This window comes from Molossus molossus, unplaced genomic scaffold (assembly GCF_014108415.1).
Source record: "Molossus molossus isolate mMolMol1 unplaced genomic scaffold, mMolMol1.p scaffold_m16_p_11, whole genome shotgun sequence".
Taxonomy (NCBI): domain Eukaryota; kingdom Metazoa; phylum Chordata; class Mammalia; order Chiroptera; family Molossidae; genus Molossus; species Molossus molossus.
This window is the reverse complement of record NW_023425346.1, coordinates 41158745-41589984: the sequence shown is the minus strand read 5'-3', so window position 1 is coordinate 41589984 and position 431240 is coordinate 41158745. Positions and strand designations below refer to the sequence as shown.

Genomic DNA, 431240 nt, shown 5'->3' with positions numbered 1-431240 from the left:
TTTTAAAATGTGATTTTTCTTCCATGTTTGATTCCATCTTTCAAACAAGTTCTTAGAGGACCCTGGCAATGAAACGCTAAATCTCTATTTCCTTTATCAGAACATCTGTAAACAGGCCCTGGTATCTATTCAGTCAACAGATTAACTGGAGCATTCAAGTTTGCATTTTATTATTAACAAATAACACATGCATGCTTGTTTATATTCAGAATGTTTCAATTGCTTTCTTCAACATTTTGGTTCTAGTTATCCAGATATCTAGAAAGAATAACATTACTTTTAAATACATTTTCCTAGGAATTTGCAATCTTTGTAGTAAGTAGTGAGTGCATGGTCTCTATTTTTGATCAGTGTTTAAATGATAACCAGTGGAAAGATTTTCTTATTCTAAGTCCTCTAATTCACATTTACAGGATATGAGAAGCTAATATAATACTAAATATGTAGTGCTAAGGAATACAAAATTACTATAAAGCTCAAGTCACTGTCTGTCACTTAGCACTTAATATAAAAGTACTATAAAAAGTGTATGTATACCAATGGAATGTTTTTTACCATTTAATTTTTTAATAGAAAATTTGGTGGATTAAAGCAGATGACAATTTTCATGCTGAGTTCTATTAAAAGTATAAATGTTTCAAATTCAAAGCATCCCTAAGGACCCAAATAGAAATTGGCATCCTTAAATTTTTACTTTAAATAAGATAATGAATGCAAAATTAGGTAAATGTTGAACAAATGTTTTAGAAACATTTGTATTTTTGTATGAAATGGAATTTGAAAATTTAATGAAATTCTTGGCTATAATCTTTGAAGTCTGGACTGAGCACCAGTTTAAAAGGAAACATTTCAAACTATAAAGTAAATCAATCAATCAGTTACACTTTATTTCAAGCCAAAGTTTTACAACAATCTAAGTGTGGGCAAACTGTCAATTCACACTTGAGAAATTACATGGTATTTATTTAGGTTCTGAAAAAGAAGTTTGTTGCCATGGCATTAAGACTTTTAATCCAAAACCACCTGAAGGTGTTTTTAAGTGAATTCTAAGGGTGCTGACAGAAAATATACTGTTCTCTGGAACTATGACCACAGAGCAGATCTATTCATGGTGAACAGGTAAAGAAAGCTCTTCTGTAAGCCACCAAGTAAACACTCAGATTAGCAAGAACAGTTAAACAAACAGGATTCAAATAAGTTTTTATTTACAAAGAAGTGACAACACTAAAAAACATACTGTAAACCAGTGTTTTAAACTTTTAATGTGGGGTTTAAAAATATTCCATCAACTCCAGATTGCAATAATTTTTTTAACCAAATAGAATTTAACGGGCAATTCTGGTATAATTTATAGCTGTAATATTCCTATAGGAATATCTACATACTATGGCCTATCAAATATAATCTGCATTTTTCAAACCAATACAAAAATTTATCCATCATTAATATATTTAAATTGATATACTTTTTAAAAAATTACATATTGTCAGTAAGTGAATTTAGAATTTAAATTTGGACACCTAATATAATGCTCTTCCTAACTTACTCCCCATTCTTTTTTCTTCCTAACTTACTCCCCCTTTCTTTTTTTTAAAACACCAGAAGCAAATGATTATGAAAATGAGACTGTAACTTAAGGCATTTTAAAAGAAAAAGTAATTAGGTGCCATTTGGCATTTTATTTTGAAACCATAGTTTTGTCTCACTTTTTTCACTAGCAAAAGACTAAAACACGAACCATTTTCATAAATATGGCTACAATAATAATCAGAACCAAAAAAAAGTTGTAGGCATTGCTCAGATATTTAAAACAATGTAACACTTTCCCACTCACCTAAAAGAAAAATACTTTTGATTACCAATATATAAACATCAGTCACTGGCCATGTTAGAAGGTCCAGCAAGTAGAATTTCAATTCAGCAACACTTGAGAATGAATATAGATGTGTATATATATATATACACACACACACACACACGTATGCACATATATATATACACACACACATTCATTCATTTTATATATAATGTATTCAATAGGCATTTCCCCACAAAATTAATTCATACTTAATTGCCAGTTTTAATAAACACTTGTTAACAGATCATCCATTTATCTTATATGAAGTTAGGCGATATCAAATGTTCTGTTATGGTCTCCATCTTCTTCAGAATCATCCTCTGAAGCTGTTGAAAGAAAACAGGATGATCAAGAATGATTTTAAGGGGGATGAGAATGGAAGTGTAAATATGAAGCCAGAACAGCAATGACTTGTAAAATAAAATCCCAATTTAGTACACTGTTTGGTCAAAATGACAAGTTATGACAGGGTTAAGGTGGTTCAACTGTGGATAATGCCATTCTACAATGTCCCCAACCCTCAAATCTGTTTATGCTTTTATAAAAACAAAAGTGTTTAAAAATGTGGTTCAAGCACATCTTAAAAGTTTCTGAGATCAATCTGTGTTCACAGGAGCCAATTACAATGAAGAATAAGTGAACTTAAAGCAAGTGCTCTCACACACCTGAGTATAATCTGGCTTATTACACTACATGTTTTGATGCATCCGGTGAGAATGGAAGAAAATGTACATAGAATAGGTTATGGGTGTTCTTGCAAATTACATTGAAGCTGTGTCTATACAATGCCAAGAAAAAGCTCTCTTTAGTTACTCAAAATTAGCTTTATATAGACAAAGCCTAAATTAAAATAATTGGATTCAGTAAAAACCCTTTGTTGAGATTATTCCTATGACTCCACATTGTCAGATACTTATCACTTTTGCAACAATTCTGCATTAAAGTCATTTGTGGCTCAAGAGTTTAATATTAAACACCCTGAAATGTCTTTAGGAAGATCAGTATTCTGTAAACTGCTCTGCATATCAAAGAAAATGGAGGTTCACTAAAATAAACAATGAACTAGCATTTCCCTTATTATCAGGGGCAGAAAGGTTAAATGTATATTCTTCGTGTTAAAACCAATTTAAGAGCACCCAGCAAACAAATCAACAAAAACTATGCTACATTACAGATGAAACTTTACTTTCCATATTTCAATCTACTTGTTTATCTTGCAGAAAACTTAAATTAATTTTTGATAAATGATATCAAGCATAAGGCTCATGAACGAGCAAATCCAAGAGTTAAGTTTTATGCTATATCATGAAGCAGTATCAAACTAAAAATAAAATAGCTTTGCAAATAACTTCTCATGTTTTCTATTTGGTTTATACCACAGAATAAAATTCAGTCAGAACCAATATTCAAAATATGTTAATAAGTTGGTATTTAGTAGTTAACTTGTAGCACCTACAACATCTTTCATTCTCAGCTGAGTTTGGGTATATTTCACCTCCAACTTTTTCCTCTCACATGTTGGGAGTAGACACTGCTATGTTTAGGAAACTAAATTATAAAAGAAAATGTGTTTAAAAAAAAAACAATCTGGGGAAAATGCATACCGAAACAAATTACTATAATCATATCTGACAAAGTATAATTTACAAAAAAAGGGATCTGAACTAAGATAGTATAAAGGAAAAAAAATATTTACACCAAGTGAATTCTCATTTTATATACCATTTGACTCTCTTATATACAATTTAAAACTTAAAAATAGTACAGAATTAATGACAAAAATCCATGTCTTAACAGTAATCAAGGAAGTAAAAGGTTCTTATGAGGACTAAGTCCTTTTCAAACCTTCAAAAGATGCTGAAAATGTCATACACACTACAGAGAACACTTTCAAGAATTTTGAAGATGATATAGAAGGTAATCAATTGGAGAATACATATTTTAAAACACTTCAAAGAGTGTATTTGAATTTGATAATGGGGAGCCAATTGCTTTGGGTGAAAAAGTACTAAACAGGGTAATCTCAGAGTCCAGAAACTGTTTCAGAGCCATCAATATCTGTGTCCACCTGGTATGAAGCACCATAGAGGTTGCAGGACTTTGAGAAGAGGGTAAGTTGTACAGATACCTGTAAAGATTTGGGCATTACATGCCTTCATATAGGAGCCCAGGCAGAAATCCTAATGCTGGAATGTGATATTAAAACACTGGAGCTGGCAGCCTATTAAAGGTCCACGAGGACCTGAACAAGGAGCTAAAAAGAAACAACCAACCCACCACTATGACTTCTGTTACGGACTCAGAATTAGGGCTCTTTTACCCCTATTTTCCTAAAATTATACATAAACCCAGGAACACCTTTTATGATCTAACAAAGCAGAACAAGTAAAATTTCATGCACATACACAAAACAGATTAAAAAGTGTGACTTGATTAGTAGTCAAACATCTCTTCGTTTTGAGTGTGAAAATTAAGGTGATCCAAAACAAAATTTTATTTAAAATAAAAGTAATATACTGGTGGTTAAAATGAGATCCTTCTGTACCTTAACATTAATACTATTTTTTAAAAATATGTTTTTAAAAAACTAATGTCAGTTGCCCAGCCGATCTTTCCCAAATCAATGGTATTATTAAGCCTATAAATGAAGCTCTAATTTGAGAGAGTATATACTTAGGTTTTGCTCTGTGTGTTTAATTTGCAAAAGTAAATTCAACAAGTCTGGGGAGGGGAAATTCCACCTACTTTCGAGATCTTCCATATGTGCCTGAAGAGTTCTTGCAAGGTTAATAAACTAGAAACAATGCAGAAAAAAATACAGTAGTTGAAATGTTGCAAATGGATCTAGAGAGAGAATCAGTATAGGAATTTCATTTCTATTTTAAAAGTCAAACACCATTTTAATCCTTTACATAGGGGTCTTTCCCCCCCACATCAAAAATTACAAAGCTTAAGGACATTGTTTTTATTTTTTTAAATAAATCATTATTAGTCATGTAGAAATCATGTATTAATCATGTAGAAATTGGAAGCAAATGCAGTATTTTTATCAAATAACATTTCTTTTGCATAAATGTAACAACAGTTATGAAGAAAAATAATTAAAAGCTTTAGACTTAAATAATTTCAATTTTAGTGGTCAATTAAAAAAAAACCAAAACAAGAATCAATATTTTCCTGACTATATTTGCTAGCTCTAGAAGTATTACATTTAATTATTTACTTTTTAAAAAAATCATAAAAATGACTTGCACTTTAATATTAATTTGACTACAGCCTTTGCAAAGGCATGAACTCAATAGACCTTACTACATGCTTTACATGGTTTATTCATACTTCAGAGAGAAGTCATTTTATGGCATTAACTAAATTTAGATTCTATGATTTATAAAGTACTTAGAGAAATTCTTTGCTCAAATTCTAAATGGTCTTAAATAGTTCATTCTCTTTTCCGTAATGATAATAATCTGGCAATTGGCTCACAGGTATAATAATGTCCACATGATGGTTACAGAAAAATGTTTTACCAATTTAGAAGTATAATACACATTGAGAATTTTGATAATTTTAAAAATACCATAAACTGTTAAAGTTTTATAACTAAAATGAACATTTATATAAAAAAGTTTAAAGGACATGTTTATCAACACACTTAAAGATATAGAGTATTCAGACTATTATAGTAATGAGATGTAGGCAACCCTAGCCTCTGCTACACAAAATGGGGAAGGCAGCAGGCAAACAAATTTCCTCTGGTACATGAGGTAAAATGTATCATTTATTAGTACCTAATAAAAAAACAGCTAGCTTAAGTCTTAAATTAAGGTAACAAAGCAAACACCAAATAGTCCTTATCTTAAGTAGTTTGTATTATAGATGCACTTAAAAATTAGTACATTGGTAAGCTCTTACATGACAGTAATAAATAAATTGAAGTTAATTTCCCATACTCTCTTGGTTTTTGAAGTTCAATTTCAGGTTTCTAAATTATAATACTAAGTACCCCCACCTCTCAATTTAAAAAAGCTTTTTCCCCTTGGTGTTTCCAATTCTGTTTTTCACTGAAATAATATTCCAATTACCTTTAAGAGCTAGAAAATTACATCTTTCTCCAAACTAGCTTTGTAAAGAAAATTAGGCTGCTTGATACAGAAAACAGCAATTTCTATTAAGTCTACAATATCTTTATTTTTAACAAATATTTTATTACAAGAGCTTCTCAAAAGAAATAGAATGTGAGCATATAAGACAATCTGTTTTTGAAAGCAGATATTGGTGCATCACATCTTCCCTTTTCCCCCACTCCAATATTACTTACTCGGACTCTTGTGCTTGGTTCACTTGTATTTCCCATCATATCAGAAAAGCTTTGTTCGCACAAGTGCAGTAACACTACTAGGTAGAGACCAGAGCTGATAAATTCATACTCAGCCTTCAATGAGAAACAAACAAGAAAAAGAAGAGAAGAATATGGAGAACAAAAAATTAGTAAACTCAAGATTGATAGTCAAGAGCACACTGATAAACTAGAGGAAATACATGAGAAATACATTCATGTCTAGTTCCTAGTACTGGTGCCATCTTTTAAAACAGAAAATAAAGGGCCACCCTTCATAACTTCATAAATTTTTACTAATGCCAAATGAGTCCAAATAAGTGTGAGAATATAATCTTTAGTTTCATATAATCTTTCTTTATGTAACTTTATATAAAAGTGGGTCTTTTAAATCATTTGATGGTAGAATGAATGTTCTGGTTCTCTATAAAACTCATAATTTCATAGCACAAATGGCTATAAATATTTCCTTAAAAATTACCATTTCATGTATAGCTAACTAAATATACTATGTAACTAATACCCATTCTGATAGGTCAAATGTTCCTCATGTAATACAATTAATTTAAAGGCAATGGTAATCACAAAACTAAGGAGCCCTGGCCAGTTTAGGGCTTAATACCTGGTGGCAGTCAGGGTCATGCGGTAGGCAACCAAACGATGTGTCTATGTGTCTCTCTCACATCATTCCCCCTCAACACACACACACTCTATCTAAAAAAATCAATGGAAAAGTATCTTCTGGTGAGGATTAACAAGAAAATAAAATTTTAAAAATGAACTAAGGAAAAAAGGAAATAGAGTTAACTGTTCCTCAAATAGTTTGATTCCAATTTTTTCTACTGTTTTGAAGCTAAGACTACAAATCATAGTGTTTTAAATATCTAAACTGTCCTGTAGTTTTTATAAACTATTTGCAAGCTGTACCATTTTGGGGTATCTTAGAAAGTGTGCATTCTTAGTACCAACTTCAGCAAGTTATCAGGTTCTTGAGTATTCAAGAATTTAATATTTATTAAAAGTTTCTTTATATGCTTGCTTCACTTAATTATCCATTTAATGAAATACTAAACTGTATTAAACTAATCACTTAAAATGGGGGTAGTTGTCAGGCCACTAGAATCCATGATTCACAAAGAAGTTAAAGCCAGGAAGTGTAATCAAACTGTCATTTTTTTTTTTTTTACAACTACTCCACCTAATATTTCCTAACACTTATAAATTATTTAAGATGTGAATCATGAAATTCCTTCAGTAAAAACATTCCTGGTTGAATTGAAAAGCCAAACAACACCTTTAAAAGACATGATGAAGCACCTAGAAAAGGAAAAATGGCAAAAGAGAACCATTCTTTGAATCCTATTCTCATTTTGAGAATAAAAAGAATTTATTAGCATTATTCCATCTTTCTATACTATTCCCTCCATTCTTTAAAGTACCAATGCTCAGTTGTCTAGAGACTCTGGGGATTTTAGAAAATTCCTTGCTTAAAATGGTGTTCTTTTTGGACAACTGACTTAAGAGAATAACAAGCTAATTACTATTAAAGTAGCATTTGTACTACATCAAATGCCTAAAGTTTCTTTCACTAGATCAGTGATTTTTAACCTGGATCTAAGCAATTAGCTTCAAGGGATCTGGGAATCCCTTAACTTATATACACATTTTGTGTCTATGCATATTTTGTAAGAAGCGTTCATGGTTTTAATCAGATTTCAAGGGGTATCCATTTATTCCCACATTTACAAGTAAAGAGTGTCAACAAAAGACCATAGACTGCATTACTCCATTTATATGACATGTTCGGAACAGGTAACTTCACTGAGACAGAACACAGACTGGTGGTTTCCAGGGGATAATGGAGTTTTCTATGTTATGTGAACTCCATGTCAACATTTTTTTAACTTAAAGCTCTTCAAGAAACAAAAATTAGTGATCAAAATTATTGGGGAATAAGAGTTTCAATATATACCAATAAATCTGAGAAAAAAATATTTTAAAAATTTATTTGAAAATATTTTAAAAATTAATTTATTATGATCAGAGAAATCCTGGCATTATTCGTTATATGAACAACAGGTAGACTATAATGCTATAAATACTAAAACGGGAGGGGGGCAATGTAAACGTGAAATACAAGATTTCATAAAATAACCTGTTTGACATAAAGGTGGAGGCAGAAATGAGGAGGGTGGAGGGAACAAGGATAGTAAGAACATGTAGTCAGATATGTACATAAAAATTATTGCTAACATAAAAAATACAGAAATAGGAAACAAATCCAGGGGTTGGTGTTTTAATCATGTTCTAGCACTCATCAGCACTGTAACTCAGACATCTCTAGGGACATATGGTTGGCATGCCTACTTTGGGACCACTTTCCTAAGCCTTTATATTTTCAGGTTTATTTAAGAAGCACATGATGTATTTTATCTAAATAAATTTAAAACCTGCCCTGGCCAGTTTCGCTCAGCGGTTAGAGCATCAGCCCGCGGACCAGAGTCCCAGGCCCTGGTTGGGGTTGTGTGGATGGCGACCAGTCAATGTGTCTCTCTCACATCAATGTTTCTCTCTCTCTCTTCCCCCCTCTCCCCTTCCCGCTCTATCTGAAGATAAATGCAAAAAATGTCCTCAGGTGAGGATAAGAAAAAAAAAATAAAATTAAAAACCTGTGACTTGGTTATTTGCCTTTCAGTTACAAAAAATTATGAGAAAAATAAAAATTATAAAGTCATAATACCTAATGTAGTAACAGAATTATGTTATGAACATTACTATTTTATATTTTTATTAATGCTGGTTTTCTGACCATGTCTTAATCTTTTCTTCAAGAGTTGTCCTTGAAGCATGGAACAGACACTTACCAAATTAGGCAAAATATACTAACTTGTTCATTTGCATGAGCTCTATGCAGTTCATGAATATCAAAATCCTCCAGGTTCAGCTGCAATTTTTCTTTACAGAGTTCACAGGTGGTTACAGCCTCTAATGAAGAACCTGGTAAAAATAATTAAATTACAAGTGAAGCTTAATTTTGCGATGTCTCCACAAAACATTTTTTCCTTTTAAGTTTTAAGCTTAGAACAGAGAAAATCTAAAGGAAGGGAGGGAAGAAGGTAGACTGGATTACTACCATAAACCAGTAATGTTTCTTAAAATAACAATCAGCAACACCTAGTGTGCACATCAAGTCCTATTCTATGGAATGTAAGCCTCCACCCATTGTTTAGATATCTGTTGTTTTCTTCTCTCAAATACTCATACATTACTGATCCTGGGAAGCTGATAAGGGAATGTCATCTGTACTTCCTACTTCCTGCTTAAGTACACTGGCAAGATGGCATTAAAACAATGTTTAATAACATAGTATCTCAACTAGTTGCATATATCCAGGCCAGTATCTTTGATGTGACAATATATACCTAAGACCTTCTGTAGTTTAAGAAATGTGCTGTCCTTAGGCTACGAAAGAAAAAAGGAGAAATCCACCTTTGTCCAGATCAAAACAGCTCCTTTCTACATAAAAGGTATAAAGTCCTGATAAATGCCACTACATAGATGAATCTTGAAAACATTATGCTAAAATAAGGTAGATACAAAAAGGACAAATACCTCATTATTCCACTTATATGAATATAGAGAATGTGAAAGACATTAAGAAGGTTTTCGCTTGTGAGACATTTCTTAAAACTAGTCTTTGATTCAGAAACAGGAAAGCTAAGGTGACGACTAAATACGAATCTTGGAGATCATTCCACACAAATTACTTTCTATCTTAGAGCTTCATTTTTCTTTACATGGAATAAGTTACTTACAAAAGTTGTTCAAAAAGCCATACTCAGCTAGGAGGAACCTACTTATCCCTACATTCTTTCACCAATATTTCCCATGTCATTCCAGTAGGCCCTGACTACATTGGCCTAAACTTCATTTATTCATTTTTGTATATCCTGTATAGTTAAACAGTCTATATATGGCAACTGCTTAATACATGTTAAGTCACTCTCTACCAGAATGAATATTCTACCAGATGGGGTTATTTATGATTAGTATGAGAAAGGATCATGAAAATTTATCAGAAAGGTTTAGTTCTTGAGATCCTCAGATTCATCTGATCATTTCTTAAAAGTACTTATCTTAGAAAGTACTTATTATAACATTATGAAACCCACTTGAGTAATTACTATGTGCCCAGTACTGTGAGGAACTATTTGTAAACATCATCTCATTTGACCTTCACAATAGGCCTATGAAGTATTACTCAATTTAAGTCATGATGAAATTGAAGCCCTGCCCCCGACCTACTTAACACCATTCAGGAGTGGATCCAAGGAATCCATATTTAAAAAATCTTCAATGAGTAATTTTGATTAGTAGCAAGGGTTGAAAACCAGTAGTAAAAAGCTTCCTCAAGATCCTACTGTTAAGTGTTGGAGCCATTATTCCAATCTAGGCTTATCTAACTCCAAAAAGCCAATGTTCTTAAACAATACACTGTATTGTCTGTTTTCCTAAATACACTACACTAACAATCCAATTGCAAATATATTAGAAGTTGAGTCAAGATGTTTTTCATTTTGGTAATAGCTAACATTTCTGTGCCCTTACTAACTGCCAAAAGCCATGCTGAGCACTCATTTAATCTTAGTAACACTCCAGGACAGTGACAAATAAAGACTACAAGGCTATCATAACACCATACAGCCAAGAAGAGGCTATAGGTGAAATGGCCCATCCCACAGCTTTGGCATCAGGTTAGCTTAAAAGAAAAAATAATGCCCCTACCTCTAGGACACCTTTGCTACTTGGCTGCAGAAAAAAAGTTTTCTAGTAGTCTCATAATCTCCAGCTTGAACAGGTTACCAGAATCCTCCAACAGATTATTAAAATTAAAACCATCATACCTCAAAACCTATTTGCTATGTCTCTAAGGTATCATTATCAAACCTTCAATCTTACATAAGTATGTATATTTATTAATCTGATCTAATTTCCCATCTTTCTCCCTCTTCTAGTCAATTCACTATGTCCTCTGATACTTATGGTCTAAATATAACTTTCTAATAACTAATCTCTTTTAAATAATCTATTTAACTCCATTCCTGAACCATAATGCCCCAGACCCAAGCTGATACTCTTCTGCAGCTGCATCCCCCCAACCTATTGCTCTTTTGAAACTCTTCATTCATCAATGACTAACATCTGGCTCTCTCTCTTATTTACCAACTTATTCCTGGTTATTTCAACATCCACATAGATCATTCACTTCTGATGCTGACTTCAACAACCTTGCTTCTTATATCACCTTTCCCCATCTTAACCACCTACTCTATGGTCATACCCTTGACCCTGTCACCACAGTTTATTGCACTACCCCTAAATCTATATTTTAAGCATCCTCTCTTCCTGTGTACCTACAATTTCTTATCATTTTAACTCACCTACTCTGGCAATTCTCTTTCATGTCAATGAGTCTCAAGGACTCTGACCCAATCACTTCCTCACTACCCACTTGCTGATGTATTTATATCCTCCTGATTTTAATTACCATGAATATAATTATGTCCTTACAAATACCCTTAACCCCCTTCATATTTGTCTGGTAAAGATCCCAACCCCACCGTGGCTGGTGTGGCTCAGTTGGTTGGGCATCATCCCATGCACCAAAAGAACACTGGTTCAATTCCCAGGTTGTGGACTCAATCTCCAGTAGAGGATGTACAGGAGGCAAAACTGATCAATGTTTCTCACATCGATATTTCCCTCTCCCTCTCCTCTCTCTCAAATCCATAAAAATGTATTAAAAAAAAAATACCTCAACCCCACTGAACTCAACTTCGAACATATAAAAACTGCTTCTAAAAAAGTGTAATATATTTCACTTGTGAATCATATTCATGGCCACTGATTTTTATGAAACTGGTACTTCCTGAAAACGTCTCAGAATGGTATTTTCCCCACACATCAAAATCTCTTAAACCATCCCCTAACCAGCTAATGACCTTACCTCCTTTAACTAAGAAAACAGAAATAATTATATAGGAATCCAAGTACTATATGTTTCCACCAAAGCAACCGATCGACATCCCTATCTACACTAGTCTTCTTGAGATTAAGTACCTTTTTTCCTATTAAAGGCTAACTACTGGATCCCATGTTTCCCTTTCTCCACAGCACAGTCTGATCATGCTTATGATGCCACCACTCCAGAGACAAGCTACGAAGATGTATGCTACCAAATCCAACTGTCATTTCATTGTTCTTATCTCTTTGTAGTATATCATCTGACAGGGTGGATTACACCGTCCTTAAAACTCTTTTTTGTGGCTTGCACAGCACTCCATTTTCTTACTTTTCTTCTTACTAGACTGAGGCTGCTCCTCAAATCTCCTCTGCTCCCACTAAGTGTGTGGGTGTACCAAGGCTCTGTCCTGGGCTCATTTCTTTGATTATCTGTTCTTATTCTAAGTGACCTTATTTAAATCCCAATACTAAAAATAGTATTATGATTCCCCAAGCTATAATTTCCATTGTTTAGCTAAATGCCCAGTTGACATTTCCATCTGGTTAATAAGCAGTTCATATACATTCCTAAAACAGAACTCGATTTCCTGTCCCAAATTTATTCCATTCCCTATGTTCTTTATTTCATTAAATGACCCTAGTTGCTTAGTTGTTTATGGCAAAAATATGGGCTTCCCTAGTTGTTCTTACTGCTTTACTTCACCAAACCCAATCCACTGGCAAGTCTTATAGACTCTACCTCCAAAACATACCAAAAATCCATCCATTTCTACCACCACCATCACCTCTTATAAGACAGATTTCTGGTTGGTTAAAACTGATTACTGGTTGGCTTCCTGCTTCTACTCGTGTCCTCCTAATATCCACTGTCCACAAAGCACCCAAAATAGAAATAAGATCATTTCACACCCCTGTGCCCTTCAGAGGCTTCCCCTCATACTTAGATAAAAATCTAACTTCAGACATTGGCTTTTAAAGTCTTGAACGAGCTAGCCTCTGCTAATTTCTTATTTCAACAGTATCACTCCTCTCCTTGCCCAGTAATTTTACTCCAGAAACACATGCAAGATTCATTCAGTTCTAAGTCATTGCCACCTTAAAGTCTTTGCACTAGTTGTTCCCTCTGCTGGAATGCTTTCCCCTGTTCTGGATTAGCTAACTCCTTTGTTCAGTATAAATGTCCTCACTTCAAAGGCATTCCTTCTAACACACCCAGTATTACCACCACAAGGGCAAGTACCTTCTCTGTCTTGTTTATCATTCTATACCTCACATGTAGAACTGTGCCTGGTTTCATAACAGACATGCAATAAACAAATGAATCTCTACAGTAACCTCATTATTACTGCACATTAGACAACAGCATTAGAAACAATAAATCTTTTTCAAGAACACATAGCTGATAAATAGTAAATATATTTCTTCTTTCTTTTAATCCTCACCTGAGGATATTTTCCCATTGATATTTTAGATAAGAGTGGGGGTGGGGAGAAAGAGAAACATCGGTTGATCGCCTCCCGACCCAGCCAGGGATCAAACCTGCAACTCAAGTACATACCCTTGATCAGATCGAACCCACAACCGTTTGGTCCATGGGCCAATGCTCTAACTGCTGAGACAAACCAGCCAAGGTGTACATATGTTTCTTTAATCTAAAGGGATCTTACATGACATAAGGGTTACCCAACAGCAGCAAATTATCATTGTATTACACCTGTGAAGAAGTAAATTGTTTATTGGGTACATGAAATACAAGAAACACTATTATAAATTAAAGTTATGATACAAGACCAATGCTCTTTAATGTTTTTGTTTCAAAAATTATCAAGACACTTTTGATTAAGAACATAAATTTTAGCCCTGGCCAGTCTGGCTCAATGGTTACAGCAATGGCCCATGGACCAAAGGGTTGCGGGTTCAACACCCAGGCCCTGGCTGGGATTGTACTGGAGGCAGCCAGTCGGTGTCTTTCTCACATTAATGCCCCCCCCCCTCTGAAAACCAGTAGAAAAATACCCTCAGGTGAGAATTATAAAAAAAAATAATAATAATATATATATATATATATATGTATATACATATATAAATCCGACAATCGATAAATTGAAATGACTTAATTAAAATACATATTACATGTGTGCATCTCTTGGGAAAAATTATAAAAATATACAATAAGGTAAAATCTTACCAGAGTTAATTTTCGCCTGTAACCACTTTTTCATACACTCTTGGTGGACATACTGCAAACTTCCTGTACACTTGCATGGCTCTATTAGCAAGTTGGATGACGATGCAGCTGCCATCTGACAAATTCTACATAAGTCACCATCTTCTTCTTCAGAGTCCTCTAAAAGGAGGCTGGAAAAGAAGGCACATTTCCTAAACAAAGGTATCAAAACTTATACTGCTTGGTCACATTTCCAGTCATACATAATTCCAAACAATGTCTTTTTTGCTGTTTCTACACACTCTCTCTCTGGTTAGAGGGGGGAAAAAAGACAACAGCAACCACAGTGAAAAACATTACAATGAGAATAAATATATTTTAAAAGTAAATGAAATAAGCTATCCTATTACTTACCTTCAAATGATTTAATTCTGTCTTTGGTACTACAGTTCCACATTTTTCACAATTACTTTACAAGTATCCCTAAGAGAGTTTAATCTCTGCAGTATCGCAGACTACTTCAAGCACACTCCCACCCCGTCTCCCAAAAACCATTATATATATTTTAATGTTTTTTTTATTGATCTTTTAGAAAGGAAGGGAGAGATAGGAGATAGAAACATTAGGGTGAAAGAGACATTTACCGGCTGCCTCCTGCATGTCCCCTACTGGGGATCGAGCATGAAACTCGGGCATGTGCCCAGACCGGGAATTGAACCAGGACCTCTCAGTCCACAGGATGATGCTTAGCCCACTGAGCCACACCAGCTGACCTCCAAAAACCGTTTAAAACAACTTGAATGAACTGCCCAGCCAGTGTGGCTCACCGGCTAAGCAATGACCAATGCACCAAGAGGTCACCAGTTCTATTGCCAGTCAGGCAGGGCACATGCCCAGGTTGTGGGCCCAATGCCCAGTGGGGGGCATCCAGGAGGCAGCCAATCAATGTTATCTCTCATTGATGTTTCTCTCTCTCTCTCCCTCTCAAATCAATAAAGAAAAATAAACAACTTGAATGACTTAAATACAGGCTAATAACTCCTCATTTACAATTTGTCAGAACAACATTATGTTCAAAATGATAAGATTTTTGTATTAAATCACAGTAAAAACCAAAAGAATAGATTTCCTCATTCTCCATGTTCCCCATCTCCAACAATGTTATTACGTCACCTTGGCTTATACAAGGTTAGGCTTTAAGTGTGGAGCAGTTTCCATTAACCTATGTATTCTACCCAACAGGCCAACATGTAGAATAATTTAAATGTGAACTAATAGGTATATAAGAAGAAATTACATTTTTTGTTAAATCCCTACTGGCTTAGTCCACTGCTGCCATAAAAGAGGTATTCAGTAAATAAATTACATTGAACGTGTAATTGTTACTGAAATAAAATCTGGATCATATGGGTTCCCCAAAAATTTAGCAATAAATGTGTACAAAGAGGAATAGGTACACAGCTGTTAGGTTAACTTTCATGTCCTGGCTTAACAAGAGGTATGACCTCAAACAAAAATCTTTACATTTTACCTTTAGATTGAACTTTCTATAGTTCATAATTTCAATTATTCTTTTTTTTTCTTTGGTATGTGCCCCTAGTGGGAACCGAACCTGGGACTCTCTGGTCTGCAGGCCAATGTTTCAACCGCTGAGCCGAACTGGCCAGGGCTATAATTTCAATTATTCTCAACTTGGGAGATATACATATATATATAATATATATATATATATAATTTCCAAAACATATATATATAATTTCCAAAACATATATATGTATGCTTCAAAAACATACATGTATGTTTGTTTTATACACACACACACACACACACACACATATACACACACACACACACACGTGCATGTTTCCTAAACACATATTTATGATCAAGTTTCATTTACAAATTAGGCATAGTAAGAAATTAGTAACTAATAAAACAGAACAATTAGAATATACTGTAATACAACTAATGTGAATGTGGTCTGTCTCTCAAAGTATCTTATTGTACTGTCTGTACAGGGTAGAAATGATGGACAAAGGAACAAATCACATCATGAGCAGGATAGAGCCAGGAGGCATGGGATTTCATCATGATACTCAGAAAATCCCAATATAAAATTAATGAATTGTTTCCTGGAATTTTCCATTTAATATTTTCTGAACATAGTTGACTACAGATAACTAAAACCACGAGAAGCAAAACCGCAGGTAAGGGAGAACTGCTATCATTTAAATGTAGTGTCTTGCCCTGGATGGTTTGTCTCAGCAGTTAGAGCGATGGCCCATGGACCAAAGATTTGTGGGTTCAATTCCCAGTCAAGGGTACGTTCCTCAGTTGCAGGTTTGATCCCTGGCCCTGGTCGGGATCATGTAGGAGATACCAAATCAATGTCTGTCTCTCACATTGATGTTCTCTCTTTCTCCCCCCTTCTCCCCCCTCTCTTCCTCTCTATCTTAAATTAAAAAAAAAAAATAATGAAAAAAAAAAAATCCTTGGGTGAAGATTAAAAAAATAATGGAAAATCTTAAAATCCTCATAAGCAAAAAATATCATAAAGGAAAAACACACACACGAACTCCATGGCAAAATAATCAACAAATGTCTCTTTTAAACTATCTGACCAGACAAGAGTGGTGCTGTCTTAATTTGTTTCTCTCTAGAAATCACTCAATTTAACGCTTTGCCTGCTGCTTACACCACTGCACTCAAATTAACCTAACTTGAGCACAGGAAATACTTACAACTATCAGTTATAATTGCTATAATAGTTATAACTACATTCTTCAGTAAACAGCTTGCAATCAGAGGGAGAGACTACAATAATGTTAAAACTAATACTATCAGGACAGAGAGGAAATCTTTCTCCAAGAAATGAAAAACCAGAAATTTTAAAAGCAGAAAGAGAACCGTCACATAGTATAATTTCTCCCACATAAGGAAAAATGGGAATATAGTAGTAGCCCAATGCCGAACATCTCAGAAAGCTTGTAAAGCTCCCTTTATCCCCAGAATTAGATTTGAATGTATTTCGCCTTAAAAGTACAAAGGAATCTCAAATGATAGTAATAGTTATGTTCCCCGCAAATTCCATTACATTAGGCCTTTATGAACAAGAAAAAAAACAAAACATTCTACAACCTTAGCTTTATATAGTCTTTTCTTCCTATATTTTACATGTACTACCCTAACCCATTTTATCATTAAAATTCATTTACTAGATGGAAAAACTAAATAAGTATACTAAGATGACAAAATTAATACTCAATTTGGTTCTAAAATCGCTGATCTTTCATCTTTTTACTCTTAACAGAGATTTTAAAGCAAATTTCAACTGCACTAAAGATTTCATTTGTATAAAGGTTTAAAAGTCTAAACTTTAAACTTATTTACCGAACAGTTACAATATAAAAAATACTTGGGACTTCAAAAACCAAATTAATAGTATGTACCTTCAAAAGATTTGAGGTGAGAATTATAGAGTATATAAATCATCTTAGTAATTATCTTAATAATTCATGACCACTTGGACCTCCTTACAGATTCAATTTAGCAATAATCTATCAAGGAATAATGTAAAAGATTAAGATTTTTGTCTTTGTGTGCATCTGTTTCCAAAGCTGTTTAAAGCTAATCTTTAGATTATTTCTTGATGCAGTAGACACCCTAGTGCCTACCTCCATTATTAATTCTCATCCATTTTACCTGAGTTAAGAGGTAACACCAATGCTAACATCCTACTGTAAATTTCAAGGGAAAAAAAACTTAAGGTATCAATGTTTAAGAAGCCATTTTAGAAGTAGTTTTTCCTCTAATCTGCTCTTGCTTTGTGGGCTTAAGACAGGTGTTCAAATTTACCTCTCTTTTATTTTCTGCAGTCTTTCTGGGTCTCTTGAAGGTGCGCTTTTAGTTTTATCACTTTTTCCATCAGATGAACTCCAACCTGAAGGAATAATATCTACAGTGATCATGACATTGTCGGTCAAATTACTTCCAAGGGCAGGGGGGACTCCAAATCGAAATAAGGAACCAGGAAGGATCCCTGTTATTCCTGTGTTTCTTCCACTGTGAGCTGAATCAGATGTGGAGCCTCCTGCAGCAGCACTGCTCGATGCTGCAGGTGCTTGTGATCTGTTGGCAGCAGCCCCAAGGGGATCACTCTGTGCTTCAAGGTGAACCACTTCATTTGATTCCCTTCTAAAAATATGGTGAGATCTAGACGGTATATCAGAAGTGGATATCCTTGAAGATTCATCTCGTCCCTCTCGCCTCCTTCTAGAGAACAAAGGTGTGCATCTATTTCTAAATGAGGAAGATAATGATGGTCCTGAATTTCTACCTTCAGATTCTTGGTTAAAATTTTCTGAATCTGGCTCAGAGCTATGATTTTGGCTAAGAGATGACAAACCCCATCTTCGCCTAAGAAATCGAAATCCCTGAGAAGCTTCAGATGCCCTATTATCAGGAACGTCAGAAGTTGATGCTGCATTACGAGACCGTGAAGCTGTTGAGATTCTTGGAGAAATGTAAGAATTTTCTGAACTCAATGATCTTGTATTTAAGGATTCCTGACTAGACCTTCGTGAAAAAAAAGTAGATGACATACTAGAAGCTATACGTGATAGCAATCTCCTGGTCGTACGTCGACCTTCATTGTCAGAAGATTCTTGAAATGATCTTTGAGATGAACCAACCCTATCTGAATTGCTTATGGTTGAGGTTTCACCTCTATTTGAAATATAAGAAAATCCAGGCTGTGTACTGCTTTGGGGAGACTCCAATTCTCTTGGAGAAAAATTTGATCTTAAAGAATTTCTGCTAGAGTCCCTAGAACACGGTATGGTCTGGCGTTCAGAAGGCATTTGGTGGTTTGTGGATGATGTAGTCAATTGTAAAGTGCTCACTGAGTTCTCTTTTGGTCTTGCGCCCTGTGAATATGAAGAAGGAACTCTGTCTTGAACATCTATTTTTGAAAGAAAGGAAAAATAACCAATTACATGAAATATTTGACTATTATTAAAATTTGCATTTATTAATGACTAATTACTGCCCCAAAGAAATGCTGGTTTCAAACCGAATACTACTACATTATAGCTACACAGCTTAACTGTTATTATAGAAAAAAACATTGATGTGCTTCACTTTCTATACCTTTGGTGAAATCCAGCAATTCTGTATAAAGTCAACATTACAAACTAAAAAGAAATGAAAGCTTATGAGAGGTAAACATCAATCTACTAACTTGATGAAGGTAAAAACAGTTGAATCTGCTGATTAGAAATTGATATGGTAGAATATCTAATATCTCAGTGTAATTAACTCATAACAAATCAGAGCAAAATAATCCTAGGGAGACAGTGTTTAGGAGATATTTCTTACTCTGCAGTAAGTATAAAGGTTATTTCATATAAATATCATTGCCCTTGTAATTTTATGGCAAACTGCTAATAGCTAGAAAATTGTCCAATTTTTCCCTCCTTCAGGGTAACAGCAGTGGTTCTTATCTCTGGTTACTCATCTAACATACCTTTGCTTTTTAATACTGGCTGGGAGCTATGAATCAGAATAGAGTACTGATATCTAAAATTTTTAAAGTACACCACTGGAGGCTCTAAACTTCAAAGGGATGACAAATACTATAACATTCCTTTATAAAGAATATTTATCCATATACCTAGTTTAAGAGCTAGATTACTACTGTGCTAATACAGCCTCATGAAAGGATAAACTGTTAGAAGCTATATCTATTCTATTTTGTGCTCCCCCCGCCCCTTATTGATTTTAGAGAGAGAAGAAGGAAAAGGGAGAAAGATAGAAACATCGATGAGAGAGAATATCCATTGGCCGCCTCCTGTATCTCCCCACTGGGGGCCTGGCCCACAACCTGGACACGTGCCCTGACCAGGAATCGAACGGGCAACCTCTTGGTGCATGGGTTGACGCTCAACCACTGAGCCACACCGGTTGGGCTCTATCTTGTGCTTTTATACTTCCAAACCTAGAAGCTATTGACACTGTCTACTAAATGTCATCCATTCAAAGCCAAGCAAATAAAAAGATGTTTTGTCTTAAATAAAGCAAAGGCCTGCCCCATACACTTATTTAAAAGAAACTAAATCTTTAAAATCAAACGTATCTTCCCGCTACATTTGTCTACTTCGATTAGCACTTTTTGTCTTCAGTTACTTAGTTCTATTGTTTTATGGTATTTATATTCAAAAAGCTTAACTTATATGCATTGATAAACAGTGTGGGTACTTCCAACTAAATGAAAAGGCACATTAGTGTTAAATTAAGGTAATTCTAAATTGTCTTAAAAAGGTGATTTCAAGCTTTAGTTCAGAATTTAACTATAATCAGTTACTTATTATAGGACATAAGGCAAATTATACTGGAATATACAATTATTTAGTATACTTCATGACATATACATAAGATTCACTTCATTTATTCTTTTGTACTGTGATTTTAGTGACATAAAAAGAAAAATATAATTAGATAAGTTATATATAACAATACAGTTTATACATACATGATGAAGTTGTGAAATCACCACTTCTGTGACTATAATCCATAAGATTACTAAAGGAGGAATCTGCTCTCCTCTCTAAATCTCTCCTCTCTCTCATTAAGTCACTTCCAAATGATCCAAGTACCACTGATGAAGATCTTGGAACTTGACTATGCCTCCAAGAAGAATCTTAAAATAATCAAAGAAGTTTTAATTCAGATAAATCTTTTAAGGTTTCTGATGACAAAATATCTTCAGTATTACACAGGGAGGTTGTGATTTATTACAGAAATCCCCAGTTATACAGTTGTAATCAGAAGCAAAATTTAGCAAAACATAATTATTCACTAAATAAATTCATCACTTATAAAAACATTTCCTACTAAAACACTCTTCTCTAACACTAGACTCTATCCCCATCCATAATGCTAATGTGTCATTCATTCTCTAGCTGACCATACAATGTAAACATGATGTAAAAATGATTACAGAAAAAAATGCAAAACTTGCTGAAGATGCAGAATATCATGAGAAGTCAGTGAAAGTGATGTTGGAAAACAGCCAAAATCAAAATCAAACCCACCTTATAACAGAAGGTTATATAATACTATTTATCAGAAATATCACTGCCACCACATTTGGTTCGTTCCTAGTCTAAGAATTAATGCATCAATGCAATTATTATGTAAATTTTGTTAGATACAATTTAATTTAAAAATAAATTGAAAATTAAGTCTCAAAGCTCCCCCCCTCCCTTATTATTTACTTCAAAATGTTGATTCTTCCTTTTGGTCCCAATAGCCTTAATAATTCCTCTTCATTAAGGGAAACGACCCGGGGTATTTAATGCTTTGCCTTCATAGAGCAGAAGAGAACAAAAATCTCTGCACAGTGGTATCTGTCTACACAGTTAAGGTCTGCTCTTACCCACCACATTACTTTTAATATCCTTCAGAAGGGCAGTGTCTTTCCCATGGCAGTCCTGCCTATTAAAATACAAAGGAATGGCTTACACTAAATGCAATTGGAATACATATGCATATCTCCAATTGTGTCATCACAAGTTCTGTCTCATCTTAAAACTATTTCAGGCATTGGACAATTTTATTTGAAGGAAGTGTAAATAAGGAAAGAGCCTCCTGCCCTCTCAATAAAAGATCTTTTCAATTTGTGCAACATATATGTCTGTGAGTACAAGATACCAAGCATAAAGATGTATGGATAAGCCATCTAAATCCCAGAATGGTTAAGTGACTTATTCAATGCACACATCTAATTAGAAGGCTAGAACCATGGCTTTCTAATTCCTAGTATAGAACTCTCTAGTAAAATACCACCAATTATTTTTTAAATAAAGAATTTGATATATTTTCTAAAAATAAATATATACCACAATGTTTCTCATTTATAAAAGATATGCTTTGAAAATATTTTAAGCCTACTTCAAAAAACTGGCTTTCCCAGTAACAATTACAAAATTTACCTCCTATAATAACCAGCAGAATACATGTCACTTTTACCAATCTGATCACCAAACATTTTCAGCTATTCTAATGAATTAAAATCCATTAATATTCTGTATGTATAAAACATCTGTAACAAATTTAGAGGAAGAAAAAATCAAAATGGAGACTTTATTTCAGTTCTAGCACTAACTAAAGGTAAGATGTTGGCAACTCCACTCCATTTCTGACCCTATCGTCTTACATGTGCTCTATTTGCTTAATATACCACATCTTGGGAAAAGAGCTTTAGTCCAAAATACATATGGTGTAACTCTTACATAAATTTAATTCATACCTGATACTGTATTTAAACCATGTCCAACATTTCTCCCAGCTGAGGTAGATGTACAGTTTGTACAGGAAAGTTTAGGTCTTTTTGAATCATGATCTCGTTGCTGGTTTTGTGATCTTGAGCGTGCTCCCTGAGTTATCTCAGATTCACTATACCATGTAGATTGAAAAGGAGATGCAGATGCTGATGCAGATGTAGACTGTTAAAAAAAAATTTTTTTAAAGAACAAAATGCTTGCATTCAATATTAAATTTAATTTACAATATTCTAATACATTTCCGAAGACCAAATGTCTCTACCATGTTGGTTTTCCAAACCTTTGTCCCTTCTACCCACTGTCTCTTTATATAAAAATTGTACTTTGTTGGGTAATAAATCTGATTTAGATTAAGTCTTATTTGTAACTGTATAAACATCTAGTTAGGAAATTCATAAAAGCAAAAATGTTATTAATTTTGTTTTCCTGGTTTAATATTGCAACCTTCTGAGGCACGTGTTTCCTGTTCTTAGAAGGGGAAAAAAATGCCAAGGTACTAATACATAAAGTGATTGTGAACACTCTACTACAAAAATAAGATTGTCAAGTAATAAAAAATTTATTCTTAATCTAATGCTCATGTTAGGAATACAGTCATACAATATTATAAACAGTATGTTTTTTGAAAAAAATATCTTCATATTTGGAATCTCTTCATTAGTGAAACAAGAAATAGCTAAAATAAGTACATATTTTAAAACTCTTAGCTCAAGGTTCTCTCTATTAACATATAAATATATACATGCACAAAATAAAACCACCCAGAACACAAAAGTCATTCAAAATATACAAACTATTTTATATCTTCCTAATGCATTAATTGGTTAGGCAGTATACCCAATATAATGCCTAAAAATAGAAAAGATTAGTTTGTCTCTTTAGAAATATAGGTTGCCCGGCCGATGTGACTGTGTATTCAGAATCATCCCATTGACAGAGGTCTCGGTTCGATTCCAGGTCAGGGCACATGCCCAGGTTTCGCTCTCACATCTATGTTTCTCTCCTCCCCCCCTTCCTCTCTTTCTAAAAAAAAATCAATAAAAACATACTTAAAAAAATAAAAATTAAATTAAATTTTAAAATGTATAGATTCATCCATGTCAACTTTATGAGATACCCAGGTAAAAAACCTTGAATTTATACAAGAAGAAAGGACTTGTAGTCCATTTATACCTCAACGCCCCTTCCCTTTCCCTCAAGTTTGCTACCTGGATCATGAGAGACTACCAGAAAGTTACTCTGTTGCTGCTTTACAAAACTGTTTTCATTAAGCTATACACTTTGTATCATGTCCTTTGCTTTCACTGAGGTCTATCAAGAAACAATTTCACTAAACCAGGTATATACTTATAGTATGATTACTACGTGTAGACAGTCCACTTTATCATTCACTGTCCTCTTTTAGACCAGAATGTCAAGTGTTGCTTCCTTTGAGAAATTGGTTATTTCTTTTCCTTATGAACAAAACACCTTATAAAGCTGGTCATGTTTCCCTGTGATCTTCCTGGCACCAAAAACAAGAGTACAAGTTAAGTTTTAAAACACTGCTGGGCTTGCCTGACCAGTGTGGCTCAGTGGATTGAGTGTCGCTCCAAGAACTGAGAAATCCTGTTGGATTCCCAGTCAGGGCCCATGCCTGGGTTGCAGGCTCAATTCCCAGTAGGGGGAGTGCAAGAGGAAGCGGATTGAAGTATCTCTCTCACACTGATGTTTCTATCTCTGAGATCTTTCCCTACCTCTATCTCTAAAAACAAAAAAAAACAAAACAAAAAAACAAATAAAATAAAAAACCCCAATAAAAATGTATTTAAAGAAACAAAAAACAATGCTAGGCTTATGAATGCTTTATGAATGTTACAAACTTGACCCAGACTCAGTATTTGATGTGTGTTTTTCCTGATTCCATTTTAAAGCCATTTTCATTTACTTGTCTAATTGTGTATACATGTATATACACATTTATTTATTTCCATGGGAGGTAGCCTTGTAGTAGATAAGTGGAAAAAAAAAAGTTAAATATCATTAGTTCACCTAATTCTTTAGAAAACAAAATATGCAATGGAATTAAGTTCTGTAATAGTTATTTACAAACTAGAAAAGATGCCAATAACTGAAAAAAGCACCTATAACCTCATAAAAAGCCTACTACTTTATTATTTTATATTAAAAGTAATCACTCTCAACAAAGCAAAAAAAGAAAAATGCAATGGAATTAGCTTAAGTCACAGAAAAGTATCATAAACATATTCATAGTATACTCTTAAGTTTTTTACTTTCAACAGTCTAATAGGAATTGAATTTTCTATTAAAAGTATCTAAAATTCTACCTACTGTTACCAAAGAGATGAGATGATCACAGTTTTCAACCATTCAATTTGTAACAAAAATTCAAAGTTGGAGCAACAGAAATATCAGCAAGATTAACAATAGAGGCAACCCAGCTTACAAATGACTGAGAACCAAAAGATATTTAGAATGTCAATTGTTTGGAACTTGGAACCTCCATTTCCCTGAAGAAGAAACAATGCTATCCAGAAGTTTAACAGATTCTTAAGCTCGAGTACATTATATACTAATGATTTTCTGAGGAAAATCACATCTTTCCAAATTTCAGATGCTTATTTTCCAAATGACACAAGTATGAGTCCTATTTAAAGAAAATTAAAAGTGGAAAATGTTTATAAAATGTCAAGCACTGTATAAATATATGGTGTTTCCATATTATTTAATCCACAAACATAACAAATTATAATAAAAATGTAGGAGCTAACATTTATGTAGTGCTTATCATGTGGCAGGCACTATTCTCATTCAATGTATTTATTCATTTAACGCTAACAACCCAATTGACTAAATAATATGGAAAATAAGAAAGATATAACTTGCCCAGGTTCAAATAGCTACTGAAGGAACAATACTCCAATCCAGGCCATATAGTCTGGTTTTAGTCTGGTGTTCCTCACTAAAAAGCTGTATGGAAAATCACACAAACATAGAAGACAAATTTCTATAAATATAGGAGAAAAAAACAATTCTGTGTTCCTTAATAAGTCACGGCATTTCTACAGAATACAAAAAATATGATTCTGTACCCCTGGCAAGCATACTCTTGTCTAGCAACAAAATAAAAATTTAAAAACACACACACTGCCCCGGTCTGGCTCAGCGGTTACAGCGTGGGCCTGCAGTCCAGAGAGACCCGAGTTCCGTTCCCACTAAGGGCACGTACCTCGGTTACAGTTTGTCCCTGGCCCTGGCTGGGTTGTGCAGGAGGCAGCCACTCAATGTGTTCCTTTCACGTCAATGTTTCTCTCTCTCTCTCTCTCTCTCTCTCCCCCCCTCCCTTCCTCCCTCCCTCCCTCCCGCTCTATCTGAACAAAAAAATGGAAAAATGTTCTCGGGTGAGGATAAAAAAACAAAAACAAAAATACACACACACACAATCAATTAACACTGAAAATGAGCCCAAGTAAACAGTTCATATAAAGATTATGAGTGTGTAGGTAGATGTGGACATTTTAGAGAAATTATTTTTAATTCAGTCTTTCTATGAATATTTTATAAAATGCTTATTACTGTGCAGAAATATTTTTATATGGCTGCCACATACAGCATCACATGATATATAGACATATAAGTACTTAAGACAGAAATTTTCACTAAAGGATTGTCATAAGATTCAGTTACCTAAACATCAGACTTTAGCAAATCACATGTGATTTAATAAGCTGTTCAGCCAATAATGCAATAAACTTAAATTCAAAAGATAAATTGCACTAAACCTACAAATCATGCCTTCTGAGAGTTATAGCTTCATACTCAACTGCTGTGTTTTATATAACCCTAATGAACATTTTCAAAAACCAAAGTGTTGTCAGTCCTAAGGAAAATTAGCTACTAAGAGTAGCATGTGTAACTTTATATAGATGATGAATCAATGCAGTCACTACTAAACTAACCATTAAAAAAAAGCCCCAAATTCATCTGAAATCAAAGTATTTAAATGCTGTGTCATCAAAAACAAACAAAAAGCCCTGGCCAGTTTGGCTCAGCGGTTAGAGTGTCGGCCTGCGGTCCGGAGAGACCCGGGTTCGGTTCCCGCTAAGGGCACGTACTTCGGTTGCAGTTTGTCCCCGGCCCTGGTTGGTCGTGCGGGTGGCAGCCACTCGATGTGTCCCTTCACGTCGATGTTTCTCTCTCTCTCTCTCTCCCTCCCACTCTATCTGTACAAAAAATGGAAAAATGTCGTCGGGTGAGGATAAAAAAACAAAAAACAAAAACACAAAAAAAAACCCCAATTAACAATAATCATTATTCCACCACTGCCTTGTATACTCGCAGAGAAAAGTCAGATAAATGAATGTAACATTAGAGAGAAAAGATTCAATTTTTGGTCCTTTGATAAAGTCATCCACTTTGAATAACTTAAATTTATACTTATCATTTTATATAAGATCACAATCCCTCATTCATAATTCTAAAGCCCAAGAAGTTTGAAAAACATTAAGTTTTTGCTACTTGTTATGAACAAGCATTCATTTTGCTGCAAACATAATGTTTTGATGCCACAAATTCAGCTGAGGGTATTCTAAACATACTCTACTCAGTATCTAAAATCCAGAAGACACACATGGCCCCATGGATTCTGAAAAAACTGTACATATATTCCAAATTAAGATGTTACCTGATATTCAGAATCCAGTCTAAAGGAAGGGTCTCTTGAGTGACAGGTATCATTTAAACTACTTCCTCTGCTTCCAGACATCATCCTAGCACTTAAAGAGCTTGGAGGTTGAACAGAAATTCTTCTTGGAATCCTTGAAGGTTTAGACTCCATTCTTAAGATTTCCTGTGAAATTCAAATTGTGATTAATTGCCTTTGGGAAAACATGCAGCTCAAATCAAGAATTAACTATATGTGGCATGATAAATTATAAGACTATCATCACCCCTCTTTTACAAGGCAGAGGTCTAAAGTCTATCAAAGTTCCCTACTGTCCATAAAATGAAGCATACACAATAAAAGTAAAAAAGAGAAATCAAGGCTTGTTGTTTCCAAAGCCTGGGCGCTTTCCCTTATTCAATTGTGTCTCCATATAAAATCCTACACAAATTTGCCCTTGATTATCTTGCTATTCTTATCTATTATTGGTGTTCAATACTCCATATCCCATAACATAAATGCTCTCACAGGCCTTTGTATGTGCCAGGAAAGTCTACACAATCCACATTCAATTCCTGGTTATGGTTTTAAAACAAGCACTTTTATTTTTCTGCCTCCACTTTATACATACTTTCATTAAGACATTATACTACCTTATGCTTTGGTAATTTGTTTTCCTATCTCCCCTTCTCAAAGTGAAAATAATATATAGATTTTATTCTTTTTTTTTTTACGTATCTTTATTGTTGAATGTGTTACAGAGGTCCCCCACTGACCCACTCCTTCCCAATCGACCCCCCTCCTGCCTTCCCCACACTATTTTCAGTATCCATTGGTTATGCACATATGCATAGAAGTTCTTTGGTTTATCTCATCCCACCTTCCCTCCCCCCTTCCCTTTGAGGTTCATCAGTTTACCAACCAATTTGTACTTCTTAATTCCTTCATCTTTTTCACTCATCTCAAACAGAAGTCCTAGGTTTTGTTTACTAAACATTCCTCTTAACCTATGCCGAGACACCACAGCCACACCTGATTTTTGACTATATATTAACGAATATGTACTCTTTTATGTCTAGTTTTATTTGCTCACCATTGTATTCATGAGATTTGTGTTGTTTCATGCATTTGTTAAGATCACTCCAACTGGTATATATAATATTTCATTGTATTAACACACAATTTATTTGCCCATTCTACTGTGGAGGAACACTGGATTATTTCCAGTTTTAAGCTATTACAATAGTGCTATTATCAAGGTTACTTTTATAAATTAAAAAGAAAAATTGCCCTGGCCAGTTTGGCTCTGCGGTTAAGAGCGTTGGTCCAAGGACCAGAGTCCCAGGTTCGGTTCCCGCTAAGGGCACATACTTAGGTTGCAGTTTGTCCCCAGCCCCGGCTGGGGTTGTGTGGGTAGCAGCCAGCTAATGTCTCTCTCTCCCATCAGTGTTTTTCTCTCTCCCCACCCCCGTCCCGCTCTATCTGAAGATAAATGTAAAAAATGTCCTCGAGTGAGGATAAAAAAAAGAGAGAGAGAAAAAATGTCTAGGTTTCCTAGGTAAAAATTTACAATGAGGCCTCTGGATAACTGAGAGATGCCACCAGTCTTCAGAGTAGAAAGAAAATGAGGAAAAAGAAAGTAGGAAATGACAAGAAAGCACAATACTCTCAACTTCTACCAATTACCAACTTTCAAGATCAAAAATTATTCCCTTATTGTCTGGAAGTGGAAAGAGATGCACTTCACTTACTTGATGTGCATCTTAAATAGGGTATATTTGCTTTATTAAAAAATTTAAGTAAAAAATATCTAATTCATTTTCAGCATGTGGCCTCATTATCACATCTTTCTACTTGAAAAGTACTACAAAAGAACGTCCTGTTCAATATTAGTCTTAAAAACATGGTATCAAGAATGACAGAAAGGATAAAGAGGGCAAAAAAATGAGCAAAACATATGGTCTCTATTGCAATAGGAGACACACAACAAATATAAAAAAGATATAACACAAGCTCAATATCAATTAAAATTATTCAGCTAAGAACATCTAGCAATGAGAAACCAGAGTTAAGTGATACTATGAGATATGACTAAATCAAAAAAGCTTATAAAAAAAAAGGTCAGCTCTGAATTTCTAATTAAACATGACAGGTTATCCTTATACATCTATTTTGGCCCCTCTTTCCCAAACCTCTATAAATGGCAGTAAATTAATCCAAAGCTTTGACCATGAAAAGAACAGGAAGGGGTCCATTGAAGGCAAAAGATTTCAATGTACATTTGGAGAATCCAAAGTAGGAGAGGTAGAATTCAGCAGAGGATGAAACGGTATATACCCTAAGTATTTAGAAAAAGGTGGAACTAGAAAGGTCAAGACCTAGAGGTACAAAGTACCATAAAAAAGGTTGAAAATGAGTTGCCGAATTAAAATTTGTAGTCAAAGCAGTAAAACCCCAAATTCTTCCCCTAGCTCCATTCTTCCAAAAACAGGATATTTATTCTCTGGAAATAAGGATCTCACAAGCAATTGATTAGTTTTCCTTAAATATGTGGGAGTTAATATAAGGAATAAAAATATATATACACTCAATGTTGACACAAGGATTCTTTTCTGATTTTCTTTCTATAATGCTGTCGGAAGACTAAGAGATTTTACTCTTGGATCATCAAACAAAACACCAGAGATAAGGTTTCTGCACATCAACCTTTGGAATATGCTCCCAATTACAAAGCTAGCTGCCATTTGATCATCCTACCCCACAACAAAGTCACCAAGAGTTTCTAATCTGCTTTTTTAGTGCTTCTCTCTAATAGACAAACATCAAAGATAACTAGGCATCCAAGGAAAGCCTCCAACAGATAAAAGTCAACAACAACAAAAATTTAAAGAAAATCCAAGGAAAGAAGCTAATTACTATCCTCAAAAGAATAATATATTCATTCATAAAACAATAACAGGATGCTTGAGAAAGCAGTCAGAGTATAATGAGCTTGTGGATATTGAAAATATGATACACTTTTTAAAAAATGTGATATACTGAAATAATCAACATAAGACTTAGAGGAGTAAATTGAGTAAACCTCTCTTAAGTAGAAAATGTAAACTGAAAATTGGAGATTGTCAAGGGGAGTTATCATTTGACTATAATATGGTTATAGAAAGAGAGAAAGAAATGAAAAAATCATCAAAGAAATAAAAAGAACCTTTCTAGAATTAAAGAATATAAATCTTCACACTGAAAGGGTTCAAGAGTACTCAGCAGATCATAAAAAAGAGACCAACACTAAAGCACAATGTATCATCTTGAAATTTCAGAACACCAGATATAAAAGTTTACAAGAGTGAAAAAGTCACATACAAATGAAAAGTAATTAGAATGGCTTAATTGCACCCTTAAAATCTCTTAAGACAATGAAGCAATACAGTCGGCCCTCGTTTATCGCGGTTAATCAGTTCCAGACTCTATCGTGATAAATCAATTTCCACGAACTAGGATTCTTTATTTATATACATTCGTCCCTCACCACTTCCCGCTTCGACTTTCGTGTCTTCACTCTATCTCTGTTTTTTCCAACACTATACACTATATTTGAAGAAACCGCGATAGAGCGAAGCTGCCACCGACGAAGCTCGAAGTGGAGAGGGATGACTGTATCTGTAATACTGAGAAAAATGTTTAGCCTTAAGTTCCGACAACTAAATGTGAGATGAAGAATAGGGTACATTTTCAGATTTACAAGATCTTAACATAAAATCAATGACAAAACAAAAACCACAGGAAGCTAAATGAAGAGCATGTCCTAGGAAAATGAGAGTGGAAGGAACTCAAGAACCACACACAATACCCAGGAAACAGTTACAAAGGTATGAGGAAAGCATAAGGAACAATGAAAACATTGAGATTGGAGCAGGATCACAGATAATGGAAGCCAAGTTCTAAGAAAAGGGGGGGGGGGGGGGAAGCACCAAATAAATAGAAACTATTCTGGCAAAAATAATACAACTGAAAAAATGCTGAAAAATGGCAATTTAATAAATTAATTTTCTAACTTGGGAAACCAGAGCTATTGTTCCAGAAAAAAGGTACTGTGTTTGGGTGAACACCTAATATTTAGAGTTTTAAACAGTCTATTGATTTTGTTACATACATGCTGTGAGATGAAGGTGGGGAGGAAAAATAAAGACAATAGTGAATGAGAAAAACACATACAATATTGAAAATCATAAACAATATAAATACATCATTTAGAAATAGGAAAGTAAAACCTAGAAGAGTTAAAAAATTGAAGGCTGCTGCCTTTGGAAAGTGGGACTGGGAATGAGGTAAGGGGTAGAAGGGGTAGGGCAAAGAACTACTGTTTTCCTTTTAAGTAGGATGACCATATTTCCTGTTTTGCCTAGACCAGTCCCAGTTTATAGCTAGAAAAGTCCTAATTTGTGCTCATTATCTCAGGACAATTATTAATAGTGCTTGCGCTGTCTCTTATACAGTGGCCTGGTTTGGATGATAAAGCATACAATCACTTCAGCTTTTTATAAGCTATATATGTCCACACAATTTACTTTTTTTTTTTTTTTTTTTTTACTAAAAAGAGGTATAATATGAACCAAACTTTTAAAGTATACATTAGTAGAAAAAGTATTAATGGTTAAACACTGACATGCAAAAGTCCATAAATGATTTAACAAGTGGCAGACTTGTTATTTTATCAAAAAGGCTATGAAAATACTAAACACAGGACGACATTTGTGACCTGAGGATTTATTTTTATTTTTAAAATGTTTCTTTATTGATTTTAGAGAGAGAGGAAGGGAGAGAGAGAGACAGAAACATTGATGAGAGAGAACACTGATTGGCCACCTCCTGCCTGCCCCCCACTGGGGATTGAGCCCACAACCTGGGCATGTGCCCTGAACAGGAATCAAACCTGCAACCTCTTGGTGCATAGGTCGATGCTCAACCACAGAGCCACACCAGCCGCGTGTGACACCTGAGGATTTTAAACAGGGAGACTAAATGCTTTTTAAGAGATACAGGCCTATAGATGGTTCTTCAATAACAATAATGCTTCTGAATCATACTTCCTGCAGTTTAATTAGACTATATTTACATCCAATTCTTACTTGCATACTTGCAGAATGAGACTAACCCAGTAGGAAATATGCTTAAAGCAAACCTCTTGAGAGAAGACAAAGAGGCAAAGTCCTCTGGGAGATATAATTTATACTGTATGAAACTATTTTTGGCAACTCTTCTACATAAACTGATGGAATTTTGATAATGTAGGTGTTACCAGAGAACTTATATAATATGGTTGCATAAGTTGTAGGTCAAAAGCACAAAAAATAGCAAAAAAATTAAAATGCAGAGTCCTTGGAAAACTTCCACTAGACCACCTGCAAGGTACTATGAGGCATCTTTTTTAAGTTCTTCATTAATTTAACAGATAGGTGTTTTGTTTTTTGGTGCTTAGTATGTGTTAGACATTAAAATTAATACCAAACAAGGGGATATGGTGAGGGGACAACATACTGGGAGAGTATCAAGAAGTTGTAGTCTAGTAGAGAACAGACTACACAAATAAGCACATAACAGTTATAAGTGCCAAAGCAGAAAAGGTGTAAGCAAAAATAACACAATAGCAGGGAAAAGGTATTAATACTTTTAACCAAGACTTAAAAGAGAACTATACACCAAAAAAGTTCATATATACAATCTTTCCTAAATGGTCGATATATAATGGTATCTTAGTTTCCTTCTGTCACTATATTGTGTTTGTTTTCTACATTTCTTTATATTTGATTTCACAACAATTAAGCTTTCTGTTTGGTGATAACACAAAAATCTACCATACCAGGACTGTGAACCAACCCATGTAGACAATACATGATATTTGCCTGTCTGCCATGTCTTGCCACTCAATTTTCACACAGCAGTTACCACTATGAAATTTCCATAACACAAGTTGTACTCTTTGAGACTCACTGAAGTCCTAGGCATCATGGGTCCAACTGGAATTATGTGTTCAAGTTCCTTATCAACAAATCTATTAACAAATCTGACTAAGCTGAGGCACCGACAACAGCAAGAGGCCACATTTTCTATTCACCACAACTTGCTTCCAATGCAGAAAGATTAGCCACAAAGCCTCAACAATCTTATGATCAATATTTGAGATTGTTACTTTATTGAACTTTACAACTTTGGAAAACAGTCTTTTGGGTAAAGCTGTTATTTAACTACTAGTTTAATTCATCATACTTGGACTTAAGTGTTAAGTATGCCCTCACCTTGAGTAATTTTACTGAGACATAAGCAACAGCAGAGGAAAACAATTTATGTATTCTGTCCATTTGGCTTGTCAGCTACTAAAAAAAAGTTGACTACTTGTTCTACAGATAATTTCATTTTTCTGGGCTTCCTGAAGAGCTCTTTAAAGTAAGTTCATGCTTTTGGTGGTCTGTTGATCATCAGACCAAAGAAAAGGTTTTCCTACACAAAAACAGCACAATTCAAATCTATTCTGTGGATAAAATTTTACTTTAAATTTTCTCTTAGTCTAGTTAAAAAAGCCTAAAGGAATTCTATGTCATTACCTGACATGCAAAATTTTGTAACCAATTCTCTGCCTGTTATCTGCAAGTTACCAAAATCTCATAATAATGTTAAGTTGAAAAACTATCTCACAGCTTATACTAGACTACAGACAGTTTAAATGGATTTTTACAATGTTTTTCAACAAGGCTTTACTTGGATATCAGGGCTATTCTGAGTAAACCAAAAAAGTTTGTCTGTAATAAAACCATGCTAGGTTTTGTTTAAAAGGAACTCATCACCTTCCCCATTTAATTTCCAACTACCACCTGAAAAAAATCCCGAGTTCAGCTCAATTTTTTTTTTTATCCTCACCGGAGGACTTTTTTTTTCTTCCATTTTTTGTTCAGATAGAGCGGGAGGGAGAGCGCGGGAGAGAGAGAAAACATGGATGTGAAAGGGACACATCGAATGGTTGCCACCCACATGACCCAACCAGGGCCGGGGACAAACTGTATCTGAGGTACGTGCCCTCAGCAGGAGCCAAACCCTGGTCTCTCTGGACCGCAGGCCGACGCTCTAAAACCGCTGAGCCAAACCTGCCAGGGCCAGCTCAATTTTTGGGCTACTTACTGAGTAGTCAGCCCTCGTTGATCGTGGTTAATTAATGCCACACTCTACCGTGATAAATGAATTTCTGCGAGGTAGGATTCTTTATATACAGTCGTCCCTCGCCACTCTGCGCTTCAACTCTCGCAGCTTCACTCTATCACGTTTTTTTTCAAATGCAGTACAGTATTTGAAAAAACTGTGACAGAGTGAGGCTGCGAAAGTCGAAGCGGGAAGTGGCGAGGGACAACTGTACCTTCAATATACCAGACAGGGTGCTAAACTCTAGGAATGTAGTAATAAAGGCTATCTTCTGAACTCGTATTTCAAAGAGAAGGAGAGTAAATGTAGTTAAGTAAATAAATACACAAATAACAACAATAGAATATAAGAGCAGAGATGTATATATACAAAATGCTATGAAAGAGAATCTTCAGGCCTTGGCCCATTTGGCTCAGTGGTTAAAGCATCAGCCCCGCGGACCAGAGTCCTGGGTTTGGTTCCTGCTAAGGGCCTGTGCCTCGGTTGCAGTTTGTTCCTGGCCCCAGCTAGGGTCGGGTGGCTGGCAACCAGTCAATGTGTCTCCCTCACATTGATGTTTCCCTCTCTCTCTTTCTCCCTTCCTCCCTCCCGCTCTATCTGAAGATAAATGCAAAAAAAAAAATGTCCTCAGGTGAGGATAAAAAAGAGAGAATCTTCAGTTGTTGATAATGTCAGATTACTAAAACTAATCCTTCCACCCAAACAATGAAAAACGTTAGATAAAATATAGAGAACATCCTCTAAAGCAATGAAGGGTTGACAAGATAATAAAGAACTACTAGGTCAATAATGAAGGGAAAATTGGAATCCAAAAGTTATGGAAGTGCAAAAGGCCCTTCTGCCCTTAGGGTATTTATAAATTCCAGAAAATTTAAATTTCGTTTTGTCAATCTCATGGAAGGAAATCAAAACCCAGGTAATGTACAAGATCAGTACTCTAATAAACCACCCACCTCATCACAGTCAGCTGAACTACAAAAGTACCCAAACAGGTTAAGAATTAAAGCAAAGGTAAAAGTAAACCTGTTCTTGTGCAGATTTCCATCTAAGGCTGTTATTTCCTGGATGGTAAATGGAAGTTCAAACCTTGAATTTAGTTTAAGGTGGTCTCAACCTAGTAAAAGCAACCAAGAACCAGACAGAAACAAATACAAATCTTCCTAGAAGAATGTGCCTTCATTCTAGGCTTCAGCTTATTTTTGAAGTATAATAAACAGGGGATAACTAAGAATATAATGAAATAAGGGACCAAAACAAGGTACTTGAGACACAACATACAAGAAAAAAAAGTATCGAGTATTTCAGGGAGATTACATGAAACTATATATTTATAATGTTGAAATAGAGAGAAAACTTTAAAAATATGTGCAGGGAAGAGGACACTGCAAAAAGCATATGTGAAGCCCTGGCCAGGTGACTTAGTTAGTTGGAAAGTCAGTCATCCCATACACCAAAAGGTTGTGAGTTTGATTCTCAGTTGGGGCACATACAAGAGGCAACGAATCGATGTTCCTCTCTTCCCCCTTCCTCCCTCTCTAAAACATATTCTTGGGTGGGTGGTGGGGGTCAGAGGGAGCACACATGAAAAAGGAACTAAATTTTTACAACTAAAAAAATACACTAAACATAATTAAATACATATGGTATCACGAGGATAAGACATCCAAAATGAAGGACATTATGTAAGATACCTGGCCTGGATTCTCCAGAAAGTCAATGTCACAAAGAAAAAAGTATTAAAGTACTGTACTCTTTTAGATTGAGACTAAATAAACAAAATCCAATGCAATGCATGAACCTTGGCTGGATCTTCATCCATAAAACAACAGAAAGTCTAAATGTAGACTGAATTTTAATTGTCGTGATGTTTGCAAACTTGATATTAAATAATTCAAAACATTACATATTTGAGAAACTAAGTACTATATGTATGATTACATATAACTTATATAGATACAAAGCAAATATGGCAAATTTTGAACTACTCAATGTAGGTGAGGTTACATGAATATTAATTTTACTATTCTCCCTACTTCTCTCTACTTGAATATTTTCAAGCAAAATAAATCAAAATGGGGAGGGGGGGGTGTTCCATCTCTGCTTAATATATAGATAGCCACAAGAGAACAGCATTCCTACTTTACCATAACAAGAGTAAGCCAGATAATCTATTAGGCAATTATTTCATAGGTCTTCACTGGGTGCTCATAAAAAAGAACGAGGACAAACAGATCTTTATGTAGTATGACCACATTGGGCCTGCCTATGTTTAAGAGGAGAATCTGAAGAAGCTCATCCATGCTCCAGACCCTGCATGAGAACAAGGTGAGATCAGCTGTTGCTAGAAAGATAGGGCTGCAAGGACTATTACTAATACAAGGCAGCTATCTTTTAACCTTGAAGGACTATGAAACCTACCTGCCCAAGATTCTCCACCAATACAAGGCAGAGATCAGATACAAGGGACAGGGAAAGGGGTCTGTCTGCACTCTAGACTCTAGGAAGCAGGGAGAAGGGCAGAAATCTTGAGACAGCTCCACCTCTGAGAATAAGGTACATAGAGTACCCTATCCCTAACCCTAAGAACACCCCCATTCACCATAAGCTTTGCTCCAAATAAATAGCAACACCAGTTACTAGTGAGGAACTTAAAACAGCCTGACCCCTCTGTGATGCACATGTGCAGGGCCTGTAGGAAGTTGAGGATAGTGAAATAATACTGAAAGAAATATTCCCACACTCTGGACCTCACATTAAGCACCACATAGTGGTGGTTCAGAACTGGAGCACTTTGAAGGTAAATAAAGCAAAAATAAAGCTCAGCCCAGCAGGTGTGGCTCAGTGGATTGGACTTAGTCACATGGACTGAGAGGTCTAAGTTTGATTCCCACCGCCAGGGCACATTCCTAAGTTTCGGACTCCATCTCCAGTAGGGGGCGTGCAGGAGGCAGCCAATCAATGTTTCTCTCTCTGCCCTCCTCCCTACCTATCTAAAAAATCAATTTAAAAAAAAGTACCCTGGGTGAGTATTAACAACAAAAAATTACCACACACAAGAATGCCGAGATAAGAATCAACAAAACCAGAATAGATAGCCCCAATGTTAGCAAAGTGGGAAACTGATATATTTTAACATTAAACCAGGCAAAACTGGAAAACTAGGTAACTGGGAAACAGACTAGAAACCAATTATCCAGCATGAAGCATGGAAAAACAGATGACAGGGTGAATACAGAAGGGAAAGTAAGAAAGTCTTTTGTACATTTTTTTTTTAAATCCTCACCCAAGGACATTTTTCCATTTTTTGTTCAGATAGAGGAGGAGGTAGAGAGAGGAAGAGAGAGAGAAAGAGAGAGAGAGAAACATTGACATGAAAGAGACACATTGAGTGGCTGCCACCTGCACCACCAACCAGGGCTGGGGACAAACTGCAACCGAGGTATGCACCCTTACTGGAAACCGAACCCGGGCCTCTCTGGACTGCAGGCCGACACTCTAACCACTGAGCGAAATCGGCCATCGCGTCTTTTGTACATTTAATTGGAGTTATAGAAGGAAGAATGGGGGCAGAGAAAAAAATTGAGATACTGGCTGAAAGTCTCCCAAAACTTGATGAAGGGTTAGCCAAGAAACCCAATAAATACGAACTAGAAAAATGAGCAATTATACTAATCACTAGATTAGATATGCATACCTGACTGTTGAAAATCATTATACTTAAGAAAAATCTGAAAATGTTACGGGAGTATTGAATGAAAAGCCAAAAGCTCCAGATAAAAAAGACTTCAAAGGAAGTAATATCTGAGTTGACCTTTGGAGAATGAAAACAGGAAAAAAGGAGGCATAAAGATACTAAAGCATGTTGAAAAATGTGTGAGAGAAGAAAATGAAAGCATGAACAGGGAGAGAAACATAAAGGACTCTGAAGGAATACATAACGTAGATTATACCCAGACTGTAAAGGAAATTTTGTATGCTCTGCTCAGGAGTTTGTGCTTTATGTTCCTGACAATTAGTTTGCAAAAATGAAACTTCACCTAGTTTTGCAGAGCCTCAACAATATATTCATATACAGCTTCCTGCATTTCTTGCAATACTGAAACTCAATAATTAGTCATACTACCTTTGAGGAACCATGGGGAAAAACTATTCATTTGGCTCCAGGCTTAGGAGCTACTAAAGATTTTGAAACAGCATCAGGTAAAAACAACAACAAAAAAACAAAGTAAATCAGTATTAAGGACAAGTTATTAGGAAGACACACAGTGGCTCCAAAACAAATTAGTGAGGCCTCAAAGCAAAAAAAAAAGTGGTGGGGAGGGAGAAATTACTCAGAGTAATGAAGAACAATATATATATATATATGTGTGTGTGTGTGTGTATACTTAAAAACTGCACACATATTTGGAATAGTTATAAAGCAAGTGAAATGCATTTCATTTTCAAAATGTAATAGAATCTACAGACACTGTTTAATTGTTTTGTCAAATGTGTTTTCAAACTGATGTCCGTTCTGGTCCAGACACTGCCAATAACTCAAAAGCAATGGAATTGCAAACATCAAGAAACATTTCGTTGGGTATTTGAGTACATTTCTGTTCAATAGCTACTCTTAATTCAGTGACTGTTTCCAGTTTTGTAGCATAGACTTTATCTTTTAAGTATCACCATACAAAAAAGTCTAGAGGTGTGAAGTCTGGTGAACGAGGGTATTCCATGAAACCCCTTCGTCCAATCCACCTGTGCCCATCAAGTCTTTCATTACATCACGATGGCAGTGGTGGTGGTGGGGGGGGGGGGGAGTGCCCCATCTTGCCTAAAATAAAACTCATCTTCAAAGACCTAATGCTTGCCCTGACAGCCTTTTGCAGCAAGGTCAACTAAATGAGACCAATCACAGTAGCGTCAAAAATGAATGGTCCAGTTAATCCTGTTGATGATAAGCCACCACACTGTAACTCCTGGTAAATTAACATGATGTTTCACCATAACATGTGGATTCTCAGGTCCCCAGTAGGTGCAATTGTGGCAGTTACTTGAACCATTTAATTTAATCGTAGCCCCTTTACTCCACACAATCTTTGTTAGAAAGTGTGCTTCTACACATCTTGCCAAGCACCACTGGCAATACTCCATTCTTCAGTCTGAATCATCTTCACTGATAACATGGACTCATTTTGGAATGTAACTTTTCCAAAGGCAGTGCTTCAAAATACAGTGAACAAAGTATTTTGAAATTCTTATATGACTCACTTCACAAAGATTTGAGTGCCCTTTCTTGCCTTGTAGGGCTTGCTGATGTCAGTGGTCTTTCAGAACACTTCTTGCGGACATTCTGAATAGTTCTGTCTGCTTCAAACTTATTCTCTAATTCAAGTGGTGGTAAATGGATCTGTCTGAAACTCCCTCCTAAACTGTCCTTGTACTTCAGTTGCATTTCCAAACTCCCAGTAGCATTTCAGGACGCATTTGCTTCATTCAAAGCTTAGTCTGGTTGCCATTAATTCCAATGGACTAAATGTGAAAAGAAACATCAACTGAGCTATCAGCTGTTAACATGTATATACATTTTGGGGGGACACCCTGTACACACACAACAGCTGATAGGTCAACTGACATTTCTTTCTTTTCAGATTTAACCCATTGGAATTTATAATTATTCAAAGTGTGTATACATTTTTTGGGGGACACCCTATATATGTCTGCATGGAGTTGGGAGTGGAGGACAAAGAAACACACCAAGATTAGTTGGTTTTAAAGAAAGTAGTTTGAAGTACCCAGAAGAAATCTAGAAGCATGTTAGAAATAGTTTTGAAAACATAAGACAGCAGTCTGGGGTGAGAATGTATTTTCAAACACTTCCACTGATCTATTTACTTTTCACATACATATATACCACCTCCTTGCCTTCTGCTTATACAGTACCTTCCATTTAATCAGCCTTAGTGTCCCTCTCCATCCACTGATTATGTCTAATTAGTAGAATTTGGAGCACTATGAAAAAGTAAACTGAAAAATTTCAGGCAGTATATATAGGAAAACACTTGAAGCAAAGGAGGTCTACCTACTACCCTAATTAGGACTAAAGCTTTCTCTTGAGTACAGGTTGCGTATCAAGTAGGGCTTGGTTTTTTGGTTTACTACACTTGGGAAGCTGTTAATTCTGAAGATCAGAGAAATAGCCGTGTAATGCTCAAAAGTCTTTCATTGGTTCTGCTGAAAAAGGTATCTCTCAAATAGCATATTTCCACACCTATCATTCTATAGATTGCTGTGTTCCAATACTACAGTAACAGTTTTATTCAGGATCTGTCAAGAGTCACCTAGTAGTCATTAACCAAATAACCAGACTAACATAAGGGTCCCAGCCCTATCCATATAAACAAACATTATGGCCCATACCTAAGATTTTTTCCTTTATTTTAAATGTATGTATTAATAAAGATAATATTTTCAAAACAGGAAACTGAGGCTAGGCAAGATAAACTAAGTACTGACCAAATTTCAGCATATCAGCCAATTTCTAAATATTTGTTAAATATGATAGTTATGAGTACAAGCTTTGACATCTGTCCTTTACTTGGTGTGACTTTAGGTTTTAATCTCTATATGCTTAATTTCTTCACTCTCAAAAGGGGAATGAAGAATAATAGTACCAACTCCCCAGGTATATTATGAATTTTGCTGGCACATAGTATGTATTAAGCAAACACTAACTATTATTAAGCAATACCACCAGTGTAAAAGATTTTCATATGAACAGCTTAGTAGACAGCCTGTTGGCTTTTGCATTATTTGAATTTTGTTTTTAACACATAACAATAAAGACTTTTATTTATTTTTATTTTATCCTCACCAGAGGACATTTTTCCACTTTTTGTTCAGATGGGGGAGGAGGGGGGGGAGGAACAGGGCGGGGGAGAAACATTGCTGTGAAAGGGACACATCGAATGGCTGCCTCCCGCATGACCCCAACTAGGGCCTGGGACAAATTGCAACCAAAGTACCTGCCCTTGACCAGAAACGCACCCACGACTCATTGGTCTGTGGGCTGACACTCTAACCACTGAGCCAAACCAGCCAAGGCAAAAGATGTGTTTTTTTACAACTTATATTACAGTAAAATCTATGAAGGACTCCTAAGAATAATTGCCTTTCTAAATTGCTGTACTGCTGGTTTACACTCCTTAATATCTACATACCACAAAAGAAGTAGTCAATATTAAACAGTAAAATACTATTCTAGTAAATACTAAGCAGAAGGTTAAAATCAATGCAGTTCAAATTACCTGATTATGTCTTAAATACTTTTATTTTGAGAAATTTCAAACATACACAAAAGTAGAAACAATAATGAACCTCCAAGTACCAATCAACAGTCTTCAACTATTAACCTAACTATTGTTTATTTTACCGTCCTCGATTTTAAAGCAAATCCCAAACATGACATCATTAAGGATGCCTGTTCTTAAAATGTTGCAAGCAACCTGTGGTAAATTACAAATCTCTTCCATCTGAGTGTACACCCCCACCCCCTTTGTATTGCGATGCTGCTGATCTGCCCAGGAAGAGATGAAATCTTAATTCCTCACTCCTTGAATGGGGGGCTAGTCTTGTGAGATTTACTTTCACTAAAAGAATGTGCAGTGTTAAGTGACATTATATGTATGATCTGCCAAGCTGTAAGAAGTCTTATAGCTAACACTTTCCCTGTCTTGGATTGCTGTCCTGAGACAGCCATATTATAAAAGACCACTTGGAGCAAAGCCTAAATATTAAGCAACACCAAATGCCAGTCATGCAAGTGATGCCATCTTGGACCTTCCAGCCTGAGAAATCCTCTGATGATGAACATGAGTGAACACAGACAAAGCCAGTATAATTGCCCAACAGGCACACAGAACTGTAAAAAAAAAAAAAAATAGCAAACAGCTTTAATCCACTAGATTTTGATGTGGTTTGCCATGGAACAACAAAGCTTGTTTCTAAGGAAAATCTGATTCTATTGCAGGGTGTAATTTAGAATTTGTCTTTGATATCCAAGTCAGCTGCAGTTGCTGAATTACCAAAAGCACATTACTATACAATAAATAGGCCAGAGTTATACCAAAAATACCAATGTACTGTAATAGCCAATAGCCTTCCAGAACTACAAACATAGTTACAATTCCATTATTTACCTCTACTTGATATATTCTTTTGTTTAAAAAACTCTGCCTCTGAGGAAAAAAGTTTTTTTCTCAATAAGAAATTCTAGTCCTTTATTGATCCTAGTGAATATGGAGACATGGAAGCTAAGGGAGGTCACATGAGGAAAGCAAAGAACTTTTTGAGTCTTCAAACGATTTTTCGTGAACACATATTTAGGACACAAAGATATACCCATCTTAAAAAAAAAAATAGAAAAACGTTTAATATCTCCATGAGAAAATATGACTATGATGTTAAGTCTACACTACAGTACTTTATGAGATAATCTGTTCTCCTTTAATGTGGATTTAAAATAATAAGTCTCGCCCTGGCCGGTTTGGCTCAGCGGTTGGAGCGTCGGCCTGTGGTCCAGAGAGACCCGGGTTCGGTTCCCGCTAAGGGCATGTACCTCGGTTGCAGTTTGTCCCCGGCCCTGGTTGGTCGTGTGGGTGGCGGCCACTCGATGTGTCACTTCACATCGATGTTTCTCTCTCTCTCCCTCCCACTCTATCTGAACAAAAAATGGAAAAATGTCCTCGGGTGAGGAAATAAATAAATAAATAAATAAATAAATAAATAAATAAATAAATAAATAAATAAGTCAGTCTCGCCCTGGCCGGTTTGGCTCAGCGGTTAGAGTGTCGGCCTCCGGTACAGAGAGACCCGGGTTCAGTTCCCGCTAAGGGCACGTACTTCGGTTGCAGTTTGTCCCCGGCCCTGGTTGGTAGTGCTGGTGGCAGCCACTCGATGTGTCCCTTCACGTCGATGTTTCTCTCTCTCTCTCTTCCTCTCTCTCCCTCCCACTCTATCTGTACAAAAAATGGAAAAATATCCTCGGATGAGGATAAAAAAATAATAATAATAATAATAAGTCTCAAGTTTCAATCTTCATTCAGTAAGTGGAAATCATTTTAAGGTGTGTTTTTTCCCCCCATAAAGTGAGAAATACATTATATTGAAGTGCAATGATCATAATGGAAAGACAAGAACTAGCTTTTAAGATTTAAAATTTGCCCTTTTAAAGCTGCTGACAAAAGTGGATGTAGACCTGTAGGTGATTTTAAAACCAGGTGTTCAACTTATGTAGTCTAACCGGTACAGTCAGAGAGAGCAAGAAAAACCAGCTTTGACCACAAGTTCAGACCACGGTAGAAAAGTTAAAAATTAAGGTCAATAAAAATTCAATTCCAGACAACTAACTCTCAAATTGTAATTTTACACCCCCCACTTTTGAGTTCATCTTATGATTAGCAACTGTATTAAAGACAGATTTTTTTGTCAAATGATGATTTGTGAGAATATAATTATTTCATTGTAATAGAATTCTGCATTAGTGAATTCAAGTAGGTCTTAGTAGGAACTCAAAATCTTACTCATTTTAAATCTGTAATCATCTTAATGTTGTTGTTGATTGTTATTTAGATTCATTAGTTCTTGTTTAATTTGTTGGTTAAAGATGAGGTTTGATGCAAGCTTGTGCATTTCCCACTGTTTATAATTGGCAATGGCACTTAATTCTCTGTAATAGCAGAAGTATCAGCAAAGATAATTTAAAAAATGACTCTTTGGTTTGGGGATATAATAGCTATTCACAACAGCAATAGAACTCTAACTTTGTAAAACAATACAGACCAATCTTGCTCTAACTTTCCATTCAATTTGTTTCAGCTATGGGGAACAAATTGTCCATTCCTAAAACCATGAGACCATGACTTTGCAGTTTCCTTATCAAACTCTTAAGTCATTATCCATCACATCTCAGTTAAAGCAATACTTCCTGTGAAAATTTCCCCAAGATTAAACACCCTTCCTCTGTGCTCCCACCCAGGGTACTACGATGTACTTACACTAAGGTAACAGCAACAGTTGTTTATATATTAGCCTGATGACTAAATTGTGAATAGTGAAGGGCAGACACTGTGTTAAGCTCATTCTTGAAATGTGAAGCCTTAATCTAGAAGCCACGATACAACAAATAACAAATTATCAAAAAATGTTTTACATTACTTGATAACCTTGCACCATTACAATTATTCTCCTAAAATATATTAGAAAAATGTGGGTAACTATTGAACACATACCAGATGAAAAGTTTTGTGAAGTGGATACAGGGCTGATGAAATTACAAGAATTAGGTCCCCCAGTCTGACTGTTACACACTGCCTTATCTAATTTAAATCTCACCTCAAGTCTAGGAATTAACTGGTATGTTTCTAAAGAAATATGAGAAGTTAAATAATTTACGACAAAAAAATCAAGACTCAAATCCAGATCTTCCGACTCTAAAGCCTCATACACCACTGCTGTTTCACAAAATGCTGTAGAGCCATAAATAAAATACTGACCCCATCTCATTAAAAAAAAACAAAAAAAACCCTACAGTATGTCTGCCTTAACAACCGTATATCCTTTTTAATTTTAAGTAAAAAATTCATCGTTATCCATACCTCTTAGTTCCACATAGAAACGGATGGATGGGAGTAAGAAGAAGGGAGATTTAAAATAATTAAAAAAGAAAAATACCTAAAAAGTCCTACAAAATCGAAAAAAAAAAAAATCTTACTGAATTCGATTTCACTGGGCACGTTTACTTTTAAAAGTGCTAAACGACACTAGTCGTGACGAATTTATTGCCAGGACATATTTTCCGTATATATGACCTACACTTGTACGTAGAAAAAAAATATTGATTGTATTTTTTGGTGTGTGCTTTACACGTTCTCAAGTCTTCATTACGCAGTTTCATCAAAACGAGGGAGTGTTCTACTGGTGGCTTTCATTTTTCTACTTCTTACGCCATCAGGTCCGTTTTTCATACATATTATCACCTCTTTCTATTTCAAACCCAATTTACCGCAAAACAAAAACAACTCCCCAAGTATCACGATATTTAAGAACCTTCTCCGCATCTACGGGGCTGGGAAAGCCCTTTCCACTCGAGACTGAGTTGGCAGAGCCCCAATCCTCCCCGCCTTCAACTTCGCGTAAATACCTCACTCGTGACCCGCCCGGCCCGCAGGGCTCGGGAAGCCCCCCCCTTACCCAGTGGGAAAGGCCGCCCTCGAAGGCCAAAGTGGGCTCCAGCCCTCGCCCTCAGCCACCACGCGTCTAAAAGGCGTACAATCTGCTCCCCTCCGCCGGTCAGAAACTCCACCGCCGGACAGGCCACCGGCAGAGGAGGCCTGCGACCGGCATCCCTTCGTACCCGCGGTCTCGAACCGAGCTCGTCCACCCCAACCCGCTTAGGAGGAAGCGGCCTCCGTGTCCCCAGGCCTGCACTTCGTTCCCTCCCCTCCCCCACCCGCGGCCTTGGCTAGAACCACCTCCCCCGAGGAAGCCCGAGCTCCACAGTTTAGTACCTCAGCCCCGGAGCTGGCACTGAACAGGGCGCGTCCCGCTCACCGCGACCACACCGCCGCCTTCCTCCTCCGAGCTCGAGGACTCTGAGGCAGAGCAGTCGGCAGCGAAGCACAATGGCGCCCGCCCCTCTCCTAGATCCGGCGCAGAACCAGCTGCCACCGTTAAATGCCCCTCCCTTCTCCTCCTCCTCCCAGTTCTCGGGCTCCGCCGGCTTCTCGCGAGAGTGGCGGCGCTGCGGGAATCTGAGAGCTGTCGGCGGACTCGACGTACCCTACCGCGGGGTGGTGCTCTGACTGCGGCAACCGTTGAAGGGCTGCTTCGGGAGGAGGCAGCGAGGCGCCACCGGTAAGCGGCTGCGGCTGGTCGTCCGGTGGGCTGGGCCCGCGAATGTGCGGGCTTCAGAAGCTGGGCGCTGGAGGCCCGGCCCTGGTTGGCCGCCCTCGTCCTAGGTGAGGGGCTCTGATCCAGCCCTGCCGCTCCCTGCACCCGAGTCCTGGCTACAGGCTCTCACCCCCTCCCGCAAACCTGCAGGGCCCTACGGCTCGAAATACCGTCTACCCTTTTTTTTTTCTCCTGCGCTAAATAAGTGGCGCCGGCAATGTTTAGCTGTGACTTGTATCAGGCACTGCCTTTTGCGACCGCCCCTCCTCCCAGCTCCCCGCCCCCCCTATTTAATGTCTGCGAGCCCTCCCCTTTCAGAGTGGGAGCCCATTCGGATCGTACGTTTTTTTCGGTAATTCAGTTTTGGTGGTGGTGTACTTTTGCAGTCATGTCTTTTTAAGTAGTGATACTAATATTTGGTAGTGCAGCAACAGATTTTGCAGTAAAAATTTCATCCCTTTAGAAAGAGGAAGGAAAACTGTGAGTCAACTATGGTCTGGTGAAAAATTTGTTTAATGATCTGATGAAATTAGGCGAAACTTACAAAGAACTAAGTGATAAACTAAGATGTAAATGAGTAATTGTACATGAAAGTGAGTAGGTTAGAGGGAAAGCCACAATTTATGTGGACTTCTTAATATCATGTGGATTTAGGTGATGTGAATTTTGAGTAATGTTTCAAACAAAAGTTCTTTCAGCATATTGAAACTTGCAAATATACTGACAACACTTGACTTAAAAAAATTTTTTTTTCTTGGTTTTAGAGGGAGAAGAAGGGAATGGGAGAGAGGTAGAAACATCATGAGAGAGAACATCAATTGGCCGCCTCCTGCATGCCCCCTACTGGGAATTTAGCCCACAACCTGGGCATGTGCCCTGACTGGGAATGGAACCTGTGACCTTTTGGTGCATGGGTCAAGGCTCAACCACTGAGCCATACTGGTGGGCACAACACTTGACTTTTAAAGTGACCTAGTTTATTAAGTTGTTTTAAGCAATTCACTGAATTCAAGTAATTTCAATAAATGAAGTATGAAGTTTATAGGTATTTCTGTCATTTTATCTGAAGGGAATGCACTATTACTGTCATCTTCATTTTTCACTGTCTTGGAGACTAGGAGACTGTCCATGCTTCACTATTGTAAATATTAACAATTTAAAGTTGTATTATTATTATGTAAAGTTGGCACATAAATGACAGTCTAACTTTCTGGGATGTGAGTTGAAGATTAAGTAACTGGTATTGGATAAAGTGAACACAGATTACATTTGAGGAAATCAATTTGCCCTTTTTAGAAAACGAATCCCACCTCTCCCCCGGCCTGTTTGAGTATACCTGTAGCATTGTGGTTATGAATATACATACCCTGGAGCACCAGACTACATGGGTTCAAATCCCAGCTCTGCCTCTTATTTTACTACCTTTGTTATCCTGAGCAATTCCTTAACCTTGCTATACCTAGGTTTTCTGTAAAATGGGATTCATAACAATATCTATATCCTTAGGTAAATAAGATAATGCATCAGTTCCTGAAACAGTAAAACATTCCATAATTGTTAGTTCCTACATTCCATATCCAAACTACCACTAATACTGTCTTTCTGGGGCTTAATATTACATAGGTCCCTTAAACTTCTTCTCAAGTATATTCTACGCTAAGAGGAATGACTGCACCATTTTCATGAGCTATGGCAGTCAGACCTGGTGGCAGCAACTTCTCTACAGAACTCCCAAACCTGGCCAGGATGATTCAGATTTTGGCAGATTGTGGTTTCATCCCCACCCAGCACTGATGTTATCAGCATAGGTGAGTGTGGCATCAATTTTCTAACAGACTCTAGTTTTCTATTGATACTAGTAAATAGATAAAGACCACTGATAAATATATTTTTATTTTTTAAGAATGGTTACTTAGTATTGTTTTTTACTGCACTTTCTCTGATTTGAATTTCCAGGAAATTATCATTTTCAACAAATAATATATTTTCCTATGTTTAAGACAATATAATAGGAATTGTGGATACAAACAGGTATGAGAGTGACTATATTTTCTGAACTTTTATAAAAATCAGAACAAAATGATTTGTCAGGCAAAATGTTTGAAATCAGAACTGTTCTGACCAATTTAGATTCCATGGTTACCTTTTTTACATAGAGTTCCCCCTTTTGACTTTCCTTTGATGAACTTTTTCTCCTTATGACACACCTTTCAGTACCTAAATCTTTTTTTACCACTTGCCCACACTTACTCATATTAGTTTACATTTTTTAACTTGGCTTCTTCTCTAAATTAGGGTCTTACTACTGGTAGTCATTCTTTTTCTTTCTACTTTATAAATTTGTTATTTGGTCATGGTCATAACAGCCCTTTACTTAAAAAAAATTTGTTTAATATATTTTTCCCATTTATCTTCAGATACAGAGGGAGGGGAAGAGAGACAGAGAAAAAAACATCGATGTGAGAGAGATACATCGACTGGTTGCCTCCCGAACAACCCGCACTAGGGCTAGGACCGAACCACAGCCAAGGCACATGCCCTTGACCGGAATTGAACCTGCATGACTCTTTGGTCCGCGGGCCAGTGCTCTAACCGCTGAGCCAAACAAGCCAGGGCTACAACCCTTTACTTTTATATTTAACTCTTTATTTCTTCAACCACCTGATAGCTTAGAGTTCTCTTTCATAAATTAAATTTCAAAGTCCCTGTTTCCCCACTTTTTATCATCCTTCATCCTAACTTCCTAAGAAGCCTCTCTATGGCAAGGGCAATCTTAGACATTCTTTATTTTGAGTAAACATGATCATGAAAAGGTGTGGTTATATTTGCTTTTTGTAAATCAAGTATTTTTTGAATATTGGTTATTTCTTAAACTTTAAAAAAATATATTTTATTATTTATTTACTTATTTTGGTTAATTCTCACTCGAGGATATTTTTCCATTGATTTCTAGAGAGAGTGGAAGGGAGGAAGGAAGGGATAGAGAAACACTGATGTGAGAGAAACACATCAGTTGGTTGCCGCCCACATGACCCTAACTAGGGCCGGGGATGGAACCTGCAAATCAGGTACATGCCCCCAATCAGAATTGAACCTGTGACCCTTCGGTCTGCTGGCTGATGATCTAATAGCTGAGACAAACTGGCCAGGGCTATTTCTTAAACTTTTGAGGAACAAGAAGTAATACCTGGGATGGGATGGGAGTGTTTATAGAGAGAGTGCTTGTAAGAATGCCAGTTTCTTCTCATATGGAAATCTCATTCATCCCTGGAGAAGGGAACCATATGGCATCAAGTTGAGGTTCTATTCTTTAGTTATAGGTAACTTTAAATATGTAGTATTTATTATTAATTAACAGTAATCTATAAATTGAGGACTCTTTTTTCTAAGGACTACATTACTTAAAGGTCCTTTGCTTTAAAACTTTAATGTGAAGAATTCCTTTGATGTAAAGAATCAATAAACCCGATTTAGTAATTTTGTGAATTTCAATTTCCCCCTTACCAAGTTTAATTGAAAGGTGTCACATTTAATAAATGAATATTTTTATGTCTTTTTTTTTTTTTTCCTTTATTGATTTGAGAGAGAGAGGAAAGGAGAGGGCAAGAGAGATGAAAACATCGATGAGAGAAAACATTGATTGGGCCGCCTCCTGCATACCCCCCACTGGGGATCTGGCCCACAACCTGGGCATGTGCCCTGACTGGCATTCGAACCGGCCACCTCTTGGTACATGGGTCGATGCTCAACCACTGAACCACACCGTGGCCGAGCTGTTTTTTTCTTTTTTTATTTGAGAGAGAGAGAAACATCAGTCTCTTGCCTCCCATATGTGCCCCGACCTGGGATCAAACTCACAGCCTAGGTATGTGCCCTGACCAGGGATCAAACCCTCAACCCTTTTGGTATACAGTATGATGTTCAACCAACTGAGCCGCCTGGCCAGGGCTCTCTGAGAAACTTATTACAGTTAAGCTTATGGTCTATGTCTCATTGATTCTAGGAAGATCATTCCTGCTTATATGGCTGCTCTAGAATATCTGGCCTGGTCAGGAACAATTCCCAATTTATGGAACATTTGGAATCCATCTAAAAATGTGAAGCACCTTTTACACTACCTGAAACACAGATAGTATTAAATTAAAGCAACTATATTTTATTATTGTTAATACTAGGGGTTGGAAAACTGGCACATAGGCCAAATCTGACACACCCCTTGTTATTGTAAGTAGTTGTACTGGAACATAGCCAGTCATGTTAGTTTATATATCATCTGTATATTGATTAGGGATCCACAGAACCAATAGTATACATTGTCTATCTATCTAATCTATCTTATCTAGCTTTCTAGAAAATTGGCTTACACAATTATAGGGACTGTCATGTTTGAAATGTATAGGTCAGGCCAGAAGGCTCGAAACTCAGAAAGGAGTTGATGTTGCAGTCATGAGGCAGAACCTTTTAGCTGGTGTATTTTTTTTAAATATGTTTTTATTGATATTTTTATTGAAAGAGAGGAAGGGAGAGAGAGATAGAAACATCTATGTGAGAGAGATACATCAATTGGCTGTCTCCTGCACACCCCCTACTGGGGATCAAACCCTCAACCCAGGCATATACCCTGACCAGGAACCAAACCGGGACCTCTCAATCCATGGGAGGACGCTCAGTCCCCTGAGCCACATCAGCTGGGCTTTTGATTTTTTCTCTCAAGGCTGATTTGATGAGGCCCATTATATTGTCCAGGTTAATCTCCTTTACTTAAAGTCAACACATTGTAGATGTTAACCACCTTTACAAAATATCTTCACTGCAGTGCCTAAATTAATGTTATATTAAATAATTTGATATTCTAGCCTCACCAAGTTAACACAGAATAAGCCATTGAAGTCTCTATGAGTGCTTTCACCCTGCAACAGCCAAGCTGAGTAGTGATGACAGACAATATGACCCAAAAAGCCTAAAATATTTATTACTTGGTTCTTTACATAAAGTTTGCTGACCACTGGAGTAAACTGTAAAACCAGATTGAACTGACTGGTACTGTATTCCTTTAATACAGTTGAGCAAAACTCACACAAACGACTTCAGAATCAATAATACAGGATTATGCTCAGCCTCCATGGCCGCTTCAGTGCAACGCAAAGAGCATCCAAATACTGATATAAATTCTTTGGGTATTTCCTTTGGCAAATTTGATTGCAGTCCCATTTTTATCTTAAATATTTCCATGTCCACATATATGTACAATTTTATAACAGGATATATGTTGATTACATCATATTTACTAGCTATTTTAGTATAATTCTTTTCTTTCTCTCTTTTTTTTTCACCCCCCCCCCTTTTCTTGCAATTTGTTGTTGTTGTTAATCTTCACCTGAGAATATTTTTTTCATTAATTTTTAGAGAGAGTGGAAAAGAGGGAAGGGGAAAGAGAAAGAGAGAGAGAGGGAAAAAAAATTGATTGGCTGCCTCCCTACATGCCTTCACTGGGGCCAGGGGTCCACCTGCAATCTAGGTATGTGCGCTTGAATGGGAATGGAACCCTGTGATCCTTCAGTGCATGGCTGATGCTTTAACCACTGAGCCACACAGGCCAGGACTTCGTTTCCTTTTTTTTTTTAAATTTTTTTTTAATCCTCACCAGAGGATATTTTTCCATTTTTTGTACAGATAGAGTGGGAGGGAGAGAGAGGAAGGGAGAGAGAGAGAGAAACATCGACGTGAAGGGACACATCGAGTGGCTGCCACCCGCACGACCAACCAGGGCCGGGGACAAACTGCAACCGAAGTACGTGCCCTTAGCGGGAACCGAACCCGGGTCTCTCCGGACCGCAGGCCGACGCTCTAACCGCTGAGCCAAACTGGCCAGGGCTCGTTTCCTTTTTAATTTGGCTCTCTCATCTCTATTTACTACTTCACAACATTGTTGCAAAATTAGTGAGCATCCTTCTGAATTTTTTTCTGCATGGTGATACATTCTTAAAAAAATAGTTACACACACACAGAAATACTAATATAGATTTTTTAAAATACTTATTTTAGCCCGGCCGGTGTAGCTCAGTGGTTGAACGTCAACCCATGCACCAAGAGGTCTTCGATTCCTGGTCAGGGCACATGCCCAGGTTGTGGGCCCAATCCCCAGTGGGGGGCATGCAGGAAGTGGCCAGTTGATGTTCTCTCTCATCGATATTTCTAGCTCTCCTTCTCTCTTTCTCTCTCTCTAAAAATCAATAAAGAAATTTTTTTAAATATTTATTTTATAAAACAGCATCAAATTTCAACATGTATATTCATATGTTTTTCAGTTAAAACTACCTCTTCTTTAAATACCTATTTATATTGGTTGATTATTCTTTCTTTTCAATTTGTGATAGAAATTACCATTTCTGTCATCAGTTTTTCAACTCTTCATTAGTCTGTTGACTTAACATGTAATATCTTTTGCCATAGATAGTAAAGTGCATCTATGATTTCTTTTATAACTTTTGGGTTTCTAGCTTAGCTGACAAAAAATCTTATCTGTACATGAGTTGTATCATGTAGTAGCCTAGATTTCTTTTTACATTTTTTATTTATTGATTTGAGAGAAAAAGAGAGAGAGAGAGACATAGGTTTGTTGTTCCACTTATTTATGTATTCATTGGTTGATTCCTGTATGTGTCCTGACTGAGGATTGAACCTGAAACCTTGGCATATCCAGATGACACTCGAATCAACTGAGCGAACTACCTGGCCAGGGCTAGATTATTTTCAATTAAACTCAAGTTAATTTCTATATATGGAATACAATAATAGGATACAATCTGTTTTCTTTTCAATGGATAGCCAGTTGTGACAGTAACATTTCTTAAATAATTTGCTGTGATAAGAAAAGCTATCTTTGTCATACATTGAATTTTCAAATTTATACTGGATTTATTTCTGGATGTTTTTTATCTTGAAAACTAAACTATTCAGAACTATAAACTATGCAGAAAACTAAATACTATTTAGCTTCATTTTGAATCTTATTTGTGTGTATTATTAATACTATTCTGCTTTTCTGTCACCTACCTATTCAATGATAAGAATGGTAACTATTTCCTCCAGGATCACCAATACACTTTACTGGCTTTACATTATACACTGCATATTACACTACCAGCCTGCCTGGGACTTAGCTTAATTTGTTTTTTCTTCCACTATTCTTGTTTGCCTTTCTCAAAAGTTTGCTACAGCCATTCAGTATACTTCAGCTATTTAAAAACACTTTATCAATACTTTGTATATCATAATAATTTAAACAAAACTATACACATACACACATGCATACTACTTAGTATGCAGGTTTGATTCCCATTCATGGGCATGTATCTGGGTTGCAGGTGCAGCCCCTGGCCCCGGTCAGGGTCATGAGGGAGGCAACCAATCATTGTGTGTCTCTCATATCGATGTTTCTATCTCTCTTCCTCCCTCCCTCCCTTCCTTCTACTCTATTTAAGAAACAATGGAAAAATACCCTCAGATAAGGAAAAAACAAATTAGAAAAAAAAGAAAGAATGACAGAAAACTTCCCTAAGCCAATGAAGGAAAAAGCCACACAAGTTCAGGAACCACAGCGGGTACCAATCAAGATAAACCCAAAGAGACCCATTCCAAGACACAGTATAATTAAAATGGCAAATGTTGAAGACAAAGAGAATCTTAAGGGCAGCAAGAGAGAGAGAGTCAGTGACCTACAAGAGAGGTCCCTTAAGACTGTCAGCTGATTTCTCAACAGCAACACTACAGGCAAGAAGGGAATTGCATAAAGTATTTAAAGTAATTAAAAGCAAGAATCTGAAACCAATACTGCTCTATTCAGCAAGGCTATTATTTAACATTGAAAGTGAAATAAAAGCTTCCCTGACAAAAAAAAAAGGCTAAAGGAGTTTATCGCCACCAAGTCAGCAATGTAAGAAATATTAAATGGACTGCTGCTAGAAGAAGAAGAAATAGAGGTACGTAGCCATAAAGACTCAGTGGTTAGAGTGTTCAGTCATGGACCAAACAGTCACAGGTTCAATTCCCAGTCAAGGGCATGTACTTCAGTTGCAGGTTCAATCCTCAGCCCCAGTTGGGGTTGTGCAGGAGGCAACCAATCAATGTGTTTCTCATGTTGATGTCTCATTCTCTCTCTCTTCTTCTCCCTCTCCCCCTCTCTCCCATTCTCTCTAAAAAACAATGGAAAACTATCTCAGGTGAGGATTAACAACAACAAAAAAAACAGGAACAAGACAGGGATGTCTGCTTTCACCACTCTTATTCAACATATTACTGGAAGTCCTAACCATAGCAATCAGACAAGAAGGAAAAATAAGAGGCATCAAAATTGGAAAGAAGGAAGTAAAACTGTCATTTTCAGATGACGTGATATTGTATAAACAAAACCCTACAGAATCCACCAAAAAAAAAATACTAGAGTTAATAAATGAATTCGGCAAAATAGCAGGATACAAAATTAACATCCAGAAATCTATGACATTTTAGACACCAATAATAATCTCTCTAAAAGAAAAATTTTTTTAAATCCCTTCTACTATTGCAACAACAACAAAAAATAAGATACTAGGAATAAACTTAACCAAGGAGGTAAAAGACCTCTACTTGGAAAACTACAGGACACTAAAAAAAGAAATAGAAGAAGATACAAACAAGTGGAAACACTCTGTTTATGGATTGAAAGATTTAACATCATTAAAATTTCCATACTATCCAATTCAACCTATAGATTCAGTGGAATTTCTATTAAAATGCCAAAGGCATATATCACAGGTCTAGAACGAATACTCCAAAAATTTATACAGAATAAAAAAAGACTCAAAATAGCCACAGCAAACTTGAGAAAGAAAACAAAGTTGGAGGGATCACAATACCAGATATCAAATTATACTACAAAGCCATTGTAATCAAAACAGCCTGGTACTGGCACAAGAACAGGCATATAGATCAATGGAACAGGACAGAGAACCCAGAAATCGACCCATGGCAGTATGCACAATTAACATTTGACAAAGGAGGCAAGAGCATACAATGGAGAAAAGACAGTCTTTTCAATAAATGGTGTTGGGAAAATTGGACAGGTGCATGCAAAAAGATAAAACTAGACCACCAACTTACACCATACACAAGAATAAATTCAAAATGGATAAAATACTTAATTGTAACTTGTGAAACCATAAAAATCTTTGAAGAAGACATAGGCAGCAAAATCTTAGATATCTCATGTAGAAGAATTTTCACTTATACATCTCTTAGGGCAAGAGAAACAAAGGAAAAAATAAACAAACGGGATTAGATGAAACTGAAAAGATGCACAGCAAAAGAACCTATCCTCAGAATGCAAAGGGAACCCACTGTATGGGAGGATATATTTGCCAATGATAAATCGGGTAAGGGGTTCATTTCCAAAATATATAAAGAACTCATACAGCTTAACAAAAGGAATACAATCCAATTTAAAAATAGACAAAGGGGCAGTGCCCTTGGTGTCCCCTGGATCTATCTCTTGCCTCAACAGTGTTTGGACAGAACAGACCCAGGGACGCCCCCTCTTCCAGCCTCTAACCACCTTCCAACCTTTTTTCCAAGCACCACCTTCAGAATTGCCTCAGCCTCCAAGACCAGTCAACACCATTTTCTGACCTTAAGTCCTTATTGCGGAACAACCATGAGCTCCCAGATTTGTTAGAACCATTCCACCGAGGTGAAGGCTGCGGTCAACCACCTGGCCAACCTGCATGTGTGGGCTTCCTACACCTACCTCTCTCTGGGCTTCTATTTCGACCATGACCAAGTGGCTCTGGAGGGCGTGGGCCACTTCTGAGAGTTGGCGAAGAAGTGCAAGGGTGCTGAGCATCTCTTAAAGCTGTAAAACCAGCGGGGTGGCTGCATTCTTTTCCAGGACATGGTGAAGCCTTCCCATGATGAATGGGACAAAATTCAGGATGCCACGGAAGCTGCCATGGCCTTGGGGAAGAACCTGAACCAAGCCCTTTTGGTTTTGCATGTCCTGGGTTCTACCCATGCAGACCCTCATCTCTGCGACTTCCTGAAGAACCACTTCCTGAAGAAGGAGGTGAAACTCATCAAGAAGATGGGCAACCACCTGACTAACCTTCACAGGCTGGCTGGCTCCTAGGCTGGGCTGGGTGAGTATCTCTTCGAAAGGCTTGCTCTCAAGCATAACTAAGGAGCCTTTGGAGCCCAGAGGCCTTTGAGGGGCCCCTCTGCATTCCCCTGGTGTCTAGCTTTTGCCTGAGCCTCTCCCTGAAACCATTAGCCATTCTTTTAAACACCCTGGAGCCCTCTCCCGTGCATTGGACCAAATGGAAACAATAAAGCTTTTTGGAGCAACAACAACAAAATAAATAAATAAATAAAAATGGGCAAAGGACCTAAATAGACACTTTTCCAAAGAGGACTTACAGATGGCCAAGAGACATGAAAAAGTGCTCAGTCACTAATCATCAGAAAGATGCAAATTAAAATGACAATGAGGAATCACCTCACACCTGCCAGATTGGCTACCATCAGTAAATCAACAAACAAGTGCTGGCAATGATGTGGAGAATAGGGAACGCTTGTACATTGCTGGTGGGAATGCAGACTGGTGCAGCCACTGTGGAAAACAGTATGGAATTTCCTCAAGAAAAGTAAATATCAAACTGCCATTTGACCCGGTGATCCCACTTTTAGGAATATATCCTAAGAATCCCAAAAAACGAATCAGAAAGAATATATGTGCACCACTATGTTCACAGTAGCACTAGTTGCAATAGCTGAGATCTGGAAACAGCCCAAGTGCCCATCAGTAGATCAGTGGATAAAAAACCTTTACACTATGGAATACTATGCAGTTGTAAAAAAGAAGGATCTCAAGCTTTGCTCAGTGGCAGTATTGTAGCCAATGAGGTTTATCCGAGGCATGATTATTGCTAAAAAAAAAAAAAAAAAAAGGATCTCTTACCCGTTGAGACAGCATGGAGGGACCTGGAGAATATTATGCTAAGCAAAATAAGCCAGTCAGAGAAAGACAAGTATCACATAATCTCATTCATACGTGGAATCTAATGTAAAAAACAAACTGTCAAACAAAATAGGACCAGAGGCATGGAAGCACTGCACAGGTGGATCTCAGAGGGAAGGCAACTGTGGATAGAGAATAACCAAAGAATTTATATATGCATATATGCATAACCCGTGGACATACACAATAGTATGTTGAAGGCCTGGAGTGAGGTGGGAACCAGGTGAAGGGGAAATGGGGGAATAATGGAGGACATCTGTAATATCCTCAGTGATAAAGATAAATTTAGAAAAGAAAAGGCAGTGATTCAAGGTAGTATTAAAAGTCAACTCACCATTAGATAGAAATATGATAGGAAGGACTAAACATTTTATTACATGAAGTAGTGGTAGCTCATATTAAAATATTTTTGTATTAAGCCCGGTTGGTGTGGCTCAGTGATTGAGCGTTGACCCATGCACCAAGAGGTCGCCAGTTTGATTCCCGGTCGGGACACATGCCCAGGTTGTGGGCCCTATCCCCAGTGGGAGGCATGCAGGAAGTGGCCAATCACTATTCTGTCTCATCGATGTTTCTCTCTTTCTCTCTCCCTCTCCCTTCTACTCTTCTAATATCAATAAAGAAAAATAATTTTTATATTAAGAAAATATAGACAATACAATACATTGTATTTGATAGAAAGGGCTGAACATTCTTATATATGATACAGCAATATCTATCAGTAAAATAGTTTTTTTATTGAGGATAGTGTATTATAGATATTCTTAGCTTCATAAGGTACCACAATGAGTGATCTGGCATTGGTTGTTAGCATAGTAATAAGTACTAGTCAAAATTATAATTATTGGTGATTTGCATTGAGCCTTTTCATTCTAAACTTTAAAGTATTTTTATTTATTTATTTTTTCTATATTGATTTAAGAGAAAGAGGAAGTGAAAAGGAGAGAGAGAGAGAAACATCAATGAGAGAGAACATCTACTGGCCGCCTCCTGCATGCCCCCCACTGGGGATCTGGCCCACAGCCTGGGCATGTTCCCTGACTGGGAATCGAACCAGCGACCTCTTAGTACATGAGTTGTTGCTCAACCACTGAGCCACACCAGCCAGGCTTTATTTGCATTTTTTAAATAGAGTGGAAACACTGTCATATTTCCTCTTATGAAAAACATAGAGGTCTATGATTAAATTCATAAAACTTTACATAACAAAACTAATAAATAAGCAGTCCAGCTCAACAAGCGTACATAAAAGGACATAGCATGGGCATAATTTATGACATTACTCAGAACTCTTTCAAGCAATGATACCTCCACCCTCAAATTCCACTTTAGTGAATCAGTACAATGTGGACAGCTTGTCCTGTTTAACAGGATATTCTGTTTTTGAAAATGTAGCATTTCTTAGAGAAGGTTTTAAAAATACCTTTTTGATCTGTGATATATAAGAAGGTTACTGCTACACCAAATGATTCTATATCATAGAAAATCATTTTAGAAATTAAATTATTTTTTCTAGAATAGAATAATGAATTAGGAAAGTGGACAAATGAGAATATAGCTATGCTTTAATTCTTAGTGACACTAAGATTATTAACAGAATGTAAAAAAGAATATGAAATAAAGACAGTTACAATGTAACATACAATTTGTACAGTCTAATTTTATTTATATAAAAAAGATAGATATATATGTATAGATATATATACACACATGTTTATACACACACAGAATATTTCTGGATCATTGTCAGTCTGCAGGTTGATGCCAATTGGTATGTTATGAAATCAGTTCAATAAGTCAAAATGGGCATTTTTTCCCAAGTTAAATAGAACAGAAAATGTCAGTGTTTGGCACATAATAGTGTAGTTACTATTACTGAAGCATTTATTTAAGATATTTATGTGTGTGAGCGAGTGATTTCTGGGTTGTAAAATACATTTCTTATTTTGCATGTAAGTCAAGTTTGAAAAATACTGTTATACATTTATAGACCAAAAACATGTAAGAATGGACTTTGGGGAATAGGAGAGGCATTTTTGCAGGAGTGGGGTTTTGTGAGAAAAGATCTGGAAACTAACTTCTTTATACTTTTTCAAAAACGGTACAGAGAAACAAGCTAAAATCATGTAAAGTGGTGATCTAACTTTGCAGCTTCCAAAGTACAACTCTGTCAGGTCTTCTCTACCATCATGTCCCTATCTCATCATTTTTCTGTGGAAGCTTCTGTAACCTAATGTTAGCTCCCTTTTCTTGCCTCACTGCATAAACCTTATTCCTCAGAGCTGGCTAAATGTGTTATTGGGGGTAATATATACATATATTAAATAATATATATATACATATATATGTATATATATGTAATATATATTTTTTTGTTTATTGATTTTAAAAAGAGAGAAAGTAAGAGGGAGAGAGAGAGATAGAAACATTGATGAGAGAGAATATCGATTGGCCGCCTCCTGCATGCCCCACACTGAGGATCGGACCCACAACCTGGGCATGTGTCCTGACGGGGAATCGAACTGGTGACCTCTTGGTGCACATGTCGACACTTAACCATTGAGCTACACCGGCCGGACTCATATTAATTTTCTAACATCCTCATGCCCCCATAAGATCCGAATTCTGAAAATTTAAAAACATTTTTTTCTTTATTGATTTTAGAGAGACAGGAAGGGAGAGGGAGAGAGAGAGAGAAACATTGATGAGAGAGAACATTGATTGGCTGCCTCCTGCATGCCCCCCACTGGGGATCAAGCCCACAACCTGGATGTGTGTGCTAACCAGGAATCAAACCGGCAACCTCCTGGTGCATAGGTCGATGCTCAAGCCATGAGTCACACTGGCTGGACTGAAATATTTTTTATCCCAATATTTCATATATAAAGTTGTAAAATTTGCTATTATTGTTTGTCCTCTGCTGTTCTTGGTGAAATGCTGTTCTCAGCCTCAATTTTCATTTTTTAAGTAATCTGTTCATTCTTTCTGATAGATTTAAGATTTTCTCTTTATTATTAATCATTAATATACTACATTTTCATCATGACACGTCTGGGTGTTACTCTGTTTTTTCTTTGGTATTTTTTTAAACTTATCTTTAGTGTTCAATGTATTACAGATGTCCCTTCTTTTTCCCCCCATTGAGCCCCTCCTCCACAATCCCGCCCCCCTCCTGCCTTCCTCACACTATTGTTTGTGTCCATTGGTTATGCATATATGCATAAAAGTTCTTTGGTTTATTCTTCCTGCCCTCCCTCCCCCATTCCCCTTGAGGTTCATCAGTCTAACAACCAATTTGTACTTCTTAATTTCTTCATCTTTTTACCCATACCTCCAGTCCCTTCCCATTTGGCAAGCAACAAAAAGTTCTCTGTATCTATGAGTCTGTTTCTGTTTTGCTTGCTCATTTTGTTTGTAGATTCAATTGTTGATAGATATGTATTTATTGCCATTTTATTGTTCATATTTTTTATCTTCTTTTTCTTCAAGAAGACCCTTCAACATTTCATATAATAATAGTTTGGTGGTGATGAATACCTTTAGCTTTTTCTTGTCTGGGACCATCTTTATATGTCCGTCGATTCTAAATGATAGCTTTGCAGGACAGAGTAATCTTGGTTGTAGGTTGTTGCTTTTCATCACTTTGAATATCTCTTGCCACTCCTTTCTGGCCTGCAAAGTTTCTTTTGAGAAATTGCTGACAGTCTTATGGGAGCTCTTTTGTAGGTAACAAACTGCTTTTCTCTTGCTGCTTTTAAGATTATCTCTTTATCTTTATTTTTTTATTTCCTTCCTTCCTTCCTTCCTTCCTTCCTTCCCTTCCTTCCTTCCTTCCTTCCTTCCTCACCCGAGGACATTTTTGCATTTATCTTCAGATAGAGCAGGAGGGAGAGAGGGGGGAAGAGAGAGAGAGAGAAACATCTATATGAGAGAGACACATCGATGGTTGCCACCAACACGACACCAACACTGGCTTGGAACAAACTTCAACCGAGGTACGTGCCCTTAGCGGGAACCGAACCTGGGACTCCCTAGTCCGAAGGCTGACACTCTAACTGCTCAGCCAAACTGGCCAGGGTGATTTCTTTATTTTTTTAAAATATTTTTTTATTTTTTAATTTTAGAGAGAGAGGAAGGGAGAGGGAGAGAGAGAGATAGAACCATTGATGAGAGAAGAACATTGATTGGCTTCCTCCTGCATGCCCCCAACTGGGAATTTGGCCCACAACCTGGGCATGTGCCCTGACCTGTTAGTGCATGGGTTGTCGCTCAACCATTGAACCACACTAGCCTGGCTATCTCTTTGTCTTTAACCTTTGGCATTTTGATGATGATGTATCTTGGTGTGGATCTCCTTGGGTTCATCTTGTTTGGGACTCTCTGTGCTTCCTGGACTTGTATGTCTGTTTCCTTCACCAAGTTGGGGAAGTTTTCTGTCATTATTTTTTTCAAATATGTTTTCAATTCTTATTCTCTCTCTTCTCCTTCTGGCACCCCTATGATGCTAATGTTGGCATGCCTGAAGTTGTCCCAGAGGCACCTTACACTATCCTTATTTTTTTTGGATTCTTTTTTTCTTTTTTTTTTGCTATTCTGATTGGGTGTTTTTTTGTTTCCTTATATTCCAAATCAATGGTTTGCTTCTTGGCTTTACCTACTCTACTATTGATTCGCTGTAAATTATTCTTTATTTCAGTTAGTGCATCCTTCATTTCTGACTGGTCCTTTTTTATGTTGTTGATGTTCTCACTAAGTTCCTTGGAGGTCTCCTTAAGTTCCTTGAAGGTCTCACTAAGTTCCTTGAGCGTCCTTATAACCAGTGTTTTGAACTCTGCATCTGATTGATTGTTTATCTCCATTTTGTTTATTTCTATTCCTGGAGTTTTGTTCTTTTCATTCATTTGAGACATATTTCCTTGTCTCCTCATTTTGGCTGCTTCACTGTGATTGTTTCTATGTATTAGGTATAGTTGCTATGTCTCCTAGGCTTTGTAGGGTGGCCTATTATTATATGTGTCCTGTAGGGTCCAGTGGCACAGCCTACCTGATCACCCCAGGTGGGCCATCAAGTTGCACCCCTGGTGTGAACTGTACACCCTTCCGTTTTCATTGAGTTTTGATTGCTATTGGCATATCAATGGGAAAGATTTACTCAGGCTGATGAGCTGCAAGGACTGGCTGTGCCCACTGACCACTGGCCTCTAATTCCCTTAGAGGATCAGTGGGGTAAGGTCCAACACACAGAGCAAGACTTACTTCAAGAGGGTTCTGGTACCCACTGAGTCCACTCATGTAGCATATCAGTTGTGGAGGTGGTTGAGTGGTGGTGCTTCAATGTGGTTTGAAGCTGACCAGTGAGTGTGCGGCCTCTGGGGCAAGGTCAGCCACTGCTGGTGTTCTGTCTGGGGCCACCCGTCATAAGCTACTAAGTGATCTGCAGTCAGCTGCTTCTTGTGCTGGGCTTGGGGGTGCCCAGGAAAAGCCAACTTGTGAACCAAGGCTGGCTGCTTCTAGTGCCAGGCCTGGGGCCACTTAATGAGAGATATGGAGCCTGCTGAGCCCAAATGTTTGGGAGATTTTAGGAAAATCTAATACAGGCTAATCCTTTGGTCAAGTGATTGGAAAACAGCTTGGGCAGGCACAAAGGTTGGATGGGGCAGGGCCTCAGGGAATCACCAGGGCGGGACAAACAGTGTAAGCCAGGGTGCTGGAGTCCCAAATCTGGCTACTGTCTGCTGCCCCATTAGGGGCTCATGAAAGGTACATGGTCCTCCCACAGCAAGTCGGTCCAAGAGAAAGTTGCCTCTCAAGCTCTCACCCCAATGCCAAATAACTTAGTACTTCACTGGATGTCTCTGGTGCTTTTCAAGCTGCCTCGTCCATGCTGGAGACTGGAGAGTGCAAGTCCAAGTAAGTCCATGCATGACCCCTTTAAGAGGAGCTGCCTCAGACTCCCTCAGCCTCAGCCTCCCTCAGCCTTAGTTCCTGCAGGTTTTACAGCCAGAAGTTATGGGGATTCTCTTCCTGGCACTGGAACCCTGAGTTGGGAGCCTGGTGTGGGACAGGGACCCCATGCTCCTTCAGGGAGGATCTTCACAGCCAAGATGTCCTCCTGATTTTTATCCACCACACATGGGTGTGGGACCAGTCTGTCCATGCCGCCACTCCTCCTAACAGTCTGGATGTGGCTTCTTCTTTGATTTGGTAGTTGTAGGACTTCCATTTAGCCTGATATCAGGCGGTTCTGAATGATGGCTGTTCTGTAGATTAGTTGATGTGGTTGTGGGAGGAGGCGATACCGCATTTACCTACACCGCCATGTTGACTGGAAGTCCTGGGTGTGACTCTGTTTATTCTACATATGAATTATCAACCTGTGAATTTAAACATCTCCTTAATTCTGGAACTTTTTCAGCTATTATTCAATTTTTCTCCTCTATTTTCTTAAGTAATTTTTTTATTGATTGATTTCAGAGGGAGAGGGAGAGAGATAGAAATATAGATGAGAGAGAATATCAGTTGGCTGCCTCCTGCATGCCCCCACTGGGGATTTGACCTACAACCCAGCCATGTGCCCTGACTGGGAATCGAACTGGCAACCTCCTGGTGCATGGTTCGACACTCAACCACTGAGCCTCACCAGTTAGACAATTTTTCTTCTCTATTATTTGCTAAGTAATTTCTAGAATTATTAGATATATGTTGGAGCCTATAAAACTATCTGGACTTGTAAATGTGTCTTTCTTTCTTTCGCTCTTTCTTTCTTTCTCTTTCTCTTCTCTTTCTCTTTCCTTTCTTTCCTATTTATTTACTTATTGTTAATCCTTACCTGAGGATATTTTTCCATTGTTTTTTAGATAGAGTGGAACAGAGGGAGGGGAGAGAGAGGGGGAGATAGAAACATGAATGGAAGAGAGAGACATCAATTGGTTGCTTCCCACATGACCCTGACTAGGGCCAGGATCAAACCTGCAACCCAGGCATGTGCCCCTTACCAGGAATTGAACCCTCAACACTTCAGTCCACGGACTGATGCTATAACTGCTGAACCAAACTGTCTAGGGCTGTTTTTCTGTTTTTATTTCTATGTCTTTCTCCACTGATAATTTATCCTATCATTTGGTAAATAGTGTTATTTAACCCAAAAGTATTTCTTTCACTTTTTCTTTATTTTTAACTTTAGGGAAAAGAAGTGTGCGAGAGAGAGAGAGAGGGTAGGAATGAGGGAGGCAGAGAGAGAGAAACATTGATGTGAGAGAGAAACATGGAGGCAGTTGCCACTGGTATGTGCCCTGAAATAGAACTCGCAACCGGTGTATGTACCCTGATCCAGAATTGAACCGCTACCTTTTGGTGTATAGGAAGATGCTCCAAACAACTGAGCCACATTGGCCAGGGCTCTTCCACTTTTTCTTTGTTTATGCAGTGGGTAACTATGTGTTTTAGAAAGAATGTAAGGAATACAGGCACATTAGAACACAATTTGGCAGTTTCTTAGAAAGTTAAACATGCACCTCCATGCAACCTAGCTCTCCTATTCCTAGTTGTTTACACAAGAGAAATGAAATGACAACTATGTTCACACAAAAAGCTATACATCACCAAAAAATTCCTGGTCCAATTCCTGGCCAGGGTACATCTGAGGGTTGTGGGCTCAATCCCTGGTAGGGGCATGCAGGAGGCAGTCAGTCGTTGTTCTGCTCTCACATCAATGTTGCTCTTTCTCCCTCTCCCTTCCTCTCTCTCTAAAAATCAGTTTTAAAAATCTTTAAAAAACAGCCCTGGCTGGTATTGCTCAGTGGTTAGAGTGTCAGCCTGCGGTCCAGAGAGACCTGGGCTCAGTTTCCGATAAGGGCATGTACCTCGGTTGCAGTTTGTCCCCGGCCCTGGTTGGGTCATGTGGATGGTACCACTTGATGTGTCCCTTTCACGTCAGTGTTTCTCTTTCTCTCTCTCTCTCTCTCTCTCTCTCTCTCTCTCTCTCTCTCTCTTCCTCCCATTCTATATGAACAAAAAAATGAAAAAACTTTCTCAGGTAAGGATAAAAAAAAAAAGATCTTTAAAAAAGAAAAAGAAAAACAACTGTACATCAATGTTTATAGCATGGTAATAGAAAGGTAGGCTGAATAATGCCCCCCATCCCAAAAGAGCCACATCTTAATTTCTTTTTTTTTTTTTTTAACCCTCACCCGAGGACATTTTTCCATTTTTTATTCAGATAGAGTGGGAGGGAGAGAGAGAGAGAAACATCGATGTGAGAGAGACACATTGAGTGTCTGCCTCCCGCGTGACCCAGTTAAGGCCGGGAACAAACTGCAACCATGATATGTGCCCTTGCCCTGGCCGGTTTGGCTCAGCGGTTGGAGCGTCAGCCTGCGGTACAGAGAGACCCGGGTTCGGTTCCCACTAAGGGCACGTACCTCGGTTGCAGTTTGTCCCCGGCCCTGGTTGGTCGTGCGGGTGGCAGCCACTCGATGTGTCCCTTCACATCGATGTTTCTCGCTCTCTCTCTCTCCCTCCCGCTCTATCTGAACAAAAAATGAAAAAAAAAAAAATGTCCTCGGGTGAGGATAAAAAAAAAAAAGATATGTGCCCTTTATGGGAACTGAACCCTGTCTCTCTGGACCGCAGGCCAATGCTCTAACTGCTGACTCAAACCAGCCAGGGCACACATCCTAATCTCTAAAACCTAAATATGTTACCTTCAATGACTAAAGGGACTTGAGGTTGAGATTAAGTTAAAGATTTTGAGATGGGACAATTTTCCTGGATTATGTGGTTGAACCCTAAATGTAATCACAGAGTTTTGTGAAGAGGGAGACAAGACGGTTAAGAGAGGAGAGGGTGGCAATGGGTCAACAAAGCAGGGATGGAAGTAGTGCAGTCAGGAACTGGAGAATACTGGCAATCTTTAGAAACTAGAAGAATCAAGAAACAGATTCCTCATTGAAACCCCAAGAAGGGAACAGACCTATAGCCCAGCCGGTGTAGCTCAGTGGTTGAGCGTTGACCCATGCATCAAGAGGTCGCCAGTTTGATTCCCAGTCAGGGAACATGTCCAGGTTGTTGGCCCATACCCAGTGGGGAGCATGCAGGTAGCGGCCATTTGAGGTTTTCTCTCATTGATGTTTCTCTCTCTCTCTTCCACTCCCTTCCTCTCAAAAAAAAAAAAAAAATGGGGGGGGGGGGAACAGACCTGCTAATATCTCGATTTTAGCCCTGTACAACTCATTTCAAGCTTCTGACATGCAGAATTATACATTTGTGTTTTTAAGGCACCAAGTTTCCCTGTGTAGGCTATTATGAATAATCATACAATGAACATAGGGGTGCAGATATCTTTTTGAGATCCTGTTTTAATTTCCTTTGGATATATACCCAGAAATGGGATTTTGGGGTCATATGGTAGTTCTATTTTTAATTTTTGAGGAACCTCCATAGTGGTTTCCGTAGTTTACAGTCCCACCAACAGTGAACAGTGGTTCCCTTTTCTCCACACACTAAATTAATCTAGCTAAGGGTTTGCCAGTTTTACCTATCATTTTTTTTAACCATCCCTTTGCTTCATTGATCTTTTCTATTATTTTTCTGGTCTCTATTTCATTTCTTTCTGCTCTAATCTTTATTATGTCCTCCCTTCTGCTAACTTTGGGCTTAGTTGGTTTTGCTTTTTCTAGTTCCTTGAGGTGAAGGGGTTTTTGTTGTTGTTGAGAAATTTCTTAGTTTCTTAATGTAGATGTTTATCTCAATGGACTTCCCACTTTAAACTGCTTTTGCAGCATCCCATAGGTTTTTATATATATATATATATATATACGTTTCCCATGTATCCTTTCTTAAAAATTGTTTTATTGATTGATTTGAGTGAGAGATCAATGTGAGATAGAAATATTGATTAGTTGCCTCCCATACATGCCCCAACCAGGAATTGAACCCACAACCTGGGTTTGTGCCCTGACTGGGAATCAAACCCATCACCTTTCGAGTAGATGCACCAAACAACTGAGACACACTGACCAGGGCCAATGTTTTGTTGTTGTTAATCCTCACATGAGGATATTTTTCCATTGATTTTTTTTTTTTTTTTTTTTTTTTTTAGAGTGGAAGGGAGGGAGTCAGGGAGAGAGAGAGAAACATCAGTGTGAGAGAGACACATTGATTGGTTGTCTCCTGCATGACTCCAACCAGGGCCAAGGATCAAACCTGCAACCCAGGTACGTGCCCTTGACTGGAAATTGAACCTGTGACCCATTGGTCCATTGACTGGCAATCTAACTAATGAGTCAAACTGTCCAGGGTCAATGTTTTATTTTTTATTTTCTGCCTTGATGATCTATTATTGAAAATGGGCTCTCGCAGTTCCCTGCTATTATGGTACTATTTATTTCTCCCTACAGAACTGTTAGTATTTGCTTAATATGTAGGTGCTGTGATGTTGAGTGCATATATATTCATGATTGTTATATATTCTTGATAAATTGACTCCCTCATCATTATATAAAGACCATCTTTGTCTCTTCAGTTCGAATTTTTGAGTTAAAATCTATTTTGTCTAAATATAACTACCCCTACTCTCCTTTGGTTTCTACTTGCATGGAATATCTTTTACCATCCCTTATCTTTTAGTCTATTTGTGTCCTTTAAGCTGAGTCTCTTAAAGGCAGCATATAGTTGGATCTTGTTTTTTTTAATCTATCCAGCCACTCTATACCTTTTGATTGGAGAATTCAGTTTTTACATGTAGAGTAATTTTTTTTTCTTTATTGATTTTAGAGAGAGAGGAAGGGAGAGGGAGAGAGAGATAGAAACATCAATGAGAGAGAACATTGATTGGCCTGCATGCCCCCCACTGGGGATTTGACCCACAACCTGGGCATATGTTCTGGCTGGGAATCAAACCAGTGACCTCTTGGTGCATGGGTCAGTGCTTAACCACTGAGCCACACCGGTTGGGCTAATTATTGATAGGCAAGGACTTATTAATGTCATCTTACTGTTTTCTGACTGCTATAGTTCCATTATTCTTTTTTGTTTTTTTTTATCCTCACCCGAGGGCATTTTTCCATTTTTTGTTCAGGTAGAGTGGGAGGGAGAGAGGAACAGAGAGAGAGAGAGAAACATCAACGTGAAAGGGACACATCGAGTGGCTGCCACCCGCACGACCGACCAGGGCCGGGGACAAACTGCAACCGAGGTACGTGCCCTTAGCGGGAACCGAACCCGGGTCTCTCTGGACCACAGGCTGACGCTCTAACCACTGAGCCAGACCGGCCAGGGCCATTATTCTTTTTTTTTCCTTGTTGTCTATCTTATTAGATTTATGATTTTCTGTTGTGTTATGCTTTGATTCCCTTCTCTTTATCTTTTTGTATTTCAATTTTAGGTTTATACAATGTGGTTACAGTGAAGCTTACATAAAATATATTATGTATACAACAGTTTATTTTTCTCTGATAACAATTTAACTTGTTTTTGATATCACCATTTATATCTCTTTGTATTGTATATCCTTTGTATTGTATATCTCTTTGTATTGTATATCCTTTAATAAATTGTCAGAGCTATAGCTGTTTTTAATACTTTAACCTTTATATTAGAGTTATGTAGTTAGCATATCACCACATTGCAGTGTTAGGGCATTCTGAAACTGGCTATAAGTTTATTACCTTTACTAAGGTGTTGTATATGTTCCTATGTTTTCATGTTGTTAAGTAGTGTCTCCCCCCTCCCCCCACCTCTAGTTGAAGAACTACTTTCAGCGTTTCTTTGTTAGGCAGGTTTAGTGGTGATGAATTCCCTAGGCTCTTGTTTAGTAGGGAGTCATTATTTCACCTTCAATTCTGAAGGACAAGCTTACTGGGTAAAGTTTCATGGTTGGCAGTTTCTTTCTTTTAGCACTTTGAATGTATCATCCCATTCTCTTCTGGACTACAAGGGCTGTGCTGGAAAATCTATTGATGATAGCTTTATATGGGTTCTCTTATATGAGTGCATTTTTTTCTCATTGTTTTTAAAATTCTCTCTTTGTCTTTGGTTTTAGACAGTTTTATTATTATGTGTCTTGGAGAAGATTGTTTTGTATTGAAATTTTGTACTGAAATTTAGCATCATGAACCTGAATGTCCAAATATCTGCCCAGATTTTGGGGGTTTGTATCCATTATTTATTTAAATAAGCTTTCTGCCCTTTTCCTCTGCCTTCCCCTTTTCGGACTCCAGTGATGCTTAAGTTATTTTACTTGATGATGTCCCATAATTACCATAGGCTTTCTTCATTCCTTTTATTCTTTTTTCTTTTTGCTCCTATGATTGGAATATTTCTTCTGATCTGTCTTTTAGATGTAAATATTTCAGAGCAGTCATTGTATTCTTCAGCTCCCAGATTTTTGTTTGGTACTTTTTATGTTTTCTACTTTGATATTGAACTTCTCATTTTGTTCTTCTTTTGTTTTCCTGGTTGGGTGAAATTGTTTATCTGTGTTCTCCTGTAGCTCTCTGAGCATCTGTAGAACAATTATTTTGAATTCCTTCTTGGGTATTTTCTGGATCTCCATTTCTTTGGTGTCAGTTATTGGAGGTTTACTATATTCCTTTGGTGAAGACAATTTCCCCTGATTCTTTATTATCCCTGTAGTCATGCATAGGTATCTGCATATATTTGGAGAAACAATATCTTCCAGAAGTTACAGACTGACTTTGGTACAGGAAGCCTTTCACCTGTGGGTGGGGCACGCTGGATCATGTTGAAACCTTGGTTCTAGTGGTGCAGTGTACAGAGTGTGGGGCATGTGGCAGTACAAAATCCAGAAAGGACACGATATCTCTTTGGCTTAGACCACTGGGGTCCATAGCATTGACTGTGTTGTTCTGGCGAGTACTATAGGAGGTTTGCAGTAGCATCAAGGTCTGTTGGTATTCTCAGTGGCTTTTCCAGGGCTGGCAGCTAGAGACCAGGGCAAGTAGTAGTGGAGGCTGGAGTCTGTGATATACACACTTGGCTATGGTGGTCAGCTTCAGGTGCTTTTGTAGTGGCAGGACCAGTTGTAAACATACATGTAGTGATCGGGCCAGGGCAGGTAGCAAGGACTGGGGCCAATTCTAGTCTTAAAGTGTACTCTCCTGTGGCTGCCCACTCTTACACTGGGTGTGCACATTGCAGTGGAGACTGGTGATGGGGGTTGGGTTGAGGACATGCAGGTACACAACTGGAGTGGTTAGGTACAGGTGAGCACCTTGGTGCTAGCTTGTGACAGGAGGCAGGCTCTGAACTGGGCCCACATGCAGCTGCAGAGCCCTGACTATCTGTGTGCTCATCTTATAGATGCGTGTACCCCCCAGGCAGGGGATTATAGTGAAGGCTGATGACGGGTGTCAGGCCAGTGGCATGCAGGTGCAGAGCTGGAGGGGCTAGCCCTGAACACAGCAGTGTGGGTCAGCCAGGTGAGTCTACGCTGGTGTCTTGCACTGGTGCAACTGCAGAAGCCTAAGTTGACTGTGGCTGTGGCTACCCGGCTCTGGCAGTGACAGGGAAAGACTCAGGAAGCTAGTGTCTTACATTTGTGCACATGCAGTGGGCTATTGCTAGTTAATTTCTGGTGGGCAGAATCTGGTGAAATCTGCTGGAGAGATCCTTGGAGGCTATGCTGGTTGTTGGCTTTGTCAACGGCAAAATCTGCTGAGTTTGTCTGCAGAGTAGGTGGAACCTACATCAATCTTACTGCATGTCTATTAGTAATAGCCTTTGCTTTTCCTCCTTACACCCAGCTGTCTCTATACATCTCAGGTTTGCTGGTCTGGGCAGGGTGAACCTAAAGCAGTACCTTCATGCAGTGCCCTAAAGTGCTGCAGAAGCTGGTTGCTCACTCTGCTCTTCCTTTCCTGATGAGAGGAACTCTTTCTATCTGGAAAGTTCCTCCCTGGTGCTGAAAAATGCCGGCTTGGGGGATGGGACGATGCAGGCAAACTGAAGTTGTTTTCATCCTCTTCATGTATGACTATTCTGTTTGTATTGCTAAAACTTCCTAAGTGGACTTCAGAGGTCTCCCAAAGTTGATTTGGTGCATGGATAGTTGTCCAAATCTTTGATCTTTCTGGAGTGGTGGGGAAGCTGGGTTCTCTTATGCCACTATTTCCCCCACACCCTCTCCTAAAATTTTTTAATGTGTTGAAATATAGGAAATGAGTCCAAGAATGTATGTACAATATTAGAATCTAACACTGATTTCTAACAAATAGGATGTATGAAGACATAAAACACAAACTTATTATCAAATCAGTACCAGACACTAAACTGGAAGAATTAGTTTAAAATACAAAGGGTGACAAATATGATTTTAACAATTTCTTTTTTCTTTTTCCTTTTTTTTATCCTCTCCTGAGGACATTTTTGGATATTTTGTTCAGATAGAGTGGGAGGGAGGGAGGGAGGGAGGGAGGGAGGGACGGAGAGAGAGAGAGAGAGAGAGAGAGAGAGAGAAACATTGATGTGAAAGGGACACATCGAGTAGTTGCCACCTGCACAACCCAACCAGGGCCGGGGACAAACTGCAACTGAGGTACATGCCCTTAGCAGGAACCGAACCCGGGTCTCTCGGGACCACAGGCCGACACTCTAACAGCTGAGCCAAACCTGCCAGGGTGATTTTAACAATTCCTTAAATGACTGTAACCTTCTTCTCCTCATTCCACGTCTTCCTCTTCTTCCTCCTCTTCCCTTTCCTAAGATTAGGCTCCTTTTGTTCATATACTTTGAGTATTTTTCTGGTACTAATGACTGTCCAGAACTACCCTATCAGTCTTTCTCTTCCTCTGTCTTGTGAAAAGTCACACATTTTTAAGGTAATAGGCCTAGGATTAAGAATGTTATAGATCACAAGCAACAAGTGTTGGTAAGATGTGAAGAAAAGGGAACCATCGTTTATTGTTGGTGGAATTGTAAATTGGTGTACCCACTATGGAAAACAGTATGAGGTTCCTCAAAAATTTAAAATAGAACTACCATAAAACCCAGCAATTCTACTTCTGGGTATTTATCTGAAGAAAACAAAAACATGGCTTTGAAAATATACATGCACTCTTATTGAAGCATTATTTACATTAACCACGATATAGAAGTAGCCTAGGTGTCCATCTGATCAATGAATGGAAAAAGAGGTGGCACGTGCACGCACGCACGCACACACATACACACACACACACACACACAAACACAGAAATATTAGCCATAAAAAAGAATGAAATCTTGTCATTTGCGACAACATGGATGGGCCTAGAGGGTATTATTCTAAGTGAAACAAGTCAGAGAAAGATGAATATCATATAATTTTACTTATATATGTGGAATCTAGGAAAAGAAATGAATCAACAAAATAAAACAGAAACAGACTCATAAACACAAAAAACAAACTGATGGTTGTCAGAGAGGAGTGGGTGGGAGGGTGATGAAAAAGGTGAAGGGGAATACAGATTTCCAGTTCTAAAATAGTAATTCATATGGATACAATATACAGCACAGGGATATAGTCTATAATATAATACTTTTGCATGATGACAAATGATTACTAGACTTACTGTGGGGATCACATGGTAAGGTACATAAACATTGAATCACTATGTTGTACACCTGACACTAATATAATATTGTATGTCAACTATACTTACTTAAAAAAATAATGCTACACATTTTTTCCCTAAAGCTAAAATAACTATATAGAGATTGTAGTTTTTTGAGAATAATTAACCCTAAAAAAAGACGGAAAATTTGCTGTTACTGGAGTCCCAATTCTGTTTATGTGGTAGTGGCAACCTAGAGCTGTGCATTGAGCATTCTGAGGCCCCATCAAGGCTGTATAGCAAAGTGTGCTTAATTGATTATTGATATGTATGCCATGAGCAGAGGAAGAGAGAATAGTGGCCCCACTATTTGCCATTCCCTGCCAAAATTTTAAAGTATTTATGGTAAGCGCCTATGTTTAAATGAAGTTTGATTATTCAGTCTTTCTATTTCACTTTCCCCATATATCAGTAGAAATGATTGTCTTCTTAATGCAAATTCCCAAATAGTGATGAAGTAATTTAGGCATTGCAAGTATTTAAACTTTTACCCTTATGAAAATTACATTTTTGTGTCATATTCTGTATAAATATCTGACTAATGAAAGGCTTCTAATAGTAATTTATCTACATTTAAAAATTAGAAGAGAGTCCCTGACCAGGTAGCTCAGTTGGTTAAAGCTTTGTCAAGGTTGTGGGTTTGATCCCCAGTCAGGGCACATACAAGAATCAACCAATTAATGCATAGATGAATGGAACAACAAATTGATGTTTTTTTTTCTCTCTCTCTCCCTTCCTTCCTCTCTCTCTGTCTTTCCTCCTTCCTTTCTCTCTCCCTCCCCCTTCCTCTCTTTCTAAAATTAATTTTTAAAAATATGATCTTACTGATTTTTTTAGAGAGAGAAGAAAGGAGTGACAGATAGAAACATTGATAAGAGAAAAACGTCCAACAGCTGCCTCCTGCACACCCCCTACTGGGGATTGAGCCTGCAACCTGGGCATGTGCCCTGATCGGGAATTGAACCAGAACCTCTTAGTCCACCAGACGACGCTCAATCCATTGAGCCACAATGGCCCAGCTAAATTTAATTTTTAAAAATAAATTTTAGCCCTGGCCGGTTTGGCTCAGCGGTTAGAGCGTCGGCCTGCGGTCCGGAGAGACCCGGGTTCGGTTTCCGCTAAGGGCACATACTTCGGTTGCAGTTTGTCCCCGGCCCTGGTTGGTCATGCGAGTGGCAGCCACTCGATGTGTCCCTTCACGTCGATGTTTCTCTCTCTCTCTCCCTTTCTCTCTCTCCCTCCCACTCTATCTGTACAAAAAATGGAAAAATATCCTCAGGTGAGGATAAAAAATAAAAAAATAAATAAATAAATAAAAATAAATTTTATTTTTTTCTTTCAATTTTTATTAATTTACTTTTGTTACAGATGTTTCTCCTTTTTTCTCCCTACACATTCAAAATAAATGTTAAGCCCTGGCCAGTTTGGCTTAGCGGTTGAAGCATCAACCTGCGGACCAGAGGGTCCCAGGTTCGGTTCCCGCTAAGGGCACGTACCTTGGTTGCAGTTTGTCCCTGGCCCCGGTTGGGGTCCTGCGGGAGGCAACCACTTGATGTGTCTCTCTCTCACATCGATGTTTCTCTTTTCTCCCCTCTCTCCCTCCTGCTCTATCTGAAGCTAAATGCAAAAATGTCCTCATGTGAGGATATAAATAAATTAATTAATTAATTAATTAAATAAAATAAAATGAGATAAATTAAAAACTGGCCCAGCCTGTGTGGCTCAGTGGTTGAATGTCGACCCATGCACCCAGAAGTCGCTGACTCGATTTTTGGTCAGGGCACATGCCCAGGTTGTGGGCCTGATCCCCAGTGGGGGGCATTTAAGAGGCAGCCAATCAATGTTCTTTCTCATCGATGTTTCTGTCTTTCTTTACCTTTCCTTTCCTCTCTCTCTAAATACCAATAAAGAAAAAATAAATAGCTCGGCTGGTATGGCTCAGTGGTTGAGCATCAACCCATGCACCAAGAGGTCACCATTTTGATTCCCTGTCAGGGCACATGCCGAGGTTGTGGGTCCAATCTCTAGTGGTGGGCATGCAGGAGGCGGCCAGTCAATGTTTTCTCATTGATATTTCTCTCTCTCTCTCTACCTCTCTTTTCTTCTTTCTCTAAAAATCAGTAAAGAAACATAATTTAAATAAATGAATAAATACAAGTGCCCAATCAAAATGCTTATAGACTCACTATTCACAATCACCCCAAACTGGAAACAACCAAAAAGTTCTTCAGTGATTGAATATATAAACAGGCTGTGGTATTCCCTTTACACTGTACACTATCCCATATAATATATGATATAGAATACTATTCAACAATAAAAAGGAATGAACTATTGAGTATAAAACAACTTGAATGAATCTCAAAGGCAACATGCTGAAACGAAGAAGTGGTTCTCAAGAGGTAACATTTTGTAATTCCCTTTGTAAACTACATTTGAAAAGACAAACCTAGCAGTAGAGCATTTCCCCGCAGACCAAAGAGTTGCTATTTGATTCCGGTCAAGGGCATGTACCTCAGGTGTGGTTCAGTCCCCAGCCCTGGTTGGGGTCATACAGGAGGCAACCAGTCAGTGTGTCTCTCTCACATTGACGTTTCTCTGTCTCTTCTCAGGTGAGGATTTAAAAAAAAGGAAAAGAAAAAAAAAAGACAAACCTATATTGATAGAAAACAGATCACTGGTTGTCGTGGTCTAGGGATCGTGGGAATAATTGACTACAGTGGTATACAGAACAGAGGATTTGGGGGTGAGGTGGTGATGGAAGTGTTCTGTATCCTGATTGTGGTGGTAGTAAGAGAAATCTGTACATGTGTTAAAATTTATGTAACTACTCTTAAGAAAGTCAGTTTAATATTCTAATTGTAAACAAATTTTATAAAAAATGTGGAATAGGATTTTGAGTTAGCTTCAGATTGTGTGCTATGATATGAAGTGAAAGGAAAATTCTGAGGATTAAAATAAAAGATCTAGCCCAGCTGGGGTGGCTCAGTGGTTGAGCATCAACCCACACACCAAGCGGTCACAGGTTCGATTCCCAGTCAGGGCACATGCCCAGGTTGTGGGCCAAATCCCCAGTGGGGGGCATGCAGGAGGTGGCCATTTGATGTTCTCTCTCATCGATGTTTCCATCTCTCTCTCCATCTCCCTGCCTCTCTCTATAAAATCAATAAAGAAAACAAAAAAGATCTAAAAAAATTCTATATGTATATACATACACACACAGAAAAAAAAATCTACCTTAGTGCATAACAATTTGGCACTTGGGTTAGTGTTTTGTATTTTATTAAGTTGGTTTGTCTTTTGTAATGGAAAGGGTATAAAATGTCTGCATTATTGATACCTTTCTAGCACTCTCTGCTTGAGTGAACTAATATAAGTAGTTTAATTGCTCAGATCATCAGGTTTTTTTTCTGTAGAATGAGAGGTTTAAATCCTATTCTTTTCAAACTGAAATACTCCTAATAAGAAGTTTACTCCAGAAATATATTTGGCTTAATACTTTAAGTAAAATAGACGCTGTAGGAAAATGTTCCATGTTTTTTTGTTTTGTTTTTCTGTTGGCTTCACATAGTTCTTGATATATAACATTACATTCTCTAGTTAGAATAGCATGAGACTACATAATCTAATAATGATGCTAGATAGTCTAATATCTCTCTTAGCTATAAAGTTTTAGTTTGTTTTAATTTTGTCGGATAACCTTTTTGAGTTTTTATATTTTAAGCATTGGTTTTTTAATACTATGCAGAACAGAAATTTTAGACCACTAGGTGGGGATGTAAACAATACAGTATTTGTTGTTTCTTTTGTACTTGGAAGAAACTTGATACTGCCTTCAGTGTAATTCCTTGAAAGGAGGGGAGAAAATGAAGAACAAATCCACAAAAGTACTTGTTTTTAGCATTCTAAATATTATGGTAATCTAGATGTAAAAAATCAAGCTTCTGAGTTAAGATTGAGGCCATCTGTGCTCTACTAGCATATTTTGACACCACAATTTCTTTGAATAACTCTATTTAGTCACAATATGTGATGTTTTATGGGTTTATTTTGTCCTGATACATGTTTAAAGATAGATGTGAAATCGAAAATTTAACAACAAAAAGAGGTACAATTTAACAGTTAAGATACATTGTAATTTCTTGGGGGTTTCCTCATCCTCTTTTTGATACTATGAAAAAGAGTGAATGATCATTTGCCTCTTTTTATTTTTATTTTTTATTATTATTATTGTTTATCCTCACCCGAGGACATTTTTCCATCTTTTGTTCAGATAGAGTGGGAGGGAGAGAGAGGAAGTGAGAGAGAGAGAAACATCAACCTGAAAAGTACACATTGAGTGGCTGCCACCTGCAGGACTCAACCAGAGCTGGGGACAAACTGCATCCGAGATACATGCCCATAGCGGAAACCGAACCCGGATCTCTCTGGACCGTAGGCCAGTGCTCCAGCCGCTGAGCCACACTGGCCAGGGCTCATTTGCCTCTTTTTAAATATACATCTTATGTTAATTTCATGGTTTACTAGTAATTTTTAGACTTCTATGTGTAATTAGCAAAATCATAGCTACACAAAATATTAAGAATATCTTTAAGAAATTGTTTTATTTCAAAATACCATTGTGCTGTGTTGCAGTCTTTGAAAGAGAACTTAAAATTAGGGAAGGAGAAGTTTTATTTGTCTTATCTCCAAAAGGAGGGGAACTGTATATATTCAGGAGTTAAAACTGTCATATTTCTTGAGAGAATTTTTTTTATCTCATATTTTATGTTTTATTACTTTTCAGGCAAATGCCCTTGGTTATTGATAATTATATGAGCTTTGGTATCTACACATCATATCACTATTGAAGTTTTCTTTGCAGCACAGTACAGGACTTCTAGCCAATGAAAACTGATACCCACTTTCTTTCAGGAATGTGTCTTTGTTTTTTGTTTGTTTGTTTGTTTGTTTGTTTGTTTTAATCTATTAAATCACTATTTTTAAAATTTTTTTATTAATTTATTTTTGTTACAGATATTTCTCCTTTTCCCCCCCTAGACACCCTCCTCTCCATCCCACCTCCTCCACCCCCACACTCCCAAAATTGTTGTCTATGTCCATTGGTAATGCTTACATGCATATAAGTTCTTTGGTTTATCTCATCCTCCCCTCTCCTCTCTCCTCTGAAGTTTGTCAGTCTGAACCATACTCCTTTCTATGTCTCTGGGTCTATTTCGTTCATCAGCCCACCTTGTTCAAAATAAGGGAGATCATATGGTGTTTGTCTTTCTCTGATTGGCTTATTTCGATTAGCATAATACTCTCAAGGTCCCTCCATGTCTCAAAGGATAAGAGATCTTTCTTTCTTACAGCTGCATAGTATTTCATTGTATATTTGTACCACAGTTTTTTTATCCACTCATCTATTGATGAACACTTGGCTGTTTCCAGATCTTAGTAATTGTAAACAGTGCTGCTATGAACATACGGGTACATATATTCTTCCTGATTGGTGTTTCAGGCTTCTTAGGATATATTCCTAGAGGGATCACTGGGTCAAATGGCACTTCAATTTTTAATTTTTTGAGGAAACACCATACTGTTTTCCATAGTGGCTGTACCAGTCTGCATTCCACTAGCAGTGTACTAGAGTCCCCTTTTCTCCACACCCTCGCCAACACTTGTTTGATGATTTGTTGATGGCGGCCATCCTGGCAGGTGTGAGGTGATACCTCATAGTTGTTTTAATTTGCATCTCTCTGATGATTAGTGATGTTGAGTATTTCTTCCATGTATCTCTTGGCTATTTGTATGTCATGTTTGGAGAGGTGTCTATTTAGGTCCACTGGCCATTTTTTTCTTTTTATCCTCACCCGAGGACATTTTTGCATTTATCTTCAGATAGAGGGCACGAGAGAGAGAGGAAGAGAGAGAGAGAGAGAGAGAGAGAGAGAGAGAAACGTGTATGTGAGAGAGACACATCGACTGGTTGCCACCCACACGATCCCAACCAGGACCAGGGACAAACTGCAACTGAGGTATGTGCCCTTAGCAGGAACCAAACCTGGGCCTCTCTGGTCTGCAGGCCGATGCTCTAACCACTGAACCAAACTGGCCAGGGTCCTCTGCTCATTTTCTAATTGGGTTCTTTGTCTTCCTTTTGTTGAGATGTATGAGCACTCCATATTTTTGGAAGTTAACCCCTTACCTGACGTATCGTTGGCAATTATGCTCTCCCATAGAGTGGGTTCCCTTTTCATTTTGATGGTTGTTTCTTTTCCTGTGCAGTAGCTGTTTCGTTTGATGTGGTCCCATGTGTTCATTTTTCCCTTTGTTTCGGTTGCCTTAGGTGATGTATCATTGCAAATCCTGCTGTGTATGATGTCTGAAATTTTGTTGCCTATATTTTCTTCTAGGATTTTTGTAGATTCACGAGTCACATTTGAGACTTTTACGTGTCTTCGGTTTTTAGTTGTGCTTCATCTTCAATATTTTGAGTCAGCTAAAATTGAAAGGCTTTTCTACATTTATTATAGTTTAAATGATTTATCTAGCATAATTGGAATGAGTTATAAATTATTACATATCTGAAATTCTTAGGTAAAATCTAGACCAGAAATGGAGATCTGAGGCTATCATGTATTTTGTATTTACATCTTAGTTAACTAAATATAACAATTTTCAATTGAGTAACCCTTGTAAATGAATTACCACTTTTGTAAGACTGTGCTTAGAATATATGTAGCATAAAATTTACCATTCTGACCATTTTATAAAATTGTGGTAATATCCATAGCATAAATTTTATAGCTTTCACCATTTTTGAGTTTCAGTGGTATTAATTACATTCACACTGTAGTGCAGTCATTTGCTGTTTACAAAACTTTTTTTTATCACCACAAACAGAAACTCTGTAACCAGTAAGCAGTAACTTCCCATTCCCCTAGCCACTGGTAACCTCTAATCTACTTTATGTCTCTGGATTGCCTTGAGTGAATTGGTTTTGGTGGTTATATATTTTTAGTTTTTCCACTTGGATGAAAAATATTTAAAGTCTACTACTGTCATTTAGAAGAAATAAAATATAACACTGTACAGGACTGTGTACATACATACAGACATACAAATAACTAGGAAGCATCACAAAGAAAGAAGTCACTAGTATCTGTAAGTTTACTAAACATATTATTCATTCTAGGGTCTCCTAAGTATTTGCAGGAAGAAGAAAGCCTACAATTATTTTGTATAATGATGTGCTTTACCTTAGAACAAAAATCAAGGAATATACATAATTAGGTTCCCCATTTTATTTATACTCTGATGACAAATGTAATAAAATTGTATAAGAATAAATAGAAGTATATGAATTAGAAGGAAAAAATTTTAGATTTTAAAACTTGTTTTACTTTAAAGGTTTGAGTTTTTTTAATGGTTTCAGGCCATACACAAGACACATTAGTTTAAAAATATCAACAGCCCTGGCCGGTTTTGCTCAGTGGTTAGAGCGTCGGCCTGTGGTCCAGAGAGACCCGGGTTCGGTTCCCGCTAAGGGCACATACTTTGGTTGCAGTTTGTCCCTGGCCCGGGTTGGGTCGTGCAGGTGGCAGCCACTCGATGTGTCCCTTTCACATCGATGTTTCCCTCTTTCTCTCTTTCTCTCCCTCCCGCTCTGTCTGAATTAAAAAAAAAAAAAAAAATCAGCAGATGCAGGAAATATACAGTATAAAGCCATTTTTACTGGTCTTAAAAAACTGCCTCTCAGATAATACAATTAAAAAAATTTTTTTTTCCTTTGTTGATTTTAGAGAGGAGGCAAGAGGGAGGGAGAGATAGAAACATCAATGACAGAGAACATCAATTGGCCACCTCCTGCATGCCTGCCACTGGGGATCGGGCCCACAACCTGGACATGTGTCCTGACCGGGAATCGAACCAGTGACCTCTTAGTGCATGGGTTGATGCTCAACCACTGAGCCACACCAGCCGGACAGATAATACAATTTTTAAGAAAGGGCTTGCACTGTAAGTCAAACATAGCCACTGGGTTTTTCTGAACAAGAATAGAGAGCCCAGCCGCTGTGGCTTAGTTGTTGAGCATCGACCCATGCACCAAGAGGTTGCCACTTTGATTCCCGGTCAGGACACATGCCCTGGTTGTGGGCCAAATCCCCAGTGGGGCGCATGCAGGAGGAAGCCAATCGATGTTCTCTCTTGTCAATGTTTGTATCTCTCTCCCTCTCCTTTCTTCTCTCTGTCTCTCTACAATCAATAAAGGAAAGAAAGTAAAATTTTTTTAATTAAAAATAAATGAATAAATAGAGAATTTTAAAGATTCGTGTCAAACCCTGGCTGGTTTGGCTCAGCAGTAGAGCGTCAGCCTTCGGACCAATGAGTCACGGGTTCAATTCCGGTCAAGGGCACGTACCTTGGTTGCGGTTCATCTTGGTTTTGGTCGGGTCATGTGGGAGGCAACCAGTTGATGTGTCTCTCTCACATCGATGTTTCCCTCTCTATCCCTCCCTCCCACTCTAATGATAAATAGAAAAATATCCTCAGGTGAGGATTTAAAAAAAAAAAGACTGTCAAGTATTAACTGTTCACACCTAGAATTTTCTGAAGAGGAAATTTAGACATGATTCATAATTTAATAAAAGGTTTCAGATTTTGGTGTTACTAAATGGAAAGATACCTAGTAAATAGATCAACAAGTGAACAGAATCCTTGTAAAACTTTCTGTACTAAAATAAATAATTGACACTGCTCTGACTTACTTGAAACCTCAGCTGGCCACATTTTGGCACCATGTCTAGGTTGAACTGGTTCCTCCAGTGCCTGCTGAGATCCCTACAGCTATTCAGAGCTTGAAAAAAAAGTCAGTAGTGCTCAAACTGGTAGCTTCAGACAACCTAGTTAATGAAGGTCTACTGATAGTTTTGGTGGCCACTGAGATGGGGATGTGTTTATGTCGGTGAGATCATAGGCAAGCATGGCATCATTGGCTATAATGTTTGAAGACCAATGTCTAACAGCTTTTTAATTTTGTTTTATTATTTGAATGTTCTTGGACCATGTATGATCAGACTAGTATTTGAATAAAGTAAGATAATATGTCAAATAAAATTAATAGTTTAATTTATTTTAAAAATTGATTTAAGAGAGAGAGGGAGAGAAACATTGATTTTGTTGTTCCACTTTTTTATGCATTTATTGTTTGATTCTTGCATATGCCCTGACCTGGCATTGAACCTACAACCTTGGTATATTGGGACGGTGCTCTAACCGACTGAGCTACCTGGTCATGGCTGATTCATATCCTAACTGCATATTTTGAACAACACTAGTATATAAAAGATAATTGAAGCCTTCACTTATAAAAACTTAGATTTTGGCCCTGACCAGTTTAGTTCAGTGGTTAGAGTGTCCACTTGTGGACCAAAGAGTCACCCGTTCAATTCCAACCAAGGGTATGTACGTCGGGTGCAATTCGTCCCTGGCCCCAATCGGGATTGTGTGGGAGGCAACCAATCGATGTGTCCCTCTCACATTGTTGTATCTATCTCTCTTTCTCTCTTTCTCCCTCCCTCCACTCTATCTGAAGATAAATGAAAAATATCCTGGGGTGAGGATTAAAAAGAAAAAAGAAAAAGAAAAAGAAAAAGAAAGGAGCACCAAGAAAAACTTAGATTTTGTTATATTTCCTAATGAGCTGATATGCTTATAAATATAAAAAGTGCATAATAGTTAAATCAGTTTAGGAAATCTGGAGAATCATTCTTCTGTACATCATTTTAGATAATATTGTACCTTAATTATCCCATGAAATCTAATTTTAATCTAATTTTACTGTCTTTTTTTTTTAAGAGAGAGAGGAAGGGTGAGGGAGAGAGAAACATCAATAAGAGAGAACATCATTGGCCACCTCCTTCATGCCCCCCACTGGGGATTCAGCCCGAAACCCGGGCATGTGCTTTGACTGGAAATCGAACTGGCCATCTCTTGGTGCATGGGTTAACGCTCAACCATTGAGGCACACTGGCTGGGCAGAATTTACTGTCTCTTGAGATGAACTTTCTTAAGTTTCATAATTCCATAACTGGAAAGGTTTTTTCTTAATAATGTTTCATTTATGTTGCTATCACATTATTTATCTTGAATTTACTTTCTCATATCCTATCTTGTGTGGCAATAATTTAATAATGCATACAAACTTTTTCTATCTCTGTTGAGGAATCAACAGGATTTTAGAATTGTTTGGCTCATTCAGAATTCATTAAATTACATTCTATTGTGCCTTCTTGTACTAAAGAGACTGAAAAGCTAAAAATTGCATTTGCTGAATCTCTTGCTGTTAGGTTTCTCTTGCACATTAGGTTTCTCCAATAAGATGTATTCCTGCAAAATTTGAAAGACAGAAGTGAAGGCTACATTTCTGCTCCTCTTGGCTGTTGCTGCTAGCCATCAGGTTCAAGATGTTCAGTGATTCTGTTCTGGGAGTCATTTGTAAAGAATCTTTTTAGAACCTGTTCCTCCAGCCTTTCCTGCAATTTTGTATTCATTTAATTTATTGTGTTCCATATCTTTGTTAGTAGGGAAACAATAGAAGCATTGCCAATAAGTCTGGGAAAAGATAAAGATGCCTAATGTTGCTATGCAAGTTTTATACAACACAAAGAATTTATAGGCATAAATATTGGAAAGGAAAAGAGGTAAACTATTTCTGTTTGCAGATGGTGTAATTCTATATCCAGAAATCCCCAAAAGGTAAACTAAATGGAAAACTAGTAAAAACAATGAGAGTATTTAAATATCAGGCTATAATCTAAACATAAAAATATTAACATCACATAAACACAGAAATAAATAGAGATATAATGGAAGAGAAGACTACATTTTCAATGGCAAAAGAAAAATAATGCAGCAAAAAAGATCTGGAGATAAACTCAATACAAAGTGCCTAATACCACATGAGATAAAATATAAAACCCCCAGAAAGATGTCAAAGAAGACATGAACCAACAGAAAGATAAATTATTTTTTTGGATATAAACCTTATCATCACAAGGTCAATTATTCTTAAATTAATTTATAAATTGAAATTTAAACCTCAATACAAATACCTCTGGATTGTCCTGGCTGGTTTGGCTCAGCATTTAGAGCATCAGCGTGAAGACCAAAGGTTCACAGGTTTGATTCCAGTCAAGAGCACGTACCTGGATTGCAGGTTCAGTCCCAGGCCCAGTCTGGGTTGTGAGGAAGGCACCCAATCAGTGTGTCTCTCTCACATTATGTCTCTCTCTCTCTCCCTTTCACATTCTCTAAAAATCAGTGGAAAAATATCCTCAGGTGAGGATTAACAACAATAACAAAACAAACAAACAAACAAACAAATACATCTGGATTTTTTGTTTGTTTATAGCAAGAAAAAAGTAGATTAGAAAGTTTATTAGGAACGACGAAAAAAGCAAGAATAACCATGAATATTATGAAAAAGAAGAGCAATGAGGAGAGGCTAGCTATTAAAATATATAATACACCTACTATAATCGAAATAGTGGTTCCAGCCCACTGAAATATTTTAAAAATCCATAATTAGACCCACACATATTTGTAAAAACAGCATTTAAAAACAATGGGGAAAGTAGGACTTTTAAACAAATATTATTGGGATAAACTAGACAGACATATAGGGAAAGCTATAAATGAAATGTTTCTCATACCATGCACCAGAATAAATTTCAAATTGAACTATGAAAATGGAAATGTACAAAATGGAACCATGTGGGTACTAGAAAAAACATGGATGAGTTCCTGTATTATTTAAGACTGGAGAAATCTTTTTTAACCATGTTAATAAAATAAGTTGAAAATATTGACCATAGAAAAACAAAAAATTGACTTTTTATTTTTCAAATAATAAGTATTTGATTAAAAAAAGTAAATAGTTCAACTTGTGGAAGAATTTTCTATACCTTTTACCTCAGTTCATAACTGTTAGCGTTTTCCACGTTTACTTTATCTCTTTCTGTGCACACATACATTATGACTGTTATCATTATTGTTATTGTTTGACTGAACTATGTAAGAATACTAGCAGGCATCATGACCCTTTACATTTATTTCAATGTTTATCTTGTAAAAATATGAATATTCTCTTACATTACTACAATATAATTATGAAAGTCAGGAAATTCATTTTTTAAAAAATATTTTTCATCATTTTATTTATTTATTTATTTTTATCCTCACCCGAGAACATTTTTTTGTTTTTTGTTCAGACAGAGTGGGAGGGAGAGAGAGAAACATCGACGTGAAAGGGACACATCGAGTGGTTGCCACCCGCACGACCCAACCAGGGCCGGGGACAAACTTCAACCGAGGTACATGCCCTTAGCAGGAACTGAACCCGCATCTCTCAGGACCGCAGGCTGACGCTCTAACCACAGAGCCAAACCGGCCAGGGCAGGAAATTTATTATTGACATAATACTTCTATATAGTAATATATAGTTCTCTTTAAATATTTGTCACTTTTGTCCCAGTTTTTTTTATGAGGGTTGTTTTAATCATGTATAGTCACACATTCCATTAATTGTTATATTTTGTTAGTCTTATAAAATGTGGACTTCTTCCTTAGCTTTGCTTTGTTTTTTATGAAAGTGGCATTTTTGAAGTGTACAATTCAGTTGTTTATAGAATTTCTTTAAAATTGGGTTTGCCTTGTTTTCTCATTAAATTCAGGTTATGCATTTTTTTCATATCTTTATGGAAATATAGTCCAAATTTCATTAAATCAACCCACTTAATATATACAGTTTCGTGATTTTTAGTGTATTTAGAATGGTACAACCATCACTGCTATCTAATTTCAGAACACTTTTCCAACCCCAAAGTGAAATTATTAGTCATCCCAATTCCTGCTCTTTTCCTCACCTCCACCATCCCAGTGCTAGGCAGTCACTAATTGATTTCTTTGTTCATGGATTTGCCTGTTCTAGACATTGCATGTAAATGGGATCATAAGTATATGGATTTTTTAAAAATAGGGTTTTTTTTTTATTTTAGAGAGAGAGAAAAACATCAATGTGAGAGTGAAACATTGATTGGCTGCCTCCTGCATACCCCCTACTGGGAATTGAACCTGCAAACCGGGCATGTGCCCTGACCAGGAATCGAACTGGCAACTTTTCAGTGCACAGATGACACCCAACCAACTGACCAGGGCAGAATATGTTTTTGGTTTTGTTTTTGTTTTTTATTGGTTTCTTTCACTTAATGTTTTCAAGGGTCATCCTTGTTGAAACATGTATTGGTATGTCATTATTTTTTATTGCCAAATAATTTTCCATTGTATGGATAATACCACATTTCATTTATCAGTTTATCAGTTGATAATGCACAGGTTGTCTCCATGTCCTGGCTATTGTGATTAGTGTTTCTGTCAACATTCATGCACAAGATTTTGTGTGAGTATTTGTTTTTAATTCTTCTGGGTATATACCCAGGAGTGGAATTTCTGGGTTACATGGTAATTTTATGTTTAGCATTTTGATGAACTGCCAAACTGGTTTTCAAAGCAGCTGTATGATTTTACCTTCCCACCAGCAATGTGTGAGGCTTCCCATTTTTGTACATCTTCACCAAAATTTGTTATTGTTTACAATTTTTATTTTAGCTATCCTAGTGGGTATGAAGTGGCATATTACTGGTTTTGATTTGGATTCCCTAATAACTTAAGATATTGAGCATCTTTTCATATGCTTATTGGTCATTTGTATATATTCTTTGGAGAAATGTCTTTTTAGATCATCTGCCTATTTTTTTTTTATAATCCTCACCCGAGAATATTTTTCCATTTTTTAGAGTGGAAGGGAGGGATGGAGAGAGAGAGAAAGAGAAACATCAATGTGAGAGAAACACATCAACTGGTTGCCACCTGCATGCACCCTGACCAGGGCTGGGGATCAAACCTGCAACCCAGGCATGTGTCCTTGACCGGAAATTGAACCCAAGACCCTTTGGTCTGAGGATCAACACTCTAACCACTGAGCTACACTGGCCACACCTATGAAAAGATGCTCAATATCATAACTGATTAGGGAAATCTACACTGGCTCCTTTGCCTATTTTTAATTTTTTTTTTAATCCTCACCTAAAGATATTTTTCCATTTATCTTCAGATAGAGTGGGAGGGAGTGAGAGAGGGAGCAAGAGAGAGAGAGAGAACCATTGATTTGAGAGAGACACATCAATTGGTTGCCTCCAGCACCACCCTGGTTGGGATCCGGGAATCGAATTACAACTGAAGTATGTGCCCTTGTCCAGAATCATACCCACGACTCTGGTCTGCAGGTTGACACTCCAACCACTGAGCCAAACCTACCAGGACTTTAATTTTTTTTTTTGAAGAGTAAATTCTTTATATATTCTGGATAAAAGTTCCTGGTTATATATATGATTTACAAATATTTTATTCCATTTTGTAAGTTGTCTTTTCACTTTCTTGTTTGTTTCTTTTGAAGCACAAATTTTTTTCATTTTAATGAGGTTCAGTTTATCTTTTCTTTAATTGCTTGCGCTTTTTGGTGTTGTATCTAAGAAACAATTGCCTAATCTAAGATCATCAGAATTTACTCCTGTTTTCTTTTAGGAGTCTTCTAGTTTCAGCTATTTTATTTAGGTCTATAATACATTTTAAGTTAATTTTTGTGTGTGGTGTGAGGTAGAAGTCCAACTAATTCTTTTTCATGTGAATATCCAGTTTTCTCAGTACCATTTCTTCTGTTCCCATTGAATTCTCTTGGTACTCTTATCAAAAATCAATTTACCATAGTTGTTAGTGTTTATTTTTGGTCTCTCAATTCCTTTCCATTGACATGGATGCCTTTCCTTAGGCCAGAGCCACACTGTCTTGATTACTGTTGCGTTGTAGAAAGTTTTGAATTTGGGAAGTGTTAATCCTCCAACCCTAGTTCTTTTTTTAATGGATGCTTTTGGTTTTCTCAGGTTTCTTGTGGGTTCCATATGGAACCCTAGGGGGAAAAAAAAACACACCTTGTACTGAATCTGTCAATTTGAGGAATATTGCCATGTTATTAATGTTAAGTATTTGAAGCCATGAACATGGAATATCTTTCCATTTATTTAGAGCTTCTTTAATTTCTTTCAACAGTGATTTGTTGTTTCAAGTATACAAGTCTTACACTTCTTTTGTTAAATTTGTTTCTTAGAGTCTCTGTTTTTGCTTTGTTTTGTCAATCTTCACCCAAAGATATTTTTATGGAGTGGAAGGAAAGGAGGGAGGGAGAGAGAGAAAAAGAAACATTAATGTGAGAGAGACACATTGATTGGCTGCCTCCTGCATGACCCTGACCGGGGCCAGGGATCCAACCTGCAACCCAGGTACTTGCCCATGACAGGGTATTGAAACCTACAACACTTTGATGTGCAGACCGACACTCTAACCATTGAGCAAAAATGGCCAGGGCTCTTGGTATCTCATTTTTTTTATCACTTTTTTTTTCCATTACAAGATATTTTATGCTTGTCTTGTACATTTTCTTTCCCAGCCTTAAAATGAACCATTTCTCCAAGGAGCCCTGGGTGCTCAATGTGATCTAAAACACTCATTTTAGAAAGAAAACTAAAGCCATTTGAGTTTAAATATCATGTTTGTTGGCTTTCTGCAAATATTATTGTCCACTGAAACGAGCCAGAGTTCTTTGGAGAAAACTGCTTTCATGTTTACAGTCAGGAAAAATAATAGTGCTCTGGAATGTATTGTTGTGAGAAAGCAAGAATGCTGTATGCCTGGAAGTACTGACAAAGATGCCAGTCTCAAAGACCTTTTATTGACTAATTTTTGATAATTCAAACATGAAAAAGAAGACCATGATTATAATAACTGGAACCAGTTGAATCTGTAAAAAGTCCTAAGTTCATGATAATGCTCAAAAGGAACAAATTGTGCTCAATAAAGACATACCTATATATGTACAGGAATCTCTGATCCCCAGCTACAAAAAATACAAAAGTGTATTCCTCATGGTTCCTGGCTAAATATAACTCACCAAGGATCAAGGAATGAACTGTGGAGAAATGGATTGGTGATTGTGATTTTTAGACTGTGTTTTAATGTAAGACCTTCTCAAAAACAAATGTGGTTGCAAGTGTATTGAGGGAATCTATAGGGAAATCTGGTACCTGGTTTTAGACAAAGCTTGAAATTTGACTTATAACTCACCTGCCTCCCAATAAACTCCCAGAAATATGCCAGGTGTATGTTGTATACTTGTACCAGGTTAGCTGGCAAAACCTCCCCAGAATCAAACAATAAGAGGAGTCAAAAATCTATAACACTCCCCTTCTTCCAGAAGAATAAAGTAGGTGCTGCTTATCCATGGAAAACCTTCACTCTGGTTAGTATCACTGGCAACTGTGTATTTCCACAAGGATTCTAGGGACCCAGATGCAGTTCAGGGTTCAGTGTTATCTAATTTCTATCTTTTGTATTTTAAGGAAAACCATACAATTGTATTTGTATGTGCTTATCTTTCCAATTGACTTACAAGAAAGGAAAAGTAGACCATATTGACAGTTGTTGAAGATTGTTTATGTAAAATGTGGTCCCTTGAAACTAGTAATTAAAAGGTTACAATTTGTGTGTTTAGTAGGATAGTATAAATTAGTTAAATTATAATCCTTAGGTATATTCACAGTTGTTATACCATTTCATCTTTATTTTTGAAGTATATACCAAAAATACTTGATTTTTTTAATTGTTTATGAGCAGTCTTGTATTTTTAAGCAAAATCACTCTTTTCTTGCCACTAGAGAACTATTCTTATATACAAAAGTATAGAATGTTTACTTATATGGAAAATGAAATAGTAATGTTGACTGTACCATGAAAACAATATATATATATAAAAGGAATAAAGAAGAGGAAAAGGGTTCCTGGGATGAACATGAGTTGAAGAATTTACAATTTACTCTGAAGTCTGGCAGCATGGCTGTATCCTTGGCCAGCTATGGAGAGAACCATTGTAAGAGTTTAACAGTATTGTATATATTAGGATTAGTTGTTATAAAATAACTTACTCATGTAATTATAAACTATATATCCATGAGAAGTATCCATTAACAGGAAAATACATGCTGAAAGGCAATTAGCATAAGCATTTCTGATCTTTAATCTTGGTGACATAAGTACATCATATTATTTACCAAGAATATGTGAGCACTTTGTTACAGTTTGACCAATATCTTGAGTATCCTGAGAAAAAGAGTTAATGTTCACTGATGCAGTAGGCCTCCGAAAACTTCAGAAAGACTGGACAATTCTCTTTTGTCTAATTGGTAAAATCACCCCTTAAATTATAACTATCTTATCTGATCTGTATTCTACTTTTAAAATTTTAAACTACTTTTGAACTTATTTAAAAATATTATAGCCCTGGCCAGTTTGGCTCAGTGGTTGAGCATCGGCCTGCGGACCAGAGAGTACCTGATTCGGTTCCCGCTAGGGGCACGTACCACAAAAATAAATAAAAAATAAAATATATATATATATATATAATTATTAACTTTAGAAAGAATTTATCATAGAACCTTCTAGAAGGAGGCTAGTTTTTACTATCCTGTGTAGTTAGTTGTTATTTTCTTTCTTTCTTTTTTATTTTTTTTATTCCTCACCAGAGAATAGTCTTCCATCCATCATCGGATAGAGTGGGAGGGAGGGAGAGAGAGAGGGACAGAGAGAAACATCTTGATGTGATAGAACCATATCCACTGGTTACCTCCCACACGAGGGCCAGGCATGAACTGCAACCAAGGTACATGCCCTTGACCGGAATCGAACCTGCAACTCATTGGTCCGCAGGCCCACCATGCTCGATTCGCTGCGCCAAACCGACCAGGGCAGTATTTTCTCTCTTAATGCATATGTCTCCTTCATGCATACTTTAACTTGAATGGTCCCCTGGGAGAATTAATGTGTTGGCAAGGAGCTCTAGTGTCTCAAATTGAATTATAAAACATAAACTTGTAGTTTATGTAAATAAGTAGTACTGAGAATTCCAACATTGACGGCTTATGAGTGAAGAAAGTATATAGATAGTAAGGGAGGGCCAGAATTAGAGGACTGAAATACAAGATATAACAGAAAGTCAAGGGAGGAGGCATGTTGAAATGCAGTTTAGAACCATGAGGGCTATTCTAGGAAAACCATCCCTAGACACACTATAATATGAAACCCTAAGAGAAAGAAAAAATCATGGAGGCAGACAGGAGAAAAGTGATACTTTACATACAAAATAACAATGATTCTAATGCCAACAGATTTTTCATCAGAAATCATAGCAGCAGACTTTAAACCTAAAACAATAAATCAGTCAGCTCCAAAGTTTATGTCCTGTGAAAATACTCCTTAGAAATGATGGCAAAATTAAGACAATTTTATAAATGGAAAACTAAAAGAAATTTGTCTCCAGAAGAACTGTACAATAAGAAATGGTGATGGTAACCCTGGCCCGTTTGGCTTAGCGGTTAGATGGTCGTCCCGCCAACCAATGAGTCGTGAGTTCAATTCCAGCCAAGGACATGTACCTTGGTTGCAGTTCATCCCTAGCCCTGGTTGGGGTTGTGCAGGAGGCAACCTGTCAATGTGTCCCTCTCACGTTGATGTTTCTCTATCTCTTTCTCTCTTTCCCTCACACTCTGTCTGAGGATGGGTAGAAAAATATCCTCTGGTGAGGATTTTTTTTAAAATGGTGATGGTAGTTCTTTAAAGGGAAAAGAAATAATATTTATAGAAAACTTGGATCTTTTTTTTTTTTTTTTTTTATCCTCACCCGAGGACATTTTTCCATTTTTTGTACAGACAGAGTGGGAGGGAGAGAGAGGAAGAGAGAGAGGGAAACATCGATGTGAGAGGGACACATCGAGTGGCTGCCACCCACACAACCGACCAGGGCCGGGGACAAACTGCAACCAAGGTACATGCCCTTAGCGGGAACCGAACCCGGGTCTCTCCGTACCGCAGGTGGACGCTCTAACCACTGAGCCAAACTGGCCAGGGCGAAAACTTGGATCTTGAGGAGCAAATGAAGACCATAAGAAATGGTATGTATTTGGATTAAAATTTAAAAGTATTTTTATCCTCTAATATTTTTTAAAAGGATATACGGGTGTTTAAAGTAAAATTATAACATTATCCTTTGGGGCTTTTAATGTATGCAGATATAATACACAAATGTATAAGAAAATAAATATATAAAACTACTAGGAACCCTGGCCAGTTTGGCTTAGTGGTTAAAGCATCAGCCAGCCAGCCATAGGGTCGCAGGTTTGATTCCGATCAAGGGCAGGTGCCTGGGTTGCAGGTTTCCCCAGCCCTGACCAGGACTGTGCAGGAGGTAGCCAATCAGTGTGTTTCTCTAAACACCGATGTTTCTCTCTCTCTCTATCTCTCTCTATCTCTCTCTTTCTACCTCCCTTCCACTCTCTTTAAAAAATAATAATAATAATAAAACGGGAATACTATGCACCTCTAAGAAAGAAAGATCTCTTATCCTTTGAGACAATGTGGAGGGACCTGGAAAGTATTATCCTAAACGAAACAAGCCGAGCAGAGAAAGACAACTATCACATGATCTCACTTATTTGTGGAATATAATGAACATAACAGTCTGAAGAACAGGGTAGACCCAGAGATGTGGAAGTGGGTACAGACTGACAATTCTTAGAAGAGGAGGTGGCGGGGGTGGGGGAAGAGATAAACCACAGAACTTATATGCATGTACATATAACCAATAGATATGGACAACAAGTTGGGAATGGGGGGAAAAGGAGAAACATCTGTAACAAAAATAAATTAATAAATAAAATAAAAATTAATGGAAGAAAAAATTTATTTAAAAACTAGGAAATATATAAAACTATAACAAGTATGATGTGTATGTGTGGATGATTAAAGGGACATATGTGTTTGCAAGGTGTTTATATTTTACATGAAAAGGTATTCTGGTTGAATTCCAAAAGATTAGAGATGTATATTATGTTCCTTACAGAAATCACTAAAAATAAAAAATAAAAAAAATAGAGGTATAGCTTAAAAGCAAATAGAAATATTAAAGTGGTATACTAAAAATTATTTAAATTTTATACATATATATTTTTATTTTATTATTATCATTATTATTTTGTTGTTGTTAATCCTCACCCAAGGATATTTTTCCATTGACTTTTTTAGAAAGAGTGTAAGGGAGGGAGGGAGGGAGAGAAACATTGATGTGAGAGGAAAACATCAATTAGCTGCCTCTTGCACTCCCACTACTAGGACTGGGGATTGAACTTGCAACCTGGGCATGTGCCCTTACCCGGAGTCAAACCAGTGACTTCTTGGTGCATGGGATGATGCCCAGTCCACTGAGACACACCAGCCGGGCTTAAATTATATTTTAAAAAGACATAAAAGAAGGAACAGCAACTCACTGTGGTGTTGCTCAGTGGTTAGAGTGTCAGCACACACACCAAAGGGTGGCAGGTTCAATACCAGGTCAAAGGTACATACCTGGATTACAGGTTCAGTCTCTGGCCTCAATCAGGGTGTGTGCAGGAGGCAACCAATTGATGTGTCTCTTTCACATCGATATTTCTCTCTCTCTCTCCCCCCACTCCCTTTTACTCTCTCTAAAAAAAATAAAATAAATGGAAAATATATATCCTCAGGTGAGGATTAACAAACAAACAAAAAAGAAGGAATAGCAGCAACACAACAGCAGAGAGAACAAGCAAAAATAATAAATGGTTGAATGAAATCCAGTGATAATAATTATACTAAAATTTAAAGGTCTAAACACTGCAATTAAAAGGCAGAGATTGTCTGAGTGGATTAAAAGAAAAAAGAAAAAGGAAGACCAAACTATATACTGCTTACAAGAAATAATCTTTAGATATGAAAACACATAGATACTTTGAAAGTAAATGAATAGACAGAACTATACCAAACAGTAAGTATGAAAACCAAGAAATAGCTGTATTAATATCAGATAAAATAACATTCAAAAGAGAGAATGTTATCAGAGATAAAGAAGAATATGTCATAATGATGAAAGGACATTTCAGGAATACATAATTGGAAATGTTTATGTAATTAATAGCAACTTTAAAATACAAATTTTGAGCCCAACTTATGTGGCTCAGTGGTTGAGTGTCAACCCACGCACCAAGAAGTTGCAGGTTTGCTTCCCGGTCTGGGCGCATACCCAGGTTGTGGGCCAACTCCTCAGTGGCTGGCATGCAGGAGGCAGCCAAATGATGTTCTCTCTCATCGATGTTTCTCTCTCTCTCTCCCTCTACCTTCCTCTGTAAAATCAGTAAAAACAAAAAATAAAAAAAACTTAAAAAAATAAAATACAAAATTTGAAAGAATTCAAGGGAGAAATAGATGTTTCCATAATGATAGGAATTTAACAATCCCTTATCAGGAATTAATAGAATACCTAGAAAAAAAATCAGTAAAGATAAAGATTTGAACACCACTATGAATTACCTTGATGTAATGAATATTTGTAGAATACTACACCCCCCAAAACTGCCAAACACATATTTTTATGTGTACATGGCATGTTCCCAAATATAGATCATATGGTGATAAATTTTAAAAATCTACAAATTTAAAAGAAATAAAATTATACAGAATATATTCCTTTAACCCCTCCCCCAAATTAAAATAAACTCCATAACAATAAGATAGGAAAATACCAAATATTTTTAAATTTAGCAACATTCTAAACAAATTATAAGGCAAAAAAGAAATCACTAGGGAGAGTTTCTCTTTCCCCTCCTTTCTCCCTTCCCCTTTCTCCTCCTCTTCCATACTTCTGTCTTCCTCTCCTCCTCTCTTCCTCTTCTTCCTCCTCCTCACCTCCTTTCCCTCCACCTCTCTCTCCCAACCCTTCGTGTCCCCTTCCTTTCTACTAGCATCTCTTCTCTTCCTCTCTCTACCTCTCCCTTCATATACAACTTCTCTCTTTTCCCTTTAAAAAAGAAAGAAAGAAAGAAATCACTAGGGAAATTAGAAAATATTTTAAAGTAGGTAATAGTGAAAATACAACATATCAATCTTTGGAGCAAGCAGATGAAGCAGTGCTCACAGGGCAACACAGATTTAATTCCTTAAATTGGAAACTAAGAAAGTCAGTGACATAAGATTCCAAACTAAGAAGATAGAAAAAGAAGAGAAAAGTAAATCCAAAGTAAATAGAGGTAGGAAAGAATAAGGAAACAGAAATTAAAGCACAGAAACACAGACAAAAAAGAGAGGGGGAGAAAAAAAATTGACAAAACCAAAAGCAGAATTTTTTTTTTTTTTTTATCCTCACCCGAGGACACTTTTCCATTTATTGTTCAGATAGGATGGAAGAGAGAGAGAGAGAGAGAAACATCCATGTGAAAGGGACACATCAAGTGGTTGCCTCCCGCACCACCCAACCAGGGCCCAGGACAAACTGCAACCGAGGTACATGCCCTTAGCAGGAACCAAACCTGGGTCTCTCTGGACCACAGGACAACACTCTAACTGCTGAGCCAAACCAGCCAGGCCCAGAAGCAGATTTTTTTAAAAACATTTTTTTTTCTTTATTGATTTTAGAGAGAAAGGAAGGGATAGGGAGAGAGAGAGAAACATCTATGAGAGAGAACATCAGTTGTCCGCCTCCTTCATGCTCTCCACTGGGTATCTGGCCCACAACCTGTACATGTGCCCTGAACAGGAATCGAACCAGCAACCCTTTGGTGCATGGGTTCATGCTCAACCTCTGAGCAGGATTGGCTGGGCCAAAAGCTGATTTTTTTTTTTAAAGAAACAAAATTGGCCCAGCCGATGTGTCTCAATGGATTGAGCATCTTCCCATGCACCAAGAGGTTGCCAGTTCAATTCCCAGTCAGGGCACATGCCTGGGTTGTGGGCTCGATACCCAGTGGGGGGCATGCAGGAAGCAGCCAATCACTATTCTCTCTCATCACTGTTTCTGTCTGTCTCTCACTCTCACTTTCTCTCTCTCTAAAATCAATAAAGAAAAAAATTTTTGTTTAAGTTAGCAACAGAAGAAAAAGTAAATAAATTTGAATACATCAATATTAAAAACGTCTGTACTTCAAAAGACGTTATCAAGAAAGTGAAAAGACAACCTACAAAATGGGATAAAATATATTCAAATTAAATATATGGTAAGGGACTGGTATCTTAAATATATAAAGACCTGTTACAACTCAGTAATAGGACAAAAGGATATAGGCAAAGGATCTGAATAGAAATTTATCTAAAAATGGTATACAAATGGCTAGCGAGTGTGCAAAAAGATGCTTAATATCATTTAGTCATCAAGGAAATGCAAACCAAAACCAGAATGAGACATCAAAGTTACAACTAAACTACAGAACAACCATTAGTCAAAACCGCCTGAAATCGAGCTGAATGGAAGTCCTACAACTACAGAATTAAAGTAGCAGCCACAACAACACTGGTAGGAGGGGTGGAGGCAGAAGGGCTGGTCCCACACCCATGTGTGGCGGATAAAAATCAGGAGGATACCTCGGATGGGAAGGTCCTCCCTGAGGGGTCCCCGTCCCACACCAGGTGCCCCGCTCAGGGATCCAGTGCCAGGAAGAGAAGACTCCATAACTTCTGACTGGAAAAACCAGTGGGAACTAAGGCTCAGGGAGGCTGAGGTGGCTGGAGCCCCAGGCAGCTCCTCTTAAAGGGCCCACGCACGGACTTATCAGACTCTCTCCCTCTAAGCTTGGAGGGGAGGCAGCTCGAGGGGCGCCAGAGACATACAGGGAAGAACTGAGCTATTTGTCATTGGAGTGAGGGCTGAAGAGGGGGCTTTCTCTGGGACAAATGTGCTATCAGAGGCCTTTGTTCCTTTGTTGAGCCCTTCCCTGGAGCAGCAGATAGCCACCATATCTGGGACTCCAGCAACCTGGCTCACACTGCTTGCCCCACCCTGGTGATTCCCTGAGGCCCCGCCCCACCCAACTTTCAGGCCCACCCAAGCTGTTGCCACTTGCTTAACCATAGGATTGGCCTGTCTTGGATCCGGCTTCAGGTTTTCCTAAATTCTTTCAAACAAGCAGCATCTGGTCTCAAATAGCCCCATCCCTCTCGTTAAGTAATACATAGAAACAAACACAGGGAGGCAGCCAAAATGAGGAGACGAAGAAACAGGTCCCAAATGAAAGAACAGAACAAAACCCCAGGAAAAGAACTAAGCAAAATGGAGATAAGCAACCTAACAGATGCTGAGTTCAAAATACTGCTTATAAGGATGCTCAATGAGTATTAGTGAGAACCTCAGTGAACTTAGGGAGGGCCTCAAGAGCATAAAAAAGGACCAGTCAGAAATGAAGGATGCACAGTCAGAAATGAAGGAGGCACTAGCTGAAATAAAGGATAATTTACACAGATTCAATAGTAGAGTACGTAAAGCCAAGAAGCAAACCATCGATTTGGAATATAAGGAAGCAAAAAACACCCAATCAGAACAGTAAAAAGAGAAAAGAATCCAAGAAAATGAGGATAGTGTAAGGAGCCTCTGAGACAACTTCAAGCGTGCCAACATTCGCATCTTGGGGGTGCCAGAAAGAGAAGAGCGAGAACAAGAAATCGCAAACCTGTTTGAAACAATAATGACAGAAAACTTTCCTAACTTGGTGAAGGAAACAGACATAAAGTCCAGGAAGCATAGAGAGTCCCAAACAAGATGAACCTCAAGAAGCCCACACCAAGGCACATCATCGTCAAAATGCAAAAGGTTCAAGACAAAGAAAATCTTAAAAGCAGCAAGAGAAAGGCAGTTAGTTACCTATAAGGGAGCCCATAAGACTGTCAGCTGATTTCTCAAAAGAAACTGCAGGCCAGAAGGGTCAGAATGATGAAAAGCAAGAACCTACCACCAAGATCACTCTATCCTGCAAAGCTGTCATTCAGAATCGATGGCCATGTAAAGAGTTTCCCAGACAAGAAAAAGTTAAAGGAGTTCATCCCCACCAAACTGTTATTATATGAAATGTTGAAGGGTCTTTTTGAAGAAAAAGATTAAATATGTGAATAAACAAAATGACAATGAATACATATCTACCGACAATTGAATCTACAAACAAAATGAACAAGCAGAACAGAAACATTCTCATAGATACAGAGAACATTTTGTTGGTTGCCAGATGGGAGATGGGTTGGGGGAATGGGTGAAAAAGGTGAAGGGATTAAGAAGTACAAATTCATTGCTAGACTGACAAACCTCAAAGGGAAGGGGGTTGGGGGAGGGAAGAAATAAACCAAAGAACTTATATGTATATATGTATAACCAATGGACACAGACAACAGTGTGGGGAAAGGCAGGAGGGGGGCTGGAGTGGGGAGGAGGGGGTCAATGGGGAAAAATGAGGAACATCTGTAATACATTCAACAATAAAGATTAAAAAAAAACAAACACACAATAAAATACCACTTTACACACACTAGGTTGACCATTTAAAAAAATGTAAGGAAGAAGCATTGGTAAGAATGTGGAAAAATAGGAACCTCTTCATATGTAAGTTTCTAGTGACAACAGAAAATGGTTCCTCAACTGTGTAAACACTTTGGTAGTTCCTGAAAAAGTTAAACATAGAATTATCATATGATCCAGCAATTCTACTTCTCAAATATACCCTAAAGAACTGAAAACAGATACTTTTTTTTTTTTTTACATGAATGTTTATAGCAGTACCGTTCACAATAGCCAAAATGTGAAATCAACCAAAATGTCCATCAACAGGCAAATGGATAAACAAATTGGGGTATATTCACCTTATAGAATATTATTCAGCTTATAAAAAGGATGAAGTAGGGATACAGCTATAATGCAGATGATCCTCGATAACATTGTGCTAAGTGAAAGAAGCCAAACACTAAAAAATTATATATTGTATATTTCCATTTACTTGGAATATCTAGAATGTGAAATCCAGAGACTGGAAACAGATTGGTAGTTACCAGTCAAAATGGAAAGGAGGGAATAGGGAATAACTGCTTAGTATCGGGTTTTATTTTGGGGTGATGAAAACACTTTCCAATTAGATAATGTGGTTTTGCACAACATTCTAAATGTACGAAATGTCACTGAATTATTCCCTTTAAAATATTTAACTTTATATTATGTGAACTCCTACAGTAATACACACACACACACACACACACACACACACCAATTAGAATGGATAAAATTAAAAGCCTGGCCATTCCAAGTTTGACATGGTTTTGGAGGAATTCAAACACTCATTTACTGACGGTGTGAATGTAAAATTGTAAAGACACTTTGGAAAACAGTTTGACAGGTTTTAAGATGTTAAACATATACCTATCACATGATTCAGCCAATCCACTCTTAGAAATTTTCCTATCAAGGAAAGAGCATATGTCTACATAAACTCTTCTACTACAGTGTTTGTAGCTTTACAGTGTGGGGCAAAAGTAGGTTTACAGTTGTGAGTATGCAATTTCATAGTTTTATTTTTGTATTATTATTTATTAATGGTATTATTTTTACACAAACAACTGTAAAACTACTTTTACCCCACCCTATATTTGTAATAGCACCAAATTGGAAAAATCTGAAATGTCCAACAGGTTAGTGGATAAAGAAATAGTGATATATTCATAAAATGGAATACTCCTCAGCAATACAGAAGGAAGGAAACCAGGCGAAAGAAAAAAAAAAAGAATGCATGGCACATAGCATATGATTTCATTTATATAAAATTCTAAAAAATAGCCCAGCTGGTGTGGCTCAGTGGTTGAGCATCGACCCATGCACCAAGAGGTCACCCATTCGATTCCCTGTCAGGGCACATGCCCAGGTTGTGAGTCAAATCCCCAGTTGGGGGGGGGGGGGAGCATGCAGGAGGCAGCCAATGGATGTTCTCTCTCATAGATGTTTCTATCTCTGTCTCTCCTTTTCTCTCTCTCTCAAATCAATAAAGAAAAAAAAAAGTTTAGCCCTGGCCGGTTTGGCTCAGCGGTTAGAGGGTTGGCCTGCGGTCTACAGAGACCCGGGTTCGGTTCCCGCTAAGGGCATGTACTTTGGCTGCAGTTTGTCCCCGGCCCTGGTCAGGTCGTGCGGGTGGCCTCCACTCGATGTGTCCCTTTTACGTCGATGTTTCTCTCTCTCTGTCTCTTCCTCTCTCTCCCTCCCACTCTATCTGAACAAAATATCGAAAAATGTCCTCAGGTGAGGATAAAAAAACAAAAAACAAAAAAAATTTATTCTAAAAAATACAAGCAAATCAATAATGACAGTAAATAATATAGTTATTTAGAGTTAGGGATAGGGGCAAAGTGAGAGAAAGAATTACCAAGAAGACGAGGAAACTTTGTGGGATGATGGATATATTCACCAAGTTGATTGTGTTGATGGTTTCACAGGTGTATCCATGTGACAAGACTCTCATATGGTACACTTTAGATATGAAGTATATTGTATGTCAATTATACCTCATTAATGCTGTTTAAAAATAAATATTGGTGAGGATATGGAACAGTTGGAAGCCTTTATATTGCTGGTAGGGATGAAAAATGGTACAACTTCGGAAAACATTTGGCAGTTTCTCAAAAGGATAAGCATACATTAATCAATTCTGCAACAAAATATATGCTCATGAGAAATGAAAACATGCCCTGACCAGTGTGGCTCAGTGGGTTGGAGCATCATCCCATACCCCAAAAGATTGTAGGTTTGATTCCCTGTCAGGGCACATACCCAAGTTTCAGGTTCAGTCCTAGTCAGAGTGCATGTGAGCGGTAACTAATCGATGTTTCCCTCTCACACCGATGTTTCTTTCTTTCCCTGCCTTTCTCTCATTAAGATCAATGAAAAACATATAAAAAGTTTTTAAAAAAGAAATGAAAACATACGCACAGAAGGAATTTCAGAAAATATTCACAGCACCGTTATAATAGCCTAAATGTGGAAACAAACCAAATTCTATCATATAACGAATGGATAAACAAATGTGTTATATCCACATGATGGCGTATTATTCAGCCACAAAAATAGAATGAAGTATTGATACATGCTTCAACATGTTTGACCCTTGAAAACATTATGCTAAGTAAAATAGATCCAAACACAGAATAACAAATATTGTGTCATTGTACTTCTATGTGGTACCTACAATAGGCAAATTTATAAAGACAGAAAGTAAACAGAAGTAATGGTGGGGGTTCCAAGTTACTTTTTAATGTGTACAGCGTTTCTATTTGGGACAATGAAAAAAATTCTGGAAATAAAAAGTGCTTTTGGTTGCATAATATTGTGAATGTGTTTAATGCCACTGAATTGTATACTTCAAAATGGTTAAAATGTAAATTGTACACTTTAAATATCTTACAATTTTATGTCTCATTTATACATCAATAAAGCTGATTTTTTTTTTTAAGTGGAGAAAGTAGTCAGAAATCTATTTCAGGGCACTGGAAATCAACCACTAGCAGACAACACTCTGAGCAACTTTTCATCTTGAAAAACTAATTCAATTTCAGATAATAATGGGAAGGAGTGGCATTCTAATCTGGAAATGTGTCTATACCACATTCCCCCATTTGGTGGACAAGAGTGGTAGTTTTACCAGCTTTTGGGTGGGAATGGAAACCACCACATTTGATGTCAGAATAGTACTCAAATGTGTGTAGTAAAAACCCATGGCTTCGCCCGCTAAAACTGCCAAATGAGGTTGGAAATGATGGGGAGAGTCTCCATTTTGCTAGCTAGAAGTTCCAGTGCCAGTTGGGGAAAGAGACGTATCGGCCAGAGATTTGATGGGTGATCCTGGAAATCAGTTAGGTATATAGGGGCTAAGGTAAGCTCCCCACATATCTTTGGCTAAACTATTCATATGGAAGGCATTGTCAGGAGCACCTCATGGAAAATGAAAAGGCAAAGGAAACTAAAATGTGGCTCAATCTGCATCCCACACACAGATTAATTGGTAAATGGAAGAAATCTTACCAGATCAAGGTACATGAGCACAAACTCTGGTCAAACCATTGAGTGACCACTAAGTTATACTGAAACAGGCAAATTCAGGAAGCCATATTACAAAATAATAATAAAAAGAATAATAAAGGTCTTGGCCCATTAGCTCAGTTGGTTAGAGCATCATCCTGATATGCCATGATTGTGGGTTTGATCCCCAGTTAGGGCACATACAAAAATCAACCAATGAATACATAAATAAGTGGAATAACAAATCTCTCTCTCTTTCTCTTTCTCTCTGTCTCTGTCTCTCTCATCAATTTAAAAAAGATAAAAGCCCTGGCTGGTCTGGCTCAGCAGTTGGACCGTCAGCCTGCAGACCAGAGAGTCCCTGGTTCAGTTCTGGTTAGGGGCATGTACCAAAAAAAATAAGATAAAAAAATAAATTAAAAAAATAATAATAAACTGAGCAGCAACATTCAAGGAAGAAATTATAACAATTACCTACCACCTCTTCCAGAAAATAGAAACAGAGGTTATACTTTCTTACTCATTCTGTGAGGCCAACATTAACCTATTACCATTACCAAAATAACAGGTTACAAAATGGAAAAATGCAGATTAATGTCATTCAGGAATATAGATGTAAACATTTTACACAAAATATAAGCAAATTGAATTCAACAATGTATAAAAAGAATTGTATACCACGATCAAGTGGGATTTATTCCAGGTATGTAAAGTTGTATAAATATTTGAAAATCAACTAATATAATCCATTACATCAACAACCTAAGGAAGAAAAATCATATGATCCTATTAATAGATGCAGAAAAGAAATTTAAATTTAAAACAATCCAACATTTATTCATGATAAAAACTCATCAAACTGAGAATAGAAGGGAACTTCCTCAACTTGACAAAGAGCGTCTACAAAACATCTATAGCTCATATCATATTTAATGGTGAGAAACTATGTACTTTCCTATTAAGATCAGGAACAAGGCAAATATGTTCACTCCCACCACTGCCATTCATCATCATATTAGAGATTGATTTTAACTAATACAAGAAGACAAGAGAAAGAAACAAAATTTATACAGATTGGGAAGGAAGAAAGAAAACATTTTTTGTTCTCAGATTCAAAGTATCAACAAAAAAACTCATGGAACTAATAACCAATTATAACAAGGTTACAGGATACAAATTAATATAGAAAACCAATTGTCTTCTTCTACAAGCTCTGAGTACTTGGAATTTGATATTAAAAACACAATTCCACCCTGGCTGGTTTGGCTCAGCTGTTAGAGCGTCGGCCTGCAGTCCAGAGAGACCTGGGTTCGGTTCCCACTGAGAGCACGTACCTCGGTTGCAGTTTGTCCCCGTCCCTGGTTGGGTTGTGTGGGTGGCAGCCACTCGATGTGTCCCTTTCACATCAATGTTTCTCTCTCTCTCTCTCTCTCTCTCTCTCTCTCTCTCTCACTCTCTCTCCCCTCCCACTCTATCTGAACAAAAAATGGAAAAATGTCCTCGGGTGAGGATAAAAACAAACAAACAAACAAAAAAACACATTATCTAGCCCTATCTGGTGTGGTTCAGTGGGTTGGAGGGTTGTCCCATGAACTCAAAGGTTGCCAGTTTGATTCTAGGTCAGGGCACATGCCTACGTTGCGAGTTCAATCCCCAGTCAGGGCACATACAGAGGCAATGGATCAGTGTTTCTTTTTCACATTGATATTTCACTTTTCCCCACTCCCTTACTCTCTCTCTGAAATCAATAAAAAACATGTGTTCGGGTGAGGATTAAAAAACACACAATACCTTTACATTACCACCAAAGAACATGAAGTACTTAGATACAAATATACCAAAATATAAGATCTATATGAGGAAAACTATAATACTCATAAAAGAGATCTAAGTAAATTGAGAGATAATACATGTACATAAATATGAAGACTCAATATTGCCAAGATATTGTCAGTTCTTCTTAACTTGATCTAAAACACACTCCCGATCACAATGCTGGCCAGTTATTTTGTACATTTTGACAAATTGATTCTGGAATTTGTATGGGAAGGCAAGAGACACACAATAGCCAACACACTATTGAAGGAGAAGAAAAAGGGCATAGGATTGACATACCTCAGTGTCGAGATTTACTCTAAAGCTGTAGTAATCAAGACAGTGTGGTATCGATGAAAGAACAGACAAATTGAGCCCTGGCCATTTGGTTAAGAGGTTAGAGCATCGACCTGTGGACCGAAGGGTCACAGGTTTTAGTCTCAGTCAAGGGCACATACCTGGATTGTGGGTTCGATCCCAGGCCCCAAAAGGGGTCGTGCTGGAGGCAACCAATCAATGTGCCTCTCTCATGTCCATGTTTTTCTATCTCCCTCCCTCCAAACTCTATGTAAAAGTCAATGGAAAAATATCCTCTGGCGAAGATTAAGAACAACAAAAAAAGAATAGACAAATTGATAAATGGAACAGAACAGAAAACCCAGAAATAGTCCCACACAAATGTAGTTAACTGATCTTGGAATAAGGAGCAAAAGCAACTCAGTGGGAAAATGATAGTCTTTTCTACATATGGTGCTGGGAGAACTGGATATCTACATTCACAAAACTGAATCTATACAGACTGTACAACATTCACAAAAATGAATTAAAAATGGATCATAACTTACATGTTGAATTCAAAACTGTAAAACTCCAAGAAGATAACACAGGAGAAAATCTAAGTGACCTTATGTTTGCAGTGAATTTTTAGATGTAATAACAAAAGCATGATGCATGGAAGAAAAATTAGACATTATTAAAATAAAATTTTTCTCTGAAAATGACATTGTTAAAAGAAGAAAAGACAAGCCACAGACTAGAAGATATTTATAAAAGACATCCGATAAAGTATTGGTATTCAAAGTATACAAAGAACTCTTTAATATTCAACAATAAGAAAATAAACAACTTAGTTAATACATGGGCTAAACACATGAATCGACACCTTGCCAAAAAAGATATATAGATGGCAAATGAGCATATGAAAAGATGGTCAACATCATATGTCATTGGAGAATTGCAAATTAAAACAATGAGGTACCACTCACTACACACCTGTTAGAATGGCTAAAATCCAAAACACACCACCAAATACTGACAAGTATGTGGAGCAAGTGGAACTCTCATTTATTGCTGTTGGGAATACAAATTAGTTGAAGGCTTATGTCCACACAAAAACGTGCACTCAAATGTTTATAACAGCTTTATTCATAATTACCAAAACTTGGAAGCTAGTTATATATATATATATATATATATATATATATATATATATATATATATATCAATGAAACAGAATGAAGGTCTGATACATGCTACAATATGAACCTTAGAAACATTATTCTATGTGAAAGAAGCCAATCACAGTATGTATTACATAATGTATGGTTCCATTTATATATAATGCCCAGAATAAGCAAAATTACAGAGAGAAAGTCAATTCATGGTTTCTAGGAACGGGGAGAAGAGGGAAATTGGTATTGATGACTGATGGGTGTCTTTTAGGGTGATTAAAAATTGCAGTTAGATAGCAGTGATGATTGCACAAATATGTAAATACACGAAAAATCACTGAGTTGCACACTTTACAGGGTGAATTTTATGGTAAGTGAATTATATTTTAATTTAAAACATCTAAAAAATGACATGTTCCTAGCAACCTTGTAGCTGATCCTACTGGTGTAATTGTGAAAACGGAAATATGTGAAAACCTCTAATGCCAAAATTAAGATTGTTAGTAGAGTGATTACAAGACAGTACAAGGTGTATTTGCTAATTCTAAAGGGAGAGTGGGAATGTGAAAACAATTCACATGCTTCTCTCCATAAATTAAGAACAGTTTTAGTCACTAGTACCCTGGCCAGGTGGCTCAGTTGGTTGGAGCGTGGTCCTACACACCAAAAAAGGTTTTGCGTTCAATCCCCAGTAGGGGGCGCATACAGGAGGCAACCAATCTCTCTCCCTCTCTCTATTCCTCCTTCCCCTCCTCTGTCTCTAAAATCAATAAACATACCCTTGGGTGAGGCTTAAAGAAGAAACAGTTCTAGTCACTGGAAAAAATGTAGAACTTTTTCTCTCTGATATTAGTTCTCCTGATTGAAATGAGGCTTGTTTTAATCAGAAGGCTGACAACTACTTATAATTCCACTACAGTTGTCCCTCGTTTATCGTGGTTAATCCGTTCCAGACTCTAGCAGCTGCACCTGATGTTGAAGGATTCCTGGGGTGCTCGAATACATAGGCCTACAGTACATATGTACAGTAATTTTAATTTTAATTGTAATACAGGGGTGTGTAATTGACTCAGACAACGGAGTGCGCGCTGTAACGTTTTCACTGTCTCCATCAACTCTTTAATGAATATATTTGAAAAAACCGAAGTAGAGTGAAGCCGCGAAAGTTGAAGCGTGAAGTGGCGAGGGATGATTGTACTGTTTTTTGAGACAGCCATACTATTGCACCATCCCTTTTCCATTTGTTTCTATATTCACAATGTCAGTAACTGGTAGAATAAGGACACTGCATTCTTTGATATATGGTTCAACACAGAGGTGAGGGAAGGAACTACATTGATAGCATTATGTACTGGGGATTATGATTCTTGATATGAATGTTTTAAAAATTAAATTAAAAATAAATTAGCAGGTACATTTGTTTCTGAGCGAGATGGAGTGACTATACAAGTTTTACCCTCCTATTTGAAATAAAGAGGAAAAAAAGAATATATGAAACATGTTTTTCAAGACGTTGGACATTAGGTAACAAAGGACATTGTGACTTCCAGTCAAGATGGTGGCATAGGTAAATGCCATATCGCCTCCTTCCACAATCACATCAAAATTCTAACTAAACTATTCCAAAAAGCACAACTATTATTCAGAACCACCAGACATTGAGCTGAATGGAAGTCCTATAACTACGAAATTTAAAAAGCAGCCAAACTGAGACTGGTAGGAGGGGAGGAGGCACACACAGGCTGGTCACACACCCACGTGTGGCAGATAAAAATCAGGAGGATATATCCGATGGGAAGATCCTCCCTGAGGAGCAAGGGGTACCCATCCCATACCAGGAACCTAGCTCAGAATTCCAGTGCCAGGAATAGAAGTCCCCATAACTTCTGGCTGGGAAAACCAGTGGGAACTGAAGTTGAGGGAGGCTATGCCTCTGGGAGCCACAGGCATCTCCTCTTAAAGGGCCCGAGCACAGACTTACTAGGACTTACTCCCTCTAAGCTCAGAGGCGAGGCAGCTTGAGAGGCACCAGAGGCATACAGGGAAGAGCTGAGCTGTTTGGCTTCGGGAAGAGGGCTGGAGAGGGGGCTTTCTCCTGGACAGATGTGCTGGTGGAGGCTGATGTTCCTTTGGTGAGCCCTTCCCTGGGGTGGCAGATGGCTGCCATATCTGAGACTCCAGCAACCTGGCTCACACTGTTTGCCCTGCCGTGGTGATTCTCTGAGGCCCTGCCCTACCCACTTTTGCGCACACCCAAGCCATTTTCAGAGGCTTTACCATAGGATGGGCCTGTCTTGGATCCTGCTTCAGAGTTTCCTAAAATCTCTCAAACAAGTAGCATCTGATCTCAGCAAGCCCCATACCTGGGACTTCTCATTAAGTGGCCCTGGGCATGGCACTAGAAGCAGCCAGACTTGGTCCACAACTTGGCTTTTCCTGGGCACCTCCAAGCCCAGCACAAGAAGCAGCCATCTGAAGATCACTCTGGAGCTTATGCTGGGTGGCCCCAGAGAGATCACAGGCAGTGGCTGACCTAGCCCCAGAGCGAGCACACCCACTGATCCGCTTCCGACCACATCGAAGCACTACTACCCAACCACCTCCACAAGTGACACACTCAGTGAGTGAACTCAGTTGGTACCGGAGCCCTGATGAAGTAAGTCTTGCTCTGTGTGGTGGGCCCCTACACAGCAGATCCTCCAAGGTAGTCAGAGGCCAGTGGTCAGTGGGCACAGCCAGTCCTTGCAGCTGACCAGCCTGAGTAGATCCCCCCACTGATGTGCCAACAGCAATCAAGACTCAAATACAACAGAAGGGTGCACAGTCCACACTGGGGGTGCACCTCAACGGCCCAGCTGGGGTGATCAGGGAGGCTGTGCCACTGGATCCTACAGGACACCTACAACAATAGGCCACCCTATGAAGCCTAGGAGACATAGCAACTCTACCTAATACATAGAAACAATCACAGGGAAGCAGCCAAAATGAACAGACAAAGAAACATGTCCCAAATGAAAGAAAAGAACAAAACTACAGGAAAAGAAATAAACAAAATGGAGATAAGCAATCAATCAGACACAGAGTTCCAAACACTGGTTATAAGGTTGCTCAAGGAAATTGGTGAGACATTCAAGGAACTTAGTGAGACCTTCAAGGAACTTAAGGAGACCTCCAAGGAACTTAGTGAGAACATCAACAACATAAAAAAGGACCAGTCAGGCCCTGGCTGGTTTGGCTCAGCAGTTGGAGCGTCAGCCTGCGGTACAGAGAGACCCGGGTTCGGTTCCTGCTAAGGGCATGTACCTCGGTTGCAGTTTGTCCCCGGCCCTGGTTGGTCGTGCGGGGGGCAGCCACTCGATGTGTCCCTTTCATATCGACGTTTCTCTCTCTCTCTTCCTCTCTCTCCCTCCCGCTCTATCTGAACAAAAAATGGAAAAATGTCCTCGGGTGAGGATTAAAAAAAAAAGGACCAGTCAGAAATGAAGGATGCACTAACTGAAATAGAGAATAATTTACAGTGAATCAATAGTAGAGTAGGTAAAGCCAAGAAGCAAACCATTGATTTGGAATATAAGGAAGCAAAATACACCCAATCAGAACAGCAAAAAGAAAAAAGAATTTAAAAAGATGAGGGTAGTGTAAGGAGCCTCTGGGACAACTTCACGCCTGCCAACATTTGCATCATAGGGGTGCCGGAAGGAGATGAGAGAGAACAAGAATTGAAAACATTCAAAACAATAATGACAGAAAACTTCCCTAACTTGGTGAAGGAAACAGACATACAAGTCCAGGAAGCACAGTGAGCCCCAAACAAGATGAACCCCAAGAGGCCCACACCAAGACATATCATCATCAGAATGCAAAAGGTTCAAGACAAAGAGAGAGCCCTGGCCGGTTTGGCTCAGCGGTTAGAGCGTCGGCCTGCGGTCTGGAGAGACCCGGGTTCAGTTCCCGCTAAGGGCACGTACCTGGGTTGCAGTTTGTCCTTGGCCCTGGTTGGGTCGTGTGGGTGGCAGCCACGTGACATGTCCTTTTCACGTTGATGTTTTTCTCTCCTTCCCTCCCTCCCACGCTATCTGAACAAAATATCGATAAATGTCCTCAGGTGAGGATAAAGAAAAAAAAATGCCAAAGGTTAAAGACAAAGAGAGAATCTTTTTCTTTTTTTTAAAATTAATATATTTTTGTTACAGATGTTTCTCCTTTTCCCCCCACTGATTCCCTCCTCCCCCGCCCTCCCCACCCTGTCCCCACCTTTGTTGTCCATGTCCACTGCAAAGAGAGAATCTTAAAAGCAGCAAGAGAAAAGCAGTTCTACAAAGGAGCTCCCATAAGACTGTCAGCTGATTTCTCAAAAGAAACTTTGCAGGCTAGAAAGGAGTGACAAGAGATATTCAAGGTGATGAAAAGCAACAATCTACAACCAAGATTACTCTATCCTGCAAAACTATCATTTAGAATGGATGGACATATCAAGAGTTTCCCAGACAAGAAAAAGCTAAAGGAGTTCATCACCACCAAACCAGTATTCTATGAAATGTTTAAGGGTCTTCTTGAAGGAGAAAAACAAAAATAAGAAAATAAAATGACAGTTAATACATATCTATCAACAATTAAATCTACAAACAAAATGAGCAAGCAGAACAGAACAGGCTTATAGATACAGAACATTTTGTTGCTTACCAGATGGGTGGGAGCTGGGGGGATGGGTGAAAAAGATTAAGGAATTAAGAAATACAAATTGGTGTTAGGCTGAGGAACCTCAAGGGGAAGGGGGGAGGGAGGGCAGGATGAGATAAACCAAAGAATTTCTATGCATATATACATAACCAATGGACACCAACAGTAGTGTGGGAAAGGCAGGAGGAGGACAATGGGGAAAACAATGGGCGGAACATCTGTAATACATTCAACAATAAAGATGAGTTTAAAAAAAGGGGGGGGCAGTGTTCTCTGGGAAGACAGGAATCAAACAAGATGAACCCTACCATTGCCTCAGCTTGCTACATTGAGAGACTTTCCAGGCTCTGTCACAGGACAGGACAATGGATGTAGAGCTTAGAGACTCCTTGAGTTGAGAAAATATTATGAAAGTCTGTGATGATAAGTAAAAGTGACAAGAATTCACAAGGTAAATTACTGAAGTGAAGAGAGCTACTACAAGAAATTTGCAGTGGATCCCTCTAAAGATCTTATTGATTAGTATATTCATAAGAAGAAACTTCCTGAGGCTTGGGGGAGGGGGGCAGCATCGCAAAGGGTTAGAAGAGTAGAGTGTACAGAGTTCTGCCCTGGCCAGTTGCTTAGTGGTTAGAGCACCAACCCATGGACCAAGAAGTCCTGGGTTCGATTCCAACTAAGGGCATGTACCTACCTTGGTTGAGGTTGTGCAGGTGTGCCTCTCTCACATCGATGTTTCTCTCTCTCTCTTTCTCTCTTTCTCTTCCTCCCACTCTGTCTGAAGATAAATGTAAAAATATCCTCGGGTGAAGATTAAAAAAAAAAAGTGTACAGAGTTCTCACATTGATAAGAATAGTCCCTGTTCCCATCTTCCAGACCAGAAAAACCTCAGAATTCATAGGACATTGAGTACAGTTCTAAATCTTTTCTTAGGAATGTGGAATACTTAGCCTTAAACTTAAATGCTAATGTGTTGAACAGATCTTAAAAGAAGACCTGAAAGTATCAGACTGTTTCCAAGAAACTAAATTGCATGCTGGGGGGCGGGGTGGAGGGGGGAAGGGACTTAGAATATTTATGGTAAAACAAAAATGTCCAGCACCTAACAAAGTAAAATTTAGAAATTACTACACCCAATAGAACATTACTAGGCATGCCACAAAGCAAGAAAATATGACCAATAATGAGGAAATAAATCAGTTATCTGCAACTCTTTCATGATTAATATAGATGGTAGAAGTAGATAAGGATATAAAAAGTTATTATAAGAGTATTCCATTTATAAAACAAAGTTAGAGGAAAGATTGAACATGAAAATGATAAATCTTTTTTAGAAAAATGGAAGATATAGAAAAGACCCAAAATGAGCCTCTAGTGCTGATAATTTTAATATCTCATAAGAAAAGCACAGTAGCCCTGGCTGGTTTGACTCAGCGGTTAGAGCATTAGCTCATGGACTGAAGGGTCTTGGGTTTGATTCCCAGTCAAGGACATGTACCTGGTTGCAGGTTAGAACACTGATCCCGGTTGGGATTGTTTGGGAGGCAACCAATTGATGTGTCTCTCTCACAGTGATGTTTCTCTCTCTCTCTTTCCCTCGTTCCCTCCCTTCCACTCTATCTAAAAAATCAATGGGAAAATATCCTTGAGTGAGAATTAACCAAAAAAAAAAATTAAGAGAGAGAGAGAAAAGCACACTAGATGGAATTAATAGCAGATCATATGTTGCAGAAGAAATGATTAATGAACATGAGGACACATTTAGAAAGTTTCAGTGAATCACAAAGAGGAAAATGAATTTTTAACAAATGAATAGCAAAACATTGAGCTGTAGGACAACTTAAGGCAGGTAGCCTAATATATTTGTAGCTGGACTTCTCTAAAGAAAGATGGCAGGAAAAAATATTTGAAGAAACAATGGCTGAAATTTTCCTGAAGTTAATGAAAGTTATAAACCCCAAAATTCAAGAAACTCAATGAAGCTTAAAACCAAGTGACATGAAGAAAACTACAAGTCCAGCTGATGTGGCTCACTGGTTCAGCATCAACCCAGGCACAAAGAGGTCACCGATTCGATTCCCAATCAGGACACATGCCCTGGTTGTGGGCCAGATCCCCAGTGGGGAGCATGCTGGAGATGGCCAATTGATGATGTTTTCATCCATGCTTCTATCTCTCCCTCTCACTTCCTCTCTCTAAAATAAATAAAAAGGGGGGGGGGGACTACATCAAGATAGGTCATCATGAAATTGTTCAAAACTAGTGATAGAGAGGAAGTCTTGAAAGTAGTTTAAGAAAAAGGGATAGAGCCCTGGCCAGGTAGCTCCACTGGTTAGAGTGTCGTCCCAATATGCCAAGGTTGCCCCTGTCAGGATACATACAAGAGTCAGCCAATGGGTGCATTAATAAGTGAAAAAACTAATCTCTCTTTCTCTCTCAAAAATAAATGAAATTTTTAAAAAGAATAGGTATTATAATAAAAGAGAGATGGATGCCCTACTGAGCAAAACATATAAGAATTCTAACAGATTTATCATAGGAAACAATATAAGTAAGAAGACCACAGACTGACATTTTTAAAATCCTTAGAGAAAAACTATCAACCTAGAATTCTGTACCCAGCAAAAATCTTTACATATGAAATTGAGTCTTTTGTAGGTGTACAAAAGCTGAAAGACAAGTTTTTTAAAAAAAATAAAGGTGCAAAGTTAATTTAATGGGAAAAGGATATTTTTAATAGAAAAGAAAAATTGAAAATCCATATACCAAAATAAATTTTTATCCACACTTTGCATTATATGTAAAAACTCACTCAAAATGGATCATAGACTTAAATGTAAATCCTCAACTATAAAATGTATAGAGGGAAACATAAGAAAAGGAGAAAATTTTAATGATTTTCCACAACAATTTCTAAAATCTGGATCTATTAAACTAAAAATTGACAAATCAGCTTTCATCAATTTGAAACATAAACTCTACTCTTCCAAATGTACTCTTAAGGTAATGAAAAGACCAACCACAGTCTAGGATAAAGTAATTGCAAATCATATTTGATAAATGGATTTGTTTCTAGAATCTTTAAATAACTCAAAACTCAGTAATAAGAAAACTTAACACCCAATTTTTAAAAATTGACAATTTGAACAAATACTTCACCAAAGAAGATATAAGGATGGTGAACAACATATGAAAAAATACACACCATCATTAGTCATAGGGAAATGCAAACTAACAGACACCACTATACATTTCTTACAATGACTAATATTGAAAAAATATACACCAAGATTGGGCTAGAGTATAGAAGATCTGGAGCATTTATTCACCGTTGGTGAGAATATCAAGTAGCATAGTCATTTTGGCAAATAGTTTAGCAGTTTTTAAAAAAACTTTATTTTGTAATATTTAGCCATTCCCTTCCCTGGTATACACTCAAAAGAAGTTTGAAAATAAAAAGTGGTAACATACCTACATATAAAATTTTGTAGGTAAGCATTTTAAACAGCATTATTTGTAATAGCCAAAAAAGTGACTATTACAATCCAATTATCAATCAACTCATTAATAGATAAATAAAATCTGGAATACAACTGAGCAATAAAGAGAATGAATAATTGATACATGAAACAAAACTGATGGATCTCAAAATAACTACACTGAATTGAAGAAGCCAGACAAAAAAGATTACATACTGCATGGTTCCATTTATGTAAAATTCTAGAAAATGCAAAGTAATTGATTGTGATTGAAAGCAAATCAGTGGTTGCCTGGGATCACAGAGCTGAGTAACATGGAAGAGTGGGAGGGAGGTATTACAAAGCATGAGGAAACTTGGAGAATGATGGATATGTTTATTATGACAGATGCACATCATGGTAAGTGATCAGTTATACTGCTTTTCTCCAAACCTGCTGATGATTTTTCACTGTGCAGCTGATACTCAGTTCATGTTCAGAGAGCAAAGCATGTAGTTGTGTTGTCTCTTTGCCTTCCAGTGATCAATCCCCATGATATTTTCCCAAAATGAATCATCAAAAGAAGAGGTAATTGGCTGACTGCTATGGTTAGTTTTATGTCATCTTGACAGAACCAGATATTTGGTGAAACATTATTCTCAGTATTTTTATGAAGGTTTTTAGGATGAGATTAACATTTGAATCAAAAGACTAAGTAAAACAGATCGCCTCCCTAATATGTGTGGCCCTTATCCAATTGAAGGCCCAAATAGAACAACAAAACTAACCCAGGAATCTACTCCTGTTTGACTGATGAGCTAGGACAAGTCTTTTCCTGCCTTCATCATTTCTAGTATCTTGATCCCAGTAGCTTTTGGACGGAAAACTTACACCATGGACTGGTCTGGTTCTTAGGCCTTTGGATTCAGTCTGGAAGTACACTATCAGTGCTCCTGGGTCTCTAGCTTGCCCCCTGCAGATCATGAGACTTCTTAGCCTCCATACATAATTGCATGGGTTAATTTCTTATAATAAATGGTTTTATTTTTTTTAAGATTTTAAAATTTATTTTTTGAGACAGAGGAAGGGAGAGGGAGAGAGAAACATTGATATGAGAGCAAAGTATTGATTCATTGCCTCCCATGTGCACCCCGACCGGGGATCAAACCTGCAACCTGGACGTGTGCCCTGAGCAGGAATAGAAATAGGAACCTTTTGAGGCATGGACAACACCCAACCAACTGAGTCACACTGGCAGGGTATAAATGGCTTCCTATACATATCCTGCTAGTTCTATGTCTCTGGAGATCTCTGGAGAAGTGGGATGCCTGCTTATCAAGTACCTACAAATGTGGAAGTAGCTTTAGAACTGAGTAATTTGTAGAGGCCAAAAGAGTTTTGAAGTGCATGCTAGAAATATGGATTTTAAAGGCCATGCTGGTGAAAGCTCAGAAAGAAAAAAGTTGAGATGAAGAGAAAGCTTCCATCTTAAAGAATACATAAATACTCATGAACAGGATGTTGTTAGAAAAATGGCCATTAAAAACCATTCAGATAAGCCCTCTGATAGAAATGAGGAACAGATTATTGGAAATTGAAGGAAAGGCCATCCTTGTTATACAATTGCATGAACTTGGCTGAATTGTGTTCTAGGTATTGTGGAAGATAGAACTTGTGAGTAATGAAATTGGGTATTTAACAGATTTCTAAGCAAAGTACTAAAGGTGTAGCTTGAGTCCTTATTGCTTGTAAAATGTGATAGGAGAGTGATGATTTGAAGATAGAATTGTTAAACAAAAAGGAGCCAAAATTAGAAGATTTGAAAAAGTTTTAGCCTATCCGTATTGTAAAAAATGAAAACCTTGTTCTGAAAGGAACAGTAAGGTTGTGGCTGAACAAACAATTGATAAAGAGATCATGGGTTTAACTCATGGGTTTAATCAGTCATTTTAACAGAAGCCAGGAATTAGAGTTGTGATTTTATCAGCAGGAACTCTGTCAATTTGAATTAGAAGGGCCAGAGAAAGCAGGATGGAATAAACGATGTCTGTGGGATTTCTTGGTTTCTGCAGGACAGGACCATAGATCTATTAAGCTGCAAACAAATGCTATTCTTGATTGATGTTAGAGAGAGAGGAGAAGGAAGAGAAAGGGAGAGAGAAACATTGATGTGTTGCCCCACTAATTTATGCATTCACTGGTTGATTCTTATATCTCGTATGTGCCCTGACTGGAGATTGAACCTGCAACATTGGCATATTGGGACGACACTCTAATCAACTGAACATGATAGATCGCTGGCCAGGGGACATACAAGAATCAACAATCAACCAGGGATTGCATGAATGGGTGGGGCAACACATGTCTCTCTCTCTAAAAAGCAATCAATAAAAAACATTTTTTAAAAAATTTGTGCTTAACTGATTTGTCTTTCATGTATGAAAGGAACATAAAAATATTTTCAGATTTTTAAGGCCTCAGAAAATATATATTTCCCAAACCTCTACAGAAAAAAAACTTTAATAAGACATATTCATTAATTAAAAGATGATTTTTTTTTTTACTCTCTTCAACCACTTCAATAAAAGAGCTGTGATGTCTATGTGATAAATCCAGTTGTCAATTTGTAATGTAGCTTATCAATGGCAGCTGAAACAATTCATCATCACTATATCCTTCTTGAGCATGTTTTATTTTTTAGAACATTACTCTTTTTTTTCATTCATTTCACTGGTCACTGCTTAATTTCTTTTCCTGATTTGTTTTTCTCATATCTCTAAGTTCTTTTTAAATTGAGAGAGAGAGAGAGAGAGAAATCAGTCTGTTGTTCTACTCATTCATGCATTCCTTGGTTGAATTTTGTATGTGCTCTGACTGGGGATCAAACCCACAACCTTGGTGTATTGGGATAATGCTCTCAACTGAACTACCCAGCCACGGCCATATCTCTAACTTCTAAGTCACTCTTTGGTGATGTCAACCATTTATACTTATTTTATTTTGAAAATAAAGAGTAGTTGGCATACAATATTATATTAGTTTTAGGTGTACAAAAACATAGGGATTTTACATTTTATATCTTACAATGTGAGCAACAATTTCATATTTAAACACTAGAAAGACCTTTTTTTTTAGAGAGAGAGAGAGAAACATCCATTTGTTGTTCCACTTATCTATGCATTCATTCATTGATTCTTTGTCACCAGGAATTGAACCTGCAGCCTTGGCGTATCAGGTCAATGCTCTAACCAACTGAGCTACAGGACCAGGGCCTAGGAAGACTTTATTATTTTATTTTTTATTTTTTTATTTTTTTATCCTCACCCGAGGACATTTTTCCATTTTTTACTCAGATAGAGCGGGAAGGAGAGAGAGGAAGAGAGAGAAACATCGATGTGAAAGGGACACATCGTGTGGCCGCCACCCACACGACCCAACCAGGGCCAGGGACAAACTGCAGCCAAGGTACATGCCCTTAGCGGGAACCGAACCCGGGTCTCTGTGGACCACAGGCTGACGCTCTAACCGCTGAGCCAAACCGGCCAGGGCTATTTTATTTTTTTTTAACGTATCTTTATTATTGACTATATTACAGCTGTTCCCCCTTTTTCCGCTATTGACCCCCTCCTCCCTGCTTCCGCCTCCCTCCAGTCTTTCCCCACACTGTTGTCTGTGTCCATTGGTTATGCATATAAGTTCTTTGGTTTATTTCCTCCCACCCCACCCCTTTCCTTTGAGGTCTGTCAGTCAATCAATTTGTACTTCTTAATCCCTTCACCTTTTTCACCCATTCCCCCAAACTCCCTCCCATCTGGTAACCAACAAAATGTTCTCTGTATCTATGAGAATGTTTCTGTTCTGCCTGTTCATTTTGTTTGTAGATTCAATTGTTGATAGATATGTATTTATTGCCATTTTGTTTGTTCATATTTTTTCTCTTTTTCTTCAAGAAGACCCTTCAACATTTCAGGTTTGGTGGTTATGAACTCCTTTAGCTTTCTCTTGTCTAGAAAACTCTTGATATGTCCATCCATTCTAAATGATGCCTTTGCAGGATAGAGTAATCTTGGTTGTAGGTTCTTGCTTTTCATCACTCTGAATATTTCTTGCCACTCCCTTCTGGCCTGCAGTTTCTTTTCAGAAATCAGCTGACAGTCTTATGGGAACTCCCTTGTAGGTAACTAACTGCTTTTCTCTTGCTGCTTTTAAGATTCTCTCTTTGTTTTTTGTTTGTTTGTTGGTTGGTTGGTTTATCCTCACCCAACGACATTTTTCCATATTTTGTTCAGATAGAGTGGGACGGAGAGAGAGAAAGAGAGAGAGAGAGAGAGAAATATCGATGTGAAAGGGACACATCGAGTGGTTGCCACCCACACGATCCAACCAGGGCAGGGGACAAACTGTAACCCAGGTACGTGTCCTTAGCGGGAACCGAACCCGGGTCTCTCCAGACCGCAGGCCGACGCTCTAACCGCTGAGCCAAACCGGCCAGGGCTCTCTCTTTGTCTTGAACCTTTTGCATTTTGATGATGATATGTCTTGGTGTGGGCCTCTTGGGGTTCATCTTGTTTGGGGCTCACTGTGCTTCCTGGACTTGTATGTCTGTTTCCTTCACCAAGTTAGGGAAGTTTTCTGTCATTATTGTTTTGAATACGTTTTCAATTCTTGTTCTCTCTCATCTCCTTCCGGCACCCCTATGATGCAAATGTTGGCAGGCGTGAAGTTGTCCCAGAGGCTCCTTACACTATCCTCATTTTTTTAAATTCTTTTTTCTTTTTGCTGTTCTGATTGGGTGTATTTTGCTTCCTTATATTCCAAATCAATGGTTTGCTTCTTGGCTTTACCTACTCTACTACTGATTCACTGTAAATTATTCTCTATTTCAGTTAGTGCATCCTTCGTTTCTGACTGGTCCTTTTTTATGTTGTTGATGTTCTCACTAAATTCCTTGGAGGTCTCCTTAAGTTCCTTGAAGGTCTCACTAAGTTCCTTGAATGTCTCACCAAGTTCCTTGAGCAACCTTATAACCAGTGTTTGGAACTCTGTGTCTGATTGATTGCTTATCTCCATTTTGTTTATTTCTTTTCCTGTAGTTTTGTTCTTTTCTTTCATTTGGGACATGTTTCTTTGTCTGTTCATTTTGGCTGCTTCCCTGTGATTGTTTCTATGTATTAGGTAGAGTTGCTATGTCTCCTAGGCTTCATAGGGTGGTCTATTGTTGTAGGTGTCCTGTAGGATCCAGTGGCACAGCCTCCCTGATCACCCCAGCTGGGCCGTTGAGGTGCACCCCCAGTGTGGACTGTACACCCTTCTATTTTATTTGAGTCTTGATTGCTGTTGGCACATCAGTGGGGGGATCTACTCAGGCTGGTCAGCTGCAAGGACTGGCTGTGCCCACTGACCACTGGCCTCTGACTACCTTGGAGGATCAGTTGTGCAAGGGCCCACCACACAGAGCAAGACTTACTTCATCAGGGCTCCGGTACCAACTGAGTTCACTCACTGAGTGTGTCACTTGTGGAGGTGGTTGGGTGGTGGTGTTTTGATGTGGTCTGAAGCTGTCCACTGGGTGTGCTTGCTCTGGGGGCAAGGTCAGCCACTGCCTGTGATTTCTCTGGGGCCACCCAGCATAAGTTCCAGAGTGATCTTCAGATGGCTGCTTCTTGTGCTGGGCTTGGAGGTGCCCAGGAAAAGCCAAGTTGTGGATCAAGGCTGGCTGCTTCTAGTGCTTGGCCTGGGGCCACTTAATGAGAGGTATGGGGCTTGCTGAAACCAGATGCTGCTTGTTTAAGAGATTTTAGGAAACTCTGAAGGCCAATCCTATGGTAAAGCCTCTGAAAACAGCTTGGGTGGGCCTGAAAGTTGGGTGGGGTGGGGCCTCAGGAAGTCACCAGGGTGGGGCAAACAGTGTGAGCCAGGTTGCTGGAGTCCCAGATAATGGCGGCTCTCTTCCACCCCAGGTAAGGGCTCACCAAAGCAACCAAAGCAGCATCAGCCTCTGCCAGCAAGTCTGTCCAGGAGTAAACCTCTTCTCCAGCTCTCATCTTAAAGCCAAACAGCTCAGCTCTTCCCTGTATGTCTCTGGTTCCTCTCAAGCTGCCTCGCCTCTGAGCTTAGAGGGAGCAAGTCCTAGTAAGTCCGTGCGCGGGCCCTTTAAGAGGAGCTGTGTGGGGTTCCCACAGCTGCAGCCTCCCTCAGCCTCAGTTCCCACTGGTTTTTCTAGCCAGAAGTGATAGGGACTTCTCCTTTTGGCACTGGAACCCTGAGCTAGGTGCCTAGTGTGGGACGGGGACCCCTCACTCCTTAGGGAGGACCTTCCCAGCCAAGGTGTCCCTCTTGATTTTAATCCACCACATGTGAGTATGGGACCAGCCCATCTGCAGCTCCACCCCTCCTACCAGTCTTGGTGGGACTGTTCTTTAAATTTCATAGTTGTAGGACTTCCATTTAGCTAAATGTCAGGTGGTTGTGAATGATGGTTGTGTTATAGTTTTGTTTTGTTTTTTTTAATCCTCACTTGAGGAATTTTTTTTCTTTCCATTTTTTGTTCAGATAGAGGGGAGGGAGAGAGAGGAAGAGAGAGAGAGAAACATCGACGTGAAAGGGACACATCGAGTGGCTGCCACCCGCACAACCCAACCAGGGCCAGGGACAAACTGCAACCGAGGTACGCGCCCTTAGCGGGAACCGAACCAGGGTCTCTCTGGACTGCAGGCTGGCTCTCTAACCGCTGAGCAACCCGGCCAGGGCATTTTGTTGTAATTTTGATGTGGTTGTGGGAGGAGGCGATACGGCGTTTACCTATGCTGCCATCATTTGAGTGTGTATTTTTAAATTTTTTAAAATTAATTTATTTTTGTTACAGATGTTTCTTGTTTTTTCCCCATTGACACCCTCCTCTCCTTCCCACCCCCAGCTTTGTTGTCTATGTCCATTGGTTATGCTTATATGCATACGTTCTTTGGTTTATCTCCTCCCTCCGCCTCTCCTTTTCTAAAAGTTTGTCAGTATGAACCCTACTTCTTTGTCTCTAGGTCTATTTTTTTAAATTATTTTTATTAATTTATTTTTGTTACAGATGTTTCTCCTTTTCCCTTCATCCACACCCTCCTCTCAATCCCCTTTCCCCGCCCCATCCCCAGTTTTGTTGTCTATGTCCATTGGTTATGCATACATGCATATAAGTTCTGTGGTTTATCTCTTCCCTCCCACCCCCCCACCCCCTGAGGTTTGTCAGTCTGTACCCTACTTCTATGTCTCCGGGTTTATTTTGTTCAACAGTTTGTTGTGTTCATTATATTCCACAAATAAGTGAGATCATGTGACACTTATCTTTCTCTAACTGGCTTGTTTCACTTAGGATAATTCTCTCCAGGTCAGCTTTTTTATCCACTCACCTACTAGTGGACACTTGGGCTGTTTCCAGATCTTAGCAATTGTAAATAATGCTGCTACGAACATAGGGGTACATATATTCTTTCTGATTTGTTTTTCAGGCTTCTTAGAATATATTCCTAGAAATGGGAACATTTGGTCAAATGGCAGTTCGATTTTTAATTTTTTGAGGTAACTCCATATTGTTTTCTATAGTGGCTGTACCAGTCTGCATTCCCACCAGCAATGTACTAGAGTCCCCTTTTCTCCACACCTTCGCCAACACTTGTTGTTTGATGATTTGTTGATGGCGGCCATTCTGGCAGGTGTGAGGTGATACCTCATACTTGTTTTAATTTGCGTCTCTCTGATGATTAGTGACATTGAGCATTTTTTCATATGTCTCTTGGCTATTTGTATGTCCTGTTTGGAGAGGTTTCTTTTTAGGTCCTCTGCCCATTTTTTAATTGGGTTCTTTGTCTTCCTTTTGTTGAGTTGTATGAGTACTCTGTATAATTTGGAAATTAACCCCTTACCTGATGTATTGTTGGCAATTATGCTCTCCCATAGAGTGAGTTCCCTTTCCATTTTGATGGTTGTACAGAAAGCTGTACAGAAGCTTTTTAGTTTGATGTAGTCCGATGTATTAATATTTTCCTTTGTTTCTCTTACCTTAGGCATTGTATCAGTGAAAATTCTGCTGCATGTGATGTCTGAAATTTTGTTGCTTACATTTTCTTCTAGGACTTTTATGGATTCACAAATCACATTTAAGTCTTTTATCTATTTTGAGTTCATTCTTGTGTATGGTATACGTTGGTGGTCCAATTTTTCCAACATCATTTATTAAAGAGGCTGTCTTTACTCCATTGTATGCTCTTGCCACCTTTGTCAAATATTGTTTGCTCAAATATCTTATCAGTGAGGCCCTTTTTCACTGTTTCTAGAACTTATTGTACATCTTTTCTACAGTTGTTCTCTTAATACTTGTCACAATCATATGTAACAGGAGTCTGCAAACTATGACCAGTGGGCTAAATCTTACCACCTGCTTTTGTGTATAAACGTTTCTTAGAACACAGCCATGCCCTTTTTTTTTTTTTTTTTACATATTACCTATTGCTGTTTTCTTTTTTTTTTAAATCCTCACCCAAGGATATTTTTCCATTTATCATCAGATAGAGAGGGAGGGAGGAAGAAAGGAAGGTAGGAAGGGGGGGGGGGGAGAGAATGAAAAACATCCATATGAGAGGAACTCATTGACCAGTTGCCTCCCACATGACCCGACCAGGGCTGAGGACAAACTGCAACTGAGGTATGTGCCCTTGATTGGAATCGAACCTGCAACTCATTGGTCCACAGACCGACACTCTAACCACTGAGCAAAACTGGCCAGGGCCCTATTGCTGGATTTTCACTACAATAATAGAGTTGAGTAAATGCACCAGACTTGTGGCCCACAAAGCCTAAAATATTTACTATTTGGCTCTTTATAGATAAAGTTTGCTAATCCTGATATATACTATGTATTTCCTTATGTGTTTATTACCTGTCATTCCTCACAAGAAAGTAAGCCCTGCCCTGGCTGGTTTGGCTCAGTGGTTAGAGTGTTGGCCCGTGGACTGGAGAGTTCCAGGTTCGGTTCCCACTAGGGGCACGTACCTGGGTTGCAGTTTGTCCCCGGCCCCAGTTGGGGTTGTGTGGGTGGCATCCACTCAATGTGTCTCCCTCACGTGGATGTTTCTTTCTCTCTCTTCCTCCCATTGTCCCCCCCTCCCCCTATCTGAAGATAAATCAAAAAATGTCCTTGGGTGAGGATTAAAAAAAAAAAGAAAGTAAGCCATATTAACGAAGGTCATTTTTTCACTGCTCTATCCCTAGCACCTGGACTAGTACCTAATATAATAGGTGTTCAATAACTATTTCTGGAACAATTAAACAACTAAATGAAAGAAAAGACATGGTATGGTGTAATAATTAAAGGATATATTAAAGGATTTTAGGCTTAAGAGACACAAATTTCTTTAGATTATAAGCTTTGTTATTATGTCATTATCATCTAAAAATAATTAATATGCTTTAAATTAAGCTTGTTTTCAATTAAGAAAAAAGAATTCCATATAAAGATTGTATAAGGAAGCTACAGAATTTCCCTCCTTGATACCTAATGACATGAACTACAACATTTTTTTTTAAATGGTAAAAATTGCACAACCAGAAGAAAGAAACAAAACGTTCATCAGCAGTAATCAGAAATAAGAAACAGGATAGAATCTGTCAAATGTTTCAAATGATAGCCAAAGGAATAAACAGAAGATTTGATGAAGCATAGTATGTATGGTACCCAGCACCACATCTACTCCCCAAAAGTTGATCTTAATCTCAAGGTTAATGATGAATTTGAGATTCATCATTAATACACCTAAAATACTACAGGAATAGATGTCTAGGGTCTCCTTACAATGTTATTTTTCTTGGTTTGATGAAAAGGTGAAAAGTGAAGGATTAGGGATGATTTCCTGCAGAAAGTGGAGGCGTCAGAACTCCTGAACTAAGAGGATGATCTAACTTCCAAGGACTAACTCCCTATGGAAATAAGATGTGTTTCCTTTCATGAGTAGTTAGGGTGAACCTCTCAGAAAATCTCAACTGAACCCAATTCCTCTAGTACAAAAGCTGCAAATAAAAGCTGTCACAAAAGCTCCACCTGAATTGTCTCCCTCCTTCATATAGTTTAGCCATATTAGGTAGCTCACAGTTTATAAATTTGTTTTTTGCCATTTTTAAAGATCTGTCTTATATGACCTTGATTACATGTGATTTTTGTCATTTGTTTTTGCTTCTCAGAGGGTAATTTCTCTGTCTTTTGGATTGCCGCTCAGTGAAGAATGGGAGAGAGAGAGAGAGGTTATATAGATAGATAAGAGGGGGGGGGGGCTTATAAAAAAGTAATTTGAATTTATGTGGGCTAAGGATATTTTAAAGTCATTTACTCTCTTATGTAAAACCTAATGACTTTTTTTGGTAAACTATTTTTCTTAGGTGGAAAAGACACTAAAACCATTTAATTGTGTTGCACTCCTTAGAGCAAAAGCAGATGCAAAACCACACAGTTGCCAAGTTTATTAAAACAGCAGCAAAATAATAAATAATTACATCTGGCGAGAAGTCAAAATTAACTGCTGGCAAAATTCCTTTAATGTGATACTTTGGACTCTATAATAATATCAATGATATACAACAGGAAAGTACAGTTACTCTAACCTGTACATGCTAATAGATACTTGGCTTTTCAGTTGGATAAAACCTATGTGAAGAGTACTAATAAACGTTTTACCTATGTATAGTTCATTTATGAGGAACACTTGTCAACTTCTTGTTGTTATTTTTTTTTTAATCACTAAAAATCCATGCTAAAGGGGAAGAAATTTTTTTAAAATTTGGTTTGTAATTATAATGTGAACTAAAAATTTTCTGGAAAAGGTGTGTTGGAATCAGTATTGACTGAGTACAAGGAACAACATCATTATACTAGTTAAACAATTGATACTTGAGTACATTTTCTCAAACTGCATTATGCCCACAGCATAATTGACTGTAAACAATATGGACTTTGACTTGATTGTTTTGTTTTTAATATTTTTTAATTGATTTTTACAAAGAGAGGAAGGGTGAGTGAGAGAGAAAGGGAAATTGATGTGAGAGTGAGACATCGGTTGGCTTCCTCCTACACGCCCCCTACCAGGGATCGAGCCCTCAATCCAGGCATGTGCTCTGACCGGGAATCGAAGTGAAAACATTTCAGTGCACAGGACGATGTCCAACTAACTGAGCCACACTGGCCAGGGCTTGACTCAGTTTTTAAAGAAAGTAGTGAAAATTGTGCTTCTGATTTAATTTTAGACCTTGAGTGTATATTTTTGAGAATGCTGTAAAAATAAATGAGCAGTGATTTTAAAACTCTTGTTTTCCATCTTGAAAGATGATTGCTATTAAGAGGGAAGGTAGTCATATGAATTTTTGAAATCAGATATGACATAAAAAATATTTCTTCATGACCCTGAAAAAGACCATTTCTGTGATTTCCAATGGTTTTTTCAAATGGCGTGTCAGTACCTTGAAAAGCTTGAAACTATCCTTCCAGGCTAAATTATTTACAAAGTTTAATGCTGACAATAATATATCAGGACAAACTATAATGCAAATGAGGCCTAATCGACTATGACATGGACTTTTTCACAAATTAGTATATGCATTCTCCTTCCCCCATCTCCACCCAGAAAAAATAATCAGTCTTTCAAGTGACCACTCATTTTACTTTGAATGCCTCTGTTGGGGTATTTATCACATTGTACCAGATATTTTGGGTTGTTCACATCTCTAAATTGGATTGTGCACTCTTCAAGAGCTAGTGATTGTGGTCCTCTTCAACAGCAGAGTTGTGCTGGTGTGTGTGTGTGTGTGTTTACATTTGTTTATTTATTTCTCTACACACTTTACAAATAATAATAAAATATACAAACTTTATTGTAAAATTCCTATAGCCAATTGATTCTCACAGAATGCTTTAGCTGATTTTTACCAAACTCTTGTATCTGTAGCTTGTCTGTAGCCAACCTATAGTTGCAATTGTTGAAAAATGTAGTTCTGAGATAAATGGTCATTTATAATTTTGTTTAAGTAAATGAATAAGATGAAAATGAAATGACTTCAGTCTTTCATTACTGATGTGGGTGACTTGCTAATTTGTTAATAGCTTTCAAAAATTGGAAGATTTTTGCCCTGGCCAGTTCAGCTCAGCTGTTAGAGCTTTGGCTTGAAGTCCTGAGAGACCTGGGTTCGGTTCCCAGTAAGGGCACATACCTCGGTTGCATTTTGTCCCCAGCCCCAGTTGGGGTCACGTGGGTGGCAGCCTGTCGATGTGTCTCTCTCACATCAATGTTTCTCTCTCTCTCTTCCTCTCTCTTTCCCTCTCATTCTATCTGAAGATAAATGCAAAAAGGACCTTGGGTGAGGATTAAAAAAGTCTAGACTATCAACAAAACATTAAGTTATGCCTTAATGTGTAGTATTTATCAATTTCCACTGTGTAAACATTCCCACCACGGTCTTTCAAGCTACCAATATGACATCACTGGTCACAGTGTTGGGAAGAAATGGGCAATAGCACACTGCTGTATAGTTTTGTTTCAATATACTGTAATGGACATTAATAACTTCAAGACATAATAAATGACAGTAAAGCATAATAAAATGTATGATGAGTTTTGCATGTTTGTTTATTTTTGATATAATTTATTTAAATTTGAAAATATTTATTTATGGTAATGACTGTGTTTAACAGCCAGCTTGTAAAATTCCTGAAATTTTAACTTTTGACTTTTAGGAATTGGCATGATCTGGATTCAGCACAGTGTGGTGCCCATGGAGTGGTGCTGTGTATAATCTACACAGCCTTATAAGACTGACTTTGTGAGTTACCTCAATCAATTTAATTATTTTAATTATTATTGCCTCTGGTTTTTATGGAGGATTGCTATTGGAAAGACCATAAAAACGATGCCTATATATTTGCTAAAAATTACTTTAAAAACTCTGATATGTTATTCTAATGTTTTAAGTTCATCTTAATGAGTTGGTAAGTTTATTAGTTACTAGATAAGGAGAATGGTATCATATTTCTTCTTTGTTTTGTCTGCTTTGAAAATCACAGGAAAATTGTATGCTTGATCACAATAACTGTTAGTACAAACCAGTAACATTTTTAAACTTATTTTTTTTAAATGTAATCTTATGTTGAAATCTTAAGATATATATGTGTATATATATGCATATATGTACATATATACTACATATAATATATACAAACATACAAATACAATTTCAAATTAGGTACCCTAAGGTACATTTGAAAGGAAATGTTGAATAAATTCTTAATTTGTTTCCTTTATTTAGCAATTTTCAAAATAAGATCGTTTCCTAGTATCTTTCAGAAGTGAACAATAAATTCTTTAAGTCTCATTATGAACTTATATATTAATATATATATTTATTATGTTTCAATCCATTGTAGTTATTCATCTTTGACCATTGAGAGCCACTTCAAGTTAGCCTCTTCAAATTGGCTCTCAAGACTTTTAACATGACCCCAATAATCTTTGATAGTTTTCATTCTTAATGGTATCATAGGGTATTCTAGGCTTATTTTGGACATCTTCTACACCAAAACTGGACTCAGCCTTTGCTTCAAGGAATTCTTTTCGGGGGTAAATGGTGTTTAGAGACCATAATCTGGGTACTTAGGTGTCCCCTTCTTACAACTGCAATGGTTCTTTTTTTCTTTTTAAGGCATTTACGGTGGGCTAAATTAAGAAAAATGTATTTTTAAATATAAAATGTGTTCATTCTGTTATACCCAATTCAAATTTAGGATCACAGTGTTTTTATGCAACTTAATGATTAAAAACATTTTTTTTTTCTTTATTTATTTTTAGAGAAAGAGGAAAGGAGAGGTAGAGAGAGATAGAAATATCGATGAGAGAGAACATTGGCCACTGCCTGCATGCTCCCCACTGGGAATCAGGCCTACAGTCTGGGCAAGTGTCCTGACTGGAAATCGAACCAGCGACCTCCTGGTGCATGGGTTGACACTCAACCACTGAGCCACACTGTCCGGCACAACTCAATTTTTTTTTTAAATATTTTTTCTTTATTGATTTTAGAGAGAGAGGAAGGGAGAGGAAGAGAGAGATAGAAACATCATTGAGAGAGAACATTGATTGGCTGCCTCCTGCATGCCCCCCACTGGGGATTTGGCCCACAACCTGGGCATATGCCCTTACTGAGGATCGAACAGACAACCTCTTGGTGCATGGGTTGATGCCCAACCACTGAGCCACACCGGCAGGGCTCAACTCAGTGATTTTATATGTTTCTTTTTTGTGCCATACCAAAGATTAATTTAAAAAACACCAACTTAGTTACTTTTTTCTCAGACTGCTTGCAACAAAATTACACCACCAATTAATACATACATATATATATATATATATATATATATATTGGTTTGTGATAATTTAAATTCCTGTTTTGTTATTGTTGCTTTAAATTTCTTTTTCTTAGTGTATATACTATGAGAGATTACTGTTGAAATTACTGTTTTCTGTGTTCTTTTCAAAATTGTGTTAAATGTCACTCAGAATATTCTTCTGTGTATGGTTATGCCACCAACCCCGTATACAATTAAGTTCATTTATGTTATTTAGCTTTCATTTTGATGGCATTGTTTTTTTTATTAAATTTTTTTATAATTATGTAAATGATTTTATATGGTTCAAAAATCACATCTACAAAACAAGTTTAATGAGAAATCTTCCTACTATTCTATCTTTACTACCCCTTCCCTTCCTCCTTATAGGAAATAATTATTTTTAAGGGTTTTTTTTTTTAAGATTTTTTTTTTTATCTTCACCTGAGGACATTTTTCCATTTTTTTGTTCAGATAGAGCGGGAGAGAGAGAGAGAGAGGAAGAGAGAGCTAGAGAGAGAAACATCGACATGAAAGGGACACATCGAGTGGCTGCCACCCACAGGACCAACCAGGGCCAGGGACAAACCGTAACCAAGGTACGTGCCCTTAGTAGGAACCAAACCCGGGTCTCTCTGGACCGCAGGCCAACGCTCTAACCACTGAGCAAATAAATATACATATATATTTTTTGATTTTTAGAGAGAGAGGAAGGGAGAGGGAGAGAGAGACATTGATGTGAGAATGACACATCTATTGGCCACTTCCTGTATGCCCCCCACCGGGGACAGAGCCCATAATCCAGGCTTATGACCTGACCAGGAAACAACCAGCAACCCTTCGGTGCACGGGGTGACAATCAACTGAGCCACACTGGCCAACACTTTTTTAAAGGTTTTGATTTTTCCTTTGATTTAAAGAATTAGGCAAGTATGTAGATGAATTATAGCATACTATTGATGTTTTTCTCCACTTTGTTATTTTTATTCAACAATATATACTGGACTTGACTGTGAAATACTTTATACTACTTACTTACATTCTTTATTCCTTGTTAAAAATTGCATAGTACTCCACTGTGTATGTGTACCATAACTAATTCAACCATTTTTCTATAAAGGATACTTGGGTTACTTCCAGACTTTTGCTATAACAAATAATGCTTCAATGAGTAACTTCTTATATACCTATTTTATATATTTTTTAGTGTTGGTCAGATTCTTGGAAGTGGGATTAGCTAGTTGAAAAATAAATGCACATGTAACTTTGCTAGATACTATCAAATTCTCTCTTGTTGGGGTTTTTCATTTTTCACTCCAATAAGCAATATTTGAGAATGTCACTTTTTTCCACAAGCGCCTCAATCACAGGCTGTGTTCTGAAACTTTTGGATTTTTGCCAATTTGTTGGGTGAGAAATAGTATCTCAGCGAATCTTAATTTGCATTTTTCTTACGAGCAAGATTGAGAATGCTTGTATTTAAAAGGCATTTGCATTTCTTTTTCTGTAAAATATCTGTTCATCTCTCTTGCCATTTTTCTATCAGGGTATTGGTCTTTTATTCATTATTAGATACTCTTTATATATAGGCTTATTAAATTTTCTCATATAAGTTACAAATATTTTTTCAGTTTCTCATTTGACTTTATACTTTGCTTGTGGTATGTTTCATATTATTTATTTATTTTCCCATACAATACATTTTTATTTTACATATTGAGATTCAACAATATTTATTTATTTTTTATCCTCAACTGAGTACATTTTTGCATTTATCTTCAGATAGAGTGGGAGGGAGAAAGAGAGAGAGAAACATCGATGTGAGAGAGACACATTGAGTGGTTGCCACACACACGACCCCAACCGGGGCCGGGGACAAACTGCAACTGAGGTATGCACCCTTAGCGGGAACCGAACCCGGGTCTCTCTGGACCGCAGGCCGACGCTCTAACCGCTGAGCCAAAACAGCCAGGGTGAGATTTATCAGTATTTTACTTTATTGCATCTAGTTTTGACCATTGCTAGAAAAATTTTTCTACTCTCTAATTATTGAGGAATTGATCCATAATTTCTCCTAGTACTTATGTGATTCAAATTTTTATATTTAAATATCTGGTCTTTTTTATTTTTTAATATGTCTTTATTGATTTTAGAGAGTGAGGAAGGGAGAGGAAGAGAGAGAGAGGGAGAGAAACATTGATGTGAGAGAGAAACATCTATCGGGCTATCTCCTGCATACCACTGGGATATTGAGCCCAAAACATGGGTGTATGCCCTGACTGAAAATCAAACCAGCCACCTTTTGGTGCATGGCACGACACTCAACCAACTGAGCCACACCAGGCAGGGCTAAATATTTGGTCTTTTTGAATTTTATACTTGGGACAAATTCAAATTCATCTTTTTCCTTATGACTACGTAGTTATTCCACTTACTGAAAAATCCATCTCTTCCTCATTTCTTTTCTTTCTTTCTTTTTTTTTTTTTTGGTACATGCCCCTAGCGGGAACCGAGCTCGGGACTCTGTGGTCTGCAAGCCAGTGCTCCAACCATTGAGCCAAATTGGCCAGGGCTCATTTCTTTGAAATATAGCTTTTAGCTATGTTAATTTCCATATGCACTTGGGTCAATTTCTCAATATTCAATTGTGGTCTATTGGTCTTTTTTCACATACCAATACCAACTGTTAAATTATAAAGGCTTTATATCATATTTTAATATCTGACATTACACATATCCACCACTCCCAGTGCTCCTTTTTCAGTTTTCTGACCTATTCTTATTTTTTTGTTTTAATATATTTCATTGATTTTTTAGAGAGAGAGATAGAAACAGTGATGTGAGAAAGAAACATCCATTGGCTGCCTCCTTCACAACCGCTCTGGGGATTGAGCCTGAAACCAGGCATGTGTCTTGACTGGGAATTGAACCAGGACCTCTCAGTCCATGGAACGATGCTCAATCCACTGTGAGCCACACAGGCCGGGCAATGGCCTATTCTTGTTTTTAAATTCCTTAGCTTGTGCCTAGAATAGTGTTCTTAATCAGGAGTGTTATTCAAAAGCACTGTCAGAGTTTAAAAAAAGATGAACTAAGTCCCACCCCAGACCTAGTGAATCTCTGGATATTGTGCCTGGGTATGTACATTTTGAAAAAGCTCTTTCAGTTGGTTTTTATAATCCCATTAATATGACCTATAAAGCATAAATTCAAGTTCTAATTCCAGACTGCCTTATGATTTGTTTTTCTTTATGTATCTTGGACATTACTTAATGATTCTAGTATTTACCCAATTCCCTAAGCCAGAAATCTCTGTCATCTTCCTTCTGTTCTTCCTCTCCCTTTACTGTTTTCAGTTGGTCACCAAATCCACATTTTACCTAAAAAATATCTGGCTTTAAATCTCCTAATGCCACTGTCTTTTACCATCTTTCTCATGGAATGTTAAAAAGCAGCCTTTTCACACTTCAGTCTATCATCTGCACTGGCTTCACAGTTATTGTTCCCTAAAAACAAGGTCGATCATGTCACTCCTTTGTTGACCTTAGTTGGCTCTCAGGATAAATTCAACCATTTTACCATCAATGTTACATTAAGCCTTTTACTCTCAGGTCCCAGCCTCTGGCCTCCTTTTCCTTTTTCATCCCTATTATTCCATACCTCGCATTGAATATTATTATTACACTGAATTTCTCACATGTGGATGGATAACAGACCTAGTAGCACTTTGTATTTAAGTTTTCTTTCACTTAGAATCCACCCCTCCTCCTTCTGCCTGGTAAACTCTCAGTATTTGAGATGCAGTTCAAATAGCATCTCTTTGATAAAGTTTATGTTTTTTAGACTATGTCAGAACTAGTTGCCCCATCCTTTTTATTCTAGCAAACCATTATTATTTGTATCTTTATAATGTGATTTATGTGAGTCTCTAATCTCCCAGGAATTTCACACTTTCAACATCAACCAGAATGTGGGCTTTTCATGTTTTTCCAGCCTCTAGCTGAGTGCATAGGATATAGCAAGCACTCAAATGTTTGTTCAGTGAAACAAATAAAGCTTCATTAGTCTATTGATGAAACAGAAATAAAACATGATAATGGCCAGCTTGTTATACTATTTAGAATGCTCATTCTTTGGGCTTTTTGTAGTCAGCCTTGCTAGACTTTGTTCTCTGTACCTGGTAATTCCCTATTCTTTGAAGATCCATGTGTAATACCTATAGTAGTAAATGAGATATCTATCCTTACCTCTGTATATACCTATTTATGAAGTTCTGTTTGGGCCTTAAATAGATGATGGTTTAAAGAAGAAAGTGCAACAATTGAGTCTATGGTGGTGATGTAATTAGTCTTTGGAATAGGAATATATCACATATAGAAATACCAGTAATACTGGAAAAGATCTGTTTGATCATTTAATTCTTTTATAATTCTGTACGTGATGAAGTACTAATTTAGATGATGATCTTAGCAGAAGACAAGTGCTATGGGAGCCAAGTTGTTTTATAACAATAGTAATTATTTTTTTTTCCCCTTCAACTCTATGACTAAATTGTAATCTCTGAAATGATCAAATGTGATAACTTGAAAAAAGGAGAGGAATCATATTAAAAATAATTAAGCACAACTTCTTAGTAAGAGGGTATCAAATATTGGAGTAATCTAGTTTTAAATTTCTAGAGTACTATTATTTTTTAAAGTCAGTTTTAAAAGTATAGATTAAATTACAAAATTACTTGAATTACCAAATAGCACTAAATTATTTTAGATGTGTTTTAGTGTAAAATTCAAAGCTTTTATTTTATTGAAATATAGGAATTCATTTTATGAATTTTAGATATCAGTCTGTGTGACTTTTTTATTCACCAATTATTTTGTTAACTGATTTACATTTAACTGCATTTCATATTTGAGAATTTTGCAAAAATATGTTCCAAATTATATAAATAGCACTTGATGATGATAAAAGTATATTTGAAAATATTTTAAAGACACTAAAATCAAGTTCCTTATCACCACTTTTATCTTTAATGCCAGCATTTTGAGGACACTCTTATTTTAAGTTACTTTATCATTTAACCAAGGAAAAGACAACTTTGGTTTGTGTGTGGCTGCAACTTGGGGGGGGGGGGGGAGATACACACACACACACACACACACACACACACACACACACTTTTTTAAAAATTTTGAGTCCAGCTGGTGTGGCTCAATGGTTGAGCATCGACCCATGCACCAAGAGGTCGCTGGTTTGATTCCCAGTCAGGACACATGCCCAAGTTGTGGGCCCGATCCCCAGTGGGAGACATGCAGGAGGCGGCCAGTCGATGTTCTCTCTTATCGATGTTTCTCTCTCTCTCTCCCTCTCCCTTCCTCTCTCCAAAATCAATAAGGAAAAAAATAAATAAAAAGTTTTGAACTGTGGTCTAAGATTACCTAGAAGAATGGTAGGAATTTTTTAATATAAGTTTTTATGTAAGTTAATCACTTTGATTACATTTGTACCATTTTTTTGTTAAGCATATATATAAACTTGAAATTAATAAGTGAATTTTATTGTCAAATATTTTTCCTACAGGTTTCTTCTTTAAAAGCCAAGCAATGTAAATTACATATCCTCATGAAACCGATTGTTTGGAAACCCAATGTGCCATCTTTAAATCCAATGTTATTTCAAAATATTATTGGAACCAAAGATTGAACCATGCTTTGCAGTATATTTTTTAAAAATTTAAGGCCTGGCCAGTGTGGCTCAGTGGTTGAGCATCGACCCATGCCCCAAGAGGTGCATGGGCCAAATCCCTGGTGGTGGGCATGTGGGAGGCGGCCAGTTGATGTTCTCTCTCATCGACGTTTCTATCTCTTCCTCTCCCTTCCTCTCTCTCTAAAATCAATAAAGAAAAAAATTTTAAGTAAAAGATATATACTTAGGGGAAGGAGGCAAAGAGGGGATAAATGGTGGTGGAAAGAGACTAGACTTTGGGTGGTGAGTGCACGATGCAATATGCAGATGATGTGCTACAGAGTTGTACACTTGAAACCCATATGGTTTTGTTAACTAGTATCACCCCAATAGATTCAATTAAAGAAAAAGATATATCCTTAGTTATTTAAGTTACTCAAGTGTGCCATTTAACCTTATTTCAACAAAGATGTTTTAAAGGAATTCTTCATGAAAATTGAAACTTGAATATAGCCCTTTTTTATCCTTTCAAAGTCGAATATTTTTAAGTTATGCTAGTGATTATGCAAACTGTCAGAAATGGATTGTTGAAATATTATATTTTATTTATATATAGAAATATCTGTGAATGGCCTTACTTCCAACAGTTTTAAAATACTGTTTATTTGAGTAATGACCTCTGTTATATAAAAATGCATGAACTTTTTTGCATGTTTGGATGGAACATCTAAATGCTAGCATTTACACTTATATTTTAATCTTTATTTTTCTTCTGAAACATTATTAGTAAATTTTGAAATTACAGAACTGTTGACCCAGTCATACATGTACAGAGCTTGGCCTCTGAGTTAATTAAATATGAGTTAATAATATATTAAAGGAAATTATTGTCCTTATTACAGTTATTAGGTAGTTACTCAAATTATAGCTTCAAAGGAATGCAGAGCATGGAAAACTCAGGATTAAATTATGCATTTGAACCTGAGGCCAGCTTTTACTGTACAGACAGTTTTCTGCTAAGAGAGAAATTGTATGTCATTGAAATTAAATGCTTTTCTGGGATGGAAGGTTCCAGTTTTTAATGAAATTACTGAGTGTGGTGTAGTGAAATGATTAAAATCTGTATTCCGGGAATGTGGCAGGGACAAAAAATCAATAAGTGCTAGCACAGCTTTGCTGCTCAATGTGAATCCTGAGAATGAAATAAACTACTACAAAAATAATAATTAAAAACATATCAGCACATTAATTTATTTAGCATCAGTCTCCTGAGACATCATCTTCACTAATTTTTAGCATATATTTTACTATGTAATGAGCAGCCTTCTTTTCAGATATCCCTATTAGACAGGCAGTATTTCCGCCCTTCCCCCAGTGCTTCAGCATTGCAATCATTGTACTTGCACTTATTATGTTACAAATGACCGAGGTAAGGCTGACATTCTCAGTGCATGCAAAAAGACCTAGTCTGCCAAGCTTTCTCTTTTTTTTCCCCCTAATGAAGCAGCTTTGTGAAATCTCCCCATGTGTTAATACTAATGAAGATCCTCCAGTACAATTAAACTCACAGCCAGTGGCTGAAGAGGAAACATAAAACAATAGCGTCTTTTAAGATACATTTATCCACATATATATGTACAAATATACATGGTCAAATTATTCTTCTAAATCTTGCCTTTCCCTTGCTCTTCATCCTGAAAATTAAATTATATTAACTTTGAGACTTTAATGTGTTGTGAGGGGGCGGGGAGGGCACTACCTCAATGAAAAATCTAAAAATTATGTATCTTCTTGGGTAATAAAATGTTACCAAGGTAAAGACTTCTTTTTAAAATCACTTTTTAGGAAGCTATGGGTGTGTACGGGAAGACGGCATGTGATGTTCTTTACCTTTAGTTTAACTTTAGTGTTTAGTTTAATGTTTTGAATTGGGAAATATAGTAGGGTTAAAAACAAAGTTGGAAGAGATTCTAGGGGTAGACAAATAGGATACCTCATGTGTAGTTTAAATATGGAGCAATGGTCTACCAGTCTTACTTAACTTGATATTTTTACAAGTGTTCAATTTCTACAATTAGCTATCTCCCCGCTCCCCTTTTAACCTCACAGAAGGGGGGGGGGGGATACTAGTTAGATTACACTTTAGTTTTAATTTATAAATTAAAAAGTTTATTATTTAAAAGTGTTTTATTTAAATTTTAACTTGGTGCATATAAACATTACGCCAGTTTAACTTGTCCGTGTTAGGGCAGTAGCGATTAATCCCAGGACCATTTTGCGTCCTTTTTATTTTGATTTACAAACATCCACGAATTCTTGGCATATTAATTTAGTTGGCTTGTGGGCTTCAACCAAATTCTGAGTTTACGGGCAAAAAAAGTTTAGATGGAAATAGTTAATCTATACTCCCTATTCTCCAGTTCACGTTTTTGAAAATTTTCGTTTTCGATCTTATTTTCTGTTCTCTCTACTTTTAAAAGCAAAGCAAAACAAAACATTTAAGTTTCCTAACTTTTTCCTGGGACCAGGAACAAGACAAACTTAAAGCTACAGTATTCTTGGGAGGAAGAAACAACCCCCTCCCTCTTTTGGCTCCTTTAGGAGCTGATAGGTCATTTATTATTGGAAGTGAAATGGTATAAACAATTCTCTCTCTTTTTCCCCTTGTTAACAGCAACTTTCATTGTTAGAGAGAGGAGAGAGAGAGAAGCCTTGTTGGTTGACGTCACTTGGTTCATGAAGCCTTCGCCTAGAAGTGAAGCTGCTGAACAAACCTTGAGAAGAATCATCTCCTGCTTCAATCTGCTGCTGGATAGGAACTAATCAGAGAGAGAGAGGCGGAAGACGGAGAAGGAGGGAGTCAAGGGCTTTCCCGATCACAAATCTCACCTCCACTCCCAACTCTGTACTTTTCTTGCAAAAATAATAATTGGACTAAGGAGGTGTTGGGCTTTTCAAAAACAAAAATCGTAACCTTCAACCATCTGGGGAAGACAAAAATCCCATCCACTGCAACTCTCAGTTCGAAAGTAAAGGTGAGTTAAAAATCCTCGGGTCTGAGGGGTGCGGGTAAAAATGAAAATCCATATGTTATAAGGCTGGTTGAAAGAGAAAAGGAGAAACTACGCTCCAGCGAGCTGGGAAGACTCCGGAGTTGCTATCTCGAGGCGCTCGCCCTGCCCGCCCTGCTCGCCCCGCCGCGGCTGTTTACTCTCGCCGGTCGGTCGGTGTGTCTCTTTGTTGTGCTGGCTGCAAGGCTGGGGTGGTGCTCGGGGTCCCGAGTGGAGTTTGGGGAAGCAGGACGCGGAGATGCGCGGTCCTGGGTGGGAGGTGGGGGGTGCGGTCTCAGGAGAACGTAAACTTTATTCCTAGCTGCCGGTACGGGACTTCGGTCCAGCAGGGCCGCGGGGCCGCGCCTCCCGGCGCGGGCAGACGCTGCCGCCGCGAGTCCGCCTCCTTTGTGCCGGCCGCCCTGCTCGGCCGCCCGGCTTGGCTCCCTTTCTTCTTCCCTCAGCTTCCAGCGCGCAGGTCGTCGCCAACAGTTTTGCTTCATTAAAAAAAAATCTCTGGCACTGTTGAGATCGCTGTTCCAACCCGGGAATATCCGCTGCTGGCCCCCCTTCTCACCAGGGTAGTTGCAAGATCCCCCCCAGCCCCCCGTCCTCCAACTGCTGCCCTTTTTTGCCTCCGCCCCCTCTTCCTCCAGGACTGATTAGCTGCGCCTGCCACCCCCAATTCGGGCCTCTTTTGCTCTTTCCCTGTGTAGCTGGGAGCTCCCGAGTTTATAGAAAATGAGCTGGGGTGGGGGTGGGAGGCAGGTGGGACTGGGAAAAATACCTGGGAAGGTCTGTATGTGGTACACAGGGTTAGAGGAGCACTGCTGTCCCTACACGTAATGTCTGTCTCGGAGCAGTTCTTCCCCGGGAACAGTCGCCAGCTCTCAACTCTTCTTCCCTCTTTTGATCCTCTTGTCTCTCCCCCTCCCCCCTTTCCTTTTCGCGGCTCCCCTCCCCTTAAAGTAGTTCCACGAACCCTAGAATTGGGACTTAGGGAAGGAAGGAAATGTTTGGAGAGTCCGAGCTGGCCCTGCTGTTTGGGCATTTTCTGTTCTTTTCTCGCTGTGTGTATTTATCTTTTGTGTGTTGCTTCCTTATAAAGGGAGAAGCAGCTGCAGTCCTTGGCTGAGTTGTTGAAATTTATCCCTTTGTGTATATTACAATATCCTCCATTTTTTTCCCTCTGCCCTCTAAACAACAAGCGTTTCGCCATCTTGGGCAATTTTTATTCCCAAGTCTCTCTCTTTTTTTATTTTTGAGGACGGGAAAGGAGCCTTAGAAAGGCAAAAAGTGTGTCTGGATAAGACTCAAAGTTTAGGGAATGTTCAGGGGGCTCAGTGACGTCATGTAAACTTTATCTAGTAATTGTCCCAAGAGTACATTTTTCGCTTAATTTTTTCCTTGTTTTGAAGGACCATGTAACTTACTGGTTAACGATAAGTTGTTCTGTTTATTTTTGTGTTCTGTTCTCAAAATGAACCCTCAATGTGTACACATTTTATGCTTTGGTAACAGGTGGAAAATGTAAAAAAATGGTATGAACTTTTATAGTGTCATTTAGTATTCACCTAGCTTTTGTCTACGTGCTTTTATTCTTTGAGGGTTTCAGATGTTATTTTTAATCAGCGTATTCCCTTTTTTATTTACTTCACTCTCTGCTGTGGATTTTTCTTTAATTAGCTTGGGTCATATTTAGGTATACCTATTTTATATTACCTAGATCCCTTTTTGTAATTAAATATTCTATTTTATACATATGTGTTTGCATTTTGAAAATATGTAACTACTGAAAATACTTGGAGATAGTGGATACTTTTAAAATTTAGTAGCAGATACTAGTCAAACGACTGGCCAAAATGTGGTTAGTATTTAAAAGGCAGAATTGATTTTAAAATATATTTTATAACCTCAAGCTATAAGCTCTGTCAGCCATTATGAAAAGATAAACAATAAAAACTAGTGTTTATATTTGCTTGTCTAAAATTAGTTTTTCACCTCACAAAAGTTCAGTTGGTCACATGATCAAACTTAATGATACACTGACTGGTATATAAATAAGAGGCACTGTAAATTGAATGGGAAAGTGGAATTCTGTCTCCTGTAGTCATTTGCAGTCAGCATATTTACTTATCTTCTAACAAGGACATGAAACTGTCTGTATTTAATTTGCATTCTCTTTGTCTTCTGGGTTAGAGAAAAACATTCACTACAATTAACTCAAAAAAATAATAGAAACAATTCTGAATACATTGAAAAGGTTTGTCTAAGGCATAAAAACTTATATGTGGTATGTTTTTTATCTCTGTGGCAGTCTTCTTTGGTGTTATCTGCTATGCTTTTTATCTAGGAATTGGCTTTATGTAAAATGCTATATAGAAAGCTTTACTGAATTGAATGTCTGCCATTTATGTGAATTGTAGGTAGGTAAGAAATGTTTAAATAGTTAAAAGCACATAGAACAGATGGTTCTAAATTATACATGCAACAAAGGACTAGAAGATTTGGCAGATTACAAATGGTAAGCAACAGAAGATAAGCAGTTCAAGAAAATGGTAGTTAAATATATTTGATGTCTCACACCTATTGTAAACACTGTACACATTGTTACTGTGCTGCATAATCAATAATTTGGACAACATTGAGGCACTTAAAAGTTTCAGATAGAAAAACATAAGATTTTACAAACGTTTGAAATGAATGGTTGAATGGAAAATTATTTTAAGCCTATGATAAATAAATTGGTTTTTTTTTTTTTTTTTTTTTTTTTTTAGGAAATCAAATTGTGTGCTTTATACATAGGAAGTTATTTATAAGAACTTAATACTGTTGAATTCATATAATGGTATATGGAGAGAAGTTGAAACATATTTTAAAACCAAGAGAATAGTATCTTGACTGTTCTCATATGTTAAACTAGTGTTGAAGTAGAACACATTTACTCTTTCAAACACTACTGAAAAATATTTTTAGACTATTCAGTCTTGGAAATGCGAATTTATTAGATTTTCTGTTGACATGATTTATTAAGTACTTAATAAATCAAGGATATATTTTAGTATTAATTTTTGAGTTTTGTGCATAACATGATAATGATTTTACTTAGTGAATATAGTTTACTTGCAATTTTAAAAATGTAAAGTTTTTTAATGTAGTTTTTGCCTTTCTGTAAGAATCTGGATAATTATACTTAGCATTTTCAAAAGATATGGAATAACGTAAAGTATTATAAGCCATTTATTTAAAGTTCATATAAGACTCTAGTGGAAACCCTGGAATTTTAGTTCTGTTGCCTTTTCTCCTATTTCTTTGTTTGCATGTTTATTAGAACTGCACTGTAAAGGAGCAGATGTTTTGCCAAACATCCTGATGTGTTGCTTTTTCTTATGGGAGTGCATAACTGTTCCTTCTGATGCATCAACTTGACAGCTGGTTGATTTCATGGAGCTGCTAAGAAGCCATTAGTGGTGTCATTGAATTGAAACAGAACAGTCACTCCCAGCTTGAACTGCAATTGTTAATGTCTTTGTTGCTACTTTTGTGTTACTATACAAGATGTAGGATATCACAGTTGCATGAAGGTTCATGTTTTCTGTCTTATCTCCTCGAATTAGTGAAAGTATGTGTTAGAACTTGTTTACTTTTGAGTTTAAAGATTCTCAAAGAAAGAGATTTTAAGTTGTGGTTTCTGAGTTTTTTTGTTGTTTTTTTTACCTAATTCTAGCTAGAACTACCAAAAGAAGATATGGCTTATCACAAAACTAGGTAACATGATGATTTTTGACTCCTAGATAAAATTATATCATCAAGGTTAAATGACATGTAAGATACTTAGGGTCCTGAGGTATTAGTTAAATTATACCTACTTAGGTATTTTAAGAGGTTATTGTTGTTATTATTATTATAAAGTTAAATAGTTCATACCATGAGGTTTTTAAAATATTGTGTATATTTAATAAATATTTAGTCATTTGGGTAAATATTTGTTTAAACTTTTGTTGCAGAAGATAATCAGTAAATAATTATTGAGGAAATGGGCAGCTTTGTGTTTAATTTTCTTTATAAGGTGATGAAAATATTAGAGAATCATCATTTACTTATTTAAAAAGTTGAAATAATATATTTATTGCATTAATAACTTCTGTTGATAGTTTCAACTCCTAAACTATGGTACCAATTTGGTGTCTGATCATTCCATTGGTGCATAAGTATGTTCAACTTTTTCTGATTATTTGCTGCCTTTTTCTTGTTGATGGGAGAAGAGATATGAAGGAGGAAAAAGGAAGAACAATGATAATCCCAACAGAAAAAAAAAATTACTAAAATTTCTGTAAGAAAACTTTAGGATATAATGTCGCTTACCACACTGGTAAAAGATTTTTCTAGTCCCAATATTTATTGATTTTTAATTTGTCAATCTTTAAATATATTATACATTTAAAGTTTTTCACAGAGCTTGAAATTTTCATTTCAAATAAAATAATTTGCCTTTAAAATATTTAAAATGTGAAGTTGATGAATATAATATATATTGCTGAGTTAAATCCTAAAAGGACTTACTATACAATATAAATAAATTTTAAACACTTGTAATACACTGTTGAGTGATTCCAGGATTCTGATTTCCTGAAATTATAAGTTTATAGATTATACATTATTAAGACTAAAGCTAAGATTTATATTGAGGCAATATACTTTTCCCACCCTTTTATATAATAGCTATACATTTTCTTAAAAAGAAAATCATTACTTAGCCTATGATAACATTTTTAAGAAATACATTTACTCATAACATATTTGTGTCAAGGCAGATAGTCATATAAACTAAATTGTGGTAAATTAAATTATATATTAAATGAAAACTTTAAAAAAAGAAATATCAATGGTTAGCTTACTTTTAGAGATAATATAGTCTTAATTGTAGTGCAAATAAATATCCCATAATTTAAGTAGGAATATTTTTCTCATTGGATTTCTTAAAGGAGAGCAGTTCTAATCTCAAGAGTCATAGTAAGTTTAAACTTTAATTCATAATTATTTAATTTATATTAACTTTGACATTTTGGGCAATAAATATATATTAATTAATTTACAGTTACATATGGAGTTATAAAATATTGACAACATCTTTGCCGAAGGAAGGAAAAAGAATGAATTTACATGACTTTTAAATAAATTTTGAATGCTATGTGATTTGTGGCAAAGCAATACAGTTTGAGATATAAAACATTTAATAGTCTTGATATTTCTAAGTTTAAACCTTGAGTTTTTAAAATGAATAGACTTTTATAAGAATATGAGATAAAAAATGCAGTTATCTTACATTTAAAAATTTACAAGATAGGGTGTTTTCTAAAATAAAATTAACACTTTTAAAATATTTTTATAATATATGAAATTTGGCTTGTACTTCGGTTTTTGAATGCCTTTCATTCAAAATAAAAACTGTGTTAGCAATGATGCTAATAATGAAGGTAATATATAGATAAGTGTCTTTACTACTTTTGTATGCTTACATGTATGCATGTGTATATAAGGAAAAAACAACATTTGGTTTGAAGATAGTTATGGCATTGGTACTTAAGCTATGTGTAGACATAATTGTGTCTTTTTCCTCTGTTTTCTCCTCTTAACACTTTTCCACAAGCATGCACTCATTAATCAAAGACGGTGCACTCCTGCTGAGGGCAGAGAGGTTCATCAAATTGGCAGTCAGTTTGGTGTAAAGAACGGTGTACTGAAGCTCTTAACTCACTGGGACATAAATAAATCTAAGGTCTTTGTATGCAAACCCTGGAGGTTAATACTGTATAATTCAATGTCCTGTCTTTGTTTTTATGATTGATGTTTTTAAATGTTTCAAGCTTGATGCAAGTCTTCTAGTAGGTTAGGTCTGACAATCTGATTGGCTGAAGTAAGAAAGCATTAGGTTGTCAGGACTTTGAGTATGCGGCAGAGATTTTGATTTTTTTTTTTTTCCATATGAGATCATTGTCATATTGCCTGAGCTGTTATAGGAATGTACCAATGATTGACATCCCCTGCTGTGATAATGGACCCAGTGCATGAAATACCAATAGTTTGGTCCTATTTGTTCCGAAGCTTACTGCTATTTGTATCCTTAACAGAGCTAACATGTAGAACAAGCAAAACTACTGGGATTTCTCTGTAAAAATAGTGCTGGGATTTGGCTTTAACATGAATTGGTTGCATATTCATAATTTAAGAACAGCTGGTTACAGCAAGCGCATAGTCATTTGCAAGCTATTATAAACCATTCCACTCACACATGGAGCCTGTGCTTGGTGGATTTTTTTTTATATTGATCTACCTGCATTTAAAATCTGGTCACTGCCGCCACAGAAGCTCTTCATTTTAGCTGTGTTTGCAACATAGAACAGCTTCAATTTTAAATATTTAATTTAAACTAAATACTGAATAAAATGAAGAAGCTTTGAAGGAACCAAGTGTAAAAGGTCAATAATGTATTATCCATCATGTATCTTATCTTGGCCAAAACCAAACAAACGTAGATTATATAACCATTGTAATTTTTGGAAAATATGTTTTATGATTTTGTCCATAGATAAAAAACTGAATTATCTTTGATTTGAAAATATTATTAATTATATTTTACTAGTTATGTATAGTTTTAGGAAACAACAGAAGCAATAGATTGTGATTGATTAGCCTGTAAAACAATTTCATCTAATATGCAGAACAGTGACTGCTTCTAGTTTATGAGTGCTGTAAGGCAAAATAGGAAGGAATGTCAACAATACATTATAATTGGATTAGAACAGTGCTGAGCCCAAACTAGAAAGATAACATCTTTTAGAAAGAATCTAATGAGAAGTCTCTTCTGCTTTTTGGGTCATTTCTGGAATATTAAGCACAGCTGTGCTTTTAGAGTATTTAAATGATAATGTGTCAACTATGATAGTTTCCTGCGTGCTGTGCTGCATAGTAGAGACTAAAAGGAGAGGGGGAAAAAACAAAAACAAAACCTTCTATATCCCAAGCTTTCAGTGAGAAGAGTGGGAGGAGAAAAAGTTAAAAGTGATTTCAGATATCCTTGTAGGAATCAGAGGGAGTTCCGGCTCTGCCCTGATTTGTGTATGTTAAAATAAGTGGATACCTGAGTGATTTACAATGATGGTGATTATGCTGAGCTTTCCGTATAACATAGTGTGAGGTTCACATGTGCATGCATGTATTTGTCCCCACACTAGATGATGAAGTAGCTTTCAGCACTTCAAGGTTGAGTACAGTCCTAAGAGTACATTTTACTTTCTTGGCTTCACAAATGGCTGGATATGTTGGTAATATAACAGAATATATGGCCAAATTTAATCTAGCTGATAGTAGGCTGTACTTTTTTTCCTAAATAATAAATTCAGAGGTTATTAAAGGACGATGTGTTACATTTTAGTTTTGAGTTGCGTAGGATAATAACTTTATATATACAGTTAACTTGCCATTATTTGAGGTTACATTAGTCATTTTGTGAATCATTCTATGCCCTTTTTTCTCTCCCTTTGACTATTGTCCCTTCAGTTATTTCCCTACTCTTTAGCATCTCATTACAGAATAAGTTATGGAAATAAAAGGAAGTAAAATTCAAATAAATCTACTTTCCCTTCCTTTCCTACTTCTTGATAAATCAATTTTAAATATTTAAATATGAAGACACCTTAGATTTTCACTGAAATGAAGGTTCGGGATTTTGTTTCAGATCATATGTTTAGACACAATTTAAAAAATACTAATACCCCCCCCCAAATATCAATAACCCAAGAAAACAGTAGACAATTTAGCCATTACTTGACAAATGAATTGACTCATTAACAACAATCACAGGAGAATCACAGGTATTCCATACACTCATTGTTCTAGTACTAATAAAGGGGAAAAGGGGGAGCAGTTACCTTCATCCATCAAGTTAATACTGAATGCTGTCTTCAGGCATACTCTCGGAGAACAATAGATAAAAGTTTGTGAAACAGAGCAGATATGACTACTGGTTGAAATTGTTAGAAGAGGCCCTTTTGCTTAAGCAGCATTGAATTAGACCAAGAAGAATGAGTCAACTGGATGGATATTCAGAAATCAGGAAGAAGGGATCCAACAAAGGACACCATGAGTGCCCTATAGGACAAGTAAATTAAAGTTAGGTCTAATGGGGATCGGGAGTGGTTGTGGTTCTACAGCCTTTTTGAGGTCGCCCCATTCCACACTTTTAGAAGGAAAATAAAATGTTACGGGATCCTTCTTTTTTTTTCCCCATAGCTTTTGAAATTGACTGGGTTTTTCTGGAGAAGGTGAGTTAATCAGTTTTAGATTATCCATTTCAATGATAGGCTTATTGTTTGTGAAGACCAGGTTAAAACAGACAAAACTGCTGTTTCTGGTCAGTTACTCAAAATATTGTGTTTCATGTGGGATTAACCAGAACCACTCCCTTCTTTGTTCTTTTCCTGTGCTTTTATAAATGTTTTTTCTTGAAACCTAATGCATGGTCATACCTGCTAACAACATTGAGCAGGGAGAATATCACCTTTCTTTCCCCTTTCTCCATTTCTAAGGGGATTTGATGACTGACTCAAAAAAAAACTCTTACTTTTTTTTAGTTCCTTTGGATGAATGAAGACGGACAATAATAGTAATATCCTTAAGGACAAGAAATAGCATAATTCACAGCTCCTACTTTTAAATACAATAGTCCTGAATTTCACTAATAACTAAGTCCAGAAATTCCACTAAAAATAGAGAATATATAAAGAACAGATTTAAAAAAAATTCAAACACAAATGGAGAAGTTCTTAATTTTCCATGGTTAGACTTTTCCTAACTTTATTACTGTTGCACTAACATAACGAAATGGGTTTTATTTACCTTATTTGCAACGTTTACTTGCAAGAGATGTTCAGAAGAAAACCTTAAAACTTTCACCTTAATCATTTTTACATGATCAGTTTTTGTTTTCATATATAATGATGAATTTTGAGGAAATGAAAGGTGGAAGAGTAGAAATAAAAGGCTGTCTTGTGTCAGACTTTAGAGAGAAGCCATACTTACATCTTTTCTAGTTTTTATGATGACATGTTTGTTGAAACATACTTTTGCACATCCTTGTAAAAAAAGATTATTGTTAACATAAACCATTGTGGTGACATAAGCAGAAAAGTTCATCTTGAGGGTCTGAAAAAAATCAAGGAGCAGCCTGTAAGTTGCAGGATGATGTGTTTCTCCTTTTATGGGTTGTTAGTGTAAAACTGAAAGAAATAGGGTCTGTGAGGCAACAGTAACTGACAGGTTGTGGGTCAAATTTCTATTGTAAAGGAGAGGCTACTGCAGAGCTAATGAAAGTGTTGTTAGGAGGTGGGTAGAAACAACAACAAAATAAAGAGTTTTAAGGAAGGCTCTTAAATGAGGTTAAATTGTTATATAATTAAGCATGAAGATTTTCTCCATTGCCCTGGAAAGTGTGGCTCAGTTGGTGGGTGAGTGTCCTGTGCACTGGAAGGTCGTTGGTTCAATTCCTGGGCAGGGCACATTCTTAGGTTGAGGGTTCCATTCCAGGTCAGGTCATGTACCAGAGTCAGCTGATCCTTGTACATCCATGTCTCACTCTCTTTCTCCCTGCCTCCATCCCTCCTTCCATCTTTAAAATCAATAATAAGAAAAAAAGAAAAAACAAAAGATTTTTCTCCTTTGTGGTTTAAGTATCATAGCATTGAATTCCTGTGCATTGTCATTAATATTTTTTGCAAGATTGTTGAGAAAATAACTCTTACCTCTAATCATACCTTGGGGATATGAAGTCGGAAGTTAAAGGGTTAGGGAAGGGCTGTGTAAACAGTAAACAGTTGGTCCAGGAAGAGAACATGTAGTAACTTTGGCAGATTAGGTAAAAGCTCTCCTTCCCCTTCCCTCTCCAGAAAGTCTGTTCATAGGTGTATTTGCCAAAACTAATAAAAGAAAAGAATTTGTTTAAAGAATGTGTAAATGCTTTTGTGCTATGTGTGAAATGGGAGAGTAGGAGCAAGTCATGCTTAGGAGGGGAAAAAAAGCTAAATAGAATGTGACCGGAATTTCCCAGTTTTTGTTTGTTTTTTAATGAAGTGTACTATAACATATAGTATCTTGAATTTGAACTTTTTAATCTTAATGTGAGATACCTTTTGAACTAGGTCATTTTTTTTGCAACTCATTGCAAACATTTTATTCTTAGTAGGTGGCATTTGATATGTTGCAGCTGAAGTCCAGAGGTACCAACTAAATTAATTACATGTATTGGGCATGTTTGTTTCTGTATTTGTAATCACAGCACTTTACAAGTGAGCTAAAAATAACCCTTTAGTTACCTATGGAAACTAAACTCATGTTTAGTATTATTGTGATGTGCTAATAGTCTTATAAGGCAGTGGTGATTAGTTAAATACATTGATTATTAAATTGAGAATAAGAATCAGGTCAGCATCTATCCTAATAACTGGAAACAGCTCAGGGTGCCCAGAATAAAATACATGGCCCTGTTCGGCTGGTGTGGCTCAGTAGTTGAGCATCAGCCCATGCACCAAGAGGTCACTGGTTCGATCCCTGTTCAGCACACATGCCTAGGTTGTGGCCCGATCCCCAGTGGGGGGCATGCAGGATGTGGTCAATCGATGTTTTTAATCTCTCCCTCTTACTTCCTCTCTCTCTAAAATAAATTAAGGAAAAAATTTTTTTTAAATACACAGCCCTGTAATATGCTTAAGGAGTTCATAATTTACTTAGAAAGGGTGTACATTGAATGAAGTCTCATCTTTTGTGAGTTTAACTTATGGAAATTCAATTATATATGTTAGGAAAATAACAGGATGGAGAAGGAAAAACAAGTTTTGTTGTTAGTCCTCACCCGAGGATCTTTTTCCATTGATTTTGAGAGAGAGAGAGAGAGAGAGAGAGAGAGAGAGAGAGAGAGAGAGAGATGTGAGAGAGACACTTTGACTGGTTGTCTCCCAAATGAGGCCAACAAGGTCAGGGATTGAATCTGCAACTCAGGTATGTGCTCTTTAAAAAAAAAAACTTTTTTTTTTTTTCTTTATTGATTTTAGAGAGAGAGGAAGGGAGAGGGAGAGAGAGATAAAAACATTGATGAAAGAGAACATCGATTGGCTGTCTCCTGCATGCTCTCCACTGGGGATTTGGCCCACAACCTGGTCATGTGCCCTGACTGGAAATCAAACTGGTGACCTCTTGGTATATGGGTCGACACTCAACCAGTGAGCTACACCGGCTGGGCCAGGTATGTGCTCTTGACTGGTGATTGAACCTGAGACCCTTCTGTCTGCAGGCTGACGCTCTAACCACTGAGAAAAACTGGCCAGGGCAGAAAAACAATTTTAATAGCTATCATTTTACTTACAGAACTTCTGGTTTAGGTGGGATACATGAGTCAGGTGCTTTCTGATCCTTCATAGCTCTCACAGTGTTAGCATCTTACACTAAGTGTAGCTCTTAGGTCTTAATATAAATATTTTTTGGTATATCATAGCTCCTAATTGTAGGTCAGATGTGGGCACCTGGAGCTCAATAAATGAAAACTGCTTTAATGCTGGTGGTCACACTAGCTGTATTGTGCTTACTGAGAAAAAGTATATTCGTATTCAGTGTAGGTCCATGTCAAAGGTAATATTTACCTACAGACTAGATATTACCCACACTCTCCCATCTCCCAATAATATGCGTTTCTACTGTATATGAAGGTAGCATGGTTCAGGATAGTTATGTGCTTAAGTATTGCTATTGATACCCCCAAATGTGCAGGGGAAAAAATGTTTGGAATTAAAGGGGTTCAAGGAGTTGGTGAAACAGTTGAGCTTCAAAGGAGGTTGTAGATACTATATCTTAGAACTGCAACCTGGACAAAGAAGCGGATGGAAGGAAACCTACCAAAAATTTGTTTGAAAATAATAAGAGATAAAGTTAGAAAGGGGAATTTGGGTTAGCTAATAGATTTTTAAGCAGAGGTGTGACATGATTAAAGAGTTGTTTTAGAAAAGATAAGAGTTGGAAGAAATCTGTTAAATGGAAGGAAAGACCAGTGTTCATTGCAGATATTGGTGTCAGGTGGTAATGACTAGACTAGTAGCAATGTGAATCAGCAGAAGGATAAATATGAGGTACATAATTTAAAGGAATGAGGTTGAACTAGTTTGGGGAGGTAGGAGATTATATTACTTTATGTTCAAATGTAATTCACATTACTATAACAATAATTTGATGTAGTTGAACACTTTCTCCTTTTTAGATGATGCAAGTGAGAACTAGAGAGATTGGCTATAGTTTACCACTTTCCAGTCTTTAGGTACTCTTTCTAATACATCATACAATCTCATGATGAGTTTAGCTTAAGACAAACTTATCTGTTTTTTTGAAACCCTTCTTTCTACTTGCCTCCTGGTATATCAAATTATACGTAGATGAATAATCATATCCAGTTAGCCTAATATTTTGTATTTGTGTTTGTGTTTATTGTTCTGTATGTGTTTATACCACTGCCAAACATCAGTTTCTGAAAACCATGTGAGACATATTACAGACATTCCATATTTGAATATACAATTTCATTACTCCATGATTTTGCACCCAGTGTACCCTATATGCAATTCTTATTTTCTCTTTTTGCTTGGTAACAATCTACTTATTTTCTAATAACCATCTGAAGAGTTACTTTTGTGAAATCTTCCCAACCCTCTACCTTACCACAGGGTTATCTGATTCTTCTCTGTGTCCCAATAGAGCACTAACAGTGGAGCTCATGGTTGTGCATATAGATAGATAGATTGACTCCTTCCTTCCTACTTTTACAAATAATGCTTTTATTTGTTGTTGTTTGACACTATTTCATGGGATAAATTCCCAGAAATGCAATTACTGGGTCAAGGGATTGGGATATTTTAAGGTTCTTAATATATGTATTATAAACTTGGCTTTTGAAAGAATTGTATGAGTTATATCTTACTAGCAATGGATGTATAATTGTACCTATTATCATACTTTCATTACATTGGTTATATTCATCATTTTTAGTTCTTGCCAATTCCATTGCAAAACATTGTACTTTTTTTTGTTGTTGTTTTTATTGATTTTTTTTTTTTAGAGAGAAAGGAAGGGAGAGAGAGATAGAAACAACAATTGGCTGCTTCCTGCACACCCCCTACTGGGGATCAAGCCTGCAATCTGAGCATGTGCCCTGATGGGGAATTGAACTCGGACCTCTCAGTCCATGGGGCGATGATCAGTCCACTGAGCCACACTGGCCAGGCAAAATTGTACCTTATTTAATCAGCATTTCTGTGACCAATTAGAATATTTTTTTCAGTATGTTGACCTGTTGTATTTCTCTTTGGTTATTTGTCTTTGACATTTGCCTGTTACTGCACTGAAATGTTAGTATATGTGATATTTATAAATTATTCTAAGTGTTGATATTATGCTTTTATTACATTTATTATAATTATTTTGCATTTAATACTGTTTTTATTTACAGAAATATGAAAATAAACATGTCAGTTATTTAAATTTTATAAAACATTTTTCTTTTTGACATGTGTTTTTTTCCCCTATTCCTTCTGTTGTTCTTTAATGCCCATGTTAAGGGTCAACTTCCATTTGTATACTCTAAAATCTCTATTATAAGGAATGTTGTGCTAGATAACTGATGGTCAACTTTTAAAAGTATTGTCAATCTTTTGTTGTTTTGTTTCTACTCCTTGTAACATGAAATACTTAGATGTTGATGGTTTTTTATATTTGAGGTAAACAACATGGTGAATAGGGCAACAGGAAATAGAAATTAAATATGTTTTTTCCTAGAACTTTTTCTCTCAGTCTCTTGAGATCTGTGTTATGGGGACACCTGTAATCTTGTTTGAGGGTCGGCATTTGATTTTAGCAGTTCCCTTGCTTCAGTGAGAGCTTGGCATACCAGCAGATGAGGCAGGGGTGGGGGCGGGGAATAGGGAAATGGCCACCCTGTAATACTGTGAACTATGAGTTTTGTATGGTGAGTCAGTGCTTGCTTATGTCTGCTTAGTCAAATTTGATCATCACCTGCAAAGCTGGCTCCTTTTCAACCCTAATGATAGGTTGAGGGAAATTAAAACATGAGGCCAAAGGTAGTCCTTGATGTTTTTTTGCTATGTGAACATGGGTCCCAAGCCACACTCTGTGATCCCCACTTCTCTTATAAGCCTTCCATGTCCCTCAACTTTAATTCTGTAAGTTATGGGTTGGGACATTATAAAATATTCTCATTTATGTCCTGAAAGCTGCACCTTTTAGTACCTTGAGGTATGTTTGTAGAATTGGTCTTGTTATAATATTGTTATTTTCCCTGGCTTCTTTCTGTTGTTGTTGTTAATCCTCACTCGAGGATATTTTTACCATTGATTTTATTTTTTTAGAGAGAGGTAGAAGGGAGGAACGGAGGGAGGGGAGAAAGGGAGTGAAACACTGATGTGAGAGACACATTGATTGACTGCCTCCCGCACATGTCCTGAAACCAGGGCTGGAGATTGAACCTGCAACCTGGGTACATGCCCTTGATTGGAAATCAAACCCTCAACCTTTTCATGTGTGGGCCAGTGCTCTAGTACTCTAACCACTGAACCACACTGGCTAGGGCTTCCCTGGCTTCTTTGATGATGGCATTTTACTCACTAGTTTTGGTTCTTTTTGGTGGGTTTTTAGGAGTGATAATGTGGATGGCTGTTATCTTACTTAGATTTTAAGGCTTTTTTTACAATTCCAAAAAAAGTTCTTCAGAAGAGGTTGTACCATTTTATACTTCTGCCACTGGACTTTGAGAATTTTTTAAAAATTATATTCTTAAAAAAAAATTTTTTTTTTCTTTATTGATTTTAGAGAGAGAAAGGAAAAGTGGGGAAAGATGAAAACATCGATGAGGGAGAACATCAGTTGGCTACTTCCTGCATGACCCCCACTGGGGATTTGGCCCACAACCTGGGCATGTGCTCTGATCAGGAATCAAACCAAGCAATCTCTTGGTGCATGGTTCAATGTTCAACCACTGACCCACACCGGCCTGGCAAAATTGTATTGTTAATGGGAGTAATATCATTTTAGTTTATATATTTTAAATTTTATTTTAAAGAGGACGGGAGAGAGGGAAACATCAATTTGTTGTTCCACTTATTTATGCATTTATTATTGTTTCTTGAATGTGACCTGATCAAGGATGGAACCTACAAACTTGTCTTATCGGGACAATGCTCTAAGCAACTGAAACTACCTGGTCACAGCCTTAATTTGTATATTTTAAAATTGTGACAGATAATCACATGTTCCTAAGTTTATTGATGAATTATATTTGTGTTTGAGAAGAAATGATTTTAGTAAGATTTTTGGAGGATTGTGATCATAATAATATTAAAGATTTTTCTTGATCCCCATAAAAGGCTGGTCTCATTATGAGGTATGGCTGATTATTTTCATAGGTGTAAGAGTGTTAACCTCACAGGGCACCTTGAGTTTGTTTTTGCATATCTGTCACCTATCTACAATTGTATAATTGCTGAACCTACAAAATTAACTGTGCCTGTAACTTTTTATAAGGAATTTCAGCTAGGACATCTATTTATTTATTTATTTTATTGATTGACTTTTTTTTTTTTTTTTTTTTTTAGCGAGAGAGGAAGGAAAAGGAAGAGAGAGAGAGAAACATTGATAAGAGAGAACATCGACTGGCTGCCTCCTGCATGCCTCCTACTGGGGATCGGGCCCGCAACCTGGGCATGTGCCCTGACCCAGAATCGAACCGGCGACTTTTTGGTGCATGGGTCAACCACTGAGCCACACTGGGTAGGCTCAGCTAGGACATTTAAAAGCCACTGTTGTCCTGGCTGGTTTGGCTCAGTGGTTAGAGAGTCGGCCTGCAGACCAGAGAGTCCAGGGTTTGGTTCCTGCTAAGGGCATGTACCTTGGTTGTAGCTTGTCCCTGGCCCAGGTTGGGGCCTGGGTTTGGGTTGTATGGGTGGCAACCAGTTGATGTGTCTCTCTCACATCAGTGTTTCTCTCTCTCTCTTCCCCCCTCTTTCCCTCTTGTTCTATCTAAAGATTTAAAAAAATGCAAAAATGTCCTCTGGTGAGGATTTAAAAAAAAGCCACTGTTATATGTTTTTCTCAGGCTGAGAAAGCAAGCCCAGGACACTGTCAGATTTTACTTACAATACTATTCTTAAATATCCCTCAAATTTCTTAAGGTTTCTGGCCTGCCAGGAAGTGAACATCCTTATCACCTGTAAGGCCGAGTCCCTGTAAGTCAGGGACTAGGCCAGTTTTCCTGGTAGGGCTTTGTAGGTATTGGGTCTGTAAGTAAGGTCAACCTTAGTTTCTTACAAGTACCTTGTTATACCTGTTTAAATGAGCATTGTTCTTAAATGTGACACTCCAGGTAAAACTTTTGTTGCTCAGTAGGTTTGTACAATTATATCCTGATGAAAAGGAAGATGAATTATTATTGAATCTATGCACATATTTCTATTGCTATGAAATGGAGATTCTCTAAAGATTTTCTGAATTCTGAGAGTTAGTGAAAGATAGTATTTTAAATGTTTTATTTTGACTTACAGAAGCAGAGTTTACTAAATTGTTGTGGTTATAGATAGCTAAGAAGAAAGAAAATAAAACATTAAAACAATATCAACAATATTCCAATCAAATAAACTTTCTATAGTCAGTTCATTCATTACTATGTAATTTTTGTTGTTTATCTGGAGATTGGGTTATCTGTCTGCTGTTATAAAGGTGTTTGCTAGTAGATGAGAAAGGGTCCTAGAAATCTTGACTAAAGGTGGTCTGAGAGTAGTTTGAGAGATATCACCCTAGAGCCTGTACTGATATTTGAATCTTTGGACTTAATAGTTTGAAGTACCTGGTACATTCCTTTCCCCAGACTCTGAAACTCTCCTTTGTTGAAGACACAATCTCTGGCCTGTAGCTTGTGGCAGAGCTTTCAAAACACCATAGTGAAATAAAAGGTCTCTGTGGAAAACAGAGACTCAGTGGCTGTGATGAATTTGTTATTGGGATTCATAACACCAGGGTGGAGGAGTATAAAATTATCCATTGGAGTATAGTATCTAACTATTTCATGAGAATTTTAAACATTATTTACCCTGAAGGTAAAAATATAATGGGCAGTGAGAACATTGATGCATCTCTAGGGACTTAATCACAAAACAGAATTTTTGAAATATTTATTAATAACAATTTACCTGTACAAACTTAACCTAGGAAAGATACGTGTGTTTCTTGATTTGACAACTTTTCTGACATGTTCTTGCAATAGTAACATATCAAAGTTAAATCTTTCTAGCAGCTGTAATCTAGAAGTAACAAATCTTTTTGGTTTTCTTGAGGCACAATGGAAAATTGCAGAGAGTTTTAGTGTAAAGTATTGTAAAAAGTTTTATATTTTATATATTTCAGATATGATTTGGAGAATGCAAAATTGAGAGTTGTTAGATTTATAGCTTAATTAAAGTAGAATCATGGGAAGAAGATAAATGGTGATGGAAGGAGACTAGACTTGGGGTCGTGAACATACTATCAATATATAGTTGATGTATTAAAAAAATTATGCACCTGAAACATATTATTTTATTAACCAATGTCACACCAATAAATTCAATAAAAACTTAAAAATTCAAATAAAAATATAAAGTAGAACCATGTGTACCTGAGAAATAATAATTGGTTACCTAATTAGTCAAAGTAACAATAAAAAGAAACATAGAAGCCCTGGCCGGTTTGGCTAAGCAGTTTGAGCAGGCCTGTGGACTAGAGAGTCCCGGGTTTGGTTATCTCTAGGGGGACATACCAAAAATAAATAAAAAACATAGAAGATAATAGTTTTGTTGTGTTAAAGAATAAAAATTCAGCCTGGGGGGTGTGACTCAGTGGTTGAGCATCCACCCATGCATGGAGAGGTTGCTGGTTTCGATTCCTGGTCAATGCACATGCCCAGGTTGTGGGCCCAATAGCCAGTGGGGGGTGGGGGGGGGGCATGCAGGAGTCAGCCAATCGATGTTCTCTCTCATTGATGTTTCTATCTCTCTCTTCTTCTTCCTTTCTCTCTCTCTCTCTAAAAGGCAATAAAGAAAAAAATAAAAATAAAGAATAAAAATTCTTTAGTCAATTTAGATCTAATTGGCTTTATTGAATAATTTATGAATCTGGCAAGAGATGTACTCTGAGACACTATACAGATTGAAGGCTTATAGGCAGAAACTGGACAGGATAAGAAAGTTATCAGCAGTGGTAGTGGCTGGAGGAGGTGCTGGTTCTCTAGGTCTCGCACTCTTGCTCGCCTTCCCAGGCTCCCTTCGGTAGCCCCCCACCTCCCAGTTGCCTGCCTGCCTGAGTGTGTGCTAAGGAGGGGGAGGGCGTGGAGTGGGGGCAGGCACTTGGTCCAGGAGGAGCCGGGGAGAAAGTTATCAGCAAAAGAAAAAGGATTGTTTCTGGGAAAGTTATCCTCCCTTAGGGCAAGGTGGGGGCCTTATTCTGCAGATAGCCTCAACTTCCTTTGGGGACTATAAGGAGGGCCCATGTGACAGATTACCTGATTGGTACAGACCAGAAAATTCCAGACTGATTAAAATTACATTCCTGGGGAATTCTTGGGCAGTTAGGTCAGTTATGAAATCTAGGTTCAGTATTATGGGTGTTAGAATCACAGGTATTAGCACAAGTGACTCCAATTTGGGCCTATGGTTTTCTCATGAACAGCTGGTTCATAAATGAGAGAAACCTATATTCCTTTTTTTTTTTTTTTAAGATAATTAAGGATATAATAAAGTCAGCATAAAGCACAGAAAATTATTCTGGAAGGACACAGCATTTCTACTGTTTAGGCACATTACATAGAAGGTATAGAATACCCTTTTATATTGAAGTAGAAGGTATTAATCAGTACCCCAGTGAAGCAAGCCCATCAACACTGAATGAAAATGCTAAAATTCATAATATTTCTGCCTAGTGTGTGTGACTCAGGGGTTGAGCATTGACTTATGTACCAGGAGGTCCCCAGTTTGATTCCTGGTCAGGACGCATGCCCGGGTTTCAGCCCAATCCCCATTAGGGAGCATGCTGGAAGTAGCCAGTAGATGTTTCCTTATCATCATGTTTCTCTCTCCCCGTCTCCCTTCCTCTCTCTGAAATCAATAAAAACATATTTATAAAAAATAAAATGTTTCATAGGTTCTTTTTAGAAGTGGCCATTATAAATCAAGGCATATAAAATTTACTTTCCAGTTAGGTCCTTCATGATCAGTCTTTCATATTCCTGAGCAAATGGACACTTTACTTGAGGTCATTAGTTCTCTCTAAGGGGAATCTATGAGGTCAAAAGTATTTTCATGAACATAGTAAGATGTTATTGTGTTAATATGCAGTGCATTCATCATTGCTGTCTTCAAATGTGTTAGTAAATGTTTAAAACAATATCTAAGTTTTAATTTCCAATGTAGTAAATATCAATAGCTAAAATCCACATAAAATAAGGGCTCTTGGAGTTATCAATAAGTTCTAAGAGTGGAAAGGGGTCAAGGGACCAAAGAGCCCTAGAATTCCACCTTTAGGACAAAACCCTTTAAGAAAAAATGAAAATAAAAAAATAATAAATGTATATACTCAGTTGTACTTCTATGTCACTGTTGCTCCTTGTGTAGTCTCAACTACTCATATTGATTGTAACTTTTAGCCAAACTAATTCCTGTTTCAGAAAGAAATGTTTGGGGTGGACGATCGAGAACTGTCTGCCATACTGGCATTTTGGCAGACTAGCAGAGTTCATGAGCACACATAACACAACATTTTACAGCCATACATATCCCTTTTGTACATTAAAGTGGCAAAAATTAATACTTTCATTAACGTGACCCAGAACTATAGCTTGTTAATATTAGAATTAGAAGCAAAGGGATATATGCTTAAGACTATGCTTAGTAATCAATGTTTCAGTATTTTATTTTACTTAAAAATTATCTACATAAGTAATCCTCATTATTTAATTAACTCACTTTAATATCAGCCCAAGGTATAAGTTACCTAAAGAACTTGAAAATTGGGGAGTGAGGGCAGGAAGGAGGGTGTCAAAGGGGAGGAAAATGAGGGACATCTATAACAAAATAAATAATTTTAATAATAAAAGAACTTGAAAATTATCTTCAAACTGCTACAAAACATGGTTACTGTTGAAATAAAAACTTGCCAGAGTAATTATTCAATTTAGTTGAACTTAGGAATTTGTATTTTCAAAATTGTAAGCATTGTATGGGATTAATGTTAGTTTCTTTGGTTAAAGCCATAACTTTTAAAAAACCAAATGCAGTAAATTAGTCTAATTTACCAAAGATTATGCAAACGAGTTCTTAAAAGGCTCTGACTTTGTTTTTGTAAATTTTTTGTTTTCTAATGAACATTTAAAAAATTACATATTGCAAGTTTAATTTATTTTCTGGGAATTTTAGTTTAAAGACAAGTGAAAGGCCTGGACATGGATGGTGATGATGGTTGCATAACACTGTGAATATACTTAATACCACTGAAATGTACATTTTAAAATGGTCACAAGGGTAAATGTTATGTCATATATATTTTACCACCTAAAAAATAAAAAGTGAAAGGCACAGGTAACTTGGTAAGATGTCATAGATAAGGCATCAGTAATCTTTTTTTTCTTTTAAAGAGTCTTTATTGATTTTTAGACAGACAGGAAGGGTGAGGGAGAGAGAGACAGAGAAACATCGATGTGAATTTCAAATATCAGCTGCCTCCTGCATGCCCCCTATGGGGGATGAAATCCACAACCTGGCATGTGCCCTGAGAGGAATCTAACCAGGGATATTTTGGTATATAGGATGATGCCCAACCAACAGCACCACACCAACCAGGGCAGTAATCTGTTTTTGCCTTTGCTAAATTCTTACACAATTTTTCCTCTTACAAACTTTCTTGTAAAGAAGGGGTAGATTTGCACTGCTGGGAATATACCCTAGGAAGCCTGAAACACCAATCAGGAAGAATATATGTACCCCCATGTTCATAGCAGCACTATTTACAATAGCTAAGATCTGGAAACAGCCCAAGTGTCCACCAGTAGACGAATGGATCAAAAAGCTATGGTACATATACACAATGGAATACTATGCAGCAGTAAGAAAGAAAGATCTCTTATCCTTTGAGACGACATGGAGGGACCTGGAAAGTATTATCCTAAGTGAAAGAAGCCAAGCAGAGAAGGACAAATACCACATGATCTCACTTATATACGGAATATAATGAACATAACAGTCTGAGGAATACAGTAGACCCAGACACATGGAAGTGGGGCACAGACTGACATCCCTCAGAAGAGGGGATGGGGGGTGGGGGGGTGGGAAGAGATAAACCACAGAACTTATATGCATGTATGCATGACCAATGGACATGGACAACTAAGCCGGGGACAGGGTGGAGGGGGGGTGGGGTGGGGGGTGCCAATGGGGTAAAAAGGTAAAATATCTGTAACAAAAAAAAATAAATAAATAAAAATTTCAAAACAAAACAAAAAAAAAAGAAACAACAACAACAAAAAAAAAAAAAAAAAAGAAGGGGTAGATTTGGATGCATAGAATTAAACAGAGGTGCATTGCAGCTTGTATATAGATACAGATAAAATGCAAAAATTTGGCCAAATTTTTTTTACTTGAGCAAAATTGTGGTATATGGGATTGAAATGTAGATTTTAGACATATTCTTTGTTTTGTGATGTTTACCAGTTAGCTCATCATATGTTTTATAAATGAACGTTTATGTTCATTATTTTAGTTATCACATGGAGGTGGAAGCTGAAATTTTCTGTTTCCCTTAGCAGTAGAGTAAGCCCTTCGGTATAAGTTTTGTTTAAACTTCATTACATTTTAATGTTTTACTTTGCCATTAAGTATTTGTTCTAGGCAAGGAACTCTAAGAGTTGTGGGAGGAAATGAAAAGGTGACTAAGATACTTCTTATAAGATGTTCTAATTCTGTTTAGCAAAATATACTAAAGTTTAGCAGTTTAAAACAACAGATAGTTGTTATTTCAGTTTCTGGAGATCTGAGGTTGACATAGGTGGTTTTAACTTACCTCTCATGAGATGTCTGTCAAACTTCCATTTGAAACAGCAATCACAGCAAGACTCAATTAGGACTGGAGGATCTACTGCCAACCTCACATGGCTATTGGCAGGACTTAGTTTCTTGTTGGATGTTGGCAGGAGGTCTCAGATCTTTGTTACATTGTCATTTATATAATGCTGCTTCTGACATGGTAGCTTGCTTCCCCTGGAGTGAGTGATGAGAGAGAGACAGAGACAGTGACATCATAGACTTTTTGGAGTGACAATGTTGTGAGAGAGGAAGAAGAAAATTTTGAACATAAAGCAACATGGAAAAGAATAAATAACTTAAAGGATCTAATAAAGTCATGATTTTGTATGCTCATAAATTTAAGATGACTCCAGAAATACTTTAAAAATTTACTAAAGAAATTTCCATTCCAGATGTGTTACATGTACTACATGATATATATATATCCATACATATGAAAGGTTCGTATCAATATTAACAAAAGGTTTATATTTACCTTTAACTGTAGCTGGTTTGCTTGACTTAAAAGGTCATCAGTGGTTTCAAAGAAAAAGTCTAAATTAAGTCCTAATTAATATCACAAAATATGTTATCATAGTTAAAGCCTTAATTCTAGTACTGTGAATTTTGCATCAACCACTTTGTTATTTTAGGTTTTTGTTTTGTTTTGTGTTTTGGCCACCCTTAGTGGCAGTGGAATGAAATTTTTAGGAAAGTTGTAAGTAAAATGTAAATACCTCTCCATGAAAATACAAGGAAAAAATACAGTACTAGCCTGCTTCTCTCTTTGAGTATCTTTAAGATTGTATGAATTGTGATTCCCTTCTTTTTACACTTTAGATTATTTTCCTAAAATTAATTTACTGTATATGCCATTAATACTTAACTCTCACCATTTAATTGTTACCTTAAAGTATTTATTTCTGTTTCCTGATTCTACCTTATTTTACCATAAAGACAGAAGTGGGCCAAGGAACTGGCAAGAGAGCCAACAGCTAAAATTAAGGAGCATTCTGACTTCACCTGTAGATAGTTTTGTGTCCCATTACAACTCCTGTTTTAATAGAAACAAATTCACTTAAGGCCTGTTGTCTAGGGAAGGTAACCCTGCCTAGAAAGCTATTGGGAAAGAGGTGTTCTAATAGGTTGGAAAAGAGTTTTACATTCTTGTGAATGGTTAGACTAATATGCATTTCATATTGTTATATATCTTTACACATTTATAGTGTGCTTTTCATTCATAGGAATTAAAATAATACATATTTTCTGAGAAATGATATTTGATATTATCTGATGTAAGCCTAAAGTGATCAAAATATTTTCACACTAAGTGAACCCTGAAGAAATATAGATCTTAAACTCTGAGAAGAAAACATTAAACATATTATTAAATGTAACCAGACTGTTACTTATTTATCATATTAAGAACTAAATGTTTGAAATAATTAAATTTAAACATGTAAAATATTATTTTTATAAAATGCTTCTTTGCATTTTTTATTTTCCTCTTGAAATGTAGATAAATCTGAACAACAAAGAATTGCAATTTGAGACATGTGGTCTAATGGTGAACCCTACGCAAGTCCAGAGAACAAAAGAGAGGAAGCTCTTTTATGGACTAGGAAGGGGCTGCTGTAAAAGAAGAGTCCAGTGGAGGAAACTGAAAGTTCAAAGTATAGTGACTTCTTATTAGCTAGTTAAGGCAATCTCCTATTGGCTCAGCTGTTACTGGGCAAGGAGGAATCTTCCTCTAGCTGAGGTAGTAATGTAGTATCACTTCCTGTTGGAGGTGCTAGGTACTTCTTTTCTTGTTGGTGTCAGTAGTGTGTATTGAGTGACCACGCACATTAGAGTTCTCTCTTCTAGCCTCCCACTTCCAATTTAAGGGGGGTTTCTGTTTATTTATTTTTACTTTATGAATTGATGACCTAATAAGAGATTGCTAGAAGTTTGCTTCCTTCATTTTTTTTTTTTTCCTTTAAAATTTTAAATTTTTATGTTATATCTATTCCCAAAGAGGTTTTCCTTTGAGTGGGTGATTAACAAAATTGCTTCTTTTGACTAGTGTCTTCTTTTAGTATTGTCTTTAGATCTGGTTCACTCTAAGGTCTGGGAAATTCTTTTTACACTACATGATATTTAGATTCCAGTCTTCTATAATAATGGTCTTTGAACTATTTTGATTCTGTTTCCCTATCAGTAAAAATATTTTGGAGCATAAATCACCGACATATGTATATTTGTCTATGAATTATATAAATTTACTTATTCTAATATTATGTAAGATATACAGCATACCAATAAATATAAATGAAAATAACATGAGAAAGATTATATAAATATCTTAAAATATTTTGCAAGTGATGAAGGCTTTATATTACTAGCCAATTTCTTTTTTTTTTTTTTATCCTCACCCAAGGACATTTTTCCATTTTTTGTTCAGATAGAATGGGAGGGAAAGAGAGGAAGAGAGAGAGAGAAACATAAATGTGAAAGGGGCACATCAAGTGGCTGCCTCCCGCACGACCCACCCAGGGCCAGGGACAAACCGCCACCAAGGTACGTGTCCTTAGCAGGAACGGAACCCAGGTCTCTCTGGACCACAGGTGGATGCTCTAACCGCTGAGCCAAACCAGCCAGGGCTATTAGGCAGTTTCTTAAAGTGCATTGAATACTCAAGGTGATGATTGTTAAAAATAGTAGATAATCTATATTCCAAATAATTTATTAATTATATAATTATTATTTATTTTTATTTTTATTTTTTAATCCTCATCCGAGGACATTTTTCCATTTTTTGTACAGACAGAGTGAGAGGAAGAGAGAGAGAGGGAAACATCGATGTGAAAGGGACACATCGAGTGGCTGCCACCCTCACGACCAACCAGGGCCAGGGACAAACTGCAACCGAGGTACATGCCCTTAGCGGAAACCGAACCCGGGCCTCTCCGGACCGCAGGCGGATGCTCTAACTGCTGAGCCAAACCGGCCAGGGCTAATTATATAATTATTTATGGCTGAGATCATACTTGTTTTCTCCTCATAATGTGGCTGATAAGTAGTAGCAGAAGCATCAGCTTTGGCTTTTTCGTGTTTTTTTTTTGTTTTTATTCTATTTCTAGTATTATATTTTTAGTGTGTTTGGGCTGCTATAATAGAATACCATAGACTAGGTAGTTTGTAAAAAGCAGAAATTTATTTCTTAGGGTTCTGGAGGCTGGGAAGTTCATGATCAAGGCACTGGCAGATTCTGAATCTGGTGAGAGCTTGCTTCCTTGTTCATAGACCATAGCCATCTTTTCTGTTTCCTTACCTGGTGGCGGGAGCCAGGGAGCCATCTGGAGCCTCTTTTATAAGGGCATTTCCCAAAAGCCCTCCCTCCTAATACTATCACATTGGGGGTTAGGATTTCACCATAAATTTGGGGATGACACAAATGTTCAGATTACAACAAATTTAATTCATGATTTTTTTTGAAGGATTCTTTTAAAGCCACGTTTATTGTGAAAGATGGTTTAAAATAATTAATATAATTTGTAAATCCAGTTTACCTTACACCTGTACAATATGATTCTGGACAGTATGCTGACTAAATGAGGAAGTATACCACTGTTAGCTGTTCTGCATTGTGGAATTAACTCTACAGGATAGCTTGGGTACCATGTCTGATGCATAACTGCCTAACATCTAGTTCCTTGGGTGGTGCCAGTTTTAATCCACATATTAAATATTTTTGTTAGTAGTTATAAAAATGTCCTTATTTTTTCCCCCAATAAAAATGGAACTCTTTATTATTTCTTTCTACAGTTAAATGGATTGTTTAGTCTCTTTTGCTTATGTATATCTCCCTAAGGTAGAGTGTCTAAATATGTTTAATCTGTACATCATATTTGAAGAAATGCTTTCATATTAAATTTTTAATTTTATATATATTTTAATTTTTAGGTCTAGATATGCACAGCAACTGTTCTCTATGGAGCAGATTATTTATTTGTAAACAAAGTTGAACCGAGTCACAAAAGTATGTTTGTGTGGGTTCCTTGTGGAGGGAGCCAGGGAGCCGTCTGGAGCCTCTTTTATAAGGGCATTTCCCAAAAGCCCTCCCTCCTAATACTATCACATTGGGGGACGTTTTTATCTCAGGATAATTATTCACTTAAGGGGCATTTTTAAATACGTAGGATGCTTTGATTTGTCGTCATGTCTGAAGGAAGCTACTGAAATGAGAGGCCCAACAATGCTAACCATCTGCAAGGTTTGGAGCAGCCTCACCCTAGTGAAGAATTGCCCCATTGTGAAACATTGGGCTAAAGTCATTTACTGTTTGTTAGGATGACTCACAGTTAATGCCTAGATATATCTAATCTTTTTATGCTATAGATTAAAATTAAATCTCATTTAAATATATTTGTAAAATAACAAGGTGTGGCTATAAAATATATTTTCCTTTCAGTGGCATTTTTTTTTCTTTTTTTTTTTTTGCTCATGCTATCCTGAATATGATTCATTGCAGCATTGAGCAACTACTATTGGTAATTCATTTGGCTAAGTGCTGACACAGTAGAGATGAAAACACAGTTACATGTCTCCCTGTTCACAGGCTAGTAGGGAAAAACAGTCATGTAAATAATTACAATAGTGTATGATAAATAAATACATCAGAAGAATTAGATATAATGTAAATGGGTAGGTCTGTGAAGGGTAAGCTTTTTGGGAGAAAGTCATCATATTGTCAAACTCTTTGAGGACAAGGATAGCATCTTTTTATCCAAAAGTTGTATAATACATAGACCTTAAACTTGGTAATAATATAGTCATGGTCAATAAATATTTGTGGTTAAACAAACTGATATCTTAGCAAGTTTTTAAAGAATGAATTGGAGTATGTCCAGGTGGGTGAAGCAAGGAGAGGCAGGCTTAAAGTACTCAGGTATTGCAAGAAGTGCTAGAAAATGTTGGAAGATGAAACTTAGACAAGCAATGAAGAGACTTGGCAGGTGACAGGACATCATTAAAGTTATGGATTCTTTTTATTGCATTTTTAGAAAGTGGGAGAGACATGATTAAATTTAGGTTTTATAACAGGTATTTCTATTAGCACTGTGAAAGATGTAGTTGAGGGAGAAGAGATGTTATTTATTAGCAGTGAACTTTACATATGTAAGACCTTGTAGTATCAAAATGTTAACTAAAAAGCTAAATGCTAGCTTCTGTGCCATAATTTATATTATTTAGTTTTAGAGTTTATGTTATATTTAAGTATTGTGTGTGTGTGTTTATTCAAACACAACCAACTAGTGTCCTACAGCAAGACGGGCATGAAAGATCAATATACGGCCATGTCAGAGACTCGGCTCGAAGACCAAAGAGATAGCTCTGCGTGTGTTCATGGGATGACAGTGGGGGTGGTGGGGGGGGGACAGGAAAGAGAGCACGCAGATCTCCCAAGGCCGCCCTCAAAGACAACCCATGGCCTTCCTGGAAACCGCTCTCTGGAGCCTCAGGTCCAAGTCCATTTCAAAATGACCGCCATTTGCGTGCCTAGGAGGCTTTGAGGTCCTCAGCTGGAGAGGGCGGCGGGGACTGGGGGGGTCGGTGGTGCCAGTACCCACCGAATCCGAGAACATCTCCATGGCTTCCTCACACATCTTGGTAAACGTCTCTTCTCTGGGAGGAAGGCACAATGAAGGCTGGTGGCCATTGTGAACCTGCGTCTAGCCACCTCGGATGCCAGGTCCTTGTAGAGGAGGTTCAGGCTGTTGCCCACAGGGCTTTTCTGAGCCATGGCCTCGCACTCAGAGGACTCGAGGAATTTAGATCCAGTCCACTTCTGACGCCAGAAGAGCTCAGTCTAGAACCCCTTCCACACCTCAGCTCATGGTCTTATAGAGAAATGCCCTTACACAAACCACATGTCCGCTACCCCCCTCCTCCGAGAAGGGACAGGCTGACCCCCTAAGTATATTTTATTAAGTATATTTTATATTGAATAATTTTAATTTTTTGATTCATTTTTAGTTATTATTTTTATCAAGTTTTGATGATCAGAATGACCATCATTTTGCTCTGGCCGGTTTGGCTCAGCGGTTAGAGCATTGGCCTGTGGTCCAGAGAGACCTGGGTTCTGTTCCTGCAAAGGGCACGTGCCTCGGTTGTGGTTTGTTCCCGGCCCTGGTTTGTCGTGCTGGTGGCAGCCACTCGATGTGTCCCTTTCACATTGATGTTTCTCTCTCTCTCTCTCTTCCTCTCGCTCCCTCCCACTCTATCTGAACAACAACAAAAAAATGGAGAAATGTCCTCAGGTGAGGATACAAACAAAAATGACCATCATTTTGCCTGGCTGGTGTGGCTCAGTGGTTGAGCATCAACCCATGCACCAAGAGGTCACTGGTTCGATTCCCAGTCAGGGCACATGCCCAGCTTATGGGTCAAATTCCCAGTTGGGGGGCGTGCAGGAAGCAGCCATTCGATATTTTCTCTCATTGATGTTTCTCTCTCTATAAAAATGACCATCATTTTGACCTTCATTTATACCTGTGTTGTTTGGATACAGAAAAGGTAGAATAGTAAATCTTGTTTAATTTTTTTAGTAAGAAATTAATGAGCCTAAAGTGGATCAATTTGTTCAACTGAAGATTAGTTAACACTTTTAATGTAGGTACATAAAAAGCATAGTAGTGCCCTGGCTTGTTATGGCTAGGTGATTAGAATGATGGACCGCAGACCGAAGGGTCTCAGGTTCAATTCCTGGTCAAATCACCTAGTTTTGGTCAAGGGCAAGTACCTGGGTTGCAGGTTCGATTCCCGGCCCTGGTAGGAGTCGTGTGGGAGGCAACCAGTCGATGTGTCTCTCTCACATTGATGTTTCTCTCTCTCTCTCTCCTCCTCCTTTCTTTCTCCCTCCCTTCCTTCCACTCTATCTAAAAATCAATGGAAAAATATCCTCGGGTGAGGATTAACAAAAACAAAAACAAAATAAAAAAGCTTAGTAGTAATTTGCAAACAAAATTCTGACTTTAATGTAGAACTAGGTGATTTGATTACTTCTACTCAGGAAATTTGTATATATTACTTTTACTCAGGACATTTGTATATCTAGCCTTGTGCCTTCCACACCCCCCCCCCCCCCAAAAAAAACCAAACTATCTGAGTCTCAAAATTAAAGATTTCTTTCAAGGGTTAAGTAATAACTTGTAGTCTTGAGATCCTCTCAAATCATTTATCTCTGTGCCACATGTAAACTTCTAATCATGATATAATCACCACAAACTCTAGATCTTCAGTACAGTAACAAATTGCAGTCCGTTTTCAGATTTATTGTGATATTTTAATCTTAAGGCTAGAATTGTGAAATAATTATATTAATGTCAAAACAATAATCTGTATCTTTACCATACAAAATGACTTATAAATATGTTTAAATTCTAAGTATTAAATATGCCTTACTCATATTTAAAGTTTCTGAGTAAGCAATGTCAAGTGACTTTTGATAAAAATATGGAATAAGTAAGCATGTGAAGAAAAAAATCATTTATGGCACTAAATGTTGGAAAGATTATTTTTAAGTAAGCATTCAGGCAGCAAACAAATCACAGCTGAAAAACCCTGTGATAAGAGAGAACTGGTAAACTTGAAAGCAGTCTGGCTGGTGCCATTTAGCATAGGGACAAAGTCTTAGTCATTTAATGAGGGCATCACTATATTATAGCTGTAAAACTAACACATTGCAGATATCTACTTAGATGATTCTCAGTATCAGAAAAAAGACTCATATTTAAAGAGAATGGGAAAATATGGTAACCGTTTTATTTAGGATATTTCTAATATGGATACTTGAATTAAAAAAAAAGTCTTGTAACCATTATTTGCAGAATTTACAGGAACAAACACTTCTTAGCCAATGCAATTGGAGCTTATAGCTATTAATTTAATGAAAAGGTCAAAATGGGAAATCATAACAAAATACTTATACATATATATAAACATTTAATAACTTAAAACTTTTACATTCATTTGTGATTATTTTTTAAAAATCTGTTTATGGGAATGCCAACCAGTCCTTTTCCTTGAGAATGGATTCCCTAATTAGAAGTCACTGTGTTTTTCTTTTCCTTTTTAAAATTTTTATGTATTATACACAATGGAGTACTATGCAGCTGTAAGAAAGAAAGGTATCTTGTCCTTTGAGACAACATGGAGGAACCTGGAAAGTATTATCTTAAGTGAAACAAGCCAAGCAGAAAAAGACAAATACCACATGATCTCACTCATTTGTGGAATATAATGAACATAACAGTCAGAGGAATAGGGTAGACCCAGAGAGGTAGAAGTAGGGTACAAACTGACAACCCTCAAAAGAGGGCGTGGTGGGGGAGGGAAGAGATAAACCACAGAACTTATATGCATGTACGCATTACCAATGGACACGGACAACAAAGCCGGGGACGAGGTGGGGGGATGGGGTGGAGAGTGTCACTGGGGAAAAAAAAGAAGAAACATCTGTAACAAAAATAAAATAATAAATAAAAATTAAAAAAATAAAATTTTTATGTATTGGTTTTAGAGAAGGGGGGAGGGAGAGAGAAACATCGATTTGTTGTTCCTCTTATTTATGCATTCATTGGTTGATTCTTGTATGTGCTCTGGGGATCGAACCTGTAATCTTGGTGTATCAGGACAATGTTCTAACCAACTAAGCTACCTGGTTGGGGCTCACTGTGTCTTTCTGGAATGCATACCTCCAAAATAGTTTTATATCTGATTCTTTAAAGTAGAGTAAAAACTTAGACATTCATAAAGTTTTCTGGGTGCAGAGTCTCTGTATGTTTTTATGATGTTGTCTGCCAATATTTTAAACTTGTCTTACCTACATCTGATATAACAGTAACTTAAAAAAACATGCACACTTTTATCAAGTTTATCAGTAACATTTAATTTTCAGGGAAATTACCTTTTTACACCTATTTCATTGTTTAATGTTGTAATTAATTATATAAATACAGGATCAAATATTACTGGCCTTAATAGGTTTAAGAACAAATAAAACTTTTTAGGCATGCAAATCAAATAGTGGGAACAAAAATAAGAGGCCTGATGGGAAGAGAAAGAAATAATTGTCATTAAGATTTTGCCTTTGCAAAACTTCTTTGTTCCATATGTCTAGTATACTCACCCACATCTTCTTTGAGAGGTATCTCAAAGAGATCTGCCCTGAGGTAGTTCAGAGAGGTCAGCCCTAATACACTCACCTTGCCACTCCCCGAAGCCTGTATTATTAGATGGATAATAATCCCTTCTGTTTTCCTGTAGTCCCTTCATATTAGTCAAATATCTCCCTCCTATTTTTCCCTTTCCTGGATTGTTACCATCAAAATACTAGTGGGGAAAAATCCTCTCTTGACCTTTTCATGCCTCTTATTATTGCTCTAATTCTGTGCTTTTCATTTGGCAGATTGTATTTGCTACCTATAATGCTCTCCTACCATTCTTTCCTAGTCTGGCTTCATATCAGCTCTGCTGAACCTATTCTTACCAGTGTCCCTGGTGACCTCTGAATTTAATCAGTTCTCAGTTCTCATCTTTTTTGACAAAATTTACGACACAGTTTATTACTCTATTCTTCTTGAAACATTCTTTTTTTTTTTTTTCAGAATTTCATATTTTGTTTTACCTCCTGGTTTTCTACCACCCTCCCCCTTTTTTGGTTTCTCTTCCTCTCTCCACAATGCCCCAGGCTTCAGTCCTTACACAACTGATGTTCTTTCTCTATAATCACTCTCTTGGTGAAATAATTCAACTCCATGAATTTAGATAGCATCTAAATGGTAATGACCCCCAAATTTGCTTATTCCTTATTAAGGGGATTTTAAAAAACGGAGATATAGTTCACATACAGCAATATATTAGTTTGAGGTATACAACATAACGATTTGATATTTGTATATATTGTGAAAAGACCACTACAATAAATGTGGTTAACATTTCTCACCATACATAATTACTCTTTTTTTCTTATGATGAGGATTTTTAAGATTTTACTCCCTTAACAACTTTCAACAACAATATACAGTACAATATTATTAACTATAGCCACTGTGCTGTATATTACATTCATTCCATAACGATAGATACTTTTGAAATCATTCCTTTGTTGACAGATATTTAGTTTTTCTCTAATTATGAGAAACAATGGGTTATACAAAGTTAAACATTTTCTTTTCTGCAATACAGTGCATTATGATTCTCCAAAGAGGGTAGGTAAGAGGTGTACAGAATTTCCTGAACTTATTTTAGCAACGGAACTTTTTTTTTTTCCAGAGCATGTAATTCTTTCAAAAAACGTGTCATATCTCTGATTTTTTTTTTTTTAATCCTCACCCGAGGACATTTTTGCATTTATCTTCAGATAGAGTGGGAGGGAGAGAGGGGGTAAGAGAGAGAAACATCAGTGTGAGAGAGAGACATCGAGTGGCTGCTACCCACACAACCCCAACCAGGGCCGGGGACAACCTGCAACCGAGGTATGTGCCCTTAGCAGGAACTGAACCCAGGACTCTCTGGTCCATGGGCCGATTCTCTAACCGCTGAGCCAAAATGGCCAAGGCTCTGATTCCTTTTTTTGTTTGTTTGGTTACTCTTCACCTGAGGATATTTTTCCATTGATTTTATTTTATTTATTTAGATAGACTATAAGGGAGGGAGAGAAAGAGAGAGAGACATCAATGTGAGAGAGACAAATCAACTGGCTGCCTCCCAAATGACCCCAACCCAGGCTGAGGAAACCTGCAACCCAGGTACGTGCCCCTGACCAGGAATCGAACCCAAGACTCTTCGGTCCTTGGGCCTACACCAACTGCAAAGCCAAACCAGCCAGGGCTGATTCTTTATTAAATGTATTTGGAGCTCTCATCAATATTCTTATTTACCTTATGAGGGAATTGAGACTGACTAAATGGAAAATTGGAACCATATTCTCAGTTTCTTGATTCTTGTTTCATGTTACTCTTGTTGCTTTCAATTACTCTTTATTTAGTATTTTTTTCCTGATTTCAAATAGGAAAATTAAGCACTAGAATTTTTTATGAGGGAAAATATGGTTTTCATGTGTTGATACTAGGAAATGTTAACATTTGTATATCTTGAGGTTTTTTCTTATATCAGCATATGACAAGTTAAAACAATTTAGGTTTCACTCAGCTTTCCTTAAATCACTGAAGTCCTCTGGTATAAGTGAACTAGTTCCTTTTTCATGTTAAATACTACTTTCATTTACCTTAAGAGTCACTTGAGAAAGGGACTCCTAGACACAGACAACTGGTGGTTGCTAGAGGGGAGGGTGGCAGGGTTGAGGAACTGGGTGAAAGGTGAAGGGACTAAGAAGCACAAATTGGTAGTTACAAAATAGTCGTATAGTCAGTACTATTTCGATAACTGTATGGTGCCAGTTGGGGTACTGGAAATATCAAGGAGTACATTATGTAAAGCACATGATACTCTAACACTAAGTTGTATACCTAAAACCAAATCAAGATAAAATTAAAAGAAAAAAAATTTCTTTGGAAAAGCAATATTAAGAATGTGCCTAGTAAATTTATTAGCTACTTCTTTTGTCTTTCTGTTCCTCATTCAGGTTCCTATTTTTATTTCTTGTAGTGTGTAGGAGGACTCTAGTCAATCTAGATTAATTCTAGATAAATTTTAAAACAGATACTGTTGAATCTTGTCACCATAATTGGTCTCACTTTTGCTTTTCACTGACCTATCAGGTTCATCTGTTCTCAGGATACATTCAGAAGTGTTTTCCCTCCCTCACACAATGTTTGCTTGGATTAGTAGTTTTATACAGTGAAAATAATCACTGGAGGAGGAATTTGTATTCCTCTTTAGTTCTATAATTGTTTTTAGAATTTATTTAAATGAAAGTAGGTTTTTTAAAAAATATTTTTTTATTGATTCTTTTAGAGACAGAGGAAGGGAGAGAGCGATAGAAACATTGATGTGAGAGAGAAACATTGATCGACTGCCTCCTGGCACATCCCCACCTGGGATTGAGCCTGCAACCCTGGCACATGCCCTGACCAGGAGTCAAACCTTGTCCTCTCAGTCCATGGGATGGCGCTCAATCCACTGAGCCAGACCGGTGGGGTGAAAGTAGGTTTTTTTATTATAAAGATAATGTAGCATATAGAAAGTTTAAGTAATACAGAAAGAGTTATATGAGAAAGTTAAATCACTCAAATCCTACTATCTGGAGGTAACCAATTAAACATTGTAGTACCACTTCTCTTTCTTCTCTGTAAATACACATTCATAAATACATGGTCATACTGTTTTGTAATCTGCATTTTTTTTTTAATCCTCAACCGAGTACATTTTTCCATTTTTTGTTCAGATAGAGTGAGAGGAAGAGAGAGAGAGAGAAACATCCATGTGAAAGGGACACATCAAGTGGTTGTCACATGCACGACCCAACCAGGTACGTACCCTGAGCGGAAACCAAACCCGGATCTCTCTGGACCGCAGGCCGACACTCTAACCGCTGAGCCAAACAGGCCAGGGCATAATCTGCATTTTCATTCAAAGTATGTATAGAGCACTTTTCTCATGATTGCAGAGAATAGCAATCACTTCTTAATGACTGCAAGTCATTTCATAGGTATACCATAATTTCATTAGCACTCACTAATAAACATTTAGATGATTTTAATTTTGGAAATTATAAATAATTTCATCTTGAACATTTTTGTAGATTTCACTTTACATCTACAGGATAATTCCTAAATGAAATTGCTGGATCAAAATTTTGTTGTTTGTTTCCAAACTACTTTCCAGATAATGGTAGCAGTTTACACTCTGTTTCAAATTGTATGAGAGTGCACTCGCTGTCACAACTTACTCAATTCTGGGTACTTTGCTGTTGTTTTAACCTTTGATAATCTGATTGGTGCATATCGATGACTCAAGATTGTTAAAATTTGTATGTCTTTGGTTATTAGTGAGATTTAATATATTTTCACATAATTGTCACTTCTTTTTCCTGTAAATCCTGTTAACATTTTTCATATGTTGCTATTATATGTGATTAGGACTTTGCATATATGTATTTCATTCTCACAAGAATCCTGTGAGAAAAGTACTATATTTATTCCATTTTACAGTTGAGGAAACTGAGATGTGATTAAGTAACTTGCTCAAGAGTAGACATCTAGTGTATGGTAAAGTCAGGATTCAAATTCAGACTTTCCGTACTGACTCTCAGTGAAGCCAGCCAGATTTAGTTGAACTTCTAAATACATTTTGTGAATCTAATTTATGACTTGGTAATATTTTGAAGATTTTTATATAGGAATTTAGTAAGTTTCTAGATCATAAAGGAAAAATATTTTACTAATGTTTATGAGTATTGGTTCCACAATTATATGCTACTGTTTGTAGAATTCAGCTTAGTCCCCTGCTAAGTTCACATACTCTTAAAGCAATTCCTATGATGTATTTTGGAACTTTTTAAAATCAAGTTATATTAAAATTTTGATCATTTGACATTTTGATATCCTTAAGTACACAGTAGTATCAATATGAGGGTTTCATAATCATGTTAAAATTATACTTTTTGTGGATTTGGTTCTACTACCCCAATTTCTAATCTGTCAGTATGGAATTTTAGAAGGGAAGGATCTAGAATCTGCATTCTTCATTCTAAGTATTAGTAATTTTAGACATAGAGGTTCATTAATTAATGGCAAATGCTGTGGTTTAATCCTAAATGACAATTTTACTGGGACATTTGGGTATTTGTTTGTTTAGTGGTAAAGATTTGTTAAGTGTTTCTCAACTTATTGAATTTCTCAATCTATTGATCTTTATATCCTTAATGTATAATTCTGTGCTTCGAATATGGAAAGTACTTGGCAAATGCCCGCTGAATTGAATTTACTTGTGTTTTCCATTTTTATTTTATTCTCTCTTGAACATTTAAAATATATTTCTGCCACATTTTCTTTAGGTTATATGGTGATCAGTCTTTTTATTTCACAGTGAATAAATAGTTGTATAGTGAACAAGAAACATAGGTATTCTTCCTGAGTCCAGTGCCTTTCTGAAATTTGATGCTGAATTTATAAATACAGGTGCTAAGTTAAATAGTATTACATCAAATCATAGAGTTTTATAATCTGAACTTAGATGCTATTTAATTTAAAGCTCTTATATAACAGTATAGTTTAAAAATGATAAATGGTAGAAATGTATCAATTTGTTAAGATTAATTTGGCAATAAGGATAATAACTTTATAGCTGAATGAAACTTCTCAGAGTTCTATTGATTTAGGTGGCCTTCAGGAAGGAAGGCATTTTATAATTTCTGTTTAGAACTTTTCATAAAGATCAATGCTGCTAGTTCAGGTACTTTATACAATGGTAGTCTAGAGTAAAATAAAGTCAGATGACTTCCCGAATTTACTTTACCTCAAGTTTCAAAAAAAGATGGGTGACAAAGTCTCTAAACCACATTCCAGTGATCAGTCACTCATGGCTAGCTTTTTAACTTCATTGCCTAGTCATGCATACCATTAATTGAATTCTTAAGAATAAACAAAATTGTAAAATACTCACAGGCCATCATGAAAGTTGATTTTCCATGTATAGATTATCCTGAAATAAAAAGTAATAGCCCTAGGAAAACCCAGTCATCCCTTGCTTAGTCCTTTTGCATTCACTCTCTGAACTTTTTCTTTAATTTTGTTTTAGGAGAAGTTTAGATTTAGTACAGTGATTTTGAATCTTTGTAACTAAAGTCAAAGTTGTACGCAGTGGCCGATGTGGCTCAGTTGAGCATTGTCTGGAACACCAAAAGGTCGCCAGTTCAATTCTCTGTCAGGGCACATGCCCAGGTTTCGGGTTCTGTCACTAGTTGGGATTTGTAGGGGAGGCAACCAATCAGTGTTTCTCACTCACATCGATGTTTCTCTTTCTCTCTCTCTCCCCCTCTCCCTTCCTCTCTCTAATATCAATAAAAACGTATTTTTTCAAAAAAACTACAGTCCGGCCGGTGTGGCTCAGTGGATGAGCATCAACCCATGCACCAGGAGGTCGCCATTTCTATTCCCAGTCAGGACACATGCCCAGGTTATGGACCCATCTCCAATGGGGGGCATGCAGGAGGTGTTCAGTCGATGTTCTCTCTCATCAGTGTTTCTATGTCTTCCTCTCCCTTTCTCTCTCTCTCAAATCTATAAAGGAAAAAAATTAAAAAATTAAAAAACAAAACAAAAAAACACCCCACAAAGTTGAAGGTAGTTAACTAGTACTTAGGCTCTATGGACGATACTGTGCTTAAGAATCTTGCGAAACAGATTATTAATAGCTCTGAACTTCATAGCAAGGACCACATAACAATGTGGTCCCTAATACTTTGCACATCTATTTATAGGTATTCATGATTACTTATAAATATTGATAGGAAAGGAGTAGTTAATTTTTCCTGGGGTAGGTGATGGGAAAGATGTGTAAACTTAGACTATGTGGTCCTTGATGATAGCCCTATTCAATCATGAAGTCTGTTGAAGGTTATAGTAACAGTTTGATAAATTTGGAGGAGGTTCATAATGGAGATGAAGGAAAACTTGAAAATGATTGTTATTATTGTGTTCTACTTCATTCTTTTATTCTCATCACTCCAGTGAAACTTTTTCTCAGGGAAGCAACTACCAATTGCTTGTTGCTAAATTTTTGTATGGGAATTTTTAAATTCTCATGTATGACTTCTCTGGAGAAATTGACATATTGACATCTCCTTACCTCAGTACTTTTGTTTATAAGTATAAATGCCCCTCCACCCCCCGCCCGCCAGTATTTAAGATATGGTGTGCTCTTTGTTAAAAAAAATTTAGGTGATATAGAAATTTTTTCATCCAGAGATAACCACTGAATATTTTGGTATAAATTATTGTACTTTTTCTGTACAATACACACATAGATAATCTACTATGCATTTTATTTTGTGAACCTGTTTTTCACTCAACTATATGTCATGAATATCCCTCTGTATCATAACATATCAAACTGTGTCATTTTTAATGGCAGCAAAATATTGTTTTGTGGATATTCTCTAATTTGTTAAACCAACCTCTTATTTCAGGAATTGTTATAAGAAGTGTGTGTGTTGCCCTGGCCGGTTTGGTTCAGCGGTTAGAGCATCGGCCTGCGGTCCGGAGAGACCCGGGTTCGGTTCCCGCTAAGGGCACATAGCTCGGTTGCAGTTTGTCCCCGGCCCTGGCTGGGTCGTGTGGGTGGCAACCACTCAATGTGTCCCTTTCACGTTTCTCTCTCTCTCTCTCTCCCTCCCACTCTATCTGAACACAATATGGAAAAATGTCCTCAGGTGAGGATAAAAAAAGATGTGTGTGTGTGTGTGTGTGTGTGTGTGCGCCCACATGTGTGCTTGCATGCCTGTCTGATTATTTCCTTAGGATGAAGTTGAATTATTGAATCAAATACTAGATACATTAAACTTTATCTTTTTTGGCAAATTTTTCTGTGGAAAAGTTATAACAATTTATATTTTCATTAATTGTGTGGGAGTTCCCACTTTTTCATACTTTTAACCCTTACAAATCTAATTAATAAAAATGATCTTATTTATATTTATAATATTAGAATATTAGAGATAAATTACATCAGTTTTCTTTGGTATTTATGTTTTCCTTGGAATTGCCTGCTCACTTATTTTGTCCACTTTTCTTTGGGGTGCATGTCTTTTTAAATTTATTCAGAAGAATGAAATTTTTACCACAGAGTTACCACATACCACATGGAAATGAATTTTTATGGTTTGTTGTTTACATTTTAACTTTGCAAAATTACCTTTGTATACATATAACTGTATACAAATTCCATGTGAAAGATTTTTATTAGTGTTAAGATCTATCTTTTTCTGTATGATTTTCAGCTTTGATGTTAGAATATAGGCTAAGCTGCTTTGACAGAGAGACTAAAACTGCAGTGGCTTAAATAAGATAAAGCTTTATTTCTCTTACACATAATATTACAGAGGGGAGTGGTACAGGGATGGCTTTGTCATTCTGCCTTGTGAATTCTGTCTGTGAGTCCAACGTGGTTGTATTAGTTACTACTTTCTACCAGCATCAGGAAGGGAGACAGAAGTAGAAAGTAGTCCATGGCTGGTTTGGCTCAGCGGTTAGAGCGTCGGCCTGCGGTCCAGAAAGACCTGGGTTCGGTTCCAGCTAAGGGCGCGTACCTCGGTTGCAGTTTGTCCCCAGCCCTGGTTGGTCGTGTGGGTGGCAGCACTCAATGTGTTCCTTTCATGTCGATGTTTCTCTCTCTTCCTCTCTCTGTCTCCCACTCTATCTGAACAAAAAATGGAAAAATGTCCTTGGGTGAGGATTAAAAATAATAATAATAATGTCAGTTCCTATGTTCCTTCATCTAATTTTAAGTCCATCTTAAATGCACTGTGATGCATGAGGAATGTAAAAACTGAAAAAGGGTGTTTCCCATGGAGCCAAAAGAACCATGTGGCTGTCTTGGGTTTTCCATAGACCCGAGTGCTCATTTAATTTACAACCACTGTTCACCCATAAGCTATACCTTAGTTTTTCATCACTTATTTTACAATGCCTCCCATGTAATCTAACATTTAAAAAAGAACAAGCCTGATTACTTTAAAATTTTCTTTTGTAAGGAGAAGAAACAGGTCTTTTTGAGGTGTTCCAGGGGCCCTTGTGGAACACCGTAAAATTATTCCTAGTAGTTTTTTATGCATATTGAGATTTTTATCCCTGAAAACCTCAATTTCTAATGAAAACTAGGGAGTCAAATTTATGAATATTTTATAACCTCTAGAAACATTTCATAGATATCAAATTCTCTTAACTTGGACTCATTTATTTATTTTAATTTGAAAAGTTTTTTTAATTTTACAACATAATTTTTATAAATATTTTCAATAAAATATAAGATAAATTTGTAATCACTTTCTTGGTGGGAAAAATTTATGTGGTTTTGCTTTATTCATTTACAATTTAATCACCAAATAGTGTTTTTTAATTATCTTAAATTTTTTAAAAATTTAATTTCTTGTCTATCACCATTTATTCCCCCATACCCTCTTCCACCTCCACCCCCAACACCACCCTGTTGTCCATGTCAATGAGTTATTTCTCTTTTTTTTCTTTTTTGTTCAATCCCTCCCCTCCTCCAGCCCCCCAACCCCCCACCTCTATGACAGCTGTCAGCCTGCTTTCTATAAGTCTGTCTCCCTTTTGCTTAGTAGTTCAGTTTGTTCATTAGATTCCACATATGAGTGAAATTCTATGGTACTTGTCTTTCTCTGACTGGCTTATTTCACTTAGTGTAGTGTTCTCTAGGTCAATTCATGCTGTCACAAAGGGTAAAATTTCCTTTTTTTTTTTTTTTTTTTACGACTGAGTAGTATTCCATTGTGTAAATAATACATAGCTTTTATCTACTCCTTTACTGACGGGGTAAATGAGCAGGCTGTTTTCAAATCTTGGTTATTGTAAGTAACACTGCAGTGAATATAGGGGTGAATTTTGAATCGATGTTTTGGGTTTCTTCTGATAAATTACTAGAAGTTGAATCACTGTGTCATAAGGCAGTTCCATTTTTAATTTATTGAGGTAACTCCGTACTGCTTTCCACAGTGATTGCACCAACCTGCATTCCCAACAACAGTGAGTGCACAAACAAGGGTTTCCTTTTCTCCACATCCTCACCAACACTTGTTTGTTGATTTATTGATGATAGCCATTCTGACAGGGGTGAGGTGATATTTCATTGTGGTTTTAATTTAATTTCTCTAATGATTAGTAATGTTGAACATCTTTTCATATGCCTGTTGGCCATCTGTATGCCCTCTGGTGAAGTGTTTATTCAGGTCCTTTGTCCATTTTTTTTTTTTAATTTCTTTATTATTTTTATTGATGTTTAAAGAGAGAAAAAGGGAGAGGGCAGAGTTGGGGGGCAGAGAGAGAGGGAGAAAGAGAGAGAGAAACATTAATGTGAGAGAAAACGTGGATTGGCTGCCTCTTATATGAGCCCTGACCAGGGATCGAACCTTTTGGCCAATGGGACAGTGCTCTCACCAACTGAGCCACCTGGCCAGGGCTGCCCATTTTTTAATTGGATTGTTTGTTTTTTGGTGTTGAGTTTTATAAATTCCTTATAAATTTTGGACATTAAACTCTTATCAGATGTATCGATGAATATATTCTCCCATTCAGTAAGTTGTCTTTTCATTTTGTTGATGGTTTCCTTTGCTGTGCAAAACCCTTTTTGCCTGATATAGTTCCATTTGTTTTTGTTTTTGTTTTTCTTTGTTTATCATCCCTGAGGAAATATATCAGAAATAATATTGCTGCAAGAAATATGACAGCTTTTACTGCTTATGTTTTCTTCTATGATTTTTATGGTCTCTAGTCTAACATTTAAGTCTAATCCATTTGAGTTTATTTATTTATTTTTAATCCTCAGCTGAGGATATTTTTCCATTTTTGTTCAGATGGAGTAGGAGAGAGGCAGAGAGAGAGAAACATCTATGTGAAAGATGTCTGCTCTACTTAAACCAACAAACTTAAAATATATTTTATTTACTAAGGATTAATCTTAGGTCATGTGAACTTAAAAAGCATTTGAGTTAGTTTCTATATATCTGAGATTTTTAGAATAACCAATCTATACAAGTGCTTATCTTCAAATCAATTCATTTTAACTTTCTAAGTTAGTTTTAACAATAACATCCAAAGGTAGAAAGTTATCTCACATTTACAACATACATATATAGACACCCACAGACAGACACAAAGACATTTTAGCCATAAGAAAAACTCACTAGTTTGTAAAAGAACAGTGTGATCCAAATTCTGTTTGGCATTTTGGTTAAGAAGACACAATTTATATCTGTTATTGATTTAATTGTCAATCCCCACACTGGCTGAATCAACAGAAAACCTATCGTTTTGACCCATGAAATGTTAGCGAGAATTGAATTCAATCATGCAAAAAACATTTCAGCATTTATAAAATTATAAACAAACATTGATAGAGGTAATTTTCCACAAGTACCAAATCTTAATCAAGATTACTGACCAAGACACAGAATGTTCTGATGTAACTGGCTCCATTATATTTATCCAAGTTTCCTGATAGGCACAGATCTGACATTGTTCACAATATAGGTGTGTTAAGCTGACAGTATTTTGAAATTACATGTGCTTTTTGTATTTTATTTATTAAAATTTTTTTTTTCTTTATTGATTTTAGAGAGAGAGAGAAACATCAGTGAGAGAGAGCATTGATTGGCTGCCTCCTCCATGCCCCTCACTGGGGATTCAGCCCATAACCTGGGCATGTGTCCTGACTGGGAATAAAACTGGTGACCTCTTGGTGCATGGGTCAATGGTGCATGGGTCAATGGTTAACCACTGAGCCACACTGGCTGGGCTGTATTTTTATTTAAATTACGTTTAAAGAGCTGTATGCTAATAATTTCTTATATTCTTTAGTGAATGAATTAGAATTCCATAGGTAGCTTCTACCTAATTAAGTACTATTTTAAACTATTTATATTTAACTTCAAACTGCAGAAATGTTGTAAAAGTAAGAAGAGTGTAGAATATGCAATATAACTTATATCTTTTTTTTCCAGTTATCTTCAGAAAAATTTAAAGCTTTACAAAACTCTAATCTGTGCATATTTCAGTTTTTATTAGTTGACTGAATATTGTACTTTGTGCTTTTTGTTTCATTCAGCACTGATCTAGGATCAAGTTTTGTAATTAATCGTCAGTTCTCTATGGTTCCCTTTAATCTGTAACTTCTATAGATTTTATCATTTTTAACATCAGTGTTTTTGAAGAAAATATCCCTCATAGTTTATTTTTAACTGAATGCTTCCAATTTGGGTTTTTCGGATGTTTCCTTCTGGTTAGATTCAGGTTGCGCATTCCAGGCAAGAATACTACAGAATACTTGTACTGTCAGTAACTACCTTTATGTTCCATTCATTGCAGTTAACTCATTGAACTTTCTTTCTGCTTTGCACTTTTACTCATTAGTTGCACTGAACAAAATTAGGATGTTATTTAAGTGTTCTTTTTTTTTATCCTCACCCGGGGACATTTTTCCATTTTTTGTTCAGGTAGAGTGGGAGGGAGAGAGAGGAACAGAGAGAGAGAGAAACATCGATGTAAAAGGGACACATCGAGTGGCTGCCACCCACACGACCAACCAGAGCCGGGGACAAACTACAACCGAGGTACGTGCCCTTAGTGGGAACCGAACCCAGGTCTCTCTGGACCTCAAGCCGACGCTCTAACTTTGCTGAGCCAAACCGGCCAGGGCTAAGTGTTCTTAAAAGAACATATGGTGTTACTGGGATGGATGGTGGTGATAGTTGCACAACAATATGAATGTATTTATTACCATTGAACTGTATCCTTAAAAATGGCTAAGATGGTAAATTTTATGTTATGTTTATTATTTTATTTGTTAATGTTCAGAGAGAGGAAGGGAGAGAGAAACATTGATTTTATTATCCCACTTTAAAACAATTAAAAATATATACTTTTATTGATTTTAGAGAGGATGTAAGAGGGAGAGATAGACAGAAACATCAATGAGAGAGAGAAACATTGATTGGCTCCCTCCTGCATGACCCCTTGGTGCATGGGACAGTGCTCAACCAACTGAGTCACACAACCAGGGCTGTTGTTACACTTACTGATGCATTCATTGGTTGCTTCTTTTATGTTATCTGTCCAGCAATCGAAACCGCAACCTTGGTGTATTGAGAAGATGCTCTAACTAACCGAGCTACTGGGCCAGGGCTATTATTTTTATTTTAAGCAAGGCTAAAACAAAGAAAAATAACACATGGTAGACCTAGGTTTTATATTTCTTACGAAACCAAGCAGGGACTGGCTGCCTGGAATATAGTCCTATACATATAATATATCCTTAAAAAATACTTAATAGTCATTTGATAATTATTAGCATCATTATTTTAATTCGTAAATAATATAGTAGAGGACAAAGTTTTATTGTATATATGACTTCCTTTTACTCTAATGGTATACTGTCAACTTTTGTGTATTTCCCACCTACCACCTTAAACCTTGCAATTTGGACTTTTGGTCCTCAGCATTATTTAAATATTTTGATGTTTCCTCATGTTTCAGGACAAAAATTAGAGAAGTAAAAGGTATTTGTTTAGCCCTCGCCGGTTTGGCTCAGCGGTTAGAGCATCGGCCTGCGGTCCCGAGAGACCCGGGTTTGGTTCCCGCTAAGGGCACGTACCTCGGTTGCAGTTTGTCCCTGGCCCTGGTTGGTCGTGCGGGTGGCAGCCACTCGATGTGTACCTTCACATCGATGTTTCTCTCTCTCTCTCTGTTCCTCTCTCTCCCTCCCGCTCCATCTGAACAAAAAATGGAAAAATGTCCTCGGGTGAGGAAAAAAAAAAAAGGTATTTGTTTACTAAATTGCTGTACTTTAAAAAGAAACTTTTCTGCTCTTAATTTCCTGTTTTATCAAAATGTATATGAAATGTAATAACCTCAAATTGTTGATAACTTACCTTTCAGCTTGACTTACAAAGATATGTAGAATTTTCTTTTCTATTATGATTGTGGTATTGACACACTAGAATTCATTACATAGTCTATAAATATAAGAAATTTAACCTAGATTATTATTATCATATTTATAAAAGGTGATTTGCTTCTGTTCCCACTACTCTACTAAAATAGTTCCTTTGTGTATCATGAGTTATATCTCTTCGTGTGTGTGTGTGTATAAATATATGTGTGTGTATATATACATATACATACACATATATAAATTCTTTTTAGAGAGAGAGGAAGAGAGAGGGAGAGAGAGAGAAACCTCAATGTGAGAGAGAAACATCAATAAGGTTGCCTCCTGCATTCACCACAACCAGGGATCGAATCTGCAACCTGGGAGTGTGCCCTGACTGAGAATCGAACCAGTGACCTTTTGGTGCATGGGTCAATGCTCAACCATTCAGCCACACTGGCCAGGCTGAACCAGTGACTTTTTAGTGCATGGGATGAGGCTCACCAACTGAGCTACACTGGCCAGTGCTATGATATATAGTTTCGTTTGGCATGTATGTATCATTTTCCAACCTGCTTTTTTTTTTTTTTTTTGCTAATCTTTGTTTTTCAGGTTTTTCTGTTTATGTAATATAAGTCTTTAAGTCTAATTACTGAATAGTATTTCATTTTATGAGTGCAGTACAATTTATCTGTTCTAATAATGGATATATAGGGTGTTTATAATTTTTCACTGTGTCACAAGGAACATTCTTGTACTTGTTTTCTTATGCATAGCTGTGTGACTTATCTAAGGGTTTGTATCTACAACCGAATTGATTAGCATTGAAATGATTAGCATTGAACCGTACTTTCTCTGATGGTTGTTACAGGTCATAGGTCTGTGTTGTGACTTGGGACAGCTCTCACCTCATGGCTGTCAGCAGACCACACCTGTTCAACCTTCAGGGTGTCCCTTCAGTGCTCTCAAGTGAACCCCCAAGTTCCCTCCATCCATACCCCGGAGAATCTGAGGTTCTGGGGACCACTGGTTTTTCTGAACCATACTGTCATGCAATGGGTAGATGCAAATTTCCATGTTTTTGGATCCTGAATGAATTTGATATTATCAGACTTAAAATTTTTACCAATCTGTTTATTAAATGATAGTTGTTATTTTTATGTCTTAATTGTCCATTTGAAATTTTAGTCATCTAAATTTCTTTTGTAAATTGTCTGTTCATATTTTTGGTTCATTTTTCAAAATTAGGTTGCGTATTTTTTTATTCTACATATATTCTACACAGTTGTATGTATTGGGACGTCTTCTCTGAGTTCCTCTTCTTTTCACTTTGAAGTGTATTTATTGAATCGACGTTTAAAAACTGTCAATTTCTTTGGTTCTTTACTTTGTGATTATGATTTAATCACAAATGATTTAATCTTTTCCTACTGTTTTATTGTTACAGTGAGTAACCCAAAACTTATCGGCTTATAAGAACAACAGTAATTTTATTACATCCTATGGTCTCAGGAATTGAAACAGTATAGCAGGGTTGCCTTTTCTGTGCTCTGCATGCCATAGATGAAGCGACTGGAAGTCTGGGGTTGGCTGGAAAGGTCTGGGCTGGGATGTTATGGAGATATCTTTGCTCAGTCTTGAAGTTGGTGCTGGTTGTTGACTGGGACTTCAGCTTGGCTGCCAGCCTGAAATCCTACACACTTATTCAATATTAAGTACAAGTGGTAACAACAAACATTTAGTTTTTTTCTGGACCCTGTCAGGAATGTTTTTTTAGTTGTTATTTGTGACTGTTAATATGTTGTCATGTTAAAGAACTTTTCTACTGTTCCACTAAGTTGGATAAGAGTTTTTAATCCAACTTAGAATTAAATTTATTGAATATTTTATTTTGCCTTTTTTAGAAGATATTATATAATTCATTGATAATTGTAACTGATATTAATAGCTTTTCAGAAACAGACCCGTTCTTGCATTCTCTGTGTATTACCTGCTCAATCGTGACTTGTAATAGTATTTTACTATTCTGCTGGATTTGATTTACCAGTTTATTTAGGATTTTGCAACTGAAATTGCTTTGATTTTGCTTTCGAAATTAAACTAGCTTCATAAAATGTCTTTTTGTCTTTGTCTTCTTTTTCAAAACAAATAAATAATAAACAATCCAAAATAAGGCATGAAAAAAAGACAAAGGGACAAAAAACAGGACTAATAGAAAACAACTAGCAAGTGGGTAGATTTAAACTAGTCGTATCAATAATTATATAAAATGTAAATGATCTAAATATGCCTTTTAAGAGGAAAAAATTGCCAAATTGGATAAATATCTAAGACGCTACTATATGCTGTTGAAGAGTAACTCATTTTATTTTATGTTACAGATTTTTCTCCTTTTCCCACCACTGACACCCTCCTCCCAATCCCCCGCCCCAGCATATTGTCTATGTCCATGTTTACACATACATGCATACAAGTTCTGCGGTTTATCTCTTCCCTTACCTCCCATCCCCCTTTTCTGAGGTTTGTCAGTCTGTACCCTACTCTATGTGTCTGGGTCTATTTTGTTCATCAGCTTGATTTGTTCATTATATTCCACAAATAAATGAGATCATGTGATATTTGTCTTCCTCTGAGTGGCTTGTTTTGCTTAGGATAATGAAGAGTAACTCATTTTAAATATAAAGACATAGCCCTGGTTGGTGTAGCTCAGTTGGTTAGAGCATCATCCAATACGCCAAAAGGTTGTGGGTTTGATTCCTGGTCAGGGCACATACCCGGGTTCCAGGTTCCATACCCCATTGGAGGCAACCGATCAATGTTTCTCTCTCACATTGGTATTTCTCTCTCTCTCACTCTCTCTCTCTCTAAAAAAAATCAATAAAAATATATCCTAGGGTAGGGATTAAAATAAATAAATATAAAGACTTAGGTAAGTTAAAAATAAAATGGTATATGCCCAGCTGGTATGGCTCGGTGGTTGAGCATCAACCCATGCACCAAGAGGTCGCCGGTTCGATTCCCGGTCAGGGCACATGCCCAGGTTGTGGGCCTGATCCCCAGTGAGGGGCATGCAGGAGGCGGCCAATTGATGTTCTCTCTCACTGATGTTTCTGTCTTTCTCTCCCTCTCCCTTCCTCTCTCTCTAAAAATCAATAAAGAAAAAAAAAATTAAAAAGAAAATTAAAATGGTATAAATAATATACTTTACAAATATTAATCAAAAGAAAATTGGATTGATTATATTAATTTCAAACAAGTAAATATCAAAGCAAGGAATTTTATCTAGGATGAAAGAAATTAATGATAAGGGGTTGCTTTCATCAGTAATTATCAAGACATAAAAATCTTTAAATTGCATGCACCTAAAAAGTAACAAAATAAAGTAAACTACTGTATCTCTTTAAAATTGAAATCATGTTAAGTGGGAAACTTTCTGGAAAAAATATAAAGTAGCAAATTGTTGCAGGATTTTTAAAAGTTTGCGTGAGTATCAATATTAAAATTATTATTTCCTCAAATAAAAGATAAATCAATCTTTAAGAAACATTATCATATTTTATTATTTTATTATTATTATTATTTTATCCTCACCTGAGGACATTTTCTCATCTTTTGTTCAGATAGAGGGAGAGAGAGAGAGGGAGAGGAAGAGAAACATTGACGTGAAAGGGACACATCGAATGGCCACCACCCATACAACCCAAACAGGGCCGGGGACAAACCGCAACTGAGGTGGGCACCCCTAGTGGGAACCGAACCCGGGTCTCTCTAGACCGCAGGCCGACGCTCCAACTGCTGAGCCAAATCAGCCAGGGCCATTATCATATTTTATATAAAATTTCTCACTCAGAAGCTATTACTTCATTGTGTTTTGGTTTCTGTTACTGCTGAGGAATTGTCTGACATTATTATTAATAATGTCATTATTAAGGAATAATATGAGGTAATCTGACTTTTTCTCTTTGACATCTTTTATGACTTCCTTTTCCCCCAAATGTTCTGTAATTTTATCTTGATGTGTCTAGATGTGGATATATTTATTATTTTCCTTGGGACAAAAAATATACTTTTCAATCTGAGAAAGTGATTTCTTCTTCATTTCTAACAAACACTGGTTAACTCTTCAACTATTGCTTCTTTATCACATCCTCCAATTCTTTCTGTGGCCATCCTGTTAGTTATATGTTGTAGCCTCTCAATATCTACTATGTATGTAGTTCTTAACTGTTTTTTAAAAAAACAGATTTATTGAGATATAAGTCACATACCATAAAATTTACCCTTTAAAATAAGTATATAAGTCAGTGGTTTTTAATTTATTCACAGAGTTGTGTTAATGATCATTACTATATAATTTTAGAATCTTATCATCACTCCATGAAAAAAATCTCATATAAACTGGAAGTCATTCCCTATTTCCTACACCCCCAGGCCCCGGTACCTAGTAATTTACTTTCTTTATAAGTTTTCCTATTCTGGACATTTCATATAAAAGGAATCTTTGAAGATGTGGTCTTTGTGACTGACTTTATTCACATAACAATATTTTCTAGGTTCATTTATGTGGTAGCATGTATCAGTACTTCCAGTTACCAAATAACTTTTATTATAGGGATATACCACAGTCTGCTTATCCATTTATCAGTGATGGACATTGGAATACTTATGAATATTGAATAATTATGAATAATGCTGCTATGAACAGTCATGTATAAAATCTATACACATGTCAATTTTTGTGTGGACATATGTTTTCAGTTCTCATGGATATATACCCAGGAATGGAACTGCTGGGTGAGAATGGCAACTCTATGTTTAACGTATTGAGAAACTGCCAAATATTTACCAAAGTGGCTGCAACCTTTTATAACCCCACAAGCAATCTTTGAAGGTTCTTCACATTTTCACCAATACCTGTTATTTTCTGTCTTTTTCATTTTAGTCATTAAAGTGTGTGTGGAGTAATAGCTCATTGTGGTTTTGATTAGCAGTGATGTTTAGCATATTTTCATGTGCTTATTGGTCATTTGTGTATCTTCTTTGGATAAATGTTTATTAAAATCCTTTGTTCATTTAAAAATTGTTTTTAATTACTGAGTTTAAACATTTTGGATACAGTTGCCATATTATATATCTGATTTCCAAATATTTTCTCCTATTTTGGTGCTGGTCTTCTCACTTTCTTGATAGTGCCCTTTGATGCACAAAAGTTTTACATTTAGATAAAGTTCAGCTTATCTATTTTTTTTTTTTTTTTTACTTCTTGTGCTTTGACTTTGACTTATTTTACTTGTGATGTTATATATAAGAAATCATTTCATAATTCAAGATCATGTATATTTTCTTCTAAAAATTTTATAATTTTAGCTTTTATGGTTGGGTCATTGATTCATTTTGAGTTCATTTTTATGTATGTTAAGAGGTAGCAGTTCACCTTTATTCTTTTGAGTGTTTTTTGTTGAAAAGAAAGACATTCTTTTCTTTTTGTATATATTTTTTTAAATTTATTTTTGTTACAAATGTCCCCATACACACAAACACAGACACCCTCCTCCCTATCCCGCCCCCTGCCAGGCATTGTCATCTGTGTCCATTGGTTACACATACATGCATATAAGTTCTTTTTGGTTTGGCTGTCAACTGACCATAAAAGTAAAGGTTTATTTTTTTATTCTCAATTCCTTTTCATTTATTTGAATATCTAGCATTAAACCAACACTCCATTGCTTTGATTGCTGTAGCTTTGTGGGTAGTTTTGAAAGCAGGAATTGTTAGCTCTCCAAGCTGGTTCTTCTTTTTCTAGATTTTTTGGGCAATTTAGGGTTCTTTATTACCAGATTTCTTGCAGCAAGTCCTTTCATGTCCACCTCTCTATGGTCTTGTTATCCTTTCATGATTTTTTTTTTTATCTGAAATTACTTTCTTGAAGATCACTCAAAATATTCTTGGGCCAAATTCAGCATTACCCTTTCCCATTCTGTGTACTCGTTTCTTTTTCAGTTTTCTAATAAATTTTTTCCCTTCTTGCAATCTCTAGTCTTTTATCTGACACTTTTTTCTCACAACATTTCTTCTCTTCCAGCTAGTTAGTGAGTACCCATGATGTCTTAAGTACTCTATTAATCTCTGGAAAAGAGAATTCTAATTAAATATAATCCTTATTCTCAAATTGTTTATGGTAAATAATATTAAAAGGTCTGAGCCGGCGGGAGATCACATCCACAACACAAGGCCAGTATAGGGCAAAATGGCTTTATTGCATGCACCTGAGTGCAGGCGGGCCGAGCCGAGAAGGGTTCAACCCTGAATTAGGGTTGGGGTGTGGGTTATATACCCTAATTTTAGCTTCCAGCCGTTTCTGCTGACTTACTCTGCATGGCCCATTGTCCACCTTGCAATTGTTCTGGTCTGGTGTCTCTGTCAGGCACCTGCTGGGTTATCCATTGTCTTTTGGATAATCCAGATAACCCTTATCCTTCCTCAACAAAAGGCTGAGCTAAGGTCATGCAAGCATCACAATTTCCATAGTTTTCGCCTTTTACAAACTTTTACCTTTACCCATTAAAACATTACTAACTCTTTTATTCCTTAGAATGATGATAAAAAAGGAAAAAGGGGTGAAGTTTCTCTTTGTCTACTTCCTGCAGGTGTGGGGTTGTCCTGGACTCCTAAAAAGAATTTGTTAGATAACTTCTTGGGGAATGGGGTGATAGGGTCCTTTTACCGGTGCTAGAACAAATTGTCCAACTGTCTGGTTGACTGAAATTTGTAGTCGATTTTGTACAAACCCTAGTAATCAGGGTCCGAAAAGCAGTAACGAGAAGGCTAATAGTAGGGGCCCTATGAAGGGGAGTAGCCAGGTTAGTTCAGGAAAGGCTGTTTCTATACTTGTCCAGATAGATTGAGCTAGGTGATCCTGAGTGAATTCCTTTAGGCATTATCTAGAATTTGTTTTGTCCTTCCTTAACCTGGCCAGTTGAGTTAACATAGAAGCAAAAAGATGTATTTGCCATCATGCATAGACCTCCTTCTTTGACCAGTAAATAGTCTAGTGCAGTGTGATTATCTATTACCATGCAGGCAAGAGAGTCGAGGGATTTTGAAAGAAGCTTTAAATTTTCACCTGTATCTCTACCTATATTTGCCATGGTGGCGGCTACATTTTTTGCTGTTATGGCATCATAAGTAATTCCTCCCACGAGGCCCGAAGTGGTCATTGTATCTATGACTCCTGCTGTGAGGAGTCTGACTCCCCTTTTGCCCTATGGTGGCTTCTGGACTCAGGGCTTAATGAGGTTGAATTAGGGATGAAGGACTGGATTAAGGGGTGACATATCCTACTGTTCATTAGCCACCCTGTTTTTCTGGGTTTAGGCATTGAATAGCAATTCCTTTCCTGGGGGCCAAAATGTTTAGTGCACCTAAAAACATTATTTCCGCTGGTAGGCAAAGCAGTCCAATCATTTTTGGGCCGAGAGAAGTGTTTGATAGACCCATAGTAAGGCTTGAGTGATTAAACCATGATAGAGGGAGGAGAGGGCTAGTGCCACCACAGAACTACACCCTGGACAGTGACTAATTTCCCTGGTATGATTTTTTTGGTATTGCATCAAGTCCCTCTGAGCTTGCACATATAAACTGCCATTGCAGGGGTTAGACACATCATGAATAGTTAGATTACAGGTACCCCTCATAAGGTTATAGTGAGAGATATCATTCGTTCATGGTGCCTGCTTTCACAGTCTGTATTCGTACTGAGAATCTAGATCAAGCGAGCTTTTGCCTTTCTGCTCCGCAGGAGATTTCTCTCCTCCCTGAGCTTGCCTTAGGACACCTGCATTATCGATCGACAAGTATACCGCCCCAGTCAAACTCCCCACCTAAGCACTGTCCCCAGAGCTGGCTGTGCTGGCTGGCTGGTCTGGTGCTTGACACCAGAAGTGAGAGCCCCTCGGGGCTCTTCTCCCTTCCCCCGCCTCACTAGGTCAGTGAAGAAAAGATGATAAGAGTAGTAGTATTTCACTAGGCAGGTGGACCCTGCCCTGCCCCCTGGAGGGGACGGAGGGGCCCCAGGGGGTTTATGTTAGGAGAGGAAGCAGATTCTTGGTGGAGACAAAGTAAAGAATGAGAGTGGTTGGTGGGGAGGGTAGGACTAAAGGTTAAAGTAGCATGGAGTTTAGAAAGAATGCCCTGCCCTGACAAGGGAGTGGAGCAGGCTGGTAATGCAAGAAAAGAGTGGAGAAAGATATAAGGGCCTAAAGAACAAGTGAGTATCTGAGTTGCGATATTTGGCCATCAGTTCCCGCAACTGAAACCCCAGAGTGTCGAAGAGGTACCCTGAACTCGGGAAGGGCAGAGTAGGTTGCCCCGGTATCAATTAAAAATGAAATTGACCTACCTGCTACCCTCAGAGTTACCCGAGGTTCAGAGTTCGAGATGACGGTCAGGGCGTCGTTCCTGGGCACCTTCAGGCTTCAGCACAAGGCCAGTCAGACCAAGGCCTGGATTGCCTGTTCCGCCAGCCGGAGGAAGGGATGAGGACAGACTCTGCACAGTCTGTCCGCAGTCTGACTTCCGGTGGGGTCCTCCACATTGAGGACATGGCTTAGGCGGTGGTCAGGGGTTGGGGCATTGCCTCCGCTCTGCTGATTCTGGTGGGTGCCCTTCTGTCCCGTGACAGGGGGTTGCTGACCCCTTTGATTAGTGGGGGCCTCTGGCAGAGGCAAGCATTTGGAATTCTGCTATTCTTTGCTGTTTAGCCTCTTCATCGCGATTATTCAATACTCTAAAGGCTAGATTTAGAAGTTCCCATTGAGGGGTTTGGGGGCCATCTTCAAGTTTTTGTAACTTTCTCCTAATGTCTGGGGCCAACTGAGAGATAAATCTCAGGTTTAAAATGACAGTCCCTTCTGGGAGAGTGGGATCAAAGTTAGTATATCTTCCCATAGCCTGTGTAAGGCAGGATAGAAAGGTTGCAGGGATTTCATTCCTTTCCTGGATTATTTCAGAGCAAAGGATTCTAGTCTTTTATTTATTTGGGACAAATCTGAAAGAGAGAAGGGGACATGAACTCTGACAGTCCCTTCAGCTCTCGCTGCTTCCCTCGGGGCATTCTAAAATGGGGGCCAAGGGGACAGATAGGGACCAGAGATGGTTCCTGATTGTGTGTGTGTGTGTGTATGAGAGAGAGAGAGAGAGAGAGAGAGAGAGAGAGAGTCATCTGTGGGGGGTGAGGAGTTGCAGCTGGAGTAGGAGATTCGGGGTAGGGTGGGAGTCCCACAGGAGGGGCTGGAGGAGGAGGCCCTGCTGGAGGGGCAGAGGGAGGAGATGGTGGAGCGAGATCACTGGGTCAAAGGAGGAAACAGGAGAAGTTTTCAGAGGGAGGTTTGGGAGGACTAGAGTGGAGCAGAAAGATTTGGGAGGGGGAGCAAGAGTCGCATAAAGAGGGGTGTGATGTGAGTGCAAAGGGGCCTGGATATAAGGAGACTCAGACCATTTTCCTTGCCTTTGACAGAAATTGTCTAGGTTGGTAGAATGTCAAAAGTGCCATTCACAGGCTATTGTGACCCGTTGTACTGATGCCACACAGTGTTGCAGTAAAAAAGAGTCGCTTGGGACATAAGTCCTAAGTGAGCCCTAGGTCTGTGGATTTTTTTAGGAGACATCCTAGGGGTGTTGTCCCATGTTGCGGTGTGAGATGTTGTGGCCTAGGGGTCTGACGGATACACTAGTGGAAGAAGAAGACATCCCCAATTCTCCCCTAGAAGAGAGACATGCAACTCACCTACATCAGGCGTCCCTAGATATATGATGAGTTGAGGGAACCTGGTTCCCGAGGAACGTGTCCCGACCAGCACTGGATTTTGAGAGGGATGATCCCACAGATGTTACTGAGAGACCTGGCTTTCAGGTCCCGGATGGGGGATAACAAGACAGCCCGGAGAATCAGACCGGTAGGCAAAAAATACCACTCACCAGTTAGTTAGCATCTGGTGTTGATGCTGGATTGGCAGGAAAGGTTGGAGGTCCAGTATCCGGCTGAGAATGTGATTGATCCCAGTCTGAGAGGAGGCCCAGAGGACGCCTGGGGACCCGCGGTTGCCCTCTACGTGGGATCCTTACAGGCGTCCTGGGTTTCAGCACCAAATAAAAGGTCTGAGCTAGTGAGAGATCACATCTACAACACAAGGCCAATATAGAGCAAAACGGCTTTATTGCATGCGTCTGGGTACAGGCGGGCTGAGCCCAGAAGGGTTCAGCCCCGAATTAGCATTGGGGTGTCACTTATATACCCTAATTTTAGCTTCCAGCAGTTCCTGTTGACTTACTCTGCATGGCCCATTATTCTTGCAGTTGGTCTGGTCTGGTATCTCTGTCGGGCACCTGCTGGGTTATCCATTGTCTTTTGGATAATCCAGATAACCCTTATCCTTACTCAACAAAAGGCTGAGTTAAGGTCATGCAAGCACCACAATTTCCATAGTTTTCGCCTTTTACAAACTTTTACCTTTACCCATTAAAACATTACTAACACTTTCAAATAAGAGACATGTAAGTCTGTACTACATTCCTTCTTATATACAGGAGAGTCAGATTTTTGTTTTTTATTTTGATTTTAGAGATCATTTATTTAAAAGATTGTAAATTTGATTTTTAGAGCAAGAGAAGGGGAAAGGGAGAGAGAGAGAAAGGGAAAAACATGGATGTGAAAGTGTAACATCGATCAGCTGCCTCCTGCACACCACCTACTGGGGCTGGAGCCCATAACCCAGGCATGTGCCCTGACCAGGAATCAAACTGTCAACCTTTCAGTGCACAGGATGACACCCAACAAACTGAGCCACACTGGCCAGGGCTGATTTTGATTTTGATAATACACTCATTTTAAGTTTTGGTAAATTTGAAACTAATACTAAATTTGAAAGAGTGCTTACATTAAAATAATTACAAAAAATAGTCCAGCTGGTGTGGCTCAGCAATTGAGCATCGACCCATGCACCCAGAGGACACTGGTTTGATTCCTGGTCAGGACACATGCCCAGGTTGTGAGCCGATCCCCAGTGGGGGTGATGCAGGAGGCAGTCAATCGATGTTCTCTCTCATCGATGTTTCTATCTCTCCCTCTCCCTTCCTCTCTCTCTAAAATTTAATAAAGAAAAAAATTTTTTTTTAAATAAATAAATAAAGGGAAGCATTGTCTGTATAGAAAATGGAATATAGCCCTGGCCAGTTTGGCTCAGCGGTTAGAGCGTTGGCCTGCGGTACAGAGAGACCCGGGTTCGGTTCCCGCTAAGGGCACGTACTTCGGTTGCAGTTTGTCCCCGGCCCTGGTTGGTCGTGCGGGTGGCAGCCACTCGATGTGTCCCTTCACGTCGATGTTTCTCTCTCTCTCTCTCCCTCTCTCCCTCTCGTTCTATCTGAACAAAAAATGGAAAAATGTCCTCGGGTGAGGATAAAAAAAAAAAGAAAAAGAAAATGGAATATAAAAGAATAGCAAAAAAGAAAAAACAAATATTAAAAAGTGATAAAAGAACGACTATACATGGTAATAAAATTGTTTACTTTTTTTTTGATATTTTGTTCAGATAGAGTGGGGGAGCGAGAGAGAGAGAGAGAGAGAGAGAGAAAGAAAGAAACATCGACGTGAAAGGGACTCATTGAGCGGTCGTCACCCTCACAACCCAACCAGGGCCGGGGACAAACTGCAACCGAGGTACATGCCCTTAGCGGGAACCGAACCCGGGTCTCTCTGGACCACAGGCCAACGCTCTAAGCACTGAGCCAAACCGGCCAGGGCTAAAATTGTTAACTTTTTAGAAGTTCATTTTTCACTCATTAATTTTTCCAAAATAAATATATTGAGTATTTTTTCTTTCAAAACAATTTTTCAATTTTGCAACACCAACTGTGTCTCCAACAATTTAATTCTATTCTGACACTAATTATTCAAAGTTAGGCAGATCCCTCAGGATAAGGGCTTTGTCCCACAAGACTGTACCCACTTTCGATGCCATATGCAAATGGAGTCCCCAGGCTACCTGCATTTCTTTTCTGCCAGGCCAGCTAATCAGGCGTTCCCATGACTCCCCCACTCAAAACTCAGTAGAACTCAGGAAAATGTTATGCTTTACTATTATAACTTATTATAAAGGGTGCAGATGAACAGCCTGATGAAGAGGTACATAGGATAAGGTTCAGAAGTGTCCTGAGTGTAGGAGCCTTTGTCTCCAGAGTCAGTGTGCACTACCCTGGCGGCATGTGGATCTATCTGTTCACGAACTCAGAGGCTCCCTGACCCTATTGTTGAGAAGTTTGGGGGTTTTTTTTATCCTCACATGAGGACATTTTTCCATTTTTTGTTCAGATAGAGTGGAAGGGAGAAAGAGGAAGAGAGACAGAAACATCGATGTGAAAGGGACACATCTAGTGGCTGCCTCCTGCACGACCCAACCAGGGCCGGGGAAAAACTGCAAGTGCGGTACATGCCCTAAGCAGGAACCGAACCCAGGTCTCTCCGGACCACAGGTCGACGCTCTAACCGCTGAGCCAAACCGGCCAGGGCTGTTGAGAAGTTTTTATGGAGGTTTTATTATGTAGGCATGACTGATTAAATCATTGTCCATTAGGGATTGAACTCAATCTCAATCCCTTCTTCTCTCTCCAAAGCTAAGGGAGTGGGGTAGAACTGAACTTTCTAAGCCTCTAATTGAGTAGTTGGCTTTTCTGGTTGACCAGCTCCTATTCTGAAGCTGTCTGCCGACCCCTTCCCCTTGAGTTAATTCACCACCATACAAATTCTAGAGTTTTGGGAACTCTGTGCTGGAAACCAGGGACAAAGACCAAATATTTATTTTTTTATTATGCCACAAGCATCTATTATATCTTAGACAAAACCATTGCTTTTACAGAATTTGGAGTCTAGTGAAGAGACAATTAATAAAAAATGTTCTAACAATATAAGTTATTTAGAAATAGAGATAATCACAGCATTTTTTAAAAGATTACCTCACTTAGCCAGGCTGCAAGGAGTGCTGAGAGTTGGAATGGGGGTTGGAGGGCAGATGACAGATTAGAAAGTTACTTTTTGCCTAGCAAATGGAAAGGAGATAGAAAAAGGATAAGACATGCCCTGGGGCTATAAATGACAGGAAAAGGTGGGGTCATTCTCACTTCTGGGTGACAGGGGACATTTTCATACTGAGTATAGAAGTCCCTGACCTAAGGTGGTTTGACTTAATGATTTTCAAAATTTTTACAATATTGTGAGAGATATATGCATTCAGTTCAAACTGTACTTCAAATTTTAAAGTTTGATTTTTTTTTTTTCTCCTAGCCTAACAACATGGGAAAGAATACTCTTAATGCTGGGCTGTTGCAGCTTCCAGTCAGGGATCACAGGGATATAAACACAGTTTATCCTAGCTGATGTGGCTCAGTGGTTGAGCATGGACCTGTGCACCAAGAGGTCACCGGTTCGATTCTCGGTCAGGGCACATGCCCAGATTGTGAGCCAAATCCCCAGTGGGTGGCATGCAGTAAGTGCCGAACACTTGATGTTGTCTCTCAGCAAGGTTTCTATCTCTCCCTTCCTCTCTCTCTAAAAATTAATAAAGAAAAAAAAGATACAGACCTTAGTCTAATAGATGTACGTTAAAAACTTACTGTGTGTCCGAAACTACACAGGCTTATTATTTTACTGTGAAGCATTTTCTGTACCTTAATGCATTGACCTAGCTTCTTTGGATTAAAGTAGGCTACAACAGGAAAACAACAACAACAACAACAACAACAACAAAAAATCTTGACTGTATTTATTGCATTAGACAATTTTGCCCAACTGTAGGCTAAAGTAAGTGTTCTGAACACAGTTAAGATATGCTAGGCTAAGCTATGGTATTTGCTAAGTTAACTGTATTGAATACATTTTCAATTTAGATTATCTTCAAATTACAGTGGTTTATAGGGACATACTCCCATCATAAGTTTATTGTACTTTTTTTATCTCTTGCCCTTTTCTACACAGTGAAATTTCATTAAAATACTAGAATGAAATTGTCTTTCTATAGTTAAATTGGTTTCTAACTAAGCAAGAACATTTTAAGTTTGGAATTTTAAACCCAAGATTAGAATCTTTATTTTCCACATACTGATATTTCACCTAAGGGGAAGGTGAGGCACAGATAAGATATACAACTTAGTTTAACAGATGTGTATTGAAAACCTGCTGTATATCAGAACCTATACAAGGCTTCTTATTTTACTGTGAAAAAATTTCTGTATCTTAATGCATTGACTTAGTTTCTTTGGATTAAGGTAAACTACAACAGCAAAAAAAACTCTCTCAGAATTACTGAAAATGATGAAATTCTTATTTATAGATTTTCTAATATTATGACAAAAGCAATTTAAAAAGTAAAATAATTTTTAAATTTTGAGTCAAAAAAATTTTATCATGAAAAATTTAAATATATATACATATATATACACACACACACACACACACACACACACACCTTTTTTTTTCCTTTATTGATTTTAGGGAGAGAGGAAGGAAGAGGGAAAGAGAGATAGAAACATCCATGAGCCCTGGCCGGTTTGGCTCAGCGGTTAGAGCGTTGGCCTGCGGTCCAGAGAGACCCGGGTTCGGTTCCCGCTAAGGGCACGTACCTCGGTTGCAGTTTGTCCCCGGCCCTGGTTGGGTTGTGCAGGTGGCAGCCACCTGATGTGTACCTTTCACATTGATGTTTCTCTCTTTCTCTCTCTTCCTCTCTCCCGCTCCCTTCCACTCTATCTGAACAAAAAATGAAAAATGTCCTCGGGTGAGAATAAAAAAAAAAAAAACATCGATGAGAGAGAACATCAATTGGCCACCTCCTGCATGTCCCCCACTGGGGATCTGTCCCACAACCTGGGCATGTGTCCTGACCGGAAATCGAACCGGCAACCTCTTGGTGCAAGGGTCGATGCTCAACCACTGAGCCACACCGGCTGGACTATACTTTTGTTTTTTAAAATCTTAAATCTACCAACTTTGAAATATAGCAGACATATTCACATATTTTTATGCTATTTCTGCTTAATATTAGAAAACTTACTGAAGTGAGTAATTTCAGAAGTACAGCATTAAATCAGAACATATGTGTGTGTGTGTGTGTATGTATATTTTAATTTTGTTCCTTTATTGATTTTAGAGAGAGGGGAAGGGAGAGGGAGAGAGAGATAGAAACATTGATGAGCGAGAACATCAACTGGCCGCCTCCTGCATGCCCCACACTGGGGATTTGGCCCACAACCTGGGCATGTGTCTTGACTGGGAATCGAACTGGTGACCTTTTGGTGCATGGGTTGACGCTCAACCACTGAGCCACACCGGCCAGATTAAATCAGTAGATTTTTATTGAATCTTCTTTGCTTATTTTATTTAGTATGTGATAGGAAAAGGAAGAACACAGTGTGCATGTTTTGCAATATGTTGGTTATTATTTGGATTGCTCCAAAAACAATCACTGTTTCATTCTGAATTACTCACTTCACAATATTTTTAGAAACTGAAGACAGCTGTTTTCTTTGAAATATTCCAGTTTTTATGCTTGTTTAATTCACTAGCAATTTGAGAACAAGAATCTATTTTTCATTTAAATCATTTTTGTTTTGAGAATAAGGCTGGGTGGCATTAATATGTAATGGTTATGTATCATTGATAATACTACATATATATATATAGAAATTATAAGTTAAGACATAATTTGTGAAGGAACAGATGGCATATGTTGTTATTGGCTAATGCTGCCTGCACATCACTAGGTAGAACAGAGATCATGCCAGGTAATATTAGGGGATAGGTCATGGAAACCCTCATATATGAAAAAAATAGTACAGTTGTCCCTTGCCTCTTCACGCTTTGACTTTCAAGGCTTCACTCTATCGCGGTTTTTTCAAATATATTCATTAAAAAGTTGATCCAGACAGTGAAAATGATACAGTGCTCTTGGTTGTCTGAGTCAGTTATACACCCCTGTATTACAATTACAATTAAAATTACTGCCCTAGCCGGTTTGGCTCAGCAGTTAGAGCATTGGCCCGCGGTCCAGAGTGATCTGGGTTCGATTCCTGTTAAGGGCACGTACCTCAGTTGCAGTTTGTCTCCGGCCCCAGTTGGGGTTGTGTGGGTGGCAGCCAGTCAGTGTGTGTCTCTCACATTGATGTTTCTCTCTCTCTCTTCCTCCCTCTCTCCCTCTCGCTCTATCTGAAGATGACTGCAAAAGTGTCCTCGGGTGAGGATAAAATAAAATTACTGTACGTATGGACTGTAGGCCTATATATTTGAGCACCCCAGGAATCCTTCAATGCCAGGTGCAACCATTAGAGTGGAATGGATTAACCGCGATAAAGGAGGGACGACTGTAAATGGTATAATACAATTCACTTATTATAACTAACAAATTACAATTATATCTAATAAAGCTTACCTTACCAAGTGATTAAGCTTAGCAACTTTTCATGATCTTATTTTCTCCTCCCAGCAAATTCAGTATTATCTTTGTTTCAAATTCCTTGCTCTTAAGAATCACAATCAGAAAACTGAGAAGTGTTCTTTTCACATAATTTTTGCTGCTGATTGAATCTGATTAACTAGCTTGATGATCAGCATCTTCTATTTCTAGCACTTTAAAGAAAAATTTTGCCTGTTCAGACCAGAGTAATCCAGGCACTGGCCTATCATTGGCCACTATGGATAGAATCAAACTAGCATTGCCTTTAACACTCTGAAAAAGAGAGCTTTAAAAAAATTTTTTTTATTCTCACCCAAGGACACTTTTGCATTTATCTTCAGATAGAGCAGGAGGGAGAGTGGGAGGAAGAGAGACACATAGACTGGTTGCCACCCACATGACCCCAGCCAGGCCGGAGACAAACTGCAACCAAGGTACATGCCCTTAGTGGGAACTGAGCACAGGACTCTCTGGTTTGTGGGCTGACGCTCTAACCCCTGAGCCAAACCAGGGCTGAAAAAGAGAGCTTTTAATTTTTTTTAAGCAGTTCAGTCTGTATGAAGAACTCAGTGAGCATGCAAATATATAATTTTACCTTATTATGCTTTAATCCATTTATTTTATTAGTTTGTTTTACAGTGCTGCAAACTTTTTAATCCCTACTTCTTTTTCTGATTACTTGAAGATTGCCAGTTTTTGCTGAATGTTAAAACAGTATGCCGCTTTATAGATATCAAGTGTTCTTTTACTGGGCAATACATCACATGGTGAGAAGGAAGAGAATTTATAGGCAGTGCAAGGATTTAGTATTGTAGTATTATACAATGGAATGGAGATGTGTTTTCTGCCTCAAAGTAGTTTTTTTTTGGTTAATCCTCACGCAAGGATATTTTTCCTTTTTTTTTAGATAGAGTAGGAGAGAGGGAGGTGTAGAGAGAGAGAGAGACAGACAGACAATGATATAAGCAAGACACATCCTTTAGTTGCCTCCCACCATGGCCCCAAGGATCAAACCTGCAACCCAGGTATGTACTCTTAACCAGGAACCAAACCTGCGACCCCTCGGTCTGTGGGCAGATGCTCTAACTGCTAAGCCAAACCAGCCAGGGCAACCTCAACGTAGTTTTGATCTGCCCTGGCCAGTTTGGCTCAGCAGTTAGAGTGCTGGCCTGCGGTCCAGAGAGACCTGGGTTTGGTTCCCGCTAAGGGCACATACCTCAGTTGCAGTTTGTCCCCAGCCCTGGTTGGTCGTGCAGGTGGCAGCCACTCGATGTGTCCCTTTCATGTTGATATTTCTCTCTCTCTCTCTGTTCCTCTCTCTTCCTCCCACTCTACCTGAACAAAAAATGGAAAAATGTCCTTGGGTGAGAAAAAAAAAAAATGTGGTTTTGATCTGCCACCTTCATTTGTACAAATTATAATCTAATAAATTTTGTCACTCTTAATCTGAAAACTGGTAACAGATGACAATCATTAAAAATTCACTGTGAACAAAATAATAAATAACCCAATTAAAGAACAGACAAAGATTTGAATATTTCTCCAAAGAAGATATACAAATGGCAATAAGCACATGAAAATCTGCTGAACATCATAGCCATAAGGAAATGCAAATCAAAACCACAATGAGATAGCTACTAGACTGACTATAAAAAACAATAATGGAAAATAACAAGTCTTAGAGAGAATGTGAAAAATTGGAAATTTTGTGGGAATATTGTATGAAGTCATTTTGGAAAATTTTGGATGTTAAACTTTTGGGTCATAAGCTATCATATGACTCAAAACTTCCATTTCTATTGTGTATCTGAAAGAACTGAAAATTTATACCACACATAAACTTGTACATGAATGTTCATAGTGTTATTCATAATAGCTAAAAAGTGTAAACAGGTGAAATGTCTAATAACTGAAGAATGGATAAATGTGCATGCAATTGAATATTATTATTTATTTATTTATTTTTTATCCTCACTCGAGGACATTTTTCCATTTTTCAGATAGAGCGGGAGGGAGAGAGAGGAAGAGAGAGAGAGAGAGAAACATCGACGTGAAGGGACACATCGAGTGGCTGCCACCCGCACGACCAACCAGGGCCGGGGACAAACTGCAACCGAGGTACGTGCCCTTAGCGGGAACCGAACCGGGTCTCTCTGTACCGCAGGCCGATGCTCCAACCGCTGAGCCAAACCAGCCAGGGCTGCAATTGAATATTATTAAACCATAAAAAAGAATGAAGTACTGTTACATGTTACAATATGGATCAATTTTGAAAACATTATGCTAAGTCAAAGAAGGCACACACAAAAGGTCACATATTATATGATTCTATTTGTACAAAATGCCCAGAATAGGCCAGTTCATAGAGACAGAAATAGATTAGTGGTTGCCAGGTGCTGGAAGGGAGAGTGGGGAGGAGAATGGGTGATGACTGCTTAACTGGCGTGGCGATTCTTGTTGGAGTGATGAAAATGTTCTGGAATTGGAGAGTGGTATGATCGTTGCACAGCATTGTGAATGTACTAAAACCACTGAATTGTATACTTTCAAATGGTGAATTTTATCTCAATTTAAAAAATTTATAGTGATTTTTAACATTATAACATTTTGGGGAGGAATATCTGAAACACATAGAATACTGCTTTGGATATTTCATATCTGATCCTTGAATTAAAGTTATGTGTGATATACTCTAACCATATGGTTTTAGCAAATGAAATCCGCTTAGTTAGCATGCCATTGACCAGCCTCTGAGAGATGTTAAAGAAATAGTCCTTCAAAACTCATTATTTTGCTTATTGATGGAATACTTTTGACAATTCAATAGGATGACTTTCCTTAGGTCTCAGTAACAAATAGAGCAGTGCTTTCCTTTAAGAAAGTGATTCATGTGAATAATATAAACAAACAAAAGCTGCAAACAACAGTCATTTCTTCTTTGCTCTGGTTATCAGGAAACCCGGATATATATATTTGGTCCCCCAGTAACAAAGGGTACAGGGTCTTGTGCTATGCATTTTTGAAACTAACCTTATTCTTGGCCTGATATTATTTTCCTCACTCTCACTTTTTATTGTTTTTGTATATTATGTACCTTAGTATATTAGCTTACATGTTATTTTAGAACAGGACAGGGTATAAAGATATACAGGGGATAAAGGATCTTATTATTAAAAAGCTTAAAATGCATATGTGCTTGAGTAACTTGTATAAATTAATTTACATTAATATGTAGTCTGTTGTCTTTATGACTTTCAAATTCTTTTTTAACTATCTAATTTTTAACTCTTTAAGGGAGGCAAGGGAACATGGTAGAAGTAATAAGCAGAGAGAAGGGAACTCTGGAAATGACGAAGATTTATGTACATGATTAGTATGTGAATTACTTTGTGTTTGGAGTAGAGTGATGAGTTATAGAAGAGTGGGGTTCTGGAAGTCCAAAAGTGAAAATGTGTCACTACAGAGGAGGGACATGGGAAAGTTCAGTGGAGATGTGATTTATTTATTTATTTATTTATTTATTTATTTATTTATTTATATTTTTGTTAATCCTTACCTGAAGATATTTTTCTATTTTTAGATAGAGTTGAAGGGAAGTAGGAAAAGAGAGAGACAGACAGAGAGAGAAAGAGAGAGAGAGAGATTGATGTGAGAGAGACACTTCGATTGGTTGCCTTCTACATGCCCCTTACCAGGGTTGGAGATCGAACCTGCAACCCAGGTACATGCCCTTGACCAGGAATCGAACCCACAACCCTTCAGTCTGAGGGTTGACACTCTAACCGCAGGACCAAACTGGCCAGGGCTGGAGATGTTTTTTTTTTTAATTGCTGGTTTTGCTCTTTTTCTAATGTTGATCCTATTTAAGTCCCATTGTGCATAATGAAGTAAAAGCTGTTTATGGTATTATTTTTACACTGTGCAGCTGCATATGTGTGTAGCTTAGAAGGACATTGCCATCACATCATAAAATATGTCAGCACTGCTTTGCATAATTTTAACATGGCAGCCTCTATTATAACATAATATTGTTTCTAAATGATTTTTAATTTAATTATCTACATGTGGCATTTTCCCCTATGATTTTCAATATAGTATTCATATAATCCTTAAATTACTTACATGTCTTATATTTATTATCTTCGCATTTCTAGCAGCAAGGTCAGATTTATGCATTTATTAGATGCTTAGTAATAATTGATTTTGCTTCTGTAATTTTCTCCATAAGTCTTTTCCTTCTCTAGATCATCTCATCAGCATATAAACATGCTGTACAATTCCCCCATTTTAATACGAAGACCTTGCAAGACCCCTCATTCCCCTCCAGCTCTACAGTACCATTTCTCTACAATCCTTATAGCAAAACTCCTTCTAAGAGTTGTTCATATATATGGCTTCTATGTCCTCATTGCTCTTTTTGTGGTTTACTTATCCTATTCATGCTTTCCTCTTTACCACTCCCCTAACAACATTCTTATCTTGGGCACCAGTGAAATTTATCTTGATAAATTCAATGGTCATTTCTCAGCCCTAAGGTTAAGTGTTTTCCCAGTAGTAATTGTCATAGTTGATCATATCATCTTTCCTGAAACTCTTCACTTGGGTACTTGTCTTTGCCAAAAACAAATTCTTGATTTCTTAATCCAGTCACTGCCACCGCTTTCTAACTTGTTTCTGCTTCAGTGCCTCCATCTCATTTTAGCAGCATCATTCACCTAATTGATGGATCCAAAATCTTGGAGTCATCATTGACTAATGATGCTTTTTTCTCTTATTTAGTCCATCAGCAACCAAATATCCAACCACTTTTTATCACCAGCATGGTTACAATGATAGTCATCTCTTGTTTCCACCTGAATTACTATAGTTGTTTTCTAAACTGGTTTCTGTACTTTGTTTAAACCTTCCTCATTCCCAAGATTATTCTGTAGACAGTGACTAGAGTGTCTTTTTTAATCAGAACACATCACTTCCTTAGCGAAAGTATCACATATACTTAGGACTTTCAACACAGTTGGAATAACACCCAAATTGCGTATTATTAATTTCCAGGTGCTCCATGATCTGTGCCTGTCTAACTCTTCTACCACTGTTTTCTAACTTATTGTGCAACTTATTGTCATTTTTTCCCCTTAAATCCTCACCCGAGGATATTTTCCCAGCTATCTTCAGATAGAGTATGAGGGGGAGAGAGAGAGAGAAAGAAAGAGAAACATGGATGTGAGAGAGACACTTTGATTGGTTGCCTCCCGCACAACCCTGCCCAGGGCTGGGGACCAAACTGAAACTGAGGTATGTGCCCTTGACCGGAATCAAACCTGTGACTCTTTGGTCCACAGGCGGTCGCTTTAACTGCTGAGCCAAACTGGCCAGGGCATTCTTGTCATTTTTTGAAAACACTAAGCCTTTCCACCTCGGGGCATTGACATTTGCTTTTATTCTGTGTCTGACATGTTCCTTCTTACTTCATTCTTGGTCTTGGGACAGTTATCTTCTCTGAGAGGCCTTCGTTGCTATCATTTCATCTTCTTACCCTTCTTTGTAGTACTTAACACTATGAGAAGGGATAAAATTTTTGTACATTTTTATTGTTTTGTTAGGCCTCCACTATTTCTACATAATTTCTGTGAATTAGAACTGTCTTTTTTACAGCTGTATATCCAGATCTAGCATGGTGCCTGCCACATAGAAGACACTTCATAGTTTCTGAATGAACAAATTAATTGTTTAATTTGGTTAATGTTTTATGAGTGAATTAGTGGATGAAAAAAATTTAATGTTGGTTTATAATTTATACTTGGATTTTCACACTAGTTTAAATTTTTTATTGTAGTGAAATATACATAACATTAAATTTAATTATTTTAACCATTTTAAAGTATACAGTTCAGTAGCATTAAGTACATTCACATTGTACTTTTTCATTTTCCAAAATTAAAACTCTGTACCCATAAAACAATAACTCCCCATTCTCTCCTCCCTCAGTCCTTGGCAAACACAATTCTACTTTCTGTTTTATGAATTTGACTACTTAAGGTGCCTCATATCACAATATAAGAGTCATATTGTATTTGTCCTCTGTGACTGATTATCTTAGTTTGTTCAGGCTGCTATAACAAAAGATCACAGGCTAGGTGGCTTATAAACAACAGAACTTTATTTCTCGCAGTTCTGGAGGCTGGAAGTCTGAGATGAAGGAACTGACAGATTTGATGTGTGGTTAGAGCCCACTTTCTGGTTCATAGATGGTGGAAGGGGCAAGCAGTTTGCTATAGCTTCACATGGTGGAAGGGGCGAGCAGTTCTCTGGGATCTCTTTTATAGAGGCATTAATCACATTCAAGAGGGCTCTGCCTCATGACCTACTCAACCCCAAAGGCCCTCCCTCCAAATATCATCACATTGGGGATTAGACTTTAACATATGAATTATGGAGCAAAGGACACAAACATTCAGTCTATAGCACATATTTATTTCATTTAGCATAGTGCCTTTACGATTTATCCATATTGCTTTAAGTGTTTTTAAGTGGCATTTTTTTCATCAGGTATATAGCAATTAATTGTATCTATGTCTTGCACTTCTCTTTCATCTGTGCATCACAAAAAATTTTATAAGCATAGGTAATTAAACTTCACACCATCCCTGTGAAATAGATAATTATGGTATGGCAAACTGAAGTACTAAGATATTGCCTAAGGAACGTAATGAATATATGCTGAAATTCTGAATGAGGACCAGCGTTATGTAGTCCCTTGTTGAAAGTATTAGACTAGATTTCTTCTTTATGATGAAATTATTGAGAATTCTAAGAAAAACAAAAGAGCAGTAATAATATTTAATATCCCTAAATATCTCTAGTAAAGTTCTTTTAATAGAAAAGAATAAAATATATATAATTTTAAACCCAGTATTTGTTAAATTAGTGATGGCAACTTTAGTTATTGGATCTACCTAAATATTTTTTTCACTGTGTATTGTTAGACTGTTTAATTGCCTCACCATTCTTCATAGCCATAGTCTGAATTGAATCTTTGAAGGTTTGGATTGGAATAGTTTCATTTCATTCTTTTAGTTATGGTACACGAAACCTTTATAAAAGCATGAGCTTATGTTTGTCTTGATTGCTGGCTTGTTCAAGTGAGGTGGTTTTTTATTTATTTTTTAACTTATCTTTACTGTTGAATGTATTACAGATACCCCCCCCTTTTTTCCCCATTGACCCCCTCCTTTCCGATCCCACCCGCCCCCTGCCTTCCCCACACTGTTGTCTGTGTCCATTGGTTATGCATACATGCATAGAAGTTCTTTGGTTTATCTCTTCCCGCCCTCCCTCTGCCCTTCCCTTTGAGGTTCATCAGTCTAACAACCAATTTGTATTTCTTAATTCCTTCATCTTTTTCACCCATCCTCCCAGCCCCCTCCCATCTGGTAAGCAACAAAAAGTTCTCTGCATCTATGAGTCTGTTTCTGTTCTGCTTGCTCATTTTGTTTGTAGATTCAATTGTTGATAGATATGTATTAATTGTCATTTTATTGTTTATATTTTTGTTCTTCTCCTTCAAGAAGACCCTTCAACATTTCTTATAATACTGGTTTGGTGGTGATGAACTCCTTTAGCTTTTTCTTGTCTGGGAAACTCTTTATATTTCCATCAATTCTAAATAACAGCTTTGCAGGATAGAGTGATCTTGGTTGTAGGTCCTTCCTTGCTTTTCATCACTTTAAATATTTCTTGCCACCTTCTTCTGGCCTGCAAAGCTTCTTTTGAGAAATAGGCTGACAGTCTAATGGGAACTCCTTTGTAGGTAACAAAGTGCTTTTCTCTTGCTGCTTTTAAGATTCTCTCTTTGACCTTAACCTTTGTCATTTTGATGATGATGTTGGTGTGGGCCTCTCTGGGTTTATCTCATTTGGGACTCTCTGTGCTTCCTGGACTTGTATGTCTGTTTTATTCACCAAATTAGGGAAGTTTTCTGTCATTGTTTTTTCAAATAGGTTTGCAATTTCTTGCTCTCTCTCTTCTCCTTCTGGCACATCCATGATACAAATGTTGGCACGCTTGAAGTTGTCCCAGAAGCTCCTTACATTATCCTCATTTTTTTTTGGATTCTTTTTTCTTTTTGCTGTTCTGATTGGGTATTTTTTGCTTCTTTATATTCCAAATCTATGGTTTGCTTCTTGACTTTACTTACTCTACTATTGATTCCCTGTAAATTATTCTTTTTTTTTTTTTTTAATCCTCACCCGAGGACATTTTTCCACTTTTTGCTCAGATGGAGTGGGAGAGAGAGAGAGAAACATCATTGTGAAAGGGACACATCAAGTGGTTGCCACCCGCATGACCCAACCAGGACCGGGGACAAACTGCAACTGAGGTACGTGCCCTTAGCGGGAACTGAACCTGAGTCTCTTTGGACTGCAGGACTCCAAACCGGCCAGGGCTGTAATTTATTCTTTATTTCAGTTAGTACATCCTTCATTTCTGACTGGTCCTTTTTCATGTTCTTGATGTTCTCACTAAGTTCCTTCGAGGTCTCCTTAAGTTCCCTGAATGTCTCACCAAGTTCATCGAGCATCCTTATGATCAGTGTTTTCAACTCTGCATCTGATTGATTGCTTATCTCCATTTTGTTTAGTTCTTTTCCTGTCGTTTTGTTCTTTTTTTCAATTTTCTTTGTCTCCTCATTTTAGTTGCTTCTCTGTGTTTGGTTCTATGTATTAGGTAGAGTTGTTATGTCTCCTAGGCTTCATAGGGTGGCCTATTGTTGTAGGTGTCCTGTAGGATCTAGTAGCACAGCCTCCCTGATCACCCCGGCTGAGCCCTCGAGGTGCACCCCTAGTGTGGACTGTACACCCTTTTGTTATCATTGAGTCTTGATTGCTGTTGGCACGTCAGTGGGAGGGATTTACTCAGGCTGATGAGCTGTAAGGACTGGCTGTGCCCACTGACCACTGGCCTCTAACCACCTTGGAGAATCAGCTGTGTAGGGGCCCACCACACAGACCAGAACTTACTTCATTAGGACTCTGGTACCCACTGAGTCCACTCATTGAGTGTGTCACTTGTGGAGGTTGTTGGGTGGTGGTGCTTAGATGTGGTCTGAAGCTGTCCACTGGGTGTGCTGGCTCTGGGGCAAGGTCAGCCACTGCCTGTGTTCTATCCAGGGCCACCAGGCATAAGCTACAAAGGGATCTGCCGTTGGCTGCTGCTTGTGCTGGGCCTGAAGGTGCCCAGGAAAAGCCAAGTAATGAACCAAGGCTGGGTGTTTCTAGTGCCAGGCCTAGGGCCACTTAACAAGAGGTGTGGTGCTCAGTGACACCAGATGCTGCTTGTTTGAGAGATTTGGGGAAAATCTGAAGCAGAATCCAAGACAGGCCAATCCTATGGTAAAGCCCTGGGTGAAAGTTAGATGGTGCAGGACCTGAGGGAATCACCAGGGTGGGGCAAACAGTGTGAGCCAGGCTGCTGGAGGTTCAGATGTGGCACCAGTCTGCTGCCCCAGGGAAGGGCTCAACAAAGGAACAAAGGCCTCTGCCAGCAAGACTGTCAGAGAGAAAACTCCCTTTCTAGCCTTCTTCCTGAGGCCACACAACTCAGTTCTTCCCTGTAAGTCTCTGGTGCCTTTCAAGCTGCTTCCCCCAAGCTGGAGCCTGGAGGGTACAAGTCTGTGCATGGGCCCTTTAAGAGGAAGTGCCTGGGGATCCAGTGTCCTCACCTCCCTCAGCCTCTCCTGGTGTTTCCAGCCAGAAGTTGTGGGGACTTCTCTTCCTGGCACTGGAACCCTGAGCTGGGTTCCTGGGGTGGAACGGGAACCCCTCACTTCTCAGGGAGGGCCTTCCCAGCCGAGGTATCCCCCTTATTTTTATCCACCACACATGGGTGTGGGACCACCTCGCGCCTCTGCCCCTCCTGTGCCTCTCCTACCAGTTTCCATGCGGCTTCTTCTTTAATTTAGTAATTGTAGGACTTCCATTCAGTGGATGTCAGGCAGTTCTGCAGAATGATTGTTCTGTAGTTTAGTTGTAATTTTGATGTGGTTGTGGTTGGAGGTGATACTGCGTTTATCAATGCCACCATCTTGACCAGAAGTCCCATGAGGTGGTTTTTTTAAAAGGCAGTCTCATGGGTGTCAAACTATCAATTGATGTGGCATTTGTTGACAGGACTAAGATGGACTTTCATTTTGATAAAAACTAAGATTTCCTCATAATTTATATTCAGATATATTTCAGGTTAGTTAATATTTCTGCCCTGGCTGGTTTGGCTCAGCAGTTAGAGCCTCGGCCTGCAGTCCCGAGAGACCCGGGTTCGGTTCCCACTAAGGGCACGTACCTCGGTTGCAGTTTGTCCCCGGCCCTGGTTGGGTCCTGTGGGTGGCAGCTACTCGATGTGTCCCTTTCATGTCGATGTTTCTCTCTCTCTCTCTCTCTCTCTCTCTCTCTCTCTCCCCCTCTCTCTCTCTCTCTCTCTCTCTCTCCCCTTCCCTCCCTCCCTTCCTCCCACTCATAGAGCAAAAAATGGAAAAATGTCCTTGGGTGAGGATGTAAAAAATATATATATATATTTTCTAAAAGCTTTACTTCTCTATGTTGCTGCAATTTGAATTGAATTCCCTACAGAACTTATAGTTGGAGAAATTATATGCAGCTACAACAGCATATAACTTTTCTCAAATGGAGGTCTTTATTATATTACTTCACCCAAAGATTAGTTCATTGTTGGATATTGTGTATATATTAACCCCAAGATTGTTTCAACACGTGTTGATTGTGCTACCACTTTCTTCCTCTACTGGATGCCCATTTATGGCTCTATGAACTTACTGAGTAAAGATTTTGAGAAGTGCTATTTTGTGTTGAAAGAATAGGCTTATAAAATTTGGAAAAACACACAGCTTATAGATACTTAAATTTTTAAAACAATTCATCAACTCTAATAGCCATTTTTCTTTGTTTGCATTTTTTTTTTTTTTTAATCCTCAGCCAAGGATATTTTTCCATTTATTTTCAGACAGTGGGCGGGAGGTTGAGAGGGAGGGAGGGAGGGAGAAAGAGAGAGAAAGAAAGAGAGAGAGAGATCGATTCTAGAGACACACATCGACTAGTTGCCTCCCACGCGACCCTGACCATGGCTGGGGACCGAACCCCAACTGAGGTATGTGCCTTTAACCAGAATTGAACCCATGACTCTTTGGTCCTTGGGCTGACGTTCTAACCACTGAGCCAAACTGGCCAGGGCTTGCATGGTTTTTATTGTCAACAGAATATGAAGTTAACCATCTGAACTCTAGCTAAACGTCATGTTGTAAGGCTTCTGTTATTTGTCTAAAATTTTTGTGAGTTTACCTATGGGAGTTATCTCTTCTAGAGAAGTTTCAGTCACACAGAACAATAAGGACAAGTGGTGCAAATGAAGAATATGATAAATTTTGAGGGAATGATGGTTTTTTGCAGTAAGGATAGTGAAATTTTATAAGAAATGTGAAGTCATTGACAATACAAGTGTTTTTTAAGTGCCATCTGTTAATATTTTGTTTTACCTGAAATAGTACTACTAACAATGAATTGTTTGGTTGAAGAGAGTAGTATGGAGAGGTGGCAAAAAGTTAGGATCCTGGTAAATCATCTCTTTAAATTTTTTTTTTTTTTTTTAATCGTCACCTGAGGACATTTTTGCATTTATCTTCAGTTAGAGCAGGAGGGAGAGAGGGAGGAGGAGAAAGAGAGAAACATCGATGTGAGAGAGACACATTGACTGGTTGCCACTCACATGACCCCAACCAGGGCTGGGGACAAACTGCAACTGATGTACGTGCCCTTAGTTGGAACCGAACCCAGGACTCTCTGGTCTGCGGGCCGACGCTGTAACTGCTGAGCCAAACCAGCCAGGGCAATCATCTTCTTAAGGTTTTAATTAATTAATTAATTTATTTATTTGAAAGAGAGAGAGATAGAAACATCGATGAGAGAGAACATTGCTTGGCCACCTCCTGCATGCCCCCCACTGGGGATTTGGCCCACAACCTGGGCATGTGTCCTGACTGGGAATCGAACCGGCGACCTCTTGGTGCATGGGTTGATGCTCAACCACTGAGCCACGCAGGCTGGACTCTTTAAGGTTTTAAAAGTCTTTGTTTTCGCCCTGGCCAGTTTGGCTCAGCGGTTAGAGCGTCGGCCTGCGGTCCGGAGAGACCCGGGTTCGGTTCCTGCTAAGGGCACGTACCTCGGTTGCAGTTTGTCCCCGGCCCTGGTTGGTCGTGCGGGTGGCAGCCACTCGATGTGTCCCTTCACATCGATGTTTCTCTCTCTCTCTCCCTTCCTCTCTCTCCCTCCCACTCTATCTGTACAAAAAATGGAAAAATATCCTCGGGTGAGGACAAAAAAAAAAAAAAAGTCTTTGTTTTCTTTTCCTCCCCTCTTTCTTCCTCCCTCCCTCCCTCCTCTCTCTGTCTCTTTATTTCTTTTTGCTTTTGGTTTTGTTTAGTACTTAAGGCAAGCACTCTTATGGGAAAGCTCACTTTGTTTTAGTTTGTGATATGACAAATTAGTGGTTTTAAAATGAGAACCGGTCATTTGCTTTATTTCTAGATTTCTTTTGGGAAGCTGTTGAATCATTACTTTTTTACTGATTTACTAAGTATTTGAATATCTCTGGTGTAGATAATGGACTTATGCTTATGTTTTATTTATTTATTTATTTTTATTTTTTGTTGTTAATACTCACCCAGGGATATTTTTCCATTGCTTTTTTTGGTTTGTTTTTAGAGTGGAAGGGGGGAGAGAGAGAGAAAGAAACATTAATTTGAGAGAGACCCATCAATTTGTTGCCTCCTGCACGACACCAACTGGGGTGCGGGATTGAACCGAAATGCAGATATGTGCCCTTGACTGGGAACCGAACTCATAACCCTTAGGTTCACAGGCCAAGGCTCCAACTAAACTGGCCAGGATGAGAATAATGTATTTTATCTATGTAGCCTTCTGATCTGATTTGATACAGTGGGGGCATGGGTAATTCAGAGAGAGTAAATTTCCAGGCTTATCTTCCCTGACCCCTGATGTGTATAGAGGAGTCAGGGGAGATAAGACTGGAAACTTAAAAATTTAAAGCTAACATATTCTCTTCCATACAAATCTTTCCTCTTTTGCCTTCAATCAGTACATTTTCTCTTTCTCTATTTCTTGAACTTAAACAAAACACTATACACACTTCTCTTGCTCCCCATGAGCCTTATTTATAGATATCCTCCATTTTTTGGGGGATAAGTATTTCCCCCTCTATGTTCCTTTCCTTGGTGAACACATCCAGACTTTTAGCTTGAATTGTACTTTTTTAAATGACTGGTTTTAAATCTGGAACTGTTCTAAAGTGCGATTCCTACCTGCTGTTGGGAAACATCTTCATTTGAGTAGCCTGTGGTAACCTCTGAGGTAATCTTTCATTATCTCCTGTCCTTGTTCCTATACTTAGTTTAGCATCAAGTCCTCTTGTTTCTACATTTTAGATGTATCTTGGGTTTCCCATTGCCTCTGCATTTCCTCATCTTCAGTATCCAGACCCTCATTATCTCACACCTGTAATGTACCCGCTTTTACACCACCCCTGCCTTGCCTTTTTTAAAAGTTTCCTAAACTTTTCCTGCAGTGACTTTTTAAAATGTGTAAGTTGTTATGGCATATTTTCCTTAATAAAGCTGTACAAAATTTTACTTATACATCCCTCTGGGCATAGTGCTAGATGCAGCAGGAAATTGCTAAGTTATTATTCACTTATTCATGTAGCAGCTATTTATTGAGTAGTTATTGGGTTTTAGGTACTGTAATAGTGTTCCAGTTATCTTTTCTCATGGAGCTTGCAGCCAACAATGTTCTCTGGTGGTATAGGAAGGCTTCTCATGGTAGGTATTGTGGATTTTACCCTAAGTAATGGGTAAGCCATTGAACAGTTTTGGATTAGAGAGTGATGTAAACGGATATATTTGTCAGAGTTAAGAATAGAAGAAAGGAAACTATAATGGTAATAAAGGAGAGCAATATCTTGAATTAGTGAGGTAACAAGTAGTAATAAATGTTTTTGAGTTCTGGACAGAGTGAAGAAAATTCATTGGCAGGATGGATTGCATGAAAGGTGTTATATGAAATAGGAACCAAGGAGCCCGGCTGGTGTGGCTCAGTGGTGGTGCGTCGACCCATACACTGAGAGGTCACCATTTTGATTCCTGGTCAGGGAGCATGCCCAGCTTGTGGGCCCAATCTCCTGTTGAGGGGCATGTAGGGGTGGCCAATTGATGTTCTTTCTCATCAATGTCTCTCTCTCCCTCTCCCTTCCTCTGTCTCTAAAATCAATAAAGAAAAATTATTTAAAAAGAAACCAAGGAAAACTCAGTTCTTTGTGTTTTCACAAGTCATGTATCCATCCTTTCTATCATCTATTTTCCCCTGAGTATATAATAAGAAATAGCTCTTTTCTGTTTATTTGAAGGAATTGTTAGGAGGATCTAATGAAATAATACATGACAGCTCATTTTGAATCGTAAAACATTGTAATATTGTGTTACTTTTTAATTTTTTATTCCTTCTTTATTGATTTTAGAGAGAGAGGAAGGGAGAAGGAGAGAGAGAAACATTGATGAGAGAGAACATTGATTGGCCTCCTCCTGCATGCCCCCTACTGGGGATTTGGCTCACAACCTGGGCATATGCCCTGACTAGGAATTGAACTGGTGACCTCTTGATGCATGGGTCAGCGCTGAACCACTGGACCACACCGTCTGGGCTTGTATTACTTTTGAACACTAAACAGTTTAAAGCTTACCTTAAGTCATACCAGTTAATTTAGAAATTTCTAAAAGCTTAGATTTTATAGGAATAAGAACTCTAAAGCATATATAGCTTGGGAAATACTTTAACTTATAACTTCACTTGGGTTTATAGAGTATAGTTTCTTCCCCATTATATTTTCAATTTTTAAAAGTTTTGTCACTATTCATAAAGATTACTAGGAGTCAGTTTTTTCTATTAATTGATAATAAGTAGATTAGAATCCAGCCATAAACTGAGCTGCTAATCTAATAATAGGGGAAAAGGTATAAACAATACCTGTCTTTTGTTTGTAGTATATTTAAGACACTGTAATTATCTTCTTGTAAATATTTGAAAACAAATAAAAAAAAACCAAATGTCTCATCATTCATTTACTAACATAGTATGCTAACCCTGGGTGTTGCTCATTATAAACAAAATGTATCTAGCATACAACAGTAAATAAAGTTCAAGTATTTTATGTTTATTTGTGTTGTGCTAATTGTACCTTTCTTGACAACTTTATATTTGTTTAAATATTACTCATGACATAAAGAAAGACAAATTCTAAACAAACTTTTTAATTTATGAAATTACTGACTCAAGTATGATTCAGCTGAATTCTGTTTCTGCTTTCTTATTGCAGATTTCTCAACAGTGATGTTACAAGATTGACTTCATTGATCACAGTAAGACCAAAATGATAATTAAGCTTTTAAGGATGTTTTGTTTTCTCTGAAAATGAAAATTGAGTTAGAAAATATTTATAATGTTAAATTATGGTTATTTTTTTTGATAGCCAGTTGAATGTATATAGTTTCAATGAATCACAACTCACATTTATAGGTGTTAAATACTTTCTTTTGTTTTAATCCTCACCCTAGGATATTTTTCCATTTATCTTCAGACAGAGTAGGAAGGGGAGAGAAGAGATAGAGAGAGAGAAACATGGACGTGAGAGAGACACATCGATGGGTTGCCTGCCTCATGACCTAGACCAGGGCTGGGACCAACCAAAACCAAGGTACATGCTCTTGACCAGAATTGAACCTGCGGCCCTTTGGTTCCCGGACCGATGCTCTAACTGCAGAGCTAAACTGGCCAGGGCATTAGTTATTAAATACTTTTAATATATAATTTTATTTGAGAGAGAGGAATTAAGAGATAGAAACATTGATATGAGAGAGAAACATTGATCAGTGGCCTCCTGCACACCCGCTACTGGGGATCGAGCCTGAAACTGGGCATGTGCCCTATCTGGGAATTGAACCGGGACCTCTTAGTTCACGAGACTCAGTCCACTGAACCATATTGGCTGGGCTTATATACTTTTAAAATACTGCTTTCAATGATTTAAAAACATTTAAAATGAAAATTACTTTTAATTTATAACTGAAATTATATTAATATATTTTAGTGTGAATCATAATCTGAACATCATCTTTTTTAAGTTTTTGTTTTTACTAAAAAATGACAAAACATTTTTGATTCCACATTAGGAAACAAATTACAAAAACGAGGTTATTTAATATTGTAAACTTATTAAGGCAAGACTGAAACCAGCCTTGAAAAGATTATCTGGTTTCTTATTTAAAATTTTTATTGATACTTCAGTGATTTATAAAAAGTCTTCCAAATATGGAGTGTTGTTGAAAAAGATTAGTTCTCTTAAGTTACTGATACTTTTCCTTTTTAATTTTAAAGTGTTAATTTCTACTATGTATAAGGAAATATATTAAAGAAACACTTTATCTAAGGTCTTGGTCCACCTTATTATAAAATTCTAACTAGTAAATTCTCAATTATAGTAATGAGACTTTATAGCATTTTTGAAAAATCTTTTTAAATAACAGACATAAATTTTGAGTAAATTATTTACTAAGTAAATCTGCTTTAATCCTGATTTAGTTGTTTATTAAGTATAGAAAGCAGTACTTGTCACAAATGTAAATTATGTATGGATGATTTTTGTATTTATGTTTTAAAATGTTTTGAAAACCTGTTCATTTGTTAAATCTAACATTTTTTTACAAGTCAAAGAGATATTTTATTGTATTTTTAAAGGCTTTTTCATCGTCATTGAGTCTATAAATGTTGATGGTATGTTCATTTTCCTAAGGGAGTATTTTAGCTATGTCGGATTTGTAGTTCTTTGCTTGTTTGCTTTTTCTTAATCAGTAGTTATTGTCCTGATAGTTTACAACTAAATATTAATATATTTATATAGCAGCATTTTGTTTAGCATCTAGTGCTTTTACAATCAAGGAAGTTTAAAATTAGTAGTAGATGGAAAAGGTGTGTGTTTGTGTTTTAATTTATAAATGCTGACTCTCGTAGTCCATTTTTAGGGTAATATTTACAGAGTATTTAATTGCAGCTGTTCTAAATTCAAGACTTTCAGAAAGAGAGGTGGTGTTCAGTGTTATCAGATGTTAAATAACTTAAAGACTAAGAAGTATTCACTTGAGAGGTTCATAAGTGACTGAGAGTAGAAACTCTTACTTTGTAATAATGTCAGGGTCATGAGGCTTTCTCTAACCTCCTGAGTGAAGAAGAGAAGGGTAGATTTCCACACTGATTTAAGTTGAGGGTGCTATTGAGAGGGTAGTTCAAGTGTTGACCATGGGGCTGGCATAAAGTGAGGTCAGGAAAAGGCTGCTATATTTAGAGAAAATGGAAAGATTAAGGAACTAATCAGAGGTAGAGAAGCTGATGAAATGAGATGATCAAGTAAGAGCGAACAGGGTAGGATGTTGTGGTTAGAGAGAGGGTATTATAGATTGTTTCAGTGATGACACTGTAGTGAGTGATTATATTTTATATAATGTGCACCTTATATATTTTTTTCTCAGAAATTCTTGGAACTCAATATAATTTCTGTGTTGTTGTTTTTTTGGTATGTGACCCTAGCGGGAACCAAACCCAGGACGCTCTGGTCCGCAGGCCAACGCTCCCTAACTGGCCAGGGCCATAATTTCTGTTTTTTTACCTCTATGTTACAATCCACAGAAATGTCAAAATATTCTAACTAATCTTTCTTCTTCCTGGCCATCATTAATTCCATTGAAATCTATATATGATCCTCAGTTTAATCTTATTAAAACTGGTGAACATTTTTTTATTTCTCTCCTTGAAGATGTTTAATGACTTCTCATTCTCTACAAGATCAAATACAGACTATCTAACTTGGTATTCAAAATCCTTAATCAGTTTAGGTCTAACATATTCCCCAGCTAAATATCCTATTATCAAGATAAAGGACTCTAAACTGTACCCAATGTAGACTACATACTCCACCTTGAATGTACATTCTGGCTCCATACTTGCATTCATGTCATTCCCTTTTTTAGAAAATTCTTTTTTCTTTTTTTTTTTTTATCCTCACCTGAGGACACTTTTTCGTTTTTTGCTCAGATAGAGTGGGAGGGAGAGAGAGGAGGAGAGAGAGAAACATCGACGTGAAAGAGACACATCGAGTGGCTGCCACCTGCACGACCAACCAGGGCCGGGGACAAACTGCAACCGAGGTACATGCCCTTAGCGGGAACCGAACCCGGGTCTCTCTGGACCGCAGGCCGACACTCTAACCGCTGAGCCAAACCAGCCAGGGCTCTTTTTTCTTTTTAGGCTAGTATTTCTTATGATGAAATCAGACCTCCTTTCTAATGCCCTGTCCATATGTAATCATCCCTCTGAGGCCTTCCCTAATCAACCTAATTGAAAGTGATTCTCACTCTCTAGTAGTTTGGTAATGCTTAATTTTTATTATTCCTATTTAATTGATGACAATGACATGTATGTTCTTGTATTTTGCATATTTTAATATGTATTTGCCAATTTTACTTAGTAAATAAGGATCAAGCAGATGTTTTCTAGTAATCATAAATACCCCAGAAAGAGCTAAATTAATTATCATCTTTAGTTTTCTTACATTAAAATTGAAATAAGGGTATTAATACATGAAGATTCAAAATTGAACCATTGGGTAACAGAGTGGATAGGAAAAGCATAGGTTTTAGAACCAGAGAGAGCTTAAGTATGGATGCCATATACTCTTTGTGCCTCAGTATCTTCACCTATAAAATGACATATTACATTTTTTAAAAAGAATTGACTGTAAGCTCCAGCAAGGAGGCTAATTAGATCTATTGACTTAATGTGCTTTTATTTGGGGTAAGGGGTCCAAGACCTCACTAGAGTGCCAGAATGAACTTGAGAAGAGCTTAGGTTGTGCTATATTTCCCTTATAGGACAGGTGAGAAAACCAAGGTCTAGGGAGTTTGAAAGGAAATAATATGTATAATGGTAAAAAACATGAACTAGGGTCAGAAAAACCTTTAAAGTTAGTGCTCTGATATTTATATAGCTATTGTGATCTTGAGTAAATTACATAGGCTGTTTTCTCCGCTCTAAAGAAGAGATAATACAGTTATCTGAGGAGTGTTGTGAATATTTGATGAAATAATGCTTATAAAGCACAGCACAGAGGGTGATATATACTAAGTTCTCTGACCCTTCATCATCATCATCATCATCATCATCATCATCATCATCATCATCATAGTTTGAGATCTTAGCCTAACCCTGGTTTTGCTTAGCCTAACCCTGGTTTTGCTTTATCCCATTATAATTTTTACTATTCTGTTTTGTTTATCACCTCTTACTTGATTAAAAATCTCTGAACACCTCTGTCAATCCATCTTCAATCTATGATGGCATTTTAATTATTTTTCAAAGACTTTTTATCCTTTGATTTAGAACAAAAAAGTCTAAGTGAAAATAAATTCAACCACATATTATCTACTCAGCAACAAAAATATTAGAAGCATAATCTGTTATGGTCTTAAGAAGCTGTACTTGACAGAGTGCCCTGGCAAAGGAATCTAAATTTATCTTAAAAAACACAGGTTCTGGGTGAATATTTCTTTAAAGCAATGGGTAATTCAGTCATGAAATAAATGGGAAAAAAAAAATACCTGTATCTCTAAACAGCTTATAGGAAGTATATAAAAAAAGTCATAGATTTTTCTTTTCAAGTCTTCTCAAATCCTATCTTTTCTGAGAGTATTCATGCAGTTTCACTTACATACAAGTTTTTAAAATTTTTTTCCCCCTTTATTGATTCTAGAGAGAGAGGAGGTGAGAGGGAGAGAGAGATAGAAACATCATTGAGAAAGAACATGGATTGGCCGCCTCCTGCATGCCCCACACCGGGGATCGTGTCCACAATCTGGGCATGTGTCCCGACTGGGAATCAAACTGGCAAGGTGCATGGGTCGACTTTCAGCCACTGACATACAGTTTTGTTTATATGTACTTTTATTAACACAATGGCTATATTTTATTTTTAAATATCCCTATTTAATATTTTATTATACATTTAATAATCTGTTACAAAGCAGCTTTTAAAATAATTAGATGGCTTTTTCTATTTTTATTAAAATTCCTTTTGTCCTCTTGGTAATTTTATTATGTATATTACTTAAATTTTATAGAGATTAATCTCTACCAATAGAAACATTTAACTTAATAATTGAAATTTAGAAGGTGTTAGTATTTAATTTTCCAAAGTGCACACTAGTGGACATATTAGTGTTATATAGTAAACTTAAAATGTCAGGTAACTATGACAGAAAAGATGTAACCATGTGTGCCAATGACTGATCATTGTCCCCTAATGCCAATTTTCCTCCTCTACTAATTTTTCTCCCAGCATATCACTACCTGGAATAAAAATATCACTTCCCAGATTCCCTTGCATCCAATTTTGGCACACAGAAGTACTGTGTGCAACTTGCAGACAGTATCCTTAATGGAAGCAGGTACACTTTCTCTTTTCTCTCCTTTTCTCCTTGCTGGCTGGAATATGGATGTCATAACTGGACAATGAGTAGAAATCACAAGAATGGGCAAGGCAATGAGATAAAAAGTCTCTAATAACTTCAGGATATCACTCTGCCCACACTGGCCTGTCTACATCTGGACATTTTTTTTTATGATTTTTATTTATTGATTTTAGACACAATGCGGGCGGGGGGGGGGGGATTTGTTGTTCCACTTATTTATGCATTCATTGTTTGCTTTTGTATGTGCCCTGACTGGGAGCAAACCCACAACCTTGGCCTATCAGGATAGTGCTCCAGGCAGGGCAACACCTGAAATTCTTTAAGTGACAAAGATAAACTTCTGTCTTGTAAGCCACTGTGTTTTGCACTTTCTGTCACTCGTGGCCAAAACTAATCCTAATACACCAAGATAATTTGACAAAGAAAGTTTATGCCATTGTTAAAATGTCTTTGATTTTATTACATGTCATTTATTTTTCTTGAGTTTGCTGTCACCTTTGATGGTTTGATTTTAGAAGACTGGAAAAGGGAATGATTTATTTTTGTCTGGGAGAGGAGACTAGGGAAAACTTTATAGAGAAGGAGACATCTGGGCTATATTTTTGAAGTATGAATTAGAAGATAATTCAGAAAGAGGAAACAGTCATATACATCAGAAAGGACATTTGTTCAGGGATATTTAAATATTTTAGTCCAATATTGTTAAAATGTAAAATTTGAGAAAGTAAGTGAGCCAGAAGTTCACATGTTATAGGAATTTATAAGCCAAGAAGTTTGGTAAGTTCTAGATACTTATTGAAGGGTTCTTTGAAATTAAACATTTTATTATTATTTTTGGTGGTGTTTTTTTTTTAATCATTGCTGGAAAGTATTGTCCATTTATCTTCAGACAGAGTTGGAAAGAAGGGGTGGGGGTGGGGGGGGGAGAGAGAAACATCGATGTGAGAGAGACACATCAACTGGCCACCTCCTGCATGACCCCAACCAGGGCCGAGGACCGAACCCCAGCCAAGGCTTGTACCCTTGACCAGAATCAAACCCCCTACTCTTTGATCCAAGGACCGATGCTCTAAACACTGAGCCACACTGGCCAGGGCTATTTATGGTTTTTTAATTAAATATTTACAAATATATTTATACAACCCGGCCAGTGTGGCTCAGTGGTTGAGCATCGACCCATGCACTATGAGGTCGCTGGTTCAATTCCCGGTCAGGGCACATGCCCAGGTTATGGGCCTGATCCCCAGTGGGGTCATGCAGGAAGCAGCCAGTTGATGTTCTGTCTCATCAATGTTTCCATCTCTCTCTCCCTCTCCCTTCCTCTGTCTCTAATATATCAATAAAGAAAAATATATATATATATACATATATATATTTATACATAGTGTTGAGGAAGGAAGAACAAAACTAATATTTATTCATTGCTTTTTAAGATGTTTAGCGTTTTCTCTTTGAGCCTTTAACAATTGTAGAAGTCATATTATTATATTTTACAGATGACTAAACTGAGACTTAGAAAGGTCAAGTGTTTCCCAATGTGTTCCTATTGCTAATTAAGTCATTATTTGGAAAGTACAAAAATCAACCATTTTCAGAACAAGTCTGGTATGTATTATCTGACCTTTATTTTTCTACTTTTCTAATACCAAAAGTAAAGTTATACTCAAATTTAAAACATCAGAAAACATAGTAACAGTGATCAAGCCAGAAGTACAGCATACCTTGGAGGTATTGTGGGTCTATTTCCAAACCATTTCAATATCATGAGTCATGCGAATTTTTTGGTTTCCCAATGCATATAAAAGTTATGTTTAGCCCTGGCCGGTTTGGCTCAGCGATTGGAGCGTTGGCCTGTGGTCCAGAGAGACGTGGGTTTGGTTCCTGCTAAGGGCATGTTCCTCGGTTGCAGTTTGTCCCTGGTTGGGTCGTGCGGGCGGCAGCCACTCAGTGTGTCCCTTTCACATCGATGTTTCTCTCTCTCTCTCTCCTTCCCACTCTATCTGAACAAAAAATGGAGGAATGTCCTCGGGTGAGAATTAAAAAAAAAAAGTTATGTTTACATTATACTGTAGTCTGTTAAGTGCACAGTAGTATTATGTCTAAAAATGTACATGCCAGTGTACATACCTTAATTAAAAATTCTTGATTGCTAAAGAGAGGCTAACCATTATCTGAGCCTTCAGAAAGTCATAATTATTTTTCTAGTGGAGAGTTTTGGCCTAGTGACATCAAAGATCACTGGTCACAGATCACCAATCAAATATAATAATAGTAGAAAAGTTTGAAATATTGCAAGAATTACCAAAATGTGACACAGAAACATGAAGTGAGCAAATGCTCTTGGAAAACTGGTTCTGATCAACTCGCTCAACATAGGGTTGCCACAAACCTCCAGTATGTAGATACTAAATAGCTGCAAAACTCAATAAAATGACGTAAATGTCTATATAGGAATTTTCAAGTATTACATCTAAAATATTAATGAAAAAATATTTTAATATAGTAAATTTATAAACTATTTCTTAAACATTTTATTTTCTAGAGTCTGAATTGTGAACATTATCTTCCAAATTTGTATGTGGCAGCCATTTAATTACTTCATACAGATCAATTTTCCATTGTTATTCATATTTGGATAAAAGAAATCTTCATTTGTTCCTACTGCATCTCCCCCAAAAGTTGTGCTATGCTAACATTAATGGAGCTAAAAGCATTCATGGTGTTCTCGGTATGAGTGACTGCTGATATAAATGGCAGAGACCCAACTACACCACACTCGTTTGGTTTAAAGATTAATTCTTATCTGAAAATTCTAAATGAGTAACTATTTAATAAATCTGCCTAAAAGAGAAATAAAAAAGATAGTAACCTTAACATAGTCTAGAAATAATTATAAAAACATGAGAGAATATAAAAGAAAAATAAGTTTTCTACTTTGTTTTGGTGTTTTTTTTGTTTTTTATTTTTTATTTTAGAGAGAGAGAGGAAGGGGGAAAGAGAGGGAGAGAGAGACAGAAACATTGATTTGTTGTTTCACTTATTTATGCATTCATTGGTTGATTCTTTGTTTTTTTTTTTTTTTGGTATGTGCCCCTAGCAGGAACTGAACCCCAGACTCTCTGGTCCACAGTCCGACACTCTAACCACTGAGCAAAACCGGCCAGGGCCGAAATTTAATTTTGTTAGACATGATTCTCTTCCTCTCACACCAGTGCACACTTCTGTGAGATGTACATTATAGAGATGTTAGTCAAGTAGCAGATAAAATACAACTATTTTCTGCAGAAACTGTTTTAGAGATGAGAAGAGAAGGGTATTATAGACTGAATTATGGATTATGATCTTTGACTCATTCTTTTTCTGTAAATACACCAAGAAAAACTGGCAGAAAAAAGGATTTTGATAAAAATGGAAAAATTCTTATTGTATAGCATCAAATGGATACCTAAGTTAGCATGTCATAGGTCTTACACACTCTAACTAATACAGATATTCCTGATGCTGTTCTTATTTGAATGCCTTTTTAATACATTAAAAAGCCTTACATCAATAGGTACATTTCCATCATAATATAAGACAGTACATGTAAACTTTTCCACATGCAAAGTATGCCATTTATTTTGTGAATAGCACATCTGATGCTTGCAATTTTATTCTCTGATTTTCTTTCTTCTCAGAAAAAAATCCTCTTAAACTTTAGTTCATAAAATTCATGTTTTTTCTTTATTGCCCTTACCACTGAATATTCCTACATGTCTTCTTAAATTCTGGTTGTTTTATATATTCAGTGTCAATCTTATGGAAAGGAAATTTTAGCAAATGTATACAATTGGCATTAAACTCAATTGTCACAGCTCGCCTCAAATGCTTCCCCCATTGCCCCCATAAAACCTCTGGATTCCCTTTGCAGTTGGAGCTAATCTCCCCATCACTTCTGCCTTTGTAGTGTCTGTAATTTTTATTATAGCATTGTTCCTCAATACTGGAGTCTTTGGAGCTGAGTATGTAGATACATTTTCCGTGGGGACAGGGAGGGAGTTTGCCATAAGAATTTACAAATTTTTATGTTAATATAAAAGATATTAATGTAAGCAAATTCATGTATCATCTGGGATGCTTACCTTATAACCAATTACTATCAATTACTTTCAGGGCTATGATTGTGTTTAATTATGTCAGTCTAATGAGTAAGGAACAACACCAGATTTGATTCTAACAAATGCTTCATTTGTACCAAGTGAAGGCCAAATGACATGCGAGTGAGCTAAATTAAAGCTTTGTAGTAGTTTGAGTCAGAGGAAATGGTGGGAATATTAAAGTGTTCAAGGAACACTGGACTGTAAGATAGGCATGCCAAACTCAATGTTATTGGAAAATAATGGGAAGTAGCAGTCAGTACCATATGCATGTTGAATATGATGATTTCATTTTAGTAAAAACATTGTGATAATTTGAAATATTAGTTTTGTAGCCTTTATGTGCATACTTTGTAAATTTGTTTTTAGTACTATGTGTGAATTGGATCTGAAGCCAGGAGAAGAGTTTATTCTTATCTATAGTTTTACTTTTCTTTTTCTTTTGGTACGTGTTCCTAGCGGGAACCAAACCTGGGACTCTCCGGTCCTCAGGCTGACACTCCAACTGCTAAGCCAAACTGGCCAGGGCCATAGTTTTACTCTCCTATGTATTTCAATAACATAAAATTTTAATTTAAATTAATGTGTTCATAGACATTTTTTTTCTTCTTTTTAAGGACCTCTACATAACTTATGTTTTAGAAATATTTTTTTTAGTAGATTCATTAGGACTTTATTTATTTATATATTTTTCCATCTGTGGGTCTCTTATATTTCTTTTCCTTTTGCTATTTTTCTTTCTTTTTTTATTGAATTTATTGGAATGGCTTTGGTTAATAAAATTATATAGGTTTCAGGTGTATAATTTTATCATACATCATCTGTATATTGTATTATGTTCACCGTCCCAAGTGAAGTCTCCTTTCATCACTGTTTATCGCCCTTATACCTTCATACACCTGCCCCCACCCCTCAGAAATACTCTTATAGAGCTCTTGTCTGCCTTATAATATGCGTGTTTCACTGTCTCATCTATTAGTTTGTAAAATACTATCTAGTAAAGGCATAGATTATGTTTCATTCATTCTTAGAGTCCATTGAATGTCTTGTACTCAATAGTGACATAGCAGATATTTATGCAGTAAATTTGCCTATGTTGGTGTGCCTCTTAGTGTGTTGATAATCTGTCAGATTGAACTAGAATGGATAAATATATAGAAAACATGGAGGGACTATACATGTTAACAATTTGAAATTCATACAAGTTAAATCCTTTTTAAAAATTTAAATATCACTTAGAATTTTTTTTTAATCCTCACCCGAGGATATTTTTCTATTTATCTTCAGACAGAGTGGGAGGGAGAGAAAGGAAGAGAGAGAGAAACATCGACTTGAGAGGGACACATCAACTGGTTGACCCCGCACAACCCCAACCAGGGCCGGGGATGAACCGCAACCGAGGTACATCCCGTTGGCTGGAATCAAACCTGGGACTCATTGGTCCGCAGGGCAATGCTCTACCACTGAGCCAAACCGACCAGGGCTTACTTAGCACTTTGATTCAAGTGTTGAATGAATTACTTTAATTTGATAATCAAAGAATATATAAGGTGACAACAGTAGAATGGAAGATTTTATGGCAGGTTAGAACTGAATGTGGAGATGTAACCAGAGTGCTTTAGGGAAGAAGACAGTGTACCATTGTAAAAAATGTAGTTTTATGTAGTTATTGTAGCTTGAGAGCACTGGTTTCCCAGGTAGAGGAAACACAAGAGAAGAAGAGAAGGGAAAATGGACATGGAAAGGTACTGAAGACACAATCCACTATCTTTGGGATTTACCTGAAGGCACAGTGCCTAGGTAGTGTTCTCTTTAGCTTAGATGGAAGTAAAACTGCCATAAATTTAACTTTCTAGAATAATATAGCAAGTACATCTTCTAATTCTATTGTGGTGTATTTTTGTATGATGTTGCCATAGCATAGAGTCAGGAGTCATGCTAACTTCTACAGTGTCTTTCTATTTTCTACTTAAATTGAATTACCTTTTCCCAAATATGAAAGCCATTCAAAGTTAGCCATGTCTTATCTAACTTTATTTTCCTCTACTTTCCAACATATAGATCATTTTTAGTCATACCAGTCCTACAGTCAAAAGATAGTGATGCTTTTGTCTGCATATCATTTTACATATATCATTTCCTTTTCTTAAAGTATTTACCTCTCTTTATTCATTACCAATGTGTTCTTCAGGTAGTCTTTTATGACAACCGTGACCTTCACGGAGTTCTCTTTCCTCTCAATATTTGATCTTTATTTTCTGCCATAGACCTCTTTTTAAATTTTAGAACTTCTATTTCCATCACCGTACGTGACATTGGTACCTGACTATGCCACAGGCACTAACTTCAACATGTCTAAACTTGAACTCATGCTGTTCCAATGTCCTGGAAACCTTACTCTCTTTACATGTTCCCTGTATTGGTTAGTGATATCAACATCTACTCAGCTATCCAAGCTAAAAATATTAGTTATCTCCACTGCTTCTTCAAAAACTCTCATCTATTCTGACATCAAATCCTATTGATTTTCTACATGCAGTGTAATAAGAGGTAATGTTTTCAGAGGGAAGGGGGAAGCGGGGGCAGGAAGAGATTAACCAAAGAACTTATATGCATATATGCATAGCCCATGGACACAGACAGTGGTGTGGGGAAGGCCTGGAGTGGGGTGGGAACCCAGTTGGAGGGGGACAATGGGGGGAAAATAGGGACATCTGTAATACTTTCAACAATAAAGATTAAAAAGAAAAGCTAATGTTTATGGAGTGCTTGCTGTATGCCAGGTACTAATTTAAGCATTTGGTCTGTGTTAACTCATTTAATCTTCCTAACAACTTTATTCATTATTCCTGTTTTATGTAAGAAAGACATCTATTTGCTAACAAAAGTGCATCCATATTAAAAAGGGGGGGGGGGGGTGGCCCTGGCCGGTTTGGCTCAGCGGTTAGAGCATCGGCCTGCCGTCCGGAGAGACCGGGTTCAGTTCCTGCTAAGGGCACGTACTTCGGTTGCAGTTTGTCCCCGGCCCTGGTTGGTCGTGCGGGTGGCAGCCACTCGATGTGTCCCTTCACGTCGATGTTTCTCTCACTCTCTCTCTCTTCCTCTCTCTCCCTCCCACTCTATCTGTACAAAAAATGGAAAAATATCCTCGGGTGAGGATAAAAAAATAAATTTAAAAAAAAGGGGGGGGGAGGACTTGGATATGAAACATAGTAAGGACAAGGAGACATATTAAATGATACCAGGAGGGTAAAATCAGGAAATTCCAGACTGGGAAACACTAAAAGACAAAATGCCTATTTTCTTCAACTAAAAATATTAATGACAAAATAGATTGATGTGGGGATGTGGTGGGAGTAATTACAGCTTAAAAAGACTATAGAGATATATGAGCTAATTATAATGTATGGGTCATATTTGAGTCTAGCTTAAAAAAGCAATTTAAAAATATTATACGACAGCCCTGGCTGGTTTGGCTCAGTAGTTAGAGTGTTGGCCCAAGGACCAGCGAGTCTTGGGTTCAGTTCTGGTCAAGGGTGTGTACCTTGGTTGTGGTTCATCCCTGGCCCTAGTCAGAGTCATATGTGAGGCAACCAGTTGATGCGTCCCTCTCACGTCAATGTTTCTTTCTCTCTCTCCCTCCCTCCCACTCTATCTGAAGATAAATAGAAAAATATCCTCAGGTGAGGATTAAAAAAACAATTATACAACAAAAAAGTTTGTACAATGACTGGATATTTAATCTTAAAGAATTTTTATTTGAATGATCTCAAGTATAATAGTAGTGTCGGGCTGTTTGTTCATGTACAAAGCATAAATTTATGCCATAGAAGGATAAGCATCTTTGTCAGAGGCTGAGTGCTGAGAAGAAAGTACATTCTCCAATCACTTTTTTTTACTCTGCACCTCTGATTAAAGAGGATTTGCTAAAGGTGGTAACAAAAATGTAGCCCAAATACCATTATTAGTCATAAAATATAATTTTGTGATTTTCCTAATCCATAATTCTCCTACAAAATATTCACTGTTTTGTCATATTTTCTCAGTATGTTTCATAGAAATATGAGAAGTTCAAGGGAATAAAAGCTAATATTTCTAGAACCTCTGTAAAGATGATGATATTCAACACTCAAGCGCTTAACTATGTACTAGGCACAGTTTATGAGTTTATTATTTTAACTTATTTCATCATCCTAATTTCAAGAGGGAGGTATCATTATTAACCTCATTTTACAGTTGGGAAAACTGAGTTATAGAGAGGTGAAGCAGTTTGCCCAGCTTCACATGGTTATTAATCAAACCTAGGCTTTTTGTCGTGGAGCCTGTCTCTCTACTATGCTACACTGCTTCTCTTTATGCCATGGTGCTGGGTGCTATAAATATTTATTTCCTTATTTCACTTATCTGGAAATGTCTTAAGTCACGTCCTCATTTAAAAAGTATAGAATCCTTGGTAGACAGTTATTTTTATTTTAGCACTTTAAATATGTAATCCCTTTTGGCCTGGCTTCTATGCTTTCTAATGAGAAATTGGCTGTTAATTTTATTGAGGATTTTTTTTTTTTTTTTTACATGACAAGTTGCTTCTTTTGTTGCTTTTAAGATTCTATCTTTGTCTTTTAACAGTTTGACTATTACATGTCTCAATGTGATTCTCTTTGAGTTTATCCTACTTGAGTACATTGAGCTTGTTAGATATGTAGGTTTATGATTTCCCCAAAATTTGGGAAGTATTCAGTTATTATTTCTTGAAGGATTATTTTTGTTCCTTCTTTCTTCCCTTTTTAAGATACCCATAAAGCATAAGTTAGTATTTCTGATGGTATCCCACAGATTCCATAGGTTCTGTTCACTTTATTCTTTTTTTTAAATTAATCTATTAATTTTAAAAAATGTATATTTTGCCTGGCCAGTGTGGCTCAGTGGTTGAGCATCGACCCTTGCACCAAGAGGTCGCCAGTTTGATTCCCAGTCAGGGCACATGCTCAGGTTGTGGGCCTGATCCCCAGTGGGGGGCATGCAGGAGGCGGCCAATTGATGTTCTCTCTTATCGATGTTTCTGTCTTTCCCTCTCCCTTCCTCTCTCTCTAAAATTAGTAAAGAAAAAAAATTGTTTTAAATGTATATTTTTAAATTACAGTTTCCATTCAGTATTATTTTGTCTTAGTTTCTGGTGTACAGCACAGTGGTTGGACAATCATATACATTACAAAGTGCTCCCCCCCGATTTTTCCAGTTACCCCCCAGGTAACACACATGGTTATCACCACCTATGGTTATTACTGAGTATATTTCCTGAGTTGTTCTTTACATCCCTGTGACTATTTTGTAACAACCAATCTGTACTTTTAAAAAGATCCTCACCTAAGGATATTTTTCCATTGATTTTTAGATAGCATGGGAGGAAGAGGGGTGTAGGGGGAGATAGAGAGAGAAACATAGATGTGAGAGAGACCCAGGCCAGGGATCGAACCTACAACCGAGGCATGTGCCCTTGACACTGCCCTTGACCAGGAATCAAACCTGGGACTCTTTGGTCCATGGGCCTATGCTCTAACTGCTGAGCCAAACCAGCCAGGGCCATTTCCTTCTTGATACTCTTCAGACTGGCTAATCTCAATTGACTTGCCTTCAGGTTTGCTGGTTTCTTTTAATACCTGCTCAGATTTGCTGTTGAACCCCTCTAGTGACTTTTTCCACTTCACTTATTGTACTTTTTAGGTCAAATTTCTATTTAGTTCCTTTTTATAATTTCTGTCTCTTTATCAATATTTTATTTTGTTTATATATTGCTTTCTCGATTTTCTTTTGTTCTTTGTTCATGGTTTCTTTTAGCTCTTTGAGCATATTTAAGATAGGAAATTTGTTACTAGTAGACCTGGCCTACAGGAAATGCTAAAGGGAGTTCTTAGGCTGAAATGAAAGGACACTAATTAGTAACTAAAAGCCATATGAAGAAATAAAGAACTCCAATAAAGGTAACTACATAGGTAAATAGGTAAGGAACATAATACTTCAAAGGAAAGAACAGAAGGCCAATCAATGTAGCTAGAGTACAGAGAGCAAGATTATGTTTTGAGATCAACAATCAGAAGATATAAGACACAATAGTGTGATAAAGATTATTTTCTTTTACTTTAAGCCCAATGAGAAATGTTTGCAGTGCCAATTGTAGTTTAAATGGTCAATGACACAATTTTAATTGAGGTTTACTGAGGTTAAGTAACTCACTTGTCATGTAATGATTATAAGGTAGATGATGATCATAATCCAGGAATGTCTTGATCCAACATCTTGACTACCCCATTTCTTATAAAGTAAGAAATGTTTAAGAAGTTATAAGCTTGGCTCTGTCCAGGTAGCTTACTTTGTTAGAGCTTTGTCCCATACACCAATTGAACACTGGGTTCAATTCCCAATCAGGGCACATACCTAGGTTGCAATTTCATCCTTGGTTGGGGCACATATGGGAGGCAACTGATTGATGTTTTTTTCTTTGTCTCTCCCCCCTCCCCCAATTACTCTCCCTCTCCCTCTCCCCCCCCCCCCCCTCTCAAATCAACAGACATGTCCTTGGGTGAGGATTAAAAAAAAAAATTATACGCTTGTAATTTTTGTGACCTGAAATTGTTCATTACTTTATTATTCTAGTAGATTATAACTAAATGCCTACTACTGTATTGTTTGAAGGGATGTGATTTTACCCTTTCCAAACCCAGTGTTGGCTATGTTCATTTTGTTAGCTCTACTTGTGACTTATTGCTTCTCAGTAAACATGTAAATTTATAGTGTTGAACAGTGACCATTAGGACAAATATATTTGATATTATTTCTTCCACCTCTCAATTCCTGTCCACTAAGGGAGAATTAACAATGAAAGTTAATTATGTGCCAGACTGTTTCTATGTATCACACTATCTTAGAATTACTGATAGTAAGTAACAGCTCCAAGTTGACATAATTAGTAACTTTGATTCAAATATATATTTCTCTAACTAAAGACAAAGATGTTTCTACTATAAAGTACTCAGAGAATATGAGACTAATTTATGTCCAAATGACCTTAGTATGTATGTTTAGGAATAGAGTACATAATGCTCAATAAATATTTGCTAGCTAATTGAATGACAGAAGCAGGATTATGGGAGAATTCTAGGATCAGCCAGTGTGTACCCTTGTGGACCCTGAAGTGATTTCCAGAACTCATTCTTCAAATAATTTATATACTGCCAGCTTCTCTCTTATTTAATTATCTTTATTTTTTTGTATACCTCTTTATAATATTGATACTCAGCAAGGGAAAAGACATGATATATACTGTCAAATGGGAAGCTGTTTGTTCTGAAAGATTCTGCCTGACAAAATATTTCCTAGATAGGAATTGTGAGCCTTCATTTAATCAGTGAATATATTATGTGCTTCACATTCAATCATTCACTCATTCATTCATCCATTCAGCAAACACATATGGAGTACTTACTTATATGCTTCTGCTGTTTAGCTATTGGGGACACTATGGTCAATGAAAAACAAAGTTCCTTTATTAAGTTTACTTTCTAGTAGGAGAACAGAAGTATAGAAATCAATAAAATATTTTCAAATATTGATGAGTTCCAAGGGAGGGGCAAATGTGGTAGTGCCCATGGGAGGGTTGGCAGGGTAGAATTGACAGTGCTTTACATATAAAGTCAGAGAAGGCCTCCATGAGGAGGCAACACTGTGTTGAGAAATGAATTACCAGAGGAGCCACCCATGGATCTGAAGAAGTAGTGCCAGTGAGTCCATACATTGTAAGTGGGGAGAATAGATGTAGGCAGATGTCATTGAAAGTGGTTAGAACTTCTTTCTAATGTGAAGAGAAGTCACTGGACGTTTTTTGGTTGTTGATTGATTTCATATTCCTCCATCCCAAGTTTAATTTGAAAATGTTTCATATTCAACTTTTCTCGTATTGGAGGATGTTAAGGAGGAAACCATGTCTAGAAATTGGTGGTATTAAAATATTTTTTATACATTCTTTATGCTTTGTATGAATTTATATTTGGATGAATTCTATGATCTTATTCTTAAATTATATGCCATTGCTATCATAGTCAAGAAGGGTCTATCGTCTCAAAGAGGAATAGGTATGCATTATTCCTTGATTTAAGAAACATTACAACTCTGGCCAGGTAGCTCAATTGGTTAGAGTGTTGTCCGGATACACCAAGGTTGTGGGTTTGATCCCTAATCAGGGCAAGATCAACCAATGAATGCATAAATAAGTGGAACAACAAATCGACTTTCTGTCTGTCTCTCTTTAAAATCAATAAAAAAATATTTTTAAAAAGTAACATTACACAATGCCTTTTGAATTACTGCATGTATGCATAACCAATGGACATAGACAACAATGCTGGGGGGGGGGTAGGCGGGATGGGAAAGAGAGGGTCTAGGGGGGAAAAGGAGAAACATCTGTAACAAAAATAAATTAATAAAAATTGAAGGAAAAAAAGAATAATTACTTAGTAAATTTATAAAGATGGAGAATATACTGTTCTTTAGGAGCTTCATGTCTAGTGATGACACAGATGCACAGTACAGTCATTACAGATGGTGTGGATGCCACAATGGAGGCATTTTTACCATGTCTTTTGAATCTAGGGGTATGTTTCTTAGGAATGGGAAGGCCTTATCAAAAATACTCATTCTTTGGTGTTTTTCTGTCCTGTTTTTGAAGCATAGTAGAGACTAGGTGTCACTATTTGAATAGGGATGGTTATGCTGAAGAAAAAAAAAAAATTTAGAAAGAGTTTATGATTTCCAGCTTGATAGCAAAATATATGTGGTATTTAACTTAGTATAAATGAGAAAGTTGAATATCTCTTCCAGGTGGAGTGTGAAAAAGTATATGGTGCTCTTAGTTACTGCTGCCCTTTTCTTCTGTTTTCTCTCATCCTCTTTCGTAAGTGTGTATGTGGTGGGAAGAAGATAAAATTTTTAAAGTTCTGAAGGGAGGCTTTAAAGCAAATTGGAGGTTTCTTTGAGGGGGCGTGTGTCATTATAAAAAGGGAATTGAGCCCTGGCCAGTTTGGCTCAGCAGTTAGAGTGTCGGCCCACAGACTAGAGAGTCCCAGGTTCGGTTCCTGCTAAGTTGCGGTTCATCTCTGGCCCTTTTTGGGGTCGTGTGGGTGGCAACCAATCGATGTATCTCTCTCACATCTATGTTTCTCTCTCTCTCTTTCTCTCTCTGTCCCTCCCACTCTACCTGAAGATAAATGCAAAAATGTCCTCAGGTGAGGATTGAAAAAACAAAAAAAAAAGGGAATTGATATATTTCTTAGCTTGTGATAGCATCTTCTGATGGTTCTCAACTGGGAGCTTAGATTTTTCCACTACTCAAAATTCCAGGTATTTATATAATGCTTCCTACCATAACATTAAGCACGTGCTCTCACTTATAATACATGCCAGCGTGACATGCGATTAATGCCAGTACAACTTCAATTGGCAACATGACCATAGTGAAAACTATGTGCTTTGCAAATCTGTTGGTCACAAATCAGTGGAAAGCCTTTAGAAAATTAATTTGTCTGAAACGTAGGCTGATGCCTAAAGAGAAAGTGCAAATTTACAAACAAACACAGAGTACCCTAATGCTAGGATATGACATGAACAGAACTGAAACCACCATAATGTCACTTAGGACGTAAGTATGCGGCACTGAAGGAGAAGGGGTTATTTCCTCCTGAGCAGTTAATGTAATATTGAGTAATAATTTTAAAAAATTGTGGTATTGTATAGAGTTTGGATAAAAAGGAAAATAGCAGTAGTAGAAGCAGAATTTCAAGAAAGGCTAGCAAGCCTTTATAGAATAAAAATTGACCTTAAAGTTAATTGTACAAGAGTATTTACCCTTGAATCCAGCATCTTTCTATAGAAGATAACTTTTAACATAGAAAAAAAAATTGCATGAGACTAAGGAAGAGGACAGTAGGTTTCTGGTTAAGGCAGTAGCTTAAACATACATACTTAACATCACCCAACTGCTAAAGCACCACTAATTTGATAGAAAACACATTAAAACAAAAAAAAAAGCATAAGCAAAGAAATGAGCTGGATGCTGGAGAACAGACAAGTAGTAACTGATTTAGCATATTAACAGAACCGAATAACCAGCTGACAATAAGGAAAGCCAAAAAGAAACAAACTTTGAAAGAAACTTTGAAACCTTCAAGGACTCAGAAATAAATGATCAGTTCCAGGAATCTCTGGAACTGGCAGCAGCAGAAGGGGAGAGTTATAGGTTCAGGTAAAGCTCTAAATACATAGACTGTAGGGAAATATGAAATGTTTATTGGACATTCATTAAACATAAAAAGTCTATATAACTGTTATATTCTTCAGGTCTCCTTTTCTTAACACTATTGGGTGCCACTTTCACCCAATTCAAAACTGGAGTTTTATCCTCTGGAGTGTATAAAACTTAAGAGTGTCTGGACTTAGGTAAATGAAACACCTTTTCTGGCAGGACTGAGGGAAAGCTTATCATGTACTGAATACTGTGGTCCCCTAGTAACCTTTGCTCTCTTGGCTTGTACAGAAATGACCTAAAGGTAAAACAAACAAACAAACAAAATCATCAGGGTTCTCCACCGAAATGGCTTCTAGCCAGATCACCCTACAGTGAAATATATAGTTGACAAGTTCCACACAGGTTCACAAAATTTTAATTAGGTTTTGAAAATTCCACTCTATAATATGAATAGATGAGCAAGGGTCATCAGACATTTGAAGAAATCCTGTGTTAGAAATGACAGAGACCAAAATAGATAAGTGGGAAAAAGCAAATTAGAGGAAACAGAAACTACAGGAGGAAGAAAAGGAAAATGATTATTATAATTAATATCTTCAGAGAAGTAAGAGAAGATGATATATCCATGTTACAAGAAGAGTTAGCTATAAAAAATAATGAATGGGCAAAAAAGATAAAGCTCTTATAAATTAAAATATCAAATGAAAAGCTTTCTTAGGAGTAGAAGATAACATTGAGGACATCTCATGGAGAATAGGTACATAAAAGGAAGTAGAAAATAGGAAATGATTACAGGACTGAGCCAGAGGTACAATATCTGAATAATAGGAGAGGTATATTATATAGAGTGGGGGAAGGGGAAGGGAAGAGGGTAGTGTGTAGGGAGAGGGAGAGGGAAGGTGGTGAGTTAGGGAGGGAAGAATAAATTGAGATCTTTAGTAATTAATTTAAAAAAATATTCCTCATACAAAAACATAAATAAGTGTGCATTTTAAAATTTTCTTACCTCAAATTTTCTCTTTTCCCATTGGAAAAGAACTTGATCAAGTCATATTTGCTCTTTTTTTAAAAATCTTTTCTTTTTATTGATGTGAAATTCATGACATAAAATTAACCATTTAAAAGTGAACAGTTTAGCCCTGGCCGGTTTGGCTCAGTGGTTGGAGCGTCCGCCTGCTGTCCGGAGAGACCAGGGTTCGGTTCCCGCTAAGGGCATGCAACTCGGTTGCGGTTTGTCCCCGGCCCTGGTTGGTTGTGCGGGTGGCGACCACTCGATGTGTCCCTTTCACATCGATGTTTCCCTCTCTCTCTCTTCCTCTCTCTCCCTCCCACTCTGTCTGTACAAAAAATGGAAAAATGTCCTCGGATGAGGATAAAATAAATAAATAAATAAATAAATAAATAAATAAATAAATAAATAAATAAATAAATAAATAAATGTGAACAGTTTAGCCCAGCTGGTATGGCTGAGTGGATTCAGCATCATTCCATGGACTGAGAGGTCCCTGTTTAATTCCTGGTCAATGCACATGCCCAGGTTACAGGCTCGATCCCCAGTGAGGGGCATGCAGGAGGCAGCTGATCAATGTATCTCTCTCAGTTTGATGTTTCTATCTCTCTTCCTCCCTTCCTCTAAATAAATAAATAAATAAATAAATAAATAAATAAATAAATAAATAAATGCGAGCAAGTTTAGCACATTCACAGTGTTGCAGAACCACTCTCTATCTAGTTACAAAACTTTTTCACCACCCCAAATGGAAACCTCAAATGCACTGAGCAGTTGCTCTCCATTTCTCCCTAATCCCTCATTTGAAACCAGCAATCTGCATTCTAAGACTGACCTATTTTGAAGATTTAATAAGATGGAATAATACACGCATGACCTTTTGTGACTGGCTTTGTTCACTTGTGGAGTTTTATCTACCTTGTAGCATATGTCAGTATTTCTTATTTATATCTGAATAATATTGTTCTATGTATATGCCACAATTTGTTTATCCACTCATCTATTGATGGAGATTTTGTTTGTTTATACTTTTTTGGCCATTGTGAATTGTGCTGCTGTGAAAATGCATGTACATGTACCTGTTTTCAGATGTTTGGGGTATATTTCTAGGAGTGGAATTGCTGGGGGTAGGTGTTAATTTTATGCTTAACGGTTAAAGACAGTTTGTTCACAACAGCTGTTTATAACAGCTGAACCAGTCTGCATTCCCATCAGCAATGTATGAGGTTTCTAATTTCTTCATATCTTTGCCAGTATTTATTTTTTTTCTTTTTTTTTTTTTTAGTATTATAGCTGTACTAGTGGGTGTGAAGTGGTACTTCATTGTGGGTGGTTATGGCCATTTGTATGTCTTCTTTGGAGCAATGTTTAAATTATTTGCCCATTTTTTATGTGGGTTGTCTTTGTATTGTTGAATTTTAAGAGATTTTTAAATATATTCTGAGATCAGATAAGATCGGACGCATTCATTTAATATATTCTGGATACTAGACCTTACCAGATATATGATTTGCAAATATTTTTCCCATCCTGTGGATTACTTTTTAAATAAAATTCTTTAATGCTTCCCAAGTTTTAATTCTCTGAAATCCCATGTATCTATTTTTTCCTTTGTTGCTTGTGCTTTTGGTCTTATATCTAAGAATCAATTGCCAAATCTAAGTTTATGAAGATATACCACTATGTTTCTTCCAAGAGTTTTATGATTTTATTTATGTTTAGGTGATTGATCCTTTTTAAATTAATTTTTATGTATGGTGTGAGGTAGAGTCCAACTTCACTTTTTTGTATATATTAAATTTTCCCAGCATAATTTTTGAAGAGACTCATTCTCTCATTGAATAGACGTCTTGGCACCCTTGTCAAAAATCAGTTGGCATAGATGTATGGGTTTAACTTCTGTACACTAAGTTCAGTGACACTGGTCTGTTTGCCCTTACACCTGTGCCACATTGATTTGATTGCTGTGTTTTGAAATTGGGAGGTGTTTACGTCCCCTAATTGTGTTTTTTTTTTTTGTTCAGTATTATTATAAATGCAGTTGTTAATTTCTTTTTTATAATGTTCATTGCTGGTGTATAGAAACAGCTGGCTTTGTGTGTGTGTTGATCTTGTACTGTCAACCTAACAAATAGCTGGTTTAGTTTTACAATTTTTGTTTTAATTTAGAAAGGGGATAATTGCATCCAGTTTTTTCATATAAAAATAATTATCATTATAGTTTCTCTTCTTTACGTTGGTTTTCAAAATAATAAAGAGTTCTTGATGTACTGTATAAGAACTTTGGTCAGATGAATGTAACTGCAGGATTTGGTGAAGATCTTCTTGGGGTGAATTTGCTTATTTATCATTTTATGTTTCATTTGCTTTCATTTTCCTATCAGTATATTCTTTAACAAATTAAAAACTGTGAAAAAGAAACAAAACCATCATGGTAACTATGAGTCCATTCCATTTTGTGATAAAGGTATTGAGTATCATGAGCACTATCATCTGATTGTCACTCACTACCACACATGATATACATTTAAGGTTCTTAGCAGATTTTTGTGCTTACTGAGAAATGTTATTTTATTTATTATTAAAAATAGACATTTAGCCCTGGCCAGTTTGGCTCAGAAGTTAGAGTGTCGCCCCACAGTCCAGAGAAACCCGGGTTCGGTTCCCGCTAAGAGCTTGTACCTCAGTTGTGGTTTGTCCCCTCCCCGATTGGGGTCATGTGGGTGGCAGCCACTCGATGTGTTTCTCTCATGTTGATGTTTCTCTCTCTTTCTTCCTCCCTCTCTCCCTCCCTCTCTTCCTCCCGCTCTATCTGAAGATAAATGCCCCCCAAAAATGTCCTCGGGTGAGGATAAAAAACAAACAAACATTTAAACATGTTATTATCTCATTTAAAAGTATAAACACTTTGGTACTGGCCGGTTTGGCTCAGCGTTAGAGCATCAGCCTGTGGTCCAGAGAGGCCTGGGTTCCGTTCCCGCTAAGGGCATGTACCTTGGTTGCAGTTTGTCCCCGGGCCTGGTTGGGTGGTGTGGGAGGTAGCCACTCGATGTGTCCCTTTCACGTCGATGTTTCTCTCTCTCTCTCTCTCTTCCTCACTCTCCCTTCCACTCTGTCTGAACAGAAAAAAAAAAAGGGAAAAGTGTTCTCGGGTGAGGATAAGATAAATAAATTTTAAAAAGTATAAACACTTTGAAGCAGTTTATGAAACTCCTTGAGAAATTTCAACATATCCTACTCAGTTGTAAGCTCTTTGTAGAGAGAATTTTCTTATTCACATATTTCTTTTCACAGTATTGGAACTTAAGCCCTGAATCTTGTTCTAGTAAGTATTTGTTGGATTTAGTAGGTTTTTAATGTGTATGTGTATTTGCTTGCTCATGTTCAGCAAATCTCTCTATATAATTTTACCCATACTGTGAATCAGTTACTTTCTATTAATTGTTGTTTCTAAAGCACCATTTAAAGAGAGATTAATATGAGGACTTAGGGACCAAAACAATGATCAAATCACTATAGCAGCAATAACTCATTTATACCTTTGCCACACACATATGGTCAGCATTGGCTAAAGAATCCACTGGACAACTAGAGTAACTCCAGATCATTTCTTAATGTGGATATCATTTAGCAAGATGGAAAAAATTTTTATTTTATTTTAATTAAATGGTAATAATGAAAAGAGAATAGCCTGCATATTCCTATAGCTTCTCAGAGTCCTGTGGACAATAACTAAGGAGACAAACCAAGTAGGAAACATCTATAAAAAAAGAAAAGAGAATATTCATATCTGTGAAGAGAGCTGGGTTCATTTTTATCTGAATTTGTATTTGCATTTCATAGGTAATACTAATTAATTCTAATCTGTTTTCTTTGTCTTAGTTTTTAAAGTATGTTTTTTTTAGAGAGAGAGGAAGGGAGAGAGAGAAACATCTATGTACGAGAGGAATAATCAATCGGCTGCCTCCTGCAAGTCCCCTATTGAGGATCGAGCCCACAACCAGGGCATGTGTCCCAACCAAGAATCAAACCTGGACCTCTCTGTCCATGGAATGACGCCTAGTCCACTGAGCTACACCATCAGGGCTTCTTTGTCGTATTTGAAGTAATGTAAAGTGATCATTTTTACATGCTGAGTATTGGACTTATAAGGCAAAATAGAGAACGTTTATTATTAGTCACCTTACTCTTCAAATAAAATAAAGGTGTTTTATAATAAATCATCTTGGAGCCCTGGATGGTGTGGCTCAGTTGGTTGGGTCTCATCCTGTGTACCAAAAGGCTGCCCGTTGGATTCCCCGTTGGCACACGTGGGCTTGATCCCCGATATGGGGTGTGCAGGAGGCAGCTAATCGATGTTTTTCTTTCACATCGATGTTTCTTTCTCTCCCTTTCCCTTCCTCTCTGTCTGTCTAAAAATATGTAAAAAATATTTTTTAAAAATGTCATCTTGGAGATCAAAGTCCATGAGTGCACAGAAGAAAAAATTTTTCAATAAAAGTTCACCACACTGTAACATGTGTAGCACTTGACAATGTAATTATATCTTTGAGTATAATGTTAATATTAAGTGCTTAAGAAATTAAGAGTAATAAGCCCTGATATGCTGTTTTAATTATTTATTATAAGCATATTTAATGGAAGAAATAAGGCAAGTTACTAAAAGTTAATTTTCTTTTTTTGAAAGTCTATTAAATTTAATTTCCTGAAAAAATTAAAGTTATTACTTAATTTTAAAATTATTTTTGGAATAGATTATGGTTCAAATTTTAATTTACTGTTTAGAAAAATATGTTTCATTTTCTTTCTTTTTTTTATCCTCACCCAAGGACATTTTTTGATATTTTGTTCAGACAGAGGGGGAGAGAGAGAAACATCGACGTGAAAGGGACACAATGAGTGGTTGCCACCCACACAACCCAACCAGGGCCGGGGACAAACTGCAACCGAGGTACATGCTCTTAGCGAGAGCCAAACCCAGGTCTCTTCGGTCTGCAGGCCGACGCTCTAACCGCTGAGCCAAACTGGAGAGGGTTCATTTTATTTCTTTAACACATCCCTATAGAAACACTCTTTATAAATCCTCCATATATTTTGAATAATGACATTGGAATAAAAATGTGGTCTTTTAAAAAAAATTATGAGTAATCATGTGCAAAAATAACTATGAGATATAAATAAAATTTTAATTTGATTATAGCCTTTCTTAGTTAAAGGAAACACTGTACAAATATTTTATCCTTTAATCAAAGTTCATATTCATTATCTTTTTTAGATTATACTTCTGTATTCATCTCTCCTTTTAAATGATGTTAAGTAATGATGTCCTTGGTATGTGGGTTTGTCTATATCAAAAGGCAACTTAAGTTTCACATACACTAATCTTTTTTTAAAATATGTTTTTATTGACTTTTTAGACAGAGAGAGAGAGGTATAAAAGAAACATCGATGTGAGAGAGAAACATCGATCAGCTGCCTCCTGCATGCCCCCTACTATAGATTGAACCAGAAACCTGGGCATGTGCCCTGACAGGGAGTGGGATTGAAACCTCTCAGTCCTTTGGAGGATGCTTAGTCCACTGAGTTACACCAGCCAGGACACTTACATTAATCTTATTTCACCAATAAAATGATATGCTTCAACATGGCAGTTGTATTCTCTTTTGGTTTTCCCCTGGTTTTTAGTAAAAGGTATATAATGAATTAGTTAATGATTACTGCCAGATTAGAAATTCAGGATTAATTCTGAAATTGCTGCTTCTGCCTTTAGCTTTGTGATAGTTGTGTTTTGGGTTGTACCTGTAAGGTGAAAATAATAACTTCTTATTTTCCAATGAAGTATTTTGTATTTCAACTTCTTAAATTTATTATTTTTTTAAATTTTATTTTTGTTATAGATGTTTCTCCTTTTTTTCCCCATTGACACCCTCCTCTCCCTCCCCCCCACCCCATTCCCAGCTTTGTTGTCCGTGTCTCAATTTTTCACATATACAAAAAATGTTAAATCTTCAATTAGGAATAAGACTATTTCAAAATATTACCTGCCTCTACAACTTCAAGTTTGCTCAGAAATTAAGATGCTGTGTTATATATGAAACCGAGAAGAAACCCAAAATCATATTAAGTCTAGTACTCATTTTTAGTTATTTATTTATTGATTAATGTGTTGTTGTTTTTTTAGAGATAGTGAGAGAGAAGCATCAGTTTGTTGTTCCACTTATTTATGCATTCATTGGTTGCTTCTTGTATGTGCCCTGACCAGAGACTAAGCCTACCTGCAACCTTGACATATTGGGACAACGCTCTAACCAACTAGGCTACCCAGCCAGGACAAGTCTGGTGCTCATTTTAGAAAACCAAACCTTAGAGTGACTGATATTACACAGCCAGTTTATGGCAGAGACTCCAATATTAGTGTCTAGTTCCTAATCCAGTATTCTGTTTCTGAACATTAGGTGACTTGATTTCTTTTTAATGTAGTCTGTTTTTTTCATGTTATTTTAAAAAGAGGGTCACATTTCAGGCCTATTTCTGTTATTAGTATCACCATTTTCTACATAAATATGTGAACCATGGTATGATTTTGGAGTACTCATCTTCCTCTGGTTCCAGATTATCAAAATTTAAAAGTGCCTGTGATCTAACTTCAATCTCTCACATGCTTTGTTTCCTTTCTTTCCCACCAGCACCCTATTTTTACATCACTATAATAGTTACTTAGTTTCTCTGCCTTTAGTTTCTCTCTCCTCTTCTTGCTCCTTGCGGATAACATTGCCACATTAACATATCTAAAATTGTGATTTCATTTTCCACACCTTTGTTTACACTATTTCCTTTTGGGGAGAGATTCTTTTTCTACTTCTGAATATACATTCAAATGCTGTACATCCTTCAAGAACCAATTCAAATCTCAATTTCTTCTCAGTACTGGCCATATATACCTAAATGAAATTCCTCTTGAAAATCTCGGGTCAGTTAGTGTCTGTAACCGCTTCACATCCAGACTTGTGATATATCCTATTATCATAGCGTGCTAGAGCAGGAAGAGACTTTAGATATCACTTTACAGTTGAATAAGTGGTTTTACTAGAGCTAAATGACTAACCATAAGTACTTGCACAGTTCAGAACAGAGATGTAATTAGTCTTAAGTCTCCTAACCTGTAACCCAGAATTCCTTGTGTAACATACTTCCTCTCACTGAAAAGTCTTGTCTTTTTAGATCTTTTTCATGAGTACATTTACTTCTTTCTACATAAGTCCAAGAATCTCATTTTAAACTTTTTTGTACTTCCCTTAATGTTTTGCATAAGCCTTAATTCATTATTTTGTAGAAGACTACTTTCAAATTAAAGTAGTATTTTACATAAGGTATTCTTTCTTTCTTTCTTTTTTTAAATCCTCACCCGGGGACATTTTATCATTTTTTGTTCAGATAGAGCAGGAGGGAGAGAGAGGAAGAGAGAGAGAGAGAGAGAGAGAAGCATCGACGTGAAAGGTACACATCGAGTGGCTGCCACCTGCACAACCCAACCAGGGCCGGGGACAAACTGCAACCAAGGTACATGCCCTTAGCGGGAACAGAACCCGGGTCTCTCTGGACTGCAGGCTAATGCTCTAACCGTTGAGCCAAACCGACCAGGGCATAAGGTATTATTTCTATTTTTATAAATATTAATGATCAAGAATTATACTGTTTTTTATTTAAAAGGGATTGAAAAAGTTTTTAACTGTTCTTTTCAAGCTATTTCTAAAGTTTTACTAAATAAAATAATAGGAAATAAAATAATTGAAAATTATCTGGGTTTCTTATTGCTAGGTAAATGGGCTTCACTTGTTTGCAGTGTTAAGAGCACTGATTCAAATATAAAACGAGACCTTTTATCAATGTTTCTTTGTTGCTTTAATGTCTTCAATTTTTAAGGAAATAAAATGTTTTATATACAATAATTTTATAGCAGATTGTGTTAAATGGAAGTATGATATAGTTCTGTTGTCTTAGTTACTAAGCCATTATTGAAAACTACCTAGTACAGTCTTTTCAGGTTTTAAAGTTTTACAAATATATCTGATGTAAAGCAACAAGAATTATAGCAAATATATACATTTTAAATTCCTTTACAACTCAGCATGAGTAAAAGTGGTGCATTAGAGGGCAGATTAAGTACCTCTCAGGTGAATAAAGCACGGGATTCATGCGTGGTGTCGGGGTATATGTATCATCTGCTTCAGATGTATTGCAGAGGTGATGTCAAGGTGAAAGCAGGCTTACAGAATGTTGGAAATCATTGATATTCTGACTTGGAGGCTGTAAATGGCTCAGTGGCAGATGGAGTCTTTGTCAAGGAAGAAAAATGGCAGCTTTGGAGCATCATAGATGTTTTGCTAGCAGCTCAGCACACAGGCTGTGACCTTCTAGTATTCAGGCCTCTTTCTGATGCTCTAATAAATTGAGCTTTTATTTGCCTAAAGTAGATAAACAGTACTTATCATCAGTACAAATTGAGGTGTTTCATTAAAGATAAACATAAATATGTTTTATTATCTGTTTTTTAAACAAATAAGCTTTTAAGGGAACATGCATTTCTTCGTATCAGAAATGATTCTCAATTAGTTTGTGATAGTAAAAACAATAGTTTAATTAAAAATTTTTTTCTTAGAATCACATATTATTAGAGCTAGGAAGTGTGTTAAAAATTCTAGATAAACCCATTCATTTTACAGATGAATAGACCAAGTCTCACAGACAGTGATTTAACCAAGGTCACTAAAACAGTTCATGAAAAACATTAGGTACCTCTAAGACTATTACTTGTTATACATACAAAATGTCTATAGTTATGAAGGTAAAAGAAACTACTCTCTTTGAATAAAACTTAGAATACCACAGAATACACCTGCTTATCCATGACAGCTGCATAATGATAGTACATAATTTTAGACTTTTATTTACTATTCAACTGCACGTATTTTTATTGAAAAATTTTTAAGTTTTTCATTTTAGTCTGTCATCACTGCACTGCTGGATAAAAACATTTTTGTTGTTGAGTGGAGCATTTATACCTGAGTTGCAAAGATTTATATGCATGAGCTGCGTTCTGACTTCTTAATAAGTATATTTAAACAATATATTTTGTTTAAATCAGGACCAGTTCAAATATTTATCTTGTGTTGACTTATTTGAGTATTTTAAAAAGCTCTTTCTTTTAGTAACACTGCATTTTATATTAAAAATATTTAAAGGTTTTGTAGGTTTTATATTGAGATGTTTGTTGCATATATCAGTGAGAACTTTTTCCAGTTTTTAGAGGAATATATGTCTCTGGGAGTATGTTCACTTGGACAGCTGACTTGCATTGAAGAGCAGTAAATGATGGCTAAAATTAAAAGTGGAGCAGTACACACCTAAACCCTACTAAAGCATTTGACAATTGCTCAGGTTATAGAAAGGAAGCACTATATATCATGGAAGAAAACAACCCTTTCCTCTAGAGTCAAGGTTGCTGCATTCAGTGCCTCAGTTATATCGCTTTTTGCATGCCAGTGTCTAAAGTGCAATTAAAGAGATATTTAACAACAATTATGCAAAGTGATGCCTGTGCATTTTCTTAAGATACAATTATAAAACAATTTTACATTTGTTTTGGATTAGGAGAAAAATTGAAAAGGTTAGAAATTGAAAGTTTCCAAAATCATGAAGTAAGTTTCTAATATTTTTTTAAGGATAAAAACCTAGTCAGACTTTTTAGATAGAATGTGGGCATGAAAAATATTAACTACCATATCATAAAGGAGAATACTATATCTGTCTATGGCTATGTTGATATGTGTTATTTCACTTATTATCTACTTTAATATGAAGAAAATACACTCAGATAAAAGGTTAAATGATGATTATGAAATTGTTCAACAACTAATTATTGTGGGCCCAGTACATGCAAGTGCTGAGGATAAGGCCATTCACAAAACAGACTCTGGACTCATAGGGCCTACAGTCTGTGAGTGAAAGAGATAATAGTTAATAAATTAATATGCAGTATGTTGGATGGCAAACAACACTATGAAGAATGACAAATCAATGCAGGATCACGGGTGCCAGGGTTGTGGAGTTAGTATTTGTTATATTGTGGTCAGCAAAGCCCTCTTTAATGACATGACAGTTTAACAAAGACCTTAAGGTAGTGAGCAAGGGAGTCATGCGTATATCTGGGTGAGGGCTATTCCAAAGAAAACATTAAATGCTAAGACCCTGAGGGAGATTGTGCTTGGTCTAGTCCAAGAACACTAAGGACACCTGCGTGCCTGGAGTGGCTTGAGTGATGGAGAGGAATAAATGAAGCCACAGAGATTTCACATCAATCTACATTTAGCATTTAAGTCTTCTTATTGTTAAGAGTAGATTGAAAAAATTATGTTCTAAGCTTAACCAAAGCCCATACCGTTGCTAACCCAGCAGTCTCCAGAGTAGTTTTGGTAGAGCATGGGTTGTAGAAAAAAGGTTCCATGGCAAATACGTTTGGAAAACACAGGGTTAATGTTAAACAAAGTTTAACAGGTTTTGTTTTGTTTAACAACTGTTTCTGTGCATTTTTTAATGTGCTAAAGTGTTTTGTGAATCTCCAACTTAATTTGATTCTTCTTCAGAGAGCATCTTACGGAACGAGTGGTTTTCATGCTTTGGTATATGCTATGTTGTACAGTCCTACAGGTTAACTGTCAGTTAATAAAAGGATTTCCTAACATTGCTGTTTCATAACTTCTCTGCTCTCCTTAAGCCAACACCTCTCCCTGTCTGGTTTTTCACTACAGACTACATATTTTCCTAAATATTTCTCAAATCTATTATTTGTTCTTTATTCACAATGCCCAAATCTTCATGTACGTTTGAAACGTGACTCATCTGGGCTGTAACCCCATAGCCTCTTCACTGAAGCTCTATCTCTAGTCCTGTTGTGTCTAAATTCATCATCCTCTTAGTGACAATTTAATTGACACAATAAGCCTAACTAGGTTATTCACCTACTTAAAATCCTTTACTAGCCTTCCATCAGTACAAAATAAAATTTAATCTCATTTGCAGGGCAAATGAAATCTTCCACAATATGTCTCCTGCGTACATTTAAAATGTTGCCCAAATTGCCCATACTTAATGCTTTCCAGTGTTAAAGCCATTTATATTTCCATAAAGCAGATAGTAGGTGTATAGTCCTTTTTTGCCTTTGCTTAATACGATTACCCCTCCCTGACACAGCCATCTCCCAGTGAGTAGCCTAATTTCTCCATTCCTAAAGGTTTAGAACAGGTGTAATGTTTTTCAAAAACACTCAAGTTCTTCGTAGCTAGTCAGGTACACTGATGTATAATTCTGTTAAAACATTTTAAACAATAAAATAAAAATATGTATTTGTGTTTTCTCTGCACCCTACATCCTATAGCTTCTACCTATTTTAGGCACTTCATACTTTAAGTGGATATCCAGTAAATGATTAAATTAACTCTACTGAGTAGTTGAAGATCTTATGATAAATAGATCTATCAATTTCCCCTTTCCAGTTCAAAATCTGTTTGGATTATATATTTAAATGTAAAACTTTAAATTGTAAAACTTTTAGAAGAAAACATAAGGGAAAATCTTTGGGACCTCCCTTGTGAAGAGTTCTTATACATGACAAATATAGCACAATCCATAAAAGAAAAAAGCAGTAAATTGGACTTTATAAAAATTAAAACCTGTGTTTTTCCAGAGACCCTGTTAAGATAATGAAAAGGCAAGTTATATACTAAGAGACAATATTTGAAAACCACATATCTGACAAAGACTCATATCTAAAATATATGAAACCTCTCAAACTCAACAATAAAAATACCAACCATCCAATTAGAAAATGGGCAAAAGACATGAAGAGACATTTCACCAAAGAGGATATATGGGTGTCAAATGAGCATAAGAAAAGATGTTCAACATCACTAGCCATCACCAAAATGAGCTATCAGAACAGCTAAAATGAAAAATAGTAACAATATCAAATGCTGGCAAGGATGTGGAGAAATTGAACTCTTACACATTGCTAGTGGGAATGCAAAAAGTTACAGCCTCTTTAGGAAAGAGTTTGGCAGTTTCTTAAACAACCCAACGTACACTTACTACATGACCCAACAATCACACTCCTGGGCATTTATCCCAACAAAGTGACTGTATGTATTTGTGCATAGCAGTTGTATTTATTATAATCAAAATTGAACAATCAAAATGCCTTACAACAGGTGAATGGCCAAACACAGTATAATGTGTCTATACCAGGCAATGCAACTCAGTAATAAAAAGATATCAACTACTGATCAACATAACAATTGGCTAGATCTCAAGAGCATTAGGCTAAGTGAAAAAAACTAATCTCAAAATGTCACTCCATGATGCCATTTATATAAAGACAAAATTATGGAGATTGAGAACAAATTAGTTATTTTTAGGCATTAGGGGTGGTGGAGGAGAGGAGTTTAGTGTGACTAAAGGAGTAGCAGAGACAGATCTTTGTGGTTACATTACACAGGTGATAAAATGACTTAGAACCATACGTACACTTGGTAGTTTGTTTCCTGGCTTTTATTTTGCAACTCTAGTTATGTAAGGTATAAACATTGGTGGAACTGAGTGATGTATACATGGGTCTTCACTGTACTATTTTTCAACTTACTGTAAACATATAGTTATTTCAAACTAAAAAGTTGAAAAAATTTTTTCCTTCTATCTTCACGATATGGAAACAATCTGTATCCATTGATGGATGAATGGGTAAAGAAAAGGTGGTGTATGTATGTTATTTATATTCACACACAGTAGAATATTATTCGGTCATAAAAAAGGAAATCCTGCCATTTGCAACAACATGGATAGACCTTGAGGACATTACTAACTGAATTAAGTCAGACAGAGAAAGACAAATACCATAATATATCACTCATACATGGAATCTTGAACCAAAACCAAAATAAAAATAAAAACTGAACTCATAAATCAAAGAACAGATTGGTGGTTTTCAGAAGCTGGGGTGGGGTGGTAGGGTTTGGGCAAAATAGGGGAAGGTGGTCAAAAGGTACAAACTTCCAGTTATAAAACAAATAAGTCCTGGTAAAAATAAACAAAAAACTGTTTTACCTCCTCACTAAACCTTACATGCCTTTTGATTTTTATTCTCTTCTGTATCCTCTGGAAACTTGTTTCATTGATCATATATAAAATATATACATCTCCTTTCTTGGTTTATTTAGGATTGTCCTATCTTAAACAATATGATAACTTGAAGTAAATGAACAAATAAAATCTTTACTTCCCTCAAGTGGCTTTGTTTGTATATTAAAAATATATATTCATGTTAAAATGTGTAGCTCTTTTTAACTGCTGTATATAGTTATATATATTTCATTACATAAACATACCACAATTTTAAAATTTATTTATTTCCCCATATTTCACTATACAAATAGTGCTGCAGTTTTCATATCTGTACATGGAACCTTATGTATGTGTCTGATAACTTTTCTGGATTACATATCTAAAAATGGAATTGCTGTAATATAGACTACACAGAGCTTTGAGTTTACTATGCATTGCTTACTTTCTTTCCATGGTGGTTATGTCAGTTTACAGCAGGGAGATTTCTTGCTGTACATTTTTGCCAACCTTTGGGATTGTCTTTATTTTTGCCTTACCACTCTCTCTTTGTAGAACCTGCTAGGAATTTCAACAGATTTCATATGTACAATCATTTTTTAAAATTTCTTGCTGATCAAGAAATAAAATATTTTTTTTAATTTATTATCTTTAATCTTTGTATTTATCTCCATATTTCTGACTCTATCACCTTAGTTCAGAACCCTTGCTTCTTGCTTAAACTACTACAACAGACCGAATATTGCAGTGTCCTTATTGGAAGTCTCTTTGTGCTCCAATCCATTTTATTTAAAACTGCTAGATCAATATTTCTAAAGCAAGTAACAGTTTACAGTTTGCCACGTTAAATGGAAACACTTAATATGCTATTCAAGGTTGTCTCCAATAAGGTCTTGAACCTTATTTCAGCTATATTTCCTATGGTTTTCTGCATATGCCCTATATACTAGACAGACTAAATTATATTCATTTATTTATTTATTAATTCAAACAGTAGATATTTAATGATCTTATTATGCTATACAGGTATATTAACACCTGTTTTTATAGGTTTTATAGTTTTATAGCTAGTGCTATAAAACAAACAACTCCTGATTCCTGGGGAGCTTGCAAGCTACCTCAAGCTATTTTCTGAATGCGCCCAGTGCTTTTCCTTCTCTTGTCCTCAGCATGTTTTCCCTCCACTTGGGAAGCCTTGTTTCCTTGTTCCTCCACTTAGCCATCTTTGCCTTTCAAAATCCAAGACCCACCTAAGATGTCGCTTTTCTGAGAAGCCTTTTCTGACTCCTCAGTTAATTTTGCTCCAATAGTACAGTATTTACAAGAACGCAAGGGTTAGGGGCACTGACACTGTGCAGTTGAAAATTCACACATAAATTTTGACTCCCCTAAAACTTAACTACTAATAGCCTGCTGTTAACTGGAAGCCTTACTGATAACCTAAATAGTCGATGAACACATATATTGTATGTTATATGTATTATATAGTGTATTCTTAAAGTAAGCTAGAGAAAAGGAAATGTTAATAAGAAAATCACAAGGAAAATACATTTACAGTAGTGTTTATTGAAAAAAATCTGTTTATAAATGTACCCACTCAGTTCAAAATGTTGTTCAGGGGTCAACTGTATATTGCTTTTATGGCACTTATTATGTTCCATGTATTTGCCTTGTCCTTCCAAGGTGATAAGTAGAGTACTTTGTCAATTCATCTTGTGTATGGTAGGCATACTAGTAACTAAAATAATTTAATTAAAGGTAACATTAATAAAATCCAACTTCACCACTTAGACCTATTTGGGAGAAGATCAGTTTGAATTAGAAAAAGATGCTTAATTATGTAATTTTATTTAGTGTTCTTTAAAACACTATAGGGTAGCGCTGGCCAGTTTGGCTCAGCGGTTAGAGCATCGGCCTGCGGTCCAGAGAGTCCCGGGTTCGGATCCCGCTAAGGGCACGTACCTCGGTTGCAGTTTGTCCCCAGCCCTGGTTTGGTCGTGCAGGAGGCAGCCACTCGTTGTTTCTCTCTCTATTTCGTCCTCCCTCTCGCTCCCACTCTATCTGAGCAAAAAATGGAAAAATGTTGTCAGGTGATGATAAAAAAAAAAAAAAAAGATGTAAAACACTATAGGGTAAATTAAACTAAATTAAACAATGGGTTTCTCTGTAGTGGTCTTTAGGACTTGCTCTGATGAATAGTAAACATTGTTTGTGATTAGTGTAACAGTTGTTTGGTTTGTTTTTAGACTTTTAAGTTGTTCCTTTAAGTTAGTTTTTCAAACTGTGCTCTGAGAAATCATATGAATTGGTTCTGCTGAGATGCCTTGGCTACTGTTGGATGCCTCCCTTCCCCCAAAGAACATCCCTTCACTTATTTTTTTTTTATTATACCGGGCTTTTCACATGATTTTATTTGAGAAAGGACTCTTCTGCTAATATGATTTCAAAGAATTGTTAAGAGTATAAATACTTCAACTTATTCCATTTATATAAATATTTGCCAAGATCTTACAAAAAGATATTTTTCCTGCCCTTCTATTCCTTGTATTACCACAAATTTAAAATCAGTAGTTCTTATGAATATGATAATTCAAATAATTAAGCAAATGGTAGGTAATTGGCTTTGAATAGAACAAATAAATTGTTTACACTCTGAAAATTCTTTATTTTAATATGGATTTTTAAGGAGCTAGCATATCAGAAGTTACTGGAATTGGTATAGGAATTGTTAGGTAGGCTGAGGAATTTTCTAGATCATGGCTTCTTAAAATTTTATGTTCTTAAGATTCTGACTCAATATGTCTGGGTTGGGGCTTGAGATTCTTTATATCTGACAAGCAATTTCAATGTTGCTGGTCTGTGGAACACACTTTGAGTAGCAAGGAGCTAGATGACTTTCCAAAGCCTATCACCAGGTTTTAGTGTTACATTTTTTGCCCTAGAAAAATTGGTTTTTGGTATTGCCATAGACATTTGTTTAGACTGTCTCTGTACAGTCTGATATATATTTTGCCATTTTAATAGAAATTTCTGGGTTTTTTTTTTAAGGAAATACTTTGTGTGTGGATTAATAATTGGTTTGTGATTATCCTTCAAGATTTAAAAAAATAGTTAGCTGTAGGAACTATTAGACTGTCAGTATAGCAACTTTCAGAGAGATTAAGCTTAATAAGAAATATCTATTGGGTTTACTTTTCCAACAAAAGGGTACTACTGATTGCCCTGGCCAGTTTGGTTCAGGGGTTAGAGTGTCGGCTTGCGGTCCAGAGAGACCCGGGTTCGGTTTCTGCTAAGGGCATGTACCTCGGTTGCAGTTTGTCCCCGGCCCTGGTTGGATATCATTTGAAGTTAGACATTAAGGTATTATAAAAAAAAAAATTAGGAACAATTTTGTTTAGCTAATGCTGTTTTATTTGGTGTAAGTACTGCTTTTTTTTAAAAGTACGATTATTATTATCATGATTTAGCAGCAATTATACACCATGGCAGGTTAGGCTGTTAATTTTATCTGTGGCACTCGTGAATTGAAAGCCTATTTTGTGTAAACAAACAAACAATAGGACAGAAAGTCATTTAGTTAAATAGTGTATACTCAAAATTTTAAATAATTTCTGAGGACATTAATATTTTTCTTTAAGATATATAATATAAAATATGTTCATAGTCTTTTGGGCTTTTCTATAAAATTGTAATAACTAAATCATAAATTTAAATCATAAATCTTTGAGAAAATTCTCAGAATTCCTTATTTTTGATAAATGGAAACTGGAAATTAACTTTGTTGACCAGGACAGCAGAGTATTTTTAGGGGGAAAATTATAATTTTTATCTAAAAATATTAGAATAATTTTCATGTTGATATATATATCAGCCCTACATTATTTCACTTGTCAGTAGTAAAAATTGCTGGGGCAATTAATTACATTATAATTGAAACATTATTTTCTTATTACACATTAAGTAAGCATTGCTATAAAAGTTTTCATATAAAATTAATATCAGATGTTGATAAAAGTTTTTTTCAGGCCTGATCCAAAAATTTTGTATAGAAATAAACCTCCTTTGTTTCTTCTGGTAGCATCCATTGATTTCTACCCCCCCATCCCCCCCACAGGTGCATTAATAGTGCTTATAGAAGCAGAACAGTTGGAATTTCCATTAAAAATAAATGTGATGAATAAAAAGCAGTACACTATAATATTATGGTCTTGATTTTGTTTTACCAAAGTTACAAAATTTAAGAGACAATAATACTGACAAGGTCAAGAAAAAATGAAAGAAAGAACAAACGATGCAAAAAGAAAATGACACTGAGGTCTTGGTTTAATACATATGTATTCCAGGCTGATGGTTGATTTCATTAGCAAATCTCATTGTTATGCAATGTCTGTTCTTCTGCAGCAAAATGAATATTGTATTCTCACAGGCTCTATGTGTATCTATTATGTTGAAATAAATGAAAAAATATATATTTGTAGCTTTCTTTGGTTTACTCTTTTCAGTTTGTCTTTTAGGAAAAGAAAGAAAATTGGATTATATTTGTTTCTTTGGTTGTTAAATGTGTCCAAAACCTTTTCAATTTATATTACAGATGTTTCCTACTTTTGTTCTGTGAAGTAAGCAGTGATAAGGTGGTTAACAATGTAACCGTTTAAATTATCCTATAACTTTTAAAATAAACAAAATATAGTCTTGAATTAATTTAAACTGTTATTAATATGAGCTTCTTAACCATATACTTTCTAACATATTTTTAAATGTTAGGAATGGTTTTTCTTATTGCAAGAAAAATGTTATGCAAATGTATTATGCAAAATGTAAATACCGCTACCTTTTACAATAGCAAAAATTGTATGTTAAGATTATCATATATTGCCCGGCCGAAGTGGCTCAGTTGGTTGGAACATCGTCCTGTGCACCGAAAGATTGCCAGTTTGATTCCTGGTCATGGCACATATGTTGGTTGTGGGTTCGATCTCAGGCCGAACACTTACAGAAGGCATCTGATCCATGTTTCTCTTTGACATCAATGTTTTGCGCTCTCTCTCTCTCAAATGAATAAAAAATATATATTTTAAAAAAGATTACATAGATTTGAATGTTCATAAAATAGGAAATTCAGAAATAATAAGTTTCAGCAGCTACACTTTGGAAGAGTTTATTTCATAAGAGAATAGCCTGCCTGCTTCTTTGGGTTATGTATATGAGTTCAAAAATGGATCAAACTGTTGTCATTTAATTTTAGTCATTTTGAGGTCTGACAATAATTTGGTAGTGTTCTTAAAAGTTTCCTCACAACTGCCCTGGCCGGTTTGGCTCAGCGGTTAGAACGTCGGACCGTGGTCCAGAGAGACCGGGGTTCGGTTCCCACTAAGGGCACGTACCTCAGTTGCAGTTTGTCCCCAGCCATGGTTGGGTCGCGGCAACCACTCGATGTGTCCCTTTTACGTTGATGTTTTTCTCTCTCTCTCTCTCTCTTCCTCTCTTTCCCTCCCACTCTATCTGAACAAAAAAATGGAAAAATGTCCTCGGGTAAGGATAAAAAAAGTTTCCTCACAACTAAGCTTGTCAAAAGTTCTTTTGACAAGCTTGAAAATAGAAAAGCTCAAGGTTTTATGTACTAAGGGTTGATTACATACCATTTAGAAATGACCTATATGGTAAAAATTGACCTTCTGGCTTATTTGATGCAAATCCTAGCAAATATCTTGGTATGATGGAAAAACATAAGCTGTTATAAATATGTACATCAGTTTATTAATACATCATATCAAGTTAATTTGTATTTAGAGTGTTTGCATTTTATTCTTTACAGTGCATTATAGAAAACAAGGAACTTTAAAATCTAGTAGGGTGATCCCTAAAATAATTAGATTGTACTATAGAGCAAAATCATGTAGAGAATAAACTATAATGGGCCCAGATAGCTCTGAAAGTGGAGGAACATCCAGAAAGTCATGAGATCTACACTGATAATGAGGCAGGGAAGCAATGAGAAACAACATAAACATAATTTGGGAGATAGGACAACAAAAACTTGTCATCTTTGGGAGACCTGTTTAGTAGGAGTTATATCGTACATTTTCTATAAAGGAAATAAAGGGCTATGTTTTGCATCCCAGGTGAATATAGATGTTTGAATTATTTAATTTGACCAAGAGATCCAGCTGGAAGTAACTCCTTAGCCATAGTTTTCTGAAAATTTGCTATTTCATGTCTCATCATAGCCCATACAGGCGGTTATTAGTGACTGGCATTAATGTTCTGTATTGAATACGTGACACAGATGAAGTCTTTGTAATGAGACCTGTTCCGAGATTCTGTACTCTTGGCAGTCATCTGCTTGGATGTTCTTTTTGTTATTGATTTTATTGTCACTTTGTTTTGTTTTCTATTTAAGTATAGTAGGAATTTTATTTTGGAAACAGTAAATATAAACTTGGTTGAAGTAATATAATTTAATGTTTTGATATGGTTATATTGTTGTAAAAGGGTTGTTAAGAGCTCTTTGCATTAAAATCAAAGCATGTATGTTTATAAAAGGACATAGATCCATGACCTTATTATATGTAGAATTTTTAAGATTAATGCAATTTTGTAGATTTTTTAAAAATTAAGTATTTTTAAAGTAGTGAATTAGTTTATTCTTTTCACAGAGTGTTGTTTTATAACCTTAGTTAATTTAAATCAGCCCTCAGTCAACTATACTAGAAATTTTAAAGAGAGAGAAAAAACAGCAATTTGGGGAATAAAACTAACAAGGAAACTTCATTTTCACACTAGTAATATACATAGTTTTAAAAAATGCTCACAGGTAAATACTCTTTTCTTTTTGAAATATTAATTTAAAATGGTGACGGGACTAGCTTTAAGTTACGTAATCTTTTTGATTCATATAATTGAAAATTTTGTTTTCACAGACTGCCACATAGTTACATAGTACTCTTATTTTGCAGGAGCTTGTCCTAATAAGAATAGACTTATGCTTTGACTAAAAATTTAATTTGCTCTTTAATTAACTCAGAGACTTCTTTTATCTGCTTTCCTGCAGCAATTTAAATTTAAAGACTTTTTCTTATATTTAACAAGTTTTTGGTTTTTAAGCAGTTAATCTTAGGGTTTTGTTTTTTTTCCAAACCTTGTTAGCATTGCCTTGATTTTACAATTTAGTTGCCAGAAGTAATGTTTAAAACCTGTTTATTAAATTTTTTTCATGCATTCCTTATTCTAAACTGGGTGCCTATGCATGTCAAGAATAAACCCGCCTTAAAAAAAGGAAGACAGAACTCTTTATTGTCTGTTTTGACGTTAATGAAATTAAGAAAAGAATGAGTTCTTAAGACGTCTACCTTACCTGGTTTAGTTTTGTCACGTGAGCATTCACGGTTACTGGTGATCTAAATGCTCCACCTGCCTTTCAGTTTGTTTACCAGGAAATCAAGATGTGTAAACTGCAGGAAGTACTATTTGACCCTCTCCGACAGTATCTCATTACAATAATTGCTAATCTCTGAATAAGACAGCCATGTTTTGTGAGTAACAGAGAGAGAGGTTGTGTTAGGTAGATTTTAGGTGTTTCAACAAATGCAGCGTTGTAAATGCTTACTTGGATTATGTTTTCATGTTAGCTTTTGATAAAAGACATACGGTGACCTTTGGGGTCAGCAAAGCTAGGACACAATAGTAGGTATTCTTCCATGCCTTTTAACTGAAAAATTTCACGGCTTGTTGTCTTGGAGTGCTGTCACTGCTCTGAATCGAAAGGATAATGGCTACTTCCTGATTAAACCCACTCTCCACAGTAAGCTGTTAATGTTATACTGTATGTCTTTTTCTCCTGTAAATGCAATAATAGTATTTGGTGTTTCCTTTTTAGCATTGTTTTTTCACAGATATATCTGTTTTAAATATATCCTGAAGTTGAAGTTTACAATTAGAGTAGAAACTACTGTTTTAAGTTTGGGGAATTTCTTTTCTTTTCTTTTTTTTTTTTAGATGAAAAAGTATTTCTGTTTGGAATCAAATCCAGCCATCTCATATACTTACTGTACATTTTGGTTAAAGAAATTAGCTTTTGAAAAAGACAATGAAATGATAAATTATATTAAGCTTTCACTATCTTGGCACTCTAAGCAAAATCTTAAAAATAACTTAAGTAGTAAATCAGATTTATCTATTCAGGGAATATCGGGTAAAGTAATTGTATTTTTTATTTAATACATTTCGTAAATGGATTTACAAATACTGTCATAATTGTTGATAACTGTTTTGATTATTAAATTATTGCTCTTAAATTAGTTCAGAGATCCTTGTGATGTAAAAGCAATATTAAGTACTCAGAATATAAGAAGGAAATAATGAGCTTCTTAGTTTTAATCCTAAAGCTGGCTGTCACTCCATCTGTGGTCTTGGGACAATCATTTAAACTGCTTATCTAAGTTTTCTTGTCTGCTGTCCATATGCGTGCTAAGTAAAATACGTTTGTTTATTTCTTTTTGATAGTATAAAATATAAAAAAATGAGTCTTCAGAAGTATTTTGTAAAATGGAGAACTGACTTCATAGACTAGGGAAACATATAGGAGTCACAGTAGACAGGAAAATAACAGAAAAATTATTTCTATTATAAAACAGTAGAAAATAAAGTTTAAAATAAATATCATATAACTGGCCTTTTACTTTGAACAGAATCGTTAGTTATACTCAATTCTTAATATATCATTACCAAAGGATTATACCTATTGTTGGATATATGACTAAAGTGAGAAGTAGAAAGCTAAATACATAAATGATTTAACTTATTCTCAGAAGCCTTATTCATGAAAATGAGTTATTCAGAGTAGAGGGAAGAATGTGTATATATCTATTATAGGCCTATAATTATAGTCCTTCTAAATAGTAACATTTTAATTTTTAAACTCTAGTATTAGGTGTCCTGATTACTTAAAGGAAATATGGTATTATTGAACAGTGAGGGCAGTTACTAAAGATGGTTATGGAACCAAACACCCAGAAATCTATATATATGTGTGTGTGTGTGTGTGTGTGTGTGTGTGTGTGTGTGTTTATTGATTTTCTAGAGAGAGAGGAAGGGAGAGAGATAGAAACATCTATGTGAGAGAGACATTGATCAGCTGCCTTCCTGCACACCCCCTATTGGGGATGAAGCTCGAAACACTGGCATATGCCCTGGCTGGGAATCAAACTGGGACTTCTCAGTCCTTGGGACAATGCTCAGTCTACTGAGCCACACCAACCTGGCGACATCTAGAAATATTTTTAAATATTCTGGTATAATGTAAATAGAATCTTATTTTTGTTGAGAGTTAAGGTACTTTTTTTTGCAAATGCTTAATATCAAAGTTATTATAAACAACTCAGTAATTTTTAATAAAAATAATTGCCACATTTCTAAAGATTAGTGAATATTCTAACTTTACTGAAGTAGGACTTATAGTAGTTCCTCTGTTTAATTTGTAATAACAAATAATACTTGTCATTTATTTAATGTTTAATATGTGTAAATCACTCAGCTTATTCACTTGTAGGAGAGACAAACTTTTACCTTTACCCTCTTAGAGTTCCTTTTGGCTGGGCCTGAGAATTAAATTAGCATAAGACAGATCAACATGAGAAAAGCATACAAATTTATTTAATACAAGTTTTGTGTGCCTTGGGAGTTTGTATAAGTAATGAAGACCCAAAGAAATGACCAAGCCTACATATTTTATATTAGGTTGAAAAAGAGAGGCAATTGTGAAAAAGTGATTAAACTGTGTATGGAAGCTAAAGGAAGATAGAAATTATTTTAGTCTATTTGTGTATAACTCTCTTGATTTCAACTTTTTGTCTTGGTGATATGAATGTTACTTTCCTTCTGATATAGGGAGTACAAATTTCCTGTAGGGATTTCATTTCCTGCTATTACAAAAAAGAAGGAAGGTCAGAGTATTGTTCTTGTATTTGCTGTTTTTGAATGCCTTTAACTGAAAATAGTCAATATGGCCCTGGCCATTTTGGCTCAGCGGTTAGAGCATCGGCCTGCGGTCTAGAGAGACCCGGGTTCGGTTCCCGCTGAAGGCACGTACCTCGGTTGCAGTTTGTCCCCGGCCCTGGTTGGTTGTGCGGGTGGCAGCCACTCGATGTGTACCTTTCCCATTGATGTTTCTCCCGTTCTCTCTTCCTCTCTCTCCCTTCTATCTGAGCAAAAAAAAAGGAAAAATGTCCTCGAGTGAGGATAAAAAAATGAAAAATAAAAAAAGAAAATAGTCAGTATGCTAGAGCACTATGTTTTGGAGCAGCATGTTCGCAACTATCATCTTTTTATTAATGATAATCACATGAGGTGCAGGTAACATTATTACCTCCATTTTTACTGAAAAGGAAATAGTTGTCGAGAAGTTAAATAATTTCATCAATGTCCTTTAGTCATTCAGTGCCAGAGTCAGACCAATTCTAACAGAATCTAGAATCCAGAACTCAGTCTTCACTGTCATGCTTTAAGCATTGTATTTATAATTCAGAGATAATAAAGGTGCTTACACCTCTGACTTCGATGGTTTTATTTATTTTTTCATCAATTTATCAGATAACGTGGAGTGCTTACTAAGTGTCAGGCACTGTAAGGAAGTACTGGTTGGTGGAAAGAAAGGAAGATCTCTTGTGTTAGGAAACTTATAGTGGAAGAGGCAGAAAATTAATAAGCTATTCCCATGCAGTATGTTAACTGATATAATAGGGGTAAGCACAGGATGCTAAAAGAGACACAAAGAAGTATGTAATGTATTTTATTTACATATTTAATTTGCATATCTTGAGTGCTGTTCTAGGTACATGGGATATATCAGTAAAGAAATTTTCAAAGGTCTTTGCCCTTATGGATCATAGTGGGGGAGAAGATAAACAAGAAGCATAATAAATAAGTAAAGTATATAGCATGTTAGAAGTTGACAGGTGTTATGGAGGAAAGAAAAAGTAGAATAGGATAAGAAGGCTGTGGTGGTGATGGGTTGCAGAGCCTGGGGAAGGACGTATAGAAAAGGTGATATTTGAGTAAAGAACAAAGACCTTAACTGTGTGTATTTCTTTGGGAAGAGCCTTTCAGGCAGAGGGCTTGAAGCAGGAAGCATACCTGGTGTGTTCAGAGTAACGAACAGAGGCCAGTGTGATTGGAGCAGAGTTTGGGAGAAGGAAGAGTAGGAGGAGGTATTGGCAGAGGTAATGGGTGGGAGGGACTTAGGAGAGCCATTGCAGGGATTTCAGGAAATTTGGCTTATATTTTTAAAAAATCATTCTAGTAGCTATGGTGAGAATACAGTTGAACTTTGAACAATGTAGGGGCTAGAGGCACCAACCCCCTGTGTAACCAAAACTCTGTGTATAACTTTGACCGCCCCAATACTTAACTACTAATAACCTGTTTACCAGAAGCCTTACTGATATCATAAAAAGTTGATTAACACATATTTTTATATTATATGCTATATACAGTATTTACAATAAAGTAAGCTAGGGAAAACAGTATATTAAAAAATTGTAAGGAACAAAAAATACCTTTACAGTATTGTATGTATTTATTGAAGAAAAAAAAAATCAGAATATAAGTGGACTGTGCAGTTCAAACCAGTGTTGTTCAAGGGTCAGCTGCAGATTGTAACAAGGCTTTGACCACTGGTCAGGAGGCTCTTAGAGTAAGGTAAGTAATTGAAGGTGAGGCTTGGATAAAGGTGGTAGCATTCAAATTATGGATATTACAAGATACAATCAAAAACTTGTTCTGCAGGAACAAGACAGGGATGCCCACTTTTGCCACTCTTATTCAATGTAGTATTGGAAATCTTAGCTACAGCAATTAGACATGAAGAAAAAGTAAAAGGGATCCAAATTGGAAAGGAGGAAGTGAAACTGTCATTATTTGCAGATGACATGATATTGTACATAGAAAACCCTAAAGACTCCATCAAAAATCTACTACAGTTAATAAGCAAATTTGGCAAAGTAGCAGGATACAAAATTAATGTCAAGAAATTGACTGCATTCTTTTTTTTTTTTTTTAATCTTTATTGTTGAATGTAGAATGTATTACAGATGTTCCTCATTCTTCCCCCATTGACCCCCTCCGCCCCACTCCCGCCCCCCTCCTGCTGTTTCCCACACTATTGCCTGTGTCCACTGGTTATGAATATAAGTTCTTTGGTTTATTTCTTCCCACCCCCCAACCCTGTTTCCCTTTGAGGTTTGTCAGTCTAGCAATGAATTTGTACGTCTTGATCCCTTCACCTTTTTCACCCATTCCCCCAACCCCCTCCCATCTGGCAACCAACAAAATGTTCTCTGTATCTATGAGAATGTTTCTGTTCTGCCTGTTCATTTTGTTTGTAGATTCCATTGTCGATAGATATGTATTCGTTGCCATTTTGTTTGTTCATATATTTTATCTTTTTCTTCAAAAAGACCCTTCATCATTTCATATAATAATGGTTTGGTGGTGATGAACTCCTTTAACTTTTTCTTGTCTGGGAAAGTCTTTATATGGCCACCGATTCTAAATGACAGCTTTGCAGGATAGAGTAATCTTGGTTGTAGGTTCTTGGTTTTCATCACTCTGAATATTTCTTGCCACTCCCTTCTGGCCTGCAAAGTTTCTTTTGAGAAATCAGCTGACAGACTAATGGGAACTCCCTTGTAGGTAACTAGCTGCCTTTCTCTTGCTGCTTTTAAGATTCTCTCTTTGTCTTGAACCTTTTGCATTTTGATGACTCCAAGGTTTTTGGCTAAGCAATTAGAAGGATGATGTTTCAGTCAGCTGTGGGATAGGGAAGGTCTTTGGGTAAAGTAGGTATGGGATAAGAATTGGGGATCAGGAGTTTGGTTTAGGATGAGGTAGATTTTTAGGTGTCTCAGATATGCAAGTAGAGGTTTTAAGAAGGCTTTCCAGAGAAGATACCATCTGTATTGAGGCTGAAGAATGAATTGGATTTATCAAGTCAAAGGGGTGGTTTATGATGAGATTTGGGAGCATTCTTTATACTCTTCAAGGAATCTTGGCATTTTTTACTTTATGTATTTATGATCTACAGAGTAACATCTGAAAAGTAATAAAATTGTTTATCTCAAAGAACAAATTATTGTGTGTGGTTAAGTTTTCAGTATTTCAGAGTATTTCTATTCTTGAGTTGTTCTGGGTGATTTTACATACATAGATTCTCAACATAGTGCTGTAAGGTAAATATCCCATTTTATATTTGGAAAAACTGAGTCCGAGATCAAAATTGCTTAAGGTCATTGATATATTAGGTGATGGGTTTAGATTCAAATCTAGGTCTTCAGATTCTGTTGCCCATGCTCCTTATTTTAATTTTTAAAATTATTTTTGTTGCTGTTAATCCTCACCTGAGGGTATTTTTTCCATTGACTTTTTGAGACTGGAAAGGAGGGAGGAAGGAGGAGAGAGAGAGAGAGGGAGAGGAAGGGAGAGAGAGAGAGAGAAACAGAGAGAGACATATAAATTGATTGCCTCCTGCTTGACCCAGACCAGGGCTGGGGATTGAACCTGCAACCCACCTATATGTCCTTGACTGGAGATCGAACCTGAGACCTTTGGTGCATGGGCCAATGCTGTAACCACGGAGCCACACCGGCCAGGGTGGTACTCCTTATGTTAACAATTTATGATATTTTTAACCTTGTAAAATTTCCAACTTTTGTTTAAGGTTTTAAGAGGTTATCTTTTTTAACATTAGTTTGTATTGTAACATACTGATATCCTTGGGGCATAAGGTTTATAGAAATTTGATCATGGAGTCAAGCTTTCTGTTAGTTTTTTGAATTCTTATATTGCTTTCAGTATAGTTACCTATTTTAGACACTCCCTCTACTCCTAGCCCCCATCACTTACAGTGCTTAATACATACTTAGAAAATTACACCTGCTGACATCATCTTTATTTCTCTTTCTAATGTGCTATGACCTTGGGAATTATAACCCAAGTTTTTTGGAATTGTGTAAATTATAAAACCTCAGAGATAAAGTGCATAAGGACTTTCTAAGCAATGAAGAATGAATTTTAACTTATCTACATATTTGGTCTGACGGAAACCATTTTTGTTTGCTTCCTTTATTGGCTATTTTCTGGGATAGTGAATTTGAGAAATAGTTGTGTTTCTGGCTGGAAAAGCAGTATTCTCTGAGATGCCATTGGGTATTTTTATTGAAAAAGTGACGTAGGTCATTATACTTCCGTAAGGAATAGAAGTGTAGTTGTTTTTTTCAAACAGATTTACTTTTGAGGTAATGATGCCATATTTTAAAAACTTAAAACTTTTGCCTTTAGGTTACAATATGAGTTATTTCTTAAATTTCATCTGCATTAATACTGTTTAATCTTATGATATATATTTTAAAACCTCTCAAGAGTAAATCATTCAAACATTCTGCAGGAAAGAAATATTTTAGTAAAAACATATTCCACAATTTAGAAAGTACTAATTAAAAAAAACAACGAACCTGATATGGATTAAAATAGTCCAGTAACGTAAAAAGTTATTTTAAGCATATACTAATGACATAGGTAAGAAATTTACCTAGCCTTTGTATTTCTCTTCCATAAATATATGACTTTATTTTAAATGTGCTATTTTGTTTATTTCTCAAAATTTTATGCTATTTTTTCAAAGAAACTAATATATGTATGTATATATATATTATCTTTCCTATTCCTTTCTCAAAGCAGCAGTTCTCAATCTGTGGGTTCCAACACCTTTGGGGGTCAATTGACCCTTTCACATGGGTCGCCTAAGACATAACAGTAGCAAAATTACAGTCATGAAGTAGCAACAAAAATAATTGTATGGTGGGGTCACTATAACACGAGAAACTGTATTAAAGGGTTGTGGCATTAGGAAGGTTGAGAACCACTGCAAAGTCTTCCATTTTTATTATTATACCCCAAGTAGATATATAGCATTTAAGATCACTGTAAATCATTCAGTAAGCTTTTAAAAATTATTTACAGTTTACTTTCAGTATTATTCTGTGTTGGTTTCAGGTGTATAGCATAGTGGTTAGACAATCATATACTTTATAAAGTGTTCCCCCTGATATTTCCAGTTCCCACTGGCACCATACATAGTTAATGCAATATTACTGACTGTATTTCCTTTGCTGTACATACCTTTACATACTGTTGTCATCCTCGGACTCCCCGGGACTCCTCTGAAACTTTCAATTTGTACCTCCTCATCCCTTCACCTCTTCACTCAGTTCTCCAAACCCCCTAAATGAACTTTTTAGGTAAACAAAAATTCTGGTTGTTCCTCAAACACCCAGTTTTTTTTTTTTTTTTAATCCTCACTCGAGGACATTTTTCCATTTTTTGTTCAGATAGAGTGGGAGGGGGAGAGAGAGAGGGAAACATCGATGCTAAAGGGACACATCGAGTGGCCGCCACCCGCAGGATCCAACCAGGGCCGGGGACAAACCGCAACCGAGGTACGTGCCCTTAGCGAGAACCGAACCCGGTCTCTCTGGACCGCAGGCTGACGCTCTAACCGCTGAGCCAAACCAGCCAGGGCTCAAACTCCCATTTTTATTGTAACTAAATTGTCTGTGTAATTTTATATTTTAGCTAATTTTGTTCAGGATATCCTGAACATTTCTTCTTAAGCATAAAAAATATCCATACAGTAGCCACCCTTATCCTCAGTTTCACTTTTCATGGTTTCGGTTACCATGGTCTTAAACTATTAAATGGAAAATTCTAGAAACACAGTTTTAAATTGTGTGCCATTTTGAATTGTGTTAAAATCTCTTGCCATCCTTCTCAGGATGTGAATCATCCCTTTGTCTAGTGTGTCTATGTTGTATATGTTACTCACCTGTTAATCACTTTGTAACTATCTCAGTTATCAGGTTGACTGTCGCAGTCTCATAGTGCTATGTTCGTCTCATAGTGCTCAAAGAACCTTTATGTTACTTACTAATGGCCCAAAGCACAAGAATAGTGATGCTGGCAATTTGGATATGCCAGAGAGAAGCCATAAAGTGCTTCCTTTAAGTGAATAGGTGAAAGTTTTTGACTTAATGAGGAAAGAAATCATATTCAGAGGTTGCTAAGATCTATAGTAAGAACAATCTTCTACATGTGAACTTGTGTGGAAGAAAGATGAAATCTGTGCTATTTTCCTGTGTGAGAAACCATGTTTACATAACTTTTTTTTTTTCCGGTTAATCTTCACACGAAGATATTTTCTCATTGACTTTAGATATAGTGGAAGGGAGGGAGGGAGTGAACGAGAAAGAGAGAGAAAGAAACAATGATGTGAGAGAGACACATCTGTTGGTTGCCTCCCACCTGACCCAGACCAGAGCCAGGGATCGAAACTGCAACCCAGGTATGTGCCCTTGACACCACATAACTTTTATTATAGTACATTGTATATTTCCTATTTTATTATTTGTTACTGTTAACCTCTCACTGTGCCTAATTTATAAACTTTATTATAGGTTTATATGCGTAAGAAAAAACAGTATATGTAGGGTTTGGTACTATCCATACTTTCCCAGGGATCTTGGAGTGTATCTGCCATGGATAAGAGGGGACAATGGTATGTTAAGTGTTAGTGTATTTCTCTCCTGTTTATATCTATTTATTTATTTATTTTTTAAATTTATTTGTTATTTTTATTGTTAAATGTATTACAGATGTTCCTCATTTTCCCCCTCATTGACCCCCTCCTCCCCACTCCTGCTCCCCTCCCGCCTTTTCCCACACTGTTGTCTGTGTCCATTGGTTATGAATATAAGTTCTTTGGTTTATTTCTTCCCACCCCCCAACCCCTTTGCCTTTGAGGTTTCTCAGTCTAGCAATGAATTTGTGCTTCTTAATCTCTTCACCTTTTTCACCCATTCCCCCAATCCCCCTCCCATCTGGCAACCAACAAAATGTTCTCTGTATCTATGAGAATGTTTCTGTTCTGCCTGTTCATTTTGTTTGTAGATTCAATTAACGATAGATATGTATTCATTGCCATTTTGTTTGTTCATATATTTTATCTTTTTCTTCAAAAAGACTTCATCATTTCATATAATAACTGTTTGGTAATGATGAACTCCTTTAACTTTTTCTTGTCGGAGAAACTCTTTATATGGCCATCGATTCTAAATAACCACTTTGCAGGATAGAGTAACCTTGGTTGTAGGTTCTTGCTTTTCATCACTGTGAATATTTCTTGCCACTCCCTTCTGGCCTGCAAAGTTTCCTTTAAGAAATCAGCTGACAGTCTTATGGGAACTCCCTTGTAGGTAACTAACTGCTTTTAAGATTCTCTCTTTGTCTTGAGCCTTTTGCATTTTGATGATGATGTGTCTTGGTGTGGGCCTCTTGGGGTTCATCTTGTTTGGGACTCTCTCTGCTTCTTGGACTTGTATGTCTGTTCCCTTCACCAAGTTAGGGAAGTTTTCTGCTATTATTGTTTCAAATAGGTTTTGGATTTCTTGTTCTCTCTCTCGTCCTTCTGGCACCCCCAAGATGCGAATATTGGCACGCTTGAAGTTGTCCCAGAGGCTCCTTACACTATCCTCATATTTTTGGATTTTTTTTTTTTACTGTTTTGATTGGGTGTTTTTTGCTTCTTTATATTCCAACTCGATGGTTTGCTTCTTGGCTTTACCTACTCTACTACTAAATCTGTATAAATTATTCTTTATTTCAGTTAGTGCCTCCTTCATTTCTGACTGGTCTTTTTGTATGCTCTTGAGGCCCTCACTAAGTTCACTGAGGTTCTCACTAAGTTCATTGAGCATCCTTATAAGCAGTATTTTGAACTCAGCATCTGTTAGTTTGCTTATCTCCATTTTGCTTAGTTCTTTTCTTGGGGTTTTGTTCTTTTCTTTCATTTGGGACCTGTTTCTTTGTCTCCTCATTTTGGCTGCCTCCCTGTGTTTGTTTCTGTGTATTACTTAATGAGCGGTATGGGGCTAGCTGAGACCAGATGCTACTTGTTTGAAAGAATTTAGGAAAACCTGAAGCAGGATCCAAGACAGGCCAATCCTATGGTTGAGCAACTGGCAACAGCTTGGGTGGGCCTGAAAGATGGGTGGGGCGGGGCCTCAGGGAATCACCAGGGCGGGGCTACCAGTGTGAGCCAGGTTGCTGGAGTCCCAGATATGGCGGCTGTCTGCCGCCCCAGGGAAGGGCTCACCAAAGGAACAAAGGCCTCTGACAGCACGTTTGTCCCGGAGAAAGCCCTCTCTCCAGCCCTCGCCCCAATGCCAAACAGCTCAGTTCTTCCCTTTATGTCTCTGGTGTCCCTCGAGCTGCCTCCCCTCCAAGCCTAGAGGGAGAGAGTCTGATAAATCTGTGCATAGGCCCTTTAAGAGGAGCTGCCTGGGGCTCCAGCTGCCTCAGCCTCCCTGATCCTTAGTTCCTGCTCGTTTTTCCAGCCAGAAGTGATGGGGATTTCTCTTCCTGGTACTGGGACCCTGAGTGGGGCACCTGGTGTGGGACAGGGACCCCTCAGTCCTCAGGGAGGACCTTCCCAGCCAAGGTATCCTCCTGATTTTTATCTGCCACACGTGAGTATGGGACCAGCCCATCCACCTCTGCCCCTCCCACCAGTCTGGATGTGGCTGCTTCTTTAATTCCGTAGTTGTAGGACTTCCATTCAGCTTGATTTCAGGCGGCTTTGAATGATGGTTGTTCTGTAGTTTAGTTGTAACTTTGATGTGGTTGTCGGAGGATGCGATACCGCTTTTACCTATGCTGCCATGTTGACTGGAAGTTTCTCTCCTGTTTTGTTTTATTATTTTATTTTTACAGTGTCTTGTCTTTGATTCCTTGGGGTGGGAGGAAGAAAAATGGCCAATCAAAATGTTCTGTGAGAAGTATTTCATTATTGGGTATTTTTAAAAATTATACTGAACTAAATTTGTTACATTCTGTTTAATTGGAATGCCTGAGGAATTAGTATTCTTAGTATTTTTCCCCAGAATAATTTTCTTTAACATTTGTATAAAAACTTCTACTTAATGTATTTGTGCAAGTGTAAAAGTGAATTATATTTTAATGATTTGAAGATAGTAGAGGGCTAGGTCCTGATTTAGCAGTTTGAGTACTGCTAATGTTGTTTGGTAAACAACATACAGATATTAAATATAGGTCTTCATTTGCTAATTTGAGCTTATTTTTTAAACAAAGAATAATCAAATATTAATTATGTAACAGTAATTTAAAAACATGAGAGATGTCAAAAGTTGGATAAAATTAATTGCTAAGTGAGAGAGAAAACAAGTCAAATACCGTGAATTGACAATAAGAGAAGGGTCACTAGAATTATCAGGGAAAGCCCCTTTAAGGAAAATGGACCTGAGCTTCACACATTGAAGAAAGACTTCAAACATTAATTAATTTTTATAACATCTTTATGAATATGTAATTAAGATACCATACAATCCACCCATTTAAAGTGTACAATCCAATGGTTTTGGGTATATTACATTAAGTTTTTTAAGTTATGGTAAAATATATAATGTAAAAGTTGCTATTGTAACTGTTTTTAAGTGTGCAATTCATTGGTATTAATTACATTTACAATATTGTGTAGCCATCATCACTGTCTCTTTTCAAAATTTGTCATCACCTCAGACAAAAACTCTGTAACTGACTAACTTATCATTTCTTCTGCCTCCCATCCTCTGGTAAACTTGAATCTACATATTTTTTGTCCCCATGAATTTACCTAATCTAGATATTTTGTATAAGTGAAATCTTATAATAGTTGTCCTTTTGTGTCAGATTTATTTAATCTAGTACAGTGTTTGTTTTCAAGGTTCATCCATGTTATAGCATCTATTAGAACTTCACTACTCATTAGAGCTCAGAAACCTATATAGATTTTATATATTACATTTGTTATTTATTTATTTATTGATGTACATTTAGATGTACAAATATCTGTTCAAGTGCCTGCTTGTAGTTTTTCTGAGTATGGGTGTACCCTGGATTGAATTACTAGGTAGTGTGGTAATCTTATATTTAACTTTTTGAAGAACTGTCAAACTTTTCAATAGTGACTACATCAAGCATTGGTTTTTATTCTATTATAGTATAGAGTGTGTAAAATAATAATTTAAATGAATACTGGCTTCAGCATATACCATATATTTTTCTTAAAATGAAAAAAAATGAAACAGAAAACCACTGTGTTATACATGAGAACATGAGTATGTATAAAGAACCACTTCTTAAAGTGAATTTTATAAAATAATTAAGCCTTCTGGTTGTATATGGTCATCTAATTTCTATTTCTCAGTCTCTAGGAATTTGTTGTAAAATGATAAGTGTGGATGTTTCCACAAAATTAGTGTAACTTAGTATATTTCTGCCCAATTTTAAGATATTTATTTTTTAGTTTCCCCTCTGCATTATAAAGGAATATCACTTTCAGTTATATATAAGTGGAAGATATTCTCAATATATTCTTTTTGTCATTTTATATTACTTTATTTTACTTCATATATGTTAACATTTTATATTTTATAAGTTTGAGAGAAGACTAGAGGCATTTTACTTTGACATTCTTTTTTAAAAAAAATATTCTTTATTGATTTTAGAGAGAGAGGAAAGGAGAAAGAGAGAAACTTCGATGAGAGATAACATTGATTGGCTGCCTCCTGTATGCCCCCCAAAGGGGATTGGCCCCATAGCCTGGGCATGTACCCTGACTGGGAATCAAACCGGAGACCTCTTGGTGCGTGGGGCATTGCTCACCCGGTGAGCCACACTGGCCTAGCTACTTTGACATTCTTAAGATGTCTCTTAAAAGTGTAAATTCTGGAATTTAATGTGAGTTCAGGGAACAGTTTTTTATTTATATTTTCATAGATCAGTGAAGGACCACTAAGCCAAAAGGCAGCCTTATTTCATTGGCACAGTAAGGTCATATTGTCCCAGGAAGTGGGTAGCAGTTCTGGAATAGGAAAATGTTTTCACCTAATTACAGATTTCTGTAGGAGGGATATATAATATCAGGCGCCCATAAAACATAATGAATAACACTTATAGATTCAGTATGGAAATAGTAGATATAGGTCATCCTATGAAGAATATTGTTCAGAACATCAGAAGAGTAATTCCTGGAAATAAAAAGGAAGAATAATCAGAAGCTTCATTTAAATTTCTCATCAAAGGGTATATATGAGAGTATTTGAAATAGCCAGCAATTTTGAGAAATTGACATAGAATAGTTCCAGAATCATTTTGTTTTCTTTTTTCAAATCTCTAAGGCAGGTTGCCTTAATATTGATTTGAGCCTAATGATTCTTTCCACACCTAAATTGGATCTGAGAACAAGATATGGAATTCCTAAGACATCAACAAAGGTTAGACTTGGGAAAAAACTTTTGGGAAATAGTTTTTGACTTGGATAAAAGCAAAAAAAACCAACAATAATCACTTGAACACAGAATTATGGCGGACTTAAATAATTTGAATAATCTACTGAAAAATAAAATAAAATATTTTAAGTGTTTTTATGTGGCATTACTGAGCTGATAAGAGCAAAATTTAAAGGAATCAAAAACTGAGTGAAATAGAGATTTGAAGAGAGGGATTAGAAGACAGTATTAAAATGTTTAGTGCTCAAAGTCATCTACAGATTCAATGCAATCCCAATCAGTGTCACAATGGCATTTTTTTTTTTTTACAGAGATAGAAAAAAACAATTCTAAAATGTATATGGAACCACAAAAGATCACAAATAGTAAAAACAATTTTTAGAAAGAAGAACAAAGCCTGAGGCATTACACTTTCTGATTTCAGAATATATTTTCAAGCTTCTGTAATCAAAACAGTATAGTACTGACATAACGACCAATTTATAGAGCAATGAAACAAAATGGAAAACCCAGAAGTAAATCCATGCATTTATGGTCAACTGATCTTCAGAAAGGGTGCCAAGAATACACAATAAGAAAAGACTATTCTGTTCAACAAGCAGTATTGAGAAAACTGTGAATCCACATACAAAACAATGAAATTGGGCCCTTATTGTACACCATACACAAAAAATCAACTCAAAATGAATTAAAGAATTTGTATTAAGATCTGAAGCTGTAAAACTCCTGGAATAAAATCTGTGGGAAAAGCTTCATGACCTTGGTCTTAACAGTGACATCATGGATATGACACCAAAAGAATAGGCAACAGCCCTGGCCAGTTTGGCTCAGCGGTTAGAGTGTCGGCCTGCGGTCCAGAGAGACCCGGGTTCGGTTCCCGCTAAGGGCACGTACGTCGGTTGCAGTTTGTCCCCGGCCCTGGTCGGTCGTGCGGGTGGCAGCCACTCGATGTGTCCCTTTCACATCGATGTTTCTCTCTCTCTCTCTCTCTCTCTGTTCCTCTCTCTCCCTCCCACGCTACCTAAACAAAAAATGTCCTCGGGTGAGGATAAAAAAAAAAAGAATAGGCAACAAAAAACAGAAATACATGAGTGAGGCTACATCAAAACTAAAAAGCTTCTGCACAGCAAAAGAAATAATCAGCAGAATGAAAAGGCAGCCTATGGAATGGGAGAAAATATTTGTGATATTTAATACAGGGTTAATCTCCTAAATACGTATATAATGAACTTCTACAATTCAATAGTAAAAAAATTAGTAACCTGATTTAAAAAGTAAGATAAGGATTTTAACAAACAGTATCCCAAAAGACTTACAAATGGCTAATAGGTCTTTGAAAAAATGTTCCATGTTACTAAATCAAATCCACAATGAGATATCATCTCATACCTTTCAGGATGGCTCTTATCAAAAAACAAAAGACATGTCTTGGCTAAGAAGTGGAGAAATTGGAACCCTTGCACACTGTGGGAATGTAAAATGGTGAAGCCACTATCGAAAATAGTATAGAGGTTACTCAAGAAATCAAAAATAGAATTACCATATGATCTAGCAATTGTATTTCTGGGTCTTTATCCAAAAGAATTCAAATCAGGACCTTGAAGACATATTATCTCTCCTATGTTCATTACAGCACTAGTATTCACAATAGCCATGATGTGTGGAAACAAATGTCCATCAACAGATGAATGACAAAGAAATGTGGTCAGCCCTGGCTGGTTTGGCTCAGCGGATGGAGCGTTGGCCTGCGGTACAGAGAGACCCAGGTTCGGTTCCCGCTAAGGGCACCTACCTCGGTTGCAGTTTGTCCCTGGCCCTGGTTGGTCGTGTGGGTGGCAGCCACTTGATGTGTCCCTTCACATCGATGTTTCTCTCTCTCTCTCTTCCTCTCTCTCCCTCCCGCTCTATCTGAACAAAAAATGGAAAAGTGTCCTCGGGTGAGGATAAAAAAAAAAAAAAAGAAATGTGGTTATATGAATGCAATGGGATACTATTCATCATTAAAAAAAGAAGGAAATTCTGCAATATGTGACAACATGGGTGAAATTTGATGACATCATACTAAGACTCAGTGGTTCTCAACCTTCCTAATGCCTCAACCCTTTAATAGTTTCTTGTGTGGTGACCCCCAACCATAAAATTATTTTCGTTGCTACTTCATAACTGTATTTTTTCTACTGTTATGTCTTAGGCAACCCCTGTGAAAGGGTTGTTCAATCCCCAAAGGGGTCGCGACCCACAGGTTGAGAACCAGTTAGTAGCTAAGCTAAATAGGCCAGTCACAAAAAGACAAATATTGAATGATTCCACTTATATAAGGTATCTAAAATAGTCAAACTTATATATAATTAAAGTGTGGAATGGTGATTGCCAGGGAAGGGAGTAGGCAGAAATGGGGAGTTACTAATCAGTGGGCATAAAATTTTAATTCAGCAAGATGAACAAGGTCTAGAGAGCTGCTGTACAACATTGTACCTACAGGCAACAATAATGCATGGTACGCTGAAAAATTAGATTTCTCGTTGTGTTCTTATGACAGTAAAACTAAATTGTTTATTTATTTTTTAAAATCCTCACCCGAGGACATTTTTGCATTTTTTTAAAATCTTCAAATAGAGTGGGAGGGAGAGAGGTGGGAAGAGAGAGAGAGAGAGAAACATCTATGTGACGATTGGTTGCCACCCACATGGCCCTGGGGCCGGGGACAAACTGCAACCGAGATATGTGCCCTTAGCGGGAACCGAACCCAGGTCTCTCTGGTCCATGGGCCAACGCTCTAACCACTGAGCAAAACTGACCAGGGCAAAACTAAATTGTTAAGAAGAAGAAAATTTAAAGAGGGTAAAAAATACCAAAGTTAGCGTTTATTTTAGGGTACCTGCTGAACCCTGATGATTGGAGTATTTATTTATTAGGCTGTTTAATAGTTTATAGTTAAAATCATATATATCTTCCTATTATTTCTATTTCAGAATATCTGTACTTATAGTTAGAAACAATATAAACCCTTTCAAACCTCACTTTTTCAAATATTTAATTTTCTTCTTTTCATAAGTATTTGTATCTTTAGTGTAATTCTTATCTCCTCTGTCCCTTCTCAGTTTTCTTCTTTTAATTATTCTTTTATCATTCAATTTAGAAGATTAGTTGTCACATGGTAGGAAGCATCAAATGAATCCTGGATCTGATTTTTTCCTAGTATATTAGTGCACTGATTAAAAACATCTAATTTTTCAAAATTAAATTAATCCCTGATACATAACCAGACACACATTCAAATAGACTTAATGCCTTTAAACTTTCTGGAGTTAATATACAGGGGTGGGCAAAAGTAGGTTTACAGCTGTGAGTACACGAAAGTTTTTTTTTCTTGTTATTATTTATTAATTCTTGTATTATTTATTTGTGTTTGTCTTATTATTGTTGTTATTATTTTGTATCCTTACTTATGATTTGTCTTTTTGGTAATGATGGCTGGTAATTTAACCTACTTTTCCCCACCCCTGTATGTGAAATTCAAATTTAAATTTTTAGAGATACCACTGCTCTTTTCTAGGAAGAATATCTTTCCAAGTCTTAGTTTTCATGTAACACTTGGAATTAATTAGTATTATTTTTAGATATAATTTTGTCATTTGGTTAATTTCTTTATAGTCGGCCCTCGTTTATTGCGGTTCATTAGTTCCAGACTTTACTGCGATAAATGAATTTCTGCAGAGTAGGATTCTTTATTTATGTACTGTCATCCCTCGCCACGCTTCGACTTTTTCAAATAGAAAAAACCGCGATGGAGTGAAGCCGTGAAAGTCGAAGCACGAAGTGGCGAGGGACGACTGTATTGCCATTTCTTAATAGGATGTATTCTAGAGTCTGGTGCTCCTACACTATTTACATATTAAAAAAACAAAAACAAAAAAGAAAAAACAAACAAACAGAAAACTGTCCATATGAACTTAAAGGTTAATGTTTCAATTTGAAGAATCCTCCCCTTCACTGGTTGATGTAATGTTGCCATTTACTTTGAAAGCTTTTCCAGGTCCACTGAGAAGATAGGGAGAGTTAGTGTAGTGTCTCTGACCTTCTCCAGGTCTCCCACATCCAGGATGGTACCACAGATCTTGTTGCCAGTAACCCTGTTAGACTGGGTGGAATGGTGTTCAAAGTATGTTGGTGGCCTAGGCCTTCTATTCAGCAAGGACTGGCCTTTTTCAGTCTAATACCTAATGTGGATGAACTTGACAGCCAGGGATATCTTTGTTTGCCTGTTGCTCTTCCCAGGTCACCTTTTTATCTTTCTTTCTTCCAAGATTGTCCAGAATTCCTTTCCACCTTTCTCTCTTGTAGTGATTTAAAGCCTGGATTTCATTATCCAGTCAGCTAGTGATCTGTTGAGTAATAAACTTTTTCTAGAGATCTTATAAGATTTCTCCAGATTTTAGAGTTCTCTTTAAAATGTGAGGCTACATTTTAGAAGGAAACATCAGTCTCCCCCCACACCCCGCCCCGGAACTTTGAGATCTTTGCTGCCGCCAGCTTTCCTTTGATGGCCATCTAGCATCTTATTATTGCAAACTTTATTTGCGGGCCCCATGAATCTATAAGTTTTATTACCTAATGTAGATATCTTATCAGAGGTACCACTACTTCTCTGTCGCCTTTTCCTGCAAAGTATTATGCCTGATGATGAAAAGGAGGCTTGTACATGAGTGATGGATTATATCAGTCCTATTTAAGAGCGCCAATTTTTGGACTCTTACTTCCTTGGATATTTTACCTTGTTAGATTCTTTCACTTACCTTATTTTTCCCCTTTTCTTTTTCTTATTCTCCTCACACCCTAGGACACAACTTACTGAGGGTGGAAATGGATTCCGTACTCTCAATTATTCATCTCTAAACCCAAAAAGAAATTTTTTAGGATGTCACAAATTGTGAAGAGTAGAGTGCACATTGGTTAATGATTCCCTTGCTGCCTCTGTATTTTAATAGATATACAGCTTCTGAAAGGCAAGCCCTCTTTCTAAGCCGTAGCCTGAGTGTTAATAGTATCGTTCCTCATTGTTTGGGGTGTTTTCTGAACCAGGCCCATCTGGCTCTTTGTGGAATTACTGCCCAAGTACCAGTAGATATTCTTCCATTCAATAAGCAGCTAATAGAAGTCTGCATTATCCCTCTCTGCAGCTTTTCTAAAATCTTCATTGCCTAGGAAGGATAGGTCTGTTCTAATCTGTTTCTTTCATCAATCATTCTATAGACATGATATTGAAACTGAACTTTGTGGATATTTAATTATCCTGGTGTAATATGGCATATTACAACTCACATCTTCTGAATAGCTGGACAGTAGGTTTGATTGCTAGGTCCAGTTTTCCTCCAATCATCCTGGATCCCTCTGTGTGTGGCTGAGATGGAGCTTCAAGAAGTGAGAGACCATGGTAAGGGTTTCAGGAGTGGCTGAAGAGCCTTACCTAATTACATGTAGTCTCGTGTCCTTATAGAAATGTTTTTGGAGGAGTGGCGGTCCTGTTTTCTCTACTTCTTTTCCGTATACTCAATGCATATGCAAACCTTGGTTTCAGTGCTCTATTTATGGCTGACTTAACAGCCAGCCCTTATAAGAGTTCTTTGGGAACAGGCAGACAACTCTTGGAAAGGAGGGGTCCTTGGTTCTAATCTCTATGTCCTTGTTATGACAGAGGGTGGTTGGGAGTTCTTACACCTACTCTTGTTACCAGCCACCCTGAATGCTTACCTAGACACAGGGTGGACAGTTTAAAATATATAGTTAGCTTACACATGTGTACTTATTCAGAACCTTCATTAATAGTAAAGACAATTGTTTTTCAAGTACTTGGTTGTCAGTTCTAGTTTATAGAAGCTCCATTTATACAAATCTGTTACTTGTATGCATTATTTTCCCACTTGGCTTTGGACCTTAAGATGTTGATTAATTCTATTTTCCTTCCTTCTTTTTATGGGGTCTTCTTATCCAGACTATCTCTATTGTACTCTTTTTGTATTTATCTTAATCTCTCTCACCACCTCATTTCAGCAGGTCTTTTCTTTCTTCCTTTTTTCTTTCATTTTTTTCCTTTTTCATTTAGTCTTACTACATTCTTTTTTTTTTCTAATTTTTTTTTTTCTCTATTGATTTTAGAGAGATAGAAAGGGAGAGAGAGATAGATACATCGATGAGAGAGAATATAGATTGGCCACCTCCTGCATACCTCCCACTGGAGTTTGGGCCCATAATCTGGGCATGTGCCCTGACCGGTAATCGAACCGGCGTCCTCTTGGTACATGGGTCGATGCTCAACTACTGAGCCACATTGGCCAGGTGATCTTACAACATTCTTAATATTATATAGCAGGACAGCAATGCATTGAACATTAGTTGATTTTCATTTTTACTTGACCCTCAAAACTGATATAATATAGCAATGTTAAATTGAAGCTTTTTAAAGTACCATGGCACTGGTTTTCAATCCTGGTTGCCCATCAAAATCTCCTGGAGAGCTTTCTAGAACTATTAATGCATAGCGTCCACTCCCAGTGATTCTGATATGATTGGTTTGTCCTGGGACCTTAGAATGGGTATATATACAGGAGTGGGGAAAAGTAGGTTAATATTAATAATGAAATAATATAGTAAGTAATAATACAAGAATAAACTCTGTTTTGCACACTCACAACTGTAAACCTACTTTTGTGCACCCTGTATTTGTAAGCTCCCCCAGGTGTTTCTAATATACAGCCAGGATTGAGAATCATAGCATTAAAGGAGCTCCACTGTAAAACTCTTTCATGTAATAAAGAATTTATTTCACAGTAACTGTTTGAAAACTTAGTAAGTGTAGGCACTATGCTGGAATTCCTTTCTACTGTGAAATAAGTCATATACTTTTTTGTTTCACTAAATTCTAAATTAAGATTTTAATTGGACAAATTTTCTCTAAGTGGATGAGTCTCTCCATTCGTAATGGGCTTATTACTTTTATTTGAGGATATCGTTTAAGTCGTATTCACAATGTTACTCTTGTCTGTCAAGATGTAAAATAAATTGATTGTGTTTGTAAATCAGATTGCATTTACCAAGATTTTGAAACATAATTGCTCTCTGCACCTTTGTTAAAAATATAACCCATGTATATAAATTGAACAGCAGAACCAAATAAATTCATGTGAAATGTTGTTAGAGGAATGTTCTGGAATTGTGCTTTGATATGTTTGTGTATTTATATAAAATCATCTTGCTGTATGAGCTAAGTGGCATCTCATTTAGATACATGTCTTGAGAGAAGTGTTCACTGTGAGACTCGTAAACCAAGTGTGACTCAACTGACCCTTGGGTATTGCTATGTTTTAAGTACAATAAAATTAACTAACACTAATGAACTGTGTAACTCTTACAAATGACTGTAACTCTTTACGTGTTATGAATTTTAGAAGTTTGATATAAATATGGAAAAGAATTAATGGAACAAATAGATGACTAAATGACAAGTTCAATTTTTAGATTTCAACAGGTTATTGAAATTTGAAGAGGTCTTAGGACCAACAGAAGAATCTGTACTGTGTGCTTTATAATTCAGGCTTATTGTGTGGTAAGAGTAAATGTAGTGATCAAAAGTGATGCTTTTGCTTTAATTATCATTTTTATAGTGTATTTAGAAAAAGTTGAAGCAAAGTCGAGACATTTTTTTTGGTTTACTTGACTAGTTTGTGGAAACTGTTTGAAGAGATTTTCTGATTTACTTTCTTAGGTTGATAATTTTTTAGAATTAGAGAGTTCCTCAACCTTTTAATCCTCTTGGATGGCTATTCCTTCATTCAACAAGTACTCAGTGAGCACGTTCTCTGTGCCAGGACTGTTTTAGGTTTCTGAAAATACTGTAGTGAACAAAATAGATATATTAATCAACAGTCTTATGGGAGAGTCAGTCAATAAATAAGAAAAATAAATTAAATATATAGTAATTTAGATGGAAAGGAGAAATGGTGTTGGTAATGTGGTGGTGATTTTTAAGTAGTATGTGTGGTAAGGACTCATGGAGAAGGCAATGTGATATGACATTTGAACATTCTGAACTAAAACTTTCAGGAGGAGGTTTTTTTTTTTTTTTTTTTTTTTTTTTTAATATTACTGATATATTTTAAAAAGGAGAATCCAAGCATGTGGGAAAACTATAAATTAAAGATGTTGACTTGCCTAGTGTCAGATACTGTTAATTAGCACCATACCTGGAAATGGAATCTAGGCTTTCTATTCCCAGTGCTCTTTTCTTCCTTTTTATTTGGCTCTTTTATTTGGGGAAATTAAGATGAGATGTGGTTGGTTATTGTTACATCTTTCTGCTTTATTTAGAATATATATAATCACGTAATAGGCATTCTGTTTTTTAGATGGGTATAAGGATGAAGTAACTTTTTTCTGTTATTATGGTGGTAGATTTGGGTTAACTGACAAAAGACTTGGGATCCAGGATGAAGACTACTTCTAACTTTAACAAGGATATAGGGGTGGGAGAGGGTTGTCTAAAAAAGTGGCCAGAAACACTGGAGTTAGTAAAGTTATTAACTCGAAATAGTTATTATGGCAAGACAAGGTTTTACATGAAAAAATAAATGGAACAACCAAGTCAGAAAAATGAGGAAGACTAAAAAGTTGATAGATTTCGAACCAGATACGTAGAATCAAGTAGAAACAGGAGAGTGAGCTCAAAATTTGGATTGTGGTTGACAAGTACATGTCTTTCTTACAGATCCTTAATACTTGTTTTTGAGTTTGGAGTGATAGATTAAAGGAAATGTATAGGTCTTATTGGCCACCATTTTTCTATTTCGGAAATTAAAAATGAATAAGCAGTTTGTTTAATTATTAACAAGTGCATTTATGAAAACTTAATAAGCTGTTCCTACTTATTTTTTATTTCTTATTAACAATTTGTAAGGAATAAAGAAAAATTTTTCTAAATCTTTTTTGTTTGTTTTTAAATTAATTTATTTTTGTTACAGATGTTTCTCCTTTTCCCCCCACTCATTCCCCTCTTCCCCTCCCTCCCTGCCCTGTCCCCAGCTTAGTTGTCCATGTCCATTGTTCATGCATACATGCATATAACTTCTGTGGTTTATGCCCACCCCTCACCCCCTTCTGGGGATTGTCAGTCAGTACTCCACTTCCACATCTCTAGGACTACCCCATTCCTCGGACTGTTATGTTCATTATATTACACAAATAAGTGACATCATGTGATACTTGTCTTTCTCTGTTTGGCTTGTTTCACTTAGGATAATACTTTCCAGGTCCCATCCTGGCTGGTTTGGCTCAGCGGTTAGAGCGTCAGCCTGCAGTCCACAGAGACCTGGGTTCGGTTCCCCTGGGTGCATGTACCTTCGCTGCAGTTTGTCCCAGCCCTGGTTGGGTCGTGCAGGTGGCAGCCACTCGATGTGTCCCTTTCATGTCGATGTTTCTCTCTCTCTCTCTCTTCCTCTCTCTCCCTCCCGCTCTATTTGAATAAAGAGTGGAAAAATGTCCTCAGGTGAGGATTAAAAAAAAAAAAATACTTTTCAGGTCTCTCCATGTCATCTCAAAGGATAGAGACAATTCTTTCTTACAGGTGCATAGTACTCCATTGTGTATATGTACCACATATTTTTTTATCCACTCATCTACTGATAGACATTTGGGCTGTTTCCAGATCTTAGTTATTGTAAATAGTGCTGCTATGAACATGGGGGTATATATATTCTTTCTGATTGGTGTTCCAGGCTTCTTGGGGTATATTCCTAGAAGTGGGATCACTGGGTCAAATGGCACTTCAATTTTTAATTTTTTGAGGTAACACCATATTGTTTTCCATAGTGGCTGCACCAGTCTGCATTCCCACCAGCAGTGTACTAGAGTCCCCTTTTCTCCACACCCTCGCCAACACTTGTTGTTTGATGATTTGTTGATGGCAGCCATTCTGGTAGTTCTGAGATGATACCTCATAGTTGTTTTAATTTGCATCTCTCTGATGACTAGTGATGTTGAGCATTTCTTCATATGTCTCTTAGCCATTTGTGTATCCTGTTTGGAGAGGTGTCTATTTAGTTCCTCTGCCCATTTTTTAATTGGGTCCTTTGTCTTCCTTTTGTTGAGTTGTATGAGCACTCTATATATTTTGGAAATTATCCACTTATATGATGTATCGTTGGGAATTATGCTCTCCCATAGAGTTGGTTGCCTTTCCATTTTGGTGGTTATTTCTTTTGCTATGCAGAAGCTTTTGAGTTTGATGCAGTTCGATGTGTTCATTTTCTCCTTTGTTTCTGTTGCCTTAGGTGATGTATCAGTGAAAATTCTGCTGGGTATGATGTCTGAAATTTTGTTGCCTACATTTTCTTCTAGGATTTTTGTGGATTCATGCGTCACATTTAAGTCTTTTGTGTTTGCTTGTTTTTTAAACTTACTGACAATGATAGAATTAACTAAGAATTCTTCATCTGTGAAATTGAAATAATAATACCAGACCTAGCTACTTAAAGATTTGTTCTTGGGGAAAAATGAGAATGTATGTGTAAACTTTTTGTTTGTTTTTTGTGTGTGCAAATTATCAACTTTCATATCCATTTTTATGATTATAATGCATTTTTATTCAAAGTCTTTTATTAAGATCTTATATTCTAGGTTATAACCTCTAAAGATAATAAGCAATAGTCCCTGCTTCTTAAGGATTTCACAGTGTAATGGAATGTCAGATTTGAAAACAGAAATTTGCAGTTTAGTATAATAAGTGCTTTAATTAAGGAGTTTACAAGAGCAATAAGAAAGGAGTACCTAAGATTCACAGTGAGTCAGAATGGTTCCCCAGAGTAGGTAACGCATGAGATGAGACCTAGAATATGTGTAGGAATTTGGCAGGGTATAAGAGAAGGACATTTGAGAGAGATTGAACTAAATACATGGCATGAATGCAGGGGAGGCCATAGTATATTTGCAGAATGGCAAGAAGTTTGGCCACTTAATGTATAAAAAAAAGAGTGAGGCCAGAGACGAAGTCAGAGGCCTTATTAAGAAGAGCTTTCTAGGCCAAAAAAGAGGACCTGGGATTTTGCCATATTGTGTGATGTAGAGATTCTGAAAGCTTTAAGTAGGGGAGTGGCAGGATCAGACTTTTATATTAAAAGGATTACTGCTTTAGAAATAGGATTACTGTGGCTCTGTGGAGGAGGATTGGAGAAAAACAGACCCAGAGAGACCCCTTAGAAGGCTATTGCAGTATTTCCAGTAAGAACTAATGTAGGATTATACTAAGATGATGGTATGAACAGAGAAAAGATATTCAGAAAGCAGAACTAGTAGAAGAGAAGGAATAGTTGGTGTGGTTTAGAATCTCGGGCTTATTTATCTCTGTTAAATCCCTCTATTATAATTGGAATGAAGTTGTGGAACCAGTCTGGTAAGTACTTAGGAATTTATATTGTGGGATAAACCTGTTAGTCCCCAAACTGAATTAATATAGCTTTAGCAAGTTCAATGTATGTGTGTAAGTATATATCTGAGAGAATTTGATGAGTGGAAAGACGATACTAGGGACATTCTACATTTAGTCTTGGATATAGAGGCTAGAATTGAGAAGACTGACTTTAAAATTTCAATAGAGAATGGATTAAAGCAAGGAGCATTTTATCAACACGAGATCCAAATATTCTTTTTTTTTTTCCTACATATAATAGCTTTATTAAACACATATTCACATACCATACAATTAACCCATTTAAAGTATAGTTCAGTTTTTAGTGTGTTCACAGAGTTGTGCAACCATTATCACAATCAATTAAATATTTTCCTAGTCCCCCTCAAATCCCCAGTACCCACTAGTAGTCACTCCCCATTTTTCTCCCATCTTCCCACAGCCAAAGGCAACCACTATCTACTTTCTATCTCTATAGATTTGCCTTTTCTGGACATTTAATGTAAATGGAATCGTGCAATATGTAGTCATTTGTGACAGACTTCTTTCATTTAGCATAATGTTTTCAAAGTTCTTCAATATTGGAGCATAGCTCAATACTTCATTCCTTTCTATTGCCAAATAATATTTCATTGTATGGATATACCACATTTGTTCATCTATTTATCCGCTGAGAGTCATTTGGATCATATTCACATTTATGTACAATTTTTTTGAGGGCATATGTTTTCATTTCTCCATACTTAGGAAAAGATTTGCTGGGTCATGTAATACTATGTCTAGCCTTTTGAGGAACCCAAACTTTGGAATATTTGAAGTGGAATAATTAGATGAGCATTTAAAGTGCAGACAGTTTTATAGTTCCAATAAGTGAATATGGCTCTATCATTAGACTACATGTATTATTTTAGTAATCAGTAAGCTACTTGTAGAGAATATTAAAAATTTTTTTTATCACCTCAATGCTCATTTTTAGAATGATTTTATTATTGAGTTGGTACTTTGTTTTACTTTGCAAAAATACTTTTAAAAAAACCAAACTGGTTCATAGTTATATATCACTGTATTTAACTGCTAATTGTTTTCATGTATTTAGCCCAGGTCATGTTAAGACACATTTGGGATGTATACTTAGTGATTTGTATGAAGGTAGGCAGTTCAGTAGTCTCAGCAGTGTTATGGAGGTCCTCGAGTCTTTCAAGTGAAAACTAGGAGTATTCTATTAATGTTTGGGCCTGTCAGCACAGTAAGACATGGACAAATTATATGCAAGTCAGAAAACAATAAATTAGAAGGAGAGTGGAGCCCTGGCCGGTTTGGCTCAGCAGTTAGAGTGTCGGCCTGCAGTCCAGAGAGACCCAGGTTCGGTTCCCACTAAGGGTACGTACCTTGGTTGCAGTTTGTCCCCAGCCCTGGCTCAGTCGTGCAGGTGGCAACCACTCAATGTGTCCCTTTCACGTTGATGTTTCTCTTTCTCTCTCCCTCCCACTCTATCTGAACAACAACAACAACAAAATAGAAAAATGTCCTTGGGTGAGGATCAAAAATAAATAAATAAATAATAAAAATAGAAGGAAAGTGGAAGAGGCATGTTTGAAAGGATGTTAGTAAATAATTTACCTACATGTTATAGTGAAGAGAATGGTAGAGGGCATTATCGTAACTATTTGGGAATTTTTGGAGATTGTCAGTGTCATAAAGGAGAAAATTTGGTCTCTAAATTACTAAAAAAAGGAAGTTATAATCTAAACAAAATTAATTTTTTTGAGTAATGGAAGTTATAAAATTATAACATATCAGGAAAAAGACAGTTTTACTATTTTGGTTATCTAAAAACTAAATTGAAATTGTCTCTGTTATCTAAAACAAAACTTTAAATTATACTATTATCTACAGTTAAACTAATGATAACACTGAGAGGCAGGTTGATGCGGGGGTGGGGTGGGGGGGTAGCCTTTTGAACTTCTCAAACATCTATTGAGGTTTACTTGTGAAAGAAATCTGCTTGGAAGTGAAAATGCTCTTGACATTTTTAACTGACCTTTGCTCACATTAACGTATGAAAAAAACTGTGTTGACTTTCAATGAGCTGTTTTCCCACTCTTATATATTTAGTTTGAAGAAATTCAAGATATTTTCTTCTGAGTTCTGGCCAACTTTTTAAAGACAAAACACTTAGCAGGAAGTGTGCTAGGCCCGGTTTTCACAATGGCTCTTTGAAGTAGGTGTAATTATTCCCATTATACTGATTCAGAAACAAAGACACAGCAGACATACTAGCTATGTATTGAATAATACAGTGAACTCAGAAAACAAATATGAAGCAGTAAAAAGTTAATGTCATTAGCAGCTTTCTGGGTAGAAGCTTAAGTACTCTATAGTTCAAAGATGGGAAGGTGTGGCCTAATATTAGTCAGGAACAGATTTATGGATAAAGTGACTCTTAGGCCTATATTTGGATTGTTGAAAGGGAAAAACAAAATATGGCTCAGTGGTGTAAATAACATGAACAAAGACAAAAAGAGAAAAGACGAGATTAAACATGACATTTGTTAGGAAATTTACTGCTATTCTCTTTCAGTTGCAGGTAGCAGTAACCCACTAAAACTCAAGTAAAAGGATAGATATTTGAAAGGCCAGGGAGAAATCTTGGGGAATATAAGAAAGTCAAAAAGGCAGGTCTAAGGAAAAGGACCTGAAATTAGCCATATTCTCATCTTCTCTCTCTCAGGACCACTTAGCTTCTCTGTACATTTTCTCTTCCAACATTTTTTCCAACCCACTTCTTTTACTTTGCATAATCTTAGGACCACAGCCTTTATGATCTCCCACTCAGCAACAAGTTTCCCTGTTTCTGTCAGTAAAAATGTGCATGTCAGAGAGATTTTGATGAGATTGTAGCATCTTTTAGAAGCAGCAAACACATGCCCTAGAGTTTGGCCAGCCATTGTCTCCTTGGGTCCTGTATGGTTCAGACAGCTTCGACCACAGCAGTAAGATCATGTGGCCCACTGTCGAGGGTCAAGGGTTCCCTCAGTAGGAAGAAGTCCCATCTGGCAAATTAGATGGTCTATGAGGAAGCACAGTGGACACAGACCTTCCTATCTCCTGGACAGGGCTGAAGGGTGGAATTTTACTCTTTAAAACTCATCATTTAAAAACTACTTCAAAGAAAGGAATCTTTTCTTTCTGCTAGTCAAGTCTCTCAGCGATGCTTATCTCTCCAAATTCTTAGTCTCCTTCCCTCCCTCCCTGCTCCCTCGCTTACCTCCCTCCCTCCCTCCCCCTCTTATTCCCTAGCTCTTCCCCACTGCTTCTTCTCTCATCTGATCCTGAAGACAAGGAGAGTGGAAAAAAGTCTTCTGTTTGCTTAGAATGAAGAGAAAACAACAATAACAAGACACACTCTAGTGTCCAACACAGATGTGCAACTTAGACATCAGATATGATATGTGAGGAGGTGGATCTAAAAAAATATTTCTCCTGTGTTTTAAAAGTATATTCTGAATTTAGTAAAGCGGGCACATACATTTCTATTTACTAAAAAAATAAAATTTTGTAGTAATTTAAATTTGGGTTATATTATGATGAGAATTGTACAAAATGAAAAGAGTTGAGGAAATTTTAGAATGAAAAGTATTAGATGAACTTTTATAAGGCAAAGACTGTGACTTATTTATCTTTATGTTCTAACAACTAAGCCATTCTATAATTTTGTGGTAGATGATGAATAGCAGTTGATACTTAATTAGTAATAGACCAGCTCTTTCAATACAGGAGGCAGAGAGAGAATAAATACTTCATGTATAATAATTTTTTCTTGAAATTATCAGGATTCTCAAATTTCTCATTGTCTAACTTCAGTATTAATTTTTTTTTAAAGTTCTTCTTTGATTAAAATTTCTAGGTTTTGGCCACTTACCTCTGTTTCTCCTATGTTACTGCAATAGGAGATACTACCATGTGGTGTTTATTTTAATATCTATTTTGATAGATATTAAAATTTGTACATGTCAATCATTCATAAATGTAATTATTAGAGAATAACTAAAATATTTACTTTCTTGATTATTATAAAACAGTTATTTGTACTTAGAATTGAATTCCAAGTTGGCGATTTATTTTCAGAAGCATTTTACTTTTTGATATTAAATGTTTTTATATTTTCCTGAGTATGAGAAAAACATATAGCTTTTAATATAGATATTCCTAATTATTAACCAACTAAAGAATAATTGAAATATCCTTCCATTATGTACCTATTTTCCTACTTCTCTGTTTGCTCATCTGCATATATGACCCCCCAAAAGGCCACCCCATTTCCTGAATCTATACCCTTCTCCAGTACCTTATACCACTGTGTCCCTTAACTCAACTTCTTGCTAAGCTTTGATCATGTTTCCATCATTGCTCCAACCTACTACACTACAAACCCTCGAGGTAGACTACAAACCCTTGAGGTAGACTACTTAACCTAATTGACTTATGCATTATACCCAGACACCTAGCACGCTTCATGATTTAATAAATGGTTTCTGAAAGGTTGAACATGTGATGTTTCCATAAATGGTTAAGCTTTATATAATTGGTGTCACTTATAACATGTGAGTGAAAGAATTTTGATCTATCCTTATTTAGCAGAGTATGCAGAGTAGAAAGACTCTGGCATTGAGGTGGCATAACAAGTGACCAGCTATTATAATGCCCTGTACTTCCTTACCATAGACTGGAAAGTTAACAGCCGAAGTCTGAGTCCCAGAGGGTTCCTGCCACTCTCACTATAATGAACTATAGACAAAAAGATTGGATTTTTCTGTTGTACCAGTGTGTACACATACACACACACACACACACACACACATCTATAGTAATATATATATTAGTAATCATTCCAGTATAGCAGCTAGTATGATTAGCTAATATAAAATCCTTCTGTGCTTCCTTTTAAAAAGCATCCATTGCTGGAAAGCCAAATGGATCAGCGTTTTTCAAGCTTCTTTGACGACCCAGAATATTTAAAGTTTTTACAACTGTGGATTTCATAACCCTCTAATGCAGTGGTTCTCAACCTTCCTAATGCCGTGACCTTTTAATACAGTTCCTCATCTTGTGGCGACCCCCAACCATAAAATTATTTTCGTTTCTACTTTATAACTGTAATTTTGCTACTGTTATGTCTTAGGCGACCCCTGTGAAAGGGTCGTTTGACCCCTAAAGGGGTCGTGACCCACAGGTTGAGAACCACTGCTCTAATGGGTTATGACCCACTGTTTAAAAAATATTGTTGCATCCGGGATTAAAGAATTCAGTAAATAGAAATGCCAATTGTAGGGTTGGTAGCCAGCCTTTTCTGTGTATTATTTATCTTTACTTCTTTCACTGGATTAGTGGGTTCTTCTGGAATTTTGATGTAAGTTCTAGTATAAAAGGGCAGTGGGATATCAAGGCTTTAGCTTCTATTGTAGACCCTACCTGTTCAGAGAGTTGTCATCAGCATTAGTGGAGGGGCTAGGGGTAACCTAGCCCTGTACCTCTTTCTGTTCTGTGAAGCCACCTTTATTTCCCTGTTACATTCTGTTTCCCTAACAATGCACTGAGAATGTGGACATAAAAGAGAGGTTGAATATAATTTTCTTATTGCAGTGGTACTAAGTCAGCTTGAATCATTTTATTATAATAATTATGTAGAGTTACTACTTAACAAAGTTTTGGTTAACTGCATTTCAGGTAATGCAGTTTTTGATATTTTGGATCAGAGTTTTTTTCAGCCTTAGCACTACTAACATTTTGGCCATATAATTCTGGGAAGGGGATCCTGTGCATTTTAAGATGTTTAGCAGCTGCCCTGCTGGTGTGACTCAGTGGTTGAGCGTCGACCCACACACCAAGAGGTCGCCAGTTTTATTCCTGGTCAGGGCACATGCCCAGGTTGTGGGCCAAATCCCCAGTGGGAGGCATGCAGGAGGCAACCAGTCGATGTTCTCTCTCATCGATGTTGCCATCTCTCTCTCTCCCTCTCCCTTCCTTTCTCTCTGATATCAATGAAGGAAAAAAAAAAAAAAAAGATGTTTAGCAGCTTAGCAGCATCCCTGGACCCTTATCTATACAGTGCCAGTAGCTCCCTGTCCGTTGTAGCAATAAAAAATGTCTCCAGACATTGCCAATGTTTTCACATGGAAAGTCACACCTGGTTGTGAACTACTGCTTTAGAACATGGGAAAGGTCTGTAATGAATCAAATCACTTATAACCCCTTTATCACCTTCTAAATGTTTTTTTCCTGTTATTCACATCAACCGATTTATTTTTTTAATGTAGTGTTTGTTATATGTTAATTTTTAGTTGTAAAAATCTTTATCCTATCTGGTCAACTTTGTAGATAAATTATTCTGAAGTTAAACATTAGCAAATATACTCTCATAAATGGCCTAAACAAAAAGATGTACCTAGTAGCTGATATTCTTCCATAGGCGAGTGTGTTGTGAGTGGTGGAGTCATATTATTACAGTTTAATTTTGGTCTTGTGGTATATGGGCTGTTTTTGGCCAAAAAGAATTGGTTGGTTAGCCGTGATTTGGAACCCAGGTGAAGTGGTTTTCTTCACACACAGCCTCAGAATGAGAGGCTGCTACAGGAATGCAGTACCAGATCTGGATGTTCTGGCCATCACAGAAATATAGGGAATAATAGTTCTTGGATACCTGAGTTGTTTTTATTCTAATGAACACTTTTTTCTGAAGTAATCTGAATAAATGGTTTTTACCAATTTTTATGTAGTATGCTTTAGTAATTAACAACTCATATGATCATAGAGTGGTTATTTTTTCAGCTGAAAATTAATGTATTCATGTCTTATTTATATTTGTGTTCCAGCTTATTTAAAAAGTTTCACAGTTAAACATGCTACCATTGGTACTTATACAATCGTTAAGGCATTTATTTTAATTCTTAATACAGAACTTATCTGGGTAAAAAATAGAACAACATGCCAGGCATATACATAATCTACAAATAGACATGACTCTGAAATATTTACTTGAAATTAATAATTTAAAAATACCTAAGGTTTATTTTACAGCCACACATGCACATGGCTTGTTATAGATCCAGATGTTCACTCATTAAAAACAGTAACTGAAAATACTGAATTCTAGGTACTCAGCACTTTACCTGCATTATCTCACTTAATCCTTCCAACTACACCTTCACACTACTCATGAAGAAATGCAAAGTTCACTGAAGTTACATAATTTATACAAGATCATAGCTAATAAGCTCCAGACCCAGCTTTGGAACCCAGATAACATCTATTATCAAATATAGTCTGTATCTTCATTTCTTTCATGATTAGGTTTTCACTCTTCAACCCTAATGTATTTTTTCAATGTTTACTATGTGCCAGACTTTGTGTTTTTGTTTTTCTTTAGTTTTTATTTTGAAATAATTTTAGATTTAATGAAACAGTTATAGAACAAATATAGAGCATACACATATAATTTTGCCCAGTTTTCCCTAATTTTAATAACTTATATAACCAATCCAGCTAGTGTGGCTCAGTGGATTGAGCATCATCCCATGGACTAAGAGGTGCCCATTCTATTCCTGGTCGGGGCACAAGCCCAGGTTGTGGGCTCAATTCCCAGTAGGGAGTGTGCAGGAGGCAGCTGATCGATGTTTCTCTCTCACATCAATGCTGCTCTCTCTCTCCCTTCCTCTCTCTCTCTAAAAAATTAGTAAAAACATATAAAAAATAATGTATATAACCATAGTACAATGATCAAAATTATAAAAATTAGAAAATTAACATTGGTACAGTACTGTTACCTGAACTATAGATCTCATATGAATTTCCCTAGTTTTTCCATTAATGTCCTTTTTCTGTTCCCAAATCCATCCTAGGATCCCATATCACATTCAGTTGTTGTATCACCTTAACCTTCAACCCATGGCAGTTAAAAAACCCACCTTTTATTATTTTTAAATGATAATATATTTAAATAGCACATTTTAGAATTTTTGGAGACAATGAGGTTAACAACTATAAATTTAAAAAAAAAATTGTGTGTAAAATCTATCTAGGTAAAGAATCCACATATTTTTGTATTTAGTGAAGTGAGAAAATAATTTGTAGAGAAAGATGTCACCTATAGGCCTTGCCACCAAGAGAGCTACATATCTCAGAGCTCATTAGTTAATGTTTGATGACCCAAACCTGCCCTTTAAGCATTAGTTCAGTGTAGCCATCAGTGCTGTCTGTGCCTTCCCATGATGAATGTAGATAAAGAGTAAGAAAAGTTCTGTAAGAATATGCCACACTCATTATAGCAATACTGTTACCTAAGGAAATGACTGACAGCAATGCCAGAATATGAAGTTTTTAAATTGTATTATGATTGGGAAATTCATTGAATGGTCTTACTAATGATGCTCTATGTTAACCTGAGATTACCTTTACTATACATATTTATCTTACGAGAAAAATCATCTAAATACCATATGGATTTAATTAGTCTTTAAATATCAGCCCTGAATTATTTTATTTTTATTTTTTTTATCCTCACCCGAGGACATTTTTACATTTATCTTCAGATAGAGCAGGAGGGAGAGAGGGGGAAGAGAGAGAGAAAGAGAGAGAGAGAGAGAAAGAGAGAGAGAGAGAGAGAGAAACATCATTGTGAGAGAGACACATCGACTGGTTGCCACCCACACGACCCCAACTGGGGCTGGGGACAAACTGCAACCGAGGTACGTGCCCTTAGCGGGAACCGAACCCTGGACTCTCTGGTCCGCAGGCCAATGCTCTAACCGTTGAACCAAACTGGCCAGGGCCAGCCCTGAATTATTTTAATTGGTCAATATTTTTAAATTAAATCAAACTATTTTTCTTAGAAAATACATAGTAATTATGTGAATTGACTGTAGAATTCCCTACAGAAATCTTTTTATAATTAGATTATATAAATGGTGAAAGTTTACTTGTGGTTGATTATAAAGTTTATAAGTGAGCAGTATCATTTGTCATTTCTTCTTATAAATTGTGGGCTTCTTAAAGCAACTGTGAACCTCACAAATGCCTTATTTAATTGTGGGATCAGTGTATGAAGAAATTATTAAAATGATCGTAACTTAATCTAGATCAAAAAATATTTTATTGATATATAATTGACATGTAAAATTATGTTAGTTTCAGGTGTACAATATGTTGATTCAATTTTTGTATATACTGAGAAATGATCACCACAGTAATCCCAGTTAACATCTATCACCACACATAGTTACAATTTCATTTCCTCATAATGAGGACTTTTAAGATCTACTCCCTTAGCAACTTTCAAATATATAGTATAGTATTATTATTATTATTAAACAAAAATTTTTTTTCTTTGTTGATTTGAGAGCGAGAGGAAAGGGGAGGGGAGGGAGATAGAATATCAGTTAGCCACCTCCTACATGACCCCCACTGGTGATTTGGTCCACAACCTGGGCATGTGCCCTGACCAGGAATCGAACCGGCGACCTCTTGGTGTATAGGTTGACACTCAACCACTGAGCCACACTGGCCAGGCTACAGTACAGAATTATTAACAATAGTTACCGCATGCTGTACATTACATCCCCATGACTTAATTTATTTTATAACTCAAATGTGTACCTTTGACCCCCTTCACCCATTTCTATTCTAGATTTTTTATATTAACTTAAACTATTATAGTAAGAACAATGTAAAATTGTACCCAAAATAGCTAAGCAAATTAATAAAGATGCTTGGAAGTGGGTCAGTCATTATAACTCAGTCATTCTAGGGTAGTTTTGAGGCCATAGTTCAAACCTGACTATAGTAACAATTATAAAATCTAATTTGTCTTTTAAAGGAAGGGCTCACTGTATTGGCGATTACCAGGTCAGATTCTTGGATTCTTTAGACCAACAACCAATATTTCTATGTGGATTAAAAGACAGGGTTACATTGCCCAATTGGTGTGGCTCAGTGGTTGAGCATCAACCCACAACACCAAGAGGTTGCCGGTTCGATTCCCGGTCAGGGCACATGCCCAGGTTGTGGGCCAAATCCCCAGTGGGAGGCATGCAGGAAGTGGCCAGTTGATGTTCTCTCTCATCAATGTTTCCATCTCTCTTCCTCTCTCTCTAAAAGCAATAAAGAAATAAAATTTAAAAAAAAAAAAAAAAAAAAGACAGGGTTACAGTCCATTCAAATGTGGTGGTATTTTTTTTGTTTTATTACGACAATATGGGTATTATATTGTACATGAATATATGATGAGATGATATAGAAAGAATAAGATCGATATGTTAATTTTCCTAAGGTTGTGCCAACACACCTTTGTGTGAAATTATATTCAAAGCACTATTAATTTGTTTAATATAAGAAAACTCTGCAAGTCTATTAGAAGAGGATTTTGTATACTTAACATTAAACTTATGTCATAAATTGGTATTTTAATTATGTTGTTTTTATTCCATATTTTATCTTTCTGAAGAACATGTGTTCTAAACTTATTTCATCTCTTTAAAAACCATGCCTAAATGTTTGACTTAGTTTAAGTATTGTTTAACTCTTGAATAATTCCACTAACACTGAGAATTAATATTTTTCTCCCTCTCACAGAGATGGAGTCTGGAGAACGGTTACCATCCTCTACAGCCTCCTCTACTGTACCAACGTCATCTCCCATACCTTCTGTGGCTTCATCCGTATCAAAAGGCGGCCTTTCCACTGGAGCTGCTGCACTTAGCTCTGCAATCAACCCATGTGGTGAATATCCTTGTTAACTCGCTTTTAGAATGCCGTCCTTGTACTGATTTGTGCTCCTAGTGTTTTATTCAATTCTGAACAAACTGTTCTCAGTGCCTCCATCGACCTGTTGAACAATGACTAGGTTAAATATCTAGTTTCTGCCTTTCTTGAATTCTGTCAGGACACTCGGGTAATACTGGTTATTCCACGCATTTCATACTGTTTGGGAGCTTTCTTTGTGAGTTTCACATTCATGTCACCATTTCAATTAATAAATTAATATATGCAAAGTTTTTTTTAAAACAATAAGCCTTGAGGGAGTAAAGAAATACAAAGGATTCCTTGGTGATAAGAGTATGTACCAGTGCTATGAACACTTTGCCCTAAAGTTGCTTCCAGTATTTGAAATGATCTTTATCAACGCCAACCTCAGTTCACAGGTGTATGCTAAAGCAGATCATTTATTTGATGGAAAATATTTTAAAAGTTTAGAGCATGGCAAGTTTCTGTTAAACATGAACCAAGTTTATAATGCAAAAAAGAGAGCTTTATTTTAGAAGTGAAAATACCCGTAATTTTCACTAATTATGTAGGAAGTATTTTTAATTACCACCCAAAATCACTTCTTGCCCAGACAGGTTTGGTAGAATATATACTTTTTTTTATAAATACCTCAACTTGATTAACTCATTCCTTTATCAATAGGAACCTTACAAATCTTAAGTATTTTTAATCTTATAGATTATTTCATATGTTTATAAGCAGTAGACCCAAATGGTATTTCACTTTTTCAAGATTAGATTTGTAATTTTGGGTAAGTGAAATGCATAAATATGGAATGTTTGCTAACAAAATACCCTAGCAATTTGCCAAATATATATTTGTTTAATTATTTTGATTTTTTAAATCAATTGAACAATAACAAGAAGGATGTCATTTTGTCATTGTTTTATCAGAATGATTTTCTAAAATTTTCTTTGTGATTACAAAATAACTAGAATAAAATAGCATTGCATTAAAAGGTAAATAAATGAAATCCCTATTCTCCTGCTCTCTGTTCAATTTTGGTTAACATTTAACAACTGCATCCACACCTCCTTGATATATAATGTGATAGCCACACATAAATGATGAATGCCTTTGATATGCTTTTTCCAAAAGGATGATGCCATGACTGGCATTTTACTTCAAGCTGCTTTGTCTAAATGTTTGGACAGTTGTACTTTTGCAATTTGTCTTTCCTGCTTTTTGTAACTATTCTTCTGAATTAGTCTTTAATGTGTATGTGTGTGTGTGTGTATTGTGTTTCTACAGAAATGTCCTTTTTATGTGGAATCTTTCAGTAGTATATTTGAATACTGTGCCTTGAGTTTTTTGGACACTTTGCTGTCTCTTATTTCTCACTTAGTTTTCTGAATTAGTGATACTTGAATTGCTTGTGATTCTGGTTGGTCAAGTCAGGGCACTATTTTTCTGTTAGTGATCATTGGGAATTGCAGAAGGGGTAGGTAGGGTATGTCGTTGCTGAGTAACATTAGACATTTCCTTGTCTAGAAAGGGACAAGTTTTTATCATTTATTTGCAAATTAAAAAGGTTATAGAGTTTGTATATTGATCCTTGCATTGAATGAAAGTATACTTTATTTCTACATTCAGAAATATATCACTTATTAACACATTAAACTTTGAATACCTACATCGTGAGTTTTTTCACTCTCGGGAAAATGAATTTTAGTGTTTAATTTCCACAGTGTTCTAATTTATGTTTAAATTAAAGCCTAGTATTAACTTCCAACACACAATTTCTTAAGAGAATGCTCAGTTGTCCTGCATAACTCAGTTTATCACATTTTCCTGCCTTGTTTGACGAAATATTTTTGACTTATTGTCTGATAATTCTCTCCACCTTAAAATGAAATCATAGAGTGATAATAGACCTAGTCTTTATCTTAAACAATTTAAATGTCCTCAATTTTTTTTTTTTTTAATGTATAGAGACAACAAACAGAATTTTCATCTTTAAAATGTCAAAACTTTGCTCTGGCCGATTTGGCTTAGCAGTTAGAGTGTTGGCCCTTGCAGATTCAATTTGGTCAAGGGCACGTACCTTGGTTGTAGTTTCGGCCTTGTCCCTAGTTGGGTTCATGCGGGAGGCAGTCAGTCAATGTGTCTCTCTCACATGGATGTTTCTGTCTGTCTGTCTCTCTCTTTCTCTCCCTCTCACTCTGTCTGAAAATATATGGAAAAAAAATATCCTAGGGTGAGGATTTACCAAAAAAAAGTCAAAACTTCAACAGTTCTTTAATGGCCCCTTGGAGGATATCCTGTTGTTTTAAAGAGCTATTTTAATTGACCATTCTCTGTCATTTTCATTAATGGTATGTCTTTAGGAATTCCACTGAGTTACAAAGGATGTAATTCAAACCTGCTTTCAAACGTTGAAAGATTAATTTCTTTTGAATCAATACCTTGTGAGCATTTTAGATTATACCTACCTACAAGTTAGCCTGTTACTCTTAGGAACATGGCAGAAGACATGAGTCTCCTGGTCAGAGATTTTATTACTTATGGCTCAGCAAATAGCATGAGCATCATGTTGGCATTAGTTTCCCATATGTCCCAAGTCCTACAGGAGTGACACAGAGCAGCCCACTTGGATCTTATACATGCAGTGGGTTTGTGTCACAGGTTAGGAATACTGAGCTTGGAGAATCCACTGCTTTTATTGTAAATAAAAACAAACCCTTTGTCTGGAAGGAGATGTTACCTCATCTTCTAAGATTGACCACTGAAAATGCAAAACTGAGAAATGGCTTTGTTAAAGAGTGGTCGAGGTCTTGCATTCCCACCAATAACATGTAGGGACCTTGGAGGATTGCCTTTCACAAAACACCTTTCATATTTATTACAATAACTTGAATAGAAAATAACACTGCAATAAAGATGATTTAAACTGCCCTGGCTGGTGTAGCTCAGTTTGTAGGGTGTCCTCTCGTGCACCTAAGGTTGCATGTTCTGTCCCTGGTCAGGGCACATGCCTGGGTTTGGGGCTTGATCCCCAGAAGTGGGCATGCAGGAGGCAACCAGTTGATGTTTTGCTCTCACATTGATATCTCTCTCTCTCTCTCTCTCTCTCTCTCTCTCTCTCTCTCCTTCTCTCTTCCTTTCGCTCTAAAAATCAATAAAACACATTTTTAAAGATTAATTAATCTAAGGTCATCTGCATTTGTTAATCTTATCAGAATGTAAGAAATACAATATTTCGCCCTGGCTGGTGTGGCTCAATGGTTGGAGCCTCGGCCTGTGGAACAAAGGGTCACAGGTTTGATTCCCAGTCAAGGGCACATACCTGGGTTATAGATCTAATCCCCTGCTCCAGTAGGGGTCATGTGGGAGGCAGCTGATTGTTGTGTTTCTCTCTCATCAATGTTTCTCTCTCTCCCCCTCCCTTTCACTCTTTCTTAAAAAGAAAATCAATGGAAAAATATCCTCAGATGAAGATTAACAAAAAAAGAAACAATATTTTTTCTCTTTCTAAAATGTGATTAAAAAACTGCTTGCATACTTATAAATTTGGGACAGCTTTCAATAAATATATTGGTACAGTAAACAAAACAGTTAACTAAAATATCAAAAGACTCTAAAAAGGTGTTACCTAAAGAAAGCCTCCAATATTGAACAAAAAATTTAATGAACTAGCTGCTAAGAATAAAAGTAAAACATAATGGGATACATGGCTCACATACTAGTGCTAGTAAGCGTATCAGTTCCTGAGGAAAAAGTAAGCTCTTTCCCCCTGGGCCTGAGTGGTGCAGGGAATGTACTACCAGGACCATTGTGTGAAAGGCCACATGATGCACAACAAATATCCTGCTTCCGGCTTCACAGATATTAGACTATTGCACATACTGGCTCTGAGTGAAAGCTGAGAGAGTAGTATTTAAGCCTAGTTGCATAATTAAACTTTACAAAGTGGATTTGCTTGAGATTTGTGGTCATTTGACCTAATACAAAGATAGAATTTGGGACATTATGGTTATAGTTAAGCTGTGCCATAAACCAGTGGTTTTCAATCCCTTTTTTTTTTAAAGTAGCTCCCTTAAAACAAAAACTTATAAAAATACTGAATATATAAAATAGGTAAACTGTTTAAAACTTCTTTAGTTAAAGCTGGACTATGCCTGCTTTTGTTTTAAAAATTAAAGAGACTGATTTACATACGTTTTGTATAACTGCAGGCCACCTACCTCTACACAAGTTGATCAGTAAGGCCACAACTCAGAGTATGTGTCAGTTTTGATAATGGTTAACTATGAATAGGAGAACGTGGCAAATAACCACACCAGCCCAGAGATGGGCATTGCTGGGTGGGTTATGCCATCACATACCTGAACTTCTAATTTTAAATTCTTTCTTTGAAGAAGGGACTTAGATGCTCACCTGCGTTCCTTGTGGCTGTAAGAGGGCTGTTCCACCTACAGCACTGTTTTCCCAAATAAAGGGGGGGGGGAGGATGGGGGGGCATGCCACAGCAAAATTGGCCAGCTTACTTTGACTCCTTTCAAAGAGCTTTCCCAGAAACATTTCCCAGAGTTTTCCACTTACATCTCTTTTTTCAGAACTGTGCTTCAAGGGATGCCAGGAAAATAGGTTTTAGATTAACATATTGCTGTTCTGAATAAAATAGAAGTGTTAGTAAGGTAAAGGAGAATGGAGAGGGACTATCTCCACGGCTAAGTGGAGCAGAGGCACAGGACAGGAGGTCCACCTGGGGAGTAGGCTAAGGTTATATCCTTTACAACTTCATATACCATGCTTAGGAATTCAGGCAGAATAATGTATTGATTAAGAGTGAGGACTTTTCCATTGTAAAGCCCTGAAATTGAGTCTTGGCTTGTTCATTTATTAGCTATGTGAGTTTGGTTAAATTACTCCTTTCTAAATGTTGGTCACCTCATCTCTGACAGCTATAACAACACCCATTTTGCAGCATTATGCAGTGCTCCAGTTTGCAGTGGGGATGGGACTAGAGACAAAAAAGACTTTTACCTGGGTGAGAAATGATGAAGGCCCAGATTAAGGAATTATTGGAGGTGGAGAAAGAAACAGGGTTCCAGAAATATTTAGGGAGTAGATTCTTATGGGATATAATGACTGAATTTGAGTAAGGTAATGTTGCGAGGGAGATTGAAGCCCTGATGTGACTGAGTAAATAATGATATAATGAGAAATGGGGAGGAAAACAATATATTTTAAAGGGTAAAAGGCTCATTTATCTTTTGCATGTTTCATTTGAATGGAATATGTGTCTAGTTTTATATCCACACTATTGTTGATGGATATTTGGGTTGTTTCCAACTTTTGCTAATTATAAACAACGTTATGACCATCATTATACATGGATCCTAATGCATATAAGCATATTTTTCTGAAGATGTCTTCAACTTTACTGGTAGTGCCAGGTTATTTTCCCACCAGCTATATATTAGAATTTTGATGCCTGTGATCAATGCAAACACTTGTCATTGTCAGACTTTGTGATTTTTGTCAATGATGAATATGAGGTAGTGTTTCATTAAGGTGCTCTTTTATAAGTTTTTAGCCTTTTGGATTTCCTCTTTATTAAAGTGATTATTTACGGCTATGGTACATATATATGTTGGGTTGTATGTCTTTTTCTTTATTTCTTTTTGCAATTTTTATTAATTTATTTTTGTTACAGATGTTTTTTTTTCCCCATTGACACCCTCCTCCAGATCCCACCCCCCTTCACCCCCCAACATTGTTGTCTATGTCCATTGGTTATGCATACATGCATATAAGTTCTGTGGTTTTATATAAGTTCTGTGGTTTTTTTTCTTCCCTCTTCCTCTAGCCCCTCTCTTCTAAGGTTTGCCATTCTGTACCCTACTTCTTTGTCTCTGGGTCTATTTTGTTCTTCAGCTTGTAGTGTTCATTATATTCCACAAAGAAGTGAGATCATGTGATTTTTGTCTTTCTCTGATTGGCTTATTTCATTTAGCATAATACTCTCCAGGACCCTCCACGTTGTCTCAAAGGATAAGAGATCTTTCTTTCTTATAGCTGCATAGTACTCCATTGTTTATATTTACCACAGTTTTTTTATCCATTCATCTATTGATGGACACTTGGGCTGTTTTCAGATCTTAGCAATTGTAAATAGTGCTGCTATGAACATAGGGGTACATATATTCTTTCTGATTGGTGTTTCAGGCTTCTTAGGATATATTCCTAGAAGTGGGATCACTGGGTCAAATGGCAGTTCAATTTTTAATTTTTTGAGGAAACATCCTATTGTTTTCCATAGTGGCTGAACCCACCAGCAGTGTACTACAGTCCCCTGTTCTCCACACCCTCGCCAGCACTTGTTGTTTGATGATTTGTTGATGGCAGCTATTCTGGCAGGTGTGAGGTGATACCTCATTGTTGTTTTAATTTGCATCTCTCTGATGAGTAGTGACGCTGAGCATTTCTTCATATGTCTCGGGCATTTGTATGTCCTGTTTAGAGAGGTGTCTATTTAGGTCCAGTCTGCCTTCTCTCTGCTGGAGCCCAAGGTGAGTGGCTGTAGCTGATTTGGTGCTTTTTAAAACCCCTGCTTTCTCAGCCGGAAGTGCACACCACTAATTCAGACTTTGTTGCTGTCCGTGGGCTCCCAGCCTGCCCCCATGCGCCTCCACAGTTCTCACCAGGCTCAATTTGGCATCCTCTCTCTGTCCCTCGTTTTACTGGCTCTCTTCCAGCTCCTCTTTAGTTGGTTTTTCTCGATGTTTTGTCTTTTATTTAATTGTAATTCCAGTTTGGTTCTGGGAGATGGTCTGTGTAACTTCCATTCACTCCAGCAACATCTCTGTTTTTTTCTGTATTTTTCTTAATGGATTTAAGAGTTCTTTTTATATTTTGGATGCTGATCTTTTTTTCAATTATGTTTGTGGGAGATATCTTTTCTCAATTGATGGTATGTCTTTTTTTATTCTACAATGTCTTCTGATGAGCAGAACTTCCTATTTTAGCTGTAGTCAGATTTATCCATTTTTAAATTTGTGGTTGTGCTTTTTGCCTTGTTTAAGAAATCTTCCTTTACATCTAAGGTTATGCATATTATTTTCAAGCTTTCACTTACCTCTCATTAAATATTACTTTGAAAAGTATATGGTTGGGATTTAAAAAAAAAAAAAAGAAAAGTATATGGTTATCAGGTATCAGGATAACTGTGATAGAATGAATTATCTTCTTGGTTTGGGAGCTATCACCAGTTGGAGTTGTTGGATGATATACCAGTCATTTAAACTAGAAATAACATAAACCAGTAAAGCTGTTTCAAGCAGAATATAATTTAATACAGGGAATTAGGTACTTATAAAATGATTGAGGAGCCTGTGAATGACTTCAGAGCATTACTGCTGATTTGGCCTGCTTAAGGAAACCACCTCTGGTTCAGCCAGGATACCGCTGTTCCAACTGATGACTCCGTGGATCGTACCACTTCAGCTGGAATACAGTGATCAGGAGCCACTGACACCTGTAACGGGCTCCGGGAGTGTTCTGTGCTGCCTGTTAGATCTGCACCAGCAAAAAGGATACTTCATGTGCTGCCAGCCTGCCAGCTTAACTGTGTTTTTAATTCTTTCCAAATATATATGATTGGCAGAATCTAAATTATATCCAGGATCCTGGCTGCAAGAAAGACTGGTTTTTAACTGCCCAGCTTCTGCATCACAGGAAGGTACACTAATAGGAGGTTGGAACAAATGTTAAGTGAGCCAATTATCTACCCATTTGAGCTCATCTGGTGATAGCCCTCCACCATACTTCCCCACCTGTGTATTATAATAAACTTCTGATACATATATTTGAGCTTTATTCTAATTTCAACAGTTCTTTTATTCAGAAAAACAGTATTTCACTAGTGTATCTAATAGCTCATGAATACTTACTATAACTGTTCTGTGTAGCAATATAAATTAAACCAAATAGAATAAATGCGTAACTCAAAATAATAGAGCTCTTAATTGTCACAGACAATAGCAAATATGTATTGTTTCTTTTTAAGGATTTATTATTATTTTTTTCTTTATTGATTTTAGAGAGAGAGAGGAGGTGAGAGGGGAAGAGAGATAGAAACATCAATGAGAAAGAACATCAATTGGCTGCCTCCTACATGTTCCCCACTGGGGATCTAGCCCACAACCAGGGCATGTGTCCTGACCGGGAATCAAACTAGCAACCTCTTGGTGCATAGGTTGATGCTCAGCCACTGAGCCACACTGGCCGGACTCTTTTTAAGGATTTAAAAGACTTTTGAAGGACTTCATTTTTTCTATATAGTATCATTAACTTTTTTACATTTGTTGGATCACATCCATCAGTATAAAAGCATGTTCTTAGTATCTTCCATCCTAAAAAACAGTGTATACCAAAAATTCCTTTTCACCTCAAATGCTGTGCTGACTGTTGCCCTATTTTTTGCCTTGCTTTATAGCGAAACTTCTCAAAAGATACAGTTGCATATGCTTTCTCCTTCTTCTTGTCTTTCATGTATATTTCAACCCTCACCAAAGCCACTCCTGTCCTCATCTCATTCACCCTTTTGGCAGAATTGACTCAGTTAACCATTCTCTCTTTCTTGAAAACCTTTTGTGCAAAAAGTTATATTGAGCCCTGGCCGGTCTGGCTCAGCAGTTAGAGCATTGGCCCACAGACCAGAGAGTCCCCTGTTCGGTTCCCGCTAAGGGCACGTACTTCAGTTGCAGTTTGTCCCCGGCCCCAGGTGGGGTCATGTGGGTGGCAACCACTTGATGTGTCTCTCTCCCATTGATGTTTCTCTCTCTCTCTTCCTCCCTGTCTCCCTCCCGCTCTGTCTGAAGATAATGCAAAAATGTCCTATGGTGAGGATAAAAAGAAAAGTTTATATTGAATTGGCATTATTTCTTTCCTAAATGTTTGGTGGACTCCACCAGTGAAGTTATCTGGACTTAGAAGGTGTTTTGTTTTGTTTTTGTTTTTTTTTAATTTTTTCCACATCTTTATTGTTGGATGTAAAATGTATTACAGATGTTCCACATTTTTCCCCCATTGACCCCCTCCTCCCCACTCCGCCCCCCTCCCACCTTTTCCCAAATTATTGTCCGTGTCCATTGGTTATGCATATAAGTTCTTTGGTTTATTTCTTCCCACCCCCCCAACCCCTTTCCCTTTGAGGTTTGTCAGTCTAGCAATGAATTTGTGCTTCTTAATCCCTTCACCTTTTTCATCCATTCCCCCAACCCCTTTCCCAACTGGCAACCAACAAAATGTTCTCTGTATCTATGAGAATGTTCCTGTTCTTCCTGTTCATTTTGTTTGTAGATTCCATTGTTGATAGATATGTATTCATTGCCATTTTGTTTGTTCATACATTTTATCTTTTTCTTTAAAAAGACCCTTCATCATTTCATATAATAACGGTTTGGTAGTGATGAGCTCCTTTAACTTTTTCTTGTCTGGGAAAGTTTTTATATGTCCATCGATTCTAAATGACAGCTTTGCAGGATAGAGTAATTTTGGTTGTAGGTTCTTGGTTTTCATCACTCTGAATATTTCTTGCCACTCCCTTCTGGCCTGCAAAGTTTCTTTTGAGAAATCAGCTGACAGCCTAATGGGAACTCCCTTGTAGGTAACTAGCTGCCTTTCTCTTGCTGCTTTTAGGATTCTCTCTTTGTCTTGAACCTTTTGCATTTTGATGATGATGTGTCTTGGTGTGGGCCTCTTGGGGTTCATCTTGTTTGGGACTCTCTGTGCTTCCTGGACTTGTATGTCTGTTTCCTTCACCAAGTTAGGAAAGTTTTCTGCCATTATTGTTTCAAACAGGTTTTCGATTTCTTGTTCTCTCTCTTCTCCTTCCGGCACCCCCAAGATGCGAATGTTGGCACGCTTGAAGTTGTCCCAGAGGCTCCTTACACTATCCTCATTTTTTTGGATTCTTTTTTCTTTTTGCTGTTCTGGTTGGGCGTTTTTTGCTTCCTTATATTCCAAATCGATGGTTTGCTCCTTGGATTTACGTACTCTATTATTGAAGCTATGTAAATTATTCTTTATTTCAGTTAAAGCCTCCTTCGTTTCTAACTGTGCAGCGATCATTTCTGACTGGTACTTTTTTATGCTCTTGAGGCCCTCACTGAGTTCATTGAGCATCCTTATAAGCAGTATTTTGAACTCAGCATCTGTTAGGTTGCTTATCTCCATTTCGCTTAGTTCTTTTCTTGGGGTTTTGTTCTGTTCTTTCATTTGGGACCTGTTTCTTTGTATCCTCATTTTGGCTGCCTCCCTGTGTTTGTTTCTGTGTATTACTTAATGAGAGGTATGGGGCTCGCTGAGACCCGATGCTGCTCGTTTGAAAGAATTTAGGAAAAACCTGAAGCAGGATCCAAGACAGGCCAATCCTATGGTTAAGCAAGTAGCGACAGCTTGGGTGGGCTTGAAAGTTGTGTGGGGCGGGGAGGGGCGGGGCGGGGCCTCAGGGAGTCAGCAGGGCGGGGCTACCAGTGTGAGCCAGGTTGCTGGAGTCCCAGATATGGCGACTGTCTGCCGCCCCAGGGAAGGGCCCACCAAAGGAACAAAGGCCTCTGACAGCACGTTTGTCCCGGAGAAAGCCCCCTCTCCAGCTCGCTCCAGTGCCAAACAGCTCAGTTCTTCCCTGTATTTCTCTGGTGCCCCTCGAGCTGCCTCCCCTCCGAGCTTAGAGGGAGAGAGTCCGACCAGTCCGTGCGCGGGCCCTTTAGGGAGCTGCCTGGGGCTCCAGCCAGGTCAGCTTCCCTGAGCCTCAGTTTCTGCTGGTTTTCCAGCCAGAAGTTATGGGGATTCTCTTCCTGGCACTGGAACCCTGAGCGGGGCACCTGGTGTGGGACGGGGACCCCTCAGTCCTCAGGAAGGACCTTCCCAGCCGCGGGAGCCTCCTGATTTTTATCCGCCACACGTGGGTGTGGGACCAGCCCGTCGCGCCACCCCTCGCGCCGCCGCCCCTCCTTCCGGTCTGGATGTAGCTGCTTTTTTTTTTTAATTCCGTAGTTGTAGGACTTCCATTCAGCTTGATTTCAGGCGGTTTTGGATGATGGTTGTTCTGTAGTTTTGTTGTAACTTGGATATGGTTGTGGGAGAACGCGATACTGCGTTTCCCTACGCCGCCATCTTGACCGGAAGCCCTCAGAAGGTGTGTTTTTTTTTTTTTTTTTATCCTCACCCGAGGACATTTTTCCATTTTTTGTACAGATAGAGTGGGAGGGAGAGAGAGAGGGAAACATCGACGTGAAGGGACACATCGAGTGGCTGCCACCCGCACGACCAACCAGGGCCGGGGACAAACTGCAACCGAAGTACGTGCCCTTAGCGGGAACCGAACCCGGGTCTCTCCGGACCGCAGGCCGACGCTCTAACCGCTGAGCCAAACTGGCCAGGGCAGAAGGTGTGTTTTTAATTGTTGTTGTTGAAAGATATTAAACCATGAATTCATCTTTTTGAATATAAATATAAATGATTCAGGTTATCTTTTTCGTGAATTAGCTTTGGTAGTTGATGTCTTTCAAGGAATTTATCCATTTTATTTAAGTTATTGAATATATAGGCATAAAATTGTTATCCTTTAAATGTCTGTAGGATTAGTAGTGATGTCTTCTCTTTCATTGTTGATATTAATAATTTGTACCCTTTCTCTATTTTCTTTGTGATGAGATTTATCAATTTTATTGATCTTTTTAACAAACTAGCTTTTGGTTTCATTGATTTTTTCTTTTTTTCCCCAAAATTTTCTTTCATTGATATTGGCCCTTTATTATTTCCTTCTGTTTTTTTGTTTTTGTTTTTTTGTGGGTGTGATTTTCTCCTTTTTTTTTTTTCCCCTCATTTCTTAAAGGGAAAGCTTAGATTATTTATTTAAGACCTTTCTCCTTTTCTCATATATTCATTTAATACTATAAGCTTCCCTTTTTAAGTACTGCTATGTCTGTATCCCACAGTGTTTGATGTTTTCACTTCATTATCATTCTGGTGAAATTTTGTTTTTTTTCTTTGATGAGTTGTTTAAAAGTCAATAATTTAGCATTAAACATATTTTTATGTCCATTTGAGTTACATTGTGGTAAAAAAAAAAACATACTGATGACAATCTGTGATGTTTTTGGCTTCTTACTGCTGCTTTTCTAGGCTGGCCTCCTATGGGTCTCTTTTGTGCCTGTGGAAATTGTTAGGTCAGCCAAGAACTTAGGCAGAGATGATTCTCTTTCTTTCTGTGGTTTCCTTGCTTCTGAGATTACCCTCTAATTTCCAGCTGCCCTGCCAGCTTTGGACTCTGCACTCTGACACTTCATGCTTCCTGCTATCTAGGCCAATCTTGGTGAAGGAATTCATTCATTTAAGAAGTACTTCAAACTCAACAGATCTGCTGTGTGTAGCCCTGTCTTTCGAGAGCAGATTTCTCCATGTTTCTTTCTATGCCCCTGGGGTCCTTCCCCAGCATGCACAGTGTACTTATAGCTAGCCATTTGGATGGTTTAAGCTCTGAATTTGGGTTTTATTCTTTTTGTGTTTTGCTTACTGCCAGGATTTCTCCTTTAAAGTTTCTGATATTTTCTCAGCCCTGGGTTCTGATCCCTGGCACCTGTAGTTGATAAGCCTGTTCTTTTTTCTTCCACTGTTTTCTGTGGTTATAACTGTGAGGTTTAGACAGCATTATCAGACCAAAACACCACAAAGTCACACTTTTTACCCCTCTCATTAACATTTTTCCAGATTAAACTGTCCCCTCTTGGATGCCTTCTCGTATCTTTAGTTCTGTTGTCCTTGTTTTAAATTCAGTTTTTATTATCAAATCTATTTTATCATAGGTGATTAATGTGACTGGTTCCCTACTACTTTACCATTATCTGAAGTTGTCCTCTCAAAACAAATAACTCTTTTAAAAAATGTTCAACTAGGACTCCATGGATGGCATGTGACCCAACCTAGCCAATCCAAACATCGTATTTCCCACACAACAATGATTGGTTAAGGAATGGGTACACAAGGCAAACCAGACTAATCAAAGACAAAGAAATTCCATTCTGAGATTTTTACTGGAACTGGTGAGGAAGAGGATAACCTTTAGTCCCACAAACTTTGGAGAAAGGGCCTCTATGAGGATGGAGAGCCAAGAGAAAAAAGAGCAATTTGGTTCTGGTAAACTTTCAGTCTTTTCCAAAAGCATTTGCATTGTGTAAGCCAATACATTCACCTTTTTACTCATTTCGAATTGGGTGTTTTGTACTTTTCAGCCTAAGTGATACATCCTCATGATCTAATCACTGCCTACTTCAAAATTATCTGGTACTGCCGTGGTCGGTTTGGCTCAGCAGTTAGAGTGTCGCCCGCAGACCAATGAGTCGCGGGTTCAAGTGTGGTCAAGGGCACATATCTTGGTTGCGGTTCAACCCCTGTCCTGGTTGGGGTCATACGGAAGGCAATCAGTCGACGTGTCTCTCTCACATCAACGTTTCTCTCTCTCTCTCTCTCCCTCCCTCCCTCCCTCCCTCCCTTTGAAGATAAATGGACAAATATCCTTGGGTGAGAATTAAAAAGAAATTATCTGATACCATTCTCACTCTGTTCTATTATCTTTTAGCCTTCCTGACCTTTGACTTCTTTAGATACAAACATTCTTTCCCAACTAAGAATCTGAAACATGCTGTCCTTGTACAGGATTCTTTCTTATGCTTTGTGTCAGATTAAATGTCCAGAGATATTAATTAGAGAAGTCTTTTTTATTCATAGTATCTAGGTCATTGTTCCACTATTGTCTGTTTTTGCACCTAATAATTCCATTTATAATACTCTTCACAGTTTATAATTATGCATTTTGTGGTGTTTTGCTTATTTGTCTATTCATCTACATTTAAAGGGCAGAGACCATATCTGTTTCCTTTTATTGTTATATATCCAGTAAATGCCTGGCACAAAAATACATGCTCAAGAAACAATTGTTGAGGAAAGGAGAAAGGAAGGAGAGATGAACTTGTAGGACTAGGACTTGAACACTGAATGATAAATTTACTCTAATAAGTTTCCTAGGCTTGAGAAGAAAGGAGCGATAGGGTCAGGAGAGTGGTAGAAGACTGGGAGAGACCAGACATCATGCTGAGAAAGAAGGAAATGGAAATGTGGAAATTGTGCTTAGAATAAAACTTAAGAATTTAAGATATTGGAGGTGGTAGAATTTTGTGTGATCAGATTCAACGTAACCTAAATTGAATCAAGGAGGAATGAGCCAAGTGGTAATTTTTTTTTGTTAAGTCAGTACCCAGGGGTTGGTTAAGTAAGGCAAAAGGAAACTAGGAAACATCTTTGCAAATTTACATGAAGATGTTAACCCCTTATTGATGTATCATTGGCAAATATGTTCTTCCAGAGAATGGATTCCCTTTTCATTTTGATGCTGGTTTCTCTTGCCGTGCAGAAGCTTTTAAGTTTGATGTAGTCCCATTTATTAATTTTTCCTTTGTTTCTCTTGCCCTAGGCAACGTATCAGTGAAAATTCTGCTACATATGATGTCTGAGATTTTTCTGTCTACATTTTCTTCTAGGAAATAGATATTAGGTTGAGGAAAGCAGGAGAGGTGTGGGAGCAAGGAGGAGGGTGGTCAATGGGGAAACAAAGGGGCCATCTGTAATACTTTCAATAATTTTTTAAAAATTACATGAAGACTAAAGATAACTTCCTGTTCAGATGGAGGTCTTTGGAATCAATCTTAGGATATGTCTCTTCTGCTCTTAATGAGTAATGAATTTATTCATTCATCAGATATTTATTCTATATCTATTATGTATAAGACACTGTTTTAGGTATTTTGCATCTATTACTTCGTCCTGTATGTGACAGCACCAGTTTATAACATTGAAATATTAACTAACTTGTTTTATATATTGTGGTATAAAAAATAGTCATACTATTTAAATTTATGGTCAAACTATGAGTTCCTTGAGGTCAAGTATTATATCTTATTCATCCTTGTATGCCAATTTCTAAATATAGCACCTGATACCTAACAGGTGTGTTCATGAAATGTCTGCATTACTGAACCTATTGAATAGATAACAATAATGTTGGAAGATTTTTACATGGAATTAGTATCTGCATTTTTAAAAGGTGGTAGAAAAACAATACTAAAATTATATGTAGTGTTTCAGAGCCTTTTAATAAGAAAGATACCTATTTTTTGTATCATTGGCTTTATAGATTCTTGCTAAAGACAAAATATAGTAAAAATTAGGAGATGTATTATGAAATTATTTCCCTTCTGTGCTACAACTCTGTCCATATATAGCAGAGAAAGTCTCAAATGTATATTTTTGATAATGTATGATATCACTATAATTATTTTGTGGTCCTTGTCTCTTTACTAAATACAAAAGTGAATCTTTTTTCACCAACAGGGACAATAGGGCCTGTAGATTCCGTATCACTCGATGTTTTCTATGCCTTAACTATCTTCACCATAAATTTTATAAGAAGGAGTAACAATAGAGTAAGGTATTGTAATGTTGTCAGCCATAGATATAATTCTGTGTATAAGGTTTTATTTATTTCTTTTTCATGTGAACCAGATGTAATCTGTATATAGGACTAATTTTTTTTTTCATTCAAATCCATAATAAACATATATTATTCATATTTTCTACTCAGTTCCTTCTGGATATCACTCTTTTTAGTGTTAAGAAAATATCTTTTTTGTTATCAAATAGTGTATAATTAGTTCACAGTTATTGCTGCAACAGTGACAGCTTCATTTAGGTATTGCTCATGTTTTCTGTCCATGTGTCTCTGAGGTTTAGCTCATTTACTTCTTCACAATACAATTAAAGTTTTAACTATGCTTCTAAGAATGCTGCCTACTACCAATTTATTAGCTGTTGTAGAAGAATTTCTTTGAGTTTCTGACTCTTTATAATTTTCGTCTGTTATGATTTTTATATTTTGTATAGCTTTAACTTTACCCCTCATTTTTTTGTATTAAATCACTGTTACATATATAGCAAATATAATTTAAGAATTAATGTTTTGTAAAATGACAAATGATTCTAAAACTCCCAAACTAGAATGTTCAGTTTACCTTGCTTATCAAGAAAACTGATGTAGAAGGAAATGTAACTGATCATAGTATGTTTTTAAATAAAGCATTTGATCAAGAACATCTGATTCAGGAAGTTGAATTGATTGGAGAGAACCAGGGTATTTATATGCAATCACATGTGAAACTAAATACTGGTTCTCAGTGTTACAGGCTCTTTTTTTAAAGAGACTCTAACTAGATTTTTGAGAATTTGCTATAATCTCTCTCTCTCTCTCTCTCTCTCTCTCTCTCTCTCGGCCTATCAGCAGTCTTAAAAATAGTGATATTTGAGTAACACTTTTCCCCAGTAGCATGCCCTGTTTTGTTTAACTCAACTTCATTGCTAATGCAGTCTGGAACTCTGATAACACACAAGTATCAAATTCACAAATTTTCTGTTTAGGCTCTGATGAACAAAAACAAAGATTGGCTGACTTGGAAACAGTACCCGAGTTTGTGTCTTTTCCTTGTCCTCCCCTCTGACAGTTCCTTTGTGGGTCTTCTCACAAAGACACATTGAGGATCTTCCCTGTGAGATCTGGTTATTGCTTTGTTATCGCGGAAACTTGACCCTTCATCATCACTGTCTTTTTTTAACTTTATTGTCGAGAGTATTATGATATAAGACATACTTGTGACTCAATGCAATTTATTTAAATCTTATTACTTCAATAAAAAATATAGTGTTATTTCAGTAAAGAATATAGTCTCTCAAGGCACAATGTGACCTTTTTATGACTTCTTGGTTTTCAAGGGATAAAAAAGCAAAGAGGACAGATATCTTTAATAACTAAATGATAAAAAGTATTTGTTTTTAACTTACATTTTTAAATTTATTTCAAACATACTGTGTTCAACTGCAGAGGAGATAGTTAGAAAGCCTTATTTTTATTTTAACACAGAGTACAATACCTTTCACACAGTAAATTCTCAAAATAGCCTGTGGGGTTTGATGTTGATTTCATAGTATCGAGCCAAAAAAAGTTAATTATTTCCTGGAAGTAAAAGGAAGATTTCTACGTATTAACAGATTTTCTGCCAAATCCCTACAAAGTATGAAAAACAGGTTGTGTGTTTGACTGTATAACACTCCAACCTGGTGTTATGACATTTACTACTAGATTCTCTTTAGGGTAAAAGTAAAGACTGAAAAATCACAGATTTGAGTTGAATATGATATTTCTATCACAAAGTTAAAAAATGATTTTTATATTGATAGACACCCTTGGGTACATTTAGAAAGAATCTTAGGAAGTTTATTCATTAAATCTTTATGTTGTATTAGACATTGCTTTATCAGGCTAGAATATAATCCCTTTTTGCTATTTATTCTCCTCACCTAAGAGATATTGAATAAAGAACAGAGCTTCATTTCTGGCTCATGGAAACTGGAAATTGCCTAGTTGTATAATTTGTGTAATGACTTGGTGACAGATTTTGGACTTATGTTAATAAGATGTTTTTATTTTCCATATGAGTGAAAAAATTTGATAATATATTAATGTGCATTTGTTAACAGAAAGTTCACTCACTTCTGCAGGTCAAATATTATAATTAGTGAAAATTATTTACTTAAAACATTATTTCTCAAATTCAAAGTAAATAAGGTTATACCATTTATTTTAATTATATTTATTAGAGTGCTTTTATGTTGTAGAAACATCTTATTCTGTAGGGTTTGAAGAGTAGACATGCAAAAGAAAAATGTAAACTAAAAATTAAATAAGTAAGAAATTATAAAATTTTATCTAATTTATAAATGCTGAAATTAGATAAATCTCTCTGTTTTTATAGTACAACTTTAAGTGTGTTCTTTTCCCTCCCAGGACATTTATTCAGAGCAGCTGGGGATCAACCGTTTAACCTGTCCACAGTGTCGAGTGCCTTCCCAATGGTCAGCCACCCAGTCTTTGGTCTACATTCAGCCAGCTCAGGGCATTCAGAATTTGGTGGTTTGGGGACACTTGGTACACCCACAGCCTTAGCCGCACATCCCCAACTAGCGTCTTTTCCAGGTAAACATCTGTTACAAACAGTGTTCAAGGAAAGGAGGAAAGCTTGAAAATGTTCAATCAGTAATTTGTTTAGTAAATTGAACAACAACAACAAAAAATAGTCTAATGCCTGGTATATTAAAACTCTTGTGCAAGAATTTGCTCAATCCTATTTATCATGCGCAAAGAAACCCGCACTACGAGTGCTCAGTGCCAGTGCAGTTAGTTAAGTATTGAAGTGTTTACCTAGAGAAATAGGCATCTGCACCAAAAGTTAAATTAGGCCAAGTTTTCCTCATGCTTTTTTTTGAAAGGTGTACGTATTGTAAGGGTAGTGTTTGATGAAATTTTTTTTCAGCTTTGATTTTTGAAAAAATAACTTATACTGGAAAACTAATATCCAGTTCTTATAATGAACATCTCTATACTTTTATTTTGAGTTCTCACTTTTCTGCACTTTGTCAGGAAGATAAGCTTGGCTCTGAAATTTCTATCTATTTTTTTAATAATCAATCAAAACAACTATGTATTTGCACCACACACATGGCAGGAAGACCAGAATTATCCCAAATTCTACAAATTATGAGAATTCAGGACTTCGGTAGAACACCAATTAAAGGTTAATTTACACAAACATGCTATAATTTGTTTTGTTATATTATTTTGAAAGTCTAAACTTGAAGTGTTTCTAGTGATTAGTTTTACTTTAGTGAGGGATGTTAAAAATTAGAGCATGAAAGTAGACACAAATAAACCTAAATTTCAATCTGGCTTTGCTGCATTTTAGCTGCGACCTTGAACCAGTAATCTGACCTCTCAGCCATAGTTTTCGGTCCTGTGAAGATTAAAGGAGATAAGCCCTATTGAGTGCTGAGTGCAGTGTTTGGCACACCTCATCAGTGCATGATTGTAGCTATCATTATTATTTTCTCTTGCCCACTTTAATGGGAAATACATTGTGAAGTGTTTCTTTAGGTATATTTATATAGAATGGAAAGATGATTAACTGTTTATTTTAAGTACTGTTTTTTGAATGATTTTATTCCTTTATTTCAATTGTCTAGAAGAGAGGGGATGGTGAGGAGGGGTAGTGTGAGTAGAAAGTTAAAGTTTTAAACTAAGTCTTAACATTTGTTTTAACAATGCTAGTAGAAATGTAATTTCTAGAATGGTTGTTTAGCAAGATGAGCATTCAGTAGAGATTTTTTGAAATATAGGATTGCTGAATAAAAATCAAAATAGGTGATATTAATATAGACAGTTACTGGTATCTTAAAATTTTTTTGTTTCATTATGGTTTATTATAAAATTACTTTTGAGCATTTCTAAACAACAGTGTAATTGCTGTATTATTAAAATCCAATTCATTCTGCACTGGAATAATGGTTAACAAGTATAAAGAATTATTTACCTGGACTTCAACAATGTTGATACTTCCACTGTATAGAAAAAAATTTATTTCCCCTAACCTACATAAACTTTTCACTCGCTTATTTATTGTACATAGTTCTGTGAGCATTTACCACGTTCTGTGCACTAGGCCAAGCACTGAAAAATACACTAACATAGTATATGTTATGTTGTTTATAGTTTTTAGGTAATGGATTAACAAACAGTTACAAGACACAGTATTTAATGATAAAAGTATGACTATAGAAGAATTTTATTTTGCCAGAGACTATGCCTAGTTTTAGGGGACTTATTTAAGTTGTAGGTTTGGTATAATAACAAATTTAAATTCTCTGTAGTTGGCTTTATTCAAAAGGATAATCAAATTGCAGTTTTTTAAATCACCTAATAAAGAAATGAAAACATACAGGGAAGAAATTACTAGGAATTTTAAGTAAGAATTTATTTTAAAATGTTATGGACATATAAGTTATTCTGCATTTCAGATGATTAAATCAACAGATGCAATATTTAATAGACATTAGTATAATAAAATTATTTAATATTGAAATTGTATTTCATGGTGATTCCTTTAAAATATATAATTTTTGGTTATTATATTTTTATATTATATTACTGTGTATTTTATGAAGTACCTGGCTCTCAAGTATGAATTATTTTTAAATTCTACCATATCTTCTAGGTTCAAATTGAGATTTAATGTGGCCACTGAAGTATTAGAATCTTCCAGTTGAATATGATATGTTGCTTCTGTGCTGTTATCTCCTTTGAATACATTTAGAAATTCATCACGTGCTGGTTTATATAATCCTTATTTTGTATATATCACATTATAAACAAGCTAGTTTGTGAGTGACTAAATTTTTTTCACTTTCTTCAATTTGGAAGATAAATAAGCTCTCACTTAACAAAAATTTTATTGCTCCTTATGAAATATTAGACATTTTTCAAATATGTTTTTATTGATTTTTTTTGAAAGAGAGAGGAAAGGAGAGAGAAATAGAGACATCCATGTGAGAGAAAAACATTGATTGGCCGCCTCCTGCATGCCCCCTACTGGGGATCAAGCCCGCAACTCAGGCCTGTGCCCTGACCGGGAATCAAATGGGGACCTCTCAGTCCATGGGAGGACGCTCAATCCACTTAGTCACTGGCCAGGCGACATTTTTAAAGCTTGTAATCAGAAGCCCTACCATTTTTTATTCAACTGACCTTATTTACTCATATTTTATTACTTGTGGTGTTAGCTTATTTATTACACACATTTTCCTTTTTTTCTTAGTCCCTATTGTGTACTATTGACATTCTAAAGTACATTTTTGTATTTTTTCTGAGTTTATGTCTAAAATATTTGAATCTTACTACACTTTGATTACCAATTTGTTGATTGTTTACAAAGTCTTATACATTCAACTGTAATGCTGTCATTATAGACTCTATTAAATAATATAAATATCTTTGGAAAACCTCAGTCCCTTTTGTCAGCTGTGGAACATAGGTTTTAAACCTATAAATAACAATAAATTCCAACTGTGCTGATATAAGCCCAAAACACAGTTTTTCTTCCTATCTAAATACACTTCTTTCATCTAAACAGTAGATAAATGATTAATGCTTTTGTGTATTTATTCTTGGTTGAGTTCCCATCATTCAGGCACTGCTGAATAGACATTGGTGTCATTTCACTAGCAGCGCCTTCCTGCAGTGCAGAAGAATAGCTTTTGTAGTTTTCTGTTTATACTGTTTTTTTTCGACCTTTGAAAATGGCAGCCACCATGAACATGTCACTATTTAAAAAAAAAAGCAAACACACAGGTTTTACCATTAGATAATGAAGGTGCACATTGCTTTACATCGTAGTTTTAGTGGAGAGTAATATTCCTAGAAAAGCTCCAAAGACCATGTAATATTTATATTCACAATAATGAAATTTTCTCATGCTATATTATTGGGGGTTTTCCCTCTAATTTCCTTATAGTTGTTAACAGTCGATGAAAAATATTGCATATAAGATTAGCCTCAAAGGTTAAAACTAATTTGGTAATCTAGGAGGTTAGTCAGTTGGAAAAGATTATGTCTGAGATTTTAGAAGGAACAATATAAGACTTTCCTTTGGATTATTCCAAATCTTCACTCTTCCTTGAAAAATGTATTCTATAAAATTTGGCTTCTCTCCTTTTTAAAAGTTAACCGCGAGCCACAGTTTAAACATCTAAATTGCATTTGGTGATTTCTACGTTTAGTCATTTTGTAGTGATAAAACAATCATTATTATTTGTAATTTATGAGAGGCATCATGACCAAAGTTTTTCCATTAACTTTAAGGGGAGAAACTTCAGAAATCTTTTGTATTTTAAGGTGACTTACATGTTTTGAAATCTTTGAGCCCTTTTCCATCTTAGTCCCTCACAAAAAAGAAAAGAAAAAAAAAAAAAGGCTTACTGATTTTACTGTCTTTATGTTTTTGTTTGAGTATAGAATATTTTTTTTCATAAGTGCATTTGAGGTATACTGGACTACAGTAGTTTTTTTATTATTATTTAAACAACCTGATTTATCAGAGCCGGATCTATATTGTATATAATTTGGGGAAATTTTTATCACTGTTTGTAGATATAACCTTAAATTCTAAGATGTCAAAATAAATTGCAATAGTCTTAAATATTTTGTTTCTTTAGTATTTTAGAAAATTATGGTATAAGTTATCAGAGACAAATAAATCTTTAATATTCCAAGTTTTCCATTTTATTTTTAAAAACATAGACTATCTTAGTTCTTTATAAATTGAACTCAAGGAGGCTGCTGAGTAAAGATTCTTGGATACTATCTTAATGAGAGGAATGATGAGTGTATAGCTTCTAATTAGCAACCTTAAAATCAGAAAGATGATCAGAACTATGTGTAATTTAGCAATTCTGTTCCAAGTTGAAACTTAAACTTTTTTTTTTTCAGGAATAAAATATAAAAATCATTGTTACATTAATTAGAAAGTTAATTCCAATTTTTTCCTTCTTTGTTTGGTGTTCGGTTTTGAGGTGCAGAATGGTGGCGAACAGCAGATGTTCATACTCGTACAGGGGCAACATTCTTTCCACCATTGCTGGGAATTCCACCACTGTTTGCTCCTCCAGCCCAGAATCATGATTCTTCTTCATTCCATTCAAGGACTTCAGGAAAAAGTAATCGAAATGGTCCTGAAAAAGGTATCCATATTGACTTAAATGAAATATTAAAAAGCTTCTATTTCAATACCTATTGTTAGTAGAGTTCACATTTAATAACATGTATAAAGCATTGTGCTAGGTACTTTCACATTGTCCTGCTTAATTCTTTTTTTTTTGTATCCTTACCCGAGTACACTTTTTCATTTTTTGTTCAGATAGAGTGGGAGGGGGAGAGAGAGAGAGAGAGAGAGAGAGAGAGAGAGAGAGAGAAACATCGATGTGAAAGGGACACATCGAGTGGTTGTCATCCGCACGACCCAACCAGAGCCGGGGACAAACCACAACCAAGGTACATGCCCTTAGTGGGAGCCAAACCCCGGGTTTCTCTGGACCACAGGCCAACGCTCTAACCTCTGAGCCAAACTGGCAAGGGCTAATTCTTAAAATAACTCTTTGAGATTGGAAATATTCTGATTTTGCAACCCACAATAAATACCATTTAGTATTTTTTTTTCAACCAAGGTTATAAAGTTATTTAAGGAAATATTGCTTACAGGTTGATGTAGCATACACAGGATTCGAACCCAGGCCTTCTAACTCCAAACATGGCTTCTTTTTTCTCTGTATCTCGCTATATTTTTTTATGTAACCCAATATAATATTTTACTTCTTCTGTAATTAAGCATTAAGTTTATTAAAACTCATATCCTAGTATTCCTCTTCTCTTAAATGATAATTAATATTTCTGTTGTTAACTGTTGTTAGACTATCATTTGCAAATTATAATAGCACTTAAGGTGGCTTATTATTATCTTTTCACTTGAGGTAGTGTTTGGGGGATTTTGTTCTAAAAGGATGAGTGTTTGAATTTAATGATCTTTTTAAACATTTTAAAAAGTTGAAGTGAAAATCACATAAACATAAAACTACCCATTTTAAAGTGAATAATTCATTGGCATATTATGGATTTACATAGTTGTTCAGCCATTACCTCCATGTTGTTTCAAGACATTTATATCACCCCAAAAGGATTTATGTATTGTGAATATCTCATAAATCAAATCATACAATTTGGGACCTTTTGTATCTGGCTACTTTCACTTTGCATTATGTTTTTGAGACTCATCACATTGTAGCATAGTATCATTCATTCTTTTATGTGGTTGAATAAATTCTATTGTATAAACATCTTTATTTTTATTTTCAAGGTGTAAATGGGTCAATAAATGGAAACAGTACATCATCTGTGTCTGGGATCAACACATCTGTACTATCCACTACTGCTTCCAGTTCCGTGGGACAAACTAAAAGTATAAGCTCAGGTGGAGGAAATAGAAAATGTAATCAGGATCAAAATAAAAACCAACCTTTGGATGCTAGAACTGACAAAATCAAGGATAAGGTAAATTATTATTTGAAGGACAAATTTATGACAAATCTATATGTAACATTGTAAATGTCAAACCACCTGAATCTATCGAATACTTTTTTATGAATTACCAAGTTCTGTTTTTGTGGATGTTTATGGTGTGGTACAAATATTATGCATCTTAAAAATTAAAACTGTCGCCCAGCCAATGTGGATCACTGGTTGAGCATCATCCCATGCACCCAGAGGTCGCTGGTTCAATTCCCATTCAGGGCACGTGCCCAGGTTGTGGGCCCAATCCCCAGTGTGGGGCATGCAGGAGGTGGCCAATCGATGTTTCTGTCTCTCTCTCCCTCCCCCTTCTTCTCTCTCTAAAATCAGTAAAGAAAAAAAAATTAAAACTCTCAGCACCAATAAATAATACAAATAGTAATAATAGCTAAGATTTATTGAGAACATACTAGCTCTGCACTAATTGCTTTGAATGCAATATCTGCTTCAATCCTCCCTATATACTCTTAATGCGGTAGGTACTATTATTAAAATAAACAGAGCCCTAAAATAGTTGGCCAGTTAGTGGTCAGGATCTGAAGTCAGGCATGTTGACTCCAGAGCCCATGCTTTAGGAAACCAAAACCAAAAAAACCATTTTATTATTGAAAATTTCAAATATACAGAGTAAACAGAATAGCATAATAATCTTGTGTATCCATTCTTCAGGTTCAGTAGTTATCACCTTGTGACCACCTTTATTTTGTGATATTCCCCAACTGCACAGGTAATCAATTTAATGCCTCTCAGTTCTAAATTCACCCTTTTCTTTTTGTGCCAGTTGACGCAATGTCGGATCTTCTCAATAGGAGGCCCCGGAGAAACACTGGAAGGGGAAGGGGTTTCTCTTCCTGGTTTCAGTGTTTTCTTCTTGCTCTTATGATGTGGCTGCCAGTTGTGTGTAGGAGACTCAGTAGTGCACTTTGTGTAGTGAGTGTCACTGGCAATCTGAGCAGACAGCTTATTACAGTGGTTCCCCCCTTGTCCGCCTATGGTTTCGCTTTCTGCAGTTTCATTTACTTGTCGTCAGTTGCTCTCTGAAAATATTAAATGGAAAATCCCAGAAATAAGCCTTTCATAAGTTTTAAATTGTGTGCTGTTCTAAGTAGTATGATGAAATCTCGCATCTTCCTGCTTCATCCCACCTGGGATGTGAATTATCCCTTTGCTCGGTGTATCCAGGCTATATACACTACCTGCCTGTTAGTCACTGGGTATCCATCTAGGTGATCAAATCTAATGTCATGGTATCTCAGTGCTTGTGTTCAAGTAACCCTTGTTTTACTTAGTATAATGGTCCCAAAGCACAAGAGCAATGATGCCGGCAATTCAGATGTGCCAAAGAGAAGCTGTAAGTGCTTTCTTTAGGTGAAAAGGTGAAACTTCTTGACATAAGAAATGAAAAAAAAAAAAAAATCATCCTGAGGTTGCTAAGATCTACAGTAATATTAATCTTTTATTCATGAAACTGTGAAGAAGAAAACATAAATTGGTGCTGGTTTTGCTGTTGTACCTTAAACTGCAAAAGTTATGGCCACAGTGTGTGATCAATGCTTAGTTAAGATAGAAAAGACATTGCATTAGTGGGGGAGACCTGAACAGAAAATGTGTTCCAACTGACAGCAACGTGTTATACCAGATATGGGGCCTATATGGAGACTTCAGCAAGGGATCCCCTGAAATGAGTGACACCAAGCCATTTACTGCAAGTTATGGATGGTGACACAGATTCGGGAATAGGTTTAGATTGAAAAATATAAAAATTACTGGAGAGAGAGTGAGAGACCACATTCACATATTGTAGTTGTTCTACTTTATTAGTTATTGTTGTTAATCTCTTACTGTGCTTAATTTATAAATTAAGCTTCATCATAGATATGTATGTATAGGAAAAAGCATAATATATATAAGGTTCAGTATGATTTTCAGATTTAGTCATCCACTGGATGACTATTCCCTGTGGATTAGGGGGGACCACTGTAGTAAGTGTTACTGGAATGCTACTGGGTGACTTTCTAACTAATTTTACTGGTGCCCCAGCTAGCAGGTCCCAGCAAGTTTTTCTAGCTTTCTGCCTTGACCTGTGACACCTCAGTGAGCTTCTCTGCTGTCCAGTAGGCAATAGCCACATTGCCTCCAACAAAGTCTGAAGCTAAGTCTTAGGTAATGAGTGGCTGGAGAAGAGAGGCCCTCTTCCAAATTTATCTTAGTTGACCTCCGCCCTACTGGAAATGGCTATTCCATTCATTCTTTTAATCCCAGTATTCTTTTTAAAAATTTTTTTATTTATTGATGAGAGAGAGAGAGATTGATTAATTTATTATTCCACTTATTTATTCATTCATTGGTTGCTTCTTTTATATGCCCTAACAAGGGATCGAACCCGCAGCCTTAGCATATCAGGACAGTGCTCTAAGCAACTGAGCTACCCAGCGTGGGCTTATTCATGTCTTCTTTAGAGGTTTCATTTTTCCCCTTAGTAGTTCATCTTCTGTTATTAGTTAATAATTCTTTATGATAAAATTTTCCTGTTCAAGACTCTAATGTGGTTCTGTCTCCTGACTAGATCTCATTTGCTATAGGACTGTATGAGGATTAGGGTGGGTGTGCAGATCACATGTGATAAGTCCACTACCAATTTTTGTCACTCTAAATAATCTTTTGGATTTCCTCTTCCCCATCATGCCAGGAAAGCTGTGACATTTCAACTTTATTATATGTAAGTCAGCATTGAGTCTCATTTTATTCATTCAACCAAGTAAGCTGAGATAACTCCACCTATATGAACTAACATATAATGTCCAGAATTTTACGTAAGTGCACCCTTATCAGTGAATTTAGTCCCATTTATAATTTCTTCTTGATTGAGAAGTCTTGGTTTATTCTGAGTTAAATCCTTAGCCTCTACTGCAAATATTCTGGGAACAAACATAATTAAAAAAGCAGAGTCTGAGATTCCAAAATGGCGGCAGAGTGAATGGCAGCTACACAGACCATCTCCCAGAACCAAACTGGAATTACAACTAAAATAAAGACAAATCGTCAGGAAAAAGCAACAGAAAAGCAGCTTGTGAGGACCATATAACCGGGGCGCTGAATCAATCCTGGTAGGATTGTGGAGGTGCAAGAGGGGGACTGGGAGCCCATGGACAGCAGAGGTCTTAACTGTGAGCAGTGTCCTTGGGGTTAAAATTTCAAGCCTCCTCCACAGAACAGAGGGCTGAGACAGTGCTCTAAAACAGCCACAGCCACTCACCTTAGGCTCCGGTAGAAGGAGACCGGATCGGACTGGAACTTTGTGGGACACTTGGGATTTTGAGAGCACTCAGAGCTTTTGCTGAGTTGCACCCACACAGGACGGTGGCCATTTTACTCCTTCCCTGGGCTCGGGGGAGAGGCGGTGGCCCCTCCCTCGGAGATTCAGCCCCACCTAGGTGGACCATTGAAATACAAATTGAGGCTCATTAACAACTCGCATCTGCCTTATCCTCGGGAAATCCTTTTATGCAGAACACCTGAGGGAGTTTTTCGTTCAACTGAGAAACCAAGGCTCTTCAAGTAACTGTGACTAATAGGGTCCAGGTAAAAAGCTACAGGATAAGTGAACCTTTCCTGGGCTTGCAAATCTATACAGGAAACTAAGACTTGACAGTGGTGTTTAACCCGGGTCCTCCCACCCTCATCCAAACCCAGTAGAGGGAGCCACAAACATAGAACAACAACACCCACAGGGAAAATTTGGCAGGCTCCAAAACCCACTGAGATAGCCAAAATGGTGAAAGAAAGTAACAAATCCCAAATGAAAGAACAAGAGACCTTACCGAAGATGAGATAAATTAAATGCAGTTAAGCAAGTTATCAGAGGTAGAATTCAGAGCCATGATCTTCAGGAAGCTCAACAGCATGAGTAAGGAAATCAACGCCATGAGTAAAGACATAGAAACATTGAAAATCACCCAATTGAAAATGAAAAACCACCAAGAAGAAATGAAGAATGACATAGCAGAAATAAAGAACACATTGGAAGAACCTAACAGCAGAGTAGAGGAAGCTGGGGACTGGATCAGTGAATTAGAAGACAGGGCAGAAAAAAATCAACCAATCAGAAAACCAAAAGGAAAAAACAATTAAAAAACAGGAAGACAGCTTAAGAGAACTGTGGGACAACTGGAAACATAATAATATTCACATCATAGGAGTCCCCAAAGAAGAAAAAATGAGCAAGGGTTAGAGAATATATTTGAAGAAATAGTGACAAAAAACTTCCCTAATTTGGTGAAGGAAGAAGGCATTCAAGTTCAAGAAGCCCAGAGAACCCCAAGTAAGAAGAACCCAAACAGGCCCACACCAAGACATGTAGTAATTAAAATGCCAAAAATTAAAGACAAAGAATCCTAAAGGCACCAAGAGATAAGCAACAGGTTACTTACAAAGCAACCCCCATAAGGCTCTCAGCTGCCTTCTCCACAGAATCACTACAGGCCAGAAGGGAATGGCATGAAGTAATCAAGGTCATGAAAAACAAGGATCTGAATCCAAGACTACTGTACCCAGCAAGGCTGTCATTCAAAATAGAAAGTCAAATAAAGAGCTTCCCAGACAAAAAAACAAGGCTAAGGGAATATATTAGCACCAAACCAGCATTGCAAGAAATGTTAAAATGACTACTGTAATTAGTAGAAGAAATAGGAAGAAAAATATAACCACATTAAACAAAAATGGCTATAAATAAGTACATATCAATAATCACCTTAAATGTAAATGAATTGAATGCTCCAATAAAAAGACACAGAGTAGCTGATTGGTTAAGAAAGCATGACTCATCTATATGTTGTTTACAAGAGACCCACCTCACAACAAAAGACTCATGTAGGTTGAAAATGAAGAGATTGAAAAAAATCTTCCAAGAAAACGGAAAGGAAAAAATAGGCGGGGTAGCAATACTTATATCTCATAAAATAGATTTCAAAATGCAGGCCATAGCTAGAGACAAAGAAAGTCAGTACATAATATTTGAAAGGATCTCTCCAACAGGAAGATATAACCTTGGTAAACATATATGCACCCAATATAGGAGCACCAAAATATATTAAAAATCTTCTGGAGAACTTCCAAGGAGAAATCGACAGCAATACAATCATAGCAGGGGACTTCAACACCTGCTGACATCACTGGATAGATACTCTAGATAAAAAATTAGCAAGGAAATAGAGACTTTAAATGAAGCACTAGAGCAAATGGATTTAATAGATATCTACAGAGAATTATGCCCCAAAACTTCAGAATTCACATTTTCTCAAGTGCATATGGGGCATTCTCAAAGATAGACCACATGATAGGACACAAACTAAGTCTCTACAAGTTCAAGAAGATTGAAATCATGTCAAGCATCTTCTCAGACTACAATGGCATGAAACTAGAAACATGCAAAGACTTTTGAACACATGGAGGCATGTTATTAAGCAATGAATGGGTTACCGAGGAGATCAAGGAAGAGATTAAAAACTTCCTGGAAACCAATGAAAATGAACACACAACACAAAATCTGTGGGATGCAGCGAAAGCAGTTACGAGAGGGAAGTTCATAGCACTACAGGCCTATCTCAAGAAACAAGAAAAAATTTTAATAGACTATCTAACCTCACAACTTAAAGAACTAGAAAGCAAACAAAAAGAAAACCCCAGAGCAAGTAGAAGGAAGGAAATAATAAAGATCAGAGCAGAAATAAATGACATAGAGACCCAGAAAACAATGCAAAGGATCAATGAAACAAAGAGCTGGTTCTTTGAAAAGATAAACAAGATTGATGCACCCTTAGCTAGACTCACCAAGAAACAAAGAGAGAGAGCCCAAATACACAAAATCAGAAATGAAAGAGGAGAAATAATAACTGACACCACATAAATACAAAGGATTGTTAAAAAATATGAGCAATTATACTGCAACAAATTTGACAATTTACACCAAATGGACAAATTCCTAGAAACACATAGTCTCCCAAAACTGAACCTGGAAGAGATAGAAAACTTGAACAGACCAACAAAAGAAGTTGACGTGTAATCAAGACTCTGCCAGCAAACAATAGCCCAGGCCCAGACGGCTTCATGGGGGAATTTTGCCAAACATTCAAAGAAGAACTAATACCCATTCTTCTCAAACTATTTCAAAAAATTCAAGAAGAAGGAGGACTTCCAAACTTGTTTAATAAGGCCAGCATAATTTTAATTTCAAAACCAGAAAAAGACACTACAAAGAATGAAAACTACAGGCCAATATCTCTGATGAACATAGATGCCAAAATCCTGAACAAAATCCTAGCAAATCGAATCCAGCAATGCATCAAAAAAAATTTTTACCATGACCAGGTGGAATTCATCCCAGGGATGAAAGGCTCGTACAATATTCACAAATCAGTAAATGTGATATACCACATAAACAATAGACACTGAATAAGCATTCGACAAAATTCAGCACCCACTTCTGATAAAAATGCTCAGCAATCTGGGAATAGAGGGATCATATCTTGACATAATAAAGGCCATATATGAAAGACCTACAGCCAACATCATACTCAATGGGCAAAAACTAAAAGCATTTTACTAAAGAACAAGAACAAGACAATGCCCACTTTTGCCTCTCTTATTTAACATAGTACTGGAAGTCTTATCCACAGCAATCATATGGAAGGAAAAAATAAAAGGGATCCACATTGGAAAGGAGGAAGTGAAACTGTCATTATTCGCAGATGACATGGTACTATACGTAGAAAACCCCAAATACTCCATCAAAAATTTACTAGACTTAAATGAATTTGTCAAAGTAGCAGGATAAAAAATTAACATCCAGAAATTGACGGCATTCTTATACACCAATGATGAACTCACAGAAACAAAGTAAAAAACCAATCCCATTTACCATTGTGGCAAAAAAATTAAGATACCTAGGAATAAATTTAAAGAAATAAAGGACCCATTCGCAGAAAACTACAGGTCATTGAAAAAAGAAATAGAGGAAGATATAAAAATGTGGAAGCACATACCTTGTTCATGGATTGGAAGAATTAACATCATTAAAATGTCCATACTACCCAAAGCAATCCATAGATTCAATGCAATCCCCATCAAAATACCAACAACATACTTCACAGAACTAGAACAAATACTTCAGAAGTTCATATGGAACCAAAAAAGACCCTGAACAGCCACAGCAATCTTGAAAAAAAATAACAAAGTTGGAGGGATCACATTACCATATTTCAGGTTATACTAGAAAGCCACTATAATCAGAACAGCCTGGTACTGGCACAAGAACAGGCAGATAGATCAATGGAGCAGAATAGAGAACCCAGAAATGGACCCAAGGCAATATGCTCAATTAATATTTGACAAAGGAGGCAAGAGTATACAGTGAAGTAAAGACAGCCTCTTAAATAAATGGTGTTGGAAAAATTGGACAGCTACATGCAAAAAAAATGAAACTAGACCATCAACTTACACCATACACAGGAATAAACTCAAAATGGATAAAATGTGACTCATGAATCCATAAAAATTCTAGAAGAAAATGTAGGCAACAAAGTTTCAGACATCATACCCAGCAGAATTTTCACTGATACATCCCCTAAGCAACAGAAACAAGGGAGAAAATGAACACATGGGACTACATCAAAGTCAAAAGCTTCTGCACAGCAAAAGAAACAACTACTAAAATGGAAAGGCAATCCACTTTATGGGAGAGCATCATTGCCAATGATACATCAGATAAGGGGTTAATTTCCAATATATATAGAGTGCTCATACAACTCAACAAAAGGAAGACAAAGATCCCAATTAAAAAATGGGCAGAGGAGCTAAAAAGACACCTCTCCAAACAGGGCATGCAAATGACTAAGAGATATATGAAGAAATGCTCAACATCACTAATCATCAGAGAGATGCAAATTAAAACAACAATGAGGTATCACCTCACACCTGTCAGAATGGCCGCCATCAACAAATCATCAAACAACAAGTGTGGAGGGTGTGGAGAAAAGGGGACTCTGATACACTGCTGGTGGGAATGCAGACTTGTGCAGCCACTATGGAAAACAATATGGTGTTACCTCAAAAAGTTAAAAATGGAACTGCCATTTGACCCAGTGATCCCACTTCTGAGAATATACCCTAAGTAGCCTGAAACCTTAATCAGAAAGAATACATGTACCCCCATGTTTTTAGAAGCACTATTTACAATGGCTAAGATCTGGAAACTGCCCAAGTGTCCATCAGTAGCTGAATGGATATAAAAAGTGGTGATACATATACACAATGGAGTACTATGCAGCTATAAGAAAGAAAGATCTCTTATCCTTTGAGACAACATGGAGAGACCTGGAGAGTATTATTGTAAGCAAAACACGCCAAGTACAGAAAGACAAATATCACATGATTTCACTTATTTGTGGAATATAATGAACATAACAGTCTGAGGTACAGGGTAGACCCAGAGATGTGGAAGTAGGGTACAAACTGACAACCCTCAGAAGATGGGGAAGGAAGAGATCAATCATAGAACTTATATGCATGTATGCATGAAAAATGGACATCGACAACAAAGCTGGGTATGGGATGTGGAGGATGGGGAGGAGTGTGTCAATGGGGAAAAAAGAGCAACATCTGTAACAAAAATAATAAAAAAATAATAAAAGAGCAGAGTCCTGTCATTTACATTTTATGATAACCACTTTTAGGAACTGGTTTTCTGGGGAATGAGCATCAGAAGTTTGTGATCTTGTATAGATCACTTTCTCCACCACAAGCTCAGCTGTGATATCAAGGGGTCTTGGAAGTTTCTGGCACACCATCACAAGAAGAACAAGATATGGGTAGCCACTGACTACAGGTAGCATTCATCTGAACTTTAAATCTGAAAAGCATATCTCCCAGCCTCTAATTTTTAATCTTTTTTTTTTCTTTTAATTCTCACCCGAGGACATTCTTGCATCTATCTTCAGATAGAGCAGGAAGGAGAGAGGGAGGAAGAGAGAGAGAGGGAGGAAGAGAGAGAGAGGGAATCATCAATGTGAGAGAGACACATCGAATCGTTGCCACCCACATGACTCCAACTGGGTCTGGGGACAAACTGCAACTGAGGTACATGCCCTTACTGGGAACTGAACCCGGGACTCTCCTGTCCACAGGCCAACGCTCTAACCTCTGAACCAAACCAGCCAGGGCTCTAATGTTTAATCTTAAGGCAGTATTTCAATTTTTCCTTGTCCTTCACCACAGAACAAGCTTCATATTTTTTCTAGGATCAACAGAACAAATAAAAACTTGTTTCTTCCTTTTGTCCAGCATATTTCATATAAATGCTTCCTCTAGATATTTCAGTTTCCTTCTCAACACACAATAAATGTTTTTCAGAATACAGGAATACATATAGAGTAAGGTCATCTGGTACAACCAAGAAGCCTCATGGTACCCAGTTACAAAAACTCAACAGGACTGTTCTTAGGCTCCAAGACAAACATTCCTTTTCCCCTTCAACAAATGTGATAAAAAGACTCTTGATTATTTCCTGCCAGGGACACAGCTTTTAGGGTCATACTCTCTACCTGTTACTCTTTTTTTCCCTCGTATTCCCTGCTTTTATATTTTTATTTTTTTTATTTTAAGTCATTTTTTATTTTTCAATTACAGTTGACATATAATATTATATTAGTTTCAGGTAAACACCTCAGTGATTAGACATTATATAACTTACTATGTGATCATCTTGATAAATCTCATACTCATTGACACCATACAGTTATTAGAATATTATTGACTATATTTCTTATGCTGTACTTTATGTCCCCATGACTGTTCTGTAACAACCCATTTGCACTTTTTAATCTCTTCACTTTTTTCACCCACCGACCCAAATACCCTCCTAAATTGCAACGTCAAAGTATTCTCTGTATCTATGAGTCTCTGTTCTGTTTCTTTATTTTGTTTTTTAGATTCCATTATTGAAAAATATGTATTTATTGCCATTTTGTTGTTCATATTGTTTATCTTTAAAAAATTTTTTTTCTTGAAGAAGACCCTTTAATATTTCATGTACTGTTGGTTTGGTGGTGACGAACTCCTTTAGCTTTTTCTTGTCTGGGAAGATCTTTATATTACCTTCGCTTCTAAACGATAGCTTTGCAGGATAGAGTAACCTTGGTTGTAGTTCCTTTCTTTTCATCACTTTGAATATTTCTTGCCATTCGCTTCTGGCCTGCAAAGTTTCCAATGAGAAATCACCTGACAGTCTTATGGGAGCTCCCTTGTAGGAAACTAACTTCTTTCTCTTTCTGCTTTTAAGAATTTTCTGTTTGTTTTTAACCTTTTGCATATTATTTATGTTGTGTCTTGGTGAAGGCCTCTTTGGGTTCATCTTGTTTAGGACTGTCTATTCTTCCTAGACTTGTATATCTATTTCCTTCACCAGTTTAGGGATATTTTCTGTCATTATGTTTCAAATAGTTTTTCAATTTCTTTCTCGCTCCTTCTTTTGGCACCCCTATGATACAACTATTGGAATGCTTGCAGTTGTTGCAGAGGTTCCTTACACTATCCTCAATTTTTGGATTTCTTTTTTTGTTTTGCTGTTCTAATTAGGTGTTTTTTGCTTCCTTATATTTTGAATCACTGTTTTGATTCTTGGCTTTATCTATCTACTCTACTGTTGATTCCCTGTAAATTATTCTTCATTTCAGTTAGTATATCCTTCATTTCTGACTAGTTATTTTTTTATGGTTTCTATGTCTTTTTTATGCTGTTAAAATTCTAAGTTCATCTACTCTACCGCTAAATTCGTTGAGCATCCTTATAACCAGTGTTTTGAACTCTGCATCTTGTAGATTGCTTGTCTTGATTTTGTTTAGTTCTTTTTTTGCAGTTTTATTCTGTTGTTTTATTTGGGACATGTTTTTGTCTCCTCATTTTAGCAGCCTCCCCGTGTTTGTTTTTATGTATTAGATTGAACTGCTATGTTTCTTAGTCTTGGTAGATTGACCTAATGTATTAGGTGTCCTGTAGGGTCCACTAGGACAGCCTCTTTATTCACCTGAGCTGGGCACTTCAGGTGTGTATGCATACACTCCCCATACCTCACCTTGTGGGATTGTATACCTTCCTGTTGTGGTTGAGCTTTAATTGCGGTTGGCATGGCAATGGGAGAGATTTATTTTCAGGTTGATTTACTTTCAGGGATTTACTTTCAGTTTGATTGGCTACGAAGAGTGGCTCTGACCGCTGTGGATGATCAGCTGTTCAAGGATCTTTTTCATGGAACAGGTCTTACTTCAGTGGGACTTTGGTGCCTGTTGAGTCTGCCCCTTGAGTGTGTCCATTGTGGAGGTGGTTGGGTGGTGTTTGGTGTGGTCTGAAGCTGTCCGCTGGGTGCACTGGCTCTTTGGCCTCTCAGGAGATGCAGGCCAAGGTTTTTAGCTGCCTCTGTTATGCTAGGGCCACCTGACACAAGCTACAAAGTGATCTGCAGATGTCTGATACTTGTGCTGGACTTGGGGGTGTCCACCATTGGCCAAGCTGTGAACCAAGGCTGAATGTCACTAGTGCTGGGCCTGGGGCACTTAGCAAGTGTTAATAGACATGCTCAGACCAGATACTGCTTGCTTGACAGATTTTATGAAAGTCTGAAGGATAAACCAAGATAGACCATTCCTGTAGAAAAGCCACTAGAAGCAGCTTGGGTAGGATCGAAAGTTGGGTGGGGCAGGATCTCAGGGAATCACTAGGGTCCAGCAAACAGTGATAGCCAGGTTGATGGAGACTCAGATATGGCACCCACCCACCTGCAGGGTCTGTGTGTGTGAGGTCTCATCAAAGAAACAATGGCTTCTGCCAGCACTTCTGTCTGGGAGAAAACTGTCCCTCTAGCTCCCTTCCTGATGGCAAACAATTCAGTTCTTCCCCGTATGTCCCTGGTGCCTTTCAACCTGCTGCTCTAGAATTGCAGCACAGAGGGAGTGATTCTGACCCTTTATGAGGAAAGCTTGGGACTCCAGCAGCCTCTGTCTCAGTTAGTCACACTACCCACTAGTTTTTACAGCAGAAATTATGAGGACTTCTCCTCCTGGCACTGGAACCCTGGGGTATGGAGCATGGTGTGAGGCTGGGACCCCTCACTCCTCGGTGAGCATTTCCGCAGCTGAGATATCCCTTCTGATTTTTATGTGCCAAACGTGGGTATGGGGCCAGCCCATGGTGCATCTTTGTCCTTCCTACAGTCTTCATGTGGCTGTTCTTTATATCCTGAGTTGTAGGACTTTTGTTTGGCTAGATTTCAGGTGATTCTGAATGATGGTCGTTCTGTAGTTGAGGTAGGATGTGAGTACCACATTTACCTTCACCGCCATCTTGACCAGAATTTCTCTGCCTGGTGCTCTTCAAGTGCTCTTTACTTTCCTTCCTGATCATCTGTTTCAAGGGCATCCCCAGAGCGTGACCTCCAAGGACCTATCTGTGCAGCTGCTGGCTTCTTTGCATGCCAGACACAGAAACACCACCCATTCCTTACTTCCATAGTATTTTGAAACAAATACTACACATCACACCCTGGATGTATTTTTATATATTTCTAGAATTTAAACATCCATATTTTTAAACCTTACACTATTCTACCTCTTAGAAATGGTGCTAAAAATCTAGTAAAGTCTAAAATCTTCAGTACCTCCACAATGTACAAGGCATTGAGCAAGACTTCAGAGGCGTGGATATGAAACCAACCCTGTCCTCAGTTCTGATAAAGAATCTACATTGACGTTTATTTTATTATAATTATTTTTTTGGTACGTGCACCTAGAGGGAACCGAACCCAGGACTCTGGTCCGCAGGCTAACAACGCTGAGCCAAACTGGCCAGGGCAGTAATTTTCAATTTTAAAAGCTGTATTTTATTAGGCCTCTTCTTGTGTAGTTTGGAAAAATGTTCTTCAGCTAATTTTGATAATCCCTTCTGGAGGTATGGTTACACAGCTTCATGCTGCTCATTGAAAATAATTGATCAAGTTCAATTCCCTCGTTTAGTCTGCATGTATATTTAGAATTTAAAAAAAAAAGATACATATTTTGAATTAAACAATGTAAGTCACAAACTAAAATACACAAGCATACAGTCTGATTAGAAAAAATAATAAAACAATTCAAGGTTGAGTAGGTTCCACTCCTGCTGCCATACAAATGACTGATACCACAGCACCCAATACAGTCTTTTAAAAACATAAGTGGTTTTGTTATTTTAAAACATGGTATATATCACTCCCTCCAAGAGTTTCCTATGCCACTTAGAATTCATCCTTGACGTGGCATATGAGACCCTGTATTATAAGACCTCTGCTAGTCCATCCTGCCATATTTCCTAAGTCCTGGTGCCCTGGGCCACAGCTGCTCTAGTTGACTTCTGCATTCTCTGAACACATCCAACTCGTTTTCTTTGCTGCTTCCCATCCTGAGAGATTCTTCTCTTGTTTTCCATTTGGACTTCAGCTCAGAAAGGTCTTGCCTGATAACTGCATCTAAATCTTTACCCCACCCCATCCCCAAACACACTGTCTATCCAGTTATCCTGTTTTAGCCATGGTATTTATCTCTAAAAACACTTATTTATATTGTTTGTTGATTCTCTGCACCTAGATCCCACCCACTGGGGAAGAGTTACTGTCTATTTATCACACCCTTTTATCCCCAGTGACTAGAGCAGTGGTTCTCAGCCTTCCTAATGCTGCAACCCTTTAATAGTTTCTCATGTTGTGGTGACCCCCCAGCCATAAAATTATTTCTGTTGCTTCTTCATAACTGTAATTTTGCTAGTGTTATATCTTAGGCTACCCCTGGGAAAGGGTTGTTTGACCCACAAAGGGGTTGCAACCCACAGGTTGAGAACTGCTGGACTACATAGAGCACCTATGCCTGGTACATAATGGCCATGAATATGTGTATTATGTTTTTTATTGGAAGAAGTAAGTGTACAGTGGGGGCAAGGGCTGGATTAGTAAGCTCTTTGATAATTTTTTGAGGAATCTAAGAAGATTCCTTTTTAAAATGTTCAAATGACACAAAAGAGACATACTACCTAATTATGTATGAATAGAAGAGAACTACCTATACACATACACAGTAATAGCAACTAAGGAGATGAAAATGGTGATATTGACCCTCACTTACCTCTTTTTTGCTAATACCTGGACTTATCTGCTCACATCTGCTTTTTTTTTTATAAATGGAGTCTAAATTTGTTACCTTCCAAAAGCACAGACTCTGCACATGGTCAGAGTATGTTACACAAAACCACCTGCATGAGAATCACATTATGGGCTTATTAATGCAGATCCCTGTGTGCTGTTCGGATGTGGGCCCCAGAATCTGCTGGTTGCAGCACATACTGCAAGTGAATATTATGTACCATAAAGCTTTGGGATCCGCACCTCTAGACCCCACTCTTGAGGAATGTAGGCCCCATTTCTCATGCCATCTTTAAATAAAAAACTACACAGATTACTTGGGCATTGGAATAGTTTATTTCTCCCTGCTAAATCACTATAGCTCTCTTCATTTCTTTCCTTTCATAGCTAGCCCCTACTGAAACCCAAAGTGATAACTTCAGTGTTGATTCATTATCATTTTCATAGTCTTGCTATGGGTGCTTAGAAACACACAGCAGATTTGGGTTGCAAGGAAGGAGGTGTTTCTCCAACAAATGGTAGGCTTAATATTACTATATTACTCTTATTTCCCTTTAATATCTACTTTGGTTCCTCACCACTGTTTGTTTTCCTGGGAGAGAAGATAGCTCAGGGAATGATGGTAACTATTAGTTGGCTTATTAAAAGTGTGTTTCTGGAGGAAGCATTGCAGTTGCTAGTTTGGAGCAGTTAACAGTACTATTGAAAGCCAAATAAAACAGCAGGAGTGACTCTCTTCACTTATATGCATTTTATTCAACTTGAATCTAATTTCAGAAGGCATAAAGGAAAGACTATAGATTTACAATGTATAACTATGGCTTAAACTTGGCTACCTGGTGAAGAGGTATATGATTGTCTTTCATTCTCCAGTAGTCATGAAAAGCCCTATTTCTGTTAAGACCATAGCTTTCCAGATTCATTGCTTTTGTAATTAATTACCTTTTTTATATATTGTTCTTTATTTTATCTATCAGCAAATGCTATTGAAATGTTTCTACGTAACTTTGGATTGAACTCAATCTTTTTTTTTTTTCTTTTTTTTATCTTTATTGTTGAATGTATTACAGATGTTCCTAATTTCCCCCATTGCTCCCCTCCTCCCTACTCTTGCCCCCTCCTGCCCCTTCCCACACTATTGTCTGTGTCCATTGGTTATGCATATAAGTTCTTTGGTTTATTTCTTCCCACCCCCCAACCCCTTTCCCCCAGTCTAGCAACGAATTTGTACTTCTTAATCCCTTCACCTTTTTAACCCATTCCCCCAAATCCTCTCCCATCCGGCAACCAACAAAATGTTCTCTGTATCTATGAGAATGTTTCTGTTCTGCCTGTTTATTTTGTTTGTAGATTCCATTGTCAATAGATATGTATTCATTGCCATTTTGTTTGTTCATATATTTTATCTTTTTCTTCAAAAAGACCCTTCATCATTTCATATAATAATGGTTTGGTGGTGATGAACTCCTTTAATTTTTTCTTGTCTGGGAAACTCTTTATATGGCCATCAATTCTAAATGACAGCTTTGTAGGACAGAGTAATCTTGGTTGTAGGTTCTTGCTTTTCATCACTCTGAATATTTCTTGCCACTCCCTTCTGGCCTGCAAAGTTTCTTTTGAGAAATCAGCTGACAGTCTTATGGGGGCTCCATTGTAGGTAACTAACTGCTTTTCTCTTGCTGCTTTTAAGATTCTCTCTTTGTCTTGAACCTTTTGCATTTTGATGATGATGTGTCTTGGTGTGGGCCTCTTGGGGTTCATCTTGTTTGGGACTCTCTGTGCTTCCTGGACATGTATGTCTGTTCCCTTCACCAAGTTAGGGAAGTTTTCTGCCATTATTTTTTCAAACAGGTTTGCAATTTCTTGTTCTCTCTCTTCCTCTTCTGGCACCCCCAAGATGCGAATGTTGGCACGCTTGATCTTGTCCCAGAGGCCCTTACACTATCCTCATTTTTTTTGGATTCTTTTTTCTTTTTGCTGTTCTGATTGGGTGTTTTTTGCTTCCTTATATTCCAAATCGGTGGTTTGCTTCTTGGCTTTACCTACTCTACTACTGAATCTGTGTAAATTATTCTTTATTTTAGTTAGTGCCTCCGTCATTTCTGACTGGTCCTACTTTATGCTGTTGAGGCCCTCACTAAGTTCGCTGAGGTTCTCACTAAGTTCATTGAGCATCTTTATAAGCAGTATTTTGAGCTCAGCATATGTTAGATTGCTTATCTCCATTTTGCTTAGTTCTTTTCCTGTGGTATTATTCTGTTCTTTTATTTGGGACCTGTTTCTTTGTCTCCTTATTTTGGCTGCCTCCCTGTGTTTTTTTCTGTGTATTACTTAAGAGAGGTATGGGGCTAGCTGAGACCAGATGCTGCTTGTTTGAAAGAATTTAAGAAAAACCTGAACCAGGGTCCAAGACAGGTCAATCCTATGATAAAGCAACTGGCAACAGCCTGGGTGGGCCTGAAAGTTGGGTGGGGTGGGGCGGGGCCTCAGGGAATCACCAGGGCAGGACAACCAGTGTGAGCCAGGTTGTTGGAGTCCCAGATATGGCCGCTGTCTGCCGCCCCAGGGAAGGGCTCACCAAAGGAACAAAGGCCTCTGACAGCACATTTGTCCCAGAGAAAGCCCCCTCTCCAGCCCTTGCTCCAATGCCAAACAGCTCAGTTCTTCCCTGTATGTCTCTGCTGCCCCTCGAGCTGCCTCCCCTCCAGCTTAGAGGGAGAGAGTCCGATAATCCGTGCGCGGGCCCTTTAAGGAGCTGCCTGGGGCTCCAGCTGCCTCAGCCTCCCTGATCCTCAGTTCCTGCTGGTTTTTCCAGCCAGAAGTTATGGGGATTCTCTTCCTGGCACTGGAACCATGAGCAGGGCGCCTAGTGTGGGACAGGGACCCCTCAGTCCTCAGGGAGGACCTTCCCAGCCGAGGTATCCTCCTGACTTTTATCCGCCACACGTGGGTATGGGACCAGCCCGTCTGCCTCCGCCCCTCCTACCAGTCTGGATGTAGCTGCTTCTTTAATTTCATAGTTGTAGGACTTCCATTCAGCTTGATTTCAGGCGGCTTTGAATGATGGTTGTTGTGTAGTTTAGTTGTAACTTTGATGTGGTTGTGGGAGGACGCAATACTGCGTTTATCTTCACTGCCATCTTGACCGGAAGTTGTACTCAATTCCCTGTTCTATCATTTCAATATTTCTCCTTTTCAGACTTCCTTTTGGCAGAATTTTAACTTTTCCATTGTTATATAGTTATTTATTTATAATTCATCGCATGATTTTTTCTCTTTTTCCCCCACTACTATTGTTCACGCTTTAAACCCCTAACTTTCCTTTTTTGTGACTTAATGTCCCTTTCTTCAATCTTTGGATTTCCTTTTTCCTACAGAATCTTAAATGTTCCTGAAATCAATCTCTTTATCATATTTTTTTTTATGTGAAATATAAAAAAATAAAATTTGACCTTAATTAAAACAGCCTGTAAGTCCTTTGCTACTTACCTTGTCTTCTCTATAGCCCTTATTACTGTATGGAATGATTTGCTTTTATATAAATTATCTATCTACTCTACCACCACCACTAGCTTGTAAGTTTCCGGAAGACAAGGACTGTTTCTTAGGCATCATTGTAGTCCAGCACCTAGAAAGCTGTGTTTGACCTGTTATATGTACATATTTGGCTACTGATTCACTCTCTGCATAAATAAAGAAGACTAAAGCTAAATATAGAACTTCCAATTGGAATTATTTTATAAATTACTCTTTTTATTTTGTAATATACTATATTGAGGTTTCCAGTACTCTGTGCATGTCAGAGCTTGTATATTTTATTGGAGAATTCTAGTCACATAAGTTACTTTGATTAGTTTGTTGAATAATTACCATTATAACGTGATTTTTCCCTATTTTCTAAAGTGACATTTTGAGATTGAAAATATCATTTGAAAATTAAAAGAGCATACCTCTTATTGAAACTTGAATTTTTTTCAAAAATAATGTTTTATTAAAAATCTTGTTTTATCCAGAAACCAAGGAAGAAAGCTATGGAAAGTTCTAGCAACAGTGATAGTGATTCAGGCACATCATCAGACACCTCAAGCGAAGGCATTAGTAGTAGTGATTCAGATGATCTAGAGGAAGATGAAGAAGATGAAGAAGATCCAAGTATTGAAGAAAGTGAAGATGATGATTCTGATTCAGAGAGTGAAGCACAACATAAAAGTAACAACCAGGTATGCATAGTTCTCTTGTTGGTATCCACACATTATTTATATTTAGGGATTAGTTTGTTTATCCTGACTCTCAAAGTCTGTGAAGTTTAAATTTAATCATTGCTTTTAGTTCCTACTTTTTAAAAATGTGATTTGAGAGAGGGAGGGTGGGGTGGAGATAGAAAAAACATCGATTTGTTGTTCTTTTTATTTAAGCATTTATTGGTTGATTCTTGTATGTGCCCTGACCAGGGATCAATCCACAACCTTGGTGTATCGGGATGATACCCCTGCCATGAAGTTCTTATTTTTACAAAAGATGGAATAGGAGATGGAGAAATTTTAAAAAGACATTTACACCCTACCAGTGTGGCTCAGTGGATTGAGCATTGTCCCATGGACTGAGAGGTCCCAGTTTGATTCCTGGTCAGGACACATGCCCGGGTTTCGGGCTCATTCCCAGTAGGGGGCATACAGGAAGTGGCCAGTTGATGTTTCTCTCTCACATTGAGGTTTCTATCTCTCTTTCTTCCTTCCTCTCTCTTTAAAATACCAATAAAAAACTTAAAAAAAAAATTTACTGTATTTCTCATGCTTTATATATCTATCATAAGTTACTAGGAACACTTTTAAAGTTCCTTTTTTTCCTGCTTGGTGTTCTTTAATAGATATTAAGCTGTTGCCTTTTAACTTTTATTTATAGGTGCTATTACATGGTATTTCCGACCCAAAAGCAGATGGACAGAAAGCAACTGAAAAAGCCCAGGAAAAAAGAATACACCAGCCATTACCTCTTGTGTCTGAATCCCAGACTCACTCATCATTCCAGTCCCAGCAGAAGCAGCCTCAGGTTTTGTCACAGCAGCTTCCATTTATTTTCCAAAGCTCTCAGGCAAAGGAGGAGTCTGTGACCAAACACACAAGTGTAATACAGTCTACGGGATTGGTGTCCAATGTGAAACCTTTATCTTTGGTAAATCAAGCCAAAAAGGAAACTTACATGAAGCTCATAGTTCCTTCTCCTGATATACTTAAAGCAGGGAATAAAAATACCTCTGAAGAATCTAGTCCTTTGACCAGTGAATTGCGATCTAAACGGGTGAGTTAATAATTATTTCTAGAAGAATTTTATTATTAGAAAAGCAGCTTTTATATAGTCTTATAATATGCAGGTTTAAATGAAATTCTACTCTTATTTTTATACTTCTTTTAAGCTCCAGGAATCAAATACGCACATCAACAAACTAAATTTCTCTGATTTTATATTTACATGTACATCTGCTTAATATTTTTTTGGCAACACAATCATGCCATTTTTTTCTTTGTTTAATGATTTAGCAGTAAGGGGAGAAATATGTTTGATTAAGACATACTTTACAATCACTTTTGTTTAAAATTCAGTGTCTTTTTTTTCAAATATCAAATTCTTTTTTTAAAGAAATGAATTTTTGCCCGGCCAGTGTGGCAGTGGATTGAGTGTTGTCCCGTGGACTGAGATGTCCTGGGTCGATTCCTGGTCAGAGCATATGCCCAGATTTCAGACTCGATCCCCGGTACGGGGTGTGCAGGAGGTAGCTGATTAATGTTTCTGACATTGATAGTTCTATTTCTCTCTCCCTTTCTCTCTCTCTCTAAAAAATTAATAAAAACATGTTTAAAACTTTTTTTAAAAAATGAATTAAGTAACTTACCTTTGTAGTTCTATAATTTAGCAATTTTAAGGTTAAAAATTCTTTATAAAACTCATTTTCCTTTGCCATTCATAGTGAATTACATGCAATACAAAATATTTTTAGTGATTTTTACTTATGCATACATGAGAACCACTCATCAAATAAATTTTTCAACTTGATTTTCTTGCTTATTGATTTTATATATATGTATATGTTTTTTCCTATATCCATATGTCTAGTGAAATACTAGTAATTAGATGATTAATACTTTTTATTTTATAACCAGCCTAGCTTAAAGAAAAAAATAGTATTATTTTGTTTGAACTTAGGTTACAAAAATTATCATGTGCATTCTAAAAACTAACACTCATAGAGCACGTACTGTTTGCCAGCCATTGTTTCAAGTGCTGAACGTGCATTTATTCACTGAATTCTAACACCTAGTAGTACTACTAATGTTATGACCAGTAACAGATGATCAGATTGAGAGACATAGAACTTAACTCTCCCAAGATCACAGTGCTACTTAGTGATGGAGCTAGAACTCACAGCTAGGAGTATAGTACTAGAGTTATTTTTCTTAACCACTATGATATTCTGCCTTTCTTTAAAAAATCACCGTCTTCTAGTCCACTGACTCTTACTTTACTGTGAAGACCTTAAGAACATTGTCAAACCAAAATGACTTGAACAAATTGGCTTTTTTAAGAATCTAAATGACTAGTTCTCAAGTGTAAGTATACATTAGAATCACCTGGGAAACTTTAAAAAGGAAATACCACCCCAGAATAATTATATCAGGATCTCTTGTATTGAGACTAAGGTAATGCACTTCTAAAATGCTTCCTAGGTTATTAAAATGTGCAGCCAGATTTAAGAATCACTGATCTAAAAGGAGTCGCCATTGGTATAATATAATGCATGTGATCATTTGTAATGCATTGTTCAATTATAAGAAGGCATAATTTTTGGCATCACATCATTGACTCTCCATGAGTAAATTAAGCAAATTAAAAATTACATTTTGCGGGCTACTTTTTTTTTTTTAATCCTCACCTGAGGATATTTTCCCATCTGTCTTCAGATAGAGTAGAAGACAGGGATGGAGGGAAGGAGAGAGAGAGAGAGAGAGAGAGAGAGAGAGAGAGAGAGAAACATCAATGTGAGAGAGACACATCAACTGGTTGCCTCCTGGGCCAGGAGACCAAACCACAACGGAGGTACGTGCCCTTGACTGGAATTGAACCCAGAACTCTTTGATCCGCAGGCTGATGCTCCAACTGCTGAGCCAAACCTGCAAGGGATTGGGGGCTAGTTTAATTCTCATTAATGTATAATCCACTTTAACATAAATGAATTTACCATGTAACATCAAGAAATATTTGCCTTATGAAAGATTTCTTAATTTAAGAATTTTATATTACTGCCTATTAGAAAGTCACTTATTAAATATTTGCTTAATAAATATAGCCAAGGTAGGCATTCTACACATAAGATCTTACATAATCCTTTTAAAACTATGCGTGATAAATAAATTAAGGCTCAGAGAGGTTAAGCCACTTGCCAACATCACATAACAGCTTAAGACCAGAAGTGTTTTAAGGAGCATTCTGACTTAAAAGCCCTTGATTAAGATGAAATAATTTGGTGTTTTTGAAATAATGGTAGTTAATGGGAACTATTTTATGTGAATGGGCATTCACATTATACTCAATTCTAAATGACTTTACTACTTATTATTAGTACCTTGTATTGACTGACAGGGTGTTTTATAAATACTTCTCTCATAGTAGCTCTTTTTCTTTATATACAATCTAATATAAATAAATTTGCTTTATTTCTTATGACATCCTCAACTGTTTCATGATATCTAGTATGTATCTGCCTTCCTCATTAGTCTATGCTTTTCTTGAGTGTTAAGCAATCATTAGGTCCTTCTATACTCTTATACTGCAAACATTTAATTCAAATCTATGCACAATAATTGGATATATAGACCAGGAGTGAATTTTCTTTATCAAGTTTTGCCTAGAGAAAATTTTTTTCAATCTTCAGAGACTCAGGTATACTTATTGTGTGTGTATACACACACACACGTACTATACACTATAGTAAGCAATATTTATGTCATAAATATTAACTACAATGAAGTATATTAAAGTATTTTTATGTTAAGAATTTTGCTATAAAATAATTTTTAAAAGGTAAAGGCAATTATTTGCTATAATTTTCTATATTCTTTTTTTTTTTTTTTTAATCCTCACCTAAGGATATTCTTTCATTTATCTTCAGATAGAAAGGGAGAGAGAGGGAGAAACATTGATGAGAGATTGACATGTCAGCTGGTTGCCTCCTGCATGACCCCGACCAGGGCCAGGGATGAAACGCAACCAAGGTACGTGCCCTTGGCTGGAATTGAACCCGGGACTCATTGATCCACAGGCTGATGCTCTACCATTGAGCCAAACTGGCCGGGGCTTTATATTATTTTTAAAATATGTTTTTTTATTGATTATTTTAAGAGAGAGCAGAAGGGAGAGAGAGATAGAAACCTTGATGTGAGAGAGAAATATCAGTGGGCTGCCTCCTGCATGCTCCCTACTGGGGACCAAGCCCGCAACACCGGCATGTGCCCTGGTCAGGAATTGAACCAGGACCTCTCAGTCCATGGGACACTGCTCAATCCACTAAGCCACAAAAGCTGGGCTAATTTTCAATATTTTACTTACTGATTAAATATTGACTAAATACTTTCTCTTTGTGGGGCATTGCCTTAGGGGCAGATATTATGTGACAGTCTTTGTGTACAAAGAATTATCTTAATAATTTAATTTTCTAAACTAATACAGGAAAGATGTTAATAAGCAAAAATCTTTACTAGGAATTGTGGGATACTAATTGGTACTGGTGTTTTAAAATATGTAGTAAATTTTTTTGTATGACATTCCATCTGCATGTATCCTTGTGAAATGCCCACCATAAATGTTTGCTTCCTGATTATAAAGAGCCCAGGTCCAATGCTGACAGTACTGCTGATTTTCATTTCAAGGCAACCATTTTCATTACAGAATGTTACCTTCTGTTTTTTAAAGCTTAAAGTGTTTTAATCATTCTATTTCAGTTCATCTTTGCATATCATTTAAATTTATTTTGATAAATAAAATCCATATGGTTTTATTCTGTTCAAGGAGATTCTGTTACCTAAATAAATTTTTGTTCCTTTTTTAAAGTATAAATTTTAGGGCTTAATGTTTTAGAAATTAACTTTTCCAAGAATAATTTTTCTAAACTTTTGTTATACTTTGTCCAATGCTAATATAATGAAGACACTCTAAAGTCGGTCCCACAGAATACTGAGCCAGCATTTCTGTCAGCTTCATATCATGTAGGCTGTAGGTTGTACAGGACAATATAAGGAGGTTAAGGTGCTCAAGGGATCGAGGCCATGAGCGTTTCTGGGTGGGACAAACGTGGGAAGCTTCTTGGTTGGATTTTGAAGAATGAGCAGCATTTCATCAACTTAGAATTTATAAAAGGAGGATGTTTCATGCAGAGAAAATAGTAGCAAAATGTGGAGGTAGTGAAAGTATGAATGCACAGGGCATGACAGGTTAGACTAGAAAGGTACGTTATTGCCTTCTTGGCAAGTAATCTGAATATCAAAAGTAAGTATTTGGCCGTTATAAAGTTGCCAATGGTGGAAAAGGCACTAAAACTTTTGACTGAGGAACTAATATATAATATTAGACTTATATTAAGATTTAAATTACATTAGTGGTATATAGCATATATTGAGTTGGATAGAAAGAAATGATGGTATGGCTTAAATTTGAACAATGTTTTCATGAAGGAATCCAAGAGACATACTAGTAGGCTGACTTGGAGATAAGTAAAGGATGATTTTGGAGTTTCAGGCTTCGATTATTGAGGAAAGAGGAGCAATATTAAAGAGAGGGGGCAGTCAGGAAACATGTCTTAAGCAGGGAAGAGTAATTGAATTTAAATATATTATGTCTAGCCAAGGTTCAGCAACCAGCTAGCCATCAAGGCCACTACTTTTATAGCATTGTAATCATGATTTAAATGTATATAAATGTATATATAAGCAGTTGTCAGATACTGAAGGCAAATAAAAGTAATCTGTGTTCTTACAGTACATTGTTGATTTGTTTTTTTTAACTTATGTTTCAACAGGAACAATATAAACAGACATTTCCAGCACAGTTAAAGAAACAGGAGTCCTCTAAGAGCCTCAAGAAGGTTATTGCAGCTTTGTCAAATCCAAAAGTAACCTCTAGTTCACCAGCACATCCAAAACAAACACTAGAAAACAACCACCCTAACCCATTCTTGACAAATGCACTTTTAGGTAATCACCAACCAAATGGAGTTATTCAGAGTGTCATTCAAGAAGCTCCTCTAGCACTTACTACCAAAACTAAACTGCAGAGTAAGATTAATGAAAACATTGCTACTGCAAGTAGTACCCCCTTTTCCTCACCTGTCAATTTGAGTACAAGTGGGAGAAGGACCCCTGGCAGTCAGGCAGCTGTCATGCCTTCTGCCTCTCCCATACTCCATAGTCAAGGGAAGGAAAAAGCAGTTAGCAATAATGTAAACCCAGTCAAAACACAGCAGCACTCTCATCCTGCAAAATCTTTAGTGGAACAGTTCAGAGGAACAGATTCAGACATTCCCAGTAGTAAAGATTCTGAAGATTCAAATGAAGATGAAGAGGAAGACGATGAGGAAGATGAGGAAGATGATGATGATGAAGAATCTGATGACAGCCAATCAGGTTGTTTTCTATTTTAAAATTTAAAGTATTTTAGTAAATGCTACATGAACCAAAACATTGTAAAGAGGTCCTTAATTCACAGACTTATAATTATGTCATTTACTATGTTTCACTCACCTATGTGCGTTTCTGTAGTGAGCTGGTAAAATATAGGAGTAGCTGAACGGGACTCCTAAGTAAAATTCTCAGCTTTGTTACTCACTTAACATTAAGCAAACAATACTTTAAAGTGAATATAAATGATGCATTAATTTCATGAATTTGCTTAATTTTCACTTAATTCAGAGCCACTCATTTATCCCTTTTTGTATCTCTTCTACTACTTGTTAAAATGTGTCACAGTCATTCAGAAAGTACCAAATACTTAAATCCCTGTGAATGTCTATTAGCAACACAGTATTTATTTTAATAACATGTGGAGTACTTCCTGATTTTATTTTGATTCACTTTCTGGTTTTGGATTTTTGTTGTTGTTGTTTAGTTAGCTTCTTTTATTTTTCTTCCCCTTAACTTTCTTTCCTGTTCCACGGAAGATTGAAAATACAAGATAGCTTACATTTTTAATACAGAAATGAACATATCAAAGTTTTTGGATTTGTTACTGGTCAGCCCCAAATCTAATTGTAAATTTTTAGCCACCATTATGAATAGGAAAATATAGTCAATTATACAAGTGAAACTGTAAGGTAAAAACAACCTACTTGCTCAGGGTAAGACAACTTTTCCTGTAATATTTTTTCCTGGTGTTCTCATAAACACAACTTTGCATGATAGATAATGGATGTGAATATTAACATCTTTCAAAGACAACTTTTATAATGAACTTTAATGCAGACAGATAATACTACACAAAACATAATCCCACACAAAAGCTCTTATTCTGGAAACCATGAAGATACAGTACAAATATCAGTCCTATGTTTATCAAGTTTAATCTAGGAATAGGTTTTACATATATGTAGGAGTGGATGCATTTATAGGAGTATGTTGCTAGAACAAACTTTAATTATTAAATCATTGAATCATGCCACACAGTTGTTCCAGTAATCCTAGTCTTCCGTGAAGCCTGATGGAGTCTTAATACTTACGTAAAACAGCTGCAGCCAAAAAAGCCAGGAATATTCTCCGGAAAATTTTCTTTTATCTCAAAGTTCAGATGAAAGGGTGATGGTAGTCCCAATCTTCTCTTCCTTATAGTGAACTATAGTTCTTAAGCTATTGGGATCTATTAATTTAAATAGTCAATTCTACTCCCTCTGCACTTTACTTTCTCCATTAAATTAAGAGTAATTTAAAGCCACTAAGCAGAACTCATCGTGTGAATAGTGTCATATGAGAAAAACTGTTTTATGAGTAAAGTTTTGAGTAAAATGGATACTTCAATGAAGAATTTTGAGGATTTATAGCCTGCATACATTGTACTCAAATAGCTTGCAAGATAGTAATTTTTACATTTACGCTTCAGGAAGATTGCTCATTTAAGTTCTCATTCACAGATGCTGGTTCCTGAACTATTCCATTTAGGTGCAAACTGCAAATTGTTGGTGATTACCTAGTTATAATATACAAATGCTTCTTTTACTTCCCAGAATCAGATAGTAATTCAGAATCAGATACAGAAGGATCAGAAGAAGATGATGATGATGATAAAGACCAAGATGAATCAGATAGTGATACTGAAGGAGAGAAAACTTCAATGAAACTGAATAAAACAGCTTCCTCTGTCAAAAGCCCTTCCATCAGTCTCACAGCTCACTCAACACCTCGTAACCTCCACATAGCAAAAGCCCCAGGCTCTGCTCCTGCTGCCTTATGTTCTGAATCCCAGTCACCTGCTTTTCTTGGCACACCTTCTTCCACACTTACTTCAAGTCCACACTCTGGTACCTACACTTTATTTTTATTATTGTAAAGTAGAAGGCAAACCATAGCAAGAATTCTTATTTATACAGTGTTCTGAGGATGACCTCATTGGAGTCAAGTGTTACAGCTAGATTTAGGTTGGCTAAGAAAGGTCAGCATGTATTTTCAAAGGATATAACCCATTTCCATTTTTATTCTCTGTGTTTGCAAGTTTAGAACCTGCTTAATGACAGCTCTTGATTTTGAATACTTTCCTGCTTCTGTGTTTAGTTTATGCTTCTAGAGTTTAGTATTTCATTGACAGTGGACTTTTTTTGCATTTGATAAAAAGGAGCTCATCGATTACTTAAGATACAATTGCATATCTGCCCAACACGTAGCCAGTCATTTATATTAGAGAGTAGCATTATTATTCCATAACATACCACATCTTTGTTTTTCTATTTGACCTTTTGTAAACTTCTAGAGGTCTTAAAATTTTTTTACATTAATATTCCAAAACTATTCTTTATTCTCATTTCAGTAGCTAAGAAAATATAGAGGTGTATAGTGAAATACTGTGTTGTTTAACTTATTTCACTTTTTTCTTGGAACTTTCTAGTCTTGCTTTCATTTCCCACAAGCCAGTATGGTATCCAACTAATTAAAATGTGTGTATTTGTATTTGTGAAACTTGGCCGTCATCTATGAAAAATTTTACATTTAATCATAATCTGATTCCTTTGTACTTTAATTAAAAGATCTGGTAATATTCTTGACTATGGATTTGTATGAACATAGACGTTATATTATTTTTAAATGTATGAGTCAGTGGTTGAAATCTTTCAGCATCTTAAAACTCATTTTCAAAGAAAACAACTGTATATAGTTTTCTGAAACTTCTATTTCCCTCCTAATACTTTAGCCATTTTTAAATATCAAAATGAGAAGAAAGCTATATATTTTTACCTTGCCTTGTATTCTCTTTGAAGAGAAAAACTAGTTTTTGTCATACAGACCAAAGAAGAAAAAAGAACCCCTCTACTTTATACAGTGTGTTTTATTGAACCATCTAAAAATAATGTACAAGTTGCAGAACAACACTAATAATCCAGGTCATTAAGATATTTGATTTAAAGAGAAGGTTCACAACTATCAAAAAATTGTCATCTGCGTAAACTAGTCTTTAATGTTAACTGGCTGAATTTTCTTGAAGGCACTTCCAAAAGAAGAAGAGTAACAGATGAACGTGAACTGCGTATACCTTTGGAATATGGGTATGGAAAATGAGATTTCCCTTTTTGCTTTCCCCACACATGTTTATGCATGTTTGATTTCTCATTCTCTAATACTAGTAAAGTGAAGGTACTGCATAGTGTTTATTATAGCAGAAGAGCTAGAAGGGCAAATGAGGTGATATATCAGAAAACTGAAATTAAGCCTAACTGCTGTGTTAGATATGGCAGAGCTGGGCTGGGATCATACATCCAGGTGGGAATATGACTGAAAAAGAAGTGAGAGCAAGTGATTTGGCAAAGGGCAGGGTGCAGTTAAGAGTGTCAGAGATTTTGTGAAGACAGAATCAAAGGACAGAGAAAGCCAATGTGGCTAGACTGAGAGACTTGACCAGAGTTTGGCTAAAATGGTGTCATTAGAACTGAGAAGTTTCACACGGGAAGTACATGAGTCTCCAAGAGCAGAGAGCCAGGTTTACTTTCCTCCTCTCACTTAAAGCTTTTTCGATGTCAAAAGTCAGTAGACACTGACGCATGTTATTGAATATGTCTCAGAGTAATTCCAGTTATGACTTCTGAAAAATCTAATGGAATTTAATACTTTTGTAACTTGAGTCTAATTAATTTTTAATTGAATTACTTAACTAAAATTTGAAATAATTTTAATAGTAAATGCATCTGAGTTGTATAATCAAGGGATTTAATATTTGTGTTCTTTGCATTTTTCATGTTTTCTAAAGAGCATGTATTCTTTAAAAAAATTTTTTTTTTTAGATTTTAGAAGTATTTTTAAATTAGGTATGTTATAATTCTCATTTCTGTTATGCATAGCTGGCAGAGAGAGACAAGAATAAGAAACTTTGGAGGGCGCCTTCAAGGAGAAGTAGCATATTATGCTCCCTGTGGAAAGAAACTTAGGCAGTACCCTGAAGTAATAAAGGTACATACTTTTCACCAAATAACATACATTTGGTGCCTATTATGCATGCTTATGGAAAAAAGGTACTCTCTTTTCTCAGATAAGTTCCTTGATGCAAAATATTCTCTGTATGGGACTAACGTACTTAACCTAAATTGAACTCCTATAAATCCATAGCCCCTTGATAGATAGAATATGCAAAACATTAGTGTCCTGAAGATAGCTATACATCAAAGCTGGGTTGTCATTATTAAAACCTGAAGTGGAAAAATATGTGATTTTTTCAGTATCTCAGCAGAAATGGAATAATGGATATCTCAAGGGACAATTTCAGCTTCAGTGCAAAAATAAGAGTGGGTGACTTCTATGAAGCCAGAGATGGACCGCAGGTATCCACTTTTTAAAAAGTACAGTCTTTAAACCAGAAAAGTAGTACCATAACCTCAATGAATTTAATTTCACTACACTCTGTTAGTTAATTGGTATAGCTATACATATACCTTTGTGGTAAACACTCACCAAGTCCTCAGTTTATTGTTTCACTAGAAAGAAGCTTTGACATAATAGATATTTTTTTCAAATTTTTAAGTAAACTTTTCTGTTTGTTAATTCTGTCAATAATTTTATAGTTTATACAGGTATAAAAGTATCTGCATGTTATGTGAAATACAGGAAAGCTTTAGTTCCCTGAAAGATAAACAGTTTTGTAAAAACTCATTTGAATAGAAAAACATGTTGTTATAAGTCAGACCAAAAGAGGACAAATATATCTTAGTTGGAAGGATCTTATCATTTGATTATAACATGCTACATTTTCCATTTTCACAAGTTTGGTAATTTGTGGGGGAGAGGTGTAGATTTGCTTAATAGTGGGTAAGTAAATTTCTCCTAATTGCAGAAATTGAATTTTTAAATTAATTTTTCACAGTTCTGGAAATATCACCACAGCTCCCTTTGACTTTGAGGGTTAAATATATAACCTTGTTAATCAGAACAAAGAACTTACCACTGAGACCTCGTTTTTTAAAAAAATATTCTTCCTTTAATGTTTTGCTTTTCGTTTCTTACTTGGATTCAACTGCATATGCTTATTATTCCCTTTAACTTTATTTGCTCCATTGAAAGAGGTTCTGGTTAAGGAGTGAGAAGACCTAGATTCTTGCTAATCCATGAAATGGTTTTGTGATTTCAAACAATAAGAAATAATGCCCCCTTTTTCCTTAATTTCTTTATCTGCAAAATAGAATAATAATTTTACTTCTGCTTCAGAGGATTATGGTGAGGTTAAAATGAGATCATATGCATGAAAATGTTTCAAAAGGTTAAAGTGTTCAGCCAGCTGAAGTTGATATTTTTTTTCTTTCTTGATTGAACCTTTCTTCCTTTTGGCCCATTATAGCGCACAGAAAGAATCTTTTTCTGACAATTAATATTTGCTATCGTGGATAGGCAGGCTTTTCCATTTTATCTTACCCTTTAATTTGATAATAGAGATAGAAAAGACATTCCTCATTCTATAAGAGGTGTATTTTGAGAGCTTAAAGATTAAGGGAATTTTCCAAGATCACACAGCCTCGAACAGGCAGGACATAACTAGAACTCGAGGTTTCTCACAGTGTTCTTTTGCATTCAGCATATAACCTATCTTTCATAGTTGAGTACTTTTTAAGGAAAAATTTATGTGCACATCTACTTGTCTCTTTGCTGGTAATTCTGAAATGCCAAAATATATTCATCTGAGGTTTATTTTAAGTTGTTTAAATATATAAAAATATATTCTATATTTTTCTATTTTTTTTATTAAAGTTTAACTCAAACTAACTCTTGTCACCAAGAGTTTTAGAACCACAGGGGAATTTTATATATTCCATATATACTGAATCAGTTTTTTAGTCACAGAGCATTATTAGAAGGCAATAATAATTTTACTTAAAAATTATTCACATTTTTAATCTTTGGTTTGTGTTATCAAATCCTTATTTATGCCAAAGATAGCTTCATGTTTTTCAGATCAATAGATTTTTGTTCTGGGGGCTGAGCAAATTGCTGTTCAATACATAAAGGATTTTTAGTTTTATATCAGTGATAATTAGACTTAATCTCTAAAGCCTCATTAGGCAGAGCAGACTGTTCTTCGACATCCATTCACTTTTTGTTAAACATAATCAGTGTTTTCCAAATGCATATTGTCTTGCTGAGAGATCAATTTCAATCAAGGAAATATGATGAATTACTAAATCCAGAATATGTTAAGCTGCCAGCATTTCAGCAGACGCTGAGGAAAAATGTTAGCAATTTTGAGAGCACTTCTCCCAGTTAAAAAAATTTATTTGGAGCCCTGGCCAGGTGGTTCTGTTAGTTAGAGCATCGTCCCGATGTGCCAAGGTTTTGGGGGTCGATTCCCTGTCAGGGCACATACAGGAGTCAACCAATGAATGCATAAATAAGTAGAACAACAAATCAATGTTTCTCTTTTTCTTTCTCTCCCTTTCTTTTCCTCTCTCCCTTTAAAGTCAATCAATAAATAAAAAATTTAAAAATAAGTTCGATTAATTTTAGGATACTTTTAGAGAACAACAATAAGGGTAAGTAATCCAAAAAATGTTACGTTAATTAGAGGTGCAGATAGTTGTGGAACCATACACATTTCTGTATATGATATGATCAGTATGTATAAGCATACAGTTAATTAGAAATGTATATATTATATAATATTCTATGAAAATGAACAAAGATTATATATTTTTGTTAGAGTAGCTATGATGTGTAATAATTTTGATTGGCCTACATTTTGTAGAAGATTTAAAATATGGCTTGGGACAAAGAAGTGTTACTACCCAGTGAAGATCTGTATCTGTTTACAATATTTTTGCCTCTACACAAATTATGTAGATGGCACGATGGTTACACACCGGGTGGGGCAAAAGTGGGTTTACAGATGTGAGTACGTAAACACGATTTATTTTCTTCTTCTTTATTAATTAGTGTATTATTTTCCATGTGAACATCTCTAAACCTACTTTTGCCCTGCCCTGTATATATTGAAAAATGCAACTATGCACATTGAAAGACTGGAAGAAAATGCCTCAAAAGTTTAATGATGGTTGTAGTGGTTGGTGGTACAATGGATCTTTTTCCAAAGCCCTGTTTTTACATGTTTCATAATTTCTAAAATTTGCTTGTATTGCATGTATAATGTGAAAAAAATTTTTATTAAAAAATAAATACTTCTACCCCTTAAAATCCAATAAAGGCTAATCTTTCAGTTTTCCAAATTCATGGTGGTTATAAACAATGATTTTAAATGCTACTGCCACAGTTTTCAGGCTTCATGTATCTTTTGCGGTGTTTGATAGCAAATGAAATGCTGTATTTGGAGAATCATTTGTATCCTAATCACTCTCCTAACAAAACATTTGTATTGGAAAATATAATTTCCCCATCATATTTTTTTCTTTTAAAATGTACCCAAAACCCCCACCAATATTAGTCCTATAAATTCTAATTTCATTTAAGGCATGTCAAACATTGCAACAGTGGTATTTTGAAACTCTGTATTTTACAAATGAAGCTCAGGAGGTAGTAATGTCTGCTAGAAGATAGTATCTGCAGTGGGGAACCAGGTTTATTTTGTATAAGTTAATCATTTTTTTACTCAATATATTTCTGAACTTAACAAAGTGATTATACATATATTTGTTAACAGCAAGAAACTTGAAAATTTGGCTAACAGCGTGTATGTAGTACAGTAATACTAGAGGTAGAGGCATGAGAGTTCATACTTATTGAAATTTAAGTAAAGTTATCAACTACAGGACAACAATCTAATAATTACCTTTAAAAATAATAAAAGAGAGAAGCCCTTAATTCAAGTAAATAGATAAGATTGACCCAATAAATGGGGGTGTGTGGGTTTAATCTAGTCATTATCAGGTTTATTTATTTCCGTGTATTTGTAGAATCAGCTACTTGTCACTTTCTACTTAGACAGCAAACACTTCCTTCCAGCTTCTCTAGAAACCATGACTTTAGGGATAATAGACTCCATGGAACAAAGTGTCTATAAACATACTCTTTGTAAGTCTATGCTATACTGTCTGGCTACCTCCTAACGAAATTCCATTAACTATTTTAGCCAGTGAAAAGGATGTAAGATAAATAGCTTTCATAGTCTTCTCCATCACATTATAATGAATTTATTGAACCTAATTTTTATCCTTTTTTTCATTTTATTTTGTTTTTTAGTGTCAGAATAATAGAAAGTAAGGTTGAGCTAGACATATCTTGGTAAATAAAAACTAGTTATTTTTAATTACATAAATATGATACTTAGGTAAAAAGGTAAAAGGTATTCACATTTTTATGAATATATGAAGGCTTTAAAATAAATTGTTAATGAAAAGTTATCTTGAAATATGATAATATACTATGAAAAGTATTTTTCGTGAATTGTAGACAAGAAAACATTTAAGCATAAATATAACAATTATGTGGGTGTGTTTTTTTTCAACCAGGAAGTTCACAAGCATAGACTAGTGAATATCTACTGTTTTTAGGCTAAAAGGGCAAAGAAAAGGAAAGAGACAAAGAAAGAAGAACTTAAAAGTGACAAAGAAAATCTTGCTTTTTTATTTGAGAAGTATTTAAAAAAAACCTATTTCTCTTTAATGGCATAAGGCCATGAGAATAGAAAAATGTCTATAAGTCTTTTCTTAATAAATATTTGTGGCAAATACTTAACGTGTCAGGCATTATTTTTTCCAAATAAATTTTCCCCAAAGGCATTTCTCATAAAGAAAAGTATCAACACGTTTCACTGCAGAAATGAACTTGGAAGCCTGGCTTTGAGGAAAACTTAGTCTTCATACAGAAACTGAAGAGTACAAAACAGAGAAATTATGATCACTGGCTTAGGAGCTCATTGTTTGGGGAAGTAAAACACTAAGCACAATGCTGTCCAGCTAAAGTCAGGGCTTTGTTAATGAGGAATAAGGTAGACTTTCACAATAAAGCAGGCAACACATGGTCTTTGGCAAGATTGTAATGCTGGTAATTATTTCAAATAAGTAAAGAACAAAAGATTGGGAGTCAACAACCAGGGTTCTAATTCAGCTCTGCTGTTAACTGTCACACCTAATGCAACATAGCTGTGGGCATCTAGGGGCTCTGAGAACATGAGCGATCACTACCAGAAATCCAAAAGTCTGGAAATTCATGTCACTAATCTACCAGGTAGGATTTTTGATGACTAGGTACAGGACATACCAGGAGGCCAAATATATGAATCCAAGTGTGGCACTAAGGAGATATTTTTGAAAGTCATGACTCTTAGAAGGTAACCTACTGTGAGTAACTGGAAAGCATAGTCAGCATTGTGGAAATAATTGTATCCAATCACATCTTTCTCTACTGTTTCACATCTTTAAAGTGCTATTCAGTATATGATATTAATAAACTAGATGATTAAATTAAGAATCCTTAAAATTAAGGATGCTATAAAATTTATTGTATATAAAACTCACTACTTGTCTCAGGCACCATAAAGTAGCTAAAAGTAGACAATACTAAACTGTGAAATAGATGTAAGGAAATCCAACAAAATGTTTATTTTTTTCATGATGTTAACTTTAATGGTTTTCTTAAAATATGAAATGTCAAGTTCTGTCAAAAATATTTGATGCCCTTGCTTTGCTTATACCCTAAGATTTTTCTTAGATCCCTAGGAGGGAATTCTGTATCCTATATTACTTTGAAAAACTGAAGCCTACTTTTCTAGGCCTTAATTCCCTCCTCTGTGATGTGAAGTATATATATTAGAGGAAGTCTTTAAGATAAATCCCCGTTTAGGTATAATAGTATAAAAGTTTTCTTAACAAATAAATTGATTATTAGGTTGTAAAGAGTTCTGAACGTATACTTTCAAAGAGAAAAGTAGTGAAAAATATTAACTTTGTTTACTTAAGCTATGGTTAAATTTACTGGTAGTTATTTAGCAAAATCCTCTTTGGTAAATGGTCAATTCTTACCAAATGACTAACAAACCTAAAATTGTCAGACCAAATACCTTAACCCAGATTTAAAACATTCACTACAGCTATTTTACTGGGGTATGTGCAGGTCCCAAACCATAAAAATATGAGTAAAGTTCATCCATTCACTTATACAACATTGAGCATATGAGAATACTAGGCACATCAAGTGTTAACATGAGAAATGGACACTTGGTGGCCCAGGACTACAAATCCAAGGAAAATCGCTGGAGCAAAGTCTTGGTGATACTAAAACTAAAAAAAAAAAAATCTCCAGTGATTTGACAAATAGATCATTCAGTGAACTGGCTTTTGGTGGACTTGTTTACTTCATTTACTTATATACTGCTTTCATCCCAAAATAAATTCACCTACAAGTATATAAAATCAAATAAACTAGGAGCAACAAAAGAAAAGACGACCTAGAGCTAGGATATAAAATTGAAGCAGGAACTAGATTTGAGAACACATGGTTAAGATCCAAACATTTTGCTGGTAAACCAGAAATTCACTTTAGCTTTTGATGAAATGTAAGGAACCCAATTAGTTAGACAATTCAGGGTTCGTAAGATAAGGTGAAAACAGACAGTTGTGCTTGAGTTGTTCAGCCATACTTTGGAGTATCGATTATGAAGAACAATAGAAGTGTTGAAATAGAAAGTTTTATTTAAATTAAATTTATAATATCTTTATTTTTTGAGTACAGAAAACTAAACAATTCATTTAAAGTAAACATTTTCTTTAAAACTTTAGTTTTTATTTTATTTATTTTTTATTGATTTTAGAGAGTGGAAGGGAGAGGGAGAGAGAGAGAAACATTGATTGGCCAGTTCCTGCATGCTCCCCACCAGGGATTGGGCCCACAACTTGACTGGGAATCAAACCAGTGACCTCTTAATTCTTGGGTCAATGCTCAACCACTGAGCAACACCAGCCGGACAAATTAGTAACTCTTGAAAGCAGAATTACAATGGTATAATAGATGTAATCTGTCACTATCTCTGTACTGTTGATCATCAATTTTCTTTTTATCCATACCTTTTGAATCTTAGTCAAGAAAGATTATATTAAGGAACCATTTGCTATCTTATTCTTAGAAATTAAGAAAAAAATTAACTATTTTTATGCATAATTTTTGATTGACAAAAATGTTAATAGCAACTGAATCAAGTGATGTAACTTGTATTTGCTTTTTTCAGGGAAAGCTTATTGAGAAAAAAACTTTTTTTTCAGTTTAATCCTCATCCAAGGACATTTTTTCATTGATTTTTAGATACAGTGGAAGGGGGAGAGAGAAAGAAATATCAATGTGAGAGAGACACATCAATTGGTTGCCTCCTGCACAATCCTGACTGGGGACGGTGTTCGAACCTGCAACTTTGGTTTGTGCCCTTGACCAGGAATCAAACCCAATACCCTCAGTCCACTCAGTCCACAAGCTGACGCTCTAACCTCTGAGCCAAACTGGCCAGGGTGAAATATACTTTTTTTTATATCCACAGTTATTTTGGCTACTCAGTGAGTTAAAACTATAATATAACTTCTGATTTTTCTAATAATCCATTTCTCATTTTTTAAATCCAGAAGTCAGAAGATATTACATATAGCTCAATATATGCAATACCTTTAGAAAATGTTTACTTTATAAATGCCAAGGGCAGCCCTGGCCAGTGTGGCTCAGTAGGTTGGGCGTCACCCTATGCACTAGAGGTTGCAGGTTCAATTCTTGGTCAAGGACACATGCCTGAGTTTCAGGCTCAATCCCAGGTAGGAGGTGTGCAGGAGACAACCAATCCATGTTTTGCTCTCACATCGATGTTTCTCTCGCTCTCCTTTTTTCTTCCCCTCTCTCTCTAAAAAATCAACAAACTATTTTTTTTAAATGCTAAGGGCAAAATGTAAATGATAATGTTACTGTATTTCTCTGGTAAGTTCTGGTCCCCAAATATTTTGTTCCTTTATTGACATAGGTATGTTTTACTTAATGAACAAAAATATTATTAAAAATTGTAACTGGAGCCCTGGCTGGTTTTGCTCAGTGGTTAGAGCATCAGCTCGAAGACAGAAGGGTCTTGGATTCGATTCCTACTCAAAGGCACGTACCCGGGTTGCAGGTTTGATTCCCCAGCCGTGGTTGGGTCATGGGAGAGGCAACCAATCCATGTGTCTTTCTCACATCAATGTCTCTCTCTCCCTTCCTCCCTTCCACTCTGTCTAAAGAAAAGAAAAATCAATGGACAAATATCCTCAGGTGAGGATTAACAACAAAAAAAGTGTAACTGGATTAAAAATACATTGATCAAGTTCTGAATCTTGGCTAAAGGTTGATTTTATTATTAATAAGTTACCTTAAAAACTGAATGCAGACTCCTTAACAGACTCTTTTGTTAGTTACTCTCTCCCCTATTCCAAGTGCCATAAATGTCACTTTTATATTTTTCGATTTATGTGATGCATGCTGCCTTGGTGCCTAAGAGCATAACAGAAAAATGGAAACCTGAACTAATCAAAAGTTTCCCATACTGGTGAACATAAAATCGTTTTGATGGCTTCCTTCTTAGTGGTTTATGGCCTAAAAATATAGTTAATACAACTATTGTTCCTATTGACTTCATTTGAAATCTCAGCAAATATACTTATGTTCCTCAGAATTTTTAAAATTATTTTTGACATGGGAATTACTGAAAAGAATTAATATAGTTATTATTTTTAACGTGTAGATATGGACTATATGCCTTAGTGTTTTTTTCTGACACAATTCTGTCTTGACATTGTCTTGGCTGTGATTTCATGGTTGAATATCACGATCAGTCGCTTGTCAAGTATAAGAACATGTTTGTGATGTCAGTGAAGTACATGTAGTTGTCAGGAGCATGGTTTAGAGTGAGACATTCATGAGGTGAATCACAGTTCTGTTTCTTATTGCCTCAGGAAATTATTTAACCTCTCTGGGCCTGAATTCCCTCAGCTGTACTGTAGGAACAACCAAAACCACTCTATTAGGCAGTGCTGTTGTGAAGATTAAAATATATTATGTATTCACAATGCCTGAAATACAGCATACTGCTTGGAATGTGGGATGTAGCTGACCTCAGTTATGGTAGCAGGAGTATTATTTATATTTTTAGTACCCATTGAATGAGATATTCATAGACTCCTTGCCCTGGGTTAGGAATCATGATATAAAATAGAACTCAAGAGCTTTTTATTGGTTTTGGTTGCAGAATTACCCACAGTGGTTCAAGCTAAATTCCTAGTTGTCAATTCTTTTAAGAAAAAAAGAGCATTTAGCCCTGACCGGTTTGGCTCAGCAGTTAGAGCTTCAGCCTGCGGACCAGAGAGTCCTGGGTTCAGTTCCCGCTAGGGGCACGTACCTCGGTTGCAGTTTGTCCCTGGCCCCATTAGGGTCGTGTGGGTGGCAACCACTCTGTGTGTCTCTCTCACATCCATGTTTTTCTCTCTCTCCCTTCTCTCCTTCCCGCTCTATCTGAAGATAAATGCAAAAAAAGAGAAAAAAGAGCATTTATAAAAATTTCCTTAACATTCACACTAAATGAATTATCTTTTTGAAAAAAAAAAAGAAATAATATAATAAAACGATTTCTTTAGAAGGATTATTTTTAAAGGATGCCTTTTGTATATATGAACATATTACTTTGGACTTATTACTATAAGTAAGAGGAAACATAACATTGTATTTGTTTTTTTAAAATATTTTTTCTTTATTGACTTTAGAGAGAGAGGAAGGGAGAAGGAGAGAGAGAAACATTGATAAGAGAACATTAATTGACCATCTCCTGCATTCCCCCCACTGGGGACTTGGCCGACAACGTGGGCATGTGCCCTGACCAGGAATTGAACCAGTGATCTCTTGGTGCATGAGTCAATGCTCAGCCACTGAGCCACACCAACCAGGCACATTGTATTTGTTTTGATTGACCTATGAAGGGTAATGAAAACCAGACTCAGGTTACCTCTGTGCACTAAGCAGAACTATTTCTATAATACACTGGCATTATGGTGGTATATGTGTTTGTGTCAGGAAACTTAAAATTAGAACTCTCTAATAGACACAAAAGTAGACAGAATAATATATGCCATGTACTTACTCATCATCAGCTTTAGAAATTATAATATGGCAAACGTTGTTTTCCATATACCCCCATCTGCTTCTCCTTTTACATAATTTGTTGCAACAAATCTTACGTGTCTTATTTCATCTGTAAGTATTTCAATTTATTTCTGTGAAAGATAAGGACTCTTGTTTTCTGCAAGAGTACCACAGTGTACCATTAGCACACTTTAAAATAATAATTTCTTAATATCCTCAAATATCAGTCATTGTTCAAATTTTCAGTTGTCCCATAATTGTTATAACTTTCTGACCACTTTGTCTGTTTGAATCAGTATCTGGATAAGGTCCCCACTTACCTTTGGGATTGTTTAATACATATTGTAAGGCTGCTTACAGTCTATTTACTTCTTGAAATGTATTTGTTGAAGAAATAGGGTAATTTGTAGAATTTCCTGTAGACTGGATTTTGCTGTATAACTTAACATACTTCTCACCCTCTTTTTCTGTGAAATTATAGTAATTAAATCTAGAGGCATAACGAAGTCCAGTTTTGATTTTTTGGTAAAGGAAGACAAACGAGATGGGGTGATGGAGTGAACTCCTTCAGGAAGCTAATGTCTATCTGGTTGTCTCTCTTTTTGGTGATTGGCAACCAAGCAAGTTCAGTGCTTAGATCCATTAATTCATCAGATATTGCAACATGCTGATATTTTAGCACTTACATTTCTTCTTGATTTATGAGCTGTAATATTTCTCTAAAGAGAAGCTTTCATCTATTGTTGAAGTAGCCTAATGTCTGGCTGTACTGATAACCTACAAAAGCAATCCATGGGGTGTCATCCCACAACTAGTATTTTCAATTATTTGCCAACATATGGTCATTGTAGTTTGGAAATGGGGATTAACATTTATATGTTTATAGATGTAGATACAATTCTCTCCAGGGATTTCAAGTTGAAGCCGTTATAGTAAGAGTACAAAAGATATGCCAAAGGCCACGAACAAATACAAACAAATTTAATTTAAGCAGTACGATTCTTAAGGTTTGAACCTGCTTCATAAATTTCAAAATGTCTGTAAATTTACCTAGAATTTTCTGACATACTGATTGTTTATTTTGTAACATATTAATTCTTTAAAATGTTGATTAAAAGGGAATGCAGTGGTGTCTTTTGAAAGAAGAGGATGTCATTCCTCGCATCAGAGCAATGGAAGGCCGTAGAGGAAGACCACCAAATCCAGACAGACAGCGGGCGAGGGAGGAGTCCAGGATCAGACGTCGGAAAGGCCGGCCTCCAAATGTTGGCGGTGCTGAATTCATAGAAAACACAGATGCCAAATTGTTAAGAAAACTGCAAGCTCAAGGTAAAAAGCACACTGTATCTGACACTGCAATAATCATACTAAAAATTATGCCTTACGTTTTTGACTTATGAATGATTGACTCTGCTCTCAAGTTCTAAAATGTAGATATTTGTGTAAAAATTAAAATGAGAAAATAAGGAGGCGCACTGGTAACTGGAGTTCTTTGATTAGGTAAGCTCCTTTCAAGAGCCACACTGCTAAACACACCCTGCCCTGTGTGTTTAGAATGACAAAGGTGGGTGATATGCTTTTAAGGCTCACACAGCAAGGGAATCAACCAGCACTTGGCACACACCTTAAGGTTGTGCCAACCTTCTGGAAATTCTCATTTTAACAGCTCCCGATTCCTTGAGGTGGTACAAGGGAATAACTCCAAAATATGTGGATCTGTGGAGTAAATTTTCAATCAGAGAACTCCAATTACTGGTAAGTAACCCCAGTCTTCTAGTTTGGGTTCCTCTGTAGTTTGGATATATCACATATATTTTCAAAATGCCCAACTAATAGATTTAAATCAAGATATATTCACTTTAAGATCAACAAAAATGATCACTTATCGAGTGCAAAGTGCTCATAATAACTTCAAATGTATTTATGACTTAAAACTACAAATTATCAACATGAAATTTTCCTGTTATATCTGACACAGAGAATGCTGACTAATCTAAAATAGTTCTGCTAAGAGTCTGAGTTACAAGTTACAAATGTGAGCCTCTTAAGGATGTCTGAATGTATATCAATATATGTGTTGGTGTCTTGTATTCACAAGCATACATATCAATATAAATAAATGTTTAATTATAAAAGTTGACAAAAAAGACTAAACAGTATTTTACTACTTCTGTTCTCCACCCCCAACCCAGAGAAAAAGCCTGATTTATTTCTATTTAATGTGAACACCATCATAGTATTGACTTCTTTTGCAGCTGCTCTCTTTTTATTGTAAAACAGGTATCCACAACAAAAGCTCATAGAACAAAGTGTTTTAAAATAAAAGACACTTATTCTCACTCACTTTAAAATAAAAGACACTGAGTTAAATTATTAACAGGTTTTTGTTAATTTATCCAGAAATGTGCACATACACACTCATGTATATAATATAGATATAAATATGCATAGATATCATGTTGTAATACAAATAATATCCTTTCTGATTTCCAAAACAAATGGACTTAGAATGTATATACTATTCAGCTTGCTTTTTTTCCATGTGATTTTTGTTGAACATCTTCCTGTATCAAGGCTTGTAAATCCACCTTAGGCTTTTCATGGGTGAACAATAGTGAGAGGTGCCACATACTGCTTCATTTGATCAGTCTCTCTGATGACTGTTTAAGAGGTTTTCTGATCTTTGCTATTATAAATGATGCTGCATTGTATATGTATTACACAAACCTTCACATCCTTCTACAGGTATGACTGTCTATGGTGTAAAATTCTAGAGGTAGAATCTCTGAATCAAAGGACGTGTGCATTTTTAGTTTTGGTAAACGACAGGCAGGTACCATCTCCAAAAGGTTGCACCATTCAGACTTCTACCAATGGCATGCAAGTTAACTGCCTCTGGCACATAACTTCATGTCCTGTAAGCTTTTCTCTGCCTTAGTATGTTAAATACTTTTTATGTTATTTTATGTGGTTTCTATTAAGACTGTCATCTCCCCTGAATACTTACTAGTGAGGATTTTTAAAATAAGTTAGTATATGAACAGATATAGCCATACATGAGTTTTTATAATGAGTATTGTAATAAACAGCTGATTCTTCTGAAGAATGTATTGTTGTAGGGAGTGTGCATTGTTTGCATTGTTTGCAAGAAAGCTTGCTATTAACGGATACCCAAAACATGGCTTCTTCACGCAGATTTTTCATATCTAATACAAATATTAATGATTAGTGTCCAAAATGACAACTTTATATTTGCAAAATTAACTAAATTTTATTTATCATTATAGAAGTTAATTATTCATCTTTTACCCAATGATTTTTCTCCCTGTAGATTTCAAATTGTTTTGTATTCTGTTACATAGTTCTCCCTTATTATATTATGTTGCATTTTGCCAATTTTATTACCTTTAACCATATTGTGTGTTTGTGTGTATACTCTTTCTTAACATGTATATAAAACAGTAAATGAATAATCCTAATATTTATAGATATATGAGGTATAATATGCATTTTTTTTAGAAGAAAAGAAAGTAGGAATGATTACTTTATCATTTCTAAAAGGCTTCTACATTAACAGTTTGGGGAGATTCTAGAAGTTTTTGTTCCATAGTATTATCTTGCTAGGATTCAACTAGACTGAAAAACTGGACTGAATTTTGGGTTCAGAACAGTAAAATAAATGTAAATTTTGAACGTTTATTCAAGCATTGTGACATGAGAGCTCTCTAATTTCCCAAAGACTACGGATAGAGTCTGACACAGTTTGAATATGAAAATCAGACGTTCAGATTTCAGACATGTCTAAAAATACATCCTAGAATCAAAGAAATGTGTTATACTATATATAAATGCTTCTCTTATAGAGCATCAGTTTAGCTTGGTCATACTTAAACCACATTTTTAAACCACTTAACACATCTTAAATTTTAAGACATATTCAGATCTTTATAGCAGAATTCAGTGAAAGCTTTCAATTCCTAAATGTGAAATATTTACCTAGTACTATCATAGATGAGAACAATATCCTTCAGGTATATTATTGTCAGAGCTTTCGGACTCTGTGGAGCATTTTATAGATGTTTATTTCTCAAAGTACCTAGTGAACAGGAGATCCTTTTTATATAGTTATGATGCTTATAGTCCTCTAACAGTGAACACTATTAGATGTACTTTATCATTAGATTCTCTTTCATCTGTCTACTTTTATATATAGAGAGAGATAAAAACACCAATGAAAGAGAAAAATTGATTAGCTGCCTCCTACACACCCCCTACTGGGGATGGAGCCCAAAACCTGGGTATGAGGTCTGACCAGGAATAGAACTGGGACCTCTCAGTCCATGGGATGATGCCCAATTCACTGAGCCACACCAGCCGAGCTCTCTTTCATCTTTCATTAAATTAACACTTGCAGTTGACTAGATAAATTAGACACCTGTATATTTCCTTCTTCTTTTTTCAAGTTTTTTTTTTAAGTCTTGATGATAGAAAATCAGCTAGAGTAACCAACTTCATCTCAGCTGTTACAAGGACATAAAGTTCTTATCTAAAATCTCAAAGTTTTCAGATTTTCTTAAAGGTATTCAGAAGTAATAGCATATAGACTGTAGAGTTGGAAAAATCTGGGTTCATATCTTGGCTCTTCTATTTAACTTCCTTTAGCCTTAGTTATTTCTTTTGTAGGCTGGGCATAATGTTGCCTATCTCGTAAGATTGTTATAAAGATTAAACAAGATTATGCAGATTTTATACAACATTCAATAAATGGTGGAAATTATTAGTAGAGCTCAAGTAATTCAGGTGTTACCCAAACATATTCATTATTGCTGAATATAATCCATAGGTTTATTCTTTTACTCCATGTTCATGAGTTCTTTCTTTTTCTTGTCTTTTTTGCTCATTCCTCTAACCCCCTCCCCACACCAGCTGTCTGCCTGCTCTCTATCTATGAGTCTGTCTCTATTTTGCTTCTTAGTTCAGTTTGTTCATTAAATTCCACATATGAAAGAAATCATATGGTACTTGTCTTTCTCTGACTGGCTTATTTCACTCAGCATAATGTTCTCCAGGTCCATCTATACTGTCGCAAAGGGTAAAATTTTCTTCCATTTTACAACTGAATAGTACTCCATTGTGTAAATGTACCATAGTTGTTTTATCCACTTATCTACTGATGATCACCTCAGCTATTTCCAAATCTTAGATATTGTAAATAACACTGTAGTGAACATAGGGGGTGCATATATTCTTTCAAATTAGTGTCTTGGGTTTCTTTGGATAGATTCCCAGAAGTGGAATCGCTGAGTCATAAGGTAGTTCCATTTTAAATTTTTTGAGATAACTTCATACTACTTTCCATAGTGGCTGCACCCATCTGCATTCCCACCAACAGTGCCCAAATACTGATATCAAACTATAGTACAAGGCCATAGAAATCAAAACAGCATAGTACTAACATAAAAGCAGACATATAGATCATTGGGACTAATTTGAAAGAATAGAGAGCCCAGGAATAAACCCATGTCTATATGGTCAATTAGTATTTGACAAAGGCACAAAAACATACAATAGACTAAAGACAGTCTATTCAGTAAATGGTGTTGGAAAAATACACAGGTTTCTGAAAACTTCATCTGCTACATAGTTTAAAACAATGTCTAATGTAAAGTGATTTTATGAGTGGTATTATGATATGCCACTTTTATGGTTAGAAGTGTTCCAACCAAGTTTGCTAGCAGAGAAAGCGTGACATTATGCTTTCTATATCAGTTACCTATTGCCACAGTAATGCTGGGGAGAAAAACAACCACAAAACCTCAGTGGTGTATACCACTAAGCATTAATTGCCTGTGCAGATGGAATCAGCTGTAGGTAAGTTAGGCAGCATTGCTGATCTTGGTTGTTCTTGTTCACATATGGGCAGTCACAGACTCCATGTGTCTCAACCCCCAGCAGCCTAGCCCAAACACGTCCTTACAGTAAAGGGCAAGGCACAAGAATAAAAGTCAAAATAGTACAAGTACACCTTTCCAACTTCTCTTGCATCACAACTGCTAACATACTATTGGCCAAAGAAGATCACATGGCTGAACTCAGAATCAAGGGACAAGAAAATAAATTCCATGTCTTGATGAAAGGAGCTGTAGAGTCACATTGCAAATGACATGGATAGAGGGAGGAATGAAGAACTGGGATCATTAATTATGTCACTCTATTCCAGTCATACATTTGTCCTTAAAAATGATGAGAACTAAGTTGTTCTTTACTTTATACTCTTTTTTTTAAGGAGATTTAGTTCCTCCTTCATAAATGAAAATTTCACTGGATTCAGCAGCTTTACAATTCATATAGCTGATTGAAGTATTAGTTTGGGGTGGCTTTGTATTTGTTTTATTTTGGGTTCTTTTTCTTTTTTATACATTTTGTTATTTTAAGACTAAGCTAAATCACATTTTTTTGCATATTAGCAGCTACTTTCCTACTATGTGGCGATTACATGAAATGTGAAAAAAAATGTACTTAGAATATTCTCTGTGATAAGAATGAAGAGAAGCATTATGTTTGGATACTGTCATGTATGGGATCACATTTGATGAAATAGATTGGCAGTTTCTAGGGGAGATGAACATGACATTTCCTACCACACCATTCTCCTACTTGGCATCTAATCTTAGGCAGTTTTCTTAAAACGTATGTCCTTCATGATGTTACCAGTTTTACAGAGTTTTTAAGAGGTATTTAATTGGCAGTTATGTAAAGTTACTATATTTTTTTGAAATTTTGTGTTTTTCAGAAATAGCCAGGCAAGCAGCACAAATAAAGCTTTTGAGAAAACTCCAAAAACAGGAACAGGCTCGGGTTGCCAAAGAAGCTAAAAAACAACAAGGTGAGTGATTTAAATGATAACATAAACTTGAAGAGTAAGTATTGGGGAATTCGTAGAAGGCTTCATTCCTTTTCTGATGGTATCTGTGCTTTGGTTTTTCATCATAGCAATAATGGCTGCTGAGGAGAAGCGAAAGCAAAAAGAACAGATAAAGATTATGAAACAACAGGTAAGTTTACACGTTGGAACTTGTTTTTAAACCCAGGTGTTCTTTTGGGGATCTATTTGTATATGTAATACATTATTTTCACTTTGATTTCTGAAATAACTGAATAACTGTATTTCATATTAATGTTATGTATCTTATTTAGAAAGTTTTCATTTTCATTATTTAAAATGCACCTCATTTTTAAACCAAGCCTCTTCCAAGTTATCTAAGAAATGATTACCAAACATAAACTTGTGTACTTTTAATATCCTATTAGAGTTTGAATGTAAGTTAACTTCTTGAACAACTATCAAACTTTTATTATTATTATTATTCTTTTTTATCCTCACTCGAGGACATTTTTCCATTTTTTGTTCAGATAGAGTGGGAGGGAGAGAGAGAGAGAGAGAAACATCGAGGTGAAAGGGACACATCGAATGGCTGCCACCCGCACGACCAACCAGGGCCGGGGACAAACTGCAACTGAGGTACGCACCCTTAGTGGAAACCAAACCCAGGTCTCTCTGGACTGAGCCAAACCAGCCAGGGCACAACTATCAAACTTTTGAAATTAGTGTATCAGTAATGAAGGATAGTGCCTAAATGTTCAAATTTGAAAAACAAAAGCTTGTTCTAAAATATGTAAAGGACTAGTAAAATATTAAATTTAAGTTATATAGAATAATGTTTGCCCCAATGCTTCTGAATGCTCTGAATTAAAAAGTAGATTATAAATTACTACTGCTGAAAAATGAAGAAAGCATTATTGCAGTATATCTAGCATTCTATTATATATCTATAATATCCTTCTCTTATGTAGTTTACAAAATTAACTATCAGTAGATGAAGTAATTTTTAAATTTGAATAGGAAAAGCATTGCATGATAAGATATTCAACTTCTTCTAAAGCATTTTTAAGTATGACACTGAGAAAGCTCAAGCAACTCTCCTTATTTTATACAAGAGTAGTTATTTGCTCGAGATCATGCAATGATTGGCAGTAATAGAACTAGCTTAGGCTTTCTTTTTTTTTATCCTCACCCGAGGATATTTTTCCATTTTTTTGTACAGATAGAGTGGGAGGGAGAGAGAGGAAGGGAGAGAGAGAGAGAAACATCGACGTGAAGGGACACATAGAGTGGCTGCCACCCGCACGACCAACCAGGGCCGGGGACAAACTGCAACCGAAGTACGTGCCCTCAGCGGGAACCGAACCCGGGTCTCTCCGGACAGCAGGCCGACGCTCTAACCGCTGAGCCAAACTGGCCAGGGCTAGCTTAGGCTTTCTGATTTCTGATATACTACTTTTTCTGCCATTCTGACCTATATTTATTTCAAAGTAAGTATTTTTTGTAATTGAATATATTTATAAAGATCCACAGATTAAAAGAATAAACTCAGCTTCATTTACCTGGTTTCTATATATTTACTTAACACTTGTATTTTATAAATTGTTTTGAGAAATTTTATAGCATTACATTAATTGACATGAACATATATATAATGTAAAACTAAATAATTAAATGTTATATCCACCATGATAACCTTTAGTAATTTTGTATTTATATCTTAAATTATTTGATTCCACTTGAATACTTTTCACCTAGATATTAGTTTACTTTATTATCTTTAATTATCATAATTTTTCCTACAGGAAAAAATTAAGAGAATACAGCAAATCAGAATGGAAAAAGAACTTCGAGCCCAGCAAATTCTAGAGGTAGAATTCTTAAATTTGATATAATTGAAGTAATATAGTCACATAGTTTCAGGTCTGCAAAAATAAAAGTTTTACAGACAAGTTCTGTTACTCATTTAAATTAATATATCCATCAGAAATTCTCTTTAAATATAATGTATATAGTAAGACCTTATATGAACCTTATTTAGCAAGCTCATTTGATCCCAGCAATGAAAACCAAGGATATGAGAAAAAGAAAAAGGGAAAACCTCTGGACAGCCAATATGGTTGTCATATAAAGATCATGTGCTAAAATTCATTTTCTTTACTTATAGAAGTCATCAGGACTTATAATCAGATATTTTCTTTTAAGTTAGAAATAAAATATTGTAAAAGTAAATTTTAAATGTTTAACCAGCTTAGTTTTATGGTTTCTAATATATTTCTCTTCCCCACAAGCAAATAGGGTTAGAGGACATAGTTGGCATCAGCAAAAGCAATAGCCAAAAAGACAGCAAGGAAAATACAGAAAAACTCCAACCAGCGTATCTAGGAATTTAAAAGCCTAGCAACAGTCTGTAATCTTTTAGTTGAATAGCAAGCAACTTTCAACAACTTAATAGTTGAAAGGCATTATTCTGTCAAACTGTGCATATAATAACTGATATTTAGAATAATTGCCCCGAGTCATCAAGAAAAAGTCAAATTTTTAGTGTACTGTGTCTAAGCAGGGAAATGTTTCAAAATTATTTCCATCTAAAATAGTGAAAATAAACTTTTAATGTTTAAAGTTATTCATTATAACCTCTTATCTATTCCAGAAACTATTGCTACATAGAATGATTTATTCCCTGAGGGCTCCAGATAGCTAATTTTCCATGTTACAGTGGTTTTTTTTCTGGAAATAGATATATTATTTCTTTTCTCATTTCAAATTAATTTAAATCCCTCCAATAGAAAATATTACTATCTTAAAGTAAATTGAGAATAATAGTTATGAAGCTACTAGAGAGTTAATGACTTAATATTATGAAGCTCAGATTTGATAGCATGATTTTGATACTCAAAATGTGCTTCATAAAAGATTGTTTCCATTTTTTAACCCCCCCCCCCAAAAAAAAACAACCCTTGAATTTAACCACAGTTTACAGCTAGGAAAAATCAGATTTACTGTTTTATTTAAATGTTACTATTTAAATTTTTATTGTGATCATGTTTTACTTTTAAAAATCTGAAAATGAGTGACATAGAATTATTTTTTTCTGTGATTAAAATTTAAAGTAACATAACAGACACCAATTATTTCACTTTTAACAGAGTAAGAAGAACATAAGGAAGGCTGACATACTCTTATGGAATTTAAGAATTTTTTTGTATATCTTAATGTTTATATATTAGAAATAAAATTAGTATGTTAAATATAATGTTGTTTACTGTGGGAAACCTGTTCTTGTCTGCATATATGTTACATATTGTTCTGTACCTTGTGAGGCATGTAGTTTTGTTTTCAAGTCTGAGCTTACTTTGAAGTTGTGGTGCTGTTGCATGACTTTGAGACCTGTTTTGCATGCACAGGCAAAAAAGAAAAAGAAGGAAGAAGCGGCAAATGCCAAATTATTGGAGGCCGAAAAACGAATAAAGGTTAGTTTAGATGGGAATCAGAGCTTTTGTTTTTTCAAAAATAAAAACTATATGATGTTATCTGAGTATCAGTTATATGAAAAAAAAAAAAATAGCTGTCCTCAAAATGACTAAAAAGGTGTTTAGCAGAGATGCAACCTGTACATAATGTGTGCTTTTACTGTATGTTTAGTGTATGTTTATATATTTTTATTTCATTATACAGGTTTTATGTGATGCTTTGAGCTCTTTGAATAGCAGACATCAAATCAGAAATGCAAACTATTGCATAATATCTGTGTATGGTTTTGTTGGATTAGAATGATCTCCCCAAAGTTATTTTGTGTCATTTATGTTTGTTTCAAATGTGTCCCAAATCTGATTCTCTCCTTAGATTATAACTTTCTCTTTGTTAATGTCCTATTTTAACTATTAAAAAGTGAAAAGGCCATAGAAACAAAAACCTAACTTTTTATCAACTGTTATTTACCAATAATAAAATTAGCCATTGTTAATTATTTTAACTTCAGATATTGTTTGGGGGTGTTTTGGTTTTGATTTTCTAGCATGAAGTGTGAGAGACTTGGACACCTGTACCATACACATTCCACTCCTTACCTTTCAATTTTTGGATAATTGATTAGTGAAATATTGGACAGCAGAGTGATCCTATGGCTTTGGTAACAGCCACCACAATGGATCTTACAAAGCCAGAGAACTATGTTACCTTTTCACATAGACTCTACTCTCCTACTTTGTTCTTTAGATTTCTACCCCCTTTCATGGCTACCCTTAATATTAATTTTATCCATATCTTACCTTTATAAAATATTTAAATTAGTGACATTTACAGAATTGCTTGTATTACACCCCTACCCCCTTGGGATGGTGGTGCCTTGAATCATATGTGGGCGCGAAAATCTCAAACTGATCCCATTGTCTCTTGTCTCTCTCATTTAAATATAGTATGTAGAAATGATATAGCTGCTGTTAATTATAGAATATATTTGTGAATTTATATTAAAAATTTAGAGAGTTCTAATCAACTAGATATGAGGGTTGTGCCATAATGTATTAAAATAATAAAAAATACATGTGCCAGGTGTATCTGATATGCTCTGACCATCACGCTAGTCAGTTCAATGAATGTGCATGCCATTGAAGTGTGCTATTGGGTCACTGAGTTTTAAGTTTAAATGATTACTGCAGAAAGATCCTTGCTACTATCAGATACACAGTTTTTATGTAGTAGGTAGAACCACATGAAATTGCCATTTTATAATATAAAAATGATTGAATATTTGCAATTTTATATGTTTCAACCTAGTGGAAGATGATAGAATCTCAGAAAAGGAATTTTTAATACTTGTACCATGCCCTAAATCTTCCCTCAAAATCTTATATTAAAAGTTTCTTATCTTTAAGGAAAAAGAAATGAGAAGACAACAAGCTGTTCTTCTGAAGCATCAGGTCTGTATATATATAGTTATATAATTGTTGAAATGTACATTTTATCGTTTTTCTTAAATCTGTTTTGGAAAAATTTTTCTAAATATTTTCTTAAATATTTCTAATATAATTCCTGCTTAAGTTTTTCCTTCATCTCAGTTTATTGCCTTGCTTTGGTATTGGTGTCTTTTGGGGGGTTAAAAGTTGGTTTCGTGACTCTGTGATTTCTGTTTCATAATGTTGTGCCAACTCTTTCTACCAGGAGTTGGAGAGGCATAGACTAGATATGGTATGGGTATGTTTATTTTTGTACATCTAACACCGCATTGTGATTTGGTTGTGATATATGGTTGTCATAGCAATGCATAAAGTGTAGCACTGGCTGCTGTCATATTACATACTGCTGCATGGCTTTACAGCACAGTGCATTGCATACATCTGCTTGTCTGTCTGTAAAGAAGTATGATACATCTCCAAGATTTTTAATTGAATGTGCAGCCTTATATAAGGCTGCTGTCTAAAAATTTACATTACTGATGTCACAGTGAAAGTTAGATCACTATACAATTTGAGACAATTATTACCCATATTCTCCCATCATTCTAGACACAAAACTGCCATTGAATACAATGGGAATTTTGAGTTAGGTTGATGAGAGAATATGAAGTATATTCTGGTTTTATAGACAAATTTTAGAATTAATTTTAGAAATATCCCTTTAGGGGACAACATATATTTAAACAAAAAAATGATGAAATATTATAATTATGTGATTTTTTTTTTTATCTTAAAGAAAATGAGATTATCAGAGTAAGCTAGTGCTTACCTTATTTTTAAACTGTGCCTTTTAGATACCACTTACTACCCCATGGTGCAGCTTTTGTGGCTTTAAATAATGCATCAACTGGCAGACATCAGTAAATAGGAATATCCTGTTGCATTGGTGTTAGTGTATGAGCCACGACTAGTATAAATTGGTATAAAAGCTTTAAAAAAATATTTAATTTGTTGGTGGCTTATTGGATTTACAAAATGATAGTGTACTTGAAATAAACAATTTTAAGATCATGAAGTTAAAGTGATTTTAAATCACTTTCTGCCTGATCTAAAAACTTAAGAACACCTCAACCTTCAGTTTAATTGGCTATAGTACATATTTGTGGTTTTTCTAATAGCAGATGTAAGGTAACTGGCCTGTTCCAGCCAACCATTATGCTTTTTGTTCTGCCAGCTTTTGAAGGAGCATCACAACTGACCATAAGTAAATCTTGTATGCTTCTGTTTACACTGTCTCCATGTTCATTGCTTTACCTTTTTTGCTTTTGATTGTTCTTGTATTTGCTTTCTAAACCTGAACTAAAACATGCACAGACTGGCCATTCTTGTCTTATATTTAGTATTTACTGTGACTTGTCTATAAATGCTAAACATGCTATACTGAGTTTTTTTTGTTCTGTTTTGTTTTGTCCATTTGAAAATCAAATTATGAAAATTAACAATAATTGAGTTATTTTCCTAATTTTATCTGGCCTAATAGGAACGAGAGAGAAGGCGACAACACATGATGCTTATGAAGGCTATGGAAGCTCGTAAGAAAGCAGAAGTAAGTATATGTTTCTAGAGAAATATTGCCTTGTCATAAATTAATATTAGGATTTCACAGGGAACTTTCTGATTTTTCAAGGTCAGTTCACAAAAGACCTTTGACCTATCAGAGATAAGACTTATTAAGCCTATCATAATATAAAAGGAATATTAGAACATATTTTACATTACTAATATTGGTTAAATTTTGGGGCAATAACTTAAGACTGCCTACAAATGACTGTAAATAGTATGCCTCCTACTAATTTTGTTTTGGCTTTCATTCCCCCAAACCCTAGTTTTACAGATGCAGAAATTCTTGAACTAAATGTGGATTCTTGGAATATACGTCATTTATAATAAACATCTTTTCATCTTCTTAATCGTAGTAATATAATTTTCTGTATGAAAATATTACTGATGTCTTAGGACGTCATTTAAATACTATTTTAAAGTTGAAACACCATTTGACAGCAAATGTATTAAATTTAGAATGTCCTTTTTTTTTTTAATCTTTATTGTTGAATGTATTACAGATGTTCCTCATTTTCCCCCTCCTCCCCACTCCTGCCCCCCTCCCACCTTTTCCCACACTGTTGTCTGTGTCCATTGGTTATGCATATAAGTTCTTTGGTTTATTTCTTCCCACTCCCTAGCCCCCTTCCCTTTGAGGTTTGTCAGTCTAGCAACCAATTTGTTCTTCTTAATCCCTTCACCTTTTTCACCCAGTCCCTTATCCCTCCCCCCCCCCCCCATCTGGGAACCAACAAAATGTTCTCTGTATCTATGAGAATGTTTCTGTTCTGCCTGTTCATTTTGTTTGTGGATTCAATTGTTGATAGATATGTATTCGTTACCATTTTGTTTGTTCATATATTTTATCTTTTTTTTCAAAAATATCCTTCAACATTTCATATAATAACGGTTCGGTGGTGATGAACTCCTTTAGCTTTTTCTTGTCTGGGAAACTCTTTATATGGCCATCGAATTCTAAATGACAGCTTTGCAGGATAGAGAATCTTGGTTGTAGGTTCTTGCTTTTCATCACTCTGAATATTTCTTGCCACTCCCTTCTGGCCTGCAAAGTTTCTTTTGAGAAATCAGCTTGACAGTCTTATGGGGGCTCCTTTGTAGGTAACTAACTGCCTTTCTTGTGCTGCTTTTAAGATTCTCTCTTTGTCTTGAACCTTTTGCATTTTGATGATGATGTGTCTTGGTGTGGGCCTCTTGAGGATCATCTTGTTTGGGACTCTCTGTGCTTCCTGGACTTGTATGTCTGTTCCCTTCACCAAGTTAGGGAAGTTTTCTGCCATTATTGTTTCAGATAGGTTTTCAATTTCTTGTTCTCTCTCTTCTCCTTCTGGCACCCCCAAGATGCGAATGTTGGCACCCTTGAAGTTGTCCCAGAGGCCCTTACACTATCCTCATTTTTTTTGGATTCTTTTTTCTTTTTGCTGTTCTGATTGGGTGTTTTTTGCTTCCTTATATTCCAAATCGATGGTTTGCTTCTTGGCTTTACCTACTCTACTATTGAATCTGTGTAAATTATTGTTTATTTCAGTTAGTGCCTTCTTCATTTCTGACTGTGCATCCTTCATTTCTGACTGGTCCTTTTTTATGCTGTTGAGGCCCTCACTAAGTTCGCTGAGGTTCTCACTAAGTTCATTGAGCATCATTATAAGTAGTATTTTGAACTCCGCATCTGTTAGGTTGCTTATCTCCATTTCGCTTAGTTCTTTTCCTGGAGTTTTGTTCTGTTCTTTCATTTGGGACCTCTTTCTTTGTCTCCTCATTTTGTCTGCCTCCCTGTGTTTGTTTCTATGTAGTACTTAACTAGAGATATGGGGCTATCTGAGACCAGATGCTGCTTGTTTGAAAGAATTTAGGAAAACCTGAAGCAGGATCCAAGACAGGCCAATCCTATGGTAAAGCAACTGGCAACAGCTTGGGTGGGCCTGAAGGTTGGGTGCGGCAGGGCCTCAGGGAGTCAGCAGGGCGGGGCTACCAGTGTGAGCCAGGTTGCTGGAGTCCCAGATATGGCCGCTGTCTGCCACCCTAGGGCAGCGCTCAACAAAGGAACAAAGGCCTCTGACAGCACGTTTGTCCAGGAGAAAGCCCCCTCTCCAGCCTTCGCTCCAATGCCAAGCAGCTCAGTTCTTCCCTGTATGTTTCTGGCGCCCCTCGAGTTGCCTCCCCTCCAAGCTTAGAGGGAGAGAGTCCGATAAGTCTGTGCGCGGGCCCTTTAAGGAGCTGCCTGGGGCTCCAGCCGCTTCAGCTTCCCTGAGCCTCAGTTCCCGCTGGTTTTTCCAGCCAGAAGTTATGGGGACTTCTCTTCCTTGCACTGGAACCCTGAGCGGGGCGCCTGGTGTGAGACGGGGACCCCTCAGTCCTCAGGGAGGGCCTTCCCAACCGAGGTGTCCTCCTGATTTTTATCCGCCACACGTGGGTGTGGGACCAGCCCCTCTGCCTCCGCCCCTCCGCCCCTCTGGATGTGGCTGCTGCTTTAATTCTGTAGTTGTAGGACTTCCATTCAGCTTGATTTCAGGTGGTTTTGAAGGATGGTTGTTCTGTAGCTTAGTTGTAACTTTGATGTGGTTGTGGGAGGACGCGATACCGCGTTTACCTACGCTGCCATCTTGACTGGAAGTATTAAATTTAGAATGTCCTAAACAGCCCTATTTAGATATATAGGGCAAAATTTTTAATCAGTTTTTTACTCACATGAAAATATTATTTGGCACTCTAAAAGCATAAATGAAAGTGTTTCTAGAAGTCTATAACATAATAACAAATGTATGAAATACATTTATTCTATTTTAGAATTATAGAAGTTTAAAACCCAAACAAAGAATGTGGTAGAATGACCTGTTATTGTAAAGTTTTACAACTTATCAGATTGCAAAACAGCCATTTCTAAGAGACCATGTTGCAAAGATGCCTATGTCTTTTGCATTTTACGATTCTACTGGGTCTCTTAGGTGTTTGTTCTGGGCATAATTAGGACAATACATTTCTTTTGACAGCAACTTGTACTTAAAATCTCAAAGACATAAATATAATTTAAGAGTCACAGGCTTACCTCAGGGTGTAGGCAAAACAAAAGTATAAATAAGATTAATAATAAAAGCCATTTATAGAAGATAGTTATAAAGAATAAAAATGGCATTGTCATATAGTCACACACGGAGTATGAGTAGATGAGGGAAAGTTTTTTAAAGGGGTCTAATTTTACACTTAAAATATGAAAATTAAGTTTAAACAAATGAAAATGTTATGAATCACGTGATTGAGGAAACCCTTATATTTTATATTTTAATAAAAATATTTTATTTCTAATATAGTTTATAGGTATGAAATAATGCTTTAAAAGAATAAAACCTACAGTACATTTTCTTAAAATATACCAAAGTATTACACAAAAAGTCTGTACTTACAAATATCTTTAAATACTGTGTAGAATACTGTTATACAAATGCCTCCTAAATTAAAATCAAAGTTGTTAATAATTCCTGAGTAAGATAATTATATTTTAATATATCTTAATTGATAATTCTTTGAAAAACCTACTTTCTTATATGATATTTAGCATTTTATTGTCTAGTTCATATAAAATATTTTTACATGTGTTTTTAAATACAATTATACAAGTACAATATACAAGTATGTCATATAAGTATATTACTGTATTTTCAACTGATCAGTGTGTTTGCTTAAATAAAACTCACTATATGCACAATTCTACTTTATGTTTTTATTTTCACTGAGTAATGATTTGTATAAATATAGGGTTGTAAAATATTCTCATGACTTGAATCATTGGGGAGAGAGGGGTATTACACATTTTTTCCACTTTCAAATTGTTTATGAGATGACTTCTAAAACCTAAACTCTCTCCTATTTTATGGTTTTGTCTTCTAAAGTGCTGACATACTCATTCTGTGATAGATGCGTGTTTAACAACCTTTTGTAGTTTATTGATCCTTGGGGAGACATACAAAAGATTCTGTTGCAATTACTATGGTAGTTTATTCAGTTAATATGAGTAAAGTGATTATAAATGTGAAACTGGTATAGTTTTAAGTTTTTATAGAGGAAACAGGAGGTTTTGAGCTACTTTGTTAAACCAAAACTAAACCAAACTAAGTTTCTGGTGATTAATAATAATAAAATATGTATTTTATATTACTTGAATTATAATTGAAAATAAGCCTGATTTACTTATGAGGCTAAAGACTATTCATTCTTATGTTATGAAAATATTTATAAACTTATATACTAATGACTTTTAAAATTAATATAATAATTAAAAGATAATTTACATGGCTAAATAGTCTTACCAATTTTAGATTTGTATAAAGGAAAACTATAGAAATTAGATTTCTAAATTAGAGAACCAAAAAAATTTGCAATTATTTTTAGTGAAAAATGTATTGCGTTAATATTAAAAGAACGTCAGATCAGTGTAATTTACACAAAGAAACTTAAAAGTGGTGTTTGTGTTACCTTCTTTTTTTTTTTTTTTTTATCCTCACACCCGAGGATTTTTTTGGTTGTTTTTTTTTTTTTTTGTACAGATAGAGTGGGAGGGAGAGAGAGAGAGAAACATCGATGTGAAGGGACACATCGAGTGGCTGCCACCCGCACGACCAACCAGGGCCGGGGACAAACTGCAACCGAAGTACGTGCCCTTAGCGGGAACCGAACCCGGGTCTCTCCGGACCGCAGGCCGACGCTCTAACCGCTGAGCCAAACTGGCCAGGGCGGTTTTTTTTTTTTTGCATTTATCTTCAGATAGAGTGGGAGGGAGAGAGGGAGGAAGAGAGAGAGAGAGAAACATCAATATGAAAGAGACACATTGACTGGTTGCCACCCACACAACCCCTACTAGGACCGGGGACAAACTACAAATGAGGTACGTGCCCTTAGTGGGAACCAAACCCGGGACTCTCTGGTCCGCGAGCTGATACTCTAACTGCTAAGCCAAACTGGCCATGGCTGTGCCACCTTCTTTGATAGATATGGGGAGTATCTTAGAATAGTTTCAGATGTTACAAGAGATCTTTAATTAACAAGGTGAAAGCATTTTATTTTTTTTACCTCATAATTCTTTAAACATTACTCATAACATATGCATTTTTGTTTTTCCCATGGTATCTAATTTAATGTGTACACACAATAGTAGTTTAAAAAAATTTTTAATACTTAGTTGATGACAGATCTGTAGGTACCATTGAACAGAGGAACACAATTTAAATCGAGAATTGGCAAAGTTATCTAGTCCTGTTTATAAGTCTATAGTTATCAAACTAGAACAACTTTTTAAGAACTGAGTTTTACTTATGGGATTCTCTCAAACATTCTGATAAAAGGTTATTTATTGACATGTATTGTGATATTGTGTTTTTAAATAACAGTTTCTTGAATATTAAACTTAAAAAAAAAAACACCTGCTGTAAAATGAAAAGCTTTTATTATTACATAAAGATAATTGTATACAGAAAACCAATGATGGTCTCATTCTTTAAGGACTTTGTTTATCCTGAATTTGTTTTCTTAGCACTTTTAGCTGCCACTTTCATTTTAACTCATTTGCTCATCATTCAACTAAAATTTTCTGATCACCTCCTATGTACTTGTTTCTAATCAAGGCACAGGCAATACAATAGTAGACAAGGTGGACAAGATTCTTGTCATCATAGATTTTGCTTTGTGGGAGGAGAAAGACCATGAATAAATATAACATGAAAAAGATGACAAGATGGAGTTCCAGAGGTGGAACATAAGAAAAGGCAAAATTAGTTGTTCTGGGAAGGCCTTTTTGACAAAATAACATTTGCTCTGTCAATGGACAACAAATAAGAACCACAAAGACCTTTTGTTTAGGAATAACAAAAAACAACGATGACTAGAATATAGTACAGAAGGGACAGATTATATAAGGTAAGGTTGGAGTGGTAGACAGAAGTCAGAGCATATGGGACTGGATTGTCATGGTGAGGAATTTGGACTTTAGTATAATTGCAGTGAGAAGCCACTGGGCAGTGTGAAGATGTAATCTGGTTTACTTTATGAAAAGATGACTCTGGCTGTTCTGAGGAGAATGCACAGGAGTGCAGAGGAAAGCAGAAATGAGAGCAGGGAGCCAGCTTTTTTTTGGTTCTTATGCTTTATTTCTTTATGTAGGTATTTACTTGTTATGTTCCATATTTTGGTATGGTTGACTTAACATTTCTTTTCTAATATGCCTGATGTGGCAGCCCTATCAAGAACTTGTATTGCTCTAATATAAGTGGGTTAATTTTCCTTTAATTCCTTCTCACTTTATCTGATACTTTTTATACTTCTAAGTACTTCAGATTCAAGGATGCTTATTCTGTATGCTATTCATGTTTGTTTGTTTTCTGAGGACAAGGTAACTAGGAGAGGCAGCTGTACCTGGATTCTCATATCCCTTTCCAAATTTTATTGTAAACACTATATCTAATTCACTCTATCTAGTCAAGAGAAGGGGGTGGGGTACACATGAAGCATCCAGCCCCTGAATCCTACAAGACATCTACTGCTTTAGGCCCCTGCCCCAAGCCCAGGAGACGCAGCAGCTCTACTTAATACACTTAATACATAGACACAAACACAGGGAGGCTCCCAAAATGAGGAGACAGAGAAACATACCCTAAATGAAAGGACAGAACAAAACATCAGAAAAAGAACTAAACAAAATGGAGACTCACAATCTACTACATGCAAAGTTCAAAGCACTGACTATAAGGATCCTCAACGAACTTAGAGGTTGAGTAGGACTCAGTGAGACCATAAAATAGAACATGGAAACCATAAAAAAAGAACCAGTCAGAAATGAAGGATACACTAACTGAAATGAAGAGTAATTTATAGGGAATCAGCAGTAGAGTAGATGAAGCCATGAATCAAATTCCTAAATATCAAATTTCTAAATATCACCTGTATATTATCATTAAATGTACAGAACTCCACTTCTGGATACAAAGTTTGTATATAACTGAAAGTAGAAGACATCCATTATGTTTGCCCACAGAATAAAATACAAAAGGTAGAGAAAAAATTGGCTATTAGATATATTTAATGACTTGTACACATGTTAACCTATATTTATGTAGCATTTGTAGAATTAATTTATTAAAATTTTTTTATGGTGAACAAAGAATATGTTCATTAGAGATATATGATAATTATTAAGTTTGGGAATAAGAACAATATTTAGACTGATGGGAGAAGAACTTTGAACTGATACAGGCTTGAGAGTCACGGAAAAAGACAGATCATTAAAAACTTTCTTGAGGTGTGTGGTAAATTGTACTGCTGGGAATTGAATAGGTCCATAAAGAAACAGGTGAATAAATTTGTTTCTCTGACAGCTAGAATCTCACACTAAAGTGGAGAGGTCAACTTTAAACAAATAATTGTCACAGCCCTGGCCGGTTTGGCTCAGCAGTTAAAGCGTCGGCCTGCGGTCCTGAGAGACCCGGGTTCGGTTCCCACTAAGGGCGCGTACCTCGGTTGCAGTTTGTCCTCGGCTCTGGTCAGTCGTGCGGGTGGCAGCCACTTGATGTGTTCCTTTCACATCGATGTTTCTCTCTCTCTCTCTCTTCCTCTCTCTCCCTCCCACTCTACCTGAACAAAAAATGGAAAAATGTCCTCTGGTGAGGATAAAAAAAATAATAAAAACAAATAATTGTCACACATACAATAAATGCTATAATGTTATATGAAAGTGCAAAAAAAGAGAAATATTAAAATGCCTGAAGTAGTTGTGGGAAGAACAAAAAACCAGACTTTATTTCTGTGTAAAGGAACAGGAGCTGTGCGTTCCAGGCAGTGGGGGTGGGGGAGGAGAGGAGGAATGTGCAAAGGGGATCCATTCTAACCTCGAGTTCACACCTGTCTTGGCTTTGTTGCTTCTGCTTCTTTGTCTTGTGATCTCCTCATTCTCCTCCTTTACCTCGTCTACTTCCTCCTTCTCCTCCTCCTCCCTTCTTTCCTTTCTCCTTCTCTTCCTCCTCCTCCTCCCACTCCTTCTCCTTCATCATCATCGTCATCATCCAAGCAATGTCTCAAACTGGTTACACACTTTTCAACACAGGTGTATCACACAATTTGTGTGACTAGAGTGTAGGAAATGCACTGAGAATCATGAGATACAAGACCAGAACAGTGTGATGTTAAATTGTGACTATTTTTATATGCCCTTTGAAATATGAGTTGATTGTTGAGGGAACTCTAGAAGCTCTGGTTCTTTTTGAGAGTCATCTTGTACCAGAACCACAGGGTTTATAATAGTCCCGTAAAATTTATTAAAATTCACTAAATTTCAAGACTCTCTGTTTCCTTGGAAGTATCTCTAATAGTAGATAAGAATGGATGCTTGTCTTTATTTTATTTTATTTTTTTATCCTCACCCGAGGACATTTTTCCATTTTTTTGTTCAGATAGAGCGGGAGAGAGAGAGAGGAAGAGAGAGAGAGAGAAACATCGATGTGAAGGGAACATTGAGTGGCTGCCACCCGCACGACCAACCAGGGCCGGGGACAAACTGCAACCAAGGTACGTGCCCTTAGCGGGAACCGAACCCGGGTCTCTCTGTACCGCAGGCTGACGCTCCAACAGCTGAGCCAAACCGGCCAGGGCTATTTTATTTTTTAAAATGTATTTATTGATTTTTAGAGTGAGAGGAAAAAGGGAGAAAGAAACTTCCATGTGAGAGCAGAACATCAATCGGTTGCCTCCTGCATGCCCCCTACTGGAGATTGAATCCTCAACCTGGGCGTGTGCCCTGACCAGGAATCTAACCAGCAATCTTTTGGTGCATGGGATGCCACCCAACAAACAGCCATACCAGCCAGGGCTGGATGTTTGTCTTGAAGTAATAAATACCCTATCAATTTCCAAGACTTCTTGGAAATCTCCATTTTATCCTAAAAACTGATGTCACTTTTACATTCTATGTCATATTATAACCATGCTTTTTTAATTGGACAAAATATTGTATATTAATAAGTAAACATGATATGCAAGAATATAAGCTACATTTGTCTCATGGCATTAAATGCATTCTACCTCCTTGTCTGTGTCATTGGATTTGTATGTGCCCCCAGATTGCAAACAATGTGAAGTGAGCACAGTGAGAAGAGCATTAGTGTCACATGGAACTTCTCCTTTTCTGAAAAGAAATGGTAGCCATTTTAGGAGTTTTTAATGAATAGTAGAGTAGTCTCATTTAAATTTATAATTACCATTATAAACATAATTAAGAATTCTGGGTTAGTCCAATATAGTAGAAAATTTTACACCAGCTACTTTGAAATCTACAAGTGACCTTTAATATGTTCTTTCTATTGATGATTTTAATTCATTATTCTGGTGAGTGACAAAAAGTTGTCTTCTCTTCTTTCAAAAAATTCTTAGAGCAACATTTCATGTGTTTAAAAACTGAAAATCTAATTTTGGGGGCACAGATTGTTCTGCCAATGATAATTTGATGTGAAAATTTATATATACTGTACTGTGGGAATATCACATGTTAATTGTGTGTATTTTATGTCATTAAACACTCAAAAACTGCTTTTAGTTTTTATTTGCTAAGGTTAAGTGTAGAACTATTTTGGTGTCAATAATCTTATAATATAGTTTCCTTATCATTTCCCTCCCAAGTGTCTACATCAATGAGAAACCCAGAAATTTAGAGGCAGTATAAAAATGAACATTTTAACTTGAGCATATTATATAAAAAAGGCTCTCATTACCTGGCCTATGGCTCTGCTGTTACAGTATTCAGCAACTGTTCAACCTATGCTGCAGTCTTGAAACTACAGTCTCAGACACACTGTGCTTTCTCAACTCTCCGCCTGGAATATCCTCCTCCACTCCTCTCTCGATTCCCCTTGGCATACTCCCCCCGCAGTCGGAGTGCTGTCTTACCAGTGGTCATTGAAATGGAGGTGGTTAAGATATGAACAAAAATGCTAATGCAGTACAGGAAGCAATAAAAATGTTAAAATTATAGGGGAAAACTATGAGAATTAAGAAGTGGTGGTGGTGTTTAAGATTTAGACATGCAAGCTGGGAATAGTGACTTTTCTGATTAGAGTGCATCAATATAAGGAGGCAAGGGAACAGATATTCATCAGGAATAGCAAATAGTTTCATTTAATCGACATAGAATATAAAAGTGGATGATAGTTTGGAAAATAAGAGAATAGTGAATTCCAAAGTAAGGAGTTGGACTTTATTTTGATAAACATTAAGAAAATAGAAAGATTTTTGCCCTGGCCGGTTTGGCTCAGCGGTTAGAGCGTCGGCCTGCGGTCCGGAGAGACCCGGGTTCGGTTCCCGCTAAGGGCACGTACTTCGGTTGCAGTTTGTCCCCGGCCCTGGTTGGTTGTGCGGGTGGCAGCCACTCGATGTGTCCCTTCACGTCGATGTTTCTCTCTCTCCCTTCCTTTCTCTCCCTCCCACTCTATCTGTACAAAAAATGGAAAAATGTCCTCGGGTGAGGATAAAAAAAAAAAAAGAAAATAGAAAGATTTTTAATCAAGAAGAAACATTATTGGCCTTATGAAAGTAAGCTCATCATTAATATGTCAGATGTGTGAGGTAGGTTAAATTGCCTGATGATTCTATTGTTATTTCTCCTCTAAATAAATAAGAATTGTATTTGAGGTATGACAATTAAGTAATGACACTGATAATATTATACTAACTCACTTGACTTTTCCCCACAGAGTGTCATCCTTATAACATGGAGAAAGGACAGTTATTTTTATATTGTTGCCATTACCAAAATATTTTTTGAAAGCCTTTGGAATTGCTTTTAGAACCCAATTTTCATTCTCTTAGTGTGTTGTTTATGGTGGTAAAAAACATTTTATTTCATCACAGGTGCTATCTTAAGACTAGCTAGTTGACTTTGAAAGAAATGCTTTTGCAAATTCAACTATGTTGCTTCCACTTTCCTACTGTAAATCCTCCTTGCTTCCTGGAGCTGCACAAAAATTTGTGTTAATACTAGTTAACTTTATGCCATATGTTTTCAGTTGCCCATGTATATGTTATATGCCTGTGTTTATTAATAAGTATTTTATTCTCATATTATGACCTGGGAAAGGATTGAATAAATTTTGCATAAGGGAATAATCTATGTTGAATCCAATATTTATATTTTATATTTAAACAGTCATAAGATGATTTTGAAATTCAGTGGTACATACACTGAAAAGCAGTGCCATTGTTTCTGTGCATTTCCAAGTCTCCTAAGAGAGTTCTGTTCATGGAAATAATAACACTTCCATCACTTTTTAAATTTTAACTGGAGGGTTTCAAACACATACAATGACTAAAGAGAATATGTGGACATGGTTTTCTTTTTAAGGAAAAAGAACGGTTGAAGCAAGAAAAACGTGATGAGAAAAGGTTAAATAAAGAACGCAAACTCGAGCAACGAAGATTAGAATTAGAAATCGCAAAGGAACTGAAGAAACCTAATGAAGACATGTGCTTAGCAGATCAAAAGGTAATTTATTATGTAAACCATTTTATTAATACATTTACTTTTTCCTGTATTCTCACCTGATTAGTTTGCCAGACCTGCCATTATGAAAGCCTTTCGTGTTTTTTTGTTGTTTTAAAAAAAAATTTTTTTTCTTAATTGATTTTTTAGAGAGAGAGGAAGGGAGAGGGAGAGAGATAGAAACATTGATGAGAGAGAACATTTATTGACTACCTCCTGCATGGCCCCCTCTGTGGATTCGGCCCACAACCTGGGCATGTGCCCTGACTGGGAATCAAACTGGTGACCTCTTGGTGTATGGGTCGACGTTCAACCACTGAGCCACACCAGCCGGGCAAGCCTTTTCTTTTTGACTAGGGCATTGAATTTCCCAGTTTAAGTCAATCTGCCTCTTCTGGATGAGCACCAATAAACCTCTCTAGAGCTATGTGCTGATAGTGGCAGTTCTTAATATGTAAGTGGAGTATTGCAAATCTCCAGTTAGGGCACAAACCTTTTTAATTTAAGTACAAATCTGCAAAGATGGACTACGAAAGTTGAGAGGATTTCTGTTTCTTTTGGTCATTCCCAGGTAGTTAGGTAGAGAAAGATCTAACCCTTCCCCACCCCCCATAGTTATTTATATTAGGATTTATCATCTACAATCTCCTTCATTGCTTCAGTAACAGTAGCTAATTTATATTAAACTTGTTTACTACATGCTGGGCACTATGCTAAGTGCTTTATATGAATTCTCACTGCAATCCTATTAGTACTTATACCCATTTACAGATGAGAATAGTTAGATGCAAAGAATTTAAGGAACTTGCCCAAGATTACACAACTAATAAATGGCTACTTGGATTCAAGCCCATTTGTCAAACTCCAGAGTCCATACTAATTTATAATCTTGAAAGCCAAGAAATACATCCAACCAAAGTACCTCATGTGTGTCTTCTCTTCCATTGTGTTTCATAGACATGTATTGTAGCTAAAGTACATAAAAATAGAAATTGAAAAAGCAAAATAATCTTAGTTACTGGCATGATTTTACCCACTTACCAGTAGAAATCAGTTATGTTTGACTATAGATAAGACAATGCTATTTCTTGACAGTTATATCAATACTGCATATCATCTCTATAATACTGTCTCAGTAATATATTATTATATTTGACTAATAGCATCTATATTTACTTATATGCCATATTCATCTGATATACAAATAATGATTTTCTCTTGATTTATGTATGCTCTATTCTAAAATGCTTAAAGCAAATGTTTAATGCTCTCCTGGGGATTTAATTATATTAGTATTCTATTTACTTACATAGATTAAATGCTTTTAAATAAAAATGAAAGTATATATACTAATTTTAGTCTGTTGCATGTATAAACTTTCCTAAACACAGAGTGGATATATAAATTAGATAACGTATTTAATGAACTCAGAGTGAGCAATTTTTTATCCTAAGTGAGCTTTATTTTCTTTCATCTTTGATTTTTATTTAAATCCATATGCACTATATCAAATATATGTTCATTTTAAAATTAATTTTTAAAGCTTTGTCATACAAATTTTTAGAACCAAATGGATATGTGTATGTCTGATACAATTTAGGATAAAAGAAAACTCAGAATTAAATGGTTTTCAAATAGAACAAAAGATTTATATAGTATCAGCTAATTCTGTGCTTCCACACAATATTGGTATCAAAAGTCTTTGGCTAGTTATTTGAGTAAGGGCAGGGCACAAGAACATTTTTGAACAAGGACCAATTTTCATAAATAGAAACGCCAGTGACATTTTTTTTTCCCCAATCAAAATTTAAACTACACTTATTGAATCCCATTCATAGACAAAAATATTATTTAGATTATCTATGTATTTTTGAAAAGTCCACGACAACTGGTACTACAAGTTAGTCATTTAAATGTTAACATGTGAGCATATTTGAGAAGTAGCAGAAGAGGCAGTTTCTAATTTTAGTTCTGAAACTCAATACAGTATTAATATTTCAGTACATACAGGAAACCTAAAGACTTAGTTGCAGGATAAAGCAATTCTTGATAGAGTCATGGGTTCTGGTCATGTGGACCTAGTAATTTATAAGCATTCATTAGCCAAAGATGGTACCAGTTTTTTCAACCATACAGTCCACAGATACACATTGTTCATTTGAGATGTCCAGAAAGTGTGACTTATAAATCAGTCTCCATCATGAGAAGAAATCAGTGTGTGTACCCTACTGAGTATGTCCATGCTACTTTTGAAATGTTTATTTCTTCTTTTATATATTGAATGTATTGGGGGGACATTGGTTAATAAAATTATAAAGGTTTCAGGTGTACAATTCTATAATACAGCATCTGTATAATGTATTGTATGTTTACCACCCCTAATCAAGTCTCCATCCCATTTATCCCCCCACACCTCCGTCCACCTGCTTCCCCTATAGTAATCACTATGCTGTTGTCTGTGTCTATGGAAATGTTTATTTCTTAATGTTATCTAAATTTTGATTCAGTTATATGACCCACGTTTTATCAATATCTAAGTTAATTAAAATTAGCATTCTCTTTTGCAGAGTTTATGTTGTGTTCAACCAAAATTTACTGATGGTTACTTGAATTCAACATCCTATGCTTAGTACCTTGGGGTTGCTGAAATGCACCCAGGGAACTTACAATCCAGAGGGAAAACCACTGGTGCAATGCAAGAGAAAGAGAGATAGCAACTTACTTTATGTCAGAAAATATCAGAGTATGGCTTCTAAAATTTATTTTATTTTATTTTTAGCCTTTGCCAGAGTTGCCTCGTATTCCAGGACTTGTTCTCTCTGGAAGTACATTTTCAGACTGTCTCATGGTGGTACAGTTCTTACGAAACTTTGGTAAAGTTTTGGGCTTTGATGTGAATATTGATGTTCCAAACCTGAGTGTTCTTCAAGAGGGATTGCTAAATATAGGGGACAGCATGGGCGAAGTACAAGACTTGCTTGTGAGGCTCCTCTCAGCTGCCGTATGCGATCCAGGTCTCATTACGGGATACAAGGTAAAACACACACACGACAACAAAATATACACACACATACATTTAGAAGTTTTTTCAGTGCATTGATAGCTGGCTATAGCATATTAGAAGAAGATTGTATAGACTGTTCCAATTTTTCTACATAATGTTCAATGTAGATTTGCTTCAGGTTATGGTTGGTACAAACCCAGAAAAACTTGCCTCTTAAAGCTTAAGGAATGTGGATCATTCCCAAATTACTCTTTTTCTTCTAACTTTCCGTTAAAAAAAAAAAAGGAAATACCAACTGATATTCAGCAAACCAGAGAATTCATAATTCATAAAGCAATTAGAACTTATGTGCACTTTCTGAAATTAGACTGTGTTCTCTCTGAATCACTGTAACTAAGGCTAATCAAAGCACCTACAGACCGACCAGCATGTTAAGACTTTGTACTGCTCAGTGGATGATACTCAATTAAATTCAAAGTTATCTTAATTCCAATTAAGATGTATATTTCACTCAGTCTTGCCATAGGTAATATTGTAGAGAGAGAAGCTTCTAGATACACCTGTTACATTTTCCTTCATCTCCCTATCACTCAAAATACCAGGCAAATAAAACCCATGGTGCGCCCTGGCCGGTTTGGCTCAACGGTTAGAGCGTTGGCCTGCGGTCTGGAGAGACCCGGGTTCGGTTCCCGCTAAGGGCACGTACCTCGGTTGCAGTTTGTCCCCGGCCCTGGTTGGGTCATGTGAGTGGCGACCACTCGATGTGTCCCTTGCACGTTGATGTTTCTCTCTCTCTCTCTCTCTCTATCTCTCTCTCTCTCTCTTTCTCCCTCTCTCTCTCTCTCTCTCCCCCTCCCACTCTATCTGAACAAAATATCGAAAAATGTCCTCGGGTGAGGATAAAAAAAAAAACAAAACCCATGGTGCCATAGAGCCAGACAATGTAATAGCGATTTTCTTTTAACCTCCTATACCCTCGTCCCCTGAATGTCTACATTAAGGCCGGAAAAACTTGGGATGGTTTCTGTAGTCAAAGAAGGCATGGTAGACAATATCTACCCTGAGTTTATACTCTTCTCCCCACCTGACTTTTAACCAAGAGTTTCAAGGAGGAAAAGAAAGATTACAGGTACTTGAGTTGTCTATCATCTCTTACCGATTTTTTCTCCACTTCATCAAAAATATGAATAAAGCTGTTGTTGGTAATATCTAGATTATATAATACCAACATTTAAAAATTATGTTGTTTTATGTCATGAATGGTTATGACCAATACTGATAAAAATGCCAAAATTTTATAGGCCAAAACAGCTCTTGGAGAACATTTGCTGAATGTTGGTGTGAATCGAGACAATGTTTCCGAGATTCTGCAAATTTTTATGGAGGCCCACTGTGGACAAACTGAGCTTACTGAAAGCCTGAAGACCAAAGCTTTTCAGGCTCACACTCCAGCCCAGAAAGCCTCAGTCCTGGCCTTCCTGATCAATGAACTGGCATGCAGCAAGAGTGTGGTGAGGTGAGCATATGCCCAGACTTTTCTGGGGATTCTTTTCTGTTTTGAATTTGTCTTATCACAAAGTGATGCAGATTGCTTATAGACACTTCAAAGTTACAGACTAGCACACAGAAAAAAATTAAAATTACACTAATAATAAGTTTTCATGTACTTTGTAGTCTATTGAAAAGAAAAGTTGGATCAGACTGTATATAATATTTATAACATTTTATTTAATAATTTTATTTATATACTAAAATGTAAAAAATATTTTTCCTTGCTGTGGTCCTAGAATCCAGCGCTGTTGGAAGAATCCAGGATTTTTATTTTCTTAACATCTTATGATGATAGATGACAACCTGATTTTCTTTAGTATCCATTCGTAGCACTATCCAGCTACTTATTATTTTACTGTGTTCTAATGCAACCTTAATATTATTAGTTTATTGATGTATTAATTTGTACTTAAAAAAACAATACTTAATCTTATTTAAGAGTCAAAGTAAGTCCTCCAGTCTAGTATTTCAAGATTTGTTGAACAAATTCATGTTCATCTTGTTTTTGCTATTTGTTATTTTATAGATTTTAATTATTTTTTTTTAGTTCTTTACCTTTTTAGGAAAAGGAGCAATCTAAATATTACAGTCATGCATTTCTATTATTGGCAGACATATTTTAAGTTTTCTGTACATCTCTTAGTTATGATACTGTATTAATATAGTTTTTCACTTGATTTTTATTATTTATTGGTAATCATCATTTTTACTTACCAAAAAACTGCATCAGTTTGCTTACCATCTTAATGTATTGCATAATGGATTAATTTATGTCTAATAAATTTTTGCATTGACAGTGAAATTGACAAGAACATTGATTATATGTCAAACTTGAGGAGAGATAAATGGGTGGTAGAAGGTAAACTCCGCAAGTGAGTCCTTTTTTATTTCTTTCCCTTTGTACACGTTTCCCAGTAAAACATACAAACTGCAAAGATAGAATTTAAACCTTATTTTGTCTAAGGATTAGAAAGGGTAAAGCTTGAAATTTAGATGAGGTGTGAAATTAATGAAACTCAGGGCCAGAATTTGCATTGGACAAAAGATATAATCAGATTTATTGAGCTCATATACTTCAAACTTAGAAGAAAGTCCATTTGTCTTTTTTCTTTAGAAATTAAGCAATCACATTTTCTAAGATTTTTGTTGTTTTCAGGTTACTTTTGTCATAAATAGAATCTGTTTGGAGCTACCACCCTTTTCCTTAATTGCTTTCTAGTTGAAGTTTGCTTTTACAGAGCATCTAACATATCCAAACATATTCGGCATTGAAACCTACTTAGCTTCCTGCCAGGAAATATGCTGAAAGTATTCAACTTCTGTGTTAAGAGGGTAGTTTCTTTGTGGTCATTTGAACTGAAATTTTTCAGTCTGATAGTATAGGATCAGGAATTATCACTTGGCCATTGCTGGACTTAATCTTTTCAGCTTTCTAACTTTTACATTTTTAAAGGTGTTCTAATTCCAAAGAAATACCTAGAATTATTACTGAAAGTTAATATATTTTGTAATTTCTGAAAACATATTTCTTAAAGTCTAATTTTTATTGTCATTGATTTATTGCTTACTGTGAGAGAAATACCATTAGGTATTTTTGCTTAAAACTCACATTATGCTCTTTCAAAAGTATTTTAAAAAGCCCTGGCTGGTTTGGCTCAGAGGTTAGAACGTTGGCCTGCGGTCCAGAGAGACCCGGGTTTGGTTCCCGATAAGGGCATGTACCTCGGTTGCAATTTGTCCCCAACCCTGGTTGGTCGTGCGGGTGGCAGCCACTCGATGTGTCCCTTTCACATTGATGTTTTTCTCTCTCTCTCCTTCCCACTCTGTCTGAAAAAATGGAAAAATGTCCTCGGGTGAGGATTAAAAAAAAAAAAAAAAAAAATGCCTTTTCTTTCATATCATCATTTTTTATTTTTTTTTATTTAAAGGCTGAGAATCATTCATGCTAAGAAAACAGGCAAAAGAGACACTGCAGGTGGCATTGATCTTGGAGAAGAACAGCATCCATTAGGGACACCCACTCCAGGGCGAAAGCGAAGAAGGAAGGGAGGAGACAGTGACTATGATGATGATGATGACGATGATAGTGATGACCAAGCTGATGAAGATGAAGAGGATGAAGAAGATAAAGACGACAAAAAAGGAAAGAAGACTGATATCTGTGAAGATGAGGTAATCAAATTTAGGTTGATTTTAATATTTAACTATGACTGCATACATTAAAAAATAACACAGAATTTGGGGTCAAATGGACTTGGGTTTTATTCCACTTTGTCACTTACTTGCCTCAGTTTCTTCATCTGAAAACGGAATATTACAGTATTCACCACATAGCCCTGGCCAGTTTGGCTCAGCTGTTGGAACACTGGCCTGAGGACCAGAGTCACAGGTTGGATTCTGGTCAAGGGCACGTGCATGGTTGCAGTTCGGTCCCCAGCCCTGGTCGGGGTCATGCAGGAGGCAATCAGTTACTGTGTCTCTCTCACATTGATGTTTCTCTCTCTCTCTCTCTCTCTCTCTCTCTCTCTCTCTCTCTCTCTCTCTCTCTCTCCCCTACTCCATTCTATCTGAAGATAAATGGAAAAATATCCTTGGGTGAGGATTAAAAAAAAATATTCACCACATAAAGTCTTTGGTGATGGGTAAATAAATACTGAATAGACTGTCTACCGATAGCAGGCAATTTACATTGAGTAAAAGAAGTTTTTCTTTTTATGTAATGACTTCAGAGTTCCCCAAAGAACTATGCTGATTCTTAAGTTTAGGCATTCTCTTTCATTCTGTTGGCATACTGTCTTATATTTGTACAATACTTCATGTAATAAAAGTGTTGCCAGGTTTTGTGAAACAGGTATATTTCTCAAACACCAGTTTATTATGCGAGGCAGAGAAATCAGATTTCTGCAGGGGGCCTGGGGTCCCCAAGGCCACTTCCAGAGTTAGTGATTCACTAAGAGGACACACAAAACTCAGCATCTAGCCGTGCTGTGGCTATGAATTATAGGAATGCCTAGCTTTAGGCATTTTTGATCAAAGATGTATAGGGCACTAAAAATCCCCTCTTGGTTTAGTCACACTGAGGAAGATTTGCAGTATGAAACTGTAATGCATTAAGTGTAACTGCCTTGATAGGGTATTTACAATGTGCTAGGCATATACAAAGGAAAGGCATTGACATTTCTCAGGAATAAATTCTCACAAAGCCTTTCTGGACACATTAGTTGGGGTCTACAAGCTGGGCTGGATGTTAACCTGAGGAACAGTTACAGGGAACAGTTTTCCAGGCAGAGAGAACAGCGTGAGCAAGGGCCCGGGGCCTGAAACCACAGTGCTGTGAGGGACTTACAGGTGCTCCAATGTTACTACAGACTCTCATACGCCCCAACTGCAAAGCAGGATTTCATACTTTTTTGGTGACAGGAAGCTATTCAAGGGTTTTAAGTAAGGGAATGACATGGTCAGACTTGATTTTTAAGTCTATAGCTCTGTGGAAGATAGAAATAGATTTGGGCAGGGCAAGATCAGAGGTGGGAAGATCAGGCAGGAGGTTGGTGAGTTGTCAGGGGTCTGCATCTAGACCAATCGTAGTTGGGATGAAGAAGGAGGAAAGGATTGAATAAATATTTAGGAGGAAGAATGAGTAGTATTTGAGGATGAACTGTGTAGATTGAAGGAGGGGTAGCATTGATTCCCAACCATCTGGCTTGGGAGACTGCACACAATGGTCACCCTTAACCGAGGCAGAGAAATCAGGAGGAGCAGAGTAAATTGATAGGGGCGAGGGGAAGACAGGTCATTGAAGACAGGAAGTGATGGTAGGTTTATTTTAGCCGTGTTGAGTTTGAGGTGCCTGTGCAGAAGTTCAGCATCAACTGGATTTAAGCATCTGAAGACTGAAAAAAAATTCATTCTTGAAAATACAGATCTGGAATTTATTAGCACACAGACAATAGTTTAAAATCATGAGGTGGGTACGTTTGCACAAGGGCATTGCTTTAGTGAATAGAGGGGTGGACTGAGGTTGAAACCCTCTGAGCATCACTATTTAAGAAGAGCCCAAAGGCTTGTTGTTGAAAATGGAACACAGAGGTGGGAGATTGCTGCAGGGGGCCTGGGGTCCCCAAGGCCACTCCCAGAATTAGTGATTCACTAAGAGGGCACACAAAAGTCAGCATCTAGCCGTGCTATGGTTATGAATTATAGCAATAGGGAACAAAGCAAAACCAGCAGAGAGAAAAGGCAGGTGAGTCAAAGTTCAGAGGAAACCAGGCCTAAGCTTCCACGAATCTTTTCCCAGAGAAATCACACAGCAGTTCTCCCAGCCATGAGTTGTGACACACGTGAAATGTTGTGTATGCTCATTACAGACACTGTGCCTGAGTTTTTGCTGGGGACTGGTCACAAAGGCACCCTCTGTAGCATGTGCCAAAAGTCCAGGCTCCCAGAAGAAAAGCAGGTATTCAGTATAAACCACATTGTTAGCACAGGTTAGGTCTATTTTATCAGTTAGGGACAGGCAACCCTCAAATCCAAGTTTCCAGACACCAGCCACATGCAGGCCTTTCAAAGGGCAGTAGTCAGGCCTGCAATGTTAACTCTTTTCTATACATGTAGAAATAACAAAACTGAGGGCATAATAAACATTAAGGCAGCAGGAGTCTAGTGAGATGAGGACTAGAAGTTTTCGGTAGATTTGGAAAGAGGTCATCACAGGTTCATTAGCAGGGTGAGAGCCGCAGCCGGGCTACGCGGGCTGAGAACAATGGCGCGTGAGAAAGTGAGGATGACTGTTCTAAGCACTGTGCCTCAGAGGACAGGGTAGTCCTAGAGGGGCAAAGACCAAGGATTTTTTAGGTGTGGAAAGACCTGAGATGAATTTTGGTTGAAGGGAAAGAGTCAATAAAATGAGGGTGGGATTGAATATTAAAGAGATGAAGAGCATAAATAATGGTATAAGGTTCCTAAAGATATTGGAAGGTATTCAGTCATGGTGAAGGGGCTAGCTTTGAAGAGTAGGCTAAAGGAAAGAAGGGAAGGTTATGGAGGCAGGTGTCTGTGAGTTTTAAAGGAAGCTACCATAAGCCATGGAAATGGACGTGTGTGAAGGAGAGATAAAAGTTCTTCACCTTTTGCCCTGGCTGGTTTGGCTCAGCGGTTAGAGCGTCAGCCCACGGACCAGAGAGTCCTGGGTTCGGTTCCTGCTAAGGGCATGTACCTCGGTTGCAGTTTGTCCCCCCTGGGTCGTGTGGGTGGCGACCACTCGATGTATCTCTCTCACGTTGATGTTTTTCTCTCTCTTCCTTCCTCTCTCTCTCCCACTCTATCTGAAGATAAATGCAAAAATGTCCTCAGGTGAGGATAAAAAAAAAAATTTTTTTTTAAAAAGCTCCTCACCTTTTAGCAAAAAAGAGTTCTAGAAATATTGACAGGGCTCCAGAATGGTACTCAGAAAACAACATACAGCCAGCCATTCCTTCTGCCCTCAGTGCCAGGAATATTCAGCTAAAGAAATCTGGAGACGACTCTTGTTCTTTCTTACATCAGCTTAGTACTGCTAGAGAAATAAAGAAAGCCTAAAGGGATATCTTTATTGATAGAATATGTGAAAATATCTAATCAAGACCAATGATAAGTTACTGAATCAAATATTTACTGAATCTGGATAACAATGTAGAGGTACTTATAAGATCACATACTACTCAGTTCGCTTAAGTAAAAATAGCAGAAATGTGAAATGTTTTCATAATCCCTCCCCAATGTCATATTTTAAACCAGAATAATAAAAAAGTACGTGTGTGAGCTTTACTGAATGTGAAAATTCAGTACATTGAGATTCCTTGCAGAAATTATTTTATAATGTACTTTTGAAACCACTTGATCATATAATTTTGTGCTGTGGCAAATAATGTGAAGTGTGTATAATTTGGGTATTAGAATTGTAATTACCCAAACAAAAGAGACCATTTATAACCAATCTGCTTCATTTGGCAAGTGGAGCTGTTTTTATAGCAGGAATTAAACCTTTCTGATCAATATTAATCAGCTTTTCACAGAATTGGCATCCCTTTTCAGCATTTAATATTACAAATTGTTTTAAAGTGTTGACTCATAATTGACAACCCTGTATTGAGACTGCAGTGTATTTTACTGGGTAGTTATCTCACTAAATTAGAATTTGTTTACAGAAATTATCTGTTATGCCTGGCTTCTTTTTTTTTCACACTTTTTTTCTTTAAGGGAGATAAGACTATTAAAAATTGTTATTAATGATTTAAAAAGTATTAATATTTCTTACACCAGATGTGTCATTTAATGTAGCATTTTGTTTTATTACGTGTTGAATTATAGAGTTAGATTATAGAATTTCATTGATGAAAAATCCTAGCAAATGTGTATCTTGTTATTAATGTGAGAAAGCAGTTTAAAAACTTTTTAAAATATCAACTATTTTTAGGATCTAAGAAGCCAAATTAGCCTTTCCTGTAAATGAATTGAGAGTTAATCTTTATAATGAAGAACTGGTAAACCCTTATTAATATCGTAATAAAATAAAATTTTAACTATTTAATGAACTTGATTGATAAGATAGGCACATTATTCCTCCAAAAATGTTTGGCCTCTTGATTAAAGTACATGTAGAGTCTCTGCTGTTATACTTAAAAAACTAATTGCAGGTAACCTTTCCATTGAGAGTCACAGGATACCTTTCAATTAAAAGATATCACCCCTGACTAAGTCATAGCCCTTTGTCTTAAAGACAAATCCCTCTTCTCCTCATTCTTTATTCCTTCTACAGATGGATCCTCTCCTTAATACTTCAATTTATGTCGAAACCTATGTGAGCTTTAAGCTCTCAAGGTGGCATGTAAGAGTCGATGTAGACAATTAAATTCTGACATACAGGGGCATGTAATGGCCTTCTCTCCTGGTTGGGAAACTGGAGAACCATGGCTAGAATTGATTCTGTGTTCTTCGTGTTGTTGTTGTGCTTTTCTCTTGTCTTTCAAATTCCTACATCTCTCTTAAAATTATAAGGACTATTAGCCAAAACTTCATTAAATAAAACTTTAGTAGACATTTTACTCCTTTTGCATCACGGGAAGAATGTTAGAAATGGCAGTTAATTTGGTTGATACATAGCAACTTTGATGTGTATTGAATTATATTTTTACATAAGCAAATTATTAAACATTTGTCATTTTAGAATCATATAGATATAAAAATATCTATCTGAGATTCAAGATCCAAGGGTCATTGAGTCTGTTGTCTTTTCAGGTTTCTTTTAATCTCCAATAAAATCATGTTACTGTTAGCACAAATATTATGCCTAAATGCCTTTGTAACATGGCCCCTATGTTTACATAAGGAGTGGGTAAAAGGTAGATAATGGCAATTCCATTGAGATTTTCCTTTCACTTCTTTTTGTTGGGGAGATAATCACACTGATCTAGAAATATCTGTTTATGATTAGTTTGTGTGGCAATATGGCTTTTGAAAAATGCTTATAAAAAGTGAACATCAAAAACAAGTTCTTATTTTTTTAAACACTCCTTCCACATAGCTTCTCTTGGTATCCATTCCCATTAGAAGTCACCTCACCCTCCCCTGAACTCGAGGAGTCTTGCATCTTCTCATTAAAGTACAATTTTGAGAAAGAAAATTTACACACTATGGGCCAGCAACTCTGCTTGTTGATTTCAGATCTATTCTTATTTAGTTCCCACAAAACTCCCATGTTACAGATAATGTTATCACCATTTTACAGTTAAGGAAACAGTCCTTTCCATTTGTTAAGTCAGTACTGTATATAGTAGGGGTTATTTTTCTTTTAAAATCTCAGTGTGTTCAAAATATAACTTAACCTTCTTTGCTCTAAAAATGACTCAGTTTATGGTACCAGTATTGTGGCAGCCTCCCAGATTTAAACCCTTGACATAATTTACTCCTTCCTTCATCTCCCTCACCCCTCTCTGCTTCATATCCATCAGTTGCAAGGACTTAACAGTTCTAACTACTTAATATCTCTTACATCTATTTGCTTTTCTCTATTTCTCTTTCCCTAGGAAGGCCCACATCCTGCTTTCCTCTTTAATCATTGCAGCAGTCTACTAACTAGATTTGCCGATTCTGGTCCTTTCCCTGCTCCAGGCCATCTTACAGCTATTGCCGTATTAATCTCCATAAAGCACAGTTCTGATGTTTAACCTCCCTCAAAGGATCATCATACCGTTGTTCATTGCCAAGCACTTACAGCACTAGACAGTTCACTCCTGAACTCCTCTTGGCCTTATCTCCCACCTTACCCTCTTCATGTACCTTTCACGTCAAGATGTAGCAAACCTTTTCTGCTGTACCCTGCCCTTTTTTCTCTGATTAATCAATTCTTAACTATTTTTTAGTAACTAATTAAAACACTCTTTCCACATAGCTTCTCTTGGTATCCATTCCCAGTAGAAGTCGCCTCACCCTCCCCTGAACTTGAGGATTCTTTATCTCTGCCTCTCTGAAGTCCTTCCTAATGTTGGGTGGTTTTTACTTTTAGTGTAATGTTTTATGTGTCTCCCTACCAGATTATTAGTTTATAGAAAGCAAGAACTGACTCCTCTTCATTTCCTTAGGGTGTATCCTAGTACTTTGCATATAGGAGGCGTTCATTAAATATTTGCTGATTGATTGAATAAATAAATCTTAAAAATAGGTAAATGATACTGTATTTTGTTATGTATAGGATGAAGGTGACCAAGCAGCAAGTGTTGAAGAGCTAGAAAAACAGATTGAAAAACTGAGTAAAGTAAGCACTTTCAGATTACACTTTATATCTTTTTTGCAGTGTTTTAGAAATCTGCCTTTTATGAGATTAGTTTTCTGGCTGCTAACAAAGCTTTTTATAAGTAATGAAAATGAGGTACTCTAGAAACATTCTCAGCTAAACCTTAAATGTTTAATGCTAAGGTTAAAAGCCTGCTTCTTAAGACATGGTACTAAACTTAGTCAGGGCCTATAGTCTTCAGTTCTTCATTTAAATACAACATCTACAAATACATGGTTTTGTTTCTTGGAATTAATTACTTTAAAAGTCCAGTCAAATTCCATGGTAATAGTTTCAGCATCTTATCTTTTATTTTACATTGATATATTTGAATTGAATTTATAAACTGTATATATTTATGTACCTCTCATTAAAACTTGAATTTCAGTAGCTTTAGGGAAGTTATCAATGAGCTTCTTGTTTAAAAATGAGTTTTTAAAAGTATTATGAGATTAATATTAGATACCTGTATATTATATCGATGTTAACCTCATCACCAATTTACCTCAAAATTTTGTTAAATGTTGCCTAGATTTACAGCATGAGTATAAAAATAGGCAAATACAGATATGGTCAGTTACACTTATGACTATTAGTTGTTATACACTAATCAGTAGAATCGAGCCAATTTTCTTTGGCTCAATAAAATACTTGATAACGTTGTTTATTATCACGTGTAAGACATGCTACTATAAGATACCTGACCAAATAAAACTTACCATTTTAATTCGTGGCATCAAAAATATTCCAATTACCCTCAAAATAGTTTTGATTTTTATAAATGTTACTGACATTGAAGTCAGACATGTAATATTTAGATCTTTTGCTGTCTTTTCCCAGTAGTGAAACTTATCTGCTCTAAAGGCATACTAAGTGTAAAGTTATTTATGTATTAATTTTTAAAGCACTTAACACCTGTAGCTTAACTTTATGCATCATTTTTAACAGCAACAGAGTCAGTACAGAAGGAAGCTCTTTGACGCGTCTCACTCTTTACGTTCGATGATGTTTGGCCAGGATCGCTACAGACGCCGGTACTGGATTCTTCCCCAGTGTGGGGGCATTTTTGTAGAAGGCATGGAGAGTGGTGAAGGTAAGAATTGTTAAACCTATTACAAAGTAATATCAGAAATCATTACTCCTTCAATATATTTTGTGCTTCTAGAATCCAATTTGCCTATAGGTAAACATATTCCTTTTGCACTAATGCCCCTTTTAGTCATAAATATTCCTTCTCTGCCCATGATTTTTCTTCTGCTGCTCTTTCTGACATCAAACATAAACTATCCCTTCTTTATTTAGTTGACAAAGGTCTTGATCAGTATTATCCTTTACAGCTGCTGCTCCATTTCTCTTCCTTCCCGTTGTCAAATTTCCTAACTTGTGGTCTATTCTTTAACCTTTGCAACAAGCATCCATCTGACAGCATCTCTGGAGCTCACTTGCTCAAATCTAAGACTCTTATCATAATCCTCTTACTTCTTTAGATCTTGTTCATTTCTGAAATTTGTGATCACCTCCTTTTCCACTAAACTTCTTCCTTTTCTTTTTATTTTAATTAATGTTGGAGAGAGAGGAAGGGAGAGGGAGAAAGGAAAAAAATACATCAATGTGAGAGAAACATTGATCGGTTGCCCCCTACACATGCCAGCTAAGGTATGTTATAAAAATATTAAATTCATCCTTTCATTTCACCATTCAAGAAATATTTATCGAGCCCCTATTTTATAGCAGCCACCATGTTGGCATTTGGGATCCGGTAATAAGCAACATAGACATTGCTCTGCCTTTAAGTAATGCCTTTTGATTTAAATTCTAGTGGGTAGGTGTGGGATAGAATAGAAAATAAACAGGTTTTAAGTATAATGTAATATCCGGAAAGGAAATGTATAGAATGACATTTGAAGGTGAATGGAATCGGGTCTGTACTTTAGATAAGGTGATCAGAGGAAACTCCTGTGAGGAAATGACAGTTTGAAACCTGAAGGATAAAGAACCAGTCAACAAAACGGTATCCTAGGTAGAGGGAACAGCAAATGCAAAGGCCCCAAGAAAGCAAAGAACAGCGTGTGGCGAAGCTGTAAAATGGGAAAAAGGAAGAGCAAGGTTAGCAAGGACGAGAGTGGTCAGCGGTTATAGAGGTTTTCAGCAACCACATCATACAGGGTTGTAGTCCTTGCTGAGGAGTTTGGATTTTATTCTAAGTTGCAGAAAGTAAATAGAGTACCCATTTATGTACTCGTGTAAAATGACAGATTTCTGGAAGGACAAAGACATGATTGATGAACTATGGCTACCTCCAAAGAACAGGATAGGGACTGAAGGAGAAGGGCAGGATGAGTTTAATTTATACCATTTTTTCCTGGTTTACTTATTAGGATAAATTTATAGAAAAACACTTACTGAGTACTAAGATACGTACTTTTCAGAGTTTTTCAAATACACTGCCAATATGCCCTCTGGAAAGCATAGATCAATACACATTCAGACCAGAAGTACACAAACAAGAGCATGTTTGCCAACACCCTCAATGAAACTGAACACTACACATATTTTCTGTCTTTGCCAAGATCTGAAAGGTGAAAACCTAAACTGTATTTTTTTCTGATAACTAGTAAGGCTGAATATCTTTTTATAGTTGTATTGGTATTTCTCCTTTGTCAAAGTTTGGTTCATATTTTTGACCAATGTTTTAAAAGCAATTTATATAAACTCTTTTTAAAATGCAAATCCAGCCCTGGCCGGTTTGGCTCAGCGGTTAGAGCGTCCGCCTGCGGTCCGGAGAGACCCGGGTTCGATTCCCGCTAAGGGCATGTACCTTGGTTGCAGTTTGTCCCCGGCCCTGGTTGGTCGTGCGGGTGGCAACCACTCGATGTGTCCCTTCACATCGATGTTTCCCTCTCTCTCTCTTCCTCTCTCTCCCTCCCACTCTATCTGAACAAAAAATGGAAAAATGTCCTCGAGTGAGGATTAAAAAAAAAAAAAAAAAAAAATGAAAAGTCCAAAGATACAGATACAAGATCATTTATCATTTAAAGCATTGCTTGTATTAATAAATAACTGGAACCAACTAACAGTCATCAAGAGAAGAATGATTATTTAAATTATGAAATGTTCTATTGAATACTCTGTAGCCATTAGCATTTATAGTGTAGTTATCTATGTATTGACACATCAGAGTTTTTACAGAGTATTATCCAGTAAAACATGTAGACTAGAATGTCCTGTATATAATAGGGTTGCCTTTTTAAAATGTATAGGTTTAAGTGTGTATGTGTGTGCACAGAGAAATGCAAGAAGAATTTATACAAAAATGTTAATAGTAATTTTTACTATGTATTATAGCTTTAAATATTTTTTATATTTTAATTTTTTCTAATGATTAATTATAAAATTACATTAATGTTCCAAAGTTCATACCAATCTAGTCTATAAAAAGGGGAAAAATGGAGAGTATTAAGTATCTAGAAAAGTTTGTTAAAATATTTATGCATATAACTTGATAAATTATACTAAAATATAATTATAGTATTATTTGATCTGGAATAACTGGTTTTCATAATACTTTTCAATTTTTATAGGACTAGAAGAAATCGCAAAGGAAAGAGAAAAATTAAAAATGGCAGAAAGTGTTCAGATCAAAGAAGAAATATTTGAGACTTCAGAGGATACTTTAAATTGTTCAAATCCAGATCATTGTGAACAGAAGGAAGACCCTAAAGAAAAAGACAACACAAATCTATTTCTTCAGAAGCCTGGCTCTTTTTCAAAATTAAGCAAGCTTTTAGAAGTAGCCAAGATGCCTCCTGAGTCAGATGTAATGACACCCAAACCAAATAGTAGTGCAAATGGGTGCACATTGTCTTACCAAAACAGTGGGAAACACTCAGGGGGCAGCATTCCATCAACAGCAGCACAAAGCAACATGGAAAAGACAGACTCTAATAATCTGTTCAGTACTGGTTCAGGTGGTCCAGGGAAGTTCTATAGCCCCCTCCCCAATGACCAGTTATTAAAAACACTGACTGAAAAGAACAGACAGTGGTTTAGCCTTTTGCCCAGAACACCTTGCGATGACACGTCTCTTACCCATGCCGACATGCCAGCTGCTTCTGTAGTGACTCCTCAGTCTCAGCCACCATCTAAATCACCTTCACCTGCCCCAGCTCCTCTTCTTGGGTCATCTTCTGCCCAGAATCCTGTTGGCCTAAATCCATTTGCTTTATCACCTCTTCAGGTTAGTACTGCTAAATGTAGCTCATTTTCATGTTGCTTTATTTGATCTTTGACCCCATAAAGATTTTCACTAAAGGCGAATCAGTCTAATATTTGTAAGATTATCCCTGCTACAGTTTGAAAGCTAAAGAGTTAGAATTGGTATTACCAAGCTTCATCAGAACTACTGATTTCTAATCTAAGTGTAAGACAAAGGCTGCTTAATTACTTGTTAACTTATTACTATTACAGTATATCTAAAAGGAAATTCCTTTGTGGAGCCAATAAGTACATGGAATTTAACATTGCTGTTATTATATTTAGTTTTCCTATAATTGTGATAAATGAAAGAATTTTTTTTTCAGAATTAAAAAAAATTCAAATTCTAAGCATTTTTTTTCCTTTCTTCTTAGATTGTTCTACTTTTAAATTTTTTTGCTTTTGCAGATGAAAAGTGGAGTGTCTATGATGGGACTCCAGTTTTGTGGGTGGCCCACTGGCATGCTTACCTCCAATATTCCATTTACATCACCTTTGCCTAGTCTGGGATCCGGGTTGGCATTATCTGAAGGAAATGGTAATTCATTTTTGACTCCCAACGTTGCTTCAAGTAAAAGTGAATCTCCAGTTCCACAGAATGAAAAAGTCTCTTCAACTCAACCTGCAGCTGTCGAAGTAGCAAAACCAGTAGATTTTCCTAATCCGAAACCAATTCCAGAAGGTAGGTACATTGAGATGGCAGGTACATTAAGTTTACCTCACTGCTATAGATTTCTGTATTATAACTGAATCTTGCTTTGATGGTCTTATACATAGTTGTAAATCGTTTTCCTTGCATTGTGCCATTAGTTCATATTCAAGATATTTGTAAAAGATCTTATTTTCTTGACTTAGAAATGCAGTTTGGTTGGTGGCGAATTATTGACCCAGAGGACCTAAAAGCTCTGCTTAAAGTGCTACATCTCAGAGGGATAAGGGAAAAAGCATTACAAAAACAAATTCAGAAGCACTTGGATTATATTACTCAAGCCTGCATCAAGAATAAGGATGGTGTGTACCTAAAAGAGATTTCTATTGTCTTGCTTAGTTACGAGAATTACTTCTTTTTTATTAAGACATATTTTTATGTCTTGATTCTTAATTTATTACTTATAGGCATTTTCTTCCATTTTGCTCAAAAATAATAACTATTAACATATATTATATTGGTATTATTTTCTAACAATTTTTTATAACCTGCAGACATATTATTTTGTTTCTTAAAAAAGAATATTTCTACTTTTAAGATTATGCTGCATACATATACAGAAGTAACATTTGTGTGTATTATGTTATATGTACGTGTTGTCTCTGGAATTTTATTCACGTTCTGAAAAAATCATTGAGGGATAAAGTGGATTTTAAAATTAATTTCTTTTCAAATGTAGTTGCTATTATTGAATTAAATGAAAATGAAGAAAACCAGGTTACTCGAGATATTGTGGAGAACTGGTCAGTAGAAGAACAAGCAATGGAAATGGATCTGAATATTCTTCAGCAGGTAGAAGATCTAGAAAGGAGAGTTGCATCAGCAAGTTTGCAAGTGAAGGTAAAATTGACTTGGAATAAAATCTGTCTTTAGGATAATGGAAGGTAACTGATATTTATTATATGCCTGGTATGTGCCAGTTACTGGGCTAAATGCTTTCACTTTATCTCATTTAATTCTCAAAACAATCCAGAGTAAATGTTCCCTATTTTACAGGTAAGGATTAAGGCTCAGAGTAAATAGCCTGCCAATGGTCGTGTAGTAAGTGGCTAAATGTGAATTCAGACTAAGTGTGTCTGACTTCAAAGCCCATGTTCTTTTTATTAAATCTTGCTTCCTCCTTTATAGTCTTCAAAAATATCATTTCCAGTATGCAGTTCTTTACCACAAGCAGAATATCACAGTCTTTCCCATGATAAATGTAATGTTCTATTGACTTCTACTATGGTGTCTTATATAGGACCAGGAACCCCCTTGTATGCAAGCAGTGTTATATGTCACACTTTAACTCTGTCGTTTAAAATTGGATTACATATATATATTCAAATGTCTGATATACTACCACACACACACATACATACCCTATCTATATATATGTAAAGTTTTAATTGACTAGTTTAGTTAATGAGCATTACCAGGTCACAAAGCAGTGATCAGAACTGGCTTCCCATGAACGGGCAAAAGGAAACTTTACGTTTGTGCAAGAATTTTTAGTTTTGTAAAGGGAAGTGTAAAGGTCTTTCTTCTCAATTGATAATGTGGTGATGTCTCTGAGAATAAATGGACTGATGATGAATAAGGGTGAGACAGACACCTGAAAAGGTTTAGAAAATGTAGTCACCACGTAATTTGATTTGACATATTTTCAAATAAATATATCAAATAAACATATGAGAGACATATGTCATAATACAATTCTACCCAAAGATTAAAATTTTTAAATTTTGCTTCATAATTAACACTGGCCATTGGAAACTTTTGAGCATCTCCAAAAAAATGTCATTTTCCAGAGCAATAAAATATTTCTTTTTTTGACAGGAACATTACCAATTTTGGGAAGCAGAAATCTATTATTTGCTGAAAGTATTTTGCTAGCAAACTATGTGTATCCTCCTCCTGGTACTAAAAATGCCTCATTTATCTGGCATCTTCCACAAATGAACTCTTCCACACAAGTTAATTTTCTGGAGAAATAAAAATTATTCCATTAGTGCCATAATTTTTAACATGTTGGCTTATGTTATGCATTATACTGCCTTCTTAAATTGAGAGTAATGAGTTTGATTTAAATTATGGTGGTGACATAAGACCATCAGTATGAGGACCAATTAATAGATAATGATTCCCTCAGGAAATGCGAAGAGGTTTTGCCCCTACATTAAAAGATCCTAGTGTGCTTTGCTTTCTTTTTTTCTTTTCCCTTATTGATGTGAGAGGGAGAGGAAGTGAGAGGGAGAGGGAGATAGAAACATTGATGAGAGAGAACATTGATTAGCTGCCTCCTGCATGCCCCCCACTGGGGATCAGGCCCACAACCTGGGCATGTGCCCTGACCAGGAATCGAACCAGCGACCTCTTACTGTATGGATTGATGCTCAACCATTGAGCCACACTGGCTGGACCAGTGTGCTTTGATTTTTTAACTACTTTATCTGCAATTTTCCAATTCTAATTGGCCATTTGTTGGGGAAGCATATCATCAAGCTGTTTGGGCCTGAAATATTTTTCTGGAGACATCCTCAGTTTTTGGTGAATTGACCGTATCACATTACTGGTTGCTTAGATGTTTGGGGGCTGTGTTCTCAGTAGTGAAGATAAGTGGAGTTGTTTTTTCAAGTGGGGTGTTTTAACATCTTATTAATAAAGCATTGCTGAAATATTCCGTATTATTTTAAGAAATCAATTATATTAGTTTTGAAGAGTCTGAAGACACAAGTGATGAAAATAACCACATTATTTTAACACCTATAAAGATTTAATCAATTTTTCTTTTTTAAAAGGGAAATAGGCTTATGTGTTTATCCTGGAAACTAGCTATTGTGAAGACACATTAAGCAGGCGGAACATTGTTTTTTATTTTTAGTAAAAAACAGAAAGTAGTCCTGGCCGGTTTGGCTCAGCGGTTAGAGCGTCGGCCTGCGGTCCAGAGAGACCCGGGTTTGGTTCCCGCTAAGGGCGCGTACCTCGGTTGCAGTTTGTCCCTGGCCCTGGTTGGTCGTGTGGGTGGCAGCCACTCGTTGTGTTCCTTTCACATCGATGTTTCTCTCTCTCTCTTCCTCCCACTCTGAACAAAAAAATGGAAAAATGTCCTCAGGTGAGGATTAAAAAAACAAAAATTATTTTGCTAATAATATGGAAACTTTCTTATATTGTAGGAAAATCTGCAAGTTCTAGTTCTTGTTCTGTTGCTGAGAGTACACAGAAAGCCTACTCCTCTTCCAGCTCCTCAAAAGACAAATCCTGTGTCTCTTTTTAAAGTTTTTTTTACAAGCTAATTAATTCTTTCAACCATTAGTCCTGTGAAATGGTTTCTTGGTCATGGTTCTCTTCTGAATAAATGCCAATGTCAATACTCTTCTTAAAATATTATACCTGTGACTGTACATAAAGATGTCTGAATGCTTTCATGGCACTTATACTTTCCTTAATCCAGCACTATACTTCTGTTAATGGTGTCTGAGTCCTCTACCTTTTCAGTATCCACATTATATCATTGCTTCACTGAGTATGCACTTTTAAAAAAGTCCATGGCCTCTTTCAGAGTGCTTATAAGTGAGTTCTATCACATGTGGTATTTCTGTGACTAATTGCTTAAACTTTAAAGCTTAAAATTTGTATTTATTGTTATATTTTTATTAATTTTATTTAGGTGCCTTTTTCAGCACATGAAACTTTTGTTATCTTAGTCCTTTCATAAAGAACATTAACTTCCTTCCAAACTTTAAGTCACCTGCAGATTTCATAGCAATCAGCGAAGTTATTCACAAGTGTATTAGCCAAATATAGAGCCTTGGATATTGGCAGTGACCTTTTCTGAGGTGACAAGCTTTATTGGTCACCATTTTTTGGATACAGTGTATTTAACCACCTAGACTTCTCTAACTTTAATCTCATCTTCTTTTATTTTATTTTTTGTTTTATCAGTTGCCTTGTAGAAAGCAAGATGTACTGTGTTTACAGGATTCCTTCCCTTGATTTAGCTATTTAGTATTTCCTTCAAAATATGGGAATGAGCTTCATTTGACATAACTTGTACCTAATGCACTTAGTGTACTATTCATAATTCCATCTTTACTTTCTAAATGTTCCACTGAGTTAAAGAGGAAGAATATAAAGATAAAATAATTCTCTTAAAATTTTTCATGAAAATGATAATGTTCATTCTGCTTTTCCTTTAATATGCATTTAGTAAGTGCCTATTCTACATCAGATAGTGGACACCAAAAAATTAAAAATATATACGGTTTCTGCCCTTCGAAAGCTTGTCATATAATAGGGAGATAAAACAGAGTCTGCAGAGTCTGGTAACTGATTGCAGAGAAGTGCAGAATCATGCATGAATTTAGAAAAAGAAGACATGATTTCTGGTGGAGAGATGGGAGAGAGCAGGCAGATTTCTTGTAGAAGCCGAGATGAGTAAGCTTTTGAAAGTCAGAACCAGCAATGCTAGACTAGAGAGTGGGAATAGCATGGCAGAGCACCAGCATCTACAAACTCAGGACATGCCTGGAGTGACAAGATATGGAATTTGGGATCATGAGAGGAAAAGGTAGATCGAGGTGCTGAATGTCATAGTAAAAATTTGGATTTTGTTAACAGTAGGGAATCCTTGAAGGATTTTTGAGCTAGAGGATCAATATAGGCAAGCTGAACTATAAAATACACACACACACACACACACACACACACCCTACTATTTGCCTTCACTGAGTTTTAGATAAAATGAGTAAAAGCAGACATGGTCCCTGCCTGTATGGAATTTAGAGGTAGAAGGTGTTAAATAATCACAGTAGGATAAAACTGTGACTATCACGAAGCTATAGGGGCATTTATGTGGTCCAGTGGGAAGCCTGTTGGGGAGATTTGCCCCCTAAAGCAACTCAAGGATGTGAATGTGAGCATGAGAGCTGCAGGAAGAGTGGAGTTAACTGGGTGAGGAGGAACAGGGATAAGCTGCACAGATAAACATAAACAGCTTATGCAAAGCTCCTGCAGCCAGAGGGAAAATGGTGAGTACAAGGACCCATCCAAAAGAGAGGTGGAAGGAGTGAAAGTGTGAAGGAGGAAGAGCAAAGTTCAGACTTCTGAGAAGTTTACATTTATGCGGTCCGTGAAATTAATAAGTAGTTGGTCTTCAGAATACTTTCCTAATTTTCATTATACCTTCTGTATTATCAAAAGTTTTTTTTTTCTTATAACTGCTTATTTTAATTTTCTGTTCTTGTTTCTACCTACCACCATTAGGAAACACAAGGTAAAAACTCTCAGTAAAGATCATTGAGATCTGCTGGTGTTTGCTGCTGTATTTTAAGTAAAGGTAATTCACCCATCAGGCATTTTAAGAGAAAACCATATCATTATTCTCTCGATATATAGGGTTGGATGTGTCCAGAACCTGCATCAGAAAGGGAGGACTTGGTATATTTTGAACATAAGTCAGTCTCTAAATTGTGCAAGGAGCATGATGGAGAATTTACTGGCGAAGAAGAAAACAGTGCACATGCACTAGAACGGAAGAGTGACAACCCCCTAGATATAGCTGTAACCAGGCTGGCTGATTTGGAGCGGAACATTGAAAGAAGGTATCTGAAGAGCCCCTTAAGTACCACCATTCAGATCAAAGTGGATAATGTGGGCACAGTTACTGTCCCTGCTCCTGCACCATCCATTAGTGGTGATGGTGACGGGTAGGTTATTGAGATTAACTTGAAAAATTATTGTGCTTCTTTGCTAATTGGAGCCTATTTTCTATTGCCTGTTATCTATGTATCTTCTTGTATGTCTGTGATCCATATGGATCATGCTGTGTGATCCATATGGATCATGCTATTTGCATGGTGCTTTGTAAAAACATTTTTTTTGTTATGTGCGTTGATAATCCTGCAAAGTGATCTTACATTTACCTGGTTGTGACTAAGCTTTGAGGCACGTAGCCACAGTCTGTGCACTACATCAAATTTAGTTGCTTAAACCTTATACTTATTGGCTGTTCCATGTTTTTGTCATTGCTTGGCTTTCAGTGTGATGATTGTTTCACATTCAGTAACCATAAATGTGGACATGACCTACTTAATTTTTCTATATTTCAATGCAGACTTGAAGAGGATATTGCTCCAGGGCTCAGGGTATGGAGAAGGGCATTGTCAGAAGCTCGCAGTGCCGCACAGGTAGCTCTGTGCATTCAGCAGTTACAGAAATCAATAGCATGGGAAAAATCAATTATGAAAGTTGTAAGTGTTTTTATTTAAGAAATACTATAACTAATTTACTTTGTCCTATTTTTCCAACCTTCAGATCTTCCTTAATTATACATTACTTATGGTCAAAATAATGTATGCTGTACTTGCGAGTCTGCTTGTGCTTCTACTATATAGTGTGACACTTTCTTCCTTATTTTGAGCTTTCTGTAGGAACCTACCAAATGTTTTCTTTAATTTATTTTGTTAATGTGGATTCTCCCTCTGTTGAATATTTTTTATAACACTGGCTGAAGTTGTCTTCTACATTCTGTCAACATAATAGTTGTTAATCTAAATATTTGAAGGCCTTTTCACTCTTGTAAACACTCCAGTTGGTAACATTACCTGCTGCCTACATTTACTACATTCCTAAAATGTCTTCATATTTCTATCAGTTATCATTTTTTTAATCCTAAGAAATACTCATAAGTAAATACAAAATAAACAGAGAAGTCTTCCTTCATGCACTGATCTCATGTATTTGCCTCTGATGTAGATGACATGAAGAGCAGATCTATTTTATTCGTTACTCTAATAACTAAAACTGTTTTGTCACAGTCTTTGTTCAAGCTCAGTTAGTAATTATCATATAGTGGCTTCTACTTTGTACCAGGCACTAAATGCTATGTGTTCAAAGTAAAAGCTATTATTTCAAGTATTTTCCAGAGAGAGGTATCTTTTAAGTAATGTACATGTCCTTCTTGCTTCTTCTATATAGAAATACCTATTATATGTTGATTTTTACTAATTAACATTTGCTTTTGAATTACTGGTTTGTTTTAAAATTCAAGTACATGAGATTTGTTTTCATAAATGACTAAAGATTCACTTAAAACAATCATTCCCCAGAGAAAAGAAATGATCCTTAAATAATTCAGCATTCTTCTCTTTATTTTTACCTCTATGCTTAGATTACTCAAGGCCTTATTCATTCTATACGAATAAATTTGGTTTCTTCTATGGTTTTCTACTTCTTCCTAAAATGGCCATGGAATAATGAATTTGCAGTTTTCACAATATTCTCAAATTTAGGTTTTTCCTAACCCAGATTATAATTTACCATAAATTTTAAGGCATTGTTCAGTTCATCTGGTAGCATTTTTACTAGGTAAAAATTTTTCTTCAAAAATTAGTATGTCACCAGCTCAAATATTTTTGGTCAAATGAATAAAAAAGATTGAATTCCCACCTCGAAATGAAGTTCGTACAGTTATTTTTCTAATGTATACCAAAACAGTCATCATGATGTGGTCAGTTTTGTTATAACCTATACACAGAAACCCAATACTTGTACCAGAATCTGCCTTTACATTAGTATACTTACTTTCTGTTATCTAAAGCTTTATTTCAGTTTTTGCAAATTCAGTAAACCTTTACCATATTATTAAGATACATTATCATTATTTAACTCCATCTCTAATAATCTTCATTTCTTCTTTTCAATGTTTAACAATACATTATATGCTATGAAACTACCTTAAAATGAAGGCAGAGTCTCATATTCAAAGATTAAAGAGCACTTTGTAACCTTTAATTAGAAATGTAACAGCACCTATAATAATCCTCATAATAAGTCATAACAAAATGTTAAAGTGCTTAATACCTTTAGAAATACCTTCTTTGCCAGAGACACAGCTTAACAGGACAGACAAAGCTGTTGTGATTTGTCTCCAGATAATTCTGTCCACAGTGTACTTTATGTTATTGTTAATGTTAAACAATAGGCAACATCTGTATTTTACTATAGGAGCAAAGGAGTTAAAACCAAATATTAATACACTTGTTCTAACATATAGCCCACAGTGAGGTATTACTGTGATTTTTCAAAAGTGTTAGCAACTCATTATCTGTCACCCTTTCTTAATAAGTGTCAGAAAAAAAACATTTTTAGCCCTGGCTGGATTGGCTCAGCGGTTAGAGCGTCGGCCTACAGTCCAGAGAGACCCGGGTTCAGTTCCCACTAAGGGCATATACCTCAGTTGCAGTTTGTCCCCGGCCCTGGTTGGGTCGTGCGGGTGGCAGCCACTCGATGTGTCCCTTTGACGTTGATGTTTCTCTCTCTCTCTTTCTCTCTTTCTCTCCCTCCCTCCCTCCCTCCCACTCTATCTGAACAAAAAATGAAAAAAATGTCCTTGGGTGAGGATAAAAATATATGTATATTTTTAAATCATAAATGTGAAATGTAAGACAGACTTTATAGTATTTTTAGTTATCTGTTGTAGGAAACAGTGAGAATTTACTTAATGTTTATTAATCTGATTTTTTAATTTTATTGTTTTAGGTATTTTAATATAATCTTCCAAATGTTATTTCTCGATGAATATTTATTTTTACAATAAAAGTTTTTAAAATGTAACTCAAATTTGGAAAAATAACACCCTCTTTAGGTATTTTAAAATGTGGTATTAGGTAAGGTCATAAAATGAATACTGTTGGCCCTGGCCTGTTTGGCTTAGCGTTTGGAGAGTCGCCACACGCCTCAGTTGCAGTTTGATCCTGGGCCCCCTTGGGGTCGTGTGAGGGGCAACCAGTCGATGTGTCTCTCTCACATCGATGTTTCTCTCTCTTGCGCGCTCTCTCTCTCTCTCTCTCTTTCTCCCTTCTTCCCACTCTATCTGAGGGTCAGTGGAAAAATATCCTCGGGTAAGGATTTAAAAAAAAAAGAATACTGTTGGAACATTAAACTCTGCTGCTTTTGCTCTTAATACACATGCCAATTTTAGTATTATATATATGTTACATATATTTGATAGATATTTGTTAATTTGAATGGTGTACGTCTGCCCTTTGGATAAGACTCTTAAGCTATCATTGGTGTATATATTGAGTTATACAAGATTTTAGTCTTTCCCAAATTGATTAATTGTATTGAGAATAAAAAATGAAGTTGCAACAGTTAAGCTACTTTGTCTTAAAGAGTATATGAATATATAACTATAAATTAATATAAATGATTTACAATTTAAATGTTTTCATTTTAAATATATTGATTGCAGGACATTTTCTACTACGACTAGGAATATACACTAAATGTCAAAATATAATGTTAGTACTTACATTTCATAAAGCCATCTTGAAAGTTTTTACTTATCTAACTTTCCTTCTTGTCCTTTGTGAAACTTGTTACACAGAATATGTATGCATGGGGAAAACTTCTTTTTATATATTTCAAAGTTCTTAATGGTATTAGAAACATTAACAGATAAGAAAGAGTTTAATTTTTAGTTCTAGAAAATAAATTATGACCTCTTAAATTCTGTAATTTATTGTATAATTTTTTTCCCTTAGAAATCATTTTGTAGGATCCATTTTCTAGCCTTGTGATACATGTTTGATTTGGATTGATTTCCAAAGTTTTCGAGTTTGGACACATTTTTTTTAACCAATCACAAAAAATAGACAGATAATTTGATCAAAATATAGAGACATATTTTTATTATTATATATATTATATGTAATTGTTATTAATGCTAATTCTTATTTTGATCTTTAAAATTAACTCTTATTTTTTTCTCAGGATATCATGAGGATGCTAAGATAAGCAAAAGATGATATACATTAAAAGATTAAAACACCATGTATTAAAGCTATTCATTGCTTTATGTGCTCTAATGTCATGTTAATTATTTCATATGTTAATGTGTACATGCTTCTGAAGTGTGTGCAGGCACTCGACCTCTAGCTTTGTTCTTTGCAGTGTACCTGAAATGTGCTTTTACCCCAATTGAACTGCTCACCCCGTCATGTGGTCCATATCTGTGTAATGAGAGATACATAGATGTGTATGGCTACTGTATATTCGTTAGCAAGCGGAATGTTCATTGCTGATATAACCTAGGAACAATGGCTTGTTTAATGTCCTGATAAGTGTTACCCATAGCAGAGTGTTAATTTTAAATGATTTTCCATGTCTTATAGTACTGCCAGATCTGTCGAAAGGGAGATAATGAAGAACTGCTCCTCCTTTGTGACGGCTGTGACAAAGGCTGTCACACTTACTGCCATCGACCCAAGATTACAACTATACCGGATGGGGACTGGTTTTGTCCAGCTTGCATTGCTAAGGTAAGACTTATTAAAACTAATTTTTAATTGAGGTAACATTGGTTAATAACATTTCAGGTATACAACATTATAATTCCTATCTGTGAGCACTGCGGCGTGCTCACCACCAAAAGCCTAGTTTCCTCTGCAGCATATATTTACTCCTTTGACACATCTCTGCCTTCCTCTATTCCCCTCCCCTCTGGTAACCACCAGTATGTTGTCTGTACCTATGAGTTTGTTGATGTTAACTGCAAAGTTTTATGGGAATTTTTTTGAGATATAATTCACATACCATAAAATTCACCTTTCTAAAATGTACAGTTCAGTGGTTTTTTTACATATATTCACAGAGTTGTAGAGCCATCACCTCTGTTTAATTCCAGAACCTTTTCATGACCACAAAAAAGTGTCCTGTACCCATTAGCAGTCGCTCCCTATGCCCCTTCTCCCCTCAGCTTTGGCAGCCACCATACCTACTATCCTTCTTGTATTTGGGCTCACACACTCTACCTTCTCTCCTGCTGCCATGAGATGCTAGTGCCCCTACATAAGCCAATTCCCCAGCTTGTGCCTCAGATCCCATCCCCTCTTGCTTCCTTAGGGGTGTGGCCCCAGCAGCTCTCTTCTCCTGCATCGTCAATTTCTCGGTCTCCACTGGGTTCTTGTCATCAGCCTACCTACATGCTACTATTCCTCCCACCTTAAGAAAACTAAACAAAAACCCGTCTGGCCTCACTTCTTCCTTGGTCTACTTCCTCCATTTCTCTCCTTCCCTTTTAAAAAAGAATTTTAATTTTATTCATTTTTTTCTAGGTTCTCCTTTCTTTATAAGTTGACCCTAGGGAGAACACTAAACACTGCTTTAATAAATTTTTTTTTTTTTTTTATCCTCACCGGAGGACATCCCTCCATTTTTTGTTCAGGTAGAGTGGGGGGGAGAGAGAGGAACAGAGAGAGAGAGAGAGAAACATCGATGTGAAAGGAACACATCGAGTGGTTGCCACCCTCATGACCAACCAGGGCCGGGGACAAACTGCAACCAAGGTACGTGCCCTTAGCGGGAACCGAACCCGGGTCTCTCAGGACCGCAGGCCGACGCTCTAACTGCTGAGCCAAACTGGCCAGGGCAATAAATTTATTTTATTATTATTTTTTGTTTCCTTTAGAGAGAGAGAGAGAGAGAAAGAGAGGAGAAACATCAATTGGCTGCCTCCCATGTGCCTAACCAGGGATCGAACCTACAACCTAGGCACGTGCCCTGACTGGAAATCAAACTTGCCACCTTTGGTTGAACAGGGTGACACTCCAACCACCTGAGCCACACTGGCCAGGGCTCGGCTTCTCTTTGCAGTAAAACTCTTAGAAAGTTTTCTGTCCTGGTTCTCTCCCATTTCTCGCCTTCAATTCGATCTTGAGCTCACTCCAGTCAGATTTTCACCTCCACAGCTTCTCCAAAATTGTTATCACGGCACAAATAGCATCCACATTGCTCAACCCAGTGGTCAGTGCTTAGGCCTCGCCAGACTTAACAGGCACAGTTGACAGTGGAGCATGCCTTCCTTCTTAAAACCCTGTTTTCCCTTGGCTTCTAGGAACCCATACTCACCTTGTTTTCAGTCTCTCTTGCTGGTTTTCTTACCTCCCTGATCTGTCACCATTAGAGCTCTATCTTAGCTTCAGGGTTATCTGTAAAATGGGAAGTATCTGCTCTATGGGAATTTGTAAGGATCAAATACAGTCATGGGTGTGAAAGTTGTAATAACTTTAAAATTTTGCAAAATGTTTATATTAGACTACATGTTACAAAATAGCAGAGGGTCCCATAGGGCCTCATTTTCACTAATAATGGCTTTTTCATTTCTTATTATTTGATCATTTTTGTTATATATAGTTAAATATAATTCAATGATTATCTTCATTGGTTGTACATTAACTATCTTTTAGTTTTATAACTGTCAAGTTATAGACAGTTTCTCTAATACTTTATGAATTATTAACAAGTCAGTGTTTTAAGTGTTGGAGATTCATCTGATAGACTATAGGAGGTTTTGTTTCCAGTAAATTTGCTTAAACTAGAATCTTGACTGTCTATCATTGAAGGAGTAGACTAGGAGACATAAGTTCTATGTAAATGCTGCTTTCTAAGCCACTGCTTAAAAATTTTTTTTAAATGTAGTGAATTAGATGTTATGTTTTTTACAGCAATAAAAGGTATTAGAAACATTTGATTTTGATATAGTTTTAAAATTAAGGTTTTAAAATATATTTCCAGTAATTCATTGTTATTTACAAATATTTATACTATACTCTCAAATGGCTATTTCTGCATACGTCATTGTGATTATGTATTTTTACTCTGTGCGTATGTGTGTATATATGCCAATATATATACAAACACTTTATTGAACTTATGTATGTATAACCACGGAACCACAGAATCAAATAGATGTGCATGAACATATACATATTGATATACACTCATAGACACACACACACAAGTTTCAAACAGCATTGCCTACAAAAGCCAGGCAAATAACACAAAAGATTTGGAACTGTGGCATACAGGAAGGTCATGCCCTTATTTAAATGTGACAGTCATCACCCAATGCCTGCCGATTGTTGTCATATAACATGTGGGCCAGTATTCCAGGACCTACCAGTATTTCAGGATTGGATTTTTTGTTTGTTTGTTTTATTTTTTTCTTTATTGGTTTTAGAGAGAGAGAAAGGGAGAGGGAGAGAGAGATAGAAACATCAATGAGAGAGAACATTGATTGGCCACCTCTTGCACGCCCCCCACTGGGGATGAGGCCCACAACCTGGGCATGTGCCCCGACTGGGAATGAAACCGGTGACCTCTTGGTGCATGGGTTGACGCTCAACCACTGAGCCACACCAGCCAGGCAGGATTGGGGATTTTTATACATGTTCACCCAAATGTTATATGCTGGTAACAGATTCAGAATCTCTACAAGCATTATATGAGCTAAACAACAAAACGTGGGCTGTGGGCTGTTTATAGCCTGTGAGCTGCCAGTTCACAACTTCTGCTGTATATGCACAAATATAACAGAAATGTGCTTTTGTTTGTGTAAGTCGATAGGTTCTGCTTAGGGACATAACTAAAGTTCCTTTTTAAATTGGGGCTCTTAACAAGTTAAAAAGGGTGGTGAGGGGGTATCTCTGTCCAAGAACAAAGTAATCAGGTAACAGAGTAATAGTATAAAAGTTTACTTTTGAAAGGATGTATATGTACATGGTCTATTGCGGTAAACTGATAAATGTTATTTATTAAAGAAATACAGAGAGACATCATTGTTTTTTAAAACATCAAAAAAGTCTTCTCATTCTGTGCTTTAACTTTCTTTCTTTCTTTTTTTTTCCCACTGTATTAATTTCTTAGAAAATGATGCCAAGTAATAATTTAGTTCAAATAGAAACTAGAAGTTTGGGCCTATAATTTACAAAATCTTCATTAAATGGATTTTTTTCATTATATTAAACATTCTCTTTTTATTACAATTTCAGAGTGCTAAAAACTCAGTGGTATATGAAAACTCAAAATAATCAGATTTTAGTGAAAAAAACTAATAAACTAATTGGAGAAGAGATTAGTAAAACATTTTAATTATTTCAGTTACTGACAAGGTGCAGTGATTCTTTGATATGGTATCAGGAAGGTGTTAGATTTATGGTTTGCCTTACTATTTTAGTCAGTTAAAATATCTCAGCTGTACTTTTAGACCACCAATAGAGAACCAAATATTTTAAAAATTTTTATTTTTAAATTACAGTTTGTATTCAACAGTATTTTGTATTAGTTTCAGGTGTACAGCATAGTGGTTAGACAATCTTATACTTTACAAAGTGTTCCCTAGAACCAAATATTTTTAATTTCTTGATTAAGAGAAATTAAAAAATATATATAGCTAGAAGAGATTATGAAATTCTCAAAGAAACTGATGTTAAATACGCCAAAGAAATATTTCTGGCCAAATTTATTGCAAGAATACAGCCAACTTTAAATTATGGCTAGATTAAATACTGACTCTACAGTCTAAGATCTCTTAAGAGTCTGGGTAAGAGAGGGAACAATTTTTTAAAAGAGGGTAAACACTATTCTGGAAAATCATAACAAAAACTATATATTACCAGTGACTTTGCATATTACTTTTCTCTGATCTATTGTATTTATTATATTATTCAACTCAAAATTCCGTTAAATTTTCCTATTTCTCAATTGTGTTGAGGGGTTCATTGTTATATCAGTGTGCTGCCTGCAGATGAGGTTAGATTGCATAAGGCCACATTGAGATATATATATTTTTTTATGTAATTTGAGAGCTTGAATGACCTTACCAATTGTGTTGCTTATTTTATAGATGAGAAAAACAAGGCCTCATACATATTTTTGTATGAAGTCCCGTAGCTAGTTATTGATAGAACGATAGCTGGAATTTATATGCTTTGATTCCAAATATAATCTCTTTTATACTATTTCTTTATTGTTTTTCTCAAAACTGACATCTTTTCTTTTCTTCTTTCTTTTCTTCCTTGGCCTTTACCACTTCTTGGTTCACACCTAAGAACCACAAGTTTATGTATTTAATCCAGAAAAAAACAATGTGTATTTAATCCAGAAAAAAAAAAAATCAATTTCTAGTAGATTTGATCTTACAAGGGACTTTTTGTCTATTCAACTCTTCATGAGCTATTTTTTATGTCTTGGCCTAGCTTTCTAATTACCTCTTTAACTTTCTCATTAACAAGCTTTATATTTTTATTTCTATGTATCTTTGTTCTTCATTATATTGTGCTCTAAAAGACTGTCCTTTTTGTTTCTTTAAACTCATTGAGTTAGTGACCTAGACTAAGGGAAGTGCTGATAGTTCTGTCGTAAAGATGGATTGCCATGAGATCAGCTTCGAGGTTTAAGATTTCTTAAGATAGGTTTTTCATGCTTTATTAGGTTTTAGCCTTATATTATGAGAGAACAAATTCATAAGTCTCTTGAAAATAATAAAATTATTAACTTTCTACATCTTTTCTTGTACCTAATTTACTTTTTTTTAAATTAAAGGCAAGTGGTCAAACTCTAAAATTCAAAAAACTTCATGTCAAAGGAAAAAAGACGAATGACTCAAAGAAAGGAAAGAAAGGAGCTTTGGCCGGGGATACTGAAGACGAAGACTCTGCCTCCACAAGCAGTTCGCTGAAAAGAGGAAGCAAAGACCTGAAGAAGAGAAAAATGGAGGAAAACACTTCCATTAACTTGTCAAAACAAGAAAGTTTTGCTTCTGTTAAGAAACCTAAAAGAGATGACTCCAAGGACCTAGCTCTTTGCAGGTATTATTTCAGTTTTTATGTACTATGTATTCATGATATCCCACTGCATTTGTTTAAAAACCCTTCTATCATATTAAAGATGGCTTTTGACAATTTGTGTAAGTAGAAAAATATAAAGTCTATAGTACAAGGAAATGTCTCTTTTACCTTTTAAAAATTAATTTGCATTGTCTTTCTTAAAGATTATGAAAGTGAAATTTCTAGTAATAATAGATAATTTGAAAGCATAGATACTAATTTCAAACATTGTTTTCTTTAGTATGATCCTCACTGAAATGGAAACTCATGAGGATGCATGGCCTTTTCTACTTCCTGTGAACTTGAAACTTGTTCCTGGTTATAAGAAAGTTATTAAGAAGCCTATGGATTTTTCTACAATTAGAGAGAAATTAAGTGGTGGACAGTAAGTAAACCATTTCAGTTCAGTATGTATTGAATGCTTAATAGGTGCTAGATAATTGTCCACTGAGCCAAAAATACATTAATTTACAGCAAAGACAGAAGCCCTGACTTTGGAGAGTGTATGTGTATGTGTGTGTGTGTGTGTTTGGCGAGGGTGGTATGGTATGGACAAGTCAGTCACAATTATTTAAACAATTAAAAAAGAGTGTGATAAAGCTTTTTTTGACATTGGAAGGGCACCAGACTCAGTCTGGAAGGAAAAGAAAAGTGTTGAGGAAGCCTCCCAAAGCAAGAAAGCACCACGGAAGCTGGATTTTGGCGCAACTGTGGAGTATTGACATCATCTCATGGGGACTTCATAAAAATTGATCCTGTAATATCTTCTGATCATTAAAGTGTAGAGATAGAAGAGCATTGGAATTTTTAAATACTAAAACTTAATTATGACTTGTTAGAGAATTATGACAAATCCCCAAAGCAAACAGGCTTACACATTAAGACAATGTGTATGTTTTAAAATGTAGAAGAAAACTATTATTTGCTCCTCTCTACCATATTCTCTTTGTGATCCTATCCGAAGAGTGACTTCCTGGCCGCAGTTTATGATCTTTGTTAGACCACCTCAGACTCCTGCCAGAGAGGAACAACTGTTAGTGGCATTTACCTGGCTCTCAGCACTGGCCCATCTTGGAGCCACAAGAATGTGGCTGTTCACTTAACAGAACAGGCCACAGACAACCACCTGTGACTGGCCAGTGGACGTGGAGCTTCATGTTCTCCCGTCTCTCCTGCTCCCTTACTCTTGCATCCCGACTTGGCCTCATGCAGCTCGTGCCCAACGCTTCAGGCAAAGTCACAGAAAATATGGAGAAAGAAGAAACTTGACATTGAAAGAATAACTACAAAATGTAGTGTAATTACATTATTATTTAGTTCTTCCTGGCTTCTTTCGGTGAAAATCACCATGCTCCGTTATTTACATACAATTCAGAAGATTGGGTCGAACTTAACGGATAAGGATGAGTGTCCCTCTCACATCAAATGATTTACTAGACTGACCAAAGGACTCATTAATTTCTTTGAAGGCTGAAATGTCAGTCTTTCAAAGGCTTGTTTCTTTTTTTTTAATTACAGAAAGAACCTGCCCGAACTCAGAAAACATTTATAATCATTAAAGCTATTGGTTCTAACGTGAACCAAACAACAAGAGCTGCTGTCTGGATGTGGACTAGCGCTTTTGCTGTATCTGCCTGTCCAAATAATGGGGTGTTTAGTGGGGTAGCACAGTGAACTTTATAATCAACATTGTCAGGACAAGACTCACACAGGGAGCCTTGACCGGGTTTAAATCAACCCATGGCTTTAACTTCCATGACTCTAATTTCTGGAGAGGATGAACCTCAACCCCCAAATCCCCAAAGCAAACAGGCTTACACATTAAGACAAAATTACCAGAAGAGCTACATAATCGAAGTTCCTTTTTGAGAACAAATCCTGGGAAGGGAGGTCACACGGAGGCAGAGAGAGAGAGTTTGGTACTGTCCTGTCTGTGGTGGCAGGTGTGTGGGAGGGAAGAGCCAGCGGATTTGGTCTTCTCTAACTTGAATTCAATTAGACCCAAGCTAATGAGCTAGAACCGAAACCCACAACAATATTTCAGATTTTTTAACTAGAAATGGATAAAACACAGGGTTTGGGGAAGTGCCTGCTTTAATGAATCCTCTGGGTTGCATCAGCACCCACCCTTCTAAATAGGTCACAGAGTGGGGATTGCACCTACTTCACCTGGAACCTCATCTAGGATTCTCTCTGGGATTCCAGTCTCCCTAGAATTAGTCATTAACCTTTCCTTATAGTAAGGAGCAGCCTAAAGAGATAAGTATTTCTCAAAGTACCTTAAAAATGTATTAAGAGAATTATTCCCACACAAGTGATATGATTCCATTAATGTGAAATATCCAGAGCGATGGGTGCTTTGAGGGTGAGAGGGGGTGGGGAGGTGGATAGGGAGGAAGGGAGAGTGACTGCTTAATGGACAGAGGGTTTCCTTTTGGGGTAATGACAGTGTTGTGAATGTATTAAATGCCACTGAATTGTCTACCTTAAAGTGGTTAATTTTGTGTTATGCGAATTTCACCTCAATAAAAAATAATAATTCCCAGAAGAACAGGAAATGGATAAGGTTATATAAGGCCTGAATTAACGCTGTGAGCTCATTACAGATAAGAAAATTGTATTTCTTTTATTATTGCACATATAATAAAAGAGGGAGGGAATGGCAACTGTACAAGGTATTTCATCAAAGGAATAATTCTCCTCTTATCAGGTCTCAGAGCTTTAGTGTGTGCTTCCCAGGTATTTCTAATGGGAAAGTTATTTTAGAACCCAGCTTATATCATACGTTGGAATTCATTTAAATGTGAATTTCCAAAAGCCCTCTTTCAAAATGTATTGATTTGGCTTGAGTTAGCTTGAAACAAACCACTCCTTTCCTACCAATAAGGCTAGGCAGCTCCCTTCACTTTAGCGTGCTCCTCCTCCTGTTCTCACAGAGGAAGAAGTGGGCCGCCCGCTGACCAAGCACTGAAGCCAGAGCTGCGCACTGCGAGCCGCTCCTCAGTGTTGCCTCCTGTGTGCTTGCCCTGGACCAGCAGTGCTGGGGCCAGAGAGTGTGTTTGAGAAGAGAAGAGGAGAAATGGGGAAAGGGGGAGGTTTAACACACAGAAGTATGTCCTGGGGTGTATGTAGAAGCCACAGGGCAAGTATGATGCGTATAGTGCATGGGAAGCACTTATATTATTTCTAGTGCAACTAAATATTTTAAAATGTGGACAGTAGGGGTACAACAGGTGATATAGTTGGTCAGAGGAGTTAATCAACTAATCAAATGGGATGAGTCCTATAACAGAATTGTGATACAGGTCAAACAGGAAATTGGATGTGGGGAAAATGCTAGTTAGTTGAAATGTATCTTGATCTTCAGAGAAATTTCTTTTCCACTTCATCTGTCTTTAAATCCTTTGTGGTTCAGACCACATGCAATTATTTTGAATGTCCCATGTAAGTTTTCTATCACTTTAAATGCAGTTATCCTAATGTTTTTTCTTCTTCCTTTCAGTTTTACCTTTTATTACCTCTTCATTTGGTTACAAAACAAAGCCACCCTGCAACAGCAACGTCTATCTAAATCATGTGTTTTCTTCCAGGTATCCGAACCCTGAATCCTTTGCTCTAGATGTCAGGCTTGTCTTTGACAACTGTGAAACATTTAATGAAGATGATTCTGATATAGGCAGAGCTGGCCACAGTATGAGGAAGTATTTTGAAAAAAAGTGGACAGATACTTTCAAAGTGAGCTGAAGTTATAATCTCTCTTTTTTTTTTCCTTTTAAACAAGGACAGATGAGACCAGCAATGTGAACTGTATTTACACAAATGTGCAAAGGCACATACATAATGACTTTTATTCCTTAAAATAAGTATCACAAAAAAAAAGTATCAGAAGAATGATACCATTTTTAAAGGCTTCACTCCTACAACAACCAAGGCCCTTGGTTATTGGTTTGTGTGATTTATCAGCTAATTTAGGTAGAACAGGGAAGCACACCCAAAGAATTTTCAAAGGAAAGGGTGTTATAGTGCAATAGCAATTAAAATATATCAAATCGCACTGAATATTCAACACCAGAGCTCTAACGTGGGAAATGGTTCTCCTTTCCCTCTCAATAAATATCTATTTTTCATTTTTTTACTTTGTAGTTTATTTTTTAGTGAATGTATTTAATTTTATGAATTATTTATGATTAAACCACATCCAGAATCTTCGTTTTCTGTGAAAAGGAAGAACTAGAAAATTGCTTTAAATCTTGAAAATACAACAAGGAATGTTTTAAAATATAAAACAAAGCCAAGTTAAACTGTTTACACTGATGTGCTATAAAAGCACCAAAAATAAACTTTACTGTAGAGTTACAAGTACATTTATATATATATGTGTGTGTGTATATATATATATATGTTGCTGCATCACTTGTGTAGTTAAATTGTATTTCAAGACAGTGAAGAAAAGTTGACGTGTATATACTGTTCATTATTGTTTATATTAAGTCTTGCTTTAAATATGTATTATGTGTATATATTGTTTGCAGACATTATTGTTTATGCCTTAGAAGGACTGTAGCATTTTATTTTAGTCTGAAGGTAATTATAGCTCTACAGCTTGTACAGTAATTATCCTCTACCAACACTGTGGCGTCTCCTTGATCTTGGTAGTGCCTGCCTTTGAAACAGGGTGTAGGGGATATTAGTTTTCCATTTTTCTATTTTGTTATATAATTTTAAGCCACCAGGGCCTAAATTAAAATATAATCATTTGTATCCATGTGGAATAAAATTGTGACAATTTCCTACACACACAGTATTTTTTCATAGAAACATTTCCCTCCCATTTGCCTTGCCTCAGAAATAAATTTAAAAGACATTTGTAACCACTGTGTTTTATCTACTGTGTGTTGTGGTGGCCTGTTGGAGGCAAATAGATCAGACTTTTTTTTGTACCTATGTAAGAGTACTTGAAGTTTTATTTAAAATAAAATGTTGTGGAAAAGGTAGCATTCTTTTTTTTAGGAGTGTTATTTTTCACTACTATGTGTGGCACGGATACAATAAAAGACTTTTACAAACTAGTTTTTAGTTTTTCTTAATGAATCTGAAAATACAGTCTTTTCAAAAAACAGTTAATTTAAATTTGATTTTTACAGAATTAAGGGAGGAGCAGCAGAGTGTGGTTCAAAGAACATTCAGCGGGGAGGAGGGTGGGTGGTTTTAAGTCAAGTGATAGAACTTTCATGAGTCTCTGAACCTCTCTGGACCATGTTTTATTGGCTTTGGGTTCTCTCTTTTGGATTTTTTTTTTTTACATTTTCAATATTAAAATACACTTTTAAGGTGTTATTCTGATAGGAGAAATGTCTCTTTTTGGGTAGATGTATCACCCTGTGTTCAGTAAGAAATTTTGGTCATATAAATTAGTCTGGTAAAAGTCACGAGATACGAAGTGAAAGTGACATGAAGCCTTGCTGGGCTCCGAGGAGTCACTGGTGAACACGGGGGCTTGGCCCTGCCTTACGGAGCCTGTTGCTAGTGTGGAAGTGGCCCTTAGGTCATGAATGTTCTTAGAAAATGGCTTTTAATGGTGAAGGGAGAACAGGAACTTTTTGAAGAAAATATTCCTAACTTGAAAATGCTTCAAAGCCACAGAGTATTTTCCAAAATCCCTAGACTGTTTGTGAAGACTTATATAAAAAATCAGCTGTTATTATGTAAATATGTCAGTTTCTGTTAACCAAATATTGCAGTGATGCCTTAAGGGGCTGGTGCTTAATCACAAACTACCATGTGGAGCAGGGAACAAGGTGGTGCTATGAATCAAGTCTGGGGTTTGTGTTTATAGAACCTCCAGATGCTCCATGGGGAATCTTCTTCACCAGGGCTGTTTGCCTTAGGGATGATACACGCTTCTGTTAATTTATATTAGATGGGATATAAGTGGCTTATTTGATCATAATGTCTGGTGTCTGAGGGGCTCATAATGAGAAAATACACAAAAGAACAACTTTTCAAGAGTGATCATTTTCTTTTAAAAATAAGATATCCTTGGGTAAAGCCAACTGCTGTATTGTGAAGACATTGTAGCAGCCCTAAGGGACAGCCAATATCTAGCACCAACTCACAAGCAATGTGACTGTGGCATCTTAGAAGTGGACCCTTCAGCCCACGTTAAGCATTCAGATGACGGGAGCCCCCACCAACATCTCGACTGCAACTTCACGAGAGACCCTAAGCCAGAACTACCCAGCTAAGCCACTCCTGAATTCTTGACCTACAGAAACTATGAGATAATAAATGTTTATTATTGCTTTAAGCCACTCAGCTTTGAGTAATTTGTTGCTGTGCTAAGAGTTTCTTGGGATCTATACCTAAGGAGAACCTGTGCTCTCCAGCTGACCACTGTACACTCCTACCAGCAGTGGAAGAGGATTCTTTTTCCCTACCTCCCAACCAATGTTCAATCTTTGTTTGGATTATTTTTCAATAATAATTTATGACAGATTTTTGAATTGAGTAATGTGTTTTGGAAAATATCAAGCAGTTTCTCTAATCATATTAGCAGCTTCAACTTTGATTTGCCTTTTTGAAGTTTTTTGTGTTATGTAGATACTGTATTTGACCCTATCTGCTTTCCAGTGACTAAGGTTACCAGTGTGATGATATCTGGGAACAGAGTGAATAACCTGACAGGTGCCAGGTGAGTAAAGAGTCAACACAATGAGAAAGAAGTTCTTAGGAGTGTGTTATCCAAGTATTTGTGGGTGCAGGGGAACCAGCTCTTCTCCATAACACCCCAAAGCCCTGTGGAGTCTCTGTACCTGGTAACTTCTGGGTGTCTCACCGGCTGGACAATGCACAGAAACAGCACATTTTGCCCCCCCAGCCTCTCCTTTTGCTCTGTTTCATGATACTGATCCCCATTATTTTGTTCCTGAGAAACTGAAATATCTCAGATTTATTGATTATCACATTTCTATTTCTGCCTACATAAAGTGATATCTGGCCATCTGATTGGAACTCTGTATATTTCCAAATTCATCATACATCAAATGTTTATCGACATGTTCTTGTATGCATAGAGGTTCTAGTATGCATTATGTATGGATGTAATTGGCTTTCTTCTCCTTTCAAAATGTCTGTGAGCAGCTAGAAATCATTTTCCTTCATTACTAAAGGTCTTACTATTTGGGGCTATGTGTCTGCCATTCTCACCTGATACAGATCCTCAAGAAATTGTCTCTTACACATTTTGGACATTAGTATAATGTCCATCATATTAAAGGTATTCAATAAGCCTGGCCAGTGTGGCTCAGTGGATTGAGCGTCCTCCCGTGGTCTGAGAGGTACTGGTTCGATTCCCGGTCAGGGCACAGGCCTGGGTTGCCGGCTCGATCCCCGGGGGGGGGGTGGGGGCATGCAGGAGGCAGCCAGTTGATGTTTCTCTCTCACATCGATGTTTCTATCTCTCCCTTCTCTCTAAAAAATCAATAAAAGTATTTTTTTTTAAAAGGTATTCAATACAATTTTGCCAATTAAGCCTTCCAGTCAAGGAAGATATTCAAAAAGATGAGCTACACTCTGAAAGCAGTGCTAAAACTGGGATGCTAAATATGTTTCAGGTAACAGCTATGCTGGAATAAAAGTTTGATTGTCCAAAATGATTGCTTTCAAAAGAATAGTTCTGCTTGTATGTATATTTGGACTGTAATTCGTGAATATGTAGTATTACTTTATAATGCTATTTTGAAGCTTAGTAATGTTCTGATAGAGTATAAAACTCTTTTCTGGGACATGTTTGAAGAGACTCATGTTGATAATAAAGGGCCTAACTAACAGGTCCCAATTAAATTCAATAGGTGGAAAAGAATGGGTCATCTAATACAAAGTGGAATTTCTTTGTAACTCTCCAGAACTCTCCCCTCTGGTCTTTAACTTTGACCTCAGCTCCTTCCAAGAGGAACTCTAACTTTGATCTCATTTCCTTTCTTAGGAGACAACATGGACCATGTGGTAAGGTCATTAATACCATAAAATCGGAGACTGCTAGCTTTCTTCCTAGGCACATGGTGAAACTGTATTTACTATACTGCTTGTAGTTGAGTGTGACCATTTGTCTCTTGCTAGACAAGCAGTTAATTTCTCTTTTCAGCAACTAGTAATGTTCAAAATGTCTCAGAATTATGATGAACAGAATTCCCTACCAATTCACAATGGACATATAGCTTAAGCAAGAAATAACCCTGTCTTGCTTTAAGTTACTGAGACATTGGGATTCACTGTAACTACACCATATCCCAGCTTATCCTGATGCTCACAGAATGGCTATCAAACTGGAAAGGGGTAGGGGGGTAGGGTGGGAGTGGGCCTCGTAAGGCTTAACGTCCCACTTCTGTATCCTATTACCTAAGAAGAAGTCCTAGAAAATAATTAGAATGCACAATAGAGGAAGTGTTATAAAAGATTAAGAGGATCTTGGGAAAGCGAGTAGACTGAACTGGAGTAATCTGTCCTGGTCAGAAAAGACTGCTACTACATATTACCCTAGGTTCAAAGGGGAAACACTGCTTTTGAGAAATGTAATAATGAAAAACACAGAGACACCAAGAAAAATGGAGGGGCTGGAGGGCCTTTTGACCCAGTGAACCTTTGGGATGCTGTGAGTTTGTGTGGACAATGCCTTATGCTATTTGGGGACTCATTGTAATCCACCTAAAGAAGCATGGTAGGAGTGGTAGATTTTATTGCAAAGAATTGCTGGGCTTTAGCCAAAGCAGTGCTCAGAGGGATCTTTATCACTGTACATACCTATGTGGAAAAAAAGATCGCAAATCCATAACCTAAACTTCTAGTAGAAAAAGAAGATAAACACACAGAAGGAAGGAAAGAATGATTAGAGAAGAAATTAATGGAACAATACAAAAAGAATAGAGAACATAAACCAAAAATCGGTTCTTTGAAAGGTTAACAAAATTAACAAAGCTTTCCCTAAACTGGCTGGTAAAAGAAGCCTCAAATTACTAATGTTGGGAATGAGGGCACATTGCTACTGACCTTACAGAAACAGAAAGGGTTAAAGTGAGTACTATGAACAAGTGAATGCCAACAATGAAAAAAATCTGAAAATTCCATTATAACAGCATCAAAAGAATAAAATACTTGGGAGTAAATTTAACAAAAGTGCAAATGTGTGCCCCATACAACACTGTGGAAATTAAAGAAAACCTAAGTAAACGGAAAGACATGTTTATGGATTGGAAGGCTTGATATTGTTAAGATGGCAATAATTCTCAAATGGGTCTCCACATTCACAATGCCTACCAAAATCCCAGATAGCTTTCTAGCAGAAATTGACAAGATATTCTTTTTTTGTTGTTGTTATTAATCCTCACCTGCGGATATTTTTCCATTGATGTTTAGAGAGAGTGGAAGGGAAGAGAGAGAGAGAGACATCGATGTGAGAGACACACATCGATCAGTGGCCTCCCATGCACTCCCAACCAGGGCCAGGGATCGAACCCGCAACCCTTCCGTGCTCAGGCTGACACCAACCACTGAGCAACACCAGCCAGACACTTTTCAATTTCAAAATGCATTAAAGGTGGCATTAATTAAGACATTGTGGTGCTGGTACAAGGAGACTCATACACTCAGTGAAACAAAATTGAGTGTCCAGAAATAAACACTCATTTTTATGTCCAATTGATTTTGACAAGGATGCCAAGACAATTCAAAGGGGGAAAGGTCTTTTCAACAAATGGTGCTGGAATAACTGGACACCCACATGCAAAAGAATAATGGTGGACCTCTCCTCCACACCACGTCCAAAAATTAACTCAATGGGCCACAGACCTAAATGTAAAAGCAAAAACTATAAAGCTCAGAAGAATACATAGGAACACTTTGTAAAGTACATGATTGTCAAACCACTATGCTGTACACCTGAAACCAATAAAAAAGACCACTGACTGTCGTGTCACCCTGGCCAGTTTAGCTCAGTGGTTAGAGCATCAGCCCATGGACCAATGAGTCCTGGGTTCAATTCCGGTCAAGGGCACATACCTAGGTTGCAGTTTGTCCCCGATCCTGGTTGGGGTCATGTGGAAGGAAACCAGTCGATGTGTTTCTCTCACATTGATGTTTCTCTCTCTCTCTCTCTCTCTCTCTCTCTCTCTCTCTCTCTCTCTCTCTCTCTCACTTTCCCTCACTCCTTCCCTCCCACTTTATCTGAATGTAATGGAAAAATATCCTTGGGTGAGGATTAAAAACAATTGAAAATAATATTGAATGTAAACTGTAATTGACTAAATTTTAAAAAGTCAAAATAAGAATGAATGTAGTTGAAAAAAAAATGCATAGGAGTAAATCTCTGTGACCTTGAGTTAGGCAAAACCTCATATACCAAAGGCACAAGTGAGTTAAAAAAAAATACATAGATCATTTGAACTTCATCTAAATTAAAAGTTGGTGCTGCAAATGATAACCCTCAAGAAAGTGGAAAGACAACAAATAAGTTCTAAAAGTAGACTGTGATGATAATTGTATCTCTCTGTAAATATACTAAAAACCATCAAGTTGTATATTTTAAAGGAGTGAATTGTATGGCATAAATTGTATGTCAATTAAGCTGTTTAAGAACAAAAGACTCATTGGACTGTTGAGTTGCAAGGTGATAACAATTATTGTAGGTGTGGACACAGATGTTGCCTGTTTCCTAAGAGACTATGTCTGAGAAATTAGGAAGTCACAGGAAAGATAAGTCATATTAAATACGTTCTAGGAAGAACAAAAAGAGTCCAGGCCTGGTACATATTGGTCTGATAGAAAACTATCTCTTCGGTATAGTTTTTCTAAATAGACAAAGGTAAACAAGATTGTTTAAACAGTGAATGCTTTTGTCAGTCCTAGAAAGATTTTCATATTTGTCACCATAGAATACCACAAGACAAGTCAGGGTAGTTGTGTTTTTTTTAATCCTCACCCGAGGACATTTTTCCATTTTTTGTTCAGATAGAGTGGGAGGGAGAGAGAGGAAGAGAGAGAGAAACATCGACGTGAAAGGGACACATCGAGTGGCTGCCACCCACACGACCCCAACTGGGGCAGGGACAAACTAACCAAGGTATGTGCCCTCAGAGGGAATCGAAACCGGGACTCTCTGGTTCGTGGGCCGACGCTCTAACCACTGAGCGAATCGGCCAGGGCATGGGTAGTTTTCTTTGGACAAGAGATTTTGATGTAACTTAAACTCCTTTTAATTTTTATAACATTGCACTTTAATTTTCAAGGCAGTTTAACCTTTGGTCTTTAATTTCATCCTGTGGATTTCCTAACAAGAAGCATTTTATATTTGTTATATTTTGGTCAGTATTTTAATTTAGTCGTTTAAGTTCATTGCAGAACTACTCATAAGCAAATTTGGACAATATGGCTGCCCATACTTTGGAATCAGAACTAGGTTAGGGAGTAAATATTAAAGTTTGAGTACAGAATGGCCTTTGAATCTGTTTAATTAATACATTGTTGTCCATTTCAGAGCTTTCTGGAGCAAAATCAATATTGACCTCTATTGATTAAAAATGGCTCACAAAAGAACAATAACTAGCATTTGGGGAAACTGGAATTTTTAAATCTATAAACAAGAAAAATGCATTTTTATAAAATATGTTTTTATTGATTTTTTAGAGTGATAGGGAGAGAGAGCTAGAAACATTGATGTGAGAGAGAGACATTGATGGACTGCCCCTGCAGGCCCCCTACTGGGGATGGAGCCTGAAACCCAGCCATGTGCCCTGACCAGGAACTGAAAATACATCTTGTATCAAAGAGGAAGAAAAGGGCATAATTGGAATGTACCCAGAAATTCTAAGTATCGGGCGTGTCATCACATTTCTTTGTTAGCATTCTTATTTCCAGCCAGGTGTATATTTTCTCCCATCAGGCAGTTCTCACTGTGCCCAGCATGCTCCTTCCTCAACCTCTCTTTGGCAGCCTCTGGGTCTTTACTTTATATGCAGGGTTGGGCAAAAGTTTGTATGGAAAATAATATCATAATAAATAACAATACAAGAATAAATTCTGTTTCATATACTCACAACTGTAAAGCTACTTTTGCCTCACCCTGTATATGGAACACCAGCTCAAAGAACTCTGCTCAAACTCTCATTACTTGGTAATGGAAAGATGGCCAGTTAGAGGCTGTAAAGATTATTTAATGGCAAAGGAGAAGGGAAGTTCAAAGAATTTCCCATAATGCAGAAGGTAACTCCCAAGAGTTACAGTGTCTCAGATCCTCCGAGTTCTCCAGTGGTGCAGTGGATGGTACCAGATTTGGAGAGTGAATGACTGCATCATCCTGGGAGAATCCCTGCACCATTCTCATGGATTATTTTTAAAAATGGTTTTTGGTGCATAATGTACCCACACAAATGCACATATATGTGTTGAGCTTGATATATTTTTGGTGTTATTACATCTTGTTCTCTACACTGCACAACTGTTCTGAAAACTCTCACCTTGAGTTTGCCTGCAAAGCTAAACAACTCAAATACACCCCCGAGTATTTACTATGAATATTGGGTATTTCACAAGCTCCTCATCCTTCGGCTGGCCCACTCTTCAAGCTTATTTAAGACCCATTCTTACACCCCCCCTTTTCTAATTACTCCATCGCCTCTCTGTCCCTTGAGCTCGGGGTTCCCAGACCATACATTTTCGGAATAAGTGACTCACTGGTTGCCTCACACCTCTTCTGTTCCCATTGCAATTGTATTTGGAGAGCATGTATTTCTTACTATTTAATTGAGCAGTTAGTTTTACTTTAAATATGTCATTTTAAATTGTTTTCTATATTCCTCAAGTAGCATTATAACAAGGAATGAAACCAGAAATTAATGATAAAATAGGATTGATTACTGACCACAGTTATATAATTAAAGAATGCATAGAACATTCAAATCTTTAATATTCCATTTCAAAGTTCCAACTTTTTAAAAATTTTAAATTTATGTTATTGTTGAAAGTTTTACAGATGTCCCTCCTTTTTTCCCCTATTGACCCCCTCCTCCCTACCCCTCCTCCCCCACCACACCTGCCTTCACCACACTATTGTCTGTGTCCATTGGTTATGCATATATACATATAAGTTATTTGGTTTATCTCTTCCCAGCCCCTTCCCCCCAAAGTTCCAAATATTTTGACACTCTGTCCTGTGAGATAAGATAACCAGTTAACGTATGTGATCAAAGATATTTATACATTCTTACAAGTTTTTCTAGTATTTTGGAGTATAAAATATAATATATTTTAATTAACATCTCCCAGATTGCAAACTCGTAGACTAGAGAGTACCTATAAGAAGGCTTCCCTTCTTGAAACTACTTTCCTCTGCTGGACAGGCAAAGCTGACCATATTGGCCTGGAGGTCCCCGTGCTAAACTAGCAGGGGTTTCTTTAATGTATTTTATTTATAGAATATAATAACCAATTCATCAAATTAGTGAAGATAAAAGATATTACTCAAGTCTGTCAAGAATGTGGAGACAGGCACACAACCATATGTTGCTGAAATTGTAAACCAACCTCTCTGAAAAGGAATGTTTATTAAGAATCTTTAAACTCTTATGACCAGTAATTTCATTTGTATTTTAAAATTTTCTTAGTAAATGTTCATGAGTGTGGACAAAGACTTATGTATAAAGCTGTTTAGTCCTTACCATTTTTAACAAGCACAGACATTGAAACAACTATCCAACAACAGGGGAAACTTTAAATTATGGCATGTTTCTGGAAATGTGGACCATTAGGCAGAAAAAATATTGAAGATACTGAAGAAATTTTAGACATTGAAAAGGCTCAGGATGTAAGTTAAATTTAAAAAGATGGTTTGGTTTGCTCAGTGGTTAGAGCATTGGCCTGCGGTCTAGAGAGACCCGGGTTCGGTTCCCGCTACGGGTATGTACCTCGATTACAGTTTGTCCCTGTCCCTGGTTGGGTCGTGTGGGTGGCAACCACTGGATGAGTCCCTTTCACGTGATGTCTCTCTCTCTCTCCCTCCCTCCCTCCCACTCTATCTGAACAAAATATCAAAAAATGTCCTCGGGTGAGGATAAAAAATAAATAAAAATAAAAAAAGAAATAAAAAGATGGTTTGCAGGACTTTGTAAGAAAATGTTATCTGTGGGTGGGTTATCTTTGAGTGGTGTGGTTATTGACTATTTTTCTTATTTATGTTTTCTGTATTTCCTACAAAGAGCTCTATTATTTTTACAATAAAAAATGTGGTTTTAGAAAAATACTGTTTTTGAAGTACTTTGGTATGTAATCAGGTGTTCGGGAGCATCTCAAAATCATAAACTTTTTTCCCCTTTCTTTTTGTCTTTTTTTTTTTTTTCCACTACGAATCATGTCTAGCTATTTCAATTTCATCTTTAAATTTGAGCATTTTAGATTAGTCTTCAAATATGTGACTGGTTAAAGAAAACTCTAAAGTTGCATGGATTAAAAGTAGCTATCTGTATCTTCGATTTTCATCTGAATATAGTCCTCTACTGTGTCTTACGTCTAGTTAGCAAGTGTTAGCATATCTAGGAACTTTTTTCTAGACTTTTTAATCTCAAAAGGGATGGGCAAGGCCACCTCGTAGTCAATTACACAGCGAAACCACGGCCCACCTGTGAGCCTAGGACACACTCGGAAAGGCTAAAACCAATGCACATTGGGTTCAGGTGATACCGGGATATCCACCCAGACCTGCGCAGTGGACAGCGGTACTGCAGGGCTGGGGCTCGGGCGAGCAAGCCTGCCCTGGAAACGGAGATTCGGAAAGCCGAGCGTAAAGGTGTCGGCAGAAGACACCCAGGCCGGGGCCGCGGAGGGCAGAGCTAGCCTCAACAGAGAAGACCGATCAGGGAGGTGACCGAGAACAGACCCAGCAGGAGGAGGACTGCGGAGGAAGGAGAGTCATAAACTTGGAGCTGGAATAACCGGACATAGGAGAATGTCTCCTTGAAAAGCACATTTCAAGCACTCGCTTGACCGCGGGACCTCAGCTTCCTCAACTGGAGAAAAAATTGCAACTCAATGTTCTTCCCCATTCTGGACTCCGGTCGTTCCTGGTCAGAATGTAGAGACCTCCCCGTTAGCGAGTGGAGGAGCACGCATGCGCCGAGACGCGGCCCACCCCTGAGGGCGGGGCCTGTCCTCAGCGTTAAGGTGTGGGGCGCCAGCCCCGCCCGCCTCACCTGCACTGGCTCCACCTCGGTGTCACCTGCGGGTCACGTGGCCCGCGCCGCTAGCGGAGCGCCTGAGCGCGGGTCCCTCGAGGCGTGGGTTTTCCAGGTGAAGGAGCCGCGCCCATTGGCCTGTTAAACAGCAGCAGGTGGGAGAGTGCGACTGGGGTCAACTCCGCGCGAGGTGTCTGAACCCTGCCTTTCTCGTGTCTGGATCTAAGCGAGCGACAGGAACGGGCGCGGACCTCGGCGGGAGGGCGGCGCGGTGGAGCGGCCGGGCTGGGAGCAGGGCGGGGCCTGCCGGCGCGCGTGGAAGCCCCGCCGCCGCGCTGTGGCCTGGCCCGAGGCCGCCTCCGCCGGGGCCGCTCAGTCCGCCGGGGCCGGCTGGTGCTCAGAGTTGGGCAAAACGATCCCTGCGTGCGGGCGGCGGGATCGCGAGCTTCCTTTGGGGGGATTCTTGGCACTTTTCGCGTTTGCTTTGGATTAAATGGGGATGCGTGTGTTTATCCGGGAACTGAGCGTCTGGCTGTCGGCCGAGGCCTTCGCGGACGCCCCACCCCGAGGCCTGAGAGCGCTTCTCAGAATAAACTGTTGGGCTGATTAGGTCTCTGTCCTTGACTGTGTGGCCAGGAACCGCGAAAGGGGCTGAGTGCCACAAGGGTGTGGAAACCAAAGTTTGTTTGGGAAACTACCTATGTGCACTTGCACAGTTGGGATTTGGGAGTTTGCTAGAAAGTATCACCTGACCTTGTTTGTTTTCAGTGCAAAATAATGCAGTCGATAATATACCAGGATTTTGCACATGTTTTTTTTTGGGGGGGGGGTGGTTGTGTTTTGGGCTTTATTGGAGTTTATGTTTGAAAAGAGAGGCTAAACTTTTGGGCTAAGATGAAAATTGGAAAAGGCATGCTCCATCTTGTTGTAGAGATTTCTGTAAATAAGAGAACAAGAGATTATGAATTTTACAATCCAAGGTTATACCTAGCCCTTCAGGGCTGATTATTAATAACTTCATTCTACACCATTTTCCCACTGTATTGGTAGCTATATTTATTTATTTTATTTATTTATTTATTTTTTAATCCTCACCCAAGGACATTTTTTCATTTTTGTTCAGATAGAGTAGGAAGGAGAGAGAGGAAGAGAGAGAGAGAGAAAAACATCGATGCGAAAGGTACACATCGAGTGGCTGCCACCCACAAGACCCGACCAGGGCTGGGGACAAACTGCAACCAAGATATGTGCCCTTAGCGGGAATCGAACCCGGGTCTCTCTGGACCGCAGGCCGACGCTCCAACCGCTGAGCCAAACCGGCCAGGGCGGTAGCTTTATTTTAAATTTTCTCATTTTGCATTATGTTCACATACTATTTAAAGGCTAGAACTCAACTGGGTTTGGAAAATAATAAATATGCAACAAATATTTACTCGCACACAGTATGTGTCTGACAGTTTTACATGCTAGGGATACAGAAATGAGCCAGATGGACACGATCTCTACTCCTTTAGAGCTTACATTCTAATAGGGAGAGACAAATCGCAAGTATATCATATGGTGGTAACTGCTACACTGAGAATTGATGAGCTGCTTTAGCTTGGAAAACCCTCTCTGAAGAGGGACACTGAAATTGAGATTTTTTTTTTTTTTTTTTATCCTCACCTGAGGACATTTTTCCATTTTTTTGTTCAGATAGAGTGGGAGGGAGGGAGAGAGAGGAACAGAGAGAGGGAGAAACATCGATGTGAAAGGGACACATCGAGTGGCTGCTACCCGCACGACCAACCAGGGCTGGGGACAAACTGCAACTGAGGTACGACGCGCTGTTAGTGGGAACCGAACCCGGGTCTCTCTGGACCGCAGACTGAAACTCTAACCACTGAGCCAAAGTGGCCAGAGCTGAAATTGAGATTTAAATGAGAAATAGGATCTCAAAAGACAAGGGAAGAGAATGCCAATGTAAAAAAACACTATGTATGGCCTTGGCCTGTATGACACGGTTGGTGTCCTCCTGTGCACCTAAGGGTCAAGGTTTCAGTTCCTCATCAGGGGACAGACCTGGACCAGAAGCAACTTGATCAATGTTTCTCTCATATTGATGTTTGTTTCTCTCCCTCCCTCTCCCTTCCGCGCGCGCTCTCTCTCTCTCTCTAAAATCAATTTTTAAAAAAATTACCGCTTTATGAAGATGGAAGTTCTGGAATCTGTTTGACCAGGGAGGCTGAAAAGTAGTGAGGGAAAGGGAATGCAGGTAGGCAAGAGCCAGATGATAGAGTTTTGTAAGCCTTGGTGAGGAGTTTAGATTTTATTTTGAATTTGTCAATTTTCTTCTCATGGTTTCCTGGATTTATTAATTTAGTTCTTCACTTCATTTTATTTATTTATTTTTTTTTTATCCTCACCCGAGGACATTTTTTGCATTTATCTTCAGATGGAGCGGGAGGGAGAGAGGGGGGAAGAGAGAGAGAGAAACATCGATGTGGGAGAGACACATTGACTGGCTGCCACCCACACAACCCCAACCGGGGCCGGGGACAAACTGCAACCAAGGTACGTGCCCTTAGCGGGAACTGAACCCGGGATTCTCCGGTCGCGGGCCGATGCTCACTTCATTTTATTCTTTATCACGCAAGATGACTTAATAGTTTACTACACTGCCACTTAAATTTTGAATGAAATCTTTTGTTATGAGTGAACCCTACAGTTCTGTATCTTAAAGGCAGAGCAATAGCCTTGCCTCCATCCTGTGGAAGGAGCAGCTGAGACCATTTGCTAAAACAGTGAAAATCTTTTTGAGTTGAGATGATTAGATCTGGAATGAGGCAATGAGAAGTAAAGAGTTAAGGGAAAGTCTTCAAAGGTGAGATGAATACCTGAGGTATTAGATAGTTAATGTCAAATCAGTCTGAATTTATTTGATGTTCTTTTTTAGGAGTTAATGGAACTTAATTGGTATGGCAGTGGTGACTGTGATAACCATTTATAGTCTTATAAATGTTTTCCTTTTCTCGCCAAATTACCCTTATCCTTGGTATAATAGATTGTCCTTTAAAAGTATGAACGTAGCCTGGCCGGTTTGACTCAGCAATTAGGGCATCGGCCTACAGACC

At 36.8% G+C, this 431240-nt stretch overlaps 2 protein-coding genes, 1 non-coding gene and 1 pseudogene across 21 annotated transcripts; 3 read left to right on the top strand and 1 right to left on the bottom strand.

The window, feature by feature from the left end:
- Positions 1-872: 872 nt before the first annotated feature.
- Positions 873-46252, bottom strand: MARCHF7 (membrane associated ring-CH-type finger 7). Of its 4 annotated transcripts, XM_036253769.1 has the most exons (10): positions 46128-46252; positions 27412-27576; positions 22694-22889; positions 20915-21082; positions 18241-19345; positions 14407-14576; positions 9082-9191; positions 6177-6290; positions 4604-4652; positions 873-2184 (listed from the first exon to the last, which is right to left on the bottom strand). In XM_036253769.1, the coding sequence occupies exons 2-10, from the start codon at positions 27562-27564 to the stop codon at positions 2126-2128; spliced, it is 2124 nt and encodes a 707-aa protein (XP_036109662.1). In that variant the 5' UTR covers positions 27565-27576; positions 46128-46252; the 3' UTR covers positions 873-2125. The 4 variants fall into 4 exon arrangements, 3 of the variants coding, with proteins under 3 accessions (XP_036109662.1, XP_036109664.1, XP_036109663.1); XM_036253771.1 differs by lacking the exons at positions 27412-27576; positions 46128-46252 and adding an exon at positions 21821-21879 and having other exon boundaries at positions 2126-2184; positions 22694-22806; XM_036253770.1 differs by lacking the exons at positions 27412-27576; positions 46128-46252 and adding an exon at positions 21825-21879 and having other exon boundaries at positions 2126-2184; positions 22694-22806.
- Positions 46253-46385: 133 nt separating this feature from the next.
- Positions 46386-419412, top strand: BAZ2B (bromodomain adjacent to zinc finger domain 2B). 16 transcript variants are annotated; one of them, XM_036254447.1, is made up of 41 exons: positions 46386-46473; positions 48133-48317; positions 126362-126447; positions 136359-136719; positions 213473-213515; positions 290755-290901; positions 308846-309034; positions 313465-313626; positions 314796-314989; positions 333233-333439; positions 334122-334517; positions 339286-339889; positions 341479-341772; positions 342948-343008; positions 343798-343906; positions 344173-344274; positions 355144-355354; positions 360819-360911; positions 361019-361080; positions 362714-362779; positions 364316-364381; positions 365786-365830; positions 366072-366104; positions 367347-367412; positions 378798-378938; positions 381715-381969; positions 383241-383455; positions 384288-384362; positions 385419-385662; positions 392219-392281; positions 393248-393392; positions 395881-396536; positions 396962-397235; positions 397409-397564; positions 397942-398102; positions 402639-402949; positions 403357-403492; positions 407420-407566; positions 412629-412894; positions 413154-413297; positions 416503-417016. In XM_036254447.1, the coding sequence occupies exons 6-41, from the start codon at positions 290757-290759 to the stop codon at positions 416654-416656; spliced, it is 6648 nt and encodes a 2215-aa protein (XP_036110340.1). In that variant the 5' UTR covers positions 46386-46473; positions 48133-48317; positions 126362-126447; positions 136359-136719; positions 213473-213515; positions 290755-290756; the 3' UTR covers positions 416657-417016. The 16 variants fall into 16 exon arrangements, with proteins under 16 accessions (XP_036110340.1, XP_036110339.1, XP_036110344.1 ...); XM_036254446.1 differs by having other exon boundaries at positions 313459-313626; positions 366072-366098; positions 416503-417015; XM_036254451.1 differs by having other exon boundaries at positions 313459-313626; positions 402639-402844; positions 416503-417015.
- Positions 56201-56722, top strand: LOC118625448 (annotated as a pseudogene).
- On the top strand, positions 57411-57550 carry LOC118625970. Its single transcript, XR_004958804.1, has one exon. It is a non-coding gene; the product is annotated as a U4 spliceosomal RNA (small nuclear RNA).
- Positions 419413-431240: the final 11828 nt, after the last annotated feature.

What these genes read in the sequence shown, in the direction of transcription:
- MARCHF7 (XM_036253769.1), bottom strand. Translation starts at nt 27,564, where the DNA reads ATGGAGTCTAAACCTTCAAGGATTCCAAGAAGAATTTCTGTTCAACCT. An exon ending in TGGTTTAAATACAGTATCAG is followed by an intron (nt 21,083 to 22,693) that starts GTATGAATTAAA and finishes GATTATTTTAAG; the next exon opens with ATTCTTCTTGGAGGCATAGT. An exon ending in ACAGGCGAAAATTAACTCTG is followed by an intron (nt 9,192 to 14,406) that starts GTAAGATTTTAC and finishes TATTTTTACCAG; the next exon opens with GTTCTTCATTAGAGGCTGTA.
- BAZ2B (XM_036254444.1), top strand. Translation starts at nt 290,757, where the DNA reads ATGGAGTCTGGAGAACGGTTACCATCCTCTACAGCCTCCTCTACTGTA. An exon ending in AAGCTCGTAAGAAAGCAGAA is followed by an intron (nt 367,413 to 378,797) that starts GTAAGTATATGT and finishes TTTCTTTTTAAG; the next exon opens with GAAAAAGAACGGTTGAAGCA. An exon ending in AAAAATCAATTATGAAAGTT is followed by an intron (nt 403,493 to 407,419) that starts GTAAGTGTTTTT and finishes CATGTCTTATAG; the next exon opens with TACTGCCAGATCTGTCGAAA.